Here is a 576,716-nt window from a genome sequence, read left to right on the forward strand (position 1 = left end):
GGTAAGAGTAAGGGAAAATATATTTATGCAGAATATGTGCTTTATAAGTATTAATTAACAGCCAATATGTTAATAACAGGCATGCTAATAAGCAACTAGTTAATAGTGAGAATTGGTCACTAGACTAATTGTTACCATTTTTTATCAGTAATTATATCAATAAATTCTATAAAACCCATTAAAATCAGTTGAACACAAACTTTGGGCAAACTAATTTTAATAATCATTTTAATCATTATTTTATTTAAACATTTTTTGTCTTCCCTTTATATTTTCTATCAACATAAATGTGACCTGGGACCTCAAAACCACAAAAATTAAGATTTAGACATCATCTGAAAACTGAATAAACAAGCTTTCAATTGATACATGATAATATTTGGCCGAGATACATCTATTTGAAAATCAGGAATCTGGTGGTGCAAAGAAAAAAGAATAAAATCTAAATATGAGAAAATCACCTTTTGCGCAAATGAAGTTCATAGCAATGCATATTACTAATCAAAAATGAAGTTTTGATATATTTATGGTAGGAAATTTACTAAATATCTTCATGGAACATGATCTCTACTTAATATCCTAATAATTATTGGCATAAAAGAAAAATCAATAATTTTGACCCATACATTATATTGTTGGCTATTGCTACAAATATACCCGTGCTACTTATGACAAGTTTTGTGGTCGAGGGCCACATATATCTTATAATAAGTAGATCTAAGTGTCATCATTGCTCCATCTAGTGGATACAGGCCATCTTTACCTCCCCCAAAAATGTGAAAAGATTATTAGACAATGCATGCTGTACATTAGCAGCTGACTTGAATATACCTTCTGTAGACCTTCAGTAACCACAAAACACAAATAAATGTTCCTATTGAGTCTGAATAACAGTGTGTCAATATGGTTTCACTATACACACAGACATCAACACACTCTCTCCTCTTTTCCAACAGCAGCAGACACCCCACCTTCATGAAACATGCATAAAATGAGCTGAGAAGAGCAGTGGATGCCACTGCTGACAGCTCCAGCACAGCACTTCCTCAAAGGACAGCAGCATGTGTCTCTCAGGGTCCTGTCAATGATGCCGCCACTGTCTCTGCTCAATGTTTCGGCAGCCGTACTGGTGCCATATCAAAGATTTCTACAATCTGATTTGTCCTGCTCTGGTCATTTGAGGGTGACCAGATGTGTTTTGACCCTGCTGAGAATAGCAGTCAAGATGTGCGTTACATGTCTGCCTGCAGCACGCCTTTAGCTACTGTAGTCTACGCCTGTGACAGTGACACTATTAGAGAATTCATTCTTACAGTGAATGCATCAGCATTATTCCACTTTCATCTCACAGGTTTACAGTCAGTGTTGCCAGATTGGGTGGGTTTCCATCCAGTTGGGCGGTTTTGATTGTGCGGGTAAATATTGGCTTGGGCGGGTGGACAAAATTTGGGCTGGTTTTTGGCCAGTTTGGCGGTTTTCAAAACATATAAATTGTATAAGCTAATTAGTTAACAAACAAGCCCAAGTGTGCATATATAGCCTACTGCATGCATCCAATCAGTCATCACGATGTTACTAAACACACACCACACTGCAAAGGCGACTGGTGCTGATGCTGATGTGCCGCACTTTTAGCCAATCACTAGGGATCAACAGACAGACACGATGATTCATGAGCGACAGGTTTTTAGCACGATAACGGATCTGATTTTGAATGTATAACTGTAAGTTACCATAATGCCTATATATAAAAGTTTGATGGTAAAGAGTGGAGATTGTTTTAATTGTTTTTATTGTTTTGGTGGGTGTGTCAAAAATGTCAGCCCAATCAGCAGCAAGGTGTATAGAAACCACGCGGTATTAAAGCGACAGCGCGCACAATGGGTCCAAGTGAAGTCATGACACTAGACACTGATTAATATAACATAAAAATACTATACATATTTATATATTCTGCTATTGTATTGTGGAGTGACACGTTCATAAACTTTTCTATGCTTATCTGATTATATAATGGTAAATATTACAATATCATAGCACAACAACAGTGATCAGCAATAATGATAAGCTAATACTTACAATAAAAATAATCAGGTCATATAGATCATAACACAGTTTTGGAGGTAAGAAGTAGATTGTCCTTCACCTGAAATTTCTTTTCATCCTGAAATGCGAGGCAAATGTTGGATCACAATAATTAGGAACCACAGGGTCCACAAATCCCTTCACTCGATCCCTTCTCAGCTCAGCTTAATATAAAATTAAAGCAGCAATAAGAATGACCAATACAGTTAGATTCAAGAGTTTGCATCATTTTTCTTTTCTTTTGAGAAATTGAGTCCCTACTATACAGAAAGGTTAATGCCAATAAGATGTTTATAATATCACAGATTTATTTTTTCAAATAAATGTCATTCTTCAAACTTTCTGTTTGACACTTGAAAAAGACACTTTATTGCAGCACAACCATTTTCATTTGTCATAATAAGAAAGGTTTCTTGAGCACCAAATCAGCATATTAGAATGATTTCTGAAGGCTCTGTAACACTGAAGTCTAGAGTAATGAATGCTGAAAATGGAGCTTTGCCATCTTGTAAGACTTTTATTGGTTGGTGCTATATATATATATACAGTATATATATATACATACCTACAGCTGCATCTCAATAAATTAGAATGTCGTGAAAAAGTTTTTTTTTTTTGTAACTTATTTCAAAAAGTGAAACTTTCATATATTTTATATTCATTACATGTAAAGTAAAACATTTCAAAAGTTTTTTTTTGTTTGTTTTAATTTTGATGATTAGAGCTTACAGCTCATGAAAGTCAAAAATCAGCATCTCAAAATATTAGAATATTTACATTTGAGTTTCAATAAATGACCATCTCTACAGTATAAATTCCGGGTATCTCTTGTTCTTTGAAACCACAATAATGGAGAAGACTGCTGACTTGGCAATGGTCCAGAAGACAAACATTGACGCCCTCCACAAAGAGGGTAAGTCACAGAGGGTCATTACTGAAAGGTGTGGCTGTTCACAGAGTGCTGTATCAAAGCATATTAAATGCAAAGTTGACTGGAAGGAAGAAATTGGGTAGGAAAAGCTGCACAAGCAACAGGGATGACCGCAAGCTTGAGAATACTGTCAAGAAAAGCTGATTCAAACACTCGGGAGAGCTTCACAAGGAGTGGATTGAAGCTGGAGTCAGTGCATCAAGAGTCCCCAACTCAGACATCTTCAGGAAAAGGGCTACCAAGCCACTTCTGAACCAGAGACAACGTCAGAAGAGAAAAAGAACTGGACTGTTGCTCAGTGGTCCAAAGTCCTCTTTTCAGATGAAAGTAAATTTTGCATTTCATTTGGAAATCAAGTCTGGAGGAAGAGTGGAGAGGCACAGAATCCATGTTGCTTGAAGTCCAGTGTGAAGTTTCCACAGTCAGTGATGATTTGGGCTGCCATGTCATCTGTTGGTGTTGGTCCATTGTGTTTTCTGAAGTCCACAGTCAACGCATCTACCAGGAAATTTTAGAGCACTTCATGCTTCCTTCTGCTGACAAGTTTTATGGAGATGCTGATTTCATTTTCCAGCAGGACTTGGCACCTGCCCACACTGCCAAAGGTACCAAATGCTGGCTCAATGACCATGGTGTTACTGTGCTTGATTGGCCCGCAAACTCATCTGACCTCAACCCCATAGAGAATCTATTGTCAAGAGGAAGATGAGAGACACCAGACCCAACAATGCAGATGACCTGAAGGCCGCTATCAAAGCAACCTGGGCTTCCATACCACCTCAGCAGTGCCACAGGCTGATTGCCTCCATGCCACGCCGCATAGATACAATAATTCATGCAAAAGGAGGCCCAAGTATTGAGTGCATAGAAATGAACATACTTTCCAGAAGCCTGACATTTCTGTTAATATCCTTTTTTATTGATCTTATGTAATATTCAAATTTTCTGAGACACTGAATTTTGTGTTTTCATTATCTGCAAGCCATAATCATCAAAATTTCAAGAAATAAAGGCTTGAAATATTTCACTTTATGTGTAATGAATCTATATAATATATGGGTTTCACTTTCTGAAATGAGTGACAAAACATATTGACCTTTTTCATGATTCTAATTATTCTTATTCTAATTTTTTGGATATGTACCTGTAAGTTATAGGTCATTCTTGAGAAGTGGGACAAAACAGGGTGCAAAATTGAAGTAAAGAAAAAAAAAACCTTGTACTCAGACAAATGAAACTACATTTATGTATCTTATATGTACTAAGCTACTGAGCTGTGCTTTGATACAACCTCCCAACCTTTCCTCTTTTTTTAACAAAATGTGCTTTTTACCTTGAATATAATTTCGACTTTATATTTAACAGCATTCAAGATGTTTTTAACATTTCAAAACACATTCTCTTGTTAGCAGACAGATTTCACTTTCACATGTGACCAACAATTCCTCAACAAATATAAAATATCATAATGAAATATGATCAAAATATTCCTCTGACGGAGGAGACACATCTGACGGTGGTGATGAACACCTGAATTTAGTCACAAATACACCGAATCAGTCAATTACTGTATTAAAACGAACACAACTGTGAGTATGTTATTGTTTATAAAGCTTTAATTCACGTATTTTGATGTATTATTGGAACACAAAATCTGACGGTGTTGACAAATTTGGCATTTCTTTCATAAAACAGATGGAGTTGTCATCTTGATGTTAGATGCTAATGGAACCTGCTTCAGGAGAATAAAATGATCTCAATATTTCACATAAATTGAAGATGGTGTTGACATATCATGGTTGTGATAGGAAACTATAAAACTAACCAAGGCCTGTCTGACCCTGATGAACTCTGCAGAGGAAGACGGGGCAAGAGGGTCCTTCAGAGCGACAGCTGCCCCTGATATTCCCTGATTTTATTACATCTTAATAAATGTCTGACGGTGTTGACAAAAAGTGGGGACACAACTTTGAAACCTTATAAAACATGCATATGTCACTGAAAAACAACGTTTTTTCATCATTAAAAACATTTTTATCCATTTTATAGCATATGAACCCTGTTTTAGATGTAGTGAGAAGACAATAAGTGCCATAAATTCCACATAATAATTATAAAATTAAATCGAAGAGGATAATTGAGTTAAATACATTCTATTATTAATCCCCATAACATTTATATTTAAAAATATTTTTTTAAACCTGATAGCAGTTAACTAATATTATGTCATTTTTATGCATATTGTTGCATTAACATTATTTTGTTACACATCCACGTTTCATTTTATGTTTTAGCCTCAAATCTAAGTTCAGTGGCACATCAAAAAATGTCAAATCCTCTGGCTATACATGGATTTGTTTAATTTTTTAAGCTCAAATTCTTGCAGTCTTCTTTTGAATAGCTAAAGCATATCTTGGAGTTTAATGATAATCCCAAAATAACCCATAGATGGCGCCAGTACTGGCAGATCGCGCTCTTCGCTGTAGAAATAGAGCAGATGATTAGTTCTGCCTGATTCAAGTGCCGCCAGCTGCGCTTGTTTTCCAGAGATAGGCAGTTGATTACTCCTGCCTGGACGAGTAGGCCTGAATGGAGTGCATGAGTTCAGGTTGAGTTTAACCACAGCGAACATGTAAGATTGCAAAATCACAGGTAAATAATTTGAGTGTTTTGGACATTAGTATCTCATGCTGACATAAAATGTGTGTGTGGCTGTTGTTTTTATTTGAAGAGCGCCAAGAGTTTGTGCTTGTCCTTGTTTACAGTGTTGATAAGTGTTTATGTAATGGCTCTAAACTGTAATGCATAGTATTTTGTTTTGGGTGGAAATGTTTGTTTTTCTCGCTTAATTTGTGTCAAATTATGATGACACTCTGAACAGTATGTAGGTGAAGAACACCTGAGTTAACAGTCTCAAGATTTTATTCTTGCTCAACCATATATCCTGATGTTATATTTGCATGAAACTAATTATTTGCACACAGACAGTGCTGGTTATATATGGAGTGTGTAACTGGACATTAAGAATAAATAGTTAGATAAAATAAGATAAAAGTCAATCCATGCATATATGAAGGTGGTGCAATTGATCTCAGAGAGTATGGACTTTTGGGATATTTATGAATAAAAGCATTTATTGTGTATTCCTCAACTCTTGTCGTGAAAGGGTGGCTAATGTTACTTTTAAGAATTTATAATATAAGAATTTTCATTGTGTAATTACCATAATTACATCATTTATATATTATTAATATATATATATTAGTGAAGTTTGAAGTCAGTAAGCTTTTTTTTATTTTTAAGACGTTTACATCGTTACAAAAAAAATGTATTTTGCAAATAAATTATTTCTATTAATGAAAGAATCGTTTTTTTAAAAATGGATCATATTCCAAATTTTAAAGACATTTATTTAAATATATATAATTCTACATAAACCATGGAGGATATGCATTGTCTGATTTTGACAGTTGAAGAGGCTGATGTCATGCTTTTTCTTTCTCAGGTTCCTTGATTTCTCTCACCAGGAGGAACTAACGTGATGTATGTGACCACCTTCCTGTGTTACGTTAGGTAAGTTTGACCCAAATATAAAAAAACAAATGGAAACACTATCACATTATAGTCCTTACAGACAGCTGCAAAGAACATTTAGTTGACTTATGTGATATACTTGAAGCATCTAACCAATATCATCCTCATTCTTACAGGCTTGGTGGTAGATGTGCTTCTGCTCGTATCGTTCAGAGGAGGAATCTCTCAGGAGCCGATGCCATTAATGCCCTGCGCCCATTTTACTTTGCAGTACACCCTGATTTCTTTGGCCAGCATCCAAGAGAGAGAGTAATAATAATAATCAAATTTATAAACCTTAAATGGAGTTTTTATTATATACGTAAATTACATAATGGCAGTGTTTGATAATTATATTTGAGATATGTTAATATATTCCACAGCTTATATTTTCCACAGCTCTCTGGAGAGCAGGTGTGAGTGTTTATATTGTTTGGTTTTGTTTTCTCTCTTGTAGGAAGTGAATGAAAACTCCCTCAAAAGGCTAAATGGTTATCTGGAGAATCTTCAAAAGCCTGGGCCGAGGTACCCCAAACCTGCAAGCCTCACGTTTTATGTCAGGGACACAAAAGAAAGAACAGACTCCAGTGATAGTCTGCTAGCCTCAGGTAACACCAGTTCAGCTCTGATTCACACTGTGAGTTTTAAATAATAAGAATTATAATAACATCAAATAAATAAACATACAACCCATCTGACTCATGCACTATATTCCAAGCCCCTAAAGTCATACAGTATCTTTTATAATAGTTGTAGGGTTTTGTTTTTTTTCGCCGAACAAAAGTATCTTTTATCTTATTTCATCTTTTTTTTTTTTGACAGTATTAAGCAAAGATATCGTTCAAAAGTTTGGGGTCAGTACAATTTTTTTTTTTTTTTATCTATATATATACATTTTTAAACAAATTAATGCTTTTATTCTGCAAACATTAAATTGGTTCAAATTTACAATGTTTATGATGTTACGAAATATTTCTGTTTTAAATAAATGATTACTTCATTAAATATTCACAAGAAGAATTCCTGACATTTGATCAGTTTATTTATATATATATATATATATATATATATATATATATATATATATATATTAGGGGTATAACGGTACATGTATTGTAGCCACTGTGTAAATTATTATATTTCAACAACAAATATAAATTGTATAATTTAGAAGTTAATTTAAAAACTGCATTGAGTGCAATTTACATGTTTGCGTACAGTTTTATTTTATTTGAGTGTTGATTATTATAGTTAATAATATCGTAATTAAATTTAAGTTTGGGCTCTTGTTAATTGTAACCTTATAGTAATTTAAAATAGATCCCTATAGTTTAGAGCAGAAGCTGAGGTAGATTTATTTTATTATTATTATTTTATCATGTAGATTTAAAGAAAATTGTAATTACATTTATTTAAAGAGAGAGCAATTTGTTCTGTAAAGCATTGTTTAATAAAAAAAAAACAATTTATGTTTAGTATTTTTTTCCTCCTGAAATCATACCGAACCGTGACGTCAAAACCGAGGTACGTACCGAACCGTCATGTTTGTGTACCGTTACACCCCTTATATGCATATGTATAAATAAATTAAAATTTAAAATATATTGATGCTAATGTTTTTATCTTTCTGATATATCTATAATTTAATTTTCAATGCATGATTTTAATTGGAGAACCCTACATTTCCCAGGATTCCGTTCAGTGACTTTCACCCTGCAGTCTAAGGATGTTCTGAGCACAGTGTTGGATGTCCTGAGGTCCTGTAGTCTCTCGACTGAACATATGCAGGATGTGCTCAAGGCTGAGACCGGAAAGAGCTCAACACAACAGCCTGGAACAGCTTTCTATCGGCCCATTAAATGGGACAAGACTTATTACACTTTCACAGGATTCAGGGACCCAGAGCAGGAGTTAGAACAAGCCAGGAGAGTGGAGCCCACACTCAGGTATTGAGAGAGACCCTTTTTTGGCCACCAATCCCTATATTGTATTTATTTATTTTTTCATCGGATAAGCTTGCCTATACACTCGTCTAGGCATTACCACGTCTTATATATATGCTTGCTGCACTTTAATTAAGAGATAGAAGGCGAAAGGATGAGGAAATGAAAACTGGAAATGTTTTAGGCCAGATTCAAACTCATGTAACCCATATGAACAACATAGCTTAGTGCACAAAAGTTTGGTTAATTTTCAACTTGGAATGTTGAGACACCGCTGGGTGTATCACAGCGGCCAGAAAGAATTTCATCTTCGTTTTTGGTCCTATAAATATCAGCAACTGCATATTTTTGCTCAGTTTGGGCTTCTGAATTGTGTGTTTTATTATTATTTTTTATTTAGATTCAAGAAAGGGTAAATAAACTTTCGTTTATTTAAAAAAAAATAAAAGTGATTTCCTAGATTGTTATATGCTAAACGTTACAGGGTTAAACCTGGACTTGATTTTTGTGTGGCGTGTTAATATTGGAATTGGCTAAACCTTAACCTGACTACTGTGTACTCCCTGACCCATTTAAAAGGAAGAACTTTGTTCTTTGTAACTTCTTTAGAAAGGGTTTTGGAGGCCTAATATAGGATACACATGAAAGACAATACTATATATGAGCAAAGGTATCAGGAATTGTTCATTGGCACTATTCTTTAATGTATCTAGGATATATAATGTTTCATTTAACTTATTGTCAGATCTTAAACATTGTTTTGCTTTTTTTGTTTGTCTTTATATTTAGTTTATGGCTGAGAAGCAATGAGCCAGAAGCCACAAAGAAACAGAATGCCAGTGTTCCACGCCGTGAGGAGCTGAAAAGACTGAAAAGAGAGCTGATTCAGAAACTCGGTTTGTTGGATATCAGGTCAGCTCTAACTCAGACTATATGCTCTTATAGTCTGCTAAATCTTACTTTTGGCATTAATTAATCTTCGAGTCATGTTTTGATTGTATCTTATGGTGTGGTGTTTGTTTGTTTTGTGAAATTATACATTTTTTTCATTTTTTATTAAATATATTCTCAAATACTGTTCTCAGCATGAAGTGAAATTGAAAAAATGAGTGAAACTACATATATTACAAATGGTTCACACATAGGCTAAGTACCAAAATTGGATTTTTATCAATCTTTTTAAAGGTTACTTAATAGATTTTCTTTGACTAAATTTATTATAGAAAGGATTTAACACAATATTATTATGGAAAGAAATGTAAACAAGCAAAAAAAAAAAAAAAACGTAAATTTGGGATAATGTTTTTTTGTTTTTTAAATTCTGTTCAGCAAGGACACCGTCAAATGTGACCGTTTATAATGTTACAGAAAAATTCTGTTTCAAATGCATGCTGATCTTTTCAACTTTTTTATTCATCAGAGAATCCTGAAAAAAAAATATCATGGTTTTCACAAAAGTATTACAACTGCTTTCAACATTGACGATAAAGATGTTACTTGAGCGCCATATCAGGATATTAGAATGATTTCTGAATCATGTGACACTGAAGACTATATTAATGATGCTGAAAATCCAGCTTTTGCATCTCAGGTAGAAATTCAAATTAAAATATATTAAAACAGAAATGTTCACTGTGTTTTAGTGCATTTCGGATCAAATGTAGCCTTGGTGACCATAAGAGACTTCAAATACAGTTAAAAAAAAATAAAAATTGTCCAACCCCATACTTTTAAACGTCTGTCTGCATGTGTAAAACAATTGGACAGAGGATGGAGTTCTTGCATCCTGTTGTCAGTATATTGACTTTGATCATGTGGTTCTCTGTCCTGAAGGTGGCAGCGCAAATGGGGTTTTGCACACAAATGCAGTCAGCTGCAGAGTCTGGGTCGTCTCTTCACACAAAGCCCTGAGGCTGTGCACATCCTGAGAGGTAACCATGGAAATGAGATTCATGAGATGGAATTAGATGGCCCAAGTGTTCAATTTGCACAAATATTTGCTTAATTGTGTTTCTTTTCTAAAACATAGGACACACAATAGTTTTTACTGACCAGTCAGGGATGAATGCCTCAGGGCATGTTATGTTAGGAACAATGGATGTCCACCATCAATGGACAAAGGTACAGCTCATCTATTAAACCAGTCTTATGGTATTCTTAACTTAAAAAGAAAATCATAAACAATTTTGCTGACTAAGATGCATGTGTTTGTATGCTCAGCTCTTTGAAAGACTGCTGAGTTACCGAAGCCTGTTCCAGCAGTCGGACTGGCTGAAAGAGCGCATCAGTCACCTGTTGGGAGGGATTCAGGTGATCCACATCGAGCGGATGGGTCCAGCTCTGCCTCTGGAGGAACACTACAGCACCCTCAACACTTTCCACAAGAGACTGTTGCCTCAGCGCCTCTCTCTGCACCCCCGCAGCATGCAAGGCCTCACAATGACCTTGGAAAAGTAAATACTCGTATGCTTCAATTCCAGCCATTTGTTTGTGTGTATTTTCTGTGTTTACGACCTTCAACTATGTGAGGCAAGGTCCTCAGAAATTGAGTCTCAACAATAGCAGACTGATTTACCCAGTAAGTAAGGCAAGCTTACTTGTGGGCAGATTTAAAGTTACCATGAAAAAAGTCACAAAATAAATAAATTCTTGTTATATTGTTGGATCATGAATTTTTTTGAACCAACTTTTCTTATAACACAATTAAAGAAGATAATATATATTTTTTTTAATTGTTTTTATAATATTCCCAAAAGTTCACAACTTGGAGTTGGTAAATGGAGTTTTTTTTAAATATTTTTGAAATAAGTCTTTTATGCTCAGCAAGGCTGCATTTATTTGAACAAAAGTACAGTAAAAACAGTACTATTGTGAAATATTATTTCAATTCATAACGTATTTCTATTTTAATATTTCCTGTGATGGTAAAGCTGAATTTTCAGCATCATTACTCTAGTCTTCTGTGTAGTTCTCTAGAAATCATTTTAATCTGCTGATTTGGTGCGCAAGACATATTTCTTATCATTATCAATGTTGAAAACAACTGTGCTGCTTAATATATTTATATGATATATATATGTGTGTGTGTGTATTTTTTTCATCTTATAAATTGACAACTTATTCATTTCTTTTACAAAATAAATGGTAGTGTATTAACAAAAATTAATTATAAAATATTTAAAACTAATATTAGCCAACAGTCCAATCAAATTATGAATAAAATCTAACTAACATAACTGTCACATTATGTGACCAAAAAGCCTGTTCTCCATTGATGCCACTTCAAAATAAAATCTAAACGGCAGTTTGTTTGTTTTAATTTAATTATTTTATTTTGGTGCCATCAGCAAATCGAAATCCAAAATAACTGTAATGTTTGCTTACAACAAACAAACTGTACTGTCCATTGTTGTGGACTAATATAGTATCGTTGGTATCTTGATGGGAACAGCAAGTGAAATTACTATAAATTATGCACTGTAGCTTTAAATGGATTGCTGTGGAAAATGTGAAGAATAGTATTCCACTAAAAGGACAAGATAAACATGGAACAGAAGAGACCATACTGGTCTGTTAACAGCAGATTGTATATGAATGGCATGGTATTATTCCTGTGGTTCCATGTGTTCTATTCATTTCTGACGTATTTCTGACCGATGTATCCTCACTGTTCACTTAGTCTTTGTGCTGCTTAATGTCCTGTCAATCATTGTTTTTCTATTCTGTTCTGTTGCCATAGTGACCGCTCCACCCCCTGCCTGCATGAGATAGGCCACTTCATCATCCCCACTATGTGTGACACCCTCCAGCTGCAGAACTTCCTCCAGAGCCAGGCCCAGGAGGCCCGGAGACGCATGCAACGCAGAGACAAGTGAGTCCTTGACCTATCATTGCACATTAACATGACATCAGAAATGATTGATCTTGTCTTATTGTGCATGATTCATCAGTATATTAGGTAACACTTTATTTTAAGGTGTCCTTGTTACACAAGTTGCATGTACTTACTATAATAATAACAATTAATTATGCATAATTACATGGAAGTAACCCTAAGCCAAACCCTAAACGTATAGTAAGTACATGTAGTTAATTAATATGACTCATTAAATGTATAATTACAATGTAACAAGGACACCTTAAAATAAAGGGTAACCGTATATTATTATAAAGACCAATTATGTTTATTTTCATATCCTGTTACACTATAAAAAAATCACAATACAGAAATTAAGTGTTGCAAGAGGGTTTTTTTATATTTTCTTCCATAGTTTAGCTTATTACAATGGTTATTTTTAGCCACTAGAATTATTGTCTTTTTAGATTTACACTACGGTTCATTTAAAAGTTTGGGATCAGTATGTTTTGTTTTATTTATTTATTTATTTTGTTTTTGTTTTATTTAATTTTAATTGTATTTATTATTTTTTTAAATTTAATTTTATTTTTTTTTATTTTATTAAGTGACAGTTTTCCATTTCAAGTAAACGCTGCTGTTTTGAACTTTCTGTTAATCATGTATTAAATAGTACAATATTGATAATAATCAGAAATGTTTATTGAGGACCAAATCAGCATATTAGAATGATTTCTGAAGTATCATGTGACACTGAAAATTGTAGTAATGGCTGCATAAAATTCAGCTTTGTCATCACAGGAATAAATTACATTGATATTAAATGTATTTAATTAATTAATTATTTAAAATTAACCTAGAAAACAATACGTCACGACTTTACTTTTTTACTTTACTTTACTTAAAATGTTTTCTCAAGTTTCTCTGGCTGCTATTATTTTTTTGAAATATAGTGACTGTTTATTCCCTTTTATTCAGGTTGGAGGCGGAGGAAGAAGACATAATTTCAAATTGTCTGCAGGATTTGTCTCTGCGCAGTCTGTCTAAAGAGCCCAGTGTGTCGAGCAGTCAGATGATCCCCTGCTGCAGGCGTCTGATGGAGAAATCGCCTCAGATGCAAGGCCTTCATCTATGCATCTCTCACTTCTATTCAGTCATGCAGGATGGGGATCTGTGTATTCCCTGGGACTGGAAGGGCTGAAACACACTGAACTCTATTTGGACTTTATTACTATGCCTCTCAGGCTCAAGATTTTGAGATTTGGCCTAGTGTATAGGCATTATACATGCACTTTGGATCTAGCACATAGTGTTGTGCTTTTGAGGCAGTGGGCCCCTCCAGTCATGTGATGTATGTTATAACTTAGCTCAAAGTTTGTTTATTTGCACTGCCAACCATATACATTTCTCATGAGCGCTTTTTTTTTTTTTTTTTTTTTTTTTTTTTTTTAAAGTATCATGTCTCAATCTATTATAAAAATAGCTCTTGGAAATACTAATAAGGCTCTTTTTTACCTTAAAACGATCAGTTGCTAGTTGCACTATATCAGAGATTTATAATTGCAGTAATTATGACCATGTTTATGCAACTTTGGGGTTTTAAATACACAATTTTGATTGGTTATGGTTCTCAGAGTGGTGCTGTAATGATGCTCTATATGAGTGACTGCTTGAGTCGTTTTTATCACAAGCCTGACTGAAAACTGTAATACCAACTGCCAAAATCTAAAGCCCGGTACACACCAAGCCAACGCCGACGAACTAGTGGCGATGAAAGCAGACTGCGGGGTCGGCCGACGTCTGCCGACTTCCGCAGCGTCTGGGTCCACAGTTGCCCTGACACACCAAGCATTAGAGTAACTCCTCATCAATCAAAATGTCTTGTGTTGCGATGAAGAGAATTACATCTCTATCATCTAGAACAAACAGCCTGGGCCGAATGTTGGCTTGTTTGCTGGAGTGGCGTATCAGGTGTCCATAATTGAAAGACATGGGATGGCACTGGCAACTGTCTTCATGCGCATCAACGCACATGGCTTCTTTTTTCTTGTTCTTATAAAAGAATAAATGGCCAGCACAAACGCCACCGGTCGAAGCAATTGCCATCCCGTCTTCACGGCTCACCAGCTGGCCGTGGTATTCGCAGACGACCTCCCCTTTCTGAAAGTGACACAACACAACATCATTATTTAACTATTTTCACAAAACTTCACTATTTGTGTCATTAAACACATGTCTACTCACCAAGGGCATGCTGTTCACGCAGCTTGAGCTGCTCACTACGCCAGTGGTCATAGCAGTGCCTCTCATGCTCTGAGCCACACAGCTCTTGTCTGCGTGCTCTTTTTGGAGGAGGCCCCTGCACAGTCACTGGATAGGTCTGCTCCAAAAGTTTGTAGGCCGTCTGGACATCCAGCTTTGTCTCTCGGCTGGGACCTCCACTGGACACTTGTTTATAAGATCACAAAAAAGACAAATTAATTACTGCTGTGGGCTGCAAAATTTAGAATAAGGATCATCTCTGTTGTTAGATGCGTACCGTGTTTTCCCAGCGAGCTGATCGAGCACACCTTGAGCCAGAAACGCATCTGCAGGCGTTCTCATCCTGTTGTGCTTTTCAGCTGTTTCTGGCGTGTGCCCCAACAGACATGCCACCGCATTTCTCTCCACTTCAGACAGGTTTTTTGCTGCCGTTTCAAATGCTCTTCGAGCATTGCCACAGGTCACAGTGGGGAGACTGTATCTGAAACACGAGGCATTGTAAGAATGCAAAAAGTGGACGGAGGAGAATGCAAAGATAAAAATAGGTGTAATGTCACTTACTTGTAGTCTTTTTAGGTCGTTGGAGGGATTAAAAATCGACCTCCCACTGCTCGACACAAAAAATGAATTAACTGCCACATCGCAGGTGCGGTTTTGTTGCAGCATTACTGGCCGCACCTCATTGAAGTACAGGTCAAACCACTAGTTAGAGAAAGGAAAAAAAATAAAGAAGTATGACTTTCCCACAAATATTTAACTTGCTGTTATGATTGAAATTACGATATAAACTTACAAGTTCCTGTTCGTCCGACAACGGTACTTCTGCGACTTGTGAAGCAGCAGTTTTGTGCTCCTTCACTGCAATAGAGACACCACTCTCTTTGCGGCTTCTCTCCTCCCAACCTGCAAACAGACAGTTTTGCACATTCATGAGGCATAGGAACAAGAAGAGAAGGAAAAACAACAACAACAAACAAACCCACTTACAGTCATGTTTACGACTACTCCGGGCCGCTGAAGTAGCTTCAGCATGATAATCGCCTCGAGGTAGTAGAGGATGAGCAACCGTTAATTTTTTTGTCAAACAGTCCCCTGTTACAGCTCCTGGACCCTGCAATTTGCCCATGATGGCCATGAAGTCTTTGAAGGCAGCCTCCAAAACAGCAAGGCAGTCTTTTGGCAGAATTTCTTTGCCATACTCCTTGTGCCTGTGGAAAAAGGTAGACAATGTAAGCTATTTTGTAAATGTAATATTAAAATAAAAACTATTTTATTAGTAATAATACTAATGTGAATATTGTCAAAAATGCAGTCAAAATCCAGATGTGTTTGGACAAAAGATTTTGTCTAAATGCTGAGTATGTAAGTATTAAGAATTGGAAATCTGAAAGTGTTCTCTTCCAGTGTAGTGTTTGTACATTAGCAATCCTAAACGCTGTAATATAGTCTGTCTTAAGATGTAGTGTACAGTGTATCCATGTTGTTTGCTGCTATTGTGTTTCAAAGGTTTATACTGATACGTACTGATATCGTGCTGTACGTACGATAAATATCAAAACTGTAGCCACAAAAATTTAAACAATGGTTCAAATGTAAACAGTCACTATTGTATACATCGTTAATATGAATTTTCCACTCTAACAGAATGAATAAATGATAATATAATAATAATTCAGTTGTGTGATATGAATCTGTATAATACTAAGATTATAGCAATACATCATTTTATAGTAGATAAATGTTTTCCCAATTTTGTAGTCTACTGGATGATCCAGAGTCAGAATAGCCAGGAGGACTATTTTAAACGAATAGTTTGGGTTAATTACAATAATGACGATGTCTATGAAATGCTGTCAATTATCGCAGAAAATATGACTCCTTTTTTATCTGCAAGCACATGCCTACTGTGTAGTCTTTTTTTGTATCAACAGGTTTTTATCTGTTAGTGTGCCAAATAGTTTTCACCATTCTAGATTAGACTGTAAGAAGAAAATCTATATTATCTATACATCCACAAAAACATCAGGAGAAGGAAAGAACAGTTTTTATTATTATTAAAAATCTCTGTCTACTGTAACTGACACTTTTGATCAGTTTAATGTATCCTGGCTGAATAAAAGTATTAATTTCTTTCAGCCTTGCCATCACTGGAATAAAATGTAAGATAAAACAATTCTTTCAAATTGTAATAATATTTCACTATATTACTGTTTTACTGTATTTTTCATCAAATAAATGCAGACTTGGTGAGCACGAGACTCTTTTAAAGAAACATTTGTAAAAATCTCACTTACGTCAAACTTTGACTAGTAGCGCAGATATCATATAATGCATCTCGAAGCTGAACTTGCAGGAGGCACCCTCACATTTTTGAGCGTTATCTCAGCCCTTTCAAACATTACCTGTGAGTCTGTTCATGCCCTGCCCCCCTCTACTGTCTGCTTTTAGACAGATTTACTCTCAGAGGATCGAGACAGAGGCTATCAGCAAGCAGGTCACAGACCAGTCAGACATATTTGCTTCTCTTTGGGCAGGGAGGATTTTCTTTTTTCTGCTCATTTTACTCATTATACTGTACATCAAAACCCTGCCTGGAGTCTACAACCCGAATTCCGGAAATGTTGGGACGTTTTTTTTAAATTTGAATAAAATGAACTAAATTAAAAAGACTTTCAAATCACTTGAGCCCATATTATATTCACAATAGAACATAGATAACGCAACAAATGTTTAAACTGAGAAATTTTACACTTTTATCCACTTAATGATCTCATTTCAAATTTGATGCCTGCTACAGGTCTCAAAAAAGTTGTCACGGGGGCAACAAAGGGCTGAAAAAGCAAGATATTTTGAAACGATTCAGCTGGGAGAACATCTAGCAACTAATTAAGTTAATTGACATCAAGTCTGTAACATAAAAGGGATATCTTAGAGAGGAAGAGTCTCTCAGAAGTAAAGATGGGCAGAGGCTCTCCAATCTGTGAAAGAGTGTGTAAAAAGATTGTGGAATACTTTAATAACAACGTTCCTCAACTTAAAAAATTGCAAAGGTTTTGCAAATCTCATCATCTGCAGTGCAAAACATCATCAAAAGTTTCAAAGAAACTGGAAAAATCTCTGTGTGTAAGGGACAAGGCCAAAGATCTTTGTTGGATGCCCGTGGTCTTCAGGCCCTCAGACGACACTGCATCACTCATCAGCATGATTCTGTCACTGACACTACTAAATGGGCCCAAGAATACTTCCAGAAACCACTGTCAGTAAACACAATCTGCCGTGCCATTGAAAGTGCCGTGCAAATATGATTAAAAGATGAATATGAGACAAAACTACAGAATGTCACATTTTATTATTAGCCGCTTCAACACATACATGTTTTACCAAATAAAAAGAGCAGCACTTTTAGAGTTCATCCCACTCATTGATGTGAGCATAAGTATAGAGACAGTTGAACATAAGGCAGATATAAAAGATTAAAAGCTATTGTTTAGTTGCAGATCCCTTGCACACAATCACAGCAGTGAGTCTGTAACCCATAGACATCACCAGACTCTTGGTCTCATCCTTTGAAATACTTTTCCCAGCCTTTAATGCAGCCAAATCCAATTGTTGTTTGTTTTGGGGAGTTTCTGCCTTTACTCTCCTCTTCAGCTGGTGAAATTCATGTTCATTTGGATTTAAATTTGGAGATTGACTTGGGCAATCTAAGACTTTCCATTTCTTTGCCCTTATAAATTCCTTGACTGAACTGGCAGGGTGTTTTGGGTCATTATCTTGATGCAATATGAAGCACTTCCCAATGAATCTGGTGGCATCTTCTTGAATATTGGTAGGCAAGATGGTTTTGTACCCTTCCAAATTCATTCTGCTACTGTCATCATACATTAAGTCATCAGTAAAGTTGAGAGGGCCTGTTCCAGAGACAGCCATGCATGTCCATGCCATGACAACACCTCCACCATGCTTTACAGAGGAGGCTGTATGCTTGGGATCATTTGCAGTTCCCCTTTTTTTTCTTCACATTTTTGCTTTCCCATCACTTAGATAAAGGTTCATCTTTGTCTCATCGGTCCATAAACTCAGTTCCAAAACTCTTCTGGCTCACCTTTGTGCTTTTTTGCAAACTGTAATCTTACCTTTCTATTTTTGGTGCTGATCAGAGGTTTGCATCTTGCTGTGTAGCATCTGTAATTCTGTCAAAGTCTCCTGAGGACAGTAGATTGTCAGAGCATCACCCCAGCTTTCTGGAAGTTGTTGATGATTTTACAGACAGGTCTTTTAGGGTTCATTTTCACAGCTTTTATGATTTGTCTGTCATCAACTACTGTTGTTTTCTCAGCCGATCAGGTCGTTGTTGGTTACTGGTGGTTTCCAAACTCTTGATTTCTCCATGCCCTTTGTGTTTGCTATAGCTCTAATTGACTTCCTCTTTTCTTTTAGCATCCAAATTGCTTGCTTTTCTCTCAAAGTCAGCTCCCTCATCTTTATCCTGGTTTGTGTGTGTCATCATTGAATGCAAGATTCAGAATACAGAAGTAATGGATATAACTGAGACAACACATTCCCTGCTTTTAATATCTGAAGAATTAATGCAACAGACACAGCTGATCACTTAGGGGGATGAAACTCTAAAAGTGTTGATCTTCTTAGCTGGTAAACATGTATGTGTTGAAACGGCTAATAATAAAATGTGACATTCTGTAGTTTTGTCTCATATTCATCTTTTAATCATATTTGCAAATATGTTGACTCCACAGCCAACAGAGCAATATTTTCTTTACTGTTCCAATACTTTTGGAGGGCACTGTATATCAGGCAAGAATGGGACCAAATTTAACACCAAAAATGCCCAGACGTCTTCAAACTGTTTTGAAAAGAAGAGGAGATGCTGCACCATGGTAAACATGCCCCCTGTCCCAACTATTTTGAGACCTGTAGCAGGCATCAAATTTGAAATGAGCTCATTTTGTGCATAAAATTATAAAATTTATCAGTTTAAACATTTGTTATGTTATCTATGTTCTATTATGAATAAAATATTGGCTCATGTGATTTGAAAGTCTTTTAGTTTTCATTTTATTCAAATTTAAAAAGTGTCCCAACATTTCCGGAATTCTGGTTGAATAATAAATTGTCCTTATGAATGAAACTACTTGAAAATACTTGAATATATCTACTAATCAGCCATTGTTGTTGGGGCTGTGAACGAATAATCGGTTACATAGTGTAAGTAAGTAAAGAAATAAAAGCAATAGCTATTAAATGGTGTTTCTGTGCCAAATTGCATTGGGCCCTATGTTTTGTTAATGTATCTCAAATGAAATTGTTTAGGTTACACTATGAACTAAAAGATCATATTTGCTCTCCTGATCCACTGTCAGACCATAAAAAATTATATCCATTCATACATGTAAGACTGATCAAACAGGCATGTTTTCTCATGTTGAATGTTGTTATGAGAGCATAATCATACTGTTTTTATTTACTCTTATCTCGTGAAAAATGCTCTTGTTCAGATAAAACTTGAATAACAAGCAGGTTTGGGGTCTAATTAAAAGCTGCTTTAGTATACAACTCAAAGCCCAATGTGCTTTATGGCTTTATAACACTATGCAGATGTGTCATTTAAGATTATGCTTGACATGTTCATATACAACCACATCCCATTTTCTAAGGGTAATAAATGGGTCAGCCACAGGAATTCTGACAGACATTCTTCATTTCCTTCATTAGTGAACTTTAAGAAACCCCATCATCAGAATACCAGAGGAACACTAAAGAGAAGGAGAGAACACAAATATCTTCTCTGAAGAATCAAACCAACACAAACCAAGGTGCTACTGCTATAAGTCAAATTTGACAATTAACTTTAGAACTATTAATGCGAAATAATTATCATTTTGCATCATGTATATTCCACATTTTTACTAAAGAACATATTCACAGCATCTTTTTTTATATATATGTGAACCTGGACAACAAAACCAGTCTTAAGTGTCATTTTTTTAAAACTGAGATGTATACACCATCTGAAAGTTGAATAAATAAGCTTCCCATTGATGCATGGTTTGTTACGATCAGACAATATTTGGCTGAGATACAACTATTTTTGAAAATCTATATTTAAAATATAGATTTAAAATGAGATATAACTATATTTGAAAATCTGGAATCTGATATTGAGAAAATGGCCTTTAAATTTGTCCAAATGAAGTTCTTAGCAATGCTAATGAGTTTATAACCTGTAAATTCAGTAGTTTCAGTAGTTTTCTCGATTCACCTGTTCCAGTCACATGACTTTTTCTCTAACCATTTACCATATTTATGACCAAGAAAAATGCTAATCGTTAGGTTTGATCCACACCAGGTCCCAAAATACGTTTTAACAGATCTCAAGTTAGAATTGTGCCTTGAATGTAACATAAATGGACTTAAATATTAAACCCACAATCCATGAAAGGCATAAAGCACAGATTCTTGTTGGATAATATATAGCCTATCGGTAAAAAGTTTGGAATACCAAATCAGCATATTAAAATGATTTCTGATTGAAACTAAAGACTGGAATAATGGCTGCTGAAAATCCTGCTTTGCCATCACAGGAATAAATGACTTTTTAAAATACATTACAATTTGAAAACAATTATTTTAAATTGTGATACTATTTTACAACATTATTGTTTTTACTGTAATGCGGCCTTTGTGAGCGGGAGACTTCTTTCAAAAAAATTCAATCTTCATTATTACAAATTTTGACTCTAACTCTGACCCTAAAATGTCAGTTAATGTTAGACAGGTAGGATCTGTTTTGTAAGGTTCTTGTGGTTTTGTATTTAGTGACATTACTTTGTTCTACAGATGACTGGATGAGTGGAAAAGTCAAATGAATGAAATAGAAGAATATATGCAATGATATATATATATTTTTCTGCCAATATTCCATGTATATTCAGCAGTGTGTATTTCATGGCAATTAAAGTGAAAGCTATCTCAAAGATGTTCACAAGATATAAGCAGAGACTAATTATCAGTTCAGCAGTGATACAACAGGGTATGACAGGGCAAGACTCTTTGTTCAGTAAGTGGATATAAATGTAATCCTGTGATTAAGACGGGCCTGCAGGAAACCCCTGCTGATAACCAATCTATCAATTGCATTGTTGAGGTTTAAGCACACAAAGCCAAAAAATGGACAATCACATACAGAGAGCTTCCTTGGGCCACATACCAGCTAACAAAAATACGGCTCATAATGGTTTGCTAATGTTCCCATAAAGTTGTAAAAACTGTTTGTTTAAAAAAAAAAAAATGTTTTTAAAAAGTTCTGATGTTCCCTGATAGCTAGGAACAGATTAATAGGAGTTTAATAAAAATCATTCATTACATGTTGATTAGGAGTGACAGTTAAAAGGGCTAGCTACTTCCTGGGTTTGAGAAAGAATCAGCGCTTCATTACACAGATCCACACTTGCACGTACGCACAACCCTTGTCTAGATTGCCTGTGGCCATTTCCACCATGTGACATGACCCTTCCTTGCGTTGCTTGGTTTTACTGAGCCTCTGCCCTCACCCAACCCCCCGTTCTGGCTTTTTCCTCATGTAGATCAATGGAATGTCCTTGGGATGGCCAGAGCTCTGCAGCTGACTGTGGGCAGCCTCCACTACCCCTAATCCCAGCCATAATAATGGGGTCAAAGGGTCCCTCCCAAAGCCCTGTCTTTCAGCTTGGCATCCCACTGCTTTATTGGGCAACCTGCATCTGGAGCCTAAGCCCCACCGAGAAGCTTCCTCCCTTGTCACAAGAGCCACCCCAGCACCCCATCCTAAGTGCCCATAAACGTGCACAAAAGCCAGTCCTACATGTGGTAGCTATCTATTACAGGAGGAGCCTTCAGGAGGGGTAGTATTGATTACAAAAAGGTTGAGATTGATTTCATAGGTTCAGGTGTGGCGGAAAATTAGCATGTACTGTTGAAAGATGATGGGTGGGAGAATTAATGAGAAATAATGGTATACAAAGGGACGTTCGTGTCCTAGAACATGTTTAGCAACCTTTTTTTGTCTTGCGTACACCCACGGCCCCATCAATAATGCTCAATCATCCCTTCACTGACACCAAACCAGATTAGTATTCCTTTTAAAGAACATTATGCTGCTCTGTATCATTTCGTGTGTTCAAGTATATTTTTCCTCAAAAAGGAGCTGAACAATCATGGGATTAATCAAGATACTTTATTTAAATTTAATGGCAGCCCTAGTATTGAATTGTAATTCCTGTTGGAAATCTAATCAATTAATAAACACACACACACAAAAATAAATAAAATAAATAATAATAATAATAAATGGAAAATTATGATAGTAATTTTATAATTCACAAAATAAATAATAAAAAAGAATAATTTAAATATGGAAAAATAAAATAAATTTGTAATGTAATGGATTATGTCACTGTAATTTAGATGTTGTCATGTAATTTAGAATCAATAACAGACTACAATGTGTAAGTAATCTACCCAGCTCTGTATATTTATGCTGAATATGTATTTCTTTAAAGTGAATGCCCTGCCCAAGCCCCGCCCCCTCTATGACAAGCCCCGCCCCTCTAGAGTATTCTCAGGCGGAAGTAGCCTCTAGGCTTTTTTTTTTTTTTTAGTATGGACGCGTTCGCTTGATTATCACGCGCGGTAGAATTGTAGTCCGCGCGAGCGTCATTGCCAGTGAAAATGAATGCGGATTGAAGAGGCGCGCGGGGAGAGCGTTTGTTTTGCGCTGTAAACGCGAGACGAATATGGGCAGCTGAAACGAATGGTTGAATGGTTACTTTATACCCCTCGCCAAAGTGTTACTGTAACCGGACTGAGGGAAGTTAAAGGGGCTTTTCAGCCTCCCCAAAGTAACAGGGTCTTGAGGGGCGCTGCGTGCTAACGAGCTACATGGACATACTTTGAATTATTTAATTGCGGCTCGCGCAAGCGCGTATTGAGAATAATGACGCGCAGATGGTAGACTAAAGCGCGTTCATGGAAAACGGACATATGTGCGTTTGGGAAGGAACAAACTGACACCGTCTCGAGCGCGTTTGGCCCCTCTCGTCATGCGGCGGTGGGGGAGGATCGGAGCAGGGACCTCGCAGCGGATTTCATGTTTCGCAACAATGTTAATGCCCCATAGCGAGGGATTATAAGGCCTCAAAATGACAATTGGTTTCCAAACTTGAACTCGAGAAGTTGCATGAAGTTTTTTCAGCGAATTTCTATCGATAATAACAAAAAGCAGAGAGCCCAACTCAATCTGAACTCATTAAACGTGAATGCATAGCTATATCAAGTATCGTTGAATGCAGCATGCCGAGTCTATGATCTGCATTATTTGCTCTAATTGATCAGGGAAGCTTTTGTGTATCTTAACGCGTCTTTATGTGCGAAGTTATTTTGTGGTCCTCTGCGCAAATGGCGTCTTTCCCAGACTCCGACCTGCAAACATGTCCGCTGTGCAAGGAGCTGTGCGGCTGCTCTGCTCCGATCTCCTCCAATTCATCTACCTCCTCCTCGTCCTCCCAGACCTCCAGCTCCTCATCTACCTCATCCACCAGGAGGCTGCACGTCTTGCCCTGTTTGCACACCTTTTGCAGGCAATGCCTGGAGGGCCACAGGATCCCAGGTGACCCCCTGAAGCTCAGATGCCCCACATGCGACCAAAAAGTGTCTCTGTCGGAATCGGGCGTGGACGCGCTGCCTTCCTCCAACTTTATCTTCAGCAACCTGCTGGATGTGGTGGTCTCTGCTGAGGAACAGGGCAAGAACGGTCGGCCTTCATCGGTGGTCCATCACGGTGGTCTTCTGAGACCCCAGCACCTCTCAAACCCTCAGTGCAGCTCTTGTGATGAGGGTAACCCCGCTACCTCCCACTGCCTGGACTGCCAGGAGTACCTGTGCGATAACTGCGTCAGGGCCCACCAGAGAGTCCGACTCACCAAAGACCACTTCATCGAGGGGCTGATGGAGAGTTTACACCTGGCCAACCGCACCAACAACTCCAACACCCCGATCAACATCCCCCAGTCCTTCCACAACAGCTTCTCCATGCTGAATGTTTTCCAGGAGAGGATGGACTTCTGCCAGCAGCATGATAACGCGGTGAGTTTTGTCTCCAGAGGTTCATTATATTTGTTTAGTGCATGTTTTTTGTCTAGTGGTTAAATCTGAGCTGGCTGCTGAAAGGTTGTAGGTTCGAACCTCAAGACCATTACTGTTGTGTCCACACATTCACTACAACTGTAATAAGCTACAGTACTGAAATAATTACTATAAAAGCATCTCTTAAATACTAGCCTCGTTTACAGTCATACCTATAAAGTTGTCATAAATGCAAAACTTCATAGTCAGGGATGTATTCATGATTTAGGGGACCATATCTAGTGTTTTCTCAGGTAACCTAAAATGTACATCATTTAGTTACATCAAGGGTCAAAAAAGTGTGTAACTTTTAACTTTAATATGCTATTTATATTTGATTTGACCCTTGATGTAACTAAATGATGTACATTTTAGGTTACCTGAGAAAACAGTTTTACTGAACAATACACTGCAGTTCAAAAGTTTGGATCAATAAAGTTTTTTAAAGAGGTTTCTTATGCTCATCAAGACTGTATCTATTTGATAAAAAAATACTGAATATTATTTCACAATGTTATTGTGAAATATTATTGCATTTTAAAATAAATGTTTTCTATTTTAATATACTTTAAAATGTAATTAATTCCTGTGAAGCAAAGCAGTATTTTCAGAGTCACATGATCCTTTAGAAGTCATTCTAATATGCTGATTTTTAACCAATGTTGGAAACAGTTGTACTGCTTTTTTATATATATATATATATATATATATACATACTGTATTTTTTGGGACCTGTGATATTAAAAAAAAAAAAAAAAAGTTAAGTGTTTAGTCAAAATAGAGATTTTGTTACAATGTGAACTATTAAAAATTTTGGGGTCAGAATTTTTTTTCTTTTTAAAAAATACTTTTAAAAAGTTTAAAGAAAGTTAAATAAACTTTATTCAGCAAGTATGTTAAATTGATAAAATTGATGGTAAAGACTTCTATTGTTAGAAAATATTTCTATTTTGAATAAATGCTTTTCTTTTAAACTTTTTATTAATCAAAGAAAAAAGAAACACTGGTTCCAAATAAATATGAAGCAGCACAACAGTTTCAACACTGATAATAAATCAGCATATTAGGATGATTTCTGAAGGATCATGGGACACTGAAGACTGGAGTAATGATGCTGAAAATTCAGCTTTGATCACAGGAATAAATACTATTTTAAAGTATACGTATTAAAATAGGAAACCAATATTAGAAATTGCAATAATATTTCACTATATCACAGTTTCTGTATTTTTGAAATGAATACAGCCTTGATGAGCAAGAGACTCAAAGTCAAAAACCTGATAAATAATTGACCTTGTTTTTGAGTCTATAATATAGGCCTAAAGTAATATTTTATCAAAAACTACACTGTAAAAAAAAAAAAGTTGAGCCAGCTTAAAATTTTAAGGCAACCAGCTTCAGCAGATGTTTTTTAGTTTTCTCAACTTCTTGTTCTAAGTTTATACAACAAAAAGTTGAGAATCTCCTACAAATATAAGTTGAGAACTCAAAAATCTGCTGAAGCTGGTTGCCTTAATTTTAAGTTGGCTCAACTTTTCTTTTCTTTCTTTTACAGTGTATTTAAACTGATAGAATAGAATAGAATACAAACTGAAGCAAAACTTAAGCTGAGGTCTGTAAGTTAAATATAAAAGAGAGTGAACATATGAATTCTTCTATAGCTGTCTAAACATCATGATGAAGTACAGTTTGTACAATACTCTTGTGTGTGACTGAACATGTTTCAGAGTTTTGTTACCGTTCTTTGCCCATCCTCCACTATTTCCAGCTCTTAATCAAGCCACTCTTCTTTAATACATGAGGACGTTTTATTTCGCATGTCATTGCGTTTGTGTCGTCTCTCATGTTGAGTGCACCGCAACCATTGAAGTATTCAGTTTCTACAGGAGCATATCGTTCTTTCTATGAAACCTGTAAACCGCATTCACCGGCTCTAACTCTGTCGTGACATCAGCTCTATAGTGGTTTGCCCGAGCATTGCTATTATTTCCTTTTATTAGCGGCATTCAATCAAATGGCTTCCCAACTCATTTTTGTGTGCGCGAGCCGCGAGGAACATTATTTCTTCTGCGCAGCCGCTGTGGAAGAAGAGCGCGGTCGCGCACGCTCAGCTTAGAGGGAACATTGCGTGAGAGCCCTGTATTTAAGGTAGCCCGTCTGGCAGGGCAGTGATGCATTTTGGTAGCCCGACTGGAAAACGCAATAGCCCTGGGACATCGGGCTAGCGATTTTGCGAGCCCTGAATCATTTATGAATGGACGAATGGAAAACCCATATTGGTCGACCACTACTCTGGGCAGATATATCATATTTAATTTCTGTATTGGGTACTAGTCAGTTTTGGGGTGCTATAATGTATTATAGAGATCTGCTAATGTAGCTAAAGAATCCCAGTATGCATGTGCATTTCATTTAATTGTAGTTTTTAAATCTCATAATTTCTGCTTTTTTCAGTCTGTAATAAATAATCATTTGGTAAATAACAAAAATATTATGTATTTAAAATGTTATGAACAAGTTTTTAAATGATTAATTTAAATTATTAGTTTGTTTGTTTTTATGATTTTTATGCTCTAAATGATCTCAGATTTATGAGTAGGGTTTAGGCTCTTAAACAATGTTTTGTATATTTATAGTGAATAGATGTATCAGATGCAAACCATGAGACTGAAGTATTGAAAACCATGAGTGTACTGAAGTATGCAATTGTGAATATAGCTCCAAACATTGATCATCTCTATTTATGCATCACTTCAAATGGTTCATATCTGTTTTTGATAAGTGCTTGCGTCATTTCAAGAATTCCTGACGGTTCATCTTTTTGAGGGTTAACAGGCCTTTTTCCTGTTATTTTCCTGTTGGTAGTTAGTCTCTCAGACTTTGATCTCACTGTCTTGATGCTTATATACATATATTTTTTACCACTTTTATGGATTCCAATGCAATATGCGGGCAGCTGCGTATAGCTTCAGGCGTCCATATGTTTTCTAGATTGATGTGAGAACTCTCTGCTGTTTTAGAAGTTGTTGTTTTTTTTTCTCCAGGTCTTTATCTGGGACGTGGTGTTCTCTGTTTGACCAATGTTGTTGCCCAGTGCTGCATGAACGTCACAGACCTATAGTTACAATCTGATTGCATTTTTACCTGTGGCCTTTGCACTGTTTCATGTAGCCCGATTGTTGAGCTAGTCGAGTCCTAGTGCCGTCAACGATAATTCACTGAGAAACACTTATGGGAAGTCTGTAGTAACCTAAAATGGCTTTTTCACAGATTTAATTTAGCTAATATTAATAAAGGCATTTTCAATAAAGGTAGGCTATATAGTGATGTGTAAAACATGTTAGATACTAAAGACCTGTTTTGTTAAGTGATATTTACATTATTAAAACTATATACATGGAAAAGAATACACATGACTCTATACACATGACTAATAATGTATGAATGTTATGTGTTGTGGGGACCCCGGGAAGACTAGCAATGCTTGAGAGCATAATGGGGATCCAAATAAATAAATAAATTAATACATATTATTATTATTATTATTATTATTAAATATGCCATGTTTCTCATTGGACATATTTCATATGGTCTATCTTTTTATTTTCTTTGTTTTTTCTGCAAAATAAACCTCCATAAATTCCTCAGATATTTGCACATTTTGTCCATATGCAGGGAGTTTTTAATAGTACATTGGGCGTGTTGATTTCTGAATGCAGAAGGTGTCGTCATGCTAGTGGTATCAGCTGTGCGCTGTGAGGGCTCATCCTGCATACCTCACACATAGTCCACAATGCACTGCACTGGAGCAGCCAGAAACACACCACACCATCTATTAGCCTCCATACTGGCATGCACACAAGAGGACTCCGGTTTCATCGAGCCCTCGTGTTTTTCAGAGCTACTGTCGTTAACAGCATAGCTTATGCTTGTTCCACTGACATTATAAACAAATTAACCTGTGATTTAATGCCTAACTGGTGACTAATAAGATGACATAATTAATTGTTATATTAGTAGCCTGCTGACTGAGCATTAAGTGAGCTCAGTGAATAAGGCCATAATTTCCAGAAATATATTCTTCTAGGATAAATTATTGAACTGTACATTTTAGCTTTAAGCTATAGATTTATGTGTCATGTTGTTGGCTTCATAGATGCGTAGGTTCTGTGTTTTATGGAAGAGCAATGAAGAGCGTGTGTGTGTGGTGGCTAAATATAAAATGATTTCTATAGAGTGGAGTTGAACCTCAGTAGGGGGGAAACAGGAAGCTCTTGCTTGGTGGCTGTGTCTGTGGAATGCTCTGACATCAGTTCCCAGAAGCCACCTGGGAGTCCAGTGGGATTCTCAATCATTGTCTACATCTCTATCTGCTTGGGTTGGTTTGGTTGGAGTGAACTGATCTGGCCATTAGATGCTTTTTACATTCCTGTTTCTCTGTGTGTGTGTTTGAGGTAAATAAATCCTTCTGGTGAAAGGTCAAACAGTAGTAACATCCAGCCCCAAGCGATTGAGTTTATATTTAACAGCGCTTTCAGTGTTCATGACATCTACTCTTTTGCTTAAACCCATTTAAACAATGAAATAGAAAAGCTTTTTTTTTTAATTGCAAGTCTGCTGATGTTAAACATTTTGTTCATAAGCCTGAACACATTGAAACCTAACCTACAATCTTCATGTTCTCCTCTTTAATTAATGGAAGGACTAATGGTGTCCATCTCTTTGTTTGAAAGTAATTGCCTTTGCATTATTCATGCACTGTCCACAGTTTGCACTATCGACTCCTTTTGTTGCATAAAGGACTGGTCTATTAGGCTGCATTTACACTGCAAGCCTAATGCCCAGATGCTATAGTCCCATATAGTTCTTTTTTTTTGTCTCATCCGTTTACATTCAAGACATTAATGACTCTGAATGAATGTGTTTACATCAATAAGGTCTCATATATGGAAAAACCGTCTGCATTTTCATTCGTCTCAGATTAAAAATGGAGAATTCTTACCACCCAATTTGGCTACTAAATGAAGCAACCAACTAGCTAAAACCTAAATATCGAAAATTACCCAGATTATCAAAATCACTGTATTAGTCATTATTAAATCTAGCTGTAATATCCAAATATAGCTCACTCTGAAGTAAGTGTTTAAAGGTAAACACGTTAAATTTCATAGACATTAAATGTGTTTTATGGCTTCAGTCGCATATCGGAAGTGAAGCAAGCATCACACCCTGGACATCTCACAGGTATCGTTTAAGATGGCAGTCTACAAACTCAGAATCTAATCAGTGGTATACAGGCAAAATTTCACTTCAAGAATGAAGTTGCATCAATGAGTTTAAAAAATGTTTTAATGAAAAAGTTAATGTCAGTATGTGCAAATACTTGTCCCAGATAGTTGTTAATGTTAAATGAATGCAATACTATATCAGTGGCAAAAAATACTTTGTAATCATAGTTGGGTGTCACCGATAGATGCAGAGTAGCGCTGCCGGTGTGCAAGCTTTTTCATGGTAGTTATTGTTTTGACTTCCCTCATTAACATTTTGTGGTGCCTAGGCAGAAATTTAGGCATGATGAATGGTGGACTGGAATTTAGTTTGGCATGGCTTACAAACTAACTTAAATCATTGGATATTCAGAATAGTAGTTTGTGCCATATGTTTACTGCCTGCTCATGGGTAGTAGTGAATCATGGGAAAGCATAATATCTAAAAGCTTGTTGTCTTCTTTTGCTTAAGGCAGTGGGTTAGGGGTCATCCCAAACCGCCAGAATGGATTATATGTGGGATTAGTTGGGTCAACGAAGTACCATAGTGACCAACCCCTACCCCGCTCTCTCTTGTGAACTATCCATCATTTTTGTGACACGAATGCAAATTCCTTTCTCTTTTAGTTTAGTTCCCAAAACTGAGTTGCTGGAGCCAAGGATGGAGGGATTCGTTGGTTGGACATCATCATCCTTTCTTTTGACCCATGCTAAGAGCTGATCCATGATCAAAATATTGAAATCAAAAGTCTGATTTTTGTGTAAAACTAAATTGTCTCGTGCTGAGCAACACACACATTATGCAAACAAAATTATGTCCAGTAACTGCAAATCAGTATTTGCCAATTCCCAGAATGTTTTTTTTAATGTAAGAGATTTAATTCATTATGGAGGTGTGTCAATCAAGGGACAGGTTATTACAACTAACAGGTTTCAACCATCTTTTCTTTTGTTAGCTGTAATACACTTCCATTCAAACGTCTGGGGCTAGTAATTTATTTATTTATTTTCTCCAGAAAATGAAATTAACACAAATTAAAGCAAGTATACATTCAGATCTTACAAATAAATAAATGCTGTTCTTTTAAAATGATCAAAGAATCCTTAATAAAAATGTTAATCAGCACAACATGGATCATTATAACGCCCAATGTCTGAAGCTTGGTGCTGACGCAACAGTCATAGTGACAACAGCCAATCACATTACTTTTCTGGTGTTGCATGAACAGGATTGGCGAGCGTCTGCACTAGGGTATTTGCATAAGGCGATCTGATTGGCTGACGCCTACATTGGCGCTTAAAGTTGAAACGTTTTCAACTTCTGCCGCAAGCAACGCCAGTGAAGCGACGTGACGGACCCACAATTCAGTTCAGCAACGCTTGACATCACTCCATTCAAAGTAAACGAGAGGCGTTGATGCCGACGCCCCGTGTGAATGACACTGAAGCGCAAGACACTGAAGACTCTTAAAGGCTGCTAAAATGACTTTTTTGATAAATTACATTTTAAAATAAAACCTAAAATTTATTTTAAATTGTAATATTTCACTATATACAATATTTAGACTTTTTGAAAAACAGTAACAAAAATTCTTCCACATATTCCACAGTGTATGTCAGCCTTTTTAATATACTTTTTTTATTTATTTTTTGCTGCATTTCAAATGTCTTAAATGCATGACCTAGAGAAAAGTGTATTCATATGTTCCTCATATGCTAAACAATTATTAAAATTTATGACAAGAGGAATGGGAAAACCGAACAAATTGTCAGTTTTTACTAGGGATGCACCGAATCCAGGATTCGGATTCGGCCGAATCCTGGGCTTTTTGACGGGGTTCGGTTTCGGCCGAACCTTAGATTTATTTTCCACCGAAACCGAACCCTAGACTTGCGCTACGACGTCACACGGCCGTTGATTACGTGAAGGTGTTTACATAGGACCCGTTCGAATGTAGTAGGCTGTAAGAATCTGAAAATGGAACTCGTAAGCAAAAAAAGTTTTGTTTGGCAGTATACTTTCAACCAGAAGAAGGCGATTCAAGTCGAGCTTTATGTTCAATTTGCAATGCCAATTTGTCTCGTGGTGGCAAGTAGAGCCCTGCGCGGGACTGTTTTCTTCATCCCGCGCCCGCCGAATTTCTGACCATTACCGCCCGCTCCCGCAACGTGTGTTACACTCCCGCCCACTCCCGCAATATGTTTGTCCACTCCCGCCCGCACCCGCAAAACTCTGAGAATTTATTCCCGCACGATAATAGAGATGCATTGATTTTGTGTCTTCTCCCGTCCCGCAGGAAAAAAAAAACGTATTGTATTGCTATTATTAAAGAGATTCATGTTTGTTCCTTTCCCTGACCTGCATGTATTCTGACGCACTGGTAGGGAAGATGAATATAGCCTGGGCTATCGGGGACATCTAAAACGCTTAGGCTACCGCGCGTTTCTTTAGACTTCAAGTACTTTGATTTTGTTGACAATGACATCATGTCGCTAGGTTAGCCGCCCATTCCCGCCCGCAGCAAAGTTCAAACCGCCCGCTCCCGCGAGATTTGCGTTGGGTCCCAATCCCAATGCAGCCCTCTTGGCAAGGACCCTAAGCAGTACACAACATCGCCGATGTTAAGTAGGATGCGAGTAGGATTCGGTATTCGGTTTCGGATTCGGCCGAATCTTAAACAGTGGATTCGGTATTCGGCCGAACCCCAAAAATCTGGATTCGGTGCATCCCTAGTTTTTACGCAAATTATGACTCCCTCAGCTATGACCAAAATCCAATGATTTTCAGAAAGGCCCAAGTAAAACATCAATGTTTTATTGATCTAATTCAACATTTTTATTACTGACAGTTGTCTTGGTGTCTTGAGAACTTTTCATGGCTCGTATCTGGATTTAGCAGGGGGCTTCATGAACGCAGGCCAGAAGAGCTGTTCAGCATGCATTTTACAGCCCTGTCTCAGGAACTCCATTACCCTGTGACTCTTTGTTTTTAACAATTTTCATGTGCGCTCATTTCAGTGCTTCGATATGGAATCTGGTGGTCCACACTTAAAACAAACTGAACTCTCAAGAAGCAAGACGTAAGCCATATGGAGGAGAGAGTCTTTCAGGGGATAAGAGGAGTTTGCAGAGAGGGTTTTCCTCAGATTGAGGCGACGTCCGAGAGGAATGTGAACTTGTCAGCACATTATGTGGCAGATCCCTCACTGATATGATGTCTAGCCATCTATAAGACTCCCTCCAAATATTTCCCCATATGTGGTCAAAAACAGACATTTCACATTTTTTAACTTTACAGTTTTATGAAGAGCATCTTAAACAAAAAGAGCTTTAAATATGATTTTAACATGGCCTGCTATGTTCCATCCTCCCCCAAGCCCTATTTGAAAAGTGTTTTAAAAGTGTGTCTGGCCAGAGGCTCTGCCCGAGCTCTAAAGCAGGATGCAGTGAAAGCGCAACATATGTCTAAGCATTTAATGCTGTTAGAGGAAGAAAGACAGATGTAGCCAGTCAGGATGGAGAAAGGGAGTGCACTCAGTAGGACTCGCAGTGGAAACTTGTAGTAATTCCAAAGCAAATTTTACCAGACATCCCACGTCTCCGTCTATACTTGCTTTATTTCAAGGCTCAAACAGCAAGATTTTATTAAGAGTTATGTAGGACACCATTTGTCACAAATGGAAGCAACAAACAGACCTTTAGCAGGGCTCGCAAAATTTCAAAATCCCTGGTAGCCCTTCGGGCAGGCACTCTTCAGATTTTGGTAGCCCGAAAATTAATTTAACTGTCTTTTAAAATGTCAATCAAAAACATTTTCAATACACAAATATCAAGGAAAGTTTTATTTTACTATTTACAAGGTATCTGCAGAATTCTTAATCTAAGACAATTTGAAAAATAATTTCTTATACCATTTAACGTATTTAAAACTGTCTAAGGCCTTAAAAACTCTTCAGTTTAGTTGTATCAAATTTAAGCACCAGTGGGAGCAATGTTCCCTCTAATTGTTTTTCTTGCTGAGCAAAACTTTTCTCTATTGGGCGGACATTTCGGGCACCTGAGCAAAAGCATTCTTTATACCAGACCTGTACAGCACGCACACAAAAAAGTGTGTAACTTTTAACTTTAATGTGCTATTTATATTTGATTTGACCCTTGATGTAACTAAATGATGTAAATTTTAGGTTACCTGAGAAAACAGTTTTACTGAACAATACACTGCAGTTCAAAAGTTTGGATCAATAAAGTTTTTTAAAGAAGTTTCTTATGCTCATCAAGGCTGTTTCTATTTGATAAAAATACTGAATATTATTTCACAATATTGTGAAATATTATTGCATTTTAAAATAAATGTTTTCTATTTTAATATACTTTAAAATGTAATTAATTCCTGTGAAGCAAAGCAGTATTTTCAGAGTCACATGATCCTTTAGAAGTCATTCTAATATGCTGATTTTCCGATATCTGGTATCCGATATCTGTGTATACATTAATTCCCACCCAAAAGGATAGTCTGTAGTGATCGCTTTACTATGCACATGGTAGACCCTCGGGTTTTAAATGGCCGTGCTATTAAAATGATTTATATAATTCACGTCGAATGGCCATTATTATTTGCCAGCATGGATGTTTTGCAGCACAAAATCTGACTGAACAGATAAAGACCGGAAAATAACGGTAATTTTAATTTATTAACTATTATTATTGACTCTATTTACAGCTGAGGTAGAATTCTTTAGTGAAATATGATATTTATTGAAATGAATTTGAATGTGAGAGAGAGAGAGAGAACAAATGCTGTTACAAATTCATAAATTTCAGTGCGAAAGGTATTGGCGTGTCATCATTTGTTCGTGATGGCATTTGTATGCAGATTTCATGCACACTGTTGCAGATGTTTGCATTTTAAAGCTTTCACTCTTAAAACCTAAACAAGTGGAAAGGCCAACAGCAACAAAGGATTGACAAAATTTGAAAAATTATATAATCCAATCACAATGCCATTTTATCTCAAATTTCTGATCCGATGCTTCAATTTTTTTATTTAGCTCATATGTGAGGTTACGTGCTAGCTGAGCTTGGCTGTTGACCCAGTCAATGCCAATGTCATGTAGTTTTGTACTAGCCCCTCTTACACAGGCACTTAAAGCTGCAATGGAAATACATATCTTCATTCAATGAAACCAAACTAAACCTCAGCCACCTGCACGGCATGTCTGTAAAAACTCATTCACGCTTCACTAAAACACTCACACATACACATGTGTGCACGCTGGAATCCAATATGCCAGGGGCCCAGCTGATTTTGTTTTTGCCCCTCACGAGCGGCCAATAAGGACATTTAAATGGGCAGACACCTCCCACAGCGGGTGGGAGGGTGGAGGGCCATGTGGTTCTGTGTGTAGAGAGAGAGAGAGAGAGAGAGAGAGAGAATTTTGTCCATGTGTGTTTTGGGAAGAGCAAAAACCTCAAAGGGGATGTGTGACTTTCCAGAACAAATTAGGAAGCAGAGGGCAGTTTAAGTTTGTCTGATGGTTACTTCATAGTGCTTAAATTAGCGTGGTCCTCTGTGGTCTTCAAACAAAGTTTTGCCCTTTACCCTTGACTTTAAACCTGCCGACGCCTGTCATTCTGATTTAGTGCTTCTGTACATAATTTATATAGAAACATTTAGAATAAAATAAAATAGGGTAAGTTTATATTTTGTGGGAAATAATAGAGGAAATGTTAGTCATATATAATATTTAGTTTTGTAAATGGATATAAATGGCATATTGTTCCTTTAAGAAAGGCATGGCAAACTAAACAGAGATGGAAGCATTCAGTGTTGCTGCTATTGCTTCAGAAAAATGGTGCGCAAATGATTTGCTGAATAACAGAGAATAGCATGGCTGTTCTCAGAACGGCTTGTGTGTGTGCTACCGGGTTACCTAACAGCAAGAAGGCTAGCCCGTGGGATTTTTGTATGGTTTGTGAATACGGGCTAGCATATACTGGTCAAACCTTATATTTAAATGATGTAAATAATACATCTGTAAATAATATTACTTATTTAAATATTTAGAGTTTAGGAGGTTTAGAAGGTACTGAACCCTGCTCGTATTTCAGCAATGGATTGGTACAAATTTATTGTGAGCTCTTATGTAGTGCCAGTAAGCAGTCACTGGTTTTAAATTGAAAATGCAGTATTAGAAAACTATTGATTTTGTAGCATATGTTTTTCTTTAGTATGTGATGGTCGTTCTGTTAAACAGGTCCAGCATAGATAAACATCCCTCTACTACAGCCTCTCTTTATAATGATGAAGAACTAAGGAAAGATGAATTTAATTGCTTTCAAACATGTTTGCTACCTAAAAATACTCATGTCACCCATGTCATAAGGGTGTAAATCCATTATCAATCCATTATTATGATACTTTGGCCATGATCTGATACGTAGTCTTTTCTCTTGTGATACATGAACATGTATTGATACTGGTATTGTATATAGTATTGATATGCACAGCAATAAATAAGTCTTTTATTATACTGCATTAATGTGGCATCTTAGAAGCGCATGTTTTAGATAAAGCTTGCCATAATGCCATAAAGTGAACACACATGCTCGCCTAAATGTGGTCGAGATGTGAATCTGTTCAGATCCTTTTACTTTGGAATCAATTTTGGCACCATTAGAATCAATGTATTTTCCAACATTGATTGTTTTTGTGCTTTATAAGGTGTGCATCACAATTACTATTGCTCATACTTATGGTTATGGATTTGATAAACCCATAATCATAAGTGTTATGCTTCAGCACATTCTTCATCTTGCAACATTTGTTCTACAGACTTGAATCATGAATCTCTGGTGTTGTATTACAGAAGAAATTCGGACTTGTGATTTTCTCCTTGTTTGCAAGAAAATGGGTGCCAAATTAGATTGAAGAAGATACTAGAGCCGTATCTTCAGATCGGAATGTAATAATTGGAGATTTCATGGTTATTATTATTACTACCCCCTAAAGCCCAAAGTATACTTCACTTTTTATGTGTATGCGAGGGACAGCATACAGTGTGTATGATGCGCCGGTCACACATGCGCATTGTAGTTATTTAGCCGTAATCTGTTGACAACACTGTCCTGTCCTGTGCTGTTGTTTCACAGTAGAAAGCGAGCGAGAGGGTATGAAACATCTCAGCTTTGGTTTAAAAGAGTTAAAAAATTTATCGATCATAACTTAAAGGGGAAGTACAGAGCAGACCCTGGACATGGATGAAGCTTTCTAGAGTGCATGTGTCGACCTCCCGCATTCGCGCACAACATCCAATGTAGCTATATGTACTTTGGGCTTAAGGCCACCTGGTTGAAAACCACAGCTCTAGCATCATGGAGGCAAGATAGTGTCAGCTGACCAAAACTGAAGCTTTATCCAGCAGGACACCTCCAATTGTTTCTGAAAAAATTAAGTAGCTCTTCTTTACCTCCGATAGGGGAAATTTTATCTGTCCACACCTGGCTTTAAGGAAAAACTGGTGGATGCCACAGGCACGACAAGAGGCCCTCGTCCCAGAGAGAGAAGGTGGCGGGGGTGGGGAAGAGTGAAAGAAAGTTGAGTCCAGTGTAGAAGATAGTGTGCAAGATAATGGACGCTAATGCACAGGCAGGAAAAGAAGCATGTGTACTTTGTCAAAGATTTATATACCAGTGAGTTGTTACAGTGATGGCTTTAGCGTATAGGAGAGGAGGGCAACAGGAAAGCCAAGTTATCCTGTACATGTATTGCGCACTAGAGGAAAAAATGCATCAGCCACATAGCCAAAGAAAATCCCATTCCATCATGCTGTTTTCCACATCACTGGGGCCAACAGCTATCTGTCAAATGAATACACAAATGATAAATAAATAAGGCAAACTATGTGTGCAGTCCAATTTTTCCTAATTATACATATTCAGTATGCTGACCTTAACTTTTTAAAATTTAATTTGTAGGTCTGTAACAATGGCCCGGGACAGTGTATCACAGTCAAAAAAGAAACTGATACGGCTGAACAACAACAGGAAACTGCAATGACACGTCTCTGGTTTAAACCGAGACAAAGACATTTTTGTTGGTCATAACTTCTGAAGAGAAATAGTGCAGACACTGAACCCTTTCTATCAAACAGAGTAGGCCTATACTTTAAAAAAATGCTACACATACACCATGCATTTACGTTAAAAATGAATTGTACTTTGGTCTTAACAGTTACATCATAGGAATGGGATTTTACCAGGAAGAGGTAAAAATCTGCTAACAATGTCCACATAGTTCCTGTATCCACCAGCTCCTGCAAATATACAGTGCCCTCCAAAAGTATTTGAACAGTAAAGACAAAATTGCTCTGTTGGCTGTGGAGTCAAAACATTTGCAAATATGATTAAAAGATGAATATGAGACAAAACTACAGAATGTCACATTTTATTATTAGCTGTTTCAACACATACATGTTTTACCAAATAAAAAGAGCAGCACTTTTAGAGTTCATCCCACTCATTGATGTGAGCATATGTATAGAGACAGTTGAACATAAGGCAGATATAAAAGATTAAAAGCTATTGTTTAGTTGCAGATACCTTGTGCACAATCACAGCAGTGAGTCTGTGACCCATAGACATCACCAGACTCTTGGTCTCATCCTTTGAAATACTTTCCCCACCCTTTAATGCAGCCAATCCCAATTGTTGTTTGTTTTGGGGGAGTTTGTGCCTTTACTCTCCTCTTCAGCTGGTGAAATTCATGTTCAATCAGATTTAAATCTGGAGATTGACTTGGGCAATCTATGACTTTCCATTTTTTTGCCCTTATAAATTCCTTGACTGAACTGGCAGGGTGTTTTGGGTCATTATCTTGATGCAATATGAAACACTTCCCAATGAATCTGGTGGCATCTTCTTGAATATTGGTAGGCAAGATGGTTTTGTACCCTTCCAAATTCATTCTGCTACTGTCATTATACATTAAGTCATCAGTAAAGTTGAGAGGGCCTGTTCCAGAGACAGCCATGCATGTCCATGCCATGACAACACCTCCACCATGCTTTACAGATGAGGCTGTATGCTTGGGATCATTTGCAGTTCCCCTTTTTTCTCCACATTTTTGCTTTCCTATCACTTAGATAAAGGTTCATCTTGGTCTCATCGGTCCATAAACGCAGTTCCAAAACTCTTCTGGCTCACCTTTGTGCTTTTTTGCAAACTCTAATCTTGCCTTTCTATTTCTGGTGCTGGTCAGAGGTTTGCATCTTGCTGTGTAGCATCTGTAATTCTGTGTCAAAGTCTCCTGAGGACAGTAGATTGTCAGAGCATCACCCCAGCTTTCTGGAAGTTGTTGATGATTTTACAGACACGTCTTTTAGGGTTCATTTTCACAGCTTTTATGATTTGTCTGTCAACTACTGTTGTTTTCTCAGCCGATCAGGTAGTTGTTGGTGGTTTCCAAACTCTTGATTTCTCCATGCCCTTTGTTTTTGCTTTAGCTCTAATTGACTTCCTCTTTTCTTTTAGCATCCAAATTGCTTGCTTTTCTCTCAAAGTCAGCTCCCTCGTCTTCATCCTGGTTTGTGTGTGTCATCAACGAATGCAAGATTCAGAATACAGAAGTAATGGATATAACTGATACATTCACTGCTTTTAATATCTGAAGAATTAATGCAACAGGACACAGCTGATCACTTAGAAAGACCTGTGAGGCAACTGTTCCAATACTTATGCTCACATCAGATAGAGGGATGAACTCTAAAAGTGCTGAACTTCTTAGCTGGTAAAACATCTATGAGTTGAATCACCCAATAATAAAATGTGACATTCTGTAGTTTTGTCTCATATTCATCTTTGAATCATATTTGCAAATGTCTTGACTCCACAGCCAACAGAGCAATTTTGTCTTTACTGTTCCAAATACTTTTGGAGGGCACTGTAGTTGTGATAAACATTGTGCATGTAAAAATTTGAAGTAATTGAACAGGGACATTGCAGGGAATATTGGCTGGTAAGTTACCTCCCACCACTTCTCTGTTGCTTCCTGCTAATTCTCGTCACTCCGAAAAGCTACTTCCCAAAACGTGCTTCCATCTGACCCCTGTACACACTAGTGCAATTGTAGCATCTGGTCCACAGAGAGGGGACCCGCTTTTACGAGCAGGTAACTCGAGTGGAATCACGACTCTAGATTTACACACAGCTGCTGCCGCCGTATAGCCAAGTGAGATATAATTAGCGTTTGATCTGGCCTTTGGTAAAGTCATTAGGTTGCAGCAAGGCGGTCTAGCAGGGTTAGAAAAGGAATACTGTACCTGCAGAATTTGCTTGGGTGATATGGAGTTCAGGCCGATTATGCATCTTAGAAAAAAAAAATATTCATTTATTAATTTTCTTTTTTCTTAAGTGGCTTAATTTTGGAATGTTAATAAGAAGGCTTTACTTAAACTTGCAGTTTCGGGTTATAAGATCAGATTTGTGATATGTAAACTCGCAATTCTGCAAAGATAAGTCTTTTTTTCCCTCTCAGAATTAGACTTTATAACATGAAATTGCTATTGAAATTGAATTAATGCAAGTTAGAATTGCAAGATATGAACTCGGAATTGAGAGGGTGTTTTATCAAGGTTCTGCTTTCTGATAGATATGGAAGCCCGTTTCCACCAATAAATATAAAATAAAAAAAAAGGTAATTGCGAGTTTGTCTCGCAATTCTGATGCGACACCGATACATTTTAAGGCCAGTATCTTTATATTTGAAATGCACTTTAACATTCAGTATGCCTTAAATGCAACTTATTAGGTTATATTTTTGTTTACACGCGGTTAAAATGTTTACTATCTGCAAATACTGTAGTTGAACTATGGTCACTTCAGTAAAACCATATGGTTCATTTTCATTCGGGACTGCCATTCCCATAAACATCAATGCTTTCTTAATATGATACTTTTGGGAAATGCAGCCCTGTTTGAATGCACTGTCAGAAGTGATTGATTGATTCTGTCTTGCAACATTTGCTTGTGTTCAGATGAGCAGGAAAATTGTTCTATCCTGCACAATTATTTGCTAACATATAGGTTAGTTGTCCAATTCAATGCATGCATTATTTTTTTTGTTAAATAAACAAAACCTCTGGTAAATAAAACACACCTTAGTATCATTACTTTCGATAATCACATCAGTATCGATATATCCATACTTCAGGATCGATATGCCCATCCCTAGTAAGAATTGCAAGATGTAAATTGCAGTTAAGAGAAAAAGGTCAGAATTGTGAGAAACTCGCAATTCTGAGAACATATCAGTCTCTTCCCCTCAGAATTGGACTTTAGAAATCGCAATTGTGAGTTTATTTCTTACAATTTTGAGAAGTCAGAATTGAGAGAGAAACCTGGAATTGTGAGGGTGTATTTGTCAAGGTTTTGCCTTCCGATAGATATATGATATTGTGACTTTATATCATAATTCTGACTTTTTCTCGTTTGTGAGAAAAAGTCAGAATTGCGAGTTTATGAAATAAAATAAAAAAAGTCAGAACTGTGAGACATTTGCAATTACCTTTTTTTTTTTTTTTTTTTTTTTTTTTTTTTATTCAGTGACTTCCATATCTGGCCTTGTCAAAAACACCATGTAAGCAGCTAAAGCACAACACGTCAACAGTTTAATTTAAGTCAAATTTAATAGATAAATTTGTTGTTTTTTGGACGCTTGTGACCCTTCCCTAGTAGCTGTAAAATCTGTCTGTGTGGTCCTTAAAACCATACATTAAAATGTTCTCTCTTTTAGTTTTTTGTCTCTTGTCAGTTATATGTTCTAGGTTTGAGTGTGTTTATATAATGTAGGCTTATGTGTGATAAACACATTTCTCTATTACATGATACTGTAAACATTTATAGTCTTGGCAGTTGACCAATGTAACTGTTTATGAGCTCTATATTACAGAGTGGTTTTAGTGTAAGCGTGCCCTTTTCCTTTCACATACACCGACACAAATCTCACTGCTTCCTTTTCACACTTGTTGAATTAACTGTTAAATTTTATTTTATTTAGTGGAAGACGTTTACAATTTGGATCAACCCGCATGTCAGTGTGTGTGTATATATGTACAGTGGTGTGAAAAAGTGTTGGCCCCCTTCCTGATTTTTTATTTTTTTGCATGTTTGTCAGACTTTAATGTTTCAGATCATCAAATAAATGTAAATATTTATCAAAGATAAGTAAACACAGAATGCAGTTTTTGAATGAAGTTTTTTATTATGAAGGGAAAACAAAATCCAAACCCATATGGCCCTGTGTGAAAAAGTGCTTGCCCCCTAAACCGAATAACTGGTTGGGCCACCCTTAGCAGCAAAAACTGCAATCAAGCATTTGAGAACTTGCAATGAGTCTGTTACAGCGCTGTGGAGGAATTTTGGCCCACTCATCTTGGCAGAATTGTTGTAATTCAGCCACATTGGAGGGTTTGAGCATGAACCGCCTTTTTAAGGTCATGCCACAGCATCTCAATAGGATTCAGGTCAGGACTATGACTAGGCCACTCCAAAGTCTTTATTTTGTTTTTCTTCAGCCATTCAGAGGTGGATTTGCTGGTGTGTTTTGGATCATTGTCCTGCTGCAGAACCCAAGTTCGCTTCAGCTTGAGGTCACGAACAGATGGCCGGACATTTTCCTTCAGGATTGTTTGGTAGACAGCTGAATTCATGGTTCCATTTATCACAGCAAGTCTTTCAGGTCCTGAAGCAGCAAAACAGCCCCAGACCATCACACTACCACCACCATATTTTACTGTTGGTATGATGTTCTTTTTCTGAAATGCTGTTACTTTCAAATTCAAATTCAAATTTTTTATTTGTCACATACATATACATACATAGTACGACATGTAGTGAAATGTATTGTACGACTGTCCAACAAATTGTCCAACAAAATTAAGAAAAACCTCAAGTTTACAAAAATACAAATGGAAAAAGTACAGTAAACATATATATATATATATATATATATATATATATATATATATATATATATATATATATATATATATATATATATATATATATATATATATATAGAAATAAACTAGCAATAAAATAAAATAACAAATAGATATGAGAATAAAAATAGATATGAAGAATAAAAATAGAATATGATTCTATGTAGATTCTATAAAAAGTAAAGTGTATGTCAGTGATAAAGTGTGCAGTGCAGTAAAGTGTATAAGTGAGTAAAAGGAATACTAAAGACAAATGGTATGTAAGTCCCACTCATTTATCCTTACGTGACCTTCTACAAATTAGTGCAGATTGTAATGAAAATGTGCAAAGTGGAAGTGTGGGGTGATGTGATTAGAGTGGAGAGAGGTTAAGACTCCGAATGGCCTGCGGGAAGAAGCTCCTCCTCATTCTCTCTGTGTTCGCCTTCATGGAGCGGAAGCGCCTCCCTGAACGCAGCAGAGAAAAGAGTCCATTGTTGGGATGGCTGAGGTCCTTCACTATCTTCCTGGCCCTGGTCAGGCACCGCTTGCTGTAGATGTCCTGCAGGTCAGGGAGCTCTGTGTGAATGGTACGTTCCGCTGAACGCACCACCCTCTGGAGGGCTCGTCTGTCCTGCATAGTGCAGTTCCCGAACCAGGAAGTGATGCTGCCCGTCAGGACGCTCTCGATGGTGCAGGTGTAAAAAGTCTTAAGCACCCGAGAGGGAAGTCTAAAGTCCCTTAAGCGTCTCAGATGGTACAGACGCTGCCTGGCCTTCTTCACCAGGGTGCTGGTATGACAGGACCAAGTCAAGTCCTGCGTGATGTGAACACCCAGGTATCTGAAGCTGTCCACTCTCTCCACTGGAGTCCCGTTGATCGTGATCGGCTGGTATGACCGCTCCTGCTTCGTACTGAAGTCCACTATCAGCTCCTTAGTTTTGCTGATGTTCAGGTGTAGACTATTCACCTGGCACCAACTCTCCAGGTTCTTAATCTCCTGTATGTAGGCCGTCTCGTCGTTGTCTGAGATCAGGCCCAACACAACAGTGTCATCAGCAAACTTGACGATGGTGGTGGAGTTGGAAGTGGCCACACAGTCATAAGTGTACAGTGAGTACAGCAGGGGGCTCAGAACACAACCTTGAGGGGCTCCAGTACTTAGGGTACTTTTACGTCAGATGTAATGGGACACACACCTTCCAAAAAGTTTAACTTTTGTCTCGTCAGTACACAGAGTATTTACCCAAAAGTCTTGGGGATCATCAAGATGTTTTCTGGCAAAACTGAGACGAGCCTTTGTTCTTTTTGCTCAGCAGCGGTTTTCGTCTTGGAACTCTGCCATGCAGGCAATTTTTGCCCAGTCTCTTTCTTATGATATATATATATATATATATATATATATATATATATATATATATATATATATATATATATATATATATATATATATATCCACACTTCCAAGCACTAGTGATGGGAAGTCCAGTTCTTTTCTGCAAACCGGTCCTTTCAGACAATTTGTTTCAATGAACTGGTTTAAAAAAACCAGTTCACTGGTTCTTTTACTCTATAACGTAATGACTATCGTCCTGGGCCAGGATGAAAATGCATTCAACATTTTCAAATATATAAAGTCAGTAATCATTTCTTCAGTCAGTTAAAACATCACCATGATCTGACAAGTTTCTTAAAATTAAGTTTTGCAACTAATTACCCAAATACAGGCACAAGCAGTGGTGTGCAAACGAGGAGGTTTTAGAAGCATTGAAGATATAAAGTGAATATCAGCACAGAACCGTGATCGACATACTATGCGTCATCCATTACAATTTATTTGTTATTAAATAAACGTACGTTTAGCCAGATTGGTCCCCTCATTCAAGTCCTCGGTTTACCCACGCTTATAGCATTAGCACAGAATCAATTTTCCAAAAGAACTAGCAGCTTCACACTGAATCACGCATGCGCAGTATCAGCTCATTGGTTCTCAAATCAGACGTGTCCGATAGAAACCGTTCACGTTCAGTGTAACGGTGATCCAAAAACCGTTGCAACCGGTTCTTGACTCGAGAGCGAGAACCGTTCTAACGGCGCACTGCAGGCTCGTTCAGTATATCAACTGCTCTGCTCGTGTTCATCAGTTCTATTTAATACAAGCTCAATTTGTGAATGTCATCTATAATTACTGTACAGGTATTTCATAATCTTATGGTCTTTAACACGCATACCTTCATGTTTAAAAATATAAATGAGTAATACTTTCATTTTCTCCATCAGTTGATTCAAAAACTTTAACGCAGCCGAGTCAAACACCTCCTCATTCAGTGACAATAAGTCATAATCATAATTTTGTAGTTACATGTACTAATACTGATGGAAAATTTAATTTTTTTTAGGCCGATATGGTCAGGAACTATACACTCATAGCGGTGTAATAATCAAGGAACTTTGCTGCCGTACCACGGGTGCAGCAGGCGCAATGATATTACGCAGCACCTGAAAGTAGTCCCCAGCTAGGTAACTAGTTATGATATAGCTGGGGACTATTTTCAGGCGCTGAGAATTAGTTCCTAGCCAAGAAGAGTCAAGTTTTAAATGGGAAAAGTATCAAAACCCTTTGGTCATTTTTGAGCGCAATGCTACGTTAAAAGAAAACGGTAAAACTCAACTGCTTAACTCTTGGGGAGTTGGAAAATGAGCCTATTTTCAAAAATAGTGGAGTGTTGCTTAAATGTTTATCTAGTCATAGTCTTTCTAAAGACATTTTCGAAGATGATTATCATCACTGATAATGATTGACATTTGTTAGGTCTCTTGAAGGTTGGAAAAATTCACATGCAATGTACTTTGCAATCTATCACTCAATAAATTTGACTAGAAATTAGTTAATTTCACACAATTTCTCTCTTCATTCACAGGTGCTGCGTTTTTTCTGTGACAGCTGCGCCGTGCCGATTTGTAGAGAGTGCAGTTTGGGCAGACATGCTGGTCACAGTTTCACCTACCTGCAGGAAGCACTACAGGACTCCAGAGCGCTGACCATCCAGCTGCTCGCAGACGCTCAGCAGGGCAGACAGGCTGTACAGGTTAGTGCACAACTGCAATCTATAAACCGACATCAGTGCAAACACCTGCTGGGTATTTGAACAGATATTTCTTTATTTATCCTTCCTGCTGTTTTACTTGGACCTCATTGTGTTTTACCTGGTGCAACAAGACTTCCACTCACTTAATTTTTCTTACGCTGAATACCAAAATTAATAAACACAGGCAATAAATAGATTAACAAATAGAATTCATTGGTTGATGTTTACAGTGGTGTCTTTACAGTCCCCTGTCATTGTCAATGCTTCAGTGTCATGTTGAGCGGTTGTCTTTGGTTCAATATACTCATAAATTTGGGGTCTTTATTTTATTTTGTTAGTTTTTTTTGAACGATGAAACTTAGATAAAATAAAATAAAGACCAGCAATGAGGCATTACATTGATTTAAAGGGATAGTTCACCGAAAAATGAAAAGTGTCATTAATTACTCGCCCTCATGTCGTTCCAAACCTGTAAGACCTTCGTTCATCTTCGGAACACAAATTAAGATATTTTTGATGAATTCTGATAGCTCTCTTACCTTCCATAGACAGCAAGGATTCTAACACGATCAAGGCTCAGAAACGTAGCAAGGACATTGTTAAAATAAGTTTTGTGACATAAGTGGTTCAACCGTAATGTTATAAAGCTACGAGAATACATTTTGTGTGCAAAGAAAACAAAAATAATGAATTTATTCAACAGTTTTTCTCCTCTGTCACCCTATAGCCAATGTTGCCAACTAATTTTCAGGGGAAGTTGCTAAAGGATGGTTGATTTGTTGCTAAATGACGTTATGACGTCATTGCGTAATCACAACGCAAAATTGTCACTACATTAAATGAAATTTTTTTATATGCCCATTTAGATTTGTTTGTAAAATAATATAAATGCATAATATAATATAAAAATGTAAATAACTATTTTATTAAATACATTGAATTTTTGAAACATTTTTGAACGATTACAATTTAAGTTGTTTTTGTTAGCTAGTAAACTAGTAAAACCACATTCTGAACAATTATATTTTCAAGCAATGTATTAGTAGTTATTACGCTACACTCTAAGAAAAGTCTGTAAAATAGGGCACAATCTACTGTTATTATGAAGGAATTTTACGTATTGATTTTTCCACATTCACATTGTATTTTGTGTTTTCGGGTTACAACAGATAATGGATAATGTCCTGGAAAATTACTATTACCTTTTCCACTTTTTCTAGAAAATGTTCTTACTACCTGAACAACAATTGCAAGTACAAGCTACTAAAAATGTATTAAAAATGAACAATTATTCAATTATTTATTATTATTATTATGATTATTAAATTAAACAATTGCAAATAGCAGCTAACTTGATTCACATGATGTGGCTAATATCTTTAGTTCCCTGTCGATACTCCACTCGTACTGCGTCTTGATAAAGATGCATATGGAAAAAGCCTTTTTTTCTCCTGAACTGAAGTCTTATTCAATCACACAGTGAAACTGCACGACTATTGGTTTGTGCAGTGTGTAAAAAACGAAGCAATGGGTCGGCAGCGGAGCTGCACGAGCCTATGGCGACGAAGCCCGCCAGATCCCGCCAGAATGGGCAGGGCCATCTGGCTATATAAGCAGCCGTTTCGCCATCAGATTTCTTCTCCTTCAGTGACGACGACTTCGCCTCCGCTGATCCCAGAAGCCTGCTCGCCGTTGACAAGCCTCGCAGCTTGACCAGCGACCTCGACCTGCTCGGCTGATTCGCCTTTTCCTCGCGCTCCAGCATCCAGCTAATCTCACGCGATTCTAAAAGAGGACCTGTGAGGAAAAAACAGCGGTGCAGAGGATCTCGGCGCCCGGCTGAGAGCGAGCTCACGTCGGCTCAGATCCCGTGTACTGGTCTCGGTCGGGGGATGTGACGAAGAGCTGGCCGATGACAGGATGCCATTGGCAGCTTCGGACGCTGAGGAGCTGTCGGGCTCGGTAGCTGACTCCGCCCCCCTGCATTCATCCACGCCCAGCGCCGCCAAAGCCGGGATGGATGCCAAACTTTTCAGTGTCCTCTCAAAGGAGGTTGAAGAGCTGGGATTGGAGTGGTCTCCACCAGAGGAGCCACCTAGTGGATAGTGAATGCTGTTACGCTGGCGTACTCTTCTTTGGGCCTACAATGCCCCATTGGAGTACGAGCCCATTCTACTAGAGGCATCGCCTCATCATGGGCGTGGTCTAGCGGTGTATCCATTACAGAGATTTGTGCGGCGGCCGGCAGCCATATGGAACAATCACCCAGGCCGAGCATAACCTCTGAGTTTAGCTCGCTTTAACCCTGAGTATACTATTGCACTTCCCTATGGCCATTAAAATGCTTATGGAGGTGTATTATGCAGTCGTTCCTCTACCTTAGTACGGCGTGATTGAATCGAGTTCCCATGTGCGTCTTTATCAAGACGCAGTACAAGTGGAGTATCGACAGGGAACATACTCTGTTACTGTCGTAACCTCGGTTCCCTGAAATACGGAACGAGTACTGCGTACTTTGCCGTGCCAGGTAGCTGCACGACTCAGTCGTCGCTTCAGTCGAAGTAACCTGAGGATCCTATGGTGAAACGGCCGCTTATATAGCCAGATGACCCCACCCATTCTGGCGGGATCTGGCGGGCTTCGTCGCCATAGGCTCGTGCAGTTTCACTGCATAATTTAAAAAAGACTTCAGTTCAGGAGAAAAAAAAAAGTTTTTCCATATTCGTCTTTATCAAGACGCAGTACTCGTTCCATATCTCAGGGAACCGAGGTTACGACAGTAACGGAGTAAGTTTTTTCTTGTGTAATTTAGATGGTAAATGTGACTTTTTTATCATTTGGGTCAAATCAAAAGTTGCCAAAGAAATTTTAAAAATAGATAAATTTGTTGCTAGGTGCTTTTGGAAGAAGTTGTTAAATTTAGCAACAAAATTGCTAAGTTGGCAACACTGCCTATAGCGCCATTTTGGAGAGTATCACATACATAAACAACGTATGTGTAAAATGGCACTATAGGGTGACATGGAAGAGACAAACTGTTGAATAAAGTTATTTTTGTTTTCTTTGCACACACAAAGTATTCTCGTAGCTTCGTAAAATTACGGTTGAACCACTGAAGTCACATGGATTATTTAAACGATCTCCTTGCTATGTTTCTGAACCTTGATCGTGTTAGGATCCTTGCACCCCTTGTGGAGGGTCAGAGAGCTCTCGGAATTCATCAAGAATATCTTAATTTGTGTTCCGAAGATGAACGAAGATCTTGCGGGTTTGCAATTAATCAATCACAGAAGTTTCATTTTTGGGTGAACTATCCTTTTGAAAGTGACTCTTACATTGTTACCCAGAAATTGACAAATAAATGCTGTTCTTTAGAACTTTTTATTTTTGAAAATCTTAAAAAAATAAAAAAGAAATAAATTTTTCACAAAATTAAGCAAAACTGTTTTGAACACTTGATAATTAGTAATAATTAAGTAATAAATAATAGTTCAGCACAATTGATATGTAATGTTTCTTGAGCACCAAGTCAAAATATTAGAATATTAGCTTTATTTTTGGCGTTTTTGCCTTCGTGATATGACAGTTTATATCCGACAGAAGCTAAGTGGGAGAGAGAGGGGGGGGGGGGGGGGGGGGGAATCGGGAAATGTCCTCGAGCCGGGATTTGAACTCGGGATGCCTGTAGTGCAACACTGTATGTTGGCACACAGCCCACAAAGGCTGATTTCTAAAGGATCATGTGAAACTGAAGACTCCGCCATCACAGAAATAAATTGTTTTTGAATATTAGAAAAGTTATTTTAAATTGTAACTATATCATAATATTCCTTTATTTTTTTTATGCAAGAGATTTTTTTGTTTAAAAAAATCATCTTTAACACAAAATGTTTTACTGTATTGTTTGCTGTTATTATGTTCTAATGAGAAAAATTACAAAACAGTCCTAGGCTTCAGTAACGCTTTATCTACTATTGATCCTTATTCCGGAATATTCCGGATCAATACAACTTCAGCTCTTTTGACTGCATCTGTGGCATGTTGTGATTTACTACAAACCATTTTGACTCATCTGTCTTTTTATTTTTCCTTTACAACAGTGCATTTACAATAAAAACCAGAATAAATGTAAAAAATAAACAAATAATTAGATTTTAGCAATTCATCCATCTGGAAAGGTGGTTTCATACTTAAAAGTTTGAGTAAATTTTCTGAGCGATAAACTTTTTTCAAATGTAACAAGTGTATTAATAGTAAAGCAAGTTATTATTTCTGCTTTAAACATTAACAATTAAATTACATTACTCAATTAAACAATTGTCCGATAGACATCCATTGTAATTTCACTTCTGTTCTGTAAGTTGTTAGCCTCGAATATTCCATTTTAATGTAAATTATTTCCACATTTAATTTCAATGACAGTGGTTACTATTTCGTCACAGTGCAAATTCAGACAGTTGCAGCTACATGACTGTGAGTGAGAGTCCTTCCCTTTGCTTTGTGGAAGTAAAGGAGTTTTTAAAAGGGGCTGTAGAATCAAGCTGACTTTCCATTAGCATCACTGTGCGTGCCACCCCCACTCAGTCTGAATGAAGAGAATAGAAGAGAGGGAGGAGCACTGGCCTAGTGCTCGGTTACTGCCTCTATTCAGCGTCCTGATGGCCCTAGCAGGGCGGATCATTAGTCGCACACAGAGGAAATGTTTCTATTTCTCTGTCGCTCTTCAAAGAGTCACTATGGGTGAGGGAGAGAACAGCACCCATTAGGGCTGTTCAAATCCATCCTTCTCCAGTGACATGGAGTCGGTTGGCAAGGAAACCCAAAAGTGAATTTGAAAGTGAAAAGCAGATGAGATGGGTTTCAGTTAAAGGAAGGCACTGAAAAAGAAAATTCTAATGGCAGTTTAAGCCCCTCAGCTTTTCAAATGTGCTGGTTACGTTTAAATAAGCCCCCAACTGTCTTGCCACATTTGATTTTCCTTTCTCTTTCTACATTTGTATCCTTTAAAGGAACACTCCACTTTTTTTTGGAAATAGGCTCCTTTTACAATTCCTCTAGAGATAAACAGTCGAGTTTTTTACCGTTTTTGAATCCATTCAGCCGATCTCAGTGTCTGGCGGTAACACTTTTAGCTTAGCTTAGCATAGATCATTGAATCGGATTAGACTATTAGCATTTGGTCATCAAAAATGACTAAAGAGTTTCGATAATTTTCCTATTAAAAGCTTGAGTCTTCTGTAATTACATCGTGTACTAAGACCGAAGGAAAATAAAAAGTTGCGATTTTCCAGGCTGATATGGCTAGGAACTATACTCTCGTTCCGGCGTAATAATCAAGGTACTTTGCTGCCGTACCACGGGTGCAACAGGTGCAATGATATTACGCAGCGTCTGAAAGTAGTCCCCAGCCTAGTTATGATATAAAGTGTTACCACCAGGCCTGGAGATCGGCCGAATGGATTAAAAAACGGTAAAACTCAACTGTTTAACTCTTGGGGAGTTGTAAAATGAGCGTATTTCCAAAAAAAGTGGAGTGTTCCTTTAAGGTATAAATGGACAGTTGGAAAACATTCCCCATGTCCTTTGATAATGTATAATCTAATAAAAAAAAAACATTTTGTTGCAGTATACATTTGGTAAGTAACGTGCTAATATTCCGTTCCAAACATAGTCCATGCATTTACACGCCAATTATCTAAACCTGTCCAGTCCTAAAGCTTCATCAGCTACACGGCATCATCTGAAAGAGCCTGACCTGCGTTTTTTCATGCGCTTGATTGGCTGCTTGTTCTAGTGTGTCTCTAATCCTGTTACTGGATGGTGTCAATGGGAAGCCTCTAAACATTTATAGGTTTGAAAGCACATGCGGGGTTTAACAATGATTTAAGCCTGGGGCCGTAATCTCTATTCTGGAAGCACGCTGCCCATGAAGGGCCTGCTCCATAACCAGCCCCTGACAGTTTAGTCTTTCTTAGCGCTGCATAATCTCATTTGCTGGATTTTAGCCTGTCATTTTGCAGCTGCTTATTCCAAGTCACCCCATTCCTGTGTCTGACTCTTGATTTGGTTTGCACTTTTGTGATTGACATCTCAATCTCAGAATGTAGATACTATTTTAGTTAGAGGACATTTGTAAATATGGAAGAGGTATAGAACCTTAACAGTGCAAAGTATCAATCAAATATATTTTTTTCATGTTGTGAAATTTTATTCTTTATCAAGAAATATATTTATACCAGTACTAGGCAACGATTAATCGCATCCAAAATAAACGTTTTGGTGTACATAATATATGCGTGTGTACTGTATATATAAATACACACATGCAGGTTTATAATTAAGAAAAATGTTATGTTTATAATAAATATATTTATAATATAAAATTAATATGAATATATACATGTAAATATTTTCTAAATATATATACTATGTGTGTCTTCATATATACATAATAAATATACACAGTACAGACACATACTGTATATTATGTATTATTGCCGAGCACTAATACCATAATATTAAACATATTGGAAACGAAGCCCTTCTTCAACCACCCAGAACTAAGCTCCGCACTATGGGGGATCGAGCCTTCTGCTCAGCCGCACCGCGTCTTTGGAATTCCCTTCCAAAAAACCTAAGGACTCCTCAAGCCATAGACTCTTTTAAGAAAGGACTAAAAACCTATCTTTTTAAGCAAGCATTTTTTACTTTTTGCTGACTTTTTTCCGGTTTTTAACTTTGTTTATACTCTGTAGCACTTTGGGATTGTTTTTAAACTATGAAAAGTGCTTTACAAATAAAATATATTATTATTATTATTAATAATAAACAACTGATTATTAACCAGTGGGAAGGAAATGCAAATTTGAAAAATACTAGGCTGTAACACATACTAACAAAAAGTAACTATTTAAGGGACTCTATATAGTTTTTAAATAGTTAGATCAGACAATATAATGTAGCAGCATTTAGCTATTTTGCCACAGAGGTTTCAGTGCAGGGACATTCATTGGTGATTTATTAATAATTGGTCTGGGCAAAGTTACATTTGTGTCTGAGAAGCCTAGAAAATTGGTTTGTTGATCGATCTTGCATTGTTGTAAATGCACTAAAGATATTTGTGCTAAAGATTTTATTTATGCTAAGGTTGAAGAGGCCCACACCATTTTAAACTTTAAATTTGGCTCAGGTTAGGTAATCTGCTCCACTCTAAACGGCATTCTTTCCCACACCTTTTTTTCTTTTAATGGATAAACTCCTTGACCCAGGTCATGTGACCAAGTCCTTTATTTCCTCTCATTGTGTGGTTTATCATCAGTGATCTTTGAAATGTGACAAGTGTGGAGCTAATGGTGACAAAAAAAGAAAAAAGACAAGTTCCAAGTTTTGAGCTTTCAGGATCACTTAAAAAGACTAAAGCACAATTTAATTTAGATGTATTTTACGATTCTGATTGTTAGATTAGTGGGCAGTTTAGATGTCAGCTGACATGCATAGTTAGGGCTGTGGACAAACTGCTGTTTAAGCAAATATTAGAGGTCATTGTACCCAAGATAGACCCTTTATCCCTCTTGTGCAACATCACAAAGGATATCCTCATGCTTTCTTGGATCCTTTCAAATTAAGACATTAATATATTATATTATATTTTTAGACCGATTATGTTTTTGATTGATGCATTTATTTATTAATATTTAGACTTTCTAGCAGTAGTTTCTAGCCACTTATATATTGTGATGTGTAGAAATATAGGAATTTTCATCAGATGTCTTTGAATTGCTCAAATTAGAATAATTGGGGTAATTTTGTAGGCATCTTCGTAGAAAATAAATAAAATAAAAATATATATAATTAAAACCCTGAAAAATGACTTGACTTTTTTGCCTTATTTTGGGTCGTTTAACACACTATTTGACTCGGCTTATTCATTATCAATTCAGGCAAATAAAGGATCTAATATGTTTTGATATTAATAATAAATGTTGCTGCTTACCCTAATATAAGGGAGCCGCACTAGAAACCTGCACTTGTGGAGAACGGGTTTTTCAGTCCTAATCCCGCCCGCACCTGCAGAAATGTTATCTTGTCCCACTCCTGCCCGCAACATTCATGTTTTGTCCCGCCCGCAAAAGCCCACATAAAAGTAATATAGATTTTTTTTCAGTACATAGATGAAATTTACATAAAATAGTTCTGTAATATCTCGTAAGTTCCACAACATCCCAGCATAAACGCTCCCAAATATTTTAGGCTAAGCAACATTCACAAACCACTGTTATTTTTAACAGAAAAGCGGAGCATAGACTGCTGGGCTCTAGTGCAGTCTTTCCATATAATTGACGATGCATTTATTTTTGCGACCAAATCTTCCATTTTGGTGCTTATTTCGCCATGCGCAGCAGAGACTGCATGTCAAAAACGTGAAACAGCAAACGTGTGCTTTAGTTTATTTAAGAACCCTTAAATCAGACTGAATTACTTTTTATCAGGCAAATACAGAACCAGAGTTTTTTTTTCTCTTTTGAATCAAACACAAAAATATGTATGTTTTGCCCTGCATCGCACCTCTTACGATGTGACTACTGCGCATGCGCACATCGTGATATCGATGCTGAAACAATGTATCGTGCAGATTGGCCTAACCCTAACCCTGGGCCTAAATTATTATACAGTATACCATGACAACCTAAAGAGCATAAACCCTGTTCAAACATGATGGATGAATTGATTTAGACATTTAGGTTCAGAGTCAACCATCTTAGTTCCTCATACCTTTTTAGTATGTTTGCTCTGATGAAAACTGGTGAAGGTAGACATTCTAAAGCTGTAATCAACTAACAGCAAATCACCTGAAGAAACTTAAAGGGTTAGTTAACCCAAAAATAAATCATCACAAAGTTTTTGGTTCTCTTGCTACTGTGTTTAAATTGTTGCAGATTTGTATTTATGTCCTTCTGGTAAAGTTCAGTCGCAGTCTGTGGCTATGTAGCTGTTCATGGAACAGCTACTGTTCATCGTCTAGTTTGTGCACAGTCATGTTTTTAGTTTTTTTCTAATTTCTAAATGAACTGAAATGTCCTCATAAGACTGCATGTGTCTAAGCCCTTTGTTTAAATTTTCTTTCAGCTGAGCATCGAGAAAGCCCAGGCTATTGCTGAACAGGTAGAGCTGAAGGCTAAGGTTGTTCAGTCAGAAGTAAAAACCATCACTCTTCGTCACAAGAAAGCTCTGGAGGAACGCGAGTGTGAGCTACTCTGGAAGGTGAATGAAAGAACAAACATTAATTCATGGAGAAACAACTACCTTTTGAAAGTCTGTCTGCATATTTTAGTATGAAAAAGTCACTTTTTGTAACATCAGGAACTCTTTTTGTTTCCTGCACAGGTGGAGAAGATTCGCCAGGTGAAGGCAAAGTCACTTTACCTGCAGGTTGAGAAACTACACCAGAATCTCACCAAGCTGGATAGTACTATCGCCACAGTGACGCAGGTTCTAGAAGAAGGCCGTAGCATAGATATCCTGCTAGCACGAGAGCACATGCTAAATCAGCTACAGGAGCTTAAAACCCTCCGCTGCATCCTACAGCCCCAAGAAGACGATCGCATCATGTTCACCCCTCCAGACCAGGCTCTTCTGATTGCTATCAAGTCCATGGGCCTCATCAGCAGCGGAGCCTTCGCCACAGCTTCCAAAGCTCACGGTGAAGGCCTCAAGAGAGCGCTGCAAGGAAAGCTTGCTTCCTTTACCGTCGTAGGGTATGATCATGACGGTGAGCCTCGGTTGTCCGGTGGTGACAGTGTCTCGGTTGTGCTTATGAGTCCAGATGGTAATCTGTCCAGCGCAGATGTTTCCGACCACCAAGATGGAACGTACACAGTCAGCTATCTGCCCAAGTGTGAGGGTGAGCATTTGCTCTCTGTGCTTATATGCAATCAGCACATTGAGGGAAGTCCTTTCAAAGTGATGGTCAAATCCGGTCGCAGTTACGGCGGTGTAGGCCTGCCCATTGCATCTTTCGGGGGAGAGGGTGATGGGGAAGGGCAGCTGTGTCGGCCTTGGGGCATCTGCGTGGATAAGGAGGGCTATGTGGTGGTAGCTGACCGAAGCAACAACCGCGTGCAGATCTTCAAGCCTTGTGGCATGTTCCACCACAAGTTTGGCACTTTGGGCTCACGACCGGGCCAGTTTGACCGCCCTGCTGGGGTCGCCTGTGACAGCCAAAGGAGAATCATTGTGGCAGATAAGGACAATCACCGCATCCAGATCTTCACCTTTGATGGTCAGTTTCTTCTCAAGTTTGGTGAGAAGGGAACCAAAAATGGACAGTTCAACTACCCATGGGATGTGGCCGTCAACTCTGAAGGCAAGATCCTGGTTTCAGATACACGCAACCACCGCGTGCAACTCTTTGGACCTGACGGGACTTTCCTCAACAAATACGGATTCGAAGGTGCCCTCTGGAAACATTTTGATTCGCCTCGCGGCGTGGCCTTCAATCAGGAAGGCCACCTCGTTGTGACCGACTTCAACAATCATCGCCTGCTTGTCATCAGGCCCGACTGCCAGTCAGCACGCTTCCTCGGGTCTGAGGGAACCGGAAATGGCCAGTTCTTGCGGCCGCAAGGCGTCGCTGTGGACCAGGAGGATCGTATTATCGTGGCCGACTCCCGCAACCATCGCATTCAGGTGTTCGAACCCAACGGCAACTTCTTATGCAAGTTTGGGACACACGGTAACGGCTTTGGGCAAATGGATCGCCCCTCGGGTATAGCGGTTACCCCAGATGGAATGATCGTGGCTGTGGACTTTGGAAACAACCGAATCCTCATGTTCTGACCTTTTTAAGGTTTGAAATACAAAGCTGTAGCCGTGGACAAATGGAAAAGGAGATTTTGCACATCAGGAGCAAATGAGCGAGGTGACAAGAGTTGTAGAGACTTTATAGTTTTATAACTCCAAATGCTTGCCGTTACAGCACACAGTTTTGGCTGCTGCAAGCTGAGAGTCCTTTGCTCTTGGTATGTGTCTTAAAATCTTTTTTTTTTTTTTCTCAGGGAATTTCTTGCATTCTTGAAATATTTTCGCTCTGCATTACACCTACCTCATCTAGCTTATGTATGAATGTACTCACGTTTGTGCAGAGACCTAGTCCGTGAAGTTTTATAAAGAAACGTCTACCTCAGTGTTTTTTTTTTTCTTTCGCAGAATGTGAGGACAAAAACAACTAAACAAAATGAAGCAATGTTTGGGTATTTGCACAGTTCGCACAATTGTTACTGTGCACAGAACGCAAGTTATATCCCTGAATGTTTCTCATAACGATTGATAAAAACAAAGCTGCATGTTTTGCCAGAAACATTAGGATAACGTTTTGATATATCTACTGCTATGTTTTCTTTTTTTGAATTTTGTGTACATTTTAAATCAGACTTCATCTTTAACTTGTACCTCATCTAAACCTTATACCTCATTTACTGTATTATACCTCTGGGTCAATGAGCCTCATTACATTTACCTCACTTTATGGTCTTTGAGATATTTGAAAATTATGCAAGCAGTTACCAAAAATGATTGTTGTATAACTGATGAAAGAGACTGCTGAATTAGACAAATGATCTGAATTTAGTAATTTAATAAGACCCTCATGATGTAATCAAGAGTTTTGCTCTGACTATGAGAAATGCAGCCGCAGAAGAACAGATACCGTGATTATTTTAAATGATACAAGAGTGAATTGGAGGCTGTTCTTTAAGGATCTTCAGATCTGTTTTATTTTTGGGGAGGGACAAATTGAAAGAATGAAGACACTAAAAGGAATATATCTAAGTGTAAAAATGACCTAGCCCTTATTTTTGTTTCTATAGTTTTGTTTTCTTTTTCATATGCAGAATTTAGGCAAGGTAAAGTTGATTGACACAAGTGGCAAACAAGGATATAATCCAGTTCCTCTCAGACTAAAGTTTGTTTTATTTTATATATATATATAGTGTTCTTTCAACATTGAGGCCAGGTTCATAAGAGTCTCATTACAACCAGCTGCATTAGATCACAAGTTCTATTGATTACAGCATGGCATACAGTGCTTCCTGTGCCCGTTTAAGAAAGACCCCCAGGGAGACTATTCACTCCGTCAGTGTAACATCATTTGAAAACACTTAGAATCAATTGAGCCCAGTTTGAAATTGGATAGTTTGTGCCTGACTTGTGGGTAACCACTTTAAAGTGCTGTTTGCTTCGGTGTTCAATTGATTAAAAGGAAAAAAGAGGAAGCAAAGCATTTGGGGAAAAGTAAAAAATAAATAAATATAAAACACTGGTATACAGCAGAACAAAAGCACATGGCTCTCCCATTATAGTCTGCTTCTCATTGAGGTTTATGACAGACAGGAAAGTGTATGCCACCAATGTAGTCATAACTCAAAATGAGAATCATTACTCTTTTCCCTTTCTGGCCCACGAGAGTTTGAATGTTCTTGCAAGCACCATGTTTGTGTTTTGTGATATTTTGAAGTGGGTGAGCTTTATACGAACTACTTTCTGAATGTGTGCGGTACCGCCTTGTTCGTACATATGTGTGGCAGGCCCACTTACACAACCAGTATTGTAATATGAATCTTTGGGGTTAATTTGCATGACAGTTTCAATTTTAGACTTCAGGAAACATTTAAAATCTGAAAATTGTGGGAGAGCTGGATAACCTATTGGAAAGTGGTCTTGATGATTTGCCCCACCGTTTTCTTGTAGGCTGCAGTTATCTTGTGTCCTATCATGAGTGTTAATGTGCTTGCATGTAGTTACCTGTGCCTTTCGTGATGTTAGATAAATGGGAATTGAATGTCTTTGCCAATGGGTGACTATAGGAAATAGGCATGTGCCAAAACTGCTTCTGAAAGTCACGGATGCGTTGAACGTTTGCTTTTCATTTATAAAGTGGATCTTTCTCAGTCTTTTTTCTTTACGTATATTATCTCATTATAAACAAAATATTGACTTCAAATTGCGGATCATCAGGCATATTTATGTTGGAGTTATGTTAATTATGATAATGTTGCATGGTAAGAGTGGAGAGTAGGCAGTTAGATTTCTGAAAATCGATAGACATCTGCATATTAGATGATAAAGGACCAGCATGGGTGACGGAAGCCCTTTTGATGAGCTTATGCAATAATGAAAGATTTGCTGCTTCCGCCAACACATCTTCCCTGTCATATTAAAATCATATTTGATCTGATGAATATTTAGCTGCAAAGTTTTCTCCCTGAATCCCTGCTCTCTTTGAGAGGAAACTTTAAATGTATATTTTTGCATGCTGTTAAGGTCCTTGTAGATGGGTGGATGTAAAATATGGATGTTGGAAAACAAGGGGAGGGAGGAAGAAAAAAAAAAATTATAATGTACCAAAAAAAGGAGCATATATCGTTTGTTAGCTTGTGGTGAGTGGTTGACTATATGATTGTATTATTTCTAGATAGCTTTACAGAGTAAGGTACCTCATTGAGCTCCATTCAGATGCCTTACCACAGCTCCTTAGCTTTTGGAATCGAATCAGAACTGGAAAACTGCCAAAGACCTCATTCAAATGAAACCTCAGTGTATGGATGTATTTATAAATCGATTTTTCACGTTTGCCCAAAGATTTATACATTTGGCATTGATCATTCTTGTATTTCGACAAGCTGCCGATGTCTTGACATGAAGGCGAAACGCTCCTAGAACACGTCCCTGGACGTTGGCTTTTGTGTGTAACACGAGTTTTTGAGCAGGTGGCCTACAGGACCAAAGATGGAGAAATGTTTGAATCCAGCTCCCACAGTTCCCAATGAAAACTGATCTCTTAACTGTGTGGTGGAAGAGTTTTATTTGACAGTTGTCAGACAGTTGAGTTGTCAGACAGCCATTTTGTCGGTAGTGACGACCCAAGTGAGATCAGAACAGAAAAAGCCACCCCTTTAGCAGTGATTTGGACACTATTAAAAGTGTAAGTTCTACTTTGAGAGACAATTAACTTTTTAGGACGGATACTATATGTCGTCTAGTTACTATCTGGCTCATTGGACATGAAAGTTAATGTTATCAAACTCGGTCAGTGTCTTTGAATTTCAGATCATTGTGAATTTTTCTGTCTTGTTTCCTTTTTGGTTTTTTCTTTGGACCTCCGGTCTCTAATTGTACGGGTTTTGTCACCATTTCTGGTGTATTCCAGCTTATGACCTCATCCTTACTGGGGAAAACAGAAAATGTAAGTTCAGAATTGTGTGGTCATAGACCCTTTTATTGATTGTATTATCTTATGGAAAAAAAAAGAGATGTGTATACACATTAAAACAACTCAGGTAGCTTTGTAGAGATTTGAGATTTGATTAAAATTCAATATTTGTTTCATACAGTTTGATAGTGAATCCTTTGTTAGTACCTCATGAGCTTTTGTGTGTTGTTTTGTTGGTAAAAATGCTGTTATTGAATTCCATGGGATCCTTTTCAACCATGTAACAGTTAATAGTCAGTGAGGGGGTGAACAATTCATAACCTTTACACCAGCATGTCTAACTTGATATTAATTTAAACCATGTAACTAAAGTTATCGTTTTATATATATATTATGATAAAGGTGTTTGTTTCCAAAGGCTGCTACAAAATTCATTGCCTTTTAATGATCAAAAATGCCTTAAAGCTTGAAAAATAGGTTTTCAAGAACACTGAGGGCAACAGTCTGTCTCAAAATTAGAAATATAGTAATAATAGACGTTTAGACTCCATGTCCCAGCACTGAAATGTTATATTTACATCAATACTTTCCAAACCCCTGAAGTCGCAGTGCTTCGATAAGTCTTGGCTGTGAGACAGGCTAAGCAAAGAGGTGTGAAGAGATTCAAAGTTCAGAGCTGGAATCAGTTTTGCCTTTTAAAATCCAATGATTAGTGTAGACTCAAAGTAGCAAATGGTCATTTCTCCTTTCAGGTTGATTATTTTGGTTGAGCCCTCCAAGAGGCCCACTAGTCTCTCCAACTCTTTTGCTGTTTCATAACCCCCACCATCTATCACCCCCTCAACCAAAGTCATTTATTACTTTCTGAATAAGGCTGATGAGACCATATGAAATATGTAGTGGTCTACAGGCTTGTTCGGTTGTCTTTGTGGACTTTAAACATTTCCTATGCATTTTTTTTTTTTTTTTTAAATGTTTGGTTGTTTACGATTTAAATAAAGTTGTACCTCTTTGGATCCTGCATTTGTGGTGAGTGATTTTACTTTATTAAAATATAGGCAACATCTAAAAACCATCCTAACGCCATCCTGTAAATCTACTGATTTTTGTAAAGTAATTTTAAGAATAGCGCATTGTATATTTCAAGAGGAACACACTTGCTGAACTGAAGCAGCTTATGTTTACACGATTATCCATATATCCGTATTGTATTATATGCAAGTAGTCTGCTACACTGTTGTAAAGCTCTCACTGATTTACATGACAAACTATCAGAATTTTATCTTTATTTTTGGTCATAAAAATATTAGCAACTCCAACAAATTGCAGATAATTATTTTATATACTTCAGCTGTACAAAAACTTAACTCGTATTGCAAACTGGAATTTGTAATCATATGAAGTGCAAACAAATTTACTGGAGCCTGTACCATGAAGCCGGATTAGCAGGCTAGCCAGGTATGTTTGTTTAGTTTGCACCAATCCTGAGTTTTAGGTACCATGAGTGTGGATTGGTTTTTAGCTGTGTTCAACGCCGTCGTAACTTGCACTCCACAGCTAACCTGCTCCAGGGCAAGTTATGTTCTGGGTAAGGGATCTCAAACTGAAATTGGACCAATAAAATAAATAAATTCCTCATATTCTTCAATCTCTTAACCTTTAGCAAAAGAGTTTTGGATCTGGCTTGCTTGAATCACACTTGCTCTGTGTTGTTTGCTCATGTGCATGTGCTCCACAAACTCAGGATCAAAGCCTGAGTTGATAAAGAAAGTTGATGATTAGCATCATGGCATCAAGCCAGATTAGAGTGATTTGGTTTTGTCAACTCAAAACTAATCCTGTAACTCTGAATTTGTTCATCTACCATCATGGTACAGGCCCCCGGTCTTGTTATTTACCTATAGAGTAATGAATTGGAAGTCTTGCACATTCACAGGAAACAGCTGGCTTGTGTGTTGAAAAGTAGGTTGGTAGTGTTTGCGAACATGTTTAGAGTATGAATATACGATACAAACTACCCTCTCAAAATAAGACAACAAACATAGCCGGAATTTCAGGCCATCGCTGGCTTTTCTATGCATACGTTCATTTATGAATCACACGTACGCATATTTGTGAGATGATCGTAAGATCAAATTTCGGATGGTTTCTGCGCAACATTTCATAAATGAGGCTCAGATAGTGGTGTGGATATATTTACACCATCTCTGCAATTCGGCACTCCAGCATTTTACTCGTATCTGATCTTGACAGACTGAGTGAAGAAACCTGAAAAGATTCTCAAAGAATATGGCGCCCCAGAGCATGTACTCATCATGGACATATAGCAGTTTGAAGGTCTCTAACAGCCAGTGCACGTTTTCTGAAAAGTTCATGTTTTAAACCACCAAAATGAACCCCAAAAAGACTTTGTACAACATGTCACCCATTTGTTTAGTTTTTTCTAGTTTCACGAAGTATATCAGAGCCTCGACAGTGCACATTTTGTATTTCTCCTTAAACACCTTACCACCTTGTGACCAACCATTAATAAAGTAAATAAATTACATTCTATCGAGTACATACAGTGGCATGCAAAAGTTTGGGAACCCCTTGCAGAATCTGTGAAAATGTTAATAATTTGAACAAAATAAGAGAGATCATACAAAATGCATGTTAATTTTTTATTTAGTACTGTCCTGAGTAAGATATTTTACATAAAAGATGTTTACATATAGTCCACAAGACAAAAAAATAGCTGAAATTACTAAAATAACCCCCTTTAAAAGTTTGGGAACCCTTGGTTCTTTAAACTGTGTGTGGTTACCTGGATGATCTACGACTGTTTGTTTGTTTTGTGATGGTTGTTCATGAGTCTCTTGTTTGTTCTGAACAGTTAAACTGAGCACTGTTCTTCAGAAAAATCCTCCAGGTCCTGCAGATTCTTCAGTTTTCCAGCACCTTTTGCATATTTGAACCCCTTCAAAATGAAAGTAACGTTAATCCTCTGTGTCTTCAGCAGCTCAGATGTTGGGTGTAAATGGCGACTGCTATATTCATTATTACATCCAACAACAAAACACTTCAATTGCTTAATCTGAGATATTTTTGTCTTCCCCTGCACCGGAGTCGACACAATGGCGGACGGTTCTCAGCTCACTCAGGGCAGGTCTAAGGTAAGACGGCCTTGTCAATCAACTATCATTTGCACGTAGTGTGACAGAACTACGTCATTCTGACAGGGCTCTCAGAGCAGCCTTATTTCAGAAAGGGGATTTTAAAATAGGGATTAAAAAAAAAAAAAAAAAAAAAAAAACTGGGTGGATTTATCATTATAGGCTGGATGTGTACACACACTTCCAACACACATTTATGTTCAAACAACTTGTAAAGTGAATTTTGCATCCGATGACCCCTTTAAAAAAGGTTCAAACATTCACTGATGCTCCTGAAGGAAACACGATGCATTAAAGGCCGGGGGAGGGTGAAAACTTTTGAACAGGATGAAGATGGTCAAATTTTTCTTATTTTGTTAAAAGATCTTTTTTTTTTTTTTTCATTTAGTACTGCCCTTCGGAAGCAACAGAAGATACTTGCATGTTTCCCGGAAGACAAATTAAGTACAGTTTACCTTGAAATTCTAAAAGTTTTCACCCCCCGGCTCTTAATGAATTGTGTTTGCTTCTGGAGCATCACTGATTGTTTGAACCTTTTTTATTAGTTGTGTTTGAGTCCCTCAATTGTCCTCAGTGTGAAAAGATGCATCTCAAAATAAGTCACTGCTGGACAGGATTCAAATATGCAAAAGATGCTGGAAAACTGAAGAATCTGCAGGACCTGGAGGATTTTTCTGAAGAACAGTGCTCAGTTGAACTGTTCAGAACAAACAAGAGACTCATGAACAACCATCACAAAACAAACAGTCATAGATCATCCAGGTAACCACACACAGCATTAAGAACCAAGGGTTCCCAAACTTTTAAAGGGGGTTATTTTAGTAATTTCAGCTATTTTTTTGTCTTGTGGACTATATGCAAACATCTTTTATGTAAAATATCTTACTCGGGACAGCACTAAATAAAAAATAACATGCATTTTGTAAGATCTCTTATTTTGTTAAAAATTATTAACATTTTCACAGATTCTGCAAGGGGTTCCCAAACTTTAGCATGAAACTATATATGTAGTATGAATTCAGTCTGTATGTACAACATCCACAGATTGCTATTGTCATGCGACCTACAGGCGTGATGTTTTTCCCTCAAACCAGTTAAGCACACACCCAGCCCTACAGCCGATTTCATTGGTCAACTTAAGCAGCCATTTCTCAAGAAAAGGTCAAATTTTATGTATTATTCAATTAAGATTAGGGGTTAGTATTTGTTACAGCGTTTAAATACTGTGATTGATGTGACCAATTAAATATTTCCAATTGGGTGTGGGGAGGGATTTGCATTTAACTGGTTTTGGGGAAAAAAAAGAAACCATGCAATCTATGGAGTCAGTTGCGATTCCTAGCCATTTGCAAATTTTCTCCCAAACCCCTATGGGGTAGTAAAGTGTCCTATGGATATCCACTTGAAAATCTCTGGAATTACTTGGTCATCTGGGAGTTTTTAATGAATACTGTGCTTTTGGACATGCTAATTTCACTTCTGTTCCTCATAGCTACAATGACTACAAATAAACCTTCTTCTAGAAATGCGTGTCCCCTCCAGCACATGATTGATGTAAGCAACCTCAGGATGCTGTACATGCTCATTTGACAACTGAAGGGAGGTATTTGAGCCCATCTCTGAGATCTGTAGCTTTTATTTGTTTACCTTAATGAAAGAGGCTGCAAAAAATGATCTTTCCTCCGATAAGTGCTTAAAGACAAGGTTATGGTAACTGCTCCTTAAATCACTCTGTGAAATATGTCATCCTGTTTAAAGAGTACTATCACAAGGAGTCTTTTTGTCTAAACTCCTTAACAAAAGCCTCTTAAGGCCACCAATGCTGTTTGAGGAATGGGCGTTTCTGCATACCAACAGGTCAAAGGTCAGAACAGGGCGGGGTGTAGCCCAGAAGGTCAGCTTGAGCCTGCAGAAAAATGTTTGTTGTCTGGCAGATGGGACCGAGCTGGGTGTAAACGGTGATAAAAAGGGGTTATACTGGACTGGAATGTTTACTTCAAAGACCAAATCATTTGCAGTTTGTTTGTTAGTCCATTCCAGTTTGTATGTGTAATCTTGTCTGATTCGCAACATTCTGGCAGCATTTGAGTGAATTTGTGACAGTTTTACTCATTTATTTCTATTCTGCCTTTTGTTGTCCACAGACCAGGGTTAATCAACAAACAGCTGCCTATGGCAGGGGTTCCCAAACTGTTTTGTCAGCCAACCCCCCTGAGATTTTAAGATAATATTTCAATTTATCAACACATTTACATGTTCACTTTTATCTGCTGTCGGTTAATGGCTTTATATTATATATAATATAAAGAATGACTTTATTCAACAATTTCATTTCTTGCGCGTCGAGGGTCAGAAAGCTCTTGGATTTCATCGAAAATATCTTAAGCTGTGTTCCAAAGATGAACTTGTGGGTTTGGAATGACATAAGGGTGAGTAATAAATGACAGAATTTGTATTTTTGGGTGAACTATCCCTTTAAAGCTTACTTTTTTCATATGAAACCACCACCTTGTAAAATAGTTATATTTACCCGTGAGATCAGGTTTAAAATATGCACACCCACAGCTCAGATTCACGCTTCACATCTATATCATTCATCCTCAGCTGCTCATAGGGGTCACCAACCTACAAAATCCCGATTTAATCTTAATTCATGAAAAAGCATTGATATGAATAAAAACATTTGCTCAGCTGTATATATAATAATAAATCAACAGCTGACCTCTGTAATTTGCCTGCATTGGCATAGTATTGTTTACTTGTACACATGATTCTAGTAAAAAAAAAATAGATTTAGCATGACAGGCCTCTTGGGAAACAAGAGCTGCATTTGGAACTAGCGTCAGATGGCTGAAAAAAAATCCCATAAAGGCTTAAAAAAAGCTCTTTTTTCTCCAAGGCATCATTGACAGCACGTCAGATCGGTGCAACAATAGGGAGAGATGTGGGTGTAAAAAGAGTGGGTGTGGGGGCAGAGATTTAGCATAAGAAAGACCCACCATGAGAAAGGTGATGGGCCACCCTCAGGAAAAAGGGCAAAAAGAGGAGAGACCACACATGAAAGAAAGCCGACATCTGTCCACCCACGCAAGAGACGAGCCTTCACAAATCAGGACATTTATTTGAGTCTTATTCACCAGTAGAGAAGAAATCAAGTTATACAACCGAGATACTTAAAAGCTACATTTTAAGAGTTTTTCTGCCACAACTGATGTCAGAGACAAGTGTCCATGATTTTATGCAAGTTAGATCTAAACAGTGACCTTTGGTCCATTGATTTTTGACAACCACATGATCTCTCTCATCACGATATAACAGCTCCATGCAGATTTTCAATCTTACTTTGCAGAAATAATTTACTCATAATCTGTATAATTTCATATATGGCAGTGTGTCACTGACCGCATAAATGTCACACCACTAATACGTGTAAATAAAATTTATTTATAATTTCATAGTCCCCAAAACACACATATTTCTAACAGACTGCGACAGACAACTGTTTCTTGCTTGTTTTTTTTCCCCATCCATCATGAGTTGCTGCAGCCTCATAAATAACATAAAACAAATGTGTTTGTGCATGTTTTGGGGGGTTCGAGTAAGTGGAATCACTTGCGCTGTACTTGTGTAAAGGAGGAGGGGGTCTGTATGGGCTGTACAGGCTGGGATGACTGGAAGGGAAGTGGTTTCTTACGGAGATCAGGGGAGGAGGTGGGGTTGACAGACGGGAGGAGCTGGTTCCGTTTGATGATCTGTAAGGCCAGCTGTGTGTTTCCTGCGGAAGCAACGATCAGTTTTAAACGATTACTCAAAAAATAAATCGGTCTGAAGTGACAAATGATTCCAGGTGAGGAAAGGTGACTGGCCACTCTCTAGAAAATATAGCGACATTTCCCAGCAGTCCCTGTGTAATTACAGTCTCTGTGCGTGACTCACCGTTCTGCAGTTCTAAGTAGACTCCCAGTAAAATGGCTTCTGGAGGAATCTCCTTAGTGTTCACCATTGAAGCAGCCTTGGAAACGGAAATCAGAAACAAATGTTTTGAAGACTGTTTAAGCACTGTATCTATCTAGTGTCCAGAGAAGATAATTACATTATTGTTATTTTATGTGTTAAGCCTGGACAGCGTTACATGAGAGGAGTGTTTACCTGATGGAGGCACTTGCGGGCTTTCTCGTACTCACTCCTCAAGCAATACGCACTGCCCAGGTTGAAGAGCATTGTGGCCCGGGCAGAACTTACTGAGCTGGGGTAACACAAAGGTGTCTGTTTCCCTGCTGCAACATAAACCAAAATTAAAATAATAAATAAGAGTACATATTTTCTGACTCAACTTATCTCTGGTCTAACTGTGGACAATTAATCAGGGCATGTTATTCTGAAGAAATATTATATATACACATACATATTATACACACATAAAATCATTTTTATAAAAATAATGTGTACAAATAAATATCATGAACTCAAAATGTATAAATACCAGTATTTAACTAACCTGCACGTTAGTTGCATCACATTGCTTTATCAAATACTAAAATTTTTACAAAATTGCTTCACAGATTTTCCATATAATACGTTACATATATATAATAGAAATAGTAATCCTTTTTCATAGAATAATAAAATTAATAAAAGATTTGTCTAGATTGTATAGATTGAATTTGATCTTTTTAATGATAAAAGATCTTAGTAGAATCTTAATACTTTACTTAAAGCCTTTATGTATAATGCATTATACAAGTAAGGAATAATTGACGACGGGCCGTTGAATTATTAGAAAAATAATTCGCGTCGTGGCCGTTACACCTCGGGTGTGCATTATTTTTCTAATAATTCAACGGTCCGGAGTCAATTATTCCGCTTATACTACGGTTGCCACACCTCAAGACATCGATCAGATGATATATTTCAAGGGATTCGTCCGGTTTTTCTACTTAAATCGCTATTGTGAGTAGGATTATTTCTTCCGCATCTCATCCAACGACTCTTTTGCTAGTTCCAAAACGTCATTTTAAAGCTGGCAATAGAGGCTTGAGCCGTTGATAGCAGACTAATGCAGTTAATAATGAAGTTATTAGAAAGAGAGCGAGAGAGACAGAGACACAGAAAGAGAAACAGAGAGAGAGAGAGAGAGAGAGAGAGAGAGAGAGCTTGTATGAATTAGGCTACCTCTGTGTGTCCCTCAACAGTGTTCTGAAGCACCGTCTCTAAACTATAAGTCTGCTTTAAGATGCAGCGCTGTTATTACCTCGCTAGTGAGAAATGTCTGTCATGTTGTTGTTTTTGTTAGTCCTGTGTGCTGGTAACGTTAGCACTACTGTATGCTAATTTCCGTTATTACAGTTAACTATGCGAAGTGATATGGAACTGTAATGCGGTCAAGAGAGCTGCCTGGAACTACGTTCGCCGTGCGTTTCCCTGAAAATAATTTCACACCTCAGAATGTTCGTCAGCCAATCAGATTCAAGCATTCAACGGCCCCGTAGTATAAGTAGTTTTAATGTATTAATTACAAAGATCTTGTGAATAATTATAACAGTTAATACATTATAACACTTATCAATTCATCGTTACACTACGCATTTTAAATTCAGTTATAATTATTTACCACATATGATAATAAGATATAATATGAGAAATTACAATGCATTATACCCTATAATAACCCTTTATAATGCATTGCACATAAAGGCTTTAAGTAAATTGTTACCATATTTTTTTTTTACTTTAGATCCCCTAAAAATATCCCTTATTAATATATAATATAAATAAATTTTAATTTGAAAATGTTCATATGTGTTCATCATAAGAGGAATTAACTTATTTAAATAAATTAATCCATCCATCCAAGAAATCAATTTAAAATAATAATTCTAATAAAAACTTACAGGACTCCACAGGCTCCAGATCTCCTTTATCAGAACCTGTCAATAAGAGCAGAGACATATGTTAATAATCGGACATCATGTCCTTTGACATCTGTGTGTTTTGATTACGAGTTCATTTTCATACCTTGGTCTTGTTCGCTGGATGAGACACCTAACGAGACATCAGTAACGTTCTCCGGGTTGAGATGTGCAATGGCATCAGAGATTCTGTCCAGAGAGATCAGGGCTTCAGCTGCATATAGGTGACCCAGGAACCTGAGAACACAAGCACCACACAACTCATCAAAAATTGAGCTGAATACATTATTTAAAGCCACTTCCTATAACAAAGACTAAAGCTAAACTGACTGCTTTACATTGTGTATTGCCCACTTAGTCTCAGCTTCATCTCTGTCTGGGAAATCTAGCTAAAACCAACCAAACCATTTACAATAAGAATCACAATCTGGAATTCCAGGACATTTACAAAATAGCATTTGCTACAAAAAAAAACTTTTTTGTTTTCCACAAGGACAAACAAGAGTGGTGAGGCATAGGTAAGATTTTTTGTTTAACAGGTTGAACCAAACATTAAGCATCCCATCACTCAGGATTGGCCATTTTAGAAGGGCAAATATTTGCTATACGTTGTAAGCATTGCGAGTGTAGGACCCATAAAAGGTATAAATCAGCCATAAAAAGAGAGACAGACTCACTTGAGCGATCCTGACAGCTTTGTCTGATGCAGGAGCTTTTCTGCATGGTTAAGAGCCATTAAATTGTCCCCAAGAGCAAGAGCCACATATGCACTGCAGGCTAGAATTGAGCACCTGTGAGGAAAGATAGACCAAAGAGAAGCATGCTGATGAAACGGTGTTTAACACAAGGACAAAATTATTTTATGGTTTTTAGGTGAATCTTCATCTTATTGAAGAAAAAAAAAAAAAAAAAGAGAGAGGAACACTTTGTATGAATCAGTATACAGCAGCCATAAACCCAACCACAGGAAATGTGTCAACTTCCTCACAAATCCCCAAATCATTTAGAGATGAGAGATCAGTAAAACACCTTCGGAGGTAGTAAGGGTATTGGTTTTGTTTTTAAAATAAAATGTAGGACTTGAATACTTTAATTTGATTTGTGCAGGTTAAAAATAATAGCATCCATACAGAACAAACCTATACAAATCACAAAATAATTAATGTCTCTCACATTCTTTTACTTGCAGTATTTTCCAGAATGTCATTTTTTTAATATCTGAAATGTGCTGTGACTTATATTTCAAAGCGACATGATGCTATTTAAGTCAAGCTTGTGAAATATGCACAAATTTGGATTCCCACCGAATGACAGAAGTAACCTTAGCTTATTTATATAGCGTTTTTACCACAGATCGGTAGGTTTCGGTTTCATTTTTAAATAGAATTTGCTCAGAAACGTTGTTTTATTTACCGATATTTTGCATTAATTTTTAAATGTAATAAATTGCCACATACTGTAAATATGTGCCAATATACCAATATGATATAATCCAATAAATTGAAGTGTCTACATGACAGCCGTCAATATGATCTCTAAAATGTTATTTTACCAATATTAGCTGAAAACAAAATTTTGCAATGCATTCCAAAAACCAGGGATAAAAATGTGTCCAATGTAGGACTTTTGTTTTGACCATTTAAATGTTTCCTGTCTGTAGATCTGTGTGTGTAATATAAAGAAATATGGAAAGCAATCACTTTGAAATTGAATTGAATTTATATTTATGTATCTCGTGTGATCAGGCGGCCCGCTAACATTAGGACAGGCCCATCTGGTCAGTTTAACTATACCCAGCAACAATTTATTACATTTTTACATTTCGACAGCAGCTGTGCTAACTGAATTAAACTCATTGAAATCTTTATTGTCTGCTGAGTTAAGCAATTATTTTGAATATAATCTTTGCTCAGATTCCGAAATGCCAAGTTTTGTTGCAAATACCACATAAGAGGGTAAGAGTGGGTAAAAGTGGGAAATGCTCAGCACTCTGAGTGGCTGCCTGTGACACAATAGCCTGCAGGATTCCAGGAAGAGCCCTCCGAGTAAATGGTGTTTGGGCTCGTAAAAGTGTCAGTGTATCAGGGTGTCAGTGCGGGGTCAACACAATCCACACACCACACCCCTTCCCTTCACAGAGAACCACATCCGGCCAGCCCACCGGAGCAGACTGTCCCACTGGATCAAAGATGAGGGGGAAGGGGAGAGAGTGGGATGGAGGTGGGGTAGAAGGTCTAATCAATTCCTGAGGCAAAAGTAATGCGAGAGTGAATGGTGAAGTGGGTGCATGAAATAAGAGAGAGGTGTATAGTAAGCTAGCTGGGGGAGGGTTGTTGCATTTTATGTTGTTAAATACAGTGGATTTAGCAAAGACCATTTGCCATATCGATATTTTGCATATAGAAGTACCAAATTTAGCAAATCTATTTCTAAACTATTGTGTGCATATTTGTAAAGGAAATTTAAAAGTGGGACTGGTTCACATATGCTGGTTATGTTTAAAATAGCATAATACCGTTTGTGAATAAATTTGAACAGAACACAGACTCTGAACTACTGCGCAAGGCTCTTCTTGACCAGTGTGATGATTAAACCGCAAGACTTGTCAGCTTTCATTTATTCCTGGCTATTCTATAACTATTCCATAATTTATACCGCAAAAGTGAAGATGTTTTAATGGAAATAACTGGATGTAAAAAAAAATGTAGCCATGCTACTGTGTATTGTATATTGCATTCTGCTTTGCATACTATTTTTAATATATAATAAATGCTGAACAAGTTTCTCACAAGTAACCCACATAAAAAAAAAAAGGATTCCCCTTTCTGAGCTGGCAAGTGCCCCCTTGTGGAAGACGTGTGTCTCACATAGGAAACAGAGTAAAAAATGATTTACTTGCACAGTATTTTTATCTCGTTTTCCAGTACAAAATATCTAAACATTATTAAAAAAAAAAAAAGATACATCTACTTGAGAAGGAAAATGACACAGATTTGAAGTTTTCTTAAAAAAAAAGTATCATTGTATAATAATTTTATACTTAAAACAAGAAATAAAACAAATCAAAAGGATAGCATGTTTATTGTCCCTAACCCTTTGGCAGATATTTATTTTTGTCTTAAACATAAACAACACTCTGTTCTGAATTAAATGTTCTGATGGAAACATGGCTAAACCCTTCCGTTCCGGATGACGCAGTGAGCATAGAGGGGCTAACAATATTCAGGTCAGACAGGAGCTGTGTTCTCAGTGGAAAATCACGGGGTGGCGGTGTGTGTATTTACACAATCAACAGCTTGTGTAACAATGCTGCAGTGGTCTCAAGTTATTGTTCTCTGGATGTAGAGTTTGTCTATTAAATGTAGACCATTTTATCTGCCTAGGGAATTTACAACCATCATCATCACAGCAGTGTATATTGCACCTAGTGCAAATACTAAGGAGGCCCTGAATGTGCTCTATCGTTCCATCAGTGATCTGCAAGACTCACATCCGGAAGGTGTTTTTATTGTGGCAGGGGACTTTAACCAGGCTAACATGGGGACAGTTCTCCCTCATTTCCATCAGTATGTGGATTTTGCTCCACATGCTTAATCGACTGGATTTAGCCTATTCTAACATCAAGAAGGCTTTTAAGGCCCCCACATCGGCTCCTCTGACCATCTCTCTGTGATGTTAATTCCTGCATATAGGCCTATGCTTATTAGGGAAAAAACAACTGTGCAGCAGGTGAGGGTCTGGCCTGAGGGTGCCATGTCAGTATTGCAGGATTGTTTTGAACTGACTGACTGGAATATGTTCAAAGAGGCTGCGACTGTTTATCAACATGTCAATGTGGAGGAGTATGCTGCATCTGTGTCTGCGTATATTCAGAAGTGTACGGAGGATGTAGGTGTCACTAAGAACATCATTATACGAGCAAAACAGAAGCCCTGGATGACTGGTGAAGTTACGAAATGCTGCGTTTAAAACTGGTGATATGGTTGTGCTCAGAACAGCAAGAGCCAACTTGAATCGGGCCATTAGGGCGGCAAAACGGGCCTATAGCTAGAAAATACAGGGTTTCTTCTCTGATCCTACAAATACCAAGCGCATGTGGCAGGGCATAAAAACTGTCACAGACTGGAAAGCTACTCCACTACCCTAATAAATCCACAATAAAATGCTTCAATGATTATCATCCGGTTGCACTCACGCCTATAATGATGAAGTGCTTCGAGAAGCTGGTGAAGGACCACATCATTTCAAGACTCCCTCCTATGTTTGATCCTTTCCAGTTTGCTTACCAACCCAACCCCTCTACAGAGGATGCTATATCCTCTGTACTTCATTTGAGCCTGGCCCATCTGGAGAAGAACAACACTCATGTGCGAATGCTATTTGTGGATTTTAGCTCGGCATTCAATACGATTATCCCCCAGCACTTGGTAAGCAAACTGGGACATTTGGGCCTTGGTACCCCCTTGTGCAACTGGCTACTGGACTTTTTAACAGACAGATCTCAGTTTTTGAGGGTTGGAAATCACACCTCCAGTGTCATCTCTCTGAGCACCGGCTCCCCTCAGGGCTGCGTCCTGAGCCCGTTACTGTTTACTATGATAACCCATGACTGCCGTGCCAGGTTCAGCACAAACCATATTGTAAAGTATGCGGATGATACGACAGTGGTAGGCCTCATACAGGATGATAATGAACAGGCCTATAGGGAGGAGGTGAGACAGTTTGTGGACTGGTGCAATACAAATAACTTACTCCTGAATGTCAAAAAAACCAGAGAGATCATTGTTGATTTCAGGAAAAAGCAGCACAGGCACACACCACTTATCAATGACACTGCGGTGGAAGTAGTCAGTAGTGTCAAGTTTTTGGAGGTGCAGATCACAGACAGTTTGACATGAATCGTTCTCGCCTCTTTAATGAAGAGAACACAGCAACGTCTTTTTTGTCTGCGTCGGATGAGAAGAGCACACTTTTCCTCTCCCATTCTCAGTACTGTCTACAAAGGTATTATAGAGAGCATATTGACCAGCTGGATCTCTGTATGGTCTGGGGATTGTAAAGCCTCTGACTGGAGGTCTGTACAGAGAGTGGCGAGGACAGCGGAAAAGATCATTGGCTCTTCGCTGCCTTCTATCCAGGACCTCGCACACAAACGCTGTCTGACTCGTGCCCAAAACATTGCAAAAGACCCCACCCATCCTCATTATGGACTGTTTACACTGCTGCCCTCCGGGAACAAGTTTCGCAGCATTCGGTGCAGAACAGTAAGGTTCTGTAATAGATTTTTTCTACAAGCTATCAGACTTTTGAATTTAAATTGACTTCTTAATCTTCTTTCTCACTGAATCTTTTAGTAGTGAGTTTTATGTGAACTAGATGGAGACATTGGAATAACAGCATTTTTTGGAAGGTGTGCAATAATTGTACTTATATGCTGCCACTTAATAAGTGCAGTTATTGTTTTAGATACCGCCAATTACTGCGTGCAACATTTAATATTTATATGTTGCTGTCATTCTTATAATGTTATATATTTTTTAAAAGCACGCTGTTGCAAATTTTTATTAATTATAATTTTACTGATTTGTGGTACATGTTTATGTTTAGTTTGGTGCAGTACTATGAGCCAGTGGAACGGAATTTCGTTCATATGTGCATTCTGTATGTACAGTTGAATGACAATAAAAAGCTACCTACCTAAATGTTTCTTGATTTAGGAATGTTTAGATATTTCTACTGGAAAACTGAGCTGGAAAATCTTTTTTGCAGTGCACTGGCTAACAGTCAAATTAAATGTGTTTAAAGTCATTCAAATCTTCTTCAGGCAATTTTTATTATGTGTGAGAAATTAATTCCAGAAAAGTCTCCTGTAACCTCACCTGAGATTCTCCACCTCTTGCTTTCTCAGGGGTGATGAGGGGGCAGCAGGAATGAACTTGTCTCCCTCTTGAGTCTTCCCACTGCCAAAGAAAAATTCAAACATCACCAGATTATTTTAAAACAGCATCAAAGAGTGTTCTTTAATGGGTTCAGCAAATTCAACCTAGTTTGGGATCTGTTATTGCCAACAATGGTGGTGCATGCATGTTTATACATGTACCTGCAGGCATCGCTGGTCTCGCTGCCGCTTTCTGTGCTGCCTGACTGACTGCAGCTCTTGGAGCCACTGTCAGGTTTGCTGTCGTGCTGTTGGTGCTCTGGGAGCAGGAGCAAAGCATTACGCAGACAGATCGCTGCAAACTCCATACTGGCCACTGGGATTGCTGCTGACTGGCCCTCACTGTACAGAAACGTGTGTACAAATCCATTTTAGCATGCCAAGTGCATCAGAAAGACAATACTACTGAAACCTAAAAAGGCATGATACAGCTCTCAGAAACCACTTAAAGAATTAAAATGCTACTTCTGGTAAGAAAAGCAACAGGATGACACCTTCTGGAGACACTGTGACATTACAGTATTTTCAGCCATTGGAAATGTTGCACTGCTCCAACCAGCCAGACAATCTCACGCTGCTACTTTTCTAACATCATCACACTAGCAAATGTCAAGACCCATTAGATTGAATCACCCTTCCTCACCTGTAAATGGTGTTTTGTGTAGACTGTGATGCTAAAACAATCTTGCGATGATAGCCCTGCCCAACAACAGCCTGCACAATCCCCTTTTTACTGGGTAAACCTTTTGTTTCCTGCTCCAAGCTCTGAAGGAAACAAAAAAAGGTCATAAATAAATGCATCACCATCTGAAATAATTATATTGTGAATTGTTTTGGTGTGGAAAAATTGTTGGCCAATTTTATAATTTGCTGGCATTTAGGCATTTTGTGGGAACAGGCCTCTAAACATAAAACAAATACACACTCATTCAAACGTTTGGGGTCAGTAAGATTTTTTTGTGTTTTTGAAAGAAGTCCCTTAAGTCTCCAAGAAACATAAGTCTCTTAAGCTCACCACGACTGTATTCATTTGATCAAAATCACAAAAAAGCGATATTGTGGAATATTAGCATTTTAAACTAACTGTTTTATATTTAAAAACATTTTTTTATGTAATTTATTGCTGTGATGGCAAAGCTGAAAGTCTTCAGAGTCAAATTACCCTTCAGAAATCACTCTAATAAGCTGATTAGATGCTCAAGTAATATTTCTTATCATTGTTCAAAACAATTGTGCTGCTTAATATTTTTTTGGAAACCATGATACTTTTTTGTCCCCTCAGGATTCTGTGATGTGATTCTTTTCTTTACACTTACTAAGTAAAGTAATTTTCTTATTTCAAAAAAATTGAACTGACCCCAAACTTTTGAACGACAGTGCAAATGTTCAACCTGTTTGAGTACACCAAGTTCTTCCAAGGGTCTTTCATTCTAAATTGTAATTACACATGTGGGTTAATGTCTGTACCCCTTTATTAGCTGTGATGCAGCATTCTGCGAGCCTGAGCCACAGTCGAGGGCTGGAGTGATACACCTGCACCGCCTCCATCAGACACTCAAACGCTGCCAGCGGTCGACCGATATGAAGTAACTGAATCCCACAGTTATACAGCAGCTCATAGCGCTTATTAGCTAACAGAGCACACATGGGAATCCCTGTGAACTTCTTAGCTGCTGTGGGAAAAAATAAATAAAATAAAGCAATGTTAATATAACAAGAATACAAAATATTCATAAACCACAATTTCTTAAGAGTTTTCAAAAATCTGCATATAATCTATTATCACACTGAGAAGTATGGTATATCACACATTCTGCTGTATGATCTGGCATATAAAAGGTCCTCATTTCTCTTACCCTGCACATTACTGCCATCACCAAGCTGGGCGCATATGTGATCATTTTCTTGAAGTGCTTTTTTAAAGTAAAAAAGACCCAGGTTGTGCTTCCCCATGGCAAAATGGATACAACCGAGATTATTCCAGAACATACATCTCACACATTCACCTTTAAGCAGGAAAAAAAGACAAACCTGAGTAAATATATTCCAGGAAAGCAAAACTTGATTTTTCATTAATAAGGTTTTTAACAAAACATTTATTGACATTTCTAAAGTGTCTTTTGCATGCCTAGTTAGTACCACTTCTTGGAATCAAAAATGTAAATGATGATAGTGTACAAATCTCACATGAAACCAAAAAAGACATGCTCAGATTGGAATGGGGAAACATTTTTTTTTCTTTTTGAAGCATATATGGATGGTTTTTAACTGTGTACCTGTTTTCAAGGGTCCTGGATGCTCTGCGATATTTGAACCGTTGAGGAGTTTAACAGCTTTACGATAATTTCCCCTCAAATACTCAAAATTACTCTTCAGGAAGAGAGAAGGCGCAGACTGAGGGAGAAATGTGCAAATACAGTCAGCCAACTAAAGCTACATTACAAGTGTATTAAATGACCAACCTTTACAGCATGTACGTAAAGTGTGAATCGGCTGATTGTGAATCTACTTACATTTCCAGATGTGTTCATCACAGATTTGATTTCCCGTTTACAGGCCTTCAGTGACTTCATCTGGATATAGGCTCGTACTTTATACTGCAAACACACATATCCCAAACAACTCACTAGTTGCTAGCTGATCAGTATGCATTAAAGCATTTTAGATTCAGAGTTAGCTTTCTGAACATATTCAACTTAATTTAGAACTAATTAACAGTACAACTCTATTACAAACCTTTATTATTTCAAATATGTTAAATCTGTGTGCTGTAAATTGGCACCAGGCACTGAACTTCAACATTCATTATGCTCACTGCTCTCACCTGGTGCATCTTTGATTTAGCTGCCTCGATCATAGCTGTGAACTCTGCTTTCATAGAAGTGGATTCCTTATTTGTGCTGTTGGTGCTCTGTAAATGACACATGATCCAAAAGGTTAAAAGTCGAGAAAACAGCATCTAGAGCAACAACTCTCAATTTATCATCTCACAAAACTGGCATATTAACCCATTATTTACTTTCTAGAGCTTGGCCTGGTGAGCTACAGCCAGGGGCCTAATTTTACAAACACTACAATCCAAAATTTGGAGACCAACATACAATAAAGTAGACTTCTGTTTAAAAGCAGTAAGATTTATATTCGAAAGGAATTGTCATTAATTAAGCAGGGATACAATAAATTGATCGATAACACTTTACATTAGGGAACACTATTAACTAGTTGCTTTCTAGCATGCATATTACTAACATATTGGCTGTTTATCAGTATTTATAAAGCACATATTAATGCCTTATTCTGGTTCCCCTAATCTGACCCAATACCTAAACATACAGCATACTTACTATCAATATGCAGCAAATTAGAAGTTTGAGGGAAAACTCTTATTCAGGGGAATATGTGTTCCCTAAACTAAAATGTTACCAACTGTTCAAATGTGATAGAAAAATGTTGCAAAATCTATTTTTTATTTAAGAGAAATTATATTCTTTTGAACTTTGTTCCTTAACTCTGGAAATAAAATTACCAAAAAAAACAACAAAAAAAGTTTATCATCACTGATGTGTTTCTTCAGTACTGGTCAGTATATTAGAAAGATTTCTGAAGAATGTGAAGCATATGAAGATTCTTGAAGACTGGAAATGGTATACATTTTGAAATATATTAAAATAGAATATTATTATTTTAAATTGCAATAATATTATGTATTAATATTTAGGGTTTTGCTGTTTATCTGATCAAATAAATAGCCTTACTGAGCATAAGATGTACAAGCACAAAAAACAAACTATAAAATAAATCAAATTAATAAATAATTAAAAATCTTACTGACCCCAAACCTTTCAAAGGAAGTAATTTGGTACATTACATAGCATTCTCATGGTAAATAATGCTAATAGAGATAACTACAATATATCTGATTTTTCTAAAGATGATAACAATGAAGGATACAAATAGAGTGATTTAGCAGTGTTTAAAATGCACTTTGTGCAAGTTTTTATTTCAGAGGTAATAAGACCTGCATCAACACTTTAAAAATTCTAGTGAGAACAAGACGGCGAAACAATCAAAAATAAAAATGATTCAAAAGAGCCAAATATCTCTCACCTCTCCTTTGCCATTTTTGCTGTTCCCATCCTTCACAGTGAGCTTCTCCAGCACAGCCAACAGGTGCAGTGCCTTCTCTGGCTGGAAGGTGAGCAGGTATAGATCCACCAACAAGAAACAAACGGCCTGAGCAAACTTTTCTTCTAGGACAGAGAAACCCATCAAGCCATGCCACACTATTGCACCAGACCAGTTAAAACACGTAATACTTTTGGTACTAGTCCAGGTGCAGATTTTAAAAAACAACTCATTGCTCAACATTATGCAAGAAATTTTCATTTGCATCCTGAAACATACCAAACGGTTCAAGAAACTGGTAGAGCTTCTCCCCGGTGGATATAGCTTCTGAATACTGTCGCATGTGGTAATGAATCACTGCTTGATTGTAGTAGAGGATACTGTTCTCAACATCATCCAAACCATCAATATCATCCACAGCTGTGTGCATCTGCAAACGTCATTCAATTAGCATCAGTACTCCAATGACAAGGCTTATGATGCCATATGTAATATCAAACCTGATTCTTCAAGGTCATTAACGTCTGCTTCAGGGTGCTGGTTGTTGTCTGCCCACTTTTATAAAACTCAGTGATCGCTTTATTCATTGTAATCTTGTAGTCCTCTTTGTTAAGCTCCTGAAGGCTGTCAAGAAGTTTCAGGGACTCGTCATAGCTTCCAACCTAAAGAAACATCACGTTATAACGTCAACCGGAAACATCCATGGATACAATCGCATGCTCAGATTATAGTCATTTACCTTAAAAGCCTCAAAAGCATTGGTTGCCATCTCCTTCTCCTGATCTGAGATCCCAGGGGAGGAAATGCTGTCATGTTTCATGTCACCAGCTTGATCTTGTGATGGAACAGATGCAGTTAACAGATATTTGACTCAAATTATGCAGTAACTTACCTACTGACAGCATTAAAACTACACCTTCAACAAATATAGTTTGTTAATAATGAACAACTTTCACAACACATATACTTTATACGTTGACCTTTGTAATAGTAGCTAAAAGAAAATGAATTCAACAACCTAATTGTCAAAAAAGCGAAAATCTTAACATGTTTAAAAGCATTACTTGCAGCATAAACAAAATACACAAACCTAATTGACAATGTATTGCTAGGCCAGTTCATTCATCGCAGTTAGCTATCTAAGTAGGGCTCTTTACTCATTATTACCCAAATTGCACATTTTTAACCTAATAAGATACATGTATACGAATATAACTACTAAATAAGTATTTGTTGGTGGAAATTCATCTGTTTACATTCCCGGTTGCGCTCAATAACAGCTGCAGTGTTTATCAGACCGACTGAATATTACACACCTGAGCCCGTTTCAGCCATTCCTTCAAATTTATGGACGTTAATTTACTTTTACAAGAGGTAAAGAAGTAAGTTAATTCCACTAATTGAATATCCAGAGAGAAAAGTAGAAGGTGTGTCTCTCCGCTGCAGATTCAGAACACCGCCATGAATATTACCCACAACCGCCGCGCGAGTGTTATTTTAAAGCAGCATGTGTGCACGCGATCGCCACCGAGCGGTGTGGAGTATGAACTGTAGCTGCTGCTCACTCGACGAATGCCATGCCTGTGACAAAATATAAAACTAATAGCCTACTATCTACGAATGAAAGAATATATTGTTTCAGCAATCTATTACAGTTTTTAATGCTATAAACACAAAAAGCCTTGCTGTTAGTTTTGTTTATGGATGAAAAATTTGCCAAACATAATAATAATACAGGTCCTTTTAAAAAAATTAGCATATTGTGATAAAGTTCATTATTTTCTGTAATGTACTGATAAACATTAGACTTTCATATATTTTAGATTCATTACAACACAACTGAAGTAGTTCAAGCCTTTTATTGTTTTAATATTGATGATTTTGGCATACAGCTCATGAAAACCCAAAATTCCTATCTCAAAAAATTAGCATATCATGAAAAGGTTCTCTAAACGAGCTATTAACCTAATCATCTGAATCAACTAATTAACTCTAAACACCTGCTAAAGATTCCTGAGGCTTTTAAAAACTCCCAGCCTGGTTCATTACTCAAAACCGCAATCATGGGTAAGACTGCCGACCTGACTGCTGTCCAGAAGGCCATCACTGACACCCTCAAGCAAGAGGGTAAGACACAGAAAGAAATTTCTGAACGAATAGGCTGTTCCCAGAGTGCTGTATCAAGGCACCTCAGTGGGAAGTCTGTGGGAAGGAAAAAGTGTGGCAGAAAATGCAGCACAACGAGAAGAGGTCACCGGACCCTGAGGAAGATTGTGGAGAAGGACCGATTCCAGACCTTGGGGGACCTGCGGAAGTTTTGCATGTCATTCGGAAATCAAGGTGCCAGAGTCTGGAGGAAGACTGGGGAGAGGAAAATGCCTGAAGTCCAGTGTCAAGTACCCACAGTCAGTGATGCTGGTGTTGGTCCACTGTGTTTTATCAAGGGCAGGGTCAATGCAGCTAGCTATCAGGAGATTTTGGAGCACTTCATGCTTCCATCTGCTGAAAAGCTTTATGGAGATGAAGATTTCATTTTTCAGCACGACCTGGCACCTGCTCACAGTGCCAAAACCACTGGTAAATGGTTTACTGACCATGGTATTACTGTGCTCAATTGGCCTGCCAACTCTCCTGACCTGAACCCCATAGAGAATCTGTGGGATATTGTGAAGAGAAAGTTGAGAGACGCAAGACCCAACGCTCTGGATGAGCTTAAGGCCGCTATCGAAGCATCCTGGGCCTCCATAACACCTCAGCAGTGCCACAGGCTGATTGCCTCCATGCCACGCCGCATTGAAGCAGTCATTTCTGCAAAAGGATTCCCGACCAAGTATTGAGTGCATAACTGAACATAATTATTTGAAGGTTGACTTTTTTTGTATTAAAAACACTTTTCTTTTATTGGTCGGATGAAATATGCTAATTTTTTGAGATAGGAATTTTGGGTTTTCATGAGCTGTATGCCAAAATCATCAATATTAAAACAATAAAAGGCTTGAACTACTTCAGTTGTGTTGTAATGAATCTAAAATATATGAAAGTCTAATGTTTATCAGTACATTACAGAAAATAATGAACTTTATCACAATATGCTAATTTTTTGAAAAGGACCTGTATGCTTCATATTAAAGGACTGTGCAAAGATAGGAATAAATGGGAATATGAATCAGACCAACATTTCTGAACATGTTCAAAAGAATAGAATGAATGTATTAAAATTTCATGTAATATCATCCACATATGTGGAAAATGTTAAAATAACAAGGTGCATCGTATGCAATATTATAAAGTGGACTTCTTTGGTCTAGTTGGAAATAAAGTAGGCTATATTGCTTAACACTTTCAGATTCGATTTTTTCGGTCAGACCTGTGGGCTGAAAGAAAGAAACAAAGAAAGAAAGCACTTTCAACTGCTTTTATTTCCTGATATTTTCTTCACATGTGCAAATATTTGCATGAGCATAAGAAAGATTCAACAAAGAGAAACTGAACAAGTTTCACAGACATATGACAAATAGAAATTGAATAGGCTCATGAGCCCATGAAAAATAATAATAATTATGTGGCCACTTGCTACTTTAAGTACTACAGTGCAGTGCATCCCACCATCGTGGACTGCACCATGCACTTAGGTTCCTCGACATCTCTGCATGTTCATGAGAATGGGCCCTGGGCATCTTTTCTCTGTGGCTGATGGCATAAAATGCTTACACTAGTCTTACAAGTCATCTTATGTTTTCTTTAAGCCTGGTCATAAAGTCAGTCTTTGAATCCAAAAAATAAGACTCATAACCCCTTGGCTAACTGATAGCTGGTAAGATTATTTCTTAAGACACAGTCTTAACATACAGGCTGTGTTTATGCAGCTGACCTTGGTGTCAGTAGAACGTTGTTATTATTAGTGCTATTATATCTGTGACCTTAATTGCCTGCATATTGCCTAGAAAGTGTTGGTGTCCTAAAGGGATAGTTCACCCAAAAATGTACTCACCTTTGTTGTTTCAAACCTGTATGAGATTCTTTTTTTTCTGTTGAACATAAAATAATACACAGTCAGGTCCATAAATATTGGGACATCGACATAATTCTAACATTTTTGGCTCTATACACCACCACAATGGATTTCAAATGAAACAAACAAGATGTGCTTTAACTGCAGACTGTCAGCTTTAATATGAGGGCATTTACATCCAAATCAGGTGAACGGTGTAGGAATTACAACAGTTTGCATATGTGCCTCCCACTTGTTAAGGGACCAAAATAATGGGACGATTGTCTTCTCAGCTGTTCCATGGTCAGGTGTGTGTTATTCCCTCATTATCCCAATTACAATGAGCAGATAAAAGGTCCAGAGTTCATTTCAAGTGTGCTATTTGCATTTGGAATCTGTTGCTGTCAACTGTCAAGATGAGATCCAAAGAGCTGTCACTATCAGTGAAGCAAGCCATCATTAGGCTGAAAAAACAAAACAAACCCATCAGAGAGATAGCAAAAACATTAGGCGTGGCCAAAACAACTGTTTGGAACATTCTTAAAAAGAAGGAACGCACCGGTGAGCTCAGCAACACCAAAAGACCACGGAAAACAACTGTGGTGGATGACCGAAGAATTCTTTCCCTGGTGAAGAAAACACCCTTCACAACAGTTGGCCAGATCAAGAACACTCTCCAGGAGGTAGGTGTATGTGTGTCAAAGTCAACAATCAAGAGAAGACTTCACCAGAGTGAATACAGAGGGTTCACCACAAGATGTAAACCATTGGTGAGCCTCAAAAACAGGAAGGCCAGATTAGAGTTTGCCAAACGACATCTAAAAAAGCCTTCACAGTTCTGGAACAACATCCTATGGACAGATGAGACCAAGATCAACTTGTACCAGAGTGATGGGAAGAGAAGAGTATGGAGAAGGAAAGGAGCTGCTCATGATCCTAAGCATACCACCTCATCAGTGAAGCATGGTGAAGTGAAGTGAAGTGAAGTGAAGTGACATTCAGCCAAGTATGGTGACCCATACTCGGATTTCGTGCTCTGCATTTAACCCATCCAACGTGCACACACACAGCAGTGAACACACACACCGTGAACACACACCCGGAGCAGTGGGCAGCCATTTTATGCTGCAGCGCCCGGGGAGCAGTTGGGGGTTCGGTGCCTTGCTCAAGGGCACCTCAGTCATGGTATTGAGGGTGGAGAGAGCGCTGGACATGCGTGGTGGTAGTGTCATGGCGTGGGCATGTATGGCTGCCAGTGGAACTGGTTCTATTGTATTTATTGATGATGTGACTGCTGACAAAAGCAGCAGGATGAATTCTGAAGTGTTTCGGGCAATATTATCTGCTCATATTCAGCCAAATGCTTCAGAACTCACTGGACGGCGCTTCACAGTGCAGATGGACAATGACCCAAAGCATACTGCAAAAGCAACCAAAGAGATTTTGAAGGGAAAGAAGTGGACTGTTATGCAATGGCCAAGTCAATCACCTGACCTGAATCCGATTGAGCATGCATTTCACTTGCTGAAGACAAAACTGAAGGGAAAATGCCCCAAGAACAAGCAGGAACTGAAGACGGTTGCAGTAGAGGCCTGGCAGAGCATCACCAGGGATGAAACCCAGCGTCTGGTGATGTCTATGCGTTCCAGACTTCAGGCTGTAATTGACTGCAAAGGATTTGCAATCAAGTATTAAAAAGTGAAAGTTTGATTTATGATTATTATTCTGTCCCATTACTTTTGGTCCCTTAACAAGTGGGAGGCACATATGCAAACTGTTGTAATTCCTACACCGTTCACCTGATTTGGATGTAAATACCCTCAAATTAAAGCTGACAGTCTGCAGTTAAAGCACATCTTGTTTGTTTCATTTGAAATCCATTGTGGTGGTGTATAGAGCCAAAAATGTTAGAATTGTGTCGATGTCCCAATATTTCTGGACCTGACTGTATATATTTTTAAGAATATGGGTAACCAAAGAGGTGATGGACCCCAGTGACTTATGATGCTATGGAAGTCAACGGGGACCATCATTTGTTTGGTTACGTTCTTTAAGATAGCTTCTTTTGTGTTCAGCAGAAGAAAGAAGGGATGATGTATTTGATTAAGATTATGAGTACCTGCCAAGGGACCGAGGATGAAAACTAGCCATTGGCTAAATTCGGTACAATGCATGACATGGAAACATTTATGTTAAAATTGTACATGGTCCCTTTTCAAATAAATGTTAATAATATTTTTTGTAGGCCAAAACAAGAAAACGAGTTAGCACTTATCTTCTAAGCCATAAACTGCATCAGTCTACAATACCCCTTGTAATTATTATTTTTTTTACTTTGTTTACTTGTTTTGAACACAACAGCTGCTCACAATTGACTAGAACAGACTAAAGAGGTTGTCAGGGACATTAAATGTCACCAAACAGGTCAACTCACACAGCCTCATTGTGATTATAATCGTTCTCTTGCAAAGTTTACTACAGTAACTCAAACGTTCAGGATTTTTATTTTATTTTTTTGTTCCAACCCAATGTAAATAATATCCAGGGTTCAATACAACCAAGCATGATTCAGTCTGTTTTCAGCATTCCCTTTGATGCAAACACACTCAACTTCCTAAGCAATGTCAATGCCACAAATGTCAACATCAGCAACATTGCTAATTCCCAGCTGAATGTTTTCCTTGACATCTTGCTGGGTTCAACCAATGGTGAGTTTGATCACTTTTCAACATATTACAGGTTGTTATTGGACATGTAACTGATAGTGAAGGAAATATACTGTAGTGCACAATAACACAAATACTGTGGTGCCGAAACGTAGACATTGATAATCAGGCATTAAAAATCATTTTGAATAGTGACAAAACTAAAGCAATCATATTGGGTACTTCCAAGTCTAATTCTTATTACCTCATATACTGCATTTATGGACTGCACACACACAAAAAATCTGGGTGTTATTTGATTCTGATATCTGCCTTGATAAGCAAATTACTTTTGTCATTATAAATAGCTTTGTACCAGTTAAGAATTATTTCCATTGGCTTTTTATCCTGTGGACAAGGCTATCCATGATTTTATTACATCCGGATTGGACTTTAGGTCTTTCCAGTGCATATTTGCAGGCTCAGATAGTTCAGAATGCAGCTGTAAGACTGCTGATTGGTACTAAAAAACATGACCAAATTGCTCCAGTTCTGGCTTCTTTTCTTTGGATCCCTGTCTATTTTAGAATTCAGTTTCTACTGATAGTTGATGGCCCTTGGTGGTCCTTTGTATTGCAGTTTGGTCAGTGTAAGCTGTTTAAATTTAGAAATAACAATTACTTAACCTAGAAGTAAACAGAAAGATTTTGTAAAATAAATATGAAAATTCATTTTTTAAATTTTAATTTATTTTTTATTTCTAGATCATTAATCAAATGAGTAAATTTGTCGAATCGAACTCCACATCCATATTAACAAAACATCTTTTTTGGTGCATTTTTTAATCTTTCACTTAAAATGTATATATATATGTATATATATGTATGTGTATATATATATATATATATATCACTTGTAGCAGAAAAATATATAATAAATGCTAAACAATAGCATTTTTACTCGTTTTACTATTGACGTTTTACTATTGTCCTAACTGCACATGCATAAACACTGAGCCGATAGATTGTCATTTTGCACTTTGTTTTAGGAACTGTGCTGGGAAAACCAAAAAGTGTATTTGGATCCTCTGCTCTGGTGAATCTAGCTAATGTCAACTCCACTAATGTTGTAACAGCTAATTCAAATACCAGCATCTCAATCACTAGCCTACTGAGTCATGGTAAATACATTTCTAAGATGTCCTCTCCAATGATATGCTAAATCACAGTTGATTAAAAAAAAATCTCAATGCATATACAGTTCAAATAACTATCTACTGTATTTTCCTGAATTACAGCTGCAGTTTTCCTACTGAGTATCTTCTTGCATCTGATCTGATGAGACCTGAGAGAGACCTGAAGACCAATCATCGCTATGGAGTATGATAGATATTTACTAGCATCAACATGTTTTCCTAAAGTATTCATACCCCCCATCACCTTCTTTCTTTATTTGATTCTTAGATTATTCACAAACATATAGGAAACTCATGTATTTTTGGCATATACAGGGTGTTAGACACATTTATAAAGCCAACTAATGGTCCTCTAATATTATACTGACAGTGGAAATGATCATGAAAACCTTTTGAAGTTATATTAAAAGCTAATTAACAAACATTAAAAATATTGTTTGACAGAGATGTGACAGACATTTTGGTGAAATTATCTATCACACTGAATAATATCTTCACAGCACATTTTACATCAGCACCATCAACACAATATTTATTATATATTGCAGAGCTGTGTATATGCTTTTCCATTTGAGAGTAGCGTTTATATGCTTTTCCATTTGTTGACATGACATGATATTTGATTCTAACAATATAACAAATAGTGATAAATAAATTATAAACAAGTATTCTGGAAATTCTAGTTATCTAAGCTGACCTTTCTGCAGGGATACTAACATTTTTTCCAATAATTAAATAAATAAATGCATTCAAAATAATCTATTAAACATTAAGCATTGTGTCACAATGGCTTGTTTGTTTTACAAATAGAAACTGTATATTTGTAGAATACTATATATTTGTCTAACGAAACTCTGTAATTTAATATTTCATGCAATCCTACAATTCCATCTCTAATTGACATGAAGGGACGAGAGAGAACGAGTGGTGAATGCAAAAGAAATGCTTTGATTGGTGACCTGAGAATTTTATGTTATTCAAACACCCAGTAACTATGACTGGTCATGTTCTCAGGGCACAGGGGAAATTGGAGCATTCCAGAATAATGTATTTATAGTTTATATATATCATGCTTGGTGGGAGCAAGCCTTAAACCACTAGATGGCATAAAAACTCACCGCAACACTTTTCTAAGCATCCATGTTTCTCAATGCACTTGGAAAGTTGGCTGATCATTAAAGCTTTTGTATAGCAGTATGTTCAGCACATACACTACATCTACAACTACATCTAATTGTATCTAAAAAACCTAAGTTTTTTTTTTTTTTTTTTTACATATCAAGTAGTAAAGGGATATATTGAACTGCTTTGCCAGTATCACAACAATTTGTCTAAATGAGCCTATTAGCCAAAAACCTTAAAACCTCCTCTCTAATTGACATATAGATGGGACAGAGAGAAAGAGTGATGACGAATGGAAAAGAAGAATCATGACTGATGGACTGTGAATTTCGAGTTATTCAAAGAGCCAGTAATCATGACTGATACCGCTCACAAGGGAAACAGGGGAAATTGGAGCATTCCAGGTAAAATAACATATTGTTGAGACATTTTCAGCAGTGGAAGATGAACTATGAGGGACTCTCGGCTGCTAAATGGCCAGTTCAAAAAATTCCTTTCATATTGTGACGTAACAGTAAGACCCTCAGGTGGTCTAATAACCAATTACTCTCTCACTGCAAATGAAAAACGCATTGATCTCTGACAAAGTTTGCCAGAGGACAAAAAAAGACAGAATCTCCAGGGACAACTCTGGGGACTCATGAGTTGCTGGCAGCTCTGTACATACAGTTTTAGATTGAACCAACATCAATGAAAATGTCTACTTAACCAAGAAAAGAGTTTATTTTAGTATATGTTTAATCATTCATCCATTCAGAAATATTTGAATGCAATACAAAGTTTGCACTCTGCATTGCCCATAATACCCTGCTGCTCCCATTCTTCATTTGTAATTTGTTGTTGTTTGGTTTACCTGGCAACCAGTTATTCTTTGTCAAAGACAATGATAGATCCATTCATCTCCGAGCGCACTTAGCCATCATTTTGCCATGAATGTTCTAGTAAGATGTCATTTCGCCACTCGTAATTTACAATGTAGACAATTAGCTTGAGCGACTGTCATTTGCAATGGAGTAGGAAGTCATTATGGAGTGAAGGAGATGCTTTTATTGGGCTCAGAGGGCATTCAGAGACAGATGAGAGCAAGGATATGAGCTCTGGCCTCTTTGATAAAGTGTGCCATTAAATTTGTGCTTGTGTGGAGACAAACAGTTTCTAGCTGCCCTGCAGTTGGACCTGTGAATGTGCTACTGTGGTTACACTATCAATTGTTGCGTACAGGAAGGTTGTGTGTTTGCATAAAGCTCCAAAGGGTTTCTTCAGAAAACAAAGAAACTGTTAATAATACTCATTATAATCTATTTACAACATAATATGTATAACTGAGATATAAATGAATGTGCATACATGTAAACAAACATCCTGCACATACAGACTTAAAGAAAAGAATGCATTTGACAAATTCAACATATGGACCCTTTTCACAGACTGTGAGTTTCCACAGTTATTAGCATCGTAAATAGGTATAAGTTTTATAAGTTATCATTGCCACATGAGCATTTCTAATACAACAGATAAGGGAGGGACAGCAAATTTTTTTTCTCTTGCAAGCAACATAATTAATCACCCTATATTTTCCCCCTCTTTTGTATGGTCAAGAAATGCTATCTTTCTTTCATTTTATTTTTTAATAAATTAAGCATTCAAAATCCATAAGAATACATGTTAATGAATGCAGTAACACTTTAGTTTAGTGACCAATTCTCACTGTTAACTAGTTACTTATTAGCATGCATATTGCCAGCATTTTGGCTGTTGTAGCACTTGTAAAATGCCTTATTTTGCATGACCACATGACCATATTTTAAATCCCTTGATCATACCCCATACCTAAACTTAATAAGTACCTTACTAACTACTAATAAGCAGCAAATCAGGAGTTTATATTTAATAGTTAGTTAATAGTGATAATTGGTCGCCAAACTAAAGTGTGACCACAAATATATTTGCAGAGACTCATTAACAGACAATCACACACAAACAGCACATTTGTGAAAAACAAATGAAAAAAGAAAAACAAAAGAAAAAGTAAAACATTTTACTTTTTCTTTCCAGTGCTGCACAAATAGGTAAGTAGATATCAGGGTAGATCAAGAAGACGTTGCATCAGGCAATGAAAGGACTCTGTGAACCTTCTTATGTATTCCATAAGGTACACATTGGTGTTCTGCCCCTTTTCTTATTTAAATAATATTTATATTTAGCCCTAAACCAGTGACAGCATAATTTTGTCATGAGTCCGGGCTCTGCAGTTCTTCCTTTCTCCACCAGAGGTCACCATCTCCCATCCTCCCGGACTCCATTCCCCTAACTCCACACACCTGTCGCATATCACACATACCTGTCACAAATGACACTCCCAGCTGTTCCCCATTGTCATGGACTATTTATACACCACACTCCCGCTGCTCTGTCTGGGTCAATTAATTTTTATTTATTGTGTTATTCATAGATACTGGTGAACTCTGGGGATACATGCACTGTGTTGCCTTTGATGTATCCCGTTTCTGAATCTGTTTTGTTTTGCCTTGTTGGCCTTTTTGTTTTGAATTAAAGAGATTCTTACCTGCACTTGGACCCAGATTTCATCTTTCCACAGTGCTCGAAGTGTTCCGTGACAAATTTAGGGTAATCGGCACACATTTAAGGCCAGTTTTGCTAACAGCTTGTGCCAGTGCAAACTGTCTTTTGGCATTAAAATAGTACTGTCAGGTTTTACTAAAGACATGGAGTGACAAATTAGCGCTGAAAAGGCGTGTACACAGTTATTTCTGCGCCTGACCTTATTGAATATGCATTTCTAGGAGTTTCCCTTTCAGACGCAAAATTTATGGGAGGAGAATATTCGGTCCCACTTTATATTAGGTGGCCTTAACTACTATGTACTTACATTTAAATTAATCATTTAGTACAATGCAAAAATGGATGCAATTTGTTGCTAGGAGAGGCACTGCAGAGAACAGAGAGCGTGTGGTAGAAGTGAGAGGATTTTCCACACATTATTATATAATTTGCCAAGCCATGCTATTTTTAATTTGCTTCAGGAAATAAAAGATGACTTGTGTCACGCCCAGTTGTTTGCACCACTGTGAGGCGTTAGAGGGCGTTCCTGTGTTTTGTGTTTCTGCCTGTGGTTCTGGTCATGGACTCCATTTCCCATCATGCTGTGTTTCATTAGCGTCTACATGGTTCAGCTGTGTTCCATTTCCTGTTTGGTCCTGTGTTTGTGTATATTAAGCCCCGGATTGCTATTGTCTTTGTGAGTTGTTGATAAGTGTTACCTCCTGTATTTCTTGTGATCATTTTGCGGTTCTGTCATGTATTTTAGACGTATATCTCTGTGGATTATCATTAAAGAACCTTAAACTGCATTTGGACCCACTGCTTGTTTCCTACTTGTGCTCAATCGTAACAGAACAACTCACCACAGCAAGGGATCCAGCAGTTTTCATCATGCGCCCACATCAAGGTACTTGTTGTGACCCTTTAAAGAAACTTTGTTCCATTTATCAAAGGGGCCGTAATATCGAGGCTTATGTGGAGGAGTTTATTTCGTATTGCCACCTTGTACTTGGCGACGATTCGTTGCTGAGGGACTGTTTTTGGAGTGGGCTTGACCTGGATATCAGCCTCCACTTGCCTGATGAGGATCCAGGTTGGTCCCTGGCGCAATATATTGACTTTTTTTTAATTGTTTTGTGGATCTGAGTTCACTGTCGGGGAAGAGGAAGTCTCCCCTAAACATTTTTGGCTGGGGGCAGTAGGCTGTGGGCTCCAGTGGTCACAGAGTCCAGCCGACCAGGATTGCCACCATGCCACACACTGATGATTGCAAGCCCAGTGTTCGTCAACACTCCCATGCCACAGTGAGAGCCAATTCCCAAGATGGCTGCCATGCTCCATTCAGAGTCGGCACTCAAGATGGCCGCAATGTTACAGCCAGAGTCAACATTCAAAATGGCCGCCATATCAAGGTCAGTTCCCAAGTTGGCTGCTATGTCACAACCAGAGCCACTACCTAAGATAGCTGCCAGGAGCTGCTCTTCACCTGCCACCTCATCAGCCAGAGTTGCCACTTCACCTGTCTGGTTCACCACGCCAGAGCCTCCAGCCGTTATGAAAAGCGCACCAAGGTCTTCAGCCACCATGGACGACACTCCAGAGATTCCAGTCATCATCGACGTCAAACCAGAGTTCCCTGTCGTCAGCAGTGTTGTATTTGGAGACAATAAGGCTTTCTCTGGGCGTTTGAGGCTGGGTTCCAGTTTGGCGGATGCACCATTGAGGTCGGTGAGAGCAGCTGGTATCCCAAGGCCTTCAGCAGTGGAGATTATAGAGGTGGTTCCTCTGTCCGCAGTGCTTCCAGTCATGGCAGTAGCTATGTTGTGTGTCTGGGCAGTACAATGTACTCTTACTCCGGAGCCAAGTCCAGTTCAAGTCTCTGGTCCTAAGCCAATTCCAGTCCAAGAATCCGTTCCTGAGCCAAGTCCAGTCCGAGAATCCATTCAAGAACCAAGTCCAGTTAAAGTCTCTGGTCCTGAGCCGAGTCCAGTTCAAGAATCCGTTCCAGAACCCATTCCAATTCAAGAATCCATTCTGGAGCCAAGTCCAGTTCAAGTTTCTGATTCTGAGCCAAGTCCAGTCCGAGACTCTGTTTCAGAACCAAGTCCGGTCGCTGAACCCAAACCAGACCCAGTTTCACTCTGGCCACCGATCCAGCTGGATCCACCTAAGCCACCATGTGCTCCTCCAGCCACGCCCAGACCACATCTGTCTCATCTGCACCACCTTCTGGTCAAGCAGCTCCATCAGCTCTACCTTTGGCCTCAATCTGATCTTTGCCCTCTGCTTCGCTGACTTCACCGTGCCCACCGCCTTCAGTCCAATCAGCTCCACCTCTAGCTTTACGCTGGTCTCTACCCTCTGCTCCACTGACTCCACCGTGGCCACCGCCTTCAGTTCAATCATCTCTACCTCTGGCTTCACTCTGGTCCCTACCCTCTAATCCGCTGATTTCTCCATGGCCACTGCCTTTAATTCTCTCAGCTTCATCTCTGGTACTGATCTGGTCTCGACCCTCTGTTCAGCGGACTCATCCGTGGCCTTCACCCTCTGTTCCGCCTCTGCCTCTTGTGCCTCTCCATGGTCCTGGCCCTCCTTCCCTCCCCCTGTGTCCGCCTCTGTACCACCGCCTTCCTGTACTTTGATAGTGTGGAATCCACCCTTAGAGGGGGGGCTATGTCACACCCGGTTGTTTGCACCACTGTGAGGCGTTAGAGGGCGTTCCTGTGTTTTGTGTTTCTGCCTGTTGTTCTGGTCATGGACTCCATTTCCCATCATGCTGTGTTTCATTAGTGTCTACCTGGTTCAGCTGTGTTCCATTTCCTGTTTGGTCCTGTGTTTGTGTCTATTAAGCCCCGCATTGCTATTGTCTTTGTGAGTTGTTGATAAGTGTTACCTCCTGTATTTCTTGTGATCCTTTCTCGGTTCTGTTATGTATTTTGGAAGTATATCTCTGTGGATTATCATTAAAGGGCCTTAAACTGCATTTGGACCCACTGCCTGTTTCCTACTTGTGCTCAATCGTAACAACTTGGAACCCTCATCTAGGAGTCATGCAATATCAGCTCTATCAAAACTGTTGCAACCCTTCATTTTTGGCCTCCGGTTCTTTTCAACGTGCTGTGGCTTATCTATTTCTTTATTATTTATTCACAACTAAGCTAATTTGTGCTGCACTTGGTATATTGCGTTGGTCGATATGTAAATGAGATTTTACATCTGTGTGCTTTAATTTGTGCATTGTTAGTAAATCACCCACAGAAATTTCCACGGCCATCGGCACTGTTTTGGAATTGTGCTCTCGCGCTAATTTGCCCTGTTTAGTAAAACTGGCCCTTAGATGTTAAACAGACCCTAATGTGAGAGGCTTTATTCATGTACGCACATGATCACAAGAGACAGTAGCAATGCATAAACTGTCAGTGAAGATGAAATTAAATTTGAGCAAACAACAGAAGATGAAGGGTCAAGAATTCAACAGGTAAGTCCAGGTGATAGTAACCCTTCTGCTAAGATTAAACAATGAGATTCAGCCAGCAATGAGTGTATATATTGTACTTAAGCCATCTGGTTGCAGGTGTGGATGATCAAAACTGATGAGTGAGAGTGGATAATGGAATGAGGTGGAGAGCCTGACAGAGATGTGACAGACATTTATTTTTATGCTTTACTCAAAAAGCTCATGCAATATTTAATTTGCACTCCTGAGATTGACATTCATTCAACATAAGGGTTGAGCACCACTTTCACTAGCCATTTGTTGAAGAAAAAAAAAAAGAAAGAAAAAAAAGAGGCGAGGCTTTTTAAGAGATTCAGGCCATATTTTGTACAGTTTTTATTGAAAGTGCTAAGTACTTTCATGAACAGCCCTGTTAAACAGGCTTCTCCAACTGGTGTATAACATATATGGTGCTTCTCAACATATCTAGGTCTCTGGAGCCTTGTGGATCCTCAGAGGCCATTAAACACAATTCAGACCTCCTTATATCACTCTTCTCATTTACTCACTTCCTCCAAGGCTAAAGTGAGCATATTCCTTTTCTTATTCTAAATGTGGACCTATAAATTTTCTGCAAAAGATATCATGACAGAAAAGAAATACATCAGATATACCAATGCTCTAAAGATAGCCACAGTTCTTTTATTTATAAAACATAGTTCTGTGCAGATGTGTATGTATGTGTGTGAGAGAGATTACTTAAAAACAGACCTTCATCGGTCTCTCTCAAACAGTTCCTACCTTGGAGAAACCAAAATATCTTTAAAACTTTGAGACTGTTCATCTTTTTTAAATAAGCTTTGCGGCTTCATTTGGTCCTGAGTCAATTAAGACTTATCCAACAGGGAAATCAGTTTATGAGTCTCACTTAAAGATTTTGAAGGCAAATGAAATCTGATACAGACCTTCATCTGTAACACGTTTCTTTTGATAGACAGTAACTGTCATTTAAATCATAGGAGCTAGATTATATACAGTCTGATCAGATAATGGCTCATGTATGCTCTTACATAAGAATTCAGGTGCATGGTAAAAAAAAAAAGGTGAATGTTGAGAAAAATATAGGGGCAATATAATGCATGACAATATATTTTTTATCAGTCAGACTCACTTTATTTCTTCACTTGTTATATGTATTAAAAATAAGAATGTGTATACATGCAAGTGCTGCATTGTGCATGTAATTATTGTTATTACACTGTAACAGATCTGTAATTACGATGTAATTACACAATTAAATGTACATTTTGCCACCTAACTAATAAGGTTGTATGTGGTTAATTGTAATTACAGTAGTTAGTTATAATATCTTAACAATACATTATCTTACATTCAGCAAAAATAACATTTTTTTTTACCAAGCAACAGTTGGCAGGATGAGTAGTTTTCTTCTTCTTCTTTTTTTTTTTACAGTGTGGGATAGGTGAAATAAGAATTCAATATGTTCTACTAAAAATTAGAATATTTTGTTCCCTCAAGGAGAGGAATAAAATTATTTTGGAATAGGCAAGAGATTATGTTGCATCCTACTCAACCATTGTGGCCTGAATTACCAAAAATGTATGATGATGAGAATTTTCACATGTTCTGTTGCAGCAGTAGGTGGTACTATTTATCAGTGTGTTTTCAGAACTGTTCTCTTTGCCATCTGACCAAAACAACTTACCATGAGATGGAAAATACACATCAATGTTCTTATGACTGTTCATTTTCTCAACTGTGCGCATCTTAACTTTCTCAGGAACTGCCTGACATGCCCTGCAAACAACAGGATTTTTAAGGAGGATATGATGCATCCAGTCACGACTAATTTTACTTCATAATGGTAAATGTTAATTACATTTTTTTCTTAATAATTTACTTGCTTGTTTAAGGCAGGCAAATGTGAAAAACAAAATGTAAATGGGGTAAAATGGGAAATTTTTTTAAGTAAATTTAATTAAAAATTTAATTAAATTTAATTAAGTTTTGTAAATAAAACAAAATCTGAGCCAAATCATTGTGAATCCCATGTTATGTACAAAGCAAGCAGAAAGTGAGGCTTTCTTTAAAAAATCTATCTATCTATCTATCTATCTATCTATCTATCTATCTATCTATCTATCTATCTATCTATCTATCTATCTATCTATCTATCTATCTATCTATCTATCTATCTATCTATCTATCTATCTATCTATACACACACACACACACACACAGTGGTGGCCAAAATTATTAGAACACTTGGCATATAAGAGGTTTCAGTATTTGTTGAGTGGCCATTACAATAACCATAAAATGAACTATTGCCAGAACTACCTGCAATGGAAAGAATCTTCTGGAACATTGAAAATGATGAACTAGTCCAGACCTCGACGCTATCGAGCAAATCTGGGGCAAGTTGGAAAATAAACTGGACCGATCTATTGTACATTCAAAGGAAAGCCTTTGGCTTGAGTTGCAGATGGCATGGGATAACATTAGTGTTGAAGTTCTCAGGAAATATATTGACACTATGCCAGAGAGATGTGCTGCTGTAATTGCTGCAAAAGGTGGACATACCACAGGTGGATAAAACAGTACGACTCACTTCATCTGTATTTTTGTGCTCAGAGCAACCATCTGCAGATCTGTCAGGTGTTCTAACAATTTTGGCCGCCACTGTATTAGTAAGGAGCATATTGTAGATACTGTCAATATGTCTATATGGCTTTTACTGCCATTGAGACTTTTATTTTTAGTTTTATTGTAAACCTTTATAACCAGAGGTGAAAAAATATTCATTTTAGTGGGCAAAGAAAATGCATGTGGACATACTTCCAGTGAGTGGATTTGTATGCTTGTGTGTGTGTTAGGTTAATGTGTGGGAGCTTTTGATGCACAATAAATTAAATACATAATACATTTCTAGACATAAATACTGTACATTTAAATATTGAAAAAAGTTTTATAGACAAATAAACAAAATTCCATATATAGCCTCCCCCACACCCTATGAAGTAAGGCCATATATCTTTTTTTATATTTTTTGGGGGGGCCTTATGCCTTTAATTATTAGATAGGACAGTGGGCTACAGACAGCAAGGTATTGGGTGGCAACATAGTCTCATCCCAACTCATCACATTTTGAAGCTTGATCAGGACCGTTTTGGCGTTGCTTTTCGACGTGAAGGGTCCTCCGTTGTTTTAAATAGGAAAACCTTAGCATCAATATGCCGACGCGATACTGGGAATTTTATCATCATAATTAAATTATATATTGGGTAATAACATTGCCTTTATTGCATATATATAGGGATGTGATTTTCCAATGTAAACAGTCAAAACAGTTTTATTTATTTTACATGAATTACACATTTATGAGCACATAACCCAACCCCTGCCCCTAAACCTACCATCTGTTATTAAAACACAAGATAATACAGGCAGATACAACTACCGTCATAATGTATTTAAAAAGTATTAATATTCCAAGTCTTCCGAGGCAAAACGATTGATTTGTGAGAGGAACAGACGCGATCGTCGCCTCCGTCCACCGTAAAGACTTCCTGTGTGCTGCTGCAGTCTGTGCGCAAATTCAAAAAATGCCACCAGAAGAAGCCTGTGACTACACTTATATAATACATACCTGGGACTACACTTATATTTGCCTGTGTGTTTTATATTGTTCAGAGGTGGGTAGGTTTAGGGGCAGGGGTGGGGTTAGGTGCTCCAATAAAAGTAAAATTTATATAAAATTATTTCTAGTTTTTACAAATGCATGCAAACCATTAAATTATGACAAACAACTGAAAACAATGGAGAACCCTTCACGTCGAAAAATGACGCTAAAGGGGTACCGAGCATCAAAAAGGTCCTGACCAAGCTTTAATATGTGACGAGTTGGGAGTGAAACTGGGTTGTGGGGGGAGAGAGGAGGGAGGGATCGACAAAGAACCGGAATCGAACTCAGGTCGCCGTGGGCACAGTTGTGCTTTATGTCAACGCACTAACCACTAAGCTATTGGTGCCAACATAAGGCCATATATCTTTTTGTGCTCCTTCATACAATTATACCAGATAAGCCTCATTAACAAACAGCTTTGTTTGCTTTGTCATGACCAATAATAAGGCTAACCATAAGCCATGAATCACAAAATAAATATGGGAATTTGAATGGAAAAGTTGAGAGTCAGGACACAAAATGCTAATAAATAATGATGCTGGTTGTTTACATTTTTTTTAGGTTAATCAGTTTATGTAACTATAAAATATTAGTGGAAAATTTCAAACAAACATGTTTGCTGTTTATGGTCTTGCCTTCACCAGTGGTTGACCAGCAAATTCTAGATGTTCAGAAAAAGCAGCTTGTTAAATTGGACTGATGAAATAGCAGAGGTCAAGTGCATTGTGGAAAAAATGAGGTCAGAGTGCAGTTCTCCATGATGAATGAGCTTTCAAATCTCTCAAAACATTACACATTATGCAGAAATAAAAACAAACTTGGACTAATGATAAAAATAAAAATATAGGGAAAAAATGGTTTTAGTTTTCTATTTATCATTATTATAATTTTAGTCTCTTTAATGATGTTCAAATGCCGTACTGAGTACTAATCCAGGAGCTTCTCTCCTAATCCAGCTCATCAAAGCATGACACACACACTTCCCTCTTCTTGTAGAGAGCCAGTCTGGCTGTTTTAATTAGCTCGCTCTAGTGCTTGTTCAATGCAATAACTGAGAAATGTGGAAGTTATTTTGAATTCATTAACACTTTTAGATTGTATTTATTTATTTATATTTTGAGAGATACTATGGTATAAAGTTAGAATTTGTAATAAAGTTCACAAGTAATTAGTAATTAATAAACTTCTTTTCTCTCAACTTCTCGATAAATAACACTGGATCAGTGCTGTTCGGGGTTGTGTGTCCTGTACACTGATGTTTGCCTCTGCTTAAAGAGTGTTTTATGTTTGCTCCTAAGAAGCAGAAACTAATAATTTATTAATAATAAAAGTCATATTGGCCAAAAAGTAGGAAATATATTGTGACGAGTCGGCTGCCTCCCCCCTTATTAACATCACCACCCCGTCCCGTATTCGCCGCCCTTCACCAGGCTCCCGACGGGAGTGGGTGTGTGAGAGAGGAGGGGCGCTGAAACAGCCAGGGCTGGCGGCGGTGATGAGGCGCGCCTGATGTGAAAAGAGCCTCATCACCGCCGCCGTTTAAATGCCGAGCGCGCCTCTCCTCGGGAGACCGGTCTCTTCCCCGTGGCATGCACGCTGGTGTCCACGTGGGTCCAGGAAGGGCGCGTCGAGTAGGAGGACTGCCGCACCCGTTAGACGGCTGACGGGCCAGGATGCCGGGCCGTCGAGTCCCCCAGAAGCTCCGGGGGCCTAGGAGTAGGATGTCGCCGCTAGAAGAAGCCGCCGCCACTCGCTCCCGGACCCGAGAGGGGAGCGCGTGCGGCCACCGGACTCCGCCCCTTCCCTGGACCCTTCCCTCCTGAACACTGCCCTCCTTCACAAGCCCCGCAGCACGACGAGGACAGCAGATCCCCTGTTTATTTTGGACACTTTTTCCCCCTTTGGACACTATTTTGATATTTTTTGTTTAATAAAAACCTCTCCGAGGCCTGACGCCACACCCACTGTGTCTGTCGTTTGCTCCTCCCGCCACAATATATATATATATATTTTTTGTCCAAATATGGTCTTCCAATTCCAATGTATATTCACAAGTCATTTAAAAGTTCCAACACTACCAACATGAGCTGACTCTTACTTACATGAGCATGAAATGAGGCATATTACAATAACTCTAATCGTTGTTTTGATTATTGAAGTTATTATTTTGACGTAACATTTCAATATTAGAAGAATGGCATCTACGCTAATATTAGTCTGTTTCTTTCTTATTCCAAGATCACCATAGCCACCCAGATCCAGTCTGTATCCAGATCAGATGACAGCCCTGAACGTCAGCGGAGACCAGGACAACAAGATGAGCTCCAGAGACTGATCCCCAGTGAAGACCCTGTCTCCTAGACGGCCACAGGAACTAGATGAGTCCTTTGCACAATCTGACTCTGCTGCAGCCTAGATTTAAACTGCTGATTTTGTCTGGCCAGAGGAGAATGACACTATTTCGACACACTATTTCCCCGTCCAAATACTGTAAAGCTGATATAAAGCCACCCAGCTTTATATCAAGCTGATGTAAAGCTGCTTTAACTCAATTTGCGTTGTTAAAAGCACTATACAATTAATAGTGACTTGACTATTCTTTTTTTTTTTCAAGTCAAAAATTGTATTGAATGTGAATCAACCAGACTACAATAGGTTACACAGTTGAAATTCATTTTTAAGGATCAGTAGAAATTAATTCTTAAGTTAACAACCATATTACCACTTTTTACAGCATATTAATTTAACCCTCTGATCCATCGTGGGCACTACAGTGGACGGAAGTCATTTTGAACCATTTAAGATCCCAGCCACCAACTGGCGAAACCCCAAAGTGTTGTCTACGATTCCATTTAATTGTTGTCTTTTTATATATTTTTTTGTTTTGAGATATTGCATAATAGATTCAAAATAGTGGCAGGAAAAGGGGATGCACCATGTATCTTGGGAATAAGTGTTAAATACTTTTATTCCCAGAAAACCAGACAAGTGCGAAAAATATTTTTTTCAGTTAAATAGGATGTCAGAAATAGATTAATCCAGATTTTAACAATATTTTTCTTTATTTACGTCATACACCAAAGGGTATAATTCTGCCTATGGGCCTATATACAAGTTCTGCATTATTTTGTATGCTTTATTAAAATTATGATATAATTTACACTTGAATGGTTTTATCGAATAGAAATATTAAATAGTCTGCAGATTATTTATTAGGTCATATAAAAGTGTATGCATGTATACTGTATGAGTGCAGATATATGTGAGCATGATTGCATTCAAGCGTATGGTGGGAGGGTGTGTGTGCTTGTGTGTGTTTGTATTTGTGCTAACATGTGTATGAATAGCCCCCCACCCCCACACACTAACCCACACACACCTGTTCCATAGACACACACTCTTATGTTTTGTTTGTTACACATCACATTTCTGTGCCGTCACGACATAGCTTTTTGTTATTGAATGTTCTAATGTGTATTCAAAGCATTTTCACGTAGTAAATATTTTAAAAACGTGTTTTTTTAAGACCACACATTTCGTTCTATTGATTCACTTTTTACACGTTTGATGCATGGTGTCCATTACAGTGGACACATATGTAACTCCCTCAAAATATAATATATTGCCAAAAAAAATGACTTTGTGATTTAATAATTCATGCATCAAAGCTTAAAGGCAAAACTCCCTTTTCTGAGTTGAGACACGTCTTTCCTTTTTTCAATTGCTTTTGGTCTTTCGACTTCCCTCTTTCATAACTGAAAGAATAGTCACCAGAAATGGGTTGAGTCCACAATTTGGAGACAAATCGGTCTGGTGATTCAGCCATTCATGAAATTCTGCTGGCTGTAATGAGTCATGCTAGACCTCACTTATGACACTGGTGCCGTGAAGATAAAAGAGAAGTTCTGTAATAAGTGGATGGAACCACTGTAGATTGAATTCTATCTGATTTTGTGCAGCACTTAGAAGAAAGCAATCTGATGCTGCGGAAAATTGTCATATAAAAAGAACAAAAAAACCCTGAAAGATAAAATGCAATACAACTAAATCAGAAAGAATGAACTCCAAGAGACCAAATATTAACACTGAGATTTAACTCATTCTTAGATACTGCTGAAATAGTCTTTTTTTCATGTGTTTGTGTGATATTAATAGTTGAAGAGATACATTTTACTCTCTATGACATTTCTCATGTAAAATGTGATTATATCACAATTCGCATAAGTTAATATAAACACAAAAATATACATAATATTAATAGTCTTAATGTTAATCATGCAAATAAATTAAACAGTTGCAAAAAGCTACTTTTGTACAGCTTAAGAAATCTTGGAGTTACGTAAACTAAATTCCTGGCAAAAATGATGGCAAAATCATATCAATGTCAACTTGACATTTCAAGCACAGTCAAGACAATTAGGGGAGACCAGGGATAACACTTTTTTGATTTAATGTCCGTAGCTCAGTGTTATTACTTTGATATAGTTTTCAAAGATGTATCTGCTACAAAATAGAGTTATTTTAAAATCTCCTTATCACCCACAAACGGTGTAAAGTAACATCAATTACAAGGAGAGTTGTAGGTGTGGTGGATTGTAACACAAAAGAACATGGACATGCTAAAATGTAAAGCGTTTTTGTTAATCAAATGCATTTGTTCAAAATAATTTTTATACCAAATCTAATCAACCCCTTAGGCTACTTCCACTCCACACATTTAAAAATTACAAAATTACAAAATTAAAAATAATCAATTAAAAAAAGAGAAAACCAATTTCCTTTTTATTTTATTTCAGCAAACAAGTAAAAATGAAGATTAAAAAAATTCAAATAGAATTAAAATACTAACAGTGTGAGCTAGTCATTTTCACTGCTGTTTAAAATGTTGTCAATATTGACTACTTTGTGCACTTGTGTAAATAGGGAAGGTAAAAAATAATAAGTTAAACATGACACATCAAAATAAACAAGAGAATCTTTAGATGAGTACTTTTTTAAACATCCATTAAGTTTCCTAAATTGCAGCGGTGGGTAGTAACGAGTTACATTTACTTCGTTACATTTACTTGAGTACATTTTTTGGGTAACTAATACTTTTAGAGTATATTTTAAAATGGGTACTTTTACTCTTACTCAAGTATATTTTTAGAGAAAAAACGGTACTTTTACTTCGTTACTGTGGGCGACTCTCCTCTCGTTACTGTATCTTAATGAAATACAAGTTAAAAATGCTTCGGTTTATTCCAAACGCGCCGTCTACTTTTCTCTGGGCAATGAACGATGCCCATTCGCGAATGATTCATTCTTTTGAGTCGATTCTGTTTAAAGGCTTTATCAAACCAGTTGGCAAACCAGTGAATCGGTTCGCGAATCAGTTTGAATGATTTGTTCAGTCCCTGCCGCACGCGCACGGTTCTCGCTCAGATAACAGAGAGTTTAAGAACATCAAGAACGCTGAAGACGTGGCTTTGGATCTGCAGTCAGTTGAAAGCAAATCTGCAAAGGCTTGTTTGCTAGAGCTATATGAAGATCTTTATTAGATGAACACCGCGTGTGCTGTCTACTGTTCCACAGGTATAGGCCACGATACCACTATGACATTACCAGTTTGTTGTTACATTAAATACAATGTATAATTTATACATTAAATAAGCTGTCACAGAGTATGAAATGAACACCCGCCAAACCCGCGTTAGCTCTGCGCAGCGGCGCGCGGCCTGTTCTAGACACAATTAATATTCATATTTTTACAATATTTACGCTTGCAAAAATATAGGCCACATTTGTTTACATTTTGCAGAACAGAAGATCCGTCAATATGCATTTGTTTCGTTATGTTCAGAGCAGTCCTGTGAGGCGTTTTCAGAGGTTTCAGTGTCAGAGGTTATAGGATAATACATAATTAATTTACTTTAAAATATAATTTAATTCAGTGATGCAAATCAGAATTTTCATCAGCTGTTACTCCAGTTTTCGGAGTCATATGATCCTTCAGAAATCATTATAATATATCGATTTATTACCAGTGTTGGAAACAGTTTTGCTGCTTAATATTTTTTGGAACCTGTGACATTTTGTTCAGTATTCTTTGATGAATAGAAAGCTAAAAAGAGCAGCACTGATAATAAATCAACATGATTTCTGAAGGATTATGTGACTCTGAAGACTGGGGTAAAGGCTGATGAAAATTCTGATTTGCATCACTGAAATAAATTACATTCAAATATATATATTGAACGGCAGTGTGTGTATACACATACACATTACATAAATGTAATCTATATATCTAAATAAAAATAGACTATATTCAGTATATGATCCAAAGTAACTAGTAACTAACTACTTGAGTAGTTTTTTTATCCGATACATTTTTACTCAAGTAACTATTCAGACGATTACTTTTACTTTTACTTGAGTAAATATTTCTACAAGTACTTTTACTTTTACTTGAGTAAATATTTCTAGAAGTACTTTTACTTTTACTTGAGTACAGTTTTTGGCTACTCTACCCACCTCTGCTAAATTGTTGCACTCGTAAGTCACTTTGGATAAAACTATTTGCTAAAAGAATAAATAAAAATGCTTATTCCTCATTTCATTAAAAATCCTTTAGATTTGTACACAGAGATTTCTACTGTCACCTCAAGAGGATGGTATTATAATGGTTGTCAAGTCCATTAAAACTGTTGCTGCCATTAAAAAAGACAAGAAAAAGAAAATTACACTTATTTTTTACAGTGTGGTCAGAGAGAGACTGAAGATTCTGTACTCTCATTAAACTGAAAAACTGCTCTCACTACTCACTTTATGCCCAATGTATGCAAATCCTTATATCTGAGACCCAAAACTGAATTTTTATTTAAATGATATTCCAACATATCTGTCAACAGACATGGCATGTAATTACCATCCAAATTTGGTGTCTTTCTGAAACACCTGTGAATGTTTTGTTTGATCAGTTTAACCATGAACATATCCACTTTCATTAACCCTAAACCTGACTTAGTGCTGATCCACGTCATCGTTAGCATGGTCTGCCAATATCTCTTTAACAAATCAGATACCCTTCCTCATTCAAAGCTCATAGATGAAAGACAATGACAAGTCTAATATATGGAAAAGAAAATGATATTCAAATACAATAATCTTGAGAAATGTCAATACTACTTTTAATTTGTGTCCTGCGGTTCTTCCCTTGCTGTGTCTTCTGAAAGATCATCTGAAAACCAGTCTTCAAGACACAAAGGGAGATTTATCTTTTAACTAACTTCACTTTATGTTTCCTAACTCACGAGCTGGTTATCAAAGACTCAAGATGGTGATGCACTGGGGAAATCTAACACCTTTACAAAGCTTGTTATAAGATCAAAATATCAATACAGTTTAAACAAGCAATTTAAATTAAGAACCCATTAACTAAAAGAGTTCATTTAGGATTCCAGTAGGCAAAAAAGACCATTTGATAACACAACAAATTCCTATAACTGATATATTTAAATAAGATTTTTTACAGGTTTATCAGTCTGCAAATGAATTGGAAGCGGTACAATATTATGAATCGAATGATGAGTATGAATGATTTAAAGTATTGATATCTATCATCATTTACTCACCCTGATGCCATTCCGCACCTGTATGACTTAATTTCTTCTGTGGAACATAAAAGAAGACATTTTGAGAAATGTGTTTTTGTCAGTGATCCCCAAAACTGTTAAGTTACAAACATTTTTTAAAGCATATGTGCTCTGCAGGTTTGAAACAACATAAGGGTGAATTTTAGGTAAACTGTCTGTTCTTGTAATATTACTGTAAATAATTAATTCATAAGTAAATTCTCATGTTGAATTCAGAAATATAGCTGAAATATTTGAACTCTGTCAACCAAAAGTCTGGGACCAAAACCTTCGTGTCTTTGTGTTCTGTCAAGCAAGATTCCATCAGCGCTCAGGAGTGTAGAGATACACTGCGTTCCTGTTTTTTCGGCAGTGATTTAATTCTTATGGACATAGTAGAGAAAACATTTTGATGCAATCAGTTTTCTGCATCTCAAGCAAAGACTATTCCTATTCTTGGCTCCAACAGCCAGGCTATTCAGTGACCCAAACAGAACTCCATCTCCACCTCGACCAGAGCAGGTGAAGCCGGAAAGAGAAAACAACTTTTTTGAAAACTGAAAATGTAAACTGTAATAGCTTATTTTGTCCCTCTAAAAATCGATTTATCTCCATTTTATGAATTTGATTTTAATCAGAACTACAATGAAGTGGTTGTATATTTAGACATATGAAAGCAGGATCATTTATTGGCAGATGCATGGTTTTGCACACATATTTGCCTATAATCTAATGTTCCCTGGACATAATATAAAATCCATCCAATGTGGGCAAAACAAGGACTTGACATTTCATCCCCCTTGGGCAAACACGTAGTGTCTGACATCATTTCCTCTGTAGACAGCTACCGTACTTATCAATGGTGACTCTAATAAATGCATTAATCACCTCTAATAATGCTGCCTGTTCAATTGATCGGCAACAGACAGTGTCAGTTTAGCTCTTGGGTTATTTAACTAATTGCTTCCTGGAGCAGATCTCACCTCAGTTTCACAGTAATAAATCAGAATGTTGACGCGAAACATGTTCTTTCTGTGATTAAGGAGAAAGTAAATATGGATTATGAAGGGTTTGAACTTTGCTCTGGTAAAGATGTTGTTCCAAACTGTGAAGCAAAACTACATTGTAAAATATATATTTAAAAAAAATAAATAAAAAGGTAGATATTTTATGTTCATAAACAATAATAATCAACACATTAATACATATTAAAATATTAAATAAATTGTAGCATTTTAAAAAATATATTTAATAAGGTCAGATCAGGTATAGAAATACATATTTAAGCACAGCAGCAACACAAACATGTTCACATCCTGACCAATAACAGGCAGGAATTGTTTCTGATTAACCCCTTGTGACATGTGTCAGCTCTGTATTACCAGAAATGGTTGTTGTTTTATTTGCTGCTTTCATATCTCCCCAGACACTTTGACATTTGCATGCCAGCACACACACGTTTCGGTCGGCAAATTTGCGTTGACTGAAATGTACCTGACTTTTGATGACGTTCTTTTCCTTTTCCATCCAGGCAGATATGAGAGCACTTAAGGACTCCAGGGACATTCTCACGAACTGCCATTTTGCCTTCGGTCTGTTGGGTCCTTGTCTCGTTGATCTGCCCTTATCTACTCGAGTGTTTTTCTCAGACTGCCAGCATCCGGCCTACAGGACTCAAAAATACATTATTCTTTCTTCCTCTCTGCAGTGTCAAAGAGATCACAGAAATGTGTTGTAAATGAGCTTTCCACATGAGAAAGATCAAATAAACCAACTTTATCATACTGAGGGATAGTCCAAGTGTGTACCGTAGAGTGATGCAAAATGACAAAAACAAAAGAATATTTAAATTAGTGCTGTCAAACAATTAATTGCGATTAATCACATCCAAAATAAAGGTTTTGGTTTGCGTAATATATGTGTGTACTGTGTATATGTATTATGTATATATAAATACACACACATGCATGTATATATTTCAGAAAAATATGTTATGTTTATATATATTTTTTGTTAACAACTGTTTATTGCGTTTTATTCCTTGGAACAGTAGCACAAAACAAAAAGCAACAGTACAAATTTAAAACCCATCCCACCCCTTGGCAGACTTAGAAAATAAATAAATAAATAAATAGCATAAAATAAATAATAATAATAAACACATTAATTAATATTAATCGCTAAACAAATAACAATAAAATAATTTTTACAAAGATTTTAGAAATGAAGACACAACGTTAAAAGCTGAATGAATGAACAGTTTTCACGTTAGATCCATGTATACGAGAAGTAGAGAGTTCCATTGAGATAATGTCCAACACATACACAGTCCAGGTTCATCTGTCCATTGTGTGAGGAGGATTCCAACGGTTGACTAGCAATTTTTTTGCTGCTGTGAGAGCAGCTAACAGTAACGATCTTTGTTGGACGGACAAGGTGAAGTCCCAAAAGTCATGCATGAAAAAATGGCGCGGAGTCAAACATATCTCAGTACCCAACAAATATGATAGGTCCTGTGAGAGCTGAGTCCACAAAGGTGAGAGAGAGGGGCACTCCCCAAAAAAATCAAAAACGTGCCTAAAACTCCTTGGGAATGGAGATTACACTTAGGAGAAGACGACAGATTCATATAAAAACTTTTCATTGGAGTCAAGTAAAATTCCAATGAATCATTTTGTGATTAGGGTTTTTAGAAGACAATTTAAACATACCCCATACCTGATCGGAAAATAAAACATGCACATCCTCAGTACAATCCTTAGCCCAAACAGTTGTAATAGAAAAAGGTTAGTATGAATGCTCAAGAAGAAAGAGATAGATGACTGAAGCAGAGGAGGGAGATTCCTCAGAAGGAAGGATTAGTTTGACCAAAGGGTGAACAGGCAGTTGAGAGTTTCAAGGCACCCCATATGCCCGTAGGGCCGATCTAATGTGCAGATACATAAATAAAGAGGTGCCTGGCAGATTATATTGAATTTTAAGATTCTGGAAGGATTTTAAACCACTATCATCATAGATATATTAGGGAAAGAAAGACCTCCATGTAATCTACATCGTTTTAAGGTAGTCAATTTAATTCGAGGACATTTCCCATCCCATATATACCGTGAAACACATATATCTAGTTTGTTCCAGTAGCCAACCGGTGGAGCGAGAGGAATCATGGAAGAAAAGAAACTAATATGTGGGAGAACATTCATTTTAATCACTGATATACAGGCCTGAAAAGAAGTAGGAAGACGAGATCAATTTTCCAAATCTGAGGATACTTTGGTTAGAATACCATTATAGTTTTTTGAGACGATTTCCTGCAGGGAAGGAAAAACATCTATCTCCAAGTACTTAAAGTTTTGAACCAATGGAATAGATATAGAAAGGGACATGGAATCAACTTTAGAAATGAGGGGAAGTAAACATGACTTACTCCAATTAATTTTAAACCTAGAGAGAGATCCAAAATGGTCAAATAAATTCAACACATGAGGAATAGAATGTGACGGCTTCTCCAAAAACAATAAGATATCATCAGCAAACAAAGAAATATGATGATGAGTATTCCGTATAATTATGGAAGAAATAGTTTCAGATTGTCGGACCGCTTGAGCTAAGGGTTCCAAGGATAGGGCAAATAACAGAGGAGACAGCGGGCAACCCTGACGAGTACCTCGATGTATAAAGAATGGGTTAGAGCGAACAGCACCTGGCTGCTGGATTGGCGTACAGAACTTTTATCATATTTATGAAACTCGATCCCAGACCCAGATGCTGTAGCATCACCCATAAATAGTTCCATTCTAGCTGGTCGAAAGCTTTCATCGCATCTAGAGCTAATACTGCACAGGGGGAGGATAAACTATTATTTGAATTAATAATATGATATAATCTGCGTAAATTATCCGAAGCCGAGCGAGATTTAATGAATCCTGTTTGGTCATGATGAACTACTCTATTCATAAATTTCCCTAGACGACGAGATAGTATTTTAGCATATAATTTAACATCAATCCCTATCAAAGAAATGGCCGGTAACTAGAACAGGAAGTCGGATCTTTATCTTTTTTTAACAAGAGAGAAATAACAGCTATATTAATAGATGGGTGAAATGAGCCTCGAGTAACTGAAAAATGTATCATATCTAACATGAGGGGGCCTAAATCAGACCAAAAGCTAGTATGCAATTCGATTGGAATGCCATCTATGCCTGGGGATTTCCCCTTGTTCATAGATCGAATTCCTGACTCCAGCTCCTGAAGAGTGTTCGGTTCAGCCAGGTATTCTGAATCCGAATCTGACAGCCTAGGTAAATCAAGGATGGACAGAAAAGATGCAAAAGAGTCAGGGTCACCATCAGCAGAAGAAGTATAGAGATTAGAGTAAAAAGAGTGAAAGGCCATATTAATGTCATTTGGGTCTGTCTTCATGAGCCCAGATTGAGATTTCACAGTTGAAATATTAGCAAACTTTTCACTGTTGCGTAATCTTAGGGCTAAAAGGTGGCTTGGTCTACTCCCTTGAAAATAATAATTCTGCCTGGATCTTTGGATCAGGAATTCTGCCCTGGATCTCAGTAATGAATTGAGTTCGGACCTAACCGCCATGATTTTACTGAGTGTATTATCTGAAAAACAACGCTGATTATCTATAGTCAGATTCTGGAGCTGTGATTCCAGTTCAACCATCTTTTTGTGTCGGTTTTTCTGAAGGAAAGAGGCATATGAGATTGAGTTATTCCTTATAAATCCTTTAACTGCATTCCAAAGTGTTCGAGGATCATCCACTGAACCTTGGTTAATTTCAATAAACTCAGTAAATTTATTTCTGAATTGACTGCAAAAATTTCCATCCTGTAACAATTTAGGGTTAAATCGCCATCTAGTGGCACGAGATGGCCGAGGGATCAAGGATAATCTGTACAAATTTCCATCATGATCTGACAGAGATAAGGAACAGATATCAGCATCACGAACAGCTGAAGATAAAGAAGTAAAAATGAAAATATAGTCAATTCGCGAATAGGATTTATGAGTAGCAGAAAAGAAAGTGAAAGACTTAGCCGAAGGGTTTAATAAACGCCAACTGTCCACCAACGAGGATGAGGGTACACATTGCCGAAGTTCATCAGAACACAAAGCTTGAGAATGTGATTCCTTTGGTCCAGATCTATCTAGGATATGCAACATTACAGAATTCATATCTGCACCCAATACAATTTCAAAATCTGAAAAATTCAAGAGATAGGTTGACAAAACAGAGAAAAAGTAGGGTCAGGAGTACAAGGGGCATAAACTGAGAGAAATACAATATTCCTATTCTCCACTATTGTTTTTATGTGTGTTATTCTACCGTCTGTATCACAACCTTTCTCTAAAATAGTAATATTTAAAGTCTTCTGCACCAATATTAGGACACCTTTGGTTTTAGTATCCGAAGATGAGTGAGATACCACTTCATAAAACTTATTATTACACCTGTGTATATCCTCCTCTTTCAAATGGCATTCTACACTATATCAATCTTTCTTCTTCGCAAAAAATCCAGAAAACCTGTACGTTTGTGAGGGCCATTTAGCCCATTAATATTACAACTCAGAATATTAAGGTCAGTCATAGGTATCAAACACAATTACTGCATAATAAGACAAAATACAAGTTTGAAAATAAAACCAGTTGAGTCTACCATTAAACCAGCCCCCACCCTCCCTGTTACCATTCAAAAAAACATAAACACAATCCCATGAACTATGGCAGATCAAACCAAGAACAAACCTTGATCTGCCAGCACCTCTTAATATGATCCGTGGCGTCAACAAAAACCTGCACATTACTGTAGCACCAACATCTGGCACCATAGTCACATATTGACAAGGTAGTATTTCTATAAAAAAAATAAATAAATAATTAATTAATTAAAATAAATTAATTAATTAATTAAAAAGAAGAAAAGAGAGATTTAGAATACAACTAAAACAAATAAAATATCATAATCAGTAAGCGATACTGTTTGCATAATGAACTATGAATTAAGAAGTGAACATTAAAGTGAACAGATCCTCAAATCTGGACCATTCCTGCAGATTTTAGCTCTAATCCTAATCAAACACACCTTAGCATGCTAATCAGAGTCTTCAAGATCATTAGAAAATCACAGGTAGGTGAGTTTGATCAGGGTTGGAGCTAGAGGGCTGCATTGGGATTGGGACCCGCCGGGTCCCGCGGGACCCAACGCAAATCTCGCGGGAGCGGGCGGTTTGAACTTTGCTGCAGGCGGGAATGGGCGGCTAAAAAAAACACTGCGGGATCGGGAGGTAGCCTAGCGACATGATGTCATTGTCAACAAAATCAAAGTACTTGAAGTCTAAAGAAACGCGCGGTAGCCTAAGCGTTTTAGATGTCCCCGATAGCCCAGGCTATATTCATCTTCCCTACCAGTGCGTCAGAATACATGCAGGTCAGGGAAAGAAACAAACATGAATCTCTTTAATAATAGCAATACAATACGTTTTTTTTTTTCCTGCGGGACGGGAGAAGACACAAAATCAATGCATCTCTATTATCGTGCGGGAATAAATTCTCAGAGTTTTGCGGGTGCGGGTGGGAGTGGACATACATATTGCGGGAGCGGGTGGGAGTGTAACACACACGTTGCGGGAGCAGGCGGTAATGGTCAGAAAATCGGCGGGTGCGGGCAGGAGCGGGATGAAGAAAACAGTCCCGCGCAGGGCTCTAGTTGGAGCTAAACTCTGCAGCAGATTGGACCTCCAGGGTAAGATTTGAGGAACCCTGATTTAGAGCATCGCTTCTCCTATTAGACAGCAAATGTCCAGCTGAAGTTCACTGGGAGTTGGTGGATGAAAAGGCTCTGAGAAAATCTCTTGCTTCTTCTGGGGAGTGTAGCATTTTAGGTTCACTATGATTGAGAAGTGGATAAAGGAGAAAATTCTGGATGCCAGCGTCTCTCATCTCCTTCCTAACTGGCGCAAATGCACTTCTTTTTGTGGTGACCGGAGAAAAATCTGGAAAGAAAGACAACGTTGCTCTGTCGGAAGTTTTCACCGGTGCATGAAGTCTGGCGGCCCGCAGACTGAGCTCCCTGTCCGTGTACCGCAGCAGTTTAAAGATGAAAATCCGTGATTTAGCGCGATCTGAGGAGAGCCTTGTTTACATGCGATGCGCTCGCTCCACTTCAATCTCTTTGCCCGCCAGAGACGGGAGCCACGTCGGTAGAGATCTTTTCAAAAAGCCCAGGGGATCGTCCTTTTTGGAACCTTCAGGCAATCCAACCAGACGCAAATTGCTGCGCCCATTGCGATCCTGTAAGTCCACAACCTGTTGCTCGAGTGCGGCAATGCGTCTATCGTGATCTGCGACAACTTTCTTTTGTTCTCTCATCTCCCCTGTAAGAAGATTCAGTTTAGAGCATAGCGACTGAACAGCTGACATGTGAGAAGCGAACTCGTTCCGCATCGCCGTCAACTCGGTTCTTAGAATGTCCTCAAAGTGTGTAACAGTGTTCGCCATCTTGTCCTTCATATCGCTCGCGGTCGGTGGCTTGGATTTCTTCTTAATCGGAGAAGCCGACGGAGACAACTCCTGCTGTTTACAACTGTATGCCATCAAATAAAGCATCACCAATGAATAAAACTTAAAACAAAACGAAAAAAAATCTGCAAAAAGAGGCCAGAGCTCTACTCAAGTGTGCCTAGGTTCATGAGCACGTCACGTGACTCCCCTGTTATGTTTATATATTAAATATATTTATTTATAATATAAATTATATGAATATAAATATAGACATGTAAATACATGTAAATATTTTCAAAAGATATACTGTATGTATGTGTATTTATACATAATAAATATACACAGAACACGCATATATTATGCAAACAAAAACTTTTATTTTGTATGTGATTAATCACAATTAATCATTTGACAGCACTAATTTAAATGAAAATAACCTTTAAATTGAATTTTACTCAGACTAAAATGGCGTCTTTAGTCAATGAAACGTAAAAATTAAACCAAACATTAATCAATTTTTCTATTAGGCTAAATATTACACATAATATAAAAAAAATGTGTGTAAAAAAATTATCCTTCTGAAACAACATAATTCATACACAGATGTAATGCAACTTTGCAACTACATGTCAACTAACTCTCATTAGAGTGTTTGTATACTGTATTGGTTAGTGTTAGGGTTAGATGAATAAGTGTACATGTGCTTGCAAAGTTACTTACAGTCAGTAGAATATTTGTTGGGGGACCATCAAAACGGACAATCAAAGTGTTAGCAGACATTAAAATTTAAGTTGAAAAGTGATTAATAGAATGTCTAAAGCAGACTACCAAAATAAAGTGTTACAGTGTGTGTATATATATATATATATATATGGAATGAAAGATATAGAATCCTCTACATATTAGCTTACAGACATTGTTAACAAAATGTTTTCTTTTGTGTTCTGTAGAAGAAAGAATGTCACACAGGTATGTGGAACACCATGAGGATGAGTAATTGATTTATTTGACGAGAGTAACACTGCCCAAAGAATGAGCAGTAGACAGGTTCTAGTTGACCTTAAGGTCACCACAACCACTTCCTACTCTCAGTGTTTTATATTCATTATTCTACCTCCAACAAAAAACGCGTGACTTTTCCTTCACACATTTAAATTCACCAGTGGCATGTCTAACAGACACGTAGCTTCAATCAAGAGCAGCTGGAGAAAAAGAGCTGCAAGCAGTAAAAGCCTGTGACCTCGCTTATTCTCCAAATCATTGCTTATGTTTCAAATCATATTAGGAGGCTCTCATAAAGTCAAAGAACTCTTAATTGCCAACCTCCATGCGCTGTTGTTGCTAAAATGTTTGTCACATAATTATAGCACTTGAAGCTGTTTATATGAGAGTGCCTTCTCTAATTATTGCTCAGATAAATGTTATTGTTAATAATAGTGTCAGAGCTCATGTTGCTTCAGACTATTGGCTTTAGGACACAATTAACATCACGGCAGAACACACAAGCCAGAATGAAATCATTGTCAATTAAACACTTTAATGCCTACCCAAGAGCCACCTGAGAGATGTTCACTTTCTTTGGAACAAAATGCATGGAACACACTGTACATGCATTATAAATGACCTAAAAAGTTATTACGTCCGCTAGAGGTAAGACGCAATAAATAATAGGAAAGGGACAAAAGACTTCCGGCAGGCCGTCAGACCAAAAAGGACCCAAAACAAATCACAATAAATAATAAGATAAATTTATTGTAAATTACAAAGGGGGAAACCACCAATAATAAGTGATTCTCCTTAAGGGACCCAACAGTCCAACCAAAAATAACATGAAAGCAATAAAATTCTCTGATAAGAAATACAAAAGAAATTAATGAAATGATATTTTTCATCAGAGAGACCCAAGGCCAAAATAACAAACAAAAACAATCTAATAAAAAAACAAACAGTAATATAAATAACCTACCACAAAGAAAAGAAAAATAAATACAATCAACCTAACCTAACTACTCTTAACATAAACATCATGAAAATGGAGGTTTAAACAAAAAGGCAGGTCTCTCCTACATTTCTACCACATTCCAAACTAAACAACGAAGAAAAAAAAAAGGGAAACACATTTTGGTCTGGCGGCTAAGCCCGGAGTAGTGCGACCGGCCCAAAGTCACACCACCTCTGAGAAACGGAAGAGGTGGTTTAAAGGGAACCACCATCTGATCATCCAATTACCGCTGATGTGAAGTGACCCATACTCAGAATTCGTGCTCTGCATTTAACCCATCCAATGTGCACACACACAGCAGTGAACACACACACACCGTGAACACACACCCGGAGCAGTGGGCAGCCATTTATGCTGCGGCGCCCGGTGAGCAGTTGGGGGTTTGGTGCCTTGCTCAAGGGCACCTCAGTCGTGGTATTGAGGGTGGAGAGAGCGCTGGACATTCACTCCCCCTACCTACAATCCCTGCCGGCCCGAGACTCGAACCCGCAACCTTTGGATTACAAGTCCGACTCTCTAACCATTAGGCCACGACTTCACACGATAGGCGGCAACACTTAGCAAATCAGCGGCGATCTGAAACTCAAAAGAAAAAAAAGATAACATCCAATGAAGTACAAATATTATCAAAAACACATTAAGCAACAAACATCATAACGTAACAAAGTAATGCTATAAAAGGTAACATATGAAGCATATAAAAACATAAAGTTAGGTTTTTAAGCTCTGAGTGCAGATGCGTTGGAATCTCTGACACTGTCCTAAAAATGAGTTTTCAGTGACGTTTCCAGTGACATCTCCAATGACGTAATTTGTTTTTCTACACTGAAAGAGGAAATGCTGAGAAAGGCAACACAATCCCAGCCATATTTGATGTTATATATACAGTTACATGATTGAGATTTTGGATCAATGAAATTTCAAGTGGATGGTGCAACCCAGTTTAACACGATAGAAATAAAGTTAAGCAAAATGTACGGTTGTTCGCTGGAAGTCACGGTAGCAGCTGAAGGAAGAAAACCCACGCCATTGGTCGAGCCAGTGTTGCTATGTAGAGCTATCAGAGCAATGTTTGAGACACCACAGAGCAGGAGTCTTACACTTTTTGGGAAAATCAGCCTACAAATGGCTCTGTGGTGCAATCAATTACATTAAAATGTAAATAGGGTAAAAATTTTAACTGATATATCTTGCCATTCTTTCCCAGTTGACTAATCACAGTAAGCCAATTAAGACAATTGTTTTGTATTACAAGTGTTGTGTTATGTTTAAATGTGCAAATGAGGCATTGTCTAATGAAATATGCAGAAAATATATAGGCCTACTATATACACTGTAAAAAAATAGTTGTTTTAACTTAAAAAAATGTTTTACCCCGCTGACCAAAATTTTTTAGTTGTCCCTTAAATTAACATTGAGCATCTTGTAAGTTGAAACAACTTTTTGGAACAATTTGCTTTTATTTATTTTAATTTTTTTTACAGTGCAGAATAAAGAAATCTGAACATTGGCTAAAGCTATACGCTCAAAATGATTTTTTTATTTTTGTTGAGTTAAATGTTTTTTAGGATTCTGGATATATTTTATGTCTCATAAATCAGAAAATACTGTCAACAACCATGGAACAAACCCCTAAGGAAAAATATATGATTTGAGAAAACAGCCTTTAAAGTATAATGTAACTGAAATCTACAGATGCAAATAGATAAAAGTGTAATAAAATACAATTTTAAATGTGCATTTGAAATACTTTCTTTTTATAAGTCTGAATGTTATGGAAAAAAATAACTTAAAATATCAACATTGAGTAGTGACCATGAAAATGAAATGGTTTTGCCTATAGTGTCTTGCTTTGAATAATGGTATGATCATATAATTGTAGTGAGGGAAACATTAGCATACAGTAGCCTCAGCAAGTAAAAAAAAAAAAAAAAGATTCTGCAATACTTGTATTTATTCTACATTAATTGCATTTATTTTTAACATATTAAACAGCCCCAAATTTACAATAACTTTATGGTGGACACATTATAAGGTTTGGTATTTATCTTATACACCCTTTATAAAGGCACGCCGGCAAATTCTGATGTATCACTTGCCGTAAAGGTTTCTACCTCACTACTAGTTTTGAGCACAATTAAAGCAACATTACGGTAATCTATCAAACCTCTGCAGCTCCAGTCCTCCACTCGTGAGTGGGTGGTTGTCTCACACTCCTATCTGTCCTTTCCCTTGGGGACACTTTAGCGTTTGTCACTGGAGTCACTCCATCACTCCATAGCCTGACTCGGTGTGTGGCAGCTTCTTTCAAGACTGCAGGGGAGCAATCTATATTAGCAACTGATGAGCGCTTTGTGCTTCATTAGACCTCACAATGTTTTTTTCATCTTTCATTTACTTCTTTCACTCTCCAGAAACTCTGAGGTTAAATGCAAAGCAGCTGAAAACCAAACACTGAAATACTGCGCACTCAATAACACAGAGGTCTTGCCTCCATTGTGAGTGCGGTTTGTTTGGGAAGAGCATAATGTGCATTATGGATTGCGTAATTGAATTGACTTTGCCTTTGCAGTGAAAATGAAGGGACAAAAGTCAATATGGGTGCTAGTCACAATAGCCATGACTCAAATGAATAAGCCACTCAACATGTCTTTATAGCAAAGCTACAAATGCTGGCAACATTGTGCAAACAAGGTGAGTGATCTCTGTGGGTTCAGGGAAAAAAAGATAAACACAACTTAAACTGGCTTTACTTTCTAATTCGGTCAGGTATACATCTGTAATATCATTCTTTCTTATGTTTTGGGATGAATTGCAATAACTTTGTTAGATAGAACCATTATCAAACAACGTGGACTGAGTTTATCACTTGACGTAATTTGTTGCGCACATTTACATGCTGTTCCAGCTTTCACCACGAAAGTATTGGCTCTCGTCTCTTGTCCACCATTAAAACTCGTGTCTAGAAAAGGTCACTTTTCACAGACAGGAAATGTGCAAACAGCTGTTAAACGTGTTGATCCAGACAATTGATCTTACCGCGCTACCTGGAAAGAAGGTACGTTGTTTGTCCGATAACTGTGAGACCAGCCATTGGACATTAAAAAGAGAACTTCAGAGCTGTTCAGATGGAAAATTACATGTTGAACGAACAAACATGATTTGAAAGGCTATCAATCATCGTTTCAGTGCAATAAAGTTTTGTTTCTTCTCTTATTTAGCAATCAATATTAATAAGCTCCTATTTTGTGGACTGTGTCTGCTAGATGCATATTTTTGAAACTGGTTGCACTGATAGCAAACGGTAGAGTTTAATGTGTCTTTTTGTTGCAGAGAGTTCCAGATAGAGAGAAAGGAGGGGAAAAGTGCCCTGAAGCTAGTCAGCTGGGTCTAAGAAGGTGTTACTGTGTGAATTGTGGTCAATCTAGCCTGCTAAATTGTGTCCCGTCTGCCATGAAAAACTGTTCAGAAACACTCAGCTAGAACTCATTTATTGTAGCTGAGAATGAGATTACAGTATCACAAATATTAGAGCCCCAAGCCAAAAGGTGCAAAATGTATCATTTCCTTCAGAAGTAATACATTTGGATTACAATTCTGCCATTGGATTGCTTATGGGAAATCCAACATATTTGTTTCCTGTAATGAAAATTAGAAGTTATATATCCAAAAAGCAAAGAGTTGTCCCTGTCTCTGCCCTCAGCTGCACCTGGGTTATTTCACTTATATTCTTTCCTTCAGACCGCAATTCTTCAGCTGCTCTGAGTTTGTCTTTCACAGGCTTTTGCCGCTGCTCTGAAAAACAATAAATTCTGACTTTGTTGTGCATTGTGGGAAAAAAGTGATAACTCAGAATTTATCTATCTATCTATCTATCTATCTATCTATCTATCTATCTATCTATCTATCTATCTATCTATCTATCTATCTATCTATCTATCTATCTATCTATCTATCTATCTATCTAAAATGGAAGGGGAATCATCTCTTAAAAACAACAACAACATCCAGATGCCCAAAAGCTTGTGTTCCCATTCAGATTTGATGAAAAGAAGAACAAAAGTTGAACAGAAAGATAGGGGAAGAGATTGTAAGATAGATAGATGTCTTAGTCACTCACAAATAATAGGATTATACGGAGGACAAAATGTCAGATAACTTTGGAATTTGCCTTTAGGTTCTGTGTTTAATGGGGATTAGAAATCCTCTGAGCTTTGTTCATTCCACAGTATGAATGCTAAAGAAGAAAAAGGGCTATGTGCAACACAAGGCAGGGCAAATGTAAACCTTTATTCGCTCTCATATCATTTATCAACACATGAATCTCAAAGTGATTGTGTGGTCTGAAGAATATACTTTGGATATGCCCTAGAAAAGAGGGGTTTTGGACAATATTGGCATGAATCCTTTTTAATTTGTGATAATTTTGCACTGGTAAGGGACAACACAAACAACGAAAACATATTTTATTACATAAACAGTTTATACATAGAAAAAACTAAAATTTTCAATTCATCAAAATATCCACCATTAGCAGCTATTACAGCTCTGCGTAATCTGGGCATCCGAGCTGTCAGTTTATTCAAACATTGACTTAATACAGTATATTACTCCAAGCCTCCTGAAGGATTGGCCAAAGATGATTCACACTGGTTGGACACTTCTTACGGACATCACGGTCCAGTTCCTCCCATAGTGGCTCAATTGGGTTGAGGTCGGGTGATTGGGGAGGCCATTCCATGACAGACATGATGCCCGCTGACTGTTTCCTCTCCAAATAGGATTTGCACAGCTTGGAAGTGTGCTTGGGGCCATTGTCTTGTTGGAGGGTTTAGGAAGGTTGGGGTGTTTCCAAACTTTTGGAGGGCTGTGTACCAATTGAGTCATATTGATTAATTTTACACTGCCATGAAAGTATCCTTTTGGTTTTTGAAAGTTTTGACCCCACAGATCATAACATGGATAAAGACAACCAAAATGTGTTCAAAATATCTTCTTTTTTGTTCTGCAGAAGAAAAAAAGCCACATGTTTGGAACAGCATGCCGGTGAAGTAATTAAATTTTTTTGGTGAAATATCATCAAATAAATCATGTAGGAATATAGGAATTTTACTTTAAACCTGCATTCATAAACAAGGTGTTAGATTTTCCACATGCAGGTCATGGATACAAGTTCAGGGGGTTGCAAAAGAGACCCAGTGCTTTCACAATGAGATCAATACAGTGTTTCTGCACTATTAGCATCATCTCTGCACTGATAATCGCTGCAAATCTGCTTCCTGTCGCTTCTACAGCTTCTACTGTCTTCAGTTACTTAACATTGTTAGACTCATTGTTTTCCATTCCCAGAAACATTACAGAAGCCACAACAGTAATGCATTCTGTTCACAGTAATTCTGTTCTATTCATGTGTTGTAATGTGCCTAATGGGTGTGTGTGTGTTACTGAATCAATCTCATAGAAGCAATTGCTTGCAACTGATTTTGTTAGTATATGAGCTAATATGCGGGCTGCCAAATGTGACCATATTACACTGATTTTGTGTTGTGAATGAATTGTGTGACGCTGAATGCAGTATTTGATGACCAAAGTTATACTTTTATTTCTTACACAGAAAGACAAACACAATCAAGTGAAAACTTATGTAAGCACTTGCATAGTTTTGTGTGACAAAACACATTTGGTCTAGATGTTTTTGTGATTCTTTTAATTTTAATTGAATACATTTAATACATTCATTTTAATGATTAACAATGTCACAAAATGTATTTAGTCTGCAAAATGCTACTGCAACTGTCCTCTTGATAAAATATGCATTTCTTCCACAAAAGATTAGATTTCTTCCTGAAAGATACATGTTTTTCAATGCTTTTTCAACACATAGGTATATTTCCTGTGAATGTGCAAGACGTCTCATTCATCAACCGCTATAGGTAAATAACTATAGAAGAATAACAAAGTGCTGTAAACTGTAAACAATTCGCAGTACAAAACGAGTATATTTATTAGTACAAAAATTTAAATAGAGGTTAGATATTTAGAAAAAGGTTACATCAACATACTTTAATACAGGTTTAGTAACAGTATTTAACTAAGGTGAGGTACGGTTAGGGACAGGTTTGGTGGGGGGAGGGGTTAAAGGGGTAGTTCACCCAAAAAGGAAAATTCTGTCATTAATTACTCACCCTCCTGTCGTTTCAAACCCGTAAGACCCTCATTCATCTTCAGAACACAAATTAAGATATTTTTGATGAAATCCTCCATAGACAGCAAGGATACTATCACGATCAAGGCACAGAAACGTAGCAAGGACATCGGTAAAATATTCCATGTGACATCAGGGGTTCAACTGTAATTTTACGAAGCTATACGAGAATAATATTTGTGCACAAAGAAAACAATAATAACATAATTTATTCAGCAATTCTTCTCCCTGACTTACCATCTTCCGCCATTTTGGAGAGTACCCCAGAACATAATCGAGCGCATGCTGAACGTAAACAGCGCTGATTAAGTTCTGGGTCAGTCAGCTGTTTTCTGTAACACATGCACATTTCTAATCGTCTTAGAATTACATTTTGGTCCTGTTTCAGCATTTTGGCTGATTACAACACTCATCTGGTATTCTGTTTTGTACTGTTCATTAATCAGTCACTTCCTCACTATCATTAGAACTCTTTTAGTGTCCTTCTATGGCTGTGAAGATCTAGTCTTCCCGATAGCCCTCATACTTTGCCTGTAGACATCAACCCAGAAGCCTCTGAGGGATCCCTGTGGCAATAGGGCGGGTGGTGACCATGAGGCTGCTGTTTCTCTGACTCACACACTCAAAAGTAATTGCCACACTTGCACACCAGCGTCCTCGTATCCACTCCAAATGATGGACTCTGCCATTGGATTATTTAATGAATCGTGTTGCCCTGTTTTCGTGGAGATTATTTTGGAGTGCTGGTTGCTCCGTAGGACTGAAGCTCATTGCTATTCATTATGCAGTTGTTGTTCTGTTGAGATGCTTTAGGGGCCTGCAGCTTTGACCAGGTTAACCCAAGAAATCAGAAAGACAATATCTCATTAGTACTATGTGTATAAATTTGTTTAGTGTGTGATACATTTTCTAAACTAATTTTCTAAACTAATTAAAAACCTGGTTGCATCAACATAGTGTAATAAAGGTTTAATAACAGTACACTCTCAGAAATAAAGGTACAAAAGCTGTCACTGGGGTGGTACCTTTTCAAAAGGTACACTTTTGTGCATATTAGGTTCAAATATGTACACTGTAAGTACTAATATGTACCTCTAAGGTACCAAAATGGACCCTTTAGGTACAAAAATGTAGTAGAGGTGCTGAGAAGTGTAGAGGTCCGTCAACAATTTAAATCAGTTTTTCTTCTTCATAATTTTTCTTCATCATCCCTACTCACAAACTGAAACATTAACTGTGAATGTAGGAAGTTATGATGTTCGTCACAGTTTGTCAGACATCTGGGATGCATGGTTGTTCTTTGTCTGTCTGTGAACCTCTCTCAGAGAACTGTAAAATATATTTTAGTATTCCAGTTTCCTTGGTATCAGTACTAAAATCAACATTCAGAATCGACTTTGAATTCACCCCTAAATCCAAATAGAATAACCAGACTTGTCTTTTCTAGTCTTGTCTTTCTTATAATGTTCCAAACTGTTCTAATAATCCCTCAAGAGAAAACCATTATAACTGTTTATTATAAATCATTGTTCATTTGCATTGTTGAGTGGATGTTTATACACATCATTTTGAGGAGTAGGTGGTCAAGTGTGCGAAATTGCAGATAAAGACAAACCCACAATGAAAACACACATAACGGCACTTTAAAATGAGACACGAAGCCTCATTGAGACTTGAAATGTAGCATCCTTTCCATGTATGACTCACAATTACATGCATCATTCAGTGACAATAGTTTCTTGATGATATAATGTTTTATTTAAATTATTATAGAGACATTGTCTTTATTTCCAATAAAACTAAAAGCTAATATATTTAAATATAATGTAAAAAGCCAAACAGCTTCAGCAGATTTTTGAGTTCTCTCAATTTATTTTTGTAGGAGATTCTCAACTTTTCGTTGTGAAAAGCAACAACGAGTTGAAAAAACTCAAACACCTGCTGAAGCTGGTTGCCTTAAAATTTGAAGTTGGCTCGATTTATTTAATTTTTTCACAGTGTACTCAAAACAAAACTCACACTTGCAATGTAACCACAATTTCAATTGACCACGATCACTCTGACCATTTATGGGACCAATTCTTACTATTAACTTATGGGTTTTTCCATCAATAATCTCTTAATTTGACGCTTTGATAGTTTGATGCTTTAATAGTTAGTAAGGTTAGTTGTACTAATAAACAGCCAATATGTTAATATACACTCTAATTTAGTAACTAGTTAGTAGTGAGAATTGGTGCCTAATCTAAACCAATTTTTTTAATTGTGCATAAATATATTTGGGATAGTATATGCTATAGTAGTGTTCAAATTATTTTTAGAATTGAGAGTTTGATTTTTTTTATTATTATTATTACAGCAGAATGTTCTCACACCTCTGATGATGAACTCCGCAATGAATCATGACAGTTACTACAACATTGTTTTTATTGCTCAACCAGTTGAAAGTGCTGTGAAACATTTGTCAGGAAAAGGTCAATCCTAAGCTTAAAGGAGACATATACACTTGAGGCCGACAGTGTGAGCAGGGCTATAAGTACTGCATTTACCTGCATCCTGATGATGGATTCAGTACTCTTAAAGACAGACTGAGTGGGTGCCTGAAGTCTTATAGAGAATTGTGAGTTACTTTCTCATAGCAGGGTGTTTAGTGGGTGTTCAGAATTCATTGAGCAAAGGTCGGCATGGTTGGACAAATTTATCCATCTTGGTCCCACCTGAGTGCTTTCTCCTTCTCTTTTTTTTCTTTATTCTCTTTATTGTTATGTTCACTTTCTATTCTGTTAGGATCTTACATATGCTGCAGATGTAGTATAGCAACAAGAAAGCATATGCATCAGTTTTTTTTTACTTATACACTCTTGAAATTTCTTTGCAATGTTGGGTTGTTTAATTTCACAAAAAAATGAAAACTATGCCAAAATTGACTCATTTTGCTAAAACTCTTACAACATTCTTTCTCATCAAACACAAAAAGTGAGGTTTAGCAGGATGTCTGAGGATATCTTTATCTTCCATACAATGAAAAAATAAGCACCGTGTAATTATGACAGACCCACACACACCACCAAATAAAAACTCACAAAAGAACAGCATTTAAAGAATCCTTCCATTATTTTCTTTCATTATTATGATATTTGTCTTTTCATTCTGTCCTGCTATGACTATCAAGCTATAAAAATGAAATGATGCAATTTCCAAAAGGATATTTCAATGCAACATTATTATGCATAATTAGAAGACTTACTGTAAACCTCAACTCTTATGTTTTGAAGAAACAGAGCAATAGGGATATATACACAATAAAGAAATGTGCACATTTGTGCATCTGCATCTTTGCACATGCATTATAGCCTTTCTCCTTTTTTAATCTTTTAAACCTTTTAGGCACTGGTACAACCTTTGATATTTTCTTCTTAGAGAGAGATACTGTAGTTATTGTAGTATATCATTATGTTCATACTAATAAGTAGGTTTTAAAAGGGCTTATTCTTTGCATAAGCAAAGCACTACTATAGTAAAAAAAATAAATTATGGTTCTCTTAAAATACATCATTTTGGGAAGAAGAAGAAGTAGAAGAAGAAGAAAAAAGGGATGATTATATAAAATCCTTTGTGATTTAATAAAAACGTACTTTAATATATTAACAATATTACATGATTTGTTAATTAAGATCTATTGATCAGTTGTAATGACTTATGTTTTTTTTTACTTTGCATGGTTTTTGTACTGTGGTGGGTCGTCGATTGTATGTCTTGAGTAAAATCTGGGTACTGAAAAAAAACAAAAAAACCTTTAGAACCACTGTTACAGAGTGTCAAACAATGCAGTGCACATTAAAGACATCAGCATCCATAACATCAAAATGTGCATCCTATGGTCCATAGCCGAAGAGGGATGGAACCTGATTGGTAGGGGAGGAAACTCAGTTGTTGTGGAGGCTTGGGCATATTTGTAATTAGGATGGTCTGACCTCTGGAGATCCCTCGGTCCCCTTGAGTGACAATGTCACAATCTGTATCCTGTGAGAATACCCTGCTGCTCTCGGTTCTGCGTCAAGCTTGCGCAAATACACAACCTCATTCATATACACAGACAGTTGAATTGCACCTGTCACTACGTGGGTCAAACAGAGCCAGCCCACTCGGAGCGCTATTTAAGGGCCTCTCTTGCACAGTGCAGCGAAGTTTCAGACACACACTTGTTCTGCAGTCAGCGTGTGTTCTCCATCTCTCTCTCTCTCCTCCTCTCTGCCAGAGTTTCACCTGAAGGTATGATCTCAATTTTTCTTATATTTGAATATGGAGTGTTGCATGCTTACAGTGTTGCATGCTTCTGTGTAAAATCACTTTTATTTTTTTTTTATTTTTTTACACAGGCTACAGTTGTGTAAGATATCTTGTAATATTGTATATTGTGTAATATGCAATATGTCCCATGGTTTTGAATTTTAGTTTGTAGATTTGAAATAAAAAAGAAGATAAAAAGCAAGTGAATGAAATGTGCTAGCGATGCAGTTTCAACAGAAATTTTAATTTCAGTTCCTCTTGGTGTTGCTTCTTGGCTTGAATCCAAGAGTTATTTAGGGTTATTAGGTTTTTTAATATCTCTATCCCCCCCCCCCCCCCCCCCCCCAAAAAAAAATATATATAATAAAAAAATCATTGTGTGAAAGAAAGAAACTGTTGTTAAGTCGACATTTGGAACAGAAATGAGTTACAGTAGATGGACCTCTTTGGCGAATGGGTTTTATTTGAAATTGGTGAAATCAACAGAAAAACCTAGATTTGAGATCTACCAAAATTACACATTGCAGCCCAATTAGTTTGTATATCTGGTGTTTAATTCAAACATATTTACACTTTTTCTCTGTAGCTGTGCTGGGTTTCGTGCCTTGAATGGAGGCAGGGAAGTCTCAGTCCTTTTTCTTTTAGCAATCTTTTTTTATTTATTTTGATGGAGGATCTTTTAATGGAATTTGAATATTTTTAAGTTTGATGTAAAATCAGGTCAAATCAGTTCACTAGACTTAACATGAACTCTAGAACCTTTTTTACTTATTAAAGTGCATTTTAGAAAAGCTCATATGAATAGGATTTTAATGAAGCAATATTGAAGCTCTAACTTGTGTGTTTATTTCAGCCATGAACGCTGGAATCTGTGTGTGTGTGCTGCTGGCTGCCCTCTCCACTAGCAGTTGCCTTTCTCTCCCCACACACTCAGAAGATGGGGGTCAGTCTGATCTTGGGACTGTAGTGGAACACACACGCCATACCCATGCAGCACCCTCCAGTGGACAACTCAGCCTGCTGTCCAAGGCAGAGGATGATGAAGAACCCCGCAGCAGCTTGACTGAACTACTGGCCAGAATCATCTCCACTAAAGGTGGAATTCACCTTTCAAATGACTATTTTATATTTACTGAACTTTTATAAATTGTCCCTAATGCATATTATGTTATACCCTATATAAACTATGATCATGCCATTTCAATAACATTTCAATTGCATTAACTTTGGTCAATTAGAGTTATATTTTCCTATTTGAGATTTCTATTGAACCTCTACTACAGCACCAGGAAGTACATAATAATAATAATATAAATAATACTTCTACTAATGATTTATTTCTAGATTTATATATAAATAGATAGACATGTAAGCAATTTCCAAAGGTCCCTGGGCTTAGATAAATTAATTAATATGTATTTGTGCATTTCATGCAGGTACATATCGCAGAAGCCCCTCTCCAAATAGCAGGTCCATGGGCAACAATCACAGAATAAAGGACAGAGATTACTTGGGATGGATGGATTTTGGCCGACGGAGCGCAGAGGAGTATGAATATTCCTCATAAGATCTTTTCAACAAATCACATGAATCAATCTGATTAGCCAATCATCTGTATAGAGTCACTCATTTTAATGTCAATCAATCACAGTCTGAGAGCTCGGTCTGATGTAAATTTGTTTGTACAATGGAGATAATGCAATATATAAATATATGTGTCCATCTATATATATTTATTTTGCAGAAAAAAACGAGTGAGAATGTAGTCTCAACTGCTTTTATTCTCATAACTCATGTATATATGATTTTATCCTCACTTTAGACATATCACAGGTGTCTACGAATAAATCATTGCCTTAACTCACTCATCCGAAGTCTCATGGCTATCGTAACTCATCATGTACTTGAAATGCAGAAAGAAAAATCATGTGGCATACAAATATCTATGTTCGACCAGTATAATGTGCATTTTGGACCATTACACAACACTAACAAATTACAATACAGAAAAAAAAACAACTGGTAGATTAAGAAAAACTAAATCAACAGGCCCTTTAGCTTTTCTTAGCATGTAGCTTTGATTTATTATCTTAGCTGAATCCACCACAGCTCATCGAAGCCATTTGTGTGGTGTTGCGGGACCAAGCTAACAGATTACAGTTAATGATCTTATTATGAAAGCTTTCTCTTATTTGCCCCTGAAGCTGAACGGCTACAGAACTAGCGCCACGAGTAGCCTTCAAATCCAATTCTCTTCCCATTGCCTGAGGGACAGATTAGAGTTCAGGCAATAATACTCGATTCTGCTGTACCGGAGAACAGGGTGAGAGACGGAGAGAGAAACACATGCAGGGAGACGACGCTCCATGGTTTATTGCGCAAAACACTTGAGTTAGCACATAATGGATGAATCGTAGGCTGATGATTGCGAGCGAATGAAGGGCTACACCAAACAAAAAGAGCCATTATGCCACAGGTGTGCCTTAGTGAAAGAGATTTCATTCTGTTAGACAATATAAAGTGAACCAATAAATGCACGCTTACACACACAGTGCCAAACATGAAAAGGTTTGCAACCAGGGCAATTAAATGTGTTTTGGCAATGTAGATACATTGTCTGAGCCAACTAGCCAATTCCCTTATTCCCTCCTGCTTCTTCACACATAGATAAATGCATCTTTGAAGTGTTTTTTCACTGACTGATACAGTTTGGTTTTGCTTTATTGAACACAGGTAACACAACTTTAAGTCCTATAGTTTAGCAACTAGACTGGCACTAAAATGTCACTTGTACCCAAATTTCCTGGATTATTTAACTGAACACATTAGTCATAACTAAGGAAAGACCTGGCATAATTAACTTACAATTCACTTACTCTTTTGAGACATTTACTTAATTTAATGGATTATGATGACTGTATGCAATGAACTGACATATTATTTGGCAGAAATAGGGTTTAGGAGTGTGCTCAAATCCCTGACCTAAAGTATGAGCAATAATAATGTCGAATAGTTTGTCTCAGCAAGCACTGCTGAACAATTTTTAATATGTAATATTTTAGATGCTGTCAATGTGTTCATATTCTGTTTTAAGCTAGAATGCACAGGACTGAATGCTAGGATGAGTCAGTCTAGTGCAGGGGTATCAAATCCTGTTTCCAGCCCTGCTCCAACACACCTGTCTGTAATTATCTAGTGTTGCTGAATATCATAATTAGCTGGTTTAGGTGTGCTTGATTGGGTTGGAGCTCATCTTTGCAGCAAGGCAGATCTCCAGGGACAGGATTGGGCATCCCTGGTCTAGTATGACAACCCTCTGTGGTATACCTGTGGTTTACATCAGTGGCGCAGACCTGGCCTGAACTTAGCCTTTTCTTCTTTAGAGTCGGCTACTGATGAAAAAAAGACAAACTCATTTAGAGACTGTCCTTTTTTTTTTTTGAATATCTGGGGGAAACGTGTCTATGGTTGTTCCAATCTCTTAGATAAAGTTCTTACCTTGGAGCTCAGGAAACCAGGTTTTTCTTCTTCTTGAAGTCAGCCTTTTCTTCTTTAGTTGGTTTAGAGTTGGATAGGCTACTCCTAAAAAAAAGATTAAATGATTAAGGATACAATTGGTAGAACAAAATCTATTGTAAAACATGTTGTCGGTATATCCACATATTTAAGATTTAGAGAAAAGTAATTGTGGTTGCGGCACTGGCTGAAGTTCTTACTTTGGGGGTCTGGAAACCAGACCTGGAGCTTTGTCTTGAACTTTGCCTTCTCTTTCTTAGTCAGTTTAGAGTTGGCTACTGGTGAAATAATACAAATAACAAAGTCTTTTAACATCAAGTCAATTATCAACCATCTTTCTAAATATCAACCATTACTCTGAATGTCTTGAGGAAAAGCACATCCCTCTCAATGTCTATGGGGATTGCAGCCTTGAGTAAAGGTCGTACCTTGGAGCTCAGGAAACCAGACCTGCAGTTTTTTCTTGAAGTCAGCCTTCTTCATTTCAGTGGGATTAGGGTCAGATACTTGAGCTATAAAAAAAGATAAAACATTAAGAGACAATTAGTGGCAATAATCTACTGTCTAACATGTTGTGGATGTAACCACATATACAAGATTTAGAGGAAACACTATTGTTAGTTGTGGCGCTGGTTGAAATTCTTACCTCTAATTTCAGGAAACCAGATCTTGAGCTTTTTCTTAAACTTCTCCTTCTCTTCCTCAGTCGATGTAAAGTTGGCTACTGGTGAAACAATTAAAAAAGTCATTTGGACAATTCTCAACCATTTTTCTGAATATCCGAGGAAAACATCTGTTTTCAGCACTGGCTGAAGTTTGTACCTTGGAATTCAGGAAACCAGACCTGGAGCTTTGTCATGAATTGAGCCTTCTCTTCCTCAGGTGGTTTAGAGTCAGCTACAGGTGGACAAAAAAACAAAACAAAAATAAAACATTAAGACAAAATTGTAATTTATTTCCTGAATTATTTAACCCATTGTTATGACATTATTGGTGTAACTAAATTAGATTATGACAAAAAAAAAAAAAAACGTAAAACTTAATCCCCCGGTTTCACAGACCAGGTTTAAACCTATTCCTAGACTAAAATGTAAACCTGAGCTGTTTCAACTGAAATAAACTTGCACTAACTGATCTTAAAACATGTCAGTGCCTTTGTGTTGTCTTTAGATGCACGCCAGTAATGCTTTTTTCTAAGGCATGCTTATAAAAATGATTTAAATGTCCTAATTGAACTATGGCCTAATCCTAGTTTAGGCTAAACGCTGTCTATGAAACCGGGCCAAAGAATCTGTGAATTTGTGATGGTTATCATGACCTTTCCTGAAAGTCTTACCTTGAAAGTCAGGAAACCAGGTCTGGAGCTGATTTCCAAATTCAGCCTTCTCTTCTGCACTTGGCTTAGAGTCGGCTATTGGAAAAAATGATCAAATGAGAAATCTTTGAGACAGTTTCTTAAGATAGCCTAAATCAGTTACTTTAATGTGTAACAAGTTATTGAAGATTGTTGGGGTCTAATCTGTATTCTGACTATTAATAATAACTAAATCTATATATATATATTTTTTTTAACCTACTGGTCTCTATTATGTTTCTGATGGATATATGAAGTCAGTCCTACTCCATGTTGTGTTTTGCTACCCAGTGCATTGTATGACAATGTTTGAAAAATAACCTCACTTTGCAGGTTTGGAAACCAGACCTGACACTTCTTGCTGAACTCTTCCTTCCCTTTAGCTAATGTTTTATTAAGGACTAATAATAATAAAAAAGTATTACTTATTTAAATGGTAATAAAATGTAGTCAAATGTCCACACATGATCCAATGATTACTTATTTTTGGTGCTCTTACCATGACAATTTGGAAACCAGTTCTTCAGTTTTTCTTGAAACAGAGAACGGTTCCTTTCAACATCACTTGTCATTTTGTCGGGGAAATAGTAATCACCGTGAGCGTATTAGACTTTCCACTCTTTCTACACACAGTCTATTAGCTCTCGCTCAACTCCTCACACACTACAGAGAATTAGAGTTTTCCACCACTGTTATACTAAGGTGTGTTTCCATGACATCATAATGTCTACGAACATTCTAAAAATAGCCAACATTCCTCACAATCCTTCATGGACATCTTCACTTATTATAACTAAAGGAATATTCAAAAAGACATTGCATTAGGTCTGCTCGTTTTTAATTTGTGTTGCATCAATAAATGTTCATTTTCACTTGCTAACCTGTGTTTTAATTTCATATAACACTTTTGTAAGTATTAATATACTTATAATACTTTCTTAATGTTGGGAAAGCGGATGTTTATTTTCAAATATGGCTCAGTAGAGGATGATTTCTTTGTTTAGTTCATTTCACTGTGGATTCTAGCCACATTTCAACAGATTGCAAACAGATTTCTACAATATGACAGTTCTGCAGGAATATGTAATGTGTTAATTCTAACTTTTATTAGATAAGCTATTTTCACATGCAATTTGATTGGACTGCTATCTACAATATTTAATGAGAATATTTTTAAAATAAGGTCAGTTTTCAATTTATACATGCTGTCATGGTGAGAAATATTTGAAATCATATTAATCATGTTTCATTTCAATGGCCACAAACACAGTAGTTTGTTAGCTCATATTGCATGAGCTAATACGAACATAAACAACTTTTGTTAGCCATATTGTGAAGGAATTAATGTGCACAATTTTTGTATCTTTTATATAGTAAATCTAATTATAATGCTGTAATCAGCATTTTCACAATTTTTCACAGCAGCTGTAGTAAAAATGTTGCAAAAGTTTTCAAAACAGTTCCACATTAATACTTATTTCATATGCAAAGATCACCCAATCATAAGCATTGAGTATTTACAAGTCTTAAAAGAGAAATGCCCATTTAAGGCTCATTCCTGGATTTTGTGTAAAGATAATATTATTGCCTTAGAATTTTCAACAAGCTCAATTTGAAAGTTTTCTTTGACATAAATAACACCTATTGAACTTTAAGCAAAACTATTACTGATATACCAAACATTGTGAACAAAATCTAAAAAACAATCACTCATATGGTGGTTTAAAATGCTGTAAAATGTTTAGAATTATTAAAAAAAAACTTGTCGTTTATTATTCATTATTTATGTTATTTATGGTGTTATGTCAGAGACAACTTTAAATTGATGTTGTTGATAATAATATCACGATCTTTACTGGGGACACAAAAGGCACCGAATCTCAAGAATGACTCTTAAAGAGTTGAAAACAGATGACTAAAACAGGGTAGAAAATGTCATTTTATTTCTAAATTATGACAGGTTTTGATGTAAAAATCCTACTAACATTATAGGTGCACCTCAGGAAACATAAAATAGAAAAATGCAGTTCATTACCTCTTTAAACATAGCTTGTAGAGTAATTAGCTCTTTTCTAAGAAACAGTTTTTGAGTTTCTGTTCAAAACTCAGTTCAACAGAATCCTTTTCCCCACAATAATTTTGGATGTTTTCCCTAACTACTTTTTAAACTTTATATTTATTTAGATATAGACATTCTCAACAACTTGACCAAGTCTTCCCTATCTATACAGTTCCTGAGATACTATGACAACGATGCAAGATTTGGAAAGTTGCTTTTGCAACTAAATGTTTTCACTAAATAATATTTAAATGCAGTGTGGAGCACAGAAGCTTAAATGGCTGCCATGGTAATAATAATGCTCATTTACAGTATATAATAAGTAGAAAGATACTGAATCTTTTCAATGCCTGCGATTACTGTATAAATATTGTATTCTGTTGCATGTAAGTGAAAGTTAAAAATATTAAAATTAACCAAACGTTGCCTAATTCTGTCTGTATTTTGAATGCATGCATGGATGGATGGATGTATAGATGTATGTATGTATGTATGCATGGATGGATGTATGTATGTATAGATGGATGTATGGATGGATGTATAGATGGATGGATGGACCCCCCCAAGAATATTAAAACTACTGTATATAAAGTTTGAGGAGAAAATAGGCCCACTCAAATCAATCTTGCAGCAACAAAGTGTTTTGTATTTGTGTTCACAATAACCTGCAGAGTGTTTCTATGGAAACCCTCTTCAGCTAGAGAATGTCATCTGAATATCATCACATTGTTAGTAAATAGCTGGTGCTCTTCACACCAAGTGGCCTGTTGATCTGGTCTGGACACATCTACTCACTCCATGCAAATTTGCAAGATAAGGGCCCTAAAGTCAGCTCAAGATCAAACAATGACAAATTCAGAAACGTGAACTGGCATATTACGGACCCCCTTGTGAAGGCTCTGGCGGCTTCTTTTGGACATGTTCTGTGTTTGAATTACACTAGACTGATATGGGGTTGCTGGGTTATTTAGATTGTAGGAAGAAATTTTTTTAACAGAATCAGATATGCCACTGAATCTAGATGGATATGAGAATTGAATTTGATTTGGTGATTTTACAAATGTAAAGCTCTTCTGTAAGCTCAGTGTTGGTGAAGTATGCCCTCTTGTGGTCAACAAGGCTAGTGTATCATGGACGTTCAAAAGGTCTTCATGAACATATACTTGAACAAACACCTGGTTAATAGTGCAAAATAAGACAACCGACACTAAATTATCACAACTGGTTTATTGATCCTCTGCAAAGGGGAGCTTCTAAAATTCATGAACCAAAACTCCACTTTTCACCAGTGTAATCGCTTTTCCATTTTTTTTTTTTTTTCACCTCAAGTTTAGTTTTTTTTTTTTTTGCTTTTTATATATAAAAGTTAGCATGTTTGAATCCTTTGCATATTTACCATTTACAATGTACAAGTAAAACGTCCTTTCAATTATGAAATAAACACACCATTGAAATCAATGTTCAGTCATGGCAGATACCTCTGTGGTTCTGAAACACATTCAACAAATGTCATGCTGATTAAATGTGCGCGCGCACACACACACACACACACACACACAGTACACACACATTTACACCTGACAAATTAAACTTGCCTCAACTAAAAGAAAACACAGACCTTTTCTTTAGAACGACTCATGCACTTTCAACTGTATGTGCTTCCTCTGCAATACATCAAATATAAGATATCCTTCAAATATCTGCATTGGGAAGTCAACATCACACATAGTTACAGTATTTATGTCAGTGCATACTGCGGCAGGCAAAGCCATTATGATAAAGTCTGTCCAAAAAAAAAGTAACTATAAATCCTATTGCACCCTTGATATCTTTGAAGCTTACAATACACTTGCTTTCCATACGACACACATCAGTCAGTAGGTTCCAAAACCACAGCAGATGTACAGTATATATTTTCAGTTGAACCTGACATCCTTTTGACCAAAGAAATTGTAGTTGTGCAATTTTCCCATCAAGTCTTCGATACTGCAATTCCACACATACAAATAAATAATGTTGGTCTCAACAAAAGGACATCAAAGGATGACTTAACATAAACACGATTGTGTTTCAAGTTCAAACCTGCTGCAATTCTTCATGCAGCGCCTTCACATCCCTGTGGTCTCGGCTTCTCTCTGAAGTATTTCAGTCAGTCAACTTTTGAAGATATAAAGCCCAGAGAGTTTGTGCTAATGTGCAATTTATCACCAATTCATGTCAACAGTGCCCTCTATTGAGAGTCATATAATTTAACTCTGTTATTACACTGTAATTACTATTATATTACGCATTAATAAGCCATTTTAGACAATTACGTTTTCACTGCAGTTATTTAATTGGATGGACTAGATGGAAAAGGCTTATGTGAAGGTATTTGTACTTATAAAAGCATGTTTTACAGATTTTTCGGCACACTAGGGGCTGATTTAAAGCGCTAATCAATGGCTATTAAAAGTTAAACTCTGACCTAAAAGTCACTAATAAATGACAAACCTTCATTGTTCACCAATGTCTGGGCTACCATTAGCATTAAGGTGCTATCGGTGCTCTTGCTAGCATCATGAAATTAACCAATTTTGAAATGTCACATCGGAAGACCAGATTTACAACAATAACAAAAAAAAGATGTTTCTTGGTTATCCTTGAGCAGTTTTTAAATTCAAAAAGTGCTTAAATTAAAAGTTATTTTTAGGCATTCATTTTCTGCTTTGATCATATGCTACATTTTCTCACAGCTAGCCAGTGCGAATTGTCCATTTTTGTTTTTTTTTAACACACAATGACAAAAGCTTGGAATATACCAAGATATGCGACAATGCTGAATGAAATGTACTCTAGATATGTTGGTCAGATGGACAGAGAAATAGACAAAAATAGGTTGTTATAGCAACTGTTATAACAAAATAATCTATACAAATATCATCTTAACAGGCACTCGAGTTGTCGCAGGGATGATATACTGTATCAATGCAAATTGAAATAAAGGCAAAAGGGGATGACAGAGAGGCAACATTCACTTTTCATTGAGGCTAGTTTGTCTGGGTGGCCCATGGGCCAACAGCAGGTCCTCGCTGGGAGGCCCCGGGCCCTTCATAGCCATACTAGCCCCAACCATAGCTGGGTAACTGCGGTTTCTTCTCATCCCTGAGTTCAGCACTGGCACTCCCTGGATAGGGGAAGTCACAACAGCGTGGGCCCCAAACGGCGGTCCCGGCCTTCCGATCCCTGGGGTCAAAGTTCTGGGAGCCAGGCTAAACTTCTTCACCTTGTCCACCAGTCTCAAGTTCTGCACACTGACTTCAGTCTGACACTTTGTATCTGTCCGAGCCCTTTCGTCCGCCTCCCGCACTTCCTTCAGAATCGAGCTGGCTGGCCGTGAAGCCAGGAAGGTTTCATAGGGGGGGTCCGAGGGGCTGTAGTCTACAGGGAGCACAGGACTATTGGATTTGGACTTGCTGGGGGAGTTTGGAGGGGTGAAGGGGAGCGTGTCCGGGCCGGTGTACGTAGGGGTGGCAGTGTGTGATGAATAGGGGTCTGGTGGAGGGGCTCGAACTGCCCGGTCCCAGCTGAGAGGGTTATAGACAGCAGCAGATATACCTCTCTCCTGTAGGAGGCGCACTAGTCCCAGAGAGGTACTGGTGGTCTTGGTTGAGTCGCGGAGGTTGGTGAAACTCTCCGCCAGGCTGAGGCGACGAGGCGTGCAGGGGGTGGACACAGGTGTTGAGCGCAGACTGCTGTTGGACATCACACAGGAAGCCAGTGATGGACCTGACAAGAGACTGAAAAAGTGAAGCTTTATTAGTTTGAGTTATCCAAACCGTGCACAATTAAACAAACTGAAATATTGCAATAGTGCTGTGAGTAAGTCAATCAATCCAGTCAATATAGTCGATTCAAATGCAGGATATTTTGTCCGCTAATGTGGTTAGTGTGTTTGCAGTTTGATTGGGATAAATCTGTTTTTGATTGTGCAGTCTTTGATTTGAATTTCTAAACAAATAATTAAATATAATTTTTTTATGCAAATATTTTAATCCAAAGTGACTTGCATTACATTAAAAGTATAATTTGTTTCTGACTTCCTGGAAATCAAACCCATAACCTTGACGTTGTTAGCGCCTTGCTTTACTATTTTAATGACAATGGTATTCATAAATTATTATTTTGGATGCAAATTCCTTTGATTATAAATGAACATCCTGCTGACATCAAACGTCACAGTATTTATATATTAAGTTGCTTGATTAGATATCATGGCTCTGTTATCATTCTGTTCCTTCATGCATTCTACAGTAATTTAAAGTATTAAAAACATAGTATAATGTATTTTTCAGTTTTCATTTACAATACACACAGATATAATCATAGATTCATACACAGCATGTGTTATTTACACAAACATTTGCTAAGTTATACTGCATAAAGTCTTCCACAAAAAAAGTTCTGGTGTTAGGTTGAGAAAATCTTTCAGGTCAGTTAAAGTGGTTTGTGTTTGGTTAGAGAACAGCACACATCCATGAGACAAGGTCATCAGCACTAGGCTGGTCATGCTATTCCTCCTCACCCCCAGGGGGCTCTGCTCAGTGAGTCTGCTCTAAGCCCGCCACCAGAACAACATGATAGAGAGCTGCCTCATCATCCTCGTCATATGACCTGCAGAGAGCCAGTCACAGCTGTACAGTATGGTTGCTACAGAGACAAGCTATTTGTCTGGAACTCTTAATACAGATTTAAGACTGTCCGATAAACCATAGGGCGTCCTATTTGTTGCTTTACGGTTCCAAAGGTTGCTTTTCCCTGCGATGTTCCTTCTATGCGCCCTCATTTGGAAGTCAGCAGATTTCATAGAAAACTAGATTTTTTTTGTCCAATTTTTGCTTTATTTTTTAAATTTATTTATTTATTTTTTGCTTGGTGCAGTACCATTACAGGGACAACGCTGTACCTTATTTACCCCTAAAAGGTTCATAGTAGTACCTTTCAGGGGTAGATATATATAAGGGTACTGCTCCAGTGACAAGCTATAATCCTAAAGGTGCACTTTTTGCATATATTTCTGACCATGTATTTGCAAACAATGCCTGATATGATCCATAAAATAATGTATACTAACAAGTTCTTAAGATGGTATTATGAAAAGACCACACAGTATTTACCTGGGTGTGACTCTGGTGAGTTCATCTGTAGGGTGCAGGATCCTGCAGGTGGTGAAGGTGTACGTGGAGCTGGTGTGAGACATACATTTACCAGGGAAATGCACTGGGGAGAGCAAGAGAGGAGAGACAAACATCAGTACAAAACCCCACAAACACACAATAACACACAGAGGAAGTTAAAACTGCTTCAGGATCTACGTAAGGAGAGCTAATGCAATGTAATGTGGCATAGTGCAAGCTATTATTGGGCTTAAAAACACAACTGCAGAATTAGGATCTTACAAATCATGAAGTTTTAATTGTATTACTCATCCTGATGCAGTTTTAAACCGCTTCACACAGCAGGAGAGAACAGTGGGAAAGAGGGAAGATCAAATGATGAATTTGATAATTACAGACAAGCCAGAACATATTATATATAGCAGCTGGTATTTCAACAATTCAACACTCTAAATTGTGGCTTTCGGTGTGTTTATGTAGTAGACAAGCCTGACTTTGAAAGCATGTGGAGTGCGGTTATGTACATGTGGTGTCAATGTGACCTCTTTCCAGTGACGTTAGAGTCTGTTCACTCACATGACTGTGGCTCACACTTCCACGTTTTTAATAGAACTCTGTAACATTATCCTTTAAACACACTCTCTAGCTGGATGTTAGTTACATACTGGGGTTCCTGTTGGGAATGTGTGATGATGTGTGTTGAATGCATCCAGGGATGTGTATGTGTGTTGTACGGTTTAGTATCAAACATCACACTCTGTGCCCTCAGGGTAGACGCCAGCTTAAATCTCACATTCAGGTTTATCAGGGGACTAGTGTGTGGAGAGAGAGAGTAAATAAATGTTGTTTTCCCCCCAGGCCTTAAACTCTCTGACACAGTGTTGTGTTCTCGTAATGCAGGTAAGAAGAGAGATTGAGAAGAGTCTTTCAGAAATGAACTAGTGCTGAAAATAAGAACTGAGTCTAGAAGCTCGCACTAATTATCACATATTATCATACTCATATTTGAAAGTAGAGTTAGATCTACCAATTTTATATAACATCAATGATTTGGTGTGAATTCTTAAATGATGAATGAAAGCCTGTCAAGACCATGTCTGGGTCTGCAAAAAAGTTAATAAATGTATAAAATTATATAAATAAATGAATGAATGAATACACATAAAATAAATATAAATAAAGAATATTTTAGGATAATTCAGATTGCCCATTACTACAATTCAATATATGCAGTATATTATATATTTTAATTTAATATGTAAATCGTATATAATTATAATTATTAAATGATTGTTAAATTAGGCTATTAAATTGTATTTAGTAATTACATTAAAATGTAATTGCAAAACATTTCAATTTATTTTGATTCAAAAATGTTATTTATTTAAATGTATTATTATTTATTAAGATTTTAAATATTTTACTTCATTCCAGAGTTTCCAAAGGCTCAATTCTCATTTTTTTCAGCACAAGGAGCCAGAAAGATGACTGAAAGGTGGAATGACAGTAAAATGTAAAAAAATAAAAAAAATTACTATACTCAAAAGAATATGGCAGCTGTCTTCAGGGTGAGTGGATGATGTGCAGTGGGTGTGTGCCTGCAGCTGAACAAGGAGAGAACCAGCTCATCCTATGCCCTCACAGGCACAGTACAACTTGGGTTTATGGGTACTCCACTAGGGCATCGTCTGTTTTATAGTGAGGCTTTATGTTCCCTCCCCCCTAAGCCTGTCCGGAGGGTTAGTGAGGTTACGAGGGTCCCTCACCAGATGAGACCTCCTCCTCTCCAGCCTCCATTCGATCTGGCCCCACTCCAGGGGTCCCTCCATTTTCTCTGGGCTGCTCTTCCTGGTTATCAGGATTGTTGGCACGAGGTCGTCGTGAAGCAGGTGAACAAGGCAGAGAGCCCAGGCAAGAGGTAGAGATGGTGAATTGGGAATGCTGTCCTGGCTCATCTTCCTCCAGATCGGTGAATTGGTACACCTCCTCCAGGTCCAGCTCCAGTGGTCGAAAGCCCTTGGTCACGACGCCCGGCCGCATGTCCAGGATACCGCCCAGGTGGGGCTGAGCGAGTTGCTGCCATGCGTGCAGAGTGGCTGAACCTGAGAGGTGGAGGAAATGAGGTCAGATGCACGGTAACAAATACCACACAATATACAGAACACAGCAAGAACATGAACGCAATGTGATGTGCATTGAGTGTGATATAAAAGTTCATAAGATGCAAAAAGAGATTAGACTCTTACTGAATGTAGAGAAATTTTAGGATAACTCTGTCTTTGTAATGCAGGGTATACCTATGTTCTATTACACTTTAGGGATAAAATGTAGATAAAACATTATTCAATATGTGTTTATATTATATTATGTGTCCAGATGTTCAGCAGATACATATTTAACAGATAACACGATCATAAATTAATACATGCAGTACATAATAAACTATTTAATATTAATAATTGAGTCATTTTAATTAGGGGTTCCTTTCAGATTATAGTATGTAGTCTTGGATTAAATTAACTTTGCATGTGATCACCATTTTAGTTCATTCAACAATACTTGCTGTGGACAGACTAAAGCAAAGAAAGAGAAAAAAGGAGGGGGAAATTAAAGTTGTTTATTAGAGAGCTAAAAACAGACGGGTAAGAAAATGAAAACATACAAACTTAAAATTGACAGAAAAGATGGGAGTAAACCGATATAACAATGCATAGTTCACCCAAAAATTAAAATTAATGTTTTTCCAAACCTGTAAGAGTTTCTTTTTTTCTGTTTTTTCCCCCCAACATCAATGGTAACCAAAACGAATTTAAAATAGCGTCTTTTGTGCTCCGCAGAAGAAAGAAAGTCATACAGGTTTGGAATGTCACAAGGGTGAGTGAATGATAGATTTTACATTTTTAAGACAACTATCCCTCATAATCCTTTCTCTGGAGCTAATCTATCAGATATCCTGTTAGTACCTTTTAAAACATACTCAAATATTTTAAGAAATCAGAGCATTGATAATTTGTTAACATGTTTCTGAGTTTTCTGCAATACATAATAAGCGTTGCATTGGGTACGCTATGTCACACTGCTTAGTTTATTTTTTAACTATAGCCAGCAGAGGTCACTAGAGATATGATTATGAATAATAAGGCTGTGACTGGTTCACAGTTAACACTTATCTAAAATTAAGGACACAACAATCTGTTGCAGCAGTGATATTCGAAACTAAATGAATTCAATGACCCTGCTGTTGACGTTATATAGACTCCACAAAACGCAACAAGTGAAAGATATGCTTTGAAGCAAGCAAGCATGTTTCTAACATTTAGTGAATGAAAAACACCATTTTTAAATATGCCTTAGTACCTCTATGAAAAAAAAAAAAAAAAAAAAAAAAAAATTATATATATGTATAGTATATACCATAAAGTGCATCATGGATAGAGTTGTGCTTTTCACACCAAATCCTAATTTTCAAATGCCGTTCTATGTGCATGTGCATGTGTGTGTGTGTGTGTGTGTATGTGTATGTGTATGTGTATGTGTATGTGTATGTATATATTACTATTTTTATATGCTTTTGAAAAGTCTCATGCTCAGCAAGACTGAATTGATATAATCAGTAAAACCTGTAAATATACAGTAAATCCAGTAATATTGTGAAAATGTAGTACGCTAGATGTGTTTTCTATTGTTATAGAAATCTTTTGTAACATTATAAATGTATTACTGTAATTTTTATAATTTTTTCTCTCTTTTTTTAATCTTAAAAACTTGGCAGTGCATCATGGTTTCCACAAAAATATTAAGCAGCAAAAAATATGTTCAACACTGATAATAATACATTTTTTAAGCACCAAATCAGCATATAAGAATAATTTCTGAAGGATCATGCGACACTGATGATTTGAGTAATGGCTGCTGAAAATTAAAGGAATAAATTGCATTTTAAAATATATTAAAACAGAAAATAGGGTCACGCATTATTTTAAGGTCCAATTCTCGCTATTAACAAACCATTAACTATGACTTTTGCCTCAAACTCCTAATGTGCTGCTTATTTATAGTCAGCAAGGTAGTTGTTAAGTTTAGGTATTGGGTAGGATTAGGCATGTAGAATATGGTCATACAGAATATATGCTTTACAAGTACTAATAAACAGCCAACATGTTAATAATAGGCATGCTAATAAGCAACTAGTTAATAGTGAGAATTGGTCCCTAAGCTGCATTTCTGATAAACACAGCCTTGGCAAGCATAAGAGACTTCTTTTAAAAACATAAAAATCATCTTCATTGCAAATTTTTGACCAGTAGCGTGTATATATAGTGTGACGTATCTAAATCTCAAACCAGCAGCGAGGTTGTGTGTGTCTGAAATAGAAGGAGTGCTGTGTAGAAAGGTCCTCAGCACTGTGGTGCATTAATGCCCACAGAGTATCAAACAATAAGAGGGTGAAAGGCCTGGATTTGACTCGGTCACCTTCCAGAGGCTTGACGATCTGGAGTTTCTCCGGCAGGTAGGATCGGGTGCTGTAGATGGAGTAAACCGAGTGCAGGGTTCCCAGAGACATGATGCTGTCTGCCGGAGTGAGGGGGCCGCCATCTTCACTGCCACTCCCACCATCTCTCTCCTCATACAAGTCGCTCTTCTCTTCTGCCAGGGCGTTGAGTTTACGCTCTCTCTCCTCCTCAAAGAAACGCCGCTCGCTAAGATAATTGTCCCGTCGAAGGGAAAGACGACGCAGCGCCGCCTCCAGGTCATGGGAGCCGGGTGTGCCAGGCGTGCCAGGCTTTCTGTTGGAGTCATCAGAGCTGGAACAAATATTACAGATAAAACAAATCAAACAACACAGTGGGGTTCAATGTCCGCTATTAAAAAAAAAAACTTACACCCACACACATACCTAAATGTAATAATTTCTATTGTTTTAATAAAAATAGAACCAATAAATCAATATTAATGTTCCTGCCAATACAAAGAGCTGATAATTATTTTCATATTATAGTATAACTGCAATATATGACAAAAGGCTGATATTCCATATATATTTTTTTTCTAAATAAATAGAACACTAGTTACTCTAAAGTCAATCTACAAGTTTGGAAAAATGGATATCCATTTTGAGTTATTAAAGATGAATCAGTAATCAGTATAGTAGTTATAGTTTTCTACTGTAATATGTTTTAAAAATGCTATTTATTTCTGTGATGGCAAAACTGAATTTTCAGCAGCCATCATGCCAATCTTCAGTGACATTATTATTCAGAAACCAATCTAATGTGCTGATTTGGTGCACAATTATTATCACTTATTAAATTTGTAATTATTCCAAACTTTTTACCGGTAGTGCATATACACTACAGTTTTCCTCCAAAGAAAAAAATATTACTTTTATTAAGCAAGGATGCATTAAAATCTACTAAAAAAGTTAACATACAGTAAATGCTGTTCATATATTTTAAAATATGTTAAAATAGAAAACTGTTATTTTAAATTATAACAATATTACAATGTTTTATGAACAAATAAATGCAACCTTGGTGCATTTACTAAGCCCCAAACTAAAATTTGTCAACAAACAGTAAAGCAAACACACACAATGCATTTCTATCATACTGCTTAAACATTAATGGTTTAAAATCACGTTTGATGCTCTTACCCATCCTGATTTGACTGGGTTTCCATCAGCATACTATTAGTGCGGTTGTCCATTTCGACACCATCCCCTCCGTACATGCTTGATCGGGGTGTGCTCAGACAGCTAGAACGCCTGGAATTCCCACAGGATGTCTGATTGGACCCCGGGATGTTCATAGGGGACGGGCCCATGGAGCGCTGCCGAACAGTCTGGTTGATGTTACGCACTGTCAAAAAGACACGTTTAGGGTGCAACCTGAACAAAAGGAGAAGACAAGCATATACAGAGGTCAGTGTCATACTTAGATGATTTGAACCTACAACCATTAAGTTATCAGTTCAGATCTTTAACCAGTAAGCTAAAAAAAATTAAACATAAAATGCCTTGAAACAGAGATTAGAATATATTTTATATTCCTCTGAAACTGACTCAGCATGTAAATTCATAACAACTCATGCAGGATATGAGACACAGGCAGGACACAGGAAATGACACACTAACACACCTTTGTTCCTCTACGTCCGGATCAGACATCTGAATCTCTTTCTTCATGGTGCCTTCAATTTCAGCAGCTAAAGAGTCCTGTTACACACAAAGCACAAACACACCATTAGCCAGGGAATGACAGTGATATTGTATGTGTATTAGTATATTTAGTATATTAGTATACTGCTTACCGTTTAGTACATACTAAGTGAACAATTTGTGAAAATAATACAAATTAATAATACATTATTTTATTGTTCTCCATTTCTCACCATGGGGAAGAGGCCGAGCGAGTGGAATCGTCGCGGTGTACTAAGAGGCAGTGTTTTATTCCTGAAGTTCTTCAGTTCCTCCTGAGCTTCATGAAGCATCTCCATACATTCAGCATACTTGTCCTCCAGCTCCCTCAGCTACAGAAAGAAACAGATAAAGAGACTGATAGCAGGTGAAAACAGCAGTCACATTTATTTAATCAGTCAGATCAGGGTTTCCATTCAAATCAAACAATTCAAAGGATTATACACGCCTATGTTTATCATTAAATGTTATATGGTGGCATTTTAGTTGAATTGCAGTATGTGAATATGCCGGTGCGTTTGAGTGCACGTGTTACCTCTGCTGTTAGTGCTCTTTGGGCATCTTTAGCAGCTCCCAGATGCTGAGTGAGCTCTTCGTTTTCTAATGCATACTGAAAAAAGAACAAATATTACACTTGATTGTTAAGACCGAACTATGCTTCCTATTACTGACAGTACAACAAACTAACTGAATTTTAACCAAAGACAAAACAGTCAAGATTATGCCTCACTAATACATTACACACAATAATTTGTAGCTTTGCCTGTTTTTGTTGTGCACGATGCCTTCTGCTATTAAAAAGGCTTTTTTCCTGCTATTTAAAGGCTTTTTTTTTTTTTTTTTTTTAAAGAATAACTGTTTTTTTTCCCAAGGCATTGAAAGATGCCAGTGTTTCCTGACACGACTATGCAAAGATTAGATTTTTTTTAAAACAGTATCATAGCTATTAAATTATTTCTTGTAATAATTTTAAATCTGTATTTAACCTCAGAAGCATCTCAAAGTATAAAGAGGTTTTAAAGTCAGATTTTGTGGTGGCTGTGCTTTAAAATTAAATTATTATAATCTTAATTCAAGTGATGAAGGATTTCAAAAGTCTGACAGTAATCAGTGTTGAGTACTACTGTAAGGTTAACCCTGCCTGCTTTAAATGTATTAAAATGATTAACAGTTGAGAACATTCATTAGAAATGTAATCAGTAACCAGCTACATTACTTTAAAAAGTAATTGAAATAGTTACACCACTTATTGCATTTTAAATAGGGTAACTTCCAATCTGTAACCTATTACACTTCTAAAGTAAACTTTTCATATAGTTTTATATTTATAACATTGCATTTTGTGTTATATAATTTGAAACCAGAGCTCCGTGTATTAATCACGTCTACTGTACAGTGAGGAGAACTCACAGATTTGGCTTTTTTCTGCAGGTCGACGATCTGAGAGAGGAGGTGTGTGATTTCCTCTTGCTGGCGAGAGGCATCCTCTGTTTTCTTAGCCAGCTCCTCCGCAATCGTGGAGATCTGTATATTAGCATCTCCTAAGGGGGAAGAGATAGATGTCAAACAACAAAAACCATGGAAAGTCCCAAATCCTTATTCAAAGTAAGTTATAGATTAGCCCCTCAGTATGTGCAGTTCATGTCATTAATAACTAAACTGTTATACCACAAGGATGGAACAATAAGGTAATGAATAGCATACATGAATTGTAGGATGATTATGTAATACCAGTTTACATTTCTAGGGAATATGATCGTTGATGGTGTAATAGGCGGATCTACTCACTGAGCTCTTTAACACAGTCATTTACAAGCTGTTGTTCCTTTTCTTCATACGAGATGGTCTCTGTCTCCAAGTGATTTGCCTATAAACACACACACACACACGTGATCTGAATAAACAATGGAGGCATCATTTTACTTGACTCATCCTTTGCCCATGTTTTAGCACAAAACAATCTAGGCTGAATTTAAACTACAGCAAAAAGCAAAGCTATAGAGTTGTTACACAGGCTTGTTGTTTTCATGTCATGGCCCAGTTTAATATGGTTCACATAAACTGAGAAATGTTATACTGTGATGTGTTTGTGATTTGCATTCATCTATTGTTACTGACGTTTCTAAAATGTTGTTGTGAATAGATCTTGTGTAGTTGCGGATGTAGATTTCATAGTCAGTGAGGAATGGACCACCCGTCTGCTGGGGTCAGATGCCCAACACACGTCACTGTAGATCTACAGTTACAGTGAGGGGGGGCAAAACATCGAGAAAATGAGACATTCTGATGTGCTGGTGAATTTTCTGTATGATTTTACTTCTGACTCAATCTACAACTTTTAAAAGTTAAAGGGTTAGTTCACCCAAAAATTAAAATTCTGTCATTAAAGGGTTACTCCATCCCAAAATGAAATTTTTGTCATTCATCACTTACCCCCATGTCGTTCCAAACCCATAAAAGCTTTGTTCGTCTTCAGAACACAATTTAAGATATTTTGGATGAAAACCAGGAGGCTTGTCTCATTGACTGCCAAACAATTAACACTGTCAAGGCCCAGAAAAGTATGAAAGACATCATCAGAATAGTCCATCTGCCATCAGTGGTTCAACCGTAACGTTATGAAGTTACTAGAATACTTTTTGTACGCAAAAAAACAAAAATAACGATTTTATTCAACAATTTGTCTCCTCTGCGTCAGCATAGCGCCATTTTGGAGAATATCCGCTGGACGCAAATAGCATATACCGGATACGCTGTTTTCGTTCAAATCAAAGCGTAAATAAACATAGAAGACGTATCTGTGTGGTGCGGCTGACACAGAACAGCGTATGCCGTTTGCGTCCAGCGGATATTCTCCAAAATGGTACTACGCTGACGCAGAGGAGACGAATTGTTGAATAAAGTCGTTATTTTGTTGGCAGATGGACTATTCTGATTATGTTTTTCAAACTTTTATGGGCCTTGACAGTGTTAATTCAGTCAGTCAATGGGACAGTCACAAGCCTCCTGGTTTTCACCCAAAATATCTTAAATTGTGTTCCGAAGACGAACAAAGCTTTTATAGGTTTGGAACGACATGGGGGTAAGTGATTAATGACAAAATTTTCATTTTCAAACCTATAAGATATTTGTTCATCTTCCGAACACGAATGAAGATTTTTGATGAAATCTGAGAGCTCCCATAGACGGCAAAGATACTATCACTATACTATACTCAAGGATACTATAAAATAGTCCATATGACATCAGGGGTTCAACCGTAATTTTACGAAGCTACAAGAATATTTTAGAAGCTACGAGATTACGTTCATTGTTTTCTTTGCGCACAAAAAGCATTCTCGTAGCTTCGTAAAATTACGGTTGAACCCCTCATGGAAAATTTTACTGATGTCCTTGCTACATTTCTGTGCGTTGATCGTGATAGTGTCCTTGCTGTCTATGGAGGATCAGAGAGCTCTCAGATTTCATCAAAAATATCTTAATTTGTGTTCCGAAGATGAATTAAGGTCTTACAGGTTTGGAACCACATGAGGGTGAGTAATTAATGACACAATTTTCATTTTTGGGTGAACTATCCCTTTAAGTTATATTTCAGCTAACAACATTTCTATGTGGATGTGCGTATATTTGCTTATTATTACAGTTTTTCCAAGTTGTATTTTACTACAGCGCACAGATAACTGGCAATAAGCTTTATCTGACAATGAAGCTTTTACATATGTGTTTGTCTTGGAAATGTGATATGCCTGAAACTCTGATAAGTTTGAATGGAGGCTGTTTTGAATAATATTATGCAAAGCATTCTTATGAGCAGCTTAAGGATGCGAGCTCAGGCCTCACTCTCTCACCTCTGATCGCAGGACGATGTTCTCTTCCTCCAGGTCTTTGAGTTTCTTCTGTAGTGAATCCAGAGGGAGGTAATTCGGGACCGTGAAAGAGGAGTCATTTCTGCGAATACTGCAAAGAAAAATCATAGACAGATGTGCCTACTTCAGTACATGGAAATTTCCTCACTGAAAATAAAACATTTAAACAGCAAAAATTAAATAAGTCCACAGTTTGAGGTATCGTTCAAATTTAGTACATGGACTCACGGTGTGGAAGAAGCAGATTCTCCATCGCTTTCCTCAGCTGCACTTGTGTAGAACTGCAGGAGCTCATCCTTCATCGAGAGATCGTGACGCAGCTGAGACACCTGCATGGATGCATACAAACACTCACTGTATGCATGCAACAATAACTGTATACTCAAATAGTCTGTGCTGTTTTATATAAGAATGTTTTTAGATTAAATCTGTTTTATGGTGTTAAAAATACTTTGAACCATATTGCAACCAGGCGTAATGACATTACGCAGCACCTGAAAGTAGTCCCCAGCTAGGTAACTAGTTATGATATAGCTGGGGACTACTTTCAGGCGCTGCGTAATATCATTGCGCCTGTTGCCCCCGTGGTACAGCAGCAAAGTTCCTTGATTATTACGCCGGAACGAGAGTATAGTTCCAAGCCATATCAGCCTGGGAAATCGCAACTGTTCATTTTCCGTCAGTCTTAGTACACGATGTAACTACAGAAGAGCCAAGTTTTAAATAGGAAAAATATTGAAACTCTTTGGTCATTTTTGAGCGAGATGCTAACGGGCTAATCAGATTCAATGATCTATGCTAAGCTAAGCTAAAAGTGCTAACGCCAGAACCGGAGATCAGCTGAATGGATTCAAAAACGGTAAAACTCAACTGTTTAACTCTAGGGGAGTTGGAAAATGAGCCTATTTTCAAAAAAAGTGGAGTGTTCCTTTAAAGTTATTTATTATCGTGTAATTTCGGCACCACTAGTGGCACTAAATTTATAAAGAAAAAAATGACATTAGCCAACAGGCTTGTCTCAGTTTTCAGTATTCTTCTCTTACCTCTTCTCGTATGTGCTCCACCTGCTCCTCCAGGAAGGTGTTTCTCTCGCTGAGGGTTTTGTTCTTTTTCAGCAGAGACTGGCCAATACGAGCCGCCAACTCCAAATCCCGCTCTTTCTGAATTGAGGAACACAAAGTGACCCTATATGTTTTCTGTTTAGCTCAGAATCCCAATCAAACAATTCCTTAGTCTGTGTTAATTTGGATAGCTTTCAGAGACTTTATTACTATGTTTTACAGAATCCTGGTTCCTGAAGAAACATCATGGATATTATATCTAGTTCACAATAATTGCAATCTCTCAAAAACGTATGGGAACATCATCAAGACTGTGGATGATACCTTTGTAATCATGAACTATTATGGTACACTGAAAAACCTACATCACAACATGTGCGCCACGCTTTACACCAACAAATACTTTCACTCGATTTCTTATTTTGAAATGACTGCTATGACCCATCCTCTCACTTTCCCACGGCTTACCTCCTCTAGGAGACGTGTCACAGCATCTATGTCATTATATGTCTTAGTCATCTGGCCCACTCGATCAGCACATAGAACTGTGGGAACAGAGGAATACAAATGGAATATGAGATACTCAATGACAAACTCCGTTTGAAACACAAAAGTACCAGTATGTAACATAAGAGTTACATCTGAATATTTATTACTTGTGAAAAAGAAATTAACTTGAACAACCTAAACTTCTAAAAAGAGTACTTATTATGGAAATAATAGACTTGAAATGAATATAGCATTACTGAATATTGTCAGCAAATGAAAATACATTATAGTTCAAATTTATATTAAATGCAATTAGCTGAACTTTAGAGTGCTTTTCTGACCCACTTAAGTAGGACAGATTTTTTACAAAGTCGTTTTTTTTAAATATACTTTTAGAATTTGAATACATTCAATACATTCAATACAATAAAGTGCACATCTTTCTTTTTTCACAATGGATGAAAAAAAAAAAATTCAAATAATGATCTAAAAAACCAATGTTTTGGCTCTTTTCCAGGTCATATTGTTCACATGGTCTAACTAAACTTCTTCCAGAATCTAATCTTTGCTATAATAGATCTCATCTCCTGGGAAAACTTCTATTTTATCACAATGGAGATAAAACACTACCATTACCACCATCATATTTTCTCATTATCAACAGGTCAGCATTTTCCAGCTTATAAATATCTCAATAGATTTATTATAGCCACATCCAACAGATCCACCCTGCCTGCGTGTTCGAAGCAAAGCATATTTAATACAATATAATTGCAACCTTTAAAATATTATCATGCAATAATGTGGTCCAAAGATGAAATGACCAGTTTACAGATAGCACTGAGCAATCATAAACTATATGTACATAATGGGAACTCCCATTATTTTATTTATTTATTTGTGTGTGTGTTTGTGTGTGTGTGTGTGTGTGTGTGTGTGTGTGTGTTATGAAACCTCAGTGTTCACACTTAAGGGAATCTAACTCAAATGGCTTATAGTTATTTAAAAAAATAATAATAATAATTTAAAACATATTAAATATAGAAAATAAAGAATTCTGGCAATTAAACTCTTTTTCATTAGGGCAATAATAAACAATGCATATTAAACATAATCGCTGTACTGCTGGTGAGAAGGACACTAGACTACATGATAATGCTTCCAATTGTTCAAAAAGTTAAAAAGAACTCTTTGACCTAAGTATGGTGTTAAAGAATCGAATGCAAAGCAGACATTTCCATCTGCGTCACACTCAGTACAGACTCTACCCAGCACCTGAATCCAACACCCAGACATTGACCTGCCAGCAACACCCAGCTATAAACCTCACAGAAACATTCCTGGAGCAGGACTCATTTAAACACACATCAGCTCCATACTGTATTCTTCTCTACTCAAGCAATAATACAGAACATTTTGTGTGTTATTATTTGATCAAGGTTGAAAATATTTATTGAGGAGCTATAGTTTGACGCGTGGTTTCATTATACTGTACTGTAGGGTAAACGTAGAACTGCAGATGTTGTTATGAACTGTGAGTCACGCTACAACAATGGCTGATAGGATACGGCTGAATGGTAAACCTAACAAACCCACCCAATGCATCTCAAAAGTACAGCAATGGTATTGCTGTGTGATAATATTCTAATTTAAGAACTATTCTTAATGTTCCTGCGAACGAATGAAAACCAAACAAAGTCCTAAATGTTGGAGGCCGGCCTCCAATAGTGTTTAATAATTCAACCACCCAAATCAATATAAAAAATCATAATGCTAAAAATCATAGTCTCACTAACCATACTAACTAAATATTAGATAGAAAGGTCACTGAAATGATCATTTTTCTCATGATTTTTCTCATTTGATCTAATGGCTTAAAGCTTAAATGTTTAATATTATTTTTAGAAAATAAATGATTTATAAAATAAATACAAAAACATACACCACTGTTCAAAAGTTTGGGGATGGTTATTTGATCAAAAATGCAGTAAAACAGTTATTTTGAAACAATATTGTGAAATTTTAACAATTTAAAGGAACTGTGTTTTCTGCATAACATAATTTAAAGTGTATTTATTTGTGATAGCACAGCTGAATTTTCGGCAGTCATTACTGCTGATCCGATGCTCATGAAAAATGTATTTTCAATATTAATGTTTAAAACAATAGTGACATTAAATATTTTTGTGGAAGGCATGATATTTTTCCATTTATTTGTAATAAAAATATTTAGGAACATTGTAAATGCCTTTACTGTCTATTTTGATCAATTTGATGCATCCTTGCTGAATAAAAAAAACCTAATTTATTTAGAAAAAAAAAGTTTTATAATGAATTAATTTTATTTATTTTTTTAATCGTTGGCTATTTTGGAGAAAGCCATGCAATAAAAAAAATAAAAATAAATAAAATAAATTAAATTAATAAATACATTTATAAATTAATTAATAAATAAATAAATAAATAAATAAATAAATAAATAAATAAATAAATAAATAAATAAATAAATAAATAAATATATATATATATATATATATATATATAAATATAAAAAGAAGATAAATAATATTTTATATAATTATGTTCTAACATATTTAGACAGTTCCTATTATTCAAAAACAGCCAGTGTAAAGACAGTGTAAATGCCATGTTAGAGGCAACTGAAAACCTCACTGAACAGAATATATACCACATACAGCATATACCACATTTGAGGGACATCGCATTATGTACCTTTCATAGTTCAATGGCCATCACAAATGAATTAACCTGCTTAGCAAGGTTTATTTACATGGGCAAACACTCATTAAAAGCCAAGTTAGACTATTAAGAGCTGCTGGTCTAAGCTCCCAGGACAGGGTGCTTCGCACTCAATAACAAAGTTTTCCGTCCACCAACATGGGCACACATACACTTCATTGACTCCGGTACCATGACGCTCAACACCAGACCAAACAAAAAACTAAGAGCAACCGTACACAATGACCTGCCATCAGACCAGCTCCCACTGCACAGAGACAATTATTCTCACAGTGTAAACTGGACACAAAGAACGCAGTCAGGCAGTAATCGCTCCCACATGTCTTCTTTAGTGCATTAATAAAGGTGACTTTCTTAGACTTGAAATAACCTTGTGCAGATTTATACATAAACATTTGAAAAGCACTTTTAATCAAACCTGTAAATATAATGCATTATAAATGTATTGTTGGTGAGTTATAATGCTATTTGTTCTATATACAGTATGCTTTCAAATGAACAATGCAATTTAATATTGCAGGTATAATCTATCTACTGACTGCTACACTGTTAAAGAGCATAATGCAACATAGCTAGCACATGAACGATATAACCCATGTAATTTGGTACTCCTCATTTTAATGCATTAAACAGTACTAAAGCATAACTATTAATAATGTACGTTTATATTACAGTGTAACAGTGTCACAATTATTAATACATGCAACTGATTATAAAAATGTTAACCCTAAAATGCACAGCTAACTTCACCTAGAATAAACATGTGGGTCTAGAATACAAATCATAAGCATATCTTTATAAACCTGTTTATATAGATCAAATACATTAGCACAGAGTGCGTTATACCTACTTAAAATTGCTGTGGGGTGACTGTCACTGGGTAATAAATAATGTTACATATACACTAGCAGTAAAAAGTTTTTGAACAGTTAATGTTTTTTTTTAAAGAATTCTCTTCTGCTCACCAAGTCTGCATTTATTTGACCCCAAATACAGCAAAAGCAGTAATATTGTGAACATTTTTGTTGAATTGAATAGATTTTAAAATGCAATTTATTCCTGTGATCAACGCTAAATTTTCAGCATCACTACTCCAGTGTCACGTTCCTTCAGAAATTATTCTAATATGCTGATTTGCGGCTCAAGAAGTAGTGCATTTATTTAAAAAATACAATATTTATAAATAATTAATTATAGGTTTCAACTAAGATGTTACTAGCATTTTGAAGTAGAAAGAAGTAGTATTTTCTTGTAAAACATAATAAATAATCTTTAATCTTTATTTACAGCTATTTTTTAAACAGTTTTTGGTGTTAAATACAATAATATACAAGTAATAATAACAGTAACTATTATTATAATTGCTATTATTATTATGAACTGACAATAGTAATACATTTTGTGTCTCATAAGTAGACCAGTTGGCGCATAAGAGCAAAATTTACATTTAATTAAGTGTGGTACTTGCATATTTCTTTGTAATTATTTGTGATCCCTATGGGAAATTTTTCAAAAGTAAAATAAAACAACAACAACAAAAGAAACATGATTGATATAGTTAATTATTACTCTAGTTATATAATGGCACACTTGCAGTGCATGCTGTACCAATATGAGAACGGTCTGTGCAGTGTTGACATAATAAACTTTATGAAATGTTCTGGGACACGGCAAATTAGTAATAAATCTAAACAGCAGGCCATGACATTAATTAGTCACAATAAAAGCTAAAACATATTTATACTTGTTCCTGAAACTGTATGGTTAATACATTGAAACTTAATGATTCAAACTTACCAATTTCCTTCAGCACTAACATTAGTAATAATGTTCTATCATTAATGACTGCCTGAGTGTTTACACTCACACCAAATATTGTTAATAGTGAAACGATCAGAGAGAAGAGGAATCCCAACAAGTAGAAGAATCTGATGTATTGTGTAGATTTGAAATGTTTTAGCCAGGTATGTCATCACCAGCCATGGATGGAAAAACCTGTTTAGATTGAGTTACTGTGACGGCACGTCTCTTTGATAAAAGCACAAAGACTTTTGACTTTTAAAAGGATTGAAATGTCAAAAGGGCACAAGTACTGTACCTTCCTCCAGAGTGTATGGCTCTGCATCTTCCTCACCATCCTCATCATCAGCACTGTTTGAGCTAAAGTAAGACGAGCTAGATATTTCCAGGATCTCTGAAGAGGAGTCAAACTCAAAGTACTCCTCTTTAGAGTGATCAAGAGTCAATGCCATGCTGTCTCTGGGCTAGTTAAGCCCAGGCTGGCTCAGTTGTCTCACGTCCACAGCCATCTGTAAGACTGTGACGTTGGGCTGGACATATAACCCTATCTTAAAGATCAGATAGACCATCTCTGACTGACACACACCTGTCTCACAGCAGACTCAATGCTTGGACACAACCACTCACATAAGAAACAGCAGGGGATTAATAAAATAACCCAACTACATTTTTGTAGATCAACATGCATTTATATACAGAATTATAAGGAATTACTAAAGGTTTTAATTCGATTTATATTAGGTTTTATAAGATTAGTCTAACTTAAAACTTAAAGAAAGTCTGACCCCCCTTCTACAGAGGACAGAATGGTACGTTCCACACACCATGGCAACCTATCAAGGTGTGACCGAGTTGTGTTTGACTACACCTGTTGTGTGGGCGGAGCCTATGCATATTCCCTGATGAAAAGATTCCAAATAGCCATAGAGAAGGCAAACAGGACATTTGACACAACAGGAGCCATAACGTAAAAATACAAAGGATAGAATGACACACCTGTTCCTAAAAATAAGATACATATTTTAATACAAAACATAACTAATTTTGATATATATATATATATATATATATATATATATATATATATATATATATATATATATATATATATATATATATATATATATATATATATATATATATATATATATATATATATATATATATATATATATACACACATACATGTATATATACAGTGCCCTCCAAAAGTATTGGAACAATAAAGACAAAATTGCTCTGTTGGCTGTGGAGTCAAGACATTTGCAAATATGATTAAAAGATGAATATGAGACAAAACTACAGAATGTCAAATTTTATTATTAGCCGTTTCAACACATGTTTACCAAATAAAAGAACAGCACTTTTAGAGTTCATCCCACTCATTGATGTGAGCATAAGTATAGAGACAGTTGAACATAAGGCAGATATAAAAGATTAAAAGCTATTATTTAGTTGCAGATCCCTTGCACACAATCACAGCAGTGAGTCTGTAACCCATAGACATCACCAGACTCTTGGTCTCATCCTTTGAAATACTTTTCCCAGCCTTTAATGCAGCCAATTCCAGTTGTTGCTTTTTTTGGGGAGTTTGTGCCTTTACTCTCCTCTTCAGCTGGTGAAATTCATGTTCAATCAGAATTAAATCTGGAGATTGACTTGGGCAATCTAAGACTTTCCATTTCTTTGCCCTTACAAATTCCTTGACTGAACTGGCAGGGTGTTTTGGGTCATTGTCCTGATGCAATATGAAGCACTTCCCAATGAATCTGGTGGTATCTTCTTGAATATTGGTAGGCAAGATGGTTTTGTACCCTTCCAAATTAATTTTGCTGCTGTCATCATACATTGTCATCAGTAAAGTTGAGAGGGCCTGTTCCAGAGACAGCCATGCATGACACCACCTCCACCATGCTTTACAGATGAGGCTGTATGGTTGGGATCATTTGCAGTTCCCTTTTTTCTTTTTGCTTTGCCATCACTTAGATAAAGCTTCGTCTTTCTCTCATCGGTCCATAAACACAGTTCCAAAACTCTTCTGGCTCACCTTTGTGCTTTTTTACAAACTCTAATCTTGCCTTTCTATTTTTGGTGCTGGTCAGAGGTTTGCATCTTGCTGTGTAGCATCTGTAATTCTGTGTCAAAGTCTCCTGAGGACAGTAGATTGTCAGAGCATCACCCCAGCTTTCTGGAAGTTGTTGGTGATTTTACAGACGTCTTTTAGTGTTCATTTTCACAGCTTTTATGATTTGTCTGTCATCATCTACTGTTGTTTTCTCAGCCGATCAGGTCGTTGTTGGTGGTTTCCAAACTCTTGATTTCTCCATGCCCTTTGTTTTTGGTTTAGCTCTAATTGACTTCCTCTTTTCTTTTAGCATCCAAAAAGTCAGCCCCCTCATCTTCATCCTGGTTTGTGTGTCATCATCGAATGCAAGATTCAGAATACAGAAGTAATGGATATAACTGATACAACACATTCCCTGCTTTTAATATCTGAAGAATTAATGCAACAGACACAGCTGATCACTTAGACCTGTGAGGCAACTGTTCCAATACTTATGCTCACATCAGATAGAGGGATGAACTCTAAAAGTGCTGAACTTCTTAGCTGGTAAAACATCTATGTGTTGAATCACCCAATAATAAAATGTGACATTCTGTAGTTTTGTCTCATATTCATATTTTAATCATATTTGCAAATATCTTGACTCCACAGCCACCGGAGCAATTTTGTCTTTACTGTTCCAATACTTTTGGAGGGCACTGTATGTATGTATGTATGTATGTATGTGGCCTATGCATCCACATCGAAAGGTTGCGGGTTCGAGTCCCCGGCCGGCAGGGATTGTAGGTGGGGGGAGTGAATGTACAGCGCTCTCTCCACCCTCAATACCACGACTGAGGTGCCCTTGAGCAAGGCACCGAACCCCCAATTGCTCCCCGGGCGCCGCAGCATGGCTGCCCACTGCTCCGGGTGTGTGTGTGTGCATTTGTTCACTACTCACTGCTGTGTGTGTGCCCTTGGATGGGTTAAACGCAGAGCACCAATTTCGAGTATGGGTCACCATACTTGACAATACGTCACGACTTTACTTTTTATATACATACACACACACACACACACACAGCACACACATTGTCAGACCTCTGTCGTGTGTCATGTGTTCCCGCCTCATGTTTCCATATTTGGTTTGTTTCCTGTCCTCGTCTAGTGTGATTATTAGTTAATTCTTGTCCAGCTGTGTTTGTCTAATCATGTGTGATTATCCTGTGTATTTATAGTCCTGTCCATTACGTTGGATTTTGTCTGGTCTACTCGTTACTCTCCGGTGTTCCTGTCTGTGTCAGCCTTGCCTCGTCTTGCCCTGCCGTCTACATTAAAGACTGTTCATTTGAGTTTACATCCTCGTCTCCGTGTTCCTGTATCCTCCTCGTGTGTACCCTGACACATGTAAGTGTCTGCTAAATTACTAAAATATATGTGTATATATACATTATATATTATTTTTTATTTTTTCGGAGACTTACTCCATTAGAACACTTTTGATCTGATGTCATGATTATATGTATTTTACGTAAAATGTGATTCTGCCACACATACACTTAAGTTTGAACAAACCCTAAAACTCAAATGATTTATGAATGAACTTAACAGACACATAAATGTTTACAAACCTGTATTAATTTTTAATGAATTAGTATTCATAATAAACCGTATGTATTTAATGCAGTTGACTAATTTATTAAACCAAAATAACTTTTGTGTTCTGTCTGAGTTCTGGTTGTAGTTTGCTTATATTATTTAAAACCAAGCTACACTTCAAACCTTAAAATTCCTAAAATTTCTTGTAGTCATTTAAAAATTATTGATCATCTAATGCTTTTATTTTGGTTAGTAAAGGATTCATACATCCATTTGTACATACCATTATTGCACGCACAAGCATCTACCCAAGCTTACAAAAAAGTTTTTGAATAAACCATTTAGACCAGGCTGATTATTAACTTGCCTCACAAAGCTAATAACCTAACCCAAATTTCTTAGGAACATGCTGAATCATTTTAGTTCACGATAGTGTTATATGTTTAAACTCAACAGCTTGACAACTGGAGTGTAAATACATGCGGTGTTTGATAACAGCAACTAACGTCACATGAATCACACATTAACAATGTCTGGGTTTGTTTTGCTATCACTCATTTTGTTACATTGACAATGCAAATTGCTTATAATTGCAATGGAGTCTGCAGCGCAACTTCCTGCAAACGTGGTTTGTTGAGGGCCTTCATTCCTATGGAAACACAATAGCGTGACAGGAATTGGACGACGAAACAATGGCCAAGGCCGTAAAGGAGGCGGGTTAAAGCATGGCTGAGGTTTGTGCTTTAGCTCCATTGAATAGGCTAAATGGAAAAGCAAGAAAAGACAGGCTGAAAATGGTGAAGAACTGGGAAAACAGAGGGGAGGAGAAAGTGAGAATGGGAGTGGGAAATGCAAAATAGGTTGAATGGGAATAAAAAAAAAAAAAGAATGTGTGTGCTGAATTCTGCTCCCCCCACTTAAGAAATCAATATGCTGTGCGAGAGGGATAGAGACCCAAACCACAACACAGAATGTGGGTCAACGAAAACAAAAAGTACAGTACATGTTTACCATCCACAAACAGAGCTTATATTCTGCACTAATGATCCGTAACTGATAGCTTGGTTCGGTTTTATTAATAACGGGATGTCTACGTTTTGATGAAGTGTTTGGTACAAAATAACATGAGTTAATGTAGTATAGACGGTTGAAACAGAATTCATATTTGGCCAATAAGCCATTACACACATACAATATTTACATGTCTCTGACTGCTCTTTCACAACATTGTCTCAGCCTGAGAGATTTCTGTATTGACTGTAAGAGTGACAGCCTACAAGTCGCTGTGTTCGATAACACGTACGCATCCATCTAACACCTCTGTATTGTTTATCAGTGTCTTTACACTGTATTAAAACGATCCACTGCTGTGACTCATTGAGGTTTTATTCTATTTTGTTCCCCTAATTTTGATAATGTTTTGAGACAGTGATTCATCATAGACCTGATATAACTAAATAAATATTGCATATATGCATAACTTGATACTTTCATAATATGCTGCATGGTGACACAACGTCGCAGTAAATGACTGGGATCAAAACAGAGCAGTTTTATACAGGATTACGTAACCATCCCAATTCTAAGGTAAAGAAGGATAAGGCAGCGATCAGTCATCAGAGAGCAATAAAAACAACCAGCAGGCATAGATCAGAGTGCAGTGCTGTGATATAACCTGCTGCTTGTGAACCAGCCGGGGTGCATGACTTCATAATGTCTACATATGAGTGCATCAATGGCGAATGCTGAGACTGTGTGCACAATCATTTTATTGATTTGCACAATATATCAAATGTTTTGAAAGGACATTAGACAAATGAGATTTGATGTCTATGTATATTCAGATATAACAGACTGGGGTATAAATGCGATTTAAACCTGATTATGAGGCAAGTGAATGAATGATATGGTTATTAGACACTTCTGATTGAATATAGCCATTACTTTGTAAGAAGTCTAATGGGTACCACTTTACTGATAAAGTTCATAAATACAACATATTTGAATGCATTATATTATGAACTAGCAAGAACCGGCATGACTTAAGGGTCCAAAAATCTGAGACTACATTGCAAATTTTGGATGGAATTTAAAGTAACAATGTAATTTAAACCTGAAAATGAGGATGATGATGATGATAATAATACAAATAAATGCATGAATAAATAAAACAAACAAACAAGAAATATGGACATAAAATTATTACCAGTTATTAAAGACTGAAAATGTATAGGTCATTAAAAAAAGTAATGTGATTGTGAACTCCTTTGTAAAGTGCACAATTTTTTGGACTGCAACAGGATGCTGTCTGTAAAATTCTTGAAACATTTTGGATAACATGATCATCAGGTTTTGCACAAATTTGAGTTTGAGTGGTGCTATCATTAAGACAAAGAACATCATAAAAATTAAGCTTATTTTCCAATTTAACTTTGACTCAATTTGAGGAAAATAAATAAATGTATTCATATTTAATAATTAAATAATAATAATAATAATTATTATTAAAAAAATGAATGATATAATATATAGAAACATTTGTTTCAGACTTTGACCCCACTGTATATTTTTTATATATGCACTGCATATGAACTTATTATTTATGCATTATATAAAGTTTGTGACTTATTAATGCAAAAGTTACCCTCTAAGGTAAAATGGTGCGGAGTCTGATGCAACACAGGAGCTGAGAGGCCACCTTGTCACTCTCTACATTACCTCGGTCATACACATGCCTTGGCCCAAATCTTTTTCAATATCCTTTCACAGGCTCGTCTACGGCAGACCATGTTCCTAACCAACTTTCTAAAAGTGTTTAATTCCCTAAGGTACCTCTCCCCACTCCTCCGCCCCCTCTCTCCCCCTTAGTGGCAGCCGATGAGATTTTTCCACCATAGTCTTACCGTCAGTACACTCTTCATAGTACCAGTCCAGCTCGTAGTAATCAGCCTCCACAAACCTCTGCATGCTCAGTCTCCTTCAGTCTTGAGCTGCAGCCTCTCCCATCCGGCGTCTGAGGTCACACACACATACATGCACCCACGGCTGCCCATTCTCTCAGCAGCCCGATCTACCCGATCTGCCACTAACTAGTCACAAGACATCCTACACACACAAGGTCAAAGAACAAGAGATGATGAAGGAAAAAACGCAAACGTCTTTAAAAGCCAGCAGTGTTGCGCAGGAAACTGTACTGCTATAGTCAAGGTTGTATCACACTCTGGAGGGTGGGGCCTACGTGCAAAGCCAGCCAATCAGAGCGCACTTCATCAGCTGCTTCGTCATAGCCCGACCCCATCTCCTCTAGAAAGGTTGCTATGGCAACTGGCTCTGACTCCAGGCTGTATTGGTGTCTGCATGTGCTTTGTTGCTTAACTTCCCTCTGCATTTCTCCATCACTCCTCCATTGATGTTTTCTGCCAGTGGCAGCGATGCATGCATGGAATCTTTGATTTTGGTGCTCAGCTCAAACATAAGTGGCTGGTACAGTGACTGCAGGTGTTCTGCTTCTGTCTGCATGCCAAAAGAAGCAGCTGACTCTCTGCAAGTCACTGTGCCAAGAACTGCTACAAATAGGCCGGTGGAAAAAAAGGAGACACACTTAATCTGCAGAGGTCCTGGATTTTTATCGACCACAGAGTTTTTTGTTTTTTTGTATTCTACACAAAGGCTTTGTCTTATTTATATTCTATGTAAAATTAAATACTGATTTAATTTGTTGAAACAGGCTATTTGATTCTATTCAACACCACCGTTTTTGAATGGTGTAAATGATCCAATCACAAGCTTGCATTCAGTTATGATGTCATTTTACAGTGCCGTGGACCTGCTGTTGATGACTTTCCAGTTGCCACCTCATCGGCTCACTGGTGAAAGGCTCATACTGATGACATCATGCTGGTGGGGCGATGTATTTATGGAGTTGTGTGATATGAAGGAATTACCTCTGACTTGCTTAGTATCAAATAGAATCAAATAGTCCAGAGTAATGTCACAATGAATTCCATACAATTAAAATAATTTTTTTGTAAAGGACAATTAAGATTTTTAAGAATATTTAAAAAGTCATGACAATATTTCAATGTCATGACAATTAAGTACTTAAGTGCTTTCCTTAACAAAAAAAGAAACCGATTATGTTAATTACTGCAAAAAAACAACAAATCATCCTCGGTATCTTAATATACTTGACAATTAAAATGCTACTACTGTTACGTTGTCTCACAAGGAAGATGAGGAAGGCGAGTATAATCCAAAAATAACGTCTTTAATAATAATCCACACGAGTAAATCAGGAGATGTAGCAAACATGTAACATAAAACAATAACCGACAATCAACTGAACTGAACGGAGACTTTAAGTAGGCAGCAGATTAGGCAAAACACAGGTGAAGGGGTTTAACTAATAATGACTAAACGAGCAGATGAACTAATGAGCTAAATCAAACAGGAACAAAACCAAATAAGGCAAAACAGGAATAGGCAGACGAAATAGAAAAAGACAATACTAAAGTCCATAATCCTGACAACTACTATACTACTAATATAGCTTGAATTACAGTAAATTATTATTTAAGGATAAAGACAATGGGGGTATGTGCCAAACCGTCTAAATGTTGTAACGACATTATTACCACGCCATAGTTGCCAAAAATGAAGCTTAATATTTTAGCTTAATTTTCTCTACGAAAACTATTTCTTATTTTGTGTTTTGGTGGTGAAATGCGACATGGACATTCATTGACAGGAAAATGAGAAGAGCAAACGGTCTAGAAATATTAAAGTAACTCGCATTAAAATGCGCTGAAATTTCAGGTTCCTAAAATTAATACGATAAGTGTTCTAGTATTAAGAAAGTTAATACTACATAGTAGGGATATGCATCTCCATAACTGAGGCCGACGCGATACGCATCTCGAAGCATAGCCACTGATACTGTACATACGAAGCAGTTACCGATACGATGCAATACAATTCACCCCTATTACAACGCAGTGCGATACGATTTATTTTTGATTCGATTCAACACAATGCGATTCAATGCAATTCGATGCAAAGGGGGAAAAAAAGCAATTCAATATGGTACAGATTGTTCGCTTTTATTTCTCTAGTTCAGACAGACAGGAAATCATATGAACTTAAGTGCTTTCTGACTTCTAACGCCTCAGTCTGTGAAGTGTTGCGATACGTCATATTCACGTAGCAGCAGTGATGAGAGAACGTGCTTGAGAAACAGTTTAGAGATGAGAAAATTTATCTTCGTATAAAATACTGGCCACAAAATAATAAATACTGAAAGTGGCGCATCTACTAATAATTGAAACCGATCTCATGAAAGTGCGTATAAATATTATGCCAAATAAAAACTCATGGTATTGATACGCAAAAATGGAATTTGGCGTGTATATGCTACACGATGGGTAGGAGTAGGGTTGTGGGGTGGATACGCGAAAACTGCGTATCATATGCACGCCAACAAATTTGGTATCATATGCACGTGGAAACTGCGTTTTATATGCATACCAAACACGTTCGTATCATATATACACAAGTCCATTTTTGCGTATAAATAGTTTTCATTTTTATTTGACATACTATTTATAAGCATTTTCAAGAGATTCTATAATTATATGTTATTATTATATATAAATAAGTCTGTTTTGGCCAATGCAAATATATTAAAAATGATGCATCACAATACAAGTGCCAACTTTTATCCGAAGCACACTTTTTAAAATCGATGCATCGCATCGTTAACTTTTATCCTGATGCATCTTACCATCCCTCCTACACAATACTGACAGTTAATTTTTGCTTTAACAGCAACAATAAAAAGAGTTTCAAACAAAGACACAACAGGATCAACTAAATATAGGTGGTGTTCATTTCTAAATGAATCAGTGGTTTTTATCAAATCACTTGAGTGAATAATTCAATGACTCACTCATCCAATAAAGTTTTCCACACTTGTTGTCACCTACATGGTGTAAGGACGCAACTCAAAGAGAGTCATTCGAAAAATCCCCACCAATAATGCACAGATTGACAGCCAGACACTTGCCAATGCTGAATGAAACGCCACTCAAGGGGAAAAACATGGCCAATTCGAGGACTGGAACTAAGGTTTGCAACGCCATGCACTGTGAGAGATTTGGTTAAAATCATGTTAGCCACAGTCCCTCCCCAACCCAGAGCTGGGCCTCAGTTTGAACTATTTTTAGCTAATATATGAAATCCAGGGCATCAAAATGAATCGGTATCAACGACAGTCAAAAACTCCTGTGATCTAGAAACTCTGATGCCTATTGTATACTGAAAGACAGCTATCAAAAACAGCATTTATAAAGCCTGAAGGGTGAACAACTTCAAATAAAACAAGAAAGAATATTATAATAAACCATGAATTAGTACAAAGGAACAGAATTTTCTATTTATAGCATTAGACTTTTTGGAACATATTTGCATATCTATGTAAAATAAATTTCCAGGGAGGCCAAAACGTGATCTTGTTGACCGCAGTCAATTAACTATTTCAACTCAGTGGTTAAAAGTCTGGCAGGATGTAAGGTCGACTGCAGATCTGTCTGTTAGATATGGAATAAAATTAAAGTTTTGCATGAGGTCAAATGGTGACGACCTCAGTGTTCAATCAAACTCAAGGACAGATCGTGGCAAAAAAAAACTGATCTAACAGTCCGATCAGCTGCTCTCATAAACACTGGTGCTGTGAGTGACAGGAGACAATGACCAGCCGTCTAGGACGGTTGCCTGGCAATACCACCCAGTGTTGTGGCTACTAAACACAGCTGTCACATATAAGCAACTGTAACGTGCATTAACCCAATTATATCTTAAAGGGATAGTTCACCCATAAATGAAAATTCTGTCATTTACAAAAAATATTTGAATGGTTTTATACTTTATTCTAGGTTTAATTAAACTAATTATAGAGCAAATGTGCAACTAACACATCCTTATGTTAAAGCATTATTAAAGTATGTATGAATGGTGATTATGAGAGTCCATGCATATATATGTTTATTTGTGTGTGTCTGCGCTTGTGTGAGACATTTTTTTGTAAAATATGGTCAGAGGAAAATGCAACTTCATCATGAGTGACAGACAGTGAGTGATAGAGATAAAAGTAGAGGAACAATATGAGAGTGAGTGATTCTGTGCTTACGGAAATATTTGAGGGTCTCCTCAATCTGTTCAGTGGTCAGGTTGAGGTTGACATCGGGTGAGATGAGAGGTGTGTGGAGCCAGTCGTCGTGGTCATATCCGTATATTGTGTCAGCTCTCAACTTATAATGAGGCAACTGCTCCTCAAGCAAACTGATGATTTCCACCTCAGGAAGATCAGTGCTGTTACACACATCTGACAAAGAGAGAGAGAATGCAAAGAGATTGGTGAGAGAAATGTTGGGCATGCACAGACATTTGCTTATTACTAAAGACACTACTAAAAATAACCCATCTACGTTTTTGTATCATGACGGTCTTTGAAGTACCTAGTAGTCACTGCATTTGCAACAAAAAACAAAACAAAAAAACATTAAAAAATAAATTAAAATTTACATAAAAAAACATGGCACAAGGACGCTTTTCAATCAAAGTTTTGAAAAAAAAAAAAAAAAAAAGAATATAAGAGAATTTTGATAAGTAAATTGTTCAAAATGAAGACATACTTTATATATATAGCTATTAGCTAATTTTGTTTTTTTCAACATTTCAACAGGGCTAACACAGAAAATATTCAAACGTGTATATTACAACTTATGGTTGTAATAACTGTATAATAACAGTGTAATAATATAATAACTTAACTTATCATTACAAAGATGAAATCAAAGACACATTTGGGACCAAAATAAGCACTTATTAATGAAAATGCATCAAGTGCGAGTTTAGGCTGACCTCTAGTGGTCTGATGAAGAACTACACAACTACACAACACAAGCGGAATTTTTCTGCACAAAACCTTTTAAAACAGTTCATCAATAAAGACACAAATTACCAGCAAATTACAATTCAAATGTTTTTGGAATGACAAAACACAGAGATTACTGATACTGAGATTCAATGTTCAAGCTAATTATGAAGCAGCCACTGTCTTACCAGAATATGTTTATCTGCCCATCCTCTGTCAGACGAACAGCTCTTATTCCAAACCACCAATACCATTCTAACAACTCTCTTCTGCACAGTAATGACTAAATAGCTTCTCAGCAGAATTGTAGGAATGAAATGTGTGGCAAATTAGAGACTCATGCACCATGTGTGATGAAGCCGCATGCTTGTGTTTAACTAAGCACAGGGGTTTAACCTCTAGAATGGGACTGGCCTTACAACAATGCAACTCCCATTATAACTGTAATGCCAAAGAGATTAACCACTGATGGTCAGCAGAGAAAGAGAGTGAGAGAGAGAGAGAGAGAGAGTATCTAAGTGAACTTTGAGTGCTCTATTGGCATGTGGCACAGTGCTGGCTCCTTGACCAAGGATAAAAGCAGTGTTCACCTTTATACAAGTTCACCAAGTTTGTGCCACAGATTCAATGCAACTCCACATGAAGTTTGCATGAATTTGAAGCTGCCGTTTGTGATTTCGTTGATAAAATATAATTTTAAAGAAAAAAGATGTGTCATAATGGCTACATTCATGAATGAGCAGAAAGTACAGTAGTTTGCAGTTCAGTATTTGAGTGCTTAATACAGGGGAAAAGCTGGAATACACTACACAACTTTTAAAAACACTAGACATCATGAAACTGCTGACAATGTAGTTACAAACTGAGGATCACGCAAAAATTTAAATGTATTTAATAATATATTTAAATATAAGAACAAATATTTAAGTAGTGTGTGTAGCACAGGAAAACAAAATTATATTCTGTCATTATGGTACAGTAACAGTGACTTCTCTGATTGGTGGATCTCACTCAAGGATTGTGGGTAGTGTAGTTTATCAAAAAAGTTTTTTTTCCCCCTTTAATTAAACATGATACTGCCACTGTATAAATCTGATCTAATGGTAAGATTTTCTTAAAGTTTGTTGGCAAATGGTTATATGTAAGAATAATTTAGAAACGAATATGATTAAACTTTCCTAACTGTCCTGTATGGCCCAGGCACTCTTCTCACTCTACTCCACTCTGCACTGGAAAGCATGAGGCCCCTGAAAGGGAAACTTACTCTGTATTATACAGAATGACATGAACACATATCAGCAACATAAATAGACTGAGAAGAAAAATCTAATATTTATAAGTGAGGGGAAAAGGTTAGTTTTTTTTCAGACAGAAGAAAAAAAAAGTGTAGATTCTGTTGAAGGTTTCGTTCAGTTAAACTCTGACTAAAGAGCACTCTTTGTTTATCTTGAGCCAACTGGCAAAAAATCAGAGAACATGTCAAAACAAAACCTGTCAGACTTTGCTGAAATGAGATGTAGAACAAAAAATTCATAGCAGCACAAGCACACACACACACACATTTTATTGTCATCGTTTATGGGGATTTTCCATTGTATATTCCCCAACCCTGCTCCGAAACCTAACCCTCACAGAAAACATATACACATCGGACATATACACATCCTATGTCCCCTGATCTTTTGAGATCAGGAGACAGAGGCAATGGATTGAAACACTGTCCGTCTGCCCTGGAAAGCGACTGCATGTGTGAGTGATTATTCCAGGGCTTGTATTTTACAACACTAGTGACCAAATCATGCTGCCCTTGCAGTCTCCTTCGCCATTAAAGCCTCTGTTCCACTCAGATCATTAGCAGAAGATCTATTAAAGACACCCAATGAAATACACCGGTTTTACAGAAAGTAACAGATCTGTGTATTCTGTTATTAACTCGTTTTGAATTGCAGTTTGAAGGACACAACAATACCTATATGCATGTACAGTGGGGTACATTTAGTAAATTAGCAATTTTATTGAAATAAAATATATTATGAAAATAATTTCAGTAACAAAAAAAAAGACAATTTTACATATAGTACCAAACATTATGAAATTGTCAGGTAATTGGTTTGTACTGTATGTTGCATGCATCATATATATAGTACTTAGTTTATAAGCTGCATGCATATCAAGTTTGTGTAAAACCTAATTTATAACATAAATTATCATAATTTGAGAATGATCCAAAGAGCATCTTGTGCTTCAATGGAGCCATGAAAATCTGACCTTCTACACAAAGTAGGCAACATAGACGATGCTTCAAGTGTTTGCTTTATTTTTTTAAATACTGCCCTAAACATGCATATAGCTCTTAGCCATGTCTTTTTTTTAAATAGTAAAGCTGGTAGTTTAATTCAAGGTTTCAATTTAGATTTTGAATCACTGACTTTTGAATTCCACTATACAGTATGTGAGCATGTTGGCAAATCTTTTAAATGAAAATAAAATAAAAAACTACACCGACTGTCTAAAAAATAAATTACACAAGGAATCTCACAAAAATGACTATTAATTAAAAGCATTAAAAAAGGAAAAAGTTCAAATTCAGCTTTTTTAAAGCCTTTTTTTCAGTACAAACTGCCAACTTACAAACTCACAGTTAAATGAACCCTAAAGACAAACAACTTAGCCTTAACCCAGAAGCACAGAAGGTCATCTATACAAAATCTCTGCCTACAGTTGGACACCGCCGATAAAAAGTCTGATAGTGAGCAAAAGTTCAGTGAGTGTGAAGAACAGCAGTACTCACTCATGGTGCTGCAGCCACGGGCTCTCTGTTCACTCGCCCAAACTTACATTTTCTACTTCTTCAGGATCAGACAAAGCGTCGACAAAACGAGCGGTAATGGGAGGAAGAGAGGGAGAGTGAAAAACGAGGGAGGAGGCAGTGAGCAAACGCGGACACAGCCCAGCCATGTCTGGCATGCTGATGACACCAGTCACATGGCCCCTCACTAAACATAGACTGAATTTCTCTCAGGCCAGTCGGCTTCAGTGCTCATTGTTACTGTCCTCCTGACCCTGGATCAGTTTTCTATTTTTATTCAAAAACATATGTGACTTACAGTACTTCATGCAAAACGGGTTGCAGATCAGGGGGTTTTGGGGGCGTGTGTTAAGCAGGAAGTTAGACAGCCTCAGGGGAACTGGCTCAGAGATGAGTCTAGTAGTTTAACAGCTGTTGAGTATGTCAGTGAGCAAAAGAGGAAAAGAAAGAGAAGCAAAACAACTATCTTGACAATGGTACACATGCTTAAATGTGCACAGTAATTTAAACAATTTAAAAAAAAGTAATAAAATACATCTAGGTCAAAAAGCCTGGAAACCCGGGATTCAAAATGCAATTCAAACCTAAAATAAACTGAATATATAACACACTAATAATGATAAAGAAATTATTATAATAATAATAAAATAATATGGAATTAATAAACAAATATTTAAACAAGGAATATTGAAATATTTTAATTATTATTATTCTGATTATTATTTTTACACAAATTGTAAATATATAAATAATATAATATATAATCAAATATTTAACAATTTAAAATTAGTGTAATTTTTACATTTAAACAAAAAATACTTTTCACTCAAATTATGCTAATATATATATATATATATATATATATATATAAAAATGATGAAAAAGCAAAATAGCAGCATCAGTATATAAATATGAAAATCAATAGCATATACTGTATATGCAGGAAAAACTGAAAATATATTTAACTTTACATTTTATATTTTTTATTTAAATATGCAATTTAAAAATATAAAAACGTAAAAGTGAGTAAACAAAAGAAAAAAAAAAATGTTTTGAAGATGAACTGTGGCAAAGTCTAGCAGCAATAACGTTCCCTAACTAGAATTTCTCTCCCTCGTTCTCTGTACAAGCAGAAGTCAAACAGAGAATGTCAAGGTGCTTTAATGTCAGTGGCTGCTACTTTAGTTAGAACTGAAGTTCAGAACAGGGTGAAACTTTTGGCCACAAGCTGCAGACTACTCTTGAACAGCTGAAAACACACACACACACACACACAACACATCAAACTAGATATTTTTACAGTCAAGGTACAGTTTTTAGTAGACACTCTTATCCAGAGTAATTTCAAAAGTGCTTTAGCTTCGCATGTGACACTGACATGTTCGACAGATGGTAAGCACACAATTCAGAAAGCTACCTGATAGAGAACATTACCCTTAGCAGAAGTAATTACCTTATTACCTCATTACCTATACAACTATAAAGCCCTAAGCAATGACAGCATTTACAAGCTACATGAACAAAGTCAAAACTGGATTTTTAATACAGTCTATAAAATCATATAATATCAAGTCTAATACAATTGCATGGTTATTTTCCTAAAGTACCTGGGTTATTAAATCCTAATGCATTCTCTATTCATTTGAGGACAAAAGGTTTTCATGACTCAGCGGTGAGAACATGAGAGGACATGTGGGAAACACCAACGTGCATCGCAACACATGCACAGATGACTGCCATAAGGAGATGAATGGGAATCTTTGGGAAAGAGCCAATCAGATGGCAGACGACAGCTGCTGAAATTAAGTGTAATACCATCTCACTGTAAATCTCTAATACGTTTTGAAGATTTGCCAATAAAATTGCCAGTTACTAATGGAGTCGTGGCACAAAAGTGCTTGCTCTCAACAAATAAGTTGTTAGTACACAGGTAACAAAGGTTTAAATTTGTCCTAGGTCAAATCCCATTCCCACATTTTCTATGTAAATTAAGCCTAAAAAACTAAAGCCTAAAACCAATATGATATCTCGCACTTCCCTAGAACATTTGCACAGCCTTGCCAAACCACACAAACAGTGGTAGATTACTATGGCAATGAAAGTCAAACAATATCTCTGTTTTGGGAATTCTTTCTGTGAGTCAGAACAGTCAGCGTGACTATATCTAAACTGATTATAAAACTGTATTAACCCTTAAACATGCACATGTACACAAACTTGACCTTGAATGAGCGTGAGTGTTGACTTGGCCCAGACCAGACCTGCTTCTGAGGACAATGGTGGACAAATTCAAAGACTGTAATTCAACAAGTAAACAAACTAATACAGAGTCAGGTCAGGGGCAGAATAACTGGAATGTGAAGTGTTCCTTTGCAACACTAATGATGGTGTTATAAAGCAAAGTACAGACTGCTTGACAGGTTCATTTAATGTCGTAACATCTCGCAGTTGTACATCATGTGACACAAACCACACAAAAGACATAAGAATTTAAAACACTGTTGATTTTTGATGGTGTAATAAAAAAATTCAAAAACACACTAAAAGCTATAAATAACATTTTAGAGATCGTCAGAGCATATTTTTTGAAAGCCTGACATTCAACGACAACATAAGTACCAGTCAAAAGTTTTTGAACAGTAAGATTTTATGTTTTTTTTTTTTTAAGAATTCCCTTCTGCTCACCAAGCCTGAATTTATTTGATCCAAAATACAGTAATATAGTGAAATATTTTTACTATTTAAAATAACTGCTAGCTATTTGAATATATTTTAAAATATAATAAATAGTAAAAATATTAGTATTAGTAAAAACATTTGACTCTTTGTTGTACTTTGGATCAAATAAATACAGGCTTGGTGAACAGAAGAGATTTCTTTAAAAACATTAAAATCTTACCGTTCATAAACTTTTGACTGGTAGTGTATACACTGTAAAAAACTGAGGAAACTTAACTTTTAAAAAAAACGAGGAAACCCCTTGCCTTAAAAGTAAATTATAATAATAAAAAAAATAAAGTTAAGTGAATTGTCAAATTCACTTAAAATTATTAAGTAAATAATAATAATAAAAAAAAAGTTAAGTGAACTTGACAAATCATTTGACAATAAGTTGAATTTAATTAACTGTCACCGTCCCGTATATGGGACGCCTAACTTTACTTCAATATATTACCATTAAATCGTAATCTAATCATGACAAACTATATATCATTGGAAAGGTCCAAGACTCCTAAATATATATTGTTTGTTGTTAAAAATTATGTAGGAGCAGTAATAAATTAAATTATGACAAGAGCGCATAAGAGGAGCTCTGATCTTTGACACACAAATACTATTCGTTTCCTTTTTTTTCCTATCACATGTTTTAGTAATCATCATATATTACATATCATTTGAAAGCTTAAAATCTCAAAATTCATCCTTTGAAATCAGATATTGCGTTACCATAGAAATGGTACTTTAAAATCTTTTAGCGGGCTCCTCCCCCGTAGTGGGAGGTGTCATATTCCAAACGTATTATGGTTTTATTGAATCAAAACTTTTTATAATCTTGACGAAATACATATCATCGGAAAGGTCTGAGTCTCAGGATTCCATATTTTGTGATAGGAGTAAGAGTGAGAGAGAAATTGATACATTTGTGACAGAAAAGTGCATAAAAAAAGCTTCAATGGGGTTTGAATGGCACCCGGTGGCTGTTTGTGGTATAACGCCTAAACAAAATTGCATAGTAACCTCAATTTTTTTATAGATCAACTTCAAATTTGGAACACAACTTATTTAGACATATGGCTTTAATTTTATGCCAAATTTGGATTAAAACATATTTTGTAAAATATTTATTTATATAATATAAAATAACAATTACTGTACATTTTATTTACAGTAAATTTAAACTTGTAAAACTTTTTTTAGTTTAATTTTTTTAAATTATTTCACTTCTGCAATAATCTGCTGATTGTCTTCTTTAAAAGAGACCAACCTTAGGTCTGTATTCAAAAGCATTCATGAATTAACAATTTAACTTTAAACAAGCAAAATAATCTGCCAATTGGGTAAAAATATAAAAAAATCTTGTTTTCTGTTTGACATGAGATTATTTTTTTACCCCATTGGCAGATTATTTTGCTTGTTTCAAGCACAAACTCACTTAATTTTGACAATTTTTTTTCTGAAAACAAGACAATTATTTTTTACTTGTCTAGAAAATCCTTCTCGATTGAAGAATTTTTAGATATTTTGGCTGGAAACAAGAAAAAAAAAAATCAGTGAATGCAAACCGTTTAAGATGCAATGAAACTACCACTGGACATCCACTAGATGGAAGCATGCCATGATATTGTGTCCAGCCAGTTTAAAGAAAAGTAGGTTAGATGACCTAAAGCTTTTCATATGCTAATGAGCTGCCTGTAGCATTACAACACTCTAACCGACATATCTTATCTCACATGAAAGCAAAACACTGAAAACACAATGCCGTGAGGTGGGTGAGGCGATTATCTCACTCATTCACCGTCTGCTGTGTCCTTCAGTGGAGGAAGGGCTGGTCAAAAAAACAAACCACACCAAACTTCCACATTTCCTTAAAGCAATGTATTATCAAGCTGGATCAAGACTTATTATTTACCTTATAGAGAGCCCTTATAGAGGCACCATAGTTACATACATACATACATATATATACTTTGAATTAAACATGTATATTAAGCATATATTAAAACCAAGGTCATTAAATGCAATGTAAATCTAACTATGATTACAGTGGTAAAACAATGGAAGAATCTAAAATCTTGGTAAATGGTACATTTTAGAAGGCAGTGCGTAGGAAGCTTCTCACTGTTTCATTAAAGACTATGTGTCAGGAGCAGGAGGTAATGGCAGCCTAGTATTTCCGCTATGCAAATTCAGTCAACTGAGAGTCTCTGATAACAGCAGAGGAAATCTCAGGAAGGCCTTGAATGGATTATATCATAGTTAGTGATTAGAAGCTATAGTATTCACCTTAGATAAAACCAACCCACCACTCCAGACTCATTTAATGCATGTAAGAAACTTAAGTGTCAGTGATCAATATGAAACTTAAATGTCATAGGGCAATATTTGGCCGAGATACAACTATTTGAAAATCTGGAATCTGAGGGTGCAAAAAAAATCTAAATATTGAGAAAATTGCCTTTAAAGTTGTCCAAATGAAGTCCTTAGCAATGCATATTACTAATCAAAAATTAAGTTATAATATATTTACGGTATAGGAAATTTACAAAATATCTTCATGGAACATGATCTTTACCTAATATCCTAATGAATTTTGGCATAAAAGAAAAATGGATAATTTTGACCCATACAATGTTTTTTTTGGCTATTGCTACAAATATACCCCGGTGACTTAAGACTGCTTTTGTGGTCCAGGGTCACAAATAACATTATAAAAATGAAAAATATTGACCGATAACCCATATGGTACTGATATATTGTGCAACATTGCATGCTTCATTCTTCTAGAAAAAGGTGCTTTCCGAGTACATGACTGAACTGTAGGATCAACTAAAACAAATAAGACTGGTACAAATTATTACAAAACAGAAAACTCTGACAAAAAATTGTTTTGATTTAAAAAAAAGTAACTGAATCGAGGTCTCTTTCCCACCCTCTCTTTCTCTCTGGGGACATTGTAAACTAAGGAAGTGACCAAAAACAGTCATATTTAGTCTAAATTCTCATCACACATAATTATAATAGGGTTACACAACTACAAACCCTTAAAGACGAGCAGTGAAAATTCATGAGAGCCTCTTTGTCAAGGGCTCCAGGAAAAACTACGACAGCCTAAAGCTGGTGCCAAAAATTCAGTAACACTTGCCAATTACGTTAATTTGGTGTAAGGCAATTATCTCCAGTGAATGGAATGAAAGCAGTTGGATGTGCAGTCCTATTCAAAATGCACTGCTGTACTATAGCCCATACATCCACAGAATAACACACACACACCTACATTACATTACTGCACTGATGGATTGAGAAGCTTTTACCTGTACTTCTACAATGAAAATGATGAGGAGTACTCCATACTGCAAAAGAGATCATACTAGTCATGAACGCTGATGCATGGCAAGATCTTTTCTCTTTAAAAGCTTGGTTAGGCCAGATTAGATTAGAGCACCAGTGTAGAGACAGTCAGTTAAAAACTCTTAACTCTAACTCTGCTCAGACACAAAAAAGCTAATTAAATTAAAGGCAATTAAAACTGCCTTATGTGCAATTTACATGTTTGCATTCAAGTTTTTAGTGCTGATAAATACATCTAAAAAAAGGGCAAAATTATTTAAAAGTATGGACTCTTTTGTTGATTTTAACCTTTGATATTACAAACTGACAGGATTCCCCATTTGAAAAAAAAAAAAAATTATATATATATATATATATATATATATATATATATATATATATATATATATATATATATATATATATATATATATATAAAAAATAAACAGTTAATTATTATTATGACAATTATATTAGTGTGCAGAACTGAGCTCATGCTTAAATAAATAAATAAATAAATAAATAAATAAATAAAAACGCTGAACGCTGACTAACAAACACCTCTGATTGGCCACTGCTTTCATGCACAATACTTCATAGCTGAAAAAGCTGGTATTGTTACGTTTGTAAAATGTCAGTATTGACAAAGTGGAGGCAGAAAGGTCTGCATATCATCACTGAACTCTAAATGCTAGACCTGAGCACCTCTACAGCACTGGAACAAAGAGCCACAATTCCAGTCAGACAACAGCTATTTTAACACTCTAAGTGGAAAACTTCTGACTCTGAGAGAGAGTTAGTGGGTCGGCTCTTTCCGAATGTATGACCAAGGGGAAAAAGGGTTTGTGTCAGTCTTGACAGAAAAGATTTAGTAGATTTAGGGGTCTTTTACTGCTGACCCAGACCAGTTGAATGTATCACATAATAATAATAATAACAACAACAATTAAGATGACAAGAACAGAATCCAGCACTGACGTTAGAGAAACGTGAGACTAACGACAGCACAGCCCAGGCATCAGAACAGCACAGATAATAAACTTTATGACTCTTGAAGTGGCCTAGTTTCATAAATAATAGAGCTGTGTGTGTGTGTGTACAGGCTGTTCATACAGCATTACTCATGCTGAAAACACTGAGGGGAGTTACTGTAGGAGTCACTTAGTCTTTCAGAAAGGCTTATTAGAGGCAACAGCTTATTTTTTTTGTAACAGAGTTGCTAAATTGTTTAGCTTTGGGTAAAACACAGCGCTTGTCACTGTCACTTTTATACCCAGCCATCCAATCAATGGAAGAGGGGCGGTAAAATACTACACCGACCAATCTTGGACAACAACTGAACAACAATAGAGAAGTTAATATTGCTGGGTTACTGCATTTTTATATTCAGTAATATTCTTCAAAATGAGATACTAGTAATACGTTACTGCCATGGATATTCCTAGCTGGAAAAACGCTATGCCACCAAAGTATTCAAGCGGCGCCAGCTGGCTGTTTTCAGGAGAGCACCTGACATTTTTCAGGTGGCTAAAAACACTTTGGTGGACACATGCTATTGAGTATTTATTGTTAGCTATATGGCCTATTAGTCTTTCTTCCATTTATGTAATATACTGGAGCCAAACCTGAGAAAGTAGACCAGAATTTTCCACTGCGTTCCTGGACACGCAATTTGCGTAGCTGTAATTCATAGGCAGGGATCATGCTAATTGTGTATGAGCATGCACAAGCGCCCTATTTACGAATGATTAGAATTCATTAACATACGCATGTTTAACTACAAAATCAGACGTTTACGAAGCATTTGTGAATTCGGAAGAGAGTTTTCGGGAAAATTACTCAAATTACAAAAGTTTGGTGTGGTTTGGCAAATTACTCAGAATTTACTCCTATATTTACGAATGTTTCATGAATGAGGCCCATTGTGTTTTTGTGTGTGTGTAAATAATCTGTATGGGGAAATTTATGCAAACATCTTACTCCACACACAGGCCTAAAAGTGAAACCATGTCGAAAGATTTGGCTCCTCACCAAACACTTGCTGGAAGCTGTTGACTTCCATGGTATTTCTTTCCCATACTATGGAAGTCAATGGCTACCAGCAACAGTTTGGTTACTAACATTCTTTAGAATATCTTCTTTTGTGTTCATACAGATATAGAACACCTCGAGGGTGAGAAAATGACATAATTTTCATTTCTGAGTGAACCATTCTTTTGATTACTTTAAATTAAAGGGATAGTTCACCCCAAAATGAAAATTCTGCCATTAATTACTCACCCTCATATCGTTTCAAACCTTCGTTTCTCTTCGGAACACAAATTAATATATTTTTTATGAAATCCGAGAGCTTTCTGACCCTTACAGCTTTCTGAAGATAGTAACATCAGTATTTCAAAATTTTGCGAAATTACGCGAATACTTTTTTTGTGCAAAGAAAACAAAAATATCAACTTCATTCAACAGTTTCTTGACTTATGAATGTGTCGAAGGCTGACACGGAAGAGAAGAAATTGTTGAATAAAGTCATTATTTTTGTTTTCTTTGTGCACGAGTATTCTTGTAACTTCATAAAATTACAACTGAACCCATGCAGTTTGACAGTCCCTGAACTTTGCAGACTCTTACCTGTGATAGTTTCAGCATCTCTGCAAATCCTGAAAGCATCATTGGCAGTGGCTTTGCTTACATACTGCTCCTCCTGGTGGTCTGGAGCAGTGGCGGGTGGGTTCCAGAAGTGCTGGCTGTGAGGATGAGGGTTCCGGGGGGACAGCGGGACGGGCAGGGCTGAGGCAGTGTCAGTGGGGGGCGATACTGCGGTGTCCAGCTTGGCTGCTTTTCACAGGTCAACCCCAGGAGCCATAGGGCAGCGCCCAGAGAGAACAGTCCAACTGGCCGTCTGGCAGATATGTATTAGCTCTATGTCAGCAAAACAAGAGCATCTCTGACAGGACGGATCTGGAGAGGAAGAGGGAGGTAAGAAACGTAAAGCCAATTACATTTTATCATCACATTTAAACGTTTGATGAAAATTGCATAAACATAAGCACTAAAAGCCTTAGCCACCACATCTGATGCACAATAAACACCACAGATTCTCAGAAAAGCTTTCAAATCAATACAACAATTCATTTAGCTTATAAAGAATGAAACCAGTCTGCTCTCAGCACTCACTTCCATTCAGTCAGTCCTTATTTACTGCTGTACTGGGATCAGCAGTTAACCCCAAGCCAGCAGAGTGCCAGACACAGCCATTAGGACTGCCATGTCTGCCTGAGCTGTACGATATAACAATCAATCGCAGCCCTGGTCAACCAAGGCCACAACACAGCGGAATTCACTGTCAAAGCAGTGGAGCGCTAATAAAGACTACTGCTGATAAAGTTACAATTGAGCTTACTAAATGGATATGCCAGAGAAACATAATCTGTGTAATAAACATAAAAGCATGATGCAGTTTGTTGATGTATCTTTGAATGGTCTAGAATGTTCAGGCACACACTCCTAGTGTCAGAGCCAACACACACACAGATAGAGAGAGAGAGAAACAAACTATCTGGCTTTAGAAGCTGGCAGTGAGTGTTCAAAAATCCACCCACAGGAATTACACTGATAATGCGTTACATACTTCCAGCTAAAAAAAGGTGTTTGAACTTTATAGATCAACTTTACAGCCCAAATAGCACACATCTTTTCAACTGGTGAATTTATTGAGGTGCTTTAACGACAAGACAAACCAGACATTTCTGCTCTTGCACCCCAATGAATGCCTGGCTCCTTAGACTTTAATTGTAAGTTCATTAAGTTTATTGAACATGTTTTAGTTAAAGGGACAGTTCACCCCAAAATAAAAGTTCTTTCATCATTTAATTAATGTATGACTAGTTCTCTGGAACAGTAAAAGGTATTTTTTGGATACAAATGGTAGTCAATGGTGACTAAGGCCGCGTTTACACTAGTGCGTTTTAGTTTTAAAACACACTGTTACAACTATCGTTTAAACTACTCCGGCGTTTGAGGTCGAAAATGGAGAATTTTGAAAACGATGCAGACCCTGTTTTAGTTGGAAAACTATGGGGTTGCATTTCAGAGTAAATGGAGCAAAACGGAGACTTTTGAAAATGATGGCATGGCTGCCCACATTCGCTCTGCGCATCCTTGATGACCGTGTAAACAATAACATCATGCTCATTGTTGTATGTAGACTCCCCATTCGACCGCTCCAAGCATGTAGATGCATCCAGCATCTAAATAATAGGGCATCCACCTATACATATTTATGGTAGTACCTGCATGAATGGCCACGTGACATGCGTTTTCGGTTGTGTAGTGTAAACGGAGATCATTTCTGGGTAAACAGCGATCGTTTTCATTCTAAAACGCCATTTTAAAACGAAAACACACTAGTGTAAACGGGGCCTAAAACTGTTTGGTTACCGACATTCTACTTTGGCTACAAACATCATCTTTGGTGTTCTGCAGAAGTAAGTTTTACAGGAACAACATGAGGAAGTAAATGTTGACAGAATTTTCTTTTGGGTGAACTATCCCTTTAAAGGTCATCACACTTCTATATTTGGTATCTGAAAAATAAAACATTCAAAGAACCACTACACCTTATTAAAAATGGCTCTGGCAAACTTAACCAACAATTCCATTAGTGTTACAAAAAGTGGAACTACAATAACATTTCATTTCAGGGTAGACTGGAAGAATTAAAATGTGACTCATAGATTTCATTTCTGGCAGGAAACCTCCCATAAGAGCAGATTTTTCCATAAAGAAAACACTGGTGTGCATTCTTAGTCTTTTCTCTAATCACTGCTCTTGTAAAATGATGCCATGAGGAACATGACCATGATGGGGGTATTCACTCAGCTTACCATCTGACAGAACCACAATCGTAACTAGCCTTTCCTAATGATACTGAACAGTGCATCTTACTGTGGACATTCTCTCTGGAAACATGGCTTTTCCAATGTAATGCATCATTTAGACTTCATTTAGGCATTTTTTGAGGGTTGCCAAATTCAGACAAGCATTCTGACTCCGAACTGAGTCCTTTTAAGGTTATGTAAATCAACAGTATGACTCCTGATGAGGTGGTCAAACTTTGTGCAAAGGCTAAGTGCATGATTAACAGGTTAATGAATGAATGAGAAAAGCTTATCTTCTGAATATCTAAAGGTGGCAGTAAAACCTTGGACCGCTAGTTCTCACTAGCATCACACTAATCAGTATGACACAAGGTGAGATCAGAGGAAATACAGCTATTTTAGAAATAGTCTTCAAAAATTCTGGATTTTATTCCAGTTTTCATGTACAAAAGCTAGTAATCATTAATACTGATTAGGGTACATTCTGTTATCCAAAGTGCACACACAGCACAGAGTACTGAACCGAGTTCTTTTCCATATCTTCTGCTTAGAAGGTTCTTATAAGCACAGTTGGTTATGTCAGTTGGGACAAAAATTGGATGTGTGTCAGTATATTGGATTAGGTCTTAAAGTGACAGTGACATAAAGAAACCTGCTCTTGTCTCTATTGTTAATATGAATCAAACAAAAGAGCACACACACACACACAGCTTTTGGCTGATGAACTTTTGTAGCTTTAATGAGAATTTGTACAGTAATGACTACACAGTGTTTTATTTTTATATTTAATTATTCAATTTCTTAGATGCAGTGGTTAAATAGGCCTATAGCTAGTACCAGGGCAGTTTATTTAAATAGTATCTGTATTTGTTTTATTGTTTGTAACTTGTGTCTTTGCATTTGATTTAATTATTTTATAATGTGCATAAAGTGTGTTTCTAGTTCTAATAACATAGATTTTCTGATCTATGTGAGATTGTCAGTAAAACCCTCTCAGTTTGGCAACCGAACCAAGTTCTGCTTCTATAGCAACCGCACATTGCAAAAGAGATATGAAGGAATCCTGTCACACACAGTTGACATAAAAAATAACAAATAAAGCTCACCAATATACCACGCTAAAATAAATGTCAACTAAACTAATTTAAACTAAACAAAATGCATCTAAATTTAAAGTAAATAAATTTAAACATTTAAAATATAAATAAATAAAGTATTGTGGTTGTATGTGTGTGATAATTGTAAAGAAATTGGTTATAAATAAATAAATAAATAAAATATAGCTGCAAGCAGCGATTACCGGGGTTCAAGCACTTAAGGTCGTCTTGGCCAGCCTAGATGTATGGCTGACAGTTAAACACATCCAAAATGGAGAATAGGCTCATAGACACACAACATACACACACACACAGAAATTAAATGATTAAACTAGTGTATTAATACTCTATCAGCACATTTACACACACACAGACATACATGCACACACATTTTGTTGCAGATATAGATATTTGAAATAAGTGATAGGTGACACACAACTTATTGCAAGTCTTCTCTTTTTAAGAGTTTAGATGTCCTTTTCAGGTTTCACTGTAATCATAATCTGGCAAAATATGATATGTCTGTATTAACAAAATGGTAAACTTTGACTCAATGAGATTTCAAATACAACAGCGATTTTGTAATGTTTAAGCATGAATCCATAAGTAAACCAATGAACAGTACTGTTTTAGAGTTTAATAAGCCCATTAGCGCTCTTCCACTGCCATCTAGTGGTTATAAATGGCAATTTCTCAAACAACACTGTTTTTAACCTTTATAACTACTTTACTTTAACTTTTGTCATTTAGCAGACACTTTTGTCCAAAGCGACTTACAAATAAGAAAAAGTAACTAAAACTAAAAAGTTACAACTCTATAAATACTATCTACCCACATATTTAAGAAAATAAAGAAATTAAATAAAATTGACACATGCATATTGCAACAACATTTCAATAATAAACATATCAATGAAAAAATTAAATAAAAAGCTACTACTATCCCTTGCCGGTGTCCCTGCCCGGTGGAGTCGCACGGTAGAGTCGATGGTCTTTACACTCTTTGGTCTTCACACTAAGAGGGCTTCACACGACGACTGATAATAATAGACTGATAACTATTATAGTGTTATTTTTTGCCCAATCTCTCTTAAATTTTGCATGCTTGTTTAGAATGAAATTATGCATCATTTTACACCCTTTTGAGAATTTGCTGGATTTCTTTTAGTATTAATAGGCCTTTGGGTACACTATGTAAAGAATATATTATAAAATGACTGGTTTATAGTTATCCAAATGCAAATGTTAAATTTTTTTTTTTGATGATTATTGACCTAGAGAGTCTAGAGCAGGTATCCTCAAATCTGGCCTACTCCTGCAGAGTTTAACTCTAACCCTAATCAAACACACCTGAGCATGCTAATCAGAGTCTTCAAGATCATTAGAAAATCAAAGGTAGGTGAGTTTGATCAGAGTTGGAGCTAAACTCTGCAGCAGATTGGCCTTCCAGGGAAAGATTTGAGGAACCCTGGTCTAGAGAATAGTACTGCACTGATTTTATTGATTTTGAGTTAAAAATTGAGGGCTAGTTAACAAAAATAGTTTTTTTTTTTTTTAAATAATCTCAAATACTTAACGAACAGTTTGACTGACAGCAGTGATCCTAGAGGCAAAGTTGTTCAGAATGAGAAGATCTATCGCATGATATGAAGATATAGTGTATAAGTGAATATTATGAACATTTTATTGCAATTTGAGGTCATTTACTATAGAAATTGTGTTTTTGAGGCCTTTTTAACTGTTACAACACCACCTATGGTCTAATCTCTATGAATCTCTGCATGCTTGTTAAGAGTAATCAGACACATGTTTTCACCATGTTTTGAGTTTTCGTTTAGGTTTTATAGGCGTTTGGGTACATGTAGCCATGCTCCTTTTCTAAATGACCCCATTATAACTAACCAAAGGACAAACTTTCAATTTTTTTTATAATTATTGATCTAGAGAGTCCATAGAACTGTGCTGCAGTGGTTTGATCGACATTGAGAGAAAAACCTAGGACTAGTTCGCAAAAGTAGGTATTTAACATATTTGTGAATAATTAATGAACGATTTGATTGACAGCAATGGTTCTTGAGGCAAAGTTGTGCATTATGAGGAGATCTATCAAATGATATGCATATTGTGTGGATATGTGAAACACCACGTGATTACAGAGCCAAAAAATATAGTTAGCGCTAACTAGTGGCCGATTTCTTTCAAAATTCTTACAGACCTTTAGGGTCATGAGTTGAACATGTCCACCGAGTTTCGTTCCGATCGACCTCCGTTAACCTTGTCAAATAGGTGCTTAAACTTCATAGGCCGATGACGGCCATGTTTTTTGAGATACGCAAATGTCCTCATAGACACTTGTGCCAATTTGGACCAAGACGCTGCATACCAATTTAAGCCGATCGGATCAACAGTTGACTAGTTATAGCTGTTTTTATGTTTTTTTTCTCTGTCTTCTAACAAATGGTAGAGCTATGCAATTGTTTTTTATTTGACTAAAGACTGAGCTCATACACATGTGTACCGAGTTTGGTGAAGATATCGCATTCTGTTAAAGAGTTATAGCCATTTTAGTAAAATTGGCCCCGCCTCTTTCAAATATTTTCGCGCCCCTTTGCACCCGTGAGTTGAAAGTTCAACTTTTTTTTTTATAATTATTGATCTTCACTGTCCAGAGAATATTTCTGCACTGCTTTGGTTCCGATCAGGTTAAAAACCTAGGACTAATTTGCAAAAGTAGGTTTTGCAAAAAATGTGAAATACCCGAAAATTTTGCCAGCTCACGATCAAATCGTTTTGTCCGGCACGAGCCAAGGATTCCAATGACATAAGACACTTGAGCCTGCGATGGACGGTTTAGGAGTTACGAGCAATTTCGTACTTTCGCTGTAGCGCCCCTGTCAGGCCGATTGGGGTGAGCCTCGGTCACGTTGTAGTCAGTGCGAGTACTACCGTCCCTCCAAGTTTCAAGTCTCTACGACTTACGGTTTGGTCTGCACGATCAGTTTTATGTGGAAATCGCTTATCCGTGACCATTCTAACCATTACAATAGGGTTTCAGCGCTCCGCGCTTGAACCCCTAAGATGAAAAACAATACTGGACTATGCCTGATGCCCCATTCACACGTTTACTTTGAATGGAGTGACGTCAAGCGTTGCCGAACTGAATTGGGGGTTTGTCGCGTCACTTCACTGGCGTCGCTCGTGGCAGAAGTTGAAAACTTCAAGCACCAACGCAGGCTTCAGCCAATCAGATCTCCTTATGCAAATACCCTAGCGCAGACGCTAGCCAATCCCGTTCATGCAACACCAGAAAAGTATGTGATTGGCTGTTGTCACTATGACGGTGCGTCAGCACCAAGCTTCAGACACGTCCTCAATCAAGTGTTGACGCCGACGCCCCGTGTGAATGGGGCGTTAAGTATGTCCAAAGCCAAATTTCACTGTGAAATGCATCAAGATACTGTAAAAATAACTGCATTCAAACCGTTTCAAACAATGAAGTAATTGCAAAACCAATTAATGTTCAGATGTTCACCACTATCTGACAACTATAATCATTTTAAATAAAACCTAACAAACTGCTCAGTTTCTGCAACAAATTATAGATCAATGGTACTTTTGACCTGCCAAATCCTCCTTGCCGTCCATGTTCAAAGAATCAGTAAATGCATATTAATGTTTTAACATACTGACAGTAATACTTACCCCTAAACCTGACCCTAATAATACAACTGAAACCAAAAGATTTTATTAGCCACCGAAATGTAATATTCTTTTAAGAGCACACCGAGTCACCCATGTGTCAGGACTATTCTCATGACATCATCAGCCCGGGGCAGGTCTTGTGTTGTGGTCATATGAGCACTGCTCGTTGTAAAACACGTGAATGCAATCTGCTCTGCAAACAAACCTGCCACACATTCACCTTAAAATCCAACATTAAGGAAAACAAAATACAGGATTACAAAACCGTTTTTGCTTTTTGTGCCTGCAGCAACAGGATTCTGCTTGTTCATTTCAAAGTCAATTCAACCTCTTACATGCCATAAAATGTCTGTCTTCAAGCGATTACACTTTTACAAAGAGCCATTGCCTAATCATGCTGACTGCAACGGTTTCAAAGAATCACACACAAATCCAAGAAGCTCTGAATGGACTGACATTACATCATAATAAATCAACTGCCATGGGCAAGCATTGGCGCTCAAAGCTTTTGTGCAAACTACTGCCACTATACTACTATGAAAAAGAAAAACTACTTAAATACCAATGCTGTAAATGTAGAATTTGTTTTCCATTTAGTTATTAATAAAGAGGAATGATCTTTTACTGCACCTCCCTAAATATCTTAATCAGATTTGCTGTTGTATTTTGACTAAACAATGGCCTGGACCACCCTGTGGTTCTGCTGATTACACCATTCAGAGCAGCTCCTGCTGTAGAACAGCATGGGAATAGAATAAAACAACACTGCAGTGGAGGGGACTTCCTGTATGCTGGACTGTAGTTGAATGTTCACAATGCAAAATGTTGTACTTTTACAGAGACACCCCTTGCTGAAAGAGCACATTTCCTATTATGTTTATGACGACAGCTATGTTCATTATTACATCCAACAACAATAAACCTCAATCTCTGAGGAGACAATCTTGTCTATCACTGCTCCGGCGTCGAAACAATAGCGGACTGTCTACAGCTTGCTCAGGGTGGGTCTTCCTTAAAACAGCCATGTCAGTCAATAGTCGTGGGAGGGGCCTGAGCAGAACTACTTAGCCAAGAATCTCAGAACAGCCTGAAAGTGAATCTCAGAAAGTGATTATTAATGGGGATTTATTAAAACTGGCTGCTTTCTCTTTGAACAAAAGTCAGACACTGTGTTTCCAGTGGTGTAGTGCAAATCCGCAGGGCCCCCTGCTTACCTCAAGCGGGTGCGTCACAATATTGGAAATATTTCGGTTTTAAACTGAAGGCGAGCCAGTGGATATCATACATGCGACATGCAAACTCATTGTAGGCTGTAATAGACCTGTTTTAAAAGACATTTTTAAAACATTTTCAATGAGTAGCAGCCTAAGCTAATAGCCTAATCTTGTATTATCCTCACAGCGCTTCAGTTATGCGGTGATGCGCTATGAAATTGTGGCGCAAATTAATTGTAATATTAATTTAATAATAAAAGTAACCTAATAATAAGAGCCAGAATGTAACAGGCCTACATTAATTGGAAATGCCAAATACTCTTAATAATGACCAAATTTAATGCTTTTGACAATATCTCTGGCTATCGTCGATACATGATCATCGTCTTTCAACGCACCCCATCGTCTTATCGCGGGCCCCCCGCAGTGCGTGCCCTGCATGCCCATCCGCTACGCCACTGTGTGTCTCATTTACAAAAACAGTTTACAGTCAAATGCTCTAAATAAACATATAATCCTCCAACATAATCGGAGATGCCATTAAAAATAAACCATCTGCTTGTTCCTGACTATGGGATCCTTCTGAAGTCTGTACAGAAACGCAAATGAGCTCTTTAACCAGGATGCATCCTTTTACTCTTCCATTTATCCTGTTGTCGACTGATAAAAGTGTGTGGAGTACAACAACAAAGTGTCAGTGATTATAATGGGTTCTATTTGCTTTCGCAATGCTTGTATATGGTGTAGGCAAGTGTCAGCCAATAAGCAACTGAACAGAGGGTGGGGCCTATGGCGCAAAGATGTAACTACTGGTGTTTGTTCTAGAGGTGGTCATATGCAAATGTATTTGCCCATGTGATATCACAAATCACACAATATCAAAATAAGCCATTTTTGGAGCTTGATTAACTAAATGCTTCATTTATGTGGAGAATGTTTTAAATTACAAAACTTGCATGATGTTTTAATGGTACAAAGAGCTCTTTTATTTCAAGCGATAAGAAAGCAAATTTGATATCATGACACCTTTAATACTGATATTACTTAGTCACAATTTATCCATAATGAATTTTCTGGTAATGTAAAACTAAGGAACATTGCAAATATTGCTATTTAAACCCCTCACACGTATGACAGCAGTAAGAAATTTGTGCTTTATTTGTATCTGAGTGCCATTTTTTTTTTAATAATTTAAATGAAATTGGATATTAGGTAAATTGTACTTATTTTATCTTTTGGGGAACATGCAACATCCTGTAGCTTCTGAATGGCAGAACTAAATGACAAATCAAAAGTGACAGCAAAAACATGTAAAATATTACAAAAGATAGTCAGCATCCCAATTCTATGTAAAAACAAAGGATCCCAATACATCCGGATTAGAATCCAAACAAAACATGGCCAGCTGTGATAACTCTTAGCCTACTGACCGCATGGTTGAGAACACACAATATGATTGTCATCTAAACATGATTACACAGTAAGAGACAAATAGCATTGATCTGTCTGTCAGATTGCAATATGTCCCACACTGTCTGTAATGCACTGTAGTGTACGTCAAACCATGCTGCTTTTTAGTCTCGCTCTTAAATACCAGCATTTCTATTAGAAAATCTCATTGTCATCTTTCAGCAAACATTTTGGCATCTTTCTGAATATCATTCAGTCAATGTGTGAGTAATGGATTATATTCACCACAGTTCCCTTGAGGTGGCTCAACGTTTGGTCTCCATTCAACACCATTCTTCCACACCCTGCGGCCCAAACCTGTCTCATGTTCTAAAGGGGTTATGCGATGCTTTTAACCTTCTCATCTGTCTATAAAGCCCAGCTATTAAGATCAGATACAGGCAAATGAAAAACACATCATAAAAATTATATTAAACAAGCAGTGTATACTCAAAAGAAAACACCTGCTGACTCACAGATCAGAGACGACGCCACATGCAGGTGTGATGAGTGAGAATAGTTCCAATGACAACCAGAAGACTGCATTATCTCGTCCATAACTGCTTACTGTTTCCACTAAAATGTTGTTGGATAGGTTGTTTTTGTGAGAAAATATAAAGCCTTCCAGGTTTCAGACTTTATCTGATCCTAACTCTGATCCTAAATCAGAAAACATTCCCAGGAGTCTCATGTCTGATGTCTAAACATATGTTGAATTAAGGAATATTTTGACTACACAATAACCAATTTTGCCTGCAACACAATGTTTTTAAAAGCAAAGATAATTTTATTTCACTAAACAGTTATATTGTCATTTTAAAAACCACTAACAAATGTAATAATGAGAAGTAATATTTGTTTTCAACCTAGTAACTTTGAGTGATTCCCAAAGAGACACATCTGAGGCATATTTCACCATAAAATCTAAATTATTTTAAAATATATATTACAGAAAATGACCAAATATATCACCCTAAAACTAAAAAGTGACAAATATAGTAATGTACTGGAAATCATCCTGTCTTGGGCCAACAACTTTCTTTTTATTTAAAAATTAAATTTATAAATAATTTGAGAAAAATATTTCACCCTAAACATTTAAAAAAAAAAGTTTAAAATGTATTAATTTATTTAAAAATATATTGAATAACATTACTCCAGTTTTTAGGATTATAAAGATGTTTTGCATTGTGACATTACTTCCTATATAGTAATGTATAAAAATTAGCCTGTCTGGACACAAAGATTTTCTTTTTATTAATAAATTAAATAAAACTTGATAAAATAAACAAATGGCTGAAATTACTACCATGGCCTACAGATGCATTTTTTTAAAAACCAGTAATGATTTGGTAAGAAGTGAATGAATGAATGAATGAATGAATGAATGAATGATGCATTTATGTAGCGCTTTATTGTGTATTGCTGTACACCCAAAGCGCTTTACAATCATGTGGGGCGGGGTCTCCTCAATCACCACCAGTGTGCAGCATCCACTTGGATGATGCGACGGCAGCCACACTACAACGACGCCAGTGCGCTCACCACACACCAGCTACAGGTGGAGAGTAGAGGGAGTCAATCAAGTGTATGGGGATTATTAGGAGGCCATGATAGACAAGGGCCAGTAGAGGGAATTTGGCCAGGACACCGGGTTACACCCCTACTCTTTACGAGAAGTGCCATGGGATGTTTAATGACCACAGAGAGTCTGGACCTCGGTTTAACATCTCATCCGAAAGATGGTGCTTTTTGGCAGTATAGTGTCCCCGTCACTATACCGGGGCGTTAGGACCCACACAGACCACAGGGTGAGCACCCCCTGCTGGCCTCACTAACACCTCTTCCAACAGCAACCTAGTTTTCACCGGAGGTCTCCCATCCAGGTACTGACCAGGATCAATCCTGCTTAGCTTCAGTGGGCAACCAGTCTTGGGCTACAGGGTAATATGGCTGTGGCTGTGCCTCATCATAAGTGCTTCATGGTGTTTGAAAACTATATTATAAACATTTATAGCATGGACATGTTCTTGATAGGTTTATGAGATTTATCATATGATGCAACAATATTAAATTTTCATCAATTTAACTGAAACTCAAGCAGGAATCAATAATCTGCCCAAGAGACAAACTAAAAGGCTGTTTTGGGAATATCACGTGACCCAACAACACATTACCCACCAGCCATGTGCAGAAAGATGTCCATAAACTATTAATAGTGACTACTCAGTTCACAGCAGAATCAGCTGTTCCTTTATCCATAATGCTATAAAATCTTTAATGTTCCAACAAAGTTTAATAAATGAGAGAGACTTTTAGCCTTAGTACTCAAACTCTGTCTTGGACAAGCAGTCTCATCCCATTATGTTTCTGGGAACGTCGTTAAAAGCAGGGACCATGTGGGAGGCCACGGGGCAAGGGCTAAAGCCCTACCCCCTCCACACCCTCTCACTTGACACAAAGGAGCACTCTTTAAGATAAATAGATAAGGCTCACTGTAGCTTATTAACCTCCATTACATTAATTCCCCTTCTTGCTGCCTTAACATGTCATTTTTCCACTTAATTTCCCAAGCATGCTGGTTCAACAAGCAAATTTCAGCTCTCCTCCTCAAGCCTTTGTTGGCTTTCACTCAGGCCTTGTATTTCCCAACTGCTTTAGAGAGAGAGGGAGGATGGTGTGAACTCTGCGTTAGGTAATTTTTGCCGGGTTTCTGTGATTGGGAAAGAATCCACAGTGAAGCAGAGCTTCAGCACAAAAACGAATCTTTGGAAAACATGAATAAAGCTCGTGTAGAAACAACGAGTCCAGTCCGTTAAACACAGATCTGGGCTTATTTCCTTCATTCACAACAGGACAGACAAAGCTAACATGAGGAGGCCTCATGTTATTACAGAAAAAAAAAATATTCCGATTGGATTACGGTTGCTAGGAGACCACTGTAAGGGACCTCAGTTGGATACTTGACTAAACAAATTCCTGATTTATTCAGTATGTATCTCTACGGTCTCACAGATCTAAAGGATCTATTATCATCTGTGAACATCTCTCTGTTTGAATTCTCTCTTTAGTTTAATCTGTGTGATTAAAGGACATATAAAAGATAAGTGTTGACTATAGATTATTAAAGGGGTCATATGACGTTGCTAAAAAGAACATTGTGTATTTGGTGTAATGCAATGTGTTTACGCGGTTTAATGTTCAAAAAACACATTATTTTCCACAATGTACATTATTGTTGCTTTCTGAAACACGCCGATTTTTTACAAAGCTCATCATTCTGAAAAGCTGATTGGCCAGCTATCCAGTGCGTTGTGATTGACCGAATACCTCAAGCGTGAGACGGAAATGTTACGACCCCTTACCGTATTGTGATGCTGTGTCCCGGTGCGACGACACAAAAACAATAAAACCCATTATAAACAAGGAATTTGTTGCATCCAGTGGGGACATAATTACTGATTATAATGACTTATACTGTCTTTTTACGCGTTGCATCGCGCCGCGTAAACATTACCATGTCTGCATTTGTGATTGGAGAAACTACAAACAACAAGCGCTACTCTACACTGCTCAAAACTCACGTTTGAATCGTCAGTGGAAAATTCTTTAAATAAGAAAACGTACTTACAGGCTGTGAGTCAGAAGCGCCAGACTGTCCTTGCAAAGTTGGAATTGCCCCACATTATAGAAACAGCCTTTGAGCACAGCTGGCAAGCTACTCCCAGATTCAGGAAATATTCCTCCGTAAAATGCGCTGCACACACTCTAATATTTGGGCTGAACTGTTCTGGAACAGTGTTGTAAATACAACTTAACCACTGATTTCTAGTTGTGTCCTCGTTTGGAAGCCCAAACAAAGTAGTTTCGCTTTCACAACGAAACACAATGTCTCAGAACATGGTGCCGGCGGCAGCAACAATACTACAGCGGCGAGAATAAAAATCACGCCCTGAGATCTGAGAAGTAACGGAACAAAAACAGGAAGTAATCTCTATTAATAGCACGACTGTATTTGTGTCACATTGCTATGACCTTGTTTACTTGTATTACTTGTACCTTGCATTACCTAGCTGCTTTGACATAGCGCAAATTCCATCAAACCGAGGTCTGGTGCATGATTGTGCGGATGTATACAATATTTATGATAACTACCATCAGACAAATTGTGAGGCTGACACCTGAAACAGACCTCAACATGTTTGAAAAGCCACAAATATAACAAGATTACACATACTAACCCAAATCCAATATCCTGCATTTTATCATGTGCTGTCAACACAGATGGCAGATATACAACAGATAGCGGAGGAGGTCTGTCTAAGCACACACTGAGTGATTCAAGCTCAATTCCCTCTAGACTGAGATTCACAATGAGAAAGGGCAGAGTTTCTTCAGAGGTAACATGCCCTTCATGAGACTGCAATCAAGAAAACAATGAGCATCCAGATAAACTCTTTAAGAAAAATCAATTGAGTGCATTTAAAGTCTGTGGCCTTTCACCTCTCAGTGCTGTCTGAGGAGACAGGGGCATTACCTAGGCTATCACTTACATTGCTTATATTATTAAAAAGTAGCTGATTATAAAAAATGTAGATGTTTATCTACCAAATAGGTTATGGATCATTTTAAAATGTCTCGTAATCCGGGAATCATAGACGAAATCGAAAACGCATTTACTTGATGTGTCTGCAAATGGGCAAACAATTGGGGAAAAAGAAATAAACAACCCTTACAAACAGTACTGTTGCAGTAGCATGATACTTCAATACATGCCATGGACTATAATGCAATTTGCATTATTATTATTGCATAGATTTTTTTATTTTTGTATTTATCAGTTAACAGCAAATATTGGATATTTAATTGCACATGCATTTATCCGATTTATACATTTAGATCACCTTTTGCCAACATTTAATGCTCACTTAAAGTCTATATATAAATATAAATGTAATCTTTAGCAAACTTCAAAATAATTTCATTTAAAGGTTGTAGGTCAAAACAAAGTATTTATTAGCCAATGAATCACTAGAATTTGAATATTGGTGCATTGCAAATGTACATGTCACTCAAAAGTACTTACTTTAATAACAACATCATAAAATAAATAAATAAAAAGTAAGTCAGAAGAGACAAGAGCAAAGAAAACATTCCTATACCAGAAATACAAAAAAGGTATAGAAAGATCAATCAAGTGCAAGCTGACACACTACCCAGGAAGCTATAGTTATGGTGAGTGAAAGAGAGCTTGACCTCTATGAGAGAGGACATATGACTGAGCGCAACACGCTATCTCGGCTGTTACAGCATGAACTCAAGCACACGTGCTCATGAAAGCAAACCACACATGCAGAAACAAATAACCCTGGAGGACAGCGTGCACTCAGATGTCTCTCTACAGATGCTTTCTTGGTCTCTGGGGAAGACCCAACTGTCTGCGATTCATACGACTATGAAACAAAGGGAGAAAATTCTTATATTTGGGCATATGATGCAATAAAAATAAATTAGGCAATAACGTAATCTGCAATAGAATTAGAAATCATGCACTTTCTGTTTCACTTCAGTTTTCTACATGATCCTCGATACAACACAGTGTACAGAAGCAGAGCATAAGCAATGATATTCTGAAGTTTAGTATGCATGACAGATTAAATCTGACCTGAATTCAGCAGAACTTTGGGATCACTCTTAATTTGATGTTTTATGAAACAGAACACTTATGTTTTTGTCAATTATTCACTACATATTCAGCTGTTATTATAAATCAGTGGAATTCCAGCCCGATCTCATGGCAATTTGTACATATTTTACAAGGTGGCTAATTCATACGACCTCACTCGTACAAATTCATATGATTTTTGCTAAATCCTATGTATTTTACGAGTTGCCAATTCGTATGAATTTGTGGGAATAACCTACACTAATAATAAGAATGACCTACACTTAAACTTTTAAACAGCATGTTATTGAACAGTACCTTTGGAAATATTTATGGTAATATACTTATAGGAGTCCATTGGGATATGTAAAATAGTGTTTCACGTCTTACATTTCTTCATGTTTATTTTTGCATGGGCAGTAACACGGTCCTCTTGATGGGCACATGACTTGTGTGATATCATCACTAAAGGGGTCATGAACTTTATTTCATCTTTAGGGTATCACTGTCATTTTCTTCACTACACTACCTAGAACAACTCATTTTAGTTTTAGAAGTGCATGTTTTTCATCTGATGAGGCTTAATATATTCTTAAAAGCAAATTTGGACTCAGAACTTAAAAGTATAGACAAATGGAGGACAAGTATTGCTAGTCACTAATTTACTCGAAAGGTCAAATATGGTCACAGTTTCATCATAGGTGAAATTAAATCAAATCTTAAAAGTATTAGATTCATGTAATCGGATTTAATCTGCTAGGGTTGTAGCATGATCTTATTAAAAGTTGCTTGCATTTGTAGTGATAGGATAAATGTTTCTCTACTGAGAGGGAAAAAATGAGGCAGCCTAGTGTTCCTTTTTTATTTTATTTTTTTATAAAGGTGCCCTAAAAGTCCCTCACAAAGAAGCTAACGTCCCAGGACCAGCAAAGCAACATTTAAGTTAAGGATGTGTCAAAAAACCTAAATGATCCGGCTTCATGAACGTGTGCAGCACATTTGGCCATAGTTAGGCAAGTTCCAGGCAGCTCACTAGATTTTGGGACACAGCCAGGAGGTGTAGGACAGCCTTAATACACAATGTTGCTCATTTGCGATGGCTAAACATATTTATCTAAGTGTTTGTGTAGGATATATGGATGCATGATATCTTACCATAAGATGAAGGTTGTCTTTTAAGCCAAAGTATAGTCCAGATCAGATGCAGGTTTACTTGAAAAGTCGTTGAAGACAATCCTGTTTTTCTAAACAAGCTAGTTTTGAACCAAATTATAACAGATAAACCTTTTACGACGTAGTTGACGTTATTTCGTAATTATCCGAAAACAACGCCAGTGATCCCCGGCTCCCTTTCAAAAGACCTGCTGTTTGAAAAGTAGCACAGCGATCCTGCTCGGTTTGTAGGAGACCCGAGCATCTGTAACTCACCTCAACGAAGATCAAGCGAAAGAAGGACGAATAAAGAAGATGTGCTTTTCCCAATGCTAAGCACGTTATGATGCCCAGAATCTCATCTGAAAAGCCGGTATCACACGCTTAAACTCCCTCCCTCTCTTTCTCTCTCTCTCTGAGCGTGACGCCACTCCCATCGCAACTCTTTCACAACTTTTTTTATTCAGTCTCTTTATGATCAAATAGTGGACATTACATTTTAGCTTTAAAAATAGGTTAGTTTATTTATATTGGTTTTGCATACACGCAGTGACGTAAAAAATACTAAATATTGACTGCAAAATGCAACACAAAATAAAATGCAAAATAATAAAATCAAATAAACTTTCATAAGATTATTATACTGTACACTCATTCCTTTCTCAATATCCTGTCATACTACAAAACGAATATGATTACATAATATTAAACTAATTAATAAAATATTTTAACCAATGGCTGGTGCTCTGGGTGCGCATGCTCAGTGGAGCCTGCTTCCTAAACACAACAATGCGTCCTCTTCTGTATCCTAGCAACGAGGGACCGTCCAATAGTAGGGGTGTATGGATACTGTAAAGTTTAAAAATAGCATGTGTATATATTCCATAGTTTTACATATCTCAATATATACTTTATGTAAAAATACATTTATATTATACAATTGTAATTAAAATTGCCATTTTGTTTTTATGACTGAGGTGACTTCCCCTCATGCGAGTTGGTTTCGCTTTTAATCTTGTGTCCGTTTGTCAGTTGCCTACCGCGCGAAAGGAAACTTGTGCAAACGACATTTATCCCGTATTTAAGCCCAATGTATTGTTTAAATGTTTTAAATATGGTGTTAATCGATCCGTGTCTGTGATATTGAATCCGTATGGTCAGGAAGTTGTGTTAGCTAGTAGTTTAAACTGGTGCTCACGTGAGTTTCTGCATCTGACTAAATACATTTCAAAGCTGGAATGTGTTTCAGATGCTTGTTTTGGCTTTAATGTTCATGCTTTTCATCACTGCACAGATGGAGAACTTTATTTTGTATGAAGAGATCGGGAGAGGTAGCAGATCTGTGGTGTATAAGGGCAGAAGGAAAGGCAGCATACATTTCGTGGCTATCATATGCAGTGACAAATCCAAGAGACCCGAACTCACTAACCATGTGTGTACAAGCACAGCTGTTAAGATGTTTGTTTTGAGCAAAGTTTTGCATGCACTTCAAAGTGTTTACCTTACACGGTACTCCTGTGTTTGATACATGTCTCATTATCTCCACAGGTGAGACTTGCTCATGACAATAAGCACGACAATGTGGTGTATTTTTATGAATGGTATGAGACCAGCAATCATCTGTGGCTGGTGGTGGAGATGTGCACAGGTGAGATCCAGGGTTATTATAGTAGTAGCATAAATAAAACCAAACTGGAGTAAAGTAAAATATAGAAAACAAACTAAAGGAACGTTGTTCATTTTAATTTAGTTTCACTTGATGTGACCGAAACTGAAAGAAAAATAATAATCATAAAAAAAGACATTTTAAATAAAAAAAAATACAAAAATACTACAACTTTAAATTAGGATAAAACCTAATTGTAATAAACTTTTATCTGTGTACTAAGTCTTGCTTTTTAGGTTTTGAAATCTAATGCATATGTTTTGATCTTATTGTTTCGCTTCACCTTTGTTGCAATACATTTTTTTTCTAGGTGGATCCCTGTCAGCACTGATCGCTCAAGATGAATTCCTGTCTGAGGAAGTAGTGCGAGAGTTTGCCATTGACCTGATGAAAGGTCTGAAATACATCCACGACTCTGGTATTGTTGTCTCGGATCTCACACCTGCTAAGGTATAAGTATCACACCTGTTAGGTGATCCATTGTAATATATGTTCATCCTGAGCTAGTGTATGTACAGTGTCACATTACATCCTTAACAGTTTATCAGTGGGCTGCTGCTGCTGCTTTTTTTTTTCTGTATAATCTTTAATCAAAATAACTTTCTTTATGCACCAGCACACGGATTTGACAGCAATCCCTCCCCTCCGTCCCTCAACCTGTCACTCACATTAGATTAGAAATTAACCAACAACAATAATTCAATCAATTCCTAATGGACAAAATCATTCAAATCCTAATCCTTCTTCATTCCTAATACTTCACGATACCAGATTTTTACGCTGTTCTATGCTTTAGTCCTTTAGTATGCACCACTTTGCCTTCTTGCTATTTTCCTTTGCCCTGTCATTTATTAAAATGTTTGTTTTTATTTTTTGTTTAGTTTTCTTGTGTTTGTTTTTCTACAAGCAATCTTAAGGTTGCAAAAGTGCTATATAAATAAAATAACTACTCATTGTTATTTAAACAAACACTATTGTGAGGACAAGGATCGGTTATGCTTTTAGTCTTCTTATTTTTGTCTTTAATTTATGCTAATGTCACTGTCTATTCACACAGATTTTATTGGATGGACCGGGAACTCTGAAGTACTCTAATTTCTGCCTGGCCAAAGCTCAAGGAGAAAATCTGGAGGAGTTCTTCTCTCTTGTGATGGCAGAGGAGACAGGAGCTGGAGACAGCAAAGAAAACATTATCTCTCCACGAAACATCAAGAACAGAAGTAAAAGTTAGCAAGATTTATTACTTTCTATCAATCTTCTGTTTAATATGATCCAGATCTTCTATTAAGGTTTCAAATAGGCTCTAATGTGTAAACTGTGTACTTGTATGATTTGTCATAAGATGTTGCTTTGGCAGGTTCTCCTGTGTATTGTGCTCCTGAGGTCTTGAGAGGAGCAGACACCAGTGTCTGCAGTGACCTGTGGGCATTAGGCTGCATCCTGTATGAGATGTTCACAGGTTACACATTTCATTTTAATCCACAGCTTTTACTTTCTGGTCAGATTCATTTTTAATTTTTGGTTCTGTCTCATTTTCTTTTTTGTTTCCTAGGAAAACCACCCTTTGTCTCTGAAAGTATGACTGGTCTAGTTGATCTCGTTTTAAATGAAGATCCTCCACCCCTAAGACAAAAAGGTTTGACACCTCAACTTAAAGTTATTGTACTGTAGTGTTTTAAGTTTTTTTTTTAACATTTAATAACATATTTTCTTTTTAAGAACCTGCTTTCTCACATCCCAGTCCAGAGTTTGAGAACCTAGTAATGGGTTTACTTCAGAAGGACCCTGGGAAAAGGTAAAACATTTATTTTACTCAGTCTCTTCTCATAGTTAAGCAAGTGTTAATCCAATATATTTTTTTTCTTGATTGTAGTCGGGCGACTGTTATTTTTCTTTTTGAATGATAATCACTTTACTGAGATTGACTGACACCAAATAATCTTTTCAGTTCTTTAATTTCAAATAAATTATGCAATTCATAGTCTCAGACTTTTGCTCGGAGACCATGAGTGATCTGACCTGCAATAAAAGCATTCATTACTTCCACACCATTGAACCTGTCACATTACATTAGCACTGTGAATTTCCTATATTACTGTCATCTGCAGGTTAAGCTGGGACCTAATATTATCGCACTCGTTCTGGAGGGAAGCATTTTCAGAGAAAAGCATCACTATGGGAAACGAGCATGATGATGTCTCACTGATATCCAGGTATATTTGACAAACATCCAAATATCAGTTTTGGTGCTCCTGACCTTGTGGCCCATGCCGAAAGCCCTTAAAGAGTCTGGTGTTTGTATATGTCTCTATAGATGATCTTGTGCACAGATGCTCTCAGTCTAGTACTGATGCAGTGAGTGGGCAAACAGCCCTATGGCACACTTCATACACTGCCTGTGTGTTCAGCACAATGCCTTACACAATAAGCCTTTGTCCCACCCTAGAAAACACAATAAATGCAGGTTATAAAAAAGCTTTCTCGGTGGTATTGGTGCTTCCTCCACTGGGAACGGATCACATCTATTTTATTTGTTCTGGAGTCGTTTGTTTCATGACTCCAAGACAGTTATGGAAACATGTTTGTTATTTTATTTCTATCAACTATGAAGAGGCAGAAGTTATTGACCATGTTTAAATGTAGGTCAGGAAATGATGACATTAATTTGTATATGTAGATGTTGTAAAACAAAGCTGATTGGTTGAATATAGTATGAAAAGCTCCAGCAGATCTGATGAAGTCTGTAAGTGTGGAGTGGTGTTGACGTTGGGCTGTGATTGTGTTCTGAGCCGGGGTCAGATGCTGTGAGTGGGCCAAGACAAAGACCATTGTTATTTGACCAGGAGTCTGCATATTTAAAGAATGAGGAAGAGTTTCGTTTTGGAATGATTATGGTCATAATATTATGACTTTAAATGAGACATTAAATAAGGGCACATTAAATTTATCATAAGTAGTGCTGTCAAATGATTAATTGTGAATAATCACATCCAAAATAAAAGTTTTTGTTTACATAATATATGTATGTGTTCTGTTTTTGTTTATTATGTGTATATATAAATACTCACACATACAGTATTTATTTATATACATAGTAAATATACATAGTACACACTCATATATTATGTAAACAAAAACTTTTATTTTGGATGCGATTAATCGTTTGACAGCACTAATCATAAGTGACAGTAAAGAGTTACTTTTACAAAAAAAAAAAGTAAGTAAATGCTGTTTTTCAAACTTTTTATTTATCATCGAATCCTAAAAAACACACAGTTGAGCAGTAAATCTGCATATTAGAAAGATTTCTGAAGGATCATGTGGCACTAAAGACGGTAAATACTGCTGAAAAGTCAGCGTTGCCATTTTAGGAATGTTTTGTACATTTTATTTTGTAAAACGAAAGAGAAAGAAAGAATATCTGCTACAATTGTATGCAACATAAATGTTTATTTCTTTTAATTTTGAGGGAGAAATATGACCTATATATTTACATCAAGATGCGCTGTTTACTATGATTGTGTCTAGTGTCTTCTCGAATTGATTGTCTTTTTTTTCTCTCTCTCTCTTTCAGCCTGCATTTGGCCCCTGTGTCTTCTCAGACGACTGAGGAAGCCCAGACAGCACCTGCTGACCCTGCCAGCCCAAACCTCAGCAAGTCCTTCACATTAGGTAATGCAGGAGACATGAGAGTCAGCACGTCATGCCCCACTGCTACACTTCGTGTGCCCTCAAAGGGCCTGTGGATTTTATGCTCTTGCTCTGTGCATGTGTGGTCACCAAGCACGTACACATGTGTGAGCCTGTGTACTCCGGTTCAGTTTGCCTTGCTGTACAAATGATATGCATGTTCAGTATTAAATCACACACACAAACACACATCCTTAGGGATTAGATTGCTGCTGGTTAATACCTCCATTGCATATTATCAGAGGGGAATATATGACAGAAGAGTGAGCTTATGTAACTTATGTAGCTTATTCAACTGAAACACTTGTGTCCTGTACATCATGTTAAAACTTAATCTGTCAAAAAGGGCTTCATTCACAAGAGTAGAACTACATTTTAGGGGGAAAAAAATAAAAACAAAAAAAGCATGACTTTAATCTTCCTCTTTAACAGTTTTAACAAATAGACAAAAATTATACAAAAGAATACCCCAAAAAACATCTATTAAATAGCCTCTTTGTTTTAGGAGCATGTTATTTTCATGATGCATCTTTCAGACCTTTTTTTTGTGATGTTTTGTCATAGATAACGTCATAGAGTTTAGACCAAAGTCTGCGCTGGACATTGACACCAGAGAGGCAATTTTCCTCCTCAGGTACCTCAACTCAATCTCCTGTATCTTAATTTATATATATTTGATCTCTCACTCATTTCAGCACTTTAATACATGTGGATATGGATTCTTGGGACATATGTTCTTCGGACATGTTTGAGAAGATTCAAATACAGTAAAATCAGAAGAACTTATTTGGTTTTTTTTTTTTTTCTCTCTTAATGTACACTGCCAGTCAAACATTTGGACACCTACTCTCCCTTTCTCTCTCTCTCTCTCTCTCTCTCTCTCTCTCTCTCTCTCTCTCTCTCTCTCTCTCTCTCTCTCTCTCTCTCTCTTTTTGTTTTTTTTATTTTTTATAAATGATTACTGATTTCTACACTTTATAGTAATAGTAAAATCTGCAGTATGGGAATTATGCAGTGTCAAAAAATGTTAACAAACAAATAAAAATACTTTATTTAATAATAATAAAAAAAAGATAAATACATTGATTTATCTATTTAAAAAGATAAATATTTATTTGTATGCTGGACAATTGTTGGCTGTTTTTCCACCACTATCTGTTCCACTATCTGTCCCATCAAAATGTTTAAATAAAATTCAGGTTTAGCTTTGTAAAGAAATGTATATGTTGGCACAATTTACATTTGTGTACAAAACTACCTCCAAGCATTTAGATGAAAGTTTTAAAATCACAAGAAACAAATTCAGTTAAGTGTGTATAGATTTTTGGTCATGTGATATGCCATGAGGGGAGTTCAATGCTAATATGAGGATATTCCAGTGTATTTCAGTAGTTTTTGTATCTCTGATCAAACAGCTCCAGACCAACTCCCAGAACAAGCAATACAGCTCGACAGACAGAAGACAACGGCTCTAAAATTCAAGTGAGTTCACTAACAAAACTATACAGTCGTCCCAAAAATGTATTTGGATCCTTAAGCCACACTTAAAACAGTATAATTTTCATTCCATTATAACAAAGTATCAAACCAAGTGGCATCTAAATAACAATGAATCTAGCTTTACTATTCTAAGACAAACTTGCAATGACTTTTAACAAAATAGTCCCATAGTTATAGAAACCACAGGTGTATTTTATCACATCAACAACCGGAAAGTGCCCAAATACTTATTTAAATCCTAACACTCATTTTTGTGAAATATTTTTGTGACCTCTCTACATGACTGACTGTGATACTGCAAAGAGAATACTGTCCTCAGTCAACTAAATGTCTTAGAAAGCTCTGGGCCATTAATTCTTTATGATTTTTCAACAGTTAATCCTCAGGCTTTCTAGTGGACGTGGTTGCAAATCTCTTTTGTTAAACCACAGCACCATCTACTGGACATATTCAACATTACAATCTGCCACTACCTCATTGTTATCCACACACTGACAGGGTCCCACTCCCTACACAGTGTGCACTGCTCTGAGCATGAGATATCTGTTGAAGTTCACTTCACCTGACAAAATGCGTTCATTTGGAACATCCTGCAATGCCATCACAGACAAAAACCCAACTGCGCATAGTAGAGAAATTTGAAGTGATGACATTAACTTGAATAGAATTTAATATAGTTGTGTATATAATACATCCAAGTTTCATTTAATATAAAGTTTTTCATTTAATTAATATAAATTGTCTTATTTAAGGGTGCCAAACTGAGTGATTTTTAATATGAAAACAAATGTAATTTGGTTATATAAGATGTGTTTGTTTGTTTTCATATTAAACATCACAACAGGCATTTTTCACATTTATCACTTCATTTATGAAAATAAATGTAATATGTCTATTTTAGATGTGTATATTATCACTTATCACATTACTAAATTGTTTATTTTTATATTTAACGCAACAGATTTAGTTTAGTTTAGAGCTGAGTTCACAGGTCAGATATCCGACTTTAAGCAGTGATTTAGATGTTATTTCCAAGTAGGAGGTGGGAAAAATCCTAATTTCGAGTTGCCTGGAAAGCAGCATTAGCTTTAACCATAATTAAATACACCTGAACCATTTAATCAAGGTCTTAAGGATTACTAGGAAGTCCAGTAGACAGATGTATTGGAACAGGTTGAAGCTAATTTCTGCATGAAGGTGTCCCTCCAGGATCAGGATTGGATAAACTTGCTCTGAAATGATTGCTCACAGTGGTACAGGTTTTGCTGAAGTTATGACACCATTGTTAAATAAATGAAAGGAGTATTTTGTTTGTATGCTCCGTAGGAATCTAGTGTTATGGTGGAGGAGCAGAGTGACATCGACACCTGCATTAAATCCCTTTTATACACAGACAGTGACCTTACAGTGACTCCCATCATGGATAACCCAAAGGTAAAGAGACCTTCAGGATGCAAACACACTGCCACATCGCCATGTCTGAGGGACTTAATAGCCCCTTTCGCACCGCTTTAGTTCCAGAACTAAAAGTACAGTACTAAAGTACTGGGACGATTTTGCGCGAACTGTTTCCTAGTACCATTTAAAGGGATGTATTTGCACCGACAGAGGGTACTAGGAAGTGTCGTAAACCGGTCGCCAGTGACGTCATTTGTGCGCGGCGTTCACCAATGTAAACAAAGAACAACGACGTTAACAACGGGAGGATGGAGGACACTGTGATCAGGGCTGTGTTTTTGTTGTGTCTCGCGGGTTTCACAATAATGGACATGGAATGTTTACACAGCGTTTTAAATCATGGCGGGTGAGGGCGTTTTCGTACGCGTTTAGCCAATCAGCATACACTTACGTCACGATAGTTCCTATGGAACTGTTTTAGACCCTACTCTGAAGTAGGAGCTAATTTAGTTCCTCCAAACGCAGTCCCGGGAACTAAAACAGTTCCTAGTTCCCGCGGTGCGAACATGCCAAAAAGTGGGTAGTTCCACAATTAGTTTGGGTACTATGAAAAGGTTCCTGCGGTGCGAAAGGGCCTAATGCCAAACCAGGGCTGGGCAACTTCGGTCCTGGAGGGCCGGTGTCCTGCAGAGTTTAGCTCCAACCCTAATCAAACACACCTGAAGAAGCTAATCAATGTCTTCAAGATCACTAGAAAGTTACAGGCAGGTGTGTTTGGTTAGGGTTGAAGCTAAACTCTGCAGGACACCGGCCCTCCAGGACCGAAGTTGCCCAGCCCTGGTCTAAACTTTGTCCATATAGTAATTTTGTAGTATTTATGTCCATCTATAGTAAACATAAAAATGTGCTAACCAACACTGATGTTAGTTTGCTGATCTGTTTTTAGATTTTAAAGACTTCTCCAGTTCGTTTTGACCCCAAAACGCTTTGCGTACCAGCACACACAGGTAAATTGGAAGATCTAGGTTTTTTTTGATCACCTAAAATGAAAACTATTTTTTCATGAATCATACTGATCTAGTTTTTAAGATTTTTAGGTTTTAAGCTTACTGACACCATTGTGACTGGATTTATATCCTAGAAGGAGCATTATCTTTTTGATTTAAGACATAAATTCTTTCTCTTAGTTGAACAGTTGTCCTGTCTGGACTCAGAGGACTGGTCTCAGTTCCTGCAACAGGTGTGTGCTGTTCTGGAGTCAGTAGACCGGGCCGGATCAGCCAATGCCACAGCACCACGCACTAAACTCAACCTGCTCTGTTACCTGTGCACTGTCTGTAACCACAGAGAGACGGCCACACGCCTCATACACTCCCAGCTGGTAAGACACATATGAAACACAAGTCATATGGTCATTTTTACAAAAACCATGGATGACCAGGTGTCATGTATACAGTCAAAACTAAATTTATTCAGACACCTTCAGCATTTCTCATGTTATCACAGGTTATTCACTGTAGTTTAGAAAATGGCAATAAAATAAGAACTCGGAGTTAAACTGTGTCAGAACACAGCTTGATAATGCCGTCCTTCTGTTAGACTGTCTCACAAACGAATTAGGTTGAATAGATGTCAGCTGTTCAATTTATGTACACAATTAGATAATACCAATTTAGGTCAACCAATTACCAAGCAATGCTTAATTTTGTTCTGTCTGTGGTGTAAAAAGGTCGCATTAGCAATTAAAGAAAAAAAACACTTAAGCAAAACATGGTTAGGTCACAGTGTCTGAATATTTTTACGGGTAGTCCACACTGTATGAAGAATCTTTGGGTATAATATGTCACAGTTTACTTTATAGTTCATTTATGTAAGTGAGGATAACAAAATAGTGTCCGCACACTGTATCTTATGTCACACTGAAGGGGTTTACTTTGTGACAATGATCAGCTGACTAATGGTGCTGCTTAGTACACAACTAATTACTGAATAAATAATAAATATAAAGACTTACAATAACGATTTTAATTTAATTGTAATTATCTTACCTGTAGATGCAGCCTAGCAACAATAGTCACTGGAACAATACTGTATATATACAGTATTAACTGCAGTTTTGATTACTCATTTAGACTTATTTTTTTCTCATTTGTTTTAGCTTACATCTTTTGCTATAACATTCGAATGTTCTTCTGTGTAATGGTGTTTCACCTCTACATTAATTCCAATTCCAAACATGAATTCATCTTCAAAACACAAATGACAATAGAGATTTCTTCCCCCTTCATCCCATTAAATCTGTTTATCATCTACAGTGATTGGGTTTCTTCAGAAGACTTGGATTAAATGTGATTATTTGATTCTTTCTGAACTTTTGGTCATTTTGGTGGCATGGACATTCAATGGAAAGACATAAATCTTCATTTGCACCCTCATGTGTATATTTTAAATAAGCATGTAATACAAAGAGAGGACTTTTTAATCTGCAACCATTCCATTCCATGCAGTGCAAATCACATTTCTTTTGCAATATTATAGAGTGGTTGAAAGTGTACAGGAGGTTATCTAATGAGGGAAGTTGAACAATAGTGTGTCCGCTGAGGGATGGGTGTCTGCTGCCGTCCTCGCCTCTTGTCTGAAAATGAGCTTCCTTTTCCTTAGCTTTCGTGAATGGAAGCTGTAATCAGTGGAACTTAATAAATTCAGAACGTGTGGGGTTTCAGTGGTACTTAAAGGTTCTGTATTTAATTCAGATAAGTACAATTTCTCTTTTGGATTTGAAGTATAATTTGAATATAATTGTATAATTTAAGTACCACTTTTTGCAACAGTAGCTTGTACACCAGTACATTCCTCCTCTGGCCACCAGGTGTCTCACCACCAGTAGTGTTTCCATTCATTTCTGTAGGAAATGAGCATTAAGGATATAGGTTTTTTTCTGGAGCCAATCATCTGAGCTGTAAATGCCATGTGACCAATTATTTTGGAGTCAGAAAATAATTTCTTGATGTGATGGCAACACTGATTGAATAATGGCAACAAGCACTCACCCAGCTCTTTACTAGGGATTGTCCTGACCTGTGACATATATGAAATCTTGTTGTTAAGAGTAAAAAAAAAGAAAAAAAAAAAAAGCTGATTTAATGAAATATGAATGTATATTGAATTTTTAATTTTTTCTCCCTCTCTTTTTAACATAGTTCCCTGTGCTGGTTCAACAGATGTGACATGCTCCGAACTGGGATATGTAAGTGTTACAATTCATCTGTATATATTTATAAAAAATTTTGATAGTGATTTTTGTTTTTCTTTTGATTTCACTTAATCGATCAAATACATTAGCTGTCCAATTGTATAATTTACCATTATTCAGTAAAATTTCGCTTCACACATTTACTGGGTCATAACTATAGTGTAGTATTCTCAGATGACTCTAATGGTGCCGGTCTTGGAGAGTCTGCTTAGAGAAATGCAGTGCCTGTCTCTCTCCTCTCAGTCCCTTTGGCTCTGAGTGGAAGGAATGATAGGCATGTGTCTCACTGGCCCCTCACAGGATTACTGCCCCTATCTCCACACTACAGTCACCAAGCAACGGACAGAACAATTTTAGTTTTAAATGACACTGAAAACCAGCATTAAACACTGCTCATTTAAGACTGAGATGTGGTGTGGGTAGACAGTATTGCAAAAAATAGTAAAATAAAGCAGAATGCCACAGGAGGTTATGTGTTACAGTGATTTTACCACAGGGTGTGTGTTGCAGTGGTGGTATAATTCTATACAATACTGTTTAAAAGTTTCGCTATGATTTTATATATATGCTCACCAAGGCTTCCTCTATTTGATACAAAAATAGTGATATTGTGACTGTTTTGTATTCCTGTGATGGCTAAGCTAATTTTTAGATGAATGGAAATCATTTGAAAAAGAATAGCTTATACATAACCCCAAAATTTTGAATGTTAGTGTATTTAAATATGTTAATAATTTAGATAAACAGTAATTTAGTATAGTCAATAAATTTATACTGTTTAAGGTTGCTAAACTAAGTTGTACGTTTATATATATATATATATATATATATATATATATATATATATATATATATATATATATATATATATATATATATATATATATATATATATACACACTACCACCAATTACTGAGTAAGAAAGAAAGATTTAAGAGTAAGAAAGTAGACATCAAAGAAAGAAAGATTGCATATAAGATGGAACAAAATGTCATCTTTAAATGTCAGATTTGAACAAAACAGAACAGCTTTAATAAAACAAACAGCTGCATGAGAACCATTTAATTGTTCAAATTTGTGTTTTAGAAGGAGCAAAGTGATGCGAGTGATTGGACTGATGGCCTCCCACTGCACAGAGCTCAGAGACAACGTTCCTGTCACAGAGGTGAGACTTGTGTGTCTGTGTGTTTAAAGATGGGCATTTTAACATTAAAACCAACATCTTTTGAAAATACGGAGACACACCAGCAGGTGTCACTGTAGCATTTCTGTATCTGCTTATTCTCAGCTTCCACTCAGAGGAGAAAATACTAAACAAAAATAATTCTCTGCTCTCAATCCAAAGCTCTTGAACTCCAGTAAAAACCAGGTGAAATGAGCTGTTTACATCTCTATCTCAGCCTTTACAAATACAAAGGCGAATATCTCATCCAAACAGGGTTATAAAAGCTTTCACTAATCATCAAAGCACTGCACAGATGCATTGTGGTTAATCATAAACAAATTTTTCCACCCCAATCCTTGATTTAACATATTTGTCTTCTATTCCGCTACGAATGTCCCTACCTCTTTGTTCATTTCGCAGTACCACACAGACTCCGCGTGGACAGCGGCACAAAATGGCCGTCCGTTGTAATTTAGCAAGGCCGAGTTTTTGCAGCGTTTAACACAATACAGGCTTAAACTTTGCAGCTTCTCTCGACGGGTTCTTCTTTCTCGCTTTTCTGTGCTCAGTGGGTCGGTATTGAAGAAGTGCTCAGCGTGATGGACTCTCTCCCCGGTGCTCTACGGGGGTTCTGTGTCTGAGCGGCCGATCCTGTCATGGCGATTTCTTTCAGTGCTTCTCTTTGGCAAGAGAAAAGCAGAGCTGCTTTCTTATGGTTCCTCTGCACTCTAGAGCGCCTTGTTAGATAATATTTTGAGCTAAAGGCTGGAATGCACTACATGACTTTAAAAATCTTAACAGATTTTAAAACACTATGCATCATACACCGATTTTGTACATCTGGGCTCATACGTTAAATGACTGAGGATTACATAATACAGATTTCAGGTTGTTTCAAACATAAACTTACACCTCAGTGCTAGGGGACACATGGCATATGAAAAGTGTATATGTTCTAAAATCGGCCCAGAATTTCAAAGGCTGCTGTTACACTATAGCATAAAAACAAAAAATCTGATTTGCACACACATAAAAATCTCTAAATGCCTAAATCAGATGCATGTCTGATATCTGGACATCTGACAAACAGTAAGTCGAAGCATGCATATGAAGGCGACATTTACCCACAAAGATAACTTTTCTTGTTTTTTCAATGTATTTTGTCATTATGTATTATCCTTTTATTTAGGTGAAAAATGTATGCTTTATGCTCTCTGGAATGCTTGATTCTAATTGTCATGACTGGCCATTCTGAGATGTCTTACATCCGTCGTCAGTAGCAATGGTGAATAACATATCTCTCATCCGGGTATCATAAGTTGGCACTTCTTTCATGTCTCTCTCATCACATCACATGCTTGCTCTCTCATTTCATACAAACACAGCTGCTGCCATCTTGTGTCCTGTTATAGTTATAACTATACTATTAATTTCAGTAACTTTAGTATTAATAATACTGTAAAATAGTTGCCAGGACGATTGTTTTGAACACTGTAATGGATTATAAGATAAACAAATCATTATCTTATGTCCCCATAATTATTCATGTACTGAAAAGTTGAGTAAGCCTTCACCAATGGAATCATTCTTGCTTGGGCATACATGAATGTGAATGTGGATACTGTATACAGGCCATGTCTTAAGTAAATGTAAGCAGGTGACACAAAAAATCAGATGTGTCAAAATATTGGATCTGTGCATTGAGCCTTTTAAGTAAATGTCTGCAAAATTAGAGTCTGCTTGTTATACAAGTGATTGCAACTTGCAATTGACCAAAGTCACGTAGTGTATTCCAGCCTTAATTGCACATTATGTCTTGAGAAATGAATTATAAAATAAGTCACAATATGGATTTTGAGCTGTAATGAGTGTTGTTTGTGCGAGCTGGAAGGTTTGCAATAAGCGGATCCTCTTCGGTAAGTTTCACCCATAGGTAGCATCCATCATCTAAAAGAAACTTGGGCTAATTCGTAGTCATGGCAACGATAAAAGCCTCTATAAATAGAAATGTCGCACAGGGGCTTGATGCAGGAGGAAGGAAATTACAGAATTACAGATAGAGCAGAAAAGTCTCCTCTCAGAAATAGTTTCCTTTGCTTTGCATTTTTGGGTTCTTTCTCTGTCTACAGCCCCTCCAAAACACTTGGTCCTTCTCCCTCTGACGTTCGGTTAGCTCTCTAATCCTCCCTGAAACCCTCAGTGTCTGTGTTCGCCATGAATACTTGAGCACTAATCTAATGAAGTGGTAAATTAATCATTGTCCTTGGCATCGGCAATCCCCCGTGCCCCTAGCCTAAATTCACAGTTACTCTCAGAAGAGCCTGACTGTGTTTCCCCTGACCAATCCCATTACACACTGCTAAGAATTATAGCGGAACCATCTGAAGGAGGTACCACAGGGATGGGTCGGTTTGATTTTTTTTTTCTTTTTTTTTCACTTCTTTATTTATTTGATAGTAAACCATTTTCTGGAAAGTCATTTTAAAGTTACTTCTGCCATATATATTTAATAGGGAAATGTATTAAAAATCCAGATTCTGTCAGTGCATAAAGGCATTGCCATCTGCAGCGCCTTGTGCCGGAGGGAGTGAATATTTCAGAGTTGAATTTCAAGTGGCACACGAGTATCGGTGTGGTTGGAAACTAGCGAGAGAGTATCAAGGGCACACTCTGTTTCTCCCTTGCTCTGCCCGCTGGACGTCTATGACACAGTTTGACTGCATTTGTCTGACTGACTCGGGGAATAATATTGATTCTCTGAGCTTCAGTTGATCAGATCTGCATCTCATGGTAACTCCCCACCTTTGTCTTGCGCTGTCGATATTGTTGCTAGGGATATGAATTTTAAATGCGTCCAGACAAACTCTTAATGAGTTTAAGTGATTTACTTTTTATTTCCTTTTCATTTTTTAGTTTGTTGAAGGGAGAAAATATGCTGGCTGATAAAATTCTCCACTCATTCAATTACGCAGACATTATATAGATTTCAGAAACTGATTGAAATGAATAGGAATTGCGTAATCACACATTTGCGCACTTCAGTGGATATTGATTCAGATTAACGTTAATAGTTTCTTCATATGGGCACTTTTAATTGATGTTGAGGTACTCACCAGATAAACAGAACACTAGAGGTTCTAGTATGTGATTCTCTTAGTGAAGATCTTGCAGTCTTCATAAACTTACTGTATTAAGTTTACATAATAATATAGAAGTCATTACTTAAGTCATGACGTTTTATCCAACAGAGATTTAGATTTATATCAATTGACATTTATTTTGTGTCTTCCTGGACACTCTTTTTTTTTTTTTTTTCTTATGTTACTGTCTTTATTTTGCCACGCAGAATTCTTCCACAATTCAGAGTAACAAGTCAAATTAATATAATATAATAAACATGATCAAATAACACAAATTTAAGTATTTTTTCTTTCCCTTCAGTGGTTCAAAAATCAGTTTCAATAGATTCATTAATTAATAGTGTTTGTTTTGTGACGAAATTCATTATAGACTTATATTTGTCTGCAAAACTAATTTCAAACATGTAAACCCAAGCCTTTAGGTCAAGCCTGAAGTAATTTAAGATAAAAATAAATACGTATTCACTCAGGTGCATCCAGAATTGACTCGTAGGTAACATACATTAAATTGAATGCTCTCAGTAAAATGTGTTTGCCAGCACAGTTGTAATCGAGCTACAATGCTGTTTTTGCCACAGTCTTAATTTGTTTGTCCGAGTATATATTACACAGTGCGTAACTGAATAATTGATACCAATTCTCTTTAAGACAAGTCGCGTCACTCGGCGGCCATTTTTGTAACTCCTCTCGGGCATGCAAGTGCAGCTCCTATCTCTTTGAATGGGGAAACATCAAATTCTCCAAAACTGTTCACTAAGCTTACGATTAAATTTCATATTTGAAATCACCAAAGAAATCTGTCAACAACTGTATCATAAATTCTTGTTTCTTTTGCTCAAATAGCGTTATAAAAAGCTTATTTTTCAGGCTAGATCAGCCAGTGCGCAGTCCTCCGTGCACGTCTCACTGACTGTTTCTATAGCAACCGGTACTTCCAACGGCTGCAGTGACGCGCTGACTTTACCGATTAGCAATTGGCTGTTTCATTCAGAAGGCGGGGCTTCCTGTGTTTGAGTGGCCATATTGAGCGTTGAAAAACTATACGAGTGACATGTCTTGGGTATTCTATAGTCTTTGTTGTTACGTATTGGTAGAATAATTTGCTTGTAATGTGACTGTTGTGCATTGCCTCTTTTTTTTGGGTTCAAGTGCATCACTTAAACATGGTAGTCAGATTAACAGTGAAAAAGTCTACAAAGAATAATGTTGAATTGCTTTGCTGTGGAAATGTGTATATACATATGAACGTAGAACATACACTGTCATTCAAAAGTTTGAGATAGATAGGGAACACTTATTCACTATTAGCTATGACTTTTCCCTCAAATTCCTAATTTGCTGCTTATTAATAGTTAGTAAAGTAGTTGTTAAGTTTAGGTATCGGGTAGGATTAGGGATGTAGAATAAGGCATTAATATGTGCTTAATTACTACTAATAAATGGCTAATATGCTAGTAATATGCATGCTATAAGCAACTAGTAAAAATACACTATAAGTGACCCTGGACCACAAAACCAGTCTTAAGTGTCAATTTTTCAAAATTGAGATTTATACATTATAATAAGCTTTCCATTGATGTATGTGTTGTTAGGATTGGACAATATTTGGCCGAGATACAACTATTTGAAAATCTGGAAAATCACCTTTAAAGTCGTCCAAATGAAGTTCTTAGTAATGCATATTACTAATAAAAAATGAAGTTTTTATACATTTACCCTAATAAATTTACGAAATATCTTCATGGAACATGATCTTAATATCATAATGATTTTTGGCATAAAAGAAAAATCAATAATTTTGACCCATACAATATATTTTTGGCTATTGCTACAAATATACCCCAGCGACTTAAGACTGCTTTTGTGGTCCAGGGTCACATATAATATATTGCAAAAAGAAAATCTTATTTCTGAATATCACATCATTTTACTCCCGAAAATATAAAACATCCTAATGAGATGTATTAATTAATATGCATGGCACGACAAAGTGACATTAGTGACATCAAACAGAGGCGTTTTACCATAAAGTTGATCAGAGCTAATGGACTGCAGATATATACACAGAGACAGCTGTTCCTTAAACATAAAACCCTATTAAAGTGCAAATCATGACTAGAACAAGGAGATTAAACGTATAAAACTAAGAGAGCGAGAGTTTTGGATTAGCTTTGTTTGTATTAAGGATAAGATTGCTTTCCGGTGGCACAGTGCAGCAATAATTATGTCTAATACTCATCTTTGATAATGAGCCAGCTAGACCTCAGGTAGTATTCGGTTCAGTCTCTTCAGTCTTGCGTTCCTGGATTCTTAGCTTAAAAACCTATACCTGATTTCAGGACAGAGCATTGCTCCAGTCTTCTCCAGCTTGCCACCTCTGTACCGCCTAAACCTTCTAATACCCAGCTTGACACACATGCTGTGTGTGTGCGTGTCGACGATAATAATGTTTGCTAAAGCAGGATAGCATGTGTGTTTGGATAATAGCAGCATGCTCTAGAAGGGAATTTGTGTGTGTGTGTTTGTTGATGATAATGATATGTTCTAGAGCAGGAATTACTTTGCGTGGCTGAATAAGACAGCTTAGCCTTGTTTGTTTCTTCCTGTGTAACAGGAATCATCACTGCACGTCTCTCGCTACCAAGACTCATTAAACACAGCCACAAACATCTGTTCCCTGCAAAGTCATCACTTATGAGACTAACCGTCACAGGGCCAAAAATGCTACATAGGCAAAAATGCTCCATATTACTATTTAAGTCAACAACATACTGACCTGCACATTTATATTTTTTATCTTTTATTTTATTTTATTCTCTTATTTTTTCTACTTTTCTTTTTCTTAATATTTGTATTCTATATAATTGCACTGTCCTTGGAGCGGACCTGACCTACATTTCACTGCTGGTTATACCCTGTATAATTGTGTATGTGACAAATAAAAATCTTGAATCTAGGGCATTTGCATAGCACCCTACTAAAAAAACGACTGCAGAGAGAGAAGCATATATACCTACTCCTCTAAGCACTCCGAGAGACTGAAGATAATAAAGTGCTAATGCTTAACAAAAAAGTTTGGGAAACCGACCAAACTTCACCCCGATGTCATATTAAAAACAGTTTTTCTTTAATCATTTGAATACAAATGGAGATGTTTTTAATCATTTTAATTGTTTTTGTCTGTCCATTGAAAGTCCACACAACCAAAATCAAAAATTCCTAAAGTCTTCTGAAGAGACACAGTCGCATTTTTGTGTGATTTATAGAGATTTTATTTACGTGGAAACGTTGATCAACGCCCATACATAGAGCTCATCTAATATGATAAATCATAGCTCAAGTGTGCTTACTTGTGAAGGTGAAGTTTGGGTGAACTGTACATTTAATTAATTGAGAGTGTTTATTAGCTACAGATGTCAAATTTGTGGTTTGTGTTTTTTCCTCAGGCAATGGCCATGTTCACAGAACTGATCCGGGAGAACTTCAGGAGCAGCAAATTGAAACAATGCTTGATTCCACCCCTGGGGGAGCTGCTCTACCTCATTGCTATACAGGTATGAAATGAAATAGAAAAACATTGAAATATATTATATGGATAATAAAATTATTTAATAGTTATTTTTGGTACTGTATAATGTATGATGGTTTGAATTATAAATATTGTGTGATATTTTCACCTTTGTTTTTTTTAATTGGATAAGCCTTGGAATTTCTAACATATATGGAATGATATTTTGGACAATATTCAAAAGGAATTGCAAAATGTATTTTTCAATTTGTAGATGCATACGGTGAGAGATTTACATTTTAGTCATTTAGCAGATGCTTTTATCCAAAGCGACTTACAAAAGAGGACAATGGAAGCAATCAAAATCAACACAAGAGCAATGATATGCAAGTACTATAACAAGTCTCAGTGAGCTTAATGCAGTACACATAGCAAGGTTTTTTTTTTAATTATATAATAAATAAAAAGAAAATGAATAGAGCAAGCTCATGTTAGAGGCCTTTTTTGCTTTTGTTAATTGTATAATAAAAATAAAACAAATAGAATACAAAAAGATTAGAAAGCTAGTGTATAATTTTTTTTTTTAATTTTTTTTTTATTTAAAGAATATAATTAGAATAGAGAGTGCTACAGTTTGAAGGTCAAATAAAGATCTGTTTTTAGGCGATTCTTGAAGATGACTAAGGACTCAGCTGCTCGGATTGAGTTGGGCAGGTCATTCCACCAGAAGGGAACATTTAATTTAAAAGTCTGTGAAAATTATTTTGTGCCTCTCTGGGATGGCACAAATTATGGCACAGTTACAAGATTATGAGACCTCATCCAAACGCAATTGCAAGTCGCACATTTATGTTTCCATTTTTTTCAGTGTTTGTAATAAGTCTGCCAAATTTTAAATAGAAACGCCAAGTCTATTTGTAATTGCATTTCCAATGTCTCACAAATTATGGTCATTTTGGAATAGGAATAGAAAATCACCCATTTGCTATTTCACTTTCTCTGCATCCTGCTCCAACCCTCACAAAATGGAATCGCAGTCCCCTTTGCACTTGCATTTCCAATGCCTAACACAGTCAACTGTCAATCAGACGGTTCAGTTCATCAGTCACTTCCGACTTATTGTTATAGTCGGTAAATATTACACGCCCACTACTGGTGGAAAACAAAGTACTGTTATTCGTTCTTATGAGGAAAATGGGGAATTCAGCTATTTTTTAAAAACATGACCTTTTTTCCACTTCAAACAAAGTCAAGAATCCATTTATGTTCACCTGTCAACCAGAAAAAAAGGAAAAAAGAAAACTGCTGTGACATGCAGTGGGCACTGGGTCATAGACTGGATGCAGAATTAATAGTTTAATAATGATTAAATTATTAAAAATTCTTTAGTTTTGTAATGACACCTAACCCAAATCATATTATCAAATATGTAATAAAATAAAAATAAGTAATAAAAATTACTTACATTTCTGATTTTAACCTGCAGAGATGTGCTTCCCTGAGAATATTTCCTTTCTACCAAAAAATAAACGCGTCAATATTTGTAAAAATACAGATTGCACACATAACTAATTCACAATCAATCAGAGCTGCAATCAGATTGTTTTCTATAGGAAAAAGTACAGTGTGAATCTCAATTGAACATTTTGTATAGAAAGTCTGGATAGGTGGTGGTGGTTGTTGTTATCTGTTATTTAAAATCTGTTATTGCTTAAACAGAAAAAAAAAAATCCCCTCAAAATTATCCTAGCGGACACAAGAGTTCCTCTAATTAAAGAATCACCTACAGTATAACTAGCATATCATGTCAATATTCGCATGAGTCCAATTAGTGACGGATTGAAATTGGGGAGGGGAAAAAATAAAGCTAACTGTCTATTATATTGATGTAATTATTGATCAGTGCACAACTTCCACTTTGGCTTCTAGGGGGACTAGACACGGTCGCAAGAACAGATCAGTATGTTCAATGGCCTGAAATTTCATACAGCTCAATTTGCTTCTCATAAATGTCTTACAGGCAATATTTGTCCTCGGAGTATTCCGTGACATTTAAAAAGCTCCCTTATGAGGAGAGATTCACACAACCTCTCAGACCTCATTAACCTCAACATGAGGACCACCTCATAACCGATGCAGTCTGGTGCAACCTTTGACAGAATTTTAGTACTCTAAAGATCACTGCTAAAAACCGTACACTTTTTATTTGCATTTACTCATGTTTGAGTAACTACTGTCTACTGCACGTCTGCTGTCTGTCACGGTAACACTGCATTTGCTAGCTATACCACAGTGCTTTGTTGGGGGATTTTCAACATCACACATGTACAGCAGCCTGTGAATGAGGTCTAAAGGTGTAATGAAGCACAGCCTCTGGAGTCCATAAGTGGCTCATCACAGCACCATTTTACCTCATTACAACCGTTGTGATGAGATGGCCTGTTTTCCTTTCTCCAAAATATGTCCTGTGTTGTCGACATCTGGTCACCCTAATCTGATCGCTGTATCGATCGCTGTAAAGGACCCGAGGTTAGCAGATAACATGTTTTGTTAGGCTTATATAAGTGTGTATCTCCTGTACGGTTGTGTTTTTCAGGGTCATGCAGTACAACAGCACACACAGCTTTTATTGATCACATTAGCTCTGAGCTCAGGGGGCGGGTGAGGGACACTGTGGCCTTGATTGGCTTTATCTAATGACTTTTCTCCACTCCTCGGTTCTAGTGTAATGCGAGCAATAGGTGTGTTGACGCTATGAATGTCAATAACGGTCCAGGTGGAAAACTGTGGCTGTGCTTTCAGCGACATAATGAATGGGCATGATACGAGATAAGCCACAAAAGCAAGCGTAAACCCACTAGCTTTCATCGTTCTTCAGTCTGTCTTTCAGTAAAACACAACTATAGTATATTTGTTCTTTAACATTGTTCGCCCTCTGTTTGTAGTATTCCATTTCATGTTATATATTGTATAGTGTGCACAGCTATAAATAATATAGTCAAAAATGTACAATAAATTAGCTATAATAAAAACCAAGTGCTATCTGCAAACAAGCGATTATATGATCTCATTTTTCCACTTTTGCAGTTACTGTGCATTTGAAAACTGCATGTTAAATTGCCAACAGAAAGTACAGCACAAAGGTTTAATACCCAATACTTATAAATTATTGATTAACATTATAATTTCAACATTTACTAATGCATTATTAAAATTAAAGTTGTAACTGTTAACATTCGTGAGCTAACAAAACAATGAACAGTTGTATTTTAAACAAAGATGACTAAATATTGTAACAAATGTATTGGTCATTGTTAATGTTAGTTAATGCATTAATGTTAACTAAAAGCATTTTATTGTAAAGCATTATCTCAGTCTGAGACAACGGGGCTTTGAAGATGATCCCATAATCAAGTTTCTCTACCTGTTCGCGTTCAAAGGAGAGTAAACATCGAGGACCGTAGAAATGCGCGCTGCTGCAAATATGTAGTTTGTTGTGGAGAACAGTATCTATCACAACGTTTATGTGTTTCTTTCCACAAAAGACACATCTGTTTAGCGGATCAGACATTGCACCTATGCTAATATGATGCTTCAAACTTGCTTGGCTCAAAAGTTCAATGCAGGTTGGTCTGGTTTCATTTGTAGATGGTCCGGATTCGTTGCTAAGACTTTTTAAAGAACTGACTGATTGATCTTTGTTTCACTATTTTCAAATTCAACTCCACAAACGGGCGCATTTTACTATTATGTCTTTACTTCATAAACATAACATTGTAGGTGGGAATTACAGAAACTGACAAATCATCATTTTGATGTCATCATATGCACCTATAGGAAGAGGGACAAATAAGTAACTGCCTGTAACTGACCAGGTGACCTTGTGCTGTTTTTAACGAAATATAGAAAGTTAGTGAAATAATGTTTATTATTATTATTATCATTGTTGTTTAATAAATTACATTCATTTGGAAGATTACCTTCTTATTGGGTGGGCCACAGTTGAAAGTGGGTGGGCCCATTTGTAGCTTCACCACTGTCATAGCTCAGTGACTTCGATGTTTACAGCCCTACGTGATTCCATATTTTATTGTCTAATGCAATATAAATGATGCATTTTAATTTATCAGAAGTCAATGTTAATTATTTCTGTATTAACCTGTACGAAGCGTACAGCGTCCAAAGAGAGACCAATAAGATGATGCTAGTTTTCACAGAATGATTCCTGCTTCCAAAATTATTTTATCAGCCACTGGGGGGTAGAGTTTTCCCCTTTTTCTGCTGCTATCCCATGATCCCATGATAATCAATTTTAACGGCCCTAGAAAAGGTTTGTGAAGTTCTCTTTAAGAACAGTTTGCCCACTGAGGTTCTCACTCATGGGTATCAGTTTATTGCAAGAGGTGCTTCTAATCTGGGAAGAAAGGGAAGAAGGAAAAAAAAAAAAACTAAAAATGAAGTCCTCCGAATTGCTCAATTGAACATAAAATGCTTTATTGCATAAACTGCAACAAAATACCAGCTATGTTTGTAGATTAATCAAGCTTGGAGATACAAAATTAAATACATAAACTCTTTGACAGTTTAATGTTACTGTGCACACATTTTGCTCCATTGTAAATATTGATAACTTTCAGTTAATTTGTGATAGTGATTCATTAATAAATTAGAATCTCTGTTTTGAATTACAAAGCTGTTTGCACATGTATTTAATTTTTTTACATAGAGGATTTTCAAGGCCAGTTTGTCATAATAAAATTTCTACCTTTTATTAAAAGTAATCATCAGTTAACCCCCCCCCCCCCAAAAAAAAAAGTCATTTTGAATTTATAACAGTCTATTGCACGTTGCATAATGCAGCTACATATAAACAGAAATCCAAATCAGGCCTTGACTTGTAGGAAGGTCTTGCTCGCGATCTGCTGTTGATGTTGACGATCAGTCTCAGCGCTGTGCTGAACGCAAGCATTAGAAGTTAAATGAGAGGAGGATGTTGCTTCGCAGCGTTCCCCCGCTTTTCCCTCTAATTGACACAATCATTGCTTATAACTTGAGCTGTGTTTCCTGTACCTGCCCGAGCCAGCGAGTCTGTCGTCTTATTTACCGCCACAGGACTTTATTTATTTAGCCTCATTATGATGGTGGCTGCATTTTGCTGCTTTTAATTGTTCCCCAAATGAGTCTCAGTAATAGTTCTCTCTTTCTTGCTCACTCACTCACACACACACATACTCTCTTTCCTTCCCCTGCAGGAAGAGAAGAAAGAGCGCCCAGGAGGATTGTGGGTCGTTCCTGCTGCCGCCTACACCGTGTTAATGAGGTGCCTTCGGGAAGGGGTAAGACTGCTACACTGTCCTCACAGAGTGTGTGTAAGTGTGCGCACGAGTGTGTGTGTGTGAATATGTGCGCATGGGGGCGGGGGGATCTGTCTGATAACGAACCTCCCCCAGCCCTTATAGGCATTATTCGCCTGCCGCGAGTCAAGGGCGCTCACTTGCTCGCTCGTCAGTCAGTGCTGTCACACAAAAACACTCTCACCTGCAGCAGAAATGCTCACGTAACCGCACCTCCGGTCGTCTCAGTAGCAATTAACCACGCTGGCCTGCATTGTTTAAGAATGGAACCATCTGCATGGAGACAGACATCAAACTGATCATCTCTAGTCTGAACAGACTGTGTTTACTGTGAGTGCTGAGAGCTTCTCTTCCACAGGGGACCGAACACCATACAGACTCCCTCATTATTCCTTTATTAGCAGGGGAAGATCTGCCATTAAGAAGAGAATTTAGGAGCTGCAGCTTGTGTTGCCGACAACCCCTGGTCTGCTGCGCTGAAAGAAAGTATTGCTCGGGAAGGAAAAAGTTGGGCGTGATGAACTAAAGTTTTTGTAGCTGTTCTGTAGCTGTGCTGCTGTTTTCTGGCTGGTCAGCTGCCAATGATTGGCAAAAGTTGAGCCCTCCAGTGAATGTGCCCAATTTTAGCTCTCCGCTCCATCCTGCTTATGCAGCATTTGGGTTTTTTCGTCTCATCATTTTTGCTGGCTGTTAAATTTATATTCTCAGCTGCTTGAAGTAGTTCTTCCTGGAGTTCATCTGATTCCCTTGAACTTTCAAGGTTGCTTTGAAATTTGTGTTTCAGAACTGATGGCCTGTGATGATCAACAGCTGTTGTGTGTTTTACTTTCTTAAAAAAAAAAACATTGTGTTTATCGATGCATCAGCAACTTTTTAAACTTCAGAAGCAGTTCTTAGCTGACATCACAATTGTTTCTGCTTCAGATGGAACGCCCCATTGACCGTCTGATGCAAATTGCATGCGGAAATGGCTAGTGGTTGGTCAAAACACAATGCATTTGTTTTATTAAAAATAAAGGTTCCAAATTGGGGTTTTCTGCAGCAGTGCAATAGAAGAACTGTTTTTGGGTTCCACAAAAACCTTTTATGGCGCTTTTCCACTACATGGTACGGCTCGGTACTGTTCGGTACGGTTCACTTTTGGCGGGTTTTCCACTGGGTATGGTACCTGGTACTTTTATTTTTAGTACCACCTTGGCTGAGGTTCCAAGCAAACCGTACCATTACCAAAACATGACGTGTAAACTCTGCTGATCACTGATTGGCTGGAGAAAATTGTCACTGCCTGCATCATTGAACTTGCGGCACGGGACACAACAGACAACGTTAGATTTAAGTCAGCACAGGCAGCGAAGGATCAAACGCAACTGTTTTGAACGAGCGCACCTTTCTTTTAACAACCAAAAAATGTCTGTTTCATTGTCTGTTTAGGAAGTAGAGACGTTCCTTTCGTTGGTAGCTGAGGAGCGGATCCAGCGAGAGCTTGATGGAGCGACGTGGAATTAAAAAGTTTTTCAGGAGTCACGGCAGTAGAGGCGGTGCAACTGTAACGACATGTAAATAATCCCAACCACTCTAAAGTGGTACTAAACTGCAGTGGAAATGCAAACCGAGCCAAACTGAGCCGTGCCGAGCTGTACAGTGGAAAAGCGCCATTAGTCAACAATTCTTAAAAGAACCACTTTTTTCATAGCGTGAAAAACTTTTTAATAATCTGAAGAACCTTTTCCACTGAAAAGAGCCTTTTGTGCAATGGAAAGGTTCTGCTCTGTGGATGTTACAGGTTCACAGAACCATAGATGCCAAAGAGGAACCTTAACTTTTCAGAGTGTAGTATTTTGATTAGTATTAGTGAAAACAGACACAACAGGGGTGTCAGTTATTTTTTATCACTGATTATTTCATTTACCTCAGGCATGTCATCAATGTCCACAACTCGTTATTCACAAAATTAATATAGTTCAGCAACAAATAGACATTTTTAAATTTAGAAGTTAATAAAAAAAATGATGTGCAGTTTACATGTTTGCATTTTTAAAGCTGGATGTTGATTATTATATTTAAAAATAAATGGTAATTAAATTCAAGATTGGGCTCTGTTTGGCTCCTGTTAATTGTAACCTTATAGTAATATAAAAGGGCTCCATATAGAGCATAAGCTGAGGTACATTTTTATCCCTAAGACAATTTTAGTTAATTCATTTAAAGAGAGAGCAATTTGTTCAGTAAACCACTGTTTAATCAAAAAAGAGAGAGAGATTTTTTTTTTTTTTTTGTGTTTTCCCCTTCTGTACCGAAACATACCGAATCATGATGTAGGGGTGGGCGATACGGGAAAAATATCATATCACGATTTTTTATAGAAATATCACGATTCACGATTCTTTGTTAGTTTTACTATTTGGGTTTTACAAGTTGTCTGAGCATTACAGCCAAACTAGAAAGACAAAGATGCATGGCAGATATTTAGGCCAAAGTGGGCGAAGATAAATCTTTGTCATTATTTTATTTTTCTTATTAAAAAATAAGAACAAAGATACACATTACAAATACACATAATATACAAATAAAACAAACAGTGCTTTATTTCCAGGTACAATAGGTGTATTTAGCAGAGCATTCAATGAAATTGAATGAACAAATATAAAAATAAAACACTAGATAGACTGATTCCTAAAGCAACTGTATTAAAGTTTTTCAGTCAAGAATAGTGAGTGATTTTTCTCTTTTGCGTTTTGTTGTTTTGTTAACGTTAAATGAATAGTTCCCCCACAAATTAATATTCTGTCATCTGTCTGTCAATTCTGTCATAATGTTGTATTTTTATATCATCATTTACTCAAAAGTTGTTTTAAACCGGAATGAGTTTCTTTCTTGTGCTGAACATTTATAAATGCTATTTTGAAGAAGGTGGAAAACCAATCAGTTGCTGGTCCACAGTGACTTCCATAGGATTTTTCTTTCCTACTATCAAAGTCAATGTGGACCAGCAACTGTTTGGTTTTCCACTGAGTAAATAATGACAGAAATTAAATTTTAGGGTGAACTATCCCTTTAATGACAGTCGGCAGCATGTTTAGTGTCCTGTCCCTTTAAGAGCTGCACGCATCTAATATACAGTACAGGCACGCATCCGTTTCTCTCTTAACTATTTACTTTCATTTTAGAGATAACCAACTCAGTCTGTATGTAAACCTTGTGTGTTTTGACAGTATTAGCGCAAAATATAACTTAGTTGAGTAATCAGGCGCTGTTAGACAGGCTTTTTAGCACGCGTGCTTCAGGTGTATCCGCTCAGAACAAGCGCACGTCAGACCAGCGCGCGAATTAAACATTTACCAGCAAGGCTTGTATGCAAATAATGTACTTTTGCGATCGCGAATAAGTGCAGTGTCCTGTCAGAGTAACTCTACTGCTGTATGTCGTATTGTACAGTATATAGAGACGGAGGCGCCAGAACTGTATTTGACAGAATGTGTGCTGTAGCACGATACTACGATATTTCTTAAAAAGCAGATCGTGGAGACATTTTTATCGTCCACGATCAAAAATCGTCATATCGCACACCCCTATCATGATGTTAAAACCGAGGTACGTACCAAACCGTCATGTGTACTCTTACACCCCTAATATATATCCTTGTGCCAATGGCAAGTATTAAAGACCGGGAAGTACAGAAAGAACAGTCTAATCAAAGATTAAGTTCAGTGGTTGCATGTGTTTTTCTATTGGTTCAGGGGATGAGTGGTGCTGGCTTATTTTTTGTTGCCTGTTATCTTTGGTTCTGCTTAGAGTGAAGGTCATAGTGGGTACTGCTTTTTGGCCAGACGGCCATGTGCTTGTTTCCATCTCCAAGTGTTCTTGGAAAGGCCTACTTTGTTGGCAAGTTCAAGCATACGTCTCCACATTGATTTCCTCAAAACAAAAGAAAATAAGCAGCATAAAAATTTTTTATGGTTATAATAAAAGCAAATCTTTCTTGAGTGAATTTAAAATTATATTACATTTTAAAATATATTAAAATAGAAATCACTTGTTTTAAATTGTAATAATATTTAACAATATTACTATTTTCACTGTATTTTAGTCAAATAAATGCTGCCTTGGTGATCATGAGTTCTTCATGCATGTTGTTTATACCTAAATCGGCATGTTTACCCAAGTCTTTTTCAGACCACATACACAAAACTCTTGTATAATACCCACCTTATGATTCATTGGGTGTAATAATTCAAAATTCATTGGGTGTAATAATGAGCTTTTTCATTGGTTGTTTTTTAACACACTTTTAACCAATGTAGTTAATTGGTTAATAGGGGGTAATAGGGGAAAGTCATGGCCTAATGGTTAGAGAGTCGGACTTGTAATCCGAAGGTTGCGGGTTCGAGTCTCCGGCCGGCAGGAATTGTAGGTGGGGGGAGTGAATGTACAGCGCTCTCTCCACCCTCAATACCACGACTGAGGTGCCCTTGAGCAAGGCACCGAACCCCCAACTGCTCCCCGGGCGCTGCAGCATAAAATGGCTGCCCACTGCTCCGGGTGTGTGTTCACGGTGTGTGTGTGTTCACTGCTGTGTGTGTGCGAATTCCGAGTATGGGTCACCATACTTGGCTGAATGTCACTTCACACACTTCACTAATGTGATGAACTGTGGTCAATACATTCAGCATTTAAAGTGGTCCTATTATGCTCTTTTACAAAGTTTTGATTTTGTTTTGGGGGTGTACTAGAACATGCTCTCATGCTTGGTGGTTCGAAAATTGCATTATTTTTCACATAATTCACATTATTACAATACCTTTCTCCCCAGCCTGGCACAAACGGCTCGATTAGTTCCATGTTTGATGAAGGCCCGCCTTCCGAAAAACTAAATGTGTTGTGATTGGTTAGCTGTCCCAGTGCGTTGTGATTGTCAAACAGCTTAGAGGGTGTTTCAGTACTGCCCCGCCCCTTGCCAAAGCAGCAAGTTCGTCAATATTGCTATATCAATTCAGACCCCGAGAATATTGAACAAGAGGATCGCGCAAAGCCTTTGCACGCATGGATATTACAAGACATATTAAAGTGGTAACAGTATTGTTTTTTTTTTGTTGTTTTTTTGGCTAAATCACGTTTTAGATAGGATGTCAACAACAGCTTAAAAATAACTGCATAAGTGCAAAGGTAATATGTATTATGTTTATTGTTCTTTAATTCTAACATTATAACATGAATTGCAGTGAAACTGTGATACAGTTGAATTTATTTATACCATAGCAGGACTCGACATTAACGCTTGTCCGGGACAAGTGTATGTTTTGGACGGGCAAGTGAAAGAGAAATTTACTTGCCCAATCGGACAAGTAACTTGAAAAAGTCAATGTCAAAAACAATAAAGCCCCGTTCACACCAAGCACGATAACGATAAAGATAACGATATTAGCGTCCACACTAGCGAACGATATCATCTGTTTATTCTAAATTGCTTTAAATTCTCGAGCACATTATAGCAGGATAGATTCTGATTGGCTGTCAGTGTTTTTTATCGTTCATCAGCTGGAAAAAATCGTTCTGGAGGTGATTCCAACTATATCGTTTCTTTGTGCCTTTATCGTTATAGTTGTGCGGAAGCTGCTATTCTTTAATACTGAGAACGATTTTTAGAACTATATCTTTATCGTTATCTTTATCGTTATCGTGCTTGGTGTGAACGGGCCTTAATAACAGACTTTATGATATAGCATTTGTTATAGGGGTGTGCGATATCGTTTGCGATGATAATTTCGTAATTGTTATTTTAACGAGCATATTGCAAGAATCAAACAAAACACCCCTACAGAGTGCACGCATTCATTACGTAAAGAAGTCTAGGTTAGACTAGCTCACGTGCGAGTGCGTTCTTTCACTGCATGATTCAGTATTACAATGCATGAAGAATGATCAGAAAGTTCAAGATATGGGGGCAGAAAATGTATATATTTATATAATTTCATATAGTTAAAAAATATCACACGAAGATTGAGCGCTGTTTTTTTTTTTTGGCTCCAAAAACCATCATGATTACAAATGTGATTTTATAACGGTTCAATAAACATGAAGTTAACATAAAGAGACTTATGTTTTAGACACCATATTTCCTGTTTTTGCTCTGTTTCACCAACAAAAATAATTCCAAACACAGCCACAGCACTGTTTTGTGTCTCTGAGCAACATGACGGTGTTTCGTTCCTGAATAAGTCAACCGTTTAAATGATTCAGTTCAATCGCAATGACTCTCTTATTAACAGTGACTTGATGCCACCTACTGGTGGTATATATCTATTCCACTTCAGATGCAGCTTCTGTCTTTCCTCTACATTGCGAAGACAATTTTTGTTGATTCTGATTTAATTTTTGGTAACAGCCCAAATGTCGTCTTATACTAATTGACTGATTAAATTGAGCTCGAAGTTGAAAATTGAAGTTTGAAAATTCATATAAAGTAAATATTAGCATTTTATTAGGTTTAATATAAAACAATTTTATTTGTAAGTAGTACTCCCTTTTTATTTTTAAATATAATATTATCACACTTTATTATTTTTTCATTATTTTATTTAAAAAGAAAAATCTAACTAAATAAACTAAATGTGTTTTGTATAACTACAATAAATAATTATATTTATAACTCAATTAAAAAAAAAAAAAATTCTCCCCGGGCAAGTAACTTTTTTTATACTCACACAAGTAAATCACAAATTTACCACATGAGAACGCTTAATGTCAAGCCCTGCATATTCCCACAGACTTGCACTATTTGTGGCGGCATATATATGCAAATTAATTCTCTGCCAGCAGGAGGCACTGTTGGAGTGGTAGAGAGCGAGGTTTCCCCTGTACACAAAGCAGCGCTCCGCTCACAAACGCTGCTTTATCAGACATTACATGCAAGATGAAATGAAAATGACATCTATAATTTTCTGAAGACAGTTGGTTTCCTTCAGAAATGCAGTGATATAAAAACGCCCGCACCGGGTTTCGATTTTGAAACGTGCAGAGCTCAACCAAGCGTTCTCCCCACCCGCCAACCATTCGAATTTCCGTAGGCGGGATTTATTTTAATGATATTCTAATGGGCCGCTTTGTGACATCACAAGCGCCTGAAAACAACGCAGTAGTCCAAACGAGCCGTTCATTGTAGTTCTTGAAAAGGGATTTTTTAAATACGAAATATCTCCCTTTGGAGTGGATTTGTAACTTTGCAGATCTTTTTATGGCCAAACATACACACACACTACACACTGACTAAAATTCAAAAAGTGTAAAAGCATAATAGGACCCCTTTAAGAAGTTTGCAGATATTAATTTGATATTTTGAATCCAATAAAACATTAAATGTGACTCAAGTATTGAAATCTGAGGCCAATTAATGCTGTTATTTCTATCATAAAGGTTGTTTTTTAATATGTTATAATATAAAATCTTCAATCAGGGTTCCCACGGGTCATGGAAATTCTGGAATATCATGGAATTTTAAAAGGTCTATTCCAGACATTGAAAGTCAGGGAATTTTATATATTTTTTGTCCAAGTCATGGAATATCAGGGATTTTTGTTCGTCAACTCCATTCAGTACCCTGAATTGAGTTTCTCTCAGCGTCTGTAAACGGACATTAACAGAGGCCAGAGATGCTGAGGATGGACGTTAAGAGGAGAAAATACCATAACAGGCAGAACAAGATGCGCGGAATATAGGAATTCTAAATATTGAATTTTAGATAAATTTGTTTCTGAGGGGAACTGGTTGTTTTCAGAAAAGTTTACATGGCGTTTTCTTCTCATCTTGCCTCTGTATAATGCATTTAAATGAGCGTTAACACACGCAGTGTTTACAGCGGCAACTAAGGAAACGCTGTATCACTGTTCCATAAGCGCCACCTGCTGTCAGAGAGTGAAATTGCATCTCATTCAGCCCTGCTGCTGTTTCACATAGCATAATTTCACAGTCACACCATTCTGTTTTTGCTTCAGATTTTGAAATTATGCAGTCTAAAATAAATTGTGTATTTTTTTTTTTTTGGATTGATTCATGATTAAAATGCAGTGGTTACCTTGCCACTAATTTCAAATGGCAATGAAAAATCAAGGTGCAATGCAGAGTAAAGAATATGCAAATATTATTTTATAAGTGATTATTCAATTTATGTACCTGAACACCTACAAACATAAAAACTTAAGCAAGATTTATTTCCATCTTTGTGCTATATATTTAATTGAGCTATTACTTGCATTTTGTTAATTTGTTCTTATTTACTGACTGTCACTTATCTTTAATAATATTTTAACTTTATATTAGTTAGGCTAGTATTTTTTTTTTTTTTGCTGTGGTATTAACATTGAAATCGAGAATTGTAAAATTTTATTGGCATCTAAAATATTGGTGTCAAGTTTATTTATTAGAATACAAAAATCTAAATTGATAAAAGCAACTATTTTATTTAATTTATTTTTTGTGGCAAGACTACTGAAAATATTAACAGGGCAAGTAATAATTTTAACCACTGAAAAAATCCTTAGCATTGAGCCCTGGGCTATTTTTTTCAGCTCCATTTTATTCCCTTCCCACTCGTCAACTGGCAATCACGAAGTCAAATGCAGTCACCAGGCTGTACAAATTAAGGCAAATATGCCAGAAAATTTACATTTTTAGAAGCTACAAAATGACCTCTTCAAAGGCCGAGTTTAAAAATAAAAAGTATAAAAAATATCAAAGAGCGTTTAATGGTAAAAAGCAAAAAAAGTGCTCCGCACTGTTTTTCCGTTCATTATAGGTAATGGAAATTCAGCTTTTTATCAGTGAAAGTCAGGGAATTTGACATTTGGCTTAGAGTGGGAACCCTGATCAATTTATTGTCTGTCCAGTGTTACATGAAAATAATAATCAGCGACAATCAGGATATCAGTATCAGAGCAACACTTAACAACATTAAGCAGAGAGACAGAGAAGAACAGGAGAGAAAGATACACAGCTTATAAGCAAGTCTAGTTCCTTGCAGTAATAAGCTCAGTAATCAGAGAGAGAGCTGGCCCTCCAGCACTGTTACTCCCCAGCTCTCTCTCCCACTCTCCTTTTCTTCCCAGCAGCACTGCCACCAGGCTGTGCAGTTGATCACTCTCTCCAAAGCAGGTCTAGACTGACAGCGACACGATTGGTGCAGAGGCAACGGCCAGATGCCTGCGTGCCTCCTCGATGCTGCCTCGCTAATTACACCCCGCAAACATTAACGCCACATCTTCTGGAAAGCCATGAAAGAAGCGGCGGCTAATTCAATTCAACCGATTCCCCAACATTAGCGTCATGCGAGTACAGTAATAAATCCGCGTGTGTTTTGAGGCTGATGTAGGCAGTAATTGTAATGCCTCGCTTTGCTGACCTGCTTGAGAACCACTGCTGATTCAGAGAGAGCTGAGCTCAGGAAACAAGACATCAGAGAGGGAGGGATGGGGAATTAGAGGGAGAGAAGGAGAAAAAAGGCCAGGTGATGATGGGAGAAGGTTGGGGGAGGGTAAGAAGTGCATAACACACACAGAGAAGATGAGAGTAACAGAGCTAGCCAGAGAATATTGTGTGCTCAATCGAGAGTTAGAGTGCTCTTAATTCAGAAAGACAGCTAGAGCAGCATGCAGACAGGTTTTCAGGTCATACTGCAGCTGGAAGAGCCGTGCACGATTGTGTGTGTGCGATTCCGTGTGCGGGGATGATGAAAGGGTTGTGCTCACTGTAAGTGGCGTGTAGCAGAGCCTTGGGCTGCAACTGGGCATCACACTACTCTTCCATTAAATATTTATTGCACACACACATACTGTGCATATTCCATCCCCTCCCTATTAGCTCTGCCTGTAATGCCTCTCTATAGTGCGCACTGGCCCTTCTGTGACTCTGAATATCTGTGATGCAGTTTATACCAATGTGTTTTTGCCTCTGATCTCCATCACTCCGTAATCAAACACACTGGGCCGCTCCACACGTGCTTTCTCTTCGCGTTTAGCAAAGACACTCTGCTGAATCGGTCACGAACAGCCATTCAAAATGCATCACCCTGTATCATAGAGTGTGTGTTGATCGCGAAGGCTACATAACTTTGTTACCGAAGGCTATCGATGTTCTACTCTGTGATTTGTTGTGTTTTTCTTCTTCTTGAAAAGCTCAGTTTAAGTTCTACATGAAATGAAAACTGTTTACTTTAATAGTGCACGTTGCTGGTCATATTGTGTGTGATTCTTCGACACAAAATACACTTAATTTCAACATTTTCTCCCCTTTAACAGTCTGAAGCAGAGCATGCTGAAAAAAATTAATTTGCTATATCACATTGTTTTAGTTATGCTTAATATAATCAGTTATTTAGTTCACAAATGTTTCTATGAAGTAAAATGAACTTTCAGTAGTATTTGACTGAAATGAAATGGTTTTATTTAGTAAACTTGACTGTTAGGTTTTATAGTGCAAAGTTTTGAACGATTGCTCATATATCTGTTTAATGTTAACCAGTAGGAAAATAAGTATTTTATTTCTATAGTACCTTTCTAGAGCAAGCGTCACAGAGTGCTTTACATCCAAGATGCAGAAACTGTACAATAGCTATTAGCAAATAGCTATTCAAGGGTCCAAGCATCAGAGATGCTAGAACCCTGTTTGTTCTGAGTTTAGCATTCTTTGCTTTGTGAGAAAAGCAAAAGTGAGAAACCATAAACTACAGAAACCCCAAACTTGGTACTCTTAACCCATACCTGTTCAGCTACTCGGATAATAAGCAAACTGTTAGGAACCAAAATGTGAAATCAAATTATTTTATTTGTCAGAATATTTGTCATTAAAAAATAAAATAAAAATCAGTGCACCCTTATGCTGTCATAAAGGTTATATCAATTATGGGAAATATGCATAGATTTGAAAAAATAAAATAAAATCCATACATTGAGAACACATTGAGATGTAACCTTTATTTGGTGATAGTGTCAAAATATTTTTGTTTTGGTCTCATGTATGTAAGTTTTTTTTTTTTTTTTTTTTTTTTTTTTTTATTATATATATATATATATATTTAATGTTTCAGATCATCATACAAATTTAAATATTAATCAAAGATAACACAAGTAAACACAACATGCAGTTTTGTAATAAAGTTTTTTTTTTATGAAGGCAAAACAAAATCCAAACCCACATGGCCCTGTGTGAAAAAGTGTTTGCCCCCCCCCCCCGTTAAAACATAACTGTTAGTTCAGTTTCTCTAGCCACACCCAGGCCTGATTAATGCCACACCTGTTCGCAATCAAGAAATCACTTAAATAGGACCTGCCTGACAAAGTGAAGTAGACCAAAAGATCCTCAAAAGCTAAACATCATGTTGAGATCCAAAGAAATTCAGGAACAAATGAGAAAGAAAGTAATTGAGATCTATCAGTCTGGAAAAGGTTATAAAGCCATTTCTAAAGCTTTGGGACTCCAGCGAACCACAGTGAGAGCCATTATCCACAAATGGCGAAAACATGGAACAGTGGTGAACCTTCCCAGGAGAGGCCGGCCGACCAAAATTACCCCAAGAGCGCAGCGACGACTCATCCATGAGGTCACAAAAGACCCCACAACAACATCTAAAGAACTGCAGGCCTCACTTGCCTCAGTTAAGGTCATAAGACCATAAGAAAGAGACTGGGCAAAAATGGCCTGCATGGCAGAGTTCCAAGACGAAAACCGCTGCTGAGCAAAAAAAACAAAGGCTTGTCTCAGTTTTGCCAGAAAACATCTTGATGCCCAAGACTTTTGGGAAAATACTCTGTGGACTGACGAGACAGAAGTTTAACTTTTTGTAAGGTGTGTGTCACATCTGGCGTAAAAGTAACACAGCATTTCAGAAAAAGAACATCATACCAACAGTAAAATATGGTGGTGGTAGTGTGATGGTCTGGGGCTGTTTTGCTGCTTCAGGACCTGAAAGACTTGCTGTGATAAATGGAACCATGAATTCAGCTGTCTACCAAAAAATCCTGAAGGAAAATGTCCGGCCATCTGTTCGTGACCTCAAGCTGAAGTGAACTTGGGTTCTGCAGCAGGACAATGATCCAAAACACACCAGAAAATCCACCTCTGAATGGCTGAAGAAAAACAAAATAAAGACTTTGGAGTGGCCTAGTCATAGTCCTGACCTGAATCCTATTGAGATGCTGTGGCATGACCTTAAAAAGGCGGTTCATGCTCAAACCCTCCAATGTGGCGGAATTACAACAATTCAAAAAAGATGAGTGGGCCAAAATTCCTCCACAGCGCTGTAACAGACTCATTGCAAGTTATCGCAAATGCTTGATTGCAGTTGTTGCTGCTAAGGGTGGCCCAACCAGTTATTCAGTTTAGGGGGCAAGCACTTTTTCACACAGGGCCATGTGGATTTGGATTTTGTTTTCCCTTCATAATAAAAAACTTAATTCAAAAACTGCATGTTGTGTTTACTTGTGTTATCTTTGATTAATATAAAAATTAGTTTGATTATCTGAAACATTAAAGTGTGACAAACATGCAAAAAAATAAAAAATCAGGAAGGGGGCCAACACTTTTTCACACCACTGTGTGTGTGTGTGTGTGTGTGTGTGTGTGTGTGTGTATATATGAGACAAAACTACAGAATGTCACATTTTATTATTAGCTGTCTCAACACATACTTGTTTTACCAAATAAAAAGAAAAGCACTTTTAGAGTTCATCCCACTCATTGATGTGAGCATAAGTATTGGGACAGTTGAACATAAAGCAGGATTTTGTGAGACTTGTGGCGGCAGGTGATGTCACATATTAATTTGCATATTTATGACATAAAACAAGTATAAGTAGTAAACACACCAATTAATACTACGTTAACCAGGAATCACTCTCACTATACTCCTTAAATCCTGATTTATAATCGCGACATTGTCTGATCAAATCAATATACATCTAACTTACACTAAAAAGCGACTATATGCGGTGGTTTTGGCTATATTACTGTTTTGTCTCATTCAGCACACTGCCTGCGTCTGAGTAACAAACTATGCGCATATTAACAGACGAATTATGTTCATATTTAAAAGTCCAAACAGTCAGTAAGCGACAGGTGCTTGGAAATGCTGTTTTGTAAATGATTTATTGACGATTTTGCTACGTTACGACCAACTGAATGCGCTGCTTCTCTGCCACTCACCGGACAGAACAGATGCCGAGAGAGCCGACACTGCGCCGGGAGAGTCAGACCTCGCGCTCGTGGGGCAGTACTGGAGATATTTTCCAACTGAACGATAGTTAAGGTTTTTTTTTCCAAAAAGTCACTAGGTTTGTCAGTTTGTACCTGCTATGGAAAAAAAGCCTCCAAAAGGGTCTGAAAGTTGCTAAATATTGTGCTAAAGTCATGCTCGTGTGTGTGTGAGAGACGCGGGAGCTGATGGCAGCGGGCGGTGGGTATTGTTGCTGCCCGCCACAAATAAATCAATGTATGGGAAACACTGGAAATTGTCTGTGGGAGTGTCGACAGTTCTTGAGGAAACAGAACGAGCAGTACAAAAAGTGTAGGGCGAAGGAAGATTTTCCACTAGTTAATCGATCGCAGATGGTTTCATTACCTCGGGTGGATTAAAAAAAAAGGTGTAAGAGATGATGGTAATAAAAACAAAAATGTGTCACCAAATATACATGGGCGACCGTTAAAATATCTGAGTGACCCGCCCAGGTAAAGTCCGTGTGTGGGAAATATATATATATATATATATATTATTTATGGAGAAAAACAATTGGATACTTGTGGGTGTACAAATCCTATTATTATTTTTTTTTTTATTTGTATTAGAAATTATTATATACAATTATAAATATATAAATTAAGTACTAATTTGTAATTATCATTATGTTTTTGGGGAGTTGTGCCACAAGATATTTCACAGGCGGAACTACCCTGTATATACTGGCCATACAAAATGGTTATTATGGTCTGCTTAGGCCTCTCTGAATATAATTTCTTCTTTTTAAATGCACTGCATTACCTTGGTTGCACCACTTGACATTTTTCAAATATGAATAAGCTATGGAACAGTTTTGTGAAATTGTTGTTCTTACAAATTGCTTTATTACAATCTATATAAAAAGTTCATGTCACATTATAGAAGCAATATGTGAATGCTATTTCACGTTGACTTCACTGAGCTTCTTCCATCTTCTGTGTCTTGACCAGATTTTTGATTAGGAGAGACCAGATTAGCTGGAATAAAAGAATGTTTATGCCTGGGACCGAATGGATTGATGCTGAGAGAGAGAGAAAGAGCTCAAACAGTGAGATCGCACTAATGAAAGGCCTGTCTGGCTCAGGCAATTTACATAGGCCTTTATCCAGGACCAGGTGTGCCGCTCCTTCAAACAGACTCTCGCGTTGTTAGAAGGAGCCATACAGAGATGACCTCTGTAAGCTTTACGTAATCTCTATCTCTCATAAACACACACAGAAATCCAAAGTAGGCTTGAATGAGTGTATTTAGCTGTAGAAAACACCTGTACTCCATTACAAAAAATGTTCATTATTTAAAAAAAAATGAGCCCAATCAGCATAATTTTACATAAATGCACCCCTTTAATGGTTTCCCAGATGGCCGCAAAATGCCACTGACACTCAGGGTTGAGATGGAAATAATTAGTGGTGCTTGCTACAGCAATCATCACAACTACTATTTCTCATACCTGCTGTATGATATTTGAACAAACCCCTCACCCTGACTATTACATTTCAACTTGTCCGCACCATTATTAGTTTAGCAAGTTTTTTACCTGTTGGATAATAAAGTTTTCTAAGTGAAAAAGAAGCCAGTTCTCTTGAAAATGTACTTTTATCTTCAAAACTATTTATATTTACAGTAGGGCTGCTCGATTATGACACAAATTATGACCGTGATTATTAGTGGGCCATATAACCGAAAAAAAAATTGAATGCAAAAGTAAAGTGTTCAGTTAACAGTCTACTATAGAAATTGAATAATCAAATGTAAAATAAAAAGGCATAGTCTTTACTGTAAGAATTAAACTTCCTTTGGTTCTTATTAAAGCTACAAAAGACCTTCTGTGAAGAGCAGTGAGTGATTTTGTCTTTATATTTTGTTGTTTGATTAATATTAAGCGCACCGACTGTATATCAGCAGCCGGAATATAGCTCGCTGTCACGGATCCAATTTACTATTACACGTGTATTTTCAGTCTCATCTGTTTACATTCATTACATAACCGATGAGGGTTTACGTGAATAATCACTAAGCGCCGCATTTTTTTACACATTTTTGCATGTATTTGACCGTTTAGGTGCATACGTTCAGCTAAAAGTTGACTTTACAAGTCCGTTCTCTGCTCCATCTTTGAGCACATACACAGATATCCTCCTGAGGAACAGCACAAGTTCTCTTTCGAGCTTTTTAAAAATATTAATAAATCTAATTAACTTCAATAACTCAAGCACGTCCCATTTTGCAAAAGTCACTTTACATGATTTTACTGATTTACACTTAAAAATGGGATTTTATGGAGGAGTGAAAGTGCATTGCTGGAAAGGGGGCGGAATAGGGCACAATAATCGTTTTATCTTGATTATTGTATTTTCATAATCGTTGGAGGCCAAAATCGAAACGGCTCGTAGGGACTACAACGAGCTACTTCCCCAGGTTGGTGACATCACAAACCCTGAAATTGACTTAAAACCCGCCCACACAAACATGCAGCAAAGAGGCCAAGGCCATGTTGCGCTGCTTTAGAGAAGAGGAAGAATTGTTGCCATGCTGTCAAAACTAGGGTTGCACGAAAAAATCTATTCCTATATGAATCGCGATTCTGTCTTCTAATGATTCTCTTGCTCTGCACACGCTCTGCTCTACATTTTTTTTCTCTCTCTCTCTCTCTCTCTCTCTCTCATTGATTCAGATCATCAGCTCATCAGTTCCATCAGGGAACTGTGTTCCAATCATACAGAGCGTATGGGCGCCGAATGGTTATTCTGAGGTAAATGTATTGATATGTGGCATTGTTTACAAGCTATAAACATTTTCCACAGTTTGAAACACTGAATGAGTGAGTACATGAGACATTTCAGTAAATTGTACCCTGTACCACAAAACCAGTCATAAGGGTACATTTTTTTTGAAATTGGGATTTATACATCATAGGAAAGCTGAATAAATAAGCATTCCATTTGTTAGGATAGGACAATATTTGGCCGAGATGTAACAATTTGAAAATCTGGAATCTGAGGGTGCAAAAAAATCTAAATATTGTGAAAATTGCCTTTAAAATTGTCCAAATGAAGCCCTTAGCAATGCATTAAATAAATCAAAACTTAATTTTTGATTAGTACAGTAGACAATTTACAAAATATCTTCATGGAACATGATCTTTACTTGATATCCTAAAGATTTTTTTGGAATAAAAGAAAAATGTATCATTTTGACCCATACAGTGTATTTTTGGCTATTGCAACAAATATAACCGTGCTACTTATGACTGGTTTTGTGGTCCAGGGTCACATATACCTTTTGATGTCCATTCATGTTTATTTCGTGCTACCCAGTAAAAAGAAAGGTGATGGGTTCACCTGCCACTTGAGGTGAGGCGCATGCTGCCACAACTGGATCTGCTTTTTCATTAGCAGGTGTGTCGTCAACTAGAGGTCTTCACGGAGGACCCGAGACCCGACCCGGGAACCGTACGGGTTCGGGTTCGGGTCTATATTTTAAATGGTCAGCCGTGTCCGGGTCGGGTCCCAATCTATTACTTCGGGTCCCGGGTCTGTTTACCATTGTGTAATACAGTCGATCAGAAAATACCGCACCCGCCAGTGATCAGTGTCAGTCAGCATGCGTAACTTGCAGTCTGTAAAATTAGGATGAGAAAAGTGTGAACGGGAAATAAGGTAAAAAAAAAAAAAACCCGCGTTACCTGAGTCGCTTGTAGCAGAGCGCAGGTGGAGTTAATGTAGTATTGCAAGCGGACAGTGATCATGGATTCCTTCATGAGTGACATGAGAAAAAAAAAAAAGTGAAACAAAACTGAGGAGACGCACCTGTTATCGAACACGCACGCAGTAAAGCACTTCTTGTTCTGTGTGTTTTTTTTTGAAAAAAATAATTGCTCCGAGTCTTTTATTACAAACAACAAAAATATATTGTAAGTTAAATGCAACAGTCGAAGTTGACTCGAGATGAAAAAAAATAAAATAAAACTGCGACGTTGCATTAGTCATCCATCACCGACCGTAACAGCAAGTATACCTTTAAGGCTGGAATAATGAGTGGATTAAGAAAGCTCTTTCCATCGACAAGAGAGAGAGAAACAACCTAACATGGATGGAAATTTATTGGCAAGGAGAATTGTAGTCAGGGAGAAAGCTAATGTTAAGGGTTTATTTATTTTTTTTTTTTTCAAATTGTTTATTGACTTAATAGCAGTTTGCTGTGCAGTATGTGCCGATCGGGTGCAGTCGGGTCTGTGTCTTCCCAGCCGGGTTCGGGTCCAACTTTCGAGTAATGGTTGGGTCTGCGTCGGGTCCGGGTAGTACATTTAAAGGCATTTTTCGGGTCTGCACGGGTTTGGGTCCCACTTTCAAATAAAATACAGGTCCGGGTCGGTTCTGTGCAGCATATTTACAGGTCTCTTCGGGTTCGGGTACAAATGTTTGGACCCGTGAAGACCTCTACGGTCAATGCTGGTGTTTAAAAAGACTTTTTCCACAAAAATTTTGATGCATATTGTCTCAGTTTATAACAGGCAAGAAAAAGAAAAAAACATGCACATTTTTAAGTCATAACATGTACATTTATATAGTCCCCAGTGGTGATCTCAGCAAAAAAAAAAAAAAAAAAAATTTCACTCGCAAATTAATATTAATAATATATATATTTTTTCTTGTAACTTCCCCATTAGGCTTCATTAGCGCAGAACACTAAAGGAAGACCTTTGAGAGTCTTGGATAACTTTAAAGTTTGCTTGGAGTGATATATATTGTCATAATTCATGTAAACTTCTCTCAGACCCCTGACAAAAATTTGTGTAGTTTAAGTGGGTTTTGCACATATAACCCTCACTCCATTTCTTCACAAATAAAAAGTTTTTTTTTTTTGGTACTGTAGTTGTGTTAATGATACATTGGAAGAGTCTAAACTCTCCTGCATTTAGTACAGTAAATCTGTTTTAAAGGAATTATGTAATTTCACTGGCTTTGAAGCTGTTACTTTTTAACACTTTATCTCCAGTTTTTGTTTCGGTGTGCATCGACTTTTTCACAAATGTGGACTAGTTTAGGTTTGACCTCCTGTTACCGTATCGAGTTACTGCTGATGTTGCGAGAGAGAATTTGGGAGAAATACATAAATTCAGTAAAGTTTTGCTTGAGCATGGCCCGAGGCAAGAATCGAGCTAGGAAGCTCAGCAGAGGTGTGAGAGAGAGAATGAGGCAGAGATTGGAGGACAGATCTCTGGTGAGAAGCTGTCCTCACCTCGTAGCCCCTGTAAGTCTGACATTGTGTGGGTTTTGGAGGCAGCTGCAAGTTTATATATAAACATATACCGGAATAAGTCTTGTGTGCATCAAATCAGCTTAGTCAGGCAGAGCACATGGCATATATGAGCGGCACCATTTGGGCAGGGTATCTGGCTTACGCTGTGTCCTAACCGGGATTGGCGCGACAGGTTTCAACCGACAAGTCATTTGCATGTTCACTAGAGATGTCAAATGTACTGGTGAAAAAAGTTAAATAAATTAGAAATAACCATTCCAGTTTTCTGCAAAATTGGTAGTACAGACTCTTTTCTTTATTCAAGTGCCGTTTAATTGACAAGTGGCTTCTTTTTGTTTATTTATTTATTTATTTTTAATGTACATATGCACTTACGCTGTATATTGGCTGTATCTGCACTTCTTGGACAAAATGTGCTTGCATTTGTGTAGTTGAATGACTGTAAACAGAATTTTTAATGGATCAAAACACATCTGTGCATTTGCAGCCTAATCTGACGTAATCTGACAGATATATAGGTAGGCTCACAGATAGGTAGGTATATAGACATAGATAAATAGACAGATAGTTAGGTGGATGGATAGAAATTTTTTGTCTATAGAGTTCAGTGTAGTTGCTAAGTGGCTGCTATATGTGGTTACTAGGTAGTTGCTATTTGGTTGCTAGGGTGATGTTGATTGTTGTTAGTTGGTTGCTAGGGTGTTCTGGGGCCAGTTGCATGAACATAGTCACTACGTTAAGGCCCCATTTACATTAGTGCGTTTTCGTTTTAAAAAGCATAACTTTTGCTACGGATACGCCTATCGTTTACATTTACATTTACATTTTACATTTATTCATTTAGCTGACGCTTTTATCCAAAGCGACTTACAATTGCTATATATGTCAGAGGTCGCACGCCTCTGGAGCAACTAGGGGTTAAGTGTCTTGCTCAGGGACACATTGGTGTCTCACAGTGGATTCGAACCCGGGTCTCTCACACCAAAGGCATGTGTCTTATCCACTGCGCCATCACCACCCTGTTTACACTACTCCGGCATTTTCAAGGTCGAAAAATGAGACTTTTGAAAACGCTGCAGACCCTGTTTTAGTTTGAAAACTCTGTTTTAGTTTCAATGTAAACGGACCAAAACTGAGACTTTTGAAAACGATAGCGTGGCCGCACACATTTGCTCTGCGTATCCTTGACGACCATGTAAACAATAACAGCATGCTTGTTGTTGTACCCATAGATATGTATGGGTAGATACCCCATTCGTCCACTCCAAGCACGCAGACGCGCCCACGATCTAAATAATAGGGAATCTGCCTATACATATCTATGGTTTTACCTGCATAAATGGTCATGTGACATGCCTTTTCAGTTGTGTAGTGTAAACTGAGATCGTTTCTAAAACGCAGTGGACACGTCAGTGGAAACGGGGATCGTTTTCATTCTAAAATGTTGTTTTAAAACGAAAACACATTAGTGTAAACGGGGCCTAAGACTGTCTTAAGAACTAATTTCACCAGCTAGCAATAGACAAGGGGTAATCAGTATTACTGTTCATATTCAAATTAGACCAGTCTATCTTTTTGTAACTGAATTTAAAAAGTTATCGAAGGAAAAAAAAAATAGATGACAAATTTTTTAAGACTAGTCTAAACAGTTTATGCAACCGGCCCCTCAGGTGAGTCATCTCATTTATTTACTTACTTCAAGACTGTTCCTGACTTTTTAATGTTGGTTGCATAATGGTAGATTGTTCTAATTTGAATCCAAAAAGTAAGACTGATTACATCTTGACTAACTGCTAGTTGGTCAAACTAGTTCTTAAGGCACAGGGTGAGTCTCAATCAGCTTTCTAGCTCGTGAATCAGTATATCATGTACACGAATCTGGGCACTGGAAAGTTCCATGGCTGCACATTGGGACAGTGATTACTTGAATTCCGGCAACATGACTATGTAGAACGTCAACAGACAACATTGTAGAATGTCATCTCTGGAATTAATAAACAACAGGCAGGACAATTGTCATTTCAATATTTTTTATTCTCTTTAAACATTGTTCTGTTATATGTTCTTGTAAGGTCCACACAGTTGGCCCAACAAAGGTATCCAATGGTGGCTGAAGGTTTCCTGCATGTTCTGTCTTTTCGGTGCGTAAAGCAGGTCTTAAAAAGTCTTAAATTTGAGTTTAGAAATTCTGCAGAAACCCTGTGTTAGCATAAGACCACTACTATTGGTCTACCACTACTATTTCAGCCAATATTAATTATAATGGTTAATTACATATGTTCATTACATATGAAATATACTAAGAAAATGGTTTGTCTTTTCAAATCTTTTATCGCGTGTCATTATATTTATCGAGTTGGCATGTGTAGTTTGTTTCACACTTCAGTAATGTGAAGTTTCTTCCTAGATGATGCTTGCTAGAATTTGCGATGCATTGTGGTATTTTTCAGGGAGCGAGCGTTCCAATTCACTGGAAGGATTTTGCGATTGAGACAGCTCTTAAAATGACCGACTCCCTGATCAGTGCCCTGACTACTGAACAAGAGAGCTGATTTAGATGCACCCACAGTCTTAGGGTCTTTCAGTCCCGCGAGGTTATATTCTACATCCACCTGCTTCCGCTACATATTCACTCTTTGTTCCCCCGCTGTCCGCTTAGAATAATTTTCTTCCCGACCTGACCTTCCTGTCTTAAGACACAAAATTCGTTTAACATTTTGCTGCCAACACAGTAGGAAAAAAAGTGTCACAGAGAAAATAAAAATGTTGTACAAAAATTGTATTTCTTATTTTTATTCGTCTTGTCAGGATACAATTTGTTTAACATGTGCAACACAATAGGAAAAAGTGTCACAGAGAAAAAAAAATTAAAATGTTGGGTGTACAAAAATAGCCTCTTAGCTATTTTTATTCGTCTTGTCAAAATACTAAATTTGTTTAACATTTTGCTGTACACAGTAGGACAAGTGTTGTAGAGAACAATAAATAAATAAATATACTACGACATCTGTCATTTAAAATGATAGGCTAAGCAAAATATAAACAAAGCCGAGTTGAATGTCTTTCAAGGACAGCGCAGCCACACTTTGCTCCATCCTTATTCTGCTCTGTCACTCATCGACAACCTGCCTGTTCTGTCTGAGGGCCGTATATTCACCACCGGTAGGCTACAGCCTGCTCTGAGCATCGATGCACATGCTGCGCACAGACCTCGCAAATAAAATGCATGACACAGTAAGCACTTGTTCAGGCATGCAGCGCATGCATAACAGTCCTGAGTGCAGGCTGTACCTGTGGTCAATAAGAATAAAGCGCAGATATGCTCTTCTGAAAGGACGACTGGAATGGGATATTGTTAGAACGCCCACTCCCTATCAAATTACACCAGAGTTACCGACCGCGTTTTATTCGGGAATTTAATCCTGCGTCACACGAAATCTGGTCGGGTCTCACGGGAGAGCCGCGGGAATGCAGACCTCTATCTTAGGGTGCACTCACACTAGGGCTGCCCCCAAATAGTCGACTAAACGTTAGTCGATATGAAGAGGGCTTGGTCGAATACATTTTCATTAGTCGGTTAGTCGCAAAAAAAAAATCACGTGAAATTACGCTTTCAGGGGCTGCGCAGTTGGTGTATGACATCAAAGCAACGAGAGATCAACGCGATCTCGTGCCTCGCGGTATACCAAAGCGCACTTGTGGTAGAGGTGTCTGGCTGATGCTAATAATTATGTCAGGAAAAAGAAGAACGAATTGTGGACAAGCTGGTGTTCCTCTCACATAATATGAAAAAAAAATTAAATCGAATTGAAAGCTTAGGTAAGAATGCTTAATTTCCTTTTTGTAGTGTTTCTGTTTGCTATCCCTTAGGCTATAAAAAAAAAAAAACGGGTATTTTTATAACGGGTAGGCTATACAAATAAATAAATACATATTTTTATTTATTCGTTTTTATATAATGCAGAAGTTGTTTTTTATTCTGTTAGAAAAATTAGTCTGATGTTTGCAATTTGTTGTTTCAGGTCAAGACTCATCCGTCGTCTTAATGACAGTTTGCGGCTTTGCTCTGATATTTTTGATTTGTATTAGTGTTCTTTAAATTATTTGTTCCACATTTTGTCTTAAATATAGTTGTTCTAAACAATTTAATCAAATACTTAGGCTGTTAATTTGTTTGCCTTTTTTATTCTAAGTTTTGGCGTTGTGCGATGTGCCATGTGCATTTATTAAATTGTTCGTTTTTGTTAATTTTCCTTTTGAACAATATAAAAATTATATAAATTTTCCACTGTATTTTTATACCAAACAGCGTTTTTGCTACAGTATTTATTTGTTTTTTTTTTTGCCTTGTTTTGTACTAGGCCTAAGTTACTAAGTTTATTTGATTTATTTTAAAGAACAAATTTTAGTTTATTTTATTCAAAACTGTTTTTTTTTTTTGTTTGTTTGACATGTAACTGTTACAGTTTGTATTTTTGATAATAAATTATTAAAATGCACAGGCAGTCTGATTGCTGTTTTTATGTTATAATTAGCCTATAACATTCCGGCCACGTAAGCGCTGTATACTTTAAACGCTTTACTATTCTGTTTTAAGCGCTTAATTTTCATTTTGAACGCGCTAATATCATGCTTTAGCATTTTCTGTCATATGGAAGTGTTAAACTTCAACTTGGACTGTACCTTTCCTTGTATATACGCAAGTTATTATATTAATATCATAAATGAACGATTATTCGACTAATCGCTAAAATGCAGGAGTGTTAGTCGACTAGGAATATCTTTAGTCGGGGGCAGCCCTAACTCACACTAAGCATTTTGAACCATGCCCAAGTGCGTTTGACACCCAAAACCCGGTTTGTTTGACTAGTGTGATCACTCCGTACCACGCTCTGGCATGGTTCGTTTAGCCGTCCCTGGCTCGGTTGGAAGAGGTGGGCCAGAGTAGGGTTCAGTTGGGGTCGGGCACAGTACACATGTAGTGTGAGCACTAACCCCGCCAGAGCGCGGAACTTTGATAAGTGCAATACGTTTTCTGAGCGGCAAAAGTGATAGATCTGCAATATATTGTGAGAGGGTCACCGTGTCAAAAAAAAAAAAAAAACCCACAAAGTTAGCAAAACGATGCACTCCGTTGTGCTGAATGAGAGCGCTTCTCTACTTCTCTATTTCTCCACTTATAAAGTCATGATTGCGAGCTTGTTGCATTCAAGTGATTTGTTGTTGGAAAGAATACATTTTAATATTCCATTGGTTGATAAACATTCACCATTCTAGATAGTAAGCTTGATACGATTCTGGAATTTTGGTCAAGTACAAATGCATATATGCAGTGGTGTGAAAAAGTGTTGGCGCCCTTCCTGATTTTTTTTTTTTTTGAAGGAAAAACAAAATCCAAATCCACATGGCCCTGTGTGAAAAAGTGCTTGCCCCCTAAACCGAATAACTGGTTGGGCCACCCTTAGCAGCAACAACTGCAATCAAGCATTTGCGATAAATTGCAATGAGTCTGTTACAACGCTGTGGAAGAATTTTGGCCCTCTCATCTTGGCAGAATTGTTGTAATTCAGCCACATTGGAGGGTTTGAGCATGAACCGCCTTTTTAAGGTCATGCCACAGCATCTCAATAGGATTCAGGTCAGGACTTTGACTAGGCCACTCCAAAGTCTTTATTTTGTTTTTCTTTAGCCATTCAGAGGTGGATTTGCTGGTGTGTTTTGGATCATTGTCCTGCTGCAGAACCCAAGTTCGCTTCAGCTTGAGGTCACGAACACATGGCATATTTTACTGTTGGTATGATGTTCTTTTTCTGAAATGCTGTGTTACTTTTACGCCAGATGTAATGGGACACAAACCTTCCAAAAAGTTCAACTTTTGTCTCGTCAGTCCACAGAGTATTTTCCCAAAAGTCTTGGGGATCATCAAGATGTTTTCTGGCAAAACTGAGACGAGCCTTTATGTTCTTTTTACTCAGCAGCGGTTTTCGTCTTGGAACTCTGCCATGCAGGTCTCTTTCTTTTGGTGGAGTCATGAACACTGACCTTAACTGAGGCAAGTGAGGCCTGCAGTTCTTTAGATGTTGTTGTGGGGTCTTTTGTGACCTCTTGGATGAGTCGTCGCTGCGCTCTTGGGGTAATTTTGGTCGGCCGGCCTCTCCTGTGAAGGTTCAAGCACTTTTTCACACAGGGCCATGTGGGTTTGGATTTTGTTTTCCCTTCATAATAAAAAAACTTCATTCAAAAACTGCATGTTGTGTTTACTTGTGTTATCTTTGATTAATATTTAAATTAGTTTGATGATCTGAAACATTAAAGTGTGCACATGCAATAAACTAAAAAAAATCAGGAAGGGGCCAACACTTTTTCACACCACTGTATATGTATGTGTATATGTACTGTATATATTATTAGGGGTGTGCAGCGGAGCCATTATTTGTATCTGTGACAATCGCAAAATTAACTGTATCTGTATTCGGATGGATCCGGAAGTGGGCGTGGTTTAAACTTGAAGTCCGTCAAATTACGTGAAAATACCATTTTAAATGCAAATCTGTTCGATTCGTAGTTTTCAACAATATTAACAGTATAATTTAACAAATATGCCTTGTATAACTAAATAAATTATAATTTTTATTATAATTATAACTTTGCAAATATTTTCAGTTTAAAACTACAGAAACTGTTGATCAAAAAAGAAAAATAACTTTATTCTCCTTGTTTTCCAGTGAAACTGTATACAAATTTGTCAAGAGACAAGCATCCACAACCTTAAATAAGAGCACTAGTAGAAAAAAAGAAATGGAAAGAAAGTGTTCAGTACTCATAGCAGAATGACAATAAAGCTCGCTTGAACTTGAAGTAACTTGGAGATCAATGTATTGCTGGAGTATTTTATCAACAGAGCACAACAAATCATTTGGACCCTCCAAAAGCCTTGATCAAACCTCACTTTTCTTCGTCTTGTATAATTAAATGTGATGCCATTCACAAAAACGGCTAATATAATGCGTTTTTACAGTTGGATTTCGAAAAGGTTTGAAGTTAGGACCATTTTTAGGATATTTTTGTGAGTTAGTTGATATAACTCCAGACAAAGCTCTGATTTCTGAGAGACGCGCATAGACCCCAACACGGCTATTGATTTGCGCTCATTTTATTCATATAGGCTAGTTTACACTCATTCACTTTACACATCCAGGCCCATAGCCAGCTATGAGGTCCAGACCTCCGTAAATGTTTCATGTTCAAAAATAACATTTGAAAACATGAAAAATTATTTAAAATCATGTCGCTGAATAAATTCATATGGCTGACTCGCAGAAGCTGAGTGAACGAGCTTGGCGCAAATGCCGTCTCCACTCCGCTCCACCATGTTGCCAGATCTAGTTATTAGCGTCGCTGGACTTGTTTTAATACTAAATGTAACAGAGTTAATAAAGTAATTAGGGCATTAATAAACTGGGAATTTGAAGGTTGAGATTAGAGATTCTGTATCCTATTTGCAAAATACAAGATTTAAACTTATTTTGATGCATTTTTCAGGGGATTGGTTGTGTTTGTTTTTAGTAGCAATAATCCGGCACTGACGGGCAGCAAATCAAAAAAGGAGCGCGCGGATAGTTTATTGCTGAGGAGACCACGTTCTTTAACGCAATGATCACCATGATATTATCTGTATGAAACTGTGTCAAACGCTATCAAAGCAGTTCTAGCCATTATTATTGCACAAATCTTAACAACCGCAGACCTCACTAATGTGCTGTTCCAGCAAACATGTGATTGTGTCTGCCGAATATTTTTTTTGTTATTCGGATGAATCCGTTATTCGTTTTGAAGCCATTATCCGTGCCTTTCCGAATAAGGTATTCGGCTTCGGGCACATCCCTATATATAGAGAGAGAGAGAGACACTACATTAACGGCAAGACAAGGTGATGTATTCGTTTAAAAAAAAAAGGAAGAATAAAGAATTGCATTGAGAGCAGCAATCGTGGTCACCTCCAACATGTTTATGGCCTGCCTAACTAAAATAATCTCAGAGTAGTAAATACGACTTGAGTAGCCATTCATGTCCAATTTCTGATTAGGAAACTCATATTTCTGACAATACCAATAGCACGTGAAGGCAGCATAAGCGTGCTCCGGCCCAGAGCGTAAAGTGCAATGCGAGTGCAGGCCAGTGGGGGAGGAGGGACAAACGCGCTGGTTCGGTACAGATCAACTGTGCATAGTGTGAGTACACCCTTAGTAGCGATACTGGGGCTACTAGAAAACACCCTAGTTTTACTTAAATCATCATAGAGTTGTGCTAAAATGTCTGTTCATCAATCAGTTGCTATTGAGTGATTCTTTAATTTATAAAGAAAATAAAATGATTGCATCATGGGAAACTGGCATGAAGTATCAATAATAAAAATGGAAGTTGCTGCAACCGGGGAAGCCTGTGGCTCTTTTCTCCTACAGTACATAATAAATGAAGAGCGCGCAGACAAAATGCAATATAAGGGTTGTCATGTTATCTTGCAGTAGGATGCCTGATGTTTGGGAATGCAATCATTTGAGATATTTATGGGAGGAGAGTATAGACCTTATGCATCAGAGAAACAGGTGTGCAGTCATCTTTGGAATGTCTTCGAACTTCCGTTTTTGCAGTAGCTCTATAACATCACTGTTGAAGAGTAATTAGCTGGTGAAGTGGATTTACTTATTGGAGAATTCATGTGCAATTGTAATGTTCGAAGTGGATGTCATAACAAATGTCAGTAGACCAGGAACATTTTAAAGCGAGAGGTTCATTCATAAATTCCTACAAACTTACCTTCACGCTGTGAGAATACAAATGGAAGACAAGACAATGAGCGCTGAAAAGTGGTGGGGCTACATAAGGTCTATACCAAATCATTTTGGTGACGGACTTTGACTTTTTTGATGTGCACTGATAAATTCAATAAATGTTTCGATCAGTTTATTCACATCTCTTCTTATTGGATGAACTCATTTTGCATCTTGGCATTTGCATCCAGCATTGTTTTAGTTTTTTTCTGCGATTATCCCAAAATTCGCATAGAAACATGGTTCCATAGATTGAAACATAGTTAATGACTCCCCAATCTAGAGCCTTGGCTGGTCAGGTAATGGAGTTGCACTGGATGGTGCTGTTTGCTTGGCCTGGTCACAACGAGAGCGTAAATGTGTGTGCGCATGCAGACGAATGAGAAATGTGCTGTATTTAGTTTTGGGTCATTTCTAGTGTGTCTAGTCAGGGCAGTCTACAAAACACCCTCCCCTCGACCGCAGTCAGATGATCCTTAAAGCATCTTACTCGGACCTCAGTGGAAATAGACTAGCTGTGTATATTTGAAAAAGCGCAAACTCTCCTACAACGGCGCGTATTTGTCCTGTGGAATTTAAATTCTTATTGAGAAACCTCAGGCTGGTGGATTTTAGTTTCATTTTCTATGCCTTTTTGACAAGGCTTGCGCTACAAGAGAAAAAAAGAAAGCGCTCAGCAACCCCCACCCCGCCTCCCCACCTCTTGCGCCCTGTAGCAGCTGTCAGTCATTTCCCCTGCTCCAGCGAGTGCCAGCTCTAGTTCATTACCTAAAGCCTCCATGAAGCCAGACCACCAGACTCCAGCACAAAGAGATACGATAGGGCCAGGGACTCTGGAGTAGCTGCTATGTTATTTGTGTTGCGTCAGAATATTCTACTTGAGAGTTCTTTCTACTTTTTGCCTCCAAGATACAGTATGTGTATTAATGCACCTCTTCCATGGACTAAGCTGAACTTTCTTTTAGCTTTGAGACGGGGGTCTAGGAACTACATTACAGTGAAGGCATCCATATTGCATAGCAGCAGTGCACAGTGTAACTGCGCCTCTAAGATATGCCCAACCTCTCCATTTGCTATTTTCCTCACTCGACTGCGTGCCTGCCTTTTGTTGAATGCTGTTAAATGTTTAATTTCCACCAGATACGGTTGCAGAGAGACACGCTCAAGGACAGGGGTCCAAATACATAAAAACACAGCCAGCTAAATCTCTACGTATTGCCCTTCGTTATCTGCGAGCGAGATTCGCTGTGGTGTGAAATTTAAGGAAATTATTTTACTCAAGTTCGGAGGGTGTTGAGGGACTATTAGGTCATGATGTAATTGCGTGAAATTTGTAAAGGTCTGTGTGTCCCACTTACAAATGAATTAAAAAACGCATGTATTTGAGTGTAATGCTTAACGCTGCAGCCTGTACTTTTGATTCACTAAAACGTACACGTTTTTCAGAGAACGATTACATTTAAAGTCTGCATGCAATGCTGTTAGCCACCCAATATAGTTTATTTATGTAATCTGATGTTTATGGGGCTTGATTTTGGCCATTGGGAAATGTTTGGATTGTGAAAAGTGGGTTACATAATAGGATGGTGGAGGTGGATATAGGGAAATAGTTGAAAACTAGGAGGTCCTCGTAACATCAACCAAAAAGGAAAATTGTTTTGGAGGTGGAGCAAGTTTATACAATTTTGATTTAAAGATTATGAAGTTGAATTAGAAAGATTATTTGGAATATGTTTTGCAAGAAAATACTATTTCAGCCGTTCTACTTCAAAAGTTTGTTTACTTCAATGTCACTTGCTGTTTATTTGTAATTTCTTGGGAAATTTATTTGCTATTTTTGAGTGAAAATTCTTCAAAGTAAAGAAAAAAACACTTTACAATAGGCAGCACTTATTCACTATTAACTACGACTTTTCCCTCAATAAATTCCTAATTTGCTAGTTTAGGTATTGGGTAGGTGTTTTTTTTGTTTTTTTGTTTTATGTATTAAGGGAATTTAATTTATAGTCACACTTAGTTTGGGGACCAATTCTCACTGTTGACTAACTTAACTATGACTCAGTAAACTTCTAATTTGCTGCTTATTTATAGTTAGTAAGGTAGTTGTTATGTTTAGGTGGGGAGCAGAGTTAAGCATCATGTAGAATAATGCATACATACTTTATAAGTACTAATAAACAGCCAAAATGCTAATATGTATGCTAATAAACAACTTTTTAATAATAGTGAGAATTAGTGAGAACTATTATAATGGGTATAATATATAAAATATGAAATTTTTCAGTCATTTGGGGCTCAACAGATGCTTTGTAATACATTGAACGTTGGCAGACTCCAGCAAATTTTGTGCATATTGTTTTAAGCCATAGCTGGATATTAATGAATTATGGGGGATTCATGTTTCTCAGGAGGAGTTGGTGGTGAACCACATGGCTGCCAAAACCATAGAGAACGTGTGCAGCCGTGAGTGTCAATATGCCCAGGGATTCATCACTGCAGAGGTGGGACCTGCGCTCTGGTATCTGTTCACACACTCCACAGTGGATGCACTCAGGGTCAGCGCTATATCTGTGAGTATTAAACACACGTAATTCTCATCACTTTAACAGGGTGTATCAACACAAAGTTCAATTCTGCGTACTGTTCAATTCAGTTTCCATTCCGAAAGATGATTACAAAAGTTGCAGTGCAAATGCATTGATCCAAGCACCAAAGATTTCCTTTTTCATCAACTTTTTTTTTATTTTTCCAATTGAACCAATGACAATTCCATCAACTGGGCAGTAATTCAGGGCAGTTCTTATTGTCAGGCCCTGGTCTGACACTAGGTGGCGCTATAATAAGGCCGTTGATGTTTGCCTTAATGTCTTGAAAACTGTACAGTCTAGAATTTCAATTATTTTCCATTTAATTTTTGTCAGTGTTATGAAGATATAAGTCAAGTCACCTTTATTTACGCTTTTAACAATACAGATTGTGTCAAAGCACTTCACAGTATCAAATTAAGTGAAGTGAAGTGACATTCAGCCAAGTGACCCATACTCGGAATTCGTGCTCTGCATTTAACCCATCCAACGTGCACACACACAGCAGTGAACACACACACACCGTGAACACACACCCGGAGCAGTGGGCAGCCATTTTATGCTGCGGCGCCCGGGGAGCAGTTGGGGGTTCGGTGCCTTGCTCAAGGGCACCTCAGTCGTGGTATTGAGGGTGGAGAGAGCGCTGGACATTCACTCCACCCACCTACAATCCCTGCCGGCCCGAGACTCGAACCCGCAACCTTTGGATTACAAGTCCGACTCTCTAACCATTAGGCTACGACTTCCCCATTCCCCATATAAATTAGAGGATAGAGTGTCAGTAATGTATAAAAATATGGTTAAACACTCAATTTTCAGTTAAAGGCATTTCATTATTGAATTCAGAGATCTCATTGTCTAGCTCAGTTTAGTTTAAATAGTATCTGTGAAATCAAATTGACAATAATCGCTAGAAATTAAGAGTCCCCAACTGAGCAAACCAGAGGCGACAGCAGCAAGGAACCAAAACTCCCTCTGTGACAGAATGGAGAAAAAACCTTGGGAGAAACCAGGCTCAGTCGGGGGGCCAGTTCTCCTCTGACCAGTATATTATTGTTTATTTATTGTTTAATTATTGTTTTAATTAGAATTTTAATTGTATACATGTATTATATTTCTGTTTTTATATTGCTGCAATTTCTAACAATAATAGTATTAAGTAGTTAGGTATTTTATTATATTTTTAGTTATTTTCTTTTATTTTTATTTTTATTGTATTTTTAGTCAAGGTCTTCACTGGGGATATGTCCCTGGGGCTCACCCAGGTGTCTGGCCTCCGCCGACTATCAGGGCCACAGACATCATCTCCTGGCGCCGATCCACGATCCGATCCAGACACGGACTGAGAAACAGAATAAGAAAGAAACAGACAAATATTAGCGTAGATGCCATTCTTCTTACGGTGTAACGAGTACATTGTGTGTTATGAGGAGTGTTCCCGGTTCTGGTTGATCTAATTAATGCAGCCTAACAATCCTTTAACGGATTTGAATAATAGAAGTGTATTGGTGTGTTATGTGTAAGCCAGGTTAAAGAAATGTGTCTGTAAGTAAATGAAATTTTGGAAAGGGGGTTGCCCATTCATTTTGACCAGTTGCCCTTCAGGACAGGAATTTGTGCAATTCTGCTCAATTGGGACGATGCCATTAAAAACCTGTCATAAGTTATCACAACAATTTTGAATCATTATTTGTACAGCAAATATGGGCCAAAATATTGTTGGGTTTGGACTGTAGTGATTAATTGGCCTATAACCTGTGAAGATTAAAAATAGTTGTCATTGTAGTAAAATCACAGAAAATTTGGAAACATACATGGTAGTTGTGTCATGTAATTGCCCACGTGAATTATTGATTATTACACCCATTGATTATCACTTGCGGCTATATTCATGAATCTTGTTTTATAATGGCTTGGTACAAGAATGATCAACTTTTGGGCATGTGTTTTTTTAAATAACCTCATCTCTACAATGGTATTAAAGATCCTTAACCTTTTGATGACATTTATGTTCCTCTATATAAATAAATATTAAATATTATGTAACAAAAAGCAGCAGTATTAAACATTCTGTATTCAACCCACCTCCACCCACCTGTCTTACGTTTATCTGCCCTTCCAGGCTCTGTGTAAAATAACACGCCAATCTGCGGGGGCCTTTCAGAGTGTGATTGACAAGGTGGGATTACCCAGCATCCTCAGTTGTCTGGTGTCAGGCATCAGCCGTGTCCAGCAACACATGCTCACTATGTTTGCTGCCATGTTGGCATCAGGAGCACATTCCCACAGACTGGTACATGACAGGGTATGTACAGTTACATGCAAACGCACACATACACATGAAAAAAAAAAAAAAAAAAAAAAAAAATATATATATATATATATATATATATATATATATATTAGGGCCGGGACTCGATTAAAAAAATTAATCTAATTAATTAGAGGCTTTGTAATTAATTAATCGAAATTAATCGCATTTTAATCGCATATAAATATTTGACCTGAGAACAGTGAGAAGTAAGTTTTTTTATATGGATTTTTACATTTCCCATCCACAGGGCCAACCAAAGCGGTCTCATCAGCTTCTTTGTCCATGTTCACTGTGGTTTGTTTTTGGCTGTTTCTCAATATGCGTTCTTCAGCGATCTTGCGTCCTTGTGTTCTCGTTCTACGTCATCATTAACCGTCGAAGTTCAGTTCCAATTCTCAAGAACGCAAGTATAGAGGATGCATGAAAGTGCCCGGATATGTTCTTGAAACTGAGGATGCATCGTGTGCAGACTTGAGAGAATCCAGCCGTTAGAAATCCCAGAAAACGCTGTGGGTGGCCGGTGTACGGAAGCCTGTAAGCTTTAAAGCCGCTCTCACAAATACTTAACGGCTCTTCAAGTTGAAAGTAAACATTTATCGTTTTGTTTTGGTTAATTTTAATGAAGTTATAAGACCCGGAGAAAGTCTGCATTTTTATTGGCATATTAAAATGAATCTTAACAGTAAAACATATAACGCTGTAAAATAAAACAATACAATTATATGAAAGTAATATCTATAATAGTATGAAAAGTTATGACATTTTGTAATATTTATTGTTCATTGGCCGTTTCTTATGCTGAGAAGCATAACACTATGAGTTAACCGCTGATTTAAATAGAAGAACAGATTAAATAAAGATGATGGACATCCTCAACATCTTCCTGTCAATCAGAATAAGCATGAGTCTGTTGGTGAACCTCTTTGGTGGTTCAGGCACAGCTGTCACAACACACGGGAGCGGCGAGCATCAGATCCAGCGCACTGATCGCCAGACCCCCGTCACTTTGCGGTCAGTTAGGCAGGAATGCAGTACATCTCAGTTCTCATAAGTGTGCGTTCTGTGTTCTCGCGTCCTTCCGAGTTCGTTCTTCCAAGGAAGCCTGGCAAGACCGGTCTCCACGAGAACGCAAGTCCGTTCTGAACGCTAGTAGGTGCTCCAGTATAATCGGTCCGCCGAAACGCATCCAGTGAGAAACGTTCCGCGGTGCAAAAATAAGTGCGATTAAAATGCGTTAAAAAAATTTAACGCGTTATTTTTGTGTAATTAATTAATCTAAATTAACGCGCTAAAGTCCCGGCCCTAATATATATATATATATATATATATATATATGAATGAATGAATGAATGAATGAATGAAGAGTTTGGTTCCTAAACTGCATTTAAAAAAAAAAAATTGAGTTTTCACCAAAATCAGTATTGTATCTGGTCGGTATTGAAAAGTCTATTTTTAATTTTATGAAAAATGCGATATTTGTTGTGTTTCCGTATTTTCCGACCTCTTGAGGGATGACCCATGTGATACGCGTAGATCAGAGTTTTTTTTTTTTTGGTTACTACACAGGGCTCGCAAAATTTCAAAGTCCCTGGTAGCCGGGCAGGTACTCTTCAGATTTTGGTAGCCCGAAAATTTATTTAACTAGCCCAAATAAAATAAAGACCATAAATGTCAATCAAAAACATTTTCAATGCACAAATATCAACGAATATCAAAGAGTTTTATTTTACTATTTACAAGGTATTTGCAGAATTTTTAAAAATCTATTTAAGGCAATTTGAAAAATTATTTCTTATACCATTTAACGTATTTAAAAACCTTAAAAACTCTTCAGTTTAGTTGTATCAAATTTAAGGACCCGTGGGAGCAATGTTCCCTCTAATTGTTTTTCTTGCTGAGCAAAACTTCTCTCTATTGGGTGGATATTTCGGGCACCTGAGCAAAAGCATTCTTTATACCAGACCTGTACAGCACGCACACAAAAAAGTGTGTAACTTTTAACTTTAATATGCTATTTATATTTGATTTGACCCTTGATGTAACTAAATGATGTAAATTTTAGGTTACCTGAGAAAACAGTTTTACTGAACAATACACTGCAGTTCAAAAGTTTGGATCAATAAAGTTTTTTAAAGAAGTTTCTTATGCTCATCAAGGCTGTATCTATTTGATAAAAAAATACTGAATATTATTTCACAAAATAATATTGTGAAATATTATTGCAATTTAAAATAAATGTTTTCTATTTTAATATACTTTAAAATTTAATTAATTCCTGTGAAGCAAAGCAGTATTTTCAGAGTCACATGATCCTTTAGAAGTCATTCTAATATGCTGATTTTTAACCAATGTTGGAAACAGTTGTACTGCTTATTTATATATTATTTATACTGTATTTTTTGGGACCTGTGACATTTTTTTAAAAATAAAAAGTTAAAAAGAACAGTGTTTAGTCAAAATAGAGATAAACTATTCAGAAGTTTGGGGTCAGAAAAAAAAATATTTATATTTTAAAGATACTTTAAAAACGTCTAAAGAAAGTTAAATAAACTTTATTCAGCAAGGATGTGTTAAATGGATAAAATAGTAAAGACTTATATTGTTAGAAAATATTTATATTTTGAATAAATGCTGTTCTTTTAAACTTTTTATTAATCAAAGAATCAAAGAAAAAATTAACACAGGTTCCGAATAAATATGAAGCAGCACAACAGTTTCAACACTGATAATAAATCAGCATATTAGGATGATTTCTGAAGGATCATGGGACACTGAAGACTGGAGTAATGATGCTGAAAATTCAGCTTTGATCACAGGAATAAATACTATTTTAAAGTATACGTATTAAAATAGGAAACCAATATTAGAAATTACAATAATATTTCACTATATCACTGTTTTTTCTGTATTTTTTAAATGAATACATATTTAAACTGATAGAATAGAAAAGAAAACAAACTGAAGCAAAACTTAAGATGAGGTCTGTAAGTTAAATATAAAAGAAAGTGAACATATGAATTCTTCTATAGCTGTCTAAACATCATGATGAAGTACAGTTTGTACAATACTCTTGTGTGTGACTGAACATGTTTCAGAGTTTTGTTACCGTTCTTTGCCCATCCTCCGCTATTTCCAGCACTTAATCAAGCCACTCTTCTTTAATACATGAGGACGTTTTATTTCGCATGTCATTGCGTTTGTGTTGTCTCTCGTGTTAAGTGCACCGCAACCATTGAAGTATTCACTTTCTACAGCGACTCATTTGGAGCATATCGTTCTTTCTATGAAACCTGTAAACCGCATTAACCGGTTCTAACTCGTGACATCAGCTCTATAGCGGTTTGCCCGAGCATTGCTATTCTTTCCTTTTTACTGCGGCATTCAATCAAATGGCTTCCCAACTCATTTTTGTGTGCGCGAGGCACATTATTTCTTCTGCGCAGCCGCTGTGGAAGAAGAGCGCGGTCGCGCTCAGCTTAGAGGGAACATTGCGTGAGAGCCCTGTATTTAAGGTAGCCCGTCGGGCAGGGCAGTGATACATTTTGGTAGCCCGACTGGAAAACACAATATAAGCGATTTTGCGAGCCCTGCTACAGGATGATTGAAATTGTGCGAATGGCCTTGAGCTATTACCTAAATAAACTACGAAAAGATTGTTTTCTAAAACATCATGGACGGAATAATCCTGAGAGCGCTGCACAAGCTCGTGGCGCCATCTGCAGGACAGTTCAAAGCGTTCAAATTATTCAAAGCGCCATAATCAGAATCAGCGCTGAAACATGTTATTCGACCTGGTGATTTTTTATGAATGGCGGTGAGAATTTGAAATTGCTAGTGCTGTCATAAAACTCCCAACTAGGGATGCACGATATGAATAAGTTTAACCGATAACCGATAATTAAGTCCTTCTCATGGCCGATACCGATAAGATCATATTTTTATATTATAATTTTCATATCATCTGCAGTTTGTGCACCCAGGAGAATACAAAATCTAAGATTCACTGATTAAACTGATATTTTAGTAGCTCTGGCCTAACTATAGCAAACATCAGTCCCGACTCTTCAAATGGTTTTTATTTTTTGTGTAAGGCACCACAATACTTTGTAACAGAAATGGTTTAACAGAATTATGACAGAACTATGGTTTATCTGCAATTAACAACTCATTAACAACAAATTTATATTCAAATATTTCATGCATAAAGAAATGCATGGCTGTGTCCGAAATCGCATACTACTTGTGTAGGTACTACATTTGAATTCAAACGTACTTCTCGACCATTAAAAAAAGTACGTTCTATATAGTATGAATGAGGGTAGTATGAATGGAATTCGGACGTACTACATCCGCCATGTTCATGTTGTCACGTGTCATGCGTCGTCACAACAGCGCGAAAATTGAAAGAGCCCACTCTACTGCGCGAACATCAGCAATGTTACTCGTAATTATTACCACTTTCATCTGCGTTTTAACTTGATTTCTTCTTCAAGTTGCCTTCGTCGACAGCTTATAAAATATTTATCAAATAACGTAAGTATAATCACCAATTTAGCTAACAAATTTTACCTCAGAATAAAAAGACACATCTATGAACACCGTGACAAAGGCTGATTTGGAGCAACGAAATAAAGTAATTTATTGTTATGAATGAATACATATAAAAATACACAGGACAATGAATAAACTTGAATGAATGAATGCATACACATACATATATACATGTAGAGAGAGAGAGAGAAAGAGAATGAAAACAAATAATATATACATAGCCTAAATAAATATTATAAATAGATACAATATATACATAATATATACAAAATAAATAGATAATATATACATATTCTAAAAAAAACTATATACACATTTACAGACTGTGAGCCCTACCACCTACTGCCACCTGAATGCTGCTGTGTTGATTCTTCGATTATATTTCGAAGATGGATCTGACCTTCGTCCCAACCTCCGGCTTTCACGACAGTCCATCATGTCCCTCATCACTGCTTTGAAGTCAGATTCTGACCATGGATGGGAGACAGATATTGAGGTGCTGGTGTTTCTGTACTGGCTGGCCCATGCAGCATCATATCGGGTAGTGTCACTGGCCTTTGACATCCCAAAGTCCACGGTGCACGACATCGTGCACAGAATCAGCAGGGCAGTCATCTGTATTTTGAGGAGAGTGATCGCTTTACTGACCCCGGATGACCTGGAGGAAGTGGGGGCAGGTTTTGCCCCGCTGGCTGGGTCTCAAGCTTTCTGCATGGTAGCTGGTGCAATAGACGGATGCCACATCCGGATCGAACCACCAGCAAGTGACGCTCCATGCTACTTTAACAGGAAGCTGTTCCATTCAGTCCAGCTGTAGGCCATCACCGACCACAAGGGGAAGTTCATCGACATCTTTGTCGGGTATCCCGGGTCTGTGCATGATGCCAGGGTGCTGAAGAACAGCCCCCTTTACACTGGCCGCCTGTATCCACCTGCAGGAAAATGCATCCTTGGAGATGGTGGGTATCCCTGTTTGAGTGCACCATCTGCCTTATCACACCATACAGAGAGCCTGTACAGAATCCTGCTTCAACGCCAAGCATGCTCGTGCACGTAACATTGTTGAGAGAGTCTTTGAGATGCTGAAGACACGCTGGCGCTCCATCTTTTTCAAGGCCCTGGAAGTGAGCCCTGTCTTTGTGCCAGATATTGTTTCATGCTGTGCAATGCTCCATAACCTCTGCCTTCAGAACGGGGACATTGTTGATCCAGAGGTTGTGGAGGATCCTGCCGATGACCCACCTGAACCCCAAAACACAGAAGCCAGCACAGGAGAGGATGTGCGAGACAATCTGGCTGCAGCTGTGTCCACACCAGACAACTGTGTGCCTGCTCTTCAACAGCATGATTACCTGTAAGACAATTTAACAGGTTAAGACTCTGCAAATCAGTTCTTGTTCTCAGATTGCCATTGTTTAAGCTTGTTAGCTCGTTAATATGTAAATAGTTAGTTAGGGTGTTGCGATGCGAAAAAGTGCAGTGCCAGCTAGAGAGAGGTGGAAGTGCATAGCATCTGTGTGCACCCCTCTTGCTTACTGCTCACTGCCACTGGCAGCCGTGTGATGATAAAAGCAGTTTTACGGGTTTCTGCAGATTTTATGAAGGTAAATTTAAGAATTTGTTTTTAGAAAGTTTAACAAATAATCTGAAGGGAATACAGCTCATCAATATGTTCTCTAAATGTAAATTTACATGGAGCAGACATAAATTTACATAAACTAAGCAGACACTTAAAAGTTTACAACCCTTCAAAAAGATAAAAAATAAATAGATAATAATAATAATAATAATAATAATTTTCATACCCCAGTGACAGATATTGTTCTTGTTTTAAGCATAAACAAGACAATTTCTTCATTTTGCATCCAAGACAGAATACCACCTCCAAGATGCTGCTGTAACCTCACCACCTTCGGTGCTGACACCAGTCTGTGAACATTCAAGATCCTACAAAATTTAAAAGCAAAATAGCAAGACAGTCAATTATAACATGAAAAAACAATAGCATGATCAAATCATGAAAGAATTCAAATTTTGGGGTGAATTTTTTTTTTTTAAAATCTATCTTTATATTTTTGTTTTAGATTTTCCCGTTTGTTTTACTTGAGGAGCAGAATTTTTGCCCTCAAGCTTCTGTTCTGTCACAAAATCTCTGTCACAATAAATGCACAAATCAAGCAAAAAAAGAATTCAGTAAGACCTTTGCTTTTGCTTTAAGTGTTATTACGTACTACATTCAGTGTCAACAGCACCTGAATAAAATTACATTTTACATGATTTGTTTACTTACTCAAAAGCTTTGATGGCAGCATTACGCTTTCCAGTGAAGAGGGCTTCATTAGCGACTCTCCACTGGATCAGCAGCCGAGTGTGTTCTTCAATCCCTGTAAGGTCAGAACAGTAAACATTAATCATGATCAATCTATTAATGCTACACTGACAAACTGAGGCATACTTATTAACAGTGGCTTGCTATGTAGCCAACAAAATATATACTAACTTAACTATAAACACTAGAAAAAGAGGGAAAAAGTCGTAATTCTGTTGAATTTTCTAATTTCATTAAACTGCTAAAAAATGAACGTCTCCGTTAAAAAAGCAGATGTACAGCATTGACATTAGCTCGAACTGCTCGTTAGCTTGATGTGCTCCGTAATGATAAAAAAAAAAACCTTTTACAGCCGATTCACGAAGTAATCTCATTGATTTACAACGTTTAAACTTTAATAAATCAGCCGTTTACTTTGATTATTTTAAACAAGTGCAATTTAACCACAATAAACAACGTTTGTCCCTGAGGTACTTACACTTCAAAAACAGCCGCGTAGCCGCCTTCCGCTATTTTTTTAATATGACGCCTCCTCTCGCATGGCCTCATGGGATAGTAAAGTGTCCATCGTATGCCTACTACAGCATTCGGGCGGAAGCAGTAGGTTATCCGGGTAATTCTCACCTACTGTTTTTCGAATACTATGAATTCGGACATACTACTCGTCTCGCATACTGTTTTTTGCATACTATATAGTAGGGAAGTATGCGATTTCGGACGCAGCCCATCTATTCAACGTTTTTAGTGCACGTGGATGAGAAAGTTATATAGTCTTTAAGCAGTGTTGGGGATAAGGCTTTACAAAAGTAATGCATTACAGTAACGTATTACGTTTTGCTGTAACGCAGTAGTGTAAGGCATTACTAATCAATTTTCAGTAATATTTTACTCTGTACATGTTCAGTAACGCTTGCATTACAACACACTTTTAGCCCCCAATTATTATTATTATTTTAAATTTAATTTAAAGTGGGGCTCCTACTTTATGTCCCTAGGGCCGGGCTTCAGGCCAATTTTAATGTCATAGTTCAGACGCGGGCCGGGCCTCGGGCCTGTTTTAGGCTTCTCCTTATCTTTATATTTTAGACATCCATCAATTATTGATGAAAAAAATTGCAGCGCTGGTGGAAACAACATGAGTCCGTGCCGTGACTGTCAAGAGCGACTCAACGGTGTTTAGTGTCCCGCAGCAGCAGCGAGCCGTCAGCACAGATGCGTCAAATACACACAATAAAGAAAAAGCCCCAGCAAAAGTAATTACCATGAATGTGTCCGCGGGAAATAGTGAGGAGTCACCATCTCCTGGTTAGACGCGCCTTTAGAGAGAAGCGAATCTTCACGGATAACGATTGTATTAAATAGTTTTTGTTTTTGTTTTTATTTATTTTAAGTAGCAATTTAAAGCTTTCTTTAGATATATTTATCATGTCTGTAAGGCATGTATTTCAGTTCATTTTTGTGAACGAACGACAGTCGCGCATCACAGATCAGATTTAATTTTATCACATGAGGAGAGAGAGTCGAGCTGACTGACAAGAGTGAGGTGAAAAAGACAAGACGATGGCAGAAGAGTTTCAAAACTAAATGTAAAATTTTTAAACATTAGTTTCTCATTTAGCCTATTTGGTTCCACAGTATTTGCTGATTTTTACTGTGATATTTTTCCCATTATTTTACATCAAGGTGTATGCAGTCCGTGCCTCAAAACTTTCCATCTCACTAATAAACGTTCTACGTTTTATAATTATTTGTTCTTCAGTCTTTACTGATTTTCAGTTTTGTATAGGCCTACCATGCATATTTAAAATTTGTAAGTTATCTGTTATTTTATATTAGGCATATAGCATGGTGCATTTTTATTTGTTTTGTTAATAAAAGTTAGCTATATGTTCTATGTTGTAATTGACGCCGAATTGCCACAAATTTAAAAGTGAAAATAAAACGCGCACAGAGCTTACAAGCTATTTAAAACCGAAGGAAAGCGAGGAAAATAATAATAATTTTATTGTTGGTGATCCACTGAGGTGATACCGGTAAGGTGTTGACACACGTCGATTAACCATTGGGAAAATTTCCTCACTGTCACAACCCTACTCGATGCCTTTTTTCCTCCTTTCGGAATCCTTGCTGAACACGCGCTGGAAATAGCAATGGCATTGTCCTCCTCTGCCACCGAGAAAACCTTCCAGACCGCCGAAGACATGTTCGCAAATGATGACGCAATGAGCACAACACATGCTGAGAGTCACTGCAGTTTAAAGCTGCAATCACTTGCACTCAGAAAGAAGATGAATCTCAGATAAATCAGACTGATTGATTTACCAGCAAGCATACTTTATCGGATCTAGTTATCGGATTTAAATTATTTATCGGAGAAATAAAAATGACGTAATTTTCTCTCACATCGGTCGATAATTTATCGGTCCGATATATATCGTGCATCCCTACTCCCAACGGTTTTGATGTAATTATATAATAGGCTGTATTCTGATGCGCTACATGTCTGCTTTTACAGTACAGTTTTTAGTTTCAATTCACTGTTTGTGCTAGCTGTGCTGCGATTGAGCTGCTTTAATTTGCATTTAGGAACGCAACATTCGTCATTTAGAAACGTTTATAAATCTGTTGTTTTTAAAGAGAAGTTTCAGTGTCACATGATCCTTCAGAAATCATTCTAATATACTGATCTGCTGCTCAAGAAATATTTCTCATTATTATCAATGTTAAAAACAGTTTTGCTGCTTAATATTTTTGTGGAAACAACGATACGACTCAAACATTTGTATAAGATTTAAAAAAGAGAGAGAAATTATTAATTTTATTTATGCATGAAAGTGATAAAGTGAGTGAAGACATTTAAAATGATTTCTATTTGATAAATGCATTAACAAATTTAATATATTTGATAAATGCTGTTTATTAAACTTTATATTTATCAAAATTCTGAAAAATAGTGTATCACCATTTTCACAAAATATGAAGCAGCAACATTGTTTTCAACATTGATAATAATCAGAAATGTTTCTTGAGAGTCAAATAAATTGTAATGATTTCTATAAGATCATGTGACTGAAAACTGGTAATGATGAAGAAATTTCTGCTTTGCATCACAGGAATAACATTACATTTTATAATATATTAAAATTGAAAAGTTTTTTTATAAATTCGTAATAATATTTCACTAAATTGCTGTTGTTGTTTTTTTTTTACTTTATTTTAATCAAATAAATTCAGCCTTGATGAGCAGAAGATATTAATTTCAGAATTATTCATTGTACTGTAATAATAATAACAATTCTATATACTATATACTTTACAATAATATATTATTACTTTATTATAATATATTATTATATTGTTATCATGATTATTAAGTGCTGCTTTTAATTTTTGCGGGACAATAGTATGTATTCTTACAGTATAATATATATATTTTTATTGTGCTAATGTGTGTGTATATATATATATATATATATATATATATATATATATATATATATATATATATATATATATAATTTTTTTTTTTTTTTTAATAAGTGTTGGGGGTGTGGCTTGTGGGTGTGACTTGGGACGTGGTCAGATTTTCCTTCTTTTTTTGTCTCTAGCTGATCACATGCCTGATATACACAGTCCCCTCCATAAGTATTGGAACAGTAAAGACAAAATTGCTCTGTTGGCTGTGGAGTCAAGACATTTGCAAATATGATTAAAAGATGAATATGAGACAAAACTACAGAATGTCACATTTTATTATTAGCTGTTTCAACACATACATGTTTTACCAAATAAAAAGAACAGCACTTTTAGAGTTCATCCCACTCATTGATGTGAGCATAAGTATAGAGACAGTTGCATAAGGCAGATATAAAAGATTAAAAGCTATTATTTAGTTGCAGATCCCTTGCACACAATCACAGCAGTGAGTTTGTGACCCATAGACATCACCAGACTCTTGGTCTCATCCTTTGAAATACTTTCCCCAGCCTTTAATGCAGCCAATTCCAATAGTTGTTTGTTTTGGGGAGTTTCTGCCTTTACTCTGCTCTTCAGCTGGTGAAATTCATGTTCAATCAGAATTAAATCTGGAGATTGACTTGGGCAATCTAAGACTTTCCATTTCTTTGCCCTTACAAATTCCTTGACTGAACCGGCAGGGTGTTTTGGGTCATTGTCCTGATGCAATATGAAGCACTTCCCAATGAATCTGGTGGCATCTTCTTGAATATTGGTAGGCAAGATGGTTTTGTACCCTTCCAAATTCATTCTGCTACTGTCATCATACATTAAGTGATCAGTAAAGTTGAGAGGGCCTGTTCCAGAGGCAGCCATGCATACCTATGCCATGACACCACCTCCACCATGCTTTACAGATGAGGCTGTATGCTTGGGATCATTTGCAGTTCCCTTTTTTTTCGCCACATTTTTGCGTTCCGATCACTTATATAAAGGTTCATCTTTCTCTCATCGGTCCATAAACACAGTTCCAAAACTCTTCTGGCTCTCTTCTGTGCTTTTTTGCAAACTCTAATCTTGCCTTTCTATTTCTGGTGCTGATCAGAGGTTTGCATCTTGCTGTGTAGCATCTATGTGTCAAAGTCTCCTGAGGACAGTAGATTGTCTGAGCATCACCCCAGCTTTCTGGAAGTTGCTGGTGATTTTACAGACACGTCTTTTAGGGTTCATTTTCACAGCTTTTATGATTTGTCTGTCATCAACTACTGTTGTTTTCTCAGCCGATCAGGACGTTGTTGGTTGCTGGTGTTGCTGGTGGTTTTCAAACTCTTGATTTCTCCATGCCCATTGTTTTTGCTATAGCTCTAATTGACTTCCTCTTTTCTTTTAGCATCCAAATTGCATGCTTTTCTCTCAAAGTCAGCTCCCTCATCTTCATCCTGGTTTGTGTGTGTCATCATCGAATGCAAGATTCAGAATACAGAAGTAATGGATATAACTGATACAACACATTCCCTGCTTTTAATATCTGAAGAATTAATGCAACAGGACACAGCTGATCACTTAGAAAGACCTGTGAGGCAACTGTTTCAATACTTATGCTCACATCAGATAGAGGGATGAAACTGTAAAAGTGCTGAACTTCTTAGCTGGTAAAACATCTATGTGTTGAATCACCCAATAATAAAATGTGACATTCTGTAGTTTTGTCTCATATTCATCTTTGAATCATATTTGTAAATATGTTGACTCCACAGCCAACAGAGCAATTGTGTCTTTACTGTTCCAATACTTTTGGAGGGCACTGTATACATGCCTACATGCATGCATACGTACGTACACACACAGTGTCTTACAGAAGTTAGTACACCCTCACATTTTTGTAAATATTTTATTATACCTTTTCATGTGACAACACTGAGGAAATGACACTTTGCTACAATGTAAAGTAGTGAGTGTACAGCTTGTATAACAGTGTAAATGTACTGTCCCTCAAAATAACTCGACACACATTTTTGTGCAGATTAACATCTTGGAAGGGAGAGCTGGTTATGTAGTCTTAATGGGTCACGTTTAAGTCACTATTTCATATTAATTCGGTTGTCTGACAACAGACACAGTAAAATACAACAATGAAAACAGTTTTATTGAGAATTTGGCTGCATCAAATTACAGTATGTGGGCACAGAGAGGCAAACAAATGTAATAATAAATCTACATTTGTTCATGTTCAGAAGAAGTGAGCTGCCCTGTCCTGCAAATAATGTAAACAGGCTTGTGTAAGTAAATTGCTCAGTGCAAACTAAGACAGAGAAGTAATGGGAACCTGTTATTTCTATGTTATTTTTTCATGTGTCTAATAGACATGAACAAGAAAAACATTTATGACCTTTGAAACATGTCTAGTCTTCATGCTCTATGTTGAGTATGGTTTCACTAATAATAAACATACATTTGCATAAAGCATCCATATTTGTTCATGCCCATGTTGATTAGAGTTTTAAAAACTTAAAGTATTCATTTAAAGTACATTTAGAACAGATAAAAATGTGTGATTTAACTCATGACAATCGTGCGCTATTAATCGCTATTAAATATTTTATTCGATTGACAGCCCTAATATATCCCATTTTTGCCTGTTGCCTAAATTATGGACAGGTTTCTTCTTAGTGGATTATTTAAAAATCCAGTCCATATACTATGTTAATTAAAATCATGTCCATTTTCTTATGGTGGAATTTGATTATCCAAATATAGTTGCATTTTTTAATCTCAAGAAATAAACCTAAGAAGGAAACATCTACAGTATATAAACATTTTCAAATGGATTACATATGCACAAGTATATTTATATTTGTAATCAGGATCCCAGTGTCCAGACCAAACATTCCCCAAAATATTTTTTGTAAGTTTTCTAAAGTATAGCAGGTTTTCTCATGTAAACCAAGTGTGTACAGTCTTAATAAATAATTCTATAGTTTATCAGTCTTGGCAATGTTTAGGATGAGGTTTGGGGATTTGACGTGGCTGCATAATTCATAGTTATCAGAAATATATAAACATGTTTTTATATATTTAAATATTAATAAAGTGGTGGTGTGAACGAAACGCACCTTAATGATTGACGTGTTTATTTTCTCTCATGTTAATTTTTTTTTGCATTCAGAAAACATTCACACTCTTTCCTTTCACTTTTAATGAGAATGTTAAAAATAGTTGAAGCATATCAGTAGGGAAACAGGAAAGGACACGTATGCTGTGTTGCCTAAAATTCAGTTGCACACAGCAATTCTAGCATGTGAAGGCCTAGGTGAGATTTCTTTGAGTTAAGTTTGGAGCAGGGGAGCATCCGTGCAATTGCCCTGAGAACATGGTGTTTTGTACTTCCTGTTCAAAGAAACCCAAAGGACACAGCTCAGATTTTACACACCTTGTTGCATTCCGAGTGCGTTTATGACAGCACTTACTCTTGCACTGCTCTCTACCACTCTCTGTTTTTCTGTTGCTGACTATTAGTACTCTGCACTCTTTTCCTCACTCTTTCTTTTCATTCTTACCATATTTATCTCCCTTATTTCATATTTCTCTCTCTTTTAGAGGTTATTTTCATTAGGGGGTGGGGGGTGGGCTGAACAGTACTATTCATAGACATACCATGATAGAGAAGTCAGGTTATATCAATTCATATTATTAAATTTAGTAATATTGTAAAGGTTGGGAATGACTAAATATATTTTACTCAAATATAGGTCTGTTGACATCTTCAACAAGATTCTTTGATTAAAATTATTTATAACATTTTATGATCAGTAGTTCACCCCAAATTAATATTTTGTCATTAACTCAGCCTCATGTTGTCCAAGCCTGTATGACTTGCGTTCTTCTGTGGAATGCAGACTTTATTTATTCAGTGACGTGTCCTACTCACTTTTTCAGTATAATGAGGTTTCAAGCTTCAAAATGACAAAATATAAATCAGTAGTTCCAAAACTTGTCTCTGCATTTATGCAGTCAAAGTCGTATGATGCATCTTATGTGATATCTTTGTGCAATGAACATACTGACATTATTAATTGAAAATCTTGGCATCTTTATAAGTATGTAAGAAATGTAGTTATGCTTGATTTGTGAATAAATCATCTTATTCAGTTAGATCTTTCCAGTAAATAGTTCATCCAGTTCATAGAAGAAAAAAAAATGGTTTGAAAAATTAGTTTTTAATCTGACTGATCTGGTTCTTGAATTTAACTCTAAGTAATACAGACAAGCCACTGGAGTGAAAAATGGTCAGTAAACATTCTGTAAAAGTTTTGGCTTCTTCATTAAACAAAGCTAAAGTACCATCAGTCTTCAGATGACTTGTGATATAAGTGCAAGAATTTTTGAAAGAGCCCCCAGTTCTCTTTAACTTTATTATATTGAATAGGCCAGGAAGTTTATAAAAAATTTACAAAAATTAACCATGATGAAATCTTGTAAAGTAGTTACCAGCAACACTTTTGGCATCTATGATTCATGTTTTGTAGTTTATAACAAACAACCTTGAGATAAAATCCATATTTGCAACATATTGGACATCCAAAAAAAAAAAAAAAACCTATAGAAATAGTATTGTAGTAGTACAAAACAAAATAATATATACCTATAACATTTAGAGCATTACAATTGCCCCTAGTCTCCTTTACTACACGTGACTTGATAGAACGGATCAGTACAGTATGTACTGTTGTGCACAGTATGTAAAGCTTTATGGTACTTTAACTCATTAGGCATTGCAGTTCTTTTCAGACCATATGTCGGAATTCAGGCCTTATGTTTGACCATAACCCTGCCAACATGGATGCAAGAGTAACAACAGTTTAGAATTTCAATGTCCGATGTGAAGGAAATGCTGCATATAGTGTAGTATTTTTATTTATTTTTTAAACAAGTTCTGCCAATAAGTTTTTGATTTCAGTTTGGCACACACACTTCGTACATCCTGTGCCATCTCTCTCTCTGCGTTGTGTTATTGACAGCCTGTATCGTTCTTAGTACTGGCAGCACTTCATCGGTCAACAACTTTGAGATCGGACCATTTTTGTTAGTCTCAGCAACTATACAGTGTTCTGATGCAGCTGCGTTGACAGCCGCTGTGCCTCACTGCCACTCAGCATTCTTTCTTTTGTTAGTAACACCTGCAGAAAGACTGGCAGAAGAGGTTTTTTGTTTTTTTAAACCTTGACTTTTAGAGGTAGAACCTCTAGAGGTTGGCTTTTTTCCCTTTTATTCTTTTTTTTTTTTTTTTTTTACTTTGGTCCATGGTTCTTCAATAGTTTCAATTTAATTGAGAAATATGTATTTTTAATTTAATTGATCACATAGTGTTTACTCGTAACTATAGTGATACTTTTTATTTATTTATTTTTATTATTGCAATATAATGCAGGTTGAACAAATTTCATTACTTAAAATGAAAGCGGGTACTGTAATTTCTGTCACTATTGTTCCACACTGTCAAGTTTGGGGTAAGAAAGATTTATTTATTTATTTATTTACTTAGTTATAATAATATACGCATATATCATATAATATGCATTTATTATATTAAAATACAGTGCAAACTGTACATTCCTAAACTGTAAATTACTGTTTTAATGTAGGCTACTTAATATAATACTATTTTAATGTTTTAACTTGTTTTTGTTTTTTTCTCCTGTGATGGCAAAGCTGAATTTTCAGCAGCCATTACTTCAGTCTTCAGTGTCACATGATCCTTCATAAATCATTCTAATATTGATGATGTGATTTGGTGCTCAAGAAACATTTCTGAAATTGAAAACAGCTGTGCAGCTTAATATTTTGATGAATGAAAAGTACAAAAGAACAGCATTTATTTGAAATGCAAATCTTTTGAAAGAAGAGAACATGTTTGTTTCTCCAAAAAAAATTCAATAAATAGTGGTAGTGTTTTTTTTCTTCCTACATTTAATCAAACTACCTCAACAATATAATGTCTAGTCTTCATAAGGAATCATCTTTGCAAGCAGTTGTTTCCCCATACAGTTCTTTTAAAAAGTTCAAGTTTCAAAAGTTTTCTAACCACTTTTCAAAAACTGGCTGAAACTTCTGTTTCTCCTAGATTTCGCCAGCAGCCCGTGAAGCAATGCAGGCCACAGAGCGTGTCAAGAATGAACGAAACATTGTACGACTCTGTTTTGCTCTTTATCTGAGGCAGTAATCAATCGGAAAATGGGCTGTTGAAATTGATTTAAATGCCACTGTATACTGCCTTCAAGGCCCTCTCAGATTAACAATGCTAATTTTCTTTGACCTGTATTCATTTGCATGTAAATTTCCAATTTGAGTCTGAATATTAGGAAAAAAAAATCTTTTGAGTGCTTAAAACTTACTGGATCACCTCCGGACCAATTATAAACTGCTGTGGATTTCTCAGCTTAATTCCCCTGACGAATAGATGTCCAGAATGTGGCGTGTTTATTCATACGTTGTCTAGCATAGAATTTAAATTTCAATGAAGCACCGAGCGACTGGGCTAATTGGGTAAGGAAGTGCCGCAATCTCGGAGTGCAGCTTGGAATACTGTTGATGTAATTACGATTCATGCAGAGAGTACAGTAGGTGCGTTTGAAATTAATTAACTTCCCTTCTCGAGCTGTAGTTAATCCTAATGTTTCGGATTGTTTTGCTTTTGACAGTTCCCTCCCAATTATGCTGATAGTGAAAGTTAATCAATTCCTCCTGATTTGCTGCCCACTAAATGCTGTGGAACTCATTAGCTTATTAACCTCTGTTTTATATCAAGTGCATTTTGGGGGGCTTTTCCATCCCCTCCAGCACCTCGCTGTGAAAGTGATAGCACCTGTCAAATTACTGTCAGACAATTGGGGCTTATGCCACACTAAATATCCAGAGACCTCCCGGTCTCTTTAAATGATCCATGTGCGCTAACAAGACTGCGCTAACGGCTTGAACGCCTCTTTGCAGGACTTTGTTATGAAGATAATCCGCTCTCTGGAGAGTCCGTCTTCAGTCATCCGTGCCAAGGCCTTCCTCGTTCTTCTGCAGGTCCTTATGAACAACAGAGAGATGCTTCTGCTCTGCTGTAACTCCAGGTAAACACTCTACACAATGAAATCCCATCAACCAACTGTGCAGGATGCATTGACAGAGCGCACGCATTATAGATCCAGTGAAATGCTTCTGTTCCTCAATAGCGCTGAGAGCCAAATATACACGGAACGGTAAACAAAGACACGGGCACAAAGGAAAAAGAAGAATAGATGTTCCTCTTGTGCCTCATATCCCAGTACAAACACATCATAAACCACACTACAATACATTCCACATATGAATCAGAAAGAGACTGTCTGGGAGATGGAGGTATGGAAAACACATGGACTAAATCAATATCATATATGTTTCATAAATGGTTTGTAGAGAGACGCATGAGAGGAAGGGAACTCCAGTGGGCCTGTTGCTCCACTGGACAGTAGCGGTTTTGGAATTTCAGTGACTTTTCTGTATGTTATTACTGCAAAAGTTTCACAAAACTCAGCAGGAAGCTCAGTAGATTCCACACATCATTCATAATAGCTTAACCATCTCTGTCCCATTGAAAGTAACTTTGGGGTACGACAGCTTGTCACTGGACCAGTGCCCTCAGGAGGACAGCTTTGTGCCATTTTTTTACTCCAAAAATAGTATATTAAGGGTACATATTACTACTTTAAGGTCACCTTTATTTCTATAGTGCTTTATACAATACGGATTTTATCAAAGCAGCTCACAGTGAGTCATTTGTTCCTTATGTCAGTATGTCATGCATAGAACGAGGCATCGGTTTACTGTCAGGGATTTGTTGCTCAAGTCTCGCTGTTTCCAGTGTAGACAGAATCACTGTCTATAAAGTGTTTTGTATTATTATTTTTTTATTATTTAGTCACTAGTGTTGTCAGACTGGTAGTTCGGTACCAAGTCAATACTTACATTTTAACCCTTTGGGGTCTGGGGGTGTTTTGGGGGCCTGGAGAAGTTTTGACATGCGCTGACATTTGTGCTTTTTTCAGTTGCTTATAAACATATAAATGGTTTAAAAAGTCTAATAACACTGTAAACGGCACAAACTGGGCTACAATAATATGTTAGCAGCATTTATGTACCTGATTGTATTTTTGAGAAAGCAACGTTTATTTAGTGAAAAACAAACATTTTGAAGTCAAATAAGCCATAAAAACATACAGAAAATTTGTTCACAAGACTTTTGAGCACTGGATCTTGTAGTCTAGAGTTTTTGCTTCAAAATAATGTGAAAATCATCTTGTTTACTTGCTCACAGAAAACATTATATTTATTTAAATTTTCTAAGTCACTTGACCGCATTAGATATGAGTTGAGACAGGAAAACTGGACATCGCGTTGGTTTCATACGGAATACTTTAACAGAATATTTGTATTGGACGTGACTTCATTTAAAAGTAGATATTTCAAGCTTTCTATACATATATTTCTCATGTATTTGAGGTGAGTATTCGCGGAGATTCAGGTTGTTTTATTTATTGTCTGTGAAGAGAGGTGACAGAGACAGAGCTGGCAGAGAACGCACCCTGTTTATTTTGTCTATTTTTTTAAAAGCACATTATTTTGTTGTTATTATGACTATACACAAACGACTATGCACTTTCAAACGATACCTTGTTCTTCAAAACTCATGGAGTATTTTTAGTTCTTTTCGCATCATAAAGAAAATACGAGACAGCCCGCGGGCTTCGACCCCAGGGAGTTAAGCTAAAAAAACACATTATTTTCCACATACTGTACATTATTGTTGCTCCTCTAGGCTCCACCTTTCTGAAATGTGGCGATTTTTACAAAGCTCATCGTTCTGAGAAGCGGGGTGTGCTCTGATTGGCCAGCTATCCAGTGCGTTGTGATTGCCCGAATACCTCAAGCATGTAACGGAAATATTATGCCCCCTTACCGTATTGTGATGCCTTGTCCTGGCGCGACGGCACAAAAACCCATTATAAACGATGCATTTGTTGCACCCAGTGGGGACATATAATTATGTATGTATGATTATATGACTTATATGATTATAATGATATAATCATATAAGTGATTATAATGATTATAATGACTTATACTGTCTTTTTACGCATTGCATCGCTCTGCGTAAACATTACCATGTCTGCATTTGTGATCGGAGAACTGACAAACAACAAGCGCTACCCTACACAGCTCAAAACTCGCATTTGAATAGTCATTGGCAAAGTCTTTAAATATGAAAACGTACTCACAGGCTGTGAGTCAGAAGCGTCTGACTGTCCTTGCAAAGTTGGAATTGCCCCACATTATAGAAACAGCCTTTGTGCACAGCTGGCTTTGTTAGCTACTCTCCCAGGTTCTGGAAATAGTCCTCCGTAAAATGCGCTGCACACACTTTAATATTTGGGTTGAACTGTTCTGGAACAGTGTTGTAAATACAACTTAACCACTGATTTCTAGTTGTGTCCTCTTTTGGAAGCCCAAACAAAGTAGTTTCGCATCGAGAATAAAAATCACGCCCTCTTTCTTTGCGTATACATTTGGGCGGTGTTATGAAAAGTCTCCCCACACAGTGACGTAGAGACATGTGGGGGCGTGTTTAAATGAGCCGTTTTAGGGGGGTGTGGACAAGTCTTAACTTTTATAAAGAATATCTCTTTGGTTTTGAGACTTTAGTCTTTGCAACTTCAGGGATTTTATCTATTCACAAACAGCTTGTAACACTCCAAAGAGAAAAGAAAGCTTGGAATCGCATCATATGACCCCTTTAACGTATTTATTCATAATTATTAATATAATTAAATGGATTTTGCTACAGTACCAAAATCTACTGAAACCTAGGTACCGTGACAACACTATTAGTCACGTTGCATCGCACTGATCTTGTCCGGTGTAAACAAGGTGTAAATCAATACATTTTCTGCCCAGTGGTTTACTTAATATTCCCGACCTGGCAACCTCTACATTATGGAAAAAAATTTGTGATCTCTATTGAGGCTTACACTTACTTATGTGTAAGCGCAATAATGATTTATATTTTTTGAGCAAAATAATTATAATTAAGCATTTAACAAGTATTGTGCAGCACCATGTAACTGAAATTTTTCAATTTTGATACAAGTTCAATTCAGATTTGATTGAGGTGTTGCATGAGCATTAAGGCACTAATATGCACCTTTTAGATGGTTAACAACACTCCTCAAACATAACAGGATTTAAAACATCATGAACAAGGCCCGGGCAATTTTTTCCAATGTTATCAATTAATTTTAATGTATTGTTTTGCCATGATTTTATCCCCCTTCTTCTTCTTCTTGTTCTTCTTGTTGTTGTTCTTGTTCTTGTTCTTGTTCTTTTTCTTTATTCTTTGAATAAAAATAATAAACATTACAATTAGACATGTTGACAATACGTCAATGATATCAGACTACAGAAGAAAGTGACAACAGAAAAAAATGATCCAACTGCATGATGGCTCACTGGATTAACCACTCACTTGTGAGCACGCTCTGTGAAGGACCATAACTTTACTAGTCCTAAGGTAATGTTATTTGAATCAAGTTGTAGTTAAGTTTTTAGACTAGTTAAATTTTAAAACATTGAAATCTAAATCATAATTCATAATTCAAAAAAATATTTTTACCATATAACCCAGCCCTATGAGATGTTTTTGGTTTGGGTTGTTGATAAAAAGTTCTATTTAAGAAATCAGAGCCTATACATTAAATTCAGGGGTGATAGATTATAGATGAGCATATATAAGGGGAGAGCTGCCTCTAGACGTAGCATGAAAACTTAAATAGATGAATATTATTCTCTCATTCTTCAAATCTCTCTCTGCTGCCAAAGTCATTTCCTCACATAGGATTAGTAGAAAAGTGCTATTGGTTGAACATAGTTGAAGATCAACTTCAGGAGCATTATTCTGTTTACTGCAGATGCTGTGAAAGGGTGTTAAACATGATGACAAGCATTATGCTTGCTCGTCTCCCTGACAGTGTCTGATTCATGTCAATGTTAGCCGGTAGAGCATGTCCTGTAAATCTTTCTGCAGCTGACCAGTGCAGTAATATGAAGTAAACTGACTCACTGCATGCTGTGATTTCACTTATATATATAAACAAGGCTCAAAATTATGCTCCCATAATTTAATCTGTGCGACCTCAAAATATATTTAGGAGCATTTGTGCGAGTGCATATAATTGTTGTAGTGCGACCTGTTTTCATTTCTCTAAAAATGTGCCTTCTGTGTGCTGATACGGTCTGCCGTTCTATCAAACGTTACATAACTTCATCTTTACATTTATTAAATTGAATGCAGATTTTAGATTGGTTAATATTAGCTATCAATCAGTCACTACTTTCCGCTGTCAGGTGACAGGGAGCTAACTGCCGTGGGAAATGCGAAGGGCTGAAGAGGAGAGAAAATGAAAAGAAACACTGACAGATTTCTTTTGTAAACCACCTAAAGTTACAAATAATGGTGCTGGTGATAGCGATCATGTGGTGAATGTTGATCCACCAGCCGAAAAGAAGGCGTACAGATTTCAGAGAGAATGGTTGAAAGACTTTGAGTGGCTCCGCTATGAAAATGCACTGTGCTCTGTGCACTGCATTCACTTTAAAGCCTGTGGGATGGAGTTTGCAGGTAACACTAACAGCATTCGCCACCGAATCTACACATTTTAAGCTTGAGAGCTTGGTTAATAGGGGTGTGCGATATTGAAAACAAATTATATCTCTATTTTTTTTTTCGAATAACGATAATTAGACTATATTTTGCCAAGTGTGTTATTGTGCTGATATCCGACTACCATAGACAGCTGCAGTTTTAGATATTCTTCAAATTCTGTGTGGTCAGTTCACATCATTGATAGAAATTAATCTTTTCATATAAGTTTAAATAGATTTTTACCTTTTATGGGCAATTTTACTTTTAATAAAGCAATTTTTTTCCCTAAAAGTGTGCATCTTTTGAATCAAATGGTTACATTTAATCAGTCAGTTTATTAGCATAAAACATTTAGGCTGTTGCCAAACAAATGAAACCAGTATCAACAAAATTAATCTTTGCAGAAGTTGCATCTGAATTGGTATTTAGATGTATTTACACACGGTTTAATTCAGCTCAGAGGGACATGGAGTGCTTTAACCTGCACTTACAAATGCATAATGTTTTGATATTTTAAACATATAAAACATTGAATACTGATATTTTTAAATGAAAAGATACTTTGTGAAATTAAAATCGTCAGTAGGTGGCAGCAAGTCACTGTTAAGTAAGTCATTGCAACTGAACCGAATCATTTAAATGGTTGATTCATTCAGGAACGAAACAGCATCGTCATGTTGCTCAGAGACGCAAAACAGTGCTGTGGCTGTTTGGAATTATTTTTTGTTTGCGAAATGGAGCAAAAACAGGCAATATGGTGTCTAAAACGTAAGTTTCTTAATATTAGCTTATTGTTTATTGAATTGTTGTATAAAATCAACATCACATTTGTAATCATGCTTATTTTTTAATAATTATTTTTCGATAATGTCAAATTGCACATCGTTAAAACAACAATTACGATATTATCACGGTTAAACACGGAGAGAGGGCCAAACACAAGAAATGCAGGGACAAGTGTGTGGCAAAATGTTCAGGATCATTAGGTTCAATCGTTAAGGCCTTTAATCGTCAGGATGCTCATGTAGGGGTCTGCGATTTGAGTATATTGCAAAAACCAAACAAAACTCCTACAGAGAGTGCACGCATACATGTGATGAAGTCTAGTAGGTTAGACCAGTTGCACGTGTGCATTTAGAGTGGGTTTTTTTTTGTTTTTTTTTTTTACACTGCATGATTCATTGTATTAAAATGCATCACAAAATTCAAGATATGGGGGCTTTATATCATTTCATATAGTTAATATCACACAAAGAGTGTCTTTTTGTCCTCCAAAAATCAGCATGATTACAAACTGATATTGATTGTATACAACAGTTCAATAAACAAGTTAATATTAAGAGACTTACGTTTTAGACACCATATTTCTTGTTTTTGCTCTATTTCGACAACAAAAATAATTCCAAACAAAGCCACAGCCCTGTTTTGCGTCTCTGAGCAACATGACGGTGTTTCGTTCCTTCACAATGACTCATTTATTAAGAGTGACTTGCTGCCACCTACTGGCGGTTTTAATTTCACATTTAAAGTCCCCAACAACAGGTTGACATGCATGCAAGGTCAAAAAACACTTTCATTTTCTTATATGCATTTAGTTTGACTTTATTTGCTCAATGACACCCAAATGATTCGTTCAACAATTATTTTTTCAAACCCCTCCTTTGCGTGACACTAATCTGCGGTGATTGATCGATTTCATTTAAAGCAGTGTTTGTGAGCTTTTACCGCTCCAAAAGCGACATTTAGTGACAAAGAATGAATTTGTGTTTTCATTCAGACAACGCAAAAATCCAAGTTTTCCCAGGTCTGCACGCACAACAAGTGGGCGGGCAATATGCTAATGTTTCATGTTGATGTCAACATAAATGAAAGGTAATTTTCAAAGATCCATAATAGGGGCACTTTAAAGTATATTTTCTTTTTTTCTTCTTGTTTGAAATAATTTCAAATATCAGTATTCAACGTTTTATGTTTACAGTATTAAAATTCTATATGCATGTGTAACTGCAGGTTAAATGCATTCATGTCCTGCATTAAGCAGTGTGTAAATGCATCTAAATGCCACTTCAGAAATTCTAATTCAAAGGTTAATTTTGTTGATACTGATTTCATTTGCTTGATAACAGCCTTGAAAAATGTCTTATTATTCTAATTGACTGACTAAAATGTAAGAATTTGACTCAAATGATGATGCATACTTTTTAGAAAAAAGAAATGGCTTAATTGTAAAATTGATCATAAAAGGTAAAAATCTATTTAAACTTATTGGAAAAGATTAACTTCTATCACTGCTGTGAACTGACCACCACATGGAATATGAAGAAAATCAAAGTCAGCTGTCCACAGTAGTCCTTAAGATCAGCACAATAACACACTCAGCAAAATATAATTTAATTATCGTTATTGATAAAATCATAGAAAATATCGAGAGATAATTTTTCTGTCAGTATAGCACACCCCTAGCTGCCAGCCGTTCCGTGCAATTGGCAGAGCTGAATATAAAATTTAACACCGCATACACCATCCTAACCCTCGCCAAAGAGGAGCTCTCTCTCTCTGTGTTTAACCTAACTCAGATTAATTTAGGTGGTTTACGAAAGAAATCTGTCAGTGTTCTTTTCATTTTCTCTCTTCTTCAGCCCTTTGCATTTCCCACGGTAGTTAGCTCCCTGTCACCTGACAGCGGAAAGCAGTGACTGAGTCATTGACAGCAATCTAAAATCTGCATTAAAGTTAAGAATGTAAAGATGAAATCTGTTAATATATATTTGTAGTTGTGGTACTCATTAATTTTTGGTGGGTACTCCTAAATTTTTGCTGGTACTCCTAACTTTATAAAGTTGAGAGCACCAGTGCTACCAAGTAAAAAAGTTAATATATAATGTGTGTGACTCTGAACCACAAAACCAGTCAAAAGTAGCACGGGTATATTTGTAGCAATATCCAACAATACATTGTATGGGTTTCTATGGGTCAAAATTATCGATCTTTCTTTTATGCAAATAATTTGGATATAAAGTAAAGATCATGTTCCATGAAGATATTTGGTAAATTTCCTACCTAAATATATAAAAACTTAATTTTTGATTTGTAATATGCATTGCTAAGGACTTCATTTGGACAACTTTAAAGGTGATTTTCTCTATTTAGATTTTTTTTTTTTTTTTTTTTTGCACCATCAGATTCCAGATATTCAAATAGTTGTATCTCGACCAAATATTGTCCTATCCTGACAAACCATACATCAATGGAAAGCTTATTTATTTAATAAAATTGACCCTTATGACTGGTTTTGTGGTCCAGGGTCACACACACGTTTGTTTCTGTGAATTGTGGGGACTTTCCATAGACTTCTATTACTTTTATACTAGTGGTGGAACTGTTTAACTTTTTCATGGTTCAGTTTGTATCACGGTTTTAGTGTCACGGTTTCGGTACGGTTCGGTATGTTTAGGGAAAAACTGTACTGTCAAATAAAAATAAAGAAAATAAGAATAATCTATCTACAGTAACTACAAGCAACAGCACAAATAAATACAATAGAGTAAAGCTACAAATAAAATAAACAGTGATTTTTCATGGTCTATAGCATTAGTTTTTGGGTACAGAAATTGAATCAAGTTATCAAATGTAAAACAGCATTGCATATTTGACTGTATAAATTAAAGATGAATCTTTATTAAAGTTACAAAAGCGATTCAAGAGCAATGAGTGAGTTTTTTTTTGTTGCTGTTTGATTAATATTAAGAAAGTGCCGTCACTTTAAGAGAATGCACTGATCCAGTGCACTGATACTGTTCAGCCGGCTATGTCTGCTATAGCATACTTACCAAGATGGGCATTTTGACATAATTTTTGTGTGAATTTGTCCATTCAAACACAATACTTCAGAGAGAGCGTAATATTTGCGCACGTTCTGAGGCGAGGGTTTGTGCGTGTCTGATGAGCGCACGCACTATTCTTCTCGCTGCACGCGCGAGCTCGCATCGTCTGGCTATTAAATGTTTAAACTGGCAAAGCTTACATGAGTTTAGTTTAAACACAGATATCAACGTGTGCTGTTCAGATTTGGTCCCCACAATGCATCATAAACAGGTACACACGAGTGCACACACACATCCTGAAAAAAAAAAAATATATATATATGTGTATGTATATGTGTGTGTGTAAATATATGTATATGTCCCTTTTATTTATTTTAATTAAACCAAGTGAAATTGATATTAAACAAATTGATTAGAATACAGCAACTATTTGTGAAAAGAAAAAAAAACTAAAAAAATAAATAAATAGTTCTTAAAGGTGAAACATATCCCAGTTTAATATGCAGAGACAGCTGTAAGTGATACATTAATAATACATTTCCCAGAATGTGAAAACGCTGTGAGACTGTGGCACTTTCAGAGCATTGCATTACCAAAAAAAGAAGAAAAAAAAAAAAAGAAAAACAATCTGCAATACGAACTCTGGAAATGGGTTTCCTTAATCCAGCTCCTTTGGGCTTTGCAGCAGATTGGCTTGACCTCTAACTGTGAAGCCAATGACAGAAACAGGCCGGACATTTAAAACCGTTACTTTTTCCATCATTTGTTTCTTTCACTGAATCTTACATAAGAAGACTGGATCTTGTAACTGATCTCATTATTCCTTTTGTATGTACATCTTCAGAATACAACCGGTCATTTTCTTTAATCATGTTCTCCTAATTCATCTATATTTAATTTGAAGCCAGTCTTGAACAGCTGAAGCTCCTAATTGGCCTCATCACTGTCTTACAAACACAGGATGTCTGTCATCACTAGCGTTTCCTCTGCAACACGCCCAGGAACGAGATGTGCTCTCTCTTCTTGCACTCTCTCTCTCTCCTCATCTCTCTCTCTTCCTCATTTTCTCCATGTACCTCCGAGTCCAAGCAGTGCTGCACTGATGGAGTGTGTCAGAACTGACCCAGCGTTCCATCTCCCAGAGTGAGAGCGTTTCCTCGTTGTTCTCATAAACACTTCTCTAATTAGCTGTGCAGCGTCTGCTGTATGCAGCCCTGTCAGATGAGTGCTGCAGCCTGCCTCAGACGTGTCAAACCGGACACGTTGTGCCCAGCCCCTCTCTGGTCTGAGCAGACACATGGAGGGCTCCCAGCTCCCAGATAAGGGAATGTTTTTAACTCAATGAGGCGGCAGCAGAGCTCAGAGGTAGCGAGGAGATGTCTCTGTTCTAGGATTGGTCCTCTGGAGGTTTCTGATGGAGGAGGGGTTGGAGCTCTACTGGAGTTTTTAATTTGAACGTTGAGATAAGAATGTTTAATTTTAGAGGCCGCAGAAATGGACTTTGCAGAATATCTGCATTGTAGAAAACTGTTTTATTACAGTGGTGATAAATACTAACCGCTACTGCGGTTAACTAATAATTCTTACACCATTATACTCTAACAATGTGTTTGTGGGATTTCCATAACATCTATCTGGGTTTTATCTTTCAGATTTATTGTGCTGCCTTTGAGCGTCACAATTAAATATTTATGATTTGGATCTGTTTTATAGACTAATTCATTCATACAGTTGAGGATAATATTCTGGGTAATTTTAGGTGGTAACAGTTTACCCAAAAACTTTTTATTCTAGATCTTGCTTGGTAAAGGTGCTGTTAAATGTGAAAAAATTCCCAGGCAAGAAAGGCCCATTGTCAATCAATAGTGTAGTGATGCCTGAAGTCGCTTTCAAACCAAGTTGATTTCTGTTGGTTGACATGGCCAATTTGTCTGACCAACTTAAACCCAAGCAACATCTGTATGGGGAACTCATACAAAACTGACTGTGAAATTTCACTGAGTGACAGAGAGTAAATGCAACTGCACTTTATTAATGTTTTAGTTAGCGTGCCATTAACTAGTATTGACATTTACACTAATTATAGTTTATTTGAAATCTTAACGGTGGCTTCTCACTGTACTGCATTGTACAAATTGAAGGAGAAAAAAAAATTAATGTAAGAAATATGACTAATTCAGTTCAGTATGCAAATATTTCAATAGAATGATTACGGTTGGCTAAACGGTGGTTATTGTGGTTGGAAGTGTTAATAGGAAATGTTTCTAAGAAATGTCCCAAGAACAAATTTATAAAATGAAAATATAGGTAGTCGTCCTGAAATTGTAAATGTAAGGTATGCTGTTATGTTAATAATGATTATGTCCTCACATAATCAGACTTTTGGATGAATCTGGCTTCCGATTAAACTGGAAGTGTGAGTTGTAAGTCTAAGTTGTTTATACTGTAGGGCCAATAACACTGTAGGGTGCCTTTTTGTGTCCTGTACATAACTCATTTGCCATGATAACATAACTTAAAAATGACAATGAAAGGGTGTGTTATATTAGGCTAAGTTTTTATATTCATTGGCTCTTTAGATACATTTTCTAGATTTTTTTTAGTTTTGTGTAAGAGGATGCGTGTTATTCTGCTTTGTCCCATGCACTGCTCATTAAATTTGAATGAGAGTAGAATACAGTCAAATCATAAAATTAAAAATAAATTGTTCTCTATTAATATTTTGTAAATTTTTTGTTAAACTCAATTTGAGTGTATTGATCATTTGGTAATAAAAAAGGATATTTTTATTTAATAAAAAAAGAGTTTTTCCATGTCCCTTGAATGGTTGTCCATTGTTGTTTGTGATCTGCATTATGTGTCCACACAGTCACGTGCTGGTCCACCCTGTCATCTTGATATTTTACAATAATATTTTAAATAATAATTCAATCATATCTATATAATCCAGTGTGTTCAATAGCTAGGTGTGGGGGCAGTAACATGCAAACAAACAAAAAAATATCCAAAACATCCAAATATCACAGTTTTCTCTAAATAAGAAAAAAATACATGGTTTACATAAAATCTTTTATGTATTTGATTTGAAAGCAAACAAATAACCCTGTTTAGCAAAGGGACATCATACCTTTCAGAAAATATCATTTGCATCCTAATTTTGCAATGAAAACGTATTTAACCGTATGTGCATGACAGGGTGGACATATCTTATGGTTTATGCTTTTAATAATGGCCCATAATTATCTAAAAAAAAAATGTGTGGGAGCTCAGCTAATATGTTTCTATAGTACTTGAGTGTCTATTATTTATGATATGACAAAGCGAATGTGAAATTAAAACAAAATATTTGAGTATTGTTAGGGTTGAAAGGCATTCTATGGTGATATTGACCCTGTAAGTTGCTAACTGCAGCTATGTTACTGCTAACTCTATGGACAAAAGTATATAAATAACCAACTAGTCTAACAAACCTCCAGAAGCTGTATGAAAAGCTGACGTGTACTGGCAAATATACATTATTTAAGGGCATTCTGTTTGTCGGGATATTGAGATATGATCTGTTCTGGTCAAGTACGTTTCATTTATAATCCCCTTCACACTTGTGTAAAATGTCATTCCATTATTGTCCCCCATAACTGGTAGTATTACAAGTCTATAAGAAAGCTTAACTTTATATGCTGTTTTGACATAGCGTACACAAGTCAAAATATATAAATAAAAAAATTATTATTTGGGAGTAATTTGAATATAGCTTTTTGGAAAAAAACTAATTTAATGTTGGCTAAACAACTAGTGTTTCCATCTGTTTACACCCCCATTAGCAGCAATAACTGCAAATAAACAGTTACGACAATTTCACCAGTTACACACTGTGGAGGAATTTTGACCCACTCCTCCTCCTCACAGAACTGCTTCAGCTCAGTGATATTTGTGGGCTTTTGAACATGAACTGCGTGTTTTAGGTCCTGGCTTTTATGTAGTGGAATATTGTCTTGCTGCATAATCCAACTGCGCCTGAGCTAGAATTCACAGATGGATGGTTTAACATTCTCTGCTACACAGCAGAATGAATGGTTTTTCAGCTACAACAAGGCATCCAAGGTCCTAATGCAGAAAGAAAACCATTCCCAAAACATTCGCTTTTCAATTCATCTGTCTGTAAGGCATTGTTCCAGAACTCTTCAGGATCATCCTGCTGCAAACCTGAGACAGGTTTTAGTGCTTGCTTGAGTCTTCCTTGCTAGTCTGCCATGGATCCCATTTTTCCTGAGGGTAGAGTCATGTACACTGACCTTAGTTGTGGCCCAAGGATTCTTTGAATGTTCATTGTGATATCCCTGCAACTTGGAGAGATTTCAGCAGGATGGTTACTGGCAGAGTATATCTATTTTTAATGCATTTTTAATAGATTTGCATGTTTAAATTCACCTTAACTACAAATGAAAGGGTCTGTTTTAAAGCATTTGCGACTGTTGAGTTGGGGCTGATCTAAGGTAGTACTCTGGTTGTTGGTTACTATACATTAAAAAAACAGCCTAAAATGAAATATTGATAGTCTTACCAGGTTATTTTATTGACTGGCTGCTGGTGAATTTGAGTGTCCTTGGTTTAGCTGGAGCTGTTCTCTTGCATCTCCGCCTCGTGCTGCCCACTCTTTAAATTAGATTCCATTAATCAGAAAATCTGGTCTATTTTCTGTACAGCAGTAGGCTAGATCTAAAGCTGCTCCCAGAGACCCTCATCAGTTCTCAAAGGAGGTCTGTCTGTGCTCTGACACACCTAATTCATATAATCAAGGGTTTGATAATTCACTGATAAGTTGAAAATGTTGCCTCAGAGCAGACAAAGACCAAATATATGACCCCATTCTGTGGGTCTAAAAGAGCAGGTTCACAAATCACTGCATTACAGCTCAAACTGTCAGGATAACAAAGAACCGCTAGGGAATAAAATGTTACCCTGTCACTCCTGTTGTTCCTAGTCATTCAGTCAAAAAACGATCTTGCGTAGGATTCCAATTATAACCGTATGCATGTAGACCCATCCACGCGCACAGCAGTCCTGGCGCCCAGTAAATGTAATTTATTGTGAAAGTCACTAGGTAATTCTTCCTCAGGTAATGTAGTGGCCAGCTCGCAGTGTCCGACTAATAAAAGACCGCTTGATCCTAACATCTCAGAATAGATGGTTTTGTAAATCATGCTCATGTCTCCGGATTTTCATTTTCTCCCACGTGCCTCCTCACCTACGAGCGCTTGAGTATCGCTGACATCCGACAACAACTCATTCTGAGAGAGGGAAAATTATAGCCTTTTGAGAGGAGGAAATTTATTATAGGCTAATCTAGTCGGGCAGCAACAGAACTCTGAGGCATTGGTGCACTTGTAAATACCAAGGTTGCCATTATTGCCCCTCTCCTGTCAGTAAGCGGAGGTGTGTTCATTTTTGTGAGGACCCTCGAAGTGCTCTCTATATGGGTGCTCTTGTGATGAAATATCATTCTTGTGTATTTTAGATATGTGGCAAAGATTTGCTCATTGGCCAAAACATGAAATTACTCATAAAACATAAATAAAATGTTTCAAGCATTACTAATTATGGTAGAGAGAAGCCTCAATTGTGTTCATAATTAAATTAATAATTACCAAATAATTACCAAAATATCCAAAATGTTCTTGGATCTGGTCTGCTTGGACCATAATATATTTGCTCAATCTCAATCTTGATCAATAATTTTTTTGTTAATATTTACTTGAGCTGAACGCACATTGATTAAAATCAATTAACCTAGCTAATAAGAAGGAATTTTCCAAGAGGGCTTGAAAGCAGCATTATAATAGGCTAGAGTAACAGCTTGTCAGACAGTGTAGTGGACAGCAAAGTTGCTGTGGTAGGATATGTCAGTAATTTTTTAACAGCTTGGGCTCCTTGGAAACCTCTAAAACTCTAAAAACAGAACTATGATTTTTATTTCTTTTCACACAAAATATTATCGATTTATTTTCATGTATTTCCTTTCACATACTATGTTAAGACCTCAAAACACCTACAGCTCACCTGGTACAGCATTGCCCTTGCAATATGGAGCGTTCGGGTACAAGTCCCGTGAAACATGAGTCATGATACTCAAAACAACTGAAAGACTTGTAGAAGTAAGCTAAAATGGCATGGCTACTTCAGCAAATGTGGTTTTATCTCATATTATCATATCATATTTGCTTTTAGGTTTAGGGTGGGGTTTCGTTTCTGAACTGCCACAATACATGCAACAACCAAAGTAATAAAATGTTGCTAAACATTTCTGGAAAACTGAACAATTGTACACAATTGAAAATGTTCAGCACTCACTGGAAATTTCACTTTGAAAGTTTGTGTTGCATTTTATGGTGGGGTTTAGTGAAGGGTAACCACTTCAGTAGAGGTTTTAGGAGGTATGCAGAAGTTTGAGTTGGGATGTCTTTAACAAAGTACAACTTCTGCTTCTGTTAAAGTTGAACACAAATGTAGTTAGATTATTGAAATGGAAAAGAAATATGGTGTCTAATAACTCTTTGCATAGCCTAGGCTGTATGGTTTTATCCCATCACTTTTATTAACACTGAGAAGTATAAGAATGATTCCTTTGAACTCCAAGCTCAATGAAATGAATTACACACCTGAAAATGCTCTTTCTTCAAATTACTCCCAAGATTCTAAGAGATGAGCTTTGCTTTAAAGCTGCTGTCAATTAAGAGTGTAGCTCTGTTCTGCTTGACCCTGGAAGAAAGACTTGGCTGAAGAGAAAATGAAAACTGGAACGCTGTGGTAGATTACAGCACAAATGACATTCAAAGCAATCAATTGCATTTCATAGTTTTGATGTTCTTCGTGTTTCATTTTGCTGGTGTCACTCAGAATTATGTTGTCTTTTGTATTAAAAATGTATAAGTTGTCAATTTTGATGGTGGTGATGATGATTAGTGTTCTGAATTAGTTAGTGGTGCTTGATAAGGCAAGCTATTATACTTATATTTTAATAGTGCTCATAAATAATAACTTTTTAAATACAGTTGCTCATCCTAGTAGTATTTAAAAAAAAAAAAATTAAATGGAGAAAGGTTGAGATCATGTATTCATCCTTATACAAATAGAAAATGAACAAGCATCAGTCCATATCTTCACTGCATAGGTTAGAAGAAATCCTATTCAGCCATAAGCTCCAATGACTTTATATTTCTCTCTCAAGGGAACAATTCGTTGGGCTGTAGCTTTTCAATACACTGAAACACACATCACATAGAATCAATAGAGGTCACCTACACAGCCGACAAGCTCAATCAGTCTAATCTAAGAACAAACAACATTCTCTGCAGATGAGCTCAGTGCCAGGCACAATTGGGAATGTAGCCCAATATAAGACATAAGAAATAAGTGATCAACATGCTATGAAATTTTTTTTCTTTTTTTGACTGGCTCTACTTTCTGAATTAAGCTAAAAGAATAACACGTTCCACCCACATCCACATGCCAGTGATGACAATTATTTAATTACTTTAAGAATAATGCCATGATCATCTTTTTTTTTTTTTTCACACCATACAATATCAATATTTATCACAATACTAATTTACCATTAATGGGAAAAGAAATGCTGTCCACATGTTGTTAGACCTTGAGAATGAATGTAAACTTGTTTGCTCACAATTAGACTCCACAGAGTGAGCTACCTTTTAATTTAGGTGACCAAGCAATCCCATAAAGCATTGCACATGTTATAACAGATTTAATTCTCCCTTATAGATGGTTTCAACGGCAAGAAATATTACTGCAAATGCACGCTTTTGTGGCCCAAACTTAACTTCCGGTAGACTTCCGCAAAAGAATCAATCAATAACAACATAGTCCCTCTAGAGTAGATTAACAAGTGAATTACATTAGCTAGCAAGTTCAAACAATAGGTGCACGTGTTTGACTTGAAGCAGCGCTGCGCAGACCGAAGGGTGTGACATCAAAGGACCATGAGAGCTGTAGAGTATGCTTTCGAATCACTCTAGTGGTACTTTGACTTTAACTGCGTTTGTAGTCGGCACCATAGCCACTAACCTGACCGATAAACAAACGTGGACCGGAAGCTAAATTGTCTGAGCATAAACTGTGCATAAACAAATGCTCGCAATCCTCAATAAACTGGAGCAGCATTGTAAAGAAGAATGGGCCAAATTCTTCCAGATCCAAGAAAGAAACTGATAAAGTCATACAGAAGGTGATTACTTCATTATTTCTACCAAAAGTGGACCTATGAGAAACTGATTCATAGGGTGTCCTTAGTTTATAACCCATGGCTTTTTCATTTTGGTCTAGTTTTAGTCTGGTTTGTGGTATTTTATACTCTAGTTTCATACCAAGATCCTATATCTATGATTCATAGGGTGAGTGTTTTAAGTAAAATTGCAAATTTATCATACAAACTGTAAAGAACACGTCATTTTTCCCAGAACTAAGGCCACTGGGAGAGTGGTGATCAGTGTTACGTTTTTTGGACTCGTCAGTGAATTTGCAACTCATGAACAAGCAGTGTTACTAATTTTGGAAGTGTTTACAGACAATTCCTCAAAACAACATCAATCAATCAAATCAATCAATCAATCAATCAGTATTTATGGAAATGGTCATAAAATTATTCAACTGCTTAAACGAAACCTTTACAAATGGACTTTATAAATTAATATGATCCATTTTGCTGTTTTCATTTAAATAATTTAATATAATTAATTATTTGTACTGCTATTGTACTGCTTTCGATTGTAATGTCTCACATTTCTGTTTACTGAATATTGAGGCGTTTAAAGCTTTTAGTTTGGTTGGCACTTTCTGCATCGACTATTCTCGGAAGGGTTTTACCAAGAATATCCCTGAGCAGAGAACTTCTGTGTTAATTTCAGTGCCAATTACAATTCAATAGAGTCAAGTTACTGAGCAACTAATTCAAAGGAAAGATCAAATCTTTCATTATTGAGTAATGCTTATTTTAGCTCATGCTTTTATTTGGTTGGCCAGTGCAACTTTAATACAGTATGTATTTGCCAGGTTTGCATCCAGGTCCCAGTTCTCCTCTTTGTTGAGCGTGCTAGTTAAGTAGGCGATTGCTCTCTCATTGGAGTTTAATCCAGTGTGTTCCCTCTAGTCCTCTGTTCAAACTTACTTTCAGCCTCTGGTATAATTGCTGGGTGCATTTCCTTCCCACACTGCTGGGCTCTGTGCAATTCTCTCACTCTTTGCTTTTTCATCCGTGTCTAATTTGAGAGACGCGCCTCAGCAGAAACGTACGTGTGTGTGTGTGTGTCTGTTTATTTGTGTGTGCCAGTTTGCATGCTTGTGTGTGTTATGAGGGGCCGGGAGGAACTGGCTCACTTGCGGGGAGATGTTGAGGCACTGTTTGTATAGAAGTGTGCAGTGCTGGTTGCAAACAAGTTAATTAACAGTGTTTCTTAATTAGCATGGGCTTGAGGGCAGAGACGGCTGTCACTTCTGGTGCTGTGGATCTCACCCTCTCACAATCTAATTTCTCTCACTTAGAGGAGAGGAGAGGTTGCTCTTGACAAGCTATTTTTAAAGACATATCTGCACTGTTGGCAGAGCTGCATATTTTTAGTGTAAGAATAGTGATTGAATGATCTTGGAACATCTTAGATCCTGCAATTAATTTAATGAGTACTACACAGTGTATCATCTGGATAGACTTGATGTTGACCCAACTTATTGTTTTTTTTGTTCTGTACGCATATGTGCCAAAAAATACAGCATTGTTTTAACCACATGTGGAACTCAGTTTGAAACTCCTAGTTTTATATATCTTCATTTTAGCGAATCTATAATGATTCTGAAATCCCAATATTGATCTTTTAACCTGTACTCTTTCAGTTCATGCTTGAATAAAACTTTACAAGACATACATTATACTTTTGATAAGAGACAAAGTGTCATCTTTCAAATTATGTCCATTTTATTCTTGTGAATTCACCACATTGACACGAACCTTTTTGTTTTCTTCACACTGAAATTTTGCTTATGTGACCTTTCATGTGCAAGTCTTCTCAAGTCATATGATAGTTTTGCATGAGGAACAAATCTAAACTTAAAGCTGCAGTCCGTGACTTTTTTTTTTATTAAAAATGATCCAAAATCAATATTTGAGCAATATACATAACCAGCCAGTGTTCAAAACTATCGCCTTACTTTAGCCTGATTCACAACGGTTAGCTTATAATAATGTTTTCTAATTTGAGTGGTACGGGTAGGTTTTTGCGGGAAATTCGAGCATGGCACTGTGTCATTACATCACGTCTGTAAATATAAAGAAGTTGTCCCGGCTAGTAGGCATGTGAGGATCCTGCAGGTGGCAGCTCGTTTATAGCCTTTTCTCACAGCAGCTGGAATAATGAAATGTATCATTTTGATGGCGGATTGTAATCCAGATGGGATTATGTGTTTATGAAACACATGTGAATGAAATTAAATTATATTCCAGTTTTAAATGTGCTTCTGATTACAGATAGCCTGGGATTACACAAGATTTGTGTTTTAAAGAAAACCAGTTCGAAGGGAGCATAATTTGCTTTTTGGGTTAGAAGAATTTCTTAATATGAAATTCGAATGGCATGACGATTAGATTAAACCCTACAGAAATTGAAATCTACACGTTAATACACATTATACTCAGTCACGCAATGCTGATGATATTAATATTAATAATTTGAGAATGAAGTATAACAATAATAATACTTTGCACGGTTTGTGATATGAGCTAACCGATCGTTAGATTTAATCCCCATTGGTAGCGCGATTATTGTAATGCATTTCTCCTCAGTTGGTCAGAACAAACATGGCAGACTTGTTCCTTACTTGTTCAGATGGCAATATACGGTGAATATTCTTATTTAGGTCATATATTCCAAAACATAGGCTAGAATCTGTGATTGTGAAGTACAGTAAACATCCACACCGGTGCAGAGACTGACTGCCACACATTCATCTCAAAACATTAGATTCATCCACACTGAAGCCGTCCCGGTGCACAACCCCATGCAAGGAAGACAATTCCGCGAGTAACTGCAATTCCAGGTTTTCAAACAGAGATGGCGACAAAGAGGCAAAACTTACGGACTGCAGCTTTAAGTTTTTATTCACTGAAAATCTTGCCAAAAACTGCTGTAGATTCTCACAATGTCTAGTCAATGCTAAAAGGCAAAGGTATGAAAAAGAAAAGATTTTAAGTGTATTATGACTGTTTGATCCTTTAGCCAAAATGTTGAAGTAAATGATGACACTTTTTTTTTTTTTTTTTTTTTTTGGTCTCTCTATTTCTTTAAGGTGGTTTATAAATCAGAGAAGATGGCTACTGCAGTGATCAGCAGTTCTTGAGAATGGCCTGATCCTCACTTCTACCCAAGCTCTATCATCTCTTTTCTTATTCATGTTCGTCACTGTGTCCATGACATACATAACAATATCATGAATATTACATGTTAGCTGCTTCTCTCACGAGACGCGTCTGTTGTTTGTAGTGAATTGATTAGTTTGAGATACTAGAGGTGAGGCTGAATCAATTGTCTTGTGTTGAGATACTCTTTTGTCATTGACATGCTAATGCCAAGTGTTAAAATTGAATTTATGGTGCTTGCTAAGGCAAGTGTCACTATTACTGTTGCTCATTCTTAAGTTTATGGATTTGAACAAGCCTCTTACAAATCCTAAAGGTTATTGTTTAACTTGTTTCTACACAGCTTGTGCTGCAAACACATGATACATCAAATCATGTAGTTTTTTGAGGAGAGGAGTGCTATTACTTTTCTAATTAATATGCACTTAAGTAATTTAAGAAATTCAGTCATTTAAGTGATTTTATAATATTCACCTGATGGCAGTCCCATTCAATTGAATAAGGAATCTTATTTGTCAAATTAGTGCATTTTTATTGTATTAGGTTTTGTTTTACCATTGTCACAGACCAGGGCCTCATTTATAAAACACACGCATGATCAGATTTGATCCCAAATACTATGGAAAGTTCCTATTTCATAAGCGAGAAACTGGGCATGAGTGTCCTTATGTGTATGCCAACTGAAGAGCATGCATACATATTTTTTGTGCTCTCATACACCAGTAATTAAGTCAAAATTGTTTATTAAAGATAAATAGACAATCACAGTATACAATAATACTATGTGCACATATGAGCCTGTTTTGTGTCACTGAAACTATTTCATTTATTATATATGATTTATATAAGGAAAAAATCCAGTTTATATTGTCATATCAGGCGGTACATTGTCACATAATGATTGATAATAAATGTTTAATTGTACATATTAATGTAAAAACTAGCCATGAAATTAAATTTAGCAAAGGATTTGTCCATTTTATTCCAAGAAAAATTTATATTTCAATAATTTTTTTTATATAATTGACATTTGTAAAACAGAATGCCATCAAAACAAAATACATGGTTTCAGATATGGCTGAAATTACTCTGTGGCGAGAAGAAAAAAAAATTACAACTTTGATCCATAAATATAGTTCACAAATGGTTGGACATTTTTGGTGGGAATTGTTTTTTTCTTTTTTGTACAAAAACATACATAAAAAGAACAGCATTTATTTCATCATGCCCCAGGGATTGTGCTGGTATCATAATGTAAGATCCAAGGCAATTTTCCCAGAATCCCAGGAGATTTGATCCGTGCTTTTACTAAGAGAACACCAACCCCATTAATCAATCCTAATATGTCGGTTTGCATGTTTGAATCAAGTCACATTCATTCATCTCTAATTCAGCCTCCAATTTTCGTACTTTATACACTTCAAATTCAATTCCTTGCCAGATGCATCTTGTTTTTCTCTGGTCTTTTAGCCAGGCAGACAGACCTCATTCCCTTCCTGATATTGTTTCAGGATCAACACCATTTCATCTCCATTCTGTCACCCCTCCAGCTGTTGAGTGTAATTGATTAAAAGCATCTATCCTCTCCCCACTGTGTGTTTCAGATCTGCCTCTCGCTCTCTCTCTTTCTCTGTTTGGTCTGGGTGTCTGCAGATGAATAATAATGTTTTGCCAACCCTTCTCTCAGGCTGGTGATGTACATTGAAAGAGACGTCCGAAAGGCCACGCCAGGAAAGGAGCAACAAAGCGGCAATGAATACCTGTCAAAATGCCTGACCCTCTTCATCCGTCACACCGTGCATGAACTGCCAGCCATCCTGGGTAAATCAATCACAATACACCCAAAAAAGAGGGGAAAGGGAATGCAAAGAATTCACTTCAGAAAGAACAGAGTGAAATAGGAAAAACAAAGCAGGGGCAATGAAAATGAACATTGAATTTGATTGGCCTCTCTTTAATTACCTTTCTGATTGAATACGTGTGCAGGCCCTCAGGTATCGACCTGTTCATCCTTTTTCATTTGTGAATCAGTGTACATACACACCACCTCTCCCCCATGAAACCGGTTCAAACCGGTTCAGTTCTTCCTGCTGGTTTCGTCCCAACACAGAGACGCACCTGCTCACGCCCCCGGCCACCTACCCAGACTGATCATGACGGATTGTTTGTGATTGGCTGATTTCTCACTGCTTCTGTTTATGTGGGCTCTCTGTAGATGACATCCTGTCCGTGTTAGGCAGCATTGTGGGAAGGAAGCACCCCTCTCCTACGCAGTCTCGTCAGCTGAAGCAGAGCCTCCCCATGATGGCTGTGGTGCTGCATCTGCTCACCTCACAGGTGTGTGTCTGTGTCAGGTCTTGCTATATTTACCTTTCTGCTAGTTATTTTGGGTTTCTGTCTCCACAGGGATGATACAACTTGAGGGGGGAAAAAACCTACCTTGTGGTGCAATAGATAATAACTTATTTCACAAGCTATTTTCTGTGCAGCAGATGACACTGGAAGCCTTGAACGTTCAAGTTACAAATGGCTGCACACATTACATATTATATTAAAGATGAGGTGAATAGCAACAATTCACAGTCTGTTCAGGCCAAGTACCCTTTTGGTCAGATCAGAACATCCACCTGGAACATGATGAAATGAAAATTCTGTCATTAATTAATCACCCTCATTTAGTTCCAAACCTGTAAGACCTTCGTTCGTCTTCGGAACACAAATTAAGATATTTTTGATGAAATCCAAGAGCTTTCTTACCCTCCATAGACAGCAAGGGTACTACCTCGATCAAGCCAAAATATATAAATATCAAGCTAAAATATAAAAAATATCTTAATATAGAATTTCAGAATTTTTGGGTGAACTATCCCTTTAACAGGGGCTTGTGCAAACACATATTGTAGAGAGGTATTGTGATAGATAAGGTTTGAATAGAGTAAATGTGTAAATCATTACATGTCTTTTAAGCTAACTAAAAATAAACTTCCCAGACTCCCATCCACTTCTCACTTAATTAAATGTCTTCATCTGAACAGAAAATAAAGAATGGATGTGCCGTATCTGCCTGTCATGCGCGGAGTGTAATCACTGTCTGTGTCAGAATGAAATGATCTATTAGGGAGCTTTCCGGTGCAGCTTCAATACACACACACACACACACACACACACACGTAGATTATTACCAGTTGCAAAACAGTGCAAAATTGGATTTACTTCTGACACACTCAGTCACGCCAAAATTAATGTGAAGGGATCTGGTGTTCTCAGAGAAAGATGTTTGTCAGTGCGCAGAGCTGATGAGTCTCTCTGCTGATTAAATACACTTACATTCGGCCAGGATTTGCCATGGAGACTCAGTGGCAGATTGAGTTGTCTCATTTGAAGGGGTCGGTGCTGATAGAGCTGTCTGTCTAATAGTTCTACTGTCATTAACTCATCTAAGGAGGATACACTGATGTCCATTAACACAGAGCTGCAGTGGGTGGCTTAGAGGGGTAATAGGCAGTTCTTTTGATTGTTTGTGTCTGTCTGCTTTAATGGTCCTCACAGTGAGTTGTGTTGGTGTAGTGCCAGCCTCAGACAGCACATCCACAGATCACCCACAGACATTCACTGGCCGCTTGATGCATATTACGCTCAAATATGGCAAATATTTGTCCAAATGTCCGATCTTAATGGCTGATGAAATTTCTAGGAGACAAGGTAGCCATGCTGCTTCAGTAAGAGCTTCAGAGGAAGAACTATTGTATACACTTTAAAAAGAAAAACAAAAAAATCTATTTGCCCTCCTCTAAAATGAACTGTGGCTATTCATTTTCTAATGATCTTGGAAAACTTTTGATTGTACCTTAATATTTAATATGCTTAATTTCTTTACAGATCAAAATTTTGGGGTCAGTGAAATTTTTGAAAGAAATAAAGTCTGAGGAAAAAAAAAAAATCTGAAGGATCATTTCAGGGTGGCTGATTTGAAGAAGTTACAATATGACATGGAAATAAGTTTTATTTAAATTCGGGGTGGGCAATATGGGAAAAATATTTTTTCCCCTTTTTTTCAGGAAAATCACTACTCTCAATTTTATCCTTTTTTTCATGTTGGTTTTACTATTTTGCAAGTTGTCTCAGCAGTACAGACAAACTGTGTCCCTGTTTTAAGAACAAAGCCTGTTTTGTTACAAAGTAACAAAAAAAAAAAAAAAAAAAATGGCAGAGACTTAGGCCAATGTGGCCAAAGATCTTTTCTATTTTATTATTTTATTTTATGTCATTATTTTATCTTTATTAAAAAATAAGGACAAAGAGACAAATAAACATACAAATAAAACAATTTATTTATTCATTTTATTTTTGCTTTATTTTTCAAGTACAGTATGTGTATTTAGCAGTACCATTCAAGAAACTGGGTGAACAATTGTTTTTTAAATAAAACACTATACACTTCACTGTTTACATTATACATTGATTCCTATTTAAACAACTGTATTGAAGTTCTTCAGTCAAGAGCAGTGAGTGATTTTTCTCTGTTTTGTTGTTTTATCAACATTAAAAGGGATAGTTTACCCCAAAATTAAAATGATCAACATTTACTTGCTCTCAAACTGTTTTAAACCTAAATGAGTGTCTTTCTTCTGTTGAACATAAAAGTTATTTTTAAGAATGTAGGCAAACAAATAGTTGCTGGTCCCCAGTGACTTCCATAGCATTTTCTCTGTTTTCCTACTATCAAAGTCAATGGGGATCTGCAACTATTTGGTTACCCACAGTTTTGAAAATATAAACATTTGTGTTCAGCACAGAGATGCTCACAAGTCTCTGAGCTAGAGTCCAAGTCAAGTCTCAAGTCTTTGAGCTAGAGTCCAAGTCAAGTCTCAAGTCTCTGAGCTAGAGTCCAAGTCAAGTCTCAAGTCTCTGAGATAGTCCAAGTCAAGTCTCTTTATTATATTAAGCCTCTGGTTATAATAAGTGTTGCATCACGTACAGCGACCCATCCAACACTGCATAGCTATATATAAGGAATTCAAAGCATGTAATATGTTATTATGACTCCTTTATCTATTAGCATACAGTATCAGCTTTGATTTTGGTATATAATCAGTGTAAACAGGCTATTGCAACATGACAAAAATACTGTACTGTGTGTTCATGCCTTGTAGCATGAACACACAGTACAGTACAGACCAAAAATTAAGAAAGACTTAATATGGTCAAACATCACATTGTAGCTAAATGCAAAACACTATTGCAACAAACCAAACGATGTGAAATATATGAAGAGTTCAGATGCAAAAGCCATCTGAAATTTTCTTTAGAATGATCATTTTTTTATCAAGCTTGTATATTTAAGTTAAATTATTTCACTTAAATGGCAATGAAAATGCAACTAATCATAGTTTATAAACTACTGTAAGTCAACACATCCCAAACTCTCAAACCAGTGTAATGTTACATGATCAACAATAATCCTGTAACCTGTTTGCAGACAACGTTAATTAACGTGATGGAAGCCAGCGGCACGTAAATGATTAACTTACGTTAATCGACCACCACAAGTTTGGCAATTAACCCTTGTATGGTGTTCGGATCTGTAGGACCCGTTTTCATTTTTTATCAAGAGAAAAATTATAAGATTAATTATTTTTTCAAACTCAGACTCATTGGCCTTGGCTCATTTTCTGTGAAGAATATATATCTGAACACATTTTCAATGACCACACTGGTCACACACTCTCTCACACGCAAGCACTCAAGCACACGCACACACACAAACACACACACACACACACTCACTTGGATATGTGGTTTACGGGACTCTCCATAGGCGTAATGGTTTTACTAATGTACCAACTGTATAATCTATCCTTAAATCCAAAGCTAACGATGAATGGCACAGCAGTCGACATGTTTGTTCGTTGTCCTCTAATGTATGGCGGCCGCGCCTAAAATAAAAAAAATTAAAAAAGTGTGGCCGCGCCCGCGCGCAGCAGATACGTAGTACGTCACGTGTTACATGGGCAGGTTATAGGTAACGGAGGGAGGGGAATAACAGCGAGCTCATCAGTTGTTTCCTAAAAATAAACATTGTTTACGAGTCCCGCAGCTCGAGTCCGAGTCGAGTCTGAAGTCTTTCGAGGACGAGTCTCAAGTCGAGTCTGAAGTCACTGTGTGTGCGACTTAAGTCACACTCGAGTCCGAGTCTCAAACTCGAGTCCCCATCACTGGTTCAGCACAATAAATAAATTGCTAGTTTGGGACAACATGAGAGTAAATAAATAATGATGGATTTGTAATTTTTCAGTGAATTATCCCTTTAATGTCAAGCGGCAGCATGACATCAATATTTGTTCGAAAGCAGATCATGGAAGACATTTTAATCGTCCACGAACAAAAAACGTGATATCGCACACCCCTAATTTAAATAGAATTTTTTTTCCACTGCATAATACGCATGCTTACATTTGTGTTAATGCACAGTTGTGATGGCTTTACTGTTATTTTAAATGTTTCTTAAAATAAGTAAAAAATAACTTTTGTCAGTCAGTCGACCTCTTCCTGCCTAAGTGGGCGGTTCTTGGCTAGAATAAGATGTAGTGTGGGCTAGACTTGATGCCTATAGTCAAAAGTCTGGCTACGCAAATCCAGTGTATGTGTGTTCTGATATTAAGAAAAATGCTGCAGGGCATAGCTAGTTGTCTTCCCAGTAGCAGGTTGGTCTGCATCTTTGAGACTTCACTGGCCTCTTATGCCCTTGAGCCCCGTGTGCCTGATCTCTTCAGCTGCTGTGTGGTTCTGAGAGGCGTCGTGCTCTTGTAATGTGAGAGCATGCCTGTGTGTTTGTGCATCCATACATACATTCATGTGATGAGCCCTCTCTGTGGTCTCATCTGTCTCTCTGGCCTGTTGCTTCACTGACAACCAACACACTACGCTGACACTCACAGCACTCATCAGTCACAGGGGTCAGCGCAGAGGTCAGTTCCAATGTGTTTCTCAGAGGTGAGAGTGGATAAGAGTTTAATACCTCGCTGTCCAGGACTATGACCTCTGACCTCACATCATTACAGTCCTACAGCACAAACATGAACCCCTTCATTCTCACACCAGCTCTGAAGTCCTCCAGAGAGGAGGATCACGTCCCAGGATGACATTGTAAATGGAACACATTCGAATACCACATCTTCTGCTGCTTAGTCGAAATGGTGCATGATGGGGAAAAATGTCCTCTGACAGAACAGCAGGGCTTTGTAACATTTTCTCTTAAACCAGCTGAACATTTTGTGATTTTTGCTGTCGTCTACAATCGCTGCTTGTCAGATTGTACGTTACGACGCATCCTGGATGAGATCTTGGGTAAAGCCCACGGCAGGCTTAACAGTGACATTCCTCAGTGACATTAACATTCTTATGTCGGAGTATCCGATTCGCATCATAGCTGGGATTTTAGTCACGATTGACAGCGTTGAGTATCTAGAGCGCAGCAATGCGGCCTAAAAATTCTGAACCTGCCAGAAGATTCATTGCAAAGGCAATTTATCGGCCGTCAGAGAGCATGATGCATTAATAGATCCAAGACTGCCGATTTTGCTGTACGATGAAAGAAATCTGCAGCGTACATTCGGCTGTGTTCAAGACAACTCTAAGACTTCATAGCTGCTAAAGCTCAAGTGAAGACTGACAGTTTTTGGTGGAACTCAAATGGAATAAAACTCAAGGGTAGTGAATAGCAATGTTGTACAGTGTTGTAGGTTGGTGAAGTGTCTTTTAGAGTAGATCCCTTCATGACTGTGCCTGTTTGCTTTGACAGATCTTCCGACCGCAGGTGGTGACTGAGGCCTTTCTCATCAAATTTGGAAAACTGCTGGTGAGTCTCTCAGTTTTATAGATTATTGTTAAAATGTTTTGTAAATGGTTCCTTTTTTAAGCCATTTGCTATACACACATGCACTACTGTTCAAAAATTTGGGGTTAGTAAGATTTGTTCTGTGAAATATTACAATTTCAAATGACAAATAACAAATGGTTTTATGTATGTACACTATATTGCCAAAAGTATTGGGACACCCCCTTCTAATGAACAGGTTTGATTACTTTAGTCATTTCCATGAGTACAAGTCTTAATGATTAAGCATATAATGATATTCTAGGGAATTGTGTGCTTCTAATTTTATAGCAACAGTTTGGACAGGACACTTTTCTATTCTAACATGACAGTGTCTCTGCGTATAAGACACGGTTCAAAAAGAAATGATTGATTCATTCAGTCTGGAAGAACTTGACTGGTCTGCAGAAAGCAAAGTCCTGATCCCAGCTGAACACCTCTGGTGTGGCTTTAAATGCAGACCATGAGCCTAAAACTCATCACCAAACACCAATGACTTTTACATATACTCTATGGACAAAAGTATTGGGACACCCCCTTTTTTAGAACAGAAAAAGGCACTTCCAAAACTGTGGCAACAAAGATGGAAACATAATTCATGTATTTAAAAATTGTATTTCCAACCTGTTCATTAGAATGTGGTGTCCTTTTTTTTGGCAGTATAGTGTATGTACTGTATGTATGCATGTATGTACACACGTGGTCAGAATTGTCGGTACCCTTGGTAAATATGATCAAAGAAGGCTGTGAAAATAAATGTACATTGTTCATCCTTTTGATCTTTTATCTAAAAAAAAAAATCACAAAAATCTAACCTTTCATTGGAGAAAATTAATTTAGAATGGGGGGAAATTGTACACAATTACTGGTACCCCTACAAATTCTTATGAGTAAAATATATCTGAAATATATTCCCATTCATATTCAAAATGTATCCCTTGTGCAACCTTATGGACATTTTTGTCCATTTTAGTTTTTTTTTTTTTTTTTGATAATTTTGCCTGTGTTAAAGCTAACTGCATAAATTTAGCCTCAGGTGTGTATTTTTATTGGAATTTTAATATTCTACCCTCATTTCCTTTAATAAATCTATTTTACACTAGGTACAAAAAGTGAACCACTCAGCACCTTTTGGACAAAAATGTCCCCATTGAAACGTTTAACTGTAAAATGATGCAATTTTTGTTAATAGGCTTTCATTCTGTTGGCAAGGCTTCAAAATTTATTTGTTTCTATTTTTAACAAGATGGTGCCGTTTTTTCAGGTTTGGTCTATAAAGCAAATACTCACTTTATTGCTGTTTTCTGCTTCTGCATATTATAGAGCCAATTGGATAAATAATGCAGCCATAATTGTGTGGGTGTGTTGGTATGGATGTCAGAGTGTGGTTTGTATGTGTGTCATAAAAAAAATTGTGTGTGTGCTTGTAATATTTGAGAAAGAAAAACTTTACTGTAAATCACAAATCCAAGCACTGTGTGCACCAGCAGAGTTTTGCTGGCATCGAATGGGGAAAATTTGGTACCAAACAAACGCCCAAACAAAATCTTACTGAAAGCTCATTTTTTGAGATATCAACCTCAACTTGTTTAGATTTATGGCTTTGATTTTCTAGCAAGTTTAGAGTTAAACATGTTTCATATATAAAATATTCATAAAATAAAATATAAAATATTGTTCATAAATCATTTTCGTAAACTTAAACCTGTATATCTTTTTTTTTTTTTTCACTTTTTAAACTTTTTTTTCTTCAACAATAATCTGCCATGGGTCTTCTTTAAAATGAGACCAATCTTAAGTCTGTGCTCCCAAGCTTCCAATTTTTATGACCGTTTTTTGACATGGACATTTTTGTTCACTATGGACCTAAGTGTAAATTATTTTTATTGATGCCCAAGGGTTATGAACATGAAATTATCCAGTCATGGCTTCCTGTTTCACAGAAATGTAAATAGGAGGAAAAACAAAACAAAGACCAAATTCCAAATTAATCACATCACAGTGAGAAAAATCAAAGAATATATTTCTGACGTGCAGCAAAAGATAATTGAGCTTCACAAATTAGAAAGTGGCTTTAAGACAAGAGCTAGAGCAGTGAAAATTCCCATTTCCACCATCAGGGCAATAATTAAGAAGTTTCGATCAACAGAAAATGTGTCTAGCAAGACATGTCTATATCGTCCTAATGCATGGTGAGAAGGAGAGTTTGAGTGGCCAAAGACTCAAGGATCACAGCTGGAGAATTGCAGAAAAAGGTTGAGTTTTGGAGTCAGAAAACTTGGGAGGGCTTCAAGAAAAAAAAAAAATCAAGAAAAGAAAATGCTTTCACCAAAAAAAAAATCTCCAGCATATTCAGTTTTTAGACACGACTGTAACTTCAAATGGGACTGGCTTCTATATGGTCAGGCGTTGCTGAAAAAATGTAGCTTTTTAGCAGCAAACACAAGATGGGTTTTGTGAACACAGAGATAAAAAAGTACCCCATGTGTACAATGAAATATACTGCTTTATTTTTAATGTTGTGGGCCTATATTTCTGCTGGAAGTCCTGGACATCTTGTTTAGACTCATGGCATCACTGATTCTATCAAATGCCAACAGATAAAAATCTAAAAGTGACTGACTCTGTTAGAAATCTTATAATGGGCTATGTTTGGATCTTCCAACCGGACAATAATCCAAAAACATACCTGCACCCAAATGCGTGGGGTGAACTGAAGAGGAGAAGCACCGTCATGGAGCTGAAGAATCTGGGGTGATTCTGGATGAAGGAATGGTCTCTGATCTCTTGTCAGGTGTTCTTTAACCTCAGCAGGCATTACTATTTTGGCAAATGGAGGTTTCAAAAAGTATTTAATAAAAGGGTACCGTTAATTGTGTGCAATGTGTATTAGAGAAAAACATTTATTTCATAATGATATTTCCCCCCATTTTAAATTCTTATTCTCCAATGAAGGTTAGTTTTTTGTGAATTTTTTTTAGAATAATATATCAAAAGGATTAACAATGCAGATTAATTTTCACAGCCTTCTTTGATCATATTTACCAAGGGTACCAGCAATTCTGACCATGTGTGTATGTATGCATTAAAATGTTTTTTTTTTTCTTGTGATGGAAAAATCTTTCTGATTCCAAATGTCTGCATATATTGTCTTTTCTTTCTTTTCTAATATTATTAAAGTTTTTCTTTAAATTCAGCAATTTTGTGTACATCCCTTATAAAGGTTTATTAGAGACATCAGTCATCCTGTCTATAAATATTAGAATCTGTTTTGACATTGGACTTTTAATTATGCTATTACATGTTCAAAAAGAGTAGTTTTTCTTCACAACTCACTTAATGAAAATGAATGAATATTAAAGTGTGTAATTTTGATATCTCTTTTCTCTTTCATTATGGAAAGAATCACATAACCTCCATTGACTCTAATGAGACAAGTTTGGGAAGTGCTATAGGTAAGTGTTTATTTTCACACGGTTTTCACAAACTCAACTCTTCCTGTGCTTTTTTATTTTAAACCAGTCTTGCATGAACTACATTCTTTAGTGTTGAAGACACTTTGATAAATGGCTCTAATGTAATTTAGCTCCAATTTTCCAGACATGTTGTTTTTCAGGAGATCAAATGTAGTTAAATTATTATATGTTTTCAGTGTAATATTTGTTTTTGAGCCATTAGCTGAAAATTAATTGTTCAAAATTGACATACCTACCTTTATGCTTTCTGTGTGCATTTCTTCCACAATTAACAGGTCAAGCAGCATCTGAGGAGCTGATCAGAAACACGCTATCTGCAGTAGAGGCCATTTCCCAACATCCCGCTCTTCTCAGCCTCTATCACTGCACTGTGAGTATATGCCAATTTTTCATATTATGATTTTAATTTTGTCTCTCCCAATTATTTATAAATTATTTAAGCATCTTTCCAACAGCATTTAGATACATTTTTGTTGAAGTGTGCTATGGGAGAATTACACGGATTTCACAACTCTGTTTGTCTCCCAACAAAAGTGTGCGCAAGGTGTTGATAAAAATGTTCTGGCAAAGTTGGTCTCTAAACTCTCTATTTGACCCCATGCAGACGTTAAAACTTCCCCTCCATAAGGACAGGCTCACAAACACAATATATCAAGCTGTGTATCAGAGCAGCAAGGGCTACATTCACGTCTAACCTGAGATCTCACATCCTCACGCCTGACAGAGCTACAACTGAGATCACGGCTCCCCTCTGCCCAGCACTATTATTCTCACCAACCTCTCGGCAACAGGAAATCACTCAGGAGTGAAGGGAGTGTGTATGTGTGTATATCTCTCTGCGTGTGAGGCTTTTGTAATGAGTATTGACATGCGTTCTGTAGGACCGATGCATCAGGAAGCATTGAGAGGACACAGTTTCTCTGATACTCTATAATAGAAGAAGACACCTTAATTACAGTTCACCAGGAGTCATTAAATCCCATTCTTCACTCTCAAAACACACACACACACACACACACTCCATATAGCATCTGAATGACCATAGTTTATTGAGACTGATATGCCATAGAAGAACTGTTTTGGATACTCCAAAAAACCTTCAGTAAACTGTTCTTAAAATGGGCATCGGATGCCCATTTTCCACAAGTTTGGATGAATCTTTAGAGTCTTCATAAGAGCTTCAGCGAGGTATTAGTGCGAAATAACACCCTTTTTACCTTGTCAAAAACAGCTCTGTTCACACCGACCCATTTCAGTGCATGTCCCTTTAAATGCTAATGAGCTCTGCTCACCCTACCCCTCTCTTCCATTCTTGCGTTAAAGTCATAATTCCTATTCATGTAGTTATAACTGCTCAAAAATGATTTAAATTAAATTTGTAAATGACTTAGTCATTAACAAACACCTTTATTAACCCTCTACAAAGGTAACCTAACCTTAATGTAGTGTTACCATGTTATTGTTACAGAAAACGTACACAGTTTGTAATAAAACAATCACCTTGATGCATTGTTCATTATTGACGTGCGGTTATGAATTATATTGAGAAGGTTCTAAATAGAAATGATAACTAGCAGTCTGGTGTAAAATGATTCACACAAACATAATCACATTTATCAGGACACATTCCCTTCAAAAACAAAAGTAATCCACTACATCTTCAGCGGCTAAGATGTCAGGAGTAAAAGACGACTGCTATGTTCATTATTACATCCAACAACACAACACCTCAATCGCTTCTCAGCTTGTCTAACAGACATTTCTTTGCTGGATGAAGGACCACAGTGTTTCCCATACGTTGATTTATTTGTGGCGGCTTGCCACAATATCCACATTGACGGCCATAAATACCCACCGCCCCCTGCCATCAGCTCCAGCGTCTCACACACGAGCGTGACTTCAGCACAAAATGAGTACAAAATAGCGTTTTCTAGCACCTGTTGCTTAATGACTGTTTGGACTTTTAAATTTGAACATAACTCGTCTGTTAATATGCTCATAGTTTGGTACTCAGACGCAGGCAGTGCTCTGAATGAGACAAAATAGTAATATAGCCAAAATATAGTCACTTTTTAGTGTAGATGTTGATTTTATCAGACGATGTCGCGGTTATAAATCAGGATTTAAGGATTATAGTGAGAGTGATTCCTGGTTAACATGTAGTATTAATGGGTCGTGTTTATTCATTATTTATACTTGTTTTATATATGACAACAGAACATTATGTAAATGTGAACAGCTATATTGGGCATTCAGTTGTATTACAGTATGTGACAGTTCATAGAGTAGAAGAGATCTGAAGTGCCAAAACTTGTCTGAACACAAACTTGATGCAATGGCATCATAAATATGCAAATTAATACATGACATCACCTGCCACCACAAGTCTCACAAAATCCTGTGGGAAACACTGGACCATCACCTTCAACTCAACCTTGCCAAGACAAAACTGCTTGTGGTTCCATCAAACCCATCGTTTCATCACAATTTGACCATCCAGTTAGGCACATCAACCATAACTCCTTCAAAAACAACCAGAAAGCTTGAAGTTATGATTGATAATCAGCTGACTTTCTCAGACCACATTGCTAAAACTGCCCGGTCCTGCAGATTTGCTTTATTCAACATCCATAAGACAGGCCCTTTATTTCGGAACATGCTTCACAACTCCTTGTTCAAGCTTCTTAATGTTTGCCTACAGAACCACCACTGGCTCTGCACCCCGTTACCTAAATTCATGACTTCCCTCCATGAGTGAACGTCGCTTTATTGTTCATCCCAAAGAGGCACAAAATAATTTTCACAGACTTTTAAATTAAATGTTTCCTCCTGATGGAATGACCTGCCCAACTCAATCCGAGCAGCTGAGTCCTTAGCCATCTTCAAGAATCGCCTAAAAACACATCTCTTCCATCTTTATTTGACCCTCTAACTCTAGCACTCTCTATTCTAATTCTATTCTGTTTTCTATTCTGTTTTCTTTTTATTTATTATATAATTAAAAAAAGACACAAACAAAAAAAAACTTGCTATGTGTACTGCATTAAGCTAACTGAGACTTGTTATAGCACTTGCATATCATTGCTCTTTTGTTGATTTTGATTGCTTTCATTATCCTCATTTGTAGGTCACTTTGCATAAGTGTCTGCTAAATGACTAAATGTAAATGTAATGTAAAATTTCCAAAACTGCTGTGAAGTTATAAAAGTGAAAAAGTGACCCATTGGTGACCCATTCTCATTTAACCCATCCAAAGTGCACACACACAGCAGTGAACACACACACCGTGAACACACACCCGGAGCAGTGGGCAGCCATTTATGCTGCGGCGCCCGGGGAACAGTTAGGGGTTCGGTGCCTTGCTCAAGGGCACCTCAGTCGTGGTATTGAGGGTGGAGAGAGCGCTGGACATTCACTCCCCCACCTACAATTCCTGCCGGCCTGAGACTCGAGTCCGACTCTCTAGCCATTAGGCCACGACTTCCCCATGACATGTCATGACATGACCCTTTTTTCCCATTACACTACCATTCAAAAGGTTGGGGTCACTAAGTTTTTTGTTGTTTAGTTAGTTACTTTTAATCAGCAAGGATACATTGAATTGATGAAAATTGACAGTAAAGACATTTATAATGATACAAAAGATTTATATTTCAAATAAATTGTGCTTGTTGAACTTTTATTAATCAAAGAATCCTAAAATTAATAGGATTTAACATTATATTATAATTAATAATTTTACTAAAATTACTAATTTTGCTTATTTTTAATCAAATAAATGCAGCCGTGGTGGGCATAAGAGACTTCTTTTAAAACATTTAAAAAAATCTTGTTGAACAAATTTTTCTTCTTACAGAAGAATTTTGAAAGGTAATGTATATTTAAAAATGCTGTTTGAACAAACAGCTACTTGAATATGCATTGTGTGTGTGTGTTTTTGGGTGGGGCATAAATGTCTGGGAGATACTACTATCTTACATAATTAAAAAAGCCTAATTAAAACAATGACATTTTTGAAAATAAAATCTTGTTGTTGTAACATCGCGTATCAACGTATTATTGCTTATTATTATTATTATTATTATTATTATTATTATTATTATTATTATTTAAAAATATGGTCTGGAAAATCAAAGTTGTCAAAATCAAAGATTTGTTTGACATTTTCATTAAATTGTAACTTTTTTCAATATAAATGTTTTTTTTTTCCCAAAACCATATGAAATCAACATGAATAGAAAAAGTGCATTTCTTAGAACTAGATTTTTAAATGGTATTCCTTTACTTTATCAAATATCCCTTTTATTCGTCATTGACCCATATAGTGGCTCTCTGGGTAGACAGCTCACAAAGTTTGATTCTGAGTGTTCAAACATACCTCAACTAAGCTACAGAGAAAGAATTACCATTATACTGACATTCACGACAAACGTCTCATAAGGTGCGGGCAAGAGATCAAAGATGTGCCACGGGTTTAGCATAGCAGCTGTACAATACTTGCAGCTCAGAGAAAAAGCTTTGTGTCTTACAATAGAGACAGAAGAAGAGAAAAATTCATGGATAACCTTTACAATATATTTCTTTGGTGTTCTTTTCACTTAAGAGTCAGAGAGAGTGAAATCCTTTGTTTGAGAGATGCCCACAGCCATCCACATTAAGACACCTGTGCGCAACATTTGCTGCCGTGCTGCTGATTGTAGTTGGTAATAATCGTAAAACCTGATTCTAATTTTCAAAAGAGCTGGCGTAAGGCCTTTTGTTGGAACACACTGTCTATGATCAAAGGGTAGATCTGACATCACATTTCCATGCAAATTGGAGCTGTTCAGAGCACTATCTCAGTCTTCTGCTTCCAGCTGTTTCACTTTCACTCACGCCGTGTGTGTGGTCTGGTGAGACTAAGCACATATAGGTGAGATTTCTCACTTGTAGAGTAATGCAGACTTCTCTCTTTGTTTCCCCAAGGTTGTGGATTTGATTGTACCACCACTGGCGTCTCTGGCCTTCAGTAAGAACGGTGAGAACACATTTCAACTGCAAATAAGCAAAGACAATTTTACACTACCAGACAAGGTTTGACACATTATTCATTCTTTTTTATTACTATTGTCTACATTTTTGAATAATAGTAGTCATCAAAACTATGAAATGGCAAAAATGGAAGCAAACTAATTGGGTGTTTCTTGGGTTCTGTGGACTCTCACAGAACCCGTTTCACATTCTCACAATTTTTGCCAACTAACAATGTCCAAGAGTGGATATAGTTTTATATAAAACCCAGTCTCATTGGAAATATGGGTCCCACTTTATATTAAGTGTCAATACCTGTGTATTAAGCTTGCACGGTAGCTGCACCATTGCACTCGTGATGTCGAGCGCTCGGATACGAGTGAAACAAGGCATGGTTCCTTTGGTAAATGCGTTTTTATCTTGTTTTCTCATATAAGCTTAAGGTAGAGTTTAGTGTAGGCAGTGCATTAATTTCAAATGCAACATTTTTAGCACCACTCACCAGACACATATACATATATGTATATGTGTATATATATATATATATATATATATATATATATATATATATATATATATATATATATATATATACAGGGCCTGAAGTTAACTTTTTTGACCACCAGCCACTGTGGCAGGTGGATTTAAAAATCCACCTGCCACAGTAACTTTTTACCAGCCAGTTTTTTTTTGCCTCATAAAGGTGAAAAATAGAAATCACACAAGCATTATTCTTTAACTTGTAAGAATACACATTTAAGTGCTGTCAAGTTATTAACGAAATCATTACAAGTAATAATAACTCTTAGACTATATATTTTTTAATCTTTGTATTCATTGATTTGCTGTGTCACAGACATAGTCATATGTCATAGTCACACCGCGATAGAAAAACAGGAATACACACACACACACCGTGCTAACTCAACAGATATAAGTTAGACCTAAGTTACCGCAGCTCGTATGTAAACACATCACACACGGACACGGCTGTGTTGATGGCTGATTTAGTCTGTAGACAGTTCCTGGCAACTGTTAATTACAGCCTTCAGGAACCGTTAAGCAGAACTAAATGAATATTACTGGTAAATTAGTTACTGGGTACCGGACATTTTCTCACCGGTTCCCAACTCCCAACATACACACGCACACACATCTGTGACACACAAACGTAGTCAGAGAAGGGCATCATGTTCTTGCCGATCGCGTGATCGTTCCGAAACAGAAGTCGCATCTTCTCAAACTGCGCTGCTTTCATGGACGTCAGTGCCTTGACCGCAGCGGTCTCCTCCGGAAGCGCAGTCTTTGATATTTTGCAATTTATTGTGTGTAGGTGGCTTTTTGATGACTCGTGGTCCTTAATTGCTTCTAATTTTAAGTTTTTAGTCCCGATTACAAAAGGATTTGACTTCGCTTTCTCTGAGCCATACATACGGCAGTCACTGCAGTACATTTAATCTGTACTGCGGTCATAAATCAGCCACTCACGAACCTTGCCGTTGTCGCCACTTTGTATTAAAACGTCGTCTTTTACTTTTCTTTGACTCATCCTCATCTTTTTGTTGGTTGTTCGTTTCAGCCGTTCGTTTGTACCTTGAGCTAAAATCCAACGAAAAGGCAGACTTAAAAAAAACAGACGCAAAAAAACAACAACTCAATTCTCATTGGCTACCCGCCAATGTGGCAGGTAGATTGACGGTTTTACCCGCCAATTGCAAAATTCACCCGCATTTGGCGCGTGGTCGGGTGTTAATTTCAGGCCCTGTATATATATATATATATATATATATATGAAACTATTCTGAAACCTGTATTTAATAAATACTAACCCCCAGGACATAAGAGTGCACAAAGTTGAGGGGGAAAAAAAGCTGCTCTTTTATTTTCTTTGAATGTTTTCCAAAAGTTATTAATAATAACACAAGTATCAATAATTTTTTGCTTATTTATTTATGTGAATGGGTTGATAGGCATTTTGCATTTGCCTACAAGTAAATATCTAACCCTTCTGCTGTGTGTCCCAGTGGAATGGCGTATTGTGAGTTTGCGTGTGCTGTCAGAGATCACTCTGCTGCTGCTGCTAAGCCAAGACGAGGTGGAGGAGAGAGAGAAAGATGGAGGGAGAGAACGAGAGGCGGAGTGGGAAGGTGAAAGCATCTCTTCCAACACTCGCTTGCTGACGCTCATCTCTGAGGCCCTGCTGCCACAGTAAGACTCACCACTCACTTACCTATATTCTGCTCTCTCTGTTTACTCCTCCATCCTCTCTATTTATTGAAACTAAGATTGTGTCCTAACCAGGCATGATGTGATGCGAAGCTTCCAGCAACAAACAATTTGTCTGTGCACACTGAATGCACACAATAGCTGCCAATAAGGAGATATTTAATGCTTAACGTACAGCCTGGTTTTGGACCAGTGATATTTGAGTGTGACACAAATAGAAACCAAGTCATTGACAAAATGTCTCATCACTCATTGCGTGTCACGGTTGGAAGTTCTTAGGATAAAAACTCAGACGAAGAACTAGAAAGAGAGGGGGTCTGTAGCTTATTGATGCATGTTCACTGAATGTGACCCCCCCCCCCCCCCGATGGAACTGTTTAGGCTCGGGAGGGGGGAGTTATGTCAGACCTCTGTTGTGTGTGTCTTGTGTTTACATGCCCATATTTGGTTTGTTTCCTGTCCTTGTTAAATGTGATTAGTAGTTTATTCTGTTCCAAGTGTGTTTGAGTTAATTATCCTGTGTATTTATAGTCCTGTCTGTTCAGTGTTTTGTCGTCTGGTCTACTCGTTACCCCCGGTGTTTGATGTCTGTGAGTTTGTCTTGTCCTGCCCTGTCTTCAGTAAAGTCTATTGTTTCAGTTTACATCCTCGTCTGCGTGTCCTTGATCCTCCCTGCTGTGTGCACCGTGACAAGTGACACTACTAATTACATAAATACAAATGTTTTCGTGTATGTATCAACAACAAAAAATGACACAATTATCAACGCCATTTTTATGAAAAGGCACATTGAGTTCGGTCCAGAAATCCTAAGGTGAACTGATTCAATTCCTAGAAAATGCATCAACACTTTATAAAAAGGTACAATGGTTGATAACCTCTTTAACGACTACTGTCATGAATTAACTTGTATCATACTGTAGACATTTTGCATAGCTTTTGTTTAATGCGGATTTTCTCTGCAGGTACGAGACTCTGCTTCTGGAGCCAGATCCTGTACCGGTGTATGCTCTTAAACTGCTGGTGTCCCTCACGGAGCACAGCTCGCCCATCAGCAGGTAATCAATAAGACTTTCCACATACACAGCTATTCCTACATACTGTGGTGGATTTTTGCCATTTTATGCCCTTTTTTGCTATATTAAGTAAAACCACGTCCTTAATTCGACAGGTTGCACAGGTACACCAAATCCCCCTCCTTTTTGTGTAACCCTCAAGATGAGCCCCTCACACATCTCATTCTATAAACGGGTGATAGGATATAGAACGATAGCCACCATGCTGTTACTCATACTTCTCTCTCTCTCTCGCTCTCTCTTTCCAGTGGGCAGTGGTACGATCTGGTTTACTTTGAATACCATACTCTAACCACAAGACAACAGCTTGTCCTTTAATTAAAAATACTAACTAATAATGTATTCTAACAGAACAGTATACTAAGAATTTTTGCAGGAAAAGTTTTGGACAAATAAACTTCTAATATTACCAGCGATACAAGACAGAAGACTGTCTTGAGGCATTTCTTTCTTATGTGTTTCTGAACTCAGTCTTATTAGGTTATTGATCCTGAAATTGTTAAAGTAGGTCATGCCGAGCAGTAATGAACTTCAGAGATGCCGCACATAGTTACTCACTACATCCACAGACTATGCTTTATGCTACTAATATATATATATATATATATATATATATATATATTAAGTCTGAGATAATTTAATATGATTTGAAGGCTCTAAATCTGTATCTCTTGTGGATCTTAGCTTTGTTTGGAATAGTAGCTTACATATATAATGGCTGATACATACACAGTCCTCCTCAGATTTTCTCAAAATTTTCGTCTCTTTTGTCTTTCATTTCCTGCCCTGTTCTTACCACTTCTCTCTGTGGGCTGTAATGAGTGTCTGGGTGCACAGGTGAGGGAGTGTGTGAGCGTGAGTGTGTGTGTGTGTTTCTTATCTCATCCTCATCCCCCCGCTGTTTCTCTAATGGCTCCTGCTGGCCTCCTGCACATTGTCTTTCTTGGTGCTGATAGAGCTGAAGCCACATGGTTGAACTATTCAAATTGATGTCACCAATCGGAAAACGTTCGTCAGTCGCCCCCCCCATTTCCACTCACAATAGTGAAATTAAATTGCGTTTGCCAGTGCTTGATAAAGTCCTAAAAACGCAGACCTTCTCTTGATGGGTTCCAGGCAAAATGAGATTGCAAATGAGGGACATTAGTGGGTTCCGTGCGAGCATTGGCGTTCTTTTATTATCGGTTGTGATAGTAGTTCAAACTTTCCAATTATCAAGAACCTTTGGCCACTCTTGGCTTTGTGCAGACGAAAGCAAATATATGTGCTGTTAAGAGAGTGGTGCTGAACGGCTTCTCTAAAGTGTTAATTTTATCAGTATTAAGAATTTATTTCTAGAATACATTGGCTATTGCTCAGGCAGGGGATAATGAACTAGTTTCTTACCAGTATGTTTAGTTAAATCTCTTAATGGGCTGTCTGTCTCAGCTGAAGGAGGAATGTGTCTCACTGATGGTATGATTGAATTAAATTGACTATTTAGTCCTTGCAATGAGGGAGGGAGCATGTGATTGGCTGCGACAATTGGCTGTGCATTACTTGCCAGGCCTCACCTCTGACCTCTTCAAAAAGTTTAATGGGAATGGATGTGCAGGCATTCCATAGTCACTGAAGCCTGGAAATAACAGAAAATGTTCAAATTGTGCTTTCCAGGGCTGGAAAAATCATGGAAATAAATGAGATCTTAAAAAGTCCGAAATTTACACAGTGAATCTAAATTTTTTCCATAGGCGTAGCTTGACGTTTGAGCTTGGGGGTCAAACCAAGCCATTCAGTTTGGTCAGTCAAACTTTTAAATACATTTTAGCATTTCTGTTGTAAACGTACAAATTCACACTCCGTGTACCATTTTTACTATGATTACGTAGAGCAGCAGCAAGCGCATTAGATACATTGCACGCGATTTACTTGTAAAGGCTGCGCTGTCTATTTTTGCTTCGTTATCAATAAACACGTCAAAATGCACTATAAACATGTTTGTCAGCAGAATCGCAAAGTAGACTTTAAGCAAAAAAATAATTACCCACTGCTTTAAAACAGATGTTTGTTGGACAGGGGATTCAAGTTAAACTGACGAAAGCTGCAGTTGTTGTATGTTGTAAAAAAACCCCCACTAAATATCCATTTACGCCATGCAGAAGGCAAGCAGTATCTATTATCTGACAAAATGCAGATTCGTCACATGACGAACTCTTACACAAATGAGAGGCTCCCCTGGCCCCCCAGCAAGCTCCACGTATGATTTTTTCTACCTAAGTGCTAGATCACCCAACAATTACAATCGGAATTACAAATGTAAGTGACTGGGAACCAAAACTGTTTTGTTCCCAACATTTCTCAAAATATGTTTGTCATTTCATTTGATTAAATTTCACAGGCAAAATCCTGTAATTCAAAAGGAATCCACGCGATCAGGAATTGCACACGAGGATGAAACTTTCCCGATGTAGATTTTGCATCAAATTAAGTGTTTCACACATTAACAGATATAAACTCGCAAGTGTGAGTTATAAAGTCAGAATTGCAAGAAATAAAGAACTCACAATTTTTAGAAAGTAAGTCAGAATTGCGAGTCTTTTTTTTTTTTTTTTCTCAGTAGTGCATGACGAAGTCAGAATAGCGGGCATTATAAAGTCTGAATTCCGAGATAAATTCACAATTCTTAGAAATGAAGTCAGAATTGCAAGATAAAAACGTACAATTCTGACTTTTTTTATCGCAAATGCAAGTTTATATCTTGCAATTCTGACTACTTTTTTCTCAGAATTGTTAGATATGAACTCACAATTGTGAGTTTAAAGTCTGATTCTTGGGGCGGGAAGATTGATATGTTCTCAGAATTGCTAGTTTATATCTCACAATTCTGACTTAACTCGAAATTGTGTGTTATTTCTCAGAGTTGCGACTTTATTTCTCAGAATTTTAAGTTTATATCACGCAATGCTGAGAAAAAAGTCAGAACTGCAAGTTACTATCTCAGTTCTGAGAAAAAAAGCCAGAATTGTGATATGTAAAGGCCGGGAGACACCAAGCCGACTTCAAAGAACTAGCGGCAACGAAAGCTGATGGTGCTGTCGTCTCGCATCGGCAACGTCAGACCAAAAAGCCATGTTTGAACACACCGCACAGACTACAGCTGACTGCAAACTAACACGTGCGTTCTGCGCCTGCGTGAGAGGAATCAACTGTCTATGTCAGCGGCTATCAATGGTAAATATTCGTCATTTTAAAAGAGAAACGGAAAAAACAGTAAGCCAATTCTCAAATAACTACTATGATGACTTTTGTTCTACCCACTTAAAAGATAGAAGTACTTGTGTTGTCCAATCTATACAGACTGTGTCTGTTCCCCGAATAGCGAGGTCAAAATATAAATTTAATGCAGGATCTAGAAAAAATCTGATCGTGATTAAACCAGAAAAACGCAAAATAAATGAACAAAAACTATTTTTAAAGCTTGGGCTCCTAAACATTAGATCACTCGCACCCAAAGCAGTTATTGTAAATGAAATGATCACAGATAATAATTTTGATGTACTCTGCCTGACTGAAACCTGGCTGAAACCAAATGAATATTTTGGTCTAAATGAGTCTACTCCACCAAGCTACTGTTATAAACATGAGCCCCGTCAGACTAGTCGTGGCGGTGGTGTGGCAACAACATATAGTGATATTCTCAATGTTACTCAGAAAACAGGATACAGGAGGTTTAACTCATTCAAAATACTTCTGCTTAATGTTACACTGTTAGATATGCAAAAGAAATCTCTCCTGTCTCTTGCTATGGCTACTGTGTATAGACCGCCAGGGCCATATACAGATTTCCTAAAATAATTAGCAGATTTCCTCTCAGATCTATTGGTCAAAGTTGATAAAGTGCTAATTATCAGAGATTTTAACATTCACGTTGATAATACAAATGATGCATTAGGACTAGGGCTTTGCGATTAATCGAAATCAAATTGCAATCGCGATTTGAGATGTTGCGATTTGCTAATCGCAAAGCCTGCGATGTGGATGCGATATTACTCTGTTCCAGAGCATATGCGTGACTGCCAGCCTTGAGGGACAGTCTTACTAACCAATAGAGTGAGTGCACCTCCGCACTGCTTTAGCCAACTGCGTAAACGCCAACCATTTAAAAAGGGTCAGATCGAAAGTTAGGCAAATTAAAACTAAAGAAAAACGTATGTAACTACTGCTTCGAAATGACAGACAACGAACAAAAAAGGTAATTTGCAAGAGCTGCGTCACAACGCACGTCCCAAAACCATTCAAGCTGGTGGTTATTAAGCCTCTGATTAAGAAACCACAATTAGATTCTAATGAACTGGCAAATTACAGACCCATTTCAAATCTTCTGTTTATGTCTAAACTTTTAGAAAATTGTGTCTGCTCAATTGTGTTCCTACTAAGAATTTCAGTCAGGTTTCAGGCCTCACTATAGCACAGAAACTGCACTTGTTAAAATTACAAATGACTTCTTGTTTCAGGCCAAGGCTGCATCTCATTGCTAGTATTACTTGATCTTAGTGCTGCGTTCGACACCATGACACACTCATAGATTGATTACAAAACTATACTGGTATTCAAGAGCAGGCTTTAAGATGGTTTAGATCCTACCTGTCCGATCACTACCACTTTGTTCATTTAAATGGGGAGTCATCTCAATTATCACCAGTAAAGTATGGAGTACCACAAGGATCTGTCCTAGGTCCTCTGCTATTTTCAATATACATGTTGCCCCTTGGTAATATTATTAGAAAATACGGGATTAGTTTTCATTGTTATGCTGAAGATACTCAACTATATATCTCAACAAGACCAGATGAAACTTCTAAACTATCTAAGCTAATAGATTGTGTAAAAAATGTAAAAGATTGGATGACCAATAATTTCCTCATTAAATTCAGATAAGACAAATATATAACTTTTTGGACCAAAAAACAGTACACAGAATTACAGTTTGCAACTAGACGGATGCACTGTCACGTCCTCTAAAGTAAAAAATGTGGGTGTTATATTAGACAGCAACTTGTCCTTTGAAAATCATATTTCACGTTACAAAAACAGCATTCTTCCATCTTAGAAACATTGCCAAGCTTCGAAACATGCTACCTGTTTCTGATGCAGAAATGCTAGTTCATGCATTCATGACCTCTAGACTGGACTATTGTAATGCACTGCTAGGTGGTTGTCCTGCATCTTCAATAAACAAGCTACAGATAGTCCAAAATGCAGCAGCTAGAGTTCTTACCAGGTCAAGAAAATATGATCATATTACCCCAATTTTACAGTCTCTGCACTGGCTAAATTCCGTATCATTTACAAAATATTATTACTTGCCTATAAGGCCCCAAATGGTTTAGCTCCTGCGTACATAACTCGTCTTCTACCATACTACAATGCAACCCGCTCCCTAAGGTCGCAAAACTCTGGACTCTTGGTACTACCTAGGATAGCAAAGTCCACTAAAGGAGGTAGAGCTTTTTCACATTTGGCTCCCAAACTCTGGAATAGCCTTCCTGATAACGTTCGGGGTTCAGACACACTCTCTCTGTTTAAATCTAGATTAAAGACACATCTCTTTAGCCAAGCATACACATAATGCACCTTATAATCTTGTACTGCAGTTATATCTGATCAAATGTACAAACCCGATTCCAAAAAAGTTGCGACACTGTACAAATTGTGAATAAAAACAGAATGCAATGATGTGGAAGTTTCAAATTTCAATATTTTATTCAGAATACAACATAGATGACATATCAAATGTTTAAACTGAGAAAATGTATAATTTTAAGGGAAAAATAAGTTTATTTAAAATTTCATGGCATCAACACATCTCAAAAAAGTTGGGACAAGGCCATGTTTACCACTGTGTGGCATCCCCTCTTCTTTTTATAACAGTCTGCAAACGTCTGGGGACTGAGGAGACAAGTTGCTCAAGTTTAGGAATAGGAATGTTGTCACATTCTTGTCTAATACAGGCTTCTAGTTGCTCAACTGTCTTAGGTCTTCTTTGTCGCATCTTCCTCTTTATGATGCGCCAAATGTTTTCTATGGGTGAAAGATCTGGACTGCAGGCTGGTCATTTCAGTACCCGGATCCTCCTCCTACGCAGCCATGATGTTGTAATTGATGCAGTATGTGGTCTGGCATTGTCATGTTGGAAAATGCAAGGTCTTCCCTGAAAGAGACAACGTCTGGATGGGAGCATATGTTCTTCTAGAACTTGGATATACCTTTCAGCATTGATGGTGCCTTTCCAGATGTGTAAGCTGCCCATGCCACACGCACTCATGCAACCCCATACCATCAGAGATGCAGGCTTCTGAACTGAGCGCTGATAACAACTTGGGTTGTCCTTGTCCTCTTTAGTCCGGATGACATGGCGTCCCAATTTTCCAAAAAGAACTTCAAATTTTGATTCGTCTGACCACAGAACAGTTTTCCACTTTGCCACAGTCCATTTTAACCCTCTAAGCGCCAAAGTCGCAAAATTGCGACAAGACATCATACTTCATGAAATGGGCTGTAGTTCCTAATCTGGTGTAATGGCTCATTTGTATTCCCTTCCACTAGATGGCAGACATGTAGTACTTCGATTCTAGACCAAAATTGTTTGAGGAAATAGCAGAGTAAGTGAGCTATCGTGTCATTGATGCGGAAGCAATTCAGTTCATAGCGTCTGAGTAAATTGTGAGATTTGTGAGAGAAAACGGCAAACGGCTAATAAAAAGTTGTACTGTGAGGATGTGTTGCAAATGTCATTCGCCGATTCTGACTCTGAAGGGGAATATTTGCCTTTTGGAAATGACGACCGGCCGTCTAATGATCACGTTTCTCCCGGTACATCTATTTCGCGCAATGGTGCGGCTGCGCAAGGCGCGATCGTTCACAAAGCACAAACAAGTGATCATTTCAACACTTTGCCCAACGGGGATGAGGGTGGCAGGGGTGGACGTGGTCTTAGTGTCCATAGGAGAGCTGTTGCTCTCTGATGATCTGCCAGATTGCGCTGTTTGTTCTGAGCGCGCACGCTCCAAGGGCCGCCGGCAGACAGTACAGGTGCGGTGTTTGGGGTCGGTCTGTGCGCTGTGCCATGCAATGAGAGCTACCATACTCTCAAGAACTATAAACTGTCACATAGATACCTGATTGGGCAGATAGCTGGTCAACTGATCAAAAAATAGGCACATGTATTTTACTATGGCACAGTAATATAGTAATAATTTACTACTTTCTCCTGTTTTACTGTTGATTTCCTCTTTTCCTGATCATTTGGAATGAGGATAAAAAGACAAAAAAAAACAACAACAACATGCAAATAAGTTCAAACATCCATTCAATATCTATTATATCCTGAATATTACTGATGAACTGATCAAAAAGTAGGCTACTGTTCACATGCGTTTTACTACTATATAGTATAGTAATATAGTAATAATTTAGTACTTTCTCCTGTTTTATTGTTGGTTTCCTCTTTTCTGATTATTTGGAATGAGGAGAAAAAGACAAAAAAAATCAAACATCAATTCAATATCTACTATTTCCTAAATATTATGAAATTCAAGAGGGCCGCCCCTGATGACGTCATAATATGCAAATTAGATGAGTATATTTACACCCCACATAAACTTTCGGTCATGCCCAACATTTTTCTAATTTACAGTAGATCTCTATCTTTAAGCCATTTCAAGCCACAAGCTTTTGAAATCTTGATGTCAAAATCCAGCATTTTTTCCAAAAAACCCTGGCGCCAAAAGGGTTAAATAAGCCTTGGCCCAGAGAAAACGCATGCGCTTCTGGATCATGTTTAGATATGGCTTCTTTTTTGACCTATAGAGTTTTAGCCGGCAACGGGCGAATGGCACAGTGGATTGTGTTCACCGACAATGTTTTCTGGAAGTATTCCTGAGCCCATGTTGTGATTTCCATTACAGTAGCATTCCTGTATGTGATGCAGTGCCATCTAAGGGCCCGAAGATCATGGGCATCCAGTATGGTTTTCCGGCCTTGACCCTTACGCACAGAGATTGTTCCAGATTCTCTGAATCTTTGGATGATATTATGCACTGTAGATGATGATAACTTCAAACAATTTTTCTCTGAGAAACTCCTTTCTGATATTGCTCCACAATTTTTCGCCTCAGCATTGGGGGAATTGGTGATCCTCTTGCCATCTTGACTTCTGAGAGACACTGCCACTCTGAGAGGCTCTTTTTATACCCAATCATGTTGCCAATTGACCTAATAAGTTGCAAATTGGTCCTCCAGCTGTTCCTTATATGTACATTTAACTTTTCCGGCCTCTTATTGCTACCTGTCCCAACTTTTTTGGAATGTGTAGCTCTCATGAAATCCAAAATGAGCCAATATTTGGCATGACATTTCAAAATGTCTTACTTTCAACATTTGATATGTTATCTATATTCTATTGTGAATAAAATATAAGTTTATGAGATTTGTAAATTATTGCATTCCTTTTTTATTCGTAATTTGTACAGAACTTTTTTGGAATCGGGTTTGTATATTATTATTATTCTTTAGCTTGGGTTGAACAAATAATTTTTGCTTAGATGGAACAGCAGCTATGCTAATTATGTCTCTATTTGTTTCTCTGTTTCTGTCACGGGATAAACATCCCGTGGTAACTAGGAATTACAGAAGCTTCAGTATGGATCCAACCCTTAAATGATTTGAGATGACTGAACACCTGAGAAAAGATAATGCCAACCCCTCAGAGGATGCCAATGCTCAGACAACATACAGAATTAGCAAATTTTGCCATAAGTTAAATATATTAAGGCTCTGCAATATATAAATATATTGTGGAAACTTAATTTCCTGTAGAGCTGCTTTGCAACGATTTGTATCGGGAAAAGCGCTATACAAATAAACTTGAAACTTGAACAATGATATGCAATATTTACGCAGATATACAAAACGTAAACAAAACAGAGCTTGCTTACCATTTTGAATATCAATAACGTTGATAACTTTCATTTAAGTGGCTCATGTTGTTATGAAAACATTTGCATATTGGAATGCTTGGGTAAAACCATGTAACATTAGAACAGCCTTCTGTCTGTGCCGCCTACATTTACTTAAGCCCCGTTCAGACTACACAATTATTTTTATTGGTTACGACAATCACTGTGTCAGATTATGAGATTTTGACTCGTAAAATCTTGTCATGACGTGAACAAGAAACATGTCAGACTATACGATGCTGCCCGAGCATTCATCAAGGGCCTATTTTCACATCATAGTTCAGACGCGGGCTGGGCACTCGGGCCTGTCTTAGGTTTCTCCTTATTTTTATATTTTAGACATCCATCAATTAGTGATGAAAAAAATTGCCGCGCTGGTGGAAACAACACGAGACCGTGCCGCGACTGTCAAGAGTGGCTCAACGGTGCTTAGTGTCCAGCAGCAGCAGCAGCATGAGTGCCGTCAGCACAGCTGAAGAGTTCTGCGTTCAAATACACGCAATGGGCTGAAGCTTGCTGCAAAGCCCCAGCAAAAGTAATTATCATGAATGTGTCTGGGGGAAATAGTAAGCAGGGACGGACTGAGAGTAAAAAACGGCCCTGGATTTTCTCCCAAATAGGCCCACCACAACTACAGTACAAACATTCGCTATATCTCACAATATTGCAGCAATCCTGTCGCATTTATGGCAAATAACATCTCAAAACCCACGGTGACCCTGCTGACAAAAACAATAGAAACCATCACAGAAATTCTAATGATTTCCACTACAAATACCATTACAAACAATCAACTTTTAACCATTAAACTAATTAAATAATGGTTTCCTGTAGTGTTTTTGGACATATTACATTAGGATTTAGTGTGTTTTTTTTGTTTTTTTTAAACGACCAATTACCAGTAGAGACCAACAGGCACCATTACAGTTTCCATTAAAACCAATACAATTCTCATTATAAATCAGTAAAACCATTACAAATTATGTGCTGGTTTTTATTAAATTTTTTTCAGCATGGGATTGAAATAAATATTATTGTATGAACTAAAATACTTGAAAACTACATAAAAAGAGCAGAATGCAAAATGTATAATATGACAATGATAAATATTAACCTAGAATCTAGAAACCCGAAACAACAGAATTCTTCAATTTGAGTATATGCCTTATAGACGACTTCATTTACTGTATTTTCTAACTCAATATCTCTCAAATGTAACCCGTTGTAGAATCACTTAAGGCAGCGGCTATTAGCACTAAGTAAAAATAACATCTTTTCTTAGCGATAGATGCTATTTACACTAAGTGCAAATAGCTATAGATTCTATTTACAGTGTTAAAAAAAGCAGGATCTTCTGCTATTTATACTAGTTACAAATAGTGGCAATTATCTGCACCTCAGTATTGCAATACATTATAAAACAGTATGCAATAATGACTTATTGAGTGAGTGTAAATTTTAATTTTAATTATTAAATGGATGCTACGTTATTGGGACAATAAAGCCCTCCCTACACCTACCCTAACCTTATTTTCAACTTTTTGATTATTTTCTGAATTTTTACTAAAAATATAAATGTTTTTCTGATGTGATTTGAAATTTGAAAAGGGAGAAAAAAAGGCGGATTAGAACCCGGGTCGATCGTGTCTGAAGCTAATTACTATTGGCCGTCCTTTGTAATGTTGACTAGCCCAATCACACATTGGTGGGTGGAGTTCGTGTAAATAGACACTCCGCGTCACTTAATCTGACACTTTTTCTTTGATGAACCGGCCAGGCTGACGGCTGCTGGATGTACGGCCATTCTGGACTTCTCCAGAAAGTCCAGATGGCCAGTCCGCCCCTTATAGTAATGAGATATTTTAATTATTTACTAATAAACTAGTGTTTTCGTGTCAGTGTCGCAAAGATGAAGATGATGATCCTGACGCCATCGCCTCATTAGACGCGCCTTTAGAGAGAAATGCATCTTTACGGATTATAACGAAAGAGTTTTTGTTTTCGATTTGATTTATTTCATTTAGTAATTTAAAGCTTTCTATAGATATATTTATCATGTCTGTGTGCATGTATTCGCTCACTTTCGGTTCATTTTTGTGACGCGCTCCTGTTCAAAACGAGACAGCGCATCATTTTCTTTATTTTATAAAATTATTTTAATATATTTTAGATTTTTACTCTTACCTTTATGAGCAAAAATTATGGCGTAAATTGTTTCCATTGAAAAAAATGCAATTGATTGCACTGGTGCCTCTATGTCCTGCATTTTAACTTCCACTCTCCGCACAACTATTTTAATAGCTGAAACAGTATAATCTGATTTTGGAGAAGGGGGAAAAAAGACGGGCTCGGGTCGGACTTGGGCTGGTAATTCTGTTAAGCTGTCGGACACGTGCCGGGCTAGGGCATGAGCGTCTCGGGCCAGGGCCTAAATTTGAGGCAAATCTGGATTGCATGAAGAGGATGGTATGGACTGTCAAAGAGAACTGAGGTAAAATAGTTTTTATTCTCTGGTTCACGGTAGTCCCTCATCATAAATGTAGGAGTATTGTTGCTGTAGCTCCACGAACATCTCCATTGTAAAATTACACCTAGCAAGAGTTTCGGCTTGTTTGAAAGCTTTTACAAAGGTGCTTCTGTGCTCCTATTGACCAGTGTCACAGATGTGATGGAACTTGTCGTGTACGACGGAAAAAAAAAATTAAACATGCTAGTCTTTCTGTGTTGAGGTCGTGAAGCATCGCAGAGGTGTCGTGCACTATGACACATTACACGAGATTAAACGATTGAATCTTGAGTCCCGACGCCCATTGTCGTTTACGAATCCCCACGACACCCTACGTCAAGCAGATTGTGGCAAAATCGGGCTAAAATCGTGTAGTCTGAATGGGGCTTCACTTTCGCTCGTTTTCATCACTTTCGCTTTAATTCTCCTGCACGGACTTGTTCATTAAACTGAACATCCAATCAGAGTTCTCTCTCGCACCAACAGCCCCATATGCCGATTCAACATGTTGAATTGGACAAACTTCCGCCGACGAGTGGAACACACCAAACAAACTACCCCAACAGACTCTCACCAATGGCCGACCGTCGGCTTGGTGTGTCCCGACCTTAAAGTTGCATTTACCTTTTTTAATTTTCTTTGATTTAGTGGTTGAAACGGGCTTCCATAGTTCTTGGTAAAAATGACAATGCAAATAAAGGATATCAGCAGGAACGTCGTTAATTATGAATATCAGTTGTGATAATAGTTCAAAGCTTCTAAATTATTTACCCAACACTGGAAAAAAATATGGGAAAAATTAAATCTTATGAAGTTGTAAAAAAATTGCTATAGTGATTAAAAAAAAAATCTACATATTGTCCTATCACGTTTACGGTTTCTAAGCAAATTTCACAGGCAAAATCCAGTCATTTCAGTAGGTATCCATGCAATCTGAAATTCTGTGTAAGGGCAAAACAGGGTGTCTGTTTTTCCCACAAATTTGTCCCATTGACCAACAGAATGCTCTATTTGAAAGTGACTCCCTATAGTGAAATTAATTTGCATTTGCCAGCACTTGAAGTCCTGAAAAAATGAAAATCTTCATTTTACAATAATGTTTATATTGCAATGTAAATACATTGGTACAGAAGTATTCTTATGTACTTACTATCTAATAATTTTGTGAAGTCACAATAACATGCGACAGATTCTACAAGGTTGCTTTAAAGTTAATATTGATTAAATACAGGGCAAATGGTTGCAGTCTTTTGTTTTTATTATCATTATTATTTTTGTCCTAGCAGTATGTCCTTTGCTAGTGTAGATGAGATGGTGTCTTTCTGCACTAGTGGAGGTGTCTTTGCTGCTGCTGCTGTGAAGGGTGACAACCTCTGCTAGCGGGATATTGGACAGGACGTGCGGTGTGTGGGAGCTGTCCGTGTCCATGGTGCTCAGGCATGTGGAAGTGTCACGATTTGTTTGTATGTGTGACTGGCTATTATTCTTTCAGCACTGTTTATGTGGGCGGCTCAGGACTGAAAGCATGTGTGGGCATAGCAGTTGCTCGGGCTAAAAACACTGGCCCCTGACAACATTGAACATCCACTGAACGGATGAGACAGAGATGGACAGATGGATGGTTGCTGTGTCTGGAATCTATGTAATGGATCTATTTGTTAGTACACCAGAACAACAGAAATCTCAAGAGGTGGGCCTGGGAGAAATCGCACCCTACGACGGCGCTGATAGTGTCTCGGCCCCAGAGTGCCGATGGCACCAGTAAATGTCATGGCCGTTGTGTGTCGTTCTGAAAGAGTGAGGGGGAAATGAGGACTGCATGGCAGCAGTTCTCCTTACTGACTGATTGGAGATCAGATGCAAAGGTTGCCTGCAAGCGTAAAGATTATGTGTATACGTTCTCTTATTAGATGCTTTGGCTGACATTTACCTGTGTAAATGCCAATCTCGCCACTTCCCGTTTCCGTGAAAATGCTGCTTAGAACCGTTAAAATCACTCTTAGTTGTCAACGAAAAGTTGAGGCGTTCATTGTTTTGCTAGTTAAGACCCACATGCCTCATTTTTTGGAGACAAGATGTAGGATTGAGATTTGAGATGCCTGTAATGGCTGGACCAAACCTTATCTCTGGTGATAGGATGTTGATTTTTGTGACAAATTTGTCAACATCACCCATTACATTAGCTTCATTTTTATTATGGATGATATCTGTCCTGAGTTGACAGACCAGTCTGGCTGGTTAACTCCCTGCAGACCAGAGTACTGTAAGGATGAAACATTCCCATGTCACATTTCACCACCAAATCTAATGATAAATAAGATTTATTGCGCATAAACAATTGAAGCTTATTTTTAGAACCATTAACTTTTTTTGTTTTTGTTCTTTTTTGCAATGTGATGTTACATGGCAATGAGGCAAATTGTTACGCCAGTTGGCATAATGTGTAATGTACCCAGACTAGGGCTGTCGCGATAATTGCAATATCGCAATACCGTGCTATTGATGAGCATAACCGCAGAGGAATGCAACAACCGCAGCAATTGCGATATTCAATTAAATTCAAGTTTATTTCTATAGCGCTTTTTACGATACAAATCGTTGCAAAGCAGCTCTACAGGAATTTAAGTTTCCACAGTATATTTATATATTGCAGAACCTTAATATGTTTGACTTTTGGCAAAATTTGGTAATTCTGTATGTTGTCTGAGCATTGGCATCCTCCGAATTCCTCTGAGGGGTTGGCATTATCTTTTCTCAGGTGTTCGGTCATCTCAGATCATTTAAGGGTTGGATCCAGACTGAAGCTTCTGTAATTCCTAGTTACCATGGGATGTTAATCCCGTGACAGAAACAGAGAAACAAATAGAGACATAATTAGCGTAGCTGCTGTTCCATCTAAGCAAAAATGATTTGTTCAACCCAAGCTAAAGAATAATAATAAATTACATTTGATCAGATATAACTGCAGTACAAGATTATAAGGTGCATTATGTGAATGCTTGGCTAAAGGGATGTGTCTTTAATCTAGATTTAAACAGAGAGAGTGTGTCTGAACCCCGAACGTTATCAGGAAGGCTATTCCAGAGTTTGGGAGCCAAATGTGAAAAAGCTCTACCTCCTTTAGTGGACTTTGCTATCCTAAGTACTACCAAAAGTCCAGAGTTTTGTGACCTTAGGGAGCGGGTTGGATTGTAGCGTGGTAGAAGACAAGTTAGGTACGCAGGAGCTAAACCATTTAGGGCCTTATAGGCAAGTAATAATATATTGTAAATGATAAAGAACTTAATAGGTAGCTAGTGCAGACTGTAAAATTGGGGTAATATGATCATATTTTCTTGACCTGGTAAGAACTCTAGCCGCTGCATCCGTCTAGTTGCAAATTGTAATCCAAGAGATTCTGTGTACTGTTTTTTGGTCCAATAAGTAATATCTCTGTCTTATCTGAATTTAATAGGAGGAAATTATTGGTCATCCAATCTTTTACATTTTTTACACAATCTATTAGCTTAGATAGTTTAGAAGTTTCATCTGGTCTTGTTGAGATATATAGTTGAGTATCATCAGCATAACAATGAAAACTAATCCCGCATTTTCTAAAAATATTACCAAGAGGCAACATGTATATTGAAAATAACAGAGGACCTAGGACAGATACTTGTGGTACTCCATACTTTACTGGTGATAATTGTGATGACTCTCCTTTTAAATGAACAACGTGGTAGCGATCGGACAGGTAGGATCTAAACCATCTTAAAGCCTGCCCTTGAATACCAGTATAGTTTTGTAATCGATCTATGAGTGTGTCATGGTCTATAGTGTCGGACGCAGCACTAAGATCAAGTAATACTAGCAATGAGATGCAGCCTTGGTCTGAAGCAAGAAGCAAGTCATTTGTAATTTTAACAAGTGCAGTTTCTATACTATGGTGAGGCCTGAAACCTGACTGAAATTCTTCATAGAGATAATTTTTTTGCAAGAAGGAGCACAATTGAGCAGACACAACTTTTCTAAACTTTTAGACATAAACGGAAGATTTGAAATGGGTCTGTAATTTGCCAGTTCATTAGAGTCTAGTTGTGGTTTCTTAATAAGAGGCTTAATAACCGCCAGCTTGAATGGTTTTGGGACGAGACCTAAAGATAACGATGAGTTAATAATATTGAGAAGCGGTTCTTCTGCTACAGGTAACAACTCTTTCAGTAGTTTAGTGGGTACAGGATCTAATAAACACGTTGTTGGTTTAGATGCACTGATAAGTTTATTTAGCTCTTCCTGTCCTATAGTTGTAAAGCACTGCAGTTTTTCTTTGGGTGCGATGAATGAAGCTGAAATACTAGACGCAGTAGAATCTACATTTGATATTGTATTTCTGATGTTATCTATTTTATCAGTAAAGAAATTCATAAAGTCATTACTATTAAACTGTGAGGGGATATTTAGATCAGGTGGCGTCTGTTTATTTGTTAATCTAGCCACTGTGCTAAATAAGAACCTTGGATTGTTTTGGTTATTATCTATGAGATTGCGGATATGCTCTACCCTGGCAGCTTTTAGAGCCTGTCTATAGCTGGACATACCGTTTTTCCATGCAATTCTAAAAACTTCCAAGTTAGTTTTTCTCCATTTGCGCTCAAGATTACGAGTTTCTTTCTTGAGAGAATGGGTATAACTGTTGTACCATGGCGCAGTACGTTTTTCTCTAACCTTTTTCAATTTGAGGGGGGAAACAGCTTCTAATGTATTAGAGAAGATAGTGCCCATGTTGCTAGTCATTTCGTCTAGTTCATGTGTATTTATGGGTACACAGAGCAGTTGAGGTAAATCAGGCAGGTTATTTGTGAATCTGTCTTTGGTGGCTGGAACAATAGTTCTGCCCGGACGATAACACGGAGCAATATAATTAATATCAGTAATACACAGCATGCACAATACAAAGAAATGATCAGTAACATCATCACTTTGAGGTACGATATCTATATCGGTAAGATCAATTCCATGCGATATAATTAAATCTAGCATATGATTAAAACGATGAGTGGGCCCGGTGACGTTTTGCTTGACTCCAAAAGAGTTTATTAGGTCAGTAAACGCAAGTCCTAACGCATCATTTGTATTATCAACGTGAATGTTAAAATCTCCGGCAATTAGCACTTTGTTAACATTAACCAACAGATCTGAGAGGAAATCTGCAAATTCTTTTAGGAAATCTGTATATGGCCCTGGTGGTCACAGTAGCCAGAGCAAGAGATAAGAGAGATTTCTTTTGCATATCTAACAGTGTAACATTAAGCAGAAGTATTTCGAATGAGTTAAACCTCCTGTATCCTGTTTTCTGAGTAACATTGAGAATATCACTATATATTGTTGCCACACCGCCGCCACGACCAGTCTGACGGGGCTCATGTTTATAACAGTAGCTTGGTGGAGTAGACTCATTTAGACTAAAATATTCATTTGGTTAAGCCAGCTTTAAAAAAAAAATTGTTAATTTATTTTGCGTTTTTCTGGTTTAATCACGATCAGATTTTTTTGTAGATCCTGCATTAAATTTATATTTTGACCTCGCTATTCGGGGAACAGACACAGTCTGTATAGATTGGACAACGCAAGTTCTTCTATCTTTTAAGTGGGTAGAACAAAAGTCATCATAGCAGTTATTTGAGAATTGGCTTACTAGTCAGATGGAGCGTAGCATCCTGGAGATGTTGTCCGTCAGGAGTTCCGCTCCGACTCTGCTGGGGTGCAGGCCATCAGCACGGAAAAGCCTAGGACGCTCCCAGAAAATATTCCAATTATTAACAGAGTAGTTTCTGTTCTTTACACCATGACAATAACCATTGGTTTAAAGCAAACAGTCTACTGAACCTTTCGCTTCCTTGTCGATACGTGGGAAGCGTTCCTGACACAATGATCGTCGTTGTGGGCGATGTGCTGCGTACCGTCTCGATCAGGCTCCTGAAGTCCCTCTTCAGTGTCTCTGTCTGCCGCAGCTTGGTGTCGTTAACCCCTGCGTGCAGCACGACAGCACCGATGCTCTCATCGCCCTTCAGGATCGCGGGTATCTGTGCAGAAACTTCCGATATTTCCGTGTTTTCTTTTTCGTAAGGTTACGCCCTTCTCGTTTTACACTTCGTGCATGTGTACTGAATATTAGTAATGATAACAATGTGCACCATGCTGATTTGTGCAGAGGCTCAGTAAATTTGCACTTAGCAAGCCTAAACAGACAGCGAATGAGAGAGAGATCGACTGAGCGTGTGCGATTACCGGCGCCTCTCCTTCAGGCCGAGTCATATATTTGTGAAAACAGGCTGTCATGTCCAAGGAAAGCAAAATCTGTCTTCGCATCGACGCATTGCTGGTCAGCTGAGCCTTTAAAAGTGGTGCTCAAAATTAAAATGATTTCAACAGCTTGTTTCATTACATCTCTCTTTGAATGAATCAGCGTTTTTGAACGTGTAGTTGAATCTAAAGACTCACTCAAAGACAGTCTCTTGATGCCACCTTGTGGCGAAACAATGAAACTGCACTGACTTAACAGCTCGTCTAGAAGTTGCAGGTGAAATATCAACAGAAAAAGTATCTTGTCAGTCAGATTCGAGGATCAGAACTAACTGCTATACATATATATTGGATTATCATGCGCATCTAGTCAGTAAAACCGGTTTCTTGATTAGTATTTAATCGCCGTCACCTGCTTTCAAATGGAGCGGGAATTACTACACAGAGCCGTAGTTCACCAACAAGCTAGGCAATTTCATGTTCATAATCGTAGGCGATTCGTCTGCGATTATGTACGCGATATTGCCTATCTTGTCGGTGAACTACTGTTCTGTGTAGTAATTCCCGCTCCATTTGAAAGCAGGTGATGGCGATTTACTGTCAATCACTGAACCGGCTTTATTGACGAGATGCACATGATAATCGAATTTGATTTAATTGCACAGCCCTAGGCTAACAATAGACTAACAATCTTATTATCAGGTTTATGATTTGTTATGTGGACTGTTATTTTGTCATTCTCTTCTGTTTACTTCACTTCCTGTTTCAACGCGATTGTTTCGGTTTCATTGGTTTCTGAATATGACCTAGTTACATCATAACACATACACACACAGATCATATACACTCACCTAAAGGATTATTAGGAACACCATACTAATACTGTGTTTGACCCCCTTTCGCCTTCAGAACTGCCTTAATTCTTCGTGGCATTGATTCAACAAGGCGCTGAAAGCATTCTTTAGAAATGTTGGCCCATATTGATAGGATAGCATCTTGCAGTTGATGGAGATTTGTGGGATGCACATCCAGGGCACGAAGCTCCCGTTCCACCACATCCCAAAGATGCTCTATTGGGTTGAGATCTGGTGACTGTGCGGGCCATTTTAGTACAGTGAACTCATTGTCATGTTCAAGAAACCAATTTGAAATGATTCGAGCTTTGTGACATGGTGCATTATCCTGCTGGAAGTAGCCATCAGAGGATGGGTACATGGTGGTCATAAAGGGATGGACATGGTCAGAAACAATGCTCAGGTAAGCCGTGGCATTTAAACGATGCCCAATTGACACTAAGGGGCCTAAAGTGTGCCAAGAAAACATCCCCCACACCATTACACCACCACCACCAGCCTGCACAGTGGTAACAAGGCATGATGGATCCATATTCTCATTCTGTTTACGCCAAATTCTGACTCTACCATCTGAATGTCTCAACAGAAATCGAGACTCATCAGACCAGGCAACATTTTTCCAGTCTTCAACCGTCCAATTTTGGTGAGCTCGTGCAAATTGTAGCCTCTTTTTCCTATTTGTAGTGGAGATGAGTGGTACCCGGTGGGGTCTTCTGCTGTTGTAGCCCATCCGCCTCAAGGTTGTGCGTGTTGTGGCTTCACAAATGCTTTGCTGCATACCTCGGTTGTAACGAGTGGTTATTTCAGTCAAAGTTGCTCTTCTATCAGCTTGAATCAGTCGGCCCATTCTCCTCTGACCTCTAGCATCAACAAGGCATTTTCGCCCACAGGACTGCCGCATACTGGATGTTTTTCCCTTTTCACACCATTCTTTGTAAACCCTAGAAATGGTTGTGCGTGAAAATCCCAGTAACTGAGCAGATTGTGAAATACTCAGACCGGCCCGTCTGGCACCAACAACCATGCCACACTCAAAATTGCTTAAATCACCTTTCTTTCCCATTCTGACATTCAGTTTGGAGTTCAGGAGATTGTCTTGACCAGGACCACACCCCTAAATGCATTGAAGCAACTGCCATGTGATTGGTTGGTTAGATAATTGCATTAATGAGAAATTGAACAGGTGTTCCTAATAATCCTTTAGGTGAGTGCATATATATATATATATATATATATATATATATATATATATATATATATATATATATGTATATGTGTATATATGTGTGTGTGTGTGTATATATATATATATATATATATATATATATGTATATATATATATATGTATATGTATATGTGCGGTAATACCGCATACTGCGCTATAGAGTTCCGGGGGATGACGTAGTTACGTGACAGGAAACCGTGCGCACCGCCATTTTGGCAGCATTCGGCAGATTGGCAGACTGTTGTGGTGAAGGCGGCTAAACATGCTCGATAACTGTTGTGCACCAGGTTGCACAAATAAACGAGGGAAAAAGAAAGGTACGTCGTTTTACCGCATTCCTAAAGATGCGGAGAGGCGAGCTAAGTGGATCAGCGCCATTAAAAGAGCTAGAAGCAAGCAAAACAAGACTGAAAGATGGGACCCCCCAGCCGTTGTGCACTTACAAATGTGTCTGAATCTGTGGTGCCCTTCCAGTGATGGGATGTACAGTAAATTGAACTGATGTGACTGGCTACAGATGTGCTCAACCAGGAAATAAACCTTTTTTACTCTCACTTCTTGCTTCCTTGTTGTGACATTACTTTTTATCATTTTGATCACTCGCTATTCTGATGCGATCACATTCTGTTTACAGATCAAGCTGCACATCCACCCATTCTAACTGAGTTCCACCCAAGCAGATATATGTTCTGGTGTGTTTGATATGAATGACCTACCCATGTTTCATATCCTTGATTGCTACAGATACTTAATACTAATGATGGGGAAGAGAACAACATTGGTTTAACAACTGTTTATTCATAAATAAGAGAGTACAGTATCAGCTACTACTATTAACTCATTTCACAGTCTCCTCACTAAGGTTTTTTATTTTTTGGGCATTGATTACTTTTCGGCAGCTGGGACATACCCACTGTTTTGGGACCCTTTTCATGTGAAGGCAGGTTTGGTGAAACTTTTTAACTGAACAAAAACCTGATGCACAGACCAACATGTTCTATTTATAATATTTATATAATATATTATATTTACGGTAATATTTAACCTATTTAATGTTTTTATATAAAGCTCAATGTCATGCGAATTAAAGTGAGATGAGTACTCCGATGGCTTGAAAGCTTCGGCGCTGGCACTGGCGCTTGTCATTTTACTGCCAAAATGGCGGCCCGAACACTGGTGGTCACGTGGGGTCCGGAGCTCTATTGAGCCACTCAAAATTACCGCAAGGGAAATTCCTTAACCCCGACAGCCCTAACCCAGACTATTTTTTCCCAAAGAGATTTTCTATTGTCAAATGCCCATTATGTAAAGATTTTGTTTTATCCTTATATTGTTTTTATCTCAGACTTTTAATCTTATTTTATACAAATGCCTCGTGGAAATATGAATTATCCCATGAGTAAAACTATGGTAAACTAAACAATGGTGAAAAATAATTTATTACAAATAACTAAATATAATTAACTATAAATAAATAACTATTTTGACATTTTTGCGTGAAAATAATTGCTAGAGTACCCTGACCCTCAGCTGTGACATCATTTCCTACAACATTCTGTTAGTGTACTTGTTTACTGTGCAGACAAAAGTATAAAGGTGTTTAGTGAAAAGAATGCTTTAGGTGAAATATGAGACGTGTGAAGAAAATGAATATAAATTAAGGTAAATATCTAATCAAATTAACCAAATATTTGTATTGTTTTTCAAGTTAAGAAAAAAGGTGTCAATACTATTTATTTGATTTAATTCATAAAATGTTAACTATGAAATGAACCGTAGTAAGAGTTTTCATTTTGACGTTTTATTAGAAAAATGTTGATCATGATATGTTGATGATTAGAAAGAATGGCATTATTATCACCATCATTACTCCGAATGCTACCCAACACTATATATCATTTGAAATGTAGCGGAAATAGAATTTGCATGGCTTAAAAAATATAATAAAAGACAAGGGTTTTTTTTAGATTTTGGTGAAAAATGATCCCGGCATGCTCTTGCATGACAGTTACTCATAACCTGACACACAGTCCATTACTATGTGGACCACGATCACTTTATCCAAGTGGTGAAAAACTGTGCCTCTGGACACCTGCTACTTTGCCTGAGGACTGTGTAAGTGGGCCGATAACCTGGCTGGTCTGAAAGCTGTGTAAGTGAAAAGCTCAGTATTTTCTCTCCCACCCAGTTGACCCCATTTACCTCTGCAAACGGCCGTCATTCAGAAAGATGGATGAATAATCCTAGTCACCGGGCTGCTTGCCTATTAAAGACCTAATGGAGCACATACCGGACACGAATAAGCCTTCAGTGAGAAAAGGCCACCATCTCTCTCTCCCTCTCTCCGTTGTGTCATGATAAAATGGTCCTATTCATTATGCCTGCTTACTCCATTGTACCCAGAGAGTGTGTGTGTGTTTTGTATTGGCTCTTGTGTTTTGTTGGTAATTGTAGGGGTAATGATGTTTGTTAGGAAGCAGAGCGCAGACAGATGAGAGATCATTGACTGTTCTGAATAAACAGACTGCAGAAAGGTGCACACTTGAGTGTACTGATTGCTCTATGTGCGTCACTGTTCTGTCAATGTACTCCGTGGACCGTTAGTGACTATATTTCATGATGTTATTGTCAATTAATTAATGTTGTTTGGTGCAGGTAATCTATTCCTTGTATATTGAATATTTTCTTTGGTACAAAGTCACTGTCTCTGAGCTGAGGCTTAATGGTTTATGCACACTGATAGACATGTTCAGTTCTGTTGCGTATGTGAAAGATGCAAGCTCTAGTTCAGCTTTTCTATATTTGCCACATTCTGTATCAGTAATAATAGTAAAATTGACAAATGATTTATTAACCTTTAGTTAATAAGTAATAACCTTGAGTTAATGCCATAACCATGAACAAATTCATGATTCAAATTCAAGCCAGTACAGAAAAATGCGCTGTGACAGATAATATTGAAATTCTATATAGTTTTTTCTAAATAAAATACTAAACTAAAATAGTAAAAAAAGTAATTTGCACCATTATAATTTGTTATATAAGTGGATATTCATTTTGAGATTTGACAGTTATCTGTATTCTTTCATTCTATTATTTAATAATGTTATTATAAGGATTATTAATAATAACAAGGATGTAACCTAATATTTAGGAGTACACTAGCTAGCATATTGTTCAAACGTTTGGGGGTCATTTTTCTTTTTATGACTTTTGTTTAGTAAGGGGTCGTTCACACTTTTGCATTTTAGATGATCAAAAAACTTCCTTCTGTATGATTTCTAAGCTTGGTTCCTCTTGAGGACCAAAAAAAATAAAAAATGTAAATAAGGTATTACTAAAATTGTAGGGTCATTTGGTCCCATTTGGTCATTTTGGTACTTACAAACAAACACCCTCACAAATATACTACTTAGTTTCTAGCTATCAAAGAATTCTGAAAAAAAAACAATGTCATGCAATATAGCTGTTTTCAACTGAAAATAATTAATTAAAAATGTTATAGCACTAAATCAGCATATTAAAATGATTGATTTCTGAAAGATCATGTGACACTGAAGTTATAATAAAATGATTTAAAGATTACTTTATTTTTATTTGTTTGTTTTACTGTGTTTTTGATTAAATAAATGCAAAGCTAATTTCATTAGTTCTTTGACTATCAAAAGATCATTGCTCTTCCTGTTTCTGGTTGTGTTGATAATTTTTTGCCCAATTCCTTCAAAATACACAATTATTTTGGCACAGTAAACCTTGTTTTTAACCTAAAAATCTCTAAACTCAACAGTTGTTAACAAAAAAACTCTAAATCCCAGGTTTTGAGCTGTGCTGACTTTCAGGCACAAAGAGGATAATTCTTTCTCTACCTGTGGCTTTGGGTTCATATAACAAGAATTCAGCAAGTTAGTGGGAGATTTACTCCTATAGACCTCTGCATTCACCTTATCTCAGGTTCTGGGCAGTTCTCACTCTTTCTCACTCAAAGAAACCATATCCTCCATAGAGGACACACTCAGGGGAGAATGGCCAAATGACTCTAATATATGTCATATATCATGTCTCATATCACTGTATTGATTAAGAAGGGCACAGTAAGTTTTCCAAATGTGACCCTTCAGCTAATTTCATTTTATCTGTCTGTCCTTTTCTCAGATTGTTGTGGCATTCTGCTCTACCCACTTTTTCATACGGTAATTGGCTGTGAATCAAAGATCTTAATCAATAAGAGAGCACGACGAGTCATTTTCAATAAAGACCTCCATTATTCCTCTGAGCCAGGCTGTCTGGAGCATTTTCTGTCTGTTTCAAAACCTTGTGAGTTGCCTACCTAAACAGCATTTTGAGCATTTCGGACATTACATTCAGACCAAATCGACTGTCTACCCAGACGTTTTTAAATGTTCCATTCAAACGATGTGAGTCTAGTGAGTAGCCAGCGGTTACCCTAGTGAGCTGGCTACCATGTCAGCAGTTTCATGCATCATATAGACGCGTATGTACATTCTATTTAATTTAAACTTTAGTGAACTGCTTACCTAAAACATTCTGAGAACTTTTTATGCTACCTTTATTGAGAGTATCTTGAGCTTTTCTTTTTTATGCTGGTATTCATCACTCTCTCTTAGGAACAAGAATCGTTTGCAGACCTTAGTTAGGACTTGCTCAAAAATTATTGGTGTACCTCTGCGGAGTCTAGCAGAATTCTACGAGCAACAAATGTTCAGGAAAACTCGTAGTATCACGGGAGATGACTCTCATCCCTTGAAGGTTTACTTTGAAGTACTGCCCTCTGGAAGAAGATTTAGAAGCATTAAATGTTTATCTAATAGATATAAATTTACCTTTGTTCCAGAGGCTATTCGTTTTTGTAATTTAAAGTCTTAAGGTGTTTTTTGTTTTTATTTGTATTATTATTATTATTTTTTTTTTTTTTTTCAAGAAGAATTGAATTATGAAGCATGTCGGTTTTTTTTTTTTTTTTTTTTTTTTTTTTCCCTTTCTATTTATTTTTTTGTATCTTCTATGTGATGTCTTGTGTTTGCTGTGTGATTCTGCTACCCTACTTGAATTGCCCCTTGTGGGATTAATAAAGTTGTTAACTTAACTTAACTTAACTTAACCTAGTCAGCATTTTATAGCTGTACGCATATTTGAATATTTGATTTACTAAACTAAATAAGTGCATTTTAGTAACCACACACTTTCAAACATTTGATTCAAACGAGTTGCCTACCTAGATAGCATGCTTGGCCATTATAGTACCGTTCAAATGTTTATTTCATACAATTTGAACTTGAAATGCCTTCATAGTATTTTTGAGATGTGTTCAAGTATTCAGACCTAGTAAACAGTCTACCTAGACAGTCTTTTTAGATAGTAGACACATCCAAAATTCATTCAAATGTTCTGAACCTAGTGAGCTGCCTATCTGTAAAGTTACTTTTGGCAGTCATAGTCACATTTGAATGTTTGTTTCAAAAAGTGAACTGCCTTCATAAACAGCATTTTTGGGCATTGTAGGTATGCTTAATTATTAAAATCAAATGATTTGAACTGTCCCTCCTGACAGTATCATTTGATTCCGATTCAGAATACATTTGATTCAGTTTCAAAAACTAATTGGTTGAACATCACATAATATGCAATTGTATTATAAAATACTGTCAAATGTATGGTTTTGCATGTAAAAACTAATAACTACCATGACATTTAGAGTGTGAAACACAACACAAAATGATTTTGTTTATTGTTTGTTTATTATCAGTATTGTACCTTAGGTCTTTTGTGTTAAATTTTCAGCTATTTAGTTCATGTATATTGTATTATTTTGGTCACCTTGATGTTTTTTTGTCTTTGTGTGGACAGACCATTTACAGTCAATTTTGATTCATCACATGGCTTTCTATTTTACAACCATCTCTTATTATGGTTGTTATCAGTCCATTTTAAAATAAAAAAGTAACATGGTATATTAACATTGTATCGCTTAATGCAATTTGTAAAATATACAGGCATCTATACGCCATCCCATAATACCTGAAACAGTACCACTGTATGGTTATACGGTTCATTTCTGGCAACCGCAGCTTTTTGGGCATCATAAGCATGTTTAAACATTTAAGCCTGCTGGAGCCTCCCTCTTGACAGCATTTTTGAGCATTATAATCTAATAATCTTGTTCTGTGATTCCCAAAAGGCAGCTCACTAGGTTTGCATACACGGGTCCTCTATTTCTCATTCTTAATACATTGCTGTGTGTTTTCCATCTGACTTTCACCCTCCATCATTCTCTCACTCTTTCATCCTTACAGCGACATGCTTTCTCTTTATTTTTCACTCTTCACTGGATTAGTCAAAGGTCATTTTCCCAGCTGACTGATCTTGGCACGATGGAGCGTTCACACCTCAGCGGTCCCGTTCAGTGCCAAAACCCAAATGCATGCACACTAATGAAGATGGAACGTGGGCCTAGTGCCATGAAGTAAATGTGTGTGTCACAAGCTAAATGTGTGTATTTGTGTGTGTGTGTTTCCCCCAACAGACTTGTTAGAGAGAGCCGTCTCCTGCCTGCTATCTTTCAAGTTATAGAGGTAAGTGTGCTTCTGAGCCTTCTGGTTTCCTAACTCTCTGTTTGCTTGATTAATTTATTGCCTTGGGTTTTCTGCTCTGACTTCAGTAAGCAATGGAATTACCAGAAAATTATGAGCTTTATGGACATCAGAAAACACTATATTGGAGAAATTGTCTGTGTTGCAGAAATGCATCAAAGTATTTAAAAAGGAATAGATTGGTTGAATTTTATAAGTCCTAGACGGACCTTCACTATTTTGGTCATTTAAAGGCATGATTCGCTCAAAAATAAACTTCTGTCATCATATACTGACTCCCATTTCCTATTCTAAACCTTTATGCTGTATATGTATGTTTGTATGTATGTATGTATTCATTCATTCGTTTGGAAGCATCTTCACATAGTTCTTTTCCTTATCACAGTTCATAGTGTATTTCTTGTGGCTTGTGTGCTGCAGTCTTCTAAGACACATGATGGCTTTTTATAAAAGTGAAAGTGAAAAAAAAAGTGAAGGCGACGTGGCGTGTGGCCAAGTATGGTGACCCATACTCGGAATTTGTGCTCTGCATTTAACCCATCCAAAGTGTGCACACACACAGCAATGAACACACACCGTGAACACACACCCGGAGCAGTAGGGGGTTCGGTGCCTTGTTCAAGGGCACCTCAGTCGTGGTATTGAGAGTGGAGAGAGCGCTGTACATACACTCCCCCCACCTACAATTCCTGCCGTCCCAAGACTCGAACTCGCAACCTTTGGATTACGAGTCCGACTCTCTAACCATTGCTTTTAACGTTTTATGTGGGACAACAGGCTATTGCCATATCGAAATCTAAAATTTGAGAGTGAAAGAGAGAGTGCAGGCATGCATATAATTTAAGGTAATAGAATGAGGTTAATAATAAACAGAATAGACAATGCATTAAAAAATAATAACTATATGGCAATAAAAATATAGATAAAATAGAATTATGAATGTGCTAATTGTTTTAGGAGGTTATGTACAAAATATAGAGAAAATAGAAAGAATAATGAATATGCTATTTTACAGATGAAAAGTTTTGAGAAGTTATGTACAGATGGACAGTCCTGTTAGGCTGATATGTTCAGGTGGAATATAGCCTGAAGGGAAAAAGCTGTTCTTAAACCGTTCAGTGATGATTTATGTGTTTCCAAATGTAAGAACAGAAACAATGTTTTAGTATTGAAGGCAAAAATAGATCTCAATTAGGCTAATTCATGCACGTGTATGCTTTTGTTTTCTTCTTCTCTAAGATGGCAGAAGTGACTCAACCGGAAACTGTAAAGCAGGCGAAAGGTGTCTTGTGAGCACGCAATATGTTTCTCGTGCGCACGCAAAAGTCTTAATTTATTTATTTTTGCCAATGTCCCTTTAGGGGCTCCGTCCATTTTGACGTGTCATTTTAGAATCTGAGTGCTAATGAAATTGCAGAGCTTCAATGAAAGGCTTTACAAGTAACAAGTGACGTGACATACGGCCAAGTATGGTGACCCATACTCGGAATTCGTGCTCTGCATTTAACCCATCCAAAGTGCACACACACACCGTGAACACACATCCGGAGCAGTGGGCAGCCATTTATGCTGCGGCACCCGGGGAGCAGTTGGGGGTTCGGTGCCTTGCTCAAGGGCACCTCAGTCATGGTATTGATGGTATTGAGGGTGGAGAGAGTGCTGCACATTCACTCCCCCCAGCCCGAGACTCGAACCCGCAACCTTTTGGATTACAAGTCCAACTCTCTAACCATTAGGCCACGACTTCCCAAGTAAGGACTTACGAAGTAATGACTTCATTTCCATCTGTCACAAAATGGATGAATAGAAGTTTCTATTGAAAATTAAAAAAAAGAAAGAATCAATTATTAATGTATTAATTGACCGTTCACAAAGAGCATGATTGACAGGTGATCTGACCAATCAGAATGCAGAGATTATCTGCCATCTTGCCCGACCGCTACGACAGGTCTCCGTACAAATACATGTTAAAACGGGGGGAAAAATTGACTGAACTGAAATTTTTCAAAATAATAAAATACAAATGTGCGGAGGGTTAAGCTGTGCTGTTGTTGGTTGCCACGGTAACTATAATAAGCTAAGGTATTACTTTAAAGTACTTGTTTTGCGTACCAGAAAATCTGAGTTAAATGCTGAGTGTTAAATAATAAATTAATCTGCGATGTATTTTTGCGGCATTGTTTGTTGGTCATGCAACAGTAACTAAGGGTGCGAACGGTCAGTTCCATTAATTCCACTGTTTATAACATTTCAGATCGACAAATAAATAGATATTTCTGAAACAGTTTAATTGATGTTTAAAAAATTTAATTATATGTAACAATAAAATTTCAAATAAATAAATCACTTTCCAAACTCATGAATAAAACTGCCTATCAAAAGTTTAGAGTCATTATGATGTAATGATTGTGTGTTTTACATTTTTATTTAATGTACACTAAAAATTGTATACAGTATGAATAAACATTCAAATTTGCACACAAGGAACAAATGAATATTCAGCTTAAGATACACACTATGGCTGTCAGCAAAGGCAAATATTTAAGGACATGTTTAAGGACATTACATTAAATTCAACTATATAAAAGCAATTGGGGTGATACAAGATGTCTTTGATTTCAGAAAAAAAAAGTTGATTCCAGGTTTGGAACAACATGATGGTAAGTAAATGATGACATATTTCATTTTTGGATGGCCTAATCCTTTAACAAAACATGGTAAAATATTTTATAGTTAAAAAAAAAAAAATACTGGCAATTTTCCTTAGACATGGTGTGTGCATATGTTTGTGTGTAAGAGCCAGACCTTTCCCTTTGAGCATGTTCCCTTCCCAGTATCCATTGAGTTATTATGTAAATGAGGCAGTGGGGGTTTGACCTATCAGAGTGCAACGTGTAATTGGGTTGCAGAGTTAATGGAGTGTGGATGTGAGGCCTTTTCAACAGCAGGTTACATTCTCATTAGAGTGGACTCTACATCGACTCTTAACAGTCAACACACCCCACCTCCTCGAAAACTCACAAACACACATACATACTTATTTCCAGCAGGCCAAGGTGAACGGCAGAGCTGAGCAAAAAACATGCTTTAGATTTAGGTTTTTTTTTTTCTTACAATTTTCTGAAGCTTTCTGGTAAATGGTCATTGTTGAGCTGCCCAGCAGCAATGCAAAGCCAACAGATTTTCAAGAAGTATCCCATGATTGAACCTTTGACGTTCCCATTACCTGAAGTGAAAAATTACCATTACATTAAAACCACTTTTCAAGGTTAATGTAAGCCATAATCCCAGAGTGTCTCGTGGACTGTAATTTAATTTTCCAAAGGATATATTTTTCCATCAGCCAAGCTAACCAAATAAAACTCCGTCTAAGTATTATAGGGCATTATATACGCAAAAATTGTAAGCCAAAACGTGAACACAAAATTTTACAATAAGGGCCCAATAGTTAAAGCCCACATGAAATCAAAATTGACACTATTTACTTTGTTAGCACACATCTGTGCCAAAGTTAATCCACCGGAATTTTTTTTTATTTATTTTTTTTATTTGAAAAATGTCTTCCGCTCTGGAATGGCATTCCTTCTCTCATGCAGGGCTCCAGACTCTTTCTTCCCACTGGTCACTCTTTTGCGACTAACTTTCTCAGTTGGTCGCACGAGCACATGATTTGGTGGCAATTTTTATTTATTTATTTCACTACAGCATGGGATTAATCAATGCATGCTGATGAATTTTTATCAAAGTTTATAGTTATATGGAAATGAAAGTGGTTAACATTCAACTCGTTCTTTTTCATCAGTAGTATTATTTGTGATTTGAATTTTGTGAACGGGAGTTCCTCTTTTGCTGTGTTATAAGCTGGGCTTCGGATGCTTTCGCTTTCAAATTCGCGATCTTGTTGTCACACACCTTTCACTTTTAAGACTAAAACAAAAGATGGATTCATTCTTATTCTTAATTAAAAAGCACAACAACAAGACAAGATACAATGACTAACTAGTTAACAAAACGTTTATTAACAAAAAATGAATAAGATGAGGCATGGCATACACCACATGCTGTATTATATACTGGCTAATAAATTACAGAACGTTTAGCAAACACAGGAATAAAATAAAAGAGATCCTCCATAGCGTAACGTGAGGTAAACAGCAAAGATAAGAAGCTTTTCAAAATGAAAACAAAAAGTAAAACTAAAATTGCTGTCGGTGACAGTGCTTGCATGTTTTTTTCCCACAAGAATATCAACATGTTCACCTTCTCTGGTTTAAAAAGTGGTGTTTTACTTTTACTTTTGCCTGAAAACCATCCATCGTTGCCTCAATATTCACGTCATTTTTGCGGCATGCACCTTCACGCTCCTGCTGACGTGGCGAGAATAAACCAGGCGCAGCACAGTTCAGAGGAATAGTGCGGTTTCGTTATGCTTTCAGTTTCATATGGCGTTTGATGTTTCACATATGCAACAGAAATGGCAGCGCTTATAAATTGAACATTGCAGTGGTCTAAACTAAAAAAAGTTAGTCGCACAGGCAGAAAAAATGGTCGCAGTCTGGAGCCCTGTCATGATGTCACTCTGATAACTACTTAATAAAAATACAGCTGTTCTTATGTCAGCTCAGGTGCATTAAAAATATTAACAGATAGAACTTTGATTTTAATAATGTATTAGTAAATTCTGAAATTAACATTAACAAAGATTAAGAAATGCTTTATTTTTCATTGTTAACTAATGAAACTAATGTAAACAAATGGAACGTTATTGTAAAGTCAAACATTATGCAGAAAAACATGAATACAATATTACATCTAAAAGTCAAAATCAGTGGCGCACCTCTTTACCATAATCTCGTCAGTCAGAACATTCAGCATCCACGCTCTACAGATTATTTTTATTTAGATTGATTGCACATCTGTTATCTTCATCTACCCGTTTTCTTTCTCTCATGCACTGACCTGTGGTCTGTAATCACATTTGCTGAAGTTTTCTGTATCGACGAGGTGGGCTCATCTCAGACCTGTAACGTTCATTTGTGCTTGTATTTTTTTCTCACAGTTACAGTGTTTGCTTTGGAAATTCCCTCAGCAGTAGGGAGGCAGTTATGTCTTGTTTAATTTGGTCAGTTGCTGATGTCTGGCAGGAGTTTCAATCAAACAGCAGGAGAAGATCATTCAAGTGTGCACATTTTCATTAAATTCTCAATGTAAATTAATTACATTTTAGCTCCACCTCAGTAGATAATTTATCAACTATTTGGTAAGGATGCGTCGAGATAAAATTCTGGCCATTACCGATTACAATATCATTAGTTGTGATTATTAAATCGGGTATTAGTGTTACTAGTTCTCATACCTGGGATAAGGTTTTATGTATGTGTGTGTGTTACAGCCTTGCACTAGCCTCAAATTTAGGCCCTGGCCCGAGATGCTCGAGCCCTAGCCCGGCCCGCGTCCGACAACTTATCAGAATTACTGGCCCGAGTCCGACCCGAGCCCATTTTTTTCCCCCTTCTCCCAAAACAACTTATACTACTGTTTTGGCTATTAAAATAGTTCAGTTTTGTATGTAATGTCAAAATTATTATATTTAGTTTAGTTTTTTTAAGTTAATTTAGAAAAACTTTTAGAGCATTTTTGTTTGTTAAATATAAGTTTTTGCTTTTTAAAGTAACGACCAAGCGGCCAGTGGCAGACAGTGAGCTGATCATAGCCTATGTTTGATCAATTTAGCCTTCTCAAATAATCACGACTTGCCTAAAATAAAATCTATAGATATACTAAAACAGTTCAAGCATATAACAATGTTTAAACGTTAAACCTGTGCTATAATGATAATGTGTGCTAGCCTATATCCAAGTTTGTGTGGAAAGTGGAAGCTAAAGCGCATTCTGCAGGACATGGAGGCACCAGGGTAATCACTTGCATTTTTTTCATTGGAAACAACTTAAAATAGCCTACGCCGCCATTTTTTTCAGATAAAGCTAAGGGTAATACATCATTTGGAACTGTAAAGGGTCTACTTTTATTTGTGTGCACTCACAATATCAACAAAACATTCTGCTTTTATAAAACAAATAAAACAAACATGATGACATTATTTTATCTTTCTTATTAAAAAATAAGAACAAAGATACACATTACAAATACACATAATATACAAATAAAACAAACAGTGCTTTATTTTCAGGTACAATAGGTGTATTTAGCAGGAGCATTCAATGAAATTGAATGAACAAATATAAAAATAAAACACTACATAGACTGATTCCTAAAGCAACGGTGTTAAAGTTTTTCAGTCAAGAATAGTGAGTGATTTTTCTCTTTGCGTTTTGTTAACGTTAAATGAATAGTTCCCCCAAAAATAAATATTCTGTCATCTGTCTGCCAATTCTGTCATAATGTTTTATTTTTATACCATCATTTACTCAAAAGTTGATTTAAACCTGAATGAGCTTCTTTCTTCTGCTGAACATAAATGTTATTTTGAAGAAGGTGGAAAACCAAACAGTTGCTGGTCCTCAGTGACTTCCATAGGATTTTTCTTTCCTACTATCAAAGTCAATGTGGACCAGCAACTGTTTGGTTACCCTCATTCTTCAAAATATCTTATTTTGGGTTCAGCACAAGACATTAATAGAGGTTTGGGACAACATGAGTGAGTAAATAATGACAAATATCACGCATCTAATATACAGGCACGCATCCGTTTCTCTCTTAACTATTTACTTTCATTTTAGAGATAACCAACTGAGTCTATATGTAAATCTTGTGTGTTTTGACCGTTTTAGCGCAAAAGATAACTTAGTTGAGTAATCCTGCGCTGCTAGACAGGCTTTTTAGTGCGCGTGCTTCAGGTGTATGCGCTCAGAAAAAGCGCACGTCAGACCAGCACGTAAATTAAACATTTAACCAGCAAGGCTTGTATGCAAATAATGTACTTTTGCGATCGCGAATAAGTGCAGTGTCCTGTCAGAGTAACTCTACTGCTGTATGTCGTATTGTACAGTATATAGAGATGGAGGGCCAGAACTGTATATGACATAATGTGTGCTGTAGCACGATACTACGATATTTCTTCAAAAGCAGATCGTGGAGACATTTTTATCATCCACGATCAAAAATCGTCATATCGCACACCTCTAACTAAAGGTCAGTATTAGGCAAGATTCACAGCTGAATGGCTGCATCTCATTTAGCTGTAACTATATTCATGCTACTGCACAGCCTTTAGTCACTTAAAGGGGTCATATAATGCGATTTCAAGTTTTCCTTTCTCTTTGGAGTGTTACAAGCTGTGTGTTACAAGATTCCTGAAGTTGCAAAGAGGATGATTTTATTCACGCTGTAGTATTGTTGTTGCCGCCAGCGCCAAGTCGTGAAGACACTGTGTTTCGTTGTGAAAGCGAAAGTACTTTGTTTAAGCTTCCAAAAAAGGACACAACTAGAAATCAGTGGTTAATTTGTATTTACAACACTGTTCCAGAAGAGTTCAACCCAAATATTAGAGTGTGTACTGCGCATTTTACGGAGGACTATTTCCTGAACCTGGCAGGAGAGTAGGCTTGCACAAAAGCTGTTTCTATAAAGTGGGGCAATTCTAACTTTGCAAGGACAGTCTGGCGCTTGACTCACAGTAAGTGCGTTTCTGCTACTGACGATTCAAACGCGAGTTTTGAGGAGTGTAGAGTAGTGCCTGTTTGTTGTTGTTAATGATAAGATTAAACACTGCTGAGTGTTTAATCTTATCATTATACGTTACTGACACTCTATCCTCCAATTTGATACTGTTAAGTGCTTTGACACAATCTGTATTGTTAAAAGCGCTATATGAATAAAGGTGACTTGACTTGACAAATGAAGACATTGTAATGTTTACGTGGCACGATGCAACACGATGCGTAAAAAGACAGTATAAGTCATTATAATCAGTATGTCCCCACTGGATGCAACAAATGTGTCGTTTGTAATGGGTTTTTTATTGTTTTAGTCTCGTCTGGCCAGGAAAGGCCATCACAATACGGTGAGAGACATAACAATTCCAATCACAACGCACCGGATAGATGGCCAATCAGAGCACACCTCGCTCCTCAGAACAATGAGCTTTGTAAAAATTTACGCGTTTCAGAAGGCGGGGCATAGAGGAGCAACAATAATGTACAATGTGTGGAAAATGTTTTTTGAACCACGTACCACGTAAACACATTGAATTACACCGAATACACAAAATAATGTTCTTGTTAGCAACGTCATATGACCCCATTAAAAATGGCTTCTACATGCACCACCATTCAAAGGTTTGAGGTTGTTTAGTTTTTAGTCGTTCTATTCATACAGGAATATGGGGGAAAAAATTATTTTGTAGTGTTTCCACAAAAAAAGTATAAAATATTAAGCAGCACCACCGTTTTCAGCTGTCATAGTAATAAGACATGTTTCTTGAATACCAAAAATTTGGTATTGCCATTGCATAATTGTATTTTAAAATATATTAAAATTGTAAACAGTTAATTTAAATTGTAATTATATATCCCAATCTTACAGGTTTGTTTATTTGTTTGTTTTTTGCATTTTGCATTTCAATCAAATAAATGCAGCCTTTGTGAGCATAAGAGACTCAAAAATATAGGATGGATAGGCCAAACTGAACTTGTTTCAACCACTCCAATCAGAGAGCAGCCCGGTCTGTGAGTCTCAGTGTAATTCAGATGCGGTCCATTCGTCCTCATGAGCCCTGAGAGGACATGAAAGGAAGCCGAGGACTCTAATGAACAAGAGATCACTAATGAACAAGGAGAGAGAGAGAGAGAGAGAGAGAGAGGTTTGTCTGACTTCTTTGGCCATCTCAGCGAGCTAGTGAGACGTTAGCTACAGCCTCACATCCCCTTTAATCCCAATCCCTCAATACTGCTGCCCTTCCAGTTCACAATCTGCCCTCCGCACAGAGGTTTGGGCCTGTTTGCTATAACAAGCGAAAGGATTACCGCTTACCGAACATTTGAATTGTGTTAATGTGCTGAGGCGAGTCTTCTCGGTGTAGCCCAAAGCGCCTTATTGGTCGAAACTTTCAAGAAGAGAAAAAAAGAGTAATACTGATGACAAAGGCTGAGTTGTTTAACGTATATCCAGCCCATTCAGCTCTTCCAAGATTATGCTAGGAATCAGTTTGCAATTGTAAAACTCGCATGTCAAACAAAGTCATGTGCAGTTTTTCCTTGAAACTGTAAAACCTAGAGTTTATTTAAAATAATGTACCATCACTCTTTACTTGAGTCACTTAAATATCAAGGCAGCCATGAGCAATTTAAAGAAAGCAAGAACCCTTTCAGGTAGTGTCATTGTATGGTATCACTGAGGGAAAATTTTAATGAATTACTCCAACACTGCTTACCTTAGTTTTACTCCCATGGCTTTCTGTTGAATGTGACCTGTCAGTATAGATCGGACAGGAAAAAGAAACCATTAATGTTCCGAGATGTGAGAGCCGAGATGTGCTCACAGCCACACTTTCTGAGCAAGAAAAGTGCACTGAAAGCTTTTAGCTGTTCTTGTCAATCTAAGGAGCAGAAATAAAAAGAGGAGGATGTTTTTAATGTAGTAAAAGAAATGTAAGGACAGTGTTCTGAATATTTCCCCTTTAATATGGTTTATCAAGAGGAGGACTGCAAAACCATTTGTCATACCTTTTAAGTTAAATAAAATATTAAATAAAATTATGAAAATGTAAATATTTAATCTATTAAATGGGATTAGCTAGGTCACTGAGGTTTTTCTAGTTGTAGGAAACTGTTCAGAGGGACAACTGCCACGTTAATGCATAGCTATAGGAATAATAATTTGATGTAAATGCTGGATGTAATGCTGATCCTGTTCCAAATTCAGATATGGGCAAGGCCTGTTATGAGGGGTCAAGGTTTTACTGGTTAGCGTGGCCCCATTAGCCTCCGCTGATAGATTTTGTAATTATACCAGCTGGCAGTAAAAAGCATCTTTGAATCAATCAATCAATAAATCAGTCAGTTCTAGCAACTGATCACAGAAAGGTTTTTGAACCTAAAACAAATGTAATATGCGCCAATACCTGTTGTCCCGCCATCATGCCGGTGCACATATCATTGGAGAATAAATATTGTTGTAAGGGATAGAGGATGTTGATTGAAATGTTTTTGATTAAAGATTATGAAGTTGCATGAATTTAAAAAATAAAATAATGATGTACACAAATAAATCCCTAGATCCCTATATCCTTCAAATTAGTTACACCTCAGGATAGTTGTGTTGCTAGATCAGCATTGTCATGTCATTTTCATGCACTTCCAAAGTCATTACATGGACAGCCAGTTTTAGGTCTCTCCAGAGATGCTCAATTGGGTTTAAGTCAGGGCTCTGGCTAGGCCATTCAAGAACAGTCACAGAGTTGTTGTGAAGCCACTCCTTTGTTATTTTAGCTGTGTGCTTAGGGTCATTGTCTTGTTGGAAGGTAAACCTTCGACCCAGTCTGAGGTCCTGAGCACTCTGGAGAAGGTTTTCATCCAGGATATCCCTGTATTGGCCGCATTCATCTGTCCTTCGATTGCAACCAGTCGTCCTGTCCCTGCAGCTGAAAAACACCATGCTTCACTGTTGGGACTGTATTGGACAGGTGATGAGCAGTGCCTGGTTTTCTCCACACAGACCGCTTAGAATTAAGGCCAAAAAGTTCTATCTTGGTCTCATCAGACCAGAGAATCTTATTTCTCACCATCTTGGAGTCCTTCAGATGTTTTTTTGTGTCTTGCACTGAGGAGAGGCTTCCGTCGGGCCACTCTGCCATAAAGCCCCGACTGGTGGAGGGCTGCAGTGATGTTTGACTTTCTACAACTTTCTCCCATCTCCCGACTGCATCTCTGGAGGTCAGCCACAGTGATCTTTGGGTTCTTCTTTACCTCTCTCACCAAGGCTCTTCTCCCCCGATAGCTCAGTTTGGCCGGACGACCAGCTCTAAGAAGGGTTCTGGTCGTCCCAAACATCATCCATTTAAGGATTATGGAAAGCACTGTGCTCTTAGGAACCTTAAGTACAGCAGAATTTTTTTTGTAACCTTGGCCAAATCTGTGCCTTGCCACAATTCTGTCTCTGAGCTCTTCAGGCAGTTCCTTTGACCTCATGATTCTCATTTGCTCTGACATGCACTGTGAGCTGTAAGGTCTTATATAGACAGGTGTGTGGCTTTCCTAATCAAGTCCAATCAATATAATCAAACACAGCTGGACTCAGTCTGCGAAGTCTGCGAAGCCTGTATTAAGATCTGTTAAAAGATGGACTAACGAAACAGAGCGGGATTTACAAGCCTGTTTCGACCTGACTGATTGGACTGTTTTTGAAGCTGCTGCAAATGACTTGGACGAGCTCACAGAGACTGTAACATCTTATATCAGTTTCTGTGAGGACATGTGCATTCCTACCAGGACTCATCTATTCTACAACAATGACAAACCATGGTTCACTGCCAAACTCAGACAGCTCCATCAGGCCAAAGAAGATGCTCACAGAAAGGGGGATAAAGTCTTGTACAAACAGGCCAAATACACACTGGAAAAGGAGATCAGAGTGGCAAAGAGGAATTATTCTGACAAGCTCAGGAACAAATTCTCTTCCAGCGATCCGGCTTCAGTGTGGCTAGGATTAAAGGACATCACCAGCTACAAAACACCACCCCCCAGCACTCTGGAGAATCAACATCTGGCAGACGACTTAAACAAGTTCTTTTGTCGTTTTGAACGATCACCCCACACCCGCCCAGAACACCCCTCCACACAACCATTCACACCTCCAGCAACCCCTCTCTCCCCCACACCTACAATTCAAATCAGCGAAGACGATGTGTGCCAGGTCTTCAGGAAGAACAAAAGAAGGAAAGCACCTGGTCCAGATGGTGTGTCACCAGCCTGCCTAAAAATCTGTGCTGAGCAGCTGGCCCCCATCTTCACACAGATCTTCAATAGATCACTGGAGCTGTGTGAAGTCCCCTCATGCTTCAAACGCTCCACCATCATCCCCGTCCCAAAGAAACACAAAATTACTGGACTTAATGACTACAGACCTGTGGCACTAACGTCTGTAGCCATGAAATCATTCGAAAGACTGGTTCTGGCTCATCTGAAGGACATCACTGGACCCTTACTGGACCCCCTGCAGTTTGCCTACAGAGCAAACAGGTCTGTGGATGATGCAGTCAACATGGGACTGCACTTCATCCTGCAGCATCTGGACAGACCAGGGACTTATGTGAGGATCCTGTTTGTGGACTTCAGCTCTGCTTTTAACACCATTATCCCGGAAACCCTTCAAAATAAACTAACTCAGCTCTCCGTCCCCACCTCCGTCTGCCAGTGGATCAACAGCTTCCTGACAGACAGACAGCAGTTAGTAAAGCTTGGCAAATTCACATCCAGCACTCGAACCATCAGCACTGGAGCTCCTCAGGGCTGCGTACTCTCCCCACTGCTCTTCTCCCTCTACACCAACGACTGCACATCTAAAGACCCCTCTGTCAAGCTCCTGAAGTTCGCAGACGACACCACACTGATCGGCCTCATCCAGGACGGTGACGAGTCTGCTTACAGACAGGAGGTTAAGGAGCTGGCTGTCTGGTGCAGTCTCAACAACCTGGAGCTTAACACGCTCAAAACGGTGGAGATGATCGTGGACTTCAGGAGAAACCCCCCTGCTCTCCCCCCACTCACCATCATGAACAGCACCGTGACTGCAGTGGAGTCATTCAGATTCCTGGGCACCACCATCTCTCAGGACCTGAAGTGGGATATTCACATTGACTCCATTGTCAGGAAGGCCCAGCAGAGGTTGTACTTTCTTCGCCAGCTGAGGAAGTTCAACCTGCCACAGGACTTACTGAAACAGTTCTACTCTGCCATCATTGAATCCATCCTCTGCACCTCAATAACTGTCTGGTTCAGCTCAGCTACCAAATCTGACCTCAGAAGACTACGGAGGGTCAACCCGGTCTCATCCCAAGTCGTCACATATTGACGCTTTGGTTTTGGCGTCGCTTTTTGACTCTTAAGGTACCCCTTTAGCGTCACTTTTCGACGTGAAGGGAAGCGTAATTTTTCTGCGTCGATATGCTAACGCGCTATTGGGAATTTTATCGTCATAATAAGGTTGCCATTATTGCATATATGTAGAGGTGTGATTTTTGAATGTAAACAGTGAAAATAATGACTTACCCAACCCCTGCCCCTAAACCTACCATTTGTGAAGAAAAGGCAAGATATAGGAGGCAGATGCAAGTACTGGCATAATTTATTTAAAAATGATTAATATACGCTAAGTGTTGCCTATTTAAAAAAATTCCCTTCCCTTCACGTCGAAAAGTGACGCTAAAGGGGTACCTTGAGCATCAAAAAGCGACGCCAAAACCAAAGCGTCAATATGTGACGACTTGGGATGAGACTGTGTTAGGAGGGTAGTACGGACTGCTGAGCGAATCATTGGTACAACCCTCCCCACTCTCCAAGAACTGTACTTATCCAGAGTGAGCAAAAAGGCTGGTAAAATCACTCTGGACCCCTCACATCGAGCACACAACATCTTTGAACTGTTACCGTCTGGCCGACGCTACAGAGCTCTGAGCACCAGAACGACCAGACACAGGAACAGTTTCTTCCCTCAGTCAATACATCTCATGAACACTCAATAAATAAACGTAGAACACACAACTAATACATTATCCATTCACCACACTCACTTATTTTATTTTCTCATTTCTAATTTGCACATACTTGACCTGTACATACATAGTCGCCTATATTATATATTATATATTGTGTATTTTTTTTTTTTTTTTTTGCTGCTTTGTACATTGGTCATTGGCTATTTCCTGTTATTTTGTTTCATTACCTGTGTCCTGTCCTGTTACTGTCCTTCTGTTGCACTGTGGAGCTTCTGTCACTACAACAAATTCCTTGTATGTGTAAACATACTTGGCCAATAAAGCTCATTCTGATTCTGATTCTGAAAGGAAGGTGTAGAACCATCTCAAGGATGATCCGAAGAAATGGACAGCACCGGAGTTAAATATATGAGTGTCACAGCAAAGGGTCTGAATACTTAGGACCATGTGATATTTCAGTTTTTCTTTTTTAATAAATCTGCAAAAATGTCAACAATTCTGTGTTTTTCTGTCAATATGGGGTGCTGTGTGTACATTAATGAGGAAAAAAAATGAACTTAAATGATTTTAGCAAGTGGCTGCAATATAACGAAGAGTGAAAAATTTAAGGTGGTCTGAATACTTTCCGTACCCACTGTAAATCCCAGTCAGGGGAAGATTGTGCGTACGTGCATCTCCACCCCATCTCCTCCCCGAAATAACCATATATGGAGCTTACAACGCCTAGTTTTACTATGCATAACCTTATCTGTATCATTTCCATGCATATTCCCATCCACGTGACACCATGTTTAACACCGTCAAAGGTACAAGGCATTAAGGAAATATGAGATAAGGACTATAAATGCCATTTGTGCCATACATTTATTTTTATTGCTAAAAATCATCCAATATCCTTATGTTTTAGAATAAATATATTAAAATATCCATAAAAACAAAACTGTTTAAAATAGTTATCAGATAAATATTTTAGAATAGAGTTCATCACATTCTTTAACACTGGCCAAATAGTAGGCTATTTCAGTCGTTTTAAACAAAAATTTAAGCAGTTTGACTGATAAGGTGAACATCTTTTAGCTGACCAACTACCTTTGAGATGTGAGTGAATGGTAAAGGCCCCAGTATAGTCATGACAAAATCCTTTTGTGTTCTTTGCTTTGGGGTAAAAAGTTTATTGCTGTATATTTGTTGTTTGTTTTTACCCGAGCAGTAATATACTGTTTGAGAACATCTCAACAACGCCCACTCTGTTGAGAGCCGCATTTAGATGAATATGTAAATAGGTGCTGTGAGCATTTTTAACACATAACAGAAATGTCAGTGTTGATAAAATGGTTAAGAAAGCATCTGATCATAGCGATTTGCATATGTTTGCACCAGATCTGCAATTTGGCACTCAAGTCAAGTCGCATCATTTTTATTTATATACAGTAGACAGCTTTTGCAGTATTACACATTAAAAGTGTCACTTTCCATTAGAATTACAACTTAAATTATACAACTATTATATAGCAGATTTCCAGTGTGTTCGTTTTTTTAACTGATGTCTGACCTTGACAGACTGAACAGAAGAAATGAACCAGAGAAGAATTCCATGTCAACAAAGGCAGATTGCCACAGAGAACTTTTAGTTCAAAGTTGCTTACCAGCATGCCAAAGTGAAATTTCTGGAAAGTTTGCTTTGGCAAGTTTTTTCAAACTCTCTAAACAAACTCCAAAAGACCTTCATTTTGACCTTTTTTTGTTCAAAAAGAGGTCACACCAATTCTTGCTTCAATTTCACTTATCGTATAGGAGGCCTTAATGATGACGTGAAAAATCTGTGGTAAAACATCCAATTCTACCTTGTGTAGTTAGAAGATAAGGATGATTGTTTCACTTAACTCTGTGACATCAATGCTGGTTTTGTTAACGAGCTATTTTCAGCATTGACCCAATATTAAATGCTTCCTCACTGTCTCTCCTGCAGTTTGCATGTGTGTGTGCTATATTTATGTATGGACTGAAGGTTCCTGATGAATGCACGACCCCTCCACTCCACCTCTCCCGAGGCTCCGTGCGGAAATAAAGCAGAACACGTAATGATTCCAGGCCTTGAAAATTCTTTCACAGCCTGTAGAGGGGCTCAGACATTCCCCTGAGACAGACATCCCCTTCTCTATCTGTCTGTCAGCCAGTAAAGTTGGCCAGACCCCTCTCTCTCTCTCTCTTTATCTCTCTTTCTCTCCCAAGCCTCACTCAGACCTCTAATTAAAACCCCCATCGATTTATTTCCCTCCTTCTTCTGCCTTCTTTCTGCTCTTCTTTGTCTGTTTATCATGTTTTTAATCGGCCCCTGGACCTGAGCTCGCTGCAGGATTAGACAGTGTCTTTGACCCTAGAGTCGAAAGACCCAGACAACACCGTCCCGACACCTCCGGTTTTACCCAGCTCCCCCTGTTGGCCTCACCCAGCCTCCGGTGTCTGCCCTGGGGGAGAGATGAGAAGGGCAGAGGCTTGGCTCTCTCTATCTGACAGCACCTCTGCCCTCTCTGGTTAGGTTCACTCTCCACTTTTGAAAATAGTAGATGCTACACAAAAGTGGAATTGATGATCTACACTTTTTGTTGTTGCCGGTTTTATAGCAGGCAGTGTTTGCCTTACTGGAACTGATTTACTGCCTTATATTACAGCAATAAGCAACAAAAAGCCGTGTGATACAGTGATAATACCGTGGTTAAGGGGAGTTGTTTTGCACAACATGGAATAAAATTCCAAAATGACTAACTTTGATCAAATAACTTGCACAGCCTTGGGTTGCATATTTTCTTTACAAAAGAGGTAATATCAATATTTTGAAGACATTTTGCTGATTATAAGTAACTTTGCAACTACATGTCAACTGCCAGTCAATCGAGTATTAGTAGACCGTCTGCTTAAAATCTGCCAACACTTTTTTTTAGTCATAGTCAATTTTGATTGTTTACTATAAACTTTGCAAGTCCATGTCAACTTACTCTACTAACCTTAACCTAACAGTCTACTAATGAGAGTAAGGTGTCATGTAGTTGCAAACTTACCTTTAGTTAGTAGAATGTGTAAAGTGGTCTAAAAATAAATAGTGTTACTGTGTAAAAGTGTAATTATTGTTAATAATGTTTAATATTTTATTAGATTTTGATATAATTAATTACAATATCCAGTTATGTTATACTTTATCATTCAGCTGAACTGAAAAATGCATTTTCGACACGTTCTTGCTCCGTCCATTCAATAAATGCACATCTTGAATTAGTGAGGTTTACATAGCTCACATTCACTGAAAAAAATCTAAACTTTAGCTATTATTAAGCACCAGTGAGCATAAAGCATGGTTTAACCATTTATTGTACTAAAAATAAATAATTGGAATACATGTTTTAAATTATATAATATTTTGAAAATGTGTAACCCAATTAAGAAGTAATTATTAGAAATTATTTAATTAATTATTAGAATAGTGACTATATAGTTGTGATTTGTCAGAACTAACTACCCTCTTTTGAAATTAAAAACTACTGTCAGGATTTACTAAAGGCATGCAGTGAAAAATTAGTGATGAGAAGTTTTCCTTTCAGATCCAAATTTTCTTGGAGTTTTTAAGTAAATTAGTAGGTTTCTGGTTGACAACTAACTGGTATTTGCACCATTATTTAATGTACAAAAACACGTCTTATCCCATTTAACCCTTTTAGAAGGATAATTAATTTACAGTCACTGATTATTTTGTAATGCATTACATCCAATGCATTTAGGTTTAGTTTAGGTTTAGACTAGTCTTAAAAGTTAGCCATCTAATTTTTTTTTTTTCTTTGAAACTGGCCATAATATTTAAAATTCACTTACATGAAATTGTAGATTAGTCTAAGTTAAATACAAAAGTAAGACTGATTACCCCTTTGCTAACTGCAAGTTTGTCAAACTTGTACTTCAGACGCAGTCTTTACATAGAGGCTAAGTTTATGCAACTGGCCCCTGGTCACTATATGATCTCTCCTTCCAAGCAGAATTGTATGCTCGATTTGTCATTAACCCACCCTGATTGTTAAGAACAGTGGTTCTTAACCTTTTTCACTTAAGGTCCCTGTTTGTCTGAGACTATATTCAAAATCCCTCCTATCTAAGCTGATAGGTACCTCTGTTTCTTCTGTAATAAAATAGACAAACTTAAAAGAAGGATGTCTTTTTAATAAGGTACATCTTTCTTTTCAGTGGTCTTTTATCATTTTAAATAAGATTATGCTAATATAACTAAATTTAAATAATATTAAGACTTACTGGGGCCCGCCGAGAAGTTTGCCAAGGCTCCCTAGTTGAGAACCACTTGTTTATAAACATGAAACACATCTCTCTATCACTAATAAACAGTTCAGGCTGTGTAGAATTCAAATTATGCTTAGTCACAGCAATATCCACTAATTTACACACAGCTTTGAACGTGGCACTTTCAGACTTTTTTCCCTTTGATATTGATTTTAGATATTTTGAGATTTTAATAGAAGACTATTTTTGTTTTTTTTAGGAGCAGCAGAATAACACAGTCGGCAGCACGATGCAGAACGCCATGGCTCTCCTCTGCAATCTGATTGGACAGAAGGGCACAGACCTCCGACCGTTCTACCAGCAAGGTGCAGTGCATCTGAACGTCGCTCGCTTTGATATATATCGGCCCTCCGGTTTCTAGCCTGTCTCTTGAACCAGAACACACAAACCCACACAGTCTTTTCACCCAGACGCTGCCACGCACATGAAAAGGGCCTGCATTCAGAGAGCTGCCCTTGTTTTGTTTTGGAGTGTTTTCATTCCATTACCAGACCCTTATTGCTCTCATCTCACTGTCTGACTCTTGTGTGTGACTCTGATGGAGGGGGAGGGCGTTCAGCTGCCTTTTTAAGGGCTTCAACCAGATACTGCTGCTTTTATCAGCGTGGACTCTTGTGTGGCGGCCCTGTAGCCCGCATCTACTTAGTGTCCCACCCATCTAGCCCTCACATCACCCACTGTCCGGGCTTGGGCATCTAAAAAAGCCTCCCCTCGCCTCCTGTTTTCGTCTGTCGCTATCTACCCAGGTACTGGGCAGCCTCTCACTCATTCTCTCATCTGCACAAGTTGCTGTCAGTTGCCTCTCTGTTCATGCCCATGCAAGGCTGTTTTTTTTGTTGTTTTTTTCCAGCCTGCCGTGTGAATGACCGGTCTCACCCTGACGCTTTCAGCTCTCTGTGCTGAATTATTGAGTAATGGATTCCTATAGCCTTATTCATGTTGACAGTTTTGGACCTGCTTGCCTGTCTTCGCCGCACCATAGGGCGAGATGGACACTGAGGTGTGTGTGGGTGTGCGTTTGTGTGTTTTTTTTTTTGTTTTTTTTACAAAAGGAGATGAGTCAGATTCACACACACTCTCCACATTCAACACGCTGTGAAGAGGGGGGAACCATGGTAAAAGGAGCGTCGGTTCGCACTTACATTCACACACAGTTCTAGAGAAGGTGAGATTCACATTGACTGCATTAAGTAACACGTACTTAGCGCGCATTATAAGAAGAGGGTGGTAGCTGGAGCTGGTAACCATGATTTTTACCAAGTAAAACATATTCTTGTATGTGCATCTTTATTGATCTTTAAAAAAAGAAAAACTCTCAACCAATCAGACTTTAGGGTTAGAATTAGGACTACAACTGCATGACTAGATCCAAAAATAATTTTATGATTTTTTTGAGAAATATTGCGATTTAGGGTTTAGTAATTAAATCTGTCATTTACTCAGCATCATGTTGTTCCATTGAAAGCAAAGAGAATGAAAACTGTTTAGTTACCGACATTCTTCTTGTATTTAGCAAAGTCAATCATAAGGTTTAGAATGACATTTTTCATTTTTGGGTAGACCATCCCTTAAACATCTAATTGTTGCTGCTTAGAAACTTGTGGCGCTTCTTGGTATATATACAGAACTTAGTAGGATTGTACCAGCCGTCCGTATGGCCTTAAGGCCTGTTCACTCCAACACAAATGTTCTGCATAAAAATCTGGTTTTACCGGGTGTGCCTCACACAAGATTCAAGATTCAAGATTTTTATTCGTCACATACACAATTATACAGAGTATAACCAGCAGTGAAATGTAAGTCAATTCCGCTGCAAGGACAGTGCATTGTGTAGAATACAAATATTAAGAAAAAGTAGAAAAAAATATAAATATAAATGTGCAGGTCAGTATGTTGTTGACATAAATAGTAATATAACAGGAATGTGCAAAAACGTTGTACAGGATATTTAAATAGCAGCAATATGAGGTAGAACAAATTATGAATAGCTTATTGATATATTGATATTAACATGGAGTCATGGAGTGATGTTATGACACAGAGTTAGAGTTTAGGAGCCTGATGGCCTGGGGGAAGAAGCTCCTCCTAAGTCTCTCAGTTTTTGCCATCAGGCTACGGAAGCGCTTACCAGATGGAAGCAAAGTGAATAGACGGTTACCAGGGTGATTAGAGTCCTTGAAGATTTTAACAGCTCTATTTTTGCAGCGTTTGAGGTAGATGTCCTACAGAGAGAGGAGAGCAGACCCTGAGACTCTCTGTAGTGCTTTGCAGTCCTGATTGGAGCTGTTTCCATACCACACTGAGATGCACTGAGTCAATACACTTTCTATGGTCCCTGAATAGAAAGTTTTCAGGATTGCTGGTGAGACCCTGAATTTCCTCAGCTGTCGCAGATGGTACAATCTTTGCCTGGCTTTCTTAACCTGTGTTTGGATGTGTGTAGTCCAAGTCAGGTTCTCGGAGATGTTTACACCAAGGTACTTGAAGCTACTCACCCTCTCCACAGGGGTCCCACTGATCATAAGAGGAGTGTACGTCCTGAAAAGTGAAGCTGCGGGCTCTTGGATCACCCCCTGGTGGCTGGCTGCAGTACAGGTCATAAACCCCGCCCTCTCCATGTAAACGAATGGGACTCAAGTCAAAATAAAAAAAAAAATATGCTTCTAATGCAGTTTTCTGAAATATGGTTTTGGTCATTTAAGTTGGTTGTTCCCATGCTGATGTATGTTCAATTGTTCGTTTTTGTAATAAGTCGGATTTTAGCTAGTAATTTGATGCTATAAAAAAACGGGGCGTGTCGTTATGATTGATTGGGTCTGCGAGAGTTTGGATGCTGGCTCCAAACGAATCTCTACTGCACAGACTCAGGCTCCAAATGGCATCATTTATTCACGATGACAGCGGCCATACTGAGATGCTTTGACTTCACTTTTCTATAGTGGAAGGTAGTGGAGACACATCGTCCATCTTTTTTTTACAGTCTATGGTTCATACATATGCAAACAATGTCAGATGGGCTGAACAAAAATGCAAATTCACTCTCTGATAGTAGGTGTCACTTATGGAGGAGCAGAAATAGAGTGCTCCACAAAGGCAGCGGTGTGTACCTTTCCATTTCCGACACTCAATTGCATTGGTGAAGAAAGGAATGCAAACAGTATTTACATGCTTTCAAAAGCCATTCAGATGTTTGTATTTGCTTTGGTTTTTATGAGACAGCACCAAATACAAGAGTACAGAGACAGAAGAGCCAGTTCTAGATCCTATCTATTGTCTGTTTGTTAGTGTCACAAAAACATAATTTTGTATAACAGCAGCAGCTCTGGGCATGTTACCAAATGCATGGATCTTATTGGTTGGCCTTTTTCACAGTGCAATGGAAAAAAGATTAGAACACCAAAAAAAGCTATAAAAAAAAATAAATCTGTCACACTGACAGCATGTAAATGTTCATGCTGATCTGAACAGACGTATTAACAGCTGTTCATTCAAATTAAAATGTTTATCGCACCAAATTTTCTTAGTGACTACTAATCAGGTTTGTAACTAACTCTCCACATCATTTAGTTGCAACATTTGTTAAGTCAATACTTAGCTTTTTGTAAGCACTCTAAATAATATGTACAGTAGTTGTAAAAAATGGCATTTTGATAATATTGAGCAACCTTCACATTTATAAACAAGCCGTGTTTTAGTGTATCTGATTCCCCCCCCCCACACACACAACTTTCAACAGAAGAAAAAAAGTTATGAAATAAAAATCATTTAAAGTACATTACACAAGTAATAACGCAAAAATAGTGCATTTTGTTTTTTGTTTGTATGTGTTCAAAACTGGTATGCACAAGTTGAGCATTCAGATCAGGTTCATGCTAGTGAGCCATTAAGAACTCTCTCTAAAAATGTAAATGAACACACGTCAATATCATATGTGTATGAAGTAATGATGTCTGCCATGTAAAACATCAGCCATTTATGTATTTATTTATTATTATTCATTAATTCATTATTTCCTTATGGGAGTGAGGGGTATAGTCTGAATATTTTATGTCTGGATATTCCATTTGTATTTTTCACATGAAGATGTGTTTTTACAAGTCACTTCCTGTCTATCCACTGTAGTGAAGCTGACCATGAACACACACATCCCAAGCCATCCACATAAGTAGAGGCCTGTAATGGCTTGTTTTCTGGTAGATCTGTGCACAGCACGCTTCCCCATATCACAACAAACCCTCATGGACCTCTTCTTCTGTCTAAGCGGTCCAGGCTGCTGCAGGCTGGAATCAGACACAACAAACCCTGCCATCCGCACCTGTTTTTTTTTTTTTTACAGCACAGGGTCATCTACAAGCCATCTCATACAACCAGCATTGTTATCAGCACTCCTCCTCTTGGAGAGCTCTGACCCAGCACTAAATATAACCTCCACAATTAGCGCTATCTTGCTAATGCCAGTCACCTCGGCTCTGCTCTAGAAGAGGGAAAATGCTGTAATTCTTTTAGGTGAGAGCTGGAGAGCTTGGGCACAGGATGCAGACACAAGAAGTGAAGGAGGGAGTAAGAGAGAGTCAAAGAAAAAAACGAGAAAATGTGAGTTGGGTTAGGGGTTGATTGAGATGAGGAAAGAGTGAGAGAGAAGCGAGATGAGTTTTATAATTGGTGAGATTTGTTGGGGTGAAAGATAACAGACGGAGAAGTAATAAGCAAGAGGAAGAAACCGACAGAGAGGCTGTGGAAAACAAGAGAGTTCAGTGTTCAGAAACTACCTTGAAACTGTAGCTTGCCAAGTTAGTCATAAGTTTTATTTCACATTGACTTCCATTGTATTTTTGTCCATACAATAGATGTAAATTGGAACCGAAACTGTTTAGTTTTAGCCAACGTTCTTGAAAATATCTTCTTGTGTGTTCTCCAGATGAAAGACAGTCATACAGGGTGTGGAATGACAAAAAGGGGAGTAAACAATGACACAGTTTTAGTTTTGGGTGGACTATCCCTTTAGGACTAATTGCACTAAGTGCAAATAGCCCGCTGAAGTCCACCCACCAACGTGTGATTGGGGTAGTCAACACTACAATAGACACTTATCAGACATTAGCTCCAGTGGCATAGATGGGAAAGCGCATACTTTTTGATGCGATCAACCCGAGTTCGAAAACGCCTTTAGCCAAACTTTTTTTTTATCCCTTTTCAAATCTCATATCACATTGCAAAGGCATTTATTTAAAAAAAAAACAGGCAGAAGGTCAAACCAGAGAAGCAGTTAGATCGTTCGGCTCCCTCTGCTGGCTAGACGTTACAGAACCCCTCCCTCTAGGAGCTCTACGTGGACATCCCCGTGGTCGTGGTGCTGGTCGATCGGGTCTGGCTCGATGAAACTCTTCAATGAGTGATGGATCCAGAATGTCCCAGGCGGCTACCGATCGCTCCTCAGGTCCATAGCCCTCCCAGTCCACCAGATAATGGAGCTGACCACCTCTTCGTCTCGAGAAGTCCAGTCTTAGTCTTAGTCCAGTAACTCATTCACCCTATATGCTGGGGTTCCATCAAAGTCCAGGGGTGGTGGTGGTTCTGGGGCTTCATGGCCAGGATCAGCTCCCGGATGGACAGGTTTGAAGAGGGACACATGGAAGGAGGGAGAGATACGATAGTTAGCAGGAAGCTCCAATTGGTATGTTACATCATTGATTTGTCTCAGTATTTTGAAAGGACCCACATACCTGGGACAGGAGCTTCCTGCTTGGTAGCCGCAAATTGATGTCCTTTGTGGAGAGCCAGACCCGTTTTCCTGGTTGGTAGGGAAGGTGTGGGCGACGTCGTCTGTTGGCCTGGAATTCCTGTATTCTCACGGCCCACTGGAGACGAACATGAGCACTGTCCCACACCCTCTTACTACGCTGAATCCAGTCGTCCACTGCAGGAAGCGAGGAGGGTTCACCAGACCACTGGAACAGAGGCGGTTGGAACCCCAGGACGCAATGGAAGGGGGTTAGACCTGTAGAGGAGTGGGTTAGAGCGTATTCCGTCCATGGTTGGAACTCAGACCATCTGTGTTGTTCATGGCTGCAGTAACTTCGAAGATATCTTCCTATCTCTTGGTTGAGCCGTTCGACTTGCCCGTTGGCTTGTGGGTGATAGCCTGAAGTTAGACTGACGTTGATATCCAATTGACTGCAGAATGCCCTCCAGACCTGAGACGTGAATTGGGTACCTTGATCACTGACTATGTCTTCTGGTAGACCATAGACCCTGAAGATGTGTTGGAAGAGGGTTTGAGCGGTGGGTAATTTAGGAAGTGGAATGAGACGGCAGGACTTCGAGAACCTGTCGATGATGACCAGGACAGTGGTGTTATTATTTGATAGTGGAAGGTCAGTGACAAAGTCGATAGACAGATGGGACCATGGCCGTTGAGGAATGGGTAAAGGTTTGAGCAAACCTGAAGGCAATTCTTTAGGGTTTTTTGACTGAGCACAGATCTGACATTATTTGACATAATGGGTGACGTCTCGAGCCATGTTAATCCACCAGAAAGATTTCTGTAAAAGTTGAAGGGTTCGAGAGATACCTGCATGGCCGGAGCAGAGAGAAGTATGAACCCATTGCATGATTCATTGTCTCAAAACTTGAGGTACATAATGTTTTCCTGGGGGTGGGTTTGTGGGTGAGGGATCTTGTCGTTCTGCTTCTCTTAGTTCTTCCATGATGTCTCAAGAGACTGGGGCTAGGATGATCGTGCTGGGTAGGATGGGACCGGAGATGTGGTGTTCTGTGGAAGGGTCATATTGCCTGGAAAGAGCGTCTGCTTTACCGTTCTTGCTGCCAGGTCGATAGGTTACTGTAAAGTTGAAGCGTGTGAAGAATAATGCCCAACGGGCTTGACGGGGGTTAAGACGTTTGGCACCTTTTATATATTCAAGATTCTTATGGTCAGTTATCACTTGAAAGGGGTGAAGAACTCCCTCAAGCCAGTGACACCATTCTTCTATAGCTGCTTTCATGGAGAGTAGTTCCTTATTTCCAACATCATAGCTACGCTCTGCGGGGTTCAGTTTCCTGGAGAAGAAATTACATGGATACAATTTGCTTGGTTGCCCTTGCCTCTGTGAGAGTACTGCACCTATGCCACAGTCTGAGGCATCCACTTCTTGGATGAATGGTTCGTTCGGATCAGGATGCTTCAGGATAGGGGCAGTCGTAAATCGTTCTTTCAATGCGTGGAAAGCGTTGTCAGCTTTTGATGTCCAAACCAGCTTTGAGGGTTTATTCTTGAGGAGTGAGGTGAGGGGAGAGGCCACCATGCTATAATTTTGAATAAACCTCCTGTAGAAATTGGCAAAGCCAAGGAATCTCTGCAGATCCTTGATGGTTCGTGGTTGTGGCCATTCCGTGACTGCCTGAACTTTGAGATCGTTCATCTTGACGCCCTGTGAACTGATGTGGTAACCCAGGTAGAAGGTTTGATTGACGTGGAATTCACACTTTTCAGCCTTGACATATAATTTATTATCTAGAAGTCGGGAAAGGACTGTTCTGACATGGGAGATGTGTTCCTGTTCAGTTTTGGAAAAGATGAGGATATCATCGATGTAGGCGACCACAAACTTATTTAGAAGATCCTTGAAGATTTCATTGATGAAAGATTGCAATATTGCAGGAGAGTTGGCTAGCCCATACAGCATTACCTAATATTCATAGTGCCCCCTGGTGGTGAAAAAGGCTGTTTTCCATTCATCCCCTTCTTTGATCCTGATGAGATTATATGCACTTCGGAGATCGAGTTTGGTGTAGCTCTTGGTCTCTCTGAGTTGTTCTAGTGCAGATGGTACTAATGGAAGGGGATAACGGAATTGAAAGGTAATGTTATTCAGTCCTCTATAATCAATACACGGTCTTAGACCACCATTTTTTTCTCCACAAAGAAGAATCCTGCAGCTGCTGGGGAGGTTGATGGTCGAATAAAACCGGAGTTCAGAGCTTCATCAACATACTCCTCCATGGCTTGAGTTTAGTTTCTAGAAAGTGGATATATTTTACTCTTGGGGGGTTGTGTATTGGGCAGGAGGTCGATGGCACAGTCCCATGGTCTGTGTGGGGGAAGTTGAGTGGCTTTTACCTTGCTGAATACGTCAGAGAGATTTTGGTATTAATGGGGGACATGAACTTTCTTGTGTGTTTCAGGACTTTCCACACTGGTTGTGAGACATGATTGAGGTTTTGCAGTGATACAATGATTCATACAGAAGGATGACCAGCGTGTTAATTCACCTTGATGCCATGAGAGTTCGGGGTCGTGAGTAGAGAGCCATGGATATCCCAAAACAACTTTGTGTTTAGGAGAGTCGATGATGTAAAAGGTGATGGATTCTTTATGAAGAATTCCAACCTGGAGTGTGAGCGTCTTGGTTTGGTGAGTGATGCACTTGCCAATCTGTGCATTATTGATAGCCTTGACTTGAATTGGTGGGGTGCATGGTTGTGTTGGAATTTTATGTTTTGTGACAATGTCCTGGTGGATTAGATTCAGGGCAGCTCCCGAGTCGATCATCGCTGTGAGATCAAGAGACAAGGTATCAGATCTTAAGACAACAGGGAGTGTGAAAGTTTTGTTACTTAAAAGGGCAAGATGTTCAATATTTACCCGGGGAGTGCTTTGGAGCTTGTGGGGGCATCCTAAACTCATCCTGACTCACCGCAGTAAAAACCGCAGTAAAAACACAGGCGTTGATGTCGCCTCCGTTCTCTCTCACTCTCAGATAGTCGAGAAGTGTTTATTTGTATGGGTTCCTCAGAAGAAAACATCTCAACAGGGTTAGAAGAAAAAATGTTGGTCTGTCCACCCTTTCCACTTTTCTTCTTAGGAGTTTGTCTCATGAGGTTATCAATCCTGATGGCGAGCGTGACAAAATCGGAGAAGGAGGATCCCTCACCCTTACATCCAAGTTCTGTCAGAAGATCGCAGTTAAGGCTTTTATTAAACATAGCTTTTAAAGCAACATCATTCCATCCACTCTGGGCAGCGAGCGTTCTGAATTCAATAGCAAATTCGGCAGCGGTGCAGTTACCTTGTGTGAAGTTTATGAGCTGTATCGAAACATCTCTTCCGCCATGAGGATATTCGAATACTTTGTGGAGTTGCTGAATGAAGTACGTCACTGAACTCCTCAGTCGGGAGTCCGAGTCCCAAATGGCTGCTGCCCCATCGATAGCTCTGCCCATCAAAAGTGTCAGGATGAAAGCGCACCTTTTCCCCTCTGATTCAAATCTCTCTCCTTGGTGATCCAGGTAAACCTGCACTTGGCGAATAAAGCCCTTGCATTGTTCAGCGGTTCCATCAAATTTATCAGGGAGTGCGAAGTTTACGGTCTTCGGTGTGGGCGGAGGGAGAGATCGAATGTAGTGCATCAGATGTTTGTTGATGGACCACTGTTGGGTGAAAACAGAGTTGTTCCTGAAATCCTTGGAGCATTTCTGTTTGATATGAGACTGCTACTTGTAGATTCGGCACTTCCGCTGGATTCATATTAGGCGACGTATTCTGTAACAAGGACGCTGGAGTTTGGTTAGAATCCATAAGCTTAGAGGACAGGGCTTTAAACAGTGGTCGGTAAAACAGGCAGAAGGTCAAACCCAGAGAAGCAGTTAGATCGTTCGTCAAACACGGGCAACATCAAAGACAATGGTGATAAGGCAGGCAAAAGGTCCAAACACAAACATCAGGCGTCAGAACAAAGGGGCAGAGCATAATAGCGTAAGTCAAGATATCAGGCAGGGTCGAAGACAGGTTATCAAACAGGGACAGTAGAAGGAACAAACGCTTGGTAAGGCAGAAAGACTGGCATATACTTCGCGACTAGCACGTGAACAGGTCTCAGAATTTATGAGTCAAACAGGAAGTGACAGCAGAAGGAGCGGCCAGGTTCAGTACTCCGGTGAGGGCTCCCTCTGCTGGCTAGACTTTACAATAACACATGAATAGCACATGCACATTAAAAATGGCCACACCCACTCTTATGTTGAAAAGAAGGTGGGTAAGCAGTTTAATTGGTTACATCAAGGAGCTCTAAGGTTGTTTACACTCAAAGTATGAATGGATCGTTTTTGTGTTGGAGACTATGTGTCTATAGAACACAAACACTCACTTGCAATCCATGAATGCATCTCTCAACTACTGTATGCAATTTCACAGATTGAAACGTCATAGGAATGCGGTGATTAAGTGAAGTGTTTTCTCAATTGATAAGGACATGCAGTCTCATAAGAGACGTGTTATCATACATTGATGTTTATGTGATAACTGTTAAATCTACAAAACAAAAATAGCACAAAAAGGATAAAGATTATCCAGTTTTGCCCTTCAATTAAAATTAACATATACAAACATGTTCTTCAATAAAAATGTAGTGTATTGTATCAGGTAACACTTTACAATTAGGTTGTTTTGTCAAAATTAACTACATTAGTTAACATGAACATAACAATGAAAAATACGGTAACACAGTAACACTTTAGAATAGGGAACACTTATTCACTATTAACTATGACTATTAACTATTCCTTCAATAAATTCCTAATTGGCTGCTTATTAATAGTTAGTAAGGTAGTTGTTAAGTAAGTTTAGTTATTGGGTAGGATTAGGGATGTAGAATAAGGTCATGTAGAATAAGGCATTAATATGTTCTTAATTAGTACTAATAAATGGCTAATATTGTAGTAATATGCATGCTAATAAGCAACTAGTTTAGAGACCCTAAAATAGTGTTACCGGTAATACTTTAGATTAGAGTTTCCCCTCAATAAACTCCTAATTTGCTGCTTATTGATAGTAAGTAAGGTAGTTGTTTTAGTAGTTATGTTTAGGTATTTGGTAGGGTTAAGGGATCTAAAATATGGTCATACAAAATAAGGCATTATAATGTGCTTTATAAGGTAATAAACAGCCAATATACTAGTAATATGCATGGTAATGAGCAACTAGATAAAAGTGAATGTTTTTGTAGTCTAAAGTGTTATCAAAAATACTTACAAAACACCTCTTAATCTTAATATTCATTTTAAGATTTATTAATACATTATTAAAATTACAGTTGTAAATAACAGTGAACAATTGTATTTTTATTAAATAACATTCATAACAAAGACTAATATTATACAATGGACCTTATTGTAAAGTGTTTCATTTGTTACTGATGCTGCCTTACATTTTGGCTGACAGAGTAGTAAATTTCTTAAGAAATGTAAAATGTCCAGTTGGCACTGAGGCATTTTAACACACAAACGTGTGGCTTATTGTAAACATTCAGTTATATACCCTGACTTTTGTGTCACATAGCTTTCTGACTGCCGTACGAGGGAGCGAAAGAGGAATTTCCTCGTAAAATGTGAACTGCTGACTTGTTTGTTTTCGCTTTGCTCGTGGAGGCGGAAAAACATCCATATCCTAAAGTCGTATTTGCATGACTCATTTTACTGGAAGTAATAGCAATAAATTCGGTACCAAAAGAAAGTAAGTTACATAAATTTAACTGTACAGCTGTAAGCATAAATATTCAGTGTCTGCCAAGAAGCTCTCTGTGTTTGAGACAGCACTGAAATACTGCTCACAGCTCTTTTAGGACCTGCGTATGCATTTCACTTCAATATATTTACATACAAATTTCAGAAGTAATTTTTGCACCGTGTGCATTTATGATAATTCACCTAAATTGTAAACGTTCCAGGCTGCAGTTCTGGTTTCATCTGTATTTCCCCTGTATTAAAGGTGACAGCCTTGGCTGTGTTTTCTTCATTCGGCAGTGGATTTGTATTGTTGATGGCATTGCCGTTGTATTCATCTTGCATAATTTGTCAAGCGGCGAATTACATGCGCGGGTCCTTCACCTCCGATAACTGCAGTACTAATCTCAGATAAACAGCATGATAGCCTCAGGTCTTACTCAACTCCTCTGGAAGTCTCAGCGCGCACACAAACACTTGCTTTCTCATGCCTTTCCCAATACACTGGAACTGGAAATTGTCTGTGTTCCAAGGCACTTCATCTTTTTAGTGTTGTTTGTGTTGAGTTTGTAGTCCCCAGGGAGCAGTTAATTGATAGTATCCTCTATATTTAGCGTGGAGTGTGTGAAGTAGGTCCTTCTGTGTGTTTGGATATATCGATCACCTGGTAGAAGGTGTGTTCAGGTGGCATGTGATGATATCAAATTGTCATATCAAGATAATTGCTAAAGCTTTTTAGTATTGAATTAGGTTGCAGAACTTAAGTGTTATTCTCTTAACACATTTAATAGTGTTTTTATATAACAAAATAAACATTTAAATTCAAAATGTATAAACAAATGTTTAAAATTGATTAAAGTGCAAAAGAACAATAATAAGGAATCAAGGGCTAAGTCCTAGAATTTCCTAAGTGGAATTCTTGAAAAACTCTCAAATAGGTTCTTAAGAACATAGCAGTTCTTGCTGAAATCTCACTTATAAACTCAATGAAGAAATACTTCAAGATTTCTTCCCACTGCATAATACCGTAATAATCATAAAAAGCACACAATATTTTTGTTGCAACCAGCTTGACGACCGCTTAGCATTGCATTTTAAATGCCTTGTTTTTTTGTTTTTGTTTTTTTCATTTTTTGCACCCTCTATAGAGTGAATGTTTACACTGCTACAGTATACATGTTAATCTTCTTAAGTTTGTCTTAAGAAGAAAAGATCTTTCTCTTATCTTAAAGGGTTAGTTCACCCAACAATGAAAATTAGCCCATGAGTTACTCACCCTCAAAGCATCCTAAGGCCTATGTGACTTTCTTCTTTTAGACGAATCCATTCAGAGTTATATTAAAAAATTATCCTTGCTCTTCCAAGCTTTAGAATGGCAATAGGTGGGTGTTTTTTTTTTTTTTTTTTTTTCTGTGCATTTTTGCATCGATGTGCTGTGCATACATGCTACATGATCTGCCCAGAACGGCTTCTGCATGTTGACGGTTAGCGGAAGTGAGAGGAAAGTGTTTATTTGCTACAGGAGACCTTTAAGGATGATTTATACTCGACGTGTCTGCAAGTTCGCTTGAGTGCGTGCATCAAATATTACGGCATTGCGGTGTTGGCGGCTTGAGTGCGCGCAACCTCATTTTGCGTGGCGGTGTGCACGGCATTTTTTTGTAACTTTCCGTGCAGCTCCGCTTCCGAAGATGCACAAATTCATGACAAGTCTAGCCGAACAGGCACGTCTGTGCCAGCATTTGTGTGAAACGGAACCAGTTTGATGTGAAGTTCAAACTCCATAAGGTACTTTTTGACGCTTTGAGGGAAAACAATGCGTTGTTTTTTTGCATAGTTTGTCCAATAAGGCTTTTAATAGAAGTATGTTTTAATTTTATTGTATAAAAATAGAATTAGAATTCATTTAGATACTATTTATACACAGTTTACTTAAAGTTGTCTTGTGTTGGATGTGAAATAAACCCAAAAGCTTAAGATTATTTTAAACAGTTTGTACATAAAGAAATTAATTCAACTAAATCATCAAGCAAGAAGTCTTGTACTGGCAAATGACTTCTTCTTAGCGGTGATTCCCAGTGGTTTTAGAGGACAATTACTCCTTGCCCCAGCCCCCCACCCCCCAGTCCTTTCAAAGAATAGTGCAACGGCGAATACGACGAGTATAAAAGCTTCGTCCCTTTGGGAATGTGCGCATGCAGTCAGCGGAGGCTTGTGGAGCGGAGCTAGGCGAAACTATAAATCCCGCTTTATTCACCTTGTGGGGAATGTTTTATTATGGATGGATGCGCTTTATTTGACTACTTTTGGACTATTGAAAAAACACCCACCAACTGCAATTCTAAAGCTTGGAAGAGCAAGGATAATTTTTAATATAACTCCGATTGGGTTTGTCTGAAAGAAGAAAGTCATATACCCCTAGGAATCTATAAAAATGTTTCATGAATCCAGTCCCAGAATATTTTCAGAAATCTTATGTTTTAGTCCATATTAAAATGTTAAAGTGTAAAGAAATGTTTGAAAATAATTAAGTATTCGGTGTTGTTTGATTAAACATAGCAAAAAGAAAAATCTGAGCTGATCACTTTGAAATATATGCATTTTAAATGCACAGTTGCTCCCTTCCAGAAATACAAACTAAGAAAAATGTCTGATTTACAATGCACTGAAGACATTTTGTTCAAACAGTTGTTTTCTAGAGCAAGAATGTTACCTCCCCCTAGGGGTGTGTGATATATATCGTCTGCGATAATATCATAATTGTTGTTTTAACAATGTGCGATTTGACATTGAGTATTTTGCAAAAACCATTCAAAACACCCCTACAGAGTGCACACATTCATTACGTGAAGTGTAGACTAGTGCGAGTGTGCATTTAGAGTTTGCATCACAATCACTGCATGATTCAGTCTAAAAAAATGCCTTTAGATTGATCACAAATTCAAGATATGGGGATAGAAAATGTATATTTATATATATTTATATAGTTAATCAATATTATACAGAGAGTGCATATTACAGCACTGCTTTGCGTCTCTGAGCAACATGACTGTTTCATTCCTGAATGAATCAACTGTTTAAATGATTCGTTTCAATCGCAATGACTCACTTATTAACAGTGACTTGCTGCCACCTACTGGCAGTTTTAATTTCATATTCAAAGTATCTTTTATTATTTAAATAATTTCAAACGTTTCATGTTTAATATCAAAATATTTTTTATGCATTTGTAATTGCATGTTAAATGCATTTATGTCCTGCATTAAACAGTGTAAATGCAACTTTAGGAGTCAGCTGTCCACAGTAGTCCTTAAGATAACAGCACAACACACTCAGCAAAATTTCATCTAATTATCGTTATTGATAAAATCCCAGAAAATATCGAGATATTATTTTTTGTCAATATGGCACACCCCTACCTCCCCCTAAATTATAAACACCACATACACCAAAATACATTTTAAAATGTCAGCATTACTAAAATGTAAATGGTTTTAACAGTAACTGATATTATGGCAGAAATGTTACAGTTTCATATTAAATCTAATAAGGCAAATCAGTTAAATTATATATGTGGCTGTGAAGTGCGACTTTGCTATGTGATGTAAACTATATTAGTTATGTTTTAAAAAGTTGCAAGCTCTTTCACCCTGGCTTCTTGTTTTCAATTGGAAATGCATTAGGACATTGAGGGAAACTGTGCTCAAGTCAATTTATAAGGACTTTCAGTCACATATTCCTGCATTGCTCTAATACTGCAATTCAGCTCACTTTGAATGCATAGTTTATCTCAATAACAGGAAAATGCAGAACTTGGCTCCACCTGTAGTAGCAATGTAATTTGTATAGTAGCAGTATTAAAAACCTGTGCACCCACCTTGCAGTCTATATTTAGTGATCTAGGTGACAGATCACAGGGGTCCAGACTCATTCTTCACACTGTTTGCTCTTTTGCAACTAACTTTCTCAGTTGGTCGCACAAGCACATAATTTGGTTGTCTTTTTTTGTTGTTGTTACAACATGGGATTAATCAATGCATGCTGATGAATTTTTATCATAATTTATAGTTATATTTTTTCCCCACAAGAAAACCAGCATGTTCACCTTCTCTGGTTTAAGAAGTGGTCTTTTACTTTACTTTAGCATGAAAGCCATCCATCGTTTCCTCAATATTCGCGTCATTTTTGCTCTAAGCGCTGCACAGTTCAAACGAGTAGTGCGGTTTCGTTATGCTTTCAGTTTCGTTTGCTGTTTGATGTTTCACATATGCAACAGAAATGGCAGCGCTTATGAGTTGAACAATGCGGTGGTCGCGCCAGTGCGACCACACACAAAATTTAGTCACACAGGTAGAAAAATGGTCGCAGTCTGGAGCCCTAGTTCATGTCATGTAGACACTTAGCAAAGAACAGCAGAGAGATGAACACATTCAATCTTAATATTTCAACAATACTGAGAAAGAAGGCCTTGATAAGGAGAAGGCAAGGGTTCTGTCTGCATTTATGGAAAATTATGTATTTCTTGTCTCATTTGGAATAAAAAGGACTTTATGTTTTGTATCTCAGACTTATATTGTAAAAGAATGTTCAGAAATTACTTTTAAAGGAATGAGTACTGATTTGTGCTTATTTGTATTGTACAGTGCACTTAATATAGAAACCCAAGGTCTGCCATTCATGCTGCTCCCCTCAATTAATTAAAATAATTATTACCCAGTATAGTACAGTGAAGTTAAGTAAAAAGTCATTTTCCATTTCCTTTTTTGGCGTCCTTTAAGTCAGGGGAGTCAAACTCTTTTTCACTGAGGGGCAGTTCAACATTATGACTGCCATCAAAGGGCCGATTGTAACTGTAAGACTGTACAAACGTTACCACTCCTTAACATATTGTTAAATATGTTAAATATCTCTTCATTTTATTATTAGCTACTTAAAGTTACAAATATTGTATATGCATTTGCATAGATGTAAAAAATGCTATTACTCAAACACAAGTCATATCTGTGTGACAGATATGGCATTTAAAAAAAACAAATGAGCCCTGTCTCATGAAAATGCATATCAATAGCACAATTTTCTTTTTCTATTTGGCGTGCGATTTATACACAGAAATTGACTTTGGTGTGCAAATGATACGCACGTATTTGGCGTACATATCAATGCTTAAAGTAGAAAAAAAGAAGTGGCCATACTCAACCCCACTCCCCCGCCCAAAAATAAATAAATACAAACTGAAGAACTTAAAAAGTACGGTTTAATTTTCATAATTCGCAATTAATGTAAATAGTGCCACAATAAATAAATAAATAAATTAATAATTGTTTGCAATTCAATTCATATTTATTTGTATGGCGTTTTTCATGATACACTGTTGCAAATCAGCTTCTCAGAAAATGAACATTTCTACATTACATTTAGTAGTTTAGGCAATCTGCGATACCAAACAGGAACACAGGGGGATGCCAAAAGACCACTAAACGAGCTACCTTGACTGTTCCAGAATTACTAAACCACTGACTACTGCATATTCTAAAACACCTTCAGCCAGCATCCAGTTTAAACCACTCGTGCTTTTAAGCCAAATAGCTTACTGATATATATATTTGTTTTTTTACTGACATCTGTATGTGAGTAGCCTACTGTTATCTCCGTCATCTCTGATGAAATCGGCTATTTTCTCTGCATTAGAGCAGTTTTGAACTAACTGTTTGAATACATTCACTTTCTTCCTGGAGTTTACCAGCTGATCTGATCACAAAAAAAATATGCTTCTTTTCATTTTTATAAGTTTTTTTTTTTAATTTTTTTTATTGATTCAAATTAGTAATTATTTTTCTACTCTGCGCTAGGGTGACCACCTGGCTATAGATCTGTTTCAGGATAGTAGATGTGATTTTACCAGACAATGCGGGACACGTTTTAGACAGATAGGTAGGCTACTTTTATACTGTTACGTACATATGCGCCAATTTATGTTTCTGCCGGTGGATGCCCACATTTATGGCAACATTAAATTCAAGAGAGAAGATTATTTTTGAGTGCACACAATCTGATCGATAGAGAGCACTTCCGTTTTCTGTGAGAGTGAAAGGGAATCCACCTGCGAGCGGAGAGATTTGCGCGCTCTTTTTGAGCTCCATTTAATGCGCTCTTGCAGGCTGTAATCTGTACATTTGTCATTAAAATAACTCCATAGAAAAAGAAGAAAGTCGTGTCTGAAAGCTTCCGTTGATTTTTTTTAATTTGTTAAATGAATGGAGAATATCGTGTTTTTTCTGTCGGTGGTGCTCGAGCACTTGATGAGGTCTGCTTTATTCCTTTGAGCCGTCCAAGCAGTCGTCATCAATGGTAAAACCATTGCATATCATATGTACATCAAAGTCAATTTCTGCATATAAATAGAACGCCAAATAGAAACAGAAACGTGTGGTATTGATATGCACTTTCATAATTTATGATATAAAGTAGCATAGATTTTTTTTTTATTTTAAGACGATCGCATAATCGTTAAAGGTTTAAATGAGAAGACTTTCTACTCTTTACTTCTGGTCTTTTGCAAGTTTAGGTTAGACTGCATTTTCATTTGAAAGGTCATTTGGACCTGAATCATGTGACTTTGGATTCAAGATCAAACTAACAGCGTTTATTTGAAATAGAAATCTTGTGTAACATTGTGTAAAGTCTTTGCTGTTGCTTCTGATCAATTGAGTGTGTTTTTGCTTAATAAAAGTATTAATTTGTTAATTTATTCATTATTAAAAAAAAACGTACCATCTCCACACTATATAAACACACTACAACTGTATATATCGTAATTTAAGTAAAATCAGATTAGTTAAAGCTGCAGTCCGTAACTTTTTTATTGTTAAAAAATTATCCAAAATCAATTTTTGAGCAAGTATATAACCAGCCATTGTTCAAAAATCTCCTTTCCTTGACGCCATTTTCACAACAGTAAGCTTATAATAATGTTTTCTAATTTGAGTGGTACTAGTAGGTTTTCGCCGGAAATTCAAGCATGGTGTCGCATTATTACGTCACATCTGTAAACATAAAGTTGTTGTCCCGGCTAGTAGGCTATATTCTACGTGATGATGCTGCGGGTGGCAGAATATTTATAGTCTTTTCTCACAGCAGCTGGAATAATTCAATTTATCATTTTGATGGCAGATTGTAATCCAGAAAGGATTGTGTGTTTATGAAACATGTAAGTGACTGAAATTATATTAGATTATATTCCAGTTTTAAATGTGCGTCTGGTTACAGATAGCCTACGTGGGATTACTCAAGTTTTGTATTTTAAAGAGAACCAGTTCTAAGGAAGAATAATTTGCTTTTTGGGTTAAAAGAAATTGTTTAAATGAAATTCGAATGGTATTAGAGATTAGACTGTAAAGAAATCTACACACTACATACATGTAGTCACACAATGCTGATGTTGTTAACATTAACAGTTTGAGAACAAAGTATAACAATAATATCAATTTGCACGTTTGATTTGATATGAGCTAACCGATCGATTTAATCAGCATTGGTAGGGCAATTTATTTTAATGCTTTTTCCCTCAGTTGGTCAGAACAAAAGAGGCAGACTTGTTACTTAATTGTTCAGATGACAATATCCGAAATTCTTATTTGGGTTATACTTCCAAAACATTAGTCATCCACGCTGAGGAGCCGTGCCGATGCACAACCCACGTAAAGAAAATTATCTGCAAATAACTGCAATTGCAGGTTTCAAACAGAGATGGCGTCGAAGAGGCAAAACTTATGGACTGCAGCTTTAAGTTAAGCTTCGAATTCGTGTCTACCTTAGCTCGTCTACCTGAGTTTTCCACCATACACTGAAAATCTTGTTACTTTATGCTTCATTACTGTATGTAACTATGACCATTTCAAACAGTATATTGAGTGTAATGTAATGTGCAAAAGACAGGCAGTTGTTTACTCAGTTAGCAGATATCTTAAGTCAGATGGGTTATGTTTGTGTCCATCAGATGGACAATCAGAGCAGATGGATGTATAGAAGAATGATTTTGTTTGCGTTTATCTCTTCTCAGGTGTGATTGAGGTGGTGTGTAATGTCTTTGTGGAAGTCTCTGGTGTATATCTGGAGGGAGAAATGCACTCAGGGCTGAAGAGCTGCTGTTCTCTTCTCCTCTGTCTGCTGGACATCATCCACTGCCTGCTCAAAAACCTTTCGTCTGTAGTCCGACTGGCCCTGCAGGTAACATTCTTGCTATTTTACTTCTGATTTGCTAGCAAATGTACAAATAATTGTACATTTGTATAGTCAAAGCATTAGCTGATGTGTTGCATACAAAGACTAATGGACAAACTTTTGTGCAAAACAACTGATGTAATTTAAATAATAATATAAAAAGACAGAATATATAGTTTATAAATTCTTAATAATTTTGTGAAAGAATGTTTCCCTGATGCCTGTGTATTATGTTAAAGGGCAGCTCTGTCTCATTTTGGTCTAATTATAGTGAAAAGAAAAGACAACAACAATCCCTGTTCACACGGATCCACAAAAACTCTGTATTGTGCTTGCCAGGTAGTTGGCGATGTCAGTTCGTTAAAAAAAAAAAACTATGCACCAGTATACATATGCATATACTGAACACATAATAGGTATGCGCATAATGTCACCGTTTTTTTACAAATTTGCATTTCCATAGTTAATATGGAGACAATAACCGTGTTTTAGTTTTTCTTTAAACTTGCACTTTTACAAGTTTGCATTTTCAGTAGCCAGAACACACACAATTTTTGCCATTTTTAGTTGAAAACGATATTGTGTAAACACGCCCGTAGAAAGTTGTCTTCCAGCAACATTAGTTTGTGGCCAGCATTCCACACTTAAAGTGCACTTGATAGATGTCACAATGATTTTCCCGTGGACCTTGCCCCTTTTCTTCTGTCATATATAACAGCATGTGTTTATAGGCAGCTGTCCCTTTAAGACCGAATGCACGGATCCTATATAATGATACACATGCTATTTCTTTCTAACTTGTTTTCGTTCACTGAAGATGAGTGACTGCGTTATCGAGAATAATTGTTGAGACGTCCATTTTCACATAATTCTGTATGTATGCGTCTGTTCAAACACAAGGAAATGCGAATGAAGAATGAACTCGGTGTTCGTGCACGCTTATAAATCTGTGCGCGGGCGCCGTGTCCGGCAGCTGTGGCCACAGAAATCAGCGCACGGACAGTGAAATAAGTACAGTGTAAAAGTACAGTGAAATAAGTTCTATTCGCCTCGTCTTGCGCTGGAATGGCTTAAAATCACTTGAATGTGTAAATTGGCACGATAAAACACATACAAATGATAAACGTTCACTCTATGATGGTTAATTTTTGCAATTAGTCTGTTAATCACATGCGAACCGAACCTTGAGGTCTGGTCCGTACGGACCACGGATCAACTGCGATCAGTTTCACAACTACTGTGTAATGTTGGAGGTTGAATCGAATCGTTACACATAACGTACACCGCTACTATGATTACACTTAAGTTTGCGCTATATACTCACCTTTTAATAATTAGTGTGTGACTAACATCTCCTCCACTATAAATTACCAGACTGTAAATGAATCGAGTGACGTCACTGAAAAGCTGCAGCCGTGGCGGGGATGATTTTTGGTGTGGCGGGCTGCCACGGCAGAATGAATGTAGCAGAAACACTGCATATTAATGCCTTATTCTACATGGCCTTATTCTACATCCCTAATCCTACCCAATACCTAAATTTAACAACTACCTTACTAACTACTAAGCAGCAAATTAGTAATTTATTGAGGGAAAAGTCGTAGTTAATAGTGAATAAGTGTTTCCAGTTCTAAAGTGTTACCAAGTCTGCATATCTTCCTTTTTCCAGGCCCTCAGCTGTGCTTTCCTGTGGCTTTTCTCTGCTGCATCTGAAATCGCTCACTGTCTGAGTAGCTTATATATTTGACGAAGAACTTTGTGACTGTTAAAGAAGTATGCATGTGTATGAATACAGTATTATCAAGCATGTCTAGTATGAATGCCATGTGAATGTGCAATATCTATAGGTATAAAGCTATAGAGTGAGTTGCGTCGTTTCATTGCCACTCACAGCTCTTCTCCCATGGCTTATGGATCATAAAGTGTCCGTTGGATGTGAACTAGTAGCAGAAATAGTAGATCATCCAGGTATGATTTTTTTGCCTACTGTTTTATGAATATTGTGAATCCAGACTTGGTGTCTAAAGCAACTTCTTGTTGCTAGTGTCTTCTTGGCTCAGAGCAAAAAAGTACCAACAGATTCTATAGTAATCCATAAAGTTATAAGAAAATAATGTATTATTGACAGTGTATCCAAAAATACTATAAGAATTAAGAAGAATATTTATTAAGAATCTGCACAGTCAGGAATTTCAGGTGAGGATAAAAAAGTTATTTTCCTTTTTGGTCATGTGAATTAACCTCGTTGAAGTTGCTTGGTTTGAAACTGTCTTCCATGTAGTCTTTATACATCAGTACGCTTATGACAATAGACAATGCCCGTAAAAATTCACTGATTCACTGACTGCACCTTTAGTATTACAGGGTTTTAAAATGATATTAGGTGATTCTAGAATTCCATTGCCTGTTTTACATCTTTATAGTTTGTATGTTGTATTTGGTGTGTGTTGGTGTATTCATTGGGTATTTTATAAAAATTTGCCTTAGAATTAGACATTTGTCTCTTTTTTCAGATTTTTCAGTTACTGGACTCCCATGTCCCACTGGCATAAAGGGCAATGGGCAAAACTGCAGATTGTAATATTTCTGGCCAAAATCGAACAGAAGTTTATAAAGGGCATTTTCGTTTTATGGCATACATGGCCCTGCGGCTGTTAGCTCTCAGTGTATTTACTGCAGTCTTCAAGTTTCCTGTGGAATTGATTTTTAGTACTGGATTATAGTAGTGTGATGAGTGTGTTATGTGGTTAGTTCCTAATGTGAATATGTGTAGTGTTTTCTGGAATGTGGATCTTTTCTGGAAGGTCATGGTTGTTCTTTTATTTTTATTGGTATTCTACTGTAAATCCTGTTCGGTGTAAGACAGCAGATCTATCTGTGCAGAGCAGCTGTTTGATTTGGTGTTGTGTGAAGTGAGAGCAGGGGCTGCAGGTTGCTCCACAGTGGTTCCACCTTGTTCAGTGATTGCACATGTTGATGTACATATTGAATAAGGTTGGGCTTAAGCTGTAACATTCATTCCACTATCCCGAGAAAAGTGTTTTGTTCTTTTGTTGCAGTTTTTTATTTCACATTCACTATCAGTGTGCATTGATTTAATAAGGCTGTAGTTTTCCCCTTTCAAGAATTTTGGAGAAGAGTTCTTGGTGCCAGATAGAATAAATCTATCTTTCATAAAGGTCTTTCATGTACTTTTTTTTCTATTCAATATTTATTTGTTTGTTTTTTTGTTAATTCTTTGACTTTTTAAGTTGCTTTAAATATTGAATTAATATTTTTCACAGATAGACTAACACGGGGGAAGTCGTGGCCTAATGGTTAGAGAGTCGGACTCGTAATCGAAAGGTTGCGAGTTCGAGCCCCCGGCCGGCAGGAATTGTAGGTGGGGGGAGGGAATGTCCAGCGCTCTCTCCACCCTCAATACCACGACTGAGGTGCCCTTGAGCAAGGCACCGAACCCCCAATTGCTCCCCGGGCGCTGCAGCATGGCTGCCCACTGCTCCGGGTGTGTGTTCACGGTGTGTGTGTGTGTGTGTGTGTGGATTTGTTCACTACTCACTGCTGTGTGTGTGCACTTGGATGGGTTAAACGCAGAGCACCAATTTCGAGTATGGGTCACCATACTTGACAATACGTCACGACTTTACTTACCTTGAATGTAAGTGTAGGTATCCAGGGAATTATGCATCTGTACTGTATGGTACAGTTTACTGAACTGTTTGCTAATGTTAGTTTGTCCTTTTGATATAAAGTATGTTTTTAAATAATAATACTCTGAGAAATGAGGAATCTCTGTTATAAATACTGAATGTGTCACTGAATGTGTCCCTTCATATGACAGCTGACAAGTACAGACACAGACTTTCCCATTCTCATTGACAGTATGGTCATGCTCTGGAAAGGCAAAATGTTGTTATTTGTACAGGACATCTTATTTATTAATATATTTACTTGCTGTGTGTCCGTGAAGTCAAACCGTAATCCCGTTCTTGCATTCAGATCCCCACAGACAAGCACATTTTCCTGAGCCTGGAAATGGCATGTCTCTTTTTCCAGTGCATGAAACATGTCTTCACTGCATTGGGGGCTCTGGGTGTGCAATATATATGCCACATAGGAAGGTGTCTTGTTGTGACAGGAAAAGTTCTTTATGGAGTTTTAGCTAGATATGGTATTTGCCCATTTTATAGTGTCAGTGTAGTGGGGAATTTGTCTCTCTTGGCATAGTTTTTTTGTTAAAATGATTTCTCTGACAGTCTTTCTCTGACATATTCTTTATTGGCCTCTATCCTGCCTACTCTGTAGTTCTGTCTCCGATTTCAGTTGTTTAAATTTATGAAAATGGCTGTTTGTGAAAAAGGCTATCAAACTGTAGTCTCAGCCTCTGATGTGCCGTCCATGGACCTTTCACTGCCCATCTGATGCATATTGCACACAAAAATAACACTTGGCAAAGATCATAGGGTTTGTGTTTTTGAATCTGTGAAATGTATTTTTAAGAGAGAAGAAAAAGAGACTTTTGTTTGATAAACTTGGTAGCAAACACTGTAGCTTTTTCCAATTACCAAATATGTTTCCAAAATGTAGCAATATAGCATGACAAAAGTCTACATTGCTGTTGTTTATATTTCACATGCAGCTTTACGGTCAAATGAGCAGAGTAATTATTTAGTCTCTCTAATGAGCAAAAATCAAACATACTCTCTTAAACTGTCTGCTCAATCGTATAGCATTTGGAAGTTTAGAAAAATAAATTTTAGTGAAATTGTTTGTGCAGATATAATAAAGATTGGCTTGATATGATGCTATTTTGGGGCCAGTGAGGTTTTTTTTATATTTATACTTCAGTAAAGATGTTAAATTAATCAAAAGTGACAGTTAAGGCATTTATAATGTTACAAAGGATTTCGATTTCAAATAAATGCTGGTTTTTTTCTTCTTTTCACTGAGGAATCCTATAAAATAAACTTTTAAGTTTATAAAATATTAAGCAGCACAACTGTTTTTAACACTGATGATGATCATATTTCTTGAGCACAATTCAGCATATTAGAATGGTTAATTTAATGTGATCATGTGAGTAATGTTGCTGAATATTCAGTTTTGCCATAACATCAATAAATATATTAAAATAGAAAACAATTTATTTAAACTGGATTAAAGTAACACTTTACAATAAGGTTCTATTTGTTAATATTAGTCAACCACATGAACTAACAATGAAATATAATTTGTAACACTTTATTTTAAGGTGTCCTTGTTACACGTTACATATACATATTTTTTTAATAACAATAAATTATGCATAATTACATGCAAGTACCCCTACGCCAAACCCTAACCTTATAGTAAGTACATGTAGTTAATTAATATTGCTCAGTATGTAAATGTATGATTACACTGTTACAAGGACACCTTAAAATAAAGTGTTACCAATAATTCTAAAGAATTTATTAATCTTAGTGAATGTTGATTCCAACATAATACATAACTAAAATCAAAGGTTGTATATATCAGTATTATTTAATGGGGAAGAAGAAGAACAATGAACAGCTGTATTTTTATTAACTAATGTTAACAAAGATTAATGAATACTGTAACAAATGGAACCTTATTGTAAAATTTCTAAGAATTCTTTTAAATAATTAAAAATATCTTACCGACCCTAAATTTTGGAACAGTTGTGTTTAAATTTAATTAAATTTGTGTTTTAAATTTATTTTAAGGTCCAAATAAGGACGTAAACTGAGGGTATTATAGGTCAAAATATGAAGTATGTTTTTTTTTTTAAACGCATGTATAAATTATTCAGCAAAACCTAGTTATCACATATACTGTAACTCCACCAACAGGAATTATGTTGATAATGCAATATATATTAATATATAGCTAAACAGTTCTAGCCTCATGTAGCTTTCTAATAGCATTGTGCATATTGTGCAAAGGTTACTAGGACTACTGCCATTATGTCATCAAGACAAAGAAGTTGTAAGATTGGATAAAACTTTACAAGGTCAGTGATTCTGTCGATTCTGTCATTTATATGGTCTCCTTCCAAAAACTTTTACAAATGTATTAATATATTTAATATTTCTCAATGTTTACTGTCTGGCCCCGTATACTTTACAAATGTAACCACTGATGTAAGTGATGTAACAAATGTAAGCCTTACTGGAACTGAATTGGGACCGTGTTAGAGTCGGGAGGTTTTATTTTTATTTTTATTTTTTTTAATTATCATAGGCTGTATCCAAAATCGCCCCCATACCCTCAAATAGTGCACTAGCCATTTTAAGTGGTGTTCAAAACCATAGTGGATGTTCTCGAGTGCACTCATTCAATCCCACAATGCACCGCAAAAACGAGTGTACAACCGATGTACACTCAATGGCTAGAAAATCCCCAGAATGCACTGTGAGAGTCGCGCGCCGAGTGAATTCCCGCGTCTCATCAGAAGATGGCGCCTGCAGCTGAATCATCCATTCATTGATTTTAGAAGCGCTCGTCCACGGTGTAATACAGTGTAATACAACATAGGTACAAAATTTGTGGTAAATTGACTATTAGAGTTTATACATAATTTCCGTGACAGAGTTCAAGATAAATCCTTCAATCTTACTATTGGAGCTGCCCGTATCAAATGATTATTAAACAGCAAGCAAACTATGCAAAAGCGGCAGTCCTTCCGGTGCACTCAGTGTCCGAATTCACTCACTCGATTTCATTCACTCCTTCAAGTGAACTGTATGAGTGCACTAATGTAGGGAATAGTGAATGAGGGTATAGGTAGCGATTTCGGATACAGCCATAGGCTGTTTTTGTCTGTGATAGTTAAAGGTATAGTTCACCTTCAGTTTGTCCTCATTGGCTTGCATAGTGTTTTTTTTCCTTTATCCCATTCTATGGAAGTCAGTGGGGACCAAATGAAGGTGAACTATCCTTTTAACTTTGTACCACAGGGAAAATAATATAGAGCTGAACTTGTTTTCAACTCAGATTATTCCTTTAAACACTATTGCTAGTGTCTCCACTGGGGAAAATGCCAATATAATTTGCCATACTAATTTTCCATCTGTTTTGCCTCTAACCATTTCTTTTGCATAAATGATAGATGGGTCAGGATGGTCTACTAGTCATCCAACAACTAGTAGAATACTGTGGCCAAGTAGCGAGTTGCGTTTTCTCTTATTTATGTATGTATGTATTATTTAGTTATTTATTTATTTTTGGTTGCTTCTTGAAAAATAAGAGATTTTTGAGGCATTAACATATGGCAACTCTATACTACAACAGAAAATTGTCAAAAGCTATTGTTTCTTGCAACAACTAATCAATAACATTTCTAAAAACCAATAATGAAAAGTCACAATTAAAAAAATTGCCTCTAAATACTCTAAAGTGAATATCTTGAGAAACGTTGAATGCTTTGTGCCTCTATTTTCTGCTTCTGTCCAATTTCAGACCCATCCAGAAATAAAAATCTACAATAAAAAAAATAAAAAAAAATCCATCCCCATTTCTCCATATCTCCGTTTTGTCCAGTGTTGGAGTGTGATACAAACTTTTCAGAAAATCAATTTCTGTTTCAAAGGTTTTTTATTTATTTATTTTTATCCAGATGTCCTATCTTAATTTTTTTTTTTTCGTTTCTCAGAGTCTGTTATTAATCCTCTCACCCTTTTTTTCTCGTTCCAGTAGTTACACATTCATATTTAATTTCCCCTCTCTCACGGTCCCATCCTCTTGTTTGTAAACATTTCTCACTCTGTCGCCCTCATTTCTCTCTCTCTCTTCCCTCCTTTCCCTACACCCCCCAGCCACCCCCCATCCTCTGGGAGCGCTTGCCTGCTACTGTCGCCGTAGGCATGCTTTTAGGGGGTTCATGTCTGGATCCGCTCCTCACTGATGATTAGATTGTTATGCAATGACAACTGCTATGCAGATACCAGCAGCATACATCCAGCCACTCACTCCGAGTGGATCCACCACACCTTTTACCCATAATTACTCACCGCGGACATCTTTGTCAGAGTTACCGAGCGCGCTCGCACATGCAAGCGTTCGTGTTCAATTTCCAGCACTTTGACATCTAATAGTACCCGGTGCTATTTTTACCGGTGTGCTTCAGCAGACCCGTGGTAAACAGCATTTTAAAGTCAGATATGTGGCACAGAGGACTCACAGGAAGTCACTCCCCTGTCAGTTCCTCCTCAACCCTCATTATCCACCCAAGGCCTTTGTCTTTCACTCAGCGTCCTTCCATACATATTTATGCACGGACATTGCAAAAAAGGAGCATGTAATGGAATTCAGTTCTGCGAGAGAGAAAAAAAAAGGCAGCGACAGAAAGAGAGAAATGCAAAGCTTATTAAAGTGTCCGCACAACCCAAATTCATTTGGGTGATAATGATGAGCGAGACGTTCCCGACCACTTTCCCCACTGCGCTGACTGTCCTTCCCTCTCGTGTTCACAGTTTCTCTCACGATGTCAGCCCGAGCTCCATCATTAATATTTGAAATGAGTGAAGGGGGTTTAATTGTGAAAAGCTGCAGTCCTATTAAGCGAAGGCTTGCTGTAATCTCATTGCCCCGGTCTGCCAATCTACATGAGGATCCCAGACACTCACATTCACTGAAATATTAGCCAGAATAAGACAGCTGGAGACAGCAGCATGAACTTTTGAACCAGATTTGCTGCACAGCTGCTCTCGCTGATGGCTGATGGGTAACAAAGTTTGCATTTCTTATGTATTTTTTGCTGTTGTTGTCTATATTTGTCTGTCTCTCTCTGACAGCTGTTACTAAAGAGTAAGATGTTGTGGCTGTTGGTAGATAGCGAGCTGTACGCATTGTTCCATTCCGGCAGCAGAGCTGGGCAGTGTGCAGAGACCCCAGCACCTCTGAGGAGCGTCTCTGTTAAAAATAGCACCAGCTTCAAGCTACTGTACTGCCTGTGATGATTACATGAGCAGGAATCTCTCAGACGCTCAATCCTCTGCTGCGTTGGGTCTTGAGTTCTCTTCACTAAGCATCCCCCCAATGACTGACTGTCCTCATTTTCTTCTGTTCGCTTCCCCTGCTTTCTCCCTCTTGTTTTTTCTTCTCGATCTAATAATGCTCTCTCTCTTTCTCTTTTTTTTGTAGAGATCAGACAGTAATGAAGACACTGAGGCTGCAGAGGAACTACTGCTCATCAATAAGCCGCTGACAGACCTAAACAACCTCCTGATTCAGCTGGTCAGTCAGTCTGTTGTGTATGTGCTACTGTCCATACTAACTGTTTTGTGTTTAGCCAATCCTTTTACACACATTACGGGTGGGCCAGGATGGTCTACTAGTCATCCAGCAACTGACTAGTCAGATACTGAGGTCAACTTGTGTTATTTTATTTATTTATTTTTCTGAAGTAAAAAGATTTCTACTTTAGGGCTGGACAAAAATAAAAAATAAATTTATCATCAATAAAAAAAAATGAAAATGAATTTTGTGTTAAACTGAGCACAGCAGATTTAGCAAATTAATTTTTCAAAATAATTATAAAAATAATCTAAATAATTTAAGCACAGAAATTAATTTTTTGCCCAAAAGTATGGATTTTGCTGAAATAGTTGTTGCACATTAAAATGATATATGTAATGGAATTTTAGGAGAATGAATAAAAAGTGAAACTAGTTTAAATCAATTGTTTGCACATGGTGTCAGCATGGTATACATAGATACACTATATTTGGGATGTGGAATGTTTTTCAATTAAAATTTATATATTCAATTAATATATAGATATATATATATATATGATGCACATGCGCGGTGAGCGGTGATGGCTGCTTAGTGTTTCGGCGCTTCGCTTCAGATGTCCCTTTAAACCATCCCTGCTAAGACTTGGGCTGAGTTTTTGACTAAATGTTTTGTTTAAGAGGCATCCAAGATGGCATCCAAACGGGAATTGCCATATTCACCTTCCAAAAAGCGGCCTAAAGATGACGAACGCCTTCATGACGCCATTGCTGAGATGCTAGAAAATCAATTGAGCACCATAAAGTTAAGCATGTCTGTGATCGTTCGCGAGGAAATTTCAATGATTTCTTGGAAAAAGATGTCAAAGCGTTCGGCGACAGATTTGACTACATGAAAACCACTGTGCACGATATCAAAAAGGATTTGATCGCTAACATGTCTCGCTTGGAAGAGATGCAGGAGAAGCTATGGCTTTATGAAGACAAGTCCAGACAAAACAACCTAAGGTTGGTGAGTCTACCTGAAGGAACTGAAGGTGGCAACGCAATCCAGTTTTTGCAGACCCAAATTGCTAAGTGGCTACCGGCCTTACAAGGGAAGGTGATTGAAATTTAACGTGCGCATCGCCTGTACGCGAATGAAGATTGCACGAGGAAGAAAGCACGTACCTTGAACTTCAAGCTCCTCCGTTACAACGACAGGCAAGCGATCCTGAAGGAAGCCATAAATTCATCATCCCTGAGCTATGAAGGGGCCAAGCTGTGGTTCTTCCCAGATTTCAGCAAGGGCGCGTCTCAAAAAAGGAAAGCTATGTCGGAAAGAAGGAAATGCCTTCAACAGTTGGGCATCGAGTCGTTCCTGTTATACCCAGCGGTAGTTAAAGTGATAAACAGCCACGAACAGATTCTTTTCAAGACCCTCGCAGACCTCATGAGATTCGTCTCATCCCTGGATACCGACACGCGGATGGAATCTACCCCGACAACGGGAACCCCCAATGACTAAACTCAGCCCTCTACATCCTGCGCTTCAATATTTCAAGTAGGGACTTGTTTCTTTTGCCGTTATGCACATTTGGATAAGCGGGACACTGATATCTGGGTTTTACCTCATTGTTCGAGTGCATGGCCTCGAATACCTTTATTTTCCAAGCAGGTAAGAGAGTGTGTTTTATCACTCTGCGTGCTGCGATTGATATTTTGTTCTTATCTTCTTTGGTTTGTTTGACCATTAAGTTGTTAATACTAGGGTTTGCCATATTCGATTATACTTTTAATCTTATGATTTTGTGAGGTGACATTTTTGTTTACATGTATGGTAACAATGGTTTCATCTGCCGCAAGTGTTTATCTTCTGCTGTACTGTTAGGATGAAGGACTTCAATGTGATATCGTGGAATGTCAATGGTTTGAACTCCCCTGTAAAGAGAACAAAATGCCTAGATTACTTGCATCGTAAGCGAGCCGACATGGCTCTTATTCAAGAATCCCATTTCTAGGATGTTACTCGTTGTCAAAACAGGCATTTCAAAATCATAGTCTCCTCATCTCATACGAATGCTTCGAGAGGAGTTATCTTACTTCAGCATAGAAGATTTCCATTCTTAATAGAGAAATCGGGAGGTGATGAACATGGGTGGATTACATATATTTCGGGGTCATGGAATCATTTAAAAATAGTTTTTGTTTTCGGTTTATGCTCCCAATAAATTTGATGTAGATTTTTTTCCCTTCTCTTACTAAGCTTATATTTATATTTATATTTTTTATCTTTTTATTTTATTCTCTTTTTTTTTCTACTTTTCTTTTTCTTAATATCTGTATAATTGGACTGTCCTTGGAGCGGACCCGACCTACATTTCACTGCTGGTTATACCCTGTATAATTGTGTATGTGACATAACATTTTTGAATCTTGAAGCTCCTCCTCAGTTTTGCTGACTACAGCCTGGCCGTGGGTATGGATGCTAATGCAGTCGTTAATTCTTCGATTGATAAGTCTCTTTCCACGGTATATGGTGATCAGGCTTCACAGGCTCTGAATGATCTTATCGTGGATAATGACTTGTGTGATATTTGGAGGATGAAGAATGAAAACTGTAGGGACTACACTTTTTATTCTTCCGAACATAAGACTTTTACGAGAATAGATTATATTTTAATATCAAAGTATCTTATTCAGTATGTAAACAGTATTGGTGTTCTTCCCATGTTGATTTCAGATCATTCGGCAGTAGTTTGTAATTTGCCTCCTCCTGTGAGCTCCCAAAGGTCAAAAAGATGGCGTTTCAATATAACTTTATCAAAAGATGATTTTATTAAAAATCTACAGGCCAGTTTGACAAAATTAAAACTAAACAAAATTACTATTTTAATGGAGAACGGCACTCTAGATTGCTGGCTCTAAGGCTGAAACACAATGACTCAATGTTGCCGATAACGGCCATTAAGGATAATATGGGCATACTTCATACTGCCCCGGATGAGGTGAATGCTTTAAGAACTTTTATGAGCATCTTTACAGTTCCGAGGTGGGTTTGGAGGATCAACAGAGAATTGAATTCATATCAAAATTAAATCTCCTTCACCTAAGTGAGGAGAAACGTAATTTTCTTCACTCTGAAGTGAATTAAAAGAAGCTCTAGAGTTGATGAATAAGGGTAAGGCCCCTGGCCTGGATGGTCTACCCCAGAGTTGTATTTGGTGTTATGGGATATGCTTGGACCACTCTTTCTTAATTCCTTAAATTTTGCAATAGAGACAGGTTGTTTTCACAGAGATCAGAACACTGCCCTTATTTCTCTGATTCTGAAAAAAGGGAAGAGCCCTCTCTGTTGCTCTAGCTATAGGCCAATTTCATTAATCTGCACGGACACTAAGGTTTATGCTAAAGTTCTACCCCGTCGGTTAGATCAAGTTGCTGGCTCTCTAATCTCTTATGATCAGACAGGATTTCTTAAGGGACGCTATGCTATGGATAATGTCCGACGTCTTTTGAATATTATAGACGCGAAGAATCCGACTGATCATCAACATGCTATTCTCTCGCTAGATGCAGAGAAAGCCTTTGATCGGGTCGAGTGGACGTATCTTTGGTCAGTTTTGAAGTGTTTTGGCTTTGGTCCCCATTTCATACATATGGTACGAACTCTCTATACAAATTCTTTTGCACAAGGGATGAGTTGCTCAAGCACTTTCCTGCTGGGCAGAGGCACAAGACAGGGCTGCCCACTGTCACCACTGCTGTGTGCCCTCTTGTTAGAGCCTCTGGCACAAGCAATTCGTCAGGATCATATAATTTCCCCTATTACTATAGATAACTTTAAATGCCACATTTAAACACATTAACTCTCTCTACACATTTACACATTAACTCTCTACACATTTACACATTAACTCTCTCTCATGTCTGCTGAAAACTGCTATGTTATGTATAGCCTACATTGTGACGAATAACGTAAATGGCATTAAAATCTGAGAAATTCGACAAGGTCAGTAGTAGTTTTCATTCCTGAAAATGAATGTCTGGCGTTTTATTTATTTTTTCGTAAAGGGTTGGCAAATATTGCTGAATTTTCTCGTCATGTTAGCTGTTTTCATCTTACCTCAGCTTGCATTCGAGTCGCGCACAGCTCAGGGTCTGTGGACGGTAAATCCCGCCTTCTACACTTTGATTGGCTATTTCAAACATTTTGACATTGACGAGCTTTGAGCCGCTGCACTGAGCCGGAGCACACTAAATCAATTAGAATTTTTGAATGAAGTGGGCCACGCGGCCCGGGCCATTCGTCTGGGCCAATGGAAGGAAATACATAAATTTATTACAATCCATTTTTTATATATAATACGCAAAGGGCCGGCCCACATTGTACCGCAGCCCACCGGGAAAACTCCCGGTGCTCCAGATGGCCAGTCCGCCACTGGTTGGGTTTATACCAGCACGTTTCTGAACCGTCCCATAAGCGGCTCTCCAAGGCTTTTCTACAGCGATCTGTCATGCCACATCAAAGACTGTCAAAACGCCATTTATTATTTGAATTTCCTGAAAATAAAAATACTGTATAATGTGTGCTGAACCAAAAGACCTGTATCGAAACGGTTCGGTACGAATATGTGTACCGTTACACCCCAAATAGATAAAAAATATATATATAATAATATAATATAATATTCTGATTAATCAGTTAATTGAAAAATAAATCAATTTATTATCAAAAAATTAAAAAACTTCAATTAATATATGTGACTCTGGACCACAGGACCTTAAGTCGCTGGGGTATATTTGTAGCAATTGCCAACAATACATTGCATGCATCAAAATTATTGTTTTTTTTCTTTTATGCCAAAAATCATTAGGATATTAAATAAAGATCATGTTCCATGAAGATATTTTGTAAATTGCCTACCGTAAATATATCAAAACTTAATTCTTAATTAGTAATATGCATTGCTAAGAACTTTATTTAGTCAACTTTAAAGGCTATTTTCTCAATATTTAGATTTTTTTTGCACCCTCAGATTCCAGATTTTCAAATAGTTGTATCTCAGCCAAAGTTGTATTGTCAGTTGTATTGTCCTTTACCCTAAAAATTACCCTTATGGCTAGTTTTATGGTCCAGGGTCACGTATTTATCTATTTAGAATTAAATTCTTACAAGCTCTAATTGAGTAAATCATTATCATTTGTCTCTTAATATTGTTCTTAAAGGCCAAGCTCATCCTCAGTAGTTACATGCAAGCAGTTAAATTATTTTAATGTGTAATATCTTAAAAAGTAGTATTTATTTATGAAGTATCACAAAAATCCTTCGGATAGTGAATACGTGGACACCCACCTACAGTTACTTATGCCCTTATACCGTCACTTGTGCACTTTTCTTGGCCACCTTAACGGATAAAATAATATTCTTCACCATGGAAATTAATATAAATAAATAACTACATAAAATGAAGCTAAATGATATCGTGCCATGTCGCAACAGAGTACCAAATCTAGTTAAGGGATTAAATGTAGTTCTCAGGAAGTGTTTTAGCATGCTAAGTGTGATATTTTTGCCCATTATAATGCGTAATCCACTGGTCTATAATATTTATTTGTGCAATAAAAGGTTATGTAGACTATTCATTTGAATATCTCTATTGAGGGACTTTGAATAACATCCAGATGTCCCTCAGAAACACATCAGAGGCTACTTATACAGACCTGCCTTTTTATTGTTATTTTGATTAAATGGGACACTAGAGAACTGGCAGGAAAGTATAGGGAGACAGAGGGGGAACACATCAGGGGCATGAGCCAAGACGGGTTCAAATCCAGGTCCCCACAAGCTTACCCCTATGGTACACCTCGGACATGCAAGGCTTACTTGAGACAGACTAGTCATTCAGACAGTCTACCAACTCTGTTTTGAAAATATGTTGTTTTTCAAATCCCTAACTTAAATCTGTCAAATAAATCTGGTACTCAGTGTTCTTGTCCTCCACTATGGGACATTATAAGTCTATACTGCCATGCAAAGGCAAAAGACCGTAACTTAAATTTTTGTCGAAAATGAGTTATTGATATTTTTGGGACATTCAAGACATCCTTTATCATGTACATAAGTATCTTGAGTCAATTTCGTTGTTTTTCAGAAAAAATAATGGGTCGTCTCAACCGTAACTTCAAAAAGCCCCAGAGAAACCAAGGCAGAACACCGTATAACACCAGTAACTGCTCTTTTGCTTTGTTTGGAATGCTCAAAATGAGTTACGGCGTTCTGCCTTTGTTTACCCATGCGTCAATATGAAGTTACGCTGCCAGCTTGGAGTTATAACGGTGTTCTGCCTTTTTTTTGACTGTGCATTAAAGTCTGCCACATTTTAATTATGATGTAGACAAACGAATTAGATCGCAATTTACCAAACAGCTCCATATAACAAAGCACTGTAAAGACCAGACACCTTGGCAGCAATACATAATTGTAAATAATCTTTAATAAAGTTTTTTTTTTTTTTTCTGTTTGTAATTATTCACCAGGCTGTCACTTCTAGTTGGATGCTTGTGGACTCGAATGCCATGGCATGTAGCATAATCAATCATAAAATCGGAATTAGCCACCTCGTAAAATATGTATGAATTGCCATGAGATCGGGCTGGCTGGCCTAACAGTTCGCAATTAAATCCATATCCTACCTTTTCTTGTAACCCGATAAAATCATTCCATGGCGCTGAACGTCATCGATGTTTAATCCACACGCATTTCTGAGCATGCCTGCTTGCTGGCGTTTACATAAATCCACAAGTCGTTCTTTTAGGTTAGGCTATTTCATTCAAGTCAATATAAGCAATAATGCTATGTCTAGCATTCTTTTACGTTACTGAGCATAGCAAATAAATTGGCTGCAAAACGGTATCCACTCACATGTTTAACATTTAGTCTGCTTATTACCACACTGCTGGTGCCACAAGGGGGCAGTGTGTCTGTAATTCTAAAATGAATAGCCACATTACTATATGCAATAGCCTGTATGAGATGATATAGCCCATGATAACTAGACTTTATACAGGTGTTACTATAACGATTTTGTAAATGGTGATCAGCGACAAGATAATGTGGAAGTACATTAACTTCAAAATAGTGGTAAAAATCAAGTATGAGCTCACAATTTTTTTTATTGTAGGTAATTTTCATTACTAAAACATCTAATTGCCAAATTTCCACTGTCCTACCTATAATTAATTTGTCTGGACAAGTAAAAACTTTAAAGTCATTTTTCTAAGTTTCACACTCTAACGAGTTAAGGTCTTTTGCCTTTGTAAGGCAGCATAGCGTTAAACATTTATGAAACGTAGGGACCAAAAATGTTTCTCCATTCTCTGACCTGCAAGCTACCTTCACCCGAAGTTCACAGAACAATCTGGAGGTGCTGAACTGAAATATTGATTGGAATCATCATCCATCCATCACCAAAGCATATTCACTTTTAAAAGTCAAGACTTTGTCTTCAGCAATGATTTTTCTTGTAAAGAACCCATAGGCCCTAAGATGCTTGGTTTCTAAAACACTTTGTGATCAGATCACTGAAACCCAACCTAGGCTCGTTGGAAAGATTCTCCCTACATTTTCTGCAAAACTAAAAAAAACTTACCTGTGCATATACAGTATTTCACTGCAGTTTCCAGCTATAATCGCAAATAATTGATTAATAAAGGCTTATTTTTGCGCATTTCCTCGCACAACACTATATTATGTGCTCAACACACTTTACAGCATTGCACTTGTAATGTGGAGGGCTGGAGTACAAGTCTCTTGAAACACAAGTTACGACACTCTACAATCAACAGTCAATGGACATTTTACTTTGAAAGTGAAACGTGATCATTTTGCAAAAATACCAACAAACACTGAGCTTTTTTATAAACCCAGTGAAAATGTGCATCGAAATGTACCCATTTGTACCCAGTCACATATTTCCAATGATTCTCCATCCCTGTTCAGAATATAAAAAAAAAAATAATTTTAATTTAACACCATTATGTTAGGTTTCCATTTTAAAGAATTGCATTGTGTTAAACTGACTTGAAACAGTTGCATTTTAGTTCAACTCAATATTTTCATTTTGAAAGAACATAAATGATTTTACTTGTGTAACTAGGAAGTGGATTTCCCCTTCCCATCATGCTTTGCACAGGGCTGGATAAGGAGAGTAAATCTTGAAATAACATTTTATTTTAGGCAGTGAGTGTAGAATGATGTTTGCCCAATAATTTATTTTCCTGTTAAATGTTTTAGAGTTCAACAAGCATAAAAATATCACTTCATCAATGTATCAATTTCATTTAAACTATATTTGATCAAATTGAGTTGGCCCAACTCAATTACATTTCATCACATGGATTTGTTTTTTATGAGTTGGGGCTACACTTATTTATTGGATGGAAATCCTGCTCTCAATTAAATTGAGTTCATCCAATGAATTATTTTTTTGAGTGTACACCAAAACGCTTGACTTAAACTTTGCTACATTGTACCAGTGGAAATCACACCTGCCTACCTTATCCTTTTAATTCTCCTCTTTACTCATTCACTCTTAAGCTACATAACATGGGTTTGTTTATACAATCATTTTTGTGCATGCCACGGAAGTAAATCCCCTAAATTACAGTTTTGTGGAACAGTCCATTTTACCATCTTGCACATTTGGTATCCCCTATTTTTGGCCAAAGTAATATTACATCAACTAAAAACTTATGTTTGGTGATTTTAAATAATTCACCATTGACAGAGCCATCGTATTTTGTTATGCGCGGCTATGTCCACTTACTATATACAACGCTTATTAGGCTTCTTTAGGCTTATTATTTGGGCTCGGCTCATAAAGCAATCCATGTTATGGAAATAATCAAATATACAGGTTGTAGGTTGCAAAAGTTTGGAATGTGGCTTATTTCCATAACGTGTTTGGATTTAAGTTTATTATATGTTTGCTCTGAATTGCTGTTTTTGTTATGGCAAGATCTGGCAACATTGAGTCAAGACATACCTCCTTTCATGTAATTTCTTGCACCGCAACTCTAATACATGTAACAACTAGTTGTTTGGTTCCATAAACACAGTGTAGATTTTTCTGCAAAAGCAAATCTGTATTTTTCGGAAGTAAATTTAGTTATAAAATGCGGTTGTTACTCCTGTGAGGTACTGAACTGTGTGTGTACAGAACAGCATTAAGCACTGCAAGCGATTTGACAACCAAATTTAGCTATAGTGTGTACATATCAGTTACATTTCAAATAGACATCATTTGTTACATCACAGAAGTCAGTGGGATACAGTATTCTCCCATTTCACTGCTTGCTGAGCTCTAATCTTACACTTAAACAGACTGGTCCATGCATAGTCTCAAAGGTTCCAGGGTTGACACAATGTCAGACTGAAAACCCTTCTTGGCTTTAATTGGAACTTTTACTTTTAGAGTGCTGATGATATGCGGACAATACTATAGTAAAGAAATACAAAGATATAAAATCATGCCCGATGAAACAGCTTGAATTAGTGATGACCATCCTACAAGTAATAATGTAATTTTAATAGCAATTTGCATTATATTGATTCCAATGTGTCCAACAGTAATTTCATGATATATAATAAATGTGAAATCCATTATTAGACTATAGTAAGTGCATAAGAGCCGTTTTTACACACCCTCTGCTCTCAATCGCATTTTCATGTGTCATTAACCGATCCCCATAATGAATAATGGAGCATCCATTTCAAAAATAATCAATGCAGACGAGTGAGACATTCATAATTGAAAAGAGAGATTTACCTCTCATTCGTTTCATGGAAGCCTCAAATTGACAGAGAGATAGATTGAATTTCATTGTCAGTGAATTTTGTGTGTTTGCCAAGGTTTTGTATCTTTCACTCATGAAAGCATATTAGGACAGCCAGCCGTAGATGAAGACTCTGTACTGCCTTTGAAAAGAGGGTCTGGGTGTTTGTGGGAGATGCAATAAATAGAAATGCAGTTCAGTATTAGGTTGTGTGGAAGGCTTTGTTGTATTTCGGATTCCATTGTTGTAGTTTCATATATTGCACGCTGTATATGACTCATGTCTGATAGAGGCTTTCAGCTGACACGTCTAGATGAGACTACACTGACAATCCCATCTATTGAAGATAGAGAGAGTGAGCGAAATGAAAGTGGTTGGCATAGTGATGCACTGTGGCATAAATTTTCACAGATGGCAGAAAGACCAGAGACCAGCTCCCCACCAACACACTCCACTCGACTCGGTAACCCTCAGACATGCATCCAGGTTCTCTCGCTCTCTCTCTCTCTCTCTCTCTCTCTCTCTCTCTCTCTCTGTGTGTGTGAGTGTGCGCGCACGTTTGAGTGGCAAGCTGTGCCCACATGACCCTCGAGGCAGAATCCAAGCTGATTCTGCCCACTGTGCCTGGAGAAACTGACAGACGCATTGTTACACACTAAAACTAACATGCAATTCTGCTGTGAAAAAGGTTTTTAAATCTGTATATTTGTGCGTTATCTAAAATCAGTCATGACACTGTTCTTAATGTGTTTTATGTGTTGAGATCACAACTGACCACATTAAAAAGCCAGGAATAAATTCACCCAAGATTATCTCGATATGGTCTAAAATGGATTTATTGAAGATATAAATGTGAATGCATTTTCATTGTTCATGTTCCACTAAGTGAAATGTAATTATGTAATAAATATGTAATTAAGTATTAAGAAAATCCACTTTTGCAATTTTCTCACCTGATTTAATCAAACAATATCCAAAATCAAACAATTTCCTCTTGAAATCTTGTTTCTATCATTTAACATCCGAAAGAGAGCACTTCAAGACTTTTTCTTCCCTTTTCTTCAGTTTCAATCCTTTTTACCATTTTTTTTTTTTACTGCTAGGAAACTCCTAAAATGGTAGAAATTATGTAATTATGGAAAATTAGTAGAATGACAGAAATGCTTCAGTTAATGCAACCTCATGTAATAAGTGGCGATTGGCATTTTACATTGGTAAGTGTGGTGTGATCTCTATTTAATCACACTAGAGACGAATTGTAAGGAAGTTAGTGCTTTTAGTCTAAAAATATCTAGATACTATTTGGATATGAAACACACAATGTTTTTGAATAAATGTGGCCTGTTGCTCTGTGACTCTATGAAAGCTCTGTTTGAGCACAAAACCAACATTAGCTCAACAAGTGCTGTGTTGTTTGACCAGTGGTCTCTGGTGAACCTGTTTTGGAAAATATGTAAACATAAACATATTACAGATATATTCTGGAATAGCTGAAGATGAAAAACCAGGGGTATGTTTCCATCTACTCCCTAGTTCAGTAAATACACTGCCCAGGGAGTCAGACATTTTCAGAACTGTGTGCTGCTTCACTCCCTATAAATTACATAGTGGACAGTAAAAAACACATTGGCTGCTCACTATAATACTTACCGGACATCTCATAATTTGTTCTCTATCAAGTCGTCAGAAGCGGCTGAGTGCATTTTTTATTATGATCCCTCACTTTTTAACAGTTACAGTGAAGATGTGTGATAAATAAAACAGATGACGCCAGCAAAATTTCAGTCATCTCATCGTATAGCAACGTTGGTTAATTAATGCCAGCTGCGTTTTTAATGAACAACATCATAACTGTGTCGCAGTCAATTGAATCATCAGTGTCCCACTGTTTTGCAAATCAAGATTTTAGAAGAAAATGTATATGCATATATAAAATAAATTTAAGGTGCTGTATTACATACAGAGTAGTACATTTTAGCTTTTATGCAGTTCAAGTAATGCTGCGTTGTGGCTCATTTTTTATTTTTATTTTTTATTATTACAGTGCAAGCATTTAAAGAATTTTTTTTTTTTAATAGTTTCAAATGAAGTACATGTCACATTGCAGGACACTGCTGTCACTGCTTGAAATGTCAACTACCCGCCTGCAGAATTATGCAGAAAGATTTCCACAGAATTTCGTCATTCAGCAGAACATTATTCACAACATTCTACACATCCACTGGCCTATGCATTTAGTCTATTACATATTTAGTCTAAATGAACAATGCTATCAATAAGACTTCTTATTCTTAAAAAACACATTTCACAATATTTAAATTCATTCTGACAAATTCTGATGGGGTTTTTTCCATACACATTCAACATAGAAAAAAAAGTGTTCAAGTCAAGTTGAGCTTTATTGTCATTCTGCTACATGTGTGGACATATAGTGGAACGAAATGTCATGTCTCACAGGACCACGGTGCTACATACTAGTTAAACATAAGATAAACATACAACAATGCAAGTATAAAAAAAACAAAAAAAACAATAGAGCATCTGACTATAGACAAAAATAGACCATCTGACTATACATATACTATAAATACTATAACTACTATACCTAGTTGCCTAGACATACACAAACTGAGACTGTACAAGAACTTTACATATATACTGTACATGAAATTATGCAAAGGAGATATTTGTACATGAAATTGTGAGAGAAAAAAAAGCAGCGCATAGTGCAAAAAGATTTGTAGTGCAATGCTCAAGTAAACATTATTTTGTAGTGCGATGCTCAAGTAAACATTTTCTTATTGAGTCTTTGTAGCAGGGAGTGTTTATAGAAAATGTCTAGTGTGCATATAGTGGGATGAGTGTGTTACTACAGGTGGTTTGTATAGCCCACTCACCTGTGTGTAGCACACTCAGAATTGCACTTAGGAAAAGTTGTCAACAGGGAGATTGGAGTTAAGAGCTCTCACAGCCTGGGGAAAAAAACTGTTGAGCAATCTGACAGAGTGAGCTTTGATACTCCGTTACCTTCTACCTGATGGTAGGAGCTGGAAGAGGTTGTGGGTGGGGTCTTTCACGATGCTGGAGGCCTTGCTGGAGCATCGTGCAAGGAAAATATCCAGGATGGAGGGGAGAAGGGGACCGATGATCTTTGCGGCATTGTTCACTGTCCGTTGTAGGGTCTTGTGGTCAGCAGCACTGCAGTTCCCATACCAGACAGTGATGCAGGTGGTCAGCACACTCTCAATGGTGCCCCTGTAGAAAGTAGTGAGGATGGGTGGCAGGAGACTTGCCCTTTTCAGCCGGTGGAGAAAGTGGAGGCTGTTGTCCCTTCTTGTTGAGTGACGTGACGTTTGTGGTCAAGGTGAGATCCTCTGAGATGTGCACCCCCAGGAATTTAGTGCTGCCGACTCTCTCCACGGTTGAGCCGTCGATGGTCAGTGGGGGATGGTCAACAGAGTTTCTCCTGAAGTCCATCACAACCTCTTTTGTCTTACTCACATTGAGGGACAGGTTGTTAGCACCACACCATTACGCCAGCTGTGCCACTTTCTCTCTGTAGAGCGTTTCATCGTTGTTGCTGATGAGGCCTACCACAGTTGTGTCATCAGCAAACTTGATGATGTGGTTGGAGCTGGACTTGGCAGTGCAGTCGTGAGTCAGTTCAAGGCAGAAGACTGAACAGAAATACTAGTTCTGTCACAGAATACCTCATCTGTAATCTAAAACTCAAAAGCCATCAGGTCCTTCAACATGACAATGAATGATTTGAATTGATGAATAGTGCTCGTATTTATACTTCTTGAGAATATGTCGTTGTATCATTAAAGCAGGCAGTTTAAATAGGACATCCTACTAAATATATCTCATTTAGGCTAAAATATTTAAACCACTGCACAAGTGATACATATAGTGTTTGGTTAAGATTACTCCCAAAGGTTACTAAATAAACGGCTTCACTCTCCCATTGACCTTGGGTTTTTAAACCAAGATAGGGCACTGCTATTATTATTTATTTAATAAAATACCTACAAAAACCACAGCCATAGAAGTGCGACACACAGCATTGGTTGACTTGTGTATGTGTACGTGCATATGCATATATGTGGAAGCAGGTCACCAGGATGGGACAGTATGCGAGTATGTTGTCAAGGGCGAATGGTGCCCAAGGATCAGTTGAACAGATTGTTTATGTGTGCTAGGGACACACTGCATTTTAATTAGTTCATCCGAAAGGGAAATGTGTCACCTCAAAGTCTCCGCTCAGTTTAAAAGCCTTTTCATGCATTTAGTCCACATGCTTTTCATTTTTGGTGGTAAATATTCAGAGTTTACCCGCAAACAATCACACATGATCTTCCCTGCAGTCTGTTTACACGGCGGCTGAGTTCACAGTTTGAAGCAACACATGGTTTGAAAAATGTAATTTGCAGTGTTGTTTGTTTCAAAGGCAGTGGCACATGAGGCGGTGGGAAATATCGATCGCCTCAAATGCACAGGCCCAGTTTTGTGCCCGAGTACATGCGGAGGTCATGAGAGGCCTACGCGTTACGCGTCCCCATAGGCTTCGGTTCTCCTCCTCTTCTAATTCTTTCTTTCTCTCTTCCAATCATCCTTTCACAGCCCACAGTGGCATTAACACTCCCTAATCTCCCTGATTCCTGTGTGCTTTTCAGCCCACAGTCCCATTAGACTCCTCAGCCTGATTTCCCCGCATCTACAAGCCCTGCTAAGTAAACAGGGTGGATTTGGGAGACCGTCTAAGCAGGTGTTAACTCTTGTTCTGCTCTGACTCCATGTTGGCATGTGAACAATACCGGAGCCCGTGGACGCACACCAAAGGCCTTTCAGCGCCGGGGATCTCCCTCCGGTCAGCCTCTCTTTGGGCCGGGGAAGGGGCGGCGCTCTTTGGGGGTATTGTATGGCCTCCTAAAGCCCCGCACTCCATTCTGGAGTGGCCGGCGACATCACAAAGAGGGGCGGGATTAGGCGAGGCTGGCCCTTGCCCCAGAGTCTCTTGGGATTATGCCTTTATGGCAGAGGGCAGTAACAGATCAGTGCCGAAAAGAGGCTGGAATCCCTGAGCCGGCCACATAGGGCTTTGAGGGCCGAAATGAGCGGCAGAGAAAATCCCCACGGCCCTTGTGTGTCGCTTTTTGTCTTTATCTCAGACTTAGGCTGAGCGAGGATTGTTGTGGTCTGGGTTGAGGACTCGCACTCCATGCTGCTCCCCTGATGGACATGTTAAGCCTGTTACTGCCTGTTCTCCACAATCTCTGAGGATGAGACCATAACTCTTCCTGTTTTGACTTTTCAGCTCTCCTCTGCGATTACATCACTGCCAATATGGGAATTTCCTGTGCAGGATTCGGCAAATCGCAATTCCAGTTAATTCAGATTTGGTTATGGATGAGAAAAGTAAAGATCATCGATTGTCGATTACGGTTCTAATGGACTCTATGCATGATCGCGTCCACATTTAGCCTCAGTGGTCACCGCAGCTTCCGGTACAGTGCACACAATATGACGAAACAATATTGATACGATTTACATTCACACTAAAGGTATTTAAAGCATGAAAACATTAAGTTTACCATAATTATATATATATTATAATATAATCATAATGTTATTAGAAATATGACAGAGTTTGCTACTACCACAGAGTACTATACTGGAAGCTCACGCAGAACCGAGATTTTAGCCAAAATATGTCCATTCCCTTGCCAAATAATGAGATCATTTTAATAATGCTTTTAAAATACTTATTGTAAAAGGTTGTTTACTTAGATTTTTAGACTTTTGACAGTATTTTTAGACTAATGAAATCCAATAATTAGTTGTAACTGTACTAAACAACACAAAACAAACAAAAACATTTAATTTATTTTATACAATTCTGCTGACAAAATGCATAATGTGTATGTTTACACATTGTCATGTGAACAAGCAGTCAGTAATTATACTGATTTAAGTCTTCTTTTCAAACTAGGGCCTTCCCCCGACTGGGTGGGCCTCAGCAAACTTCCAAGAAGGCCATAGGATGGACATAGTAATAAATGTAAATATTTCTATTGAAGATCATACAGAGTCACAATTTTCTGGAATCACAAAATGAATAGTAGTTCATTAAATGTAATATATTAACACTGGCAGTTTCTGTTAATTAAAAGGTTTGTAAACAAGAAGCATCATCATAATTCCATCCAGTAAGGGGCGGCAAAAAGGCTGAGAACCACTGCACTACACTGCACTCTTTTCTTAAAGGTGTATTGTATTAATTTTTTTCTGTCTCTGAACTCCACTTATAATATTAGTCATAATTTAGATGAACATTTCCCACCCTCCATCTCACTCTTACACATGTTCTAGTGTAACTACTGGTCGAGCAATATTTCTCACAATGGCTGATATTATCAGCTGATATTTTGCACTTTTTCATTATTGGCTGATAGGTTTCAGTTTGGCCCATAAGTCAAGCAGGAGTTTTATTTAAACAAAGAACCCAGTGCCTGAATCCTTCCACCTTCTTTAATTTACTGTCTTTGTTGAATTTTTTTTTAAATATGTTAAATAAATATAAATTTAAATGCAGAAATTGACCCTTCGCAGGAAGTTTGATTGATAGGCGATCTGACCAATCATAACGCTGAATCTACCATTTTTGTCTGACAAGCAAACCAGACAGGAGAGTAGATTAACGTTGATGAACTTGAACTTGAAAAATGGTGTGTATTGACACCTTTCTGCAGTTGAAACGATACCTTCTGATGTTCATTCATGTTTACTTCATGCTATAGCTAGAAGAGAGAAAGCGATGATCGGTTCATGTGCTGCTTGAGGCACTGCAGCGATCTGTCAACATATTAAAGAGCCACAAAATGGTATTTATGTTTAAGCAGAGACTTGTTTAATAACTAAAGGGTCTTTGCGAAGGGTCAGTTGTTATGCATGTTATTTAGTGTGATATCATATAGGCCTATATCAGCTTTGTATTGGCCTCCTTGCTCTCTAAGGTATTAGCATTGCGCATCAAAAAATCCATATTGGTCAACCACTAGTCCTAACCTGCCACAATTGTCATGGTCAGCGAGCAGAAGGTTTCAGTTTTTGTGTTGTAATACTGAGTGTTCTGCCTACAGTGAACTCTCACTGTTTGGAAATACATCTATACAATGCAGATTTACAAAGGGGTATTTCAGTGTTCAAAAAATGAACATTCTCTCATTATTTGTCTTCTACCTATCAGAAGTTGATCCAAAACTGTATGGCTTCCTTTCTTCTCTGGAACAAAAAAGGAGATGTTAGGCAGAATGACAGCCTCAATGTCAGCATTAACTGTCACTGTATAGAAAACAGTATGCAGTAAAAGAAAACGATGACTGAGATTCTGCCTAAAATTTGTTTTGTTCCACATGAGAAAGTCATACAGGTTTGAATCAACATGAGTGTAAATAGATAATGACAAATATTTATTTTTGGGGTAAACTATCCCTTTAAAGGGGTCATATGATGCGATTTCAAGTTTTCTTTTCTCTTTGAAGTGTTACAAGCTGTTTGTGCATAGATAAGATCCCTGAAGTTGCAAAGACTAAAGTCTCAAAACCAAAAAGATATTCTTTATAAAAGTTAAGACTCTGCCACACCCTCCTAAAACGACTCATTCAGACACGCCCCCACATGTCTACATCACGGTGTGGGAAGATTTGCAAAACACCGCCCAAACGTATACGCAATTAAAGAAGGTGTAACTATTATTCTCGCTGTAGTATTGTTGTTGCTGCCGCCGGCACAATGTCGTGGAGATGCTGTGTTTCGTTGTGAAAGCGAAAGTACTTTGTTTGGGCTTCCAAACGAGGACACAACTAGAAATCAGTGGTTAAGTTGTATTTACAACACTGTTCCAGAACAGTTCAACCCAAATGTTAGAGTGTGTGCAGCGCATTTTACGGAGGACTATTTCCAGAACCTGGAAGAGTAGCCTAAAATGCTGGCTTGCACAAAGGCTGTTTCTATAAAGTGGGGCAATTCCAACTTTGCAAGGACAGTCTGGCTCTTCTGACTCACAGCCTGTAAGTACGTTTTCTTATTTAAATAATTTGCCACTGACTGAGCTGTGTAGGGTAGAGCTTGTTGTTTGTAATTTCTCCGATCACAAATGCAGACATGGTAATGTTTACATTGCGCCACGTAAAAAAGACAGTATAAGTCATTATAATCAGTAATTATATGTCCCCACTGGATGCAACAAATGCCTTGTTTATAATGGGTGTTATTGTTTTTGTGTCGTCGCACCGGGACACAGCATCACAATACGGTAAGGGGGCGTAACACATCCGTCTCACGCTTGAGGTATTCGGCCAATCACAACGCACTGGATAGGTGGCCAATCAGAGCACACCTCGCTTCTCAGAACGATGAGTTTTGCAAAAATAGTCGCGTTTCAGAAAGGCAGGGCATAGATGAGCAACAATAATGTACTGTATGTGGAAAACAATGTGTTTTTTGAACCTTAAACCTCATAAACACATGTCATTACACCAAACACACACAAAAAAATATTTTTAGCAACATCATATGACCACTTTAAATTTTAGAAATGTTTGTATTTGTGGGATATCACACCCTTTTCAGTGTGGACAGATTTCTTGTTTTTGGGAAAGCAGAATTTAGGATTCACTTTACTGCTGTAACCTCAGGACTTCTATATGCAACTAACCTGAACCAAGTTGTTGATCAAAATGTCAAAGCCATGATGATGTCAGAACAACCTTACAGCTGAGTTGTCCTTTACATGTTCAAAGAGGACTTTGTATCTTTGAATCTTACATCTACATAGTACATCAAACTCTTGGTTCTTGAGTTTGATTCCCAGGGAAAGCTGATAAACTGATAATATGTATCTTTGCATAAAAGTGTCTGTCAAATGCAAATGTAAATGCACAAAAAAAAGCTAGATAAATCCATGATGTGTTCCCCTTAAAGCCCCTTGCAATGTGATTTTGACAAAATGACACCTTATCTCAAATCTGAGTAAAATATATGGCACCTAATGAGAAGTTCTGAAATAAATATATAATATAGATTCTCCAGACCACTGCTATTGACCGTAGATAGACAAACAGATTTGTAGTGCTGAGACTTATGATGGATGTAGTTTCATATTTCCCAAAAGCAATAGAAGAGCAATATAAAAGTCCTAGAAATATCTCCATGAAGGTAGAGTTTGGCTGCAGCTCAGCTGTTCAATAATTCAGCCTGTTCTTTCGGAATGTTATATAGATGCAGGAATATTGACAATTTTACTAAGATTGACAAAGATTTTCATACTAAATCAACTGTGGATAATTATTTGTTTTGTATAATTTGTATGTATTATAGTTTGTTGTATTTTAGTTGTTCCTGGGTAAATGTTCAGATCTCTGTGTTGTTCTCCTGCAGCTGGCGTGTAATGACAGTGAGGTGTATGAGGAGACCAGTCATTGTGTGTCTCTGCTGGCTCAGCTGTACGGAGGAGAAGGTGCGGATCGCCTGCAGCCAGAGGAGCTGCTCAGCCTGGCACACGCACTGCAGACGCACACTGAGCCCAGACAGCAGAAACTGCTGCTCCGTGTGCTAAAACGCTTGGTAAGTGCATGCAAATGCTGATCTGAGACCAGCACGTACCTAAACAGTATATTATGAATGCAGTATGAACAATTCAAAATACGCTACAGTAAAAGCAGACTACAGTCTTGCTGTATTGAATGTGGGGGGAAAGTGGGAAACTAGATCTGATTTTAAATGTGATGCTAAATTGCTTAACCATTTTTAAGCATATATTAAGTAGCTATATGTTTGCACTAAACAATATACAAAGTTATTTAAGTTACTAATACAAAATAAGTTATTAAATGCCATATTTAGTCTATTTTCTGATTTTATTTATTAATGTTACTATTTATTAATAAACCATATCTATTTTTTCTCATTTATTTTAATAATGTTATTATTTATTAAGGCACCAATTCAGCTCTAATGAGTAAAAGGAATAATATCAAAGAGTAATAGGATATCATATATGAAGGAAAACTATTTTTGAGCTGAACTTTCTGTGTGTGACTCTGTAGGAAGAACAAGCTGGGATTTTTTAAATTATTTTATTTATTTATTTTCAATTCTGGTGCTGTCAGAGACAGTGTGTCAGCTCAATATGTGATGTGCCTGTGTGTGGCAAATCGAACCCTCTCTTTAATATTGGATGGTCTGTGTGGTAGGAGGGCATGAACTGTGTTTCCTGTGCAGTGTGGCCTTCTGGGTCATTGAATGGTTGGCTACAGCCATGCGGAATGAGGAGGATAGCATCCAGACCCTCATGACTGTTGATTTCCTCTCTTTTTTCATTTTTATGCGATATTAAATATTAATATTAGACATGTCCAATATCATATAAGTACTAAGGCCTTAAAGATAACGTAGCGAAAACAGGCTGTTTAATTCAGTTCTAACCCTGTCCTGATCCTGATGCATGTATTTGTTGATTAGGGGGACTGTCCAACATCAGCAAGGACAAAAAATAAATCATCAGTCTGGATGAAAATAACTCAGCAGGGATGTTTACAATCATCACACTAGCACTGATTGTGTGAAAGTCAGCATGTCATTGATCATTCAATTCATTTATGATGGGCGAGACCATGAGAATGACTGATTTCTCAATCAGGATTAATCCCTGTCGTTATCCATGTTTTCAACCATTTGCATCTATTAATGAATAACATTTATTTGATCATTTGCAAGGCAGAGATTTCCATAATCAGTGCACATTATTCCAAAGAAAACTTTGCAAATGAACTTTCGTAAAAATCTAATAATTTGCTTTACCTTTAAAAAATGGCTTTCCATTTCGGCTGACGTTACTATGCACGCTTATTTTTCAACCCAATTTCTTGTCCTATAGAGACCAATCAGTTGGCAGTGGTCAGAATAAAACCTTTTAACCCAGACCTCAAACTGTTTAGAAAATATTATTTTATATCATATTTATTTAAACTCATTCTTATCATGAGTATTTAGTGTTGTGGTCACTCTCCGAGGTCCTGAAAAGGCTATTCTTTCTTATTGTGGCATAGTCTCTGGATAAACATGTTTGTGGATTTGGTACTGTGAGCAAATATATAGGTATCTTCTGCATACTGAGAATATGCGTGTGTTTATAATATTGCTCAGCCTTGCCCAGCCTGTGGTTGAGTCATCAGTGTTCTGATGACTTCATCTGTGCTCAAACACTGCAGATATTTGGAGAGGAGCTGTTGGCTTTGACAGACTCCAGAGAGAAGAGAGTGACCTCATCCAAACAAGTCACTCACAATCTGCCCAGCCACAAACTCAAACTGACACTTCAGGGACACTCAAGCACTCATATGAAAAATAAACACAGATTCCTACGAGCTTCTGTGGTTAAAATTGCTGAAACAGCAAAGTTAATTATGGCAACCAGGGTTCCTACCATCATGGAAAACCTGGAAATAACAGAGCATTTTCACTGGAACATTTCTATAAATTACAGTGTTTCCTTTGTGTTAATTTGCTTGTTGAGCTTTAATGTTAAATTTTACCATAAAAATAATGCAATTGACTTTTCCCATCGGAGTTTGATTTATTTCAGAATTTCTGTAAAGAATGACTTCAACTACTCCAATTAGTTCTTAGAAATGGCACTGAACAACAAAAACAATAACATAATAATAAATAAATAAATAAAGCTGCAAGCAGCAATTATCTGCAAAATGAGGAGCTACGCAAGCATTGCAGGGAACATCAGACCATCTGCAAAAATGAGTAATTAAAGACATTTGTTCATGTCTTTAGGCAAAATGGTTGAAAATCCATAAATACAATCACTTTTAATGGGATGTGATTGCTTATCAATTATTGACGAGTAGGTGACAAAATGTATCAAAAATGTACATTTTTCATATATGTGACCCTGGATCACAAAACCAGTCTTAAGTCGCTGGGGTATATTTGTAGCAATAGCCAAAAATACATTGTATGGGTCAAAATTATAAATTTTTCTTTTATGCCAAAATTCATTAGTATATTAAGTAAAGATCATGTTCCATGAAGATATTTTGTATATTTCTTACCGTAAATATATCAAAACTTCATTTTTGATTAGTTCATTCATTTGGACAACAAGGCGATTTTCTCAATATTTAGATTTTTTTGCACCCTCAGATTCTAGATTTTCAAATAGTTGTATCTCGGCCAAATATTGTCTGATGCTAACAAACCATACATCAATGGAAAGCATATTTATTCAGCTTTCAGATGTTGTATAAACCTAAATTTCGAAAAGTTGACACTTAAGACTGCTTTTGTGGTCCTCATATATTGACCAATAGGTGGCACACTGCCAAAACTTGTATACCCTCAGGTCATTGTTTTCATAACATGCACCAAATTTGGTTTGAATAAGCTAAAGCGTTGTGAAGATTGATGTGCTCTTCGTCTAATTCATTCGCAAGTTTGACTACTCAACTTGAATTGCATAAACTTTTGTCAAGATGGTCTGAAGATCTACTATGCATTTTTCATGAAAATCAGAGCAATGGTCTAGGAGTAGTTAGAAAAGGTAGGTTTTTGGTATATTAAAAATTAGAAGTTTTTAAATAAATATATAATATGGATTCTCCAGACCACTGCTATAAATTAGAATGTGAAGTCCACACTAGAGGCTTAGTAACTACTAGCTAGTTTGTAACTAAATATATGCAATGTTCGGTTGCATCAGTTGTTCGTAAGGCAGGACGTAGCTAGTATTTCATAAGCTCTTCGTAATGCATAGTCACATAATATGACATTTACAATTTTAATAGTTAGTAAGGTAGTTGTTAAGTTTAGGTATTGGTTAGGATTAGGGATAGAATAAGGTCATGTAGAATAAGGCATTAATATGTGCTTAATTACTACTAATAAATGGCTAATATTCTAGTAATATGCATGCTAATAAGCAATAGTTAAGAGACCCTAAGATAAAGTGTTACCCTATTTTTTATGTAAATAACATTTGGAAACTGTAATTGAAATGAATAAGGATTAATAAATACTGAAAGAAAACAAATAACATTAGAAAGGCTTTCTAGATTTCTAATAAAATCCATATTCAGTGATCACAAGCGAATGGAAATTAAATGGTCGAAATTTGTGGGAACGTTGACATTAAAAAGTTTGTAAAACAATCAATGCACTGGAGTGTTGCCACACTGGCAAAAGTGTTTGTCTGTAATGTTGGTATCATCCTTCATTGATTGCATCAGTTTTTCCCCTCCTGATCTGTTTCTCAGAATGCAAACAAACCTCAAGCTGCTCTGAGCTTCAGATGTGAAATACAGTCTAGACAGAGAGAGAAATATTCTTTAGTTAAGCTCGTGTTACTGGTCTCTGTTGGAATGACAGTGTCAGACAGACATAAGCACAGCATCTCGCTTTCACACAATTACACAGTTCTACAGGAGGATGAACTCCATGACAGCAATTAAAATACACAATTTCTGCTTTCATTCCATCTGCTTCCAGCACACTTTTTGTGGATGAGGACATTAACAAATATCTTAAATATTATTATGATTTTAAGAGCGGTGGCCCAGGGCTGATATCTCTTCAACATATCTCTCACAAACACAAGTATTTAACTACTGAGGTCACATACCTTGAAAAAGTGTTGTTCCAGGGGAATTGAATATTTTTGGCTGACATATAAAGTCAGTGTACTGTACTGTTTAAAAGTTTGGGGTTGGTTTAAAATATTTTTGAAAGACGTTTTGGTAACACTTTAGTATAGGGACCCATTCTCACTATTAACTAATTGCTCATTAGCATGCCTATTATTACTATTTTGACTATTTATCAGTACTTATAAAGCACACATTCTGCATGACCATATTCTGCATCCCTAATCCTACCCAATATCTAAACTTAACAACTACCTTACTAACTACTTATAACCAGCAAATTAGGAGTTTGAGTCAAAAGTCAGTTAATGGTTTGTTAACAGCGAGAACTGGACCTTAAAATAAAGTGTGACCGAAGTTTCTTATGGTCACCACGGCTGCATTTATTTGATCAAAAACACAGTAAAACAGTCATTTTGTTAAATATTGTTACAATTTAGAATAACTGTTTTCGATTTGAATATATTTTAAAATGTAATTAATGTGATTTCAAAACTGAATTTTCAGCAACTATCACTCATGATCCTTCAGAAATCATTCTAATATGCTACATACTCAAGAAACATTTCAACACTGTTGAGCTTTTTAGTAACTTTTTAATAACATTTATGTCTATAGAGTATCAAGCACTTTTTTTTTAACGTTTTACAAAATGTCAAAAACTGTATCTTTTTCTTACAGCAAAAATTGAATGCGACAAGGGCTGTCAAGCTTCAAAATATACAAAAAGCTTCTGAAAATAGTTTTATGTCAGGAGAAGACTGAGATGTAAGTCGTTATTTGCTGAAAGATTTTCCCTGTACCACAGTTCCTTAAATCTTATTCACATTTTTGTACATTCAAATGTCAGGTATGACCACAATGGTAATGTGACAGAAACATTTGACGTCAACCGAAGTGTCTTTAAGCATCATATTTAAATGTACTTTGAAGCTCAACAGCCCCCATCCCTTCACTTTCAAAGAGCAGCTTGGGCATCCCGTAAAAGTATTTTCCTGTGTAAAGGTGTGGTGACATTTTCAACATTTTAATCCAGTAATTTCACTGGGAGTCGATGCCACTGGGAATTTAGCTTGAGGGGTCAATGATTTCCTCACGCAGATTTCACAACTGGTTCAAACTGGTCACACGAAATTGCTGCATCTGACAACAGAAAGCTACTTGATTTGCAAGCGACTTTCTTATGAGCTGTGTTTCATGCATTTCATTTTATACTATTGACAATAGACAATGGACATCCAAAAAATAATAATACAGGTTTAGAACAACTTATATGACTGGAATTTGAATAAATGTTGATGGTATATTCATATTTTTTTTTCCCTGATACCACCCCATCCCTGATTAAACCACAGTGAACAGCAGGAAATGTATTTAGCGTAATCAGACTACATTTAGAAAACGCTTTCCCACTTCATTATCATAATGTAAATTCGATTGGCTAGTTAAATAAGACTGCCATCTCCCAAAATGTTGTCTGCACGGATTACTTTTTATTCTGAACAACCTTAAGTGTTCTACTGATCTGTCACACCCATCTACTTTTTCCAAACTTTCTCTCCCCTTCTCTCTTTGTGTAATCACCAATTTTTCCTTATTTCATCATCCGCAAAGTGTAATGTGTGCTTCAGCGTTTTATATGCTTGTGTGGAAGCTTCACTTTCTCTCTCTCTGTCTCTTCGTTGATCATCCACCCCCATTTCTGCCCCCCAGGATCTTCTCCCTCCATCAAGAGCTATTATAGGCCTCATTAGTGTCATCGAGCCAGATCACAACACTCCGGTTGTTTTAACACTGTCTCTCTTTTTATCTGTCTGTTTCTTACTGTCGCCACCTGTCTCTGTATCTCTCATCCTGGATTTAGAGGGAGATGTAAATAATGTTTATTGTTTGTTTTGTTATTGTGTGGTAAAGAGTGTGTTTGTAAGCACTTAAACCTATATGTATAGTGTCTCATATACGTTTAACAAAGCATGAGATTGACTGGTGCTTCTCTATTGATCATAGAGTACACTTCAAAAAGATGCTGGCTGCTATGAATGCGTATTTTGGTCATTGTGACTGCTTGAGTACTCAACTAATTAATGAATTGCTGATTTTATGGACCTCGAGATGAAGGCCGGTGGAGCAGGTACCAACCAACCCAATTTGCTTATTACTGGACTGTGTACAGATGTGTTAGATGAAAATCTTTGACTATCGCATTGCACCTTCATGTTTATTCACTTTTATAAGTGGAATTCTGTTCATTCTAAATCAGTTAAAAGGAGAACAACTGCACACTCACTTAAGCGTGTTTATTAATCAAACATGCTTAATATCACTTAAGCATGTTTATTAACCAATGTTTTCGGCTTTTGCAAAGGATACTAGACAAAACATTGGTTAATAAACATGCTTAAGTGAGTGTGCAGTTGTTCTCCTCTTAACTGATTCATATTTTTCCCTTCAACTTGCACCTCATCAGGTGTGCATTTGCTTTGCCTCGTTTATTTTGTCACATTTATAAGTGGAAAAAGTTAAAAATTGTTCTGTTGCAAACCGTTACATCAGTTGTGCTTCATCTAGATGATTTTTGAACCCAAAAACAGGTCCATTGCTATCCCAAACTGAAAGTCACTGTATACAGTGTGTCTACAGTTGTTATCCCAACACTTGCAAGGATTGCAAGGAACCACCCAAAATGACACAGTAATTGACCCTTCGCAAAAACCCACCCTCCTTAGTTACTGTTGTTATGTCCAACAAGCCATGCCGCTCTCACACTATACACCATGTTCTCACGCTGTAAAAATTAATTGTGGAGCAAAGAGGAAACTGACAACACACTGACAGACAAGACATAGTAGATTACTTCTTGTACAAAACAAGGTCTCAGCTTTAAAATTATGTATTTTATTAAGAAATTCAAGCAATAAATACCATTTTGTGGTTCTTTAATGTGTCGTAACAGATCACTGTATTGCCTCAGTTCAAGCGGCACACGTGAACCGATCGTCTTTTCATATTTTCTTAAAGCACAAAATAAACATGAATGAACATCATAACGCATTTTCTTTCAACCACGGAAAGACGTCAATACAGTACACACCATTTTTCAAGTTTAAGTCCACCAAAGATAATCTGCTCTCCTGTCTGATTTGTTTGTCAGGCAAGATGGCGGATTTGGCGTTATGATTGGTCAGATTGCCTGTCATTCAAGTTCTTTGCGAGTGGTCAGTTAATCAGATTATTAAAAATTACATTGAAACAAAGTCACTACAATAATTGGGTTGCTATGATCGATCGTTTGATTGCACTTCAGAGTACTCATGTCCATCTCTACTTAGCATTAACTGGCTATTTACTTACGTTTAGTAATATGCATTGTTAAGAACTTCATTTGGACAACTTTAAAGGTGATTTTCTCAATATTTAGATTTTTTTTTGCACCCTCAGATTCCAGATTTTCAAATAGTTGTATCTTGGCCAAATATTGCCCTATCCTAACAAACCATACATCAATGAAAAGCTTATTTATTCAGCTTTCATATGATGTATAAATCTCCATTTCGAAAAATTTACCCTTATGACTGGTTTTGTGGGCCACGGTCACATATGTGATACATTTATAATAATATGTATGTATGTAATTAAGATAAGAAATTCATACCTGATGGCCGTTCTTAGACCCTCTTTATTAATATACGTCTTTTTCTTGCATCAGATGAGGTGCAAGCAGTACTTATTTTTATTTTATTTTATCTTTATTTTACCCAGAAAGCTGACAAAAAGGTCTGTATCTGTAATAAAAGTACACCAGGCAGCACAACAAGAAAATTACAATATACAATATTCGACAAAGGTCAAACTATGTGAAGAGAAGCTTTGAGAGAGAAAACAAACAATAACGCAATCACAGACGTTTCTGTTCAGATGGGATTAGTTTTCTCAGAGGACCCTGATTTTGTTGGAAAGCATTCTTTAATTTTTTTACCAAGATTGTCTTAGAACAGTACCGATATGCTTGATTCGGGCAGGAGTGAAATCAAAAAGTACGCTTGCAAAAAACTAATTTACTTAATATCCTCAGGGAAAACTAACCCCATCCAAACTAAGGCTTTGCAATGATGCTTGTCTATCTCAAGTCCATTCGCGACTGAAAGTCTGGTTACGAAGACACATGTGAGACATGCATCACTGGGGGGGGGGGGGGGGGGGGGGGGGGGCAGCAGCAGCCCTGGGGATTTGTGTGTGTGTGTTTGTATGCACTGAAGCATGTCTGTTGTTTGTGTGTTTTAAATCATCCTCTTTGATTCATGACTTGCTGTCCCTGTCCTAATTACACACGGGCTCTGTAATCGAAGTGCTAATGGAATGAAATGACCTGGTCACGTTACTGCCCTCATCCGCTGTCAGCCTTCCGAGACTACTGAAGATAAATCACCCATCGGGAGTTTCTTACACACAAACATATACTCTCTCCTGGCATCCCTCTGATGTGTTGCTTTATGCGTGGTATTTTATTTTGTCATGTCTGATTCTACCTAATGATATAGTCTCTAGAGAATACTGCACTGCTCTGATCCACATTGAGCATGAGTAATTAGTTTCCTTCTCACAGGCAAACAACACTGTTTGTTCCTCCATAACCTCCTGCTTTTTGATATTGCTGCTTTATTTGTGAATCTGTAGGAGTTTGAGTCTTTTCATTTAGACTTTCCCTGACTTCCTGCATTATAGCCAATTAGATTCATTAAGCACAAAGTCCTGATTAGCGGTGGATGGAAAGGGAAGCATCATTATTATTGTGCTTGTGATACAGGCACAAATGTTGTTGAGAAGATTTTTTCTTTCCCTGGAAGACAATAAAATGTGTAAAAAAATCCCATAGACTTGCACTGAAGTAGTAGCCTGAGCCAGATTTATGGACCAAAAATATGTTGCCTTTTAAAAACGATTCTCCCTCGAGCCGTGACCTAGTGGTTAGGTTGCATGCTCCATCATATTTGACCATGGTTCTCCTGTGGCCAGTACACATTCGAATCTGCATCATTTGCAGATTTCGTTTCGTGTTGTCTCTCCACTATCCTGTGTCAATATAAAATGGCAAAAAGCCAAAAAAACTTGATTCTCATTATGATTCTCTCCTTCCCCGTTGTGGTGAGCCCTGGACCACAAGGACACAAGTGTGACTGCTGTTCTACATTCTCAATCAGTTCACCGAGTCGTCAGTGACAACGAAAGGGGCAAACTAGGAGACAGCGAGAAACAGAGAAGGGACGGAGGTAGTGAGACATTCCCTGAGATACACATCACACGATGCTCTCAGGATAGCAGAATGTGGCAGTGTGTATTGAGTGCATGAATAATGCAGAGGAAGGAGCAGGACAGTGGTGCTAGCAGACGCTCGCTCACACACAAACACATGCACACACTTTTTGCGCGTCAAGCTCCCACTCCTGGGACTCAGAGGCGCGCTCATTAGCTCTGCTGTGGCCACCCCTGCAGACTGGAACCCCTCACAGCGTGACAGTAGCAACAATGGCCTCATCGCTCAGCCCAGCTGCAGCATGAAAGAGTATTGACCCAGGTATGGTGCCACGGGCCATCGGCCTGCGATCGCAAACACACATTTCCACACTCCTCCATGGGCAAAACTTGTTTTCGAAAGATGAACCGTCAGGGCTAGGTACTGCGCAACTGGTCACAGACGAAGGTGTGAGCTGAATTGTCAATGAGGTTAGGAACAGGAAGAAGGAGTGACTTTTCTGTGATTGACAGAATTCTCCTGTGCAATTATTGGTGAATTCCTGCAATGCTTTATATATTACTAGTGGGGCTGTTATGCCCTTCATGTTTGTTAAACCTGCCCTACCCCACAGGCAGATCTTTCAAGGTTTCCTGGAGGTGAAGGTTGTCTAAGTTGCATCACCTAACCACCGGTGGTACCTCAGGGTTCAGTGTTGGGCCCCCTCCTCTTCTTGAAATGCACTGCTTCACTTGGCCATATCATTCAATCATTCAGTTTCTATCACTTTTGCCCGTGATTTTCAATATAAGGGCAATCAGACCTGTCTGAATATACTTTAAAGCTCCTAGGCTGGAATCTTGCAGTGACCTATAAGCTGGCTTTCTTGATCAAAAACAATGGTTAGTTAATCAGATCATCTCAAAAAAGATCATGGCAGTATGTCAAGTCATCAGTCATTCAAAGACTGTCCATGTCTCACTCCACTGGCTATCAAATTCATGACTGGAGTTTACTGCACTTTGTACTATTCTGGTAAACTTTGGATAAAATTGCCTACTAAATCAATATTATGTCAATGTAAAGCTTTGTTACAGAGAAGCCCCAGATCTTCCTCTATTATAATATTAATGTGTTACCATGGTTGACAACAATTGTATTATTGTTCCTCGCTGACCTTGTCCTACTTTGGCAATGTAGGGTAGAGCATTGACAATGTCATGTTCCATTTCCACCACCACAGCAAAGCCAAGACAAACTGTATTCTTTCTATATCTCTCCCCCTCTCTCTATCCATTTTATCTGTCCTCTATCCCATCTGTACTATCTGCTCTGCATGGTGTCTGCAGCAAAAAAAAAAAAAAAATACAATGCTCTCCAGCTTCCTGTTATCAGCATAGATCTGCATTATCTCGCACAATTATCAGCTCCAGAAACAGCACACGCATTGGGATTTGAGTGCTGGCACGGTGCATGCTGCACAGTTGCATAAAAAAGTTTTTAATGCCTGAGGTTTCGTTCAGTGCCAGCTTAGGTGTGTCTTTTTGTGGAGACACACCCTAGACTTCATCTTTAGTGGGGTGAAAGCCAGCGATAGGACAAGTTATCCCATTGATAGCAATGTCAAAATCAGTGTAATATAATGGAACCACCATACATGCAAGACGCTTCCCTGCTTTCAGGCCGATATGCTGGTATAGGCCCCAGCATCCCTGCGACTCTACAGTGGACAAGCGGTTTGGAGAATGGATGGACCATGAGACCTAATATGTTGTGCCACCTTGCCAGACCTTATTCCAACAACATAAGTGCAGTTTATTCTGGCCAAGTTCCACATTGTCGGGAAAAGACAGACTGACTGGCTGTTTAGGAATGGGTTTATCTGAAGTCAAATATTGCATTGAATGTATGCAAACATTAGATTGGAAGTATCAGAGAGAACACTGGAAAGACATATGCATGTTTATCCTAGTACTAAGCTTCTCAAAAGAAAGCTTATCTTATGCCAGTGACTTGATTCCACTAACTTTGGTAAATCGAAATTTGGTAAATTCTTCAAAGGTGCTCATAATATCACCTTGGTACCTTGTGAACACTTAAAAGTGCTTTCAAATTTTGCGTACAATGTGCATAGCCAGTCAGTGTAAGGAATGTGGGCGGTGTGTGAATGTGCTATGAGGCTGAGACTACCTGTAAAATTGAGTAAATGAAGCTAATCTACTGTACTAAAAACTTTACAAACTGTATTCTCTACAAACTTTTGTCTTTGAATTTGTCAAATTGATAATGGATTGACTAGAATGCTAGATTCTGAGCATTCTAATTTATAAGGCTCTAACACACTAGTTCCATTAAGAGGTACAAGACTCCAAATTAATGACACATTCTACACACATCCTTTTAATCATCACTCTTTCCTTCCGCTTCCCGCACCATACAGCAAGACGGCGCTCTGCTGTCTTCAGAACATCCAATACAATGAAAGAGTGAACCGAAGCCGGTTTGACATAAACCAGTGCGAGCGTGGATTATTCAATCATACAAACTTGTCACAGTTGGTTGTTTTATGAATCCGACTGCTTTCACCACCTATGCAAAAAAGCTTTATATTTATGCAAATGATGCAAATTAATTTACATTGTTCTCCTTTTTTTGAGTGACAGAGAGCACTTATTCACACGTGAGTGGGCAAGTGACAAAGGCTTTCAATTAAAGCAAGAAAAATCGAGCTCACTCATCCATCTCTCACCCAGGCCATCAACAAAGGCCTTTTAATTCGTATTCATTAATTGCAGCGCTGTAAAATCTATGCATGCTCATTTTTCTCAAGCCATCAAAGACCTCACTAATTGCCTCTATAATATCAGAAATAGATCCTGCACACGATGAAGGGGTTTTCAAAGAAGAGTACAAAGGCTAAAGTGGAAGAGGGCTCCATTTCACGCCTAGGCCACACAAAACATTGGTTCAGAATGGGAACAGTATGTTCTGAGTGACCATAGTGTGGTGCATGCTGTTTATGAATCAGCAGAGACCATGACTGATCAGCATATTATGTGGATGGGGTAATGTTAATGAACAAGAGTTAAGGTCTCTGCACACTGAGTCCGAAATTTTCGCATGCGTTTTTTCGCATTCGCAATCTTATAAATTCGTCACGCACAGAGACCTTGCACACTGAGTCCGATGCGTTTTAATTAATCCGTTGCGAAAAAAAATCGCAAAACTATACAAAATGTCTTTAAGTAGTGAGGATGATTTTGTTGTCCACTCTCTTTATAAAAAAACAAAAAGAAAAATGAAATATTGGGTCCATCCAATCCTTAGATTGCGCAGAGAGGAAGGAGAGTTCCACCTCCTTATCAAAGAGCTGCGGGATTATTCCGAGAGATTCAAAGTTTATTTCAGGATGTCAGTGCCTCTGTTTGATACTTTGCTAGCGATACTGAATCCACATAATAAAAAGACCACCAATTTCCGTGAACCATTTTATCCTGAACAGAGACTGTCTGAGGTATGGACACACACACACACACACACACACACACACCGAACTGCGGCATCAGAAATGTGCGCGCCAGGCATAAAAAATAGGCTACAGCAGTTCTTTATATTCTGTATCTTTGTATTTTCAGCAATTTGTTTGTCATAAAGTGCGCTGTGCTGCAAGACGAAGTGTATTAATTTGTCTGACACTATTTTGGATTTTGGCTTTCGCTTGTACGGTGGCTCTGAATGGTCAAAACACCTTCTCAAAGCATCTCAAAATGCTTTATACGGATGCGAAAAACGCAAAAAATCGAACCCGATCCGAATTTTTTTTTGACGGACGAAAATTTCGGAGGCAGTGTGCAAACGTGATTGACAAAACGTGAGGTCGTATTTATTTTTCAACGTGCGAAAATTTCGGACGAAAAATTCGGACTCAGTGTGCAATGGCCTTTAGGGCCAATAAATTGCTATAGGTTCAAAGACTAATCAAAATTAGAGCTTTGTGGCTTGCTTAGTCAAAATTGCAAAATTGACCATTCATGTTCACATTTAAAAATGTAATCTCTGCAAGCAAGTTTCATTTGGAAGATGTTTGCACAGGACTGAAAATACGTTCTTCAAGCAAGGTCAGCTAGGAAGTTTCTTACTTGCATTTCTGCCATTTTCTACAAGGTTTCTCTATAAGGATCTTGAAACATGCAGGTTAACATTGAAATCACTCTAAGCTTTGCCATTCTCTCTTGTGTTTCTGTTGAAGCACAGCATTCAGTCTCAGACATCAGCAGGTCTAGAAATGTCATTGAGTTCATTAAATGTCATGAAGCCAATAGAACCCATCTACAGTCACTGATACAGACCTCAATACTTCAGTATTTACTACTCTTTTACAATTAATGGCAATTAAAATGCTAAAACTCGTCCCATACCATTTTTGCTAATGATATTTCAAATAATTTGACTTATTCAGGACAGCTAATACGTATCTATATGATAATACTTATCTAAGTCATAAATTGCACATGCAGTGTCTGATTCTGAAGTGTTGTAAGAGACAGATTTTTTTTCTCTCTCTCTTTCTTGCCCTCACCTCATCTGCTGGGTTTTTATACCCTAACAGAATTTAAGTCTGACTGAAGAAAATAAACTATGTAATTGAATGTAGCCTTCGAGTCATCATGATTTCTTCTACTGTTCTCCTCCGTAGTCCACATAATAATTTCTGATGTCAGAAAGAAAGAGAGGCTCTGAAAGGAAAGGATTGGAAAAATAAGTACAAGGTTGTTGAACTCTTTGTTCTGAACACTCTATTATGGCTTGTACTTTTCTGAGAAATTTTGGAACTTGTACTTTGACACTTGTTCTCAACTTATGTTCTTCAAGATAAATACATGTAAGTGTAATAGAAAAAAAGCTAGAGAATACACACAAAAAGTACCATGACACGAGATATTTTTCTTTGAAGTACCTTGGGTTACCTTGTAAATAACATGGTGCATGAATATGGCAATCATACCCTTTTAGCAGATGATACCCATTCTGCTTACCCACGCATTTTTCAAAACTGCCTCAAACTGTTTATCTTCTCATAGTCACCATTATTTATCTGTCAGGTCTGACGAGAGGTATTATCTGAAGACAATGTGCGTAATTGTATTAAAGCTCATCTGTTCATCTTACATGATTATGCAGCCACCGACTAAAGTGTGTGTTTTTGTGTGCGGCACGTGTTTGTGGGTTGTGGATTGATTGGGTTCATCTCCACATCCTCTCATCTTGTCCTCTTAACAGAATGGCGGGTCGTGCACTTGAGCGCGCGAGTGTAAGGAACATTGGAGTCTCCCTTAAGACCCCATCTGAGAATCTGTTATACTAATATGCTAATAGGCATGTTAATTCAGTTGGTAATTACAAGGACTTGGGTGTACTGTTCTATGTCAGCCTTTGAAGTGGGGAAACTAGGAAACTGCTTGCATATTAAATGTGCAACAGAGCTTGTTTAGGTTCGTCGGAGGGAGTTGAAGAGAAAACGTTTGTTTTTGTGATGTTTTCTTATCAATTTAAAAACTCTCTCTCTGTCAGAAGGCTCATCCAAGTTCAGGGTTGGTATCGACTGGATCATGATAAAGTGTGTTTCTCAATGACTGTGCATGTCTTTTGGCACAGAGTTGAGCGGATGGTTTTTTCTTAAATTCATTTTCTATGTGAGTTGAGTAGCAGACTTGCTAGGTTCACCTAGATACACTTTTGCAGTTTTTAAGATGGTTAGAGCAGGTAGGTTGTTGGAGATATTCCTACAGTTGTTCTATGGATTTAGGGTGTCTCAGTTGCTTCTGTCTCTTCTTGTTATCCCACACTGACTCAATAATGTTGATATCAGAGCTCTGTGGAGGCTATACCATCTGTTGTATGGCTTTGTGTTCATACAAAAATCTCATTGGATTATTACTGGAATGTGTGGAAATCATTAATTAATATTTCCCACTGGTACACTAAAGCAGAATATGGAAATAACCATTTTTAAGAAAATGTGAAACATCTCATTTGTCCACATTGTGCAGACTTTTGGTTTGCATTTTTCCCACTTTAGTTATGCACTTATGAGAGACACACTCAAAATCATCTGTTTAAGAATATCAGGCATTAAAAGATTAAATGTGAAAGTGTGCATAATGAACATAGTTACCTGGATTTCTTGGAAGCATTTCTGTCAAATTAAATGTGTGTGTGTGTATATACATACATACATACACAGTACCCTCCAAAAGTATTAGAACAGTAAAGAAAAAATTTCACAAAATATATATTTGACATTAATTACTGTGAAAATAACCATTTATGCCACAGTTGTTGTCAGTTGAGCTTAACTTGTACTTTTTTAAATTGCCAGGTTTTGAAAGTTAAAGTTAATGGCTTTTATTTCAGGCTGCATATTGCCGTCAGACTGAATACCCCTTTAAACCAGACTGACTGGTGCCTGCATCTGATGACAGCCATAAAAAGCTGAAGTGATTGAAGCCATCAGTAGAGTTTAGATCTCACACACACAACATGTGATTCACTCCCTCCGTCTCTCCATTTTGTTACATTTTGCCACTGTCCTTGTCTCGATTGCTCTTTTTCGGTCTTTCACTCAATATATCTTGTCAGCTTTCATTGTTCATGTCACACTGCAACCCATTGCATCTGAGCTGCAAGATTCTGTGTCCAACACCCGAGGAATGAAGGCCAACATAACATCTTGCATTGAGTCAGACTGCTCCGGGCATGTTGGGCACATTGAATTGCACAGAGGGGCTGTGAGTCTATCAGCTACTGAGAACCAATTTCAGCAGCTATTTAAAGTAGCTCCTTCTAGGTGGCTGTTCCAAAACATTCTCCTCATCCGCTATCTGGTGGACATTTGAGGGCTTTCCAGGGAGAGCTTGTTTGTGAGTTATCTGGCTTCTCTCAAATTAATTGCTGGCAGGAGGAAGAGATTTTCTCTGAACAAAGCTTCGTTTCCAGCTGGTCTATACTATATATAAAAAATCATAATTAAACACAAAGCCTTGAAGATAATGGTATAAATTGTGGGTGGAGGAGGAAAACATTTGCAGTATAAAGAAGGAATATTAAGAGTCAAGAGTTAAGAGTTTTTTTTTTTTTTCAAAACGAGCTTTATTCAAAACATTACACAATGTTGAAATATTTGAAAAGCCTGGGTCTAGAGCCTAATTCACCAAAATTATGAAATATTTAGATGAGTTGACTGTTTCTCCAATTCTTGAAAATTTCACAGTATTTTCTTTAGAACACTTTTTCTTCTTTTGAGTGTATGGTGGTTCTTGCTTGAAGACGCACTGATCAGCTCAACAGTGAAGAAACCTCATTGGCCGTCTTTTTGTGCTGCCTGCAAATTATTCATATATGCTCACAATATTTTTGTCGCAAAGGACTAGACCATGTATAATAATAATGTTTAATTTATATAGCACCTTTCCCAAGCTCAAGGACACTTCTCAATGACAAAAGCAAATAAACAATCATTTCATACATAAATGGAAAATAGACATTTGCCAAGTCCAGTACGTGCAATTGCAGTTGCATACCACAATAATAATACAGAATCATAATCACAATCACAAAATTAAATATATATTTTAAACAGCTGTTAAACTTCATTTGAAAACAAATCAATCTGTATGTATTACTACAAGAAAAAACAAGTTTGCATACATGTATAGGAGAATATGGAGCTCATACTTGAGGAGGAAAAAGCACCTAAATCTTATTCAGAGACCCAGACTGTGCAAATTAGTGCAGCTGCTAATATTTATATGGCAAAAAGTATTCTAAAAGCTTGTAGTGTAAATAAGTGAGATTTACATTTAGCAATTTAGCAGACACTTTTATCCAAAGTGACTTACAGATTTTATCATTTAGATGTGTATAACAGTATAGTCAAATCAAGTCAACTTTATTACTATGTCACATGGACTGTTTTAACGATGTCCTTACTACCTTTCTTTGCCTTGACCATGGTAGTACCCTTGCTGTTTATGGAGGGTCAGAAAGCTCTCGGATTTCATAAAAAAAAATTAATTTGTGTTCCGAAGATGAACAAAGGTCTTATGGGTTTGGAACAACATAAGATTGAGTAATTAATGACAGAGTTTTCATTTTTGGGTGAACCATCCATTTAAGTCAGTTCAGTGTTGGTAGTGCCATCAAGTTTTGTTCTCATCCGATGGTGTGAGTCAGTGTGGTTATATTGATAAATTATTACAATTATTGTCTATCAGACCCATACTAAGCAAGCCAGTGTTTAGTTCAGTTCCGTTCCAGTTGGTTCAGGTCAGATCAATAACAATGTGAAGTTCATCAATTTGAAATGAGTTACAGCTATAGGCAGTTCTAAAAAAGGCAGCAATGTTGTTTTTCAGCTCTAGGCAGTTCAATGTTGATTCAGTTCAGGTTAGCACCAGTGTTGATGTTGCAAGATGCAATTCAGCTGTAAAGCAGCTCTGCAGTAGATGATAATACCAATACGTTGCGTTATACATTATCAGTCATCGCTGTCACTTTTCAGAAAACTCATGCACATTGCTAGTTTGCTATTGATTATGTGTAGCTAGTGTTGTTGTAATGCTTAAATATAACAATTTGAAATAATAAAATAACCCAGCAACTTTTTTTTTTTAAAGATTGTTTTGTGAATCCGGCCCCAGGTGTTGATGTTAGACACTAACCTCCGGTTTCACAGACAAGGCTTAAGGCTAGTCCTAGACTAAAATGCATGTTTGAGCGGTTTCAACTTAAAATATCTTGCTCTGACATAGCTTAAAACATATCAGTGACATTGTTCTGTCTCAAGATACACACCTGTAACGTTTTCTTCGAAGGCATTTTTATAAAAGCTGCTTAAATGTCTTAATTTAACTAAGTCCTAGTCTTGGCTTAAGCTAAACCCCATCTGTGAAACCGGGCCTAAATGTGTGGCCACGTATATAAATAAATGAATGACTGGGTGAATGATTATTTTGCAATATTGTTCAAATAAATATACACTTATCATATACTTATCCCTCTGTCAAGCCCCTTGGAAGAGCTGCAGCTGTCAGTTAACAATATTTGGCTTCCTAACCATGTGATTATGTAGCATAAATGTGGATACGTCCATTTTAAATGGGCGAATAGGTAATGCCTTATGTATTGGGGAGGAAGGAAATGAACTAAGCATAAAATGACGTGTTCAGCCGGGTACATAACCCTGTTGCCTAGTAACGGCTGCATATTGAGGTGGGCAGGCAGGCTGGGGTGATGACATCATAGATAAAGAGCACAAGCATGTGTGTTCTCGCACAAGACATCTCTTCGGATCTGATGAAGATCTTCTTATTACGGACCCCTCCTCATACTCAGGGGTATAACCCTATTTCTCCATCAAGAGCTTATTGAAATAAAAAATAATAATCATAATAAATCAGCAGATCTGTTCCTTAGTGTCATAGGAGTTTTTCCAGATAGCATTAGTTCTTCAGACAGTGCTTTTTTGCTCAAGCTGTCACCCTGTTGTGTTTTGCCCGGTTGTTTTGGAAGGGAGCATTTTCTGAATGTGCCGCCACAATCTGTGGACTGCTTGCTTACATGTGGCTCAGCATGAAAGAGTGTATGAGACATAAACACAGAATAAGACAAACTTCTGAAGTGCCAGTTGATCCCAGTCTTTTCGGGAACTTCAGTGTAGTCTGAACATGATAGTTCTTGGTTTCAGCTCTGCGAAGACTTCATTGCGGCAAATCTTGTGCGTTACTGTTATTGAAAACAGTTGTGCTGCTTTATATTTTTGTGGAATAATTGTATCATACTTTTTTCAGCATTCTTTGATCATAGAAAGTACAAAAGAACAGCTTTTATTTAAAATAGAAATCTTAGGTAACATTGTAAATGCTGTCACTTCCATGATTTCTTGCTTACCTTTTTTGGTTTAAAAAAACCTCCAAACTTTTAAATGGCTGTGTGTGTGTGTATGTTCTTGTATTTACCAAGTTTTATGGTCTAGTCATTTTCCTGATGTCTATTATTAGTTACACAGTATATATTTTTACTATCAAAAGATGGCAGGTCGATTTGTAGCAGTACGTGAGTTATGAAGGAAAAAGTTACAAACGGCCTTCCCGATTTCACAGCGTGTGTTGTACATCTGCCAGCGTGAGGAGCAGGATTCACCGAGAGCTCTTAAAAAGATGAAGAGTCTGTCCTGCGTTGTTCATCAGAGGGGGCTTTCACTGACCCTCATTCACTCAGATGAAACATCTTATCTGTGAGACGCCATCGAGATGACATTGTAATGGGCTCTGTCACGCTGAAGTGCGGAGAGCTGCTAATTCTAAAAACAGACACGTCAAATCAGCGGCAAAGTACTCGAGTGTCGTGCGGGTTACCATTCATGCTATTTTCAGCCTGTTATGATAGAGCCGAGCTCGTGGAGCGCGTTAAAGTGACTAAATAGGTTTCACGCTGCTTCTGGTTGACATCGTACGAGAGTGTGTCGTCTGTGAGCCTGTTTCCTAAGGTACATTTCATCTTCTTCCCATACAGATGAGTGTGGTTGGCAGCTCCTGTTGGGGTTCTTCGGAAGGGCAGATCCTGGTCCACGTGCTGCAGAAACTGGCGCTGCCTACTAGGTGAGTGAATCGACACAGGCTCCTCATCTGGCACCGCATGGGCCCCCGATCGAGTCTCTTAGTGCGACCTTCATCTTTGATCCATTCATGTTGCCGGCTGAGGCGTAGGCCTCTAGATGAGAGTTTCCTTGAGCTCAGGCCTCACCCTTAGATTGATACAAGCCTATTGTGGCTGCCTGTGGGGGCAGGACCCCCCTCCTCTTCCTTCTGCTAAAATGAGAAGGAATCCCTTTGAAGTCGCCCAGCCAAGCTTGTGAGGCAAAGCTTCAGCAATATTAGGTTCTTGGCAAAGCAGAGACGAATTATTGAAAACCATGCATAACTGAATGATGACAACACCAGAATGCTTTCCGCTCTGGAGACCCTTTGAATAAATTTTTAAAGAGTATTCCAGGTGCGATTTAAGATATGCCCAAACAACATTCTTGGTTACTACACAAAATAATTTCCACTTTCCTTAAGTGTAATTTATATACATAGTGCTTTTCACAATATGCATTCAAAGCCGAATGCGTGGCCTTTCAAAGTTTACTGTACTTGATAGAATGTGTTTGACACATGCACATAAGAAAGTTTTCTAAACTAGTTTTTTCCTCAAATTTAGTTTTTGCCTTTTTAAATAAAAAAAATACCTTAGAGACTTTCATTCACCTTTGAATCCCAAATAAAGTTAAATCAAGCCTGATCTCATGATGAAAACGAATCTGTGGGAACTTTTACAAGACGCTAAATATGTAACGCCATGTACGTTTCATTGCATATTCGATGTGAAATGTCCACTGAGTGGCACTAAAAGAGTGTTCGTTTTTTCCCCCCAGATATGGTACGTTTTATGTGATGTTGGTTTTGTACGTCACCGCAGTTCGGACTTGAAATGTCCTTTGAGTGGCGCTATAACTCTAATGCTTCATGACATTTTAAAATAACGTACCATCTGCACTACACCAAAACCTACCCGATAGTATGAACAAAAGCGAATGTGATGTAAAATCGCAAGCATGCCATTTTAGCATTTATTTTTTCACTCTTTCATTGTGAGTTTTTCATGGGATTCGTACCCAAGGATTCGGCATAATAAGTCCAATTCTGTGCCGGCTGAGCTACCGAGCAAGCTTGTTACATCCAGAAAGCGAAACATGGAGCTGTAATCAAAACTGTGTATGAAAACGATTACAAGTGCTCACTGTTTTACTGCCTCTAGTGTTAAATTCTGTTGGAAACTGCAGTGATATGTACTAATTGATAGGTATTTCGCATTTTGCGAAAAGGTTCCCACAGGTACGTTTGTGTCATGAGATCAGGTCAGAGCGGAAATCTGAGAGGTTTCTGTCCCTACATTAAAAGCCCAATTCTCCAAAACTTTTACCAGAAAAGTTTGTAAAAGTAATGCACTCAAATATAACACAGAGCATGTTAAATATAAGCGGAAGCTTAAAACTGTGCTTACTTGACGCACAAGAACCAATCACGTCAAGTATATCTGAGCTTCCGCTTACCATATTTGATGTGCTTTGTGTGTATGCATTGATCAATATTTGTGAATAAAAGCCTAAATTAAATCGGTTTGTGACTCCCCTTAGAAGACGTTTATTACACTGCTTGACTCATTTCGATTGCTTTAACAATGTCTTTTTGAACCTTCTTAAGCACTTTCAATGGAAAGATCGAAATCTCTCAGGTTTTAAAGTTTTAATTTGCGTTTCTAGGCTTGGTACAACAGTAACAGAATTTATTTTTGGGTAAACTAACCCTTTATCGTGTTTAACCAGGAATACTCCTTTATGCAGATGAAGTTGGATATGATATATTAGTCTTTTTAACCCCAGGCAGCCAATTTTAACCCTGGGAAACACATTGTAAATAGGGTTAGCACTGGGTTTGCCCTTTACTTTAAGACGTAATGCTGGTCCTGAGCTTAATTCATTTTTTAATGCAACAAGCAGCAGTTAGACGCTTAAAGAAATGGGGCTCGATTTGTATCTGCTCCAAGACATATTGCAAACTTACATTCTGATCTCGCTCCCTTTCTAATATAGAACACTCACTTCATGATCCACTCAATTTGCAATGGAACTGCTTGTTTTCTTCAAAACATGACATTTATGAATATTATTTTGGTAAAATGTGTTGAGTGGGTTTCATGTTGTAGAGCAATACGTTTTTATATAATGCTAAAACTCTGCAGCATTAGTTTCAACAGAACTATGTTCTGCTAATGTGATTTGTTGCTTTAGGGCATATCGGACAGACAATGATAAATACACCTCAGAAAAATATCTACTTGATTTTTAAATAATTCATGCTTAGTAGTGGCACTTAAAGGAATTGAATTAGCTCAGGTTCAGGTTACCTCTCTGAGTTTTAATTTGGAGAAATATTTAAAGTTTTTAAATTGGTAATTAATTTAGGGTGAAATTCAGTGTTTGCAGGTCTGTGCTCCCTAATTACCATATTCATGAAGTAAACAACCATTGTGAATAACATTTGACTATAAGCATACATGCTTAATGCATTTAAATAATCTAGTTCAATTCTGGTACAAAAACACTCATTTACAGGTTAATAGTATCAATTTCCAAGTATAAGCTGATGTAGTTCTACATGTCCTTCAGTTTACGGTCAGTCCATGCTAAAAGACTGAAGATTGTTGCCTTGCGTGTTTTTCCACCTTAGAATACATTTTCACAGTAACAGCAAAGTTTATTTTTTACAATGTCAAAACAACATGGAGGACACAGATTTGCACAGAGCTGAAAACATGGATGAGTGTGTGCTTGGGGAGCAGCTTGATGTTTTGCTGCTGCTTCCCAGAGTGTCACTCTCTCACTGTCGCTCATCAGGACCGTGCACACACCTTACAGGTCAAAATCATTTGCAGCGTCTCACAAGTGTGCGCACCAGATAAGCCAGTGACAGACAAGGGCTTCTGGCTACAAACTTAAGGCAATGAGCTTGAGACTTGCATTGTGTACTTGCCATAAGTGAACTGATTTTTCACACATAAGTTAGTGACTACTGAATTAATGGAATTAACTCCATGGTTTCTGTTTTGGAACACAAAAACACGTAGAGTATTCCAACCACTTTTCTTCCTCTTTTTCCAGGTCCCAATCAGACATGGCAGTGGAATCATTAGCTGGAGAGATTCTGAAGGGCATCGGGTCCCAAGCAGAACTCCGATCCACAGAACAGTTTACACTGTGATTTATAAGTGACTATTGAACTCTTGTGATAGTGGTTGTAAAATGTACTCTGTAATTCTAGAATGATTGCAATACTTAAGCTAATTTAAAATCACATTTATTGTATTCCAAGAATAAAAGTGTCCACAACTAGATCAATTTAAAGTCCATTTTATTGTTTAGCCAGGTCATTACCAAGTCTCCAACCAACAATCGCAGGCTACAATAATTAGGGGTTCTTTTCAAAACCTTTCTAAAGCTACCATCAAAAAAATAGATCAAGACAGGGAAAAAAAAGGGAGAAAAATAAAAATAAAAAGGCAAAACTGGCCCCAACTGATTGCAAACCCTTTGGAACATTTGTGATTTCTTTAAAGCAAGAGAGCTGATATTTGGACTTCTCCAATTCTTGGTTTTATACAAAAGCTACACAATGTTACATTTGATAAGAATACAATTCAACTGATTAATTAGTGTTCTACACCATAAACTCGATAAAATCTTGATGGATCATTACCACTATAACTCAACACTATGAGAGAGAAAGAGACAGTTGAAAGGAATACAAAGTTCTGCAAAATAAAAGACGAGTAACAAAGCAAGCTAGATGAGTACCATTACAGACTGAAATATCCTTTGAAAAATAAAAAGCAATAAAAAGTACAGGCAAGGCTAAGGTTGAAAACTCCATCTTAGGATTTGCTTTTTGGGCTTTCTTCTGTCAATCACACCAAATTCTGACCGACCAAGACCAGAACAAAAGTTTTACTTCCATGTGTTCCCATAGGAAACTCAGCTTGTATTAGTGTGTCAGGCACTTTCAGAGAAACTAGCCCACTCTCTTGAGCCCGCTCAGCAACTCTACAGGCCAAAATCACAATGCAGGTTCATTCAGATCAGATGATACAGCTGCAGCAGAGAGAAAAGAGGGGACAAACAGATTAGAATCCTATTCAAGGGGAGAAACACGCACACATACAGGACTGTAATCAATTCAGATGCAGCTCAGATTAGTTCTGCTACAGGCGTGCTTTACTCCAGCCTTTCAAATCTCCTACACACGGTGCGGTCAGCACAGATCAAACACAACCGGCCATTCGCATCGAGTGCACGTTCGGAGCGTCTTGGTGCCTCACCTAAAAAGTCATTGTATTTACAGATCGGTATCGAACCAGGCCAGCTGATTGCTGTCGCCCGGTGGGAGGCCATCAATCAGGTCCTGGGCGTGGCCAAGGTCAGGCAGGCCGTCTACAGGGTAATCTGGGCCAGGGTGGTGCCCACCCATCTCGTGCTCCATCATGGGATCCATGACCATGGGATCCTGCCCGTAGCCTCCGGAGTGGAAGGAGCGGTAGCTTGGGTCTGGAGGACGAGGGGAGTGGATGGGAAGTGGAGGGAGCACACACACACACACACACACACACACACGTACATACATACGTTAGAGGAAGCATATTAAACGGGCAGCTCACAATAGCACAACCTCAGACCCACAAGACCAGAGAGAGAACATAAGTCATTTGACCCAACTCAACTGGAACCTGACATTTTTATGGAATACGGTGCCCTATTAGAGCTTTTTGTTTTTTTTAAATAAATTGTAAATACCTCTATTGAGGGAAAAAAAACATGCAAAATTTATGGTATGCATTTAGTTCAATTTAGTCATCATTTCAGAATTATTTATACCTTTAGACTGATGGTTAAGCACCATTTACTGACCATTTGTTGAAATCAGGGCTGGGGGAATATTTTTAAAAGATAAATCCCAAAAGAGAAAATTAATTCAGGCTCATGATTTTACAAACTCACATGACTGATTTTTCCATAAACCATGAAATATGTTAAGCAGAATGACATGAATTAATAAAGTCACTATTCACTTTCTTTGCACAGAAAAGAATAACAAGTGAATGGTGATTGAAACTGTCGGATTATGCTTAACATCTAATTTCTTGAGAAAGTTCGAGTTGTGAAAGAATTCTCAGGTTTTTAAGAGTTCCAGGCCTTATTTAGTGCCCGGTTTTTATGGAAAGCGCCAGGCATGTCTCTAGGTTTGGTGGGTGAAGGCTGATGAAGCAGTGGATTAGTGAGTATCACACCCAGATGCTGAGAGCTGATCTCATTTATGAAAATAATGAACTTACCGTCCTGCCTGTAGCCCAGAGGCTCTCCCTGCGCACCGATGTCCAGCCCTAGATCTCCAGTCTGAAAACAGACACACAAGAAAAAAAATGCATAAGAGAAGTGCTCACTTCAGCCTCGCATTTTGAGTATATCAGGACTAAATCAGTTCCACTAATGCCTTCAGAGTGCTTGAGGCTCATAAAAACAATAATGCTTTGTTAGAAAGAATCACCTGCCCAGTAAATTCACAAATATAACACCCACATCTGCCATAACCGGTTCTGTAATGCGCTGGGAATTTATAGGCTTAATCTACAGCAGGGCTCTGTGCCAGCGTTGATTGCAGGATTTAGCAGAGATGAGCCCCCTTACCTCGTTCCAGGTCATGGGCTCAGTTCTGAACAGAGAGCTGGTGAGCTCCACAGACAGTCGTTTCTTGTAGTCCTGGGGCTTATCCTCAGACATGCGGAACAGAACTGCAGCAGCGTACGTGGCTGTGGGCGAGAGATAGCAACGTTAGTGTGACCGAGAAAACTTTCAAGCCAACCCTGCTCACCCTAGCCACTGCCTCCAGTGGAAATCCATGCATAGCTGGGAAAACAAATCTGCAGTGTTTCGTATTCACACTTGCTTCTCTGTTTATTCTGTGGAAGTTTAACTTGTTTCTTCAAACTTTGTTGAGACATCGGGAGGCAGTGACACAGTGTGCTGCCATTATATGTAATTGACGTCTTTCTGCATTATTCTATGGTGGTTGTGTTGGCACACACGTGCTGCTTATTAAGAGGGGGTGCACACACTCACCAACTCCCTCGTTTCTGGAGTGGAGAAGCTCTGTTAGGGGAGCGGTGGCTCCTTCTGCCTCAATGGCCTCGGCTGCCTCCTTATCCTGAGCCAGCTCACACAGCACACCTGCAGCTACACGCTGGATGTTCTCGATAGGAGAATACAGCAACTGCAGAGAAAGACAGAGGCATGTCAGACAGGCTCAGACTCAGTTCAGAAAAGTTCAGTAGATGCAAATATAATACCAACTTAATGAAAGTAAAAAAAGGGCCATACAAACTTTAATTCTCAATTCATTAAAGTGATAAAATGACAAAGCAGAACGAGCAAGCATACAATCTATACATATTAAACAGCAAAACAATAGACATAATGAACAGAGACAGAACGATAATTAAAGCAAAGGATAGAAAAACAAACAAGCTACTGAGTAAAAGACAGATCAATAAACAGATTCATTGATAAATAGAACAAAAGACAGAACATAGAATATAGAGTAACTAGAATGACAGAACAATCAAACCAAAGAACGATCGAGAGAAAAATAGAATGATAGAACGAAAGTCATAGTGTGATATAAAACTAACAGAGCATGCAACAGATAGAACGACACAATATATAGCAAGTGACAGCTAGAACGATAGACCAAGTGAACAAATAGACAGAATGAACAAGATGGACAACAAACAAACGGTAGATAGAAGTGATCAAATGAGTTCAATAGAAAGAACAAGCAAACAAATGAAAGATGGAACAATGATAGAAACAAATTATAGAACAAACTATAGGTAAAAGAACAGAACTAGATCAATAGCCAGATAACTCAATAGATAACCAAAAGATAACTAGGTAGCCTATTAGACAATAGAACGAACATCAGAACATAGAAACAGACAGACAGATAATGTGAGCTCTCAGTGACTGACCTGAACAAACAGTGGAATAGTGTTGAGTCCTCTGATGACTATTCTGTTGTGAATGTCTCTTGCTAGAATGTGCAGAGCTCCAGTGCAGCCCTCCACGATCTCCTCCATACGCACACCCTCCTGAAACACACATGAAAACTTCATTCACCTATCCAATCTGCAAAAAAATTATTGGACACCTTAACTTGTGCGCTTATATGGATTAATTGGGTATAAGGGTTTCATTACAAAATAATGAAATTGCACAATTCGGCAGACATGAAATCCAGACAATCATTCGACCATGACTCACCACAAACTGCTGCTGGGTTCCACCCATGGAGGTGCGTCTCTGAGTGTCCTGATGGGCCCTGACCAGAAGCTGCACCAGGCGGGGAATGGCACCCTGCTCTCTGAGTGGGGCGTGGTTGGCGGGGCACAGTGCCAGGTTACGGATCAGCCCCACTGTGGCCTGGGAGAGGACATAGGCATTTAAAAAGTGGTAAAATATACCTTTATGAAAAGAAAAAAAAATCCTCTTCATGCACAATGAAAGCCACTAAAAGACAGGAGTGATGATCTCATATCACTTCCATACCTTAATGAGAGGCCAGTGTGAGGGAGGGTGGAGCAATTTCACCACCACAGGCAGCCCATAGTGCAGCCGCACTGCATTCTGGGCCATCTCTGCATCCTGATGTCTGGATGTGAGGTGACGTAGAGCGCAGATAGCAGGCTCTGTGATGTCCTCTCTGTCTCCGGCACGAAGTACAGTGCGCACAAGGGCCTCAATGCCGCCCACTTGGCACACCATCATCTTGTTCTTGTAGTTGTTGCAGGTGAGGTTGGACAGGATTCCAGCAGCACACGTCACCACGTTGATGTCGTCTGAACCGAGCAACTGGACCAGGGTGCCCAAGAGCCCCTCCATACCCTCCTGTAGAACAGAAAGATCCAGCGTTGAGATGCGCTGCTTTATTCAACCCAGAATTTGCATCCATGACAAACTCTATTCAGGTTTTTTTTTTTTAGTCCCACACACGACCAGCCACAGCCATTCGTAACATTTTACTACACGTTACATGAGGTTCTAAGCCTACCATGAGTGGGTAAATGGTTAAATACACAAAATCATTCCAGAAATGTTTTGATAATTCAAGAATTCTGATGCCACAACAACAGCTGGGTGAAATGTACACATAGCGCAGGCATTACAACCAAATGTAGCATTTGTTCATGCTCCATCGACACTTTTTTTTTTTTCACAAGCTGATGTCCTTACTGTGTGGGGTCAGAGCTGGCTACAGCCCCTAACCCCCGTCACAGACAAAGGCAGGAATGACTGTTACCTGCACATCTACTTCTGCTAAAGACGTCTTCTCCATGGAAACAATGGGGAGACAGAAAGAGAGGGCTCATGTAGGAAGAACAGAAGACAACGTAAAAGAGCTGAGGGAAAGAGACTGATGGATCAGTACCTGTTTTGTGGCAGCGTCTGAGAGATTCCTCAAAGTCCACAAGCAGTTCTGTACCAGTCGCTGACTGGGGTCTGTGAGGTGAAGGCCAAGTGCTTGCATGCCACCTGAAAACAACACAAAGCTTTCATGGTCAAACCATCCTAAATCGTCAGCTCCCACCTAGGGATGGGCATTTTCCAAACATTTTGCATTCGAATATTCGGGCTCATAAAAAAACAAATATTCGAAAATCTGTTTATATAAATGAGGTTAAATGAGAAAGACGTTTTTTAATGATCAAATTGTCGTCACGATTTCGGAAACAAGCTTATGATTAGCCGTTACTCAATGTTCTACAACAACGTTACATTACATCGCAAGGTTTTATTTTGGTTGAAAATGTGTAAACAATAACAAAAAATACGTTTTAAAAAAAAGCATTCAAGATCAAGCAGAGCAATTGGAAAAATAAAGCAGACTATTCCAATTACAGTACAGAATGTAGGCTACATATACTCGAGTCAGCCTATATTTGTGTTTAAATTGTTTCACGTATTAATTCTGAGAGAAACAATATCCACATGCTCAGATGAAAGTTTTTTTCCTCAGCCTGATAATAAGAACGCACTGACAAAGATAACGTGTGCTAAGTTCCTTAGTGCTTTGTGTTAAACCACTCTCCCTCGAGAAAATGTTATATATGTCTGAAGATCATTTCACTACCAGATGCGATCTCCTCTTGGCTCAATCGGAGTACAGCTGCGCTCACCTGCAGTCGTGAATGCAGTGATGGACAGCTGTCTTTCCTCAGTCGACTGTTTGGATTTCATGATTTTGTCATTGTGGTGGTGATAGTATGATAAATCAGTTTCACTAATTAATTTGATCAGAAGTAATTAAATTGTCAGATCATTTAGATCAAAGTAAATCCAAACTTCGCGAGGCAGATGACGACGTTCTAAGATCAAATACTATCAACTTAACACGCTCCACAGCGCCACCCAATGCATGTAGTTATAACTGCTTAGGATTTATCATGGATTCCCTGCATTTACGGCCAGCAAATTGACACGTAGTAAAATTCGAATAGTGTTTTTCTTGTTTCAATAATAATTACAGACCGAATATTCGACTATTCGTGCACACCCCTACTCCACTAAATTGAAGGTAAATGGACTCACCAGCCTCAACGATGGCAGGTTTGTTACTGGAGCAAACTGACAGCACTTTGAGCACTCGACTAGTGGTCCACAACAGTTTCTCATATGTGTAGGTCCTCATGATGTTGACCAGAGCCTGTGGGCCTCCACTGGCCAGAATGATAAGCTAAAAAAAAATATATACAAATGTAATATAATACTCTTAAGCTAATATTACATCTTAGTGTGATTATGAAATCACAGTGACTGTGATTCAAATATATGCACTGCATGTTTCACATTTACAAACAAGCTCATGATCCAATGTTCTGTCTCTCGGTTCAGAATAAATGCTGCATCTGCTCTGAATTCGGGTCGCTTGTAACCTGAATTTGGGAACAACATGCACCAACAATCTTCTCAAATTTGAACTGAAAAGCACTTATAACCAGCTATTGCCAACAAAAGAGCCTTATGGTCTCTGAGTCTTTTTTTTCCCCTCACCAAAACAAAAGCTGGATTGTTTAACGATTATAAAAAAAGATAAATATTTTAATATTTTGTTGATTACTGCTATTAGTAATAAATCTTATTATAAATATTAGTTAATATTATTAAAGCCAAATTGAATTTGTTCGGCCAAACTGTGCAGTTCTGCAAACAAGCAGAGCAAACCTAGAGCTTTTAAAAAAACTATTTTAAATCTCAATATGTATCTGAATAAACAGCCCTATAATATTCAGACATCCAGTTCCAAAGAAAAACATCAAAGGTGCTAATCAAAAACACTTCAATTCCAAATATAGCTGATACAGTATATTGTTGCACTGCTAGATATGAGTGACAAGATTTTTGAAAAATAAATACAATTTGTAAACAAGAGTGTATCTGGCCAAGAACCCTGCTGTGATGTGCCTATCTTCGAGAAGTTTTTGCTTCTTACTTTGCTTTCCTGATTGCCGTATGCCAGAATCTGAAGGCAGTCTGTCGTGATGGCGAGGAATTTGACATTTGTTTTATTTAACAAGGCCACCATTTTCTGCAGGCCTCCGGCCAAACGGACAGCCATCTTGGCTCCTTCCTGGTGCAGTAGCAGGTTGTGTAGAGTCGTAATGGCATAAAACAGTACGGAGTCCACTGGGGAACTGAAGAGACCACAGCAATATTAATTAGACCCAAACTACAGATAAATAATGGGATTCAAGCTTAAGCACACAGAGCAGGTCTCAGTATGACTCAGCCTGCTAGTCCTTGAATTCCAAACACACAACAACTTCCCTGATTCAAAAGATTCACAGGATATATATCTGCATGATGGTCGATATTTGTCCGTTTAAAAATAGAGAGCATCAAGGAGAACCAACCTAAGCATTTTGACGAGGGCAGGGATGCCTCCTGATTTGAAGATGGAGAGCAGGCCTTCTCTGTGGTGGGAAAGATTGTGCAGGGTGCCGGAGGTGCAGCGGGCTGTTTCTACATCATTAGTGTTCTGCATCGTCCTCACAATGGCCGACACCATCTGTGGGGATCGCATGATGGCATGACGAGAGGCCTCCTTCTTCGAGAGCTGGTGCACCATCACAGCTGCCTTATTTACCACCACCTGATGGAAATAGAAGAAATCAAGCCATAAGCACACTCTGACAGTGTCACAGCACTGGCTGTTTTTGACAGTCCATCCGTTCCAACCTGATCCTCATCGTTCAGTAGTTTGGTGAGTTCTGGAATGGCACGGGTGGCCAGCTCTGCATCGTCCTGGTAGTTAATGAGGTTGACCACAGCGTGTTTGAGCATCTGCGAGGGCTCGGCCAGGCGCTGGACGTTGGTAGGGTGGGAAGAGTCGAACTGTGTGGAAGGTATCTGCATGCCCTCATCTAGAGTCTCTGGGAACATGGCCGCCCGGACTCTCTGTGCTCTGGTCATGGCGTACTGACCATCGATGTCTACAGAGAAACCACAGTACTATATATCAAGCAACTGTCTTATGCACAGTTATTCAAAAACGAATATAAAAGATCTGTTATGTCTATGAATATAATACAGTGATGGTTAATCCCACAATGAAAAGATACAAACAAGCTAAAACAATTAGAAATTGTCTCAGCATTGTGTCTTACATAAATCAGTGTGACTGCAGTTTACTACTTTGACCCAACCTCGCATTAAGTAAATGAAATTCTCAATTTTCCATATTCTTTCCAAGAATTCTTAAAACAGGAGAATAGGATCACCACACACCTGCTACCTGGTCCTGGTTAAAGGCCTGGTTAAAGCCCTGCTCCCACTCATACAGCACCTGATTATCCACATCTTCATCCTCTGGGTTGCCCTTGCCGCTTAGGGATGGGGCAGTGGTTGTGGCCCCAGAATGGATACCTGAGTCCAGGTAAGACTGTTGCTGCCAATGGCTGACCGCAGCCTTGCGATCCGGCTCCATGGCCATGTCAAGCTCCATCAAGTCAGCTGCACATGAAACATTGCAAAATAATATAATCAAATCTCGCAATCGTATTTAGACCAGAACTTTAAATATTTTAGCTCTTCTAGCATTTCTGCGTCACAAAAATATTTAACTATAGCAACATGTAGAATAACTTACATTGGGTAGCCATGGTTCTCTCACAGCCAAGCACAGCTTCCTAATCTGAAAAACAAACACAGCAAAATGGTTAATTTCACATTTCTGGTGCCAACTTTCTCTCTCGTTCTCATATAGCACTCAACTCCATCTCTCTCACACACACAAACATTCCACAAAGTCTGGCGTGCAGCACACACAAGCCCCAGTGTTCGGCCTGAATGCTCTATCTCCTAACCTGACTGCAGCTGGGATGAAAGAGTCAGGCAGGATGTGCCACACTACACACACAGCCACTCTTATTATCTGCAGGTCCCTCATGATACTCCCTTGAAAGAGCTTGGGGTGAACAATAAACAGTGCTACAGGAAATCAAAGGTCTGTTATAATTCAGGAATTTGGGGGTTGTTGTAGGCGCCACTCCATATATCATAAATCATCCACTAAAGGTATATTAATAAATTATATTTAAGTATTTAAAAATACCAATGTCAAGGTAACTTTTTCTACCCAGCTGAGATTAGTTTTATCGATTTTGTGAGAATAACAATTTTGTGACATTCCTGCTGCCTTGAAAGCATCAGTTAGATTGCTATAAATTCACTAAAATCAGTTGTATGGTTTCCTGGTATTACTGCAAATTAAGTTATTTTTTTGCATCCATTTATAAGAAGGTTCAACGAAAAAAATAATTCTTTTTGATATGCATTTCAAATCATTGGACCATGATATGATGTTCTTCTGGCAAAAATATCTACGTAGAAAGCATGGGGAAGCTTTTTCTGCATTTTACAAAGTCACTCCATCACAAGCATGATAATAAAGCTTGAGCTATTAGCATCACTCCAAACATCCAACCTCCATCTCTAAGCCATGAGGGTTTTTAGTAAAAGAGTTGCTAAAGGTTTATATGACATTCAATAATGAGCTCAGCCAGAAACCCCACCATCACAACAGCGGCAATATGCACATGACATTCTTTGTCGATTGCCCATCAACGTCAGCAGTTAACACCTACTGAAGCGATACTGAATTCAGGGTCTCAGTCTGGGGGGCCCCAGTCTCCTTCCCTTTTGTGAAGCCTCCTCCAAAATTACCATAACACAAGCCCCAAGCCCACCTCCTTTATTCAGACGTACAACACCCCTCTCCAAGTCAGCAGGCAGAATGCAATCCCTCTCCGAGACGTCCAACATTCACATGTAGCCTTGAGACCAAAACTGGCTGCCCATGTCTCTCCATTGTGTTGGTTAGCAAAACATACTGTTCCTCTCAGTCAACCAGCTCTTACAAAACACAAACATGTTGCAGCATGTGGAAAGGTCACTCGGTAGAACATTTCGGCTAGCTCGTCAACATTTTGCTGTTCCTGTTCAGGAGCTGCTAGTCCATGTGGAACAGCACCACAGGAGGTTTAGCTTTATGATGTAGCAAGGTCTTGGCAAACATTCAGAGAAAAATAACTTTTCCTGTTCGATGGGCTCTAGTCTCATGCACACTTTTTTTCAGGATTTGGCTCTCGAAAACAGCCTCTTCAAGTTCAGAAGCTGAATTAGGTCAAGTAAGGAAAGGCTAGACTGGAATACAGATGCGTGTTGTGTTGCACACAGTCTATTATGGATATACCTCAATTACACAGTCATAATGGGGCTTGCCTCTCTAAAGACACCAAGTCCGTATATCCTATTTTAGAGCTATAATTATACAACAGACTGAACACTACGGCAACAAAATAGTGATGCACTGAAACATTTTCTATTTCAGCCAAAATTGTTTTGGAGGGCGGAAATTGAGCGAGCCCGACATTTTATTGGCAGTTCCCGATGGTGCTTTGTGTCAGAGTCTGCTTTATGTACATAACATGGATAAGCCACAACAGGTGATTGTTATATTGAATATTGATTTTTTTCGATTTGAAACAATCTTCATTTTGATGAACCAACATAAATTTTTTTAATATATCAAGAATCAAAATTCAAGGCTATAGGCTGTTTTCTGTGGCTGCATGAACAAAACTTCACTGCGCATTATTTGTAGTCCATCTACCATTCAATAAATTGCAATAAGGTTTTTTTACTTTTGAAATGAAAATGTAAAGTTTTCAAATTGTCCGTTTTATTACATTTACACAATAAGTGTTGTTTGGCAGCACACCTGAACCGATCATCACTTCCTCTTTACTACTTTTTATAGCATGAAAAACATTAATGAAAATTAGAAGGTATGTTGAAAGGTTAAGTATATTTTTTACTTGTTATTGATGTCCACTATTTAGGCTAATGTTTCAATAAATCTGTTAGAGCAAGTTTATTGTATATTAGTTCAACAATAAATAAAATCAAAAAGTTTATATAAACAGCCTAATGTGTCATTTAAATGTTTGCATAACTCAATTTTTAATTGTTAAATGTTATTAATTACTCAATTTTCAGCTAAATGAACTTTAATTTATTTTTCAGTGTTTTGGCAAAAAAAAATACAAAAATAGTGCATCACTACAACAAATCCAAAAAGCAGGCCGTGTTGTTTCTACAAATGGAAATGTCACCTGGACAAACACAGGTGCCAAAACAAACCCCCGGTCCAGGAGGAAAACGGAACTGACACACCAAAACCTACAAAAATCTCTCAGTCCTGTGCAGCTCTGCGTCAAACAGAGTCCAAATGACACGGTCAGCTCTTATGTTATATTTGCCAATAACAAGTACAGTTTCTCTTGGAGGCAGCTGTCAGTATTGTGAATGCAGAGCATGGAAAGTGTGTTTGATAAAGGGATGTGTAAAACAGTGCTGCTGTGGCACTCTGCCTGGGGCTGCCGAGAGTTTCACAGCAGTGAGCCAGTCGCTCGGTCTACGGTTCACAACATCTGGAGTCAATTGGAGAGATAAACCCAGCAGCATACAGTCCTTAACCCCCCTGCGGTATTACTGCTCGCTCTCGCACGCAACGTGAGGTGCCAACTGATCCTCAGCCTCCAAGAAATCCCACACACAAGCTACACGCAAACAGTCCTCTTGCTCACAGTCAGTTGAGATGATGCATGGAAATAAGTCCTAACAAGCCACTATAGGTTAGTCTGGGTCATTGATGAGGTCATGCTGGATGTATTTAGACAATCGGTTTTCCCTTCCAGAGCTCAATCGCTGGGTTATACAATCATCTAAATGGACATTGTGAATAAAATCATGAAGAGAAAAGCTTCTGGGTTAGCTCTTCTGAATTTTACTCTTGCTGAACTCCACAAGTTTCTTTATTTCACAGACAGACTGGCTTGGGAATGAAAAAAAAAAAAACAACCCTAATAACCACATGAGCATGTTTTTCACTGCCTGGCCAACATACACATCTGAAACCAATCTGAATGTTTTGGTACCTCTACTGGGTGGAATATGGGTGGAGTTGGCCACATAGAAAAAGGGGGGAAGAAAGATGCAGTCCTCACAGAGCTCCAACAGTGAGCAGCAAATAAGCACTCATTACTCAAAGCCTGAATCTGACTTGGAACCTGGCACACAAATCTGTGTTCTGTAAGACTCTGCGTTCTTAGGAAAAGCTAACGTCTGCATCACAAAACAATAGCCTGGACCAAACCCACCATTGTCATTAGTCACTTCAACCCTTCCAGCTGGAGCTCTAGTAGACCTCAAAAAGTCTATATGAAACTTTGCATTAACAAAAATCTAAAACCAGAGTGTTGGTTCCAATTGGCCCAATCCTAACATAGTATATAGTTAAATTAGTATTGCACTTCACATGCACCCCAAAAAAAAAAAAAAGTTCTCTCAACACAGTGCCTATTCCATACTCAACGACGGGCTCCTCCAAAGAAACCTGAGGAGGCTTGAGAAGACGGAGGCATTCGTTTGTAATCCTTGGCATTCGGACAGCATGTGAATTTAAATACCACCCAAATGGCTTGGGCTAAGTGCCTGTTGTGACCAGGGGCATATGCAGCTTAGATAGCAATTTCAACACCCGCATTCAATTTCAGAGATCTGCCTTTTGTGTGCAGTATTTCAAAAGATCTTAGTTGCTAGCTCCCAGGAACATCCTATACTACACATCTGCTCCAAATGTGTCAATTGTGATGAGAGATGCTCTAACAGCATGAGTCTGCGCACATGTGCACGTACACACAGCGTATTGTGACTTCATCTACCTCACCCAGATCCAAAAACATACTGTAGCCGCTCTGTACAACTGAAATAACTACCTCAGATGCTTCCATTTAGAGAGTTTAGGCATGAAGACACAGAGTAAGCAGTGGGAGAACACCTTATACCATAGGTAAAGAAAAATGAGGATTCATACACCAATCAGGAAAACAAAACAAAAAGTTTTCTAAATTCTTGATTATCTAAGCAGCTGTCAAATTGAATGTCCATAAATGTTTGACAACTATTACAAGCATTTTAATAATTCTTAGTTTGAATTAACATCAAATTTGCACTAATAAGTTAAATGTACTATGTTCTGCAAGTTTTTGTTCTAAAATTGTCAAGTAAATGTAGACAAGTACATACTTTGTTTTTACTCAATTTTAAATATACAACATAACCGAACATTAAACATGAGCAGGGCTTTGCCTTTAAATGAAAGCATAAATTAACATTTACTCTCCCAATTGAGTCTTATGCAAAGCATGCTGGGAATTTAAAATCCACCCGTGCAGTTTCAGTTAATGCAACCAAAATGATTAATGTAGTCCCACCATAAATGAATGAAGTAAACTTGAACTTTACCTAATTAATTGGACTAATCACAATAAAATTATGCTCATTTTCAATAAATTGAACAAGGAGCAAAAATATGGTCTCAGCGTATACCTATTGATGTTCATTTCTGATTGAGAAATGAGACTAGAGAATGCCTAAAGTCAAAAAAGTGAGGAAGATATGACCACTTCCTTCAGTCAGACTCCATGACAGAGGTGGAGGAAAAGGCACATAGGTTTACTTTTTAAACCACGTGAATCATTAACAAATCTACTGCCAGTTGTGCTGCTAAAAAAACAAGCCCTTTAAGAAAAAATATGAACCCATGCTTTTACAGATCGTCAGACTGCAGGAAAGTCAACTGAGAATTTCACTCGATGCATACTGAAGTAAAGCTCAAGTCAGTTGGGTGTATTGTTAAAAAGAGCTGGGGGGGTGATGTATGATCCCCACCCCCAGCAGAGTCAGATTTCCCTCAAGCTCCTCCTCGACTTCCTCTCGACGACCAAACACTTTAAATGCCTTTGTTTGTTTCTTACTGAGACTTAAATATGGGTCATATTTAGAGTATTTAACAGCGCATGGCTTTACTAATATCGTAAGTGTTTATAACTCAAGGTGATAGAGCTGGCCACGCATTTGGGCAGAAAATGTTACCACAAACTTAATATCCACCGGATTTTAGTGAACTTAGTCACAAAAACAAGCAGCTTAAAACATCTCGAGTTCAGTAATGCGCAAACAGAGCTAAAAGACAGCTAGTTTATATGAGCTAACGTTAACCACAGACTAACTTTCAACCGACTTAACAGGTTTGAGATTGCGGTAAGACTAACCCAACTTTAGCATTGAATTGTACAGAGGAAATCACAGAGATAATGTAAAGAGACCGATATCCAGTTAAGTTAGGGGAGGATTTTACAAGGTCTCCACAAAACACTTTAATGCCCTAAAATGCTAACCGAGCTAATTAACTTAGCCCCAAAGACACAAAATGTCTTGAGCTTTAAAGACACCTTTTCTGATTCATTAAAACGCTTATAGTATTACAGCCGAACCAATCCGCGTTTATATATATATATATAAATATATATGCGTGTGTGTGTGTGTGAATGTGAGAGTAATTTGGTCGTGATTTTGCAGTAATATTTCCTCACCTCCTCTCTCCCCACAGCTGCAGAAAGACATTCCCTCCTAACATTACATGTTTTATCGGCGAAAACACTCACCTGTGTCAAAAGCTGTATATTCCGTTTTCGCTTTTCAATACTTAAACACGAATAAAGGCGACAATCCGTTGAGAAAAATGTGAGGAACAGACCCGCGGCGCTGAGAGTGAAGGTGTGCGCGAGGACTCCGCGCTCGCGCAGCAGCACACTGGGAAAGATGGCGTCACTCCATATGTGCGCGAGCCATATAAAAACTCCTACTCCTGCCATATCCTGCCGCCTTCCGGAAAACTAGATCCCGTGCCGCTGGATCTTTACAGAAATGAAACCAAATGCGGTTTCCGTACTCAACGAGAATTTAACAGATATAAAATTCAGCAGTGTTAAAGATGGCTGCGAGCTAAACGACCGAAATGTGAGATAATTTAGGGAGTAGGGGAAAATATGGATTCGTGCGCAGGAATACCAGAACTGCACGGCTGTGGTGCGGCAAAGGGACGCACCTATTCATTAAGTTTTATGACTATCGCAATAAAGAGTGTGTGTGTAGTATTGACGAGAAGCAACGCCACACGATAACCAGACTAAAATCATGAATACAAAAATGGCAATTTCTTTGTGGAAATAAGTGTTTGTAAACCTTCCTGGCAAACGGGAGCTCGCGTTTAGGTTTTAGAGGCAGTTTTTCCATCCCTCTCCTCTGTACAACAATGCAGCGTGGATCGGAAAACTACTGCATCAAACTGCTGATACGTGCTAAAATGACAATCTGCATTTACCATCATTTAAAACTAGAAAAGCTCTGCTGCAGAGGGGTTCACAAAAGCAAATATTCAATGTATGACTTTTAAATCTCTGAAATTACGATGCATATTTAATAAATGTCAACGTGCATATTTTGCATGTATCCAAAACACAATTGGTGTTGTGAGTGTGTGCCTCCATGGTGAAGCTGTCATGTTCAGACTGGTTCTTATCTCAACTCTTCCCTGGAAAAATAGAGAGGAGGGCCTGAGGAAACACAACAGTGCCAAAACACACTTTAACCATTTTTGGTTTAATAAATCATCTTTAATTGTCACAGTAAAACATTTTGAAGGCATTTTGGTATTTTGTATACCTTATGACAACATTAGTCATCGATCTACCCTTATATTCAGCTTATCAAACTCTTATTGTGGATGGTAAACATCACAATTAAAAATGTAACAACAACTATGTAATACATATGAACACCAATCAAGATATGTGGGTTGAAGGGATGACCCCTAAAGTCTTATACTTTATTTCTAAGTACTAAAATTTACATTGACTGGCTCAGTGGTTTTCCTTTAGTCTAATGACATTAAAAGTAAACAAAGCTGATGTAAACAAAACATCTCATATGAGTCCAATATTTGCATGTCAACTGGATTCAAAATAACACGACTGAATAAACGTTAGAATTCACCTCTTATTCACGTCATTCAGTAGTTGTATTTAGCATTTAATATTAAATAAACACTGACCCCATCAACATAAAATGTTCATTTCATTCCATGTATTTTTAATGCATTTTACATTTTAAAATGTTTATTAATTGCAGTCCAAATATGTGTTTTATTCCTATGCATTAAACATTGAATGTTACCTTCTTTGCTTTGCGTTTTTACACACTGAAATCTGTTTAAAGCTTGCAATTAAATATGATACTATTTATTGATTAAATTGTGGAAATAAAACTATTTTAAAAAATACATAATTGAGAGTAGAATATATTTAGTAGAATGTTTTTTTTTCTCTCTAAATGGAAAATAATATATGAGCAATTGTTTCAGTGCATTGTTTCCATTTATTTTTTCCTCAGCAGAAATTAGTTCATACTGAACTAACAATAAACATTTTTGCGTGCACAGAAGCACTGTTTGTTTTTACTTTATTATCACAGTCACAACTAATTATATTATATAAAATTAGTATATATTATTTTATATTAATTCAAAATAATTAAACATACAGATAATGTGTATTATAATTATAATAATCCCTTTTTCGCAAAATAACATGTAACAACTCTGTATTCCTTTATGCTGTCTCCACATGATGTAAGCGTAGTGATAGAGGCTGTTGATATATACATATCATAAATGAGTTATTATTGTCTATAAGCCAGCTTGAATCATGTAACACTTGCTCCAGCTTCCATCAGAGGGATTGACTTTATTCTGTGTATATATATAATAAGAAAAAAGACACATTTGCACTTTGCTCCTTTACATAGTAAAATCAGCATGCAATAAATAAGGTCCAAGAAAAAAAAAAAGAACAAAAGAACTCCCTCAGTCTTTCTCTTTCACAAATACGCACACATCAGGATTACATATGCATCTCCTGCCTTCTCCCAGTAGGATCAAGCTGAGAAAAGAAGTCACAGGTCTTGCGCATAGCCAGGAGTGACGGTTTACCTAAAGGAGAGCCGAGGTCAAGTCCCACGAAGCTTTGCTCTCCTACTGGAGTGTGTGTATGTGTGTGTGAGAGAGAGAGGGTGAAAGAGAGAGAGATATAGTGGGTTTATTTAGAGAAAGGCAGTATTTTCCCTCGGGAAGCCGGAGGAATTGAAGCTGTGTGCTGAGGGGAGGGGCACCTTTCTCTGCACGTGAATGAAAGGGGCGTGCTAAAACCCACTTGTGTGCTGGCACGATTGTTTACCATGACCCCGACTTCACCGAAGGTCCTGAACCGACATCCTGGCTGTCACAGTAATGCTGGGCAGAAGCCAGCCACATCCTGCCCGGGTCCACGGTACCGGTATGGAAGAGAAGAAAAAAGTCTTTGCAGTCACTCATGTGACAAAAGTTTGCTTTTAGATAAATAAATATAATTGTGGTACTTTAATGACATTATTAACACAACAGTTATGTTAAAGTGCTCACCACTGGTAACATGGTTTCCAACAGCACATAAGATGAGGAAACAATAGCATTTTTATTTACTGGTGTTAATTATGAAACTTCTTATAAACTTTAAATGATTTATTAGTGTCACATATAATTCCTTTGCCTTACAAATCATTTTAATTGGTTGTATGATTTGATGAATGATTAACTTTCCACGTAAAAGCAGATTTATATGCATAGGTTTGAGCATTTTATTTCATTGTATAAGTCATCATGGCTACTTTCAATTTAGAGTTGTTAAATAGTTTGTATTATTGTTTTAGAAAGAATAAATTCTGCAAATTAGACAACTAGGACCAGATTTTTCTAATTCAGGACCGAAAAGATGAAATCAGCAATTGTAAAAACACAAATAGTTGCAATGACTGAATAAATAGCAAAATAAACTAATAGAAGAAAAGAAGAAACATGAATTTAAATTATTTTCTGGTAGCCTTTTATGATGTTCAGCAATATTTGTTGGTTTACCCAATTTGGAAGGAGCATTAAACAGTATCCATATCACAGAACATGCCTTACATGTAAACACATCTATTTTAAATCGCCATTATTATTCTGAAATATATATATATTGCATAATTTGTTGAGGAATTGTCCTGAATAAACAGCTCAAAATATTGTCTGTAGAAATATTTATATACCATAATTTAAAGGAAACATGTTTTTTTAAATAATAAACCTTTTTTTAGAAAACAAATGAAAGAAAATAATATTTAATATTAAAAACAACATCTAGAAAACATGTTTAATAGTTAAGAATTGAATTTAAGAGGAATCTAAAACAATCTCTGCAACATTCTTTGTGGTGAAAGGTCAAATATAAATACTGATCCATCTACTACGCTTACCAGATCATTTTAACTGCAAAATACCATATTTGATGCTCAAACAATGAATATACATTTCAGAATTTGAAAGCATTTACATCAATTCCTCCAGCAAATTAGTAACAGTCAGTGAAACAGTTTCAGTGAAAAAAACAAGCTCACTAACACCAGGATTTTTATTTATTAAAAAAAATACAATCTTCATTTTATTTAAATACAAACATACAAGCAAATAGCACCAACAAACAGCATTAAAGCCTCCCTCAGTCCTGATTAAATTGCAACGCTCTACAACTTTTTCATCTTAATAGGCATTGCTGTTTAACTGTTAAATCACAGAACTCCAAATATCCAACTAGCCTCAGACATCTCAGTGTATTCTCATGCACATAAACAAATACAAAGCTTCTTTTCAGCGCGCCAACTCAAAATTCTCTTCAAAGGCTCTCTGCTTTGTAAGGTTGCACAGGCAACAATATCTGTGTGCGGACCAGCCCCTTTTGTGTTCTGGTTCATTGTAAGGTTCAAAAACATAGACTAAAGACTTGCTTTGCCACCCCCATTACATTCAACCCTCCACTTTTATTCCAACTGGTGCTATTGAAATCTCTAATACCGAATAAAGTTCGGGATCCCCAGATCAATGCGGTGTATAGTGCATTGTGATTTTAAAATGGAAAGCTCCTCGAGAACACAGCATTAGAACTTGGAGAATTTTAGCCGGGCACTGAATAAATACCTCTGCATGAAAAAATGTGAAAATGTTGAAAAGGAAAGCAAAAATGAGTTAAAGAATGCAAAAGAAGAGGGCTGAAATATTGCCCTTTTTTGCTTATAAAAGTCTTCACTATTAGAATTATTGTTATAGTCTAATTGTTTACTTGTTTTTTTATTATATTTATAATAACAATATTATTATTATTATTATAAGAAACAGTTGGAGGCATTTAGATTAATTCTTAATATAGAATAATTCAGTTTTAATTTTGCTTTTGTATTTTACTCTCTGTGTCAGCATCTTTATTATTATTATTATTATTATGAGATTCTTACAATGCTGCTAATTTGGCTGTGGTTAGTGACAAATTAAACCTTGGTTAATGTAAAATAATAACAACAACAACAATAACAATAACGTGATGCTTAAATTCCAGTTTAATGTTTGTTCAAATAAATATTTGTTCCTGTGTATTATCACTGTTTAATATCTTAAAAGATTGCCAAGCAACACATGCAGAATTATTTCGAACAATACAGAATTGCTGTAAAATTTAATAACCTGCTATTATTGCTGTTATTATTAATGTTGTCCATGATGATAATAATGATGATGCTGTCAATTGTTTTTGCTGTTTCTCACACCAACATTTATTAGTAGTGACTTTTTTATTTTTCTATTAATCTCCCCTGAAGCAAAAGTAAAACAAATCAAAGAACTGTTAAAAGATGAAGAGTGTAATGACATCAATAAACACCACCTAAAAAGCGTATAATACACATCAGAGCGCTGAACACATCTCCATCAATTTTCTCTTTTCTTCCAGCTCTTGCTTATGCCGAGATCAGCCTTTTATCCTTTCTTTGTTTGCAGAAGTCAGAAAGGGGGGGAATACGTCTTTGAAGACATATCAGAATATAAAGAAGTGACTGTGCAGTTTGTTTTAGACAAATAGAGGATTCGGTCATTTGTAGATGTAGAGACAGAGACGTCTAATTCTAACATCTCGGTGGCCTGTTCAGCCTCATGATACAGAAATGGCTGCTGCTGGTGTGTTATGATGCCCATGAATTTAGGCTTGTACTAGGCAGCGTATGATGCAGAAAAATAACATTTATAGCCTATATAATGATTATATTGATTTATATATAATGAATCTAAAGTTTAAAAAGGCTTTGAATTACACCATGCCGGATTAAATATTAATGATTAAAAAAACTGATCTAAATTTAGTATTTATAGAGAACATCCTTATACGTATATGAAACAATAGCCACATAAAATGCACCGCATTATTTCTACAACATCATGAATTTGGAATTTTAACCAATATTGTATTAAACGTGAAGACAGCTTCTATTCGTAGATTATTTAAAAGATTTAATTCCATTACAAATGATAGATTATATTCTGTTAGTTTAATTTAAATTAATTATTTGGATAGTGGTTAAAAACAACTATCGGGCGCCTTGATTTGAAAACAGTCATCTGCAAGAAAAATAAAACACGCAACACATGAATTCAGAGGAAAACACTGAAAAAAGCTGAATCAAAGCCAGCTTAAAAACCATAATAGTGCTAAAAAATGTGTCCTTTGAGGGAGGGTGAAAGAAAGAAAGCAAAGAGAGAGAGACGGTCGGAATATAATCTCATCATGCGGCGTCCACGGTACCTATTTACATCGAATGCAAAGAGGGCACGTCTGCCTGCGCATCCCTGCTGCGTGGAGTGAAAAGCAGGAACAAATCAAAGACACAGCTCATCTGTGTTTATATTTTCACACAATGAAAAACCTACTCTTTGTATAAATACCCCCCCCCCCCCCCCCAGTCTTTTATTATTGTATAAAAGCCCCCCCCCCCCCCCCCCACCCATTACACAAATCCATCTATCCTGTCTTCCTCAGCAGCATGGATAATTAACATCGCTTTCTTATTTATTTTTTATTTTTAAATGACTACTTTTACAAGGCTTATAATTATTTTCAGATTTTCTAAGTGATGCTAGATTTGTGAGACGTCGTCTCTCTGGTTGGGTTTCAGCAGACATCGCCTGGTGCTTCCTTATTGTTTCACCTTACAGGCAATCACGGATCCTGCAAAGGTCACATCAGAAACGGTCTTCATGCCACACCTGTCATCTGATGTTCAGTATGATACCTTTTGCACAAAACCGTGATACTCAATGACTCCCTGCACACACAGACAGACACACTTGCATCACTCAGTCTGACCTTCCCCCCGCCCTCCATCTCCCCTCTGCAACATGCACAATGCTTCCTTCATTCTCCAGCTCAAAGTTTACAGCATCCCTAACACAATGATTTGCATTCTGCCCACTGGAATCGCGCCTGGATATCCTGAATTTTTCAGCCGTGCGTCACATGCATTTTTCAGACGGACTGACAGAATACAGACAGCACTGGCGGAATGACTGCTGCTTGTGTGTGTATGTGTATTAATAGGAAAAGAACATGGCGTGTGTGTGTTGCAGGAAGGCTGGTCCTGATCTAGCCGCATTGTTCTGAATCCTCACCTCTGCATCACCAGCTGTATGATTCTGCCGGCACACACACACCAGCTGACTGTGCTCCAAAAAATGCTTGCACATATAATTTTGGAACAATACATGATGTAGTCTTGTTAGCATTGAAAATGCTGACTGTTTTGTTGACACTTCAACTTTGAGGAAGCTTGTAACATGCTCAAAGGTATAGAGCAGAAAACACGATATTTACACCCTCTGACCTTTTCAAACCAAGTCAAATGAGATCAGACAGCGATATTCTAATACAACAAAATAGAATCATTTTGAACACGATGCTCACCTTTCTTAGCTCGCTCGAGACCACTAGCATGTCACATCCATCAGGAAACGCATCGAACGGCACCTATTTCTCCAACAGTCCACGAGATCCTGCTCTATAAAACACCGTACAAGCAAAGCCAAAGAGGAACAAGCCTCAACCCTTTTCATCTTAGATCTACTGCGAGCGAGGACCGATGTGACCACTGCTCCTCGTGAGCTCAACTTTCATGTAAGCCGGCGACAGATGCAGCTTTTGGGTCTCTTTTGGGGGGCCTCTCCCCAATATTTTAAGCCCAATTTTCTATGGTTTGATTTAGGGACGATGGGCTTGATGCCGGGAATGAGACAGCAGGCTCAGCGGGGGCCATTAGCCATGGTGTGGTGGCCGACTTAAAAAGAGTTCAAGCTCCCGCAAGCGAAAGGAGGAGGGGAAACCCCCAAGTCTTCCTTTCCCACCTTCTCCTCTTCAGTAACCTGATGATGGTGCTCATAGCAATGATAATCTTTACCCTTCATCAACAGACTTCTTGGGGAGTATGAATGGATTGCTCTTTTTGAACTTTAGAATGTCAAAGTTTGCCTGGCAAACATTCCACATGTTCTTTATTTTTGAAGTTGTGTAATATGAAGGGTGCCAGATTTGTAAAAAATTTTGTTCATTTCGTTCAAACAGTACAAGATGGATTTAAAGAAGGGTCTCATATTGACTGGCTTGTGATGCAGCAATAACAGAACAATGAATACTGTAAATAAATTGTATTTAGGCCTGGCGTGCTTTTAGGTCTTTAATACAAACACATTTTTACAATTATCATTTTGTAAATTGTTTCTGTCACTGCATTTCTAGTGATTCTGTACAGCAGAAAACATTCTGAATTAGTGCACAGTGATAGAAATATGGACTCCACATTCAGAGAAGTACAGTCGGAGGGGTATATAAGTAGTTGACATAAAACACATTTGGGAATCTGACATGTCCTGAGGTATGGCATTCTATACTTCACTTAAAATAATTTTTAGCAGTTTTATGACCATTTTTTATGTCAACTAAGAAATGAAATAAATAAGATGTTTTTAAAAGAAGTGTCTTATGCTCACCATTTATTTAATTACAATAGTAAAAACTGTAATATAGTGAAATATTGTTACAATTTAAAATAAGTGTTTTGTATTCTATTACATTTGAAAATTTAATTCAATCCTGTAATCATTACTCTGGTCTTAAGTGTCACATGATCCTTCAGAAATCATTCTGATATGCTGATTGGCACTAAAGAAACATTTCGTATTATTAAGTTGAAAACAGTTGTACTGCTTAATATTTTTGTGGAGACCTCCTATTTTCAGCATGCTTTGATAATAGAAAGTGCAAAAGAACAGCATTTATTTGTGCAACATTATAAATGCATTTACTGTCACTTCTGATCAAATTAGTCTGAATAAAACTGTTTTTATTTTTTATTCTCTCTTTTAAAAAAAGAAGTCATACTGACTCCAGACTTTTGAACAGTACTGCACATTTACTTAGGCTACGTCCACACGAAGACGGGTTTCTCCGTATCCGATCTTTTTTTTTGCCTCAAATTCAGTAAACACGGAGTCGTCTCAGGAAATATCTGCGTCCTCACGGAATCACTGAAACCGACTGAAAACGATGTAGTACACATGCCAGACCAATATGTGGCGCTGTAATTCTGCCACAGAGATACACAAAAAACAGAGAAGAAGACTTGGACCATGTGCGTAAACCTTGTGCGCTGAATACAAACTAACACACAAAGCAGAAGATTTTGCTTTAATAAAACGAATGAGCTCAGTAGGTTCTGCAGCACGAACACAGGCACGTAGTCTGACATTGTTGTTGTTGTTGTCGCTGTTATGTGACGTAGCGGTGTCTGATTAGGGGCGAGACATGGGCTGATGACGTCATCGTTTCAGAAAATATACGGATTCGCCATCCACACGAAATCATGAAAACGGCGTTTTCAAATTTATCCACCCTGGGACCCGGTTTCAAAAATGATCGGTTTCACTCTTCGAAAACGCCGGTTTCGTGTGGACGAAACGCCTATACGGTAAAAAATGTATGCGTATACAGAGAAACCCGTCTTCGTGTGGACGGGGCCTTAGATCCAGACAGATTAAGTTAAAATCTTTTTTATGATTAAAGAAAAATGTTTATGAATCAGTTGTGGTCTATCCCCAACCCTAACTCTAACACCTGGATAATCCACATTTACTCATAATGAATAATATAAGCTAAATGGCTATTAAAATGTCCAGCCTCTTATTTTTTTCATGTAAGTGCTATGAATTTTTAATTAAATACTTCAGTAAAGCTTAAGGAATAACCTGAGATGTATGGCCGCTTTAAATGTACTGCTTTACTGATGAACAGAAAACCTTTGATAAAACTTCAGTCTTTGAGATTCAGACGTGTCTGAAAAGATAGTGAAGACCAGAATTACTTGAAATAAAAATTTTCACAGATTCTGATTCAACGCCACATATAATAGCCAGGATTGATTCAAATAAAATGCACCACGGAGAAAAAAAAAAAAAAAGCCCTGTTGGTTGTTAAGTATCCCTTATACTTTTTAATGATGCCAAGTAACTTTGTTTCGGCAGGTTTAGCCAAACACTCAGTTAATTCTTCATAATGACAGTTTCTGTCACTCTGAATAGTTTGAAGTGCAATATGTCTGATTATATGTTGGTTTAGACCTTGTTCTCTGCCCAGCCTCAATCTCAGCAGGGTGCCTCCAATTACTCCACTGATTAAGACACTCTTGTGCGAAAAACCTAATTGGCTTCGTGCTGCAGAGAGCTGCTGTTTTTTTGTTTTTTTTTTATTCACCGTGGACATAAAGCAAGAGGCACTGAGAGTGAAAAACAAGACCCTCTCTCTCCTTCACTTCATATTTTCCCCAGTGGCCGAGGTTATTTTGAAGAATCCCTAACCGAGAACAGCTTAGCAGAACGGCTCTTTGTACCTGTTGCCACCATCTTGTTTACCGATAACAAGCTGTCAACAAAACAGGGGAGAGAATTCACTCCTCAATAAACATTACAGCAGCATCTTCTCTCGTCGTCTTCAAATTAAATTAGAAATCTAGAATTATCTACTCAACAGCTGTGAAGAAAAGCGTATGCTCGCTTCTGTTGCATGTCTGTTTCTTGCAGGGTGGAACGCCTCTGTTTCTGCCCGCTCCCTAAGCCCTGATAAGACCAGTTGTGTGTGTGTTGACGGCTAGGAGGATGGGAAGGCTAGTTGGTTGGGGGGTTTGAGAACTGGTGACATTTGTTCCTGGGTTCTGTAGAGGACTCCCTGCTGTGTTGCGCTGGGCTGAGGCAGAGCTTCTGAAGCTGGCCAGCCAGGCCTCCAGGAGCTCTAACTAAGCCCCCTTCCCCCATACGCACACACAGAGCGTACACATACATGGACACATGAGCACTTTCAGAAGCACACTCACTCACACACAAATCCACAATGTCAAATTACAAGCAAGTGGCATATGCAGAAGCTAGAAAACATGAACATGCACAGATGCAGAGTTTGATCAATTCATGGGAGCAAAACTATACGCTACGTGCATCCTAGCGATAGGTTTTATTTCAGTCTTTCTTCTGCATAAAAGCATTGCAGTACAAACCAAAAAAAAAAAAAAAGCACACAAGCACTAAACACATTCACACAACTAATTCACAGCAGATTTAACAGTCACTGAGCTAAAAACAGACTAAGTTTGGTATTTAATTACATTTTACATCACCTGCATGTATAGTGCTTGCAAAAAGCAGAAATCAAGGTTACAGAGCTGTGCTTAAAATGTAAGTAAATGGATGCAGTCTATAAATTTCTAAATAATCACTTTATAAAAATATAGCCTCTAGATGCAAACTATATGCATGGTAATATGAGTTTAGTTTGGAAAAAAATTGCTTTGCTAATGACGAAATCAGCATATAAGAATGATTCCTGAAAGATCATGTGACACTGAAGACTGGAGTAATGACTGCTGAAAATCTAGATTTGCATCACAGAAGTAAAATAAAATACATTTTCATAAAATAAATAAAAACAAAAGCAGTAAATTGTGATTTCATCAAATAAATGAAACCTTGGTGAATAATGCAGACTTCTTTCCAAAAAAAATATAAAATTCTTACTGACCCAAAACTTTTAAACAGTCCTGCAAGATCTTTTATAAATTATATGCTTCACATTTCAGCATATACATATATTCCATTGTAAGTGCCTCATCAACCTTATTAATTTGTTCATTCATTCATCTTTCATTGATTCATTCATTGATTCATTCATTCATTTTTGTGGTAATCAGCATTATGCTTTTAATAAAGCTTAACTTGCATTGAACTTGAAATTCCATTCTGTTCAATTCTGAAAGCTAAACATCTTCCCAACACTATAGAGAAAACAGATAATTAAATACAAAATGTAATTTTAGTAACTCTCCCTGTCTTCACCCTACTTGTGTAGCACCTTGGCACTTATAGATGAGAATTTTTATTTATAACTGTCTCAGACATCTTTTTTTCCCCATCTACGTATTATGGTTCTGTTGAATCATTGGTAATATGCACGTGCTCATACACCTCAAGTATTTCATCCTCATAGATTGTGGAGAGTGCCCTGTGACCGCTATCATTCAAATCATCTCAATATCATTATGAAATGGCAGCATCAGCAATTCCGGCAATTCCAGTTCCCTGAAGACTCCAGGGAGATTCCACACAGATATAATCACACAAACGCAACGAAGCATTGGAAATGAATATGACTGTGATGATGAAGATTTGAATGCATTTACTCATACTGAGACATCATTATGGATGTGCAAATTTTAAAATATACAATTTTAAAACGTTTATTTAATTCAAACTGGAAGAGGCTTGTTTGAACAGGATTCTTGTATAGATTATAGATGGCTATCTGCACTAGATTGTGTTTCATCAATAAAAGAACAACAAATTACTGTGAATTGATTGTGTCTGCTTTTTGAGTCTTTAATACAAAAATACGTTAATATAATTTAGATTTTTCAATTTCAAGTTATTTGAACAACATTATGTGTGGCAAATGAGGATCTTCAGCAAGACTATTTTCTATCATTGCATTTCCTATTAATCTGTTCAACAGCAAAAAACTAACAATAATTTTCACTAGAACTCTAGTCAGCTAAAAAAAGATTTATATACTAAATGTGACCATGGACCACAAAACCAGGCTTAAGTCGCTGGGGTATATTTGTAGCCATATAGCCAAAAATACATTGTATGGGTCAAAATTATAGATTTTTTTTTAATGCCAAAAATCATTAGGATAATAAATAAAGATCATGTTCCATGAAGATATTTTGTAAACTTCCTACTGTAAACATATCAAAATTTAATTTTTGATTAGTAATATGCATTGCTAAGAACTTCATTTGGACAACTTTAAAGGCGATTTTCTCAATATTTAGATTTTTTTAATATTCTAAATATTCAAATAGTTGTATCTCAGCCAAATATTGTCCTAACAATAACAAACCATGCATCAATTGAAAGCTTATTTATTCAGATTTCACATGATGTATAAATCTCAATTTTGAAAAAACTGACACTTATTACTGGTTTTGTGGTCCAGGGTAACAAAACATAAAAATACAGGGCAACTCAACCTCGGAAGATCAGGGGCCAGAAAGCCATTTTTCATGGGTAATTTTTAATTGTAATCCTTGTTTTAATGACGCATGATCATTTTATATCATAGTATGTCTGACTGTGGGAATCTTGAATTCAGATGCTCCCTCTCTTTTCTTTGGCTGCTGTGTCCCTGGTTCAGTGTTTTTGGTCGGCGTGTTACCTGAAGTAATTATATGTATGAAAGCTGAGACACCTATTTATCAATAGTTTAAAGTGAACGTGATAATGCAAACATCAATAACCAGAAGCAATGAAACAGAAAATTAAAATTCAGAGTAAACAAGCGCAGTATGACATTATTGCTGTATTAGACCGAGAGCTGCAGGCCAATTTAGTGAGCTAGTTTAACAGCAGCCCCAAATGGGATTTGATTTGCGCCTGCGCATGCGTGTGTCTGTGTGTGTGTGTACACGAGAAAAGGAGAAACGAGAGAGAGAGTGACTTTGTACTGCAGGTGAGTGAATATCTCATGCTCTCAGCCCCTGGACCCCCTGCTGTTTTCAATCAATACCATTAGAATGCCTGAGTCCGGTCACCCTGACTGTAATCTGCTATGTCTGTGCGTGTGTGTTTGTGTGTGTGTGTGTGTGTCTGTGTCTGTGTTTCTTAGCCAGCCCCCTCCCTGCTATTATCAGTTCAATAAGCTTTGGCACAATTTAACACAGATTTGGGCGACGGTTCATTTTTAAGGTTTTTAATTTTTTGATTATCAGGAAAAATAAGGAAAACAGCAGATGGTCAAGAATCAGTGTCAAAACACAAGACTGAGAACTGCCTGATCAGTGTAACAGAAACACGGTGATTGGAGGATGTGAGTGAACTTTAATGCTTTTCTTTACCATATGAAGCTCATGTATACTTTTAAAAACAGGATGCCTCTCGAAGTCATATTTGGGTTATATTAAAAAGTGAGATGAGGTCTTTGAAATGGTTGTGACTAGGTGACATAAAATAGAGATGCCTCAAAAGTATCCTATTTATTAATTCCTTTTTTTAAGTGAGTAAATAGATAGAGCAAATAAAAGAGAATACATAATTGTATTTTTATCTTAACAGAATTGAATAGGTTTGTAAAAGAAATATTTTATGTACTATTAAACAATTTTATTAAATTACATTTTATAACAATCTTAAACAGGATGCACCTTCATAAATGACTGAAAGATGTTCAATACATATTTGATCACAATTTAACTATTTTAAATTTTTTAATATAGGTTGGAATGTAATTACAGCCTCTAGTACTAGTACATACATTAAGCTCTGCAGTACTACAGGAACCTAAATTAAGGAAGAGCATCTGTATCTGTCCGGTGGATACATGCAAATTTAGATTTTAATTAAATAGATGTAATTAATCTGTCAACCCTGATTGTAGCTGCATTGACTCCGCAGATAGGCTACATGAGAAAAAATATATGCTCATATTATTGTGTTCAAAACAGTAATCTATGGTAATTGCAGTTTATATTACACTATAATTACACAGTAAGTACAGTCATTACAAGCAAATTTATATTCTCAAGGTATATACTTGTGGCAAACATTTACTACACTGTCTACTGTGTTTGCAAAAAAAAAAAAAAAATCAATGTTATCAGTTATCTGACATTTTTGACAGTTTAATAATTGCCTAAATGATTTGTTTGTCCAGACATATGGATTTATATTCATGGAAAATTGCAGTCACCTGTTTTCTACTCACATTAGGAAGAATATAATTTTATAACATTAATAATAGGTGTAAATATATTTTGAAATCCAAAAGGAGTATTTTTATATAAGGAAAAAATAACGTAATTAGGTTTTAAGCAAAGCGCACGTCTTCATTCAACTACTGTTTAAAATATAATACAATAATTATTTTACAATTATTCCTGTTTAAAAAGCAATGGTGAACAACAGACACTTTGTCAGGTGTTGTCTTGAATCAGTGATAAAGACAGAGCGTTTTATTTGAAAATTGGATGTTGAAAAGCATTTTAAACTTAACTGCATATTACAGCTCTAACGTTAATGGGTAATTCACATTACTAGGAATGCTCCAGCATTTATTTATGATTGCTGTGACAAATTAAGCCCATTTCAGGCAAAATTAAGTGTATGTAATGTGGTGAGAGCCGTACGGCAAGATTGAACTATACCACTAGCCTCATCATTGAAAGTGTGAATAAAGCACTTTGGATGAATGGGCCATCAAGTACTGCTTTAATTGGATGGTTGTGGGATGTCAAACCGGGGTTAAACGTATTTGCTGTGTACACAAATATGAAGCTGGAAATTTTATCTATACTGAAAGTGAGAACAGGCCTCTGTATTAGAAACTTTAAAATGACTCTATTTTTCAGTTGGAACCATTGTTTTTGTTATTATGCAGAAAACAGATTCTCTTTATTTATTCAAAATCTGCTTTTTATATTGTTTATTTTGCCTTTACACCTGTGATATAACAAAAAAGTGATTTTATTTTTAACTCCTGTGTCCTTTTCTTCCTATTTTTTGCCAGATAACCTTTGGCACTGTTACTTTTCTTTTTTTTTCAGGAAATTTTGATGCCATTTTTCTTCTGAAAGGACACGGTTTCAGAGCCTTTTGCGGGAGATGTTAAGAAGATTTTTTATGCCTGTTTCATGTTCAGTGAGGAAATGTATACTGCTGTACGTTCAGCAGTATATGTCAAATAACCATACAATGCATGTAAATGATTGTGACAATAGAATATCTAAGATGTTTTTGATGATGAAGGTGGAAATAGATGTATCTGATAGTGAACAGAATGACCACAGGGAAAAACTAGTAACTAGTAGCATGTTAAACAAGAATGGCAGAATATCAGTTTACTTATGAGAAGTGGAAATTGTGAAATTATGCTCAAGTAGCTTAATAGCAGGGCACATGAAATTTAAAACATGACAACAATTTGTTATCAAGTTTCATGCAAATAAATTTGATTATTTTAGCACATTTTATATAATGTTTTGTATAATTTACATACATTTCTATATAGTACAATTTCAGCTTGAGTTTATTGAATTTTGCAGTCTATAATTTGCAATCGCTTGCTGTGAACGATCACACTTTATTTGAATGTGTCCTTGTTAAAGTGTAATTACACAAAAGTACTGAGTAATATTAATTAAAACATGCTTAATAGTTTTAGGGTTAATTTTTCGTTTAGTGTTAGTTGCTTGTAATCATACTTACATTTTATTATAAATATATATGTAACGTGTAACAATGACACATTGAATCAAAGAGTTACCATATATCTCAGATATTTCCTGCTTCTCTAAAAGTAAACAGTGTGTCGCAAGCATAAACATGCTGACAGCTGACACCCAAAAGCAATTTTTTTCATACACTACCAGTCTTCGAAATGATACGAACTCACTTGATTAGGATTCAGTACAGTAAATCCCAATCCCATATCTTGATCTAAAAAAAAAGTTTTTGCGGGGGGCGGGGGGTGTAGGGGGGAGGTAATGAGGTACTATTAGCATTAGCTAGCGTGTCACCTTGGCAGGTAAAATATAATTGGGTGCTGGAGCGTCTCTGTATGATCGGCCCATCGTGCAGTGCATGCACATACTGCATTATTTAGCAGCGCAAGGCACAACGCAGCTAGGTAGCAATCTCCTTTCACAGCCCATTAGCCAGCACTGATCCCGCGCTGGCAACGAGCTGCCCCATTCACAGTACACTAATTATTTTACATCAGTCACAGTATTTTTCCCCCAACAAATGTGACCAGTGATGCATAATTATGAGCGGTGGGGTTCGGAGAATGCTGAGGGCGCTGGGGACTAAACTGTAGCTATTTTAGAGAAAGCACAGATGCAAGCTGTGAGAACAATCAGGTCCCCACCTAACTTGGCTAGATACATCAATAATGTCTGAAAATGTAAAAACCAGCAGAGTAGGTGGTGCATTTAAAAGTAGGGAATTGTCTGCACCAACTTTTTTAGATTAAAGTTAGTCCTTAGAGATCGGTAAGTAGCAATTTTAGCTAAAATTCTTTTTAGAACTTTTATGTTTTTTTCTAAAATCTGGAAACAATAAACAATGAAGTTAAAAACATCACACTCTGCACACGAAGACCTTCACCAGCGCTCTAAATACAATTTATTGCATTCTATTCCACTCACAGCGACCTAATAACAATCCCAAACACTTATTACACCTTGTATGCTAATTCTATTAGCTTTAGCACAATACTTCTTTTATGAGACAAAGACTGTTGAAGTATCACAAGATAGTATTTTCACCCAACATACCTAGAGTTGACTTAATGTCGAACAGGACACAACAAGCACCATTCAAAGGCCATAGCTGGTCTGGCTCGGTCAAAAATGTCCACCTTTAATCTCATCCAGAGGAGAAAACCACGTCCATATCTCCAGTTTAAATGATGCAGGTGAAACACATCATTCTTCTTAAGAGGGAGAGGAAAATTTAGGTTTTCTACTTGCTTGCCTTGTGATATTTCTGAGCCGTCAGCAATGCAGAAGCTGCTTTTCTCTCCCCTAATTCTGTGGACTTGAAGCTTTGAAGCCCCCCAACTGTGCACAGTATAGTCTTTGAAGCGGGGAAGAAATTCAGAGATTTAAAAAAAATGGATAAAAAGCAGGGGGAACATGCTGCTCCTCACACATAACATTGTCTACATTTATCTGTTTTTGAGTGCCATGTTCGCTTTCGGATACAGGAAGCTTGATTTGGACAAATCCCTGACTGGTAGCTACAACAGCAAAATATGAAACAGCAGAGCTGTACTTTGGTGCAGTGTTTTTTTTTAATTTCCTATATTATATTATATTATACTATACTTTAATATAGAATATTTACAAACTGCACATCAGATCTTCTTCAAAAGGGTGTTTAATGTGCCAAAACAGTCTAGGAAGAGGATAATTAAATTGCTGATTTTGTTTCCTGAAATGATCAAGTTAATGCAACAGTTTTGCTATATATATTAATTGCAATTTCAAGAAAACAGTTTACTTTTGCGATCCCACTTTATAGGTGGCCTTAACTACTATGTACTTACATTTAAATTAATCATTTGATACAATGCACTTATTGTGTACATGCATGTTTTTACATTGTATTTATATTTTAAAAGCTGCATGTAATTACATCTTTAATTCATTTCTGTAATTGCATTTATAATCCCACCTTAATAGCAGCAAACGTATTTTGCAATACAATATGAACACAGTAAATACATTGTACTTATTTTTTTGATGTAAGTACATAGTAGTTAAGGCCACCTAATATAAAATGGGACTACTTTTACAAAATTATTTTAAATAGGTAGTTTGGCATTGAACTAATCTAAATAATAATAAAAATGAAACTGTACTTTTAAAATTAAATTACAAAAAATAATAAAATAAAATAAAATGAATCACAAGAAAATGGAAAATGTTTGGGTTAAGGGTTTTAAATAATCAGATGTCATGAAGTATATTAATATCAAACTACATTTATTTCCATAAAATGCTTGTAGAGATCGCCAAGTTTTATAAAGGACATAAACCAACAAGTACTGACATTTTCTTACTTTTTTCCTCCCAGCGAATGCTAGTAAAGCTCCACGAGATCTTGTGAGAACTTAAACCAATACGGTCATAATGCTCATTGTTAGGAAGGCGTAATGTTATGCAAATAGGTTTAGCTGAGGGGCCGTCTTCAGTAGTTTTGGGCTTGTGGCTTTGATAACCTCCATTACTATAGGATTAGATGAACGCTGATGTTTTGTCAGTCTCCTTGGACACTAGTCTTCAACTCACGACTAATCCTGCAGTTCTGATTGTCTGAATAGACTGACTCATCCATAGCATGTTGTCGATGACATTCAGCAACGCCGGACAACACAGCCACACTCAGACTTGAAATGAATATGTTCTGTAAATACACAATAAACCATAGTTTACAGTTCAGTATACAAATTGGATATTAACGCCCACCTCTGACAAGAAAGGTTTTGATGGCTTGTTTCAAAGAATTTCTCTTTTATTTTTTATTTTAACTTTTTAAAGATATAGATTTAGTTTATCTCTTTTTTTCCATCCACTGACCCCCTGTTGTTTTCTTTCAGAGCTTCTCTGAAACATCTCCAGATTTTTGGAGGTGATGGTCTGTCTGCTCTCTGGCTGTTATGTTTATTTATTTGCTCATTGATTTTTCAACATGTATGTACACACGTTTCTTGGCTGACGGATCGATTTTTTTTTGCAGCGCCAGAAATCCATTCTGCATTTAGCCCTGTCCTGTGATCATATTCCATTTTAACCACTTCAGATGCACTTTGGGCCTTTCTGATTGTGGAGAATTGAATGAAGGAAACTAGGTTGTTTTCCCATGTTTTTTTAACACCTCTAGCAGGAAAGCAGGCAGCTAGTGAAATACATCATTTGTAAAACACTTTATTAATAAATCTTCAAAACCACAATTAACAAAGTTAATATTTCATTAATTACCTATTTATTTCAACATTCTGGATGGACAGACATATATATATGTGGATTAAACAGGGATTAAATTAATATTATCCTAAAATAATATATAGTTTTTATTAATGCAAATCCTTGCAAATCCTCTTCTAGAGAAAACAACATAAACTTTCCATGATAAATTATTTACCATAAGGGTATATAAATATATATATATATATATATATATATATAGTTAGAGAAGCAGACTCAGACAATGGTTAGAATACAACAGGTGAGTTTTATTGCAATCGGTGGAGTCAGCGGTTTGCTGATGGAGGTGAGTAATAAGTTCAATGAACAGGTATAGTAGTACGATGAGGGTGATAATGGAATATCCTTTGCTTTCAGGAACTCGTGGATAGGGGAGACACACCTCACAATCCTGGACAGGGGAGACACACTCGTGGAGATCCTTGGAGACACAGACGATGGAGTAGAGCTGTGAAGAACACGCTGGAGATGAGACAGGGGGTAAGTAGGAAATCAAGGTTAGTACACAGGTTAGTAGCTGTAGTAGCATCAGTCCACTTCGAAAGGAAACAAGATCGGACAATGAGCTGGTGTGAGGTGTGTGCAGGCTGATGAGGGAGCTGATGAAGTGCAGGTGTGTGCAATTAATACTCAGGTGAAGGAGTGCGTTGTGATTGGGAGGTGAATGAGCCTGGCTGATCTATATATATATATATACATTGTGACGAGTCGGCTGCCTCCCCCGTTATTATCATCACCACCCCGTCCCGTATTCGCCGCCCTTCACCAGGCTGCCGACGGGAGTGGGTGTGTGAGAGAGGAGGGGTGCTGAAATAGCCAGGGCTGGCGGTGTGTGATGAGGCGCACCTGATGTGAATAGAGCCTCATCACCGCCGCTGTTTAAATGCCGAGCGCGCCTCTCCTCGGGAAAGCGGTCTCTTCCCCGTGCATGCACGCTGGTGTCCACGTGGGTCCAGGAAGGGAGCGCCGAGAAAGGACCGAGTTCCGCACCCGCGAGACGGCTGACCGGCCAGGATGCCGGGCCGTGTAACCCCCGAGAGCGCCGCGGGCCGAAGAGGGACGAAGCCGCGAGAAGAAGCCGCCGCCCCTCGCGCTCCGGTCCCAAGAGGGGAGCGCGTGCGGCCGCCGGACTCCGCCCCTTACCTGGACCCTTCCTTCCAGAACACTGCCGTCCTTCACGAACCCCGCAGCACGACGAGGACACCAGACCCCCTGTTTATGTTGGACACCTTTACCCCCTTTTGGACACTATTTTATTATTTTGTTTAAAACCCACACCCACTGTGTCTGTCATTTGCTCCTCCCGTCACTATATACAGTATATGATAGAATACATGTGATGAAAATCAAATCCATCAAAAGGATGTGTCTATAATGATTAAATTTGGTCCTGTGTCCAAATTTAACTCCACTTTGACCATAACCTTTAGGTGGAGAGAGAGAGAGAGAGAGGGAAAAAAAAGGCATTAAGACTCATTGTTGAACTCCAGCAGGACTCTCTGGACTCAATCATTTGATCAGTGAGTTCTCTCCAGGGGCTTTCAGTGCTGCTGTCAGCACTTAGGACCTCTTGTATCCGAGACTTTCTCTACATTAACAGAATCCCAGACTGTTCAGAAAAACACACCTCAGAAACAGGTATGAGGACGAGAGAGAGAGAGAGTTTGGTCTGTTATACAATATAGTATATAGTGCATACTTGAAACAAAGAAACTGATAATACATATGAGACCTGGACAACGTTATATCACCAAGGTGTATTATATTGTGGAAAAACATTTCTTGAATTATTTCTGCATTTATTATTTTATCGTGAGACTTTATACAAGGATATGAGGATTCTTGATGTATATTATTGTAAAGCAAGCAAAATAGTAAATATCATTGTCTAGCCTCAATGAAATTCATGTATTATTTGGATTGTGTTTGCATCATGCATAATATCCTTACTGAGTTCTGTATAGAATGCATACACTTTTCCCATGAAAAACTAAAATGAGATTTACAAAATAAAAATAAAAACAGAAAATTCACTCAACATTGCCATTTAGAAACTTTTTTTTATTTTGCACAAATAATCTGTTTATATACACAGGTCTGCTGTATTTCCCAGCTCATTGTGGATGCTAAGACTGTAGTATATGTTTCAAAGTGACTGGGGTTATTGTGGCGGTGGCTTGCTTTATAGGCTGATTTATCTGTCCTCGTAACCGTTTTTATTTGCAGTCTTGTTTATTGATTGTTTTAATTTCTGAAAACTATTGTACTGCATACATTTTCCAAGCCATACATAAATAGCAAAGCATTGAATGCATTTAATTATATTTCTATATATATATATATATATATATATATATATTTATTTATTTTTTTTCAGGAAGACTTACTGCAAGAATCAAGTTTAAATTAAGAATGCTTAAATTTATGAGACTGTGGCAAGGTTCTTTTAGAATCTGCAAACAAATGATTTACTGGTAGCGTTCGTGTTGTATGACAAATTTATTCCATGCACCGTCCAGCTGAAATGACCCAGTAATTATAAACTACCACAGTAATTCTACTGCTAAAAATGCACCTATTCATTATTTAGGACACTGATTTATTTACCCCTTTTTTATGGTGAAGCAAGCAGCGAAGAATTTTGATTGCATTGATCCGCATTTGCGTTTTAACGCTCTGAATCATTGGATGTTGTGATGTCCTCAGGTTGCTGACAAACTCTTGACCCAGCCGAGGAACGGGAAACGCTCAAGGCACTGCTTAAATTCCCTTAAAACTGCAGTACGGCAAGTCTGGATCTAGTGTTTGTGGCTTGGCAGAGACTGGGATAATGATAGACTATTGTGGTCCGTACTGCTGGAGCGCAGTTCCCAAAAGTGCCAGTCCTAATTTTCAATTACTACTGTCCGAAGTACAAGCAACAGTCCATAATTGTTTTATTTTCTCTACCTTCATGGATTGAGCCTCTATTTCTTTTTAGTCGGCTATCGAGGAATTGACCGATAGAAGGTGCTGACAACCAAACTGTCATTTAAAGCAAAACATCTCTTCATCTCTGTTACAGTCAGAGGGACTGTTAGTCATCAGCCACACCATTCTTAGTCTGAGGATCTCTTGGACTTTTGTGGTGTATTATATCAGCCAGCTGAGCTGATAGACTCTTGCCAACATTCCATACAAAAGGGGCACTCTGACTGTAAATGAAGTGATTATGAAATGCATCTACCATGACGATAACAAGGAGCTTTGTTATCATAGCTAACATGATCAATTACATTTAAATTTATTTTCAGATTTAGCTGTTAAAGTCATCATTAATTTTGGACTGCTAGGACAACTGTTTTAAATCAGTGTGATTAGTAAAGACTCTGAAAAGTATTTGTCTGATAATATAAAATGTGCTTCAGTTGGTAACAACTAAATGAACTGCTATTATCTTATTATAAGAGTGTTCAAATGAAAATAATTTTTTTGGGAATTTTGTTTGAAACTTGTGCAAGGTTCTTAGAAATGTACTCTTTGTCACATTGGTTTCATTATGTTTCTTAAAAAAACTGATTTGAAAGAAGTTTGAATTTAAGGCTCTACAGTTTTAATCGTTATTTTCAAACCTTTTCAAAAAGTAACAATTCTTCAATCTGAAAATGAATTTCAGGTTACACTTTATTTTCAGGTGTCCTTGTTACAGTGTAATTATACATTTAAGTACTGAATGATATTAATTAACTACAACTATTATATGGTTAGGGTTAGGATTAGGGTTTAGCTTAGGGTTACTTGCATGTAATTATGCATGACTTATTTTTTATTGTAATAATAAGTACATGTAACGTGTAACAAGGACACTGTAAAATACCGAATTTAAAATTTGAAAATATACAACCATAAAATGGATTCTAAATGCATTTTGAATAAATTAACAGATAGGACAAAAACATGAGTGTCAAGTCTAACCCAAATATGTTCTTTTTTATTTGTATGTATATATATATATATATATATATATATATATATATATATATATATATATATATATATATATATATATATATATATTTTTTTTTTTTTTTAAATTCAAAATTTGTCATTAAAAGAGGACAAACTAGTATTTCCGCTGTTCATTCACAGTTTGATGTACACTGAGTGCAGGCAGTCAAATCTTGCTGTGGCACGCGGTAGACAACATGGAAAAAGTATTGAAAAGCACAGTGCTTCCCACCACAGGGACCAATTTGAAGCCTGCGCAACATCCGCTACCACACACACACACACACACACACACACACAGATATGCCAAAGCTCATCCCTGACAGGTGGGACTCTGACTGCTGGCTCTTTCAGGGAGTTTCTCAGGGGACCAGTGCGAATGTCTGCCTTCATACCTCACACACACAGCCAGAATATGACTCTGACAGTCTCTGACACTGAGCTGCGGCTCTGGGAAAAAGTGGCCTTCATTAGTTTGACTCTGCACTGAAAGATCTGAAGGCATCTTTTAAAATGAGCCTATACTGTTATGTTATAGTATATATAATGTGATGTATTTGGAGCCACACTGTTCCTTCCATTTAAGGGATGTTAGCCAGAGATGTAAGAGTTGTGTCGTTAGTAGGTCAGTGCTGGAAAAAAATAATATTTTCTTCATTGTACATGCTTCCGGCAAATAAATAACTTTAAGTGAGAAAAAATAATCTAGGAAGTGAAAAGTCACAAAAAGTTTGAAGAAAGGCAGAAAGTGTGTTTCAGGCATTTGTACATACAATAAATTCAGCAATTAAACAAATTTCTAATTGTAGATCAAAATCATAAATCTTTTGAATGGTTTATCCATGCATATGTCATTTTTTGAAATGGTCAAAATACAGAAAAAAATTTCGGTATATAATTTTGTCTTATGTTTTAATGTAACTTTAAGTGGAAAAAACTTGCATATGGACTTGTATATGCAATGAACAGATGCATTTTTTATTAACAAAGATTGATATGTATTGAAACAAATGTGTTACTCATTGTTAGTTAATGTAACTAATGGAAACTTACTGTACTGAAAACTATAATCTGATGAAATATGCTTAAAACTGTTCTAAAATATATTTTAGACACGTTACAATAGACATTAAAAGCATGCAGCATCAATGGAATTATCCACATGAAATATCTAAATTATCCACATAATTAGGAAGTCCAGTTCTAGAATAATTATTGATTGCTATGTTACTTAACAACCCTAAGCTGTCTTCAGCTATGTTAATGAACTATAATACTTTCTGGAACAATTATTTATTATGATTACTAGTATAAATATATCATGTCATGCCTGACAACACCTCTCGACTGGTAAAATCCCTTTAATGCACATTTCGTAATTTCACTTTCAAAGTTGTGCTTCTCAAGATGCTAGTTTTGGTTAGTTGGAATATTTTCAGACCCAATCTATGTACACAATAAGTGCATTGTTAACCTGGACCACAAAACCAGTCATAAGTAGCAGGGGTATATTTGTAGCAATAGCCAACAATACATTGTATGGGTCAAAATTATAAATTTTTATTTTATGCCAAAAATCATTAGGATATTAAGTAAAGATCATGTTCTATGACGATATTTTGTAAAATATATAAAAATATATCATAAATATATTAAAACTTAATTTCTGATTAGTAATATGTTAAGAACTTAATTTGGATAACTTTAAAGGCAATTTTCTCAATATTTAGATTTTTTTTTGCACCCTCAGATTCCAGATGTTCAAATAGTTGTATCTCAGCCAAATATCATCCTATCCTAACAAACCATCCATCAATGGAAAGCTTATTTATTCAGCTTTCATAGGATTCAAAAATTTTAAAAAATTGACCCTTATGACTGTTTTTTTTGGTCTAGGGTCACATATCAAATTACTAATTTTAATGCTAGTACATAGTAGTTTAAGACACTTAAAAAGTGTGTCTGTTAAAACTACTATTATTAAACTACTGTTTAATAATAGTATTAAACAGTACTCACCGGAGTACTGACTGCATGCTCCCTCTGCTGCTTCTACTATCACTTCCTGTTTGGCAGTATTTAAGGATGGACCATGTGCTCACAAACTCGCGAAGTATTGCCAGTTTGACCTGCCTTACCGAGCGTCTATTTACACTTTATGCCTGATTACCTGTTGCCATTTTGCTTTGCTCCTGATTCACGAGTTTTCGGATCTCCCTTTGGATTGTTTGCTAGTTGGACTGATTACACGGTTTGATCCCAGCTCTGTCTCCTCTTTATCGCTATTTGGATTATCCCTTCTGTTTTGGCTGCTCAATCGGACTGTCTTTTTGGATTTGACCTACTGCCTGTTATATCACTCAGCTGCTTGGATCATCTTTATGCTTTGTACGCCTGTTGACTGTCTTTCCGGTATTGACCTTTTGCCTGCTCACTTGTACTCTGCTCTTCTGAATAAACAACCGCACATGGATTCTACTCCTGCCTCAGCGTCCTCGTTACAGAATACTTCACCTCGCCTGAATCCAGCAGAAGTTTCAAACCTGCAAGCAGCGTTCGCTTACCAAAGCGAACTGCTAAATAAATACCAAGAACAACTTGGCAAACTTCAATCGGTTAACGAACACCTCACGCAGTACATCCGCTCGCTGCCTCCTCCCACGCCCAGGACGGTAAGCTTTGCTCTACCTGACAAGTTTGATGGTACTGCTGAACTGTGCAAAGGGTTTGTTCGACAAGTTAAACTTTACTTTGATCATCAAGGAGACAGATTTGAAACCAATGAGAAGAGATGTGCATTTTTGATGACCTTGTTTTCTGGTAAAGCTATCGATTGGGCAGCTGCAGTGTGGGATTCCGATCCCCAAATCAGGCTTTCTGTTAACTATTTTCTGGAACAACTTCAGGAAGTGTTTGAATATCCCGCGGGGGGCAGGGATATGTCAACACAGATTATAAACTTGAAACAAGGAAACCGCACAGCAGCTGAATTCGCCATCGAATTCAGAACCCTGGCCGCTCAAAGTGGGTGGAATGACGTTTCATTAACTGCTATGTTTTACCACAGTCTTAATGCCGATCTACAAACCGAACTCGCCTGTCGTAGGGAGGATCTATCATTCACGGATTTCGTCTCTCTCACCGTAAAGATTGATAACCTCATGAGACAAACTCCCAAACGCAAGACTCTGAAGGAGAATCTACGAGGCCCATCTATTCCCACAACCAACACACCTGTTACCCGGGAGGAACCTATGCAACTCAATGTTTCACGTTTGTCCGAAGAGGAGAGAGAGAGACGTGGCACTCATAATCTGTGCTACTATTGCAGGGGAATCGGCCATCGCAGTATCGGGTGTCCCCAAAAGCAACAAACCAGCTCAAGGGTAAATATCAACCACCTTTCCCTGTTATGTAATCGAACATTAACACTTCCCGTTTTGCTTAAAAATGATACTCTGTCTCTTGAATTAACCACCACGATAGATTCGGGAGCAGCACTGAATTTCATCAACCGGACCATAGTGGAGAAATACCAGATTCCCATTCAACCATGCACACCTCCCATAAAGATCAAAGCCATCAATGACACCCTCATCGGAGAAGGAATTAACCACCAAACTCAAACGCTCACCCTCAAAATAGGCCTGTTCCACCAAGAATCCATCTCCTTCTACATCGTCGACTCCCCTAAGCATGATACCATACTCGGATTCCCCTGGCTATCCACTCATGACCCTGACATCTCCTGGCGTCACGGTGAGCTTACACACTGGTCCCATTTCAATCCTAAAAAACTGCTTTACCATAAAACCCCAACCGTGTTTTGCCACCAACATTGAAAGCCCCACAACCACTAATAGTATCGCCATCCCTTCCTATTATACCGATCTGTCTGATGTTTTTAGTAAGTCCAAAGCCACACAGTTACCACCACACCGCCCTTGGGACTGTACCATCGACTTACTCCCCAATGCCATGCCTCCCAAGAGCAAAGTCTACCCCCTTTCAGTGTGTCCTGGGGTTTCAACCACCGATGTTCCCGTGGTCCGGTGCACCCTCCTCGGTTCCAGTAGTGGATGACTGGATCCAACGTAGCGAGAGGGTGTGGGACAGCGCGCATGTTCATCTCCAGCGGGCCATCAGGACTCAGGAAGTTCAGGCCAATCGAAGACGCCGTCCACACCCTCCCTACCAACCGGGACAACGGGTCTGGCTCTCAACTCGGGACATCAAGCTGCGGCTGCCCAGCAGGAAGCTCTCTCCAAGGTATGTAGGACCTTTTAAAATTCTACGTAGAATTAACGAGGTTACCTACCAATTAGAGCTTCCTGCTAACTATCGTATCTCTCCCTCCTTCCATGTCTCCCTCCTGAAACCGGTCCACCCGGATGCTGACCCCGGCCATGAAGCCCCAGAACCACCACCACCCATCGATATTGACGGAACTCCCGCGTATCAGGTGAACGAGTTGCTGGACTCGCGCCGTCGAGGGGGTCAGCTCCAATACTTGGTGGACTGGGAGGGGTATGGACCTGAGGAGAGATCGTGGGTGGCCGCCTGTGACATCCTGGACCCATCGCTCATCGAGGAGTTTCATCGAGCCAGACCCGACCGACCTGCACCACGACCACGGGGACGTCCACGTAGAGCTCCGGGAGTCGCTCCTAGGGGGAGGGGTTCTGTAACACCACGCCAGCAGAGGGAGCCCTCACCCGAGTACTGACTGTATGCTCCCTCTGCTGCTTCTACTATCACTTCCTGTTTGGCAGTATTTAAGGACGGACCATGTGCTCACAAACTCGTGAAGTATTGCCAGTTTGACCTGCCTTACCGAGCGTCTATTTACACTTTACGCCTGATTACCTGTTGCCATTTTGCTTTGTTCCTGATTCACGAGTTTTCAGATCTCCCTTTGGATTGTTTGCTAGTTGGACTGATTACACGGTTTGATCCCAGCTCTGTCTCCTCTTTATCGCTATTTGGATTATCCCTTCTGTTTTGGCTGCTCAATCGGACTGTCTTTTTGGATTTGACCTACTGCCTGTTATATCACTCAGCTGCTTGGATCATCTTTATGCTTTGTACGCCTGTTGACTGTCTTTCCGGTATTGACCTTTTGCCTGCTCACTGGTACTCTTCTGAATAAACAACCGCACATGGATTCTACTCCTGCCTCAGCGTCCTCGTTACAACAACTGATCAGATAATAGAGCAGATCTTAAATATAATGTATAACAAGCTAGGATTGCTTTTATTATATATTTTTTAATTAAAGCTTGAGTCCTGGATATTGAGTATGGACATTTCCACAGCAGGGTGTCTGTCTTAAGAGAGAGAATGCTTTGTCAGCTATTTGTCATGCAAGGTATATGACTATCAAGACAACTCAATCTCGCTCATCTCACAGTTCCTAAATTACCCAATGACCCTGAAACAGTGAACACCTCTGTAATAGTCAGTCAGTGAAGTGTGATGAGCTCTGAAGCTTGATCCTCCCGAGCCAGCCTGTGATTAATTCAATGAGATTCAGCCTCATCCAACTGATTCACGATTTTCAGTGCAATCAACGAGCTGAAATGGTCTATGCATTAGCACCTGCCCGACTCCACACACAACCTTACATGCATCCATTTGCAGATCTGCATGTATAAAAAGATATTTAAAGACTGGTCATTTGAGAATTTAAAAAATACTACTGCTACTTGTAATGGGGCGAACAAGACGTGAGACGTGCGAATCCATGTGCAAACTTTTATTTATAAACATAGTCAAGACACAGGCAAACAGATATGGCACGGGCAAAACACAAGAGAGATCCTAGGGCAAGCGTGGGTCGACGATCGGCAAACAATATCCAATAGGGCAAGGCAGAGAGATAATCCAGGTACACAACTAATAATCCAAACGAGGTGCAAACAGAGTCCGAACGGTACGGCAAACGGTTAATCCAGGAAACACGGGCAGATATCAAAACACTAGAAAAGGCAAGGCTATAATCACTGAGAGGTCTCCGTAGAGTAGCTATCGCTAGGATATACGCAAACAATACTCGGCATCTAGCAAGTGGAAGTCCATGGTTTATAAAGCCTGAGTGATTAGTGTGATCAGCTGTGTAATCAGTGAAAACAGCTGTGTGTGTCGTCAGTGCAATGAATGATGGGGATTGTAGTGAAGTGCAAGAGTCCATGCGGTGAGTGGGTGACCTCTGGTGGTGATTAACCGGAAATGCATGGACCAGATTCATGACATAGCCCCCCCCCCCCCCCCCCCCCCAAGGAGCGGCTTCCAGACGCTCCTATACAATCCAGGAGGGCGGTGGAGCGGAGGCGGAACAGGGGGAGGGACGGATCCATGTGGAAGTGGAGTGGCCGGGGACCAAGGCAGAGTCGGCAAAGCAGGAAGCCAGGGTGGAGTCGATGAAACTGGAGCCCACCAGGGCGAAGCAGACGGGACTGGAGCCCACCAGGGCAGACCAGAATATCTCCATGGCAGAGCAGGCGGAGCAGAAGACCACCACGGCAGAGCAGATGACCACCAGACCTGAGCAGAAGACCACCAGAGCCAGACAGCCAACCTCCACGGTGGAGCAGACAGAGCAGAAGCCCACCAGTGCAGAGCAGACAGGGAAGAAGACCTCCACGGTGGAGCAGACAGAGCAGGAGAGCACCACGACGCAGGAGAACACCATGGTGGATGAGAGGAGCACCACAGCGGAACAGGAGAACACCACGACGGATCAGGAACCCACAGCAGAGATTGGAGCCTAGGGAAAACTGAGACACACGAGACAGACATAGCATTTTCGGTCTCAAGGACCGAGGCAGGGAACATAAATAGTTCATCTATAGTTTCCCAGGTGACAACGGAGCGGGCAGGCACTTCAGTGACTGAAGTATGACAAACAGACAGGTCATAATTAAATGCATTGGTTGGAATGGGATTAGCAGATAGTTCTCAATCATGGGCATTGACAGGGTCTCTAGTAGACGGTTCATTAATGGTCTCTTTGACAATAACAGGGTTAACAGGACAGATATGGGGTGAGAGTTCAGAGATAGCCTCTTCGGCCGGTTCAGAGCAGGACAAATGTTCAAAAGCGGCCTCCGTTGCTGTGACAGAACAGGACGAGGAAAGACAAGTGGATACCACTGACACCTCTGGAGGTTCTGCAGCAGTTGGCGCCACCTCTGGAGGTTCCACAGTGGTAAACTCCGGACACAGGGAGAGTTCAGTAATGGTCTCTTTGACCGCAACACGACAGGCTGAGAATACATTGCTGGGCGCCACCACCATACAAGGAGCTGAAGCGAGCACCGCCACTTCAGGAGGTTCTGCAGCATGTGCCACCACCTCTGAAGAAGCTGCAGCGAGTGCCATCGCTTCGGAGAGTACAGCAGCGAGTGTCACTACCCCAAGAGGTTCTACAGCATCAGCCGCCACCTCTGGAGACATCACAGTGGACGTCGCCACCACGGGCAGTTCTGTGGTGGTGTATGCAGCTCAAATGCAAAACAAAGCGCTCCCCATCATAGGAAGCGTGTCAAACAGGGGAATTAGTACTGGAGCAGGAGGGTTAAAGTAAGTGGGTTTGGGGATACCAGCTGCGCGTGCAGGCACCAGCAGTGCATCCCTCACACTGGAAACCAGACTGGGAAATCGAAGCACTGACCTTAAATATCTGGGTGTGACGGACAGGACGTCACAAGACTCTGGACGATCAGCTGAGATGTGACATGGTTCTGGATGGTTAGCGGTGACGTGAAGTGACTTTGGAGGGTCAGCGGTGATGTGAAGCGACTCTGGAGGGTCAGCGGTGACGTGAAATGACTCTGGAGGGTCAACGGAGACGTGAAGCGAGTCTGGAGGGTCAGCGGAGACGTGACTTGCCTTGTGAAGATTAAATGTGATGTGGTGTGACTCTGGATGACCAGCTGTGACGTGGTGTGACTCTGGATGACCAGCTGTGACGTGGTGTGACTCTGGATGACCAGCTGTGACGTGGTGTGACTCTGGATGACCAGCTGTGACGTGGTGTGACTCTGGATGACCAGCTGAGACGTGGTGTGACTCTGGATGACCAGCTGAGACGTGGTGTGACTCTGGATGACCAGCTGAGACGAGAAGAGATTCTGGAAGATCAGCGGAGATGTGGCTTGACTTGTGATGATCAACGGTGGCTTGGCTTGACTCACGAAGATCAACTGCAGCCTGGCTTGACTCACGAAGATCAACTGTGGCTTGGCTTGACTCACGACAATTAACTTTGACTTGACTTGGCTCCTTAACATCAGCCGTGACTTGACTTGGCTCGTTAACATCAGCCGTGACTTGACTTGGCTCGTTAACATAAGCCGTGACTTGACTTGGCTCGTTAATATCAGCCGTGACTTGACTTGGCTCTTTAACATCAGCCGTGACTTGACTTGGCTCTTTAACATCAGCCGTGACTTGACTTGGCTCTTTAACATCAGCCGTGACTTGACTCGACTCGTGGTTGGCAGCTGTGACAGAACGGGATGCTGTTGTGTCCGCCATTTTGTGAGTGTGCTCTGGTGCGGCCGCCATTACACGAGTGAGTGCGGTGTTGCGTTCCTCCGCGGCACCCACAGTGAATGCTGAACCAACACTCAATAAAGCATACTCCATAAAGTCCTTTAAACTACAATTAAATTTCCCTTCAGGTAAACATGACTTAATGGGCTCATTTAATCCAAAACAAAAAATGTCTTTCAATACGACCTCATCAAAGGGTGCCCTGTTGAATATCTCACAGAACTGAGTGATGTACGGGGAAGTCGTGGCCTAATGGTTAGAGAGTCGGACTCGTAATCCAAAGGTTGCGGCTTCGTGTCTCGGGCCAGCAGGGATCGTAGGTGGGGAGAGTGAATGTCCAGCGCTCTCTCCACCCTCAATACCACGACTGAGGTGCCCTTGAGCAAGGCACCGAACCCCCAACTGCTCCCCGAGCGCCGCAGCATAAATGGCTGCCCACTGCTCCGGGTGTGTGTTCACGGTGTGTGTGTGTGTTCACTGCTGTGTGTGTGTGTGTTCACTGCTGTGTGTGTGCACGTTGGATGGGTTAAATGCAGAGCATGAATTCCGAATATGGGTCACCATACTTGGAAGTATGTCACTTCACTCATGTACTCTTCAATAGATGAACTCCCTTGTCTCTGGTCGAATAGATCCATTCCTGGCCAGGGTTCCTTAGAAAAGCTGCTGGATCCTTGTGTGGCCGAGTATTCTGTAACGGGGCGAACAAGACATGAGACATGCGGATCCATGTGCAAACTTTTATTTATAAACATAGTCAAGACACAGGCAAACAGATATGGCACAGGCAAGACACAAGAGAGATCCTAGGGCAAGCGTGGGTTGACGGTCGGCGAACAATATCCAATAGGGCAAGGCAGAGAGATAATTCAGGTACACAAGCAATAATCCAAACGAGGTGCAAACAGAGTCCGAACGGTACGGCAAAGGGTTAATCCAGGAAACACGGGCAGATATCAAAACACTAGAAAAGGCAAGGCAAGGCTATAATCACTGAGAGGGCTCCGTAGAGTAGCTATCGCTAGAATATACGCAAACAATACTCAACATCTAGCAAGAGGAAGTCCATGGTTTATAAAGCCTGAGTGATTAGTGTGATCAGATGTGTAATCAGTGAAAACAGCTGTGTGTGTCGTCAGTGCAATGAATGATTGGGATTGTAGTGAAGTGCAAGAGTCCATGCGGTGAGTGGGTGACTTCTGGTGGTGATTAACCGGAAATGCATGGACCAGATTCATAACACTACTACTATTAAAAGGTAAATATTTTCAGCTGAACATTTTTTGCCAAAACAGACCTGTTGTTTTACATAAAGATTGGATGGGAAATTTATTATTTATCAATCATAAAATAACAACAATTATCAACAAAATAATCAATAAGAAAACCAGATTTAAATTCAAGTAATCTTCTTTAGTTATGACACAATTTCAAGTGTCATATTTTAAAAAAAGTGGTAAAAACGGCCCAAATATACCTATTTTGCATGAACCACTACTACTACAACAAATTTAAAGTTTTTCCTGTAGTTCTGGGACAATTCCAGATATGGTTTTGACTATTTAAGCTTTTAAAAGTTGCATCTGTGTAGTTGCAAGTTGTTCTTTAAAGGAGTAGTTCACCTAAAAATGAAAAACTGCTGAAAATTCACTCAATTTGCTGGCACCCATTCACTGCAGAGCATCCATTGATGAGTAAGTGATGTAAAGGATTAGCACCCGCTTACCCCATTGTAAAGCTTGGAGGGGCCAGGGGAATTTTTAATATAACTCCGACTGGATTAATCTGAAAGAAGAAAGTCATATGCACTTAGGATGCTTTGAGGGTGAGTAAAACACAGGATCATTTTTATTTTTGGGTGCACTAACCCTTTAATGCTAAATTTCTCCAAATCAAAGAAACAAACTTGCCTATATCTTGGATGACCAATTAAGGGGTGAGCAAAGTTTCAGTAAATAGTCATTTTTGGGTGAACTATTCCTTTAGTGTTCACATTGCACATAATACAATAGTTACTTTCTATTAGTTATACATGGTTATAACTTATCAATACAGTTTCATGACACCATTAATTTAATTTGAGAAACTGCTGAGATTATTGCGATAAGCCAAACAGAGACGAGAGATCATTATTTCTCATTCCTGGATTAGTATTATCTGGTGCAATTTGTTTTTTAATGTGTTTGTTTTTTTCAAGACAGTAATATTAATGTGGATTTTACTTTGGATCAGAGCACATTTTCTTATCAGACACTTTTCGCCAGTATGTAAATTATAGTGTGCAAATGAGATGACCAGTATGACCTCTGCTGTGCAGATGTCCTCATTCAACCTCTTTATCACCCTCAAATGAAAATTTTTGATTGTGAGATCGTGTCATGACCAAAAAAACAAAAAATAAATAAAAAAATAAAAAAAATATATATATACAGTGCCCTCCATAAGTATTGGGACAGTAAAGACAAAATTGCTCTATTGGCTTTGGATTCAGGACATTTGCAAATATGATTAAAAGATGAATATGAGACAAAATTACAGAATGTCACATTTTATTATTAGCCGTTTCAACACATATGTTTTACCAAATAAAAAGAACAGCACTTTTAGAGTTCATCCCACTCATCGATGTGAGCATAAGTATTGGGACAGTTGAACATAAGCCAAATATAAAAGATTAAAAGCTATTATTTAGTTGCAGATCCCTTGCGCACAATCACAGCAGTGAGTCTGTGACCCATAGACATCACCAGACTCTTGGTCTCATCCTTTGAAATACTTTTCCCAGCCTTTAATGCAGCCAATTCCAGTTGTTGCTTGTTTTGGGGAGTTTCTGCCTTTACTCTCCTCTTCAGCCGGTGAAATTCATGTTCAATTGACTTGGGAAATCTAAGACTTTCCATTTCTTTGCCCTTATAAATTCCTTGACTGAACTGGCAGGGTGTTTTGGGTCATTGTCTTGATGCAATATGAAGCACTTCCCAATGAATCTGGTGGCATTTTCTTGAATATTGGTATGCAAGATGGTTTTGTACCCTTCCAAATTCATTCTGCTACTGTCATCATACATTAAGTCATCAGTAAAGTTGAGAGGGCCTGTTCCAGAGACAGCCATGCATGCTCATGCCATGATACCACCTCCACCATGCTTTACAGATGAGGCTGTATGCTTGGGATCATTTGCAGTTCCCTTTTTTTCTCCACATTTTTGCTTTCCTATCACTTAGATAAAGGTTCATCTTTGTCTCATCGGTCCATAAACACAGTTCCAAAATTTTTCTGGCTCACCTTTGTGCTTTTATGCAAACTCTAATCTTGCCTTTCTATTTTTGGTGCTGGTCAGAGGTTTGCATCTTGCTGTAGCATCTGTAATTCTGTGTCAAAGTCTCCTGAGGACAGTAGATTGTCAGGATTGACTTCCTCTTGTAGGGCTTGGTTGAAAAGCGAGCACACACACACAGGTCTTTTAACAGGATGGCAACATTCTGTGGTCATAAAGTTGATTAACGACCAGCACCGCGCTCAAGCATCCTGCTCTGCTCTCCTTAACGCCTCACGAGACCCCTAAAACAAAGGGGCATATGTGTGGAGAAATCTGGGATGTATTTAAAACAGGACTTGGTTCTTGTCACTTAAGCATAATTCAACCAGGAACAGGGCAAAGACCTTGGCATCTGGGATAACTCTGAAACAAACCATCCCTGAGTTCCTTTCCATTAGCGCAGTAATTCAATGATGTGTTTACTACACATGTCCAGCTAAGAAGATTCCCACATCTCCACGAAAGTGACACTCGTGACCTCGCGTTTCTCTCCAAAAGAGGAATGCGCCTTTTTGCTCCCTAACAGACAAAGAGACGCAATGCTTTGCTCAAGTATTTTAAAAGGGACAAATTATACCAGTTTCTGCTATTGAAGCAATACACTCGAAAACAATATATACAATATATTTACAACATATATTAAGGTTGTTTTCATGACATGTATAAGCTTGCTGTGTTATCGGAACTTATGGTATTGTTGTAATCTTGTGATGTATGATTTTCCTGATCAATATTTGTTCAGTTTCACATGCGTGGATGTGTTTATTTAGAATTTAGGATCGTTTAATCGTTGCATTAACCGCGTAATGGATACGATTGATATATGTACTTTGGTTATGCAAAATTACGTGGTGTTTGATTTCAGATGGAAGCTGATTTTATTAGCAATAATCTGGTATGAATGAAAATAGTCTTTTCCCATCATAATGTACAAATTATGACACTTATAGGAATCTGCTAGAATATGTGTGCTATTTTATGAAATAAGGCAGCAGATAATGTATGCACGGAAAGAAGCTGTGCAGGGCGGTGCTCCGCCCCACAGGAAGAATCCGATTGGGGCAGTCGCCCGTGGGTGGATCCCAAATCGGCCCATTAAAAACAGATACCCAACTGTGTCTCGTTGGGGAGTTGGAAAGAAAAGCTCAAGCTTAAGCTCAGCTCGTTCAGCGCTCTCAGTCATTTTAACATCATGATCGAGCAGTGAACTGAGACCAAGACTCAAACTTCCAAAGAACTTTAACATCTAAAGCCTCAGAAACTGAAACCAACTTCCTGGGAGCGTCATCAAGTCAGAACAAAGCCAACCAACCACTGAAGAGTATTCTCAAGACAACGACCGACCAAGCCGCCAATCCACGCACGATCTTTCCTGAACCGGGAAGGAACTCAACTCAACTGAAAGCAAAGAAAGTAAGACAATATTTCCTACATCTGCTGGAAACTGGTTGTATTCATCGCTAAGAGTAAAGACAGAAGAGTTCCATGTGTGTGTGATTTCCCTCAGGTTGAAAACGAGCATTAGAACCTAAAACTCTCTTCAGATCAAAACAATTCATTGCAACGAATGTGTGTGTTTGTTTACGTCTTCTGTTTTTGTCATTTAGCTTAAGTATTGTGTTAGAGTAGTGAAATAAACTTTGATTCTATTAAGAAATCTCATGTCTGTTCTATGTGATTTTGCAAAGTCTGAAATTATTTGCCAAAGATCGCGTTCACCTACGCTCATAAATTTGATAACTAACTATTTGGTTTGTTTTATCGTTGGCCGCGAATAAGATAAACAAAATTGTTAAGAAATAACGGGCTGATTTTAATGCTTGCTGGACAAGTTGTTAATAAGGTATCGTTAACAAGGTATAAGTTGGACATTGATTAATCTCAATTAATCATATAAATATCGAATCTTAAGAGTGATTCCCTAAAAGCTAAAATTAGAACAATGGTTCTAAGGTTTGCTACAGTAATTTTCGTTTAGCATCCAAATTGCTTGCTTTTTTCTCAAAGTCAGCTCCCTCATCTTCATCCTGGTTTGTGTGTGTCATCATCGAATGCAAGATTCAGAATACAGAAGTAATGGATATAACTTATACGACACATTCCCTGCTTTTAATATCTGAAGAATTAATTCAACAGGACACAGCTGATGACTTAGAAAGACCTGTGAGGCAACTGTTCCAATACTTATGCTCACATCAGATGAAACTCTTAAAGTGCTGAACTTCTTAGCTGGTAAAACATCTGTGTTGAATCACTCAATAATAAAACGTGACATTCTGTAGTTTTGTCTCATATTCATCTTTTAATCATATTTGTAAATGTCTTGACTCCACAGCCAACAGAGCAATTTTGTCTTTACTGTTCCAGTACTTTTGGAGGGCACTGTACACACACACACACACACACACACAGACACACACACACAATTGTCAAAACTTAATGGGCACAGCTACAACTACTGAAGTGGAGAACACTCAAAAATGCTTTGCAGCTGGTAGCATTATTTAAGTTAACGTAAGTATACTATATTTATACTAGGGATGTGCGCTACGACTAATTTGACTGTCGTTTAAACGGAAGATTTGTATCCGACTAGTCGACTAGTCTACAAGCTAGAAACCCCCAAAAAATGGCAAAATAAAAAAAAAATGTGCGTTTGTCTATATGTCACGTTGTACTGGAGCAAGGAGCGAGGAGACACGGAGATACTCAATATCCAGGTTTATTCAAGTCCAGAAAAACAGAACGAGGAGCTTGGGGAATGACAAACATAAATGACGTTCAATACCAGACACAGGGGCAGGGAAACACAGGGCTTATAAACACTAGGAAATCAACAAGGAACAGGTGTGGACTAATCAAACGGGGCTCGGGACTAATTAACTAATAATGACAGGAACAGGAAGGCAAAATAGAGACACGGGAGGACCGGGAAACAAGACACAGGACTGACATAACGCCCCCCTCCGGGGGGTGGGCGCTCTGGAGGCCTCCAGGGATCAGGGGGCAGGGCTACCGGCCTCCAGAGCGGGGGCCCGTTCCCGGAGCCAAGGCGGGACGGGAGACACAGGAGGCCATGGCGGGTCAGGGGACTCAGGCCATGGCTCTACTTCTTCGGGCTGCCCGAGGGGTTCTGTGGCCTTCGCCCTTGGCCCGGCCACACAGGCCATGACCCTATTACCCCCCCCCCCCCCCCCAAATTTTCTTGGGAACCACTGCTCTGAACTCTGTCGGGCGCTCTTGCAGCGTGGACTCTGTCGGGCGCTCTTGCAGCGCGGACTCTGTCAGGCGCTCTTGTAGCGCGGACTCTGTCGGGCGCTCTTGCAGCGTGGACTCTGTCGGGCGCTCTTGCAGCGCGGACTCTGTCAGGCGCTCTTGTAGCGCGGACTCTGTCGGGCGCTCTTGCAGCGCGGACACTGTCGGGCGCTCTTGCAACGAGGACTCTGTCGGCCGCTCTTGCAGCGCGGAGCTGGACGGAACCAGCGGAAACGCAGGAGGGCACGTGCGGGGAGCCGGCACTTGGGGGCGCTCTTGAGGAGCTGAGCTGGATGGGACCAGCGGAGACGCAGGAGAGCTGGGTGGGACCAGCGGAGACGCAGGAGTGCACCTGCGAGGAGGAGGCACAGGAGTAGGGATGGCAATTGATAAGAATTTAACGATTCCGATTCCATTATCGATATTGCTTATCGATCCGATTCCTTATCGATTCTCATTGGGTGAGGGAATAAGTACAAATTTGTTTGTTTGTATTAACTCACTTTAATGTCTGATAAGAACACAGCACATACTCAGAGTATACACAAATTATGTGTATTAACCTCAGAACAAACCTAAAAGTAGGTGAGCTACAAAGTAAAGTCCAGGGACCTATAGAATTTTTCACATTCATTGGTCCAGACATCATCATCATCTAAATTTGATGGACAATGACAATGGAGATTATTATCCGTATAGTAAAAGTTTACACAATGAAATGGTGCTCACATTAACTAAATAGACAAGTTACCTCGGCATTAATAGCAGATGGTGTCTCGTTAGCTCCGCTGCTGCTTGACTCACTTGTTGTTGCTGTGTCGCTAAGTAGTAGTGTATCAAACACGCGACAGTCCTGCAAATGAATTGCGTGCTGTGTGGCCAAATGTTTCTGCATATTGGAGGTAGTTCCCCCCTTTGCCGAAATTAAACTTTTAAAACTGTTGCAAATGACCGCATTGGTGTCTTTTCGAGTGAAATATAACCACACTTTAGATCGCTTCTGCCTCGATGACATGTTTGCTGCGTAACCAAAACAACGCAGCGCGTGTGTGATGTCATGACACATTAGTGATGTTACGTTCGTGAACGAATCGTTCTTTTTGAACGAATCTTTTAGGTGAACGAATCATTCTCGTTCACGTAATCCATTGACTCATATTTCTCGTTCACTGAAATTCCTCCCTCCACCGCAGCGCGCCGCTATTGCGCGCATGCGTAGCTCTGGACCGTTTCATCTGTCAAAGAATGACTAAACCTCGAGCCAATAGCCTTCGAGTATGATACGAGGACGGAGCATGTGATTTGTTGAATCTAGTGAACGAATACGCCCTTCATTGAGTTGCTTTGAGTTTGAAAGAGTCAAATGAACTGTTACATACATACATCTCGGATCGAACGAACGAATATAATAGCATCATTGACCGAGATGGCTCTGTTTTGAGTCTGAACGAGAGAGAGATCTCCCGTTCGTGAACGAATTGAACGAACTGGTAGCTATACCCAGTTCGTTGACCGGGTAGGTCGGCCATTCTGTCAATCTAGTTCATCAATCAGCAGAAAGCGGATGCAAAGCACAGGTATCCGTACTGTGCACGCTTGTTTATATTCATATTTTATATACAGAATAACTCCTCGTTTAACATAATCTCAGATTTGAACGTGTAAATCTCTGCCTAAACAATTAAATGTTAACTAGCCTAGTATGCAAACAAATAAAAAAACACTTGTGCTTTGGTCATCCGAAAAGAGTGTAATTTAAAAGATAAAAAGAGTAATGACTTTGATCACTTATTTAGACTTATTTTATTCATTTAATGAGAAGGGCACACTTTTTAATGAAGCCAAATCGGTTTTTATTTTGTAACAAGTAAATACGTTAGTTGAACAACACATTTTGCCGCACATGCTGACGTATTTGTGTAATATGGAAAAATGGTCACTGAACGAATTAGTGAACGAATCTGAACGAATCATTTTGGTGAACGAACGAAAAATGAACGAGTCTCTGGAAAGAATCAAAATTTCCACCACTATGACACATTTGCAACGAGCGGAACCGATAAGGTACGCTAACGGTTCCAAGGAATCGATTCACTAGGCACCGGTTCTAAAGAAGAACCGGTTCTCGGTTCCCATCCCTACACAGGAGGGCGCTCTGGAAGCGCGAACGGCAGAGGGCTCGGGAGAGCCGCGGACGACGGCGAGCTGGCTCGGGACTGGACGCTTCCCAGACACCGGTAGACTCCCTCTCTCCAACTCAGGCCGATGGTGTCTGGGAGGTCCATGGGACGGTGGTAGTTTGAAATACTTAAATCTTTCAAACACACTGTGAAATCCCTCAATGAATTCTGCTACAAATAGGTCATGATTATGCCATATGCTGTTACGGTTGGTGGTTGTAGAAACGGGAGCGCACGATGAAGAATAACAAAAAGAGACTTTATTAGGCATCAACACACATTTACCATTATAAACTTAAGATCCGACAAGGATTGGGACAAAACTGAATGCTTATAAAGAAACAGGAAACAAAGGAGCAAACTAGATAATTAATCAAACACAGGTGACAAGACTAAATCATGATTACTAATTAACTAAATAAGAACAGGAACTACCAAATAAGGTCAAAACAGAACTGAAAGGAAAACCGACATGTGACATATGCTTGCCTCGCGTTATCTTCATTTAATATTAGGCGGTCGTTAAACAGAAAAAAAAGAAAGAGCAGCATACACTCAACATAAACCGGTGCATAGCTTATTTATTCAGATCGGCTGGAGCAATGCAGAAATGGAAAATCAATCAATAGACTGACAGAATTCATAATTTTCATATAAAGTTAGCCAACATATTAAAACAAAAGTAAAAAAAAATAGGAACGTTTATCAAGGAATAGCATTAAAATGGCTTTTAAAAATGTACTTCATGTTGGCTATATTGTCTAAAAACAAATGAATGCTAGTTTTACTTACTCAGACCATGCGCATTTGTTCAGTGAATTTAACACGTTAACGTGGTCTGGCGAAAGACGGGACTAGACTATTCCACTCGGCAGGAACTGAAGTCACAGGCATGTTTTTTTTCTCTCGTGTAATCGACTATTGTTTTCAGTGTCGACTAGTAGGAGCTGTACCGTTTAGTCGACTAGTCGACTAGACCCGCACATCCGTAATTTATACATGTATGCATTTATTTATTGATTTATTTCAGTGTATGACACCCACTCAGATGATGTCAGAGCTAAAGAAGAACTAAAGAATGATGTCAGAACTTTTGTGTCATCTAGGATGAATTTAATTGTAGAAAATACACACAAAACACAAATGACAAAGATAATTAAGCTTAACTGTCCCACTTTACCTATATTCACCCTGCATGATTTTTAATACAAAGAAGCACGTTGTACAATTATGCATAATGTATTCATTTTCTATAAAAAATTATATATTTTTGAGGCTAGATGGGGGAAAAAAATCACACTTTTCCATAGGTGGCTATTGTAGTTACTTGGAATCTGCACAGAGGAATGCATTGTAATTAGCAGCGAATCTAATTTATTAGACCATTGTTTTCATTTCTATTTGTGGGAATGGCCAATAAATCACACATATGAAGCAGGTGTTCCTAATTGAATAGCGGCTCAGATAACTGGAACAAAAACGCTTCAGCAGAGGTTTTGCTAAATGTGTTGTTGACCAAATGTGAAGAATCATGCCGTAAAGGACAGAAGATGCAATCTAGCCACTGAAAGAGACTCTTTTTTTGTGACTGCAATGTGGAACAGTATCTTGAAATGAATGATGTCACCCCCTTAATCTACGAAACTGTCCACAGTGTGTATATATTTAGAAAGGGCCATCACATAAAGCTGCATATGATTGAGAAGTGCACTTAAAATACAGGAAATGCTATTACACTGTATTGATAGAAAAGTTTATATTGAGGACAAATCTGAGCTGGCTTGGGAAAATAGAAATGGCTTTTCAAACAAAAATGATAAATGATTTGTCCCATGAAGTTATGAATTCAAATGATGCCATCTGAGTTTCAGGAACTAGTCCATGAAAAGACCAACCTTTTTTCATGGCTAAAATGTGAAAATAATAATAATAAAATAAAATAATAATAATAATGCTCAAGATTGTTGTGTTTAGTAAAAGATTTTGTATGGCCCTTTGTTATAAATGCTGTCTTCTAATTTCATCATGAAATAAATATAATTAGGAAATAGTCTCCTTTCCCCATGCATACAACAACAACACACCCCTTACCCCCTCTCACCATTTTAACAGCAATGCTTGTCTTTACTAAAGATGAAAAAGAACTGTTAAGTTAATTACAGCAAATGGAAATAACTAACATTTTTGTTCTATTTTTTATTTAGTAAAAGTTACTGTGAGGATTAGTGAGAAAAGTTAAGGATTCTCCAATTATCCTTTAAAACTAAGTGGATGAATTACACACAAAAAGTGTCTATATGCCAGCAGTCTGCCGTGCTGCAGACAGCAAGTTCAGTCTCTATCTCTAATCCCCTTTTAAGCACATGACGCACTGGAGCTAGTCGGGTGCAGTGTCAAGTCGCAGGGCTGCCACATTCTTCCCTTTGTTCCAATCTTTAGAGCTCAGACACTTAGGTGACGTTTTAAGGAGATCTCATGTTTGAAACATTGAATTATTATCAGCGCATAATAGGAATGGAATTCTCTGCAACTTTACCTTTTCTATAATGATGCAGGCTCCTCTGGAAAGCCTCGCCTTGCGCATTAGAAAGAAGTGTTCATTTTGTATTCTTGAGATGTTGGAAAAATGGAATACAAATTGAACATCAGCTGTGATGAAGGATGTTTGTAGGTTGAGGAAGCACGCGCTGCTAATTTGAGGCAAGTGGTGAACGGTGTGCTCATTACCCACGACCATCACAAAAGAAATCAATATAACGAAACCTGTCAGACATTCAGAGGGATCAAAAAACATCCATTGCATGCTCAAAGATGACTATGATTTTTGAAAAATTTTCTTACAACCATCTATGTCATTGATTGTGGGGTGGTGATGGCGCAGTGGATAAGACACATGCCTTTGGTGTGAGAGACCCGGGTTCGAATCCACTGTGAGACACCAATGTGTCCCTGAGCAAGACACTTAACCCCTAGTTGCTCCAGAGGCGTGCGACCTCTGACATATATAGCAATTGTAAGTCGCTTTGGATAAAAGCGTCAGCTAAATGAATAAATGTAAATGTAAATGATTGAAACTTTTATGCAGGATTATCTTGCCTTGAGGCTTCTGGACCTGTTGGCAAGAACTCAGCACTTGAGTGAGTCAGAAGAGGGAAGGACTTCTTCAAATTCCATAAACGCTAACTCAATATGATCTAAAAATGGCTGTTCTGTGCACATGGTTCACGCACCATTCCAAATGGCAGTAGATTGGGGCTACACATGCCACTTTTTTACTGGTGTTTCTTCTACAGCTCCATCTGCGCTTCAATTTCCCAGAAAGCCAGGCGGGGCCCCGGAGCCTTGGTTTGGTTCTGTAATTATGTGAGCTTGGTTAGCCACATACCATCCGTCACTGCCACGGCTCTTCACAAACCCATCATTTACTGCACGTCCACATGTAGATGCAGGAACCGCAACTCTGCAGCAGCAGACACACAGATGTCAGGGTTGGTGAGGGCCAGGGCCCTGGTGATGGTGCTCCAGTTGGGGTGGAAAATACAGTAGTCCTGCAGGAGCTCCTGTTGGCAGTTAGCCTGTTGGACTACAGGCTTTTCTTGACCTTTGTGTGGAAAAATAAACTGCGGACCCCAAGAGTCCATCGGAAAGCCTGGTTCAGCAATGGAGGCTGGCAAAGACGGCAGAGCAATGCTGTTCTCGGTCAGAACTGAGCATAGCTAACAGGTTTTTTTTTGTTGTTTTTTTGTGGGAAGCATGCTAATTTCATTCTACATATCATAGGGTGACAGTTTTAGCACTGAAAATATATTTTCAAAAATAACTTCATGTAATAAAAACCACATAATAGGTTTATTTGCTGACAATCAGTTCTACTGAGTGTCCGGTGGAAGGAATTTCCCATCTGTCTGTTATTAAGAGAAAAAGTGACAGAGCGCATTTGGTGTTATAACTCTGAATACTTTTTATTTTTTTAATTGAAATGAGACACTGTTCATAAACTAGATTCAGTGCCAGGGGGCTTCATTCATTTTCTTGGATCCTACATGATATAGCTGCACTTGTGCCAAAGAGGAAATCCTTTGGGAGGAAAATTAAGATCGTGTTTACAGTGGTGGGATTTACACTAACCGCTCAAATGAGCAAGGGCCCCGTAGAAGAGATAATTATAAGATTATTATACTGTGAGAATTTTAATTAACATTCAGCCACAGGACACTGAAAACCTTTTAGCCTTTTTCTGCATCAAAAATTACAAGGCAAGCTGTCAGTGGCAGCCAGTATTAGATGATAACAAAATGTTTCAATTCTTATTGTTCTTTTCCATTAATTATAGGCAATAAAACTGTGAAATTTACAGGTTACAAAAAACTTTACTATGAAAAATATGGTAACAAGTCTGACAGATTTAACTTAAATTGTGACCCAGGACCTAATAAGGGTACATTTTTTTAAATTGAGATTTATACATGATCTAAAAGCTGAATAAATAAGCTTTCCATTGATGTATGGTTCGTTAGGATGGGAGACTATTTTGAGATATAACTACTTGATAATCTGGAATCTGAGGGTACAAAAAAATCTAAATACTGGGGAAAATAGCCTTTAAAGTTGCTCATATTAAGTTGGTAGCAATGCTTATTGCTACTCAAAAATTAAGTTTTGATATATTTACGGTAGGAAATTTACAAAATATCTTCATGGAACATGATCTTTACTTAATATCCTAATGATTTTTGGTATAAAAGAAAATTATAAAATATAATTTTGACCCATACAATGTATTGTTGTCTATTGCTACAAATATACCCGTGCTACTTATGACTGATTTGTGGTCCAGGGTCACAAATATAAAAGCACACATCATGACACTAAAATAATTCAATAAAAGTTACTATAACAACATATGATGTAAAAAAAAAAGAAAAAGAAAAGAAAAAAAAAGTAAAAAACCATTCAATGTCTGGTTGTCACAGAAAATTCTGGGAGTGTCACTGTTATCTCTTACATTTTTTCACCAGTAAGGGAACTTAACCAATTAACAGGGTTTTATCTTAGCATTGTTTTGCAGTCTTTTACAGTTAAAATTAAAATACTCTTTAATTACCCAATGCATTAAAATTCACAGACATACATTATTGATTTATTCTAAAAGAAAAGTGAAAATAGAAAAGCAAAAGTGTTTGCATTCACGTGTTTGTGTGTGTGATTGTATGGATTTAGAAGGAGGGCCAGGTGGCAGCAACATGTTGGCCCCAAAACACCTCGCCTGCGTTGAGGGACATGCCCAGTCATTTCAGCAGATTGGTTAAAAGCCAGACTCGTTTAGCTAACACATGGGTTCTGACAGCACCTCAGGCCCAGTCTGTCCCTCATCTGCAACTAGTTGAGCCAGATCAACTAATGGAGGCTGGTCGCTCCAGACAGCCCCTTCCTTGCTTGCCCCTAGGTGAGTGTTGGCTTCAAGGACAAAATATCTAAATCAGTGCCAAATCCGCAGTGTCTCAGCTGGGTCAGATTCCTGTTCGGGGAAAAACTATATGAACAATGGAAGCAAATGATGAGGGAAACATGGAGGAGGCTTGTGCATGGGAAATAGTCAGGTGTGTTTAGGTAAAAATGTGGCATTCAGTTGGGCTCAGGTGATCAGAGTGGATTAGAGGAGCCTCTTAGGAGAGCCTAAGTAGGACACTGGTTGTTTGTGAGGGTTGTGGTTGAACTTGAATTTGGGGTGTTTTTGGGAAGTGTTGAATCCAATTGAATACTTGAATTCATGCACCAAAAATTCAAGCTCAAAGATGCAGATTTCTATCCGTTTTAACTGCAACAGCTTAATAAAGACGCTGATTATCTCTTATCTCATATCAGCCTGAGAAAACAGAATCTTCATGGAAAGGTACTCAAGAACTTGATGCTGCATGGAACTGATACTGAGAGCTGCAGGATGTTATCAGAGTCCCAGTATGACTCACATGGATGTCACTGCTACAGATGATGCCTGTTTCTGCAGATTCTCATCAGTGCCTTTCACAAAGAAATTCTGTTTATCTTGTTGATCTTCACCTTTAGAATAGCTTGTCATACAAGTCATACATTGTTAAATTCACTGAGTTCACTTGAATGCTCATATAATAAGAATAATGTTAATTTATAGAAGTTAAATGTGCTGAACAAAATACTATAAAAATACCTCAATGCCTACCTAAAGAGTAAAACTTGCTACTTGCTATTGTTGAAGGCCAGTAGTATTAGAAAGAGGGACATTTTCATTCTAAAGACCATTTGATTGGTCAAAAATGTGCATTAATATTAGTCATTCATATTTTCTGTCTTTTTTTCTGGAAAAGAAAGACTATACAATTGTATCTGATAAAGCTTACTTTTGTCAACGTTTAGGAGTATACTAGCATATAGATGGTTGCAAAGCAAACAGATATGAATTAAAATCCCATTTATTAGCCCATTTAGGACTTCCAACGTCATTTTCATTCAAATTAATTTCAGATTTAAAATAGTTCATTATAGAGAAACAAACCTAGATTTTGTGGGAAGTCAGCAGGATGGCAATCAGTGTTGTTCTTCCTCTGGTTGCCTGGTTTGCATGCAAACCTGCAGCCCACATTTGCAGAGGGCCAGATTAAAAGACCTGATAAACTAAAAGCACACATGATATCTAGCAACAATTACGCTAATTCTATGTGAACAAGCTGTTCTCTGGAAATCTGATTGTTATGTAATACTTTTGCAAGTTTCTTTTTAATTTTGTTATTTTTTAAGAAATCTAACACTTTAAATTCTTGTTTTTTTAAGCTAACCAAAAGCTAATTTTCTTTCTAGATGCACGAATAAACACACACACACACACACACACACACACACACACACACACACACACACACACACACACACATCATAAGGATCTTTGTTATGACCTGCCCTGTTTTAGGAAATACAATTTGTTTGGCAGTTTGTTATATATTTTTATTTTTGTTTTAAATCACACTATTTTGTATAATTCAAATTAATTGAAAAACAACTTATTTTTCATACTTTTCCCCCAACAGCTGTATTTAAATCCTGTCTATAAACATATAATCTGCTGGCATTCTAGCAGTTCAAAACAAATAATAGATTGCCATTTATGTTTGTTTGATACAAAGGCTGTTAAGGGTCTCAGTAGCAGTTATTGGTGATAATAGTGTCTTGATATTTGCCCATTCAAAATATTCCAGGGCATTAAATGTTCAGATGTTACATGAAAACTTGTTCTGTTCCCTTAGAGCATGTTATCAGAGTGAATCTTTGCTTGCAGGTATTTTCAGACCGTGTAAATTCATCAAGATGTCGTTCAATAAGGTCACCATTAATCCCCTGTGCTGTCTGTATCCTGCTTCATGACGTCCTGTGAATGATAATGCACCATCTGAAATGATCAGGAAGAGGTGAATACATACACAAACACACTGGAGCTGCTTTCAGTCCCTGTGGGTCAATGTGACTGAGGATTATCACAGTCATTTCATTCCTCTTGTCTATGGAACGATCATGATTGTAGTGGAAAAACTGACTTGACAATCAAAATCTCACAGCACTTGCTTGTCAGAAGAACTCTGCGCTTCTGTTTAGTTTTGAATTGGATCTTGTAGTTTGACCTGACAATTGATTTGCGAATTAATCTAAACATCAAGAAAAGATCAGTTTTTCCACAGCACCACAGATATTTTGGTCTTTCAAAATATCATATTAAGTGAAACGTAAGCTATAAGTTCCCCCAAAAATAAACATTCTGTCATCATTTATTCATCCTAATATTATTACAAACACAAATAACTGTCTTTTTAGACAAAGAATATGTTTTGAAGAATGTTCATGCTGCTCTTTGTCATACAATGAAAGCATATAATGACCAGGAATGTTCAAGCTCCCAAAAGAAAAAGGTCTCATTTTATATTATGTTTCTTTAATGTACTTTCATAAAAAAAAAAAAGCTAATAATTATAAATAATATATATATTTTTTTATATTACAATGTGTTTATCGTGTTCATGTTGTATTGTATTACTGCTATTGGGATGGGATAGGGGTAAGGATAGTGAAAGGCTTCATGGTATGGTTAGGTTTAAGGGTTGGTTAAGAGGTATGTGTAGGATCTACAGTATATAGTGACAAAACCAGTTTATATTTTACACACATTTTGCAGAAAGAAAAAAGGTATATCGAATCATTCTATTATAACATAGTTGAGAATCATCTTTATACAAAGTTTGGTAAAAAATAAAAAATCTTAAAATAAAAAATGTATTGGTGATTTAAAAAAATCAATTGTTTTTGCCCATGCATGTTCATTCAATGTTTCAATGTCCTCAACCGAGGACCTAGCATAACTTATTAATAAAATATAATTTATTTATTTACATTATTCTAAATGCTCTAAACAATTTAAAGGCATGAAAAAAAAAAAGATTTTCCTAAAACTTTTTTCTCGGGTCTTAAGAGGATATACAATGTATCTATAAACAAAATCTAATCTGCATATTAATGTGTTTTTGGGGCGACATGTAGTGAAAAAAGAAGTGTAATAATGGGAGTAATAATTGACAAGATTTTCATAATAATATATAATATTTCATAGAATATTGAAATATAATTTATTTCCCTATTAATTTGTTATGTCTCCCAAAACCCGTAATAAACATGCTTTTAGTCCTGATGTCCTCATATGAGGACATGTATGAAATCAACACCATGTTTCGTAACAGAAAGTCATATTTTGATTTGAAATCACATAACATTTTCCTGAGATGTTGATTTATGACACACAGTTTAAAAATTAGACAGATTTAAATGATAATTACAAAATATTATCATATTTCCATAACAGTGTCACTTAATTAATTTCAGAAAGAAACTGATTCACAGCAATGTGCTAAGTTTGAAAATGCACTTGTAATCACAAATTAAATTAGAAAGAAATAAGAAAATGACAAAGAATAAATTATAAAGCCATCATATAACTTTAGAGGATTTGGAACATAGTCCAAAAGTCATAATATTTTTGAAACTAGACTAGTTTAAAAAATTAGCGGGTCCCAATTTGCTTTTAGTAAGGTAATTGTTAAGTTTATGTATGGGGTAGGATTAAGAGATCTAAAATATGGTCATGCAGAACAAGGCATTAATATGTGCTATAAAAGTACTAATAAAAATGCACGCTAATAAGCAACTAGTTAATAGTGAAATATGGAAAAGAGCAGTGTGGGCATTCTTCAAAACATCTCCTTTTGTGTTCCGAAGTAGAAAGAAAGTCAAACATGTTTGAAACGACATGTGGGTGAGTTGGAAAACATCCTAATGAAAAGAAATCTCTGCTGTCCTACTTTAGCGCTGTTCTGAATTTCCTATCAGTTGACAGGAGTGGGTTGATGTGCTTAATTTGAGGAGATTGTTTAGAGTTTCCATGGGGGTTGTCTATAAACCTTGTGTTGTGGAAGAGTTGGATGAGTGACAGCTCGGAGGTGGAAGAGAGGCTGGAGGCTCATTCCCAGTCACAGGTGTGTGTCAGAGCCAGAGAGCCCGGAGCCAGGCGCTGAGGGAGGGAGCACAGGTGGCGGAGAACAGCGAGAGGAGCTGGGGCAGCAGGCTAGCATGTGGCACTGATCCAGGCTCTGCTGCAACATATGCTGGGGTGTGAAGAGAGCAGGGCGCAGACAACGTGACCTAGTGCGTGGGGAGAGAGGACGAGACTGCATGACTATGTGTCTCTGTGGGAATGACTGAGAAATTGTCCTTAGACAGTTGCGTTTCAGAAATGAAGGCACTGTGAGACGGAAAGAAATAGAGCCAGAGAGAGTCTTTTTGTTTTATTGCATTGTACCATAAGAAAATTCTGCAGTATTATAATGTTATACACAATGTTGGGAGTAATGCATTACAAATAACTCGAGTTCGAGTTATCGAATCAGAGTACGTTTTTCCAGTTAACTAGTAAAGTAATGCATTGCTTTGTAATTTACATGAAATATCCCAGTTACTTTTTCAATCATGCATTTACTCGTCTCACCTGCACAAAAACAGATTCGGTATTTCTCAAAATGAACAAAAACAGTGAAATGCAAACTAATATGACGCTAATAATTACTGCATAATTAAATATGCTAAATAACACAAATATCCTATGTCGTTTTACATTTTGTATAAAGTATGGATCAAAAGGACAACCAAATTTCTTAAAGCGTGATGTTTAGAAAAGAAAAAGAAAAACTTTCACCTTTGAATGTTGTCTTTTGGTTTTGGTGGTATTAATCATAGACTTTTAGGTTATACCCGTAACCACACTTTTTAAAGCAATATTAATCATATAGTAATATTGAAAACAAGTATTTATATCTATATATTATATTTGTATGTAGCACAGCAAAACAAGGAAACACTTGCTTGTTGTATATCTTACATACTTTCTGAAGAAATACAGTAAATTGAGTATAAATTACAAGCAATTAACCCTAAACCAAATTCTAACTCTGTAGTAAATACTGTAGATGTTGTTAAATATCACTCAGTATGTAATTATACTTTAATAATTACAGCTTTATACATGTACTTTATACACTAAATATATGTCGTTCATTAGTAATTACATATGTAATTACACTGTAATGGGAACGTTTCAAGCTCAAATATGATGAATGCATTTTGGGTTAGAGTGATTTTATGCGGTAGTACTCTAAATACATCCTTACGTCAAATACTATATATAAGGACATGGTATATGTACACCAAAAACTTCAGTTGTATATTTTTATTGGTTTACCACACAAATAAGTCTTCAGATTAGCTTGAAGGCTCAGGGTGCCTTACAGCAGTATGTTAAATATTCATGATACTAACCACACAAAGGCAACCAGGCCACCACTGGCGATGCCACTGTGGTCTTTAGAGGAATGTCAATCCACAAACAAGACCTCCCAAAAAACTCTGCTCCAGGCTTCAATCTCTGCCTCTCTCTCTCTCTCTCACACACTCTCTCCAGTTCTCTCTGCCACACATCCTAAAGCTCGCCCAGGCCTGGCTCCTTGGGAGCTGCTCCAGCCTGCCAAGCCAACGCCAGCTTGCATTATTATCATATTTCATCAATTATGTAAACGATGTCCTGCTGAGTGTGCCGGCAACAGAGCACCATCAGGTCCCGCCCCTAAACGCATGCAAATGAGCTTGCCTGCAGGCGTGAACTGACCTCCGCCTCTCCCCGTCTCTGCAGCTTACCGTGATTCGCTCTCCTGCGTGTCAAGCAGCCCGGAACCCTGGACCCAGGAAACCTCGAGCAGCAAGCCCCATGGGCCAGCTCTGCCGATGTTTGTATACCCACAAATGTTTCTGAGCGAGTTGTTCGTCTTTGGAGTGTTTTGAAAATTTAAATTTCTTGACATGAACTTGATCCAGTAGTCAGTGTGCCAAGGCCATTGCATAGCCTCTCTACAAATTTTATGAGCTTGAGGAGGAGTGTGTTTAACAAATATTTATTTTATATGAGGGGGAGGACTGGAATCGGTGCTATAGAGCTGTGATTTTCGGCTGGTTTTGCTTCAGGACTTTGATTTTACATTGGACATTGAGTGCTGACTAAAAACACAGAAACCTAAATTATTTATTTTATAAAAGTAAAAATTGTTTGTTAAAACATTGAAATTAGATTTTTAAATAAATGAAATAAAATATAATAAACTATTAATTTTGCCATCAATAATTCACCACACAAAACTCAATTGTGTGTTCAGCAAATACTGTAGAATTTAATTTGATACATTTGTTGCTGTTCGAATAAATCTGCAACACATTTTTGGGTCTCATCCCACCAGTTGTTTGAATCCCTGATTATAGACCATATAGTTATGTCTATTTCCTATGGAACCACCTTCAATCTAATTTAAACAGTTTGCTTTACTTTTCTGCAAGGTGCCCTTAAATTTCCTCATATTATCTAAATTCACACAATTTTAATCACCTTGAGCACAATAAGAACAGAATTTCACTTCTTTTTATTCTCCCTTTCACAAGTTGTCACTACAAATGTTACTCAATGATAACGCTTATCATTTTGTGAAACGGTTCTTTGTCTATAATCGGCAAGCCTACTCAGTTTTCAATGTCAGAGGCAAGGACACGCACTGGCCTCCAGGACTGAATGGAAACTCAATGAGTTTGAGCTACACATATCTGAGCTTCATTAAGCAGAAACTATAGAGCACTGAAAGGAAGAGAAGAGTCAGGACTTTCACTCAATGGAATCTCATATCTGCCTAATCCGTTCCCTCTCTGCTGTTTTACTGATATATATCTGCTCTAGATAAGATGACTGATGCTGCTGAGCAGTAGTTCTCCCCAATAATTGAATAAATGAACAAATGAATAATTTACAATTTTAAGATCCCCAGCTAAAGTTTTTGCTTGGGTAAATTATGTTTGTGTATTCATAACAAGATCAATGTGTCTATATGATGGCCTTTTAAATAATAGACTATTACTGGTCTAAGCATTTGGAAGTTTTTTTTTTTTTTTTTCTCAGGTCATGTAAACACATTCAAACTGATTCTAGTTTCAGTCTGTTGTAACACATTGCACAGCTTTGGAAGATTTAGAATAGCACATGAGTCACTGTCCACTTATATTGTTCTTTATAATATCATTTTTACGGATCTGTCTGCCCTGCTCCCTCACCTATCACAGCGCACGCCCTCACCTGGTTTCACTTAAGCATTGATTTAACACACCTGCACGTCATTGGATTCTCATCACTACGCACCATAAAGCCACACATCTCACATCACTCAAACGTCCGGTCTCGTTCCTACGAAGTGGACTCCTGAATGCTATCACAGCGTCTTACCTGTTACTTACCTGCCTGTCTACTTACCTCCTGTGTTCCCTCCATCCGTCTCCTGGTTCCAATTTCTTCTAACGATCTCCTTCCAGCCCAGTCTCCGTCTCACAGTGAGGTGTGTGGTTCTCCCAAAGTCCATGAGTTCCTGTCAAGACAATTCAGTCCTGTTATCTACTAATCTCTTCCTACACCGTATATTTGCACGTAATACTTACTATCTCATCATCCGTTGAATACTCCGCTGTCAATAAACACCACTGCTTTGAAATAATCCTTTGTGTGAAGCCTGCTTCCCAAACAATCATTTTGGAACTTTATAATCCACTTTTAATGTAAAGGAAAAAAAAATGGCCAGAACTGTTTTTAAACAGACAGAGATATAGATAGATAGATAGATAGATAGATAGATAGATAGATAGATAGATAGATGTAGTTTATTGATTTTTCCAGATTACTTATTTTGTAGGCGTTGTTGTTACAAATTGTTAGTTAAACTCTTGGCTCCTTAATGCGGAATTTGGCAAAATGTCCATTTAAATATTTTTTCCGAGTATTGTTAATGCAATATATCACTCTTTGGTTTGGACTGTCACAGAGCACAAAGAACAACAAGTTTATACTGAGGGTGCTGCTGGAAACAGACTGAGGCTAATTGCTTTCATAGTGAGAAATGACCCTGGTGACGTTTGATATTTGCACTGCAGTCAGGCTGAGCTGTCAGATGAAGACAGCTCTATCAGAGTGACAGTTATCTATGCAAAACAAAACAGGCGATTTTCCTTCCTCTGTCACTCCACTGTTATGCATGACAGACAGTTATTCAGATATCAGTGCAACAGAAGAACAGAGCTCCTAGGCTCTTCTCTCTCAGAAGGGAAGCTTCTCTGGCTGTCTGATAGCTTGAAATAACTCCAAATTACAGTTAACTTTTGTAAACACCACATTGCTGCTTCTTCTATTTTCTTCCAGTATAGACTTGTTTAATGTATTGCTAGTAGCAGGTATTTTGAGTATAATTTCTGTGCAGATATAAATTTATTCTATCAAGTTTGTAGAATAAAAAAAGCAAGCATAATATGTAATCATTTACAGCCAGGTCTTTTTGAAAATTATTTTTTTTCTTTTCTTGATGGAATATTCCATGTTAAATTCAATTTAATCTCTCTAGAAAGCTGTGGCATGTTATTGATTTTGAGAGAAAAGTAATTTTGACTTGTCCCTCAAATGAAAAACGTGTTTACAGTAATTTGCACTTGTATTTACAATGGATCACTAGCATGGAATCATATAGCAACATTCCCATCGAGATGAAATTATTTTATCTTTTATGATCCCAAATCATCCAGGGTTGTAATATACTGAAAAAGCGAATGATTTAAGCATAATTAGCAAAAAATGGAATAAAATATTTGGTAACACTTTATAATAACGGCACATTATGAATCATTTGTTAAGCATTAGTAAATAGTCAATTCATCCTCTATAAAGCATTGTTCCAACATTAATTAGTAAGCAGTTTATAAATACAGCTGTAAATGTTTTGTTCTTGAGTATATCTATAATGTTTAATAATTTTATTTTCATACTTTATTAATGATCAATTTATAATTTCTAAATTATGACATTATTTACAAACCAGTTATTTAGGAGTTGTCAGCGGTTCATAAGATCGTTTAGAAATTGTAAGTAAATGATTAATAAACTATTTAAATGTACATTTTTTTTTTTTTTTTTTACATTAATAAATCTTATTATTTAGACATGATAATAGTTGCTCAGTGTGTTAATAAATGCTTTATTAACACATATTCCTGTTGTAATTCATGATTAAGTCAGGTAGTTATAAAACATTTAGTAGTTTCCAGCCATCTATTTTTGTAAACTCATCTAAAGTGAGGACTATTTATACCTTGAAAGGAATTAACAAAGGAGATTTAAAGGTTCATTTATCTTCCAAACAGAAAAGTTAATATGATGCTATTTTAAAGATCATTATTTTGTGTATTTGGTGTAATAGAATATGTTGACATGCTTTAATGTTAAAAAAAGACATTATATTTAAAATACTGTACATTATTGTAGTTCCTCTATGCCCCGCCTCTCTCAAACTTGTCATTTTCTACAAAGCCCCTCCTTCCAATCACATTGTAATTGGCCGAACACCACAAGCACGCCCCTTACCTTACCCTTACCATAATCGCGAGCCTCAGCTTTCAAAATAAATATAATGACAGATAATAATGTCCCTAGTTTTACTATCAGTTAAAGCCCGAACGGGGAACAGAGTCGTGTGACAGACACAGTGATGATGCTCATATGCTCGTTTGCAGTACACAAGCCGCAGTTAAGACAGCTGACTACACTGTGATGTGACCCTCTCTCTCTCTCTCTCTCTCTCACACACAAACAAGATGATTTACTCTACACTGCGCAAAGCTCCGCATTTGAACAGTAAATAGCAAATACTTAAACAAATAATAAAACATACTTACAGTTGCTGATTTAGAAGCGCCAGATTGTCATAGCAAAGTCGGAACTGACCCATTTTTTTTTTAATAGCCTATGTGCACAGTCAGCCTTGTACTCTCCTAGGTTCAAACTGTCGTCCATAAAATGCGTTGCACAAACTCGAACATTTGGGTTGTGCTGTTCTGTTGTAAACAAATCTTAACCAATGATTCCTAATTGCGGAAGGACAAATAAAGTGCTTTTGCTTTCACATAGAAACACACAGCGTCTCCCTGACATGGCATCAACTCTACTGCGGTTACTGAAACCATGTCTTCTTTCTTCACGTGCACATTTGGGCGGCATTATGAAAATATTTCCACATTGTGATGTAGACATGTGGGGGCGTGTTTGAATGAGGCGTTTTAGCCTGGTCTGGATCAGCCTTCTCTTTTAGATAGAGCAAATCCTTTTGTGGGAGACTTTGAGCTTTGTAATTCTGCAGATCCTATACATGCACAAACAGCTACATAACACACTAAAGAAAAGGAAAACAAGAAATCGCATCATATGACCCCTTTAAACAAACACAACACAGAGGGATACAGAACACAGAAATATTTTTTACAAGATGCAAAAAATTTTACTGTACAACTGTACACTTGATAAAAATGAAAAATAAACCTCTGCAATTTCATAGAAAAATTCAAGTGTACAGTTGTACAGTTTCTTTTTCTTTTGTTTTGCATCATGATATAAATATTTCTGAGTTATGTATCCCTCTGTGTTGAGTGTTTGTTTATTTTTTTCTGTTAGGAAGATAACTGAGCCTTTAAATTTCCTTTGTAATAGATATGCTTATAAATCAAGAACAAGGCATTTATAGCTGTATTTATAAACTGCTTACTTATGACTATTAATGTTGGGACAATGCTTTATTAAGGACAAACTAACTATTTACTAATGCTTACCTAATGATTCATAGCGTGCAGTTAATATAAAGTGTTACCAAATAGTTTGTGACAAAAGATGTTGGCAAGGTTCATGTTGTCATGGTTGTGATTGTTTTGTCCTGGCCATGGCATGTTGATAAATTCACTATAAAAGTACACATATTGATTAAAAGCACCCTGTCCAAAAACTCAAAGATAGCACAATTCAATTAGTCAGTGCATCCCCTATTGGAAATCAATGCTAGCTGGGCTTTGATGGAGTCTGAGCTATGTTGAGAAGATCTGGAGGAAATGGGCACTGAAGGTGATTGTGACTGTCATTTTAGCCTCAAAAAAATCCAAATTCTGCTCCCCACCCCTCTCTCTCCTGCTTTATTGAAGGTAACTATATTGTCAGTTTGGTTCTATCTCTAGCCTGTCAGCGGCTAGAGAACTCTCTGCCTTCCACTGACAGCCCAACCTGGCTCACTCTGATCAATATAGAAAAGCAGTGCTGCTCTTCCATTATGTCCCTTTTTTGGAAAGAGACAAAAGAGAGAGGGTTGGATAGAGAAAAAGGAAAGACGGGAAGACCTAACCATGAGATGTTTAGAGTAAGATTTACTGTATATAGACTTGATATCAATATTGACAGTTGTGGAGATAATGCTGGAGTTTGGTTTGATTTTGGCTGCTCTTACAGCTGTCAAGGTCAAGGCATCTAGCGGAAGAGAATTCATTCTGAGGGTTTGCTTGCCAAACTGACCAGTGGTATTTAAGCTGCACGTTTGACATGGTAGCTAGTTTAGAGAAAGGGAGACTATGGATGGTTCTAATGGGTGAGTTGTATCATAGCTTGTAAAAAAATTATAAATTAGACATCTGTTGACTATTTTCTTTTTTATGTTAAACTTATAAGATTCATACCTTTATTAAATAACTGTGAACACTGAAATATGATTAACAAAAATAAATGCATGCACAAAATTTAAAAAAAAAAAAAAGTCCATGTTTTGTAATTGTGTTACAAACAACCTATTGTTGCAACTCATTCGAAGTGGGGTATTCTGTTAAAAATAAAGGTTCTTTATTGTTCTCTATAGTTCCATGAAGAACCATTTACGTCCATGGAATCTTTTCATTGCACAAATATTTGGTTACACTATTAACTACGCCTAATTAAACTCCTAATTTGCTACTTATTAATAGTTAGTAAGGAAGGTTAATTTTAGGTATGGGGATCTAAAATATCTAGAATATTTGATATATTTTAGAGATTAAATATAAGGGATCTAAAATATTTGACTATACAGAGTGAGGCATTAATATGTACTTTATAAGCACCAATCAACAGCCAAAATGCTGGTAATATGCATGCTAGTAAATAGTGAGAATAGGTCCTTTATAATGGAAAGATTCTTTATAGATTCTATATGGATTCTTTATAGTGAATAAAAGCTTAGTTAGATTCTTAATATTAATGTTCTTCTTACTAAAAAATAAGGTTTTCTTTGACATCACTGCAATAAATAAATAAAGCAACAAACCAATCAATCAATCGGAACCATTGTTTTTAAGAATGTAGTTTGCGACAGCACCACTCGTTATTGTACATGACATTAATTTACACAGCTTAAAGAAAGATTGTAGATTTTTTAAAAACACAGAGTTGCAAGCAAAAAGCGTTACATCTTACATCACTTAAAAGTGTTCAAGTGTTAAGTGACTAAAATATATTTTTAGTAGTTCCTATTCAAATACAATTAAAGCTAGTAGCATAACATAATAATTGTGTAGAGTTAAATGTGACTTTAGTTTTACTGACTCAAAATTGTAGTTTTGTGTCAAATCAGTTTTTAAAAAAATCACTTCATAAAACGATGTGACTGTAAATTAAATTTTAATTTGTGTCATCTCAATAAAAAAGTGCTTGTTCATTTGATATATATTTGCAATGCCCCTGTTCCCTTCTCTGCATATATTGAGTGCAATAACACAAAAGAACACGTTTGGACCAGTGCACCACTCATTCCTTTTGATCCGGTCCTGGGAGCCCTATGTGATTTCCTAGTGTGGGACAAGCCACCCCCAACCCCCCTACAATCCCTTTGGCTTTTACGTTGAAAAGAACACAACAAGCATTGTTCAGAGGATGACTGTCCTCTGTCATTGTTCTCTTTGTCAAAAATCATTATGTAGAACGACAAACAGGTGTTCAGTAGCTTGCGAAGGTCAGTGTCAAATTCATGAGCTCCAGCATCCCACTGATTGTTCTTTGATGCATTTTGAGGAATTTTACTTGGTAAACGAGTAGAAATCAAGATGAACAAGATGACATTTTGTCAGATTTAGAGTAATTTGAAAATATCTAGTCTGACCTTTTATAGTGCATTGTATTTAAAAGCCTCAACATAAACAAAAAAATAAACTTATCAGAGGGCCCTTCACTTTTTAAATGAGATTTTCCAGCATGTCTATAAATATTTGAAATGGGCGACAGAGAACTGTCAAAAACTGCAGTAAGTTTGACTGAATCTCATCAAGGAGAGGGATTTTTCTGGATTTTTTTTTTTTTTGTATAATATAGAAATTGATATGGCAGAATATGGAATTGAGACCAAGAGTGTAATATAAATACACCCAAGTTTCAGTGGGTCAATATGGCATGATGAGATTTCTTCCTAGCTCCCTGAGTGAGCCCGCACACAGGACCCTCACCAACCCACACAGACACACACACACACACACACAGACACACTCACACAGGCACTCATCATCTTCCAGACAATCTCAGCTGGCACTTGCACTTGACATTTTTTGGTGGTGAAAGGCCAGTCTAGTTTTTGACAGACACTGCCATTGCATTACTCTGACATTCAGCTGGTGGATATCAGTGCAAATCAAAATGTGCACTGGAATTAGTGTAGACTTATTGCCTTGTTTGCTACGTGTGCTATATTAAATATGATAAATCATGTGTTGCTTTATATTTATGCTTTTGTTGTGATTTGAGCTGAAAATATAACAAAGCAATAATAACCAGTCTTTTTGTAACTATAGGCATAGCACAATGAGAAATGTAATATTTTTGCCACAATAGCTTCATCGAGCAAACTGTTGAAATAATGACTGATATTATACAAGTTTCCCAAACATTCCATCATCTGCCATTGGTTGGCAAACAGAAAGTCCCACCCCAAACTCATGCTGTTCCTCTTAAAGACATAGAACAATGTATTTTTTTTTATAACGCCATCTCAGAACAACAGCACCCTATTAAAGTTTGTAAAACAGTATTTGATGGATCCTTCACAATTTTTCTTTTATTAGATTGAATTTTTAACATTTGACTAGAATTTGCATTGCTTTCAGGACACTCTTGCTAAAAAATTGCATTTTAGTGCACTTTAAATAAATAATATACTTTAAATAATATACTTAAGTGTAAACTGAATGTAATATTTTCAGACACTTACTTGCATGTTATTCACAAATAAATCCAATTGTATTACAGCTTAAATTTATAGCCAATTAAACGCAAATATATGTATATTTTTAAATATAAGTATATTTTTAAATATAATTTCATAATTACTTCTTTTGAAATATGGTTAAAGTGCACTGCCAGAGTTATGGTAAACTAAAACATACTCTAATGTAATTTCGGTAGCACTTTATTTTACAGTACGTGTACTTCCCTGGTACATACATGGTAAATATATTGTACCTACAGGCAAATAAGTGGTAACACAAGGTACTTACCTGAGGTGTATGTACATGGTAACAGTCGTACATGCATGTAATTAGTTTGTACATACAGACAAGTGTGGGTAAGAACGGTCACTTATAGGTAGTGCACGTACATGGTAACTAATTAGATACTTTACTGTACTTACTAATGTATATATATGGTAAATATGTAGTACTTACAGACAAGTGGGTACAAACAGGCAGGTCCTTACAGTATCCTTATATGGTAACTAAGACACATTATTATTCATACTAATGGTATATACATGGTAAATATGTAGCACCTACTGAAAAATGTGCTATTATGTGGTAACAAACAAGACACATACTGTACTTGGTATACACGTGTTAAATATGTAGTACTTACAAACAAGTGTGTGTTAATGTTAAATTGCTCTCCACAACAGTGCTTACAAAGTTTGAAGAATTGGTCATTCCTGTGTAATGTTTATGTAAAATTGTCCACTTTATTTTACAGTCCTATTTCCATATACTTACTATGTAAGTACTGGTGTATGTACCTATTAGTTAATGTACAGAAAAAGTTATGCGGTACTCAAGTTGGGGGTATAAACATGTATCAAGGTACTTATTGAGTAATTGATGGTAGATGTACATAGTAAGTGATCATTAGTTAATTCTTGTCCAGCTGTGTTTGTCTCGTTATCTATGATTATCCTGTGTATTTATAGTCCTGTCTATTCAGTTTGGTTTCGTCTGGTCTACTCGTTACCCCCGGTGTTCCTGTCTGTGTCAGCCTTGCCTTGTCGGGCCCTGCCTGGATGTCGTCATTAAAGATTGTATTTTGAGTTTACATCCTCGTCTGCATGTTCCTGTGTCCTCCTCGTTCCTCCCTGCTGTGTGCACCGTGATATATACATTTAATAATGAGTATTATTAACTAACTATATACTTACCATAGGGTAGGGTTAGGATTAGGTTGCTTGCATGTAATTTTGCACAATTTATTGCTATTTTGTACGTAAGTACATGTATAACAAGGACACTTTAAAATTAAGTGTTTTGAAGTATAATATAAGTGCACCATCTAGCACACTTCTTTTTCACAAGGACAAATACAGAAGAGAAACACATTAACAAACACAAACCTGCTGTGGAAGATGAAAGAAGATATTTTGAGAAATGTCTCAGTGTTTTAGTCTGTACAATGGAGGTCAATATCACCAAAACCAACATTCTTCAAAATATCTTCTTCTTGTGCTCTGAAGAAGAAAACATGAGGGTGAGCAAATAATGACAGTATTCTCATTTTTGGGTGAAGCTCAATTTTCCGAGTTCCTGGTACTTTGGGGCACATTGGTGTTTTGAAAACTCTTATCAGTAGCAAGCAGGTCGAGCTGCCCTGGTGACAGAACAGCCCATTAGAGCCCTAAAACATTGAAGAAGGATACTACCATCACCTTGGTTCCCTAGGGGCTGTACATACTAGTGGAGCAGAGCAGACAAACAGAGACAGCCCCGTCATTCAATCCTAATGCTTGCACCTTCACTGTGTACCCTAATGTGATTCTAAACACATCTAAATGACATTTCCTCTCACTGAGATAGTGTCGATGGCTCTATTAGAAGTTGATAATGGCAGATATAAGTGCTGCAGGAGAGGATATGGAAGATCCGTATCTTAAGTGGCTCTCTTTCTTTCATGTCTCACTCCATCACTGTAAGGTTCCTGAGCTTACTCTAACACACTGGCAATGTGTCTAAGGTGATATGTGGCCAAAACAAGCACATAGTTCATATGTGTGCGTTAACACACATAATTAGGCAATTGGACATGTCTGATATGCCAAAGCAATCATGCAATGGAAAATAGAAATATAATGCCATGAGATGCGGGGGCTAGAAGTAGTCAAGTCTTATTTAACAGTTCTATCTTGGTCATTTAATGCATTTTCTATGTTTTGTATTGTAAAAAATAGACATTCAATTTTTGGATTATTACTGTTATGCTTACTAACATGCTTAATAAATAGAGTTATCAGGAGTTGGCATGCTTTTCTAAGAAATGCCTCAATAATACAGTGCTTAGCCTCCGATCCAGAACTCCTGCATAATATTAGTTTTTGGCCTCTAAAATATCGGAAGACAGTAAATAATAACAGCGTCTGAGCAGCAGGGATGTTTTACTGCTTAATGGGACTTTCCATTTAGAGGATTTTTTTTTTTTTCAAGCTATCTGACACTGACATGGAATTCTGGTTTGGAGTCTTTCATTTTTTTACAGCATAAGTCACCAACCCTTTTTAAACAGAACCATTCAATTATTTGCTGTAATAAATAGGCCTGGCAGTTTTGCTCGGCATAACAATATTTTCAGGCATGGGAATTTGCACGCTTCTGTGCTAAAGTTAACAATATGGAAATGTCTTTGAGCTTACCTGCCAGACTTCTCAGAAACACATTACTTGCAAATTGATAGCAGTGCTGAAAACAGCTGATTAGAAACAGGTAGACGGCTGCTGGATTAAGCGTGATCCCCTAAAGACATTAGTTGTGCTCAAAATAGCTGTATGGTACATTTGCAGATGAATAACCTATGCATAAACCTAAACACTTCCAAATCAATGATCATTCGTTTATGACCTGAGCACTTTACATGCATGTTACTTCACATTTTTGTATGAAAACTAAATGTCTTTATTATTTGCACATGATGGTTTTTTTATGTATTCACTCATTTAATTTGCTCATGGTCTTTTTATATTTTATGTATATATTGTAGTAGTTGTAGCAGCAGCATCAGCAGCAGCAGCAGTAGTAGTAGTAGTAATAATAATAATAATAATATGCATTATGTATTATTATTATTATTATTACCACCACCAATAGTAATAATAATTGAATGTGTATTTAAACTTTAAAATGTCAGTACTTTAAGAAGTATTAAACACAGTAGTTGCTCATATTTATGAGTGTTTAATTTTTATGATAATAATAATAATATGTATTATTATTATTATTAATTTATATTGTTATTTTTTAAATATTTGTTCATTCATTATTAAATAATAAATAATAATAATATGTTTAGATATTTTGTTTTAATGCGTTTTTTTTTTTCTTTTAATATGCAAGCAACAAACATTAAAATACATACCCCTAAATTCTACCACTACCCATGTTTAGTTTGCCAAAGTCAACAATATTCATTTATTGGACTGCATATCATTAATAATTAAAACAAGTTGAAGAGTTTTTTTTGTTTTTCTGCGAATCGTAATTTAGCTCCTCTCTGTCTGCACTTGTATTCAGATGTAGAACATGGCCACATCCCCAGATCCCCCTTGATTAAAAATCTACTGCCAAGCACAAGTCTGTTCTACAAGAGTCAAAACATTTCCTTCACCCTGTTCTTAAGGGTGGGATTTGACTGAAACCGAAGCCTAATTAATGTGAACGACTGAAACAAACTGACATATAGTGTGCGTCCCCAGCGGTGGAAGAGAGGTAAACATATGAAAGATTTCCAGATTTATCACATCTGCTGCCACGGATAATCACTTCTGAGGAAGTAAAGAAACACTCACAAGAATTGTATTTACACATCTACTTTCAATTTGGAATTCAGGCACCAGTTCACGAAGCTGGTGGAATTCTGGGGATGCAGCTCGGCTAGTTCGCATGCAGCCTTGGCTTCTCGTCCACGCAGCGTATCGACTGAACCGACAGGAAAAGAGAGAAAGGGAGGGCGAAAGCTGCTGAAAAATTCATGCCTCTGCCAGCTCTGTCTATTCGCTGCTCAGCAGGGGCCCGCCTTTGATACTTCACACTTGCGGAAAAAAAAATGCAAATGATTTTTTCGCTGCATAACACAGAAAGAATGTATCTCCAGTAAGTTATAGGAATATCCTGCCAAAACATAATGAAATTTAGCCACCGCTTGCGAGTTTCCTTTTTCCGGTTCTCCGTAGGTGTGTGTGTGTGAATCTAACCTTTCGCCACATTCTGAAATATCCCTTACCGTCTTTTGTTTTTGCCAAATTCGCAGATTGCACCACATACTACAGGACCCATACTTCTCAATCTAGCCGAAATGTCCACATCACAGCTTTTTGGGGGTTTCAAAATCGAAATGAACTGAAATCAGGGCAACTTCTATTCATATACCAATTACAACTGCCAAACATATTAAGGATGTGCTTGAGTTTGTTGAGAGGAATGAGGAGTAATATATGAAAGGAGGTAAATGTGGTCTTGTTGTGGGGAGCGGAAGGGGAAATATTGGCTTTGACAGTTAGAACAGCAGGGGGCCGCTGTACTAAGACTGGTATCTATTTTCTCACCCCAGCTCGGTTTCAGGAATGCTGATTAGATATGCTCTCTCTGTATCAGGGAGTAATCCACCAACGCAACCACAGACCAGACCTGCTCCCCATCTCCCACAACTACCATCGCCATTTTTATACCTCGCCCCGGCTTTGTTTTTGTGGGATTGAATCGCATCCGGCTTGATTATCGCTCTCTCTCGTTGATGTTTGGCAGCAATACGGGGTTAAATAATTGCTGGTGTGAGACGGTTTTATGTATTGTAGCGTAGGAAGCTTGTTTGGGTTCGGATAGGGAAGACGATGCTGGGATGTGGGGTGGGGTGCATCGGCGTCTGGAGGTGTGTGTGTGTGCGTTTGTGTGTAATAATGTCTTCGCCTTTGTGGGTGCCCACATCAGCCAATTATGAGGCGACATCTGGTTTAGCTGACAAGTGACTGCGGAGGAGGGTGGAAAGTGTGTGTTTGTGTTTTTGTGTGTTGTTCTGGCAGCAGGGAGGCATTTAGGAGAATAGATTTGAGCTCTGAATGCTCAGCGGGGCAGGGGCTGGGCAAAGGGCGTGTGTCAACAACATATATTTTATAGTATATGAATCTATAATTAATAGGCACATATGAACACCATACAAAACCCTGAGAAATATTAAACACCTGTGTGTACAAAACCGTCTTTCAGACTGTTTTAATAACATAATGTGAATAATATATAATGACCGCTGTCAATCAAAACTTTTATTTTGCTCTTCGTTCTCATGTAGCGGTCACCTTATCTTCTGTGGTAGGGCTGGAAACAGCTCCAGTGTTTGTTTGAAATTATAAATAAATGTATGAGGCACCTATTTTCCCAATAAACACCTGAATATTGACAGCAAAAATGCAGTCAAATAATAAAAAAGATCAAATGAAATCAGTACATTCATGATGTAGCTTGCATGGAACATTGGCACGGTATCGAAGGTGGTCGTTTTGCCTGACAGACTGCAGTTTTCCAGCGTGATTGTAACGTTCTGAGAAGGTCCCCAGTATCAGGCCAGTGTAAATGAGGCAGCTGACATGGATTACCTGCGGCGATGTGGATCATACTGAGCTGGGTGAAATACATTAGCACTGTGAAATGGGCCCCCAGCCGAGGGCCCTGACTTCTACACAGGCACATCACTGACACTCAAATCAGAGAGATTCCCAGGAATGTTTTATTTGTACAATGAAGAAAAACCTCATACATCAAATGGATAAATCGATGCTTTATGATTGGCGTGAATTTATTGTTTTAGTAGACATATCAAGGCTTCTTTTGTATGCATGCACACAGAATTATTAAAAATATGAATGTTTTTTTGTGTAAATTTTCCAAAATGTGGCAATTTTAATTCTTGTAGTTAAGTAATACAATTTATTATTGTGGATTTTAATTTATTTAAATTTATTTTATTATTACGGTGTTGGCTCCTCATTCATATATGAACTGAATGAAGTGAAGTGACATACTGCCAAGTATGGTGACCCATACTAGGAATTCGTGCTCTGCATTTAACCCATCCAACGTGCACACACACAGCAGTGAACACACACACAGCAGTGAACACACACACACACCGTGAACACATACACAGAGCAGTGGTTATGCTGCGGCGCCCGGGGAGCAGTTGGGGGTTCAGTGCCTTGCTCAAGGGCACCTCAGTCGTGGTATTGAGGGTGGAGAGAGCGCTGGACATTCACTCCCCCCACCTACAATCCCTGCCGGCCCGAGACTCGAACCCGCAACCTTTGGATTACGAGTCCGACTCTCTAACCATTAGGCCACGACTTCCCCATATGTGACCCTGGACCACAAAACCAGTCTCAAGTCGCACGGGTATGTTTGTAGCAATAGCCAACAATACATTGTATGGGTCAAAATTATCGATTTTTCTTTCATGCCAAAAATCATTAGGATATTACATAAAGATCATGTTCCATGAAGATATTTTGGAAATTCCCTACCGTAAATATATAAAAACTTAATTTTTGATTAGTAATATGCATTGCTAAGGACTTCATTTGGACAAATTTAAAGGCGATTTTCTCAGTATTTAGATTTTTTTGCACCCTCGGATTCCAGAAAAATTAAATTTCATCTTAAAATATAAAATATGGAAAAATAAATTATGAAACAAAAATACATAGCTATTTAGTAGCAACAAAGAGTTTTGATGTTTAGCCAACACACAAAACTTACATTATAGCATTACAAACTTGATATTCTGTTTACATATGTAGATATTTACAGATATTTAATATTGAGCTGTGTAACTTCTATAATAACACGTGACCAGGAGTCAGATTTGTTTGCTGAGTGGGGTATAACCACTTTGATTGAACTATGTCTCAGATAACCTGTCTTCATGGTCAGTTTGTGGTCAGAATTGATTTATTTTTTTCTTTTTGCTCCTCATACAAATGGAAGCATTGATTATATCTGGCAGTTCCAAGGCTGAGCAGATGTAAACTGATCATGGGCATATCGCAGTGTCTGTTCCCATGGTCCTTTGCACCTCTTCGGACTCCGATTGAAATGTTTCCATGTATGTTGTTCTCATACAGAGGTGAGAGGATTTGCCTGTGTCTCTGAGTGGTTTGGTAAATCCGGCCCGGTCCTAGACACCGAAATAATTAATCCCTTCGGTGCTGGCTCCTCGTTCACCCTTTCAATGATTCTCCGAGCGGCTTACCACCGCGTCAGAGTCTGGGTGAAGAGGAAAGGAAATAAAAGGCAGCAGGGAGAATCATCAGGGATGAGAATGTCTTAATGCAGACCCACCATCCCCCTCTTCCTTCAAACACACTCTCTTCTTGCTCCAGAGACCATGAAAGACCCCTCATTCATGATTTAAAAAAAAGATAATTCAGCCGGTTTAATTTCCTTTTTCAATTTTGCTTAAAGGATTTTACAGTGGCACGATGACCATTTTCATGGCTGAAAAGTGCAAAAGGAGAGATCTGATTTTCATCTACCTCTAGGACTCCATCTTGAATGTGACCATCCTCAGGAGTCATCATTAAGTTTGAGGTAACGGAGAGACTGAGTGTTAAAGGACACTTAGCTGCTTTTACCCTATCAATTCTTGATGAAAGACTTTCTTTTCCTGAGACTCGTTTGAAAAAGTTCCACTTTAAAATTGTTTTAGCAACATTCCTGATACTGTTGCAACTGTTAGCTGAAGTTTCAGAGAATTTGTGTTCTTGTGTTTGATTGCTGCAGTGTCACGACTATCACAGCCCCCTTTTAACCTTTGACCCTTCCTGACCCTGGCTCAGTGGCGATAGCACAAGCCTTTTGACTTGGAATTAAGGGATAAAACTCAAAGTGAATGGACGTTGTAGTGAGCTCCCGTGATAGATCACCATTACATAGAATATCTGATTGTTTTGAGCTTGTTTGGATGTGAGTCTAGTATATCATCATAAACAGATCTAGTATTTACTTATAAATTTTTATGTAGTCATTCATATATATATATATTCTGACTTAGCATAGTTCTTCTGTTTTATCCAAAAAAAATTACATTATCAAAGGAGATTCCTGTATAGAATATTTAGCATTGATATATATATATATATATATATATATATAAATATATATATATTTTCTGCCTACAGTTTAATGTAATTGTGTTTGATTGTAGATGAGATTTATGCTGAGAAACTCCCAGCACCTACTCATCTTTTTAAAGGCTTAAAATATCCTAATCTGATCTAGATCTTTTTAATACAGAGACTCCACAGATCTGGTAATTAGAAAGTAATGCATGGATTCAGCATCAGGGTTTAGTATCGACTACTGTACATTTGTAATATAAACAAATCCCACAGGTTAAAACAGTTCTGTTGATTTAAAGACTCATAACAGTCCTATTGACGGTCTTTGTTATTATCTCAGAAACAATCCCTGCATTATGAGGATTATTTATCAGTATACGGTCCCTTGAGCAAGAAGTATTCATAGACAAAGCTGAAGACTTTCTTCTTAAAAATAAGGACAGCCCTTGTAGTGCCTCTGACTACCAATAATAGAATTTACTCTGAAGACATTTTTTGTTGTTGTTGTTATTATCAACTTTGAACAAGTACAAATATGGCTGGATATTAATAAATACTAATTTAAGTATGGTTAACAGATTAAAAAGAAGAAGAAGAAGAAGAAAAACTTCCCATGAATATTTTTGTATGCTTAATTATTTGCTTTAGTTTCCTCATTTAATTTTGTATTTTTTTTAACAAAACAAAAATGCATACCCAAGTTTCAATACTAACAATTTTTTAATTATAGAGGGAAATATTTAACCTGAATAACATAAGAATGATCAATTAATGATTTTTACAGCAGTGCTTGTGCACATCCTGACTTTGCCATTAGCTACAATTAAAGTACAAAGCAAAAGTATATGACAGTATATGGCATTGAACTTTCGACCTTGCTACTCTCATGGAGTCTGTCTCAGAATATAGCACATGAGATAAACACGCACTGTGCCTAGACTCCTCTCAAATTAAGATAAATGATTTAAAAATTCACCCTGATGGAAATCATTTTTGTAAATATAATATAATGAAATAAAATAATTTTGTAGGTAATGTTCATAATATATTCTGTATGGTCTATTTTTTTTTACAGTTACAATAACTAGACCTTTCATTTAATTTCTGTTAAACGATTAAATAAATTCATGGCTGCCTGCAAAGCATTATACCAGCCTCACAGCACGTCTCCTCCTAAGATGACTTAATTACATTCTGTGGAGCCATGCATTTATCGAAAGCATAACCTTTACAACTGACTACATGGTGACCGCTGTGAACAACAATTAGTAAATAGAGCCACACGCAGGGTACTGAGCAATGGACATCTTATTTTTGCCATGATTTTTTCACCAGGAATTTTTGCCATGTTTATTTCACGAATCAAACTTATTTTAATTAAAATATTATATATAACAAATAATACTGAATTTGAAGCCTAGGCTACTGATTATAAACAAATATAGCGTGAGTCTATTAGGATTTTAAATGTTGAATATTTAAAATTCAACATTTAATGCTCAATACTAATCAATACTTGATTTATTTCCTATTGATTAATCAAGTATTGATTATTAAATTAAAAAAAATCTATTTAATTTAATCTGATTCACTTATTTTCATTTGCAGAATTGTAATACGCTTTTATGTATGGAGTATTAAGAAAGGCTGTGTACGGAGTCTCAAATAAAATATTTTAATTCAATAGCTGGAGCCCCTTCACTGATATTGCCTGCAACAGACTGTATTAGTGAGGTATAGCAACACAGCTGGGCAAGATGCTTTCATGGCATTTTCAGGTTTGTTTAGTCATAAATAAAAAATCAGATCAACAAAGTGAAAACAAACCTTTGATGTAGAGAGCTGGCAGAAAGGATGGGGTGGACCAGCCATCAAATTATAGGTTTATGGTGACTGTGTTATATACATTATAACAGAAAATAGACGTTTGATTGGTCGTTCCCCTCATGAATTTAATTGAATGAATTTAGTGATATCAGTAATAATAGAGTTATGTAATGACTTTATTTAGATAATAATATTTAATAAATAAAGTACAATCAACAATATAGGCTAGTGTGTGAAATTATCACAAATAAAACAATTAACACATTTTTGAAGAACATTTTGTTAGTATTTTCTGCAAAATACCAGACAGTAAAATGCTGGCCTAGAGACTCTAATTCAGTTATAGATGAACCTTTCAGTACCATTGGCCGTTTCTCAAAAGGTTTCGCTGCATCCTTCGGAGGTCGCATTTGTAGGCTGCATACGTCATCAAGACTGTTTTCAGTTAAATGAGCATTTCATTCGCGAGTCAAAAGCATATTACAACAATTTACACTTAACTAAGAATAATGGTCAAATTTATAACTGTTAATATTCTACAATAAGGTCTTCTTTATGACGTATGCTGAACTACAAATGCGACCTCCGGAGGAAGCAGCCCTTTGTTTGAGAAATAGCCATAGTTTGTCAACTTCTATATGGATTTGCTGCCCTCTTGCGACATACTGGAAGTATTACAGAAAAAAGGGCAGTGCAGGTAATTTGTGTCGTTTTGTTAATAAAAATGTTCTGTTGCCTCAATTGTGTTCTCCTCAGCATAGCAAAATCAGCCTAATTCTATGCCAGTGCTATGTTTGGTATTAATAAGGTTATAACTATGATGGTTTGACTGGCTTGTGCATATTAATTTGATCATTCTAACAGTGTTAAGTAACTTTCCAATGTCAAAACCTGAATTCATTAATACAATAATAATAATAAATCCATTAGTATCATAATGTGGTTCCAACCGTGGCCGACAAGCCCTAGAAAAATTATTAAGAAAAAAAAAGAGAGAACATGATATAAATCAAATACATTTATATATTTATATATTTATCAAACAAATAAATAAATAAAAACTAAACATCACAGTTTCATAGTTCGTAATACTAGCTATTATAAACAACCTCTGAACGACTGCATGTAGGCTAAAGGTAAAGCACAAGATACTCTCCATCAGCTACCGCGTCTGTTCTTGTCTTGATTTACTGGATCATTGCGAGTCTTATCCAGCAGACGCTTGATTCTCGCCTCGCTTCAGAGCCGCTCGAACCGCAGTCCGATTATTATTATGATTGTGAACCGGTTCAGCAAATTCATTAAAAAGATCCGTTTCAAAAAGAATGATTCTTTCACGAATCGGACATCCCTTTTATGGGCTAAGCCTTCACCATAGTAGGTTTCCTTTACTTTAGAAGCAGGGATCCCTTCTTGGTTTATTCCGGGAGTTTTTGTAACTCCGTTAGAATGGAGATCGACTCCGAGTCCCGCACCAGCACCACTACTGACAGAACCAGTAAGAGCTCAAATATAGAGACTTTAGGCCTGTCACACTCCAAGTTGGCGTATGATGGGGAATTTATTCGTTCTGCTTCTGGCGTGTTTATGGCTGGAGAAATCGTAAGTATAGCTGAGATAGCTGAATAGTGAATCTAAACTTAGCCCACTATTTAGAAATCCCAAGTATTAGCCTACTTTTAAGTCACGAGATAAAACATTGGTTATGAATTAGATTGAAAGAAATCTGATCTAGATTGCTGGAGGTACCTCTACTTAGAAAAGGACACTTTTTGCACAGTTTTCCACTTTCAATTTCCCAGAGGATGCAATGATGTGTCTCTTGATATAGCAAAAGTGAAACTAGTTTTTGAAATCTTTTATTTCAGTTCTTTTAGTTCTTTCATTTCATCTGCACTGTTTATCAGCTGTAAAAAGAAAAGAAAAGAAAAAAAGTAGTAGGCCTACTCTCTAACTCATTTAAAAAGTGTACTTATTACGGAAACAATATTGGTCTAATAATGTATTTAAGTGTGAATTAAATAATGTCAGGCGTAATTGCATATTATTTACAATTTAATGAAAATGTACAATAGTTTATATTACATTTGTGTTGTAGTTCAAGTGCAATTAAAAGTTAAGAGTGCTTAATGTAATTTTATTATCATTTTTTGGCCTTTGAAATATGGTTAAAATGCAGGCCTACTGCTGACTGTAATAACAAGCATTTATGGTAGCTAAAATATTCAGTTCATTTAGGCTACTATAAATTAATCTCTGTTGAAACTTTATGTATTTGAATATATTTGTAATTACACAATTGCAATAAGGAAGCTATATAGTAAGTAAAATATTGACTTAATATTGTAATAGTAATATTAGATAACACATGCTTTATGTTAGTCAACACAACACACAGAATAAGTGCATTTAAAGCACGAGAAAAACATATTAAAACATGATTTAAAATATACTGTAAACGTTTTCATTTAAAATGATTTACAAAATGCGCTTTTCTGAAGTGAGTTAAGAAACATAATCATGAAAGTTTACTCTCTTTATGGACACTTACTGAAGTGACCTTATATTTCATTGATATTATTACAAACTGTTTTTTTAATATACTTTTTAAATTGGAAGTACACTGCAAGGGTACATTCAATACAAGCACACTTCTTTTTCACAAGGAATAGCTTGCAACCAAGAATGGGAACAACAAAATGTAAGAATATTTGTTGTTCATGAAGATAATTACTCACTAAGGAAAGAGAGGAAGAGGACCAACCAAAACAGTTGGGAAACAAACTCTTCCTTTCGGCTTGTATTGTTCTTCTTCCTTCCACTACACACTCTGAGTCAAATCTAAGCATTCCCTTTCCTGGTCTAATCTATAGCCAGCTCTGTCTTCCAAACCCAAAATATTTTTTCCTGTAATATCAAGAACACAGTGAGAAATTCTTTGCTGTTTGTAACAGGAAGGGAGGGTGGGAAGTCTCTGGAGAATAATATGGTGTTAAGGAGTGGTGGCTAGGCCCAGTTCTACTGCTTAGAGAACATAATCGTCATTGTTTTTATTTTGTTCGTCAAAATGTGTTTTTACAGCTCAATTCTAAAAAAAAAATTTAGGTCCTAATGCATTCATGCATTTGGCAGATGCTTTTATCCAAAGTGACTTACAGTGCATTCAATTTATATGTTTTATCAGTTAATGTAGGATTCAAACCTATAGCAATGGCTTTGCTAGTGTCACACTTTACTATTTGAGCTACAGAAATGCTATCTCATGTGATGCCCATTATCTGCTTTCTTATAGCTGGTTTTAGATCAGTTTCAATGTGTTTAAAGAGTGCTGTTTCAGTCCGTTGAGAGTCTGTGCTCCATCTTCAACCTCAGGTTTTTGGGCTTCTGGTGTGGACTCTGATTGGTGGGACGGAGTACCTCCATGTTCCTGCATTGGGATGGGTAATGTTTGTGTCAGTCTTTTATTGGGTGCTTACTGTCATTCTCTTCCTCATATACCTGACTATGGCCCATACCAGGATTCCCCAGATCCCATGGAAAATTTTGGTGAGTAAATTTAAATTAGTTAAACTTATCTAAGTTATACTACACAAATGAATGTCCAATAAATAAATAAATAATAATAATAATTCACCAAACATGCATTAAATTGAAGGCTTTTTTAATTCACAGGGAATATGTTTTAATGGCAGCGCCTCTGTATTGTACCTGACAGCAGCTGTGATTTGTGCCGTATCTTTGAATGTGGCCATTAGGGGGCGCTACTACTTCATCAGCTGGGTGGCATCAACGGTATGAAAAGCAACTTCCCTCATTAGTTTAGCAATACTCTCGTTTCTTTATAGCCTATCACCTGGAAGCAAAGTCTTTCCTTCCGTCCACCATTTTCCTGGACTGAAAAAAATGAGTTCACATTAAGTAAACAGACATTAATGTACTGCATTTTGTATGTGTGTGTCATGCAATTACAAAAAGTTCTTGTAGCAGTAGCCTATAATAATTTGAATGACAAATTCCTGTTTTGTTCCTTTTCAGATATTTGCCTCACTGACTATGGTGTGTTATGCAGGAAATACAGTTGTGAATTTCAAATCCTGGAGATCAAAAAGTGAAGAGACATAAGAAAATGTTTTTAGTTTGTTTGCTTGTCTGTTTGTTTTTATTATCCCATGGGGGATCATTTTTGCAAATTGAAAGAATCACATAAAAAGACAAATTTTCTGTGTTTGAAATGTTAAAAATATATGTAGCATCTACCCTATAAGTAAAACTTGAACTGTACTCTACTGAATATTTCTAATTTTATTTTTCATAAGAAATTAATTATTGAGGCTGAACATAACAATCTTTGTTTAAACCCATGCTGTATCGCTATGGTAAGCCTACTGATTTATATTCAGTAGATTCAGTTTGATGGGAAGTTTTAGGATTTTGTCATTTTGTGTACAGAACCACCCCATAATAGTAAAAATTCACCTACTCCTTTTTGATATTCCCCATACATTTTTGTGATGTTGTAATGTGATGTTTGTAAGCCCCTCCCACAACTGGTGATGGACTCTGCCCTATTAGCATAAAGTAGGGATTGCTGGTTCTCAACGCTGACCCTCGAGAGCCACTTTCCTGCAGAGATTAGCTCTAACCATAACCAAACACATAAAATAATCAAGGTCTTCAGGATTACTAGAAAGTTACAGTCAGGTGAGTTTGATCAAGGTCCTTCTCCTGCACTGTAAGGAAAAAAAAAAGAACAATAAAAATGTTTTAAATAACGGAAAAGTACTGTCAAATTAGAAACTGTCGAATTAAAAACATGGATAATCTGTTTAACAATTTATATTCCAGAAACAGTGAATGTTTTTACTTAGAAAAACATTCACTGTTACATGAATTATGACGAGTAGTACGATACAGCAATACAATGAACAGTGCAATTAACAGAAGCTCGTATAATACATTTTAACAGGAATAATTGTAAAAAATTACTGAAGGACATATGTACAGTTGAAGTCAAAAGTTTACATACACCTTGCAGAATCTGCAAAATTATTTTACCAAAATAAGAGGGATCATACAAAATGCATGTTATTGTTTATTTAGTACTGACCTGAATAAAATATTTGACATAAAATATGTTTACATATAGTCCACAAGAGAAAATAATAGTTAATTTTATAAAAAAATAAACGTTCAAAAGTTTACATAAACGTGATTCTTAATACTGTGTTGATATCTGAATGATCCACAGCTGTTTTTTTTTATACATTTTTTTTGTTTAGTGATAGTTGTTCACGAGTCCCTTGTTTGTCCTGCCTGCTGTTCTTCAGAAAAATCCTTCAGGTCCCACAAATTCTTTGGTTTTCCATCATTTTTGTGTATTTGAACTCTTTCCGACAATGACTGTATGATTTTGAGATCCATCTTTTGAGTCCCAACTGAGGGACTCATATCTACCAATTGGTTGGTTGGGGAGCATGCGCAAGTGCTGACCCAGACTCTGTGTGGGTGTGCTCATGCCTGTTTGAGTTTGTTTGTTTTAAAGTTGTTTTTTATGCTGTTTTATCTATAGACCTTTGGAAATATACTTTTTAAATTGATCTTGGTTGGGATTTGGAGTTTAAAATGCGCTGTCAATTGTGTTCTTGTACTTGAAGCCGAAGTGGAGTTGGGAAGTTTGAGAAACGACGGACTGATGATTTACAGCTGTGATGATTTACTGAGTCCTTGATATAACATGAAACATCCTTAGGTTACGTATGTAACCATGGTTCCCCGGGGGAATGAGACGCTGCGTCGAAACGCTATGGGAATGCATTCAGCGTAACTGCGCTCTGAATCACGTGTGTGATCAGTCCAACGGCATGGCGAGACATCACAGGCAGGGTGACGTAGCAACCATGAATCTTAAAAGCACGTGCGCTGGAGATAGCGGCAGGTTCTGGTAAAAGACACAAGTGCACGTAGGGATGCTGGAAGTATGGCAATGAGACGCAGTGTCTCGTTCCCTCTGGGAACCATGGTTACATACCCTAGGGACGTTCCTCTTCAGGAACTTGAACTGGTTCGAAACGCTATGGGAACAAAAATGCCCGTGCCACCAGACTTGCAAATCCCTGCCTTGTGTGGAAGAGCACAGCTAATGCGAGAGAACAGAGGAGCCCAGAAATCACGCGGCATGGACCAGCCCACAGTGTTACAGATGTCAAGCATGGGGACCCACGACAGGAAGGCCTTGGAGGCCGCCATGCCCCTAGTAGAGTGAGCCTTGACCCTAAGGGGGAGGGAAGATCAGAGGACTCGTAGGAAAGAGAAATGCCATCCACAATCCACCTGCTGAGGGTCTACTTAGTAGCAGGGAGACCCCTCTTAGAAGGACAGTAGCAAACAAAAGCTGGTCCGTCTTCCTCCAAAGGGCAGCTCGCACTGGACACATACAGTTAAGCTTCTACTGGACTGGGTCCTAGAAGGGTGGAAGGCAGAAGGCCTGTAGTACAACCGACCATGGGATGGAGGAGTGTATTTTAGGCAAGTACCCCGGTCTGGGGTACAGGAAGGCTTTGGCGATACCAGGCGCAAAGTCCAAGTAGGAAGGGTTCACTGAGAGGGCCTGTAATTTGCTGACTCTCTTCAGGGAACAGATGGCCTAGAGGAAGGCAGTCTTGAGTGTCAGAGCTTGATCTGAAACCTCCTCGAGGGCCTCGAAGCAGTGGTGGTCAGTAACGAAGTAAAACTTCTTTGTTAGTGTACTTAAGTAAATTTTTCAAGTATCTGTACTTTACTGGAGTAGTTTTATTTTGAGTAACTTTTACTTTTACTTCACTACATTCCAAAGCATAATATCATACTTTTTATTTCACTACATTTCATAAAACATATCGTTACTCCTTATAATACATCACGTGCTCCGAGACGCAGAAGCGGTGTCTGATTCATGAACTGATTCTTTTCAATGAACCTGTTAAATCGGTTCGCAAATCGCAACAAATAATTCATTCACGTATTGGAATAATCCGACTGCAGCTGTTCTCGAGTCGAAAACTCACTGATTCAAATGTTCCGTTTAGAGCGAGTCTCCAGGGAACTGAACTCACAACCGGGAGATGTTGTGAGCACGAGCGCACAACTGATGCCGCTAATGCTGCTAAATTGCTAAGATGCTGCTAAATTACTAATGTCGAATTTTAGGATTAATTATTGTAACTGAAAATCCTATTTAGATCAAAACCGTCAGTTGTTTGTGAACTAAATTTGCTGTAAAGGGTGATCTATTTAAGCCCACTGAAATGCCTGAATGCAGACAGATTAATGTAAGTGTCTATGATTTAGGTCAAAAAAACGAAACATTAAAATAACACAGATTAAATAAAATTATGTTTTATTTACAGCAGCGTTCATATTCCCCGCTGCTGTAATGTTAGCAGTTTTATTAAAATGCTACTCATTTAGCCCTATGTAACGTCTGTTTTTATATTGTTTATCAACAGTATAAATTTTTATATTGTTTAGATCAACTAGCCGAGTAGACAGTTATGAATGTTTTTTTCATAACCATACTGAAAATAAGTAAATATTGTTAGCTGATGCCAACTGAGACACATACAGTTGAGGTGACAGCGGCAAGGAACCAAAACTCCCTCTGTGACAGAATGGAGAAAAAAAACCATGGGAGAAACCAGGCTCAGTTGGGGGGCCAGTTCTCCTCTGGCCAGGAGATAATTGTTTATTTATTGTTTACTTATTGTTTTGATTAAAATTTTAAATGTATAAATGTATTTATTTCAATTTTATATTGTTGCAATTTCTAACAATAATAGTATTATGTAGTTAGGTATTTTATTATATTTTTAGTTATTTTCTTTTCTTTTTCTTTTTAGTTTTATTGCATTTAAGTCGAGGTCTTCACTGGGGATATGTCCCCAGGGCTCATCCAGGTGTCCCGGCCTCCGCCGACGATCAGGGAGACATCATCTCCTGGCGCCGATCCACCATCTGATCCGGACACGGACTGAGAAACAGAATAAGAAAGAAACAGACAAATATTAGCGTAGATGCCATTCTTCTTACGATGTAACGAGTACATTGTGTGTTATGGGGAGTGTTCCTGGTTTCGGTTGATCTAATTAATGCAGCCTAACAATCCTTTAATGGATTTGAACAATAGAAGCGTATTTGTGTGTTATGTGTAAGACAGGTTAAAGAAATGTGTCTTTAATCTAGATTTAAACTGACAGAGTGTGTCTGCCTCCCGAACAGCATTAGGTAGATTGTTCCAGAGTTTGGGCGCTAGATAGGAAAAGGATCTGCCGCCTGCAGTCGATTTTGATGTTCTAGGTATTATCAAACGGCCAGAGTTTTGAGAAGGCAGCGGACGTGGAGGACTATAATGTGATAAGAGCTTGCTCAGGTACTGAGGAGCTAAGCCATTCAGGGCTTTATAAGTAGTTAACAAGATTTTAAAATCTATACCTGTACAATGTTTGATAGGGAGCCAGTGCAGTGTTGACAGAACCGCCTAATATGGTCATACTTCCTGGTTCTAGTAAGAACGCTAGCTGCTGCATTTTGGACCAGCTGCAGTTTGTTGATCAAGCGTGCAGAACAACCACCCAGTAAAGCATTACAATAGTCTAACCTTGAGGTCATGAACGCATGAATTAGCATTTCTGCATTTGACGCTGAGAGCATAGGTCGCAATTTAGAGATGTTTTTGAGATGGAAAAACACAGTTTTACAGATGCTAGAAACATAGCTTTCAAATAAAAGATTGCTATCAAATAGCACACCTAGGTCCCTAACTGATGACGAAGAATCGACAGAGCAGCCGTCAAGTGTTAGATAGTGTTCTAGATTATTATATGTGGGGTTTTTAGGTCCGATAATTAACACTTCTGTTTTTTTCAGAATTTAGCAGTAAGAAATTACTTGTCATCCAATTTTATATATCGACTATGCATTCCGTTAGTTTCTCAACTTGGTGTGTTTCACCGGGCCGCGAAGAAATATAGAGCTGAGTATCATCAGCATAACAGTGAAAGCTAACACCATGTCTCCTGATAATATCTCCCAAGGGTAACATGTAAAGCGTGAACAGTAACGGCCCTAGTACTGAGCCTTGAGGTACTCCATACTGCACATGTGATCGATATGATACCTCTTCATTCACTGCTACGAATTGATGGCGGTCAGATAAGTACGATTTGAACCATGCTAAGGCACTTCCACTAATGCCAACAAAGTGTTCTATTCTATTCAAAAGAATGTTGTGGTCGATAGTGTCGAACGCAGCGCTAAGATCCAGTAACACTAATAAAGAGATACAACCATAATCAGATGATAGAAGCAGATAATTTGTAACTCTAATGAGAGCAGTCTCAGTACTATGATACGGTCTAAATCCTGACTGGAATTCCTCACAGATACCATTTTTCTCTAAGAAGGAATATAATTATGAGGATACTACCTTTTCTAGTATCTTTGATAGAAAAGGGAGATTTGAGATCGGTCTGTAATTAACTAGATCTTTGGGGTCAAGTTGTGGTTTTTTAATGAGAGGCTTAATTACAGCCAAGTTGAAGGTTTTGGGGACATATCCTAATGACAATGACAAATTAATAATAGCCAAAATTGGATCTTTTGGAAGCAGCTCTTTTAGTAGTTTAGATGGAATAGGGTCTAACATACATGTTGTTGGTTTAGATGATTTAACAAGTTTATACAATTCTTCCTCTCCTATAGTAGAGAATGAGTGGAATTCAGGGGATCTATAGTGCATCTGATGCGATACTGTAGCTGATGGCTGCATGGTTATAATTTGAACTCTGATAGTATCGATCTTGGAAGTAAAGGAATTCAGGAACGAGGAGGCGAGGAACTTCTTAAATAAACTCAGATCTTTATTTACCAAACTCAGGGATCACTGGAGACACAGATGAACACATGAAGACGATCAGACCGGACACAAGGAAACGCAGGGCTTAAAAAGGGCAGACTAAACTAGATAATTACAATACAGGGCTGGGGACTAATTAACTGATGAAGACATGAAACGAAGACTGGGACGGGAAGACCAAATATGGGCATGGAAACACAGGGAGCACGTGGAAACACAAGACGCAGGGAAACAAAATCTGACATCACGCCCCCCTCCGGAAGTTGTGTCCTCGTGCCATATACCAACGGGAAGGGGGGGTGGGCTGACTTGCGTTGGCCACTGACGGCGGCTGTTTAGCGTTGGCCAAGGACGGTGGCGGGCTCGGGAGAGCCGCAAACGGTGGCGGGCTGGTTCCAGCTCGGGCCCAGACGTGTCCCAGACACTGGTAGATCCCTTCTTTCCAACTCAGTCCGGTGGTGTCTGGGAGGGCCACAGGACGGTGGTAGTTGGCCCCGAGCCAGAACAGCTTGTCAAGCGTGGCATCATCCCATGCTGTCGCCGCGGCGATCTTGCAGAACTCCTCTGCATACACATAAAAGGGGCGATCTTGACAGGCTAGGGCGGCGAAGCGGCCACTTACTTTGTCTTGGGTCCAGTCTTCTGTCACAACACACTCTGGAGAAGGGAACGAGGAGGCGAGGAACTTCTTAAATAAACTCAGATATTTATTTACCAAACTCAGGGATCACTGGAGACACAGATGAAGACGATCAGACCGGACACAGACACAGGGAAACACAGGGCTTAAAAAGGGCAGACTAAACTAGATAATTAACAACACAGGGCTGGGGACTAATTAGCTGATGAAGACATGAAACGAGGACCGGGACGGGAAGACCAAATATGGTCATGGAAACACAGGAAGCACATGGAAACACAAGACACAGGGAAACAAAGTCTGACAGTTGTCACATGAAAAGATATAATAAAATATTTACAAAAATGTGAGCGGTGTACTCACTTCTGTGAGATACTGTGTGTATATATATATACACTCTTGGTAGGCATTGGCATGGTAATGTACATGACAATGTTAATGTATGTGGTTTTGGCGGAATAGATATGCTACGCTGCTGCTTCTGTGGCAGAGCGGTCCGAGACTTGCTACTGCCAATACATCCACAACATGCCTTCTGTGTGAATGCAAACACGTCCCGGGATTGATTCCTGGATCGATGGTGACCTAGTAACATTGCCGGGTTCAGTCCCGGAACGAGCTCTGTGTGAACAAAAGCCAGAACCAATGCCGTAAAGGCTGATGACGCACGTTATCATGCAACTCTTTTACCGGGTGTTTTGAAGGCAGATCAACATTCATACAACGAAAAATGTGTAAACTGGAATGAAGCAGCGATCTGAGCTCCTCACTATCCGCGCTGAAGCTAAAATCGTTCGCCAGTTTAGTGAAATGGTGCGTGGCTCATTATACAGGTCACATGAAATGTCACGTGTCTTTACGGGATCTTTATGGGTTGTGTGTGAACGCACGCACAGATTCCGGAAAATCACTGGCAGTGTGAATGAACCAAAATCAAACAATTCCGGGATGATTCCCGGAATACATTACCCGTGTATTTTCCGGAATCTCTGTGTGAAAGAGTCTTAGGTCAGATTGAGTTAGACCTATCGCAATGTGCCATCTAGAGTTTCATGCCAAAACTCTGTATGTATATATATATATATATATATATATATATATATATCTACAGCTAAGAGCAGTTTAGAAATAAATCAACAAAAATAATACATAAAATAACAAACATGCAATATGTGTGAAAATACATAGAAGACAACAAATGGAAAAATAGGTCACAAAAAAATTAGACCGACAAAACAAGGGACACCCTTATGATGTCACACCAAACATTCTGATATTATTTTCATTCTAACATATTCTGGTAGCATTAATTTATAGCAGAAATCACATTTTAAAAAGTGTATTTGAACTGTACTGTATTGTATTATAATATCCGAAAGGCAATCAACGCATTGTGACAGCTGAAATGTTACAAACATGTAACCATTAAATAACAAATAAGCATATGAGAGACGGAGGCCTATGAGATCTGATGCCTTTTAGTCTGAGGCCGTTTTGCCTGATTACCTTATTAGTCCTGACACGGTTTTGCTAAGAAATGATGCCGTTTCTGTGGCGCGATGCCATTTTAACTGATATCTGAGTACTGACGCAGAACTCTGGGGATGTCCTAAACTATGCCCTGTGCAATGAATAAAGACATAGTCCTCAATTTTAACATGCTGCAAGATTTGAAAACTGATGCATTTGAAGGTTAGCATCACATATCCAGCTTCACATGCATGAGTTTTCTAATTCAGTAGGTCTGCTTGGTAGCTCACGTGATACGGCGTTGCACTTAAGTGATAAAGAGCTTCGGTGCGAAACTATGGTTCAACAAAAGAGTTCAAATCCGCATAAGGAAGTTAAAATAGCACGGCTGCATCAACAAATGCATTTTTATATCCCTTGTGCATTTCTTAACACTTTCGGGTTGGTTTAGGGTTGGGTTTGGTGTAGGGGATATTTCCAACACAATACAGCATTAACTTTTAGCGGCATATTATATATTTAATATATTTGAATTGTGAACCTCCGCAATACGTACCTGAAGCAACGTAATACAAACAAACCAATGTGTGCCTATATCAACGTAACAAATAAGTGCCAGGGTAACAAATTGAACCCGTGTTTTAACGCCACTCACTGGACTTTTCACTTTGAAACTGCCGCGAAACGTGCAGTAAGGTATGTGATAACGGTGCTGCGGAAATTTATTTAGAGGCACATATTTCCAATGAGCCTGGTTTGTTAAGAAACCTGCTTGTTTCAAGGACATGATTATGTAGATGCTTAAGTATGTTTTCAAGTTGTTGATTGTTTAGTCAGTGAGATTGAAAAAATAATAGCTATAGTAAATATTATGTTTTGAGTATCAGTAACAAAGATGTTTAAACTTGAAGATAATTAGTTATTTTGGTATTTCAGTTCTTTAATACTAACAAAGGGAGGGATGTAGTGTTATCGGAAGAATAGAATGAGAATGAGGTCAAAGAGATAGTGAGCATGTGGTTGAGAGTTGTTAATTAAAAGTTGAAAAAGCATCAACAAAGTCTGACAACACAACACTCTACATGGTGTCAGATTCACATTGTTTTTAATGTCAAATAGCTCATCCAAAATGCGAGACCAGACAATCACTCTAAAAGATTTGTTTTTGTGGCTAATATAAGATGCTTTTGATTTTGTTGTAAAAAAATAAACATGCAAAATGATAGGCTTATCTGGGGTGTGATCAATCTGAATTCTTTCTCTTATAGTCCATCACCTGTGCCTTCGCTTTTGGTGGAAAATCAACTGGATTCATTAGTAAATGGTGTTAATAAATAATTTCATTTGTTCACAGATTTTATTATATTTTTTTGTCATCAATTGATGGCACAGTTGTGTGGCAGTAAAGAGTTTGGAAAAATAGTTTGTTCACACATACTTGGTTGGCATTACCATAGTTTTAAATATGTAGTAATTCATATTTTTATATGAATTTGTAAAGTTTGATTGAAAGTTTGGGTCATATGTAAAACAATAAAATCTATACATAAAATGCATTTAAAAAATAGCAAAAATAAATGATTAAGGCATGGTAAACGTTTTAATAAGGCAGTTTTATTGTGATCTTCATGTAACAAAGTTTTAATTAAAAATAAACTTTAGCACTTAGTTTAATATAGCTTTAATAAAAATCATTCCCTGTGTATTAAAAGTGCCTGAAATTGAAAATAAAATATGAAAAATATTTTCAGAATATGAACATTCAGAATATGTCATGATATACATTCTGTAGAGTTTGTCTAAAATCATTGTTATGAGAGTCTTTAGGAACGATTGTGTTAAAGGAGAAGCACTTAAAACATCATTAGGAATAAAACAATTTCATGTCAGTCTTCTTAGTGTTGTATTAATTAATTATTTGGTAAATTATTAACCAGAAATCATTCTAATAATTCAGACAACTCAGAAAGTCCCTAATTTCATCCCTCATAAAGAGCTCAGGAAAAACATGAGTTGACTGCTACTTAACTGGCATTTTCCTCACATACACACGATATGCAACCTGTGTGATATTTCTGATATTATGAAGTGGAATTGTAGTAGACACCCCAGTGAGCCCCAATGGAGGTGAGGTAAGATCCACTCTGACGGCCGCTGAGGAAACGTAGTTCACTTCCATCGTGGGTCGGGTAGAAGTTAAATGAGAGTCCAGACGGTTGCCCCACTTTTAAAGATCGCCCCTCATTAGTGACAAACATAAGCTCACTGATGTAACCAGAATAATACTTTCCAGAGACCTGAACGAAATGTTCATTGTCGAAGAGTGTCATCTCCCTTTCATTGCCATAAGAGTTCGTGCCAACCAATTCTGTCCAGTTACTGCCATATCTCAGCTGGATCCTAAACAAATACAATATGCATTTAACAATATGTTAAATAATTCAGAGCTAAATATCACATAACTGGACCAAAAAAAAATACAAAATATAAAAACAGAAAATAAAATGTTGAATATGCTGTATGAAATATAAAGTGTAATTGTTTTTTCAAAATAGCTTTATGTGAGGTATCCAGTCTAATAATGATGACAGATCAGGTTAATTTGGGCTTGATAAGATGTTATCCAGTACGCAACCGTAGTGGTTCTTGGAGATACCTACCCATTGATGTAGTTGTTGTAGTAGTATCCGTAGTAGGGATATTCATAAACTCTGACTCCAGTGATGCGACCCTCGTGTGCAGTGGAAAATTCAGTTCCACTGCCACCCCCAGCAGCAGGGGAGTATGAGTAAAATTCAGGTAAAGCTGAAAAGGTAATTGATTATCAACTGTAAGTGACTGAAATTAGTTTTCAGTAATTACTAAAACTGTTTTATTGATTCCAATTGAACCCATTATTTTGACTGTTTTATTTATACTGCTCAAAACTTAAATAGTCATTGTTATGCTATGTTTCATGCCTAATTCTAACAGTGCAGTATACTACACTGTTAGAATTAGGCATTAAACATAGCATAATGTAGATTTTTTTTTATTGCACTATATTTGTATTGATCTGAACAGTTAGTAATACTCACGCATGGTCATGCTCATGGCACAAAGGGCAGAAAGTACCACAAAATGATGCAGCATTGTTGATTGCTTAGCTGTCCACTGCTCTGTTACCTGTAGTTGAGCCTGAGAGGGTGTTCCTTGAGTAGGATAGTTAAATCAAGCCTTCATTTATACTCTCTTGTTGGTCCAGCCTCTTGTTTTCATTCTTGTAGATGAAGAATGTTTTGGAACATTTTTTAAACTTCATGAGTGTTTCTGGAAGGAAAATATTTTAAGAAGGAATTTCCTTGTTTATATCATTACTCATCTGACATTTTGGTAATCGATACTGGATGAATGTTCTGAAATCAGATACTTATCAGAGATAGTTTTATGTAATGTAAAATGACTTTTTTTCAGTATATCTTTTCAAGTAAAATATTTAGTGTTCTAAAAATTTTTGAACAACCGAGCATTGCAAAACTTTACAGGAAAAACAAAACTCTGATCAGATGTGCTGATGAAAACTTTTTTTTAAAATCAAAATATTAAAATTAACTGATTTTTTAAAATCATAGTTTTTATACCAACCATTATCAACCACTCCCCCAACTCCACACTATTTAATTTTAAGCATTGGTAAAAATGTAAAATATTGTTCTATAAAAAATAAGCTGTGAACAAGTTGTGAAAATTACATTAAACATGTTGAAAATAATAATTTTTAGTCAGTGTGTGCATATCAGCCCCTTAGTAATACTCAACTCACACACTGTCCACAACATTTTGAGCTTAAATATAATAAATTAAACAAAACAATCTGCTTCAGATGACACCAGTTCTGTCATGTAACATGCTTTACCTAATTACAATTCAGATTATAAGCCAGAAGGTAAATATTATTTTTGTCCTGTAAAATCTGTATATTTGTACATGAGGGTGGGTTTGAAGACAAGTAAATTAACTGAATGTGATTTGAATTGGACCGACCACATTTGGTCATGTATGACAAAAGAGGGGTGGTGCATTCAAGATCCAATTGTCTTGAAAAACTGTAGAAATTCCCCTGCCTGTGGCCTGAGATGCAAAAACGTCAAATTGAACACTGCTGAAAACTTATGGGTTTTCAAGTTTTGCATGCATTGAAGCTTAAACAAAGCCACGTGTTGTATTTTATTATTATTATTTGTTTTTGTTGTTGTGTTGTTAAGAGCTCATCTTACATTTCTTGAGGTTTATCTGTGAAGTTTTGAGGTCTATGCACAACCTTCTATTTAATTCAAACGTATCTTTTACTGTGCTTTCATAGTAAGTAATAGGACTCAAATTATCTGACTATACATATGGTCACCAAAATGGGTTTTCGGTGTTACTAACTTAAAATTTGTTGAACAAGTACTCTGTAGTTGCCTTGATGAATGTATAAGTTGAATGAGGAATTTTGCATTTAGTGAACAACAAATTCCAAAATAAAATAAAAGTTGTGACAGACCGTTTACAATGTTTGGGGTGATGTGATTTGTTTGGCTCTGCATTAAGGAAGTAACTACAGGGAATAATATAACTTTTTGTTGCTGTTGAACTAAAATATTCAATTGAGCCAAAACACATAATCAGACACTATCTAGCCATTTGTTCAATATATCATACCAAATGTCATTTCATATTGCAGTTATTAGATCAATCACATGGCATTCCATTCATCAATCTGGGTATATTGTCATTGTCATACATGTTTCTGTACAATTCCCATGAATCCCCCCCATAGTCCATATCATATAATGTACACTCCATAAGGAGGGAAACAAATAATCCATTGGGTGTAAATATAGTGCAAAATGAGAAGTCCATGTATGTGCAAATTTTGAATGCATATGTAGTGTAAAATTGAAATTCCATGTATGTAAAGATATGTACTGGTGTGTGAGCACGCCATGGTATATGTAGGTTTGTCAGGATATATGTGAAAGCGTGCATATCAAACAGACCATAGAAAGCTGACATTGCATTGTCAGCCTTTTTATCTGAAGCTTCAGCTTCCAAAAGTAAGCAGAGTTTGGTGATTGGTCTTTGGAGCGTAGTGGTTTTAGTTTTTACCAAAACATTGCAGATGAGTCCTTCAGGCCCCGGCAGGGTTTTTACCACACAACCTAAAGACCACGAGTTTCTTGGTGCTGTATTGTCTATGATGACTACTATGTAATTAACCTTGAAGTTTCTCTTGGTATTAATCGACTTTTGCCGTTGCTGCATCAAAGAAAGATATTCAGTAGTCCATCTTTGCCAGATAAGGTCTGCAAAGTATTGCACTTGTTTCCATCGCTTCCTAATATACGAGTCATCCTTACTGAATAGTCCAGGTGGAAAGAGGGGTTTAGATTTCAACTGCAGAAGATGATTCGGCATTAGGGGTTCAAGGTCATTTGGGTCACTTGATACTGTCGTGATGGGCCGGTCATTGAGAATGCATTCAACTTCACACAAAGCTGTTTGTAACATATCATTGTCTAGTGTTTGTTGTTTTAGCACTAAAAGCAATGTTTTATTTACCAGTCTCTCCCAGACTCCTCAAAAGTGAGCTGCATGTGATGGATTAAATATCCACTTAACATGATCGCTTAGCAATGCATTTTGAACTTTCTGATGGTCTATTCAAAGCGGCCTTTAATTCCTTTTGTGCGCATACAAAATTGGTGCCACAATCTGTCCTGATGGTCAGGACTGGTCCTCTTCGACATAAAAAAACACCGAATAGCATTGATACAAGAGTCTGTGTCTAGTGTACTTCAAGATGAATGGCTCGGCTTGTCAGGCAGGTGAATATGACTCCCCATCTTTTCACATGAGAGCGACCTCTTTGAACTTCTATAGGTCCGAAATAGTCAATACCTACATGTGAGAAAGGTGGTAGATCAGGAGAAACACGATCCTCTGGTAGGTCGGCCATTTTCTGTTCTCCAGCTTTGGTCTGCATTCATCTACAAAAGACATGTGATTTTATTATCCTTCTAGCAGAGGAGTTGGCAGATGGTAACCAGAACCTCTGACCCAGTTTTGACAGCATGTGACTTTGTCCTGAGTGTCCAACATTATGATGGACACATGTGAGTGTCCTGAGTGTCCAACATCAGTTTAGAGACATGTGAAACTTTGGGCAGGATAATTGGGTTCTTTAGACTCACTGGCAAAGCAGCTTGATTTAGTCTTCCTCCAATCCTCAAGATGCCCTCATTAATGATTGGATCCAACTTGTATATGGAGCTGTCTGATTTGAGTTTGCCTTTTCTCAAGTGTGTAAAATCTGAATCAAAGTATCACTGTTGTTCATAGCGAATAATTGATTTCTCAGCTTCATCCAAATTTTCTGGGGTTAGTCCTTGTTGCTCAACTTTCCACTTGGAATCCATAAGAGACCGTTTCTAAATTCGAAGCATTAGGAGACTTTTGAGCTTTAGCCACCATTGTAGGATATCAGAGACTGAATCAGACAATTTTAAGATGCATCAGAACATTGAAACCTGAGGAGCTGGAATGCAGAGAGGCCTTAAGGAAACAGCACGTCATAAATCTAGTTTGAAGCAAGCAATCTAACCAGCGAACCTCTGTCACCAAACAGCTTGCAACACTGAGACAAACGAACACTTGTTGATAATTCCAATTCAAGAAGGAGACTGTCAAATTTGTTGCAAATAATCAAGACTGATGGTCAAAGAGATGGCATCACGTGTTCCACGATTGAATTCACGAGCTTCCTTAGACTGACTTCTCCCCCACATAGAAGACAGTCCAACCCAACATTCCTTTGTCTAAAGAACATGCCTTCGTTCTCCATAGAACCACATAAAGACTTTCATTTTCAATTTTAATGAAACTAATCATTTCTATGCAGAACCCCATATTGTGTTGTACCCACATATCATGTTTTAATCAAATAATATGTATGTTTTTTTAATCATTATCGAATAGCTGAGGGATTCCAATTCATGTTTAGTATCTATGAGTTTGAAAATTCATGCTTTAAGTGTTTCTTCCAATCAATTCTTTGTCAAATGTATCATAGTCTTGTTATAAAATCAATGTTGAAAAGGTATACTTTGCACGAGCCTGTAAAGTTTGGACCTCTGACTGAACAGATAACAAGTTGATTTATGATTTGGTGGAGGAACAGAGCAACACCCCAAGCAAGGACAGTATCTAATTGGTCAAGACGTCCAGAGGGGACGGTCTGGAACCTGAGTTTAAAACTCAGGACATCGTAAAATTCTCTCTCTTAGCTCTTGCCGCGCTCTCTTAGTACTCTCGTCCCTCTCACCGCGTGCTGCTCTTTGAGCGTGCTCTGGCCCACATGCCATAATGAGAAGGAAAACAACTTAGTCTCGTTACATCCTTTTATTTTTATTCTTTTACTTTACACTGTAAACCCGGATTTCATATCTAATCAAACATTTAAAGTATAATGTACTTACATGACTCAAATCGATTAAGTTTTGATTGCATTACTAGCAAATGTAAGTATGTTAAACTAATTTGTAGACCTAGTTGAGTCTGTGAATAAATTTAAGTGAAATAGCTTAAAATTCCCAAGTTTTAGTCATGCAATGCACGATGGGAACGTGAAAGCCGTCACTTTGCCGCCGTGTCTATGCTTTTTGCTGAGAAGACGACGTAATTTTCCTGCCGCGCACCAGACAGTCCAGTTGCTGCTAAAACTCGCCAGAGACGGTAAGTAGCTTTGGTCTCGCCCTCCCGATGTCCATTGTTTAGCTAACGTTGCTGTTGAGGAGTCAAGTCAACTTAATGTGTTTGTGTGTGGATATAAGGTGATGTTGGTGGGTAGTGGGACGCTATAACTTTAACTAACGTTAGGTCGGCAGCCATTTTCACCCGCTAGAACGTTAACGGTTAGCCTATGTTTGAAATTTTTTTTTCAGTTGGTGCGCTGTTTGTGAGAAGCCCAAGTGAAGCAGTTTGACGTCGATGGACATTAACATTGTCACCCGTTAAGGTACTTAGACACACACAGACACACAAACCTGGAGATGGAGGTGGACACACACACACACACTCAAACTTACTGACACACTCAAACACAGGCTCACACACACTCACACATTCAAAAAGACTCGCGCACACAGATTCAAACACACACACTCACACACACTCAAGCACAGGCTCACACACACACACCAACCTGGACCTGGAGGTGGACACACACACACACACACACACACACAGACTCAGACACACACAGACTTACACACACACACACACACACACACACTGATATTGATATTGTGGCGGGCCACCACAAATTAATGAATGTATGGGAAACCCTGATGTGAGTATCCTTAGCAAGATATGTTTTAACTCTTGTGTCCACTATCTTGCAGACCACTGAGCCAACAGACATCAGGTGCCTATGTCTTCGGGGACTGCCTGTCATCTTGGTGGATGATTCTTCTGCCTTCTTCAAGACATGCTCTGTAAGTTAATTTGTTTTTGTAAATGTTGCAGGTGCATGCTCCTTTTGTCTCATTTTTAGCTGTTAATGAACACTTCCATTAATTTTCATAATTATTTGCTCAGCATCAGTGTCTCCATTAAGTCTCTATTTTATGGCCGAACAAAGATAGTTTACCCACTTTCAGTCCCAGTCCTATTGAAAAAGTAGAACATTTCTCCCAATAACTAAGGTTGTATGAATCCTTTTACAATTGCCCTATTAGTTTTTGATTTTACTGTCACTGGTTGGAACTTGTGAAATTGTTTTTGGGTCTAAAACTCAAATGGGGAGTTCTGATTGCACTTGTTAGATTCTGGTTGCTCCAGTCATCAAATATCTTATTGTGTATGTTACTTTCAACTGGTAAAGTAAAAAAAAAAAAAGGTGAAAGGTACTGAGAGTAAAAAAAAAATGTTTCAGCACGATTGTGACTGAAAGTGGGTAAACTCCATATTTTGGGCAAAGTGTTGCAAACTGTACAGATCCGAATATGGCATTTGATAAAAATTCAAGACTGGTATCATCCTTTTAATATAAATTACTTTCAGTGTGGTTTATATTGTACGATACTTTTCATTATAAACAGTCACAGGTTATTTTTGGTGGACAAAGCACCATTTTCTAACTGGCATGTTTATGTTCTCTCCTTGTCAAAACGTTTCTTTCACTGTTAGGATGTAACTGACAAGGACTTGTACATTGAAACTCCAGTGGGAATTCTTTGCCTTGGTCAAGAAAATACCCAGCTCAACCCATCCAGAGTAGGGATCATCTTGGAAGGGTCTGTGGTAATGGATGAACTGGCCAACCTGCCTCAGGCCTTCTGTGTCCTTTTTGGATTGATCTATGCCCTGCACCTGGACTACCCCAAGTGCATGAAAAACACTTTCAACTTTATTCAACAAGTAATGCTCAAACTGGGTAGAAGTGAGCTGCAAACTTTGAAAAATCAGCTGGAAGCATAAAACGGGGTTCGAAGTGGCTCTACTAAATTCCAGATTTGTTTGCCACGGTTTGTAACGTTGGACTTTTATGAAAATGTTTACTGTTGTGTATGGTTTGGGGTACATGTGTCCTGTGGTATTTGCACTGTTTTTTGCACAAGATTCCATGACACAGGCTTTGATAAAATTTCATTTCAAATTAGTTGGGTATTTTAGTTACATTACCAACTAAAAGGCAGATGTCTTGGTGCATTTTGGATTTTCAAGATATATAGAGTAGATATTTTAGTCATGTTTAGTCATATAAATGGGAATGTTCAACTATATAAAAATTTTATGAAAATTTTCCCTAACAGGAACTGCTTTTAATGTGATTTGTTGTGATAATGATGTACACATGCTTGAGCACAATAAGTGTTTTTGTTGGCATGATGGTGCTTTGTTTTATGCAATGTTCAGGGCATGAATGACACATTTTGTCACTGTTTCAGGCTCATGATTCAAGGTTGTTAAAGCAGGGGGCAACAACCTGTAAGTTTATGCTGTTTTCAAATAAAACGGTAAAAAAATTACTTTTGTATTGCGCATTTGTCTTAATTTAAATGTTCAAGTTTAGCATATTCAATGAATACAAAGGTTTAGTTACTTTAACTTAAAATAGTAAGTGGAGTTCATGTGACAAGACAATTAATATAACAAGAGATTGTAAGTGAAATCAACTTGGCATTCAGTGTTTTGAACTTAAAATAATAAGTCCACCCTTTCATGCATTTAAGTTAAATGCACTCAAGTTTTCATAACCCATTACTTAAAGTTTTTAAGGCAACCGGTTTCCTCACATTTTTTAAGTGAATTCAACTTATCCGGGCTTACAGTGTAGTTCCTTTTCTTTCCGTGGAGTTTCGTGTTCTAATGTAAGTTTGCTACAAAGTCCAGCTTCGACTGCACTCGCTTCAAACTTCGAGCAGAACTCCGCATCCTCAGACAATGCCCAAGACCTCACTTCAAAGAGTACTGAACTTCCAGCCAATCAGACACTTCGGGAAACCCCCCTGTCTGCAACGAAGACACAACCCCGTTACACAGGCAAAGCAAGCAATACACCTCCAGATTCTAACTGAATTAGGTGCAGTTAATATAAATTTTAGCCTCATTGAGAAACTCAAAGCGAGGGATAAATAAGTGATTGATGGTTGTTCAGGTCTATGCAATTGAACATATTGCTGTAAACTTGGGATATCACATTTTCATTCTCTTAAACTCATCCTTTCCTCACTTTCTCTCTTCCTGCAACGTGTGAATGTGTGAATGCTTGTGTTCATGTGTTAGATTAGTTTATGTCTTAGGTTTATATAAATAAAATCTGATTTATATTGAAAGAGAAGTATCTTGTGTTTTCTGCTCATAAGTTAATGTCTTAATCTGCCGATCTTGTTACAATGCTGTTTAATAGTGTTTTCACTATATTTGGATTTTAATATCCAGTGCAGAGTTTGTTATACAGTTGTCATGTTCAGTGAATCGCCGTAACACTGATTCTGTTCAAATCCCTATAAAATCATAAATGATTCCCTTTGAGCTAAATTAAACTATTTCTTTAAATTACATATTAATATTATAAAATGTATAACCCCTACACCATGCAGTTGCTCTCAATAGTTTGCTCCATGAAGAGTAGTACTCAATCATTCTGGCAGTTGCATCATCCTGTAGGTTCAAGCAGTTCATAGTGATCTCCCTCTTCACCTCTGTGTCACCTGGCAAGATGCGACTAAGATCTTCTGGCACTTTGGGCCATTCAGATTTTTCTTTTGTCAGGAAATGAGGCCCGTACATCAGAAGGGATTCTAAATGTAATCAACGTCAGGTATCATCTGCCGGGTTGTCTCCGGAACATGCATACCTCCACTGATGTACCTGTGAGAGATTATGTATCACTGCAATTCTGTTGGCAATGTAAGTATGGAATGGTTATGGATATACTTTAGTACTACTGTACTGTCTGTCCAAAATGTAGAATCTTTTAGTTCCATGTGAAGTTCCTTTTGCAACATTCTGTCTACTTTCACAGCAAGTGTTGCAGCTGCAAGCTCAAGTCTAGGAACTGTCTAGGAACTGTTCCATCTCAGAGGAACTACTCTGGCTTTTCCCAGTACAAAGGTGACATGAACATTCTTGCTGCTATCAGTCAATTTGAGGTAGCTTAGTCCCATATCCTAGCTCAGCAGTCTTTACAACACCCATGTGCAAAAGGAGACGTGGGGAATTAGGAGTACGGTAGCGCTGACTATAACAGGGACCCTTATTATGAAAGTACGGCGCGTTCAAGGGATAGGAAGTGAAGTAAAAGGGGGAAATATATCCGTATTCATTATGTAAAGCTTGTGTTTAAATGTTTAAATGGACTTGCTCCTATGTCTTTATGTAATTTTTTTGTGAGATTACAGGGAAGCAGTAGATCCACTAGAGCGGCTTCTAGTGGAAATTGTAGAGTTAAACATTGTAAAACATCATTTGCTCAGACTGCTCTCTCAGTGAAAGGTGTGACATTTTTTAATTCGTTGCCTGATTATTTAAAATCTACTGTAAATTATAATTATTTTAAAAAGCCACAAAATCTTGGTTGATACATCAACAAACCTGTAGTCATGTTTAGGGTATTAGTATTATAAATTTGTGTACTACTTGTAATTAATCTATCACTCTCATCTGGTCAAGATACAGCACAGCTAATCTAAAGTCAGGACATTACTCAAACGAGCTTAAACTGACTGTTCTCTTTCCTGGACTAATTTGATCCCTCTGAATTCAACCTCTGGAGGCCCGATTGACTCACTGTGGCTGCCTTCATTGTAGCTGGAAGTTCTTGCGTATCCAAGTGGACATTGTAAATGTGCAAGTTGATGATTGGCTCCCCCCTCTGATGTATATTTCCCTATTTGTCAAATTAAACCAGTTCAAGCTTATCACTTCCCTCTCTGTCGTGTTCTGACCGACACACCTGGTACACTGCTCCTCCATTTCAAATCAGCCCTTATTATCCTCCAAGAAAGTAGCCTTCGCTACAACCCAAATTGTCCACTTCAAATCTGCTTAGCTGGTCTAACTCTGCGAGCCATCTTTTTCAAGGTTTCATTAGGGCCCGAGCACCGATGGTGTGAGGACCCTATTGGAATTGCTCCGTTTATTATTCTTCTTGCGCTTCTTCATCTCCAAAGTGAATCGCATTTTTGAGGGCCTAAACATGCTCCAAAACTCACAAAGCTTTGCACATGCATCAGAACTGGTAAAAAATTACATCTGATATGGGTTTCAGAAGTGGGTGTGGCAATACAGCTCGATAGTGCCACCTATAAAATTTCAACAAAGTGCGCCTCGAGCTACGTTTCACGTAAATGTACAAAACTCAGTACACACATGTAACACACCAATAACTACAAGAACGTCTCCTGGTTCAATATCCCAAACCCAACAGGAAGTCCGTTAGTTTGAATTTCCTGTATGATTTTTGTGCAGTTTTTGTCATTTTCAGGCCTTGTACTTTAACAAACTCCTCCTACAATTTTAATCGGATCATTTTCAAATTTGCTGAGTGTAATCATGAGGCCTTTGCAATGCTATATTGCGAAAATCTTGAGTTTGTCAAGGGGTGTGTCCCTGGTGGCCTGACAAAGTTCGATGTTTCGACATGAAACAAGTTAAGTCAAGTCACCTTTATTTATATAGAGCTTTTATACAGATTGTGTCAAAGCACTTAAAAGTATCAAATTGGAGGATAGAGTGTCAGTAATGTATCAAAATAAGATTAAACACTCAATTTTCAGTTAAGGCATTTCATTATTGAATTCAGAGATGTCATTGTCTAGATCAGTTTAGTTTAAATAGTATCTGTGAAATCAAATTGACGATAATCACTAGAAATTAAGTATCCCAAACTGAGCATGGCAGAGGCGACAGCAGCAACGAACCAAAACTCCCTCTGTGACAGAATGGAGAAAAAAAAACCTTGGGAGAAACCACGCTCAGTTGGGGGGCCAGTTCTCCTCTGGCCAGGAGATAATTGTTTATTTATTGTTTACTTATTGTTTTAATTAAAATTGTAAATGTATAAATGTATTTATTTCTATTTTATATTGTTGCAATTTATAACAATAATAGTATTATATAGTTAGGTGTTTTATTATATTTTTAGTTATTTTCTTTTTCTTTTTATTGTATCTAAGTCAAGGTCTTCACTGCGAATATGTCCCTGGGGCTCATCCAGGTGTCCCGGCCTCCACCGACGATCAGGGAGACATCATCTCCCGGCGCCGATCCACCATCTATATAGAAATATAGAACTGAGTATCATCAGCATAACAGTGAAAGCTAACACCATGTCTCCGGATAATAGGTCAGATAAGTATGATTTGAACCATGCTAAGGCACTTCCACTTGCTAAGGCACTTCCACCCAGAGTTTGGTACCTTTTTTTTTTTTGTGGTGTTATGCCACTACTGTGCACCGGGGGGCTCTAGGTGGCATTCTCCCGTGTATAAGCCAGGTATGAGGGGAGAAGAAGTGAGTATCGTTTGGGGAAGGGTCCAGATTGAGAAACTTTGGTTTCAAGCTCATTCTAGTAAGTGTTTTTTTTTTTTTTTACTCTCTCTGGATTATGTCAGTTATTGTGTGCATTATATGTGGTTATTTCATGGGCAAGCTGTATTTTGCCTTTCATGTTTATGACTGTTTGGTTTCTGAGTGGCATGCTAATGCTAGTTTATATATCTCGTGTATAGAAGGACTCTTTATATACCATCTTCAATTTTTGGGGTTCTATGCTGCTGTTTTTTCCTGGAACCTAAAAGTTCTATACCCTGAGGACAGTGGTATCAAGACCTTGCTTCATCATTTTTGTATTTGGATCATTCACGGGACATTTCTTTAACTAATCTGCATTGCTTCAACTGGTAATACTGACTCTAAGCTAAAATTCATTGGAATTACTCTACAGAGGACAATGGTCGTTTAATTTTTTTCTTTTTAACTTCATTTCCAAACAGTGTCAGTAATATATTTGTGTTTTGGGGGTTTATGTTTAAGTTGTTTATGTACTTTTACCTTTAAGTAAAAGTTTGGCCAGTGAGTCCCTCCCACAAATTTATTTGTGGCTTGCCTCACTAGGTGGTTCTTAGTGGGATGGTTACACATTAATGCCAACAAAGTGTTCTACTCTATTCAAAAGAATGTTGTGGTCGATAGTGTCGAATGCAGCGCCAAGATCCAGTAGCACTAATAAAGAGGTACAACCACGGTCAGATGATAGAAGCAGGTAATTTGTAACTCTAATGAGAGCAGTCTCAGTACTATGATACGGTCTAAATCCTGACTGGAATTCCTCACAGATACCATTTTGTCTCTAAGAAGGAATATAATTGTGAGGATACTACCTTTTCTAGTATCTTTGACAGAAAGGGGATATTTGAGATCGGTCTGTAATTAACTAGAACTTTGGGGTCAATTTGTGATTTTTTTTGATTTTTTTTTATTTTTTATTGAGAGGCCTAATTACAGCCAATTTGAAGGTTTTGGGGACATATCTTAATGACAATTATGAATTAATAATAGCCAAATGAGGATCTATGACTTCTGGAAGCAGCTCTTTTAGTAGTTTAGATGGAATATGGTCTAACATACATGTTGTTGGTTTAGATGTTTTAACAAGTTTATACAATTCGTCCTCTCCTATAGTAGAGAATGAGTGGAATTGTTCCTCAGGGGATCTATAGTGCACTATCTGATGCGATACTGTAGCTGACGGCTCCATGATTACAATTTTATCTCTGATAGTATCGATCTTGGATGTAAAGTAGTTAATAAAGTTATTGCTGCTGTGCTCTTGGGGAATGCGAACACCTGTTGCTTTATTTTTCATAATTTAGTGACTGTATTGAATAAATACCGGGGGTTATGTTTGTTTTCTTCTAGAACAGACGAAAAGTAATCAGATCTAGCAGTTTTTAATGCTTTTCTGTAGGATCGGGTACTTTCCTGCCAAGCTATACGAAATACCTCTAGTTTTGTTTTCCTCCAGTTGCGCTCCATTTTCCGGGCTGCTCTCTTTAGGGTGTGAGTGTGCTCATTATACCATGGAGACAGACTGTTTTCTTTGATCTTCCTTAAGTGTAAAGGAGCAACTGTACCTAAAGTGCTAGGAAAGAGAGAGTCCATAGTTTCTGTTACATCATCAAGTTTTTCTGTGCTGTTGGATATGCTGAGGAATTGAGATAAATCAGGAAGATTACTCACAAAGTCTTTTGTGGTAGAAGTGATGGTTCTACCATACTTGTAACAAGAAGCAGAATTTACAGTTTTAGCTATATGGAGTTTACACGACTAGATAATGATCTGAGATATCATCGCCCTGCTGCAGGATTTCACCACCATTAACATCAATTCCATGTGACAGTATTAAATCTAGAGTATGATTTCGACAATGAGTAGGTCCTGAAACGTGTTGTCTAACCCCAATAGAGTTCAGAATGTCTATGAATGCTGATCCTAATGCATTTTTTCATTATCAACATGGATATTAAAATCGCCAACAATTAAAACTTATCTGCAGTACTAACTCCGATAGAAAATCAGCAAATTCTTTAATAAAGTCTGTGTGGTGCCCTGGTGGCCTGTATACAGTAGCCAGTACAAACATCACAGGGGATTTATCACTAACACGTGTTTCTCTAGATAATGTTATACGCAGCACCATAACTTCAAACGAGTTATACTTAAAGCCTGCCCTCTGAGAAATACTGAGAATATTGCTATAAATTGTAGCAACACATCCCCCTTTACCTTTTGGACGTGGCTCATTTTTATAGCAGTAATCTTGGGGGGTGGACTCATTTAAAGTAATGTATTAATCTGGTTTTAGCCATGTTTCTGTCAAACAGAGCAAATCTAGGTTATGATCATTGATCAAATCATTTACAAAAAGTGCTTTTGTAGAAAGGGACCTGATATTCAGTAAGCCAAGTTTTAGCCAGTCTGCTTCCTGATCTGGGCCCTAGTTAGTCAAGTACGTACTCTAAGACTATGTGCCATATTTCTAGAGAGAAGAGCGGCAGCACCCCAGGAGGGAAGAACAACATCTCTTTTCAAAAGGTCAGGTCTGCTCCAAAAATTTGTCCAATTGTCTATAAAACCTATGTTATTCTGCGGGCACCACTTAGACATCCAGTCATTGAGTGATAATGATGTCATTATAGTCCCTTTCACACTGCACGTTGGTCCTGGAAAATTGTCGGAGTGCCTTCTGTGTGAACGCAAACATGTCCCGGGATTGATTCCGGGATCGATCCCGGGTTGGGGACCTAGTAACATTGCCGGGTTCAGTCCCGGAACGAGCTCTGTGTGAACAAAAGCCAGAACCAATGCCGTAAAGGCTGATGACGTGCGCTATCATGCGACTCTTTTAACGGGTGTTTTGAAGGCAGATCAACATTCACACAACGAAAAATGTGTAAACTGGAATGAAGCAGTGATCGGAGCTCCTCACTATCCACGCTGAAGCTGAAATCGTTCGCCAGTTTAGTGAAATGGTGCGCGGCTCATTATACAGGTCACAAGAAATGTCACATGTCTTTACGGGATCTTTACGGGTTGTGTGTGAACGCACGCACAGATTCCGGAAAATCACTGGCAGTGTGAATGAACCAAAATCAAACAATTCCGGGATGATTCCCGGAACATATTACCCGTGTATTTTCCGGAATCTCTGTGTGAAAGAGGCTTAGGTCAGATTAAGTTAGACCAAATATACACAGAAACAATTCCAGATTTATTTTTATCCAGCAGTGTTAGTCCTTTACCGAACTAATGACGGTATTGATAAACTGTTGCCAGCCATGAAAATATATCAAAATTTCATGCGTTTTTTGTAATAATATGCAAACACTAGAGAGTAATAATATGCAAACACGGGGAAGTCGTGGCCTAATGGTTAGAGAGTCGGACTCGTAATCGAAAGGTTGCGGGTTCGAGTCCCCGGCCGGCAGGGATTGTAGGTGGGGGGAGTGAATGTACAGCGCTCTCTCCACCCTCAATACCACGACTGAGGTGCCCTTGAGCAAGGCACCGAACCCCCAATTGCTCCCCGGGCGCTGCAGCATGGCTGCCCACTGCTCCGGGTGTGTGTTCACGGTGTGTGTGTGTGTGTGTGTGTGCATTTGTTCACTACTCACTGCTGTGTGTGTGCACTTGGATGGGTTAAACGCAGAGCACCAATTTCGAGTATGGGTCACCATACTTGACAATACGTCACGACTTTTTACACTTATAGGCTAATGTGGATGTCCTTTTCCACCTCTCTCTCTGATGCACAATCTAATAGTGGACTCTGAAAGTGAAAGACACGTAACTTCACAAGTGAAAACAGCAAATATAACAATAATGACAAAAAAATTATGAGCAACTTTACCTTTCTGAGGCCAAATTGAAAAAAAAAAATAGCTGAATCACATCGGTTAATCCAGCTGAGAAAGAAATCCCGCTCAAAATTACTGTTTAACTATGATTCACAGGAAAATCTAGTTTTACTGTACAATTTCCCGCTATTGTAATTTTACCCATGATGCTTTGCAGATTTACAGAAACATATTGTATACATTATTCTACAGTATGGATTTGTTCATTTTAAAGTAATAATGCTGTGAAAACTACAGAAATTTGTTACAGAGACGGAGGACAACAGTTACGTGGACATGTATATGGACAGAGTGCTTGCTGTATATATGATGGACATTCAAGCCTTGACTCTTCAGGAACTTAAAAGTGCTACAATGGCAGATACTACCTTGGAACAACTTATTTCTATAGTGGAGACTTCAACGAAAGCTTATAGCCATACATACGATGCTCAGATGAGTTGTCAACTCACGATGGTCTTTTGCAGCGGGGACTTGGATAGTTCTGCCTTCTGCAGAGATTCAACAAGCTTTGAAAATAGCACACGAGACACATCAAGGTATAATTCGCACAAAGCAATTTTTTAAAAGCAAATTCTATTGGCCTAATATGGACATAGATGTTGAAAGAATAATCAAAAATTGTAATGCGTGTGTTCTGAAACAACCCTTTAATGAAGATCAACCACTGCATCCATTAGAGCGTCCACCTAGACCCTGGACAAAGCTAGGTGTTTATTTGGTGGGTCCTTACTATCACAAAAGTAAGGGTAAAATAGAAAGATTTCATCACTATCTGAAGGAAGCTTTCAAAGTAGCTAAAAGTGAAGGAAGGAATTGGAGAGAGGATCGCTCAAATATTCTTACACCACACAGAGCATCAAGTGAGACACCTTGCAGCCAATCTGATGTTTGGACGAGTTGTACGCACAAAGTTACCTAGCCTCGTCACTGAGAAAAGAGAAACAAAAGACATTGAAAATCATCATAAAAGCTGTTGTTTGCTGGTTTTACAGCTGCGAAGAAGACAATAATACAGAACTGGTTTACACCGCATATGTATGGGAAAACATATTGGATCCGTAGCCTCTTGCAAATAGTGTCTTGTGAATGTACAACAGCACGAATCAATGGAGCCAAGCCTTCTACCATTGATGCTTGGCAGTGCTTTCTCTTTGAAATACGTGACTGTATGGAGGAGTGACTTCTGTGGGTTTCTTTTTTCTGTCCTTCCTTTTCTCCCTCCTTTTGACTGGACTTTGAGATGTTGAGTATGTGTCTGTTGTTTTATTTTATTATTTTATTTTATTTTCTTAATATATTGTTTTTTTATGTTGTGTTATGTATGAAAAATAAAAAAATGTTGATAACAAAAAAAAAGAAAGTCATCATAAAAGCTACAAAGAAAAATTAAACCGTATGCAGACATAAGTCGAGCCAAAGTACACAACTAAAAGTTGTGAGACATGGTATATGTGGCGAATATAGAAGATCGCAAGCTAGACTCTAAGTATAGAGATATTTGCTATGTATTTCTGAAGCACACATTGGACAATTCCTTTGAAATGGTTAATGCAGACGATGACTCCATGTACCCATTCAATTGAAGATCAGCATGCCAGAACCTGCAGAAAAACAAAGCAATCAAGGAACTCAAGAGAAACTGTTCAAGTCAGATTCTTCAGAAGAGTCACAAAGTTCTTCTGTTACAGTACCAGACCCACCTAGTAAGCCCTTGTCTACTCGTAGTGATAGAGGGGTTAAGAAACAACAGAAGCTCATTGGAAATACGTGCCTCTACCTACATTTCTGCAAAACTCAAAAAATGTATTTATACATACCAATCGCAGCAATTTCCAGTTAAAATGAGCACTAGAGGCAGTAAAACTCCTACAACTTTTAAAGCCTAATTTTTGCACAATTACTTGAGGAATATTATGTTATGAACTCAACATTTTTTTAAGATGCACGGCTGCATCAATAAATGCATTTTTATATCCCTTGTGCATTTCTTAACACTTTCGGGTTGGGTTTGATGTAGGGGATATTTCCAACAATACAGCATTAACTTTTAGCTGCATATTAAATATATTTAATATATTTGAATTATGAACCACCGCAATACGTACCTGAAGCAACGTAATACAAACACACCAATACGTGCCTATATCAACGTAACAAATTGAACCCGTGTTTTAGTGCCATTCACTGGACGTTTCACTTTGAAACTGCCGCGAAATGTGCAGTAAGGTATGTAATAACGGTGCTGCAGAAATTTATTTAGAGGCACGTATTTCCAATGAGCCTGGTTTGTTAAGAAACCTGCTTGTTTCAAGGACAGGATTATGTTGATGTTTAAGTATGTTTTCAAGTTGTTGAGTGAGATTGAAAAAATAATATAGTACATATTATGTTTTGAGTATCAGTAACAAAGATGTTTAAACTTGAAGATAATTAGTTATTTTGGTATTTCAGTTCTTTAATACTAACAAAGGAAGGGATGTAGTGTTATCGGAAGAATAGAATGAGAATGAGGTCAAAGAGATGTAGTGAGCATGTGGTTGAGAGTTGTTAATTAAAAGTTGAAAAAGCATCAACAAAGTCTGACAACACAGCACTCTACATGGTGTCAGATTCACATTGTTTTTAATGTCAAATAGCTCATCCAAAATGCGAGACCAGACCATCACTCTAAAAGATTTGTTTTTGTGGCTAATATAAGATGCTTTTGATTTTGTTGTAAAAAAATAAACATGCAAAATGATAGGCTTATGTGGGGTGTGATCAATCTGAATTCTTTCTCTTATAGTCCATCATCTGTGCCTTCGCTTTTGGTGGAAAATCAACAGGATTCATTAGTAAATGGTGTTAATAAATAATTTCATTTGTTCACAGATTTTTTTTTTTTGTGTGGCAGTAAAGAGTTTGGAAAAATAGTTTGTTCACACAATAAATATTGAAATGAATTATGTTTAGTTCATACTTGGTTTGCATTACCATAGTTTTAAATATGTAGTAATTCATATTTTTATATGAATTTGTAAAGTTTGATTGAAAGTTTGGGTCATGGGTAAAACAATAAAATCTATACATAAAATGCATTTAAAAAATAGCAAAAATAAATGATTAAGGCATGATAAACGTTTTAATAAGGCAGTTTTATTGTGATCGTCATGTAACAAAGTTTTAATTAAAAATAAACTTTAGCACTTAGTTTAATATAGCTTTAATAAAAATCATTCCCTGTGTATTAAAAGTGCCTGAAATTGAAAATAAAATATGAAAAATATTTTCAGAATATGAACATTCAGAATATGTCATGATATACATTCTGTGTAGAGTTTGTCTAAAATCATTGTTATGAGAGTCTTTAGGAACGATTGTGTTAAAGGAGAAGAACTTAAACATCATTAGGAATAAAACAATTTCATGGCAGTCTTCTTAGTGTTGCATTAATTAATTATTTGGTAAATTATTAACCAGAAATCATTCTAATAATTCAGACAACTCAGAAATTCCCTAATTTCATCCCTCATAAAGAGCTCAGGAAAAACATGAGTTGACTGCTACTTAACTGGCATTTTCCTCACATACACACGATATGCAACCTGTGTGATATTTCTGATATTATGAAGTGGAATTGTAGTAGACACCCCAGTGAGCCCCAATGGAGGTGAGGTAAGATCCACTCTGACGGCCGCTGAGGAAACGTAGTTCACTTCCATCGTGGGTCGGGTAGAAGTTAAATGAGAGTCCAGAAGGTTGCCCCACTTTTAAAGATCGCCCCTCATTAGTGACAAACATAAGCTCACTGATGTAACCAGAATAATACTTTCCAGAGACCTGAACGAAATGTTCATTGTCGAAGAGTGTCATCTCCCTTTCATTGCCATAAGAGTTCGTGCCAACCAATTCTGTCCAGTTACTGCCATATCTCAGCTGGATCCTAAACAAATACAATATGCATTTAACAATATGTTAAATAATTCAGAGCTAAATATCACATAACTGGAACAAAAAATAAATACAAAATATAAAAACAGAAAATAAAATGTTGAATATGCTGTATGAAATATAAAGTGTATTTTTTTTTTTTCAAAATAGCTTTATGTGAGGTATCCAGTCTAATAATTATGACAGATCAGGTTAATTTGGGCTTGATAAGATGTTATCCAGTACGTAACCGTAGTGGTTCTTGGGGATACCTACCCATTGATGTAGTTGTTGTAGTAGTATCCGTAGTAGGGATATTCATAAACTCTGACTCCAGTGATGCGACCCTCGTGTGCAGTGGAAAATTCAGTTCCACTGCCACCCCCAGCAGCAGGGGAGTATGAGTAAAATTCAGGTAAAGCTGAAAAGGTAATTGATTATAGGCTGTAAGTGACTGTTTTATTGATTCCAATTGAACCCATTATTTTGACTGTTTTATTTATACTGCTCAAAACTTAAATAGTTATTGTTATGCTATGTTTCATGCCTAATTCTAACAGTGCAGTATACTACACTGTTAGAATTAGGCATTAAACATAGCATAATGTAGATTTTTTTTATTGCACTATATTTGTATTGATCTGAACAGTTAGTAATACTCACGCATGGTCATGCTCATGGCACAAAGGGCAGAAAGTACCACAAAATGATGCAGCATTGTTGATTGCTTAGCTGTCCACTTCTCTGTTACCTGTAGTTGAGCCTGAGAGGGTGTTCCTTGAGTAGGATAGTTAAATCAAGCCTTCATTTATACTCTCTTGTTGGTCCAGCCTCTTGTTTTCATTCTTGTAGATGAAGAATGTTTTGGAACATTTTTAAACTTCATGAGTGTTTCTGGAAGGAAAATATTTTAAGAAGGAATTTCCTTGTTTATATCATTACTCATCTGACGTTTTGGTAATCGATACTGGATGAATGTTCTGATATCAGATACTTGTCAGAGATAGTTTTATGTAATGTAAAATGAATTTTCCAGTAAATCTTTTCAAGTAAAATATTTAGTGTTCTAAAAATTTTTGAACAACCGAGCATTGCAAAACTTTACAGGAAAAACAAAACTCTGATCAGATGCGCTGATGAAAACCTTTTTTTAAATCAAAATATTAAAATTAACTGATTTTTTAAAATCATAGTTTTTATACCAACCATTATCAACCACTCCCCCAACTCCACACTATTTAATTTTAAGCATTGTTAAAAATGTAAAATATTGTTCTATAAAAAATAAGCTGTGAACAAGTTGTGAAAATTACATTAAACATGTTGAAAAGAATAATTTTTAGTCAGTGTGTGCATATCAGCCCCTTAGTAATACTCGACTCACACACTGTCCACAACATTTTGAGCTTAAATATAATAAATTAAACAAAACAATCTGCTTCAGATGATACCAGTTCTGTCATGTAACATGCTTTACCTAATTACAATTCAGATTATAACCCAGAAGGTAAATATTATTTTTGTCCTGTAAAATCTGTATATTTGTACATGAGGGTGGGTTTGAAGACAAGTAAATTAACTGAATGTGATTTGAATTGGACCGACCACATTTGGTCATGTATGACAAAAGAGGGGTGGTGCATTCAAGATCCAATTGTCTTGAAAAACTGTAGAAATTCCCCTGCCTTTGGCCTGAGATGCAAAAACTTCAAATTAAACACTACTGCTGAAAACTTATGGGTTTTCAAGTTTTGCATGCATTGAAGCTTAAACAAAGCCACGTGTTGTATTTTATTATTATTATTTGTTTTTGTTGTTGTGTTGTTAAGAGCTCATCTTCTTACATTTCTTGAGGTTTATCTGTGAAGTTTTGAGGTCTATGCACAACCTTCTATTTAATTCAAACGTATCTTTTACTGTGCTTTCATAGTAAGTAATAGGACTCAAATTATCTGACTATACATATGGTTACTAACTTAAAATTTGTTGAACAAGTACTCTGTAGTTGCCTTGATGAATGTATTAGTTGAATGAGGCATTTTGCATTTAGTGAACAATAAATTCAAAAATAAAATAAAAGTTGTGACAGACAGTTTACAATGTAATCTCTTTGTTTGGGGTGATGTGATTTGTTTGGCTCTGCATTAAGGAAGTAACTACAGGGAACAATATAACTTTTTGTTGCTGTTGAACTTGTTGTATTCTATCAAGTATGCAGTTTTTTAAGGTTTAAAATAAATATAACTGTGTCAATATAAAATATAAAATTAGTTATTCAATTAATTATTATTACTATTTTATGTATCTTAAAGAATAAATGAAAGCCACTATTTTTGGTCCTGACTGATTTTGGAGTGAGCTGATGTCCTTGAGTGTGTTAGAAGTCAATTCTAAATGTATTTCCTACTAGAGATAGGTGAAAAAAAGGGTTTTTTATTTATTTATTGTAATTGAATAAAATTAAGTAGAAAATTATTGCAATAAAAATAGCTTAAATGCATAATGTAAAATGTCTATGTTTTATGCATTCTTTTTTCATGGTTCAGAACATTGGTTTGGATGAGATGCTAATGTCACAAATATATGTAGTATTTTGAGTGTTATGGCTAATCTTCAAAACTTTCTTTAGCCCCTTGAGGTTAGAGGAGGAGTCTCTCCCGATGCACATGATTATAAAGTGCTCACAGAGATGTGGTTTCAACAACACAACCCCGTGGTTTATTAATCCAGATCTCTGGTTTACTTTCCAAACAAAATTACAAAATAAGACTAACAGAAAATGTAAAACACAGTGCCATTGCAGGCGATCGCATGTGATAGCATTTGATTGAAGAAACTGTCGTTCTCCGCCCTCTAACTCTGTCTTTCTCTAAACAATGCTGCCTGGCTATTATGACCTGCACTTTCGCTCCATAGTGATGTGTAAAGGAGGAGGAGCTACACAAATCCACGTAACAGGATAGTCTAAGAATTCAACAAAGTTTCTTCATATACTTAAATCAAAATGTTTGAAATACAAAATGTCAAAAATAAATAAGTCAAACTTAATTGAGAATCCAAATATGGCTCCTACATCCTGGCCCCTAACTGTTATTGCCATAAGCAGAACAATTAACAAACATAAAATATTCAAAGGAGCCAAAACACATAACAAGACACTATCTAGCCATTTGTTCAATATATCAAACCAAATGTCATTTCATATTGCAGTTATTAGATCAATCACATTGCATTCCATTCATCAATCTCGGTACATTGTCACTGTCATATATTTTTCTGTACAATTCCCATGAATCCCCCCATAGTCCATATCATATAATGTACACTCCATAAGGAGGGAAACAAATAATCCATTGGGTGTAAATGTAGTGCAAAATGAGAAGTCCATGTATGTGCAAATTTTGAATGCATATGTAGTGTAAAATTTAAATTCCATGTATGTAAAGATATGTACTGGTGTGTGAGCACGCCGTGGTATGTGTAGGTTTGTCAGGATATATGTGAAAGCGTGCATATCAAACAGACCATAGAAAGCTGACATTGCATTGTCAGCCTTTTTATCTGAAGCTTCAGCTTCCAAAAGTAAGCAGAGTTTGGTGATTGGTCTTTGGAGCATAGTGGTTTTAGTTTTTACCAAAACACTGCAGATGAGTCCTTCAGGCCCCGGCAGGGTTTTTACCACACAACCTAAAGACCACGAGTTTCTTGGTGCTGTATTGTCTATGATGACTACTATGTAATTAACCTTGAAGTTTCTCTTGGTATTAGTCCACTTTTGCCGTTGCTGCATCAAAGAAAGGTATTCAGTAGTCCATCTTTGCCAGATAAGGTCTGCAAAGTATTGCACTTGTTTCCATCGCTTCCTAATATACGAGTCATCCTTACTGAATAGTCCAGGTGGAAAGAGGGGTTTAGATTTCAACTGCAGAAGATGATTCGGCATTAGGGGTTCAAGGTCATTTGGGTCACTTGATACTGTCGTGATGGGCCGGTCATTAAGAATACATTCAACTTCACACAAAGCTGTTTGTAACATATCATTGTCTAACATATTATTGTTTGTTGTTTTAGCACTAAAAGCAATGTTTTCTTTACCAGTCTCTCCCAGACTCCTCCAAAGTGAGCTGCATGTGATGGATTAAATATCCACTTAACATGATCGCTTAGCAATGCATTTTGAACTTTCTGATGGTCTATTCAAAGCGGCCTTTAATTCCTTTTGTGCGCATACAAAATTGGTGCCACAATCTGTCCTGATGGTCAGGACTGGTCCTCTTCGACATAAAAAACACCGAATAGCATTGATACAAGAGTCTGTGTCTAGTGTACTTGCTACTTCAAGATGAATGGCTCGGCTTGTCAGGCAGGTGAATATGACTCCCCATCTTTTCACATGAGAGCGACCTCTTTTAACTTCTATAGGTCCGAAATAGTCAATACCTACATGTGAGAAAGGTGGTAGATCAGGAGAAACACGATCCTCTGGTAGGTCGGCCATTTTCTGTTCTCCAGCTTTGGCCTGCATTCATCTACAAAAGACATGTGATTTTATTATCCTTCTAGCAGAGGAGTTGGCAGATGGTAACCAGAACCTCTGACCCAGTTTTGACAACATGTGACTTTGTCCTGAGTTTCCAACATTATGATGGACACATGTGAGTGTCCTGAGTGTCCAACATCAGTTTAGAGACATGTGAAACTTTGGGCAGGATAATTGGGTTCTTTAGACTCACCGGCAAAGCTGCTTGATTTAGTCTTCCTCCAATCCTCAAGATGCCCTCATTAATGATTGGATCCAACTTGTATATGGAGCTGTCTGATTTGAGTTTGCCTTTTCTCAAGTGTGTAAAATCTGAATCAAAGTATCACTGTTGTTCATAGCGAATAATTGATTTCTCAGCTTCATCCGAATTTTCTGGGGTTAGTCCTTGTTGCTCAACTTTCCACTTGGAATCCATAAGAGACCGTTTCTAAATTCAAAGCATTAGGAGACTTTTGAGCTTTAGTCACCATGCAGTTGCTCTCAATAGTTTGCTCCATGAAGAGTAGTACTCAATCATTCTGGCAGTTGCATCATCCTGTAGGTTCAAGCAGTTCATAGTGATCTCCCTCTTCACCTCTGTGTCACCTGGCAAGATGTGACTAAGATCTTCTGGCACTTTGGGCCATTCAGATTTTTCTTTTGTCAGGAAATGAGGCCCGTACATCAGAAGGGATTCTAAATGTAATCAACGTCAGGTATCATCTGCAGGGTTGTCTCCGGAACATGCATACCTCCACTGATGTACCTGTGAGAGATTATGTATCACTGCAATTCTGTTGGCAATGTAAGTATGGAATGGTTATGGATATACCTTAGTACTACTGTACTGTCTGTCCAAAATGTAGAATCTTTTAGTTCCATGTGAAGTTCCTTTTGCAACATTCTGTCTACTTTCACAGCAAGTGTTGCAGCTGCAAGCTCAAGTCTAGGAACTGTCTAGGAACTGTTCCATCTCAGAGGAACTACTCTGGCTTTTCCCAGTACAAAGGTGACATGAACATTCTTGCTGCTATCAGTCAATTTGAGGTAGCTTACAGTCCCGTATCCTAGCTCGCTCGCATCGTAAAAGTGATGCAGCTCAGCAGTCTTTACAACACCCATGTGCAAAAGGAGACGTGGGGAATTAGGAGTACGGTAGCGCTGACTATAACAGGGACCCTTATTATGAAAGTACGGCGCGTTCAAGGGATAGGAAGTGAAGTAAAAGGGGGAACGCCCGGATATTGCAACAGCTGCAGCAGATATCAGTTCGTCAGTGACACGAACGCTGAGGAAGAGGAATAGCATCGATTCCCAGCCACGGATCGAGTGGATATTGTGCTTTGTGCGTCTCATAAGAGTGAGTAAGGATTATACTACGCGTCTGCTGATCTATGCTCATTGTCAGATGGTATGACGCAGTTATCAGCCGTGTAATGTTACGTGACGGCACTTAGCCATTCTTGCTCAACTGAATGTCATTCTACAAATGTTTAGGATGATATAACCTCTTGTGTTGATTGATAATTCCAGTAAATGTTAAATATGTTTATGTGAGGGGAGGAGTTAATAGTTGTGTATTAATGCTGTGATATGTGTTCACTTATATTAGAGTACTGCTGCTTGTCTGTTACAGGCAAACCACACACCCGCCCCAAATCCCAGCACAATTCATCTATCACTCTCATCTGGTCAAGATACAGCACAGCTAATCTAAAGTCAGGACATTACTCAAACGAGCTTAAACTGACTGTTCACTTTCCTGGACTAATTTGATCCCTCTGAATTCAACCTCTGGAGGCCCGATTGACTCACTGTGGCTGCCTTCATTGTAGCTGGAAGTTCTTGCGTATCCAAGTGGACATTGTAAATGTGCAAGTTGATGATTGGCTCCCCCCTCTGATGTATATTTACCTATTTGTCAAATTAAACCAGTTCAAGCTTATCACTTCCCTCTCTGTCGTGTTCTGACCGACACACCTGGTACACTGCTCCTCCATTTCAAATCAGCCCTTATTATCCTCCAAGAAAGTAGCCTTCGCTACAACCCAAATTGTCCACTTCAAATCTGCTTAGCTGGTCTAACTCTGCGAGCCATCTTTTTCAAGGTTTCATTAGGGCCCGGGCACCGATGGTGTGAGGACCCTATTGGAATTGCTCCATTTATTATTATTCTTGTGCTTCTTCATCTCCAAAGTGAATCGCATTTTTGAGGGCCTAAACATGCTCCAAAACTCACAAAGCTTTGCACATGCATCAGAACTGGTAAAAATTTACATCTGATATGGGTTTCAGAAGTGGGTGTGGCAATACAGCTCGATAGCGCCACCTATAAAATTTCAACAAAGTGCGCCTCGAGCTACGTTTCACGTAAATGTACAAAACTCAGTACACACATGTAACACACCAATAACTACAAGAACGTCTCCTGGTTCAATATCCCAAACCCAACAGGAAGTCCGTTAGTTTGAATTTCCTGTATGATTTTTGTGCAGTTTTTGTCATTTTCAGGCCTTGTACTTTAACAAACTCCTCCTACAATTTTAATCGGATCATCTTCAAATTTGCTGAGTGTAATCATGAGGACTTTGCAATGCTAAATTGCAAAGATCTTGAGTTTGTCAAGGGGTGTGTCCCTGGTGGCCTGACAAAGTTCGATGTTTCGACATGAAACAAGTTAAGTCAAGTCACCTTTATTTATATAGAGCTTTTATACAGATTGTGTCAAAGCACTTAAAAGTATCAAATTGGAGGATAGAGTGTCAGTAATGTATCAAAATAAGATTAAACACTCAATTTTCAGTTAAGGCATTTCATTATTGAATTCAGAGATGTCATTGTCTAGATCAGTTTAGTTTAAATAGTATCTGTGAAATCAAATTGACGATAATCACTAGAAATTAAGTGTCCCAAACTGAGCATGCCAGAGGCGACAGCGGCAACGAACCAAAACTCCCTCTGTGACAGAATGGAGAAAAAAAAACATTGAGCGAAACCAGGCTCAGTTGTGGGGCCAGTTCTCCTCTGGCCAGGAGATAATTGTTTATTTATTGTTTACTTATTGTTTTAATTAAAATTGTAAATGTATAAATGTATTTGTCTATTTTATATTGTTGCAATTTATAACAATAATAGTATTATATAGTTAGGTGTTTTATTATATTTTTAGTTATTTTCTTTTCTTTCTGTAATTAAGTCAAGGTCTTCACTGCGAATATGTCCCTGGGGCTCATCCAGGTGTCCCGGCCTCCACCGACGATCAGGGAGACATCATCTCCCGGCGCCGATCCACCATCTATATAGAACTATATAGAAATATAGAACTGAGTATCATCAGCATAACAGTGAAAGCTAACACCATGTCTCCGGACAATAGGTCCAGTATATAGGTATAGAACCATGCTAAGGCACTTCCACTTGCTAAGGCACTTCCACCCAGAGTTTGGTACCTTTTTTTTTTTGTGGTGTTATGCCACTACTGTGCACCAGGGGGGGGGGCTCTAGGTGGCATTCTCCCGTGTATAAGCCAGGTATGAGGGGAGAAGAAGTGAGTATCGTTTGGGGAAGGGTCCAGATTGAGAAACTTTGGTTTCAAGCTCATTCTAGTAAGTGTTTTTTTTTTTACTCTCTCTGGATTATGTCAATTATTGTGTACATTATATGTGGTTATTTCATGGGCAAGCTGTATTTTGTCTTTCATGTTTATGGCTGTTTGGTTTCTGAGTGGCATGCTAATGCTAGTTTATATGTCTCGTGTATAGAAGGACTCTTTATATACCATCTTATATGCTGCTGTTTTTTCCTGGAACCTAAAAGTTCTATACCCTGAGGACAGTGGTATCAAGACCTTGCTTCATCATTTTTGTATTTGGATCATTCACGGGACATTTCTTTAACTAATCTGCATTGCTTCAACTTTAATTTTTTTCTTTTTAACTTTATTGCCAAACAGTGTCAGTAATATATTTGTGTTTTGGGGGTTTATGTTTAAGTTGTTTATGTACTTTTACCTTTAAGTAAAAGTTTGGCCAGTGAGTCCCTCCCACAAATTTATTTGTGGCTTGCCTCACTAGGTGGTTCTTAGTGGGATGGTTACACACTAATGCCAACAAAGTGTTCTAGTCTATTCAAAAGAATGTTGTGGTCGATAGTGTCGAATGCAGCGCCAAGATCCATTAGCCCTAATAAAGAGGTACAACCACGGTCAGATGATAGAAGCAGGTCATTTGTAACTCTAATGAGAGCAGTCTTAGTACTATGATACGGTCTAAATCCTGACTGGAATTCCTCACAGATACCATTTTTTCTCTAAGAAGGAATATAATTGTGAGGATACTACCTTTTCTAGTATCTTTGACAGAAAATGGATATTTGAGATCGGTCTGTAATTAACTAGAACTTTGGGGTCAATTTGTGTTTTTTTTTTTTTTTTTTTTCTTTTTATTGACAGGCCTAATTACAGCCAATTTGAAGGTTTTGGGGACATATCTTAATGACAATTATGAATTAATAATAGCCAAATGAGGATCTATGACTTCTGGAAGCAGCTCTTTTAGTAGTTTAGATGGAATAGGGTCTAACATACATGTTGTTGGTTTAGATGTTTTAACAAGTTTATACAATTCTTCCTCTCCTATAGTAGAGAATGAGTGGAATTGTTCCTCAGGGGATCTATAGTGCACTATCTGATGCGATACTGTAGCTGACGGCTCCATGATTACAATTTTATCTCTGATAGTATCGATCTTGGATGTAAAGTAGTTCATAAAGTTATTGCAGCTGCGCTCTTGGGGAATGCGAACACCTGTTGCTTTATTTTTCATAATTTAGTGACTGTATTGAATAAATACCGGGGGTTATGTTTCTTCTAGAAGAGACGAAAAGTAATCAGATCTAGCAGTTTTTAATGCTTTTCTGTAGGATAGGGTACTTTCCTGCCAAGCTATACGAAATACCTCTAGTTTTGTTTTCCTCCAGCTGCGCTCCATTTTCCGGGCTGCTCTCTTTAGGGTGTGAGTGTGCTCATTATACCATGGAGACAGACTGTTTTCTTTGAGCTTCCTTAAGTGTAAAGGAGCAACTGTATCTAAAGTGCTAGGAAAGAGAGAGTCCATAGTTTCTGTTACATCATCAAGTTTTTCTGTGCTGTTGGATATGCTGAGGAATTGAGATAAATCAGGAAGATTACTCACAAAGTCTTTTGTGGTAGAAGTGATGGTTCTACCATACTTGTAACAAGAAGCAGAATTTACAGTTTTAGCTATATGGAGTTTACACGACTAGATAATGATCTGAGATATCATCGCCCTGCTGCAGAATTTCAACACCATTAACATCAATTCCATGTGACAGTATTAAATCTAGAGTATGATTTCGACAATGAGTAGGTCCTGAAACGTGTTGTCTAACCCCAATAGAGTTCAGAATGTCTATGAATGCTGATCCTAATGCATTTTTTTATTATCAACATGGATATTAAAATCGCCAACAATTAAAACTTATCTGCAGTACTAAAACAGATAGAAAATCAGCAAATTCTTTAATAAAGTCTGTGTGGTGCCCTGGTGGCCTGTATACAGTAGCCATTACAAACATCACAGGGGATTTATCACTAACACGTGTTTCTCTAGATAATGTTATACGCAGCACCATAACTTCAAACGAGTTATACTTAAAGCCTGCCCTCTGAGAAATACTGAGAATATTGCTATAAATTGTAGCAACACATCCCCCTTTACCTTTTGGACGTGGCTCATTTTTATAGCAGTAATCTTGGGGGGTAGACTCATTTAAAGTAGTGTATTCATCTGGTTTTAGCCATGTTTCTGTCAAACAGAGCAAATCTAGGTTATGATCATTGATCAAATCATTTACAAAAAGTGCTTTTGTAGAAAGGAACCTGATATTCAGTAAGCCAAGTTTTAGCCAGTCTGCTTCCTGATCTGGGCCCCAGTTAGTCAAGTACGTACTCTAAGACTATGTGCCATATTTCTAGAGAGAAGAGCGGCACCACCCCAGGAGGGAAGAACAACAGCTCTTTTCAAAAGGTCAGGTCTGCCCCAAAAATTTGTCCAATTGTCTATAAAACCTATGTTATTCTGCAGGCACCACTTAGACATCCAGTCATTGAGTGATAATGATGTCATTATAGCCCCTTTCACACTGCACGTTGGTCCTGGAAAATTGTCGGAGTGCCTTCTGTGTGAACGCAAACATGTCCCGGGATTGATTCTGGGATCGATCCCGGGTTGGGGACCTTGTAACATTGCCGGGTTCAGTCCCGGAACGAGCTCTGTGTGAACAAAAGCCAGAACCAATGCCGTAAAGGCTGATGACGTGCGCTATCATGCGACTCTTTTAACGGGTGTTAAAAACGGGTGCGCGGCTCATTATACAGGTCACAAGAAATGTCACGTGTCTTTACGGGATCTTTACGGGTTGTGTGTGAACGCACACACAGATTCCGGAAAATCACTGGCAGTGTGAATGAACCAAAATCAAACAATTCCGGGATGATTCCCGGAACATATTACCTGTGTATTTTCCGGAATCTCTGTGTGAAAGAGGCTTAGGTCAGATTAAGTTAGACCAAATATACACAGAAACAATTCCAGATTTATTTTTATCCAGCAGTGTTAGTCCTTTACCGAACTAATGACGGTATTGATAAACTGTTGCCAGCCATGAAAATATATCAAAATTTCATGCGTTTTTTGTAATAATATGCAAACACTTATAGGCTAATGTGGATGTCCTTTTCCACCTCTCTCTCTGATGCACAATCTAATGGTGGACTCTGAAAGTGAAAGACACGTAACTTCACAAGTGAAAACAGCAAATATAACAATAATGACAAAAAAATAATGAGCAACTTTACCTTTCTGAGGCCAAATTGAAAAAAAAAAATAGGTGCATCACATCGGTTAATCCAGCTGAGAAAAAAATCCCACTCAAAATTACTGTTTAACTATGATTCACAGGAAAATCTAGTTTTACTGTACAATTTATTCTACAGTATGGATTTGTTCATTTTAAAGTAATAATGCTGTGAAAACTACAGAAATTTGTTACAGAGACGGAGGACAACAGTTACGTGGACATGTATATGGACAGAGTGCTTGCTGTAAATATGATGGACATTCAAGCCTTGACTCTTCAGGAACTTAAAAGTGCTACAATGGCAGATACTACCTTGAAACAACTTATTTCTATAGTGGAGACTTCAACAAAAGCTTATAGCCATACATACGATGCTCAGATGAGTTGTCAACTCACGATGGTCTTTTGCAGCGGGGACTTGGATAGTTCTGCCTTCTGCACAGATTCAACAAGCTTTGAAAATAGCACACGAGACACATCAAGGTATAATTCGCACAAAGCAATTTTTTTAAAGCAAATTCTATTGGCCTAATATGGACATAGATGTTGAAAGAATAATCAAAAATTGTAATGCGTGTGTTCTGAAACAACCCTTTAATGAAGATCAACCACTGCATCCATTAGAGCGTCCACCTAGACCCTGGACAAAGCTAGGTGTTTTTTTGGTGGGTCCTTACTATCACAAAAGTAAGGGTAAAATAGAAAGATTTCATCACTATCTGAAGGAAGCTTTCAAAGCAGCTAAAAGTGAAGGAAGGAATTGGAGAGAGGATCGCTCAAATATTCTTACACCACACAGAGCATCAAGTGAGACACCTTGCAGCCAATCTGATGTTTGGACGAGTTGTATGCACAAAGTTACCTAGCCTCGTCACAGAGAAAAGAGAAACAAAAGACATTGAAAGTCATCATAAAAGCTACAAAGAAAAATTAAACCGTATGCAGACATAAGTTGAGCCATAGAACACAACTAAAACTTGGGAGACATGGTATATGTGGCGAATATAGAAGATCGCAAGCTAGACTGTAAGTATAGAGATATTTGCTATGAATTTCTGAAGCACACATCGGACAACTCCTTTGAAATGGTTAATGCAGACGATGACTCCATGTACCCATTCAATTGAAGATCAGCATGCCAGAACCTGCAGAAAAACAAAGCAATCAAGGAACTCAAGAGAAACTGTTCAAGTCAGATTCTTCAGAAGAGTCACAAAGTTCTTCTGTTACAGTACCAGACCCACCTAGTAAGCCCTTGTCTACTCGTAGTGATAGAGGGGTTAAGAAACAACAGAAGCTCATTGGAAATGCGTGCCTCTACCTACATTTCTGCAAAACTCAAAAAATGTATTTATACATACCAATCGCAGCAATTTCCAGTTAAAATGAGCACTAGAGGCAGTAAAACTCCTACAACTTTTAAAGCCTAATTTTTGCACAATTACTTGAGGAATATTATGTTATGAACTCAAATTTTTATTTTTAGATGCACGGCTGCATCAATAAATGCATTTTTAAATCCTTTGTGCATTTCTTAACACTTTCGGGTTGGGTTTGGTGTAGGGGATATTTCCAACAATACAGCATTAACTTTTAGCTGCATATTAAATATATTTAATATATTTGAATTATGAACCACCGCAATACGTACCTGAAGCAATGTAATACAAACACACCAATACGTGCCTATATCAACGTAACAAATTGAACCCGTGTTTTAGCGCCATTCACTGGACGTTTCACTTTGAAACTGCCGTGAAACGTGCAGTAAGGTATGTAATAACGGTGCTGCAGAAATTTATTTAGTTATTTATTTTATAACAAGTTGTTGAGTGAGATTGAAAAAATAATAGTTATAATACATATTATGTTTTGAGTATCAGTAACAAAGATGTTTAAACTTGAAGATAATTAGTTATTTTGGTATTTCAGTTCTTTAATACTAACAAAGGGAGGGATGTAGTGTTATCGGAAGAATAGAATGAGAATGAGGTCAAAGAGATAGTGAGCATGTGGTTGAGAGTTGTTAATTAAAAGTTGAAAAAGCATCAACAAAGTCTGATTGAGTCGAACAACACAACACTCTACATGGTGTCAGATTGACATTGTTTTTAATGTCAAATAGCTCATCCAAAATGCGAGACCAGACCATCACTCTAAAAGATTTGTTTTTGTGGCTAATATAAGATGCTTTTGATTTTGTTGTAAAAAAATAAACATGCAAAATGATAGGCTTATCTGTGGTGTGATCAATCTGAATTCTTTCTCTCGTAGTCCATCACCTGTGCCTTCGCTTTTGGTGGAAAATCAACGGGATTCATTAGTAAATGGTGTTAATAAATAATTTCATTTGTCCACAGAATAATTTTTTTTTTTTATCATCAATTGATGCCACAGTTGTGTGGCAGTAAAGATTTTGGAAAAATAGTTTGTTCACACAATAAATATTGAAATGAATTATGTTTAGTTCATACTTGGTTTGCATTACCATAGTTTTAAATATGTAGTAATTCATATTTTTATATGAATTTGTAAAGTTTGATTGAAAGTTTGGGTCATGGGTAAAACAATAAAATCTATACATAAAATGCATTTAAAAAATAGCAAAAATAAATGATTACAGCATGGTAAACGTTTTAATAAGGAAGTTTTATTGTGATCTTCATAAAACAAAGTTTTAATTAAACAAACTTTAGCACTTAGTTTAATATAGCTTTAATACAAATAATTCCCTGGGTATTAAAAGTGCCTGAAATTGAAAATAAAATATGAAAAAAAAAAAACACCCACATTCAGAATATGTCATGATATACATTCTGTGTAGAGTTTGTCTAACTTGGAAAATCATTGTTATGAGAGTCTTTAGGAATGATTGTGTTAAAGGAGAAGCACTTAAAACATCATTAGGAATAAAACAATTTCATGTCAGTCTTCTTAGTGTTGTATTAATTATTTTGTAAATTATTAACCAGAAATCATTCTAATAATTCAGACAACTCAGAAAGTCCCTAATTTCATCCCTCATAAAGAGCTCAGGAAAAACATGAGTTGACTGCTACTTAACTGGCATTTTCCTCACATACACACGATATGCAACCTGTGTGATATTTCTGATATTATGAAGTGGAATTGTAGTAGACACCCCAGTGAGCCCCAATGGAGGTGAGGTAAGATCCACTCTGACGGCCGCTGAGGAAACGTAGTTCACTTCCATCGTGGGTCGGGTAGAAGTTAAATGAGAGTCCAGAAGGTTGCCCCACTTTAAAAGATCGCCCCTCATTAGTGACAAACATAAGCTCACTGATGTAACCAGAATAATACTTTCCAGAGACCTGAACGAAATGTTCATTGTCGAAGAGTGTCATTGCCCTTTCATTGCCATAAGAGTTCGTGCCAACCAATTCTGTCCAGTTACTGCCATATCTCAGCTGGATCCTAAACAAATACAATATGCATTTAACAATATGTTAAATAATTCAGAGCTAAATATCACATAACTGGACAAAAAAATAAATAAAAAATACTAAATATAAAAACAGAAAATAAAATGTTGAATATGCTGTATGAAATATAAAGTGTAATTTTTTTTTCAAAATAGCTTTATGTGAGGTATCCAGTCTAATAATTATGACAGATCAGGTTAATTTGGGCTTGATAAGATGTTATCCAGTACGTAGCCGTAGTGGTTCTTGGGGATACCTACCCATTGATGTAGTTGTTGTAGTAGTATCCGTAGTAGGGATATTCATAAACTCTGACTCCAGTGATGCGACCCTCCTGTGCAGTGGAAAATTCAGTTCCACTGCCACCCCCAGCAGCAGGGGAGTATGAGTAAAATTCAGGTAAAGCTGAAAAGGTAATTGATTATCAGCTGTAAGTGACTGTTTTATTGATTCCAATTGAACCCATTATTTTGACTGTTTTATTTATACTGCTCAAAACTTAAATAGTCATTGTTATGCTATGTTTCATGCCTAATTCTAACAGTGCAGTATACTACACTGTTAGAATTAGGCATTAAACATAGCATAATGTAGATTTTTTTTATTGCACTATATTTGTATTGATCTGAACAGTTAGTAATACTCACGCATGGTCATGCTCATGGCACAAAGGGCAGAAAGTACCACAAAATGATGCAGCATTGTTGATTGCTTAGCTATCCACTGCTCTCTGACAATCTAATTAATAAATATAAAATAAATTAATACATGTATAGGTAAATACTACTACTAATAATAATCATTTAAGATTATTTATGATTTAAAGTATCATATTATAATTAATTGCTTTATGATGCTGTTACCTGTAGTTGAGCCTGAGAGGGTGTTCCTTGAGTAGGATAGTTAAATCAAGCCTTCATTTATACTCTCTTGTTGGTCCAGCCTCTTGTTTTCTATCTTGTAGATGAAGAATGTTTTGGAACATTTTTTAAACTTCATGAGTGTTTCTGGAAGGAAAATATTTTAAGAAGGAATTTCCTTGTTTATATCATTACTCATCTGACATTTTGGTAATCGATACTGGATGAATGTTCTGATATCAGATACTTATCAGAGATAGTTTTATGTAATGTAAAATGACTTTTTTTCCAGTAAATCTTTTCAAGTAAAATATTTAGTGTTCTAAAAAAATTTTAACAACCGAGCATTGCAAAACTTTACAGGAAAAACAAAACTCTGATCAGATGTGCTGATGAAAACGTTTTTTTTTTTAATCAAAATATTAAAATGAACTGATTTTTTTAAAATATAGTTTATATACCAACCATTATCAACCACTCCCCCATCTCCACACTATTTAATTTTAAGCATTGGTAAAAATGTAAAATATTGTTCAATAAAAAATAAGCTGTGAACAAGTTGTGAAAATTACATTAAACATGTTGAAAATAATAATTTTTAGTCAGTGTGTGCATATCAGCCCCTTAGTAATGCATTTACATTTACATTTAGTAATTTGGCAGACGCTTTTATCCAAAGCGACTTACAATTGGGGAATACAAAAAGCGATTAATCTTGAAGAGGCAATCAGACAGAGGAAGTGCTCGTAACACCAAGTCTCAGTCATTGTTCAAATAAGTACAAGCTAGTAAGCGGAGAGAAACATAGAGGGAAAGATGATTATTATTATTATTATTATTTTTTTATTTTTTTTAGGATGAAGACAAGTACTGCCGAAAGAGATGAGTTTTCAGTTGTTGCTTGAATATTGCCAGGGATCCGGCGTTCCGGATAGGGGTGGGAAGATTATTCCACCAGCCAGGAATGGTGAACGAGAATGTTCTGGAGAGTGATTTTGAGCCTCTCTTTGATGGTACCACCAGGCGTCGCTCACTAGCAGATCTCAAACTTCTGGAGGGGATGTAGGTTCGTAATAGTGAGTGGAAGTAGGAGGGTGCTGAGCCTGTGGTAGTTCTGTACGCAAGCATCAGTGTCTTGAACTGGATGCGAGCTGCCACTGGTAGCCAGTGCAAGGAGATGAAGAGAGGTGTAACATGCGCTCTTTTGAGCTCGTTGAAGATCAGTCGTGCCGCTGCATTCTGAATCGTTTGTAGAGGTTTGATTGTGTTTGATGGCAGACCAGACAGAAGAGCATTGCAGTAGTCCAGTCTAGAAACAACAAGGGCCTGGACAAGAAGTTGTGCAGCATGCTCTGTCAGAAAGGGCCTGATCTTTCTGATGTTGTGTAGTTCAAACCTGCAGGATCGAGCAGTCTTTGCAATGTGCTCTTTGAAGGTCAGCTGGTCATCAAAAATTACACCAAGATTTCTGACCGAAGTTGATGGGGTAATCATTGATGAGCCTAACTGAATCGTGAAGTCATACTGTAGAGTCGGAGTGGCAGGGAAGACCAGAAGTTCCGTCTTTGCCAGGTTGAGCTGTAGGTGATGTTCTTTCATCCATTCCGAGATGTCCGTCAGGCAGCCTGAGATCCGTGCAGCTACCGTTGGGTCATCTGGTTGAAAAGAGAGATAGAGCTGTGTGTCATCGGCATAGCAGTGATAGGAGAAGCCATGTGCATGTATGATGGGACCCAGCGATGTAGTGTACGTGGAGAAGAGGAGGGGTCCAAGAACCGATCCCTGAGGAACTCCAGTGACCAGTTGATGTGGTTTGGATACCTCCCCAGGCCACACTGAAGGATCTACCGGTGAGATGGGATTCAAACCAGATTTGGTTCAAAAATCAGACTGACGATTTGGAATCAGCCTTTGCAGTTCGCAGGGCTTCAGTGACTGAGAGTAGTGCAGTCTCTGTTGAATGGCCACTCCTGAAACCTGACTGTTTAGCATCCAGTTTGTTGTACTGTGAAAGAAACCGCGAGAGCTGGTTGAAGACAACTCGTTCGAGTGTTTTCCCTATGAATGGAAGGAGAGAGTCAGGTCTGTAGTTATCTAAAAGAGAAGCGTTTAATGTGTGTTTTTTGATCAGTGGGGTTACCTGAGCCTGCTTGAATGCTGTGGGGAAGATGCATGTGAGGAGAGATGTGTTGATAATGTGTGTGAGTGCCAGTAAGAGTGTGGGTGAGATTGTTTGGAGAAGGTGTGAGGGGATCGGGTCGAGAGGACATGTTGTAGGATGGCTGGAGAGGAGAAGTTTGGATACTTCTGCCTCGGTGAGGGGACAGAAGGAGAAGATGGGAGTTAGAGCAGTGGATGTGGTTGATTGGAGGTCCTGTGGAGTTGAGAACTGGTTACTGATTGTTCTAGTTTTGTCTGTGAAAGAGGCAAAGTCATCAGCGGTTATCAAAGTGGTGGGAGGTGGAGGAGGGGGACAGAGGAGAGAATTAAATGTTCTGAAGAGATTACGCATGTCTGGAGAGCTGGTGATCTTGTTGTGGAAATGTGAGGATTTGGCAGTGTGGACTTCAGTAGAGAAAGATGAAAGCAAAGACTGATACCTACTCAGGTCCGACGGATCGTTTGATTTGCGCCATTTTCTCTCTGCCGCTCTGAGTTTGGTCCGATTCTCACGAAGAACATCAGATAACCAGGGGTTAGAAGGAGCAGCCCGTGCTGGCCTGGAGGAGAGAGGACCGATGTCGTCTAGACAAGAGGTTAAGGTAGAGCATAAAGTGTCAGTGGCTGCATTTACATCCAGAGAAGAGAAATGGGTAGGCGAGGGAAGAGAGGAGGATACTACAGAGGAAAGAAGGGAGGGGGAAAGGGAGTGTAGGTTGCGTCTGAAAGTAACCGGTAAGGGAGATGGTGGCACCTGGGTAGCAAAATGTAAAGTAAATGTAATGAAGAAATGGTCAGAGATATGTAGTGGTTGTACCAGAATGTTATCTGTAGAACAATTGCGTGTGTAAATTAAGTCGAGTTGGTTACCTGATTTGTGCGTGCTAGTAGTGGTGAGGCGTTTGAGATCAAATGAAGCTAGGAGTGACTGGAAGTCTGTAGCATAAGGCCTGTCTAGGTGAATGTTGAAATCGCAGAAGACTAAGAGTGGAGTGCCATCCTCCATGAAAGAGGACAGCAGTCCGTCCAGCTCATCTAGGAAGGTTGGTGGTATTTGGCCCGGTGGACGATAGATTATCACAATCTGGAGTCTTATAGGAGCTGTCACAGTAACGGCATGCGATTCAAATGAGTTGAGATTGCCTAGGGGAGAGTGGGTAGAGTATTTCCAATTGTTAGAAATGAGCAAACCAGTGCCCCCACCCCGGCCAACTTGCCTAGGGGTGTGAGAGAAAGAGAAATTGTGAGAGAGAGCAGCTGGGGTTGCCGTGTCTTCTGGACGAATCCAGGTCTCAGTCAAGCCCAGGATGCTGAGTGTGGAATGTAAGGAAAATGCAGAAATGAAGTCGGCTTTGTTGACAGCTGACTGGCAATTCCAAAGACCTACAGAGAAAGAAAGAGGTGCAGTGGAAGATGTAGAGATAGTGCGCAGGGTTACGTAACCTTCTGCGTGTATTTTTAGAGCGAGGTAGAGAGAGAACCGGAATGGTTTGGAAACACATGATAGAGGATAGGAAAGCGTGAGGGAAGATAAAAACGATACTTAAGTGTGTGCTCGGTGTCGTTGCTCGGTCAAAGTCGCGCAGGAGAAAGTCGTCTGTCTTTACACTCGTTGGTCTTCACACGAGGAGGCTGAACGCTTCCGCTGACGCGGCTCTGACATCAAATAAATACAGTCTAAGAAACTAGAGTGAAAACAGCTGTTGCCGGCTTCTGATCAGCCCAGCCAATAAGGTAGGACTGCTAATAACTCAAGACGAACAAGACTGCTAATAGCTCAAGACGAATAATACTCGACTCACACACTGTCCACAACATTTTGAGCTTAAATATAATAAATTAAACAAAACAATCTGCTTCAGATGACACCAGTTCTGTCATGTAACATGCTTTACCTAATTACAATTCAGATTATAACCCAGAAGGTAAATATTATTTTTGTCCTGTAAAATCTGTATATTTGTACATGAGGGTGGGTTTGAAGACAAGTAAATTAACTGAATGTGATTTGAATTGGACCGACCACATTTGGTCATGTATGACAAAAGAGGGGTGGTGCATTCAAAATCCAATTGTCTTGAAAAACTGTAGAAATTCCCCTGCCTGTGGCCTGAGATGAAAAAACTTCAAATTAAACACTACTGCTGAAAACTTATGGCTTTTCAAGTTTTGCATGCATTGAAGCTTGAACAAAGCCACGTGTTGTATTTTATTATTATTATTTGTTTTTGTTGTTGTGTTGTTAAGAGCTCATCTTCTTACATTTCTTGAGGTTTATCTGTGAAGTTTTGAGGTCTATGCACAGCCTTCTATTTAATTCAAACGTATCTTTTATTGTGCTTTCATAGTAAGTAATAGGACTCAAATTATCTGACTATACATATGGTCACCAAAATGGGTTTTCGGTGTTACTAACTTAAAATTTGTTGAACAAGTACTCTGTAGTTGCCTTGATGAATGTATTAGTTTGAATGAGGCATTTTGCATTTAGTGAACAACAAATTCAAAAATAAAATAAAATTTGTGACAGACAGTTTACAATGTAATCTCTTTGTTTGGGGTGATGTGATTTGTTTGGCTCTGCATTAAGGAAGTAACTACAGGGAACAATAACAGCAACAAAAACTTTTTGTTGCTGTTGAACTTGTTGTATTCTATCAAGTATGCAGTTTTTTAAGGTTTAAAATAAATATAACTGTGTCAATATAAAATATAAAATTAGTTATTCAATTTATTATTATTACTATTTTATGTATCTTAAAGAATAAATGAAAGACACTATTTTTGGTCCTGACCGATTTGGAGTGAGCTGATGTCCTTGAGTGTGTTAGAAGTCAATTCTAAATATATTTCCTAGAGATATAGGTGAAAAAAATGTTTTTTTATTTATTTATTGTAATTGAATAAAATTAAGTAGACAATTATTGCAATAAAAATTGCCTAAATGCATAATGTAAAATGTCTGTTTTATGCATTCTTTTTTCATGGTTCAGAACATTGCTTTGGATGAGATGCTAATGCCAGAAACACTGTATATGCAGTATTTTGAGTGACTGGGTGTTATGGCTAATCTTCAAAACTTTCTTTAGCCCCTTGAGGTTAGAGGAGGAGTCTCTCCCGATGCACATGATTATAAAGTGCTCACAGAGATGTGGTTTCAACAACAAAACCCCGTGGTTTATTAATCCAGATCTCTGGTTTACTTTCCAAACAAAATTACAAAATAAGACTTCCAGAAAACGTAAAACACAGTGCCATTGCAGGTGATCGCATGTGATGGCATTTGATTGAAGAAACTGTCATTCTCCGCCCTCTAACTCTGTCTTTCTCTAAACAATGCTGCCTGGCTATTATGACCTGCACTTTCACTCCATAGTGATGCGTAAAGGAGGAGGAGCTACACAAATCCACGTAACAGGATAGTCTAAGAATTCAACAGTTTCTTCATATACTTAAATCAAAATGTTTGAAATACAAAATGTCAAAAATAAGTAAAACTTAATTGAGAATCCAAATATGGCTCCTACATCCTGGCCCCTAACTGTTATTGCCATAAGCAGAACAATTACCCAGAGGTGGGTAGAGTAGCCAAAAACTGTACTCAAGTAAAACTAAAAGTACTTGTAGAAATATTTACTCAAGTAAAAGTAATAGTCTGAATAGTTACTTGAGTAAGAGTAAAAAAGTATCGGATAAAAAAACTACTCAAGTAGTTAGTTACTTTGGATCATATACTGAATATAGTCTATTTTTATTTAGATATATAGATATTTAGATACAATTTACACTTAATTAAATTATATTTTAAAGCATATTAATTGTTATTAATGAATTATTAATTATGTATTATTTATATATGTATATAACCTCTGACACGGAGAAGAGAGAAATCTCCAATAAATGCATATGATGGATGTTCTTCCGTCTGTTCCGCAAAATGTAAACAAATGTGGCCTTTAATTCTGCAAGCGTAAATATTGTGAAAATATCAATATTAATTGTGTCTAAGCAAAGGCATTCCTCCTGGAACTAACGCGGGTTTGGCGGGTGTTCATTTCATACTCTGTGACAGCTTATTTAATGAATAAATTCTGGATTGTATTTAATGTATAAGGTACATTTATAACTAACTGGTAATGTCATAGTGGTATCGTGTAGTCAGTGCAATCAAATCTATACCTGTGGAACCGACAGCACTGTTCATCTAATAAAGATCTTCATAGCTAGCAAACCATAGCCTTTTCAGATTTGCTTTCACCTGACTGTAGATCCAAAGCCACATCTTCATCGCTCTTGATGTTCTTAAACTTTCTGTTATCTGAGAGAGAACCGCTTCAGACGACACTGAACGAATCATTCAAACTGATTCACGAACCGATTCACTGGTTTGCGAACAGGTTTGTTCGAGCCTTTGAACAGAATTGACTCAAAATAATGAATCATTCGCGAATGGGCATCATTCATTGCCCAGAGAAAATTAGACGGCGCGTTTGGAATAAACTGAAGCATTTTTAACTTTTATTATTACGTATTGCAATAAGATAAAGTAACGAGAGGAGCGTCGCCCACAGTAACTAAGTAAAAGTACCGTTTTTTTCACTAAAGATGTACTTGAGTAAAAGTACCCATTTTTAAATATACTCTAAAAGTATTAGTTACCAAAAAATTTACTCAAGTAAATGTAACGAAGTAAATGTAACTCGTTACTACCCACCTCTGCAATTACCAAACATAAAATATTCAAAGGAGCCTAAACACATACGACACTATCTAGCCATTTGTTCAATATATCAAACCAAATGTCATTTCATATTGCAGATATTAGATCAATCACATTGCATTCCATTCATCAATCTCGGTACAACCTAAAGGGTTGTGTGTTGGGGGGCGCGAGTGAAATTAGAAAAACTTGGGAGGGGGTGCATGTCCTACAAGGTTGAAAACCCCTGGTCAATGATGACTATGTAATTAACCTTGAAGTTTCTCTTGGTATTAGTCCACTTTTGCCGTTGCTGCATCAAATAAAGATATTCAGTAGTCCATCTTTGCCAGATAAGGTCTGCAAAGTATTGCACTTGTTTCCATTGCTTCCTAATATACGAGTCATCCTTACTGAATAGTCCAGGTGGAAAGAGGGGTTTTGATTTCAACTGCAGAAGATGATTCGGCATTAGGGGTTCAAGGTCATTTGGGTCACTTGATACTGTCGTGATGGGCCGGTCATTGAGAATGCATTCAACTTCACACAAAGCTGTTTGTAACATATCATTGTCTAGTGTTTGTTGTTTTAGCACTAAAAGCAATGTTTTCTTTACCAGTCTCTCCCAGACTCCTCCAAAGTGAGCTGCATGTGATGGATTAAATATCCACTTAACATGATCGCTTAGCAATGCATTTTGAACTTTCTGATGGTCTATTTGGTTCAAAGCGGCCTTTAATTCCTTTTGTGCGCATACAAAACTGGTGCCACAATCTGTCCTGATGGTCAGGACTGGTCCTCTTCGACATAAAAAAAACACAGAATAGCATTGATACAAGAGTCTGTGTCTAGTGTACTTGCTACTTCAAGATGAATGGCTCGGCTTGTCAGGCAGGTGAATATGACTCCCCTTCTTTTCACATGAGAGCGACCTCTTTTAACTTCTATAGGTCCAAAATATTCAATACCTACATGTGAGAAAGGTGGTAGATCAGGAGAAACACGATCCTCTGGTAGGTCATCATCTCCCGGCGCCGATCCACCATCTGATCCGGACACGGGCTGAGAAACAGAATAAGAAAGAAACAGACACATATTAGCGTAGATGCCATTCTTCTTACGATGTAACGAGTACATCATGTGTTATGGGGAGTGTTCCCGGTTCCGGTTGATCTAATTAATGCAGCCTAACAATCCTTTAATGGATTTGAATAACAGAAGCGTATTGGTGTGTTATGTGTAAACCAGGTTAAAGAAATGTGTCTTTAATCTAGATTTAAACTGACAGAGTGTGTCTGCCTCTCGAACAGTGTTCGAAAGTGCTCGAAAGGATCTGCCGCCCGCAGTCGATTTTGATATTCGAGGTATTATCAAACGGCCAGAGTTTTGAGAACGCAGCGGACGTGGAGGACTATAATGTGATAAGAGCTCGCTCAGGTACTGAGGAGCTAAGCCAGTACGAGCTAAGTGCAGTGTTGACAGAACCGGGCTAATATGGTCATAATTCCTGGTTCTAGTAAGAACTCTAGCTGCTGCATTTTGGACCAGCTGTAGTTTGTTGATCAAGCGTGCAGAACAACCACCCAATAAAGCATTACAATAGTCTAACCTTGAGGACATAAACGCATGAATTAGCATTTCTGCATTTGACGTTGAGAGCATAGGTTGCAATTTAGATATTTTTGAGATGGAAAAACGCAGTTTTACAGATGCTAGAAACATGGCTTTCAAATGAAAGATTGCTATCAAACTGCACACCTAGGTTCCTAACTGATGAATTAGAAATGACAGAGCAGCCGTCAAGTGTTAGATAGTGTTCTAGGTTATTACATGTGGGGTTTTTAGGTCCGATAATTAACACCTCTGTTTTTTCAGAATTTAGCAGTAAGAAGTTACTCGTCATCCAGTTTTTTTTATATCGACTATGCATTCCATTAGTTTCTCAATTTGGTGTGTTTCACCGGGCCGCAAAGAAATATAGAGCTGAGTATCATCAGCATAACAGTGAAAGCTAACACCATGTCTCCTGATAATATCTCCCAAGAGTAACATGTAAAGCGTGAAAAGTAACAGCCCTAGTACTGAGCCTTGAGGTACTCCGTACTGCACTTGTGATGGATATGATACCTCTTCATTCACTGCTACGAATTGATGGCGGTCAGATAAGTACGATTTGAACCATGCTAACCTGTTAGCCATCACCCCCCCCCCTATTTGGGGCCTCACAGGTGAAAATAACATACCTAAGTTAAAATGGTAACAGTTCCTGACAAAGTGTGCTACTCAAACAAATTAGGTATCTTTGGAAAGAAGACACTCTAGGCTTTACTATCCATCAAAAAAAAAGTTATAGACACTGACGTGCCTTGAAAGATGTTTTTCCACACTGAATGTTTTTTTATTTCATATACAAATACATGAAATAAGTCCTGGAGCAATCCAGAAAAGTAATGGATTGAAAGCCACGTGTCGCATGAGTTTATATTTCAAATTTGAAGATGATACCATGAAAAATTAGATTCCTGCAATATTTTTTCTGAAAATATTTATAGTCCCCCCAGCCCCCCTGTTTGAGGAAAAATAACCACCAAATGTATTGCAGAATTATACAAACTTTTTTAGTCATTATACATATTCCTGCATAGTTTTTCAATTATAGAATAATAGACAGAATTTTAGACATCATATAAGTGATTTATTTGAGCACTAAAAAATACAAAATAGAGTAATAAAGGAAAAAAGAAAAGAAAAAATATGCTTGTATACTGAAGTATATATTCTGATTGCCAGACATAAACTGATATTGGCAGACATGGTCATACAGTCAGTAATCACACGCTGATGTGCGTCCATACAGATAATAATCAAACAAATGGGCCATATAATCAATAATAGCTGATAAATGAATCACAATGATAGCCATCATAGAGTCGGTAATAAACACGCTGATGTGCGTTCCATACAGATGATAAATCATACAGATATGGCCACATTCCCCACACACACATATAAAAAATGTTGAAGAAAAAAAAAAAACTTTTTTTTATGGAAAAGGCAGATCGCTAAGTTACACCCCCCTCAGATGACAGCTGCGTCACAGCGTGCGTCATGCTTTCAGGAGAGAGCGCCAAATTCAAATAAACTATGTTCCGCTTATCTTAGACTTTTTTTTTTCCATGGACGGTCTCATTCTGTTTGTAAAACTGTATGCTATAGCACCGTGTTGTTGTTTTTTTTACCACCAAGACGCTGTTTTTGAGCGTAATTTATTCCATAACGGACGCGAACAATAACTCTCCCGAAGAAATGAAATGTAAACAAAGGAATATGCATCCTTATTACAACGTTATTGTTTCGATGGACTAAAAGTGCTCGCTGGGCTGTTGTTCTGTGGACCCTTACCTCTCTAACTAAACTGGGATTTCAGCAGTGGACGCGTTTGTGACTCGTTATTACAATGATAATGGTACGTACTGCTTTTTTATTCTGCATGTTTTGATGTGTACTACTTACACAAATGTAGCAAATACATTCCTTATAAGCTTTCCATCGGAAAACAGCGATCTGTCGTCGATGCTTGAGGCTTAGACCTTCAGAATGATATATAGTGAAGTGAAGTGACATTCAGCCAAGTATGGTGACCCATACTCGGAATTCATGCTCTGCATTTAACCCATCCAACGTGCACACACACAGCAGTGAACACACACACACCGTGAACATACACCCGGAGCAGTGGGCAGTTTATGCTGCAGCGCCCGGGGAGCAGTTGGGGGTTCGGTGCCTTGCTCAAGGGCACCTCAGTCGTGGTATTGAGGGTGGAGAGAGCGCTGGACATTCACTCCCCCCACCTACAATTCCTGCCGGCCGGGGACTCGTATAGACATATAGTTTGGTTCCTGGTCGAACCCGCAACCTTTGGATTACAAGTCCGACTCTCTAACCATTAGGCCACGACTTCCCGTGGCCTAATGTATATTGTATAGACATATAGTCTATACACTATACATTATGTATAGACATATAGTTTGTCAAGATTAACTTTGTCCCGTTTCATTTATTCTATTAGAAACCAATGACGCATGCAAACAAAGAGCGTTCAGTGCGTCGGCGATCTGGTGCGGGGTAACAGGCTATGGCACTTCCACTTGTAACCACCCAGAGTTTGGTTCCTGGTTTTTTTTTGTGGTGTTATGCCACTACTGTGCACCAGGGGGGGCTCTAGGTGGCATTCTCCCGTGTATATAGCCAGGCATGAGGGGAGAAGTAGTGAGTATCGTTTGGGGAAGGGGAAGCATGGTTTTTCTCCCTTGGTTCACCCAAACTGTTCAGAGTCCAGATTGAGAAACCTCGGTTTCAAGCTCATTCTAGTAAGTGTTTTTTTCTCTCTCTCTGGATTGTCAATTATTGTGTGCATTTTATGTGGTTATTTCATGGGCAAGCTGTATTTTGTCTTTCATGTTTATGACTGTTTGGTTTCTGAGTGGCATGCTAATGCTAGTTTATATGTCTCGTGTATAGAAGAACTCCTTATATACCATCTTCAATTTTTGGGGTTCTATGCTGCTGTTTTTTCCTGGAACCTAAAAGTTCTATACCCTGAGGACAGTGGTATCAAGACCTTGCTTCATCATTTTGGTATTTGGATCATTGATGGGACGTTTCTTTAACTAATCTGCATTGCTTCAACTGGTAATACTGACTCTAAGCTAAAATTCATTGGAATTACTCTACAGAGGACAATGGTCGGTTAATGTTTTTCTTTTTTAACTTCATTGCCAAACAGTGTCCGTAATATATTTGTGTTTTTGGGGTTTGTTTAACGTTGTTTATGTACTTTTACCTTTAAGTAAAAGTTTGGCCAGTGAGTCCCTCCCTCAAATTTATTTGTGGCTTGCCTCACTAGGTGGTTCTTAGTGGGACGGTTAAACACTAATGCCAACAAAGTGTTCTAGTCTATTCAAAAGAATGTTGTGGTCGATAGTGTCGAACGCAGCGCCAAGATCCAGTAGCACTAATAGAGAGATACAACCATGGACAGATGATGGAAGCAGGTCATTTGTAACTAATGAGAGCAGTCTCAGTACTATGATACGGTCTAAATCCTGACTGGAATTCCCCACAGATACCATTTTTCTCTAAGAAGGAATATAATTGTGACGATACTACCTTTTTTAGTGTCTTTGACAGAAAAGGGAGATTTGAGATCAGTCTGTAATTAACTAGATCAGGGATGGGCAACTTCGGTCCTGGAGGGCCACTGTCCTGCAGAGTTTAGCTCCAACCCTTATCAAACACACCTGAACCAGCTAATCAAGGTCTTCAAGATCACTAGAAAGCTACAATCAGGTGTGTTTGATTAGGGTTGAAGCTAAACTCTGCAGGACTGTGGCCCTCCAGGACCAAAGTTGCCCATCCCAGAACTAGATCTTTGGGGTCAAGTTGTGTTTTTTTTTTTTTTGTTTTTTTTTAATGAGAGGCCTAATTACAGCCAATTTGAAGGTTTTGGGGACATATCTTAATGACAATTATGAATTAATAAATGAGGATGAGCCAAATGAGGATCTATGACTTCTGGAAGCAGCTCTTTTAGTAGTTTAGATGGAATAGGGTCTAACATACATGTTGTTGGTTTAGATGATTTAACAAGTTTATACAATTCTTCCTCCCCTATAGTAGAGAATGAGTGGAATTGTTCCTCAGGGGATCTATAGTGATCTGATGCGATACTGTAGCTGACGGCTCCATGATTACAATTTTATCTCTGATAGTATCGATCTTGGATGTAAAGTAGTTCATAAAGTTATTGCTGCTGTGCTCTTGGAGAATGCGAACACCTGTTGATGCTTTATTTTTTGTTAATTTAGTGACTGTATTGAATAAATACCGGGGGTTATGTTTGTTTTCTAGAAGAGACGAAAAGTAATCAGATTTAGCAGTTTTTAATGCTTTTCTGTAGGATAGGGTACTTTCCTGCCAAGCTATACGAAATACCTCTAGTTTTGTTTTCCTCCAGCTGGGCTCCATTTTCCGGGCTGCTCTCTTTAGGGTGCGAGTGTGCTCATTATACCACGGAGTCAGACTCTTTTCTTTGATCTTCCTTAAATGTAAAGGAGCAACTGAATCTAAAGTGCTAGAAAAGAGAGAGTCCATAGTTTCTGTTACATCATCAAGTTTTTATAGAGATAAATCAGGAAGATTACTCACAAAGCAGTCTTTTGTGGTAGAAGTGATGGTTCTACCATACTTGTAACAAGAATGAGAATTTACAGTTTTAGCTATATGGAGTTTACACGACTAGATAATGATCTGAGATATCATCGCTTTGCTGCAGAATTTCAACACCACTATCATCAATTCCATGTGACAGTATTAAATCTAGAGTATGGTTTCGACAATGAGTAGGTCCTGAAACGTGTTGTCTAACCCCAATAGAGTTCAGAATGTCCATGAATGCTGATCCTAATGCATCTTTTTCATTATCAACATGGATATTAAAATCGCCAACAATTAAGACTTTATCTGCAGCCAGTACTAACTCAGATAGAAAATCAGCAAATTCTTTAATAAAGTCTGTGTGGTGCTCTGGTGGGCTGTATACAGTAGCCAGTACAAACATCACAGGAGATTTATCACTAACACGTGCTTCTCTAGATAATGTTATACGCAGCACCATAACTTCAAACGAGTTATACTTAAAGCCTGCCCTCTGAGAAATACTGAGAATATTGCTATAAATTGTAGCAACACCTCCCCCTTTACCTTTTGGACGTGGCTCATTTTTATAGCAGTAATATTGGGGGGTAGACTCATTTAAAGTAGTGTATTCATCTGGTTTTAGCCATGTTTCTGTCAAACAGAGCAAATCTAGGTTATGATCATTGATCAAATCATTTACAAAAAGTGCTTTTGTAGAAAGGAACCTGATATTCAGTAAGCCAAGTTTTATCAATTGTTTCTCTGTATTGCAAACATTTTTTTATTTGTTGAACATCAATTAGATTGCTACTCTTAATTTGGTATGGACGTTTTCTGTATTTTCTAGTTCGGTGAACAGACACAGTCTCTATAGTGTGATATCTAGGTGAAGGAGTCTCTATGTGCTGAGAATTAACTGACTTCTGTGACGTGAGGCGGCTAGGAGACGGTCGGTTTAGCCAGTCTGCTTCCTGATCTGGGCCCCAGTTAGTCAAGTACGTACTCCAAGACTATGTGCCATATTTCTAGAGAGAAGAGCGGCACCACCCCAAGAGGGAAGAACACCATCTCTTTTCAACAGGTCAGGTCTGCCCCAAAAACTTGTCCAATTGTCTATAAAACCTATGTTATTCTGCGGGCACCACTTAGACATCCAGCCATTGAGTGACAGCAGTCTGCTATGAATCTCGTCACCCCGGTAAGCAGGAAGGGGACCAGATCATATTACAGTGTCTGACATTGTACTTGCAAGTTCACACCTCTTTAACATTATTTTTAGTGATCTCCGACTGGAGAAGTCGAACATCATTAACGTCGACGTGAATAACAAACTTACTGAATTTACGTTTGGCATTAGCCACCACTTTTAAATTTGCCAAGATGTCAGGTGCTCTGGCTCCCGGTAAACAATGGACTATGGTGGCTGGTGTCTCTATTTTCACGTTCCGTACAATAGAATCGCCAATTACTAGAACACTTTCATCAGGTTTCTCAGTGGGTGCATCACTGAGTGGGGAGAACCTGTTTGATGTTCTGATCGGCACGGAACAGCGGTGTTTTGACCCGTGACTATGCCGCCTCACTGTCACCCAGTTGCCCTGCTGCACGGGCTCTACCGGAACCGAACAATGCACATGACTCGCTGATCTAGTCTCATCCAAAGCCATATCAACAGCCCTCACATTCTTACTCTCCTCAGTTAAAGTTTGGATGCGTGTCTCTAGTTCTAAAATCTTCTCTGTCAGCCTAACTATATCCCTGCATTTATCACATTTGAATCCCTCGTCGCCGACAGAGAGAGAGAAACTATACATGTGACATGAAGTGCAAATAACAAGAGAAGGAGAAGCCATTACTCACCTTGATAGAGGAATGATTTACTTACCACTGTTGTTTGATGGACTCGTGAGTTCAAACGGAGCGGGAGAGGGATGAAAAGGAGCGAGAAAAAATAAAACTATAATAGGCGCAAATAGAAATGCGAATGACAACCTAACGGCTAACGAATGCTAACGCATGGCACACGCGTTGCACTCGCGGTTTTAGATTAAAAGCGAACAATCAAATTAGTCATATTAGTTTGATAGATAATATCAGAAATATGGAGGGAATTAAGTTATTTTATCCCTTTAAACAACAGAGTGATAGTAAAATTCAGCAGAAAGCGAAGCTACACAGAGCTACAATCGCAAACCTCTCAGCAGAATGGCAGACAGGAGCAATCAAGCAAACAAACCAACAAAAGAGCAACAATGTATATAAACAGGAAGTTGTTGTAATTCGGGCAATCAATGTCCGATCTGCCCCAAACTTCACATGTTTGATAGGTGTTCTGACCTGAAAACATACCCATGCCCATATTCAGTTATAGTCATAGCGCCACCAAGTGACGTTTAACACCGTAATGGACTCCTAGGTGCATATTAAAAAGTGTCAACAAGTGTTAAATAGGCTAGCAACATGCTATAAATATACTAAAACAGGCTAGCAACACTTATCTAAGTGCTAAAGCATGCTATTAATGCAGTGAAACAGGAAGATGCTGTATCTCAGGCATGCAGTGTTCAATCTGCCCCAAATTTAATACATTTGATAAGACTCCTCTCCTGAACACATCTAAATGCCAATATTCAGTTATAATCATACCGCCACCAGCTGGCAACAGGAAATAACTTGTTTTACACGATGTAGAACCTTGTCGGACCAAGAACGAACACACACACACACACAACTATTAACAGGACAGCACATTCCTGAGGAACTCCTCTCTTTTCATTATCTGTGGTTGTAAAATTAATAAATGACCAGCACCGCACTCAACAGCCTGCTCTGCTCTCTTTAACCTCTCACGAGACCCCTAAAACAAGGATAGATTTGTGGAGAAAATCTGGAATGTATTTAAAACAGGACTTCAAGGTTGTTTCTTATCACTTAAACATAATTCAACCAGAAACAGAACAAAGACCTCGGTATCTGGACATGACCTCCTGATCGTTTAACGCAGTAATTCAATGATGGTATCAACGAGGATGATGGTTTTACAACAGAAGTCCGAGCTAAGAAAATCAACTTTCTCCTCCTCACATTCCAAAGGAAACGCTTTCCTTTTCGTAAGTGTGCCAAAAGGACAAAATAATAATTGTTGCTGCTATTAATAGCTTTATTTTATTATTTTTTTTTTTTCAGGGCTCGGCATTAACGCTTGTCCAGGACAAGTGAATGTTTTGGTCGGGCAAGTGAAAGAGAAATGTACTTGCCCAATCAGACAAGTAACTTGAAAAAGTCAATACCAAAAACAATAATAACTGCCTTTATTTATGATATAGCCTTTGTTATAGGGGTGTGCGATTTATATATCGCTTGAGATAATTTCGTAATTGTTGTTTTATCGAGTGTACTGCAAGAATCAAAACACACGGTGCGCACGCATACATTATGTAAAGTCATCTAGGTTAGACTAGCTCACGTGCGGGTGCGTTCTTTCACTGCATGATTCAGTATTATATAATGCATGACGAATGATCAGAAAATTCAAGATATGGGAGAAGAAAATGTATATATTTATAATGTATATATTTATATAACTTCATATAGTTTCACACGAAGATCGAGCGCCTTTTTTTTTTTTTTTGCTCTAAAAACCATCATGATTACAAGTGTGAACAGTCCAATAAACAAGAAGTTAACATTAAGAGACTTACGTTTTAGACACCATATTTAGTGTTTTTGCGCTATTTCAACAACAAAAATAATTCCAAACACAGCCACAGCACTGTTCTGCATCTCTGAGCAACATGACGGTGTTTCGTTCCTGAATGAATCAAACATTTAAATGATTCGGTTCAATCGCAATGATTCACTTCTTAACAGTGACTTGATGCCACCTACTGGTGGTTTTAATTTCACATTTACAGTATTTAAATTTTTTTTTTTAATTTCAAGTATCAGTTTTCATCGTTTTATGAGTCAAAACATTATTTATTTATTTGTAACTGCAGATTAAAACATTCCATGTCCTTCAGAGCTGCATTAACAGTGGGTAAATTATATCTATTCCAGTTCAGATGCTTCTGTACTTCCTCTGCATTGCAAAGATGAATTTTGTTGATAATATTTCATTTGTTTGGTAACAGCCCAAATGTCTTATTATACTAATTGTCTGATTAAATTTAACTCTAATTAAAAAAAAAAAGTTAGAAAATTAATATATATATAAAAATAAGCATTTTATTTTTAAGTTTAATATAAAATACTTGTATTTGTAATTAATACTCCCTTGTTATTTTAAAATATAACTGTATTACACTATTATTTTTTTCATTTTATTTAAAAAGAAAAATCTAACTAAATAAACTAAATGTGTTTTGTATAGCTACAATAAATAATTATTTTTATAACTCAATTAAAATGTATTTGTTTTCTCTCTCCGGGCAAGTAACTTTTATACTCGGACAAGTAAATGAGAAATTTACTTGTCCGAAGGACAACCACATTAGAATGCTTAATGTCAAGCTATATATATATATAAGGTTGTATTTTGTCATTTTATAAGCTTGCTGTGTATAGGAACCAATGATATTTTCTTAATCTGTGACATAACTTTTCCCTGTGTTTAGTATCATATGCTTGACGTGATTATTTAGAACTTAGCATAGTTTAATCTATGTCTTAACCGCGTGATGGATAAAATTGGTATATGTACCTTGGGTATGCCAAATACGTTTGATTTTGAACGAAAGCTGTTGTCGTCAACGATAATTTGGTGTGGATGAAAGCTGATTTTTCTCATCATAATGTATGATTAAAACACTTACAGGAATCTGCTAGGATATGTTCTTCATTTGATGAAATAACTCAGCAAAGGATTTATGCACGGAAAACTGAGCCGGGCGGGGCTCTGCCCTACAGAAACACTTGTGATTGGATCAAACAGCAAAAGGAGCGGACTGAAATCAGCCCGATAAAGACAGACACCCAGCTTTGGCTGCGGCTGCTTGCTCACGCGCTGCTTGAAAACTTTGGCTTCGTCTCATTGAGTCGCGCCAAAAGCGCTCCCAGCCATTAACATCTGGCCGAGCATTGAACAACTACCAATACTTAGTCAAACTTCTGAAGAAACCCTTGAAAGTCTGAAGCTACGCGAAAGGAACTCAAGGAAGAACTTCAAGCGTCATCACGTCACAAAGAAGCCA

The 576,716-nt window shown here is 37.6% G+C and overlaps 12 protein-coding genes across 21 annotated transcripts; 5 read left to right on the forward strand and 7 right to left on the reverse strand.

The window, feature by feature from the left end:
* The first annotated feature begins 5,579 nt into the window (after positions 1 to 5,579).
* LOC306887354 (T-cell activation inhibitor, mitochondrial-like) lies at positions 5,580 to 16,307 on the forward strand. The gene is made up of 11 exons (XM_079445020.1): positions 5,580 to 5,668; positions 6,522 to 6,589; positions 6,727 to 6,859; positions 7,047 to 7,197; positions 8,280 to 8,535; positions 9,322 to 9,444; positions 10,366 to 10,463; positions 10,562 to 10,653; positions 10,753 to 10,985; positions 12,272 to 12,403; positions 13,367 to 16,307. Exons 2-11 carry the CDS (start codon positions 6,558 to 6,560, stop codon positions 13,587 to 13,589), a joined length of 1,473 nt encoding a protein of 490 aa, XP_079301146.1. The 5' UTR covers positions 5,580 to 5,668; positions 6,522 to 6,557; the 3' UTR covers positions 13,590 to 16,307.
* A 7,318-nt stretch (positions 16,308 to 23,625) lies between these two features.
* trim71 (tripartite motif containing 71, E3 ubiquitin protein ligase) lies at positions 23,626 to 59,129 on the forward strand. The gene is made up of 4 exons (XM_079445588.1): positions 23,626 to 24,790; positions 45,992 to 46,159; positions 55,286 to 55,420; positions 55,544 to 59,129. Exons 1-4 carry the CDS (start codon positions 24,071 to 24,073, stop codon positions 56,993 to 56,995), a joined length of 2,475 nt encoding a protein of 824 aa, XP_079301714.1. The 5' UTR covers positions 23,626 to 24,070; the 3' UTR covers positions 56,996 to 59,129.
* A 7,479-nt stretch (positions 59,130 to 66,608) lies between these two features.
* cnot10 (CCR4-NOT transcription complex, subunit 10) lies at positions 66,609 to 80,983 on the reverse strand. 2 transcript variants are annotated; one of them, XM_079444233.1, is made up of 19 exons: positions 80,809 to 80,983; positions 80,232 to 80,326; positions 79,993 to 80,154; positions 79,772 to 79,922; positions 79,475 to 79,614; positions 78,192 to 78,278; positions 77,881 to 77,964; positions 77,644 to 77,761; positions 77,224 to 77,373; positions 76,835 to 77,040; positions 76,011 to 76,132; positions 75,530 to 75,709; positions 75,309 to 75,389; positions 70,107 to 70,220; positions 69,536 to 69,666; positions 69,412 to 69,447; positions 67,670 to 67,797; positions 67,457 to 67,532; positions 66,609 to 67,295 (listed from the first exon to the last, which is right to left on the reverse strand). In XM_079444233.1, exons 1-19 carry the CDS (start codon positions 80,825 to 80,827, stop codon positions 67,129 to 67,131), a joined length of 2,247 nt encoding a protein of 748 aa, XP_079300359.1. In that variant the 5' UTR covers positions 80,828 to 80,983; the 3' UTR covers positions 66,609 to 67,128. The 2 variants fall into 2 exon arrangements, with proteins under 2 accessions (XP_079300359.1, XP_079300358.1); XM_079444232.1 differs by having other exon boundaries at positions 79,475 to 79,617; positions 80,809 to 80,959.
* Positions 80,984 to 126,637: 45,654 nt separating this feature from the next.
* On the forward strand, positions 126,638 to 127,349 carry LOC306887267 (cholecystokinin; the record flags this gene model as incomplete). Its single annotated transcript, XM_079444886.1, has 2 exons — positions 126,638 to 126,878; positions 127,219 to 127,349. 2 exons carry the CDS (start codon positions 126,638 to 126,640, stop codon positions 127,347 to 127,349), a joined length of 372 nt encoding a protein of 123 aa, XP_079301012.1.
* A 1,126-nt stretch (positions 127,350 to 128,475) lies between these two features.
* Positions 128,476 to 131,319, reverse strand: LOC306887956 (uncharacterized protein). The gene is made up of 7 exons (XM_079446015.1): positions 131,152 to 131,319; positions 130,635 to 130,709; positions 129,945 to 130,195; positions 129,727 to 129,810; positions 129,499 to 129,576; positions 129,281 to 129,364; positions 128,476 to 129,174 (listed from the first exon to the last, which is right to left on the reverse strand). Exons 3-7 carry the CDS (start codon positions 130,045 to 130,047, stop codon positions 129,122 to 129,124), a joined length of 402 nt encoding a protein of 133 aa, XP_079302141.1. The 5' UTR covers positions 130,048 to 130,195; positions 130,635 to 130,709; positions 131,152 to 131,319; the 3' UTR covers positions 128,476 to 129,121.
* Positions 131,320 to 133,925: 2,606 nt separating this feature from the next.
* Positions 133,926 to 193,989, reverse strand: LOC306887613 (trafficking kinesin-binding protein 1-like). 6 transcript variants are annotated; one of them, XM_079445488.1, is made up of 17 exons: positions 168,404 to 168,610; positions 164,866 to 165,060; positions 149,459 to 149,535; positions 148,973 to 149,089; positions 148,158 to 148,258; positions 147,912 to 148,020; positions 145,852 to 145,930; positions 145,474 to 145,604; positions 144,599 to 144,673; positions 144,258 to 144,395; positions 144,005 to 144,081; positions 143,521 to 143,754; positions 142,341 to 142,672; positions 139,634 to 139,969; positions 137,868 to 137,970; positions 137,276 to 137,364; positions 133,926 to 136,490 (listed from the first exon to the last, which is right to left on the reverse strand). In XM_079445488.1, exons 1-16 carry the CDS (start codon positions 168,405 to 168,407, stop codon positions 137,292 to 137,294), a joined length of 2,181 nt encoding a protein of 726 aa, XP_079301614.1. In that variant the 5' UTR covers positions 168,408 to 168,610; the 3' UTR covers positions 133,926 to 136,490; positions 137,276 to 137,291. The 6 variants fall into 6 exon arrangements, with proteins under 6 accessions (XP_079301614.1, XP_079301616.1, XP_079301615.1 ...); XM_079445490.1 differs by having other exon boundaries at positions 168,451 to 168,486; XM_079445489.1 differs by lacking the exon at positions 168,404 to 168,610 and adding an exon at positions 165,801 to 165,964.
* Positions 193,990 to 194,919: 930 nt separating this feature from the next.
* Positions 194,920 to 423,709, forward strand: LOC306887908 (serine/threonine-protein kinase ULK4-like; the record flags this gene model as incomplete). Its single annotated transcript, XM_079445936.1, is given in 37 exon segments — positions 194,920 to 195,057; positions 195,174 to 195,273; positions 195,602 to 195,741; positions 196,349 to 196,517; positions 196,649 to 196,750; positions 196,844 to 196,927; positions 197,011 to 197,086; positions 197,400 to 197,504; positions 198,866 to 198,963; positions 199,546 to 199,615; positions 200,397 to 200,463; positions 201,808 to 201,915; positions 202,826 to 202,886; positions 203,067 to 203,260; positions 205,080 to 205,103; positions 205,107 to 205,126; positions 206,220 to 206,298; positions 212,885 to 212,992; positions 218,199 to 218,282; positions 248,060 to 248,221; positions 250,359 to 250,541; positions 267,874 to 268,001; positions 289,536 to 289,669; positions 290,064 to 290,185; positions 295,650 to 295,706; positions 299,128 to 299,179; positions 299,476 to 299,570; positions 304,166 to 304,217; positions 306,235 to 306,418; positions 307,402 to 307,494; positions 333,917 to 333,965; positions 352,196 to 352,301; positions 371,555 to 371,721; positions 380,860 to 380,952; positions 400,209 to 400,394; positions 420,285 to 420,370; positions 423,475 to 423,709. Coding segments are annotated over 37 exon segments (3,876 nt in total). The 3' UTR covers positions 423,575 to 423,709.
* Positions 423,708 to 438,653, reverse strand: LOC306887907 (catenin beta-1-like). 4 transcript variants are annotated; one of them, XM_079445932.1, is made up of 17 exons: positions 438,489 to 438,653; positions 432,566 to 432,610; positions 432,205 to 432,429; positions 431,656 to 431,909; positions 431,331 to 431,569; positions 430,910 to 431,111; positions 430,009 to 430,153; positions 428,849 to 428,952; positions 428,720 to 428,746; positions 427,969 to 428,307; positions 427,684 to 427,842; positions 427,392 to 427,511; positions 426,484 to 426,634; positions 426,052 to 426,173; positions 425,700 to 425,760; positions 424,689 to 424,914; positions 423,708 to 424,461 (listed from the first exon to the last, which is right to left on the reverse strand). In XM_079445932.1, the coding sequence occupies exons 2-16, from the start codon at positions 432,576 to 432,578 to the stop codon at positions 424,706 to 424,708; spliced, it is 2,370 nt and encodes a 789-aa protein (XP_079302058.1). In that variant the 5' UTR covers positions 432,579 to 432,610; positions 438,489 to 438,653; the 3' UTR covers positions 423,708 to 424,461; positions 424,689 to 424,705. The 4 variants fall into 4 exon arrangements, with proteins under 4 accessions (XP_079302058.1, XP_079302059.1, XP_079302060.1 ...); XM_079445933.1 differs by lacking the exon at positions 428,720 to 428,746; XM_079445934.1 differs by lacking the exon at positions 424,689 to 424,914.
* A 71,634-nt stretch (positions 438,654 to 510,287) lies between these two features.
* Positions 510,288 to 514,099, forward strand: LOC306886957 (CKLF-like MARVEL transmembrane domain-containing protein 8). Its single transcript, XM_079444354.1, has 4 exons — positions 510,288 to 510,509; positions 512,280 to 512,453; positions 512,580 to 512,699; positions 512,943 to 514,099. The coding sequence occupies exons 1-4, from the start codon at positions 510,357 to 510,359 to the stop codon at positions 513,027 to 513,029; spliced, it is 534 nt and encodes a 177-aa protein (XP_079300480.1). The 5' UTR covers positions 510,288 to 510,356; the 3' UTR covers positions 513,030 to 514,099.
* A 7,897-nt stretch (positions 514,100 to 521,996) lies between these two features.
* On the reverse strand, positions 521,997 to 524,174 carry LOC306887865 (zymogen granule membrane protein 16-like). Its single transcript, XM_079445866.1, has 3 exons — positions 523,984 to 524,174; positions 523,567 to 523,711; positions 521,997 to 523,306 (listed from the first exon to the last, which is right to left on the reverse strand). Exons 1-3 carry the CDS (start codon positions 524,036 to 524,038, stop codon positions 522,988 to 522,990), a joined length of 519 nt encoding a protein of 172 aa, XP_079301992.1. The 5' UTR covers positions 524,039 to 524,174; the 3' UTR covers positions 521,997 to 522,987.
* Positions 524,175 to 541,951: 17,777 nt separating this feature from the next.
* LOC306887147 (zymogen granule membrane protein 16-like) lies at positions 541,952 to 543,617 on the reverse strand. Its single transcript, XM_079444688.1, has 3 exons — positions 543,427 to 543,617; positions 543,040 to 543,184; positions 541,952 to 542,776 (listed from the first exon to the last, which is right to left on the reverse strand). Exons 1-3 carry the CDS (start codon positions 543,479 to 543,481, stop codon positions 542,458 to 542,460), a joined length of 519 nt encoding a protein of 172 aa, XP_079300814.1. The 5' UTR covers positions 543,482 to 543,617; the 3' UTR covers positions 541,952 to 542,457.
* Positions 543,618 to 556,259: 12,642 nt separating this feature from the next.
* LOC306887881 (zymogen granule membrane protein 16-like) lies at positions 556,260 to 558,497 on the reverse strand. The gene is made up of 4 exons (XM_079445890.1): positions 558,471 to 558,497; positions 558,255 to 558,345; positions 557,868 to 558,012; positions 556,260 to 557,599 (listed from the first exon to the last, which is right to left on the reverse strand). Exons 2-4 carry the CDS (start codon positions 558,307 to 558,309, stop codon positions 557,281 to 557,283), a joined length of 519 nt encoding a protein of 172 aa, XP_079302016.1. The 5' UTR covers positions 558,310 to 558,345; positions 558,471 to 558,497; the 3' UTR covers positions 556,260 to 557,280.
* Between the last annotated feature and the right edge of the window lie 18,219 nt (positions 558,498 to 576,716).

The sequence above is a fragment of the Barbus barbus genome, assembly GCF_936440315.1.
Source record: "Barbus barbus genome assembly, chromosome: 21".
Taxonomy (NCBI): Eukaryota; Metazoa; Chordata; class Actinopteri; order Cypriniformes; family Cyprinidae; genus Barbus; species Barbus barbus.

Coding starts and splice junctions, on each gene's coding strand:
- LOC306887354 (XM_079445020.1), top strand. CDS start 6,558: ATGTATGTGACCACCTTCCTGTGTTACGTTAG. Junction 6,590..6,726: donor ACCTTCCTGTGTTACGTTAG/GTAAGTTTGACC, acceptor TCATTCTTACAG/GCTTGGTGGTAGATGTGCTT. Junction 10,654..10,752: donor TCCACCATCAATGGACAAAG/GTACAGCTCATC, acceptor TTGTATGCTCAG/CTCTTTGAAAGACTGCTGAG.
- trim71 (XM_079445588.1), top strand. CDS start 24,071: ATGTGCGAAGTTATTTTGTGGTCCTCTGCGCAAATGGCGTCTTTCCCA. Junction 24,791..45,991: donor GCCAGCAGCATGATAACGCG/GTGAGTTTTGTC, acceptor CTTCATTCACAG/GTGCTGCGTTTTTTCTGTGA. Junction 55,421..55,543: donor AGTGTGAGCTACTCTGGAAG/GTGAATGAAAGA, acceptor TTTCCTGCACAG/GTGGAGAAGATTCGCCAGGT.
- cnot10 (XM_079444232.1), bottom strand. Junction 80,155..80,231: donor ATGCTTTTGAGGCTTTTAAG/GTAAATGACTAT, acceptor ATGTTTCTTTAG/GTTGGAAGCTATGACGAGTC. Junction 77,041..77,223: donor TGATGGCAGTAATGTGCAGG/GTAAGAGAAATG, acceptor TTTTTCCCACAG/CAGCTAAGAAGTTCACAGGG.
- LOC306887956 (XM_079446015.1), bottom strand. CDS start 130,047: ATGACTTTTTTAATTGTTTCACCAGTAGCCAACTTTACATCGACTGAG. Junction 129,811..129,944: donor CTGGTTTCCTGAAATTAGAG/GTAAGAATTTCA, acceptor CTTTTTTTATAG/CTCAAGTATCTGACCCTAAT. Junction 129,577..129,726: donor CTGGTTTCCTGAGCTCCAAG/GTACGACCTTTA, acceptor TTATTTCACCAG/TAGCCAACTCTAAACTGACT.
- LOC306887613 (XM_079445485.1), bottom strand. CDS start 165,112: ATGCCCAACATTTCTCTCACCAATCTCTTTGCATTCTCTCTCTCTTTG. Junction 144,396..144,598: donor AAAGAGCACTAACAGCAGAG/GTAACACGTGCA, acceptor TTCTTTCTGTAG/CTGAGGGAGCTGGAGGACAA. Junction 137,971..139,633: donor AGAGGAGGAGGTCTCATCTG/GTGAGGGACCCT, acceptor TGCTCTCCCCAG/TGCATTTCCCTGGTAAATGT.
- LOC306887907 (XM_079445932.1), bottom strand. Junction 431,570..431,655: donor TACTGAACGATGAGGATCAG/GTTGGAACGGAT, acceptor TATTTCCATCAG/GTGGTGGTAAATAAGGCAGC. Junction 428,953..430,008: donor ACCTGCCATCGTTGAGGCTG/GTGAGTCCATTT, acceptor TGTTGTTTTCAG/GTGGCATGCAAGCACTTGGC.
- LOC306886957 (XM_079444354.1), top strand. CDS start 510,357: ATGGAGATCGACTCCGAGTCCCGCACCAGCACCACTACTGACAGAACC. Junction 510,510..512,279: donor TGTTTATGGCTGGAGAAATC/GTAAGTATAGCT, acceptor CTTCAACCTCAG/GTTTTTGGGCTTCTGGTGTG. Junction 512,454..512,579: donor AGATCCCATGGAAAATTTTG/GTGAGTAAATTT, acceptor TTTAATTCACAG/GGAATATGTTTTAATGGCAG.
- LOC306887865 (XM_079445866.1), bottom strand. CDS start 524,038: ATGCTGCATCATTTTGTGGTACTTTCTGCCCTTTGTGCCATGAGCATG. Junction 523,712..523,983: donor TGCCATGAGCATGACCATGC/GTGAGTATTACT, acceptor TTACCTTTTCAG/CTTTACCTGAATTTTACTCA. Junction 523,307..523,566: donor TACAACAACTACATCAATGG/GTAGGTATCTCC, acceptor GTATTTGTTTAG/GATCCAGCTGAGATATGGCA.
- LOC306887147 (XM_079444688.1), bottom strand. CDS start 543,481: ATGCTGCATCATTTTGTGGTACTTTCTGCCCTTTGTGCCATGAGCATG. Junction 543,185..543,426: donor TGCCATGAGCATGACCATGC/GTGAGTATTACT, acceptor TTACCTTTTCAG/CTTTACCTGAATTTTACTCA. Junction 542,777..543,039: donor TACAACAACTACATCAATGG/GTAGGTATCCCC, acceptor GTATTTGTTTAG/GATCCAGCTGAGATATGGCA.
- LOC306887881 (XM_079445890.1), bottom strand. CDS start 558,309: ATGCTGCATCATTTTGTGGTACTTTCTGCCCTTTGTGCCATGAGCATG. Junction 558,013..558,254: donor TGCCATGAGCATGACCATGC/GTGAGTATTACT, acceptor TTACCTTTTCAG/CTTTACCTGAATTTTACTCA. Junction 557,600..557,867: donor TACAACAACTACATCAATGG/GTAGGTATCCCC, acceptor GTATTTGTTTAG/GATCCAGCTGAGATATGGCA.